The sequence below is a fragment of the Amia ocellicauda genome, chromosome 17, assembly GCF_036373705.1.
Source record: "Amia ocellicauda isolate fAmiCal2 chromosome 17, fAmiCal2.hap1, whole genome shotgun sequence".
Classification (NCBI taxonomy): Eukaryota; Metazoa; Chordata; class Actinopteri; order Amiiformes; family Amiidae; genus Amia; species Amia ocellicauda.
In genome coordinates, this window is record NC_089866.1 from 4,766,140 (window position 1) to 5,315,000 (window position 548,861).

The window sequence follows — 548,861 nt, forward strand, 5'->3', positions numbered from 1 at the left end:
ATAAAAAGAACAACCTATTCAAACAATGACCCTAGACTAGGGTTTTTTTTTTTGTTTTGTTTTTTTTATAGGGGGTGTAACGCTATGGAAATTAGGCAATTGAGATTGCAGTGGAGAGAGGAGTAGCTGCAACCCCCACCCGCTGAACTGGGGCTGGAAAGAAAAGAAAAACAGCTGAGACTGAAAATAGTGTTTTAAACACGTTACAAAAGAGAGAAAAACGAATATCTGATAGCCTATCTTTTTAATGTGGGGCGACCATCAGTACCTGTGCGTAAACTTAGAACAAACTAAAGGAAGGTGTGTGCTAAAAGTTTTAATGTCCGTTTTCCCCAATACAAAAGAACACATTAAGAGCTATTAATCAATCAACCCACTGTTCCAATTAATCAATCACTGTCCCTATCTGTCTCCACATCGCTTTAATTACTGTGTACAGGAATCCCAGCCCCGACTGTTGCGCTATCCTCCAGCCAACACCCCTATTGTTTTAAAGGTTAATTGCAAAGCTAAATCAAACAATCAACATACACATATATTAATACAAAGTCTGTCGCTTTATATACATCCAGCCTTAATGTAAATTGGAAATAAAGGTGGATTGGAGATTTGAGTGTGCGTTATAATAACATTGTTTCCAGAAAGGTAAACAGGCTCTTACATTGGATTAAGCAAATAGGTATCTTTATTCCGTTAAATCGTTACAACGAACGAATGCTTTTCATTTGTAGGACCTATTGAAATCCGAGCCGTTTAAATCTTATCAGAGAGTAATCTGATGAGCCATTGAAACTGATGGCATGGCATGCATAGCTAGGCTAAGCGAAATCATTCAAACACATCTGAAACCCCTATTTGTGTTTGTTTCATTCAAATACATATATTAGCATCAAGAGTGCAGAGTCAACGTTTCACACGCATTGGGTTATTTATTATCTGCGTGTCCTTGACAACAGTAAAAATAGAATATCCAACTCTGTGAAGGATTTCATATATTCATTCTACATTACTGGAAATAACTGTCTGACCAATTTCTCATGCTATTAGAAAATAATGAGACTAACCCAATACAAAATAATAATAATAATAATAATAATAATAATAATAATAATAATAATAATAATAATAATAAAATAAAAAACAGTGTATCCAATGCCATTTAAGGAATAAATAAAGTTACAATCTGGGTTACAATATTGCAGACCTATGCATTACAATCCTAGACCTGAAGGCGGTAAAATTATACAGCAACCCCCCCCGCACCCTGCTCTATCACAATGCACTCGGATCAATACCCTGCGCGCCCAAAGTCACAAAGCTCTGCTGTAGATGGTTTGTTTAGCCGTCGCCCCCCGTTTCAAAGTGACAGGACGCCTTAATTGGCTTCATCGCTTTAACTTTTAAAAGGCTGCTCGGCCACCCCTCCTCCCCCATCCTCCTCCTCCTCGCTGTCTCGGTGGGTCTTTTGTAGCCCCTCGGCGAGCCGCGCTCTCTGCTCCGAGGAGGGGGTCGGGCGGATCTCCGCAGCGGCGCATTGTCTCCGGCTCTTTGTTTGCCCTCCCCAGCCCCAGCCCCGGCCGGGGTCTAAATCAAATATTTAAACATCCCCGCACAGCCCGCGCCAAAACTGGAAACAATTCAATGGACTTCAGCATCTGTTATCTCCAAACATGCCCGTGAAATGCCTTGCCTTTAAACCCATTATAATTAACAGTTAATTTGCATTTAATGGGTACCTAAGATTGTGATCTGTAGCTGTTAATGTTGTTATTGTTACTGTTATGGTTATTGTTATCTGAATTCATGCAACTCCCATTATGGCTACAACACTGAAATGCTCAATCACGTCTTTGTTGTGCTTCTAATCAGTTAGAAGTAGTTAGATATTAATACACACTTTCAGATTGCAGATATACAGTGTGCCCAGCAATCCCTGCCCAGCAGATCCAGTTAAGTCGTGGAAAACAAAACCTCTGCTCTAAAACTGGGAACTGTTTGCAAAGTGTTTGAGAATATCTATGAAATGCAGCAGTATAGGGTAGCTGTCTGCACACTGCACAGGGTTGATCGTGACTACTCTGAAGTCTTGCATATTGTGAGTTTTTAGTGATAGCTGTGCTTTTAAAGTCATTTTGTGGACATTTTGAACATGAAAGCTAATCCTCAGGACCAGCCCAGGCGCTTCAAATTGGAATGGATCTAGTGACTTAACCCCATGCTGTGTGTTAAAACCTTAATATGCCAGCGCAGGAGAAAGACAGTGGAGCGAATGGAGCACAGCAATAGAAGTGGCACAGCATCTCCCACAGAAACATCCCCATTTCGCTCGCCTTTGCTATATATCCCACAACAGACAGCCAGCTTCACTCTCAGTGCCCCAAAGCCACTCAACTCTGCCATATTACACCTTACACTGAATTAACACCTCTGTTATCAAGCGTGCTGTAGCTGTGTTGACGTTCGGGCCGGAGCAGAATCTATGACAGAGAAGAACGCTTTGCTGTACTCGCCTCTCCGCACGCCACATGTTGTTAATTTCTCGAAGGAAGTGATGTCATGCAGCTGATTCAGATCAGAGCGGGGAGCTGTGAATTGTTTGTGTAGCTTGGCAATAGCGTAGGCAGCCAGGGAAGCCAAGAAAGGACATGTTTAAGGTGTCTATATTTCTTATATATGTGTGTGAGGTGGACACCGGAGGAGTGCTGGTGTAGTGTAAGAGACAACCATACAAGTAGGAGGCAGGGAGATAGAGAGAGAGAGACATACAAGACCAACCCAAGTCCCCCCCCCCGCCCCCTAACCTGAAGCCCCACTGCTGGACTTGAAAGAGAGCACCTCAAACAGCACCCGTGCGGTCCCTGCCCATCCCCGCTGGGCGCCCATTCAAGCCCGGGTATTATAACTCAATAAAATATTCTTTTGTGCTGGTACTGCCATCTCTTTCAATGCAAAGTGACTCCGGGAGGGGGTACACCGAGGGGTTGGGTGTGAAGGGGGCATTGGGAGGGGTGCGGGGGGGCAAGGGATGCTTTTGAATGGGCTGCTGTAACGCACCGCGATGAAAGGTTTGGCGGCAAATCCATGCCCTCCGGTCGAGTTATGACAAGGCCTCAAAACGCACAAAAGCACATGTGCACCAATCCAGCTGCTTCATTGTCTGGCGAAAGAGCAGCGCTTTCAAGGGCAAGGGACCTGAAAGGGAACCGGACAGCTGGAAGAATCTGAAATATCAATGAGGATTTAATATTATTATGAAGATGATTGCTATTATTACAAGGACTATTATTGCTATTATCATTATCATTACACCATAACATATTAAAATCTCGTAAAAAGGGAGCATTAGAGAACATCTGGTGCCCTTCCAGCTTATAAATATTAATTCTGCTTCTTAGAAACTCTGTATAAAAAGATCAGAAAGGCGTCCGGTTTGTGTTCGGACACATCAGCGTTACTTTTATGGTGCTTTTCCACTCAGCAGATAACGTCCCCCCCGGTAGAAAGTGCGAGTCTGTTTCTGCGACGTATTCAACTTAAAAGAGCCTCTCTCGAAGTGTGCTGCCCTGTCTGAGGATAGGAAATAATACTCCGGCTCATCTTTCAAGTGAAACACTGAGACCCCAACATGGGAAACGGCGGGGGGGATTCATTATTACATTAGCCCAATAGCACACTTCAAGATGTGTACTGAGAGGGTTTGAATTGCAATGAAATTAGCCCTAGTCCTTGATGGCTGAAGTCACTCTGTCTTCACAGCAACAGGAAGAAAAAAAAAACGTCTGCTATGCCTCGCTCTTCATAGATAGGAGCAGCATTCAGGCTTTGATGGTTCCCGCAAGAGCAGGACAATGGTATTAACTTGTTTTTAATGAATGCCACTGCGTTCTGAAAGTGAAATGAAAGTCCACCTCTTTTTTTTGAAGGGGCATAGAGTCCCTCTGTCTCCATCCCTCTCTCTCTCTCTCCCTCCCCCTCAGTGCTGGGGCTTGTGGAGTTCAGCTGTGACCTCCGACCTGGCAGTAATAATTTGATTAAGATGATGGAAGGGAATGATTAATGGCGATGGTAGGTGGTGGTGTTGCTGGGGAGGGGGGCTGGGATACGCGAGGGAAACAGGCTCAGACACTGGGCGATATTAATAACGCTGACGGAGGCTCTGCGGCATCAATAGTTTCGGGTGTTCTCACAAGACGAGTCATGTCTGGGAACTAAGAGGGTGGAAGGAATCTAAAAGGGCTTTATTAAGCATTCGCCAGGCTAGCAGTAAAGATAAACCGGCTCAGTGGCCTAGCAGAGAATAACAAAACTGGTGAATGGATATTTATAACCCCAAGATTAGATGATTAAAGAAATTGTAGAAGTTACTTTCGAAAGCTAGAGAAAAGCTCCTTGTCGCAGTTGTCTCTTCTAGGTCACTAAACGGCTGATTTTCTAGGAGCCCACTGTCTCCCCTTGTAATCAGTCAATCACTCGGAGGCCCGTGAGACGTTAAACCCACTAAAACCAGTGGGAGCCAATATGTCCCGGATACGGGGTCTACGATACCCACCGCGCATGAATTCGAGGAAGCGGGAGACTCCGCTCATTAAACTCTTATTACAGATTCCTTGTTTTTTTTCCCCTCCCCGGTCTAATGCGATTCTGGAAGTGCGCAGCAGCGACAAGCGCCAAACACACGGCCTCTACGGGGCCTTTTTCAGCGCCTTTTTGTTTTTCTGTGTAAACCCAACAGGGGAGATAGCAATACTGGGGCTTAGACGTACATAATAGCTCTTGAATACGTACCCAGTGGTTAATTTCAGTCTGAAGTTGTTAATTTTTTCTTTTACCGTCAGATTGAAAGGCGGGTGAAGGCACAAGCACGAGGGCCGTGTTTCAGCGCAACAAACACATACCAGCCCCACAGGGAACCCATATAGGCAGTCTGGAGAACAGAGGCCAAGTTTAAATGGGTTTGAAGACTGAGCTATCCTCTCCCACCCCCCGCCGCCTCCGCAGATTATTATTATTATTATTATTATTATTATTATTATTATTATTATTATTATTATTATTATTATTATTATTTCTGAGCAGAATTGGTTTGGGCATTCTAGAGTCTGGAATCTGTGGAATCTGGAGTTCTTTAATTTCAGGTCCAGCAAATGCGGTAGAGCGCACATGACTGTACTATAAACCTGATATCCAGCACATACAATAGCCTGGATCGCTGCCAAATGAGGATTATTCAGCCGCAAGCGTGGGGAGAAGAAAATGTGGTCTAGAGATGTCTAAACACCACCATGAGCTGGACATAAACACTGGCATCTCTGCTTGGATAGATTACAGATTAAGTGGCAACTTTCCATTACATAACACAAACAGCCGTTAAGTATAGGGCAGGGACAATAGAGACAGCGCTTCGGTATGAAGAGATGTGCTGTCGTAGTAGGAAAGCCGTGCTGTCTGTAGGAGGTTTACAGCGTAAAGGCCAGCTGTATTTGTAATCTGCTCCCTCAGTGTTTGCTCACTCGGTTCCTACGGCTGAGACTTCCCAGTAAAGCAGTGAGACACGTGAGAAAGTCCAATAAAAGCCAGTGTGGTTTTCACAGGGATCTTTAAAAAGTCATAGGGGCTCATCACAGATAAGCGGTTTTAGCAGGAGAGCGGTGTTAGCAGTTACCACACAAACAGCCGAGTCGTCAGTGAGAGTGTTTGCTCAGCACGATCCAGGCTGATGGTATATCTGGGCTGGTTAGTCCATCACATCTGTGTATCAATGGGAAAGACAAGTTTCTCACAGTCCCGAGGAATCAATGAGGCTGTTGCTTTGGTGTGAAAAACTCAGATTCCCTAAACCCTCGTCTTCTTCAGGATAATGAAGCCCATTAAATTGTGTCAGTAAACGCATTTACTAATCCTGTAAGTCGATGTCCAAACACAGCCGACTGATAATTACCAGCCAGTCAGTGAAAAAAACGGCACAACATTATATATAATAACGATATGTTTCAGGCATCGACCACATCAAACCAGAGGAGCTTTTCCAGATCAGCAGGGACACACGCACCCGGGGACACAAATGGAAATTGGGCTTCAAGGCATTCAAGACAGAGAACAGGAGACACTTCTTCACACAGAGAGGCGTCACAATCTGAACAAACTCCCCAGTGATGTGGCTGAAGAGACAATGTGGGAACATTCAAAAACAGACTGGATAGGATCCTTGGATCACTGAGTTATTAATGGACACCAAACGAGCACGACAGGGCAAATGGCCTCCTCTCGATTGGACACTTTCTTATGATCTTATATGCTTATGAAAGTCAAAGTCACAGAATCTTATGAATAAATCAGAACTTGCACATTTGTTCCCATTTCCTAGTACAAATGGATCAATATTGATCAGCACAAATTGATTTATACACAGTACGTATGCATGTATGTATCTTTACAAGAAAGGAAGATAAACACTACTACCGCCAAGATAATAACTGTTATTTTTTCAGTGTGGGACGCTCTCAGATGTTCCGCACGGATAACACTGCCGCTTCGTCAGCCCAAGAGGACAGTTAGGGTGGAGCAGTCAGGTGACAGGTGAGCCTCTCAGGTGAAGTGGCCCGTCTCCCCGAGAACCAGATCGGCAGCATTCCCTCCTGATCTTTCCCTCTGGTCTGCTGCGGGTTGGACACTGCAGGACACTGCGGGTTGGGTGTGTGTGTGTGGGAGGATGATGGTGTCCGTCACGGGAACGCAGAGCGCTGCTCCGGCCAGGGTTTGCGAAGGACCAAGTCGAAAGCCGAGGCGATGGAGCTCTCGTTTACTCACACACACACACACACAGTTGCACAACACCCTCTTGTCCTCTCCCTGTCCCGTCAGCTCTGTGGCAGGGTGTGCATGGGAGCTGGAGCTCGTGGGCAGGACAGCGATTTGAGAGGCCGGCTCTGTTATAACAATGAAAGAAATAGAAAAGGGCACCGAAACCAAATACTGAACAGAAGAAGTGCCAGTTTCAGTGTCGGTGATTGTCACAGGTGTTGGCTGGCTGAATCCTTCACTCTCCCCCTGGGGGTGGGAGGGTGTTGCCGAATGGTGTCACCTCTGAGGGAGTGGCTCATGTTTTAAATTAAGTCCTGTGGGTGAGAATTTGTAAAAGGTGAAATTGCAAAAGTCACATGGCGGGGTCTCCCCGCCATGTGACTTTTGCAATTTCACCTTTTACAAATTCTCACCCACAGGACTTAATTTAAAACATGAGTGCTTTTGAAAGCCTCTATCCATAATTCAAATTTCTCTGTGGAAACCGTATCCATTTACCACTTGAAATGCGATGTTTCAGTCAGATTAGGGTTTTTCCATTTCAGAAAGGAAAGTTACACAGATTTCCACACGGGCCTCGGGGATAACCATTTCATGGCGCGGATAAATACTGAGCCTCCGACAGCTGAGAGAACGGGTGGATTTCTTTTCTCACATACCTACGTCTTATCTCCCGTACCGAAGCGAATCTGATCTCACGGTCCTTATCTCGCATGTGGGACTGATCAGGAGTATCATATGAAAGAGAAAGAAAAAACGCTTGTGGTGCTTATAGTGTTGACAAAGCAACAATAATAAAGGGAACGCTGGAGTATTCAGCTCAGAACCTGCTTTGTGTGGCTTTCCAACCTTACTTTAGAGCACGGAGGAGGAGGAGGAGTAAACTAAATTGCCTACTTTGGTTCGGCTTATTAGAATATAACTTTGTGTATCTGTCAATTAAGAAAACGACAACAACAACTGAGGGAACTGAACCTTTCATAAGAACATAAGAACAAGTGATCAAGGATCCTATCCAGTCTGTTATTGAATGTTCCCAAATGGTCTCTTCAGCCACATCGCTGGGGAGTTTGTTCAGATTGTGACGCCTCTCTGTGTGAAGAAGTGTCTCCTGTTTTCTGTCTTGAATGCCTTGAAGCCCAATTTCCATTTGTGTCCCCGGGTCCGTGTGTCCCCGCTGATCTGGAAAAGCTCCTCTGGTTTGATGTGGTGATGCCCTTCATGATTTTGAAGACTTGGATCAAGTCCCCACGTAGTCTCCTCTGTTCCAGGGTGAAAAGGTTCAGTTCCTCAGTCTCTCAGTAGGACATTCCCTTCAGACCTGGAATAAGTCTGGTTGCTCTCCTCTGGAAATTGGGCTTCAAGTCATTCAAGACAGAAAACAGGAGACACTTCTTCACACAGAGAGGCGTCACAATCTGAACAAACTCCCCAGCGATGTGGCTGAAGAGACAATTTGGGAACATTCAAAAACAGACTGGATAGGATCCTTGATCACTTAATTATTAATGGACACCAAACGAGCACGATGGAGCGAATGGCCTCCTCTCGATTCGACACTTTCTTATGTTCTTAACAACAACAACTAGATAGCACTAAAAAAAGCACACTGCACTAACACAAGAGCAAGTCATTTCATTAAATAGCAGGGAAAGGCATAGACAAATCATATAAACACAGCTTAATATTCTCATTTGTCTCCGCAGATCAATCAACATGTGTGTCCAAATTGAAACCCTGTTTGGAGAAGTTGCACCGCCAACAAAAAGCAGCTATTAAAGATCTGATCACTGTCAATGCTCTCTTGTCTTTTACAATTAGTCTGGACCACTTCCCCTTTTGAAGCATTCAGAGGTGAATTGATTCCAGCTTAGTTAGGATTAATCCAATCGGAGGGGAGACGGCCCTCGAGGGCTGGTGTCCGCGCTATTGTGTCCTGGCCAGAGGCGCTCTGGGGGTAAAGGTCCCTCATTTGGGTCTGGCTGGGCTTTATCTGCATCCTTCCCTTGGGCCACAGTTTTAAAAGGGTAATTTGCAAAGCTCTTTCAGTTCCAGGACTAAATGTATTCCTGATTTTCCTAAAGTTACCACCTAAATTTAAGTAGTAAATCCAACACAAAGGCGATGTACATCTGGATAAGATACATTTTTTCACATGAATAGTTGGGGAATATTTTATTTTGGGGAGTTCGGATCAACTCTGGCACTGAGGGGAAAAACTTTGAAGTGGGAGTGTATCTGTGCCCAGAGAGGAGAACCAAACAGCAGGACTGATTTCCAGCATTTGATGTCCGACAGTAAATAACATCACAGCCGAAGTACAATGGCTTGAAGCCCCGTTAGCGTCAGGGCTGATCTGATTCCACAGCATCTATAGTGTCGCTAATGAAGTGTCCCAGGATCAGGAACAGGCCGGTAACAGCTGTTTCATTGCGGTTGCACAGAAGTCAAAGTGTTGGTCCTTGGCTAGTTTGGGCCAGTTTTACTGTTTCCCTCCCAAAGTTCCCTCCACACAAAGCCTCGCGCCCCCATTGCAGATGCAGGGCCTGCTGTTGAAGCAACTGGGGGGTGGGGTGGGGGGGTGCGTCTCCTTGTGAATGTGAACAGGCCCCATCTGTGCGCTACGAACACATTATCTGTCGGCAACACGTAGTCAGCACTTTCAAAGCCCCATCCGTCTCTGTCTCCGTCTCCCGAACGACCGCTGGCACCGCTCCCCGATTGGCCGGACCCGGGCCGCCTCCCCGCCCCCTGCCTGCCCCTCCAGCCCCCTTTCTAATAGATGGGGGTGCTGAGTGGCATTGTACCCGGTGCATTGTGTTGTCTGCAGGGGTCATACTTGGCTGGATAAAACATGATTAGTCCCCCCTCCAGCCCCCAATCCCCCCTTCCATACACACACACTTTCTCCCCAGACAATAACGGACTGAACAATGGACACATGCCGACACAGCACCCCCTCCCTTATGTTCTGGGCCTGGGCAGGCTTTTTGTGCCTAAAGGCTCGGGCTCTTGAGGCTTTGGAAACCAACAGAGCTCAGAATTCTGGGTAATAGAAGTTTCAGAACATTCCAATCCCTGCAATCATGTCTATATATTTATATATATACAGAAATGTGTATGTCTTCCTGCTCGAGGGCAATTCAAATGCAACTCTTTTGTATGCTACAGGTGGTAGTTCACAACAATCCAAAAAAGAGTGGAAAACAATGACTCAAATGACTCAATCTGATTAACTGATACTTAATGAACGTTCCTGCTTGTAATTTGTGAAAAGCGCATTCGAATAACGCTCTTCTCCCTCTGGTAGTGAGCAGCGGTGAAAAGAGGGCCGGCCGGGAGCCTTTATGAGCGCCAGCCTGAGTGAATAGGGCTGACCATATGGCCTGACTTCTTGAGCAGTGCCGGAGTGGACTGAAAGCCAACGTGAAAACATCTTTGTTTGAAGCGGAGAAGACAGTAAGACAGAGGACTGCTGGCTTGCAGGGAAGAGGGTGAGGACAGCAACAATGAGCGAGGAAGGGACTCCGCGTTTTACTGGCTTCAGGAGCAGCAAGAGAGAGTGTTTAAAGAGCAGCAGTGACAGATTAAGAACCGCAGGCTCAGAAATAGCCTTGGTTTACTACTTTTAACCACAGATGGAAGTGTGCTGCGCAGATCTGCACAGAGGCAGGGTGAAAAGGGTGGCCAAACGCAAGCGCTGCCAGACACGATGTTTAAGATTCAGACAAGCATTCCTGATACAATAAATATTTATCTCACTCCTTCAGTCTTTCTTTTCTCTTCCTCTTCTTCTCCAGCACGCAACAGCATAACTTAGAGCCAGACAAAGAGAAGGCTCTGTCTCGAGACTTAGCCCTCCACCGCTCGACGATGAAGGGACTCCTTGTACAGCTGTGGAAGAAGAGGAGGGAAAGATGAGACTCACAGAAATGGATAGGAAAATATCGAATACGCTCTGGCCAGTTTCGCACAGATTAATACCCTTGGCACACACACACACACACACAACAGCGCCGGGTCCACACTGACTGGTCTATATGCACACTCACGCTCGCTAGACTGGGGGCGAAAACCAGTGTGAAAAGAATGAGGTCACTGAGGCTGCGATTTTTGTGATGTAAATTTGGACGGCAGCCTTCAGAAACAGAAAGACCAGAAGATGCCCTGGGGACTAGATAATATAGTTCAGGAGAGAAAGCTCTCAGAGCAAAATGGCCAAATACAACAGATTAGTTATACTCTGTGACTTGCTAATGTTGCCTTTTGTTAGTGTGAGTTTCGACAATCCAAATAAAGTGCTTTCCAACCAACTGGGATCATGCATTCCAGCACAAATGTGTGCTTTGCTTATTTTATTAATACGCTGGGTTCGCAGAGGTTACAATTAATACATGAATCAGTAAAAGAAAAAGTGTATTCGGCCAGTTTAGTGTGCGTTATTTACAATTTGGTTTCCATCTTCTACATTTGAATCAATCAAGAGGAGATATACTGGAAAAGCCGAGCGCAGACGGGAATTGAGAGTCTCGTTTCCTTGTTTACTACACAAATGTAAGACCGCTGGCATTTCCAGGGCATCGGGAATGTGTTGCTGAGCGTGGAATTTGAACTCCTGCTCCGTAGCGCCCAGCCCAATGCCCAGCGCTGTGCTGTGCTGCAGTGCCTCCTTATCTTCTATTTGCAATTTGCAGGCGTCTGACTGTTTTCATACAGGGCGAACCAACACCGGGGTTGTGCTCTGCAGATTGCGCTCCTATCCTTGCACAAGAGCAGATTTCCGTGAGGCAAGAGTAACACGCCAGACTGCAGCACAACATGCGTGTCGATGGAGGGGAACGCGATAACATTCAGAACGTAGAAATCGTGACAAAGTGTGACAGCTAGTGATGAATGCCCCAGTGTGAGGGGAATGAAGGCAGTGAGGTGGACGGGATGGCTCTAACCCCCCAAATAAAAGCAAATAAAACAAAAACAAGAAACAGACACAAAGATATGATTTGATTATCAAGCTATTGAGGAGTGACCCCGTGACCCCCTGCCGTCTGTGACCCCCGATGACCTCGTGACCCCGGGGCCAGTGTTTGTCAGCGAGGATTTGTCCGACGCGGTTCTGGTGGTCAAGGTATCGTTCCGTTGCATATTCACAGTCTTATTCGCTCGCTCACCTCAAAACAAACACACAGTCAGACTCTGGGAGTGGAGATCCTGAAGTCCAGTCTTTTCCAGCTCCGAAGCTGTCCTGGATTGCATTGTCGTGAGGAAAGGCTTTCTAAACGATTCACAAATGGGCAAAATGAACTCTGTGACCAAAGAAGACCCCTCCTAACTTGGCATTCACTGTCCTACACTTCGAACAACTCTCACACTCAGAGGCCTCTCTCTTTGGAGTCTTGGTTACCTCTGCTTATTGTTATTATTCCTGAGGCTGGGTGGGAGCTGCTGACAGAAAGAGGTGTTGGCTGTTTTGTAGCTGACTTGTGTATTCGGGTCTTGACTGCACCCCCACCCCCACCACTGGCCGCCTGTCTGGTCCGCTCTACCCCGTGGGTAAACCAGGAGACGTGACGTCACACACAGGGCGTCCGTTGTGGGCAGAGTTCGAGGTGTTTAGAGCGACCTGAGTCCCTCCAAAACGCTCAGCCACCCCCCTACCCCCCAACTCCACGTCGTCTATCAGAGCTGTCAGCAGGCAGAGGTATCTGTGTCTCTGTGGCATTAACCCCTGACCTGCCACACTGCCATCCATCAGAGCTTGGCGCTCGGCGGGAGATAAACAAACTTGGGCCTGGAATCCCGAGGCGGGGAAAACTGATCTGGTGGGGGGGGGTTACAGCGCAGGGTTATCGCAGTCAGACTGTCCCATTGTCCCGGCAGTATAATTAGGCTTCCTAGTTTGTTTGTTTTGTTGGTGGGGGGGTGGCTTTTAAGTTGCCATCCACAATCATTGTTTGCGTCTCTCTTTTTTTTCACTGAAAATCTAAATGCCTCTTAACAACAATCTAATTATTCATCCTGTGAAGCTTGAAGAGATCTTTAGGTCAGTTTCTCTTTGGCCCCGAGTTTATCTTGTTTCTTCGAACACCAACTAACTCTGACCAGAAAAGAACTGTCCCCTAAAATATGGGTTTATTGAGAGGGGTTTAGAGGGGCGAGCTGCTTAACCCATGAAGTGTCTGTTTCCGTTTGGTATCTCATCGTGTTTTCAAAACCAAAAGCAGAAAGGTAACGTATGGAAACAATCGCACCCGTCGCACGGCTGATTATGATTTCTGGAGTTTCTGCCGCGAGGAGGATCACGTGTGAGGGCTGTGCTGTGTGATGAATGCTCCTCTGGGGACGGGTTGATGTGCGGAGGAATGGCGTGTCCCACCCACTGCCCCCCCGCCCCGGCTGCCCTGACAGGAAGCCGCAATCAGGCAGTGGAGGTGAGCTGTGACCCGGCCCGGCCCGCTCCACCCAGCTTCCTCTCCACGCTCAGAGGGACACAACCCACCCCCCCACACACTCTACACTGTAAACCAGCGCAGATCCTGCCAAAACACGGCCCATAACCTGCCAGCGATGCGTGTTCAAAGCGTGTCAAAAACCGGGTTGTTGATCCGAGCAGGCAACAGCACAGATCCCAGGCAAACGAGCGGAGCTGAGATTTGGGTTTTGGATACCCGGCTCTGGGCTCAACCTGCAGCTGTTTTGTGTGCTCAGTGAAGAGCTGGCAGCAGGAAGAAAGGAGAGGAAGGGGGTCTGGAGCCGGAGACTCTCCCTGTCACCTGGAGTTCACTTCCAGTTTGTTGGCGGGCCGCAGCACCGCGACTGATTCACAGCTCTCTCTCCGACCGGGCCTCCAGTCCTCCAGATGTCCTCTCGGCTGTTGTGAATCAGCGTGAATCAGCTTTTGCTGTTAAGGAGTCTTCCCACACAGAGGAAGTCTGTACAGTCTAACAGCATTGTGCTCTGTGTTGAGTTCTGCTTTGGTTTATACTGGTTTAGTTTTCAAAGTGTGGAATTTGCAGATAGTTGCGTCATTTTCGGAGCCTTTTCAATGTGCTTCCTTTCTGTCTGGGGACACAAAGAGTTAATGAATCCCTTTTAGCATGCTTCGCTCTGCCGTGAACGAGGCAGGCATTCCCACTACTAACCCCATTCCAAAAGTGCTATTTTTTTTCTGCAGAGGAAGAAAAAAAATCATTCTGGGAATGGCAGGTATTGAGCAAGCCGACTGAAGCCTAGGCCCCACTTCCTGTGTTGCCAGGGATTCCTGAAGCCAGGCCAAGGCCTACGTCTGCTCGGGGAGACGTGGTGTTGTGGCCGAGGTGCCGTGGTACAGCTGTGACCCGCTGCCCTAGCAACACATGAAAGGGGGAAGGGGAAGGGTGTGGGGGGGTGAATTGGGCAAACACAGCTGGCTACTGGGCCCCGTTGGTCGCTGTTGAGCAAGACTGAGATAATATCTGCGTGTTTGCTCAGGGGATGAAGATTAATCCCCCAGAGCGGTCCAGCACGGCTCTGAGCTGCACCACCGCATTCTTTCATCCGCCTGAACTTCCCCTCTGCTCTCCCCCCTTTCTCCTTTCTTTCTCTTTTCTTTTTGTGTATAATTTTTCCAAGAATGGAAAACAAAAGTGAGTTACTCTGACTCTCTGCTCTGATACTGTCAACGATACTATTAAAAAAAGCCTGCTCATCCCAATGGGGGGTCTCGGATACAGCGGACGTGCCAGTATCGCTCCGGCCTCCTTGCGCCCCCCCCATACTAGCTCTGTGGAGAATCCAGCTGAAATACGACTTGCAAGGACTTAATTGGAAAATAAATCCCTGTGAGCTGTCCACATCTTACACAAATATTGCAGAGATTACTAGTCGGGCGTGTAGTTAATATGAAACGTCTCCCACTGAGATATCGCAAGAGATATTATCAGCAAGTTGACATGACTTTTGTTGGCCCTTTTGTTTTGGGGAAATAAAAAAAGGTAGTTTTCAGCGGATTCTAACAATATTTCTCATGAGGGTTACTGAACAAAACAAATCTGTGTAACATTTACACTTTCTTGCATAATCATCCACTAAAAAATCTAATCAAATATTAAAATCAAATGGCAGCATTTTCTTGGTCCAATTCATGAGGATAGACGCACAAGCATCCAAATACAATGTTCTCTGCTTCCACCTTGTGGTTCTACTCCGCAATTACACCCCCAGCACGACTGACGTTACCCCAGCAGGAACAAGCCAATGAAAAGAGGATTGGGAACTGTAACCGGTTATCCAGTCGATACATTTTAATGCAGCACACAACACACAGCAAAATACAATAAAGCAATACACACACAATGGCACCGGGTCCAGATTAGGCATCTGGTGAATACGTTCAGTAAGTCACTGTGCAGTCCCCTGTCAGTTCAGAAACACTGCAGAAGATGTTCAACAGGCTGAAAACCCTGCTCTGGTGTCTGGTGGGATTGGCCTGGCAGTCAGGCTTCCCTGTTGCTTGGGGAGGGGTCAGGGCTGGTGTCTTTCCGGCGGTGTTTCTCCCCCCGGTACTGAAACACCTTGACGCAGTGGTCAGCAGCGTCAGCCACGTACAGTCGCCCCCGGTTACAGCACGCCAGACCAGCCGGCCGCCGCAGCCCCTCACTGACCACGGGCACGGGGCTCCCGCTGGCGGGGAAGAGGACCACGCAGCGCCGCTGCTCATCGGATACCAGCAGGCTGCCCTCCGCATCCACGCACACCCCCGCCGGGCTGCCAAAGCTGTGCCCGTACTTCTTGCCCAGGGTGTGGAGGAGCTTGTGGTTGGCGTCGTAGACCTTGACATCGCCACACTCTTCACTGACCGCAAACCCCCCGTCTGGGGTCCCGCAGACGTAGCGCGGCCCAGAGAGGCCCGGCACGGCCCGCACGCTCTGCACCCCGAAGCTGGAGGTCAGCCCGAACACGTGCACCCGCCCCGGCTGGTAATCGGCCACCAGCAGCCGGCCAAAGCTGTCCAGCGCCACGCCCCTGGGGGAGGTGAAGTCACCCAGGCCGATCCACTCCCCTGCGCCAAACCGGGAGTGCGGGTTGAACACCCTGAGCTTGCCCCCGGGGAAGTCGGTGGCCACCACCATGCCGGCGCGGGTCAGGCTGACGTCCTCAGGCAGGAAAAGCCCCTCAGGGGTGGCGCACTCCACGACCCTCTGGGTGTTCCCGGCGCGGCTCAGCACCGTGACCCGGGGCTCCTCGTTGCTGCTCACGTACACCGTCCCGTCGGCTGCCACATGGACCCCGCCCGGCGCTGCTCCCACCCCGCCCAGCCGCCCCACCGCCTGGTTCTGCCGCAGCCGGAGCCGATTCACCAGGTCATCGAGCTCCTGGCCCAGCCGGGCGGAGCTCTGGCACAGCCGCTGCACCTCCCCCGGGGTCACCATGCCCAGGCCACGGTGGAAACTGAGCAGCGGGGCACAGCGCTGCAGGGTGCCCTCCGCCTTGGTCTTCAGACCCCTCAGGGTGCGCAGCAGGCTCTCCTTGCGCTGAATCACTTCCAGAGAGTTATCCATGGCAGGGGTCTGCCAGGGGCGCGGCACAGAGGGGAGGGCAGGTCACCATGGGGCGTCGAAGAGAAAACACTTCGTTACACAGGGAGTGTAAAACATGCGAGTCTATTCAATGCAGCGATCCACTCATAAAATGGATCCCTAGGACTGGAGTTAAAACTTACCTGATTGGCAGTTAGGCTGTGAATGGGTTAATGTTTAGTTTAGTTTAGTTTTAAAGTAATATAGCAGCACTGATTACAAAGCATATCTCATCCACCTAATCATTCTACTGGAGACACAATATGACACACCTCAGTCGGATGCAAAAACCGGCTCCTTCAAACAATACAAAAAAACACCAACCTGGACTCATTATCAACGTGATCTGAGCATTTAAATTAAGAAATATCAATTGGACAAACATAAAAATAAGCCTAGAATGAAGGCCTATTATGTATAATGCATCAGACCTACCTGCTGTGCTGTGTTGGGCGTGGAGTGCGTCGCTGCGACTCTCTGTATCCAGGTGGATGGTCACACACCTGGGGTCATGTGACCGGCTCTGCTGTTTGCTCAGCGTGGCGGGGGGGGTTGGGATGGTGACAGTGTGGGCAACACGGGCGGGGCAGGACTGACTCTGTATCTCCCTGTGTAAACTCTGAGCAGCTGCACCACATCAGCTTCAGGTACAGATGAACTTAGTTGAGGTACACAATTACAGGCACTACATTTGTTTTATTCAGCATTAAAGGTCGGTTTCAACAGTTTAAACAGTTTCAGGCGATGTTATTATAACGAGCATCACCTGGAACTGATTTTTAAATTACATTTTTATGATATGTTTTGTGGTTACACCATCACTGCCTCCCTGCAGCTGAGATAATGGACCAAACTCAAGACCAAACTGTATTCTCTCCCCCTTGCATGACAAACCAGCGCCTGCCTGTGTGTTGTTGTCATCTCTCTGGTCCTGTTCTCATGAAGTTTTGCTCCAGGAAGGTAAGGCACTTGGGACAGGCAGGGCTGCCAACACTCAGGCAACACCACACAGTCTTTCATCCTGCAGGAGGGACCATCCAATCTCCAAGGATTTGTCCTTTTATATTCAGTCTTTTGTCCTTCCACCGATAGATCTCCATGGATTACGCTCATACAGTGAGCAATGTTGTCTGGATATATTTTCCGAGGGTGCCGTTGGCGTGCGAAACAAAAACAGACAAACAGACACAAGCAGACGACAAAAGAACAGACTCAGACTGACAGGTTCAGACCCAACCAACAAAGACCCCATCCTCTTTAAAGAGAGAGGAGGCCTGTCAGAGCCCTGGCTGGCCCAGTCGCCAAGTCATTTAGTTTGGCAGCAGCCTGGGATGGTGATGGCAGAAATAAAAATACACTCCTCTCCCAGGCACTGGCGGCTGACCTTTCCCGAGCGGGAGATTGCCAGGTGGAGGAGCGGGCCTGGTGTCTGCAGTCGCTGCCCCCTGCCGCATTGTAATGGGCTGGGCGCTCCGAGGGTGACAGGCGGCTCGGACCGGCTCCGGTAAAGTGCCGCTCGGGGCTCTGACCTTTGGAGAGGCGATCGACCCAGCGACAGGTAAGCCGAGCGCAGACATTTAGCTCAGGGACCAATTTCACCTTTAATACGGTAGCTTCCCCGTGTCAGCCCCGATATCGCGGGAGCTAAAACTCTGTGCCAGCCTGCATTAGGCGGCCCTGTCCCTCTCGGAGCAGGTGTCCCGTTGGACCGGCCTGACCTGACCTGGCCTGCCCCCTGGTGGCTGCAGGACCTGGAAGGAGCACCGACCGGGGGGACAGAGACCCCAAGTTCAACAGCTGAAGCTCGAGAAGCTGCATGTGGGATTTGTGTCTGCTGCACTGATTTGATTTAGTCAGTTGTTGGTGTTTGAAAAAATTCTATCGTGTCACGCAGCCTGAATTTAAATGGAGACGCTCAGGATTAAAGAGCTGTAACTTTTTAGACTGATATGTTTAACCGTGAAGAATAATGTGTGAATAACTGTCTTATTTTGTAGTCTGCATGCAAAAACTCAGAAAGCCAATGTTCTGCATTTATTTTTAGCCTTTCACTCGTCATAGACCGCAAGTGTGTGTTTTCTTATAACCGTCTTCTTGTGTGGTGTCTTATTATTTAGTTTATAAATGTTTATTTATTTAATCTGTCAACTTGGCTAGACCAAGGGTCTAGCACACCAAGGATGAAGGGGTTGCATGCAGCCATTTGCTTCCAAACAACTACACCGAAAACAACAGCAGCAAAAGAGGCTTGTTCCATATGGTGACTCAATAGTTATCAACTCCCACCACAAAAAAGAAAAGCCTGACTCAGAAAGTTCTCAGGATTGTTACAAACACAGCCTTGCCAAACTCAGACGTGCAAAAACTCCATTCAACGCCTAATTAGAAGCCTAAAAAGTTTGTAAAACAGGGTATTACTCCTGAGTGCTGCAAAGTTTCCTTTGAACACGTTTGACTTCTTAACATTTCACACCCCATGGAGCGAGGCAAAGCACAACCTGGTCCCACTTGTGCACTTTACCGAGAATATTTTTAGAGAGGGGGAGGAAAAAACAACCCTTTTTCTGACTCCACTGAACGTGTCACTTGTGTTTAACAAATAAAGCTTGGGATGCTTTGCGAATTGTGCCCTCAGGGTGTTTGTTTTCAAAAGCCTCTTCCATTAACCATCCCTGACATATTGTCTGTTTAGAGCTCCATGACGAGGGCCTGTTCTTGCACGAGGCTGAGCGACAAGGACAGTGCGAATGGACACCGCGCCTCGCCGAGGCGGGGCCCGCTGTGAGCGCTTACAAACCCGTCCGCATGTCACACGGCATGAGACCAACAAACAAGTCCGCCCTCGTTATTTACATACTCGTAATTTAGTCTGCACTCTGCCGCGGAGTTAGTGTCAGGTTGTCACAGAGTATAAATACAAGGTGGAGAGGAAAATGAAAGTGTCATACCTAAATGAATCATTCACAGTCTTTGCCCAATGTGGACGGACTATTCTTATTGCACCCAATTGCCTACAGATATCTGCAAATATCACATTTACATTTACAAAAGATTTACATAAATATATAAATGGTGCCTTTCAGATGAGTGACTGGGAAGATGTCATGGGATGTAAATGAGGAAATGAAGGTCAATTGCAATTGATTGGTCTATATCTTTACAGGGAAACATACATATGAAAATACTAAATAATTATCCTTTAAAAATACCAGCAGTTCACAAATGGTTGTATCTCGCCATGATTTAAACACTTGCTGCTGGTACTTGCGGTAACACATTCCACACCACAGCAAAAACCTATATCTGTGTCTGCACGAGGGGGTAATGGAAATTCTATATTTCTACATTAAAAATAACGATTCCCGAAAGGAAATGGCATTCCCTTCTAAATCAGAATATTGTGTGTCTTATCGGAAACGTAGTATAGTTACAGTTGTGGGATTCGGATTGCTTAATAAGATTCACAGCGCCCCGGGCTTTGTTTTGAATAACTGTTTTATTGACTTAAATAATCGGTTTGGGGGGAAAAAAAAAGGGAAAAGATCCAGACATCCATTTAATAAAAGTGCCTTTTCTTTTGCCTTGAAGTCATCATTGGCGCTGGGATTATTGTGTGTGGTTGGGAGTATTTTACCCACAACCTTACATAGACCTTAGTTTAAACCCAAACCCATCTCATTCGGCAATCTTTGCTTATGGGTAGGGGCTGACACAGGGTTATGCTTCATGTTAGTACTTTGTATCTGGGGACATAGAGGTAAAGTAAGTTTGGGGGTCTCTGTGTTGTATCTCACTTAGGGCTCAGTGAGGTTATGACAGCGTTATGTCTTTAATGGGATTTAATGTGTTTGTGTTGGTTTGGTTTGGTTTGATTAGGACAGGAGCTTGCTGCTTGCAGTCTGTATTAGCACTGACAATCACCCCCATAAGCAGCAAAACGTGAAAGCCAATGTTGAAATGTCGGTGAAATGTCTGTGAAATGTCACCCCCGACCACATGGATAAATGTAAAAACCCACCAATAAAAATGGTCAGAAAGGATCAGCACAGGTTACATTTACTTTTAGATCACTCTACCTTTATGGTTCATCTCCTGCTTTACATCTGGATGTCATATGATCTAGTTTTGAGGAAATTCAGATTCATTTAGAAGTCAGCTTGTGTCTATTTTCACAAGGAGGTCATGTATTTGTGCTTCACTTTTAATGTCAGTTTGCCACAGTAAACCTGATATACATCGCTCTTTTTGTTTCTCTTCTTTATGAAAATGACAGTGTCTATCAATTGTAAAACCCCGTTACTAAGTCCCAGGATAGAAACACACAAACACACAGAGGCTTCTGCCTTACCTCGACTTGCTCCGATTCCTTCAGTCCTTGTGTCGTCTGGAGTCGCAGTTGTGTTAACAAGTCTCGGCAGGCAAGCTGTGCAGTCATTTATTTGCATTGTACACAAATATTCAGATTAAATCATAAATAAAGAAAGACTGACGATCATACAGACTTGTGCATTCAGTTCCTTTTTATTACAGTTATTTACAGAAGCTATGCTCTCAATGATTGTCTGCACGCTGTGGTCCGTAGGTGAGACCCAATCCCAGCCAACACCTCTCCAACGCGACGTACGCGATTTTAGTCTGTGTACAAAATAAGCTTCAGCTATGGAACAACAGCCACGAGCTTCTTAACAGTTTATTTTATTTTATTACAAAAGTCTTCTATACAAACTAAGTGCTGTTCATGTTGAATGCTCAGTGCAGTTTCCACACCAGGAATCCAGAAATCTCTAGTTGTCCCCTCTCTGTCCTAGAGTTGAATATTGTGGATTGTATTGAGCAAAAACACGACTCAATGATTGGTTTTCGAGTGCAGGTCAAACTCCAACAGGAATTATCAACTCAATGAATATCACACTAGGTGAAATTTGAATGGTTTTTCAATTATTCTGGCAAAAGGACACCTCCTGTTCTGTGCTTGGGTGTTCTTCTGGCCATCGGTTACATCGATCAGCATGATGTGTTTTGGTGAGCTCTTGGGTAATTATTTGTGCTACAGTTAGTCCACACCCCTCTCACCCACTAGAAGGTAGTCTGGTATGGACAACTAGAAGACCCCATCTTTATCAGCACACTGGCTGTCATTCTGTCCTTTCTGAAACTGCTGGACCCTCTAATGACGCCGTGTCCTTCTCCGCCTCCGACTTTCTGCTGTGCTTCGGCAGGGTGCTGTAATTCTACATTAAAAAGTAGCAGCACTCTTTATGTTGGTCAGACAACAGAACCAAGTGCAACAACACAAACATTATTCACGACAGACAGTGGTGACGCCGCCCAAAACATCGTTTATGAGGATTAGCAACAGCCACCAAGTACTGCCTCACTGACACCAGCCTGACTGTTGACTGCACCTTCGAGTCCTCAGGTTCTTGGGAATAGAGTTGAGTTTGCACTGACGCCAACCTGGAATGGTGACTTATGGGTCGATGGCTGTGAGGGGGCTAGGAGGACAAAGCGCCTCCGCTGGGTGCTCTTTGGATGGGGGTCTCTTCAGGCTCTTTGCGCTGAAGTCAGTGAAGACCAGTGGAGCAGAGCGGCCATCGGGACACAGAAGCACACTAGAGTCTGCCTCGCACTTGGTTGTCCGACTTGGCCACACTGCCTCCGTTGGAATTGGCCGAAGCCCTAGGCCGCTGGGGGACACCATCTCCATCTTGACCACAGCACCTAGGCTCACCCCAGGCAACCCTGAGTGGCTCATCTTGAGCAGGACTTCCCGGGACTGTCTGCGGCTTTCCTGGGATGGGATCTTGCCATCCGTCTCGCTTCCCTCATCCTCCTCCTCCTCTTCCTCCTCCTCTTCTTCTTCGTCTTCTGCCTCCTCCTCTTCTGTTTCTTCAGGGACTCCTCTCTTGCCCTCTGAACACTGACCTCTTCCTCCACCCGGGTTGCAGTCTGGAGTCTTCTTGACAGAGAGGTCCAGGGGCCCTTCATGCTGCCTGGCTGTCTTCTCCAGTGCCTGATGGATGTGTGAGAGCTCTCCACGGATCTTGTAGAGGTGCTCCCTCAGGTAGCGCTGGCCGGGGCTGTCCTCCTTCACCAGACGGGAGATCTTGCGCTCGGCCTCCTGGTACTCCTGCAGGGCCTTGGAGAGGTCTCCCAAAAGCACCACTGACTCATCTGGCTCTTCTGCTCTCCTCGCCACTCTGTCCACAGCTTTCCCAGACTTCAGTGCTGGAGATGGTTCTTGCGGGTGGCCTCCTGAATCCCGACTCTCCGGCTGACACTTCCAAATGTCGGGCTGCCACTCCTCTGCGGGTCTGGACTGTTGAAGAGCTGTGCGGAAACTGATGTGGTAAAAATCAAAAAAAAGAAAAGAAAAAAGGATATAAGAGGAATCACATAACAGTTTCTGTTTGAGGAACACAACACATAAATATCTCCCCATGAAGAAGTAACCTAGCCCTGGTCATCATGCTTTTTACAAGTTTAGTACTGATAAGGCTGATAATAACTACAACTAAAACATGTTCTTTATTTTCATTTCATGTCCCTTCAACACCCACCTGCTGTGGAAGAGGAGTTTGTCTGTGGCCACAGAGAGTGATGGGGCACCCCGGATGTTCTTGAGAAGGTCCAGTGTGCATCCCAGGAGGGGCTTCTTCTCTGGAAGGGTCTCCTGACTCTCTAGGGGGGCCCCTGTTCTCTTGCTCGCCTGCTCTCTTAATGGAGGGACGTCCACAGCTGCCTTGTGGCTCCAGTATCCCACTTTACTCTCCTTCCCCACAGCCTGTTGGGCCTTCTCCTCCGCTGCCTTGTACCCAGCCTCAGGGGACACTGGGACTTGCTGATGGGAGGCCCAGGCTGCTGGAGGAATGACACTGGCATTGGGGCGCAAAGCTGGGACTTTCCACAGGCTGATCTTGGGTGGGTAGCTGGACGGGGTCTTGGGGTCCATGCTGGCTGGGGAGGGCTGGCCAGGCTTGACTCCCTTTACGGGTTCTTGCACAGATCCAAACGCGTGCTCACACAGCAGAGGGTAGTAGAAGCGAGGTGGCAGGATGGTTCTGTCTGTGTGGGGTAACGAGCTGGAGGGAGGTTGCATGAGTTGGGCGGCAGATGCCAGGAAGGGGAGCTGGGCGAGCTGAGCATGGGTTGGGGTTGTGCCGGCAACTGCGGGGTTGACGTAGGAGAATAGGCCTGGGCTGAGAGGGTAGCTCACTCCCAGGACTGAGAGATTGAGGCCAGGGGGGTCCTGACAGTCTGCAAAGGTTGGGGGAGGGGGGTAACAAGGTATGGAGCCGCTGTCTTGTAGGGAACCTTCTGAGCCGGCCTTCCTGTGGCTGGTTGCCAGCAGACGCCACTGCTCAGAGAGAAGGCTAGGGCCAGTCAGGCAGGTTTTAGAAAGTTTATAGTGTTTTAGCTTTGCTTCCACCTCCACCGCCCTGGCATTGAGAAGCTGGTCTTCGAGGGAGAAGACATCTGTGATGACAAAATCAGCCTCGGTCTGCTTGGGCCTCTTTGTGCTGCTCCGGGTGACATTGTCTACACGGTCCTTGCCTTCTTTGGTGGACTGCGCCTCCTCTGGGCCCTCCCCATGACTCGTCTCCCCGTCACCGTGCTCCTCTCCCTCCTCGGCCTCCTCCCCACCGAAGGAGACCTCGGACTGCGCGGCTCTGGATTGGTCGTCGCTTAGAGGGGTCGGATCCAGCTCCTCGCGGCCCGGCCCTCGGAGGCGGGGCCCCGTCTGTAAGGGGCGGACCTGCTCGGGATGCAGGAGGTTGCCCTTCTTGTAGGGCCAATCGGACTCAATGAGCAGGGAGAGGGAGTTCTTGCACAAGCTGTACTTCATGTGGTTGTACAGGTGGGACTTCTCCATGCACGTGAAGGGGCACTGAAAGCACTTGTAGTTGTAGGGCTTCCCCCATGGCCGAGGGATGTAGTGGGGCTTCTTGGGCTTACGCTCCTTGTGCTTGTAGATGGAGCTGACCTTGCAGGTGAGGTCTTCCTTCGACATGGCTGTGGGGCCCAAGTCTGCGATGCTCTGCTCAGGTGGCGGGGGAAGACGCTGATCTTTTCTTACTGCACTTGGTTCGAACGCAGCTCAACAAAAAACGGTCACACTTCTCTCTTGAGGAACCTGCCAGGGCCTCGGATATCCCTTGGCTAGAGGAAAATGCCAGAACTGCTGAGGAAGAAACAAAGGAAGAAAACGAAATAAATTAATGTACAATTATGTATATATAAACACACACAGACAAACTATTTACTAGCTTCAGGCACACACTACCATGCAAACCACAATTATTTATTCAGTTCTTTTAATGATTTAACAGCACATAATATAATTTCTTGAGGTATAAAATATTTCAGCACGAAACAGCGATACCGATGAATGAAAAGCAAGCAGGCACGCCGAACCGACAGGAACTAGTCATTCGATATTCGTTCCAGCAGTTTCAACTGTCTAGGGACACGAGCGATTCACATTGTTTGGGACCAAGTTAATAGAAAATAATGTAGGATAAAAACCCACAGCACCTCATCCTTATATATATATATATATATATATATATATATATATATATATATATATATATATATATATTAAAGAGTGTTTGTGCGTGTATATGTGTGTGAGTGACTGCGTGTTTGTCTGTGTGTGTGACTGAGTGTGTGTGTATGAGAGTGTTCGTCTGCGTGTGTGTGTGTGTGTCTGGTTGAGTAGAGTTGCCACTAACCTATCTGCAGGGTGGACTGTGCCGCTGTGTTCTCACTGTACCTGCCACAACTCATTATTTCCAGTGCTGTACCAGGCACTAGCAGGGCTCTGGGCCGGCCTTCGGAGCAGGCAGCCCTGAGGGGACCTGCACCTGTGCCGGGGAGTCTCCCTGTCGGGCCACAGTGTCACGGGGGGCGGGAGGGGAAAGGGGGTCGTGTGAGTGGAAACTCTCTGGAGGGGCGCCCTGGGCACTGTGTGGCCGGGGTAGGTGGGTGGTTGAAGAGAGAGGGGGTAGTACGTCAGTTTCTAATGAGAGACTGGCAAGGTGCCTGCGGGGCATCGTTAGTGCCAGGGCTGCGGGATCTGGGTCAGGGCTCCAGTCCGGAGTTTACCACCTTTATCTCATGCGCTTGGCACAGGCAGTGGGCGCACTCTTGTGGCACAGCTCTCAGGGCTCTGTGGAACTGGCTCTCACCACAGCGTACCAGGGCCCTGCCTGTGGACGGTGCCATCGATAGCTGTCGTGGAAACTGTCACCTGTGTCACCGGGGCGGTAGATTGGATGGTCTCAGTCTTACGCCCAGTGAACATTTTGCAGAGCAACCCAAACAAGCTCCTCTGCCTCGAGGGGAGCACTGGCTACTGGGACACCTGCTCAGAAATCACGTAGACTTCCACGTCAAGGGTTAGATCTTGAAGAATGAGCAAAGAAGTCCAACTGAACAAAGAACACAGAACTGACTTATCGGTATTCTTACTTTTTTCATTTAACCTGATTTTAAATGAAAAGCTTTTATTATTTTGCAGGTGAGACACAAAGACATTCAGAAACTGGACATAGTGAGATTTTAATTTCTAATTGAGGTTGTGTCTTTGCAAGTAATAATTGACAAATATTGTATATTGTATAAATGCTTGCATACTTGGTTCTAGTTAAATTCAGTTTTCAGGTTTTTTAATGTCATGTTACTATTTCAATTAAACAATAAAGCTTTTTGTTATTGAAATACTTCTGACTGACCCCCACTGTATAATTCATTCCAGGGCCCTAAAGGAAGAAGGAATAATTCAGCCATATGGATTTAATGTCAGATCTGGTTTTAGTCACAAATCAAACGCAGTTCAATATGTGTTTTCTATTGTGCCGAGCAGCACACTGCCATGAAGAGAGTTTAACGCTCCATTATTGAGGCTGAGGCGGCGGGCAACATGGATGAACCAGCACAAGCACAACAGCTGGTAATATCGGTGATACGTGCAGATATGTGTCCTCACTTTTTAAAAGATGTAATTATCTCATGCATTGACTGTGTACACAATATGAGCCGATATGAAACATCGAACATCCAGCACAAGGAGAAACGGAGCAGGTTTGGTCTTTTTGTTCCCGTTCCAGTGAATTTCGCGATTCCAGTTCACCTTCCCAGGTGCCGGGAAAAGGTTACCTATTTCTCTACATTCAAGTCACTGTAAAAACTAAAAACTTGCAATTTTCTGAAGCCTAGTCAGCTTTTTGTTTTCCAGTGACAGGGTAACAAGTGAAGGACGTGGAAAAAACAAAAACAACACAAAAGAAAGCTGTAGCCTTCAGAGCCTAATGTTGGACGGCAGGCCTTAATAGCGAGGGCTCAGAAAGGCCTGGTGAGAAGCAGTCTGCCCCCGAGCGTACAGCACGGCACTCAGCGCTTAAATGGAGAAGAACAGCTGCTATCAGGACCCCGATCAATAAAAATCATTTTTACAGTTGATTTTTCAGTGCTGGCCAGCGTTAACAGCAGCCTCTCGTGCCCTCTGTGCTCCCTCCCTCCCTCCCCGCCTCTCCGTCCCGCTGTTTTCAGCCCCTCCGGACTCGATTTAATCTTTCAGACTTGTGTTCACACAAGCCTTATCTGTGCTGGTGAAATATCAATCCCTTCAATTAAAAGGTTAACCACACTGGCAGCCACATACAAGCAAAAAAAAAAAAAAAAAAAAAAAGCAAGGGCACAGGAACGGATCCTATGGACGCATTTTGCTCAAAACAACGACAAAAAAACTTCCCCCAAACAGGCAATTAAGAATAAACCTCCAAAATGAATGTAACCATTTCCATCAGATGGTTTGTCCTTCTGATATATTGGTTTGGATCTGTTACTTCCAAAAAAACAGCTAGTCTCTTGAGAGACTCCCTGAAGATACCACAACATTTATACAAACACAACACACAACATGCTGTCATGACACAATTTGAAAGCAAAGGACTTAAAACTGTTTCATCTGTTAACAAACATCCAGCCAGTTTCTCACCAGCCCTGAGCGACCATCCTTTGTGTTTCCATATTATAACCTTCCTACAATCTATGTGGCATTAAATAATTTCACAAGCTTCCTGGAAATGCTTGAACTCTCTATATGAGACATGTTTACACTATAGAATTTAAGTAATCAATAATTTTTTCTATGAAACCTGTAATTCTTCTGCTGTATTTTTTGTTCTCCTTGTTTTATTGCTCATGCTCGTCAAGCTACGAAATAAAACATTTGAGTACAGCTATTCACAGAGGACATTTTTATAGAACATCTCTACCTTGAATTTCAACCAACAGAACAACTCTCTGTCTCCAGCGCAGCCCCACACCACCCCAGACAGAGTCCAAAAGTGGTGTTTGAGAGAGAGATTCTCTCCTACAAGGTCATACAAATCTTTTAATTATAACTTGTTGGACTTCTGAACACTTGACTCCATCTGTCCTAACCTTCATCCAGATTTTGCCAGTGAAAACCATGAATCTGAGATGCAGAACATTTCCAATTCATTGCTCTCTTAAATTAATCAAAATTAGATGCAGTTTATCATACAGCTTTAGAGATTATTTCAGTGGTGCCCATTGTTCTCATAATCTCCCCACCTGCCTCTCATCTGAAGGCCGCTGTGATGTTGCCTTTACTGCACTCTCATTTCCCTGTAAATATATTAACTTCTATTTTATTTGTGTTCTTCATTTACATTTTATCCTGCTCTAAACACAGTCATTAATCAGTGATTGTATAATTGTAGATTTGGGTGAAGTACTCTAATTCTGTACAATGTGTAAAATAATCCTACGATTCCAGTCAAAGACCCTTAGAATCTCAAAGCCTGATTTCAAAGCTAATTGTATAACTCATCTATATTAGCATCCTCACAATTTCCCTCACTGCCAACGCAATCACTTTTGTTTTCAACCCATTGGACAGATTCTGGGGTTCCTCTCACATTCCTGAGTTGCTTTGTCCAGCCGCACACCACCGTCACACAAACCCAACTCGATACAATATGAAATATCTTTCATAACCACTTTACACTGAACTCGTCACAGACATCCTCTGCCACCGACGTGCAGCCTGCTCTGTCAGTTTCAAAACAAATGGTGTCCGATGCGTCTCGCTGCTCTAAAGAATTAGCTCTAATGAATATACTGGGATGCATCTCCTTTCTAAAATGTGTCCTCCCAATACAGTGTAACTTGTCATCTGTCTCCACTTACAAAAACAAAATCATAATCTGGTCATATTTTAAAGATGGACAACAAGATGCCAAGGTAAAATAATCCGAAATGAATATATCAGACATCCACTCTATGCAAGAAAAATGAAGATTAAAATTGTATTTTGAATTATACATGCTGGAAAGAGCAATTGGTAAGCATTTAAAAATGCACAGAAGTGTCCATTTGTGAAAGCAATTGTAGTCTGGAGTATTGTAGCTAACTGAAATATTTATTCTGTCTTGTTTGCAAACCCCTTTTCACCCCAGGATTCCAGAAGTTGTGTTGCTGATATATATTAAAATTAACATGCAATATTAGTGTTTTTCATGCTTAATGCTGAATGAACAAAGTGCTCTTAGTCTGTCAATAAATAGACATTGACGATCACTAAGCAAGTGATCAATATCGAAAAATTAGAGGAAGGAAAAAACAAACAAACAAGCAACTATTATGGTCATTTAATAACAATCTCATTCGCCTAATTTACTAGTACAATAAATACGTTTTTATGTGTGCAAGTGACAATTAAAATAGGGTAGTGATGAAATAATGCAATCCCTTTTTTCTACGGTCGCCATTAAACCTCGTCTTCTACTGATTTTACTCCTGTGGGTTTATCAAAATACCAGAGGAGGACCTACGAGACTATATTAAAAAATCTTAATTTGTTTGCTTGGTTAGTTAATTAGTTTCAGCAATTTCCGAGCCATTTTGCAGACAATACAAATATATTTGTAATCCTTCGAGTGAGTGGATACAGGTACATAAAGATACATATATAAACAGTAAGTATGCAAATTAAGTAACATAATTACATAATTGGTAACGTACTCGAAATGATAGTTATTATAGGTGAGAGGAACTTCATAAACCAGTTATTTTATTCATTTAAAAAGCAACAAATGCTAATCTGAAAACCTGTCAAAAGCCACCAGTTTATTAAAAATGGTTTATTAAAAAGTGTAAACTGTAGAAGTATGTGACGTAGTATATTACCAATCTTGATGAAATTGAAAATGTGACTGTTTAGAAACAATGTTCAAAATCATAGTTAACAGTGCCACACTTTTATAGCCATTAAATGTATGAAGTAGCTCAAACGTATAAACAAATACATAAACAGACAATGTCATAATAGTTATAATGTGTTTTTCCATTCCAACACAATGGGATAGTTCAATATAGTCCAAATCAATATAATTAGGAATAACAGGAATATGTTTGTATTAATAACAATAATTATTATGGTTATATAAATTATAATTATAAAAATAGTTGTTATTATTATTAGCATTGAGTAGACAAAGATTAAAAGTCAATTCATGCACTACTAATCAGAAAGGAGGACAAATAATCCTACGCTAGCTTCAGTGAAACAACAGTCAGATTTAAGATGTATTCAATTAGCAACACAATTAAGATCTACAGCAGTGATGTATTCAGTCTGCAACATCTTAAGCGGCCTTTGCAACCTATCTAACACTTGCTTAGATTAATAGACATTTTAATTATCCTATTGTTATATATTTTTTGTTCGTCTCTATGCTATCCTGCCATGAAACAGAAATGCTGATATTAAGGCGCAAGAACGACTTCCGAAGAAACCTTTTTTTTAATTATTCTGAGAATAAAGTAACAACAATTGGCCAGGAAATCAGAATCCTGCAAACTAAGTAAATAAACAGATACATTGATCGATTGATTAATTAAATAAAACAGATGAGGTACATTCCAAATAAGTATGATTATTATAATGAGTGATAATAATAATAACAACAACAGTCATCACATCAGATCATTCTATTCAATACTAAGGAAAGCAGTATAAGCGCAACTAAGCAAATACACAGATTCATTAATTAATTAAAATAACAAGATTAAGTGCATTCCAACTAAGTATGATTACTATAATTAATAATAATATCAGATCATTCTATTCAATACTAAGGTAGTAAGTGCAGCTAAGTACATAAACAGATGAATTGATTGATTGATTAAATAAAACAGATGAGCTGCAATCCAAATAATTATGATTATTATATTGAATAATAATAATAATAATACAAATAAAAGTAATCCTCCAGATCATTGTTTTCAATGCTGAGGAGACTAAGCGCACCTCAGTAAGGTGGCACAAGCAGTGAAGCCGTACCTGCCCGGTGCGCCGCTCTGCCGCCGCAGTGCCAGTGCGCCGCGCTGCTGTGCGGATGGTGCTGCTCACTGAGGGAGGGCGCAGTCAGTGCGAGGTATATATTGTCTAGAAGCCATGCCTTGGGGCATCACAATCCTGCTCGCTCCCTGTTCCCTATATGGCATTGTCACATGTGGGTTTACCTCGCAGCCACGGAGCATAACGACCTCCACACACTACTGACAACAGTTCTGCATGTAACTGGCAGGAGAGCCCATCTCCCCCACAGTACACACACTTTACTGCTGGCTTATTGCAGGTTGAACACATGCATTCTTGCAATTGGAATAACGTTTGGGTTTGTATTGTTTTTTTAACAACTAGATCCTTAAAGTCTACATTGCAATCTGTGTATATAGGCTACCCCTCCGCGTCGTGTATAGCGCCCCGCACCCTCAGCCGGGTCTCCCTTCGTTGCCCGTCGCCTCGGCTCTGATTGCGCGATTGCGCTTGACATATCGTGTCATCTTTCAAAAGCAGCGGGTCTCATTTCTGCTGTTGTTAATTGCATCGGATCCCCCTCACGCTATAGCGGGCTAATTTGACACAAGTCGACTCCGTCCTCAGCTGTGTGTCTGAAGATGTGCGTGTGTGAAGAGAGACACAGAGACAGGGGGGGTCGTGCCAGTTTCTGTAGGTGTTCAGCTGGACAGCACCGCACTTACATGCTGGCGTAAATAGGATGTCCACAGTAGCAATCTCTGCAGGATCAAAACAATCTGTTTAGGCTGAAATCTTCGGTACTTTCAATGTGTGCATATCCAACCCAAGGGCCCATCGCAGATTCAGGTCACTATAGAGAAACAGCACTACTGTATACCTGGGCCTGTACCTGACTCTACCGACCTTGTATTCATAGCAGGCCTTGATATTAGTTCAATGCATGTGTCGCTGTTTGATTTTACTGTATTCTTTGTTCCGTGGTTCTGCAATCCAGAAATTCAGTTTTCATGCTTCACAAATGTGGCATAACTGCCTCCCGGCCCGACCTGCTAATGAGTCAGGAGTGAGACATTATCTTTTGTGCTTTCATTAAATCTGTAATTCCCGGCCTGAGACTGAACATAAAAGCACTGGAAACATACGATTCTTCGTCTTCGTTACAAAATCAAAATATAATCATCCGCTTCTGTCATGAAATAAAAAGAGGGATCTGATTCATTAACATGTTTCTACACAAAATACAAAATAAAATGCAGTAGCCTACTGGTGCTCTCGCCTGTGCAGCCCTGCGTGCTTTAGCAGGTAGTTAACAACACGGCGAGAACATGTTTAATTAGGCTTTTCTTGATGTAACTTAATTAATACGTTAATAGGGATTTCACTGTGAAAACCCTTTGCTTACAGTGACATGTTCAATATGTCCGATTGGCTTGTGATTGGCTCTGGGGGCAGAGAGCCGCGGAAAGCATTTGCAGGTAGACTGTGATCTCGGAACCGGCCGCGCAGTATCAATCCGGAGCACAAAGACACATCTGAGCTACTACACGTGGTTCGTACATGTTGTGCATTGCAAAAATAGAATATATCAAATATAGACAGATTGGGAAAAAATATGTATTAAATCCATTAATTGCGTGTGTTGGAGAGTCCATACTGTATCGTAACCATACGCTTTGTAATTCCAGGGGCATCCGCTGAGGCACCTTTATTGAACGGTCTCTCTAGGATCTGGTTTTAAACTGTTCTCCACTCGTGGCTTCAGAGATATCAGGTTTCAACTACATGGTTTCAGAGAAAAGGAGCAAACAGAACTCAGTTCAGACTGTCCTGAATCTCCTCTAATGATTGATCGCATCCCTAAATGGTTTAATAACATCGGGATCACATTATAATAACAATATATATATAATGAAAACAATTAATAAGGGTGTAAACAAGGAAAAGGCTAAATTAATTAGTTCAATTAGCCTGAGTAATTAAGGCCTCAGTTGGCTTGAAAACCAGAAGACAGGTGCTTCACAGATCCAGACTGGGGTATTACACTACATCTCTCTCAGAGACACACCACAACACAAACCCGGGTTCAAGAAAGAATCCAGTCTATAAACTATAGGTATTTTCAATGGCAGAATTTAATTATTTATTAATGTTACTGAAAAGTGTCACCTCCACAAATAAAACCAACCAAACAGAGGAATATATTTTAAATCCACTCTGTTCTTTCTTGCGCTGAAAAACTGTTGGTGTGAAGATTACTTTAAGGAGAAAGAAAATGACAGAACGAGAGAAAATAAAACTGTCAATCTATCTTTAGCTCCTGGAAACTCCAAACATCTGTCAGTTTATCTGGCAGATTGTTCCAGCTGAGAGGTCTTTTATAATAAAGAATCCTTTCCCAGACTCTTCTGCAGCTCGGAGGCTTTTAAAACAAGTACAGAGACCAGGAAAGTTTCACATTTTCATTTAAATCTCTCAACATGCGTTCTTTATATTTGGTCCCCACAGAGGGACATTTTGTTTTTGATATCTCAACATGTGGAGGGCAAGCTTATATGATCTGCAATCTAAATCCTTTTACTGTACACGTATCCTATTAACCGTATTTTGCAAATCACAGATTCGTGGAAGGTTTTTTATTCATCTCCATGTAAAAGTAGCCTCTGGAAAGTTCTGTGCTGATTGTCAGGAAGTCCTTATGGGAAGCAAATGACTGTTGCACGAGTCTAAGAAGTCCATAGGTGTAGCATCGATTGTTTAGCTGCCATGCTTAGCCAAAGCAACTGACACAGACAAGACGATGAACTGCGCTTCAATAACTTCTGCAACAACAAAACCTTGATGTTACATCTTATTAGGGACACACAACAATTGCATTTAGTAACTAGCACAGGGCAACACACTTCTGAATAGTAACTTAATGTTGCAACAGTCCCATCAACTCTCTGTCGATGCCACCCAGGCACCCATGCCTTTGGACGTTTTTTAAACACACTCCACATGATTAAAACCTGTCTTCAAATTGAAGCTCGTTAGCTTTGGGTTTTTAAAATCTCTTTAGACCCTGTAACACTTATATACTTGATTTAATTTCTCCTCCAGTTAGACAAGAAGATATTCCATCCTTTCTTTTTATTTAGCAAATCAATCCGAAAGGTGACATTTTCACACAACGCCACAAAAATACCAGAGAATCTATGTCTTGTGAAATCCTGACCATGGGGCCTTTCAAATAACGCTGCAACGACTCCCTATACCTGTCTAATCTGTGCGTGCTTGGCTGGTGACCGTTTCGTCTATCGTATCTCCTTCGCACTGTCCACGGCACGAAACCAAGTAGCCGAAGCTCTCGGGTGGAAGAGGAGGGAGATATACCTTTTTTCATCCGGCAAAACTGACAAGCATCGTCTCGCTGCCTCTGCAACAACTGTGCCCGGCAATTTCCCAGGGATGTGATTAGCGCAGTGGTGCCGGGGCAGTGGATAGGTTACCGACGAGAACTGTGAGATCAGAACCAGGGGGCTTGACTGATGCATGTCTTACAAGACAGTTCAGTCTCACTGTCTCTGCCTCTCTCTCTCTCTCTCCCTCTCTCTCTCTCTTTAGCCTCTGGCTCGCTCTGGGTCGACTCCAGGTTCTTCATTTCTTTCCTCTGGTCCAGTGGAAGGTGTCTGCAGGGCTCTTTGGGAAATGTCAGGGTCCATGTGCTATTGGAGGCGGCCTTCAGAAGAGATCAGGCTGGCTGTCAGGCAGGGGAGAGCAAATCGGGAGTGACAGGCTGCTCCATAGGGCCTAACCATCTGTACCAAATGTGACAGCAGGGAGAGCGGGCGGAAAGATGCCTGACAAATCAGGGGAAATGAGAGAGTGAGAGGGAGATGGAGAGGGAAGGGATCTGAGGGAGGAAGGGGAGAGGGGCAACACAGAGCAGGTCTATCCCCGAACAATGAAGGCGGTGTGGTCAGACCTCACCACGAAAGACTAACATGCTCAGCTTGTCCATCTTTCTCTGAAGTCCAGCTCCAGAGACTTCCTCTCTGTCCGTCACCCTCTCCTCTCTAGATTCAGTTTCCCATCTCACTGCTTATACCCACACCTGTGAATGAAATCCCCTATTCCTGAAGAGTTATGGGTCTTCTGAATAAACGTTACAGAGGACTTCCACCACTCGACCGCTGTGAAGATCTCATCAGGTCAGCAACAGGACTTAGAAAGACTTAAAGCCTACAAAAATTAATTAAAAAATACTCTTTACACTTTTAAGATGGTTTCTTTTTCAATCTGGCATCCTTAAAAAAAACATGAAGATAAAAACAAGAGCAAACACTTTAAGCGGAGTACCTTGCAGAGAGGCAGCTGGCACGGCTGACAGGAACACTCCATTTTTTAGCGAGAGAAAGGGGGCTCACGGCTCCTCTCGTTTCACCTCCAGGAGGACAGCTGTGCAGCTCCGTTCCTGTACATGCGGCCCCCCGCCTGACAACACGGCGCACTGAGCTCCAGAGACGGGGGAAACAGAGAGCTGGAATCGGTGGGACAGTCAGAGAGAGAAAGAGAGACAGAGAGAGTGCCCTGGACAGGTTTGAGTTGAGGGACTTCAGAGGGAGCCTGTTTGGGTTTAGGGGAGGAACGATGGTGCGACATGGGTGTTGGGGTATGCAGTAATTTGGACCATTAGCCAAATCGATCCATCCAAAATCGTTTTAATTTGATGCAGAGAAATTGGGCTGAGGGTTCATTAAATCTGTGATGATTCTCTCTTGTCAAAAGTTGAGTGCGGGCTCCTGAAACAGACACCTGAGGAGACGGGCTCAATGGACAGTGTAGGAATAGTCAGACTGCTCCTCAGCCCTCGAGGCGTCGTGCCCCTTTTCAGAAGAGAGAGGTGGGTGGGGGGGAGAGATGCTCATCTGTCAGGATCAGGTGAACACCCAGCCCTCTCTGCTTTTCACATTTCCAGAGGTTTCTGGGCCTGAGGAGGAATAGATGGAAGCCCCTCTCAGCCAACGCTCGCAGGCACATTAGCTAAATTCATACCGCTCTCAGGGACAATGAATTATTCAGTATTTTCTTTCTTTTCCCTGGTTGTTGAAAAGAGCCCAAAGTTTGACATCTTTTCTCTGCTTTATCCCACCCCACTGCGTGCAGCTCAGACAAAGGCCCCCGTCAGCCCGGACCGAAATAGACCTCGTGGTTGTAAGTGGCTAAGCTGGTGACTGGTTCGATGGCATGGTCCCGTAAGTTGTTATCAGTAGGACTGGAATCCCAAATGCTGTTTCCAACCTGGAGCATTTCAGAAAGCTCTGGGCTTGGATTCAAGTGCCTTTAACTCAAAGCATTTCTCTTAGAAGGTTGTGGATCCAATGAAAAGCAGGAGATAAATACACTGAAAAATGGGAGAAACATTGTCTTATAAGGATCACACCAACATCCCAGAGTGCAGGCAGAGGACTTACTCCTACGTACCTCTGACCCCGTGAAAAACCCTCAGCGGTCCACTGTCTCTTGTTGGTACTCACCCCAAGACTTTGCCCTCTGGCTCTTACTGGAAAGATGTCCAGGTCACACTGAGGGAGCCGCTGCTGCTGTGTTTGATTAATCGGATGAAGAAAACATTTATCACAGGCTTGTGTTGTTGTTTTATGTGTGAGGTGCTCTGTGGCAACTTTGTGAAATGCGCTATTCCAATTAAGAACTTGATTAATTGATTGATAGACCTTTGCTGAACACTGACATGTCCCCATGTCTCCTGGCCTTTACAAAAAGTAGATCTGTAGGCTAATTAAAATGAGATAAAGATTGTTAAAATTGGGAACCGTGTACACCTGGAACTTCAGAGTAAGCTGAATGCTATTCTTTAAGCAGCTGTAGATATTTTTTCTAATTAAAATATAAAAATACTCTGGTGAGTTCCATGATTAGTCATAATAACAAAGCAACATCTAACACAAACACAAAACAAAAAGGTTCTCATTTCCCTCCACCCTCCCCCAACCCTCCATCTTATGCCTCGTCTCTGGAATTATCTTCCTCCAGCTTCTTCTCCCCTTTAGTTTTATCTGCCTTTCTTTCAATTCAAATAATCTCCCAGGATATATGGAGAAGAGAAAAATGCTAAATAAATAAATAAGAAAGAGGGGGGGAAGAGAAAAATACATCCCAAGTTTTTTTTAATCTCCTTTTGCAAAATAACTGAGAGCTGTCTCTCCTGATTACCTGGCCCGGGGCCTTGATTTTCAGAATGGGGAAAGAAAAGTCAGGCGGAATATAAACTTTGTGCAGGGTTTGAAGAATTCCCCATCCTGTTTAATAACGGCTGGATTTCACCCGTAAATATGATCAAAATATTCGTGGAAGAGTAAATGGAACAGGTTCTCTACTATCAATAAAGGGGTTGAGCAGCAAGGGGTGTAATTAAATGTAAATGACATAAATGTATCAGTTACTCAGATCAGAAGCCACCCCTTCTCTAGTGTTGGCAAACTGGTTTAGAGTCCAAGCTGATTTGATTCTGGTTTGAACTGTAATTAATATAACCTGACATCTTTGATCAAGTGACAAACCTGTAATCAAACTGGCGATACAGAATTTAAGTTGGACCACGGTTATTGGCACACCGGTATGCCAATCATCGGAATGTCGTTAGTTCAAGGTGTGAGCGCTCATGTGTCCAACCCGGGTTAATGATCCAAATCATAGTTAATCAGAGGAATAGCCTATTAATTAAATCAAACTGTACTCTAACATAACCAGCGGAAGAGCCGGCGCTTTCATGTCTGTGAGTCTATGAGTTCATTCACAGCAGCTGTAAAATGCAAATAACCCCGAGCCATGAATCGGGTCAGACTCTTCCCCTATCGAGCCGAGCGGCTGGCTGGTGGAAAGGTGAAACACTTTAATTGAAAAGGGGGGGCTCTGCCTTGGAGGAGATGGGGGGGAGATTAAGAAATTTTCATCTTCTGCATGATGCATAAACAGAATTATGCCAAGGATGATGGATGAGTTATGGAAATGCTCCAAAAAGAGAAAGGGGGATGATGGAGGGGGGAAAAAAAAGGAAGGGAAGGAGAATGCCTGGAAACCTGATCTAATTCCGACTTTTGTGTTTAAAAGGCCAAACGTCCACAAACAGCCAGTTTCAAAGCGCTGCTCGGTCGCACTTCAGTCTGTTCGTGAGGGAAGAGGGAAGAAAACCATCTTCTTTACAGGAGGGATATCTTCTAAGCTTAAACAAAATTAATTAAAACAGCATCGTTTTATGTTTAGGCAGGAGCATTCTGTCTTCAGAACTGTGATCAAATAAAACAAATTTGCTGGAAAGAAAATTCACAGTTTAACCCATCAAAAGATTATTATAAGAAAAAACACTTTTTCTTTTTCTACTGTATTCTGAAGGAAGAAAAGTGTACAATTAAACCCCATATTTATTTGAGCTGACAATCATCTATACTGATGTGCTGATAGACCTTCTAAAGATATTGAAACACCTTATTTTATCTGTGTCTTTAAACACATCTACACCAAGCTGGTATGTCGGAGTCTATGGATAAACATTTGTTTCCATTTTGGCCAACCGACAAGCACACAGTGAAGATGGCATTAGCAGAGGGATATAGATCCCATTCGGGCAGCAGTCAGCTGTGCAGTGACACTGAACAGCTGTCAGTAAGTGTCATAGGCACTGATCGACTCTCCGCCCCCCCGGCGCCTCCGCAGGACCTGCCGATATCCCTCTCTTGGGCACCTCTGGGTGCTGCCTGACAGAATGGCAAAAGGAAAATGGGGGATGAGATGAAAGGAAACAGCAGACCCTGTCAACAGACATCAGTCAGGCTGCCCATCATGCTGCTCAAATAGGGCCCAGTTGAGAAATGCCCATGAGAAGATAAGAGAGGATGTGAGTGAGGGCAGTGCATTCCTCATCCATCAGTATCTCATAAATCCAGACTCTCGGTCAGCTGTTGTCTGTACCGGCCTGGTGATTCACAATAGGCACAACCTAACCCAGGGTGTTGTTTCAGGATCCCACTACTCTCTATACTGAGAAGACCTAAACCCTATGGCTCTAAACAGGGGATGGGATCCGGAATGTGTTATCGACCAAAACTGACCTTGCAATTCTTCTTGGGATGCCCACTTTTTTTTAAACGCTGTGGGGTTCTCACACACCTTGTTGGGGGTGCGCTAAACCATCGTACTGCCTCCTCATGTGGTTGTGTAACCAGACTGTCTAACAGTTTCTCTGGAGGACACAGCTGCTGTGTTCTTCTGAAGGCCTGTGTCCTGTTATCCCCCATCGCCCTCTCCACCAACATGTCCATGAAGCCCTACACAACTCCAGTCTCAATAACTTCACAGCTATAAGGAAGAAGAATTGGACTCGATGCTTTACAATGACAACTTGTTTTTAGGCAGACAAAAAACATCCGAGCTTGTGCATTGCCAAACGGGGAGACCGAGTTGGCGATCGCACTTTCCTGTTCGTGCTCAAACTGCATCTGGTATAAATAGACGAAAGTAGGGACTGAAGATCTCCCGTTAGCTCAATCCGCTGAGCACATAACCAAGGGACACTGTCCTGAGGTACGAGCACGCCACACTCCACAAAGAAAAAAAGTCTGATATCCTTGCATCTTGAAAATGTGGGCAGAACAATTATCAACCTCCTAGCATGGCCTACATCAGATCCTGGGCCAAAAACCCTTCACTCTCAGCTGTCAAGCACTGTCCTCATACCAAAGCACACTCAGAGTTCCCCACTGACGCAGCTCTGGTGTGGATTGGTGACACCAGGGTACTCCGCTCCCCACGCACACCAGCTTCGGTGCTTTGCGCTTTGTTGCTCCCCTGGCCCCCCCAGTCAACTACGAGGGCCGATGCTCCCGGTGTCACGCAGCCAGCGTCTCCGGCAGTGGTCTCCGAGGCTCAGCTGGGGCACAGCGGCGTGGAGAGGGCGGACGGAGTGCCGGTGAGTCAGTCTCTGCAACAAAAGAGGAGCCAGGCGCCCAAGCGGCAGGAATGCGGGGAGACAGAAGAGGCCCTGTCGCCCCCCCTCCGGGCCTCTGAAATACAAGTCCATATTTCGGCAGACCATATGTTCCCTCTTTCACAGATAAACAAGTTATAAAGCAGCAGCAGCCGCAGTGTGTACGGAGGCCTGAGGAGGAAGGTGCCGTGTGTTTGTATAGTGATGCACATTAGGCCCTGTCCACCTAGCAGAAACCCTGCTTGCCACACCCTGCCACCCTTTGCCAAGCTTGGGCTTCAGTGAAAGGAAGATTTTATCCCCGGGTGCGGTACTGTGCAGGGTGGGCACAGAAACAGAAGCTGGAGTATCTTTGCCATCTGCCAAAACCAAAAAGGGGGGGAAAAAGACACGGAAAAGGCAGGCAGAACTTGACAGAGAGCCAAGATTAAAAAGCAAGACCTCACTATCAGAAAGCCCTGCAGTTTACAGACTTATAATATACAAATATATATCAAATACAAGTATAACACACAAGGTAAGGTTTCTATCCATTACAGTTGTGCATAATGACCTCAAATTCACATTGTTCTCACTTGTCTTTTAGAAAACAGTCTAATGCTGAACATAGAAAGGAAAGTGTGACGTGACGGGGCACAAACTGATTACACGGGGGTAATACCTGCAAAACCTTTTCTGACCTGAAGACTTTGATAAATGCGTATGGCATTACATTTGTGCCAATATTATAACGCAAAGCATTTTGGAATTGAAAGCAAAATTATTAGCATTTCGAACAAAAAAATATAATATTGAAAGCAAAACATAAAAGTTGCAAACCAATAGTTTTGAAGCGTGAGCGAGAAATGTGCCAAAATATGGAGAGCAATAGAGAAGAAATATGAAGAAAAAACTTAAACGTAACCAAAGGTAGCTAAAACGCAGGCTTTTGAAATGCACTCAATCGCGTTATCATTGAAACTGTATCACATGTAACTATTTGATCCATTTCTATTTTTTCTTTGCATTTGAAATAAGTTTTGGTCACGCTTTAAAATTATTCGTTTGCAACTTTTATGTTTTGCTTTCAATATTATTATTTTTGTTTGCAATACTATTAATTTTCCTTTCAATTCCAAAAGCTTTGCTTTATAATATTGGGACAAATATAACACCATACAAATGTCATTTAATATTTTTTACAGGGGAGCAGAAAAAACCAGCCCCGCCAAATGACTCCAGAATGAGGTGATTGAAGCAAAAGGTTCAGAATAAAAGAGTGAGCTTCCTGAACGAAGTTTCAACAGAAGGGCAGATGAAGGGCAAGAGAGACAGATGGACAGTGTTCCTGGAGTTATAGCTGGAATTTTATGTTCCCCCTCTGGGTGGAGAATTGACCAGCGACAGACAGTGATGCCCAGGGCCTGCTGGCACAGGACATGGCATCACCCACGCTGGGTGACTTTTGTGTCCCGCGAGGCACTTCACTTTCACTGCACTGCCCTGTGTCGAGGGCTGTCGTGCGTCCTCCATGTTCATCTCTGATCAAACCGCTGGCGTCTACAGTTGCCAATAATGGCATTTCTTAGTTTTTAATTATTTGCAAAAACCCAAAATAAGTAATCAATCAGGCACAATTATTTAACTAAAAAATGACTTTAAGCAGACAGATCATCACATTAGTGTGCATAGTAAAGTAAATGCCTGGGGAAAGCATGGGCAACCAGGTTTATATTACAAACATTAGACAACCACTAAGAAACCACGGTAAACTGAAGTAAATGCAGAAGATTTGCCTGCTGTAACTTGTTCTAAATGTAGTGCAATTTCATATTTCTACCTCCTTCCATAGGTTTATAAATGACTGGCATCCATTTACATTTCTATCAGTGTCCGCTCTATAAGTATCAGTAGTTTCATATCAAGCAATTAGGTGTTGAAAATCTACAACAAAACTACCGTTCTACTCACAAGGCTGTATTTAAAATAAATCGACTCTTTACTTCAGACTGAAAAAGCCACAGTGTTCAGCTGCCATTTGTTTTCCTCCTGGTGGTGGATGTAAACAAGATGTTATATGAGTCAGGGCCAGTGAACCGCAAGTCTTGCAGGCAATAAAAATCTTTTAAGGATGCTGTGTTTTAAGACCACGCTTTGCGGAAAGAGCTAGAATCTCATTTCTTATTTAAAGGAAATAAGTGTGTTTGCCCCCCCGCCCCCCAAACCCGCAAGACTCCTAAATGCTTGTATTTCCACCGCAGAAATGCTTATTTTTACACAAAACTAAAAATAAATACATAAAACGGAACACCAGAACAAGTTGTGGTGTGTGGTGGTTCAGTCAACAGAAAAATGGCCTCCAAATGCACAGACTTTCTGTGCCGTGTCACCTTTCTCTGAGATATACATGTGCTACAGTCAGAAGAGTGGGGCATTCTATGTAAAAGCGATCTTGATGTGTTTGCATAACTAATATATAAAATTGTGTATTAAGTAATGATGGACAGCAGAGGCTAGAGACTGAGTAAATCCTCAAAACACCCAGGGAAAGATGAAGGCCAAGAAAGGCCTGTTCTTGCACAGAGTGTTCCTGTGCTGGTTTAGTTGACTGTGACCTCACTGTGTCTGCAAGCGGTTCTGACCCATGTGGTAAATATTTAGAAATGTCAGCTCTCAACAGCATTCTCATCTTCCCGTACAACTCCTGCCTTTCCACTCGCTCTTTCATTTTGAAATATTTACCTCTGTGGAGCTGCATGTCATAGTGGGGCTGCAGGCTTCACCGTCAAACCCACCCAGATTCTTTTGCCTTAGAGGACAAAGCCTTTTGGATCCTGATAAATGTAGGTTTTGAGTCCCTGGAGTTCACAGAGCTTCAGAAGCCCCTCTGCCCGTTTGTCTCTCCCTTCGCTCTCCTCCTCCCCTGCCTATGTGCCCAGTCTGCCCCCCCCCAGCCCTGACAGACTGCTCCACAGCCCGGTCCATTGACTCATCAGTGACCCTCCGCGGGATTGGATCTGCCAGGCCAATTGACCAAATCACTGATCTTTAAAAGCAGCTCTGGGGGGGCTGAGTGGCTCTTCGCTCTAATCAAGGAGCAGGCAGGCAGGCTGTGCGGGACGCTAATGAGAGGTGACAGTTCCTCGGCGCTCGGGGCACCGACCAGCTCGGCTGCCAAGACCGGAGAGAGTCCGCCAGGCGCGCAGTGAGGCGAGGCCTGCTTTCCTCGGGAGGTGGGCCGCTCCGATTCCCAAATCCCCATCCCCCTCCTCCCCCGAAACAGCACCACCGCCGCCACCGTCCCCTCCACCCCGGGGGAGCTTCTTGGAAAGTGCCGACGTGACCCCTGACACCACTAGAACACAGTTTAACTTCTGTCATTTGGATGAAAAGCGTGACTCACTTTCCCGCAAATGGATGTGACAAGCCGGTAATGGACGGGACAAAAAGGGTATTTAGTGGGTATTAGTAAACGTAAATAATTTAGGTGGTCCGACCTGAGGAGACGTGCCTACCCTACGTGGTCTCAGAGAGAGGGGATGTAGTCAGCGGAGGTTGCGGACTTCCAGGGGGTGATTTGTAGGCAGAATTAAATGGTACACGTCTTCTTAGAATCTGCCTTTAATCCTGTAGTAAGCCCTTAATTACTTAGTAACTTCCCATAACCGACTTAATGGTCTGATCCCTCCTTTCTGTGCAATTTCCACGCTCACCTGGCTCACAAGCGCACTCTTGTCAGAGTGACATCCCGCACACATGCTGCTGGTGGGCCACTTACCACTAATCAGACTCTGCGGTGAGAGAGAAACCCGGCAGCAGGGTCAGGCAGCCTGGGGGTCCAACACCGACGGACAGTGTGTTCTGACTGGCTGGGTCAGACTTCTAATTACGGTGCGAAAGGACCCAGCGAGAGTCAATGCCTTTTTTTATACTTTATACTTCATGCAACCCTGAGAAATCTTGCCTTCAGTGATAACAAAAGTTTTCACTGGAAATTGTCTGTTTTTTAATGAAGTCCTTTTATGTTCAGCATTAGTATCTTCTCGAGTGGCACTTACCCGTCCCGACAGGGTTAAAACTAACCCCCCGCCCTCCCTCCCTCTCCTTCCCCATGATACAACGCCGGGAGAGACATGAATTGTGATTAAAATTGGCACTGTAGGGGTCTGAGGAGCTGGTGCTTTGCTGGTGGTCTCTCTGGCCTATTAGTGTCCTGCTATTGGCTTGTCAGGAATTTGTTGCACTGACAAAACAAGCCCTGTCAAATTAGTGAGCCGGGGATGTAAGGGAGAGCCCTGGTGCTAATGTGGACGCTAAGTGAGCCTGACAGCCCAGTCGCTGGCGAGTGAGCGGGGAGAGAGAAGTTGCTGCTCAGGAGTGCGGCCAGAGCCCAGCATCTTTCAGGGCAGCGTTCTCCGAAGAGGCTCATTAGAGGAGAGCTCGACCAACACTAGGCCAGTGCAGACAGAGGTCCCTTCCAGGTAAACTGAGCCCCGGCTGGCTGCCCCGCTTTCAGGTGGCCCACAGCCCAGAGTGGTTTTCAAGGGCCGTGGCAGTGTCTTGTCCCTTTTGTTCCTCTAATTGGTTTCGGGGGATTGTGGTTAGATGGCTAAAGACTCGATTCCCTTCATCAAATCCATCTGTCCAGTCCAGTGCCCTGTCTCTGCCATCCTGGGTTGTGGGACCCAACTGGTCTGGTCCTATATGAGTCCCGGGCTCCCATTCCATATCTCAGGGTTGCCTCAGAAGGGGCCTTGATATTTTCTGGACTTTTGTGACAGTCGCCAAAGGCTAAGCTTGGCTCTTCTACTGGTGACCACAGAACACAACTGGGGAAAAGACAAACATCGCAGCCTGAAAATTAAGTTAGTAATTGCAGAGGCCCTGGTATGGCAAAGGGACAAGAAGAAAGTTAAAGTGGCCATTTCTTGTCTAGGATTGCCAAGGAAAAGCTGTCCAATTAGGACTCATGAAGTACATAGTATTGAATTCAACCCTTTGGAGTGGATTAAACTTCTGAAACTTCCTTGGACATGTGCTCATCACAGACATATTATGAAATACAGTGAAATATACTATATATATGTCTTTTTGAATGGGTGTTACAACGTCACCCAAGACTTTAACCGATGGGGTGAAAATAATCATTTAAAAGCAAAAATCAACACTGAGCCACTAGGTAGGCCCAGTTGTATGTCTATAAAAGTTCTCACACAGAATTCTCAAGAATCCTTTATTTTATCCCACGGACCAGGGTCAGAAGGTAACAGGGCAATAGGCAGTGTTCAAGGCATCTGCAACTGAAAAATACAAACTCAGGGTCACAATGTTAGGTCGCTCTGGGAATTGCATACGAACCCCCCTCTGTGCGGCGGATCTGGGAGCACGAGACACTGCAGGAGCACAGATGCTGACATGAACACCCAGCCCTTAATCAGCCACAGCCGACAACGCGAGCACACGGGCGGCCCTGCTTCCTGCGGTGGCTGCGGAGTATCGATCTGCCTTGTGCCGGGGTCGGGAGGCAGGCAGGCTGGCTGGCTGGCTGGGAACTTCCTGCCTCTGCCAGTTACTGAGGCTCAGAGGCTGATGTAGTGTGGCAGCTCTCCCCTCAGAGCCCTGAGCCTGCCCCGAGCCACTGCAGATGATAGTTTTAATTGCTTTCAATCTTTTAGGCTAGTCCCTGCCAAGAGGGTGGAGTGTGTGTGTGTGTGTGTGTGTGTTTTGGAGGGGAGGGGAGCTGGGGGGTAGCTGTGGGACTGGGGGCTAGGAGACAGACTGACCTACGAGAATGGCTTGGTTCCTTAAAGCACTGAAATAGACAGCCACAGTCACCGGGTGACACAGAGCAGCCACGGCTCACTCGGTGGGCTGTTAAACATGCCCCTGAACACACGGACCGAGGAGGATTTGTGCTCAAAACAAACAAACAAAGACATACTGGTATTACAACGTACAATGTAAGGATATGTAAACCCCAGTGTTTACACGGCAAGAACTTGGAATCCAAAACACAGCATTTTACACCCCCATATTTGCTGCTTGTTTAGCATATGCATATTTTCCCCCTTAGTTCATATATGTGATTTAGTCATTTATTCATGTATTTTAAACTGTTGAAAATACACTAAATGGATTGCACTAAAAGGAGTTCTCATACAGTGAGCCTTCACGCGCTCTTTGACTCCTTCTAGCAGATAACAAAATCCCAAAACAAGTAAATAACGAAAGCTTTGGGTTTATTCTCACAGTCGTAGTTCCATAAATGGTAACAGGGTAATACACAAGTCACCGATCTCTCTTCATCACACACCATTTTAGCCAAAATGGATGCTGCATTGGGGGTTTATGAATAATACAGTCCAGGGTTTTCATGCTGGGACCTCAAACACAAGTACACGGTCCGTTAAAAAGCATTCCAGTCCCAGAACTACAAAACCAACAACTGAATAATTGATAGAGAAAGACAAACCAGCATTCAAGCAAAGAAAAACAAGGCTATCATTAAAAGCACATTAATTTAACATCCTTTCCTCCTTTATATTACTCCTTTATTATTTCCTTGCTTTTCCTACTATTGCAAAATGACAGCTTTTTATCGCAGGAGCGTCATAAAACCCCATACCTCATACACAATAAAATAATATATATTCAGGGTGAAGCAAAAGTCACTATACAGTTGTAAACATTTATTACTACAGTTAAATAAAATGAATTATTTTCCACTAGAAATTTTCATTTGTCTTCAACATCAGTGCTCAAACCGTTGACTTTTACAAAACTGGGACTATTCGCGTAATGGCATTCAATGAAATTAATCAAACGACGCGACTGTATAGAGATTTTGGCTTCACCCTGTATCACTGACACACACAACAGATTCAAGTGTCTCAGCTGTAAGAGGCTGGGCACCATAGTAGACTGAACTGACTGCGTTTCAAAGCTTTCTCTGCCAATTGTCAGGTCAAGGACTTTTATTAAGTTCAGAAAGGCCCATAACAGTGCTGTTCAATCCAAGTGTTTTTCTCAGCACCCATCATTGATAATGGGAAATCTACTAACCATGTCAAAGACACATCACCTTTTAAGTAGGCCAGCTGCTGATCAGAGCTGAATTCTGTATTATATTTAGCACCCGTGCATGTCTGTACATCTGGAAGTAGATCATCACTGAGAAACCCCACTCAGGGAAACGAGAACGTGAAAATCATTAGTCTTTATGAAGTTGTGATCTACGACGGACAGAGAAAGGAAAGGAGGCAGCGTCTGATAGAAAGGTGATGGTGGCGTTATGCTGGGGGGGATTTCAGATCAGGAGGGTGGTTTTTGGGAAACCACTTGCAATTTGCTGTCGGCCCTCTTTGCGTCGCTCTCCTCCCGGACCGCGCTGCCTCGTGGCCCCAGGGCATATTAAGCTCCTACATTCCCACAGTGCATAATCTCCATCCATTGAAGAATGTGTAATATTTAATCAGCAGCCCTGGCCCGCTCCCAACGCAATAGGCCATGCCAGCTCTCATAAGGCGGGGGTGCCTTGGGGCAACTAAGGGGAATTTAGTGCTAAAAGCCACCGAGCAGTGAGCCAAAGTACTTTCTGATGAGCGGGAAAACATAAATTACAAGGCCGGTTTGCATAGGCATCTTTCTGGATTCCCGTTTTCAAATTTGGATCGCCCCCCTCCCCCCCAGCCCGTTGCCTTGCTTACATTTGCAGGGGGTACATCACATGACTTCTGTACATCACTGTGAGGCCTTGGAGTGGTTGTCTGCTTACTTTAATTCAGATGGAGGGTTTTGTAATGTGCTGCCGTGGTCGTATGTGACTTGAATTGACTTTGATCTGTTCCCTTTCCCTGTTCGGTTCCTCCATATCAATGCTTCTATCGCTGCGGTTTCTCTGTGAGCCTGTACTGCTGGATTTGTTTGAGTCTCCTCCATTTTGTGCTTCATGTGGTGTTTCGCATTGTGTGTATGACAAAGCTGGCTACTTCCTTACTACTACTATTATTATTGTTAATTCTTAGAAACATTCCTTCTAGACATTCACTGAAGTTCGTGGCCTTCTGTTTTTATTTTGTACTTTGTAAGAACGGATTGTTTTTGCCATCCAGACGTTCCTGGTGGTTCATTTAGCCTGAGCACACTAACACTAACACTAACCACAAACACAGACACTGACACACACACACCCACAGCGCAGAGAAAGGTCAGCCTTCACACACAGGAGGTGTGAAAAGAAGGGAAAGAAAAGAAAAATCTGGCCGGGAAATGGACATGGTAGAGAGAAATAGGGGAGTAGGGGGGGCTGTTTCCCTGACATGGGTGAGAGTAAATAATTTGTGAAAGGCCGTGATTTTGTTTTTAAATGTAACATTTACGTTGCTAAGTTCCGAGTGGTAAAAGTGTCAGGCAGAGGCGCTCATAACATCCTTTGCCACTTGATTCACTTTGACTCTAATGGGAGCCACTGGTGAATTTTTCATGCACCCCAGAGGGGAAGACCAAGCATATTGTGGAGTTTATGCCATAATTTTTTGCCTAGAGACAGTAGGACTATATGTTGGTTTTGTGTGTGTGTGTGTGTGTGTGTTTCTTTTTAGAATCCCCCTTCACATTTTGCATCCCTAACTCCCTGTCTATCAGAAGGGGCCTCCTGGCGATGGAGGAGCCAACTCAGAGGCTTAGTCAAGTCGAACTGAAGTAAGATCCTGCCTCCCCCAGAAACGCACGAGCCTTGTGAACCGTCTGGGAGACTCTCGACCGGTACGGACGGGATTCAAAAAGACCAACGTGTTCTCAAAAGAAATATAATGAGTTACAACAAAAACATAATAGCGTCACATTCATTTTTGTACAGGGACTTTAAAAAAGTACACTGTTATTATTCCACAAAAATAAGAGAAGCACAAGTTCAGATATGGCAGGATAAAATACAATCTTTCAATTTTAATTATTTAGTCTTTAGTAAGAGAAAGGTTCGCAGCTCCCTCAGTTAGAGACAAGCATTGCCCCTTAATGTAATGCAGAGATTTAGCAGCTTCCTCCAGTTTTGAATACTGAGATGATTTATCAAGCTTTAACCAAAGGCCTTTTCGCTATTTGGGCATATTATTCCAGCAGAAAATGCCTTCCAAAAACATAGCGCTTGTGGATGCAGAGTATGCTCAGCGGGTATTACTGAGAGGAAACAAAGACGGAAAATAAAGACGAAAAACTAAATCTGCAATATAAAAAGAACCTCACCAACCAAGTTTCGCACTTTAATGATTACATCACGGCATTCTTAAATAATTGTTATTGTTCCAAATTAAAACGCAACATAATGTATTAGTAAAATAATGTTTTTAGTTTAGCTGTGTTTGTTTCTTTTGTCTCAAGTAAGCAACGCAATACTGAGCAGCGTGTGTGTTTGGTGGCAGGTGTCCACCCTACTATCACAATAACAAGTAGTAACCGTTTAAGCCCAAAAACAACTTTGAACACATAATATATTCTCATTACATGATGCCGCATGATGTGTCTAACACTGTAATGCGGTGACTGCGCCGACTGTGTTGTGATGGCACTGAATAGGTGTCACAGCAGGTTGGGTGGGTATGATGTCGTGACCAGGAAGTGAATTTCCTGCGGAGGGGATGTTTATTGAACCCTTGTGCTTGAAAGCCATGCGCGTCTAGTTCATATGTGATATCAATATGGAAATTGATATTTTTATCAATTTTTCACCACAGTGGAAGGAAATGTATTTTCCATCATTTCATTTCTAGTTGTCTAGACGTATATATCTTTTCAATCCACTACTGGATGAAGGACCTTCTCAAGATATTTTCACTTGCTTTGATGTCTCTTTTCCAGGTCAATATGTGTGTGTTTGTGTATGAGAGAGAGAGAGAATTTCCTGAGAATCGATTCAATTATACACACGCCATTCTACATGACAAACTATTTTCAAAAGCTCATCTGTGTTCAGAGTTGTGAGGATGAGTAGAAGCCTTCTAATTAATGCATACATTTTATCAAAGTTTGTGCAGAAAAGCTTAAGAATTATCCATCTGTTTTGTGTGTACATGCCAGAGCTGACTCCGATAGCTCGTAGCGGTGTCTTGCGTATGCAAATATGTTTTGCCTGGAAATCTATTTGGAGTTGCTCGAAGGAATCCAGAACGGGTCTCCTTCTGTCTCCCCCACCGGCTCACACAGCACTTTCTTCTCGTCTGTCTCCTCTCACGCGGAAGACATTTCACCAGCTCTCACACGCAGGCACATGCAGCGAGCCGCACCGCGAGACACTGCTCTCCCATCAGGGGTTACCACTCGCTCGCCGGCAGCCGCCTCTCCGCTCCGTGGGGCCCTGTCTCTCCCCGACCTCCAGGAACACACACGGACGCTCGATATCAATGAATCGTTGTCGTGTAAGAACCCCTTCTGTTATTGATTTAGGCCTCACATGGATGGGACTTAATTAACACAGACAACTGGTAAATTCATTAGACCTAGACCACTATTTCCCGTTTGAGAGCCTCTTCCACACTCAAAACATTTAGATATGTCAACATTTAAAATGATGTGGCCAGACCGTTGTGAAGCCCACAGAGCATGCAGAATTATGCAAATGCTATTGGATTGTTTACGGTCCTCTTTCAAACTGAAGACACAACTCAAAATGTTGCTTATACCTTAGCTTGCCATCCACACAGAAAAATATGATTTAACGAATACTGTGTGTATATACACCGATCAGCCATAACATTATGACCACTGACAGGTGAAGTGAATAACACTGATAATCTCGTTATCATGGCACCTGTCAGTGGGTGGGATATATTAGGCAGCAAGTGAATATTTTGTCCTCAAAGTTGATGTGTTAGAAGCAGGAAAAATGGGCAGCGTAAGGATCTGAGCGACTTTGACAAGGGCCACATTGTGATGACTAGACGACTGGGTCAGAGCATCTCCAAAACTGCAGCTCTTGTGGGGTGTTCCCGGTCTGCAGTGGTCAGTACCTATCAAAAGTGGTCCAAGGAAGGAAAAGCTGTGAACCGGCGACAGGGTCATGGGCGGCCAAGGCTCATTGATGCACGTGGGGAGCGAAGGCTGGCCTGTGTGGTCCGATCAGGGTGCCCATGCTGACCCCTGTCCACTGCCGAAAGCGCCTACAATGGGCACGTGAGCATCAGAACTGGACCATGGAGCAATGGAGGAAGGTGGCCTGGTCTGATGAATCACGAGTTCGAGGTGTTGACTTGGCCTCCAAATTCCCCAGATCTCAATCCAATCGAGCATCTGTGGGATGTGCTGGACAAACAAGTCCGATCCATGGAGGCCCCACCTCGCAACTTCCAGGACTTAAAGGATCTGCTGCTAACGTCTTGGTGCCAGATACCACAGCACACCTCCAGAGGTCTAGTGGAGTCCATGCCTCGACGGCATGGCATGGTTTTGGCTCCAAAAAGGGGACCTACACAATATTAGACAGGTGGTCATAATGTTATGGCTGATCGGTGTATATTGTGTGTGTGTGTGTGTGTATTTATACAGACTTATAGGTGGCCTCATTGAGCAGGAAGAACACAAGTGCAAAGTAACAACATGTGTGTTTCTGTAAGGGAGCTCATGTGCACATATGCATCCCCATGGCTTCAGAGTTATTGCTGGCGTGAACGCAGGAGGGTGAAGGGAAAGAAGTAGGCCCATCCTGGTCTACAGGGCCAGGCAGAATGTGACGGCAGATGGCAACAAAAGGTGTTGCAACACAGTGAGTGGGCAGGAAGACTAATGCACTGCAACATCCAAGAAGGTGGAACATTTGGCTGCTGACCTGCAGTCAGAACTCATTTACATCCCTCCCCTCGGAGGCACGCGGCACCCAGAACTGACCGAGGCGTCTGTGCAGCGGATCGTCCTCGACCTCGTTTCGTAAAGGGGGATAGGTTAACCAGGAGGTGCAGGTTTATTCAAAGCAGCCAGGAGAGGAAGGGGGAATAAAAGCAAAAGTGCCCTGGCTGGCTGCTTGAATAGATTACTTTGGTAACGTAAGGAGAGGAACATGTCAGATGTTGTAGCTAAAGGGGGACAAAGTATGTGCCCTGGTCCAAAATAACAAATGTGACACCTTGACTGTTTCCAAACTGCCGAGCTTCGGCCATTCCGTCTCAGGGTGAACACAAATGTCTGTAGTCCTGTGGGCTAGCATGGGAAGAGGCAGATTTCTTAGGAGACTGTTGGTTGAAATCAGAAATCAGACTTCCATGACATGGGGGGGTGTCCTTTGACACACACATGGAGCCTGTTATTGAAACTGAGGAATGGAAGCCCACGCCCTCTTAGCATCAGCCTGAAATATATCTGGACATGGTTTACGAGCCACAGTGCTCCCCATGTGGTAACAATGCAAACGAGTGTACCTTGAGCAGCAGCACACCCACTGGTAACATGAATGTTGGTGTAGAAGATCAATAAAAATGAACTTGTACTACCCTCTTGTGGTCAGGAAGAAAACTGATCTCTGCATACAGTACAGTGAAGGATCTCGGACTGCTAAAAGGAAAATTCGATCACCTTGAAGAGGTCTGATTAGTTACTGAAATATCATTCACGTATTTGGACTTCACTCTTTTCTGGCACAATCCAGAAATGGGCGACTCAAATCTGAAGCCACATTAACTTAAAGCAGTGAACGAGAGAGAGACAGAGAGGGAATCAGGACATAATGAATAGGACTTCTATTGTCTATGCTTTACATTAGGTACAATACCAGCATTAAACAGAAACAGAAACCAACAACAAACGCGTTAACAAACGTCACCCCAGAAGGTGGCAAAGCCAGTGTGGGAATCCCAGGTGGCGCACAAATGGTGGTAGAAGGTGGTCAGTTGGGCCAGGTGGAAGAACACCCCTTCCCCGCTGAGGTAGAAGGAGAAACGGCACAATTAATTGAGAGGGGAATGAGCTCTGTAGAACTGCTATATAGGAAACAAGATTGTAGGTAACAATGCATTACTGAGGTGGAAGATTCCCAATAAAATCTGATGTTCTGTTAGAGACCATAGAAATGTGTGCCTCACAACAGGAAAGGAATAGATAAGGGCTTACTCTTGTATTGTGGAAGGAACAGGAAAGTTAATTAGAAGCAGACTCTTTAATGATGTGGGAAACAACCAAAATGTATGTATTAAGTTGAAAGTAATTGGAGGTTGACCTGGGGCAGGACATAAATGGGAGACCTGGGGCCAGTTGAATAATCAGACTAACTATGTCTTAGTAGATTTAGAAGTTATAATAAAGTTTAAAAACACAGTCATGGTGAGTGTCAGTCTGTACCTTCAGAGGTGGGACAAACTATATCGACAAACTACAAACTAAACTACAAAATATCTGCAGAACTCCTGAAGAGTCCCCGAGCTGAATCGTCCTTCTCTTAAGGCTGCTGCAATCAACACCCTGCTGAAAACAGCTGCCTGCTGTCAAGATACTACGAAACGAGCTGCACGTACGTACATACTGATAATCAATCGATCAATCAATCAATTTTTATTTGTATAGCGCCCTTCGCAGGGTAGCCACAGAGCGCTTTACAGACTGGTAAACATACAACAAATGTACAGGAAAATAAAATAATACATAGATACAATAAAGTAGAATAAATATAGACCTGTAAACATTTTACATGATCTAGAATAAAGTGAGTGAACATTTAAGTAAATAAACCATTTAGGCACGGAGGAGAAAAAAACAAAAAAACTCCTATGGATGGCATGTAGGAGAAAATGAATCTCTGGGGGTCCACAGCTTAGGGCCCAGGCCTACTGGTTGCCTCCCCTCCAGGCAGTGTAGTTATTACAGCAGCAAGGAGATCAGAAAGATCTTTATCGGTGCTGCTGGCTGTGCTCTTCCCTCTGGAGGAGGCCTCTCGCTGGCCATCAGGGGTGGGGGGGTTGGACCATCAACAGCCTTTGGGTGGCGATGGCCCGTCAGACCTTGGGTGTGGATGCCCCGTTGGCCCTCCGTGGTGGGGTGCCCCGGAGGAGGGTTGTGCCAAGTTAGACTTCCATGGTAGGGGACTCAGAGGGGGCTGTTGCTGGAAGACAAGAAGACAGTCGTGCTCAGATACTGGTCATGCAGTGCAGGACATTTCCAAAGACAGTTGTGCAATTGCATGTCCATGGCACACCGGCGGCACTATGGGCTAGAAAAACAGAGACTGATTTAAAGGCTAAGACAGAGAGGGCATTTCTTACATTGGCTGGAAGATCGTTCCACAGCTTCGGGGCCCTATAACTGAATGCTCTACCACCTGCGCTTTTCTTGTGTATTTTAGGGAGCGCTAAGTAACCGGCTTCCTGGGATCTCAATGGCCGACCTGGAGTGTATTCCATAAGGAGATCTTTTAAGTAGGGAGGTGCCAGTCCCTTTAGTGATTTAAATGTTAATAAGAGCACTTTAAAGTCTATCCGCACGGGCAGCCAGTGAAGAGAAGCCAATACTGGAGTGATGTGTTCATGTGTTTCTGTTTTAGTTAGGATTCTTGCAGCAGCATTTTGGATAGAAATAGCAGAAATAGCTCTGTTTGTGCTGCCTGACAGAATGGCATTACAGTAATCCAATCTAGATGTAACAAATGCGTGTATCAATTTCTCAGTGTCCTGTAACGAGAGGAATTGTCTCAGTCTAGCAATGTTTCTAAGCTGGAGGAAGGAAGATCTCGACACATTCTGAATGTGTGATTCAAAGGATTGATTATGATCACAGATGACACCCAGGTTTCGTGCCATCTCCTTAGGGGAGAAATTAAAGTTATCATTACTCAGTGCATGATGAACAGTTCGATTTTTGTCTCCTAAAATTATGACTTCTGTTTTGTCAGAATTAAGCATAAGACATTTTTTTGTCATCCATGTTTTAATCTCAGACAGACAGCAGATTCGTTTTTCTAGGTCTACGGTGTTGCTAGGATTTACTGACAGATATAATTGTGTGTCGTCTGCGTAACTGTGAAAGTTAATATTATGTCGTCGAATGATATCACCTAGAGGGAGCATGTATAATGAAAAAAGTATAGGTCCGAGGACTGAGCCCTGTGGGACTCCGTACTTAACCTCAGTTACATTTGAGTGGTTCTCGTTAATCTGTACATATTGGAGTCTATTTGACAGATATGATTTAAACCATGACAGCACATTGTGGGACAGGCCAACACGGTTTTCAAAGCGGTGTATCAAGATTTTGTGGTCGATTGTGTCAAAAGCCGCACTTAAGTCTAATAAAATAATAACACTGGTGTGCCCTACGTCGGAGGACTGAAACACGCCATTCAATACTTTTAACAGGGCCGTTTCTGTACTATGGCCGGAACGGAAGCCTGATTGGAATTTTTCATAAAGATGATTATTGGTTAAAAAACCTTGCAGTTGGTTTGCAACTACTTTCTCTAGAACCTTAGGGTCGGCACTGGATTTCTTAAGAAGTGGTTTAATTACAGCTATTTTAAGCGATTCGGGAACAGATCCTGAGGATAAAGAGACATTAATAATATTGTGTATTATGTGAATAATTAATGTCAGAGATTGTTTTAGCAGTTTAGTGGGTATAGGGTCTAGTGCACAGGTTGTTGTTTTCATTTTAGTAATTAAGGAGAGCAATTCCTGGTGATTTACTGCGTTAAACGAGTCCAAGGTAGTCCGGGGCTGTGAAGGACTACATGTGTCGGCTATAGTATCTGTGTATGTTTCCTGTTCTATCTGTTTTCTAATGATGTCAACTTTGCTATTGAAATGATCCATGAAGTCACTGCAGGTGAAATTGGGGGGATAACCTCTGAAGGCTTTAGCTGAATTAGAGTAGTAGGCAGACCTAGCAGAGGACAGGGCTGCTTGTATCTTATTATACTGTCCTGCCATATGGAAGACCTCTAGTTTTGCTTCTCTCTATTTACGCTCACATCTACGGCATCCTGTTTCAGTGAGCCGAGTGTGCTTGTTAAACCATGGTGAGTGTTTTGTCGTTGTAATTTGTCGTGTCCTTAATGGGGCTACTGTATCTAAAGCAGTGCTTAGTGTATTATTGAAATTATGTAATAATTCATCTACAGATCCTATTTTGATAAAGCTAGCATTTGGCATCAGAGTAGTGAATTGATGAATAGCAGTGGGATTTAGGAAACGAGTTTCTATATTCCTCTCCTGTGTGTCTAATTCTACTCCAGGCAGCTCAAATGTAATAAGGCAGTGGTCGGAAATCATCTGGTTTTGGGGTGATATTATTAGGTTGTGAATCTCTACCCCACGGGTAATAACTAGTGTGTGATTGTGACGATGTGTGGGTCCTGACACAAAATACCAAGAACAGGCCTGTTGCAAATAAAAGCGTAAAAAATGTATTTAAAAACAACTGAAGAAGAAAAACAAGCACAAGACGAAGGTCGTGTAATTTAATTTGGTAATTTATCGTTTTGATTGCTGTACAGTATCTCAGTCGCTAGCTTGCATGTTGACTAAAGTAACTGTTTGAATGACGAAGACATTAAATGTGTAGCTAAACCACATGTCTGGTTGTGTGTTTTTTTTTCCTGGTTCACCTGACCTGTCACCACAAATGTTTTATTAAGATATGGTGGCTGAGTATTTGCAAGGTATGCCTTGAAAGCTCCCGGACGTCTGTCTCTTCCTGTCTAAATTGCAACCCGGAGTCCCACTACTTTGTGCATTGAGGAAACACACACCCCTCCCACTGGAATAATGCATATTATACTGAATTATCTATCATTGGTCTGTGTCATGTTTCTTAAATGGTTATAAAGTTTTATTTTAGCAGTTTCCATTTCTACAGTTTTTTATCTGAAACTATATACTTCTGCAACTCATACTGATCTCTATATTGATTAAATCCCTTTGTATTCATGTTTTTGCAACATATTGTTGTATTGTTTTATTAAATTATGAGGAGGCGCAGTCATGTTTCGTCATTGCTCAGGGAGGCTCGTTTTGACACAGTTTGAGATCCCCTGGTCTAGATAGACTTATTTAAACCTGCAAAGTGTCTAATAAATCTCAGTCAGGACCTTTGTTGACCGACAGACTACACATGATGGTGCTGCTGACTTTGCCTGGGGCAAAAAACTGTGCTGCCCAACATCGATCCTAATGAAAGAGTTATCTAGTGTGAAGTCCAACACAAATACAGCTGCATTGTCTGTCCCCCCAATCTAATGCTAACACATATAATCCCATTTTGAGCTGATCCACTATCCGGACTTGGCTTTCAATATTGACCTACATGACCTGTAACGCCATCATGCAGAATTACTGTATATTTGCAGAGTTGGGGTATCAGACCAGTTTGAATCAAAACGATTCGCCTTTAACAAACGAAATTCCAAGATGTAATGCTATGGGCTGCTAGACGTTTATTTGATGTATTTATTTTTAGGACAGCTTTAAGTTGGACTGGAGAACTACATGTCCCAGAGTGCACCGCGCGTACCTATTGTCCGCTGTGGAGGTCTCTGAGTGGCTGCCAGCTGCAGGAAGCAAAGCGACCCGATGTGATAAATGAGCTGAAAAAGTCTCTCACCAGCAGCTGTAGTTTCACGCACACGAATCAAGAAAGAGAGCAGTGTTTGATCATCACACCGACCCGCCTTTCAGCGATCGTTTCTTTGCAAAACTGATGGAAAGGCTGCTGGCGATTTGTCTCTTATTCGGCTCTTTACCGGCGGAAACTCGGGGTTTGGATGCCGAGACTGAGTTGACGACTAGCGATGGGGGCTGGTGAGTAACTTCAGCAGATCTTCATCATCATCATAACTCGCCGATATTGATTGCATTGCATCTGTCACAAGGATGCACAAGGATTCACAAGGAAGCAGAGGCGACCGCATCCTGGTCGCGTTCTTGCAGCGCAGACGTTCGCAGGTCTGCGCGGCTCCACCAATCGGATGGCCGAGATTGTGCAGATCTGCGGACATCTGCGCTACTCGGACGCAACTCCTGTGCTTTCTCTCCTCCGACTAACCGCACACACCGTGCATGTGTAGTGGCCATATGTTTGACGAGATAAGGATATGGCACCAGAATGATGGGACTGAACTCTAGATGTATGTATGCTCCCCTACACGATTTAAATGCACCCTTCCCTGTTGTAAAGGTTTCTAAAACGGTCTTGCAAATGGCTGAACACCACTAATAGGCTAATTGGCCACAAACACTAATCTACTTTGCACAATGTCCATCTCCGTCCAAACACAGGGTCTCCAGCCCAGAGTCCAGCCTGGCCGAGGAGGGCCCGTGCAGCATCGCGATCAGGGACCAGTCGCTGACCTACTCGGAGTTCATTGAAGAGTGAGTAGAGTGTGTGTACGGACTGTGGTACAACTCTGTGGTTATCTTTTTCCTGGAAGACTAATGTTGTCCGTTTACTTGTTTACAGATACGCTTATTCCAAGCCTGTCATAGTCAGAGGTCTGTCTGATAACACCGTGAGTAACCGCTTCAGTCACCGGGCATCTATGGGTTACTGCCTCACCTGCAGCTTTTCAAAATGTTGTAAACGTCGCTTAAATAAATATGTACATCTGAACTGTATATATATTTCCAGAATCCACTCCTCTTATTTGATGCCATGCCTTTGTTTGTAGTACAATATCATTATGCATGTGAAACGCACCTGACGGTCTTGTTCTGACGCACGTCCGTGTGTTTCACAGAAGTTCCGGTTCCTGTGCTCAAAGGCCGCCCTCCTGCAGCACTACGGGCCTCGGCTGGTCCGCCTGAGCACAGCCAACACCTATTCCTACAGGAAAGGTCAGTGGGATGCCTCCAGATCCCTGGCACTGCTGGGATGATAATGAATCAGCCTGGCACCGAAATATCGGAATCCTTGTGCTGAACTGAACACGTAATTGCAGCGTCCATGGGAGAGACCTTCCACTGGACCCCACTGCATAGCATCAGCAAGTCGCCTGCACCGTTTGGAGCCTGAACCCCAGCCCTAGTCGCCACCGTTTCAAGCCAGACCCCGGTTTCATCGCTGATGCAGAAATCTGCTCCGTTACTCAATATAATGCTCTCTTAACATCCTGTGATTGTCAATAAAGGTTTAATAATCATGTCTTTCAGTGGACGTGCCCTTCCAGGAATTCGTGGAGCGCCTGCTGAGGCCGCAGTCCCCGGACACCCTGGGCAGCGGTGAGTCCTTCTCCAAGTCGCTCCGCTTCGGTGTAACGCGTCTGCTGGATGTTGCGGGAACATGACACGAATCGCATTCACTTCAACGCAAACCGAACACTGTGGGTTTCGTATTTACAGACACGCTGTACTTCTTCGGAGACAACAACTTCACCGAATGGCACTCGCTGTTCCAGCACTACCGGCCCCCTCCCTACGCCCTCCCCCACACCAGTGGAGCCTACAGCTTTGGGATCGCAGGTGAGCCTCGGTCTGGGTCTCGAACCTGTACAGGTGAGCCGAGATGCTGCGTTTACTGCAGCACACCCCTGTTTGCATAGTACGGCCGAGAACAGGGTGTGTACTGTAGCGTAACCATGTGTAGGACACGTATAGGAGCTCCTTTCACCGTCTCCTCGCAGGATCTGTGACTCTGGCGTCCTGGTCTTAGTCTGTGTGACGTACGTCAGTCAGGACCATCTCACTCTTGAGTGGGAGGGGCTCTCTCTAAAGGTTGATCTGTCTTTCCTAGGGCCCGGAACAGGGGTCCCTTTCCACTGGCACGGCCCTGGCTATTCGGAGGTCATCTACGGGAGGAAGGTAATCAGAAAGGGACGCTTTCACTGGATCTGCTTGAACTAACCCACACCATTTTCAATTCAAACCCATCGGCAGATCCCCCCCCCCTTACTGTGTGTGTTTTCCCCCCAGCGCTGGTTTTTGTATCCACCTGAAAAAGAACCCCATTTCCACCCCAACCGGACCACCCTGTCCTGGCTAACGGACACGTACCCCTCGCTGCCCCCGGACGAGAGGCCCGTGGAGTGTACCATCCGCCCAGGGGAGGTGAGTGAAGCGTCATTGTAGCTGCTGGGGCTCCATTACAGTTTATAATAATGAAATTTCAGGGTCATTACAGACCTGATATTATACTAGGGAACTGAACAGCAGGTGATCAATACATTTTCCAAAATTTCAGTCATGAAAACTGAAACCAAAAAGGGGCCGAAGTCAAAGGCCCAACTGTTAGCTTTGTTGTACACTGTTTTACTGGTAAATACTGTTGCTGAATCACGGTTGCAGTAGCAGCTGTCTGACCTCTGCTCCTCTTGCTGCCAGGCGCTGTATTTCCCTGACCACTGGTGGCACGCCACTCTCAATTTGGACACCAGTGTCTTCATCTCCACCTTCCTGGGGTGACGTCTTGATTCCGTAGGCGCCGAGTCTGCTTCTCGCCGGCTTCTAAGGAAGAGGACTCGATTAACCTAAAACCACACGACCTTTGGGACGCATTTTGACCCCTCACGTGGCCAGTTTGTGCTAAAGAAGGGCTCAGAGCCGAAGTGAACCCGAGTCCCAGCTCTAATTCAAGGTCCATCACCACGCTGACATGGTTTATTTTTGACACAATGATGATCAGGGTTAGGGGGCTCCACTAAGAAATAAACGGTAATACACTAAACACAATTATAAACACAACATGCAACGATTTTAAAGATTTACAGTTCATATAAGGAAATCAGTCAATTGAAGTCCATTCACTCAAGTTGTGAGGGGGGCGTGCGATGGGCTGCTGACCACAGGACTGTCCACCAGAGCTGCAGTCGGGTCCAGACCCTGGCGAGGACGATGAGCCGCAGATGAGCTTCCCCGAGATGCTTTCTGATCATTTGTGTAGAAGTTTTTCTGTTGTGCGAACCCACGGTGTCACCGGCTGTTCGGTGAGGCTGGTCTCAGATGATCGGGCAGGTGGAGAAGCTGGATGTGGAGTCCTGGGCTTATAGTAGAGCAATTAACATTCAATTCTATGGCAGCAGCTCTGGTGGACATCCCTGAAGTCGGTAGCCAATCGCACGCTCCCTCACAACGGGAGACATCCGTGGCATTGTGTTGCGCGACAAAACTGCACTTTTTAGAGCAGCCTTTTGTTGTCCCCAGCACAAGGTGCACCTGTGTAAACGTTCATGCAGTTTAATCGACTTCCTGATACGCCACACCACTCTACCTCTGCACCAAAACCAAAAATTGTAGTAGAATCTTCCTTTGTAACTGCCAGTCCCTCTGCATGTGTGTGTTATAATCTGTTTATTGTATTACTTGATTTTGTATAGGTCAACTTTTTATGCAAGATGTCTTGAAAGTAATAACATTTTATTTGGCAGATGCCTATTACCTGTCAGGTGGATGGGTTTTCTTGGAGAAAGAGCGCAATGTTCACTAACAGGGATGTAAACAAACGTGTGCACAACATGCGAGAGAAATAACCCCTGGGCTCTTTTATTTCAGCTCCTGAAACACGGGACCAACACTTGTTGCGTTTATATTTTTGTTCAGTATATATTTTTCAATTGGTTTATTCAAAGATTTAATTGAATAATTTAAAGACACGAGTGGAGGCTCTGCCAACGCTGGACCTGAGGACATCCGATTACACTGGCCTCTGTTCTTCTGCAATAAAAATCTTCATGCAGTACAAGGTCTCCTTTGCCGTTTGAACAGCAATTCAAAAGAAGAAACAAGTATGTCCTTGGTTTGTAATATATAATCTTTATTAACTCACCATATTTAAGATTAGATACCACTTGGTTGCAGTGAAAGCCACTGGATCGGAAGGCGAAACAGCTGGCTGATTACGTGACATTCATATCGACACCGACCAATAGATACAACGGGCTTGCCCCGATGACGGTGACACGGAAACACAACAAACACCAGTCTGCCGATTTCAGAACGGAGAGGGGGAGAAAAAAATAATAAAGTGAGGATATGGGTCTATGACACAGAAAAGCAGGCAACAACCACACAATCACAAGTGACCTGCCCCAGAGGAGGGGTCTGTAAACCAACGTGGTCTTCACCGCAGAAATCTGAGCTGCTGCTATCACAGTTACCTTGAGGGGTTTACTAGTTTAAATCATAAAGGGCGAGTATCTCATATAGACCACGGTTTTGCAAAAACAAAGCCTCAACGGTGCTCTGTTTCAGAACATCGTCAACTAGGATAACGCACGTGCTTTATGGAAGAAAGTGGCTGCACAGTCTGTCGTGGCAAAGACGTTATACTGATGAGAGAACATCCTACATCCTCTCTCTCTCCTCTGCTCCAGTAAAGCAGCACTAGACCACGACCTAAGAGTGTCAAAGACCACGGCAGCCCATGGCGAACGCGGGAGGAACGGGCCTGCATAGCGTACATCTGTAAATCGGAGCTGGAACGCACAACAGAAACATATATGAGGTCTTCAGTATCGAAATGAACAAACCCAGCAGCGGAGAAAATAACAAAGACGTCGTTTCAAACCCAGAAATCACAGGTGAGGAAATGGCTGCTGGAAGCTGGAAGCTGGGAGCCACACTTTCAAACGAGCGTTGGCTGAAAGCAAAGCAAAGGCTGTGAGGGCTGCAGAGTTGGCCTTACTTTTTGCAGAGGTCAGACACAATGCAAACAACTTCTGTCTGCTCTGCCAAAACAAAGTTGTGCGTTCAATTGTGTCGACATTTCCGATAAAGAAGTCGTATCTTTAAAAAAAAAAAAAAGGTATCAATACATAAACCCTGAAAAGGTGAATGACATAAATCTAACAAACAGCTTTGAAAACGTTTACGGATCCTAACATATTGACAAGATATCCTGCAGATGTTAATGTGATTTAAAGATCTAGAAGATTCTTATGCCAGTTGTAATAATTTAAGTTTTGTTTCACCTCATACCTGTGAGGCGTTGCTGCACACAAAACAAAACAAAAAAACACCCAAATCGGGCATGCTCAACATTTCTGTGTTCTCAGAGAACAGGTAGCTGTAGATGTAAACGACACATTGCAATAGACAAAGCCAGGTTTCCAGTGAACACTAAACTGGCCACACTATCCAGGTCCTGACTGTGCGATTGTGCATCTCTGTTGTACGAACGGGGCTCAAGGGATACAGCATCAGGCATGATTAAAAAGGAGACTTCAGCCCCTGGAAACATGAGTGACTCGTAATAATCTGAACATCTGGTGAATAAAATCGTGGGGAAAAGAAAACACCTTGTCAAGCAAATTTATTTACAAAGCAACAAATGAAAAAAAAAAAAAAAAAATGATGATGTCAAGCACAACAGAAAAGTCGGAGATCAAATACAAACGCACCTGCACTGAACCGCAGTGACGTCTGTATACCAGTGATGTCCAACGTTTGTGGGCCATCAGCTGTCCAAACGGTCTCTGAATTGGGATTTAATTTTTACTTGTGATGCTCCTAGCAACAACTTAGTAAGTGTGCCTCCAGTTTCTCCCTTTCCACCTTTCCTCGTTAAAGACGACCAAATTATCGATGATCCAAAATCATCTCCAGGAAACAATCCTCTTTTTTTCCTGTGCATCTCTCTGTATAACATCAATTTTAAATTTTCTAGTTCTAATTCTTAGCTACATAAAACCAATTTATAACCAAGTTCAATGGGTACAACTAGAAAAAGCTCAACTACTGTCGTTTAGTGGGACAAAGCATTGATCTTCGCCGACAGAGACGCAACACCACATTCAGATAATAAAGTGCTGCGCTTCCACGCCATATGTGATGCACAAGGTTATCAGAAAAGGGAAAACAGAGTTCTAAGGTAACTTGATTCCTGGCAGGTTTGTTATTAAAACTGAACTTAAAGATGACATTTTTTCAATCGGGCAAAGATTGATTTCAGGAGACCTACTTTAAAACCGAATCAATATAACGCAACGATTATTAATGTTTTGAGGTGCAGCGATTTGTGTCTTGGGTGCAGATTCCTAAAAGCATGTTGTGTGTGTGTGTGTGTGTGTGTGCGCGTGCGCGTGTGTGTGTGCGCGCGTCGAGGACGGTGCACTACTGGGCACGGGTGCCGGTGAGGGGGGGGCTCCCACTAAGACATCAATTGTCAGTTTTGAAAAACTGGCTTTAAACCTTACCAATACTATTCCACTGTGGGAAAACAGATACACAGGACGACAGAAGTACTACAGTGCTAGATTACAATGGCATCACCGCAATGCCATCACTCTGTGAACGCATACGCAATTTGCCAAGACCGCGCGAGACGACTTTAACCATTGCCACGGCAAGCCCAGACCTCCTGCATTACTTTATGTTATTTTATATTATTTTAGGAGAGTCTTTTACCATCTCCTGCTATATTCTCTTCCACTCGATTTAGGGAGGGTTTTTTATCTATTTTTTGGGGGTAGATTGCCTACATTTGTATTTGCTTCGGGGAACAGGAGCATTCAGATTCGGCGACTTCAATACCAGTTTCCACTTTACAGTGCTGTTGCGGTTACTTTCCAACGAGGAATCAAGGCAAATGAACAGCAAGGCAGACATTATTACGCATATTTGGTGACATAACAGCAACTTCACAATGGAGAGCACGGGTTCTCTCGTACACGAGTCTAGAAGTGGAAACTGACCTGTGCCATGCCCCCTAGGCTGTCTTTTCTACGACGGACCGATAACTAAACTGTACTCTTGGCTCATTTGTGCAGTACACAGGACCCATGAGTTGTGACTAAGACATGGGCCATCAGGTGTCTTCTCATGTCATGTGTACAAAACTGCCTCCTTGCAACAGTGCAGGTCTTTGTACAGTCGTATTTCTGTAGGCAGAATCATCCTAAAGCAACCTGATCAGCTGGGACAAAGACACCCCTTGCTCAGTGGTTAGGCAACAGACTTGGGTTAATGGGATGACGATGCGGATTGAGCTGGGGCAGACAATGCAAATAATGAGGTTTTAGAAATGCATTAAAATCAGACTGAACTAAGGATTAACTGTACCTTTTCATGTGAATCAGTTTAATATGCTTCCACTGGATCACCTGCATTCACTTCATATTTATATATACACACTGGAGCAAAGTTTCCAATTAAGAATGTAAATCAGTGGGAAAATGAACAGATTCTCTGAGACATTGCTCGTGTCTGCAGGTACTCAAACTCATTAATGTTAGTTTTCTTTGTTCGCTCTGTGGGAGATACAGCTATTAATTATATGACACTGGAGACCATGTGTGCCACATAACAATAGTGTAGAGGAGTTATTTAAATTACCCAAAACAATTATAATCAGAAGAAAAAAAATATATTACATTTGGTAGCAATTCTAGCATCAGCATATTTCTTTTGGCAGACTAGCGTCCTTTAGCATCCTACAGATATATGCAATCTTTGAAGATTAGTCTTATAAAGAATAGTATATATCTTTGCACCGGCTCACTGTCCAAATGATCGCAACCAACTGTAATATAATGTAGAAGAAAGGCAGCCGAATTCAGTGGCATGCTTTCACACAGCAGTCCCCCCAATCCGAGCAATGCATAGAAGCCATCGCATCTCGTGCAAACGCAGAAACGCACACCGTCCGGCTGTAGTGCAGGCTTTCCCTTCAATCAAACGCGTAATTGGAGGTTTATCACAGCCCTCCTTATTTTATTAACCCGCCGATTCTCGGGACACTCGGAGAAGCCCGGGGTCTGGGACATGGGAACCGAATAGAATAAAAGAATAATTAAAAGAGCAAGAAAGCTGGTTTGCGAAGAGATCAGAGACTCATCTTCTGTTGCATTTAGAAACCATTTCCATCAAGGGTGGTCTCATCTCTATAACCCAGCCTCGACAGTGGGGGTCCTCGCCTGGCAGGCCAGTGCAAAGCTACCGAAGTAAACGTCTGTTGACACGGCCCTACATTTCACTGAAAAACATCCAGCTGCAGGGCGACCCTTTTCAGAAACTATCCACTTCACACTCAACCAAGTCCAAATGACGCTGAAAACAGGTATCGATGCAGTCCTGCAGACCACGCTTTTCAATTGTTTCTCCTTAAATGTTTCCCTACAAAGCAATTGTTGGCATTTATTTACACTAGTTTTCCCACAAAAGCTCCTACACTTGGCAGAGAACAGCAGGGGGGGGAGAGGTGACCGTTTATTACACGGGTTCTCCAGGCGCTCCGTCAGCCAGACAAGAGTTAATCCTTATTTCTATCCACTAATAACCACAATTAAAAAAAACTGAATTCAATGTGGAAACGGTCCAGCGAACACAGATGATGAGATGGTTTGTGGGTGGTTTAGGAATATGGATGAAGAACTAAGATTAAAAACTTAAAAAGAGCCATGAAATAAGGGTTAAGGACCTTTTGTTGCTTTTAAAGGGGATCTGGGAGCTTCAGGGAGGACAAAGGAGGAGGAACACGCAGCTCACAGATGGCCCGCGCTCCGGTAAGGCAGTCTGTGGCGCGGCCGCTGCGTTAAAGTGCAAATCCAGGAGGGCATATCGGTTTGTTTTGTTTGTTTCTTTCTTTCTTTCGCTTTGCTCCGTCTCCAGCCCCGTGCAGTTCAGTAATCCTCCACCCAGCCATTCTCCGAGATGAAGGCGTCGATGACCTCCTTCATGGCCAGGTTGGGGATCAGCTGGTCTTGGGTCAAAGGGCTTCGGGTCACCGGGTCGAAGTGTCCGACTCGCTGCGGCACCAGAAACAGAAACAAGGCGTCACTGACAGATGCACATGGCCAAATAAATCCCAGCCCACCCCCAAACCAATTTAGAGCTCGGCCAAACACTACAGTTGACCGATTATGAACGGGCCGATCATGGCAGCTGCAGAAACCCTTTACTGTGCCGGCGAAGGGATCACAAACGCCCCGCTGCGTTAAAACATTTGAGCTCTGCCACCTTTAGCGGCCGTGATGTTACCTGTAGATGCTCCTCTATGTCTTTGCGGTCATACGTGATGCCGCTGGGCGTTATACAGGGCTCCCTCATGAGCTCAAAGCTGATCTTGCCGCACAGGTAGTCTGGAATCTCACGTTTCTGTGGAAAGAGGAGAACACAGCGCATCAGTGTGGGGGCGGGGTGTCAAAACACACACGTCCCCAGCGACAAAAGCACAGAGAGAAATCTCTCTCCTGCTGCAGACCTTAAGTGTTAAAAAGCTCCGGCACTAGGGGGGAGCGAGTTTGGAATTTCCTGTTGGGGTATTTTTACACACCCACATATTTCCGGTCTTAATCGGGAAGCTCACCTTTCTTTTCTCGTCCACCTGAGAGAATAACTCCTCCATGTCCGACAGGTATTTATCCTGTTCAAGAGACAGAGAGAGGGGCTGTGAGAAAGCAGGAGGCACCAAGAAAGATCTGCCACCGCATCCAAAACAAACTGGCCACATCTGTATCTCACAGGGCAGAACTGCAGCTTCATTTCAGTTTGGAACACATTCGCTTCCTTCTAGGACATTCAACAACACGCATGTTATTAATCTGACAGCTGTCGTTCTGTCGTACGCGGGGATTGCTGCACCCGTGCTGCCAGGGGGTTCCCGAGACTCACGTGCTTGGCCTGGATCTTGGCCAGTTCGTTCCTGCTCCTGTTGTCCTCCGAGCTGCCCTCCTGCTCGTCCCGGTGTCCCTCCAGCTCCCTGTGGGACGCATCAGAGACGCACATTAGAAGGAGATCGCTACAGGACGAATTACACCCCCCGCTCCAGAACCGGGACCCGACCAGGACCGATACCGCGGGCCTCCGCACGCGCCTCCTGCAGCCGCGCTGGAGTTGAATCGTAATCGGCCTCACCTCTCCTTCTCCGCCAGGATGAGCTTGGTGAGATAGGCGTGCAGCTCGTTCTCTTGGTTGATGCGCTTCTCCTCGATGTTGTTCCAGCGCTTCTTCTTGGCTATCCTGAGGGCGCTGGGGATGTCGTCGCCGAAGTTCAGCCGCTGCTCCTTGGCCAGGTTGTACGCTGGAACACAGGAGGCCCCACACTGACTGCGCTGCTCAGAAACTTCACCATTTTTTGTATTACTCCAAATTCAGATTCTCCCACACGACACAGCCGATCTAAAAACCCCTCTGACCTCTCTGCAGGTTGCCAATCGCCTCGTCGTAGTTCTCCATCTCCAGGTGGCACTGGCCCAGGAAGAAGTGAGCCTTGACCGACTGGCTGTCCAGCTCCAGGGCGTGCTTGCAGTCCGCCAGGGCCTTGTCGTGCTGCTGCAGCTTCACGTAGCACAGGGCCCGGTTGGTGTAATACACGGCCACCGACGGGTTGCGGTTCTGAGAGGAAACAAGAACACGGAGGCTGGGTCAGAGGCCAGAACCCCACCACCACCGAGAATGGAGGCGATTCATGAATTACAATAGCAGAAACGTTTTAGAACATGTTATATTATTGCAATGACTTCAGATCAAACAGAAATGTAATTACTATGGCTTTGCTGTAGCAGGTGGCTGCTTCCTGGTACTTGCGGTTGAGGAAGAGCCGGTTGCCCTGCTCTTTCAGCTCCTGGGCGGAGGCGCTTTTCTCGGGGCTGCCTGCCATCTTCTCCGCCAACCCCGCCGCGCCCGCTCCGCTCTGCTTCCCAATCTTGCTCCCCGTGTCTCCGGCTGGGCACCCGGCACTCTCTCGGGCTGCGTCAGGCTGAATCCCCCCCCTGCCACCAGCTCCCTGGGGGGCACGACGAGAGGACAGTCAAGGACACGAGGCAGTACAGCACACCCTGGAAGCAAACAACCCCCTCCCCTCTACCGATCAGGGCAATCAGCTTCACACTGAACAGACCTCACGGACGGGGTATTTAAACCCCGTCTGAGCGAAAGCGAGAGTGCCGAGTCGGAGTCGTCTGCCGCCGAAATGTAATTTATGGATTCCAATTGGTACAAGAGCACAGAATCTGAAGCGTCCGACTCCGCTGCTCACTGGCGGTCTAATTCGCTGGCACAGCACTCCTAATACGGCTCATTAGGTCTTAAAATGATGTACCTACAGTTAAGGCTTCACAATTCATGAACAACAACAACAAAAGAATATGCATTTAATTATAAGCGTGTATTTCAAAACTCAGCATTCTCTCATTTCCAACCACAGCTTTTTTTTCCTCCTTCACACTGGAACTTTGAAGCAAGAAAGTAAGGTTAAAGTCGATATCTTTATTAGTATTAAACCTAGCTATAGCCAGTCATTTAAGGATAGTTTAAGTATCACTTAAGGCTTGTACATAAATCACATCCCTGTTAGATATACCCCCCCACTTCACAAACATTAATGTGATAAGTCTTTGCTTACATATGTATTGTTGGCAGTCCTACCGTTTTACTGCAACTTCTCCAACATCCACCCCTCCCTGTAGCACGTCTCTAGGACTTAACTGGATTAGGTTGGATGTATGCTTATTGTATCGGGTATTGATTATCACTGCACTTTATAATGCTTTTAAATGATTCTTGTGTAAACTGGATAAGGGCGTCTGCGAAGAAATATGTAATATAATATATGGTTGATGAGGTGCTTTAAACGCCCGATGGCACTGCCTGTACTTCTCTTGCTTTCCATAAAATGTGCAGAAGAGGAGAACAACCCTAAAACCAAAGGATTCCCTACACTGTGTATTAAACTGTAGTGTAAAACAAGCCCATAAAGTCCCTCAACATATACATCACATTCTGGCCAGGGAAAACGTCAGATGGAGTGAGAAACAGATGTGTACAGGTGTGGCACTGGGACAATTGTGTGTGGTTACAACGCATCTGAAGCTATTGTCATTTGTAACATCCATACCATTGCATTCTTTTATTTTACTGGCTTTAGAAGGTCGTTGAACACAGAAATTCAACTTAGACGATCCACGCCCCCCCAAGACATTATTTCCACTAGACTCCGTCCAGAAAGATTCAGAGCTGATCCGACAATATTAAATGTGATCAAAGCAGTCTTGGGAGGAAGTCTACACCATGCACGGCTCTCACACCCTTTGCGGGGTCATGAAGCAGCCGATGGACTGGCGTCAGTCCGGGCTGCTGGCCTAGTGCCGAAACATCAGCCACGCCACCGAGGTCTGGGCTCCCCTGGCTGCAGTAAAGCCACCATCAGCACCCGTCCTGCAGCAGCTGTATAGCATGGACACTGCGTGGCACCGGGCTGGCAGATCGCCTCCCTCGGCTGCACACCAGAGACCCTGTCGGTAAGGGAGCAGCTGCTGTACCCCGCACACCCCGAGCCTCACCTGGCCACTCGACCCCCTTCCCCTCCCTCAGCCGGCGGTCTCACACGTCTCTCCCTCGCCGGCGGTGCGGTTATTTCGTTAGGGCTGATCCCGGGTGGGTGAATCGATACCTCCTGCTCCCACCGACCGGTAGGGGATGCGCACTCGTCCCCGGTGGCGCAGCTGTTTCCCTCGGCTGCTATCCACAGGCGACGTCGCGGTTCCGCACAGTGCGGGGGCCTGCTGGGGCTGCTGCCTCCGAGGCGGCGTCTCTCTGGCGTGCGGTGCGGGACTTTCACTCACACAAGCGGCGGGGACGGGGCTGCTGCCATCGTGTGTCTTGAGCGGCGGGTCTCGGTGCGGGTCTCTCCTCCAGCGGCGCGTCCGGCTGCCTCTTGTTTTGACGAGGCGACACTACCGGAAGTGCTGTCGAGTCAGCCCCGTCCCACCCGGAAGTACAGCGGTGGCGCTCCCGTGCGCAGATGTTCGCAGTTCTGCGCAGACCCGCAGAATCGCGGCGATCCCATTGGTCCAGAAGAGCAGAGCTGCGGATATCTGCGCTACACTAAATGCGCTGCAGCAACTGTATTAAAATCGGGGTCCGCACATCCTGATGCTTGCTTTTTAACAATTGGATTGATGATTACGTTACTGCATTTAAACTCAGTGCGGTTGTTTGTGTAGATGACTAAAATATATAGTTCAACCAGTGAATTTCTGAAGAAAATCGCTTTAAAAACTCACATTTCAATGTGCATCTTTGCCTCTTGGATGCTATAGGTTTACTACCAGCCTCTAATGTATTTGTTTTGGTAATGTTGATTAGTTCATAATCCACAACAGAAAATGGACTTCTGACAGATATATCGGCTTACTACTTAATATGCCAATGTAATATGTACATACATGACTAAATATTGGACTTGTGCTGTGAGATCTACTTTCAAAAACTTTCTATAGTTGTAAACAGCAAAGACAAGCGAGCATAAACCATAAGCAAAAGGCACATTACATTTTGAATACTCTTTCAAAAGGTCTGATTAAAGAACAATTTTCACATTTTAATATAGTTAGTGCTTTTATGGCACTCAGCTAATCCAGCAGAGGGCTGAATTGTGCTGCTTTATCACACACTGCCTCCTGGTACCAGATATGCTGTAAAAGTAGCTGCTGTGATGTTTACCTTAGAAAATAAAGTATTTAAATCCTGAGTGCAGGCTTTTGTATTGTATTCATATCAGATTAATGTCAGTTTCTTCTTGTTTTTGCATTAAATGTTCTGCAATTCAGTAAATGCACAATTCTCAGGCAAACACAGTCAGCCTGATGTTGCCTCATTTAATTTTAATTCAGTGTTTGGTTCTTCAAATGGAGTTTCAATCTGAGTTTCAGTAAACAAGGACGTGCTGTCAGCACTTCAAGACTGGAGAAAGAAAAGCAGTTGCACAATTGGTTTCCCATACTTCACACCCTGTGAAATACGCTGTGTTGTATTAACATGATTTATGTCCAATTAGAATTTAAATCTCCCCACAACAAGATTCATTACATTGTGAATGAAGAAAGTGAGTTTGACGGTTGATAAAGCCCTGTGTTCATGTCACAGCAATGAAGACTTAAACGTATTGTGGTTCTATACGCATTACACCTTGACAATGTGTTTTGTGTGTTTTTTCTTTTACAATCGTTTGGATGGAAGGTTATTGAAATTTACTGCATATTTATACTTCAAGAAGAAGGTGTTATGAAGTTGTGGAAGAAATTAAATCTTCATTCAGGTTGTTGTGTTTGTTGCAACACCTTTATTCATGCAGCATGAAGAGGGACAGTATCAGAGTAATACAAAGTTTCTCTGACTTGTTACAGAAAAGACAAATACTTCTACACAGCGGTAAGTAAGGGTGCGGTTAACGATTCACATGGTCTTTTTAAGCATGCTAAGCAGAAGATATTTCTCCAGAGGCCAGGTGCATCATGTTCTGCATAGATAAGGGATGTTGAAAAATAACTAATGTCCTTGAAACATATTTTCTTAAAACATACCAGCTGTAAAGCCCTGCCCTGGAGCTTCCAAACATTTCTCCTACAAAGTCTTTCAAATAGAGAAGGCTGGTCTTTGTGAACCTGCAAAGTGGGATACAAGGCTTATCTGACCCTCCCTGCCCACTCATGGTTAATGCTGCTTAGGCAAAAAGCTTCCTATTCCTATAATCAGTTTGGCAGATATGACACTAGTTAGTCACCACATTAAACAGAAGCCTGCTTACTCCTCAGCAAGGTGTCCACGCTGGGGACTTCTCACACACAGCCAGCCGCCTTCTCACTGAATCACCTATGCTGAGTGCAGGCCCAGAGCACCAGTCGTCAAAAAGGAAGAAAGGAACAAGGAAGACAAGAAAGCAGCACCTCTCATCCCATTGCATCTCCGGGGTTTGCGTTCATACCGGACGAGAGGTCCGCAGGGCAGGTTCATTGTCTCAGGAGGTAGACGGATACTGATCTTGGGAGGAAGATGTTTGGACAAGACTTTAAAATTAAACTGACCCCGTCGGTGCTGGGAGAGCGGAGGGGGATATTACGTCTGATCGCGGTGGTGCTCTGCATCCTCGCAATGTGCCTGGCCAGCCTCAGGGGGCCCTCTCCGTTCTCCTACTGGAATTGGTGCATGTTCACGTGGGTCTTCTGCTTCCTTATGACTGTGGTGATCATAGTTATTGAGCTGCTAGGGATCACTCTGTTGCTGAAATTGATCCAGTTTGACTGGGGTGACTTCACCACTGGCATGAGCATATTGTTCGCCATCATGCTCCTCTCGGCTTCAGTCCTCTACGCGGTCTTCTACACCTGTTCAAAATGCGTCCTATCATTGGTGACCACCTGCGTGTCCTTTCTGTGCTTCATCACCTACACCATCGAGGCCGTGATGGCCAAAATGGACGGCGGCGGCGGCTACATGTCCACTATGCCAGGCTTCCTCAAGGTCCTGGAGTCTTTCATATCCTGCATCATCTTCATCTCCCTGACCGGTTACTATGGAAAGCCAGGGATGGAGTGGTGCATCGTCGTCTACGCTGTCTGCTTCCCCGTCACTCTGCTCATCCTCATCTACAACATCCTCCCGACTCTGTGCAAGCCCTGTGTCTTCCCCATGAACAAAATCGCCCCCATCTTCAGCGTGGTGGCCGTGCTTCTCTACGTCTCCGCAGCCATCCTCTGGCCCCTGTCCGCCTTCAGAAATTACCCCCGTCCCCCAGACTGTGAGAACTGCTTGTGGGACAGCCTGCTGGTGGTCACCATCTTCACCTTCATCAACCTGGCTCTGTACATCTTGGACCTTATTTTCACAATGTGCAGCTCGGTGCTTCGCTAGCGACTCCGTTTTGGTCTCCTCCACTGAGCAGCAGCTTCTGTGCGTTTCCTTTACCATTTACCTCAAATGTGTATCCAGTCTGGTCTTTAGTTCTGTTCACATCTTGAGGCTTTAAACAATGTATTTTACCCGTGTCTGCTTTTGCTAGTCTCTGTATGTCGTAAAGGAGCGATACCAGGTGCCATCATGTATTTGTTAGTTTTCTACAGTCATCATACAATGTCTGTAGCCAAGATATGTTTTCAATGGTCGAGAAAATCATGTTTCCTGCAGCTACTGCCAAAATACTCATTAACTGCCTCATTAAACTCGAAGTAAACTTTCATGCTCTTCTGTAAGGAATTGAAAGCAGTGATGAGAATGTTACTCTACACTATTGGGACAGTCTTTGTTTATAAAAGTATATAGAACTGTCCCAGTGATGAGTGACACTGTGTAGCTGTTAATCAAAGTTTTATTCTTCACAACGTACCAGGGCGCTATAGCTCAGCACACAGATCATTGCAACGAAAGTTATAACAGAAATCACTACTAAATTAATCGTTAGCCCGGTTTCCTTCTGCTTTATAAACGTTATTGTGCTTTCCTTCACAGTCCTTCTTCCACCCGAGATAGTAAATCCGCCCACGGCAAAAAGACTATTTAATTTACACTGCCCGGGATAACACACGTGTCTCTCCTCAGCCTGCAATGAATTCAATCTGTATTTCTCTGAACCTCACTGCTCATTTCTGAGTCAGATCAATCTTTAATCTCTCTTTTGAGTGGTAGCCTTTCAGGATGTGGAAAGGTAATTAGAAATAAATGTTACAAATGACATACGCCTGGTTTGTTTCTCTGTGAGTGGGATGCGATTCATTTGCACTTCCTTCTTTGCCTATTTAAATCTGTTTCATTGGATTTATTTTACATTTCTTGACGGAAACAAGAAATCCCAGATTGTGTGCGGAAGCTGAAATAATCCTATTAACTGCTCATATAATTGCAGTGAGGAGTAAATGCAAATACAACCCGCGCTGCCTTCCACCTCAATTTAAACCCACCAGATTTAAAAAATAATAATCTAAAAGTCTATTTTTGAGTCACCCCCTTTTCCTTCCCCATAATCCCTGCAGCTATTCGAAGAGCAACTTCGTAGACGGACTGGCGGGGTGTGAGATTTTAAATTCTGTACATTCAGGCAATGCTCTGCTTAATCTGCAGTAAAGGGGACGAGATTATGAACAGGAGGCAAGCAAACCTTCCTTTCTTTCGGTCTCCTTTTGACAATACACAAACTGGGGAGGATGGAGAAATGTGAAGCAATGCATGCTGGGAGAGTTGCGTTTGAGCCCTGTATTTTCACATGCCATGGGTGGGATTAGGGTCCGACCCCTCTTATGTTTTTAAGTGCAGTTTGCCTTTTTGTACGACCTCAGTAGTGATTTTTATTTTGTTCTTGATTGTGAGTTGTGAGAACATGTTTCTATTTGATTAAAACAAAAATAATAACAATAAAAAAGGTTGACTGTTGGATTATTTTCTTGCATCACTTACGTTTCTGGCGTTTTATCAGGGGGATCATTTTTATTTTGGCAATTGAACAATAATTAAACAAAGACACTTTCTTCTGTCAAGGGTTTGCAGTGAGAGAGATATTGCAGCAGTTGAAACTGCAGTTTAACCACAATATTAAAGATAAAAAGAGAAGAAAGAATAGGGGCTTTATCTGGTTATACAAAATAGGCATAATACAGTAAACGCAAAACAGATCTGCAGACATTTGCTTGAGACTCATAAAAGATATTGCAAATGCAAATAAGGAGAACTGCAGTAAAACAAAAACTTAACGGAGAACTGAAGCTCTTTAGAGAAATAAATGAAGGGTCTTTTAACACAACCTCTGCAGTGAACAAACTTAAACTGACCAATAAGGTGCCCAAGCTTTTGCACATTTACGGTTTTATTTTTTCCAGTTTGTTCACTGCAGAGGTTGTGTTAACGTCTTAGAAAATCAACAAAACATGTCATTTGGCCAGGGGTGCCCAAACTTTTGCATACAACTGTAAATGTCTTCTTACTCCAGTCAAAGTTACATCACAAATGCTTGTTTCTACACAGAGCTTTGCCAGCCAGACCTGCCGAAGAGCCGAGGATATGTGCCTCCACACACGGACACCTGCAGCCACAGCAAACTGTCAATAACCAGAATACGTCTCCCACATTCTCCATTATCATTTATTGTGATCAAGCTCACAGACTGCAAATGCACTCATTCACACCTATAACCATCTCCATAGTCTCTGACCTCCAGCATTCAAACCACATTTAATGACGGGATTTAATGTCATATTTTATCTTCCAATGGGGATGTACCTCTTAATTCAAGTGCTAGTGGTGGTTTGCATGTTAAAAACCTGGTTGGATGATCCATGGGATATCAGTGTAATTCTGGCAGTTTTTCGGTTTGTTAGTTTTGTTGTCCCGCTTTTCCACGGAGGGCAGCCTGGCGTGTGCAGTTTCTCCCCGAGGACAGTAATGCGATTCACATGTCCGGTCCTGACTAAAGAAACAGCCCGTTCTCCCAGTGAGAGATAATGACCCCGTCTGTAAACAGTGCCGCCCCTCCACACACAGCAGAAGAATACGCCATTGAAGAGGAGCCGCGAAATGGAAATGAAATTCAAATGTGTGAAAAGATTAAAACACTTCGCTGAAGCTGCAGTGCGGCGATATCGTATATTCAAAGGACCGCGGCAGGCCGTGACAGAAAGTGGTTCTGGAGCGCAGAGCGTCCACGGGGCCAGAGCAGTAACCAGAGACCCCCACAGAAGCCGAGACCGTCTTGTATTTCCGCCACTAAAACTGCATCTGTCATGTTGTCAGCACACAAGTGCATGTTGATTTAGAGTGACTCTCCACTAGCCTGTGTACTCAGTGCCTGATTATTGACAACATGTGAAATTAAACACCGTTTCGGAGGAGTGGAGAACCCCCCACCCCACACACACGCACATACACACACAGATCAGAAGTCTACTGTCACATGTTATAGTTGGCCACAGAGGTGTCAGGTGGCCCATTCATACATAATGGCTACATTGATCCCCTCAGATCTTCTCCTCTTCCTCCTCCTCTTCCTGTTGTGGCCCGAGGTCGTCCACGGCTCCCTGGAAGCGGACGTACTGTGCGTTGCAGTGGACCGACGGCTTGTTGGGGCAGGACTGCACCTGCTCCGGCTTCAAGGACGAGAAGGGGTTAACCCCGCAGTCCAGGACGCGCACCTCAAGCTCCGCCAGGATCTGGAGGGAGTACTTCAGCTCCTGCTCGCTGCAGACACACAAGCACAGGCATGGCGCCATGAGGTTTATAGGTGCGAACAGCACACAGAAAACAACCGGCACGGACTGAGGTTTTTTTTTTTTTTCACGCCCGACCCGGTGGGAAGGAGCAGCTCTTACTTGTACACGGTGAAGAGCGAGGGGATGCCGTAGTCGCGCAGGAGCAGGAGAGTGGGCAGCCATCCTTCGCTCAGGCCCTGCGTGGCGTGGAAACCTGCAACACAGCGAGAGGCAGCCCCCCCCCCCCCCCCCGTCAACACTGGGAGGCGTCTGGAGAAGATACCTGGCCTCCCTGTCCGAGCCGACACCCAAAAACACAGGCGTCTCACACACGTCACACGTCTCACAGTCAGCTTCCCGTCACACGACCCGCTGAGCTCGGCCCTCCTCAGGTTTCTTTAATACCAAGAAGAGGGTTCGATGTGTGCGCAATGTGATACTGCGAATACGGCACTGCCGCGGGACCCTCCGCACTGGTGGCCGTGAGCTCCGGCACCCCTGCCCCCGCCAGTGAAACACGGCCCTGAAAGCAGCCGATAGTCAACCAGGCTTTCAGCATCTGTTTTTACCACCTGTTGTTTCGATGGGAACTGTGTGTGTGTGGGGGGGCGAAAGACTTCAAGGGTTGCATGAGCAGTAAACCAAATAAATAAACAGCCCTGTGTGACTAGTTTAAATTCTGTAGGTCATTCTTGAAACCCTGCTATTGTTTATGGGAGTTACAGGGACTGTAGTGAATTCTGTTGTCAGGTTTACGTTTAGGGCTCAGAGCTCAGAGCTGACAGGGGTGATCTGGGACTGTGGAGGAGGAGTAGGGGGTGTCTTCTTCCAGAAATCGGTGGAAGTGTGGCTTCAAATACCTTTCCGTCTGTGTTTCCAGAAAACTCTGAGTGTTTCCAATGAACCGCTGTGCCTAATCCTCTCCACCCAGCAGGCTGTTAAACAGAAAGTGCTGGCCAGACGTACGGACCTGTCAGGTGATGTAGCGAGCACGAGGGGTAGTCTGTATATTTATCTTCTGAATCATGAGAGCGAGGGAGGGAGAGAGAGAGCAGGGCCCTGGCACAGGAGCAGGGATGGGTGTCGTTTCTGTAGGACACACTCTGCGAGTCAAATGGACAGGACTGGGTGACCCACCAACGCCTGGATGAAGCTAGCCATTTACAGTCACAGTGTCCAGCCCAAACACTGAGCTCCTTTTTAGGTAAATGTCAGTGTTTTGGCCCCTGCTGTTTACATGTGTATAGATGGCGAGTATAACGTGGCTCCTAATGTACACGAGCTCATTACAGGTGACGTAACCCCTCCCGTGCCGGGGGAACCGTTTTATTGGCGTATCGGGCTGATCGCTCTGAAGCAACTCTTCAACCCAAAGTCCCTGATATCAGTAAGTAAGTAAATAAGTCAGTCAGACAGAACATGGAAGTCATCAATCGACACTCGAGTCCCGTGAGGAAGCGGAGGCCCGTGCAGCTCTCCGCGGCTTTATAACACCTGCCGGGGAAATGTGATAACAGCCATTGATCTTTTCACCCTCTTAACTCCCCCCTCATTCGTTAGCGCCTGCAGAGCCGACAGCCCCCACGCAGTCTGGGCCGAGAGTGGGCCTGCTGACGGGACGACACAATGGGTGCCGCGGCATTTTAAGCTCTTGGCAGCGAAAGCCTGGCACCGAGCAGAGACCAGCGAGGACCGCTGCCCGTTGCTGCCATGAGTTACCCTGACCCCAAATTAAATACAGGCAGGGACAGGGATGGACAGTTCCTTCTGTGTCCTTACAGCAGACAGATGCACTGGGAAAACTGCAGGATTTACATTTTCTTATCATGGAAAAAGGCCAGGTGGGCTTAAATGTGCCAATCCAGTAAAACTACAATGTACAGGACAACTCTGTGACTCTTATTTACATTGGAGTCTGAAGACTTGCACAGTTTTTCCTGAGAAAAGTGCACATATTCATTACTGAGGGCTATTACCTCACAAGAAGAAGGGTAATTAGTTGGAATGAAAGTTCTCCTATGAACTCTGGCCTTTTACTTCACGGCTGTGTGATCTTGAGGAAAAAGACACTTAACACACAAATAGAGAAGCCACCGCAGTATAAAGCGATGCCGCGCATGTAGAGGAACTCATTAATGGTGTTCCTGACTGAGAGAGAGCTCTTCTAACATTCAGAACAAAAACCTGCTTTTTTTTTTCTTCCGTAACTACCCAAGTGAGAATAATTGTCTCCAGTAGAATAAATTCAGGAATGGATGCAAAAAGAACACGTCAGGGAGCTCTCTCCAGGGAGCGTCACGCTGTCAGGTAACAGGAGGGAGATCTGGAGAGCACCAGGGGAGCCGCTGTACCGCACTGAATAAACACGACACGGCGGCACAACAATGACAAGCTAGTCCAATACCCTCTGCTGTCGTGTGCGCCGGTAATACATGCAATCGAACGCGTGTAGGGGGGGCGGCGTGGGTCCGGTGAAGTCTGCAGCAGGCAGCGGTGGCCGTGTCTTCTGCTGCGAGGCGAGTTTAAAGCGGTCTGCTCAGTGCTGTATTAGGAAGCGGCGCCTTTTAGTTTTTGTATTGTAGTGGTCATCACACCATTTGTGCGGTGTGTTTAAATCATCACCCGATTCCTACCTGAGGCTGTGGTTAAATCTCTGACAGCTGAGGAAGTTATTATTTACACTTTAAACCAGGAGGACTAGAGAGGAGGGCCTCTAGTCTGAACTAACGGAGGTGAGCGCGAGGCAGAGGTCACCTCAACGTGGTATGAAGAAGGGCAACCTGGACCTCGCTGTCTTACCTGGATGGAAGCCCACCACCAAGTCCGGCCGCGCCGCCTCCTGCTTCTCCACGAGCTCTTCCCAGAACTGGTGGTAGAGGCCTTTGTAGCAACTGATGTAGACCTTCCTTCGGGGCCCCAGGGCCCTCAGTGGGGGCCTCATCACGGGGCCTTCCACCACCTCAGGCCCCACCATCACCACCTCCAGCCCCTGGTGCGCGGGGAACATGTGACTCAGCTCGTCCAGGTCCGTGGGCTGGGCCCCCAGGGTCTCGGTGTGGGACGCCCCCACCAGGTGCACGGTGAGGGGGCGGCCACGGGGGTCCAGCCCGAACAGCCGCAGCCCCAGACCCAGGGTGAGCGGCCGGGACAGGAACTCGCTGGCCACGCGCTTGACCGACTCCCTCAGCTCACCCTCCTCCGGCCGGGGCTTGCCAGCGTTGGCCCACAGGATGCCCATGTGGCGGCCGGTGAGGATGGCGTCCAGACGGGGGCCTAGGTCCCCCTGCATGAAGAACCAGTCCTCCCAGCCACCCACCTCTGTCACTGACCTTGGCCAGTCTGCTGTGGGAAAAGGAATGTCTCCTGGATGGAGAGAGAGAGAGGAAGAGGGAAGGAGAGGGAGGGAGGGAGAGAAGCAGAAAGACGGTGAGAGGCCTCTTACTCATATATCCAGGTCGATATAAATAATGGGTTATTCGTACCATAGGAAGCTACTGAAATGGCATAGCGCACCGCTGCAAAATAACTACTGAAGTGCCCGTCACTCCGCGGCCGCCAGGTGTTGCTCTCACCAGTGAAAACGAGCCACTCCACCAGCCGGTCGATGGCCACCAGTCTGAGCTGCTTACAGAACTTCTTGTGCTGCGGCCAGTCCTCTCTCTGACACTCCTTGCTGCAGTAGTACACGTTCTGACACCTGGGGGAGAGAGCGGCCCGCCTCAGGGGGTGTGCAGAGAGAAACACCACAGAAACGTCAAATATGGGCTAGATTCGTCCGGCTCTCTGAGGGAGGGAGGCTCTTCTGTTCACGGACAGCTGTGCCGTCAGGCTGTTGAGTGGAACACCGCGAAGGAGGCCGGGCAACTTTCTGACATTAAGGTAAAATGGACGTTGAATGACCGTTTCTTTCTTTGTTTCTTAATTGGCATTTTCTCTCAGTGAGACTCATGGAACTATCCTGCTCTGTCACAGCTTTCCAAACCATAACTGGCGAAGACAAGAGAGCGAGTGAATTTATATGAGGTGTCCGCAGCCTTGACAATGAGTCATTTTGAATTAAAACTATAATTACACCCAACACCCTCTTAATTACTAAGCCAGGGATTTATTTTTTATTTTTACAGCGGTCAGGCAAGCGTGCCTTGACGGCTGATATTTTGTGAGACCGGCGGACGTGGAAATGTTAATGTAGCCAGTAAAAAGAAACAGGACCCATTACAGGCATCCTTAACCGCAGCGAGCTTTCGGGGAACCTTATGCCCGATTATATTACCTCAAAGTGCTGGCCTTTGCCGAGGGGGCAGGTGTGGCTATCTGTGGTCAGTGAATGTGCTGCTGACGGGGTGGGAATGTACAGCAGGGGAGCCTGGACCATAAAACCTGACCCCACTGCGGTATTTCTGGCTCCTTCACCAACATCTGAGCCACTTTCTCATGATCTCATGGGAGACGCATTTGTGCCAGTGGGAGCCCAGACCTTGAAGCCACTGAGGCAGGGGGACAGGGTGGGTGCCTGTCCTAGGGGCTCTTTTCAGGGGAAGAGGTCGAACAATTGAAATCGGTAGAGAACAGCAGTGAATTCACAGCTCTCCCACAGAATGTGCATTAATACTGTGGGTGAAGGTGTCGCCGTCACTAAAAGGCCTCCAGTGAGTAGCTCGACCTCTCTGAAACTGTATGCCTGCATGTGACAGAACGTGTATCTCAGGACTTAAAAACGAATTCCTAGGCGTGCTCTGAAAGCATGCATTGACGGGACCTTTGACTGGATATTTAGAGGCGTAGGCTCTGAGACCGAGTGTGTGCCACATGGAGGGGCTTTGTAACACATCAACAGCTCTACACAGTTTACGGCCTCCTTAACACCCAGGCCATAACTATCCCCATGAGAGACTGCTGCAGGAGTTGTGTAGGAGGTTGTTTTTGTCTTTTTCGAGTGCTGAGGAGTATACGTCCTCAGAAGCTTGAGACCCCCACGACAGCTGTTCCCTCCGACGTATACTCCTCAGCACTTGAAAAAGACAAAAACACCTGGTGGTAGAGCGCCCAGTCAAGGCAGATGCACTTTTCCCATAAATCACAACCAGGAGCTTCAAGACTAAAGACAGCGGTTGACAGCGGTGAGGAGCTGGTAAGAGATTTAAAAACTTGGGTGGCAAGAGCCAGAAAGGTGAAACGGCAAAACAGAACAACAGCAGAGGAAAACCCAAGATGGAAATCACAAATTTAATTACAACGCTCTTGGAAACACAGCCAAAAGGCCCACAGGACTCTCGGCGTGCCTCGCCAGCACCCGGGCAGCGCGGAAAGCTCTGGAACCACACAAGTCAATCTTTCCAAAACAGATTACACAGTTAAAAATAAGACACACAAACAGCCCCTGCCAGGAGGACAAAGCGGTGGAACTGCTACCCTGGTTCCTGCCGCGCCGGCCAGGGATTTTTGCATGGCTGAGCTCACACACCATTTTTGAAAACGAGATGAGACTCCATAGTGTGTTGTGTAGAATCTAGACACCGTGCTGAAAACGTCAACACCCTCGATCTTTTACTATAATTATTATATGTACTTTATAGAAACCTTTTTCAAGTGCAAGCTGACAGTCACTGAGGGCTGCGTGGCTCTTCACAGCGACTCCGCAGCCGAGGGCCTGTGGCCAGCAGAGCAGCATGCTTGGGCCCTTTCCAAGAACATTAAAGAGGCAACGGGATCAAAGCCTCGTTACACAAAGCCTTGTAAAGCCCTTCTAACATTTCTTTGCCATCAGCCATTAATCAGCATTGGCAAAAATATGGTTTTATCCACAATTATTGCGAATCAATTTGAGACTGTGCTACCCGTGCCAGAATGAGAGAGATGGATTTAACTCGCACACATTGAACCAAACTATCCTCAGCTCCCCCTGCCGGACCCCCGCCTCACCTCTTGCAGCGTCTCAGGCTGTGGGGGGCTGACAGGCTCCCAGGCAGCTTCTTGCAGCCGGTGCAGAATTTGAAAGTGTCCTCCATCTTCTGGAACATCTCTTTATGGGAGCGGATCCCAAAAACCGCCCCCGGACGCTTGCCCTCCAGCGCAGCCCTGCCAGGGAGGAGTCGCACCCGTTAACATGCGGGGGAGTTTTATGTGTAAAGCCAACTACGCTTTAAATCGATTCATTTGAATGTTTTTATACATCAAGAAGTTGTCCCCCCACCTGTAGTCCCCGTAGTCCTTCATGTTGAGCTTGTGAAGGATGACCTGGGACAAGCCTGGGACGTTGGCGTCCATGGAGAAGAAGCCCAGCTGGTCGGTGTAGACGCTGTGTGGCCCCGGGGCGGAGGAGCCCACGTCAGCAGCTTGGTGCGCCATGCTGAGCACTGGTCTGGATTGCACTGCGGAGAGACCGGCAGAGCCTCACATCCACGGACACAGACACACACACACACACACACACACAGACACGGACACGGACACACACACACACGGACACGGACATGGACACTGACACAAACGGACACAAATGGATACATGGACACACGGACACACAGAGACACAAAATAAATCTGTTGCGAACTCTGTTGTAATCTTTAGGAATCCAGTGGTAAAGCACAGAGTCTTCTAAGTGACAGTCAGGCATTGAACCTCTTCAATATTATAATGTGTAAACAATCAAGGAAAATTAGGTGTCGAAATTAACAATTTAAATAAATAAAGGCAGAAAAACATGCATTTGAATAATACAAAAAAAAAAAAAAAAATCCAAATCATTTTTAACAATTCACAACAGGCAGCATGAATGGCTTGCAAAGTAAGTGCCTGGGACTCCAGTCTGCAATGCTGATGCACTCGATCCCGATACACAGCCCAGCAGCAGAGAGAAATATCCAGGCAGGAGGCTGTCTGGTGGCCCCCCAGCTGCTGCTAAAAAGTCCTTTTGGGGGCCTTTGACGCCACCAGGATGGTAGGATTCCTTATACTTCAACATAGTTGTTCCAATGTTTCGTTTTTTTAATTGTTATTGACCTCTCTCCTCCTTTTAACAACCGCAGTAGCAAGACTATTTAATCTGGTGAATATCAACAAACAAAAAAGGCAATCAAGATTAAAAAGCTCTGCACTGTACCTGTGTCCGTCAACTCTGTGGCAACACTGTCCTCCGAGCGCCGGTCGGGGGTGAGTGGCCGGCTGAGCAGGGGGCTGTCTGTGGGGGTGACTGACAGTCCTGTGCTGGCAAGTGGTTCCCTCTGTGCTCTATTAATACCCAGACACCACCGGGGGGCTCAGGGACTCCAGATGCCCTTGGGGACCCGAGGGTGGCCTTCAGCAGAGGAGCTTCTCGAGGCCCAGACTTCCACGGCGTATCACCAGTGAGGGCGCAGCTCCCTCTGGTGGACCAGCTGCACAACTGACATACTCCCAAGCCCCAGTTTGCAGGATTCCAGTTTTCTCATTTCTCTTTGCAGCCGAGCCCTCGTTAGTTAATTGAACCCCTAATTGGACTAATTACTCACCTAATTAGACCATACAGGAGAACAAGGCCTGGAGATGCTGTCGATCTCCACCACAGAGCACAAAACACCCAGTTAATTAAAAAACAAAACTTTATTTGGTCCTTTGGAACCTGAGTTTGCAAACTACCCATACACACATGTATCATACATAGAGATTTGTCGATCTTTTCTAAAATTGATAAAATAATTCGTATATCACATTCCTGCCCGATAGTGTTCTATGTTGTCTTTTTTATTTTGTTACAGGATATAGTTTATTTATTTTTGTACAAGATAAAACTATTCACAGCTTGGCAAAGATTTAGTGTGTACAATTTACAAAAGGGGGACAAGAGGCAGATGACGTTCGCCCAGACGGACACACAGGTCCCTCCGTATCGAGGAGCACTTCTCATTCGTGGTTTATCACAGGCTTTTGAAGAATTCAAAAGAAAAGAAAAGAAAAAAGGAATAAACTGCACCGGCTGCACTCACGTCCAGAAACAGCCCCAGATGTTCTCACACAAAACCTGTTCTCCCTCCCTCTGTGCCGACACCCAGCCTGTCCAGCGCCAGCAATAAGATTCAATTAATCAATTAAGGTTCGTCTCTCTCTGCCACATCAACACCGAAGCTTTGACAAAGGCTGGGAACAGGGTCTCTTGTGCTTTTCTCCAGCAAAATGGTTACATACAAGTTGATTAAAAACAAAAACACAAAACAAAGCTATACACTCCATATTTTTGCTTCACAACAGAGGAAACCAAACACACATACCCAGCTGTAAACGAACAACGGATGGGCATTGGCTCAAGGTACCTCAAGGTGTCCGTAAAATACCGTGTGAATTTATTCTGCTTCTAAACATAAGAGGTGAACACTGTGATGGAGAGATATTCACACCCAGATTCGAGTCTTCCCATTGTCTTCTATGCAATGACAAAATAACTCTCAATGATATGGATTGTGTTAATTACAGCTATAGTGTGCCCTCAAGTGTACTCCCAAGTGCGCAGTACTGTCAGCTTCAAGCCACTTCCCCAGCGTGCAAGAGAAGGATATGCAAGGCTATTCGAACGGACTGTGTCGGCCCTGGCATCGTCTGTGCCCACAATGTGGTGCCAATCACCCGACTCAAGATTACACACCTGAGCTGCACTCAGACGCAGAAAACCAAGCGAGGCCCCAACCCACCCCTACACTTTAAAAATGCACAGAACGAATCCAGTGTGTAGATCTGTCTCGTTCCTCTTTCTGGAGGATAAACAAAGAAATAAAGTCTGGCCACTTATTGCGTTCTGAACTCTCTACTGCAACAAACTCATCTGCGGCAGCTGAGGAATAATTGGATTTACTTTGGGTTTTATGTATTGAAATACAAGAAAGCATTTCCGATTTTGTCAGTTAGAGGAATTTCAGATACAGAATAATTTATCTTCCATTCTGTGGTGAAAAAAAATCTCTCACAATCTTCCAGGACACGTATTATGTCCTCGTTTCCCTCGTCCTATTTTTCCTGTCTCGAGGCATGCCTGGATGCCAGCACTGACATGTGACTGAGGAATACCAGCTGTGAAAACGCAGAGCACAGCCGCTGATCGAGGGCACAGTAACTATGAGCGGTGGTTTAAATACACTGAGGAATCCGGTGAGCAGGGAGGCATTGTGGGAAAGGCATTGTTAGCTTTGTCTTGCCTTTGCGGTCACTGTGCTAGTGAAAACCTGAAGGCCGTCTCGTTCCTAAACCATCACCACGATGGGTCGAATGGCCTCCTCTCGTTTGTAAACTTTCTTAAACCAGCTCCTCCAGCACAGCAACGCCTGATGGAAATTAAGGAGGGAACACATCAGCTGCGGTGTGAAATTCTCTTCCATATCTTAATGATTATATCTAAATCTATCCCGTTTCTCGATTATAGCTTATAGTGACCTTAGAAACCCATTCAAAACTCCACACAGGAACGCCAGGAAACAAAACAAAAAAACTCCATAAGAAGCAAGTACCTTTTTTTAGTATACAATCCACTTCCCCAGAACAAATATTCGACACAATTCACTGCCTGTGGTCTGCAGGTCTGCCAGTTACCCTAGGAGTGACCCTGCCACTGGGTTTGAGAAACAGCATGATCTCTTCAGTGTTGAAGGATGTGTCCAGCAGCTGTGCTATCTGAAGCATGTCTGTGGGTGGCCTAAGATATTCAGCTGAGGAAGGATTAGAGCACAGAGAGAAAAAACTAAACAAAACATAAAAATCACACTCTGAAAAACACTGCCACCCCAAGCCACGGCCACCGACACAGGCTTGATAAAAAAAAAAGAAACTGTCAATCTGTACAGAGAGAGGCCAGACACAGCGAGACTCGGACCCCTCAGTGCTAAACCTTGGTGAGACCCAGCTCGGCCGGCTCGGCGTGTCGGACCCCCCCTGCTTCCTGCCTAAGATTCAAGTAAATAATGAGCCGCAGTGACAGAGTGGCAGGAGCTCGGGGGCCTGAGAGCCAGGGCCGCTCCGAACAGACAGAGAAGGAAGAAAAAAAAAAAAAAAAAAAAAAAAGCAAAGTCCAGGTGGAAACCTTCTCAGCAAGGACCAAGCGACAGTGCGACGGCACTCTCTCTCTCTCCCGGCGTCTCGCACACGGCCGCCGTCACCAGCTGCGACTCCACCGAACACGCGGGGGCCACCGGGCAACAGAGGGACACGGTTATGGCTTCGAACAGCGAGAAAAACGCACCTGCATTGTTAGCACTGGGAGGCGACAGTGTCTCTTCTAGGGATGAGAATGGGTTCTCCAAAGAAGAGCAACAACTCTCTCTCTCTCATTTGGAGGAGATTACAAACGCTACCTGTGGTGAGTTTGCTTCGTCTTCTTGCATATTTGACTCTGGGCCTTGATGTGTCAAGTCTGACCCTGTATTTATTATTCTTGTTTCAAATCATGCTAATGAATGATGGGTATTGTTGTAGAAAATAAAAATAATAAACCCCCACACACATTGCAAAGCATTTCAGCTGGAGGCATGTGACCCAATCCAAGATCAATTAATGCGGAAACGCTGATCTGAGCGCTGCTTTTCTATTTGAGGAATTAAGTTATCAAATATTAACTGAGCACTCGCTTCAGGTACGCTTGGTCATCGTTTGCAGTTAATAAAGAGGGAGAGAGGTGCCTCTGGGAACCACGACGGCTGGGTTTTCTTTTCCCAAGCGCCAGGAGATGACAGCCAGAGCTCAGGGTCCTCTTGGCACTGCAGGAAAAACCCTCCCTCCAACGGGAGACACCAGCAATTCTCAACTGGGGGAGACAGCACAGCCGTCTGCCTGTCGCAAGGAATTCTGGGCCCGGCCATCGCTTCTCTCCTCATGTGTTCACGGGGATCGTGTGAAATTTAAACTCTCTCAAACCTGATTAGTTAAAGAAAAATCAGTAATTGTGACTTGAACTTAGCAAAATGACACCACAGTGGGTTTTGACAATTATTCTCATCATTAGTTCTGCAGTATAAATTATATATATATATATATATATATATATATATACACATATATACATATATACATATATATATATATATATATATATATACACACACACACACACACACACATAAAAAAGAAACTACGTTTACGGAGCGAAAAATGATAAATGACTGGTTTTACATGATTCAAGTATGGGTTATAATCAGTCCTCTGAACAATAAAATTCAAATGCATCAGGTCTTGTCCTCCTCTGGCCATTTAGCCCTGGATTGAATCTAAAACTTCCCACCCGATAATTGCATTCTATAACTCCAGCACTCGATGGCCGGTTTCTATACGGGTTCTTGCTTTTGCCCCATGGAAACCCCCCAACAAGCAGGACTGCAGCCTGTGACGGGCGCGTGGGTGAGTCTTGATTAAACCCTGAACAATAAACCCATTGACACCTGATCAGTGAAACCGACTCTCGTTTTCCAGCTGCCCACTGCCGCTCAGCACGAGCACTGCCCCCCGCTCCGCTGTGCGCTCTGAGGTGAAGGGGTGGACCCAGAGCGGCGCAATGCAGGTGCGTTTCATGAACCTGAGGAAGTACCCTGTGGGAGTACCGTGTGCTAAAGGAAACCAGCAACTAAAACATGTTTTAAAAAGCACGATCATCATGAATCCATTTCCAGCTCGAGATGCGGCCGGAGCCCGCATTCTGTACCAGTCCTTGGCACCGCAGCCTGGGCCCACAGACAGCAGCCCACGTGCCAAGCGTTCCCCGGTCACTCCCAGCCCATCTCTGGAGGGCAGAGAGGATGGGTCTGCCGTCAGTTCTGTCAAAGGGAGGATTGGCTCAGTGTGAAAAACGAGGCCGGCTCAGTCGGTACCTCGACCCCTGATCCCTTTACAGCGCCTGGGAGAAGCCAGAGGTGGCGGACATCAGCCTTTTCGTATTACATTTATCTGAAATCGTGAGAAACTCAGCTGCCACGTTTACTCTCCCTTGGCCAACTGCGATGCACTGGTCCACCGGGGGGGAGTGGGATAAACCCTGTCAGCGAATTATTTCTTTCCCCAGAAGCGCAGGCTTGTCCGCACCTCGGTCAGTTTAAAACAGCACGTAAAAAAAAAGTGCAAGAGGACCAAAAAATATTTGGCAGGACAAGGATCTCTGTTAAAAATAAGAAGAGTAAAAGTGCTGTTCTTCTTTTCCTTTATAAAACACAGTCCTCCCCTACAAAAGGTCTATATATAAGTATATACATGGTTATTTTCTCCTCCCGCGCCGCGTGGCAAGCCGCCGTCATAGCGGGCGCGGCCGGTGCAGCCCGTCGATGTCGGGGGTCAGCTGGGGGCTGTGCGTGGCCTTGGTGGGCGTCCAGTCCCCCAGGGAGGCCTGCGCGGCCTTGCGGTGCGCCAGCCTGTGAGTGATGGAGAAGCCGGCGTTGCCCTCCAGCTGCGACAGCACGACCAGCACCTGCCTGCAGCGAGAGACGAGACGGGCTGAAGCGCTGCGGCAGCGCAAGGGCACAGAGCAACACAGACAACCTCCTAATGCACAGCAGTAACCACAGCACCTCAGGCTTAAGAGTCGGGACAGAACCTGCACAACAGACGAGGTTTTAAATTAAAGACTGAAGAAATGAAATAATGACAGAACACACGGCCCTGAGGCGCCATGGGATGCCGGAGCAGCCGATTGGAATTGGATCTCGTCAGTGAATATCTCAGTGTCACCTCTCCACCGGGAAACCGTCCAACACTTAATTCTCATCAGTTGCTGTGCGTCGCCTGATGAATAAAAACGTCCTCAGCGTCGAAAACATCTTTCTTTTCTTTAGTGTCTGCTCTTTAGCGACTTTAGACACTGCCGAGTCTCAGCGTGAGGGATCTGGCAAACGTGCGACGCCATACTGATGCGCGGTGACGGGCGGAGTGCGTTACCTGTGCAGGGGTGGCACGCTGTCGATGGTCTTCAGGCTGCCGCGCGTCGACACCACGTTGAAGCTGTCCGTGCAGTCGCAGGACACGTGCAGGAAGTACTTGGGGTGCCGGTTCTCCACCACCACGATGAGCCCCGCCCAGCCGTGCGTCAGGTAGTAGCACGTCATGCCCTCGCGGCCCTGCGGTGGCGGCCAAAAGTCAAAGGTCAAACGTGCTTATGCCCGACCACAACCCAACAAGAAAAAACAAACAAACGGGAACACTCCCCACCGACCGGCGGCGGTGCCGTACGCGGAGGACCGGCCTCGACCGCAGGGCTCGTACCTCGTGCCGCTCGCCCTTGTTCTCAGTCAGCAGGATGATGGCGTCGGCCAGTGTTGTGGCCACGGCCTCCACCTGCTCCACCATGACCTGGCGGGAGCTGTAGATGGCCAGGATGTACCCGGGGAAGTCCTGGCTGGGGCGGGCGCTGCTGGTGGGGCTGGACACTGCAGAAGGACAGCGGGACGCTCAGAGACACACTACACCGAGCCATGTGTGACTGGTTTACAATGCATAATTTAGATTATATTATATTGGTTGTTATTGGCGGTGTGAGCCCTCCGTAGTGCACTCACCGGGGGTCAGGGGGTCTCCCGGCGCGCTCATCTGCCAGTGGTTGAAGGCACAGCTCACCACAGCGTACTCCCCTGGCTCCAGCATCACGTCGCAGCCCACGAACTTCTTCACGGCCCGCTTGCTGTGGGAGAGCAGCCGGCCCAGCGTCAGCTTGTTGCCGCTGCCGAAGGAGGCGCGGAACACCATGATGCACAGGTCCAGGAGGTGGCTGTCTGCCGTGTCCGAGCGCCTGCAGGACGGAGACGCACAGAGGGACGCACAGGAAGACAATATTCAGGTCAAGGTCAATAAACTGATTACGGATTACACAATACAACACCCTTAGCACAGAATATTTCCGATTCTGTGACATTAATGACGTGTACTTTAAAGAACAAGAGAACAATAACATTTCTCTGATTGAAAGTGGACGTGTTGTGGGATCACTTCCTCCGCCGGCCACGAGGACGGACAGTGCCGTCTAACGGGACACTGTGATGTCATACGGCAGTGCTGTGCATCTTGGGGAGTCTGTGGACAGGGGTTGGTTGAGGGGGTTAACGTACCTGCTGCCCTCCTGGAAGAGTGCGAACTCCAGCGCCGTCCGCTCCAACACGGTCAGCGCTGTCACCGTCACCGGCCCGCTGGCCCGGCTGGGGAAGCAGCCCGCGAGCCGCACCTCCTGCCAGTCCGAGTGGATCTTACAGATATCCACGGAGTCGAAGTACCTGCAGGGACACGGGGCGGTCAGACAGCGGCGGACTTTCACTGAGCCGTGGCACAGCACGGGCAGATCTACACACGTCCCTGACGACTGGGTGAGGTTTTCCAATCGCTTTATTGCACAGAACCGCCACTCCAATCCTCTTCAGATCAAGAACTCAAATAAAAAAACAGCCTCCCGATCATTAATAGTATCCAACTGCCAGAGCCCCAGACAGCTGGCAGGTTTGCTTCCACGTTTGTTCAAAGACTCCCCGCGACCCGACAGGAGAGGACTAATTCACGTTCTTCAGTCTTGCGTAATCGCAGCTGTTTAAAATTGCACGACGCATTGTCGCTCCGTCTCAGGCGCAACTCACCTGGGGCTGCGTTTCAAAGGCAAAATTGAATCAGGACAACTACAGTATCCAGCTGGGACAACGAAGCAAGAACAACCGGTGCCGACGACCATCATTGGAAGCACCATCTCCAGATCGATCTGGAGATGCTGCCCTGCATATATCCCATATATGCCCCAGCAGGAATTAAATGCCTTTCTTTGGCCATAAATCCACCTTCTCAGACATTTCCATTGTGCAGGTAGGATAAAGCCACCATAGAAAACGCAAGATCATCTTATTATCAATACTGATGAGCACAAACTTCAGCAGTCTATACTCTCTGCTGCGTCAGGCGTTCATCTCCATATTCCGGTCCTCTGTTCAGCTCTTGAGAATCAGCCCTAGAAGTTTGAGAATAATTCTCTCTCCCAGGTTCAGGTGATGGATGGAGACTGCACTTTTCCTGCACGATGCTAAATCTCTCGCTGTTATTGATGTCATCACGGCCGCCATAAATCACAGGCATTCACTGAAGCTGGTCATGTGTTGTGACTGAGTAGCAAAAGATCCAGTGGCTCCGCATCAAAATCCCTAGCTCAGCACTCGGGTTTACAGATTCGTGACTTCTTGGGACGTCACTGACGCTATACTTTTAGGAGGGGCGAAGCAAAGAGGGTTTCTGAACCAGAACTATTACCAGCCAGAGTCCCCAACCCAGGCAAATACAAAATCTCAGCTCCTTGTGTCTTGTGTCGTGTAGGAGGATTATTCTGGTTTACTCTCCGATTCCTGAAGGAGACTCAATGCGAATTCGTGGGCGGTTACTCCATTCGTCCTGTTAACTACACTTTACTCGATCAAGGCTGGAGGCGTCTGTGTTGCACCGGCATCACAGCCCCACAGGAGGGCAGTGTGGCAACTGCGGTTCGGAGGGACAGGGAGAGTTGTGTGGTTTCTTCTCAATGCATTGTTGTGCACCAGGGGAACTGCGCTTTTAAGACACACCGGGGAGTGGAATTAAGTTCTACAAGTTCCAAAAAAGTTCTGAAGAATTTAACGACTCGGGACAGTAAGAAGTGTCTCAACGCGAAAAACATGTTTATAAGCATGCGCAGCAACAGAGATGCTCATGTGTGCACTCGCACCGCAGACCCCGAGCCGCCGCCACTTAAGTGTCTTTTCCACAGCCTGCAATTTCACTAACGCTCTGCCGATCACAAGGCGCTCCAGCACCAGGAAAACTGAGCACAGAGTCCCGAGGATACGGGGAGAAACTGCCTCCAGCCTCTCCAGCCATGACCTCTTTCGTTTCCGTTCTTTTTTCTTTCTTGGTTGTTTTTTTAAGGCAAGAAAGTGTGCCTCCCAGTCCCTGTCACCCACAGCACACTGCAGCTCTTTACTCATGTCACTCACTTGATGAAGTCTCCGTACTCCATCCAGAAGACGCCCTCACTGCTGCCGTGGGCCATCAGCTCGTGCCGCAGGTGCTGGGGCCAGTCGGGCCACTCGTCGGACCAGCTCCCGTTCCAGGAGAACCGGCCCCAGGGGTTGCGCAGCCGGAGCAGCCTAGAGGAAGCAGGAGAGGCCGGGGATGAATCCGGGCCCACTGGTTCTCGTGTCGACTCTCAGTACTGTAAGAATAGGTCCTGTATGCGTAGTCGTAATACAGTCACACTTTCTAATGCTCTCAAACTGAAGATTACAGTCCTTCTACAAAACAACAATAGACCTACGAGTACAGAGACGCTTCCTGCGCCAGTCCGCCCCGTGCTGCTCACCTGTAGCCCTGCACGTCCCGCACGTCCAGGATGGAGTAGGCGTGGCGCGGGCGCAGACCCAGGCTCTCGTACTGGGTGTCGTCCACCTTCATGTTGCCCCCTCCACACGAGGCACCCATTAGAAACCTGGCACACACACACACACACACACACGGCAGACATAGTGAGACGAGCCATGCTTTGGAGAAGAACATTAGGGTTGTGAATCAGGGAGAAGGTGGCAACGTTTCCTTCGACTCGCTGCTTTTGTTTCACCAATTTTACCCGACTCATCCCAAGGTGCTGAACTGGGGGGACGGACGGACGGACACCAGCACACGCTGACAGCATCCTACAAAAACACGGGGTGATACAGTGAGGGAAAAAAGTATTTGATCCCCTGCTGATTTTGTATGTTTGCCCACTGACAAAGAAATGATCAGTCTATAATTGTAATGGTAGGTGTATTATAACAGTGAGAGACAGAATAACAACAAAATAATCCAGAAAAACACATTTCAAAAAACTTATAAATTGATTTGCATGTTAATGAGGGAAATAAGTATTTGATCCCCTATCAATCAGCAAGATTTCTGGCTCCCAGGTGTCTTTTATACAGGTAATGAGCTGAGATTAGGAGCACTCTCTTAAAGGACACCTGTCCACAGAAGCAATCAATCAATCAGATTCCAAACTCTCCACCATGGCCAAGACCAAAGAGCTGTCCAAGGATGTCAGGGACAAGATTGTAGACCTACACAAGGCTGGAATGGGCTACAAGACCATCGCCAAGCAGCTTGGTGAGAAGGTGACAACAGTTGGTGCGATTATTCGCAAATGGAATACACACAAAATAACTGTCAGTCTCCCTCGGTCTGGGTTTCCATGCAAGATCTCACCTCGTGGAGTTTCAATGATCATGAGATCGGTGAGGAATCAGCCCAGAACTACATGGGAGGATCTTGTTAATGATCTCAAGGCAGCTGGGACCATAGTCACCAAGAAAACAATTGGTAACACACTACGCCGTGAAGGACTGAAATCCTGCAGCGCCCGCAAGGTCCCCCTGCTCAAGAAAGCACATGTACAGGCCCGTCTGAAGTTTGCCAATGAACATCTGAATGATTCAGAGGAGAACTGGGTGAAAGTGTTGTGCTCAGATGAGACCAGAATCGAGCTCTTTGGCATCAACTCAACTCGCCGTGTTTGGAGGAGGAGGAATGACCCCAAGAACACCATCCCCACCGTCAAACATGGAGGTATAGGATAGTATAGGTATAGGATAGGACAACTGCACCGCATCAAAGGGACGATGGACGGGGCCATGTACCGTCAAATCTTGGGCGAGAACCTCCTTCCCTCAGCCAGGGCACTGAAAATGGGTCGTGGATGGTATTCCAGCATGACAATGACCCAAAACACACAGCCAAGGCAACAAAGGAGTGGCTCAAGAAGAAGCACATTAAGGTCCTGGAGTGGCCTAGCCAGTCTCCAGACCTTAATCCCATAGGAAATCTGTGGAGGGAGCTGAAGGTTCGAGTTGCCAAACGTCAGCCTCGAAACCTTAATGACTTGCAGAGGATCTGCAAAGAGGAGTGGGACAAAATCCCTCCTGAGATGTGTGCAAACCTGGTGGCCAACTACAAGAAACGTCTGACCTCTGTGATTGCCAACAAGGGTTTTGCCACCAAGTACTAAGTCGAAGGGGTCAAATACTTATTTCCCTCATTAACATGCAAATCAATTTATAACTTTTTTGAAATGTGTTTTTCTGGATTTTTTTGTTGTTATTCTGTCTCTCACTGTTAAAATACACCTACCATTAAAATTATAGACTGATCATTTCTTTGTCAGTGGGCAAAAGTACAAAATCAGCAGGGGATCAAATACTTTTTTCCCCTCACTGTATTTCCAGTCCTTTATTACCCAACTGGATTATTTCTGCCACGATCAGGGCAACCGTTTCCTCTACTGCAGTCTCTCATTGAACTGGATTTTATTTATTTTTAAGCGGTACAATATGTTTTTGTTTTGTTGCAGCAAACCGTAGCTCCTAAATCCAGTCTCATTGACGGCCAGCTTTATCTTTAGATGTAGAAATTAATTAACAGCGTGTAGAGGAGTCCTGGCATATGGTGCGCTAAATGCATCAGCTTCTCTCCCACACATCTTGTTGTTGTCGTATTCGATAATGCTGCTCGAAGGCCCCGGCTGCTCTCGAAGCACAGACAGAGAAAAAACGCAAAAATAGAAAAAGCAGGACATGGGGGAAACTGGTGGGAGAGCTAACGAGCACGTCGGTATGAAATGAGACGCATGGACCGAACGGGAAAACGAAGACAAGCCGGGATGACTAAAGAGAATATGTGTAAAACCCTCCGACGTGTTCCACTCGATCACGTGTGTCACGGCGCCCTTAATCCCCAACCATACAAGTCAGTTCCTGCGAAGTCAAACCTACTGTATCAAACCAAGAATATTTACACTAATCCCAGACAGAGGACAGGAAATCACCTTGCTTTCTACAGGATGAAATTACAGTTAATGTGTGGGGGATTATTTTACAGGCACGGATAGATTATGCACGTCTAAATCTTTTATTTTAAGTATGGAAAGCCACATAACAGAATAAGCAAGTCACGAAACGCTGACTTAAATCTTTTAACAATGAAAACCACGTGAAACGAGGCCGATGTGAAGTTAAAGCACAACTCGTTCAGCGTCAGAGTCACATAACAGATTCGCCGAGCTCCATGGAAACCGGCCCCTCAGTTCAGAAATAAACATCAGATGACATCGGCGAGCAGAGCCATCGGTCTCGGAGGACCCCCGAGGCGTCCGCACAGCGCCGGGCCCGCAGGCCGAGAAATCGACCAAAAGATCCCACAACAGAACAAAAGAAAACAATATAAAAACAGCAACAGCAAAAAAACAACCTACACAGTGTAATTTCTCCATCCCATTACTCCACCCTGTTATAAAAGCCTGCCATCGGGGGGGTGGGGGGGGGGGAGGGAAGTATGGATTCGGTGCGTTTCATTCGTTTCTCCGATACATCCCGGCTGTGCAGTCCTTCGGATCTCAGTGGGGGGAGTGTGTGATGTAGATTAACAACACAGAGCAGGCCTTGGATGCCCATGGGTTACCTTCCCACCCTGCCCTGCGTCCCACTCGCTTACCCTGCCTCCTTGGAGCTGAGCATCTTGGCCCAGATGAGGTCGGTGTCGATGGGCTCCTCACGGGGGTTCGTGGAGCTGACCTGCAGCATCAGGCTGTCGCAGGGTGCCCCGGTGAGCGTGGCCAGGCCCTCGATGGCGCGGCCGGCCTGCAGGGCGAAGTAGGAGCCGTGCAGCTTGGCCAGGGCCTTCTCGATCAGAGCCACCCACAGCTGCTTACGCTGCGCCTGCAAAAACACAGCAGCCAGAGCTCGATGACAGGGGGGCGAGTATCGATTGGGGTATTGTGGTTTGAGACGCGTCAACTGGCAGATGTAGGGGTCGAACACCGAAACTACAGAAAAAAAATACAGATTTTTTAACGTATTTATTTATTGCCTGGAACTTAAGATGGATTGCTATAAATCATGGACTGGAAGAAAAGTTTTTTAGACTTACACAAAGTGTGAGATTGCACCACCAGTTTGAATTTGACGCAATTTTTATTGCATAATAAAAATCCTGCTTGGGTTATCGTTGTAAAACCCTGGAATATAATGTCTACATTTAGTTTTAACTTATGTTTGAAAAGACAAACATAAAATAAATATGTCAAGAGATAAAAAAAAAAAAAAAGACAGCTCAATAAAAAATAAAAAACGCTGGGCAGTCCGGTAATGGATTAACATAATTGCTTTGGTCCGGGTCTCGTTATGCTAATGTATTGTATTAGCCTTAAAAAACATGCATGCATTCACGGAGATAAGATTTTAATGGGGGACAAAATTATATAAAAAAGAAGGAATTCACCAAAAACTAATTCCAGGAAACAATTTCAAAGTCCATTATGTGTGTTGTTATTAAGAGGATTCATAAATATTAATCATAAGCAGAGAGCACAATTGTTAGGAAATAGGCCAGAAGAATAGACAGCATATTTGCATTGAGGATTGTGAAGCTGTTTGCCTGCGGGGGTTTTCCTCCCAACACAACGACAGCTGCCAATAAAGCCACCTTCATACCGACTTCGCCGAGGCCATGTCCTCACCTCTCTACAGCTCCGTCTCACCTCTGTCCAATCTCGGATGCATAAAGTGTCAGCGTTTGTGAAGGAGTTTTAAGACTGTAGGCATGTGTCCACTCCATTTCACTCTACAGTTTTAAATAAAAGCACGAGTTACTGAAGCTATCGGCGCCTTAAAATATTAGATGATCTAAATCCTTAACCGCTAAAGAAATGGAAGAAATGGTCGATTGTCTAAATAATCTACTCAATTAAGTTATTGACTTCGTATCCTTATTCCCCTTCATCCTCCGAGGGACACACGGCTGAGTATTGGCAGCTACAGGGTAATGAAATGTAAAAGGCAGACAGAAATGTGAGCCTGGACGAAAAAACGTTTTATTTTTCCCCCCAGGATGTGTGGTAGCTAACAATTTAAACAAAGAATTCACAGTTCACAGGACACAACAGCTATAGCAGTGGAGGTACAGAGTTACACTAGACTCGAGCAGTGAGTTTGTTATTAAACTGGATTAAAAGGTTACAAATTAATGAAGTGGATCGCAAGCTCTACAGTGACGTTTCCAAGCAGGTTTGGGCTTGAATCTTCCCCTCAGAGCAACGTGAAACAGGGAATATCCTCACTAACTGAACCAGCGATGCATTCTGACATCAGAGATGAAGCACTGAGATTTACAAGTGTTTCTCCGTGTCTCTCGTAGCGAACAGCTTGTCAGCCAGAAGGTTTTGCACACCTTCAATAATTTCCCCGGTATGTAATTGAAAATGTAAACGCCGGAGTAAAACAATAAAGTTTTTCACAGGGAAACGTTTAAACCTGAGAGAGACGAGGCAACCCAGGCTCATACGACAAAAAACAAAACAGAAACGTTGGTCTTTTGTCGTTTTTTGAACAGGAAGACAAGAACGAGACTTTGCCTTTGCGTGCGAGAGTCTGCCCATGTCACGAAAGTTGTCATTAGCAAGGCAAATGTCTATTACCGCGCTGGCACAGAGGGAGTCCTTTGCTTTTCAAAGAAATGTAGATTAGTCAATTATTTAAAACCTCACCTGGTAATATCTAATGGCTTCTTAATCCACCTCAATGCCCCGGCCTGACCTCTCAGAGACAGCCTGCCAAGCGGGTCACTTTCCACACCGCAGTCGCGAGCGGGAACGAGCCGGGGACGAGACACGGCCAACACCAGTGCCGCACAGAGACGCACTCTCATTTTAATTGAATCACAAATTGCTTTCCCGTCGCACGTCCTTCGATTTGGAGTCGGAGGCGGCGGCGGCGGCGGCCCGGGAGAAGCAGAAAAGCAAAGGACGCCGTGGAAAGTCTTGGGAACGGACTGAAGAGGTGGCCCAAATCGGGAGCCAGTGCCGGGACGTGTCAGAAGTTCTCAAGCTTATATTAGTGAATTAATTACAACCCCCCATGGCCCCCAGTCCCACTCACCTGTGAGAAGAGCAGGTACCCGTATTCGTCGCAGGGCAGCATGTCGTCCACCAGCACAGTGATCCAAGTGCCATCCTTGCACAGTCGCACCTGGTAGGCCCCCTGGTGGCAGATGCTCCGAGTGATCATCACCCTCTCAACCAGCTCGGGCCGCTCCGCCAGCACCGCCAGCGCGCTCAGGAACCTGCGGACACGGGGGCACAGGAGGGGCCTCAGCACTCAGCGGGGACACATGGCCCTTTATCCCTCGACTCCGCCTCCCCACCGATCTCACTCACCAGCAGTTTCCCAGCAGGCCCTGCAGGATGTCGGAGGGCCGCGGCGTGCGGAAGACAGACCACTTCACGCCCCGGTCCTTGAAGTTATTGCAGTTGATCTCGTGGGGGCGGAGCCACTTCTTGACGCGCTGCTGCACGCTGTCGCCCTCCGGGAAGCCCACCGAGCGCGGGCCGGGCGGGAAGCTGTCGTCCACGAAGTTCACCGAATTCTGAGGAAGAGAGGAGGGGACACGGTGGTCCGGGGGGCTCAGAGACGTGCAACGACACGGAGACAGCTGGTTGAACCTCTACGGGGTGGGCGTAGTACAGCAGCACGTCCTGTAAAGGTCCCCGATGGGCCAAAGCGGATAGATCTGACTAGTATACCTTAAAACAGGTTGGTTTAGTATTTTACTGCTTCCATTAAACCATTACAGAAGCCACACAGGTCAAGTTTTAATTAAAGCAATAAACAAAAGCCGTTTCTGCGAGTGGTGTGCTGCCGCCATCGTTTCCATGACCTCGGGGGGGCTCCCGGTGCTTTTGCTAATGAGATCCTGCGAACAAGCGGTCACTCGTTGCAGTAACAAGCTTGCAGCTCATCCCTCGTTCCGTTTAAAATGATAAACGATGGTGTCTCATGAATGCAACCAAAAATAAATCCCCCTCCCCCTCTGCCTCGTGCAGTTTTTCTAAACATGGGATATTTGTCTTTATTCTTTCTGCAGTGGTCCTGTCTGGTACAGGAGCGGACGGAGATGGAATGATTACTTTCAGCTTTAAAAATGAAGAAACTAAGACAAATAATTTATCAACATAGAAACACCTGTTGTAGGAATGGAAAGCAACTGAAAAATTTAACAGAACAACCATAACACGGAAAAAAAACGTGAAGGAATGTAAGAAACAAAAAAAACTAAAAAGTGCCAGTGCGCCTGAAGATACTGTGACAGGCTGCAGCCAGAGCCGTCTTGTGGCATCTGCCGTCTTTAACACAACAGAAAACACGATCCGTACGCCGCACAAGACGGACCTCGGAGTCGGCGCTGGCAGGGCGGAAGTGTTATCCTCCCAGACGCCGGCGCTGTGGCTGGGGTCCGGGCTGGCGATCTCAGACGGCACCACAAGGCCTGGCAGTCGGGCGCGCTTCCACACACATCCCTGGCTCTCAACACCGAGACTCACACGGGCCATCTGCGGCCTCAATCTGCATCCCACTAAACCAGACGACTCCAGAGGCCGCTCGAGATTAAAGGATTAGATTAGTCTTTGCTGCATTATATTAAAATCAACGGGACATTAACTGGCACAATTTTTGGCGACGTACGACCGGCTGAGAGCGCGGGATTCGGCACGAACCGTCGACTCCCACGACGGTGTATAAACGTTTATTGCGAGGAAAAACAAAGCGCGAGAGAGGATGCATTTCACTGGCATTTTATTGCAACTTTTTCTCATTAAAAATACCCCCCACTTGGCGGCCATTACAGCCTTCAGCAGTCTACTACCATTAGACGTTTCTTTTCATGACTAATAAACCGCTGCCAAAACTAATGATCTATGTAGTTTTACATTCTTGTAAGGATTTCATTAAGATTGACTCTCCTATAAATGAATAATATTCCGTCAGCAAAAGGATAACAATAATAGGAAATTAAGTTTTCTGCAGCCATGCTACTGGCGTGTCACGGGAGGACTGCCGCCGGGAGAACACGCCACAATTATTTATTTATTTGATTCACAAACAGTAAGGCCGGTTTATTGAACAGTGAATTCCCCACTCTCCTGTCTCACTTAGGTAGCGTACGATATGATGCTTGTTTTTCAAATTCATATTGATTTGACAAACACGCTCTGTCCGAGCTGATCATTTCTCCTCACCGGCAGTCGGAAGATCAATACATTGATTATGGAATTAAAAACAACATGATTCTCTCTGGTGGGCGGCACTTGAAGACCCCAGTGACCAATGGCTACGGTGACTTGCTCCAGTTCTGGCCATATCCCGGTGTTTAGAAGCGTTTACTACATCCCCCCAAACGTACGGGGTGGTAAACGAAGAGGAGGTACGCATATATACCCCCAGCTGTACAGGAGTGATATAATAAGTATTCGTGATCTAAATGTGCAATGCTGTTGTTACAAGGGGAAACTGCAGGGGTTTACGTTAAAGGATAAATCAAGAATAGATCAAAACATTTCAATCTTGCCGTTGTGGTTGTATTTGAAACGTGTTTTAGCGTCTGTGGTTGCGTTTGACGATATCTTCACAATGCGACACCAGATAGATCCTGCCGGGACAATCCTAGCCATACACGTTGCGTCGGACGTTGTGTCCTGACATCGGATCCTGATGTTTACTGACACAGCCCCCCGAGGAGTTTTCTTTCTACCCTCTGTATTGTCTGCACAGGAATCTCTCTAGTTCGGGAGGGCCGAACGCTGTTCTAGTGATTATGGGAAGGGAAAAAGATAACGTTCTTATGATATTTTTCTGAATCCACAGGCCGTTTCCACTGCCAGTCTCTGCGCCAGTGCCCTGCAGACCCGGTGCCTCTGCCGATGTTCATTCCCCAAGACCGGGATGAGCCGCTCTGGCTCTCCGTGTTTATTTTTAGCCACACACTCGACGTACCGGCAGACAGAATCGCAGCGACAATGAAGGCAGCGGCAGGGCGCTGATCGACCGGCCTCGGGACTCTGCGGCCAGGGGAGGGGAGGTCACTGGACAGAGGGGAGGCTATATAAATGGTTTCCTCTCTAGCTAAATAAGGAGGGGTATGCCGCCCCCCACACACACTCATTACTATTTTAATAATTTTATTCCTGATGCCAAGGTCCAACAGCCAGAGGGAGAATCTTTGAAACGCTCAGACGATCTCACTTTGATGCTGTTTGTCATTGCAGGCCAAAGGAAAACGGGCAGCCGAGTCCGAGCCGCCTGCTGGGGAGGGGGGGAAGCTTGGTTACAATGCAGTTATTTTTTCTAGCTCCCCAATACATCACACCATCCAACCTCTTCACGGATGAGAACCACTTGATCTGGCCCACAGTGTCTGGCTTGATATTTCCTCATGGGAGGGAACGTGTTTCTCGGAGGCAGTAGGGAGTCTCGGGCACTTTTACATATTTATAAAAGATTTCCAACCAAAGAGAGAGAGGGGGAAACCTGGAGGAGTGCAATAACGAATATAATTTCTGTTATGGGGTGACCACAAGACCTTAAATTAATTATCCGGCTCAGTCAAGTCGGTTTCTGCCATCCCCTTTTCCCCGTACAGGCTGTTTGTGTGACACTGACTGGCTGCCAGGTTACATTTCACAGTGCGGTTTCGCTGGGCCTCCTGTGAATAAGGGACTCTGAAAGCATTGTAATTCACACGGTCAAGCTTCAAGGAACAGCAGGAGCTCTCGCCCGCTCACGGAAAACACAAATTAATAAAGATTTTAAATCTAATTCGTGGTGCGCATTATTCAAAATCTCAAAGCAGAGTTTTCCGGTGCAGAAGATCTTGGCTGAATTAAGGACACGGACAGATTGTAAAGCAGGTGCTTTACTGAAGCTCGACAATTAAAAGCAACGCACGGCCGTCCTGGAGGCAAAGCGCATTTGTTATGCGGTGACCTTTGAACCCGCTCGACCCACACACGCAAATAATACAAGAATAAAGCTACTGCACTTTTAACAAGTTCTGCCTCTACAGTAGCTGCTTGTATATCAGAAACGTTTAGTTCTAATCTACGCCTTAGGGGACATCTCTCTCTGTGAAGTATTTCATATTAGCTGTGGATTAATATTAGGTTGCACAGCTTTCCTTGTTTTTGAAATGCAAACCCCTGTAAACCTGAGCAGTTCACCGGGGTATTCCTATTACGAAACAAAAGCAACAAGTCTAAGGAAGACACTGCGTTCAGGCTGCTCGATGTGGTGTTGTTAAAATACAAGATCAGTCCACTCTGCAGCGTGCTTGTAGGCACACAGGCACTAGGACATCTTATCACAGCAGCAACCTGTACTTCATTCCCTGCGTTTCTCGAATATGAAATATTGAACAGGCATCAGGAGAAACGAGGAGCAATAATGCAATGCAGAGAAGTAAGCCACAGATTGTGTCCCGGGTTTCGTTTATCTGAACTTGTATGTTATGCTTGCTTGTTTTACTATAAATGCCCACTCATCTTCTGCCACAAAGGAACGCCAAAAACAGGACTGTTATATGATCCACCTATGACAGACTCCTCGACACAAGACTGGAACTGAAGAGACGGACGGTTTGATACATAATATAGGACATATACATTAGAACTCTGTTGAACTATTACTAGGCTGTATTCGTTATTAGATTGTAATTAAGAAAAATAATTAGATCTTTTCTTGTCCTGTAGTGGGGTGTGATTTATTCTCTTATACTCACATTAATAGATGTTAATGAAAACCCGTTGTTACCAGAGGGGGACCACCAACATAATGAAAATCAAAAAGCCAGCGAGAACCGCTACTGGAATACAGAAACACAATCGCGCCATTCAAAACCATGACATACTCGTTTCTAAAACTTAATTAAAGGAAGTCAAGCCTTGCTAAAGCTTGCGACTAAAGCGCATCTCTTAGATGTAAAACTATTGACGCTGTTCCAAGGTGCTGCCTGGAAGATCCTCACAATCTCCTGGTAATAAGTGTTTTGATGAGCAAACGGAGAAATGAATTTCAGACACCCAGCCAAACAGGAAGCTCCCTCTGTTCTGCGCTTCGAAGTGAAATGAAGAAAACCAAACAAACAGATCCACTCTCTGTAGAAATGTCTCAATGTTGGCATCTTCGGGAGGCTCCCAGGAGTCTGGCCATTATGTGTGTCCAACAGCGCAGTAGACTGGAACGGAGACAGTAACACACACTGACTGGGCCCGGAGCTGCCATGCTGGAACAGAACCCCTCCAGCAGGCCTGTGATTGGACGAGGGCTCAGGGGTCTGTGATTGGACGAGGGCTCAGAGCTCACATACCTGTGGTACCCCTCAGACACGTGTCTGGTCAGAACAGAATTATAAAAAGAGACTAAATCAATTATTAAAGAAAGAACGAGTCAAGTCATTGTCCCCAGTCAATAAAAAGGAAAAATCGGGACAATTTTGTGGTCAGATTGAATGACCTGCTAGTGGGATACTGCGAGGGGTAACACATTTAAACAATACGAAATCCAACACTTGTCCTAACTGTTGAGGAAAACAGAGTATAACGTCAGAGCACAGACTTAGTAAGCAGCCCGCCGCTTCCTGCCTTTAATAGGCATGTCCTGCACGTATCGCCAGTTGTCAGCATTTCAGTTTTTATTCTCCGAGTGCTTATCCTCGTCTTCTGTGCATTAACCCCCCTCCCTCGACACACACCTTCCAGCGCTGATTGAAATTCACGAGGACGCCGGGAGCGAGCCAGATTCCCGAGGAGCTGATGCAAATTAGAATAAATAAATAAGTAAGAAGCACGCCGTAATGAAACAATAAACAAATACTACCTATTCCCCTTTTAGCTGGAGGAAATTATTGCTTCGGAGGCCGGCATTGTTAATTTCTTCTCATCGGCATTCGCACAGAGATTATTAAGGGCCATCACGGTGTTGCTGTGGAAAGCTGAGAGTCTGCACGGGGATGTTGCACATGCACCCTTTAAAGTACGGCCCCGGCGAGAGGGCTTTATAGCACAGGATGAGGTGACCATAAACGCGAGACAGATCGACGGGGCAACTAGTATCGGGAGGTTCAATTAACCCCCGACCTGCATTATTGAACCGAAAACTCACTCATCCCCTGGGAACTGAACTCTGACCCAAACTCTGCGCCTGCCACCCACTTCCTTTGCTTTCTGTCACAGCGATACCATCTACCACTCTCTCTCTTTCTCTCTATCTCCACATCAGACGCGTGTTGCAGAACCAGCGAACAGAACGGTGCGACGGCGGGGCTCGGCGGACGCGGGGCTCCAGGAACGGAGGAGGGGACCGAAAATCAGATAAGGCAGGAGGCACCGGTCAGGAGCGTGTCGATCGTTTCCTCCTGGCATTCATTTCTCACGCGCTCCCTGCTCTTCCGTCCCAGAAGCGGCGACAACGAGGCATCGCTCAGACGTGTTGAGAGGAGCGGAGAGGGAAGAGGGGTCGGGGTCGAAAAGCCCTAACGAATGGCATTTAAAACGACGTTCCCTAATGGCAGACTTTGAATAGAACGATTCGCACTAAACGTGCTCCTTGCCTGATCTGATGTTGGATCGAAAAGCCCACACATTTTAAACCCGAGCCCCCTGCCTCTCTCTCAATGTGAAGCCAAATAGTATTCTAGGACACACAGGGATGCCAATATATTCTGGCTTTGCTCGCCATATCCAAGAGTGCCAACTTTATGTTTTCTTAAAATAAATATTTCTAATTCCTGTTCTTTTCACTTGCAACCGAAGTGTGAATTCCATCCTTCATTCCAGAAATGTTTTCATGCAGGATCCTGGCAAAACAGCCCTATCAGGCAAGGAAACATTTCTTTCCATTTGTATAGAGATGTATAAAACATACTTTTAAAATATGTGATCGATGTCTAGATTGACAAACTCCATTAACTAATTTACACCCTAAAAATGTCACAAGCTTTGAAAAAGAAAAGGACATTAGATTTGATTCATGCATATTCTCTTATAACAGCTTGACTTGATGAAAAACAAAGAAATGTGACGGAAGTATAGGGATTCTCACCCCAGCCCAGGTGAAAACGTGACCAATTCAATCACCAAAACTTCACTTCAGCCCAAGTGTAACCGTAAGACACTTGCTACCGTCGTTTGCATTTCTAATTAAAATTCTAATTCATACAGGCATAAGAATGAAAAGCCAACATCATATTCAGATTCCTTGTTGTTGATTTTCTTTTCAAAAGTCAAACTCTGCTGGACTGCTCCACCCTGACCAGTTCTCTGAAAAAGCTGTGGGCGCGGTTTCATGTTTAATTAACGCCTTAAATAAATAACTGGGCAAGAGACACAGAGGAAGATCGTAAAGTGTGGTTCGCTCTCACAATCGAACCAGTCTACCTGTTTATAATAAAAAACAATCCTTCCTCTTGCCAGTTATTTGGAGACTCGAAGTCTTCTAGTATTTGATATATTATCTGGCTGAATACCTGGGGGGAGATGATAATAAAAAGTGACAGATAAGTTCAGCAATCAAACTGGACAAGCAGAACAATAACACTCTCCATACAATGAACTATGCTGGCGTAATGATATGCTATATTTTGATTCGGGAGCTCGCAACGGCACATCTGTGCGACTGTATGTGGCTTCTCATTCTGAATAATGATTGAGTGCAGAGAACAGAACACACGGTTCTTTGTCTACAAATTACACTCCTTTTTCCGAGGAGCGCTACAGTAAATCCCCAGTCTTCGTTATCTGAAGGGGATGTGCTCTTCAAAAGGATCATCTGTCATTTCTCTGACTCATTACACCAGAGACAATTTGTGCCAACCGCCCCCCCGCCTGCACGTCCCATAAAAAGAAAACGCACACATTCGCCCGGCAGAGCACTGCGCCGCGAACGCACACACAAACAGCCCCTTCCTTTCTCGCTAGTAGGAAGGACACACAAAAAAAAAAAAAAACAGAAAGCGGGCAAGCTTCAGCTCGTGGTTTTCCCTTCCCTCGTCTCATCCATTCTTAGAGAGATATCCAAAGGGGGAAGGAAACAAACGGTCGAAAAACCTCAGAATTAGTCATCCTGGACCTTGCGTTAATATTTCTGGACCGAGAAATATTGCACATTTCAGCTGATGCTTCACCATTTACAGTCCTTTCTCCCGAGAGGATGAGCTGCCCTTCTCTGGAGACGAGACTGGAGCAGCTATTGCTTTGTTCAACGCTTGCCTGGATACACAGAACATATATCAGGTTTTGTTTGGAGTTTAAGGACCTAAATGAAGCCTGTAAATTAGATTGATTTAACACCGTTCCCCATTCCCCTCATGTCAATATTAAATAAATAATATCAACTTATGTTATACACTACTAGCTGCCTAGCACAGTAAACGCAGAGCGGAGAGACACGCAGTGTGGATTCGGCACTCGTGTGCATTCAAAGCTGCCCGGCCGCCTACCTCTCTGCAGAAGCTGACGATGTTCTCCAACAGCTCCTTGGCCTCGCCCTCGTCGTTCCGGCGCCGCGCCTCCACGTGCATGCTCTCACGCCTCTTGAGCGGCTTGGCGCCCTTGCGGAGGGTGAAGTACTGCTGGGGCGTGTGGCAGGCGGCGCAGTGCTTGGCCTTGAGGTCGTTGAGCAGGGTGCAGGCCGGGCAGGCCCACTGGCCCGGCTTCTCCTGGGCGGCCAGCGCGGTGGAAGAGGGCGAGGAGAAGAGCTTGGCGGGCTTGCGGGCGCCCCCCGCCTTGCCTCCGCCGAACCCCGGCGCCGCAACGCAGGAGCAGGGGCCCTGGGAGCCGCACTGTGGGCAGCGGGGGCTCGGGTCCTGGAAGCCGTGCAGCTTGGAGGAGCCGCAGGCACTGCACTTGGCCACGCTGGTGGAGTTGCGCAGGGTGCATTTGGAGCAGGACCAGGTGCTGAAGTCCGGGCTGGAGGGGCTGGCAGGGGTGAAGCGCACCGACTCGCCCTTCAGGTCGATCAGGTCCCCCCGGGAGGAGCGGCACGCCTCGCACTTGGTGGCGCCGCCGGGGTTGGCGCAGCCGGGGCACTTCCACAGGACGGGTGGGGTGGAGGGCAGCGGGGGGGACGCCTCCTCCTCCAGGACGCTCAGGCGCTTGTTGGGGAACGGCTCCTGGGGCTGTGGCTGCGGGTGCTTGGGCTTGGGCGGCCGTGGGGGGGCGGCGGTGGACGGGGGGCCGGCGGGGGAGGGGGCGGTCGAGGTGGGGCTGGGCACCGGGTTTGGGGGCCGCCCTGTGGGAGGGACCTCTCTCCGGCTGCGGGGCACCGGGTTGTTCTGCAGGGAGGAGAGCGGGCTGAACGGCGCGGAGGGCGGTTGGGGCGGGGCGCGGGGGGGCTCCTGGGGCTCGGCCGGGGGGGGCGGCGAGTCATCGGTCAGGTCGATCAGGAGGGGCGTGGAAATGGCGGGGTGGGCTGGGAACCCGGCCACGGGGGTGAGCACCTCGGGGACCACCAAGGCCTCGGGCGGGATTTTTGGCAGGGAGAGCTTGCGTGGGCCCCCACAGGCGGAGCAGGACAGGGCCACGGGGGTGTTGTGCAGGGTGCAGCGGGGGCAGGCCCAGCCCGACTGCTGCTCCATCACACAGGCCTCTCCGTTGCTCTCAGACCTCCTCAGCTCCTCTTTGGGAGGCTGCTGCCCCGGAGGCTCCAGCGGGACGGCCTGGGCGCTGGCCGGCGGGGCGACAGGCGTGGCGGGGACGGGCGGTGCGGGCGGGAGGAGCCCGTTGGCGGTGGGGGTGCCGGGGGAGGGTCCAAAACCGCAGACGGAGCAGGCGCCGGAGCCCTGGGGGTTGTTGAGCGTGCAGCGGGGGCAGCTCCAGCGCTGCTCCTCCGTGCTGAGCCGCAGGATCTGGTTGAGGTCGGGCTTCTGCCGCGGCGCCTCGCAGATGGAGCAACGGGGAGCACCGCCCGCGTTCAGGAAGGTGCAGCGGCCACAGGACCACTCGCTGCCCCGCACCGCCGCCGCCATCGAGCCCGGGGAGTGCGAGTGACTGCGTGACGGAGAGAGAGAGAGAGAGAATTCAGACAACAGCGACCGTGTTTAAGCTACAGTTCAGAGATGTTCAACAAAGTTCTCTCTCAACCACGTTAAAAAAACATAAAAAACCCTTTCCTACTGCCTGCCAGACAGAGGATGGTTCAGAGAGCGAGAGAGATTAGGGGCATTGTGCGCTGAAAGATCCCCTTCTTCGGTTGATGTTAAAAGAGGTTCTTGTCTATATTACAGAAAAAACATCCCGATTCAATAGAGAATGGAGCCGAGTGACTGCAGAGCTGGGGGGGGGGGGGGGGGGGGGGAAATCGGCCACGCTGCACCGAAATGAACCTCGTACTTAAGGGCATTCAGGACAAGAAAATCCATACAATTCTCCAGCACAGCTATCGGAGCCATGGAGAATAGGATATACTGCGCCAGAACGGATCTCAACGCTCTGCGCAGCGAGGCAGATCAAGGGGAAGTGCGCTGCAAATCAAAAGGGCTTTAAATAACATTCTTTTCTTTTTTTAATCTGGTATTGATTGGAAATGTTTCTGGTGTCGCCCTGCAAACCTTTCAGGACAGCTGAATGTGCCAAACCCAGTGTGAGATACGCAATACAGCGAGAGTCTGGCTTGTGGGTCACCGCAGTGAAAAAGCAGGTTCACCCCTCAGGACTGCGAGAGCTGGTTTTACCGGACAACAACACGGTAAACGTGGCGAGGATGAGAATGCAAAACATGTCTTATATCCCCTGGCAGTAGATGGCAAATCCTGTTACAAAACAAACAGGGAGTGAGTGTCTTCACCAACGCTGAGGCGATCGTCTTGCCTGCAATATGGGCACGCAACGTCAGTCACTTGAGGGTGCCTGCGTCGTGTGTTGTGGTGATAAAAGTTTGTGTCTTCTGTTTGGCATATGGTGACCCAGAATCACAGCAGTATTCCATCTGGGAATCTCAGGAAACTGCTTCTGAATGACTAGGCTGTTTAAAGCCACCATTTAAATGTCAAATTTACTTAACTCATTGGCTCATGATTACAGAGGAATTTCTGGTGATAAAAACCACTTCGGTGATGGACTGGGCCTAATTTCAAGCGATAGCCCGAAATATCGCGGCAGGAATAGTCAGCACGAGAGCATCTGTCGGCTACACAAGTGGTTTGCAAACAGCAGATTACTTGGCAAGTCCTTGTTTACAAGGATTCGAATGTAAGTATCCATCGCACCTGTCAAGTACTGAGAGCTAGAAAAACAAAGACTGGCGTATGATTGGCTCAAATCCACGGGGCTGATCGTCAGTGATGCGAGATGATATCACCAGAAAGACATTTCCTGGAAGAACATGTCCCGCAAAACTAAAGAAAACGAACCACAATCAGATCTACACAAAAAGATAAATGGGAAGCAACGATAAGAATCTTCCAGATCAATCCACCCCCCGCATCTATTTCACTCTAAACTTAAACATGCCAGAGTTTTAATGTTTACACAATCGATACGGCATCCACAGCACTCAACCTTAATTTTATTACACTTGTAGACTTTTAAGGACTCATTAAAAATTACACAAATACAACAGAAGCAGCATATAAGAGGATGTGGAGGGCGGGGACACGTCAGCGTATGAAAGTGCCTCGTCTGTGGATTTAAATTAAAAGCACGGACTATGTTCCAACGTGCCGTACGGATGTTCTCGCTCCGACAGGCCGTCCTCCCACAGGGCCACCGCTGTGTGGGGTAGGTTGGCGTCGCTCCGGGCCGAGTCACACCAGTACGTTAGCAAGTCTCCTAAATGTTTAATTACACTTTAGTTCAGCTTCATTAAACCTCTTGGGCTCATATGCCGGGCAGATCATGAATCCAACTAAATTACAACACGGGAACTCTAGGTTTCGTCATCTGGCAAGCAGAGCATGTCCCAAAGAGCTGCCATTCAGCGGCAGAGAGAGAGAGAGAGAGAAAAAGAGTGAAAAAGAGAGAGGGAGGTTTTTAAACCATGCAAAACCTGAAAGCAGTAAGAGTTTAAGTGCAGATGTCAGTCCTTCTGTATAACACTGTGAGTCACCTAGCAAAGTGTGCAGGGCCTTGTTTCAGTCCATGGCTCTTAAAGCTCTTAAAACACCGGATGGCAGTGAGCTCACCCCAAAGGAAACCACAGCCTGTGCGTCAGGGAGGCCGAGTCTTTCTTGACCTCTGTGCGAGACGATACTCAGTGCGGTGAGGCCCTAGGCTTCGATCCTGGTTGTGCACCGCTGACTGTTTTCGCGCTCAGAGGGGACGCGCCAAGGAGACGCACAGTGCCGGGACTTTTTCACACCTCAAAGTAACGGCCTAATCAGATTTGTCGTTGTGATGGTGAAGGCATATTTACAGAGCATATGTTTTCTAGTGATCAGACCTGCTTGCTATTATTTTGGCCGGCTCTATGGTAGACCACAGACCCTTAGCACAGAATACCTCCAAATACGGCCACCGGGTAGTAGGCCGAGATTAGCTAGTGCTTTCCATCAGCGATGATTGTGTACTGTACTGTAGGTATGCCAACTCACAAGAATGCCTAAGCTACAATAATATGCTAACCCGCACCCCTCCTGCCCACTGGAGAGACTTGAAAGTCTTCTACCACGTGGCCCTGCTGGACACTGAGGGTGAACAAGACAAGACACTTGTCAGCAGGTCAGCAGCTCCTCCCGCCTGGCAGGCCTCCAGCTCAGCAGGAAGGTGTGAGATCAGGGGTGTGGGCCACACACAGCTTCCCCATGTGGGCGCGAGACATTTGGGTTTTGTTTAACACTCATTAGCACGGTCTTCTCACCACTGGCGCCCTGCCCACCGCGGTCCTCACTCAGCAGAGCCGCCAGGGACAGCCGCTGTCCGTCAGAGCCCCTTCGGCGTGGGCTGGCTTTCCACGGCAGGAAGAATTCAGCGAGTCTGAAACCCCCGGGGTCTCACGGCCCATCTACGGTGGAGGTGCTCTTAAACGTATCAATCCAACGCCGTACTCACTTTCATCTTTAATCTCTCCATGCACTAATGCAGTTTCAAAAGACAACAACCAGATTTGGCTCTCTGTGCAGATGTAACTTTACTCCTTTTACCTGTTTTAACAAGACACAACAAAGCTCCTAAGAATTTGGCAGGCGGCTCTTGATTGCAATTCCCCGGCTCACGCACGAGCAGCTCTGCACTATTACCGCTTTGCTCGACAGCTGCAATCGGAGGCGAACTCCTAGCGTGCACAGAGGAGAGCGTTCGATGAGAACAGCCTCGGGCACTGGATAACAAATGCAGTCGCACCACGCTCGTATCAGGCGATGGCAACTGGGGCACGGGGACTGCAGGACTCGCCTCCCTGCCTTTCTCCACTGGAAAATAACACTCTGCTGCCAATGAAGATCTCAGGGCTGCTTTTACAGTGAAGGCGAGGGACCTGAACAGCGGAACAGCAAGAAGAATTAAGCGTGTCAAATTGTGAGAGGGACGCGTCGGACGGAGATGGGAGGACAGGCGTTGGGGGACACGCTCACCACACAAGACTCTCTGACACACACTTTGCTTTGAGGCGAAGCATCAGCCTCGTTGTACGTTTTTCTCTTGATGTAATCCATCTTCATTTTCATAATTAAGAACCCTTAATGGAGGTATTTTTCCCATTAGGCCGCTCCTCTGGGCAAACCCAGCGTGGCAGCGTCTGTGGGCCGTGTTGCTCGGGCTGCCGTCTCGAGGTGTAGCGCAGGGACAGTCAGCACGGCCTGCAGACCGGCGCCTCATTAATAATCTAAGACAGGGAGGCGGCAGACCGGCTGGCAGGGAGAGGCGGCGCTCAGCAGGATGACTGTCCCAGCCCTGTAGACCCCTGCTCTCACCCGCCCTATCAATGGGGCTGCTGTCGCGAAGCTGATAATGCATCCAGTCAGAGTATTGAGAACAACAATCTCAGAAGCACTCCTTGCAGCCCAACAGGCACAGATATATACTGGAAGCTGAAATGTACACAGAATACTCGATCCAGCCATTTTAAAATATGAAATCTGAAAGTCTCTATCATAAGATCTCTCAGACTTCGATCAGAAATGTCAGGGCAGTATCTGAATCTCCAACGTTTACCACAAGCACTGCACTGGTCAGGATCTTGCTTACAGGCACCAGTCCGCCAACCCGGGCTCCACTCTGCGGTGCGAACACCAGTTCTCGTTTCTGCAAGAGCGGCCGCAGCTCTCGTTCAACACCGGGAGCTGCTCACAAATGCCGCGTCAATCACCTTCCTGCCAAGCACGGGGTTTTCGTAGAGCGAGCGTGCAAGCACTGGAACTGTATACAAAATGTATATTGTCGGAGGCCCGAGCGCATCCGGCAAAGCAATGGCCTGGAACGTGCCGACGCATTAAAGACTCGCTTGCTTCAGAGCAAACCAAACTAACACGGGGGTAGACAACCAAAGTGGTACAGTGCATTAGACTGTGTTGTTCAAAAATAAGAAAAATGAGCACAGTACTAAGGAGAGAAGAAGATGGAGAGAGAGATAGAGATGGAGAGATGTGTTTTGGTTTGGTTTTTAAACATGCTCACTGGTGCAGTAGATTGGGATTTTAAGCCTCAATCACTGAGTGAAGTGCAATTTAAGAGGAGGTGTAATTGGCACTCACTCCAGAAGTATATCTTAAGACTCTGAAATAAGCAAGGGGCTTATTTAGGACCGCTGCATTACTATCTGTTATCAAACATGTGCTCCTTAAGTTTATTGGCAAATGAGAGTCGGTGAACATTACTGAATCGTGCACATTGTTGAATGCAGAGAGAGAAATTGAAATTCATGTAAGGCTCGATTTACCGTAAGGCACTGTGAGATCTCTGCCACTGACTGTCTGGTAGGAATACAGTTTCCACTGGACTGTCCGCCAACACAAAAGACTACAACACTGTAGCAATTCCTTAACTAGTTTGAGTTCAGGACTGGATTGGCGTTTAGCTCACAAACAAATCGGTCCGCTTTGCCCAAGAGGGTCAAACTCTACCCATGACACGTGCATGTCATTCACACACACTTCAGAAAAGGGATGAACCAGCTCCCTGATACCCATTCGAACTACCAAAGGATTTACAAACCGCAGCCATCCAGCAAGACTGTAGCAGCCCCAGACTAAGAACTAGAGAAACCGACCTTATTAGCCGACTTAACATTTTATCTGACAGCAGACGTCGATTCGGTGTTAATTGAATCCCAGTAAACGCCGGTCTGCACTCCACACATCGATTGCAGGAGCTCACAACTTTCCTGCAGCTAAAAAGTTACAGTATCCGAGAGCCCCCTTGTGCATTGATGGATAGACGTTAACGCATTTAGGTAACTCCTTTGCGCGATATATTTCAGGCTGTGGAAGAGCATCTATTGTCCGAGGCCTCTCCGTTGCATTGGACCAGAAAAAAAGCGAAAACTAAACAATCAACATAAAAAACAGAGGATTTGTATGCTTACCTAGAAAAAAAATCCCGATTATAATTCCCTGCCAGCACTGCAGCAAAACATGCACAAAATCTTTAAGCAGGAAACATGGGTTTTTTGCATAATCTACATGGTGGTACAGCCCACAAAATCCGTGTTGGCCGACACAGTAATGGGACACGATTGCACGGTGCGTTGGAATATGTATAGTGAGACAGGTACATGAGGAAGCTTTTTGAATAGTGCTTGTATATATATATATATTAATACAGTGCTTTCATGGGGGAAATCTTGCCCAACCATCACTGTGATTAGAGCTGGGGGGCAGTAACTAGGCAGGACAGCTTGTGTGTTCTGCTTCCTGCCCCCTGCTGCGGCTCAGGCCAACAGGCAGGCCAGTGAGTGCCACCCCAGAGCAGGCGCTTTGCTCCAGAAGACCCTCTTCCTTTACCAAGACCAATTCCACCACCCCCCAACCCCCCATGCCCCAAGAGCACAATGCTACACTTTCCTGACACGGGGGCTGGATTAGTCTGACAGAACGAGAGACGATTAGCTCTGCCAGCAGGGAGAGAATTACCTGGATTAAGGAGGCCGCGGTGGAGACGGGCAACGGGCCCCGGACCTGCCGGCAGAGGGACACTGAACGCTAAAGGAAGGGGGTTTTCCACAATAACCACCTGCCTGCGGCCTGGTGCACGAATTCATACGATTCACCTTCAACCGTAGGAGCAGATAGTCTCAATTACAGCAGGACGCAGTTTCTCACTTACATAGACTTCCTCTACCCAGTTTCCTTGGTTAGATTCACTGCACATGGGTTTTAAAAAGGCGTGTTAATAATCCACAGACAAAACTGCTCTTTCTCCAACCAAGTACGCTGTAGCAACAACAGTCATCAATAAGATGCTTAGACCTGATTTCATTAACTGAAACAATTGGCAGCTTTGACAGCATACTAGTCTCAGGTTTCTCAGCCACAACAACTGCCTCCAAAACACCTGCCCTAAACACGCAGGAACCCCAATTACCCCAGTCAGTTCATAATGCTGAATTAAATATTTAAGGAATTCAAATGCAGTTCTGTGCAAATCTGTGTAAAACACCAGTATTCCTACATCTTAAATAATATGCACATATTTAAGTTGTATTTCTACAGTAGCACAGCTGAAACTCAGAAAAAGACAGGATGTTATTTAAAGTGTTTTTTTTTTTTTTGGTAACCCGACCAAAAAAGCAAGAATCCAACGACTGCCTCTACTAGCCTGTTCCTATGAAGGTCCACAATAAAAGCCTATTGTTTCCTGGTTTAATTTTGCACAGTAAGTCGGTTCAAACTGGATGTGAACAGCCTCGGGCATCAGTAAACAAAACCAAGCAAAGGCTGGGTGAAGTTTCTGAGCCGGAACATTTTCCATCCGAGATTGGCGGAGTTTGATGCAAATCAGACCGCAGTTACCAGTAAAAGACACAAATTAAATAAACAAACAATCACAAACTGTCAGGAAGACGATAAAAGTTCCAGGGGGGGACTTAATTTCATCACTAAACCCCATGCAAATGTCTGTGGGTATCGTGACTTGGATTCGATTTCCAGAGCAAACAGAAACCACACGAAACAAAAGATCAACAGAAATGATTACATTTAGCGAATAAGGTCATGCTGTACAAGTGTTCATCCCAGACGACATTTAAAGTGACTGACATGGACATCGGGCAGTGTTTGATAATCTACAGAAAGAGAGGAGGACATATAAAAGCGCTCGGCCCATTCGCTCCAGCGCTGTCCGTCAGCCTGTCTGAGTGAGTCAGAGCGCCCAGTCTTAGGGATTAGCTCGAGAGCCCGTCTGTCTCTCTCTCTCTCTCTCTCTCAACACGATGACTCACGCGTCTGTGTATCCAGCTATCCAGCTCCTGTAACACACTCCTGTTCTTTTTTTTTTGGTGGCACCGTGATGCAGCAAAGGGCGAAAGTTTCATTTATAAGAGAAGAGGGGAAGATTTAAACGTGTTCGAGTGGCAGTTGAAACTAAAGTAAAACACTTAAGCCTCTTTCGTTTTGCAAATGTTTCGGGGCTGGAACATAAAACGCGGAGACGGAGGTTTCAGATTTCCAGTGTGTCCGATACCACTGCTGGCAACACAGACAGATAATCCACCACCACCTCCTTATTTTCCAATCAAACTGCATCGACTGCACACAACTAGCTTCAATTAAGATGCCTCTGGTTCTTACAGACTGTGGAAATTTCCGTTTCTCTAATCATTAACAAGGCCTTTAAGCTCACACTTCAAGAAAACTGTGTTTTTTTTATTCCTAGGGACCGCCTGACGAACTACTGGAAAAGAAGAAGCTTTAGGTTGTTTTTCAAGGAAATTAATATTATAAACAAAAACCTCCAGAACTGAAAATGTAAAATTAATCCCTAGCCCCTACCCTCCACAAATTTATATGCAACTATCATCATTTGCATTTGGTTTCAGCTTCAGTTGTTTTCTTTCTGCATATCGGGGGTAGATTGTCCAAATGCAAAGCAAGTAACTAACTTTTATTCATTAAATGACAAACCATATGCGGTAAATGTCTTTTTTTTTCTTCTTTTTTCAGAATAAGAATATGCCAAGTATTCACACCTGAACGATTCCGCTCTAATTCGGTGGGATTGATTTGAGGAAGCAGTGATTTCGAAAGAGGGCCTTTTCAGATTTATCCACGTCGAGTCCAGGAATTTCTCAGAACTGGAACCGCTCATAGGGTCTCTCTCGGGGATAACACTTCGGAGTGAGAAGAGAGAAAAGCGTCGCTGGGAAAATGATCAGTGACCTTTCAATCATCCCCGATGCTCCTTCGCCACATTACCGCGGTCCCAGAGCTGCGACATTTAACACAACACCGATTCCTTCACTCCGAGGTGACACGAGACCCTGCCAGCCTGCCAGTCCCAGTCAGGGCCCTACTCTCCCCCCCGACTCTCCGTCTCGTCTTCAAGGTCACCAGCAACCTGCTCAGTGGCGGCGCTTTTCCACCCGGTGAAGGCCGGTGATGGATTCTCGCTCTGAAGTGCATGGGTGTTTGTCACGGGTCAGCCGTGCGAAGACAGATGCCTTCGCCACTTAATTTCCATACAGGTCACTTTTAAACCTGAACGACGGATGCTTAATGCGCTAACCTTGTGATATATTGTAGATTTGGTTTTGGGCAGAAATGCAGGCGGAGTTCTTCGTATTCAATTATACCAAGTGTTCGCAGCTCGTATCATTTACTGAGCTCAGGTTCAGCACCTTTTGTTGCGATTGCTAAAATGTGAAGGCTGCCGTGTTCTTTGTGTAGTGGTCATGCCGGTGAAATGCTCAACACGCAATCAGGTCATGCTGTGAACCCGGAGAACCGGCGAGGTAATCAGCCGAACTCTTGCCGGCATCGCGCCGCATAATTGAAGGAATCTGCAAATTGCACGTCTAACCTAAAACTTTGCACTCTGAGAAACCTACGGGGTGGGGGGGAAACACTTTATTAGTGCTTGGCTCACATCAATAGCATTTTATCACTTCTCTGTTTACACTAAATTTGAGTTTGTAATCTTTAATTAATCCGATTGCTCGTTATTGTCTTGCAGCTATGCGAGGATTTACACCGTTTAAAGGCAACGTCAGATAAGATGGCGATTCCAGGGAGATTTATGGGTTTAACATTTTCCCATTGCGATAAAGATGTGACTAAAATAATCGTCAATGTATTTCTCTCTTTAACAACAGAGATTGAGGTTATCCACGTCGTACATCTGTACCTTCTTAAATTAAATGCAATAAGAAACACTTGCCTTACAGTTCGGGCCCTGTGTTGCATGACTGAAATGGAGTTTAAAAAGCCACGTCTGTGCAAAATGCAGAACCCAACTTAGAGGGTCCAAAAACAGAAACGGGACTTTTGCCACCATTTTCACAGATGTCTCATATCGTGGACAACACTCTGCACAACCGAAGTTTAGTTTCCTTATCATGTGTGCCACATTCACTGGCCTGAAAATGTTCATCTTTCTGGAGGTGGTCCAACTGATGAGTCACTACTCTTTTTATATTTGTTATTTGAATTTGTTCGATATCTGCAACTACCCAAGTGCCTCACCGAGCCACTGAAAACTATGCAAGCCAAAACTCCACACCTGCAAACTACTGATTTTCCCCAATTAAACACAAACTGCTAGCATTTATTCAAAGTCCATAGTAATGTATCTGAACAGAGGAAGCCAATCTGAGTGGAACCAGTTATAATGGAGACTCGGACTGACCCAATGCATCATGTTTCATGTCGTTCGTATCTGTAGGTGTAAAAGCAGCCGGCAATTAGTTTTCCCACTGTTGCCCTCCGGGGTTTCCTACCCACAGATGTCACAAGAAAGAAAACTACAACTGCTAGCTGCAAATCCACCTATGGAGACACACACACTGCCATGTTTTGGTGGTGTGACCTACATAAACAAACGTGGAATTCAAAATAAGGGAATAAATAAACAAAGAAGGCAACAAAAACAAAACAAACCACCAGACATCCTGTGAACAGCAAATCCAGCTGGCCACCAACTCTCACCGCTCATATTTATTTACTCCTTCGATTTGCTATCCACAGCCATGGCACTTCTGCACGGGGCCCTCAGTGTGTGTCTTAAAAGCCGGGAAGACGGGCGAGTTTGGAAACAGTTTGCTCCCATTGCGACCTACATCTCAATGTAAAAGAGATTGCCATGGCAACCCGGCTGAGAGAGAGAGAGAAGGAGAGGGGGAGAGAGAGAGAGAGAGAGAGAGACTGCAAGCTAATTAGCTGCAAGGACGGGGAGTGTGAGGGAGGGGGGCAAAAGTGGGGATCCATATCTCCTGACCTCCTTCACTCGGACTGAACGCGCCATCGAGGGGGCAGGAGGGCTGAGCAGGGAACTATGGGGGAAGGGTGGTCTGCGCCGTTCCCCGCGCCCCGCCCCCCCCCCGTGTCCTGCCATCTCACCCCACTCTCAGGACCATGACCCTCGCATGGCCTGGCAAACCCACATCCCAGCAATCACTCCACGCCGCTCGGTAATTGACAAAGAAACAAATTGCTCGTCTGAGAGGGTAATGGTGGTTGTCTGTAGCCCGCTAATTACTGCCCCTGCTGAGCCCAGACCCCCGTTCATCACTGCGCCACTGACGGAGGTTCGGTAATACTGCCAGGACTCACGCAAAATGCACGTTCTTTAAAACACAGGGAATGCGAACGCAGTGGATCTGGCTTCTATCAAAGCGTTTTGGTTCTTGCCTCCATCTGGGTTTTTATTCTTCCTGCATTTTACCTTCAAAGGCGAACAAAGTATCTGAAAGCTGGCTGTAAATTATTTCTAATAGTGCTTAGCTTTTATTTTTCTCTTTCTATACACAAACAAACTAGCATTCACTAATTTCTAAATGCAGCCACCAATTAGCCTGCCAATTGAAGTAATTTCTTGTCAGCCAACCCTGCAAAAATAAAAAAACGGACACTGTAAATGAAAAGAAAGTGGAAAATCGAAGTATATGTAATCACTCCATGAGAACTTGTTCTCTACAAGCAATCAAGGCCAAGAAAAACAAAGCAACCTTAGAAAACACATTCGAGTGGCTCAGTCTGAAAGAGGTGCTGGAACGCAGGGTGATGCAGGAATTAACGGTTCAGGAACCAGGTGGTTATTTGCTCAAGCGACTTCAGCACTGTGACAATTTCTAACCTTCATCAATGAGCCGCTGAATATTTTATGATTTCATATCTGACAGACGAACAAGCCTGGGCAAGGATACAACTGGAAGAGTCTGAATGAGGCATTTCTTTTTTAAAACCTAAAACAAACACACAAGGCCGATAAACTACAGCGCTGCTCCCCCCAGAGAAGCACAAAATAGAACAGCTTGGGAACTTCTGACACACAAACGGTAGTAAGAGTCACTTCTTAGGACGCCGATGCTACACACAAGACTCTTGCAGGGATGCTGATACAAGGGGTCCTTCAGAGTTAGCACCTACAGATAGTGGTCCAGCAAAAATACAGGGATGAAGAGAAGAATATTTTGCAGAGCAGCACAACACAAATCTCATTTACACAACAGCACACTTAAAATCACATTACTCCGTCGCAACCTCAAGCTCCTGCGCAGGTTGTACTGATTAAACAGCAAGAATGTATTTTAATGTTTTTAAAAATGATTTAAATTCCATGTCTGCTCTACTTAAGTTGGCAAATTACTAACCAGCACCTGGAACTGACTAATTGTTACAGACAAGCGCCTACGGTCCATCCATCCGTAAATACTGCAACTCACTGTGCGACACCACGACTGTCATCTTCATCGTGCAGTTGTCAGTGTGGCATCTCCAATTGCCACCCCCCATCCCCCCACGAAATGATTAAACCATGAATAAAATCAATAAACAAATAAATAAATATTCTGGATCGCCAACCATGTCTTCTCGCACCGATATGCCTCTCGCAGCAGCATCAAAGATTCAACATTTTTCAAGGAAGGCTGCACGAACATCTGCTCGCAATCTGCATCTGTAGCAATTAATTAATGCAGTGAATTTCCAAGAGCGGTGTTGAACAGAACCAAAAAAAATTGTTTAATTGTTTAATCAAAATTAATTGGGGCCAATACGTATAAATTTGCACATTTCACCAAACGTCGCGTGGCGTAGGCTTTCCGTCTCATTAAGTGGATTCCAGTTCAGTTTTAGAATCCTTGGCTCAAATTTCAATTGAATTCTGCCTTGGTATTTTAGTCCTACTATTCCCCTTAATCCAGTTCTACCGCTGTCACAATGCCCAGGAAACTTAAAATAAGAGTCCGAAGAGACTGCAGGGTCATCTCACAGATCGTCGAAACTACACACACGGGGGGCTATCAAAAACTTTCACTTAGGTTTGGTAACGGGAAGGGACCAGAGAACACTTTATCATCAAACACTCGATACATCCCATTGAATGTTTCACTACCATAAATCAAAGGGCAACAAGTTCTCCCTGAAAAATGTCCTGTCGTGCCGCGCGGCGAGGAAAAAGACAAACAAACAAAAAATAAAACTAAGCGAACCAAAAAATAATGGCACAAAAATCAACAGTGGCAGGAAATAAATAAGCCCTGTCTCAAGGTATAAAGCACAAGTTTCCTTGCATGATACATTTTGACACCTCTCGGGATCTCTTATACCACACAGGTGGAAGTGAAGAGTCTTAGACTTTAAAGGTGTCAATTTGTATAAAATAAATTTAATCTTTCTCCCACCAATCACCCTCTGTCAACACCTGCATCTGCAACGCACCATCACTGGCGGCGTCACAAACTACGGACGCAGCTCCGCGATGGAGGCTGTTGTTGCAAACTGGTCCCTAGCTTGTGCTTCTTGCCATTGGGAGGATGTTCATTTCGATGTACAATAAGGACTATAGCGCCTAGACTTTTTTTTTTTTCTCCCCTGGACAGAAACGGCACGGACTCTATCCTCAATCACAGCTGCTGTCCCGCCTGGACCGAGCAAACGCTGCAGGCGACAGTGTGCTTGCTTCACTACACCATAATGAACCTTTAATTTCTCCCCATTACGACAGAGATTAATTGCTGTTCGTTCGTGTGTGTGTGTGCGTGTGCGTGCGTGCGTGCGTGCGTGGGTCCGCTGCAGATAGGAACAGGTATAGGATTCATCACGGAGGAGAAGAGAGGGGGAGGGGAGGAGGAAGACATGGTACATCTAGGAGTCGGAAGAAACCCCAATCTCCCCTTACAACACCCTCTTAATCCCTGACTATCATGGGAAAATAAAAATACGGCACTGCCAAGCATACTTCCATTCACAAAAAGGAAACACTAGGGGGAAAAAAAGAGACAGGAAAAGGCCCAGGCTCTTTGATAAAGGATTAAGGCTGGCCTAGTTTTTTTTGTAAAGCCTTCATTGCATAGTGACCTTTTCAAGAGAACTCAGGCTTTCAATTTTTTTTCTTGTTTTATCTCACTGGTTCAGTCCTGCTGGGAGCCTGATAAAACCCTCGTTCAGACCACAGCACAATTGCAGGCTTCCCCGGGCGCTGTGACAGGATGCCCGTGATGATCCCGTTTGACACCGCCGAGGCAAGCTGGGGTAATCCCGGGTCACAGGGTCCATGCCACAGGAATGGCAAAGGCCAAGGAGTGGAAAAGTGTGAGGCACCAGCGGAGAAACCGTGCTCACCTGGGCGCGTTGTCAAAAATCCTCTTCACTCCCACTTATTCTAAAAGGGGGCGGCTGATCGTGAGTGGAATTTCAAAGCCGTTCCAAAAAGAAAATTAATTTCAAACTGAAAAACACAATTATAAGGCCAGTGCCAGAAATGCACCGCCAACACTGCCTCACGGCTAACTTCCACCCAAGGTCATGCACAGTTTTCAATCGTAATTAAAATGTAGATGCCAAAATAAACAGCTGAAACACCAGACTACCTGCAATGCAGTTTCCGCCGAACCGGAGTTGACACGCTTCGAACAGGAAAAAGTCAAGTGACAAACTGCAACTAACCGAACGGCTGCCTTCCTCTGTTCCCGGCTCGAGACGATTGCTTGCTCGGAGTTGTGGAATATCGACAGGCACTAACGGAGTAAAAACACACCGAGCCGGCACCGTTACTCACACGACCTGCAGCGCTCCGGGCTGCGGATTTCTGCGAGAGCGTGGTTTTGCAGACAGCAGGTATTCCGTCATTGATGAAACTTAATTTCCGCGCGTCAGCTTTTTTTTTTTTCGCGCTCACCGATCACAGGAGCGTATTTACGGTCTTTCAGCCACAAAGGTACAGATGGGAGGCCTACAGCTCAGGAAGCCTGCGGGGGCACAGATACCAATGGGGCAATAAAGCGATTTATATATATGAAAATGGATTGTCACAGAACAGAAGCCCAACACGGCTGACGAATCAATCCGTCAATCCCAACGGCTGGCACTTTTTATGCCCCTCTCAAATTTTGCGACCCTGTTGTAAAAGAGAGTTACTACATTTGCATCTCAAACACGGTACTGTGAAACAGTCAAGTCAGCACATAATACCGAAGCAGGATGAGAGAAAGTGAACATCGTACACCAGACATCTTCAGATGCTGATCTTCTCCGAATCCAACGTATCGGCGTAACTTTACTTATGAGAAGTGCTGAAAATACTGAAAAGTACTCAACCACCAGGAAATAGACTCCCACAGCACCCACGGGCCTTCTAGGATTGTCTGTCTTGTTATTAAATATTTTTTTAATTAATAAGAGAATGAATTTCTAGGTGATGGAGTGCAATAATCCACCTGCATATTGAGCTACTCACCTCTGGCAGTCGAAATGCAGATGCTGCCGAGACTGGGAGTGAAATTAATTTGGTGGCCTCATCCCAACCTCCCCTGTGGCCAGTTAACTCAATCTCGAGAAGGTTAGAAGTTGTCCACAATTCATCAGTGGGGAAGCGGCGTTACAGAATTAAAAAGGATGCTATAAGTAGTACCTATACGAGCATGTAACGAACCACGCTGTCTCTCCTGCAGTGGACTTTGAAACCAGAAAGCCAGTCCAAACCATCAATTATTAGCCAGGTTCCTTAGATGCCCAATTGTGCCTGGATAGCTCCAATGCATTAAATCAAGAAAAGGAAAACCAACCCAGATCATAAAGTCTTCAATGACTACAGGAAGGGCAAAGCTCCATGAGGGAAATGCAGCTGGGTTTTATTTTTTCTGGTCTGAACAAAAACTAGCTGACAGGGTCATTTTTAATAAAAGATCCTCATGTCAGACAAGAATAGCACGGCTATAATTGTCTTTTCAAGGCTGATACAGCAACGGAATCCAGTCAGCTGCGGATGCTTAAGTTAAAGCTGCAGTTGATCAGATCTCACATTGCAACTCCCGTCTACTCTGCTTATCCGGCTGCCATTCGTTGGTCCGCACCTTTCAGAGGTAACATCTACTCAAGAAACAGCCTACAAAAGCTCCAAGCAATAAAAGCCTGGAAAGACTCCTTTTTTGAGTTTCTCCGGTAAACAGAAACGGTCACAGGACGTACAAGACCCTCTGGACACACAGAAAGAAGAATGCCTGCAAAATGAGGAATCAGAAAGACGCCGGACACAAAGTGAGCAGCAGCACCCGGCCCATCCTTCACATTGACCTTGACATTTCGCCGGAGACACTGGAAGCAGAACGGGATTCGCGGCTGCAGAGATCAGCCTTCGGTGTCAGGCGCAGAGTGTGGCCTGGTTCTCTTCCAAGCGTGCGCCGAGGGGAGAGGTAAGAGACAGCCTGATTTGTCCACACGGGCAACGCTCAGGAAGGTCACTGGGGCCACTGCCCACATTACAGAGCCACGGACTGACTCGGTAGCAGTCTTCCTTGTCACGTCGAACTACAAAGGTCCATTCAACCGTTACTGCATCTCCCAGTGGAAGCGTTACACCTAGTTTGAAGACGGGTCTGTGAGCAAAATGTGCTGGGGGACCTTGGGAAGCGATGAAAGCGTAAGGGTGCGCCACGTTGTGTAATGACTGTGATGGAGAGTATAACTGGGGCTCAATGGGTCTATGTGGAGTCCAGGAGACACGCTGCACTGCACCAAAGACTTCTCAGTATGTGCTGCCCAGCTGGCAAGCCGTTATTGCCGCGCCAGAAGTTAATCAAGATCCCTGAATGCCTAGAGTGTCCTGAAAGAGGACATGACCCTGCCACCACCACCTTCCCTGCCTTCACTCTACCTCCCTTTGCCCCGCCGAGCAGCTACACTTTTGTATGACATGGTCTGGAAGAGTGTAATTTAAATTCCCCACAAAGCAGTTACAGAAAATAAAGGAATTTAGCAATTTCGTTCTTGCATTAAATTACTGAAAGCATCAAACTTTTTTTGTTTTAAAGACCTGGTGTCTGCCTAAAGTCTCTCTTAATGGATTTCAAAGGTTCATTCAAAAGTGGCTATAATTTTACCAAAATGAAAAAATGCACTGCTGTGACACGGCTCCCTGTAATGGCTTTGCGATGTCAGAAAACGCACCAAGTACTTCCTAAACACGTGAAAATATCTTATTTTTTCTTTGCAAGAATGATCATCAAGCAACAGGGTAACAGTTACTCTGCGATGCCCCCTCCTACATAACAACAAACAACAGAAGTAAAAAAAGGAAAAATAACCCCTGCTCTCACACACATACACTTTTGTCTAATTTTGGTTTAAATCAATCAATGTCATCAGACACACACAGCACCATGCGCCTCCTCTAAGGGACTACAGCAGGCAGCTACGGCTCACAACACGGAGTGGATGTGTGTGTGTCCGTGTCTGCGTGCCTGTGTGTGTGTGTGTGCGTGTCTGTGTCTGTGCGCATCTGTGCCTGTGTGTGTGTGCGTGTCTTAGTGTGCGCGCATCTGTGCCTGTGTGTCTCTGTGTCTGTGTGTGTCTGTGCGTCTGTCTGTGTGTGTGCATGTGTCTGTGTCTCTGTGTGTGTGTCTGTGTGTCTGTGCGCATTTGTCTCTGTGTCTGTGTGTGTCTGTCTGTGTCTCTGTGTGTCTCTGTGTGTGTGTCTCTGTGTGTGTGTCTCTGTGTGTGTGTCTGTGTGTGTGTGTGTGAGCGCGCTGCTGACTGAAGCTGCCATTCGATTGGCGGGACAGACAGAGGCTTGTTGCTATGGGGATGTACACAGCGGAAGAGGCCTCTGCGGTGATCAAGCAGCTCTGCGCTGGACGCACGAGACGCACGAGACGCACAGACCCCATGCGATGCAGCTTGGGCCCGGGTTCGTTCGTTTGATTAATTGAAATTGTTTCCGTTTTTTTGGGCTCTGCAGTGGTGCAAACATCAGCCTACATCGGGGCTCTCGCAGCCCGTCAGCCGGCCTCTGTCAGCCTGCCTTAATCTCCACTCCCTACCTGGAAAGACTACCTCGGTGCAAGGTTAAGGCCAACCAGACTACATAAAACATTCAGGGGGGTAAAACACAAACCTGCAGAGTCTAGTCTTATAATTAGATTTGACACATAGGGGTAGATAGATACACAGATAGCTGGATGGGGGGAAGGGGAGGAATTGCACACTATGTCGCTATTCGAAAACAACTCATTTTCAGGTGACTAATTCACATTGTGGTTGTATTATTCAGCATGTGGGGGTTCTGTTTTTCATGCTCCCTTTCCTCCTTACATTGGGTTAATAAATAATTACTGATGTGCTCTATATTGCACACAAAAGTGCATCTATACACACACAACCCGTAAGGCAGTAGAAGACGGCATAAAGCGATACAACCTTAAGGAAGTAATTCTTTAATAAGTAATGACCTAATCATATAGCTATCTGATACTGTGCTGAACAGCAATAAGGAGCTGTAGGCCGTAACTCTAACTCCGTGACTCAGCAATAACTGATCTCCTCCTCCTCCTTAAACATCAGCTCGGCTTACGCATCCACGGAGAGACAACAGAAACCCGATCGTGAGTCGGACTTGCTCCCCCACCAGCACACGGGAGGCGGACAAACGCTCGTAACACTTTTGAGATTCCTGGAAAAAAGTTTCCCTCAGTCTCCCGTCACGACGTACAACTGTGCTGAAAAAGCAGAGGAACACAAAAGCAATCCGCAACCCTTTCAGCCTAATCAACCACCTACTCAATCTCCAAAGGTCCGCCGAGATGAGTGCGGACGACAGCTATTTTATCTCCTTCCCCATTCCTCCCCGATGGGAGTTTGGCAGACTTAGGAGAGCTGCTGTACAAGTCGGAAACCGGCAGCAAGTAGAAAATGAAATGCATTGGGGAAGTTAACAAGCAATGGAGCCGAGTGTCTAAGGGGGGAGAGATGCTCCGTTCTGCTCGTTTCCCCCCCAGTGCACAAGTACATCTCGGGTTGTGCGTCACACTCGGGTCTGAAGGAAGTGAGTTTCGGAGGCCGGGAAAGCACAGCGCAGGAGGACACACCGGGCCGCGCCTCAGTCCTCAGAGAGGCACGGTCCCAAATCGCAACAAGCCCATGCGCTCACCTGGGGTGCAGGGGCAGGTGAATCTACTTGCTCACTTTCTGAGCTGCATCAGACAAGATTAAAAGCAAAAGTGCCGACGCGTGGGTGCTTCAATAATGTTCTCTGTAGGACCGAATCGACCAGCGATGGCTTTCCGTACGCTCCGATCAGAAGGCAACGTCAGTCCCGCGCTGGCGCCTTCTGTATTTCAGCCCGTGGACACGCAGATCGCCAGACTTTAAATAGCTAGCAATTAACCGCCAATCGAGTATTGTACGGACTTGGCTCGATCCGATAATGAAGAGGCTAAATGCCAAACGAGCGTTCCTGGGTGGTAATATGAGAAGGTGGGATCAAAGGGTAAGCAGAACCTTGATGGGTCAATCCAGTACATTTCCCCTAATTAAAGTCTATCTGTTCTCCCGTCTCTACCACCTGCACGTCGGCAGCCCATCTGTTATCCCGTGTTTAAGGTCACGAGACACTTGCAGTGCATGTTTTCAAGTGCCGTGCCATGTGTGCGGCAAATAATAAATCAGTTCGGGGACGGCAAACATCATAAAACTAAATATATATAGTATTTTTGTAATCCTCAGATTCGGATTATCCCCAGCAATGTATCTGCTGCTTTATTTTGTACCACAGGCAAACAAACCGGAAAAAAAAAGAAAAAGTTTCAAACGGCTAACACTCTAACCCCCCCCCCACCCCACGGCTGTATGTGCTGTTGGAAATCAGGACGAGGCATTTCGTTCAAGAGCGACGCAGGTTCCCTCGGCCGTCACAATTAGCGAGGATCGCAAACACTGACCCGATGTGACCCGACTCGTTCTAAAGTGGAAGTTTTTACCTCGCCTTCTTTTCATTTCTCATCGTTGTTAAGGACGTGCTTAGTTATTCTGTGCTCTCAGCCTCAAGTGTCAACAGTGTGGAATTTGAACATATTCACAATTAAAATCTGACCTGTAAATAAGAATAACAGACACATCATAATAAAGAACCATATTAAAATTGACAGTGGAAGTCCCGCAAGTTACCTGTAACGCTTTCACACTTGTGGCTTTCAAGATCAGCCATCATCACAAGTGCAGGCAGCAGGCGCTGGCCCCCGCATAAGGCCAAGCCACCAGGTGTTACAGTGTTGGAGTCTGCTCTGTGTTGTGCCACGTGCACGCAAGGTTGCCCATTTTACTACAACAGGGCTCTATAATTCATTTCTTATTAATGTTCCAAAGGCTGCAAGGCTCACCTGCGCTCCCTGTGCGGTACAGGCTGCTGACGCTGCTGCTGCTGTCTGGATATGAAAGTGGCCCCCCACAGCGGGCTGCTGTGGCTGTTCCTGAGCCAGCCCATGGGGGGAGCCGACGGGTAGGGGGTGCTGCGGAAGCCATGATCTGACTCGGTCTCCGCTGTGAGGGAAGAGGCCGAGCTCCCCATGGCCCCTCGGGCCCCAGGGGGGGTCGTCTATGGGCCTTCTCTCTAAAACAATGCGGCCTGTCCCTCCTCTCTTATATCGCAGGGGTGATTGGTGATTGGAAAGACGTCCTGTCTGACAATGAAGCAATCCCCTTCAGGGCAGGATAAGGCTTGGAAAGACGGGCCTATGCACAGTTCCCATGCTATAAGCATTCCTTTGTGGCTGAGACCTACAGGGTGCAATAGTTACATCTAACCAGAGAATGGGTGGGGTTTGGGAGAAATCCTGGTGCAGACTTTAGATTTCCAACCTGCACAACTTCTACATAAAGAAAAACAACAGACGTTTAGGCTCAGGATCAGATGGGATTCTTCCAAAGCAACCCCTGAAGGACTTTGGCGTGACTTGGGGGCGAGTTTCTTGAAACCTTGTTCTATTGCATCAGCTAGTTGTTCTTAAAAATATGAATATTAAAATATTAAAGATGAATGAATGAAAAGTGCTCTTATCCAGGAGGCTGGAGACAACCTGGCAGCTCAAATGCTTAAAGGATCCAGAAGAATCTTAGAGAAAGTCAGATTTCCAATAAAGCGAAACAAAAACAAATCCCCAAATTGCCTTCTACGTAATTGCACACCAACAATGTGCGAGTCACAGGTCCTGCAGGGCACTCTTGTCCGTGTCGTAGCTGCGCCTCTCGTGGAAACTGAAGGACTGGTGGCACAGTGAGCTGCCTGGCATGGCTGTGGTCTCAGAGAGCCCACCCTGACGAAAGCACACGACTGCCTGCGACGCCATTCAGAGAGACCATGTCCCTGCAAAGGCAGGTGCTCCTCCAGAAGTCCAAACCCTGCTCCAGGAGTCCGCACGGAAGAGAAGAAATTCCCCAGTCGGGCAGCACAGCGTCTCTCATCCTCTAGCAGGCTCTTGCTGCAAGGTTCGCAGCTGAATTGTGAGCCGATGGCTTGACTTCAAGAGACTACGTGGAGAGGGAAGCCGCGGTGCACAGTTCAGACAAGCAGGCGGGATGAGTCAATATTGCTGCATGAGGTGAGTTTCCATGAAGGGGGGAAGTCGCTGTGAATCGCAGTACACAAGCTCAATCAAATCTAAAACATCCAGAATGGAAAACGCATTTGAGGATTAGATGAGTAGAAAAATGTAAGCAATCAAAAAGTGTACCTTCCTTGGCCTTAGTTCCCTCATCCGACACACAGGTCATTAAGGTCCAGCCAAGCAGGACAATTTCACGAATCGAGGCTCTTCCCAAACTTGCTCTGAAGTACGAAGTGGTACAAATGAGCACGACTGACCGATCGCAACACAAGCACTGCAGTGTGTCTGTCCAGCACGAACCACAAACAAGCGTCAATACAGGCTCTGTCTTCACACGCCTCAAGTTTTTGTGTTCCTTGCCTGGAAGAAGAAAAAAAAGCTCTTTGCTCACACTGTTCAGAAAGCTGAAATCCCCCCTGCTGGCACGCTCTCCCCTGTGCTTTCCCAGTGCAGCTGGCCCGCAGCCCCGCTCCCGGACTCGCCACGATTGCAACCAGAATGAATAGGCAAGTGTGCCTGACTGGAAACTAAGCACTGGCTGCACAAGCACAAAAATAATCTGACAGCCACATCCTGGAAATAAAGTCACACAAATCGATCACATAAAATGGCTGTACGCGTTTCCCCCTATTACACAATCAACAACTGAGTGGCTGCATTTGAATCAATTACAAGCTGATTGTCCGGGCACATTTTTAAAATGCACACAATGACAGGACAGTTGTAAATAAAACTGAAAATAATGCAGGGGGTCTCATCTCTGCCCTGACATGGACTTGCAAAGGATTGTGACACCCTTTAATATCCAGCCTTACAAAAAGACCAAGAACACATTTTAACTGCTAGCAAAACACTATGTATACCTGCATGTCATTCATTCAAGAGGCGATCACAGATTATGCATTAAAAGTCCAAAGCGATGTCCTGGAGTAGATGTGTGAAGGAAGGACAGTAAGTAACAGCTGCAATGTCCTTTTTACAAATAGCGCTGCTGTTTCTGAACAATGTAGCCGATACTGTCACACTGTTAGCAGGAAACTCACTTTGAAACTGGCCGCTGTGTGACTGTGTAACCGGACAGCCGCCGCAGAGGATTAAGTGGCAGCCCTTGCGCCGGAGCCGGGCTGCGGGTTTGCGCAGCGGTTGCGGAGAAACTGGCTGCGGGTGTGCACTGTATGCCGCTGCCTGCGCTGTGGACGTGGGGACGGGTGATCCGATGTCCTCTGGCTCGTCTGTCGAGGCCGATGCGGGGAGATGACAACTCACAGGCGGGCCGGTGGTCAGACCTATTAATAGTATCGATACCAGGACGCCGGCCACTGCAGCGCATTGGTGCGTGAAATATCACATTATACCCTGCATGTATTTTTAAAGCAATGCCAGCGACGGGGGAGCCCAGTGGGCAGCACTTGCTCAAGGCACAGGTTGACCCGCAGGCATTTCACATCCCGGCTCAGACCTGCATTATCACACCTCTATCCGAGCGCAAATCACGGGCTGGGTTGTGTTGGTTTGTTGCCGCTTCCCTTTCAAGCCCAGCAACACAACAGTGCCGGCGGAGGAGACGCAACCGCACACCAGCGACTGGCCTCGACAAACTTCCCGAGTGTGGATGCTAGAGACGGGGTTACATCTGCACTCGGCACCGTCTCCAAATGAACCAGTCCTGCACTGTATGCTGTCACTTTTACTTGCACGTTAGCATTGCACGCAATGAGATGCCAGACATTTCAACATGGCATTGAAAAGGCAACTTGGCATGCAATTCCGATAACCCCTCTGCCATGCAAGCCGCCCCGTCCCGCTCTTGCGTTTGTCGCCGTGCAATGGCCAGCACACCCCTGTACTTTCTTCCGAGAGTTGCGATGTCAGGACGCCGAGTAAGACGAGCCCCAGCCCGGCCCTCTCGCCGCTAGAAGACGCAGCTCCCCGCGCAACGCCGCTCCACTGCGGCCGCCCTGGCTGGCTGTGCACCGGGGGCCGCTGTCATCGCCGCCTCTTGCTATTTTCCAGGGCTGCTCTGTCCCTCTGGATCTCAGTGCAGAAGCACAGATGCAACCGGCTGCTTCCAGGCGGATTGCTGCGAGTCAGCAGCGCGCATGCGCCTGGAGAGATTTCAGAAAGCCGGGGACGGACGGGGTAGAGGAGGAGGAGGAGGAGGGAGCAGCATGGAGAGTCCCCTTGAGTTGTATTATTATTATTATTATTATTATTATTATACGAGGCTTTACTTTCAAAAATACATTGCCACAACCTTAGGATTTGCATTCTGCACTAAAACACTTTAAAATGTAGTGTGTGCGTGTAAGGACAGACCATCGCCTGCACAGACGGGGTTAGTCCTATTTTTTCGGATTAGCAGCGCGCTGATATTAATATTGCAAGACCTTGATGTGAATTATTGTGCCTGTAAATACGAGGTCCTCTGCAGATGCACGAGTTTATTTATAAATACACATAACAACAGAGCCCAATGCAGCCTACATAAGGTTTTCTCAAAACTAGCCATATGCCAGAGAGACATAAAGTGAGATCTCAATGCATGGACTCCAGAGGGAGGTTTATTATGCTGGGAAATCTCATTCCACCTGGAAGCAGTGCAAGTTCACAAGGTTAACCCCTAGAAACCCTGCATGCATTCAATCAGAAACTGCAAGAAAACAGGAATAAACAAGCTGTCAAACACCCACAGGGAAAATCGCTAGAATAACCTAATTTACTGGTACATATAAAACACAAAGCATTGCATTTCAATGTTTAATGTTTTCGCCCATTTATATACAAGCATAAAAAAAGACAGCATCAATAAAACGTATACTTTCATCTGAAGTGAGGGGAAAAACACCTCAGGTATGGGATACATATACACACATATACATTAGTTCAACCCAATTGAAGCTTGTTAGTTTAACCATTGTGAATTTCTACATAAAAGCCCAATTAAAAGAACCCATCAACCCCACGATGAGACGCACCATTTTCCACTTGAATAATGAGTCTGTATTGAGTAATGCCAGCTTCACTGTAACTACCCTGGCCTTTTGATGCATTAGTACAGTTAATGCCTCTCTCTCTCTAAAAAAAAAAATAAGCCGCCTGTACTTATTCAGAGCAGGAATCCCAATTAGAGATGCACGGCACACGGCTGAATTTAGTCATGGCGCTTCATTTCACTACATCTTTCACTACAGGAGAGGCATGAATGACAGCCCCGCTAATACACATTCTGCTTTTCAAAATTATAATGTGGATGGAAATATGAGTGTGGAATTCAGAAATAACCATTTCCCTGATAGATGCGTCACAGAGGAAAAATAATACTACAAACAAACAACAACAAGGGAGAAGTCTTTAAAGTCCTGGATTTTAGCAGCACAAACGTAAGAGTTTAAGATCGAGGCTGCACTGTGTTCTATGAAACTATTTCTCTATGTTTTGTAGGGAGTTTCAGCACTTGGCTCAGCCACATTTAATGGGCCCCAACAGGCACCTAAAGGGTTAAAGGAGTCCCAGCTTCCCTCAGGCTGTCTCTAGGTCACATCAAAACCCATTACAGCCCGACTGGCCCATCATGCTCGAAAGGCCGCGAGTCTCCTTCCCCTCCCTTCTCGGCTGCGTCTGTCACCAAGTCCCCGTGAAGACCGGCGCAGACGGAGGAGGGGGAGGAGGGGAGCGACACGCGAGCCCCGGAGACGCGTCCTGTGACTGACAGCCAGGCTCATGCCCTCGCTCAGCACCGAGGCCGGCGTCCTTGCTGTCAGCGGGCTCGACGGCACAGACTGCGCCACTGCCTCGCCGACTCTGTGCGGCTGAAAAACACACACGGCGCACACAGCGGTGGGCACAGCCTGTCTCCTCGTGGATGCCGAACTCTGTCCTATAAAATAACTGAATGTGGTAAAATAATGGTAACACTGGGAAAAATGTACCACCGGATCCTTCGCCTGTATGATTTTTTAGACATGTTTCTCCAGACAAATCTATTTTCCTCCATTCAAGAAAACAAGTTCTTAACCTATTGCAGAAAGGCATTCCCTGGAGCTGCCAACCAATTTCAAATTTCACTGCTTAACGGTGACACAAACACTTTGCTAATGGTCTGATTAATCAATTAAAAATGATTATTATCTCCACTGAAAAGAGTCCAAGGGTGCAGCACTGACCACCCCCGCACTGAGAAATTCCTGACATCCTCCAGTCTGAATACCTTACAGCAGGAGCCACAAAGCCTTCAGTACAACGGTCCCTGGCGTGTTGAGCACACAGCCTCTACCACTCTCGACGCTGCTCCATGTTCAGAAAAGCAAACACTGCATGCAAGAATGTTTTCCCAGCGCCGCCTGCTTTCACAATAACTGGCGACTATTGTTTTTCAAAGCTTTGCTCACTCGTGTTCCCTATTTGAATAACATTACGCATATCCACACCGGGAGAAAAGCTGCAATGCGTTTCCTTAAAACCTTTCCAATAAAACAAAACAGCAAAAACTATTTAAGGTTCCCCATAGTGGTTATTGTGGAAGACATACAATATGAGATTCTTGCTTTTTCACTTTCCCTCCCCCTAATTTCTTGCACCCTTTTCTTGTTCTGTTCTGAAAAAGCAACACTCGCTCAGAGTGCCTGGAGATGCAATTAAGCCCCCACTGCGGCGGCAGCAGATCGGGAGTTTTCACACGGGTCACCCAAGGCCAGCCGCTCCCTTCTCCTGCAGGTTCGTTCCCCCAGAAAATAACGAGAGGGAGTGGGTGGTGATGTGTGTGCGGCTCCTACAGCACAATTAATACGCATCATATCTGGTGTATAACTGTTTTCTATTCAGATGGCGGTTAAAAATAAAAGCACAGCAAAGCGATGCCTTATTATGGTTTATATATGCAGTTATTCTCAGTTTATAGTTGGGCTAATTAACAGCAACGACATTCACCTATCAATTTAAAAGGAGGTGGATTAAATCTTTTTTTTTCCAGAGCAAATAACAATAAAAAAAACGTGCAGCACAGTATGGCTAAACCAAAGAGTCCCTCAACATCTGCTTCTCCCAGTTCAACAGCTTTTATATTGTGACTCTTGCAGACTGCTCATTATATAAAACTGAAATGTTATGTTTTTGTGATCATTATAAATAACTACTGTAACAAACAGAAAACTAGCGCATACTGGAAACAAACACAGTGGCAGCATTTACATTTATGAAAATATCTTGTTTGTTGTTCACAAATAAATCCCTAATAAGCGTAGGAAAGCAATGCCCGAGTCTGGGTGCCTAAACACGGGGTGCCCCTGTACCCCTGAGGGCATCGTCTAGAATCAGGGACGACCACACCAGCTTTGGAAGAAGTGATATAACATATGCAATGGATTCAAGTTACTCTCCAATTAAGTTATGGTGGGGAAAAATATAAATGAATAAATGAATAATGATCATTTGTTATAAAAAAAGACTGAGCTCTGATCTACACAAAATGTGACTTTTCTTTATGTAGCGTATGTGAAAATAGCCCCCCGCCCACAGCCTGGACTGACTCACGTTTTAAATTAGTTCAAACGAAAAAGCAACTTGGCTTAGTCACAACCTGAAGGCTGAATTTCTCTGGAACGATATCGATGGGAGGGTAAGAGAAACCGAGACAGACTTGTGCAACGAGCGCGACACAGTCGTGCTACTGTTACCCTGAGAGGGAGCGGCCCACACCGACTGTGTGGAAACCTCCACTTTGTTTGTAGGCAGGACTAGCAAGCGCAGTGAAAACGCGTGTGGAAACCTCCGCTTGCACAATTGATCGTTCCGCTTTGCGTGTTGTTTTTCATTCCACAGCCAGCGTGAGTGACGGCTTCAGGTTATCGACGACGTTCCTTCAATTATCTCCATTATCACAACCATGGGCAGCAGCAGCAGCAACACTAGATTATATTAAAAGCGCACGTCAATAATTATACCCCATTATCATCGATGTGTGCATGGAACAATAAACAGGAAAAGACTTCCTACGCGGACAGGCATGTTGCCCTTCCCGGCGCAGGCCTTGGAGGTAACCAGCCTGGCACCTTGAATCACGTGCTTCAGAGGAAAAGGCACTCTCTCTGCAGGTCAATACACCTTCCCTATTCTATCCCCCAGCTCTCATCTCTCTCTCATTTCCGATGGCATTTTACAAATGGCTGGCTGCTCATTATGTATTTCCAAGCATAAAATGGAATTCTCAGTAACCCCCCCACACACACACAAAATGGTTTAAAAGGTTTTGTGAATGCATATCAAGGCCGCCTAATGCCTCGTTTCCCTGTGCAGCCGGGAACGAATTGAACAATCTTCCGCTGGGGGAACTTGTCTACCTCTTTTCATACTCGGGTTGAAAGAGCGGTATGTTCTTGTCTGCGGAAATATCGCACAGTGTGAGGGCTGTAATGCCGTGACATCAGACGCAGACTGGACCTAAAGTGCATCACCGCGGTGCGAGTTTCTGCTCGAGCGCCACCAGAGCCGAGACGCTCCTGCCCGAGCGCAGCGCACAGGACCCGGTCCCAGTCACGAGGGGGACTTCCCTGTGGTTCGGAGGCCCATGGGAATGGCCAGACAGAGAGTGGGTTCAAGAGGATCTGCAATAGCCACTGGAAATATGACGATTGTTGCTATTTACCACACATCGGACATCACCTGACTTGCTCTATGTCCCATGTAAATCATTGATTGCTGATCTGCATAGCTTCCACTTTCTGCATTGCTCATTAGCGGTATAGATTAACGTGGTTCGTTAATAGACCTTGCACCAGTGCCATACAGAGATTTGAAAGTACAGAAAAACAGAAGTAAAAAACAAATACAATGGGAAGTAAAAATAAAGGGCACGGGGCTCACAAGTTTCTATGCGAATAATAAAGGCACGTCTGAGGGCTCTGACTGGGGTTCGAGTCTGTTCCATCACTGCCAAACTGGCATCAGCAGGTGTTGGGGCGTGCTCCTCTCACAGGCTCACATTACACTGTGGCTGCAAGCTAGTGAAACACATGCACCGTATTAAAAACACAGACACGAGGACAGTAAAGCCTGTGTCACAGGACACCTGTTGCAGCTGTGGACCACCTGTTCTCCAAAGAGACACAGCGTCTCACAGATGAATAGCTGAGGTTGAGAGACAAGGAGGCCGCGTCCCGTGACGAGAGGCCTGGGGCACTGATGCAGCCAAAGGAGTCTTATTGACAGTTTATGATTGTGTCCAGACTCCATCTGTGAACCTTTTTGCTGGGATTCGTACACAAAACTACACCGACACTAACTGGTTGAGGGGACGTTTACTCGCCGAAGCAGGGCCAAAGTCCTAGAAGCGTGAGGATTGCTCTCTACACCAATAATTCCTAAACCTATGGGCTTCTACTGGCTAAACTGCTCATAAAAACAACGCAATCCTAATATTAGAGCTTTCATGTCAACAAAGGATTGATCTGAAGGCTTATAGTTTTTAAATCGGTGACCTCTGTCCATACGGAATGGGCTCCATCCAGTCAGACAACTGCTCCTCACATCGAGTCCGGCCCAGCGTCTACACCGATCAAACCGTGGCTCGTTCCTGCAGCAGCTGTTCCGTCTCTGAAACCGAAGACGGTGCCGGAGAACCTCCTGCCACAGAAATCTGTGATACGAAAAAGGTGACTGGGTAATCTTTTTATGATGCTTCACATTTAAATGCCACGAGATACGACTAATTCGAGTCAGTACATTCTCCCGATGCACCAGATAAAGGTCTTTGGAAATTCAGGGGAATTCTAGACTCGCCCGATACATTATTGCATTGCTAACACCTTAAACGATGCATTCCGATACGCCTATGCATGTCTTCAGAGGAGCAACTCATCTGACAGTAGCGGTGAAGTAGTACATGTTGTGACCTGAATTTCCAGTCTTACAAGAAACAACAAAAACAAACAGATCACCATCTACAACAAGGGACTGCCACCGTTTCTCAATCAAGAGCCCGGAGCCGATCAAGGGCACATCGAAACACACCCCCGTGACTCACACAGAGCCCTGACCAAAACGAAGCCTCCACCACCCATTCGGACATTTGAAATGAGGTTAAATCAAAGAAATGTGGCTCAAGGAAGCATTGAGAATCATCATAAACATCACTAATTGTAACCACGCAGGCACAGAGTGAAGAAGATTATAAAATAGACCCTGTTTTTGCCCATGGCTGCACAGGCACAGCATTTGTGTGGGGGTTAACTCAGGTCCCTGGTAAAGGAAACTGTCTCCATGTTGTACAGGTTTCATTAGCGGGCTCAGAGGACATCACAGAAGAATAGGTGAGCCCTGCTGCATGGCTTATATCGTTTCACTTGGAACGCAATCTGGAGTCTGACGATTGAGCCGAGCAGGTTCTGTACGGGGAACGGAGAGAAATCCCTTGATCATGTGCCTACTTGTCATGCCTTTGACGGCTGGCATCATGACACAAATTAGGAAATGCAGGGGATACTTAGAGGATTTTCTCAGACTTCCCTGCAAACAGTTTCTGAAGGAGCTTAATAAACCTGTTAAATCTCATTTAGAAAGAACGCAACATCTAACAAGACAGGAGCAACAACAAACCTATGAATAGGTTACTGTTCTTCAGTTCGCAGTAAAATGGCAAATTATGAGATCTAATTCACAATCTGGAATGTCATTCATACATTAAAAACACTTCAAGGCTCCAATTATGTCAATTAATATCATTATAACATTCATATAATCAACATAGACGTAGATCGGTGTGTGAGAGAGAGAAAGAAAGCCATCATATAGATATTCACACTTTTAATTAACAGAACCGCAAAATTCTAATTTCCCCTAAACCCTTCCATGCCAGCGGTTGAATTATAATCCCTACAGATAGAGGTCTAACATCCACTGCTGTGATCATGTCTGCTCCGTTTCATGCTTGGTGCTTTGCTCACTGTAACGTATATGTAATTATCTCTCTGATAATGTCCAGACTTTTTGCTCTCAATGCCATGTGGATGAGGTCACCAGGCATCTCTGCACATTAAAAACACTGACACCTCTGCGCTCTGTTTCTCACGGGGCGAACGACTGCCTCGCTGCAAGATCACGCCGCTGCAACTGTGAAAAAGCTGAAGACGACGACGCCATCTATGGTCAGCAAGGGTGCTCTTGACGACACCCTTGACATCAGATGACGTCATGAGGCACAGACATCCGAGTCAATGCTTCAAGGCCTCCAAAGCGGCGCATGAGTTGCAGGCAACACTCTTCCGTCGGTGCACTGGATGCTTTCCCTCCCTTTCCACAGTCTTATCCAACATGCACATGCACACAAACCCTCCCTGCGCAGAACCACTGCCCAGCTGCGGAGGGCATGACGTCACACCTCCCAAGGGTGCGCACACTCACACACACGGACGTCATCGCTGCCCTCCGCGGCCGGGTTACAAGCAAGACCAGCCCCCTGCCAGTCGCCATAACAGGCTCCCTGCGCCTGAAGACACCGGTGACTTTCAGATCTCTCTGAAGCAAACCCGGGTTTCTGTTTTTTGCGGTTTGCATTTGGTCATAAACACGGAAATGAGTGAGATGTGAGATGAGAGATGACAGAGGAGAGCCTTCTTTCTGGACGGAATTGCATCCCCAGCCAGCGCAGGGTGCATGTCACAGGGTCGTTATTCACATTATTAGCTCATAAACAGCAGCAGCCCGACGTGTCTAGGTGGACTCGTTAGCTCTGCGGCTGCAAAGACCTGCAAACGGTGCACAACGAGTGAAAACACAGCTCGCACTCGCCCACATCACCCTGCTGCTCAGTGTTGTAGTTCATGATGGCATAACACCCATGAGAGTTAGATCATAATGGTGCCCGCAGACGCCATATGCGCTGTGTAACTTGGTCTGTTGTTGCTGCACTGGGTGCTTAGGTGTGCGTGTGTGTAGTTGTTCAGTAAAGTTGTGTGTGTGTGGCTTTTGTGCATTTCTTTGTCTAGTGCCACCATGCATTCAACAAGGAGAGTTGCTGTGTTTTTATTGCATTGTGTGTAGTGTGCATGGACTGTGCTGTAACGAGCCGAGCAGTAACACACACACACACACACACACACACACACACACACACGCACACACACGCTGCACCGCAATGGACACCGGCGTGCAGCCCCACGGCGCGGCGCAGGGACCCGCACAGGGACCCGCACAGGGACCCGTCCACAGCCGCCTTACCTGCGCGGAAGACACGGTGATATCGGAGGAATAAAGACGGGGATCCGAGGAAACTGGAGCTGGAAGTACCGGATTGCCGGGGACTTAACTTTTACTTCACGTCCGAAATGACACCTTTCCAGCTCACACGAGTTTACATTTCAGTCTCGCATTTCCGGGTTTCTGCTCTGTTTTGACGTGTGTTTTAGTTCATTTCGTTTTCTTTGTTTCCACCTCCGCTTTGGAGTTTCTTGTTTAAAACACCGTGAAAGTGCGCCGGACCTCCTACAGTCTCCAGGAAGAGAAATCGCTAAGGGGGAAAAAATAGACAAAAACTTACGCCAGCGACGCGAGCGCGAACGTGGCGGGTGTTTTCAGCCGGACGTTTTAGCCACAAAATGCGTAGAATGGGTTGGTGAATCGCAGACGCCGGACTACATTTCCCATGCTGCAGCGCGATGAGCAAACAGGATATCCGGTTCGCTTGACAGCGCGGTGGGAAATGATGGCACTGGCGGTGGAGGCGTGGGGGGCTTTCTGCGCTTTATTCGGGTGCCACAAAAAATGCAAATGTCTCCTTCAGTGCCGCATTTCACATGTTTCTGTATCTTGGATTTTCTCTTGCTAGACACATGCATGCGTACAGAAAACAAATGTACCCACCAGTACAAATCCTCAAAGCATATATATATATATATTCTGGATTGAGACGATAGAGCGGATTAAACTGATATTAGAGGACTGGAGTCTGTCAAACTGCCTGGGTCTGTGGTGGGTACTGACTGGGCTTTATAGTGATCTGGTTGTGGGAGTTGTTGGCTTGTGTCGATTCAACACTAGACTGCTTTGTGTTTTAAAACTTTTATAGTCGTCATGAATGCGTCATTTTATTCCCCGCAGTGATGCAGTTCAGGCCAGCTGGTTTAAACTCTGGTTGTGAAATCTGCAGCTTTTGCAATGACTGTTGTGGTGCAGTAAGGGTCTGCATTGGCATTCCCCTCCTATAAGAGGGCTTGACTCCTTTTTTAGTTAGTCTGAAAGAGGGGTTTACTTCAGAAAAACATGACTTCAATGCGTGCAGGTGAACTGTATCTCCCCCAGGCTGTAGCACCAGGGAGGCGGTTTGTTTGTCTTGGTTTGAATGCAATGCGGCAGAACAGCGCCGCCCAGCGTCTGTGTGAGAAGCTGATCTGCAGCCAGAGACACCGTCTTATCCCGGCGTGGCTCTGCTTCACAGATGGTTGCCACTAATATGTGATATGTGACAACACAGCTCTCTCTCCTCCCTCCACCGTGTGTGTCTGTGTCCTTGTTTCTCCAAGTGTGCATCTCTCCATGCTTCATGAGGATGAGGATGAAGATGATCCACTGCCGGATGAAGGCCTGCCAGAGATATTTCCATTTGTTTCAGTGAAAAGCGTCTCTTTTTCCAGTCACACCAACCAAGCTTATTTCGTCTCCCCATCTTTTCTTCCAGGTCTTTATTCATCTGTTGGGATCCATCCTGTCGCTTCTTTGGTCTGTTCTTGCAATGTGTCCGGCCCACTCTTTCAGTGTCACGGCCTTTCTTTATGCTCAGGATTCATCTATTTGTTTTTCTGTCTCTTGTTGTTCCAAGCATTCCTCTTTCCACGCTCCTTTGTGCCGTCTCCAGTTTCTGTATCATTTCTGTGTTTGGGGATCAGATTTCACAGCTATAACTGAGCACTGGTAGTAGGCATTGATCAAATCTGTTTCTCTTCAACCAGCGTATATACATAGTAATGTACACTTTCTACTGAGATGAAACTGCAACAAAACAAACCTGAATGATCGCAAAAGACTTTATTTTGAAATACAATGCTTACCCTCTCCCCATTCTTAAGCGTTACTTTATTTCTTCTTCAATACCAATAATTAGGCACTTAGTTTTAGTGTTATTGATCATACAGTGGAAGTAGTCCCAACGACTAAGCCGTCTGTATATCATAAGCCCTTTAATATCCAAATGCAAGCCCAAAAAGGAAAAGACAGACAATGTGCAGTACAGGACAGTCAAGAAGAGTCATACGTGACCAAAACATGTCACAGGCAATAACACAAAAAGCCATACGGGACTAAAAACATAATGGTCATAATGGACATATATGTAATAGAGGATAGACACAATTCATCCATAATACTGCATAGTTAGTTGCATCAAGTTCAGGCAAAATGCTTGAGCCTAGACTTCACCTAAAAAGTGTTGTTCGTGTGGGAGAAAATGCGGAGAACCGCAGACCACAAATGACAACAAAAGCCTTCAATGTGAATTTCCTCCATTCGGTTTAGAACAAAAAACACAAAATGGGTAAACATGAAAAAGACATTTGGGGGAAAAACAGGTGCAAACTTGACATTGTGCTAAATATTTTATAAAGCTGTCCCCGTGGCTCTCCGTTAGGCCGCTAAGAATCGTCAGATATCGCTCTGCACACGTACAAATAAAACGGTTTCTTCTTTAGCCTTCTAGGATACAAACAATAAGCCACCCTGGGTTTAACTGCTTGGGGCATTTTGTATCCGTGCATCAGCATTTACCAACTCTCAGGCAGGCGGCCATTTTAGCTTGAAACGTGCATCTCGAACATGATTAATTGAAGAGGACGTGTCAGGATGACTTATGTCAACAAAAGATGCAGTCACATTAGCGCCCGCCCGTACAGTGTATGCGCTATATATAGGCACCTGAAATCTGGTCAAAGCGAAGGACGCGCTTCTGCCACCTGCCAGGCCATGTGCTTCAGCAGAAGGATGCTTGGGTCCGTGCCCACTCTGAGTCACAATGAACCAGTGGGCATCGCAGGTGGGCAAGGAGCTGCAGGGTGGCAGTTCTGTGGGCACCATGCCAAGCTAACCGTCGGTAATTAAGTGATCCTTTGTTGTTACAAATTCCTCCCTTGAAAAAAGGCTTAGAAAAGGTTGTCGGGACACAGGGGTACTTTCTTGAAAATCAAATAGGAGAGACTCTTCAGTAAGGGTGTAATGAGAATATACACCCATCAGCCATAACATTATGACCAGCTGCCTAATATTGTGTAGGTCCCCCTTTTGCCGCCAAAACAGCCCTGACCCGTCGAGGCATGGACTCCACTAGACCTCTGAAGGTGTGCTGTGGTATCTGGCACCAAGACGTTAGCAGCAGATCCTTTAAGTCCTGTAAGTTGCGAGGTGGGGCCTCCATGGATCGGACTTGTTTGTCCAGCACATCCCACAGATGCTCGATTGGATGGAGATCTGGGCAATTTGGAGGCCAAGTCAACACCTCGAACTCGTGATTCATCAGACCAGGCCACCTTCTTCCATTGCTCCGCGGTCCAGTTCTGATGCTCACGTGCCCATTGTAGGCGCTTTCGGCAGTGGACAGGGGTCAGCATGATCGGACCACGTGGGCCAGCCTTCGCTCCCCACGTGCATCAGTGAGCCTTGGCTGCCCATGACCCCGTCGCCGGTTCATCGCTTTTGAGGACAAAATGTTGACTTGCTGCCTAATATATCCCACCCACTGACAGGTGCCATGATAACGAGATTATCAGTGTTATTCACTTCACCTGTCAGTGGTCATAATGTTATGGCTGATCGGTGTATACAATGGCGTCTACAGAAGAGATCTAACATCTGAAAAAAGCCACCGGGAGCAAAGACTTCTCCTTGCCAGTCTTGTCTGCACAAACACAGCAAGATCAAGAGACCTGACTGGCCGAGAGACTCACTTGAAACAGAATCGCCAAGCCCTTAATTCTGATATTTGCACTCGCCTGAACTGTCCACTCCCCGACAAGACCACAATAGCTTCCTCTTCACAATGATTCCACTATTTTTACAACTTAAGAGGATTAATACAGACCAGCCTTGACAAAAGCACGGCTCCTCAGACGAGATTAATGCAGCCATCAGGCAGGCAGCATTGGCCATAGACATGTAAGTGCTAATTTCCCCCCAGGATTGTGCTGAAAGTGGGGTTTTAATCTTCTGCAGTTTCTCCTCACGTCATCTTCTCATGTGTCGTACAATCTCTCCAGTTCTCTCTCTCTCTCTCAGCTTCCTGGAGTTGATATGCCATGTTAAGACAGCATGTGAAAATGAAGAGACTTGGAAACACATCCATTTGTAAAGCTGACATAAAAGTGTACATTTTCCTATCAGCATGGCTGTATAAATCTCAATGGATACATTAATGATTTAAAAATATGATTTAAAAATATTCCCCCTTACTATGTCTACCATGGAACTTGTTAAAGGTATCAGATTCAGGGTGTACAAAAAGTATATACCATTCTCCCTTATCCAAATAACATTTTCCATCCTAACCATCAGTCGCAGAACGTCTCAGAGGAATCATCTCAACTCCTCTCTGATAGCGCTGCTAAAAAAAACAAGGTAGATCTGCTGTACACGTCCCCTAAAGTACACTGTTAAAAGTGCATTTCTCATTTTCCTGACAATCTGTTAGTAGCTCTGCTTGGATGTTTCACAGCACAGTAGAGGGGAGATAAGCGGGTAGCAGACACAGATTTAAGGTGTTAATACCTAAACGGAATGGGCCGAATATCGGCACTACTCCAAATTGCTTCATTTCAAAGTTATCAGTTTTGAGACGTCCTTTCTGAGTAGCTTGATTATCCCCCTGGGTAGTGAAAATGAAACGGTCTGTGCAAAAATAACAATTAAGAATCATTAAGAGCTTATCAAGACATTTGACAAAAAGCTTTGTGTAAAATTCTTATATTGTGTTTGGAATAGTGTACGATGGCTTTTTTCCTTCAAATGACAGTATTACTCATCCCAAGTTTAAGCAGTGTATTTTAAATATCTCTTTAAAGTCTAATGTAGCAAATCATGGCTTTGGGCTTCCAAACATTATAGCACAGCGCAGTAATGTGACCATTCACTCGGCGTAAAAGCTGAACGCTTTGAAGTCATCTTTCATTTCCCGAAGACACGGGACTCTTCTAGACTGGTGCAAAGTGTGCGTTTCTTGCTTTTCGTATTTCGTATTCTCTGTACTTTCATCCCAGTTCATCCCATGCAATGCACAAGCTGTTGAACAATGCCTACCTTCCCCTAATTATAAACTCAGATTGGTCCATTTTTCACATTTTCAATTGTCCATGTATTTTTCTTCTTAGAGACACCCAAATCTTGAGTTAATACAGATAATTTTCAAGCTCTTTTTATTTTGTTTAATAAAGAAATGTAATTGGTTGACACTGACAGAACTGAAGACTTTGAGGTAAACAGATGAAAAGGCCCAAACCTCAGGAGAGCATCGTGAACGTCACACGCCTGCTTGATTTGTTGGCCATGAGTCAAAAAGCAGCTCCTTTCAAATCGTTTTACCCATAGAATTTATTGCATCATTATATTCATTTTTTTTTTTGTATACATAATTGTAAGCTAGTAGAATAATCATCATGTGTATAGTGTTTGTTTTTAAAGCATAATGTGTGTAAGTCAGGGGAGGATGTCACAGAGGGGGGCCTCATCAGCGTCTTCTGACGGACACACTCGGGTCAAGGAAACAACAGGACTCGAAGCGCCTCGTCTGAAGGAGGAGCCGAGAGGGACGGGGCAAGGCAGTCGGGGCTTGTTCTCGTTACCGAAGAGACGGACGGGATGTGGCTCCTCTGCCTTTTCACTAAAGATAACAGAGAGAACTTCAGAACATCTCAAGAACCAGCCACTCAGAGACATCCTCGGCGTGGGACATACGGGGGACCTCCCAGTAAGAGGCGGACAGAGACACCGGTGCCGAGAGGTCAGATCAGGACGAAGGGTCCCAGAGAATATGGGCACACTGCGACTAGAGGGCTTGGAAACGTACGGATCGAATAGCCCGTTCAGGTTGTATTTTATCGCTTGGCTGACTTGGAGTTCGTTCTCAATTTCGGTTCTAGTAGTGTTAGCCGGGTCGTCCTTGGATCTCCCTGGATGAACTTGATTTCACTACGGATCTAGAGTTAATTCACCTCCAGGTTTTTAATACCGTCGGAAGCGTCAAGATGCTAATTGATTGAAACGCGGTTCACCCTCCTCATTGTCCTCCTGTAATTAACTTCTCCTCGTCAAGGTTCTCTCTCGTTCATCTTAAAATGGATGGCTTTGAAACACGAGGACGGTAGCGTAGCAGCGAGGCCACCTTCTCCTCCGCTAAAACGATGCCATTTCCTCCCTTTTCCCCTGCGAACTGAATTGCCAATTACCTCCGCCGAGCCTGCCATTATTCATCAATTCCTAATGCAATCAGTAGTCCATAACACGTTCAATAAATCTGCAGCAAAAAACGTTCCTTCCTCCTTCCCCGGCACACAATGATCGCGGCCGGACGCAGTCGGGTCACTCCGCTGGGGATTGGGGGAAAGAGCGCCCCCTCGTGGTCGTGCCGTCCTCAGTGGTACAGCTTCCTCTGGTGGCCCGGGAGGGTCATTTCTCCCACACCTGCTCCCCTGCGATGTAGGTGGACCGCACATTGAGGGCGTCATCCAACAGCACGAAATCTGTCCGCACAGAGAGAAACGGAGAGGTGAGGACCGAGGGAACATTGTGCATCACCGCCGGTTCCATCAGTCCAGTGAAACCGTTCCCTGCACCCCCCACTACTCACCAGCGTCAGTGCCGTAGTCCAGAGTGCCCTTCTGGTGGCTCAGGCCAAGCAGCTGGGCCGGGTGCAGGGAGGCGGCCTCGAGCGCAGACTCCACCGTGCAACCTGGGAGAGAGGGACCCGACAGAAAGACCGTCACACAAGAACAGGACTGCGATCCCAGAGTATTGCTGTGATTGAACACCGGGGAAGGCAGAGCTGGAAGGGGCCACAGAGAGGGCTGTGAGGGCCACGCTCACCGGAGGCCTGCCGGAAGTGTCTGACACACATGTCCATCGTCGCAATGCTGCCACTCAAAGTCTTGGTTCCTTGGGGAGGGGAAAAAAGAAGAAACAAAATGGATGACCGTCTGCAGAAAGGAGCCAGTGAGCAATACCTTATTTCTGGCAATTGGGTGGGGGGTTTCTTAGCTTGGCTCTCTGTTACAGCCCTTGAGCGCTTACGGGACCGATGAGGACAACGCACGGCTGTCTTCTTCAAGTGGATGTCGTAGAATTTGCAGTGGATCAAAATTAAATAAGTCATCCTATAAAAAAAGGCATCAAATATGGCCCCTAAAACAGAACCGAGAAAAATAAAACCCTCCCAGACCTGCGACGTAAGCGTTGAGGCCGTCGATCTCGATGACCTGCTGCCCCAGGGTGTGGCGTCCCGGTGGCAGTCCCATGGCGGTGATGGCGTCCGTCACCAGGACCAGGCCTGTGGGGAGACATCGGCTGAGACCCTGACGCCCAGAACCACAGAACCTAACCCCCCTGCCCCCAACGTGTTGAGTAATTGTCACTTTGCTCACCTGCCGGGTGCGCGCGGTGGGCGATGCGGAGGGCGGCGGGGTTGGTGTGGATGCCGTCGGCGATCATGCCGTAGTAGACGGTGCGCCTGGGTGGCACGCGGTCACTCGTCAGCAGCCCCACGATGCCAGGGTCCCTATGGTGGAACTGGACAGACACCCACGCGGCTGGTCAGTATGCGAGACACTGTGGGGTTGTGGTTTCTGTTCTGATGAGACACGCAGTGAGGAAAGGGAAGACATGCGATCGGTTTCCATGGCTCACCGGCAGCATGGCGTTGAAGAGGTGAGTGATGAAGGTCGCACCCTCCTGTACCGCCTCCTCTGCCTGGGACAGATTGGCCACCGAGTGTCCTGCAACACAACAGGCCCGGGAATTACTTCAAAAGTTTTTCACATCAATTTTCAAACAATTAAGAACATAAGAGAGGAGCCCATTCGCCCCATCGTGCTCATTTGGAGTCCATTAATAACTAAGTGATCCAAGGATCCTATCCAGTCTGTTTTTGAATGTTCCCAAATTGTCTCTTCAGCCACATCGCTGGGGAGTTTGTTCAGATTGTGACGCCTCTCTGTGTGAAGAAGTGTCTCCTGTTTTCTGTCTTGAATGCCTTGAAGCCCAATTTCCATTTGTGTCCCCGGGTCTGTGTGTCCCTGCTGATCTGGAAAAGCTCCTCTGGTTTGATGTGGTCGATGCCTTTCATGATTTTGAAGACTTGGATCAAGTCCCCACGTAGTCTCCTCTGTTCCAGGGTGAAAAGGTTCAGTTCCTCAGTCTCTCAGTAGGACGTTCCCTTCAGACCTGGAATAAGTCTGGTTGCTCTCCTCTGAACTGCCTCTAGAGCAGCGATATCTTTCTTGAAGTGTGGAGCCCAGAACTGTCCACAGTATCCAGATGAGCTCTAACTAGTCCATTGTACAGTCTGAACATCACTGCCCTTGTTCTCAATTCTACACTTTTGACAATATACCCTAACATTGCGTTTGCCTTTTTTATTGCTTCCCCACATTGTTTGGATGGAGAAAGTGAGCAGTCCACGTAGACTCCTAGGTGGACATTTTTGTTACCTGCATGTAATACCTTGCACTTGTCCACATTGAATTTCATCTGCCAGGTGTCGGCCCACACCTGAATATTATCTAAGTCCCTTTGAATAGCCTGTGCTGCTGAGATTGTATCTGCTGAGCCACCCATTTTAGTATCATCTGCAGATTTGACAAGTTTGCTAACTATCCCAGAGTCCAGATCATGAATATAGATTAGAAAAAGCACAGGCCCTAGTACTGATCCCTGTGGAACTCCACTAACAACCTCACTCCAGTTAGAAGTGACTCCTCTAATCGACACCCTCTGTTTCCTATACATCAACCAGTTCATAATCCATCTACTTACATTACCCTGAATGCCTACAGCTTCCAAATTTAGGATCAATTATGTGTGCTGCCCTGGTCAGCTCACCCAGAGACACCGTGATGCCCCTCTGGACCAGCTCCCGGATCACCTCCCTGCTGTTGGGCAGCTCGGGGGCCAGCGTCACGATGCCGACGTTGTCCAGGTGGCCGTAGGTGTCCAGCAGGTCCCGGGTGCCACCGTTCTGGAAACTGCGCAAGTATTGTTCAGGGTGCGCTCCTTTCTTCTCCAGGCTGATGAAGGGGCCCTCCAGGTGAACTCCTATACAGAGACACAAGGTGTGATATTTAAATCTAAAGAAATATAATTTACTCCTGAGTATTTGCTAAAAGGGAGTAACTTCATCCTACATTAACTGGACACAGATCATGGTACACAGACACACTAGTCATTGCCAGATATTATATACTGTTTATAACTCCATCTCTCCAGCCAAATCCCATTGCAGACTCTTAAGTTAGGTCCATTGAGCTCACTGATGTCTTCAAGTGTCTTCCACACTGTGGATTATGGACAGATCAATAAGTTGTGACCTTGGAAAAGCATTCTGAGGAATAAATTCAGTTTCTGGCGTTTATAATTAAAGGTATCCCTACACTGTAAATGTATGGCTACAGTGGAACAGGTTCGATGTTTACTGTAGGCCCAGTAAGCACGAGACAATTTTGTGTGGCTGTAATTTAAGCATTTCCTGAATGCCTGTTATACAGACTAAAAACAGCTCTTACCCACAACCCCCGCACCTTCAATGCCACCATCGTGAACCGAAATCTCTGGAAGCACCTTGGGAACAAGAGGAGAATGGTCAAAAGTGGGACAACAGGGACTGGGGAGATTTATATTTTTATCAGTATTATTATTACTACAGGTTGGTATATTTTTCATATCTTTAATTTCATTGCTCTTTAAAATCAACTGAAAGGCTCTACTCACAACTTTCCGTGTATGGTTGCAAGATAGCAATTACCAAGACTGGTCATGGATTCGGAGAAATCACCTTGTGGTAGATATGAGCGGGTGAGGTCACTAGCGTGGGACAGAAGGAGGTGACGCCGTGGGCCAGGATCTTCTTCGCCACCAGAGCCACCCCTCCTTTGACATCATCGGTGGCCTGGGAGAAGTCGATACCATAGCCTCCTGGAGCAGAAACAGCGAGGGGAAGAGGGATAAGATGCTTCCTTCCTTTTTTAAAAACTAATATCTGACATTAATTTCCTCTCTCTCCTACCTGACCATTATGAGTCTATTATGTGTTTATTTTAATCTTTATTGAAGGTTAATAATCTATTCTGGTACTTTACTCATGAAAACCCAGTGTTACCACAATTAAGCATTACTTTCTAGAATTTGTAGTCCAAGGACAGGACTGCCATCTACTGGTTCAACAAGTTCAGAGCAGCCCAATTCCCTAAGAGCAGCCCAACCTCCTCTGTTCACCCTGGAAGAGACCACGTGGGGACATGATTCAAGTCTTCAAAATCATGAAAGGCTTCAACCACATCAAACCAGAGGAGCTTTTCCAGATCAGCAGGGACACACGCACCCGGGGACACAAATGGAAATTGGGCTTCAAGGCATTCAAGACAGAAAACAGGAGACACTTCTTCACACAGAGAGGCGTCACAATCTGAACAAACTCCCCAGCGATGTGGCTGAAGAGACAATTTGGGAACATTCAAAAACAGACTGGATAGGATTCTTGGATCACTTCGTTATTAATGGACACCAAACGAGCACGATGGGGCGAATGGCCTCCTCTCCATTGGACACTTTCTTATGTTTTAACATCCCCTCCACCAGCCATATTTGAACCAATCATGGGAGGTCTTGGGCCCTTCTGCCCCTGCTGGTCACCTCCACACCCCAGAAAGTGAGTGCAGTCAGATTGTACCTCTAGACTTTGTCCTGTGCACGGGGTGACAGTTCTCCAAGAAGACCCCCACCACCGCACAACCAAGAAGAGACAAGGCCTCACCATTGATCTGAACATCGATGAACCCAGGGGCGATGATTCTGTCCTGACAATCCACCTGGGTGTCTGCGAACCCCTCCTCGTCGAAGAACAGCTTCTCTGGGTTCAGAATCTTCCCCTCTCGCACCCAGAGGTCCTCCCTGGCGCCCAATGGAGAAGAGGTTAGACTTGGAGATCGGACAAACCCAGGATAGACAGACCAGGCTACAGTCCGGTCACACGCACCTCTGCAGCCGATGGTCTTTCAGGATCCTGCAGTTTACAAACTGTGTGATTGGCGCCTCAGAGACCGATCGATTGGAAGGCATCGTTCCCTGGAAACCTCTACACACCTGCTGGAGGAAAACAAACAAACAGATACAGTTCTACACTAGACCCAGAAGTCAAATATACCCTCTTAAATATGCTGGCATGTTGCATTACCAAAAGTAGATTGGGTCAAATGAGGCACAGTGCTTGGTCAACAGGTGTCACTGTTTCCTAACCTTACCCTCAGTGAGAGAAGGTCTACGAGTCCCAGCTCTTATTGATATCGGTTGTGTCATATTCATAGAGTCATAAACCATTTACCAGCAAATACATTTACGTCTTGTTTTTCTCCCAATATGATAAAGTAACCAAACGATATGTTAAGTGTCACAATATTCTCTGAACTGTACAGGCTGTTAAAGCTTTAGGATTTTAGTTTTGCTTTTCCTGTCATAAAAGTCAGCACTAACAGTACTTTCATATCCTGTAAGAGAGGGATCATGTGGGAATGCGGGGCAGAAAACGGCAATTATTGGGTGGATAATAATGACTCACAATTTGGCAGGGCTGCAAACATTGATAAAAGTGGGGAAATCAACTCTGTAATGGAATTGAATCTCATTCTTCACAACACTAAAACTAAAACCAAAACCAAAGGCAGAACTGTCTCAATCAATCAAGCAGATAGTGACCTTTATGCCAAGTGTGAGGTGGCTTCAGATTGCAATCACAATCACACGGGGTGTGTACATACCCTATTACACTACAATAAAGCACAGCAGTGCATTCATTCAGAGATAAACTGAGAACCTTTGACTGTCTTCAGTGGACAACTAATCCTGCATGTCCCTGACTGCACATACTACACAGGAAATATATATATCTCGATTTGGTTTATTCTCTTTTTTTACACAGCTGTGTTCTTCACAATCTTGATGCAATAGCGTGATTGAAGTTATATAAACGCATTGAAGTGAATCAGTTATTTTTTTGTTGTTTTGTTAGAAGAAAACAACAATTTTTAGAGGCATAGCTGGTGTCTCCAGACAATAAAGCATATGGTTACAAGTGAATAATGATTACTGTACCTCTGAATTGCATTTACAAGGGTCCCCTGGAGCAGCTGTGCAGAGACATACCGCGGTTCTGCTGACTCTGCAGAAACACATGAACTTTACATTCAGAAACGGACAGACAACACCCCCGCCAAGTTATCTAGCCAAAGTAAAAGTGCGATTCGTATTGCAAGATCAACTACAGTGGGTTGCATGTATAATCAATGACACGGGCTTTTCCGTTTCCCCTGTCCGTACCCCTCCGCTCCGGCTCGCCTGCGTGTGTCTGCGCCGCTTCGCTCCCCGAGGCCGCGTCGTCAGCTGATCGGCAGTGTTTCCTGAAGCGCGCCGCCGGCCAATCAGAGGAGAGCTCTGTCTGTCGTCACAGCTGTGGCAACATTGTTATTTAAAGACACAGTGATGGAAACAGTTTCTGTACGTACGAGCCGAGATACATCCCCCTCTCTCTCTGTCTCCCTCTCTCTCTCTCTCTCTCTCTCTCTCCCTCTCCCTCTGCCTCTCTCTCTCTCTCTGTCTCTCTCCCTCTCTCTCTCTCTCCCTCTCCCTCTGCCTCTCTCTCTCTCTCTGTCTCTCTCCCTCTCTCTCTGTCTCTCTCTCTCTCTATCTCTCTCCCTCTCCCTCTCTCTCTCTCTCTCCATCTCCCTCTCTCTCTGTCTCTCTGTCTCTCTCTCTCCCTCTCCCTCCCTCTCTCTCTCTCTCTCTCTCTCTATCTCCCTATCTCTCTCCCTCTCTCCCTCTCTCTCTCTATCTCTCCCTCTCTCCCTCTCTCTCTCCCTCTCTCTCTATCTCTCTCCCTCTCTCTATCTCTCTCTCTCTCCCTCTCTCTCTCTCTCTCTCTCTCTCCCTCTCTCTCTCTCTCTGTCTCTCTCTCTCCATCTCTCTCTCTGTCTCTCTCTCTCTCTATCTCCCTATCTCTCTCCCTCTCTCCCTCTCTCTCTCTATCTCTCCCTCTCTCCCTCTCTCTCTATATCTCTCTCTCTCTCTCTCTCTCTCTCTCTATATATATATATATATATATATATATATATATATATATATATATATATTACAAGCACTCAAGTTTTAACATGTAAACACCATTCAAACGGGGAAAAGGGACACCTGTCTTGCAGAGGAGGGTTATATTACAGAGTGGCAGTAGCTCTGGGCCCCGGAGTCTTCAAAGACCCCCAACCAGAACATGAAGTCAGTGTTTAGAGGTGCTGAGTCTGATGCGTCAGTGCTGTATTCGAAGCAGCAGTGTGGAGTAAGGTTAGGGCTTTGCATAAAACATATGAAGTGATTTCTCTTTGGTTTTCATCTTAAAGTACTGAAGTTTAAGTGTAATGCATCCAACTAAGTGCTTATGAATGTTGAGCTAATGTTTTGGTTTTGGTGTAATATTTGTTTTCAATACAGCACTAATGCAACAAACTAAGACGTTCTGGAGGAGGGCACACTCCCTGAATGCTCCAGTAAAAGCCCAGATGAATAAATCGATATATGTAATAAAAATGTGCTATAGTGTCAGTCATCCTTGATAAGGGCATCTGCTAAGAAATATACCATAATAAGCGCATTTAGTTATTAGTTATTTAGCCTTTCTTTAGCAATGCACGTCAATGGTGCAAAGCTTTCTGTTGCCATAACAAACAGTCTATTTGCCCATGAAGTGTATTTATAGCTGAATATATAAATTTTCAGAGGAATGTCATCACAAGGTGTTGTTGGAATTCACTGCACTTGGCTTCCAGGCTTACATTGAAATAAAAAAATGTCAGGTAGAATTGGAGCCAACGTTGGTCTGCAATAACTTGTTCCCGCGCCAGGAGAGGAGAGTCATACCGCTGTGCTGCAAATGTGATATTATGCAGAAATCTGTTAATACTTAGTATAGCACTTGGCCTCTGTTGAGTGATAATATGACAACATAGTTTTCAGTAAGAAAAGGCTCGATAATTGATATGGATTCAAATTCATACTGTATTTATACTGTATGATTTTACTATGTTTTTACCACATTTTTAACCATGTCTTTAACAAAGATTGTCCTACATTTCATCCTTATTTGTATAATGATTATACCATATTCATACCTCATTGTTACCATGCTACACCATATCACTCTTTACTATATTTTACCATGTCTTATCACACACTGTTATCAATGATAATGCAGTGGTAGTATAATAGCATGTACATTAGTGGCTGTGGGGCCCTGTCAGTTATGTATATGTGCCTCAGAGACAGTGACATTACAGTATGTAGTTTAGTAATAGTAGGGTGTGTAGCTTACAATCTGTTTATGTATCAGTCATTATGTCATTAAAGTGTGGTATTTGCAAAGAAGACGACCGCACACACACACACACACACTGACTGACAAACACACACAGACCAGTGGTGCCGTGGTAATGTAATAAGCAGGTTTATTATATACGGTATGGACCAAAGAAAAGGCTGTGTCCCATATGACACCCATGTGGCCCCTACAACATGCCTGTGTCCCCAACAACACACCACCCTCCACCACTTTAATGACTGAAAGTCTGATGCACTAACAGATTGTAACCTGTATAAATTACTATTACTTAAGTACATACTGTAACATCACCATTTCTGACATAGCAGAACAGACAGACGCTAACCTGCCTGCTATGATACAACTGTTGCACTTTCACGGATGCAGACATTACTAATTCTAACACATTGTCTTTCCTTATTGGGCTTGTATTTGCATATTATAAAGGGGTTATGATGCAACAACAGCTTAATTACTCTTGGGGCTATTTCCATTGTATTATCAATAATAATAATAATAATAATAATAATAATAATAATAATAATAATAATAATAATAATCTTATACTAATTTACATACTGTCATGAAGATTAACATTCCTGGTATTATACTATATATTAATTTTACTTACTATTGCTGATGTATACTACTGGAATACATACTATACTGTGTGCAGTATAACCTAAATTATACAGTACTACTACTTCTATTGCAAACTAACACTGAGTGTGGAGGGCCGTGGGTTCAATCCCAGGTGGGGGCACTGCTGATGTACCCTTGAGCAAGGTACTGTACCTAGATTGCTCCAGTAAATGCCCAGCTGTATAAATGGGTAAAACGTAAAAATAATGTCATATACTGTACAAAAGTTCAGTTACCCTGGATAAGGGTGTCTGCTAAGAAATCAAGTAATAATAATAATAATAATAATAATAATAATAATAATAATAATAATTAACCTAGAATACAATAAGACATCAATACAAATAATATAGTGCTGGCTAGCCACTCATCACTATAGATATGTATGATTTCTTTTGAGAATTAAAATAAATGCTTAGAAACTGAAGATGCTGGCCTTCTTTTAAATTAACACTCATACACCATGTTACAAACGCCATTACCTCACTGATGCTCTTTAGTTAGTGATGCTTCTTTCCATTCAGACATGGTGTATAAATCATAGAGGGATGCTTGATTTAAATGTCCCTGTCTTAAATAACTGTACAGTGAACTATCCCAAATGTGTCTGAACCGATAGCTGACTGTCAGTTACCTGAAGGGTCTTCATGATGATTTAGCATGTCAGCGTTACCTGTCTGCTCCAACATGTCAGCACCTTTTAATATGACATGAATAATTCTGGAGAGGAAAATGCAGAAGTGTCAGTCGTACACTTTCGTGTTACTATATCATTAATCTTTATTGTCTCGCCCTGATGCACGGTTTACTGTTTATTTTGCATCATGTGCATTGAGAACATATGTAAAGGCTGATCAACATACAAGTTTACAACATGACTAAGGTGCAAAAGAGGGCAGATTCACGGGTAATACTTAAACGCACCGGTTTACGGCAATTTTTGATATCAGCAATTCCCATTAGTATGCATTGTTTTATATCGTTTCTGATATGAGCAAATTCTAGTTCTGACATCAAACATGCGACACAATTGCAAACATCAAGAGTTGAACTGCGATGCCACTAATCTGACGCTGAAGCGTGGAGGCGGCCGGTCTGCGGGGCGGGGCGCTATAAACGAGGCGGCGCTGCGGAGTAATGAATGGGACAGACGGGGCGGGCAGTTATCCTGGCAGGTCTCAAATGAAGGCGGCTCGGATCCGCAGTTTGCGCGCAGTTTGCGGGCAGTTTGCAGGCAGTTTGCCCTGGCAGTGAGTGTCTGAGCCGGCAGCGCTGTGACTGCGAGGGCGCACGCATGTCTCCAGCTGCGAGCGCATTCCTGCACACACCGTCTCCGGGCTGCTGGGACAGTCCCTTTGTGCTCGCTGAGGTAAGAAAGAGGGACAATAAATCTGTCCTGTCTCTCTTTTTTTTCCGTTTTCTTTTTTGGTGGGAACTAGTTTACGTTTCTATGCAGGGAAAGATGTTACACTTCAAGGCACTTGGTGGGATTTGAGCTGCCCAGCAAAGGGACTGGGATTGTAGTTGTATTTCGGTGACTTGCGAGCTTCACAACTGTACAAGTTTCTGTTATCGTGAATTGAAGTGTTTGTTGGCTCTAATGTCATACATTAGACAACAAACGGACACCTAGAAGCCGTAAACAATACATCCCAACGTTTCTCTGGAGAACAATGCAAACGTGTGTACCCGGCGGACGGATGGCAACTGTATCTATATGTGTAATAACTGAGCTGCGCAGCCAGGCTGTTGTGATGCAGCTGTAGTTGTGCTACAGTGATAATAAGCAGCTGCCTTTGTAGTTGCGCATCAATGTCGCCGGGGTTTGTTTTTATCTCTGTCGGCTGCCCTGTTATGCACGGTACACTGCCATGTTATGGTCGGGTTCGCGTAGATTTCCGCAGTTTTGCGCAGACCTGCAGCATCCCACCGATCCCATTGGTGGAGCCGCGCAGAACTGCGGACATCTGCGCTGCAAGGACACAACCTTAGATGCTCGGCTTATGTTGAGTATTATGAAGTAGTTCTTGTGAATGGTGTCATTGCTTATGTCACCATTTAATAACTGCACATGTCTTTTATGTATTTATGTGTGTATTGAACGTCTAGTGTGGTTTGTAAACTCTAGATCTGTGTCCTGATGAATATTCCCATCCCTGAGCACTTCCAATCCGCATGTATAGAGTAAGCCTTTCTATTGCCTTATACAAACTGGAATATTATAACATCGTCCCATTGCAATGATCGCTTGTGTAGACTGACCATCAAACAAGATGTATACAAAGGTTACAGGTTACAAAGTGGTATGCAAAGGCAGTGCATGCATTTTGGTGAAATCAGGAGTGCTGTACAGGACTGATCAGCCCTTGGTTGTGTGTGTGGCCAGGCAAGCTGCTTGTGCACTGTAATCCAGCATTTCCCAAACTCTCAGGGGGTCCTCGGAGACGGCCTCGAGACCCAGCCGCCAAGCACAATAGTGACCGGCCAAGCATAATAATGCTCTGAGCAAACATTCTCGCCCTGTATGTGTTTTAAAAGTTAGTGCTGGAAACCGAATGCCTCGGACTTAGGAGCTCATATCCCTGAGTGTTCATCTGGTTGCTCATATAAAGTGCTGACCACAGCCAGCGTGACACAGATATAGTCTCCCAATTTGAATGTGACCTATATATTCACACAGGGTTGATCACATAGCTTTCACTCTGATTTTGTCAGTGTAGGGGTGTAGGCGCTCGGTTGACTCGGAAAAGAGCAGCCTTAAGTACAGATGAATGACAACCTCTGATTAAGGGAGCGTCCCAAGGCCACTGTGAATACACGGTGTGCGACTAACTGGCAAAAACAATCTCCAGCTGCTCCTCTCTAGCCTCTTAACTAAACGGTGTTTTCAAAACGGAACTGGGTATTGCCGTACTAGATCCGTCAGCGATTCAAAGAGTTGACAGATTCATTATTTTCTCTTCTCCAGTGTCAGATGCCTGCAGCAGTGCTGAGCTGGACTAGTATGACAAACTTTGTGAACCTGACCCTACCTTGCAGTTCTCCGAATATAGACGTTTCTTTCCTTCAATCTACACTCATGAGCCACTGGAGAATTGTTTTGTGAAATAATGTTTCTAATTAGCGTCCAATAAGGATGAAACAAACAAGACCTTTGTAAATTCGAACTCCAATCCATATCGAAGACCTTTATCTGAGCCACTAACTCTAACCAAGATGGTGGCATCCCATGCTCTGATTTACACTGCTACTTGTCAGGCTGTTCTGAGTCACTGTTTTCTCTGCTGAACAAGACTTTGTCCTGCTTTGATCTGTCAGTAGTGACAACGCCTGTAAAACCACAAGGATAATCCTGCTAACAACTGCACTTTTGTTTAATTTCTGTTGTTGTTGCCTGGAGGGTCTAACTGTGTAATCAATTAGAGCCTAGCTTAATTTATACCTATATGGATTAAAACTACAGTGTAGAGTTACAAAGGAGGTCAAGCTATTTTACCCGTATTTAGTGTTTTTTTGCTACTACTCGGTTAAAGCAGTTCATTCGTCCGTTTCTCAAATAATTGTTTTCTTAAAGGGTCGTTTTGTTCCGTGTTCCCACGAGAAGCGCAGCGGAAAAGAGGAATTTCTGTTCTCCTGTTTTCTCCCTGGCAACTATTGTACGTCAATGAAGTCGACGCAGTGAATCGCACAATTTTGTCTGGACTTAGGGTTTGTGTTTCTGTACTAGTATTTAGTATTTGTGTTTGTTGTGTGTGTTGTTTTTGCACTGATTCCCAAGATGCACAGCCCGGATTACTTCCAAAGATATTTCATAAGCTTTCAAATTGCTAGTTTTCCTGTTAATTAAAATAGAATTTGACTGCTACCTCGACTCATTAGAAGAAATAGAAGCTTGGAATCGCTGACTGACCTTGATGCGGATGTGATCCTAACCGGTGTGATTAATTAGTAGGGATGAAAGGATTTCAATTATTTTATCAGGAGTGCATCAGTGCTAATTTATACACCGACTAGCACTGTGCTACCTGATTAGCCTGAATCATCTTTCCGGGAATGACTACTGTAAATGGTAAATGATGGTAATTATGGGGTTTAATTCTGCATTCAATTGAAGTGTCCTAAATATATTCGGATTGCTTTTTGTAGAAGATGTGTGAAGGAGAGCATGTTTTTTTTTTCTCCCTCTCATTTCCAATCAAAGATAATGGTAAAGAAATATAATAAAATAGGCCTGCTAGGTTTTTATAATTATCTGATCAAGTAACAATTAGAATTATTATAAAATGTGTTCCTATAAATAGTCTCAACATGTGTGGAAATGGGCTATCCAACATGATGGATGCAGATGTATGTGTATATACAGTCCCCTCCAAAAGTATTGGCACCCTTGATAAAGATGAGTGAAAAAGGATGTACAAAACTAAACACAATGAGCTGTATTGAACTTTCCAACATGTGGAATATATTGTACCACCCAAACCATTTTTCTAGCTGTACACAGGGGAAAGATACACACACATCCTCTACCAGGCAGGTTTACCACTTTCCCACTGCTTTTGAACATCTTACCCTGTTAACACAATGTTGCCACAACATTGTAGCAACGTAATATTGTTAATATTACGTTTCAATGCGTTTCAGTAATGTTGTGGCAGTGTGTGTTAGCAGGGTAGTTATTGCCCTAATAGTGGTACGTGCCACATCCTGACTGGTCAACAGCCATTTGTCTCTTTTCAATTGTGAGTCCTTTGCCTTTCCCAATGTCGATGGGTGACAAAGGGATTTAACAAGTGTGTTGCGTCATTTTTAAATCCCAGTGAAACCGGAAGCCACGGAAGCTCACAATACAGTTCTTTAAGGCTGAAATGTACTTAAAAAAAGGTAGAATGTTAAAGCAGATTTAATATGGTTTGATTTTTATTTATAAGAATGTTTAGGGGTGCAAATTTGACGCCTGTCTTTTTGAGGAAAAACAAATACTTGTTATAAATAAATGTTTTCTGTAAGCAATTGTATTTGTATAAAAGAATATAGTTTTCTCATATTGGTGAGCATAAAATATCTCGCTACCAGTGTTTATTTTATCTTTATCAAGAGTGCCAATACATTTGGAGGTTACTGTGTGTGTGTGTGTGTTTGTGTATTTGTGTGAATGAAGTAATGAATGCAGTTGATGTAGATGAACGTCAGTCATATTAAAGGCAGGGTTTTGATCTGTGTAGTCTGTATAGGTCACATGACGGATGGTGTCCTCTGCTCCATATGCTCTGTGTTCGTCTTGCTAATGCAGCCGTATGGCACATCAAAGTCTGTTCGCCTAATTAGGGGAGTGTGCTTAATGTTATATATGGTTTTTCATTAGAACTTGGTTTCGGATGGGGATTGCTCAGTGTTTTTAAATGGAAATGAAACCTAAAGGCCCATCGGGAAACCCCACCGCAGAGCAGTCGCTGAGCCGCGCTGGTCTGATCTCTGAAGGCCAGCATCTTTAGCTCAGGAAAGGTCATTAAAGGGCTCCTTTAGATCGTCTGCATTCTCTTTCATGTCCTTTCAAGCCCGCTTCCTGTCCTATTCTGGGGGCTCTGCGTCAGGCAGCGCTATCGCTCGGTGAAGACGGCTGTTTGCTGTGGTTACTGACCGGTCTAGCCGAGTGCGCCAGCCGCTTTTCAGTTTCGGTTGGCGTTGAGGAAGTGTGGTGAGAGGGCAATTTCGCCGTACACAGTTGATGTTCTGAAGTACATTGGTGAAGCTTTGTGTAGCAATTGTAATCCCCCCCCTTCCCACACACACACACACATCCCTATTAAATTTCCCCTGTCCCATCTGGAGTCACAGTCTGGTTGTCCTGGAACGGGCAGCTACAGTAAAGCACAGTAATATCGCTGACTGTGAACAATGTGGCCACCGATTGCTACAAACTCGCACAACAGGATCTGAAATGTGTTAGAGATTAACTGCTCCCCCGGCCGAAGATACTAAGAGTAAACGTGTGAGGAGGAGCCAGTATTGGCCAGTGTTCGAGACGGGGAGTTGGCAGGCTGCGAAGGCCTGAGCCAGAAAGCGGATCCTTCTCTTCCTCTGCTATCCCTGTGGATGAATTAAAGCTTTTGTTTGGGACGAATGCAAATTTTTGGTTCGCCTTCTGTGTGTGTCTCTGAAAGAGTGAATGTTCAGGCTACATGACCCAACTGTTGGCTTAATAATTGCTGGTTGTGGTTTATAACGCCCTGGGAACAAACAATGTATTGACCGTTTTTGCTTTATGTTTATAAAGAAGAGAATTCTTGTTGGTTTTTAATGTTAACTGCGCTGTCGTGAGATATTACACTGCTCGGTGTCCTAAAAGGTTAGTCAATCAAAATTCCTGTGCTCATCCAGTTCTTTGTGCCAAAATAAATTCATTGCGATTCGTTTGCCTTGCTTTTTAAAGACATCTGAGAGTCATTTGGAGGAAAGAAAGGCTTGATTTAATGAGGGACCTGCTACTCGCTGAAAATGTACCAACATGTGGATTAATGACGTGAGTTAATTCTACAGAGCACTATTCTGATTCCACCGAGCTCATGTCCAACGAAAGCCAAACTGGAGCTGAGAACTAAATCTGCAATACTAGATAGGGATCTAGGGAATCTGCTGGCCCTGACCTGGGGGACTGTACTTGGCAGTGAAGTCAAATTGAAGAGGTGTGCTCGGCCAGAAGCCATGCAAAATAAAGTCAAGACATCGCCATTTTAGTGTTATTGTAGCAAAACGAATGTCTCTAGACTGAATGTTAATAGACCACGGTTCAGTGTTTAGTAATTAGCCTGAATTGCTACAGTATTTATGTACACATGTAGTCGGCAGGCAGGAATATCGGTTTCAGTGTGTGCAGCTAGTGAAATGCAAAACCCGAGGGATGAGAATCAATCAACCGATCAATCCATAAATCTTTATTTCTCTTCACACCGTTCACAAAGGAAACACACCAGAGCCCTGAACAGAATCAGTGTTGCACCCAGTTCGAGTCAATGTACCCATGAAGTTCAGTACATTAACAACCCGTTAGGGCACAGAGGAGAGAGGAACAAAAACTCCCAGAGTAGAAAATTAATTAAGAAATCAATCCAAGGCCTAATGGCTGCCTCCACTGCAACCAAACCGACAGGGGGAGCTAGATTGCGTGACTAGTTTGCTTGATTGTGCTTTTATTTTTGTCCGGTCTTTTCTGAGAAGGTTTATGAGAGGTGCTGATTGACCCCACGCTATATTTGGAAGCCTTGGAATAATAATTATAAAATCTAAAACAATTGATCATGAATTAAAGAGGATTAACCGATTTGAAATGCATGTGAAGGACATTGATATCACCTGTGATTCCCACACGTAACACTTGCAGTCACCATCATTATTATTTTGATTATGATTACTGCTTCTGGTAGTCGTTGTATTTAAATCAGCCCTCTTAAGTAGACAGAGGGTTGTATATAAGAACATAAGAAAGTGTCCAATGGAGAGGAGCCCATTCACCCCATCGTGCTCGTTTGGTGTCCATTAATAACTCAGTGATTAAGGATCCTATCCAGTCTGTTTTTGAATGTTCCCAAATTGTCTCTTCAGCCACATCGCTGGGGAGTTTGTTCAGATTGTGACGCCTCTCTGTGTGAAGAAGTGTCTCCTGTTTTCTGTCTCGAATGCCTTGAAGCCCAATTTCCATTTGTGTCCCCGGGTGCGTGTGTCCCTGCTGATCTGGAAAAGCTCCTCTGGTTTGATGTGGTCGATGCCCTTCATGATTTTGAAGACTTGAATCAAGTCCCCACGTAGTCTCCTCTGTTCCAGGGTGAAAAGGTTCAGGTCCTCAGTCTCTCAGTAGGACGTTCCCTTCAGACCTGGAATAAGTCTGGTTGCTCTCCTCTGAACTGCCTCTAGAGCAGCGATATCTTTCTTGAAGTGTGGAGCCCAGAACTGTCCACAGTATCCACATGAGCTCTAACTAGTGCATTATACACTCACCTAAAGGATTATTAGGAACACCTGTTCAATTTCTCATTAATGCAATTATCTAACCAACCAATCACATGGCAGTTGCTTCAATGCATTTAGGGGTGTGGTCCTGGTCAAGACAATCTCCTGAACTCCAAACTGAATGTCTGAATGGGAAAGAAAGGTGATTTAAGCAATTTTGAGCGTGGCATGGTTGTTGGTGCCAGACGGGCCGGTCTGAGTATTTCACAATCTGCTCAGTTACTGGGATTTTCACGCACAACCATTTCTAGGGTTTACAAAGAATGGTGTGAAAAGGGAAAAACATCCAGTATGCGGCAGTCCTGTGGGCGAAAATGCCTTGTTGATGCTAGAGGTCAGAGGAGAATGGGCCGACTGATTCAAGCTGATAGAACAGCAACTTTGACTGAAATAAACACTCGTTACAACCGTAACGTTACCTGAGCATTGTTTCTGACCATGTCCATCCCTTTATGACCACCATGTACCCATCCTCTGATGGCTACTTCCAGCAGGATAATGCACCATGTCACAAAGGTCGAATCATTTCAAATTGGTTTCTTGAACATGACAATGAGTTCACTGTACTAAACTGGCCCCCACAGTCACCAGATCTCAACCCAATAGAGCATCTTTGGGATGTGGTGGAACGGGAGCTTCGTGCCCTGGATGTGCATCCCACAAATCTCCATCAACTGCAAGATGCTATCCTATCAATAGGGGCCAACATTTCTAAAGAATGCTTTCAGCACCTTGTTGAATCAATGCCACGTAGAATTAAGGCAGTTCTGAAGGCGAAAGGGGGTCAAACACAGTATTAGTATGGTGTTCCTAATAATCCTTTAGGTGAGTGTATATTAGTACATATTTCAGAATGTAATTTTCTGATGACCGATGACAAGCCACAGGCCGTGTTGTTGTTGTCTCCATGTTAGCGGGACCTCCGATGTCGTTGGCGTCATTCCAGCTCTGCTTCCTGGGGGCTGGTGGTCAGAATTCTTCCTCTGTGACTCTGTTGAACTTGAAATCATCCCAATGAGAGTGTGTTCGGTGTGGAAAGCTAAATATCAAGGGTGCTGTTATCCCACCACCAACCACAACAACAACAACAACAACAACAACAACAACCTCAAAATTCTGTTTAAAACTCTCATGAGGTCTGAAGAGGTAGTTGCCTGGAATAGAGCTATAAATAGCCTCGAACACTTCTAGAACGGCTCTTGCAAGATAACAAAACCTGACTTTCAACACGTGAGCATTTGTGGGCAAAAGATGGTGTTTATACTTGAGTGCCGCAGAGAAGCGGTGGGGATGGTTTCCTGTCTGTGTATGCTTGTATGTATTTGTTAATGTGGAAAAGCTGTGCATGTTGTCCGCAGGGGACACTTGTAGAGGTATTTCTGAGCTTTCCCCGTTTGCCGTGACCACAGCCTCCGTACGGCCCCAGCTCGGTGGTCTCGGGGCCGGGGGCCGGGGCTGTGGGGGTTAACCCGGCGTGGTGAGCGCATGGGAGAGTGTGACAGCTGAGGGCTGCTGCCGGCCGCTCTGTGAGTCAGGAAGGGGATGCGTCGGGTTAGACCCCATGCCCCTCCCCCCTGCTCGCTCTCTTTCTTTTTTTGCCCTTGCACATCTGGTCCTGAGAGCCTCCACAATGGGAGCAGGAAAGAGCCTGAAGAGCCAACAGGAATGTCTTCTGACCAGAGAGGAAGTGTCGAGGAGGGGGGAGAGAGGGGTACAGGCGAGCATCCTCTTCATGAGTCGGAGAAAATAATGGGCTTTTTTTTTCCTTTTCTTGATTTGCATGATGTCAGCCCCGAAGCTGAGCAGCTCTGCCAGTAATCCCGCGTCACACACCTCGTTCTGCTCCGTTTGGATTGTGTTTCAGAGTCTGTGAGCTTCCGATTATTTCCCTTCATTCTTTCCGCAGGACATGGGCCACAAAAATAGTTTAGTAAGGTTTTAGTGCTGAATATATTTGGTAAGAAACACCTCCTTTTTATACATTGACTATTGACTGCAGGTATCATAAGAACATAAGTGTCCAATCGAGAGGAGGCCATTTAATCCATTGTGCTCGTTTGGTGTCCATTAATAACTACGTGATCCAAGGATCCTATCCAGTTTATCTTTGAATGTTCCCAAACTGATAACTGATTACTTATTAGATTACGGGGACAGTAATTCAACTAGAGGGGATTCCTATAGTCACTCTTGCATATTGCAAAGGTAAATGTGTAAAGAAACTATTATAATCTCATCTGTAAATGTGCTGAACGTGTACGCAAGGGATTTTTTTTGTTTCTTTTCTTTTTCTTTTCTTTATACACCCACTCTCAGGACAAGTAGCTGAGCTCTGACCCCTGAGACCGCACAGCCGCACAAGGCGGGTCTGTGTCGGGTGGCGCCGCGCCAGTTCGGAGGGGATTGTTTTCTGTTCGTCCTCAACTTCAAACGCAGAGTTTTAAAAATAGTGGGGGAACAAAACAACAAAAACGACTGTTCATTGCCAAAGAAGAAACAATATCCGTGAATATATTTTCTTCAGCAGCAGATGTATATATACATTTCAGATGCCTTGTTTGTTTTTTTGATTATTTTATACTCCTAAATAAACGAGCCCTTTACCAGAACTCCCTGCCACCCCCACTAAACAGAATGTTCTGCTTATTTAAACAAAGCGAGAAGATTAGATACAACAAACAGTTTCTTGGGAACTATAGAGGAGTTGAGCCATTGTGCGCAAAGTGCGTGTGAGTGTGTGTGTGTGTGTGTGTGTGTGTGTGTGTATATATATATATATATATATATACACACACACACAATTTGGTGTTTTAATTGGATAATATTTTAGACTAACTAAAACTTGCAGAAAAGTAGTTTTTTCCCATGCTCTGTAGATTTACTGTCTGTTTTATTTGGATGTTGTGTTAAAAACTTGTGTAAAGACAAAAGTGCAGTTTTCGCCTTTTGCGTAGATGAGGAACAGGCTGTGTTAAAGGCCACGGTCTCTATTGTGCGGCTGTAGCAAAATAAGAAATGTAATAACTGGAAAACACAGGGGAAACCCACTCATTATAGCTGATGCAGGCTTTTTTTTTTCTCCTTAATAATATGTCATTGTATACGTTGTGTATGCGTCTGTCATGCTCAACACCGAACACCACATTAAAGCAGATTTTAGGCTTCTGACTGAACAACAGTGCAGCGTTGCCAATCACACGACTGGCTTCTATACTGTTGCTGTCGCTTCCCGGTAGGATAAGCAATCTGACGCCCAGTCCAGCCCTGACCGAGCTGGTTCTTGCCTGGTTTATTAAAGGTTTGGGTTCAAGCCTTTAACTTGTTTGGTGCATCTTCAGAATGGACTCCTCACCTCCCTGTATCTTCAATCTCCAGTTAAAAGTGCCCTGGAAGTGCGCCAACACCCGCTGTATCAGTCCCGCACACGTGAACAGAGAATTTGCTCTTTCTAAGTCTGGAACTACACCACTGGGCATGGCTTTGCCTTTGTGATCATCCATGTGCGTCTGCAGCTGATGCCTCTGTGTCCGTTCTCTTATTCAGCGTTTGTTTGTTGTTATTTTTTTTCATGAAAGGTAATACACAATGGCACTGGTGAGAGTCAGGCTCTGGGCCACGAGATGGTGAGAGATTCTGCTTCATCTTGTGCGGGACTAAACATAGCTCTGACTTCCACTTGAAGACCCTGGGCCATTCAGCCGTTTGTGACCACCTGGCTTTGCAGAATTTAATGCCGGCAGATGTGGTTCAGCATCCAAGATTTAGAGACTTGTGACCGTACCGGTACCGGTGTGAACTCAAGAGGGTTCGAAAGAGACGGATCAGTGGAATTCTGTATCGGTCTTCTTGAAGCAAAGGCTAAATTAAGGTCAAGAGGACTGAAAGGATTTTAAAATAGGCCTCTTCCAATTTAATTCTGCACAAATCCAACAGTCGGCAATAATTCAGGGAAACTGGGGGAGAAAAGATTCCCGTATATCCAAATTGGATTACTTTCCAAGCCAGGGATGTCCAGGGAAATTATAATGATTGTGAAACGCATTGCAACATATTAAGCTTCTAAGTGTCAGTGGGCTACCTGTGAATAAGTCAAAGATTTACTTCGTTTAGATCAGATATCAATGCAGTAAGGTATTCTTTGGATGTCTGTGAATCTGCCATTGTGTGAACGATCACATGTATCCCTGCACTGTGTGGAGTTGTTGCTCTGCGGTCTTGAGAGAGCCTGTGACCGCGGGGGTCACAGGGTTCATCAGCGGGGGGACGTCCCCTGGGCAGGGCTGCTGTGCACTCGGCCTCACGTTGACCTTTCCTTGTAAAGCCCCTTGGTCCCAGCCAGCTGTAGATGCACTTTTAATGATAGTGTTTAACTCGCTTAATTGGATAATAAACTTCAGAAGGAGCCTGCTGTGTGTGAGACAACTGGACCTCTCTTCTGCAGGACAGATGGTCTCCCTGTGAGCGAGAGGGACCAAAGGCAGTCTAGTGTCCGACTGCATTAGATTTTATTCCCGTTGAGTTCTGGAAGACGGAGGAGAGAACGTTTTCTGAAGATTCCATCCTTTGGATACAGTGTCTTCTCTGTTTGGTTTGAGCTGCACTTTATGTCAGAGTTTATCATTATTCTCACATTGGTTTCTGAAATGCATGCTGGACGGGGGGGGGCGGGGTTGCGCTCGTTCGTTCCTCGGTTTCCCCGCCGCCGGGAGACTGGTCTGAACGAATGAGTGATGTAAGCGTCGGTGTCTCCCGAATAGGAGAATGGGGAATAAGGAGGACAGCACATCCAGGTAGGCGTGACATTCCTGCACATGCCGTCTCACAGCTGTGTGTTCACAGACTTCGTGTGTTTAGCAGCTGTAGCAGTTTAATGATCTAATCATATTCTGGGCCGGCAAATCCTGATCCTTCCTGGTTGTGGTGCGCTGTTCTGCGATGGCGTCGGGCCCCGTCTTCGTGACCGAGTGGCTTGTGTTACTGGTAGATTAATAGTGACTCGTGATTGTGAATGTGGCGCACTTCTGCTATGCACAGGTTTCATTTGACATGTCTGCGGATTAAATGGATGTCACCCGTATTATGATTATCTTTTGATCGCACTGCAGAGAGACTTTGGACGGCTGTGTGTGTTTGTGATTCTCATGGTTACCCGTAAAACCTTTTGTTATTTCAAGATGTGATGTAGCCTCTCTTATCCCATGAGTGTATCTTTATCTTTGTGCTGCCGTCTGCAGCCCCCAAGACTTCAAACCTGTGCAAGGTGGGAGCAATAGGCGTTTTTCATCTTACTACATTTTACTTGCACGTAAAGCGTTTCGTTTTGCCTTTTGACACTCGCCCCAACCTGAGTCAGACTTCAACATCCTAAACTCACCTGAATGCACCAACTATCACTTGTGAGGTTCATGATCGCAGTGGATTAGGGCCAAGAATGGACCCAAACCTTCGTGCACAGCTGTAGATTGTAACCTAAGAGGATGATAAAATGAAATAAACAGTTTAATCAGTGGCAGTTTAGATACTGTGTGGAGGCATAAGCGTGCAGACTTGCTCCTTTTACTGTACACTGGGCCTGTCCAGGCTTGCAAGATTAGCAAGGTCAAGCACAATCCCATCTGATAGCTTTACTGCATCAAGGTAAATGGAGGTTACGATTCGGTATCACAACGGGAAGCAGCGAGAACAGCAGAGAATTGAATCAAACTACAGGGAAGGATTTCAATGACTGGGGAAAAAGACCATTCACATTAACCCTTTAAGACCGGCAATTTGTTCTCTAACTGCCAGTTGCAGGGTATAACCTGAGCCACCTGCAGCTGTGGCAAGGGAGGCTGGGAAACTTCTGAGGGGCTTATAGGACAATAAAAATGAAGCAGATTTACGGGCAAATAAATTGAAAAACTGATTTACACTCCTTCCGAGGTAATTTGAAATTCATGCCTTTGCCCGCGGGGTGTTCGAATACCCATAAACAATTTGGACAGAGGAGCCGTGATGGGAATGTAGGGGAGGTAAAACGGACCAGTTGATAACTCTGCAGAGGAAGAATGATTGCTGTGTCCCGACCAGGTTTACTGTCTGATAGTCCAGAGACTTAAACGGCTTTCTGAGCGCGCTGTGATGAACGGTGGCTTGAGTGAACAGCCGGATGTTTGGAGGAATTGGGAGTCTGTGGAAGTCTTTTTTTCTGGAACTGGAAATGATGCTCTAGAGTAGACTCTCCATTCGCAGGAAGGTGTCAAGTTCAAATGTAATCCCTGGCACTCATCCGTCACAGTTTTGAGCTGTTTTTTTGGTTCAATCTCTGTTCTACTATTCATGCTGAGAATCATGTCTTGGTAATCAACCAAAATCGTGTCTTAAGGAGTTATATTAATACTCCGAGACTCGAATAATTTCTGAGCATAATTCGCTTTAAGGGCTGCCTTTAGCCATTATAACAAAGTACTATGGAAGCACCTCCCTCTAGTGGTTTCATGGCAAACTGCACAACATGGTCAGTATTACCTAGTGATGCCTCCTCTGCCTCCAAATTTCATGTTTTGCTTTTAACGTGCAGCTTCTGTGGTGTAGATCAGGACTTTGGTTAATCTGCTCCACAACCTTACAAGACCTCAATCACATGACCCCTTCTGCCGTGACTTCATTTTATAATATTTTTTGCTTTTATTGCATTTCATGGAGGCTACATCTCATTCCAGACAGTTACAAGCCGCCTACAGACATGCGAGTAAACCACCATCCAATAAAACGGCCGAGGATGCTGAGCTATAAACCAGAATAAGGAAGCAGGACATGATTTGAATAGCTGCATTAAAATAGTAGTAGTTTATAGCATCCGCTGTTTTTTTCATTTAATTCATACCCGTCTCCAATCCTCCTGAGGTCTAAAAAGCAGTTTTACAGGTATGGGATCTATCGGCTCCAGATTAATGAATAAACAGGTTATTAGTTGCAGTTTATTACTTATATTTGTAATAACTATCTGCATATTAGCATTTGTGTGTTGAGCTAAATGGTTCTTTAATGCAACTATTTGGGCTGCATTGGGTTTGCATTGTGCAGGGTTTTGCCAGTAGGGTTCAGTGACTTGAGCAACACCAGTTTGCTTCCCCAGTATACTGCCTTCTACTTCACTTGGGATTTATTTTTTTGTGAGGGAACAGTGGAAAATAATTTTAGGAGAAACTGAATTAACTGTAAGACAAATACCACAAGGGACTCTTCAATGGTAACCTGGAAAGCATTTTTCTAATTTCTCACAGACCAGTTATTGAGGGATGTGGGCTGTGCAGACTGATATAAACCCATCTTAAATCGGCTAATGGGATGGATATAAGCAGAAAGAATGGCTATTGATCAGATCTATTTAATGCCCAATGAAATTCGATTTTAAATGGAAAGGAGGAAACCGCTGGGATATTAAGTTAAAAATGTAAAAGGAACAAATGTCTAGTGAAATACAGGAAACGTGTGTCTCTGTCTCGATTGATCCAGGTCTTTTTCAGTACTGCACAAGCTCCCTGCAGTGCTTTCATCTCTCCACGTGTCCCAGTGAGGACGGTGTGGAAGGGTGCGGTTGATTTTTAAGGATTTTACATTTATTAAACCAGAAAACAAACAAAAAAGAAAATCTGGAGGAATGTGCAGTTGGCTCTGTGGAGCTGCTGCCTGGCTGTGGAATGGATCTTGGTCACCTGAAATGGAGGGAGGGAAAAAAAGCAGCTGGATTTGAAAAGGGTGTGAAAAAGAAGAGAAGTGGTTGCGGGTCGATTTCCGGTCAGTTCAAAGTGACCGAGCACACAGAGGAGTCCTGACCATCGACTGATGCATCCCAAACCCAGTGGGGAGATCTCAAATGAAACAAACAAACCAACCCTCTTTGACTGCAGCTCACCTGTTGATCTTTCCATCTTTCCATTTTGTTCTGCTTTGTGTCGGTTGAAATGCCATAATTACTATGTTCCCTTTTGCGTAGGAGAGCTTCCTTCAAATTGCTGAATAATTAATTTGTCCCATTTCTCCTTTTTTCTTTTTTTCTTCTGTGCTATGCGGAGGGAGGGTGACCTGTTTGATTCAGACCTTGCGAATGTTACCAGGCTTTCTGTGGATGTGCTGGGAGGCAGGTTTCTCTGGCACTGCGGTGGATTGTACTGACACAAGCTAACAGACCTGGCCGGTTATTTTTTATTTCACTCCTAGTAGAAGCGCCGGTTGGGGGAATTATGCTTCCTTACAGACAGTTGCTGTAAGTTGTTTAGATTTTTCTCTCTGTGGCTTTTTGTTTCTTATGTATTTTAACCTGTATTTTCATGTCTGCATTGTTTATTGGGGGATTTGCTCACTTTCTATTGACATTTGTTTATAAATTAGGTTGAGGAGGTATTTGCATTTTGAACAAAGGTCGAAAAATAACATGCAAAGTCTTTATTTAGAACACACTGATGTAGGTCAAGGAGACGCAACTGCAAGAGAACATCAGTTGGGCAAAGAAGTTTCTAAACCCCAGTTCTGTGTCTATGGAAATGCTTCAGGCATGTGTATGAATAGATCACGTATAGAAGTGTAAACGATGAGGAAATGTTACGGCAGCATTTGACATTGGTGCACGTTGAATATAAGATGCAGTTTGTGCATCGGGAACAGATGCAGGTCAGCTATACCAGAGAACATTGTTTGGTTGAATATTTCAAGAAAACATGCCCAGGGTCTCCTACAGTTATCCTGGTAGTGTTTTAGTTTTATTAGGACTATATTTAGGGAACTTATCCTTTTTGTGCTCTCATTTGTGCTTAGTGCTTAGTGGGTCAAGTAAATAAAAACACATAGGAAGATTATCTATATCTATATGTATATGTAGTTGTTTTTTCATTTATTTGTGACTCATGCATACATTGACTCCCATCAGCGTACCTGGTCTGGCAAAGCTTATGCAAGACCGCCACGTTTTGCATTCTGAGCTTGACCCAGTTTGAAATGCTTGTTGCCTGAAGCTTACTTCGATTTTAGAGTCTGGATTTGGTCATTTTCTATCGTGACTTCCAAGCTGGGAGCGAACCCTGAGGATCACCCTGGCACATGGAAAATTGAGGGATGTATCTGAGGACAGGGGTCCCAGGTCTATTTTGCACCCAGAGGAATGGACCCCCCCCTCCATTCACAACCACACGATGGTACGGAATCAAAGCTCCTCAGAGCTCTCAGTGAACGGTGACGCAGGACTTTCTCCTCATTCAAGATGCTCCCGGTTTCTTAAATCGATTTGATTTGTTATTGCACGGCCAGTTTAATCTGTCTGCTCTCCGCAGCCTCAATACACACGTTGCCGATGCACTGAGAGACGTATTCAGAAATATTCATACAAGTCGCGAGTGTTGGCCCTTGCCACCACAGTTCGTTTTGGTTTTCTATCTGATTAACTGCCTTTTTATCACAGAGGAGTTAAAGAGCCCCCACTGTTTTAAACCCAGATCTTGTAAAAGCCAGAATGGACCTGACTGCTGTGCATTGGCTGTTTTCGGTCCCTGCTCTTGTGACCTAATCACACTTGACTTGCTGAGTGCTAACCTGTTCAGTAGTTAATAGGAGGTGAAAAGATGAAATCCCCCCCCAGAACGCCTGTGCTGATGCAGGCGCTGGGGCTTCGCTTGTGTAAGAAGCTCGCTGTCAGCACTTACCTCCACATGAGTCTTTTAATAGAGCATTTCAGAATCAAATTCCTACCCTTGTGTGCTTTAAAAAAAACTAAAAACATCAGACGCCACGCTAAATTAACTGCGCGGCTCGAGGCAGCTGGGATGTCGGTGCAGGAATGGAATTTGTACAGGTGCACAGCGTTACAGCGATGGGATTATTTATTTTGCAGCTGACAGTTTGATTATTGCAGGAATAATAACCATTTTTTTTCCCCTCCGTTGATTCAATTGGTATTTATTTATTTATTTATTTGGTGCACAAATAACCACGATCCCTTGGCTCACCCCCTCCTGCTTAGTGTATCAGTTGACGATTTCACCAAATGGTTTAAGTAGAACTTCAAATCCAGAAGAGACGAACATTGGTGTGTTGGTGACATATCTGACATCTTTGTGTTTGGGCCAACTCTAGCAGCTGCATTTCTCAGTACCGAATACCTGTAACCTGTGTGGCAAACTGCCTGTGAATGGAAAAGAGTTATCAAATAAGATGCTTCTGACGCAGATGGTGTAGATCCAGTCCTGGGTCAGCTTGGCCTGCTTCCCATTTGGGTTTGGGTTTTAAGGCGGTCCTTTCAGATCTGATACGAATAAATAAAAACACTGTTGTCCTAATGGTGCCCGATCTATGTCAGTTTCACAATCACAATCTCTGCGCAGTTCTGCACAACAAACCACCCCTGATGTGCAGATAAAGCCCGGGTAATATAATACAGCCCTTGTAATGTGTCATGTGGAGGAACATGTGAGCTCTGGCCGGGTCCCCAGCTGCCGCTGCCTGTGCTGCCCCTGGGTACGGGCCTGACAGATGTGTGCCGAGGATGTTTACAGGGCTAGATTGGACGAGTTGCACAAGTGTAGCATTTGTAGCTTGGCGAATAAGGGCTCTGCTGTTCTCAGAGACCCCGTGCCGGGCTGGCCAGGAGATCGTGGGCGGTCAGACCGTCACACTGCCAGCGTCCCACACACGTGTGCTTTTGTCGAACACGCCAAAGTGCTTTTGTATTGTTTTCTGCACCAAACGAGCAGCGTGTCTGAGAGGATCCTCTGCACAGGTCTGCTCCGATAAGCCCTGCGCTGTGAATGATACCATCAGGGGTGTCTTTAGGAGGATTAAGGAGGACCCCTCAGGGAACAACTTGCACTAGATCAGGGCATTACGTGTTTAGGGCGGCTAATTATCATGCAACACGGCAGCTGGTTTGTTAGCACCAGTCTGTGCATGAAACCAAAGCTCAACCGTTTTTTTTAATGTAATTTGTGTTAGGATGCCTCTATTGCGGTGAAACACGAGAGATTTACTCCAACATGTCCTCTTGCCTGGTGAAATAAAAACTTTGAAAAATGGAGTTTGCTTTCTATCTTCACAGCAAATTTTAATAAAATTAATAATGTACAGATCACTAAAGTATTATTATGAATGACTTGATAGGAGAAGTGATGTTTACCAGAAGGGGGCTGAGATGAATCGGATATTGAATCACAGTGAATGGTGACACGGGCCCCTGTGCTTGGGAGTCCCTGGGGCCAAAGGTATAATGAGATCCTCAGTTACAGGTTGGAGTCAAGTGTGTTGTCCAGAATGTCACCCCAAGACAGTTTGTACTTGCGCACAGAGAGAGAGAGAGAGAGAGAGAGAGAGAGAGAGAGAGAGAGAGAGAGAGAGAGAGAGAGACCCACCTCCCCCTCTCTCTCGAACCAGATAAGAGCCGAGTCAGATGAGCCTCTATTTATGTAACCTTTCCTGGAATCGCCTTGTGATCGAGCCTCGCCACCAGCGAAGGACAGACCTGCGCCTACGTAGCGCATTGTCCTGGAACAGCACCATGAGACCAAATGGTGCCGTGCTTGGCTTTATCGGTCTTCAGAGATGCTTGATGTATTAATTTGTCTTTCTTCTGCCTGGCCATTAGGTGTTGGGATGGGAGTGCTGTGAAGAAGTGGCCCACTCGAAAACTGGGTCGGTCCTTGTCGAACCCGGGACCGGAGTGTCAGGTCAGGAGCAGGAAATCTGATGGAGCCAGCATGGATATCTTAATTGGGTAGGATCCTGTTGCTATAACTCTCAAAGTTTCCACCGTCGAATTGTTGATGTCACTTCCTGTTTGCTTCCTTGCCTTATTCTGATTTGACAGAGGACAAAAAGGCACAATGACCAACCCTGTTTATGCTAGGGGATGAGGTTGTGCTTTTTTATCCCAACGAATGTGTGTGCGAGAATCAATGAGACTCTTTCCAAAAGCCTGTAGCCCGGCCCTATCATCACCCTGAATCTTCTCTTTATGGCGTCGGTTGCTTAATTGATTGGTGCTTCAAAGCTCAATCATCCGTCTCTGTGATGTTAATAATGGTCGTTCAAACATCTTTATCAGCGCTTTGTGGGGGATACTTTAACAAAGACAGTGGCTGCCTTTATAAAAAGTCCTGGAACACTCGGTTTGTAATTCCCAAGCCCAATAAAGACAAATAATCCACTTAACCAGACTTGAGTCTCTCCCCTAGATTCCCTAACGTCTCCCACTCCTGCTGTCTTGTCCAATGGGTTATCGGTTACAAAATCCGACTACAGTGCTTTCTCAGTGACATTTAAACAAAACTAATCCAGTCTCTATTAACCTGCCCGACCGCACACATTCAGAGAAACTAAACTGGACTCTTAACGCCAGTGCATGACTTCTCCACCGTGAGGAACAGGATGACCCCTACTTGGGACGACCCGACTGGATGATTACATGTATGCTTCCCTTATGGATTAACTTGTGGAGTCTAACGCATGAGAAAGACCTAGGAGTCTATGTGGACTCCTCACTTTCTCCATCCAAACAATGTGGAGAAGCAATAAAAAAGGCAAACGCAATGTTAGGGTATATTGTCAAAAGTGTAGAGTTGAGAACAAGGGCAGTGATGTTCAGACTGTACAATGCACTAGTTAGAGCTCATCTGGATACTGTGGACAGTTCTGGGCTCCACACTTCAAGAAAGATATCGCTGCTCTAGAGGCAGTTCAGAGGAGAGCAACCAGACTTATTCCAGGTCTGAAGGGAAAGTCCTACTGAGAGACTGAGGAACTGAACCTTTTCACCCTGGAACAGAGGAGACTACGTGGGGACTTGATCCAAGTCTTCAAAATCATGAAAGGCATCGACCACATCAAACCAGAGGATCTTTTCCAGATCAGCAGGGACACACGCACCCGGGGACACAAATGGAAATTGGGCTTCAAGGCATTCAAGACAGAAAACGGGAGACACTTCTTCACACAGAGAGGCGTCACAATCTGAACAAACTCCCCAGCGATGTGGCTGAAGAGACCATTTGGGAACATTCAAAAACAGACTGGATAGGATCCTTGGATCACCGAGTTATTAATGGACACCAAACGAGCACGACGGGGCGAATGGCCTCCTCTCGATTGTAAACTTTGTTCTTATGTCTGTGTAATACTGTGGAGGAACCACAAGAGGGGGTTGTTGCACCTTAGGTTATACCTGTATCTCGCTCTTACAATCTTCGATTCACCGAAGACACGGAACATTGTAACTTTTCCACAGTTTTGGCCAGTTTACGCACCCCCCCAGCAGGGCTCAGTTTAGCCCACAGTCAGTGGCATGATTTGGAGATCTCATCAGGGCTTATCACGGTTATTATAGTAATTCCTCTTATTATATAATTGTCTGTGCCCCGCTTGGCATTTTATCCTGCGTTTTCTTGCGTGCCTGGGGCCCTGCCTGCCGCGGTGTACCTGGCAGACTGATGTTGACATCTTGGGGTACCCCAGACCAGACCGCTCTGCCATCACACAGCTCTCTGTCTGTGACCCGTACCTGCGTTAAGGGCCCCTGTGATGAGGCAAGAACAAGACCCGGGCAGTCGTAACGGTCCAGGAGAGACTCTAGCAGCAATGTGTGATTACATCTGTGTTTGGTTACACGCACGAGTGGCGAGCGTCTGTGTTGAACCTGCTTATCTCCCTCATTACGGCACTCCGCATCATTTGTGCGAGGTGAGGGGGGCTGTTGTTTAAGAGATTGCCATTAACCCAGAGTGTGCGCCCGGAGAACCGGCTTCTTGATGATTTATTACTGTAGCGCATGTTCACGTTCTCCTGCCAAGAAAAGCTTCAAAATGTCAGAGCTTTGTGCGTCTCGATCACGGATCACACGCGTATGAATTATGTTCCCTACAACACGGCGAGGCAGGGGAGAGACTGCTTGATAAAGTTCACACAGGAATATTGCTCGGCGGAGGACCTCGTCTCCTCAGGGCTGTAGGACCGGGAAGAGATTTGTCTCCATTGAGAAAAACGGAGGAGAGGAACTGAAAGCGGTCGTGCGTTCTTCCAAGAATTATTCTAAAGTGAAATGTGGAATTTGACAGGTCTGATGTTTTGTAAGCGCAGCCTCTGGTCTGGTGTCCTCAGGCTACTTGCGTTCGGTGCGGCGCTCTCTTCTACTCTCTGGACTGGTTCCAGTTGAGGTACTTCAGGTGGGTTTCCAGCAGGATCCAACTAGAAAAACACTCGACTGTACAGAGCTGGATTTAGGTTTGGTTTCATTTTTAATGTTCAAAGATGAAAACCGATAGTTCCCGTCTCTGTGAAACGCTTGTAAAATGTTAATCCCCTGTCTCGTATTATTCATCATTTTATCTCAGTCCCCTGTGAACCACTTCCCTTTTTTTTTTTGGCGTTGTACCCATGTGCAGAGCGGTGAGACAAATACCGGAGTCGACAATTGACGGGGTGATCGTGGCGGTTCATCTGATATTACACCAGCTGACCTGCGAGACGAGGGTATTAAAACAGCGGCAGCTCTGTCACATTGATGTTAAACCCCTTCGATAACTGCGAAATGGAAACCACTCGCTCTTCCCAGCGAGGCCTGTCACTTCCCCGCGCCGCTAAATTAATATTTCCACAGTGCCAGCGCTGGAGGCACGAGGGCCCAGTGTTCGACACGGACTCGATTAGTTCTCCCTCTTAGAAGGGTGCGTTCCACATTAGTGTGAGCAGTAATGGCAGGAAATGTTATATCATAATTCACAAAGCTTGTTGGATATGCTTCCCTGCTGAGGGGGGGAAAAAAGATTGTAACTGCTGAACGTGCAGATTAGAGAGGGCTGGGTTTGGAAACGGGTCCCCGATTTGAGTTCCACTATAAAAAAATCTTTGAATACCAGCTCTGAGCAGTTGGAGCCTCGTTAAGGGATTGGCAGTGAGTTAGGTATTTTGTGTAGGACGCAGCATGAACGCAGTGAGAAACTTTGTTACAGCATTAAACCTGGCTATTAAACATTCATATTTAATTTTGATTGAAGTCCTTTGTTTTTTGGTACGTTTGTCTTACAATTGTTACGTGATTGATTTAGCTCAAAAACCCAGGCCAGTCTATTCACTGTTGTGGAGAACTGAGGCCAGGACAGGTGTGCATTAAGCAGCTGTTATTTTTTTACTGCTCAGCTGGACTAACTACAGTGGTTGACCATTTTTTTTTGTCAGCTGTGACAGCCTGTGATTTTGCTGTCCACGCGTTGGGCTCGTGTGACTGCACTGCACACCCGGACTCTCATATTCTTCTTTCCTTCCACTCCTTTCGGTTTGCTCTCATTTAAACATCTCCGGATGCGATTGGCTTCAGTCCCTGGGTGCTGCGGCGAACGGCCTTCCTCCGCTTCTTCCAAGAAGGCCTGGTTACCGAGCGGTCTTCATTGTGGTGCTGAAAGCATTTTTAAAGTTCGGTCCATATCAGGTTGAAGGCTGACGTGGAAAGAGTGGGTGCATGGTGGTCTAGAGGGGGCTCGAATCCTGGAAGACACCGCCGCCGGTCGTTGAGCTCTGATTGACACAGTCCCCCACCTCCCCGCCCCGCCATTACCCCTCCCTTCGCCACGCAGTGCTTGTCAGTGAGATTTCACAGCTTGTCTCAGGGGGTGATGACAGCATGGCTTCCAGGTGCAAAATCCATGCCTGGCGCTGTCTGACATCCTCTCATTAAACTGTGAACCCCACCTCTCTCCTCAAGAGCCTGAGTGGGCGGCTGCTCGACCGCCACACAGGACAGCATGGGGGGGGGGGGGTTTCCATTTCACTTGGGGGAAGCAAACGGACACTTACTGAGAAACGAGTCCTGTGTGAATTCAGAGGATAATGCACAGGCAGTTTTCACTTCACAGAGGACATGTTGTACACAGAGTGAAGTGGGAGTCAGAATAGGTCAATCATATCGAAACTGAGTGTCCTGGCACACAGCAGAATGTGTGAGAAAAGGTACAGTACCACCCGTACAGCTTTGCACTACCTTCCTGAAAGCAAAATGTGCTGTACGCTTCCAGGTTATTTTCTTAATGTTTAATCATTGTCACTTGCTCTTGGGTTTCTTTTCTCTCTAATGCACTGTGAGGCAGCATACCATGCAAGGCACTATATGTTCCAGAGACCGGTGAGATTATTTGTTTTTAGATAGAGTTGGGAAATACAGATGTCTGTGAAACTATTAGTAAGAACTAATAGTATATGTAGGTAATGTTTTAAATATTGACCCTTTTATAGTTTCAACTACAAAAACTCAATTGCCTATAGTGAGACAGCAGAGATGCTGTGTCTTTGAGCTCGGGCAAAAAGACGAGCTCCCCTGATGTTCCCTCCTGAGTCATTAATCTCTGCAGTGGCAGCTCCGGCAGGAGCTGGGTGTAGCCGCAGCCTCAGCTGACGAGTAAGGAGAAAGGAGAGAAAAAAAGGACGAAACGCAGTCCCGTGGCTCACACAACCGTGTGCTAAAAATACCGCCACGCTGGGAGCAGAGGCAGGACAGGCCGTCTCTCACAGAGGACGGCCAGGAAGTTTGACATTGTGCCCGGGCACCTTTCGGGTTTTTCCCCTTTTCTGCCTCCGATCAAGGACATTAAATGAAATGGAAAAACTCCCCGTTCATTCAAACTGAAATTCATAGTTTCCTGTTTCCAGCAGTTTGCTTTTATACACCTGTATGCATGCATCACCTTGGAGCTGCAGATAAAATGATCTCTAAGTGTGCTGGCCTCTTGCGGTCGGTTTGCTTCTGTGTGGTAAAACCGCAAACCTTCTCCAAGCTCCCTCGCCCTGATTGCCTCCCATCAGTAACTATCAGTGGAGCTCTGTGCTTTTTTAATTCTCATTTCTTACTCAACCTGGCTTAATTGCTGCTGCTGAGCTGTAATTGACATTGTTTAATCCTCCGTTTCTTAATTAAGGCCACACAATATTTTCCCAGCAGCGCTCCCGAGACTAATCTAAATGTCACTTCATTCACACAATCCCGAGGACGGGACCCTCTCCCTTTCTGCCTGCTGCCTCTCTCTGTCTGGGCCCGTGCTACTAGGATGAAAACCGGTACAGAGGGAAATGGGGAGGAAGCATTGGGTTCAGAGGTCTTTTGAGTAATGCATTTCCGTTCTGCTACATCAATAGAAAAAACGTGAATCTCTTGATTATTCACTAGGCAGGCCAGGATTACAGGTTAAAATACCTGAGCTGGAAGACAATGTGGGCGAAGACTGCATCTTTAAGGTTTTAAAGTTTCTTCATTGATAAGTTACAGTTCTGGCTGGCATAGAGAAATCGGTGCCCGGTAATGGCTTCTAATTTTCCCAGCTCAGCACGACTTTTTCAGAATTGTCTTTAAATAAGTAATCGCTGCGAGATATAAGGATAACTTCCTATTCATAATTCATCTGAAATCGAGGGATGAAATTTGTGTTGGTTTTGAGGAGTTCAGAGTTCCTGTGGGCGCTTTGCCTCCAATTCATGACTAATTCAGGGACTATTAAAATCATAATCAAGCTGATTTATTTGACGGCACTTTTGCAGAAGTGGAATCTAAAAGAAGAGCACAATCTGAGTTCCTTCTTCCCCCCCCATACGTTTCAGTTGCGTTGGAGAGGGGGGTCGGGGACAGGGAGCGAACAAGGTGGCGGGGGTGGGGGAGTTGCCTGGGGTGGCTGGGTTGAGATGGACAGCTCTCTGAGTGGCAATCAGACGGGAGAGAGAGAGAAATAATTACTTCCATTCTCTGTGCGGCAAGGAAAGGGAGAGGAGAATTGTGTCCGTGGAGCCCCGTGGCCCTCGCCACACACCGTCCACAGCAGAGAGAGAGCGAGAGAGGCCGAGTGAGGATCAATGAGGGATGGGGGTGCATCTTAATACAGAGGTAGTACAGTAGTACAGCAAGTGAGAGAGACTGAGAAGGCGCAATATTGATTTTCTTTTTCCTGCTGATAATTCCTCAAATGACACGGGCAAACATTACTGCTTCATAAACCAATATTTGATTCCAGTTTTGTTCCACACATCTCAGTGCGAAATGTCACCGCATCAATTGTGCGATGCGATTGTGGCTACTCTGCTGCTAATAGAGCAATAAAAGCTTATCTATCAACTCCCCATGTCCCCTAACCTCCCCCATTTTTTCCTGTATTATTTTTCTGAAAGGATACAGGCTGGGCAGGTGAGGAGACTCTTAGTGTAGCAACATTTTCACTGCAAGACGTCCCAATGAACCAGCCCAGGGCGCGTGCTGCTGGTCGGAGCTGTTACATCAAACCTCCGAGAGGTGGGTCGGTCACATGATCAAACCGAGCCGATGACCGCGCCGCAGGGATCCTGCATCCATTTTGAAAGAGCCGAGCAGTAAAAGTGGATCGGCCTCCGGCGAAGAAGCTGTAAAGCAAAGCAGTTGGGCGCCCTTATAGTAAATGATCAAAGCGGGTAGATAGTTTCAAAGTCATTTCCATATCGACATCAAACTTTAATGTATATATTAGCATGCCCTACTGTATTTCAAATCCCCCCCCAAGTCAAGCATTCATAAATAACTGATTAACCCACTAAGTAGTCCACATTGTGATTAAAGAGACCCTCGTTCAGTTGCAGCACATTTCTGGACACTGATGTTGAGATACAGCGGCTTCCTCTGAGTTTGGACATTGAACATTATTGAACAGATGCAATTAACACGCGCAGCCCACCGGTGTGTCCTCGAAGGAGACTCCTCTTCAGGTGATGGGAATATAGAGATAAATTACTTCCCACTTTGTGCCAAACTTATTACTTTAAAGAACGTAATCCCAGTGAAATGTCATCACATCATACTGTATCTGATGCAGTGTAGTGTAGTACATTCCCACAGATTTTCCCACTACCGGTCAAAAGTTTTAGAACACCCCTATTTGTCCAGTTTGTATTGAAATGTAAGCAGTTCAAGTCCAGTGAACAACCTGAAATGATACAAAGGTTAGCGGTAAACTGCCAGAGGTTACAAAAAAAAGTTTAGGTTACCAAAAACTGAAACATAATGTACATTTCAGTTTAATACAGTGAGGGAAAAAAGTATTTGATCCCCTGCTGATTTTGTACGTTTGCCCACTGACAAAGAAATGATCAGTCTATAATTTTAATGGTAGGTGTATTTTAACAGTGAGAGACAGAATAACAACAAAAAAATCCAGAATAACACATTTCAAAAAAGTTATAAATTGATTTGCATGTTAATGAGGGAAATAAACTGTACTGTGTTACTACACACTCTTAAGTATTATTTGTCAGTGTTACGCGCAGCTCCTGTGCATAGAAGCTACACTTTATTCCTACAATGTGCACATCGTTTGAAAGCGTATTCTCTTGGCTACCAGTGTGTTTCATTTCAACCTATCGATTTAATGCAGTATATATCATTTGATGTTCAGATCCAATGATGTAAAATCGTTGTGTATTAGTACACTGTAAACAGAGTTGTCCATCTTGACATGTTGAGCTCTCTACAGGTGTGTGTTGCTTCTACCAAAATGTGGATGGTCTTGTTTTGATCAGTAGACTGTCTGGTTCCAGAATATTTCATAATTGTCAATATTTTCTGAGATTTTGTATTCCTACTTGGACCAAGTATCCCCCCACCCCCTATTTCAGAATGCGGATGGGGGATAAAAAACATTTTTTTTCACCTCATCGAATGCTTCACATTGTTAGAAAGCTGAGAGTCTCACTTTCATGGGATACCAAACACTTTGCAAACAACACATCAGTGAAGAGTACACATGGGATTAAAGAGAAGCACATGGATTTGCTGCCCTTTTAAGGGTACCAGAAGGGTTTGTCAGCTTAAGGGGTTACATTTTGTTAAACAAAATGATTCCATGATTAATTTTTTATCTTCAATTGTTAATCTGTTCTATGCTTTAATTTCAGAGTATATTGAGACATTAAACTGCACACATTTCAATAAAAACTGAAAAATGTTAGGTTTTCTAAAACTTTTGACCGGTAGTGTATATGTTTAAGAATACAGCCAGGAGACTTGACACTGTATTCCAATAAAGATTGTGTTGGGTTGTTTTCAGATTAACTCCCAAGCATTATTAGCAGCACCCCAGCAGACTGGATTAATGACCGATCTCTCCACGTGCAGGGACGTGTTCTTGACGTGTCAGTTGGCTTCACACTTCCTGAATAGATGAAGCCCAAAGGTGGCTTAGAAACAATTATTGGGAGCGGTGGACCCAACAAAAGATCCATCACTACCTGTTGGTCTCCTGTATTGGGCCACAATTGCGAAGCTAGGATTTATGGATATTTATGGGCCAGCAGTCGATCTAGCCCCCCAAGACATGCTCTGGTGGGAAAACTGTGCTGAGGAATTGGTCAACATTGGTTTGGGTCCAGTTGGCTGGGGAGGACACTACAGTTGTGGTCCAATAGAGAGGTTTTATACCAGGTGGGTTTAATGTGGCCCTATATTTTAGGTTATTGCACCCTCTGTAGATGAAGATCAATTTAGTTCTCACCTAATTGCATTGCAGTTTGAGTCAGAGCGAGGCAATTTAGCCCTTGAGCAAAAGAAGAAATAATCAAATAAAGGCATGTGTCCTAGTTTTTTAGAGACGGTGTGAAATTTGCTGTTTGACTGAGAGAGAAATATCTTCTCACATTCTGATAGTGAACGCCTGGCACATTTGTCTAAATATCTGAGTGCTTGTGTCCATTCTGAAATCTTTTACACTCACAGATCATCCATTTTGGTGCCAGCTTCCTATTTGGCGTCTATCGGTTTTGCCTTTGTTTCTGATGGTATCGACAACATCTGTTTCGGTTCACTAATTTGCTAGGCTTCTGTAGGTGACTGTATTACTTTTCCACGTCTGACACGGGGAGTTTATTCGGTCTCCTGCCTCTTGCATTGAACAGGGCCTCGAATCCAGGCCAAGTTCATCATACTGGTGTGTTAATGACAGGTGCTCGACTAGTCCACTAGCCTGCTATAAGCATCACTTGACGGCACAATCAGTCACTGTAAATGTATGAATTACACTGAATTAATTAAGTGAATTCATTTAAAGTGAATTAACCAGTGAAAAGTGAATTAAAGTGAATTAATGTGGGATGTGGGATGTGGGCTGTGGGATGAAGATTTAACCAATTTTTTAGTTTTTAGTCTTGCAGAAGAAGCACACCAAAAAAAAAGCGACATTTCACAAGCCGGACAAATGACTTCTCCACAGAGACGCCACGACTCCAGGCTAAGCCATATAATAAGATGGGATGATTTTCGACATATCCAAAATAAGGGATGCTGTTGTGACTTAGGAACATGCTTTGTGTTTGGTATCAGACGGCAGTCCTGATTTTCATAGCCTGCAGAGATGTAACTTGAGTCGATAGATTAGATTTTCTTTCTCTGTTCTCCCTCTCTCTCTGTTTTTTCTTTTTAATTCCCGCACCGATTTCCCAGGCTCTTTCCTTGCACAGTGCCTCGTGCAGTGACTAATGTAGCCTAGCGGCGCTGCTATTTTCTCCGACCGGACTAGGTTCCTCTGTGGGGGGGGTGGGGGGTGCAGTGGCCGTGGGGGGAAACGCGCTAAGCTCAGGGGGGAGGCTTGATTCGATTTCACGTGTTGAGATGCTCCATCTTTCTATGGCTAAGGTGGCCTCCAAGAACATCCCTCCACGGTGCTCCGTTAGCTCTTCTGAATTTTTCTCTTTTGCTTAAGTTGCTACTTTCATTTTGCGGGTAAACAAAGTGGAGAATACTTTGTGCATCACTATACTTCAGGGCAGCCAAATTACAAGCTTATGAAAGACCAGTGTGGGCCAAATTAACAAAAATAGATTAGCCAGAAGTCACAAATGCTCAACACTGTGAAGGAAGTTAAAGAAGTCGTTCCATGGCTGAAAGATGAAAGAACAATAAGAAAACGGCTCGGGTGATTTGGTGTAGCCCGTCGCTCCATTGTCGTCATGTCGGTCTTCGCACTCGACAGAGGTGTGGGTCGTTAAACGGCTTGTTTCGGCTGGGAACGTACGGCACCGCAGCGTCTGTCTTCGCTGATCCAGACACCGGCCCAGCGGCTGCCACTGCCTGATAAGACCTGACAACCGAGGGACTCTATTCAGGTGTGAAGAGATCTCGACGTCACACGGCTCACTCGGATCAGAGGAGGCGGGCGGCGCAGCAGCAGGAGCGAGAGATGGAGGGAAAGGGAAAAGAAAGTGGGATAGAGTGATAGCAGAGTTGTAAAAGATGGAGGGAAGCAGGAGAGGGGGCGTCGGAGTTTGACCAGGAAAGGAAAAAGAGAGCGGGGGGTTTGAGTTGAGAGGAGAAGACGGAGAGGTCTGAAAGTATAGGGGGGGATGTTCTGGAAATACACAAATTCAGAACACTTTAAAACTGCCTTCAAACATAATAAATACATCCACTGAAGTGTAGAACGATTTGAGTTGCGTTCTTTCAGCTCCACACAACACAAGCCTTTGCTGAAAGATATTTTGCAGTTCAATCAAATTCAATTTTCCCGTTGGAGCAATCGATGCCATGTATCGTTTAAAAAATAAAAAAACGGGGTGTCTTTGTTGCGTAAGCCCTTCCAGGGTGATTGAGGACTGTAATCGGATGCACTGTGCCGAATAATGAGGGGGCGTGCGGGCCAGCCATTGTGTTGGATCAAAGCACCCGCATTGAGGAAAACAACAACGTTTCCTTCATTCTTTCTTTCCGAGTGTTCTGCTGTTCATTCAAAGATTAATTTATATGACCCGTCTTTCATTCAATCACACAGGCGTAGTGGGCTTATTTTAATAGAACAATGACTTGGCACAATGCAGTGTAAAAAAAACAACAAAATTTAATGCTGTAAACGTTTTGGACGTTCTAATGATGTTGTTGGTTTGCAGGTGTGCGTCATCATTAATTTCTTTCTTTGTTCCCTTGCCCTGCGGTGGTAGTTTAGTTTTAGTACTTCACGTCCTTGGATCTAAAACCCAGCCCCTGTGTACTACTCAATGTCCCTCTGAGAACTGAAGGTACACTAATGTCCCGTGACCCCCCCCAGATGAGACCAACTTTAACTTTTTCTCGAGGGAGATGTTCAGCTTTGCTTCCTTTGTCAGCGTAAAATAAAGCCTGTCATTTCCTTCTCACCCTCGATGATTAGTTAATTATTTCCTCTACCCTTTAATTCTTCCTTAAACTAATCTTTCTCTCGTGTAATAACGGAAAGCCTTTTGTATCCGTCTTAGCCCCCAGTGCAGTGTTCTTTTGTAATTCTCTTTTTGGAATGACTAATCGTGGCTGAGCAGGACTCTGGTTAAAAAGGTTGCGTTGTAATTGGACATTTCTGCGCACACGGAAAGGGAAGTCATTTGAGGTTGTTAGGCTTGTTGTTACACGGCCGTGAAATTGCTTTATAAATAAATAAAACGAGAGAGAGAGAGAGAGAGAACGAGTACGTGTTCTGTCAGAGTTTTGTGGATTGGCGCTGGAGATTGTATTGACTTTTCCGTCTCTCAAGCCATCATTAACGTCAGCATTGACAATTAAGGTGACATAACAGGAAATGGGGATGGATATGTTAATGCCAACTGATGCATCTTCGGCACTGGAGTAATTCACCAAACAAGATGCCTAAATGACAGCGAGAGTGTAGATTTACCACACTGTGTATCCTGGGGGTAAGTGCCTCCTGTCTTTTTCCCCTCCTGAACCCGTAGATTGCGCTGGTTAGTCCCTCACCTGGGCTGGAATGAGATCTCGGGCTCTCGGGGGTCAGGCTTGAAATCTGATTCACTTCTGTGTCTCGGTCTCAAGGGGGGATGATTGAGTTGGGAACGAATTGATTGTGACGGCTTTCCAGCTCACACCGCACTCTGTGATGACTGACACAGTGTTGTGTGAGATAATCAAGTCCTCCAACGGTTCTCCCTCACGGTCTCATGTTTACGAGATGGAGGGCGAGGGGAGCTGTGCCCCCTGATGCTGGCAGCGACTCGGGGGTCGTGATGAAAGCGCCAGCCTTCTGTTTTCCAGGTTCCCTACCACAAAACGCAAAACATGCGTGTCTGTGAGCAAAGAGACCCCCTCCAGACTCTCCTGACAGCAGTCCCGAGCTACTCCCGTTTTAATTTGCCGTCTCGTAGATCCCAGCACTCCGTCTTTTATATCGAGCCGAGTGGGTCGGTGAACATTGACGCGCGCTCTTCGCTGTAATGAATTCTGTACATTTAATTTGGCTGGTTTCACTGCTCCTGCTGCTGACGTTAGGCCTTTTAATGGATCCCGATTTTTCAGGCCCACTCAGCTGCCAGCCATGAGTTGAATCGAGGAGCTATGGGGCCGTCCCGTGGTTAGCAGGAAGGTCTCTCGCTAGCGGCCATCATGCCGGGTCTCGCATTTATAATTCCTTTGGTTTTCCGGAGGTTGGATTACATTTTGTTTTTCCTCGCACCTGTAGTGCTGGGTTTTCCAAATCATTGTGGGACTTATAGAGTGTTGTACCTCTTCCTGTCCTCTGCGATATTTCCTAATCACTGTTCATTTCTTGTCAAGTTTCTGAACTTGTACATTGTCCTTCCTCTGCCATCCATTAACAGGTCAGCCAGCAGTTGAGTGGGGTGTGTTCTTGCTTGGTGTGCTGGAGAAACCCCTCTCTATGCCTGTACACGGCGGACACTGACATCTTATAAGTGATTGCAGTGCACTCGCTGGGTAGTGAATTAACCACGGCATTAGACCCATAAAGTAATTGGCAGCTCCGGGGCTCACCAGAAGCAACTCGGGTACGGCAAGTCGTCCTAGCTGTCGAGACTCGGGCTTCATCTGAATCTCGAATCGCCAGCCTGTGCCGAATATAGCAGTTACGGGACGGTGGGTTTCCGGAGCATCCCGTCTCCCCCAATCTGCGCCGCCCCCCTCTCGGCTGGCTGTGGCTCTCGGATCTCGCAGTAACGAGTCCTCCAGAGTCTATTAAAGCCGCCTGCTCGGAGAGATGCAACGCGGAGTACGCGGACCCTCGCATCCCCTCTAATGAGCTCTCTAGACTATAAAGCGCTCCACTCTCGCTGCCTGTCAGTGCTCCCTCCACTGTCATTTTTCTTTTTTGTGAAATTTAATTTTTTCGGTCTCTAGTCAAAGCCAAGTGGTGTGTGTGTGTGTGTGTGTGTGTGTGTGTGTATGTATGTATATATTTATATATAATCTATATATATAATGTGTGTGTGTGTGGGCGGCCATGCATGCTCTATTGATCTTTATTTACTTTGAGTGTTTATTTATTTATTTTTGATGAGGTCTAATTGGATTTGAAAGGATTCAGTGTGTGGGGTAGACGGGGGTGCAACTTAATAAAGGATGACTAGTAAAGCAGGTGACGCACACACACGGACAAATGGAGGGGTGGGGGGGGGACTAGGTCTGCTTTTGAAGAGGTGTCTCTTGCTGAGCCCCAGCTCTGATCAGAATGGAAATCGCACAAGGATATTCAGCTCCGTCTGCAGCTGGAGAAAAAAACCTGATGGTTGCCGTTGCCTCAGTTACCAAGGGGGAGATGTAGTCACCCCCCCCAGCACACACACACACGACACCCCCCCCAACAAGAACCCCCACCACCACCTTGATCCTCTTTCTTCCCTCTTCTTTTGCCTTTTTTTTCCTTCTTAATGCGTCTGTCATTGTGGCTCTGAGATCTCGGGGATGTGACGGAACGCGTGTGTGTGTGTGTGTGTGTGTGTGTGTGTATGAGAGAGAGAGAGAGAGAGTGAGAGAGAGGGAGGGAGGGAGAGAGGGAGTGAGTGAGACGAGAAGAGGGAAGGGGAGAGAGCGCACAAGATGAGGATCGCTGTGTGTCGGATGCTCTAGATTTCTGTGCTGGAGAAAAAACAGAAAAAGATCTGTAGGACAGTATTAATAAATGGGGCCAATTTGAGAGCTCGCTCTTCATCAGCGCTCCGACACGGCGGCAGGTGCGCTGCTGTCGCCAGTGCGTTTATTAGCGCTGCTATTTTGAGACGGTACTGTGGCTCTGAGAAGTGGAGATACACTGAGAAGGAGCGCAGGAGGATTTTTTTTTTTTCGGGTGCGTCTTTTAAGAATGGCCAGGTGGATGCTGAGCCGGCAGGAGATGGCCGTGCTCTGGGGTAGATAAGGCAGAGAGAAGGGATCGAGGGCTGGGCTGGAGGGGAGGTCAGGGTCGTTGGGGGGAGCCGGGGCTGGGCTGGCGACACCGAACCAGGGAGGATGTCGAGTTTCGGGAAACTTACGGACTACTTCAGCCGCCGCAAGTCCCGGGATGAGCTGCGGGGGGGCAGGCGGGACTCCCGGCGGAGCGGCAGCTACTGCTGTACCATCTCTGAAGCCAGGTAGGGCTGTGTGTTGGGTGTCTCCTGTTTCGGACAGGCAACTTTTTTTTTTTTGCCTCCTTTTCTAAAATCTACTCATCTGTTACTTGACAAAATGCACACCACCTCTTTCCAGGGTTTTACACAAATCTCCTGCGTTAAATATTTGGCCCACAATAAATTTTCCACGTTTTAAGATTTTATGTGTGTGTTTGTGTTTATTTTTTTATTTTAAGGGCCATGAAATCTAATGGGAAGCTTTTGACCTGCCCCGATGAGCAAATCCGACCAGGTGTATTCATGGTGTTGCTTTATAAATACAGGTGTATGCTTTTCCTGATGGAAAATGTTTTTTGGATATCTCCCGCAGTCTGGTTTCAATTTGGTATCTTTCCTAGCTTTGAGATTCCTAGTTGTACTGATTCCATTAAGAATTGTACGTTGTCCTGAAGTAGAGGTCACCTGCCCTCCTCGTGGTTTTATCAGTGAGGGCCTGGGGTGAACATGGCCACTCGGTGCCCACCCTGCGAGAGAAGTGATACTCTGGGAGTCTGCCTTGCGTCTGTGTTCGGAAACTGTTGTGACTGACTGAGCTCCTTCAGACCGAGGCAGCTCCTGACGAGATTTAGTTACAGCTTTGGAAACTGCTGCTCTCTCAGGAATTGGTGCCAGGTTTTGAAGTGGAAATTGATTTAATGTACCTATTTTTACCCAAATGAAACGTGACGTCCCCTGTCGCATACCTAAACTGTCGGGGTTGCGGTTGGTGGTGTGGAATAGTATTTCTACCTGTCGGGCAAATGTGGAAAGCCATGGTGTCTTCAAAGACCAGTCAGATGTCCAAGTTCATGTGGTGAGGACCAAGGGCGATCGTCTAACCAGGACATGACTTCTGCTGCTGTGGCCAATGCCAGAAGCTGTATCACTAACACACAGCAGTTCTTGAAGACATTTAAAATACCCAAATGCACTCTGCCTACCTTTATCTGAAGAGGAATTAAGCCATTACATAAAGACATCCAAGAACAGTTTTTCTATGAGTTTCTATGAGGGCAAATCAATTGACACTTAATATCGGTCACCCCCTTCATCTGAGGAATACAGTCCCCTATTTCAACTCGTGGATTTGGGGAATTATTTATTTTTAGTCTTTTAGTTTTATGTAATTCCCTCCCCTGTGAGTTCTAGTTAATCATTTCCATTGAGTTTCTATTTTTACTCAATATATTCATCTCATCAGTGGGACAGACCTTCCATGTGAAAAAGAAGGCATCTCCATTTTCTAACACTTTCCGTTGTTTTGATCATCCGTGGGTTAACTGCCTGGGAGAAACATACAGGCAAATATGTTTTTAAAAACAAACAAACAAAAAGCAATTAGGAAGTCTGCAAACAGACTGGGAGAACATAAGAATACCTTCTGTGGATGCATATTGATCTTTTGAACATCTCCTGTATGCCTGTGAAAAAATATTTGAGACGAAAGGAAACGGAACAAAACAACTTTGGGCTGTAAATGAATGTTCAATTCGTTAATGCATGCCGGGTCATTCGTATACACCATTCTCTGCTGCTTGGGTTTTGTCTTTCAAATTGAACAAGGTTTTAGCCCTCGAATTGCTCTTAACCACACACTGGGAGACTCTATTGGAGAGGGGTTTCTTGAGAAGATCTAGTTGAACAAACTGGGGTAAACACGCACTTCCAGCAGAGCCTTTCCACAGCTGATTGTGAGAGGGGCATGTTACTCTGCAGCTGCTGCAATGCTGAAATCCTTGGGAAGCGAACAAGAGTCCCGCTGCGTTGCCGTTTGATCCTCGTCAGGTTTAACGAGCTGCAGGTTCTTATGTAACTCAATGCGTGGAATTCCAAGCGGGCTTCTGAAACATCTGCATGCATGTTGAAGTGTATAATAAATATTTTCACTGTTCCAGTTTCCTCGCTGCGCTTAGGGCTCTTTCCACCGGACGCGGATCAGAAACGTAAGCGACGGCAGTCTGATTTGATTCCCTGTCCCTCCCGACACCATCTGTCATTATATTTAACCTGGAGGTTAAATGCTGGAACAGTCTGTAATAATGGAAAATGACAGACGCGGCAACAGATGATATGATGTGCAGCAGGTGAAACATTCAATAAAAGGGGAGAAACAGGCTGGTGAGGCAAACCTTTGAAAAAGAGTCGCCCTCGTTTGCTACCAGCATTAGCTCTTGCCCTCGGGATCTGTAAGAACTTTATAGATTTACATTTCTATATATTTCCTAATGATTGAATGAAAACCAAAGTTCAAAATCTCTGGTCTTTGGCATTAGGAAGGAGGTGAGCTCTCGTAAGGTTTAAGTAGCTCCACTCCACAAGGTCACGCTTCAGTATCGGTCCCCGTTCATAAGCATGCGTGACCATGCGTGTTCTACAGCAACAACGCCCAGCTGTGCAGCGACACGAGCGCGTGATCAATCGTCGCGCTACTTTACTAGTGTGAGCCCGACTGCAGTGCTTTCAGGACCGCGTACCTTTTCCAGTCTCGTGCTTTTATGACTCTTATTGTTTACGGTGTCTTGTTTTAGCATGATGCGCTCCTCCGCACAGTGAACGATGTGTTTGAAAAGACCCGGATTCCTCTCGCGTTGCTGTCATTTCGCCCTGTAAACCCCGTGAATCTGCCCCAGTGTCGGCGCAGCGATCGCCACCGTCTCTATGACTGTTTAAAGATCTGAATGAATTACCCAGCGATGAACTGCATGAACACTTCTTGTTTTTATTTTACTTTCTTTATGGAAACGATTTAATAGGTAGAATTGGATACTCTTTCGAGAGGTTAGGGGGGTTGGTTTGTATTTGATAGCCTAGCCTGTTGCTTTGTCGAATGACTGATATGCCCTGTGGCTCCTCTACACTGACGAAATCCCCGGAGAGCTTCGCTGTGGAGATCTTCCCCGCGGCTCCCTTTACCAGCTGCTCTGACAATAGCAACTTGGTCCTAATTGTTTATGACCGTCCTGCGAGGCTGGAGACTCGGAGAGAAGCAGGCATCCCTTTCCACACAGATGGGACATGCTTGGGAATGTCAGTTTGTGTCGGATTCCCAATCATAAGCTTCCTAGCTGGTTCATCTATATTTTCACCCTGGCACAGTCGATAAAGCAGACCTACAGCTCACAACATAGGCCTAGACATCTGCATGGCCTCCGTTTTTGCTCAGATCCCACGTCTCGGTCTTGCCTTGTATTTCACACAGACGAAAGGTCTGTTTTGTGAGAGAAAGTTGTGCCGATAGCACACTAGAAATTTTATCGACCGGGAGCGGGTTTGTGGCCGTAGTGTTCGGAGCGGGTAATGAAATCAAGATAGAGAGAGAATGTTCAGGAGACATAAAAGGGATTAAGCGATTATCCACGCTTGTGTGTTTCTTTAATCGACCACAATCTGCCTCCCCTTCCCGCGCGCATTTGCATGGATCACGATGCTCGGCGTGTACCGGGGAGCTGTTCGTGCGTTTATTTATATTTTGCCTTCAGAACTGTGGAGCTGTGAAGGAAACATTGAGAGCCTGGAGGAGATTCTGCTCCTGATGTCCCTCTTTTGATGTTGCGAAGATGTTTTAAGTAATACAAATTCCCCGCTTCACTGCTGCACATGCGACTGAAGTTCGCCTGCAGCCACGATCATCAATCCTGACGGCCACCTGTGAACCGGAGTGGGCGGGATCTGAGGAGCGCGAGAGCACGGATGATGTAGAAAAGGACGCTGCCTCACGGGAACACGGGAAGCAGTTTGTGGTGGGCATCAGTTAACCAGGGTTTGTCTGCAGTTTGCAAGCTCTAAAACTGGGACAAGAACATATTTCAACTATAAATAAAACCGTGTTGAACAAAACGAGTCACGCTTGTCCGCGGGCGTAGGTTTGGTTTCAGAATTGGGGGGGACGTGCATTCGCGTCCGCGTGTTGTTGAGGGCGGGGGGCGTAGTTGTCGAGGAAAGGAAAATGAAGTGAGTGGAAATAATTACCGGTCAAAATCTAAATTAAAAAAACAAACCAAAACATAACAAACCATTCATGTCAGAAGTTAAGATATTGGCTTTCAATTTTTCACTTCGTACTCTGGGTTCCCTGTGAAAGAGGTTTCTCTCTCTCTCTCTCCCTCTTCTTGGTGATTCAGGAACTTCTCAATCGAGGGCATTTCAGGGGATCAGTTTGTCACTATCCATTGATTTCCACTGTGGTGCCATTTAAAACCATGTCTACTATGAACCAGAGATGACACGCTCTCTGCCAATCTAATGGTCTTTCTCTGCAGACAACCAAACACAAAACGGCACAAGAAATCTAAAGAAGTCTGAGAGACCCCAGTTGTATCCCTGCAGTCCCATTGCCTGCCCTGGCTAGTGCTTTCTACACAATCTGGCAGATGTTTCCCCAGATTTTATGTAAGCAAACTCAAAATGTTGGAAGTTGCAACATCTTCAAGGGAAAGCTTGAGGGTGAGATGAAAACAGTGCATTGATTTTTTTTTTTTTTTTTCCTCTCCTGGATTGTGTAACTGTTCAACATTTTCCGTCCTGTTACTGGACTGTGGAAGTTAAATCTGTGCTGCTCTCTAGGACAGTTCAGCACAAAGGAGAGAGAGTAATAGAAAAGGCAATGGTGCCAGAGTTGGTGAAGCGTTTCCCAGAATGTACGGTGGCTTTTTTTTTTTTCCTCCACACAACCTCCAGTTGGACTGTGACTTGTGGCGCGGGTCTCTCTACAGTCTTTTATTACTCAGCTGTGTCACTCAGTGAAAATAATCAAGACACTCTAGACAGGCTGTTGCTATTTTCGATCTTACAATCTGAATCATCCACATCGACCTCCTACCAGGCTGGCATTTTGATTTAGATTTTTTTTTATTGTGGCTTCTTGAACACAGAAGCAGAAAATCTCTTGGTTCTACCTGCTCTAATGATAAAGTGATTCATTTGTAAAGGACGGGACCAGCAGCACAGTGTCTTTTGATATGATTATACACTTGCGTAGGGAAGACGGGAAGAGCTGTACTTTTAATACTGGACAATATCGAATTTCCTTGACAATGCATACAGGCTTATGAGACTAGAGATCCGTTGAAAGGGTGTCCTGATTATAAGAAGGTGGCGATTATGAATATTTTTAAATTGTATTTGAGTGAAGTATAAGTGGAAAGCTCCATGGGGTGTTTTTTTTTTTTTTGGTTAAGTGCAGAATTTATTTCGATCCTCAAATGAACTGCGTTAAAGCGAAGAGAAAAATAATTCGCTTCTGATTTGCCATTTCAGTATCGTCTCTGGCTGGATGTTGACCTTTCATATTTTAATTGCTCTCGCAAAAGAGAGAAGGTTGTTCTGTAGAAATAAAGCCCTTCGAACTGTCCTATGAATACATCCAAATAAAAGGCAGACCTGGATCGTAATCCATTAAGTGGGTGTAATTTACATTTCTTTACTGTTATATGCCAGAGTATTGTTTTCTCTTCATTCTTGCACAAATGATAAAACCCTGCTACACCTTACATTTCCAAGTCCTCCAGCTGGTATCCAGATCTCCAAAATGTCAGCAGTCGCGCGTATGTATGTGTATGTCATGCACAATGAAATGGACATTAAATGTTTTTATGGAAATGAGGAAGAGATTAACTCTTTTTATAGACACTGGGGTGTAGGTGCGACTCGTTTAACAGACACATTTATCCAGCGTAACCTACAGAGACTCGCATCAGAACCGCTTTTATTTCTGATGGCGAGGCGGTGGCGGAGTCGGGGCGGCCACAGGACGTGTTGATTTTAACAACTTGTAATTCCTATTATTAAGGCAACAGTGCCAGGAAGTTGCAATTGTCAGACTGTTCACTGTTTTCATTTTTAGTGCTCCTTTTCCAAGAGGCAGACTGACAATCACGCTCGAGTGATTCCAGTGCTGATAATAAGGTACGGGGCTCGTGTTTGGCGCTAACCGTTAAGGGAGTCAGTCGCCTCTTCTCTTCCTGAAATTTAGAGTTGCTTAGCAACAGGTTTGCTTGCTAATATGATCTAAAGCATCTCCGCTACGAAGTGAGCCGAGCCCAAATGTGCCGGAGCGGAGCTGGCCAGACAGACAGGCAGGCAGACAGGCAGTGTTTGGTGGCGGCCCGCTGGCATCTGTCTGTCCATCTGTCTTTGCCAGGTGTTTCGGCATGCCTGTGGAAGGAGCTTGGAGGAGCTGCCAGTCTGTGTAATAATATAGCGGCTCTCGTGAATAATGCATGACCGTCCGCTCTCTGGCCTTGTCAGTATCTGTTCGTACTTCTAAGTGAAACACTGTGAGACGTTGCCATTCATTCATGCAAAACTAAGTATATAAGAGTCCCCCGTCGCCCCCTTTGTTAGTTTTCCTCTGAAATAAACTGCCTTGAATCATTAACTAAAAAAACAACAAGTGATTGTGAATGAACATTAGTTTTCATTCTGTCAGACTTGGCGACATATTCCGCAACCATGGAACATCTAGTGATAGTGTACAATGATTCTCACACACTGAAGGCACAATTGTGCATCTGCTCTGCTGGCATGCTTGATCACTCTGACATCATCCTATCTTACCATGCCAATGCACACGCCTTCCAAGATGTGTCCGGGGGAACCACATTAGTGTTACACATCTGTAGGGCACATTGGCTAAGAATTTGCATGTAGCGCCGCTCTTTCCACCCCGTAACACCGATTTTAGCTGGAGCAATTTGCTGGACCTAGAAGAGCAACAACTTCATTGGAAGCCAAGAAAGATGAACGCTGGACCGGATGGAAAAATCTGCTGTTGGAATCTTCTTTCCGACGGCTTCTCTTTGAAAGGGTTGAATACGATTGTATAGCCTCGCACTTCTGTAGAGAGTGTACCTTCTCTGTCACGCAGTGGAATGTAAACGATCTTGTCGATGGGGCTATTCATTTAAACGCATACCGTCCAATTTGTCTCGCATACATCATCGCAAAGCCAATTTCTTTACATTGGTGTTGTTCCCTGGCTGCAGTGTCCCTCAACAACAACATGCAGTTTCATGGTAACTTGGCTTTTATGTGCAAATTGCTTTATTGACCAGGCACTAACGAGACAAATTCTGATTGATTGAAACCTTTGAAAAGCTTTGGACTCCATCCCCTGGCTCAATCCGTGCTTAGTTATCAATTCTTAGTTAGCTATTGGAGGTTTAAGCATGCTTTATTGACTTGTAGGTTTTCCAATTAGAGGATCGTGGGTAATTGGACCCTGATCCTGGTTGTGATTCCTGAGCAGAGACCACCGCTCATATATTGTTTTTATTAGATGAATGAACTTATTCTTTTGATTTTGAGTTCAGCCTTTCAGAAAGCCTGATGGACAGGACTGAACATGATCAGGTTGAACTGAAGGAAAAAGATGCAAAAGCTGTTGTCTTGGTTTAGAGATAGGGATATTATACCTGGCTGGTGCATACCTATGGGAAATCCCTCTGTGCTTCTTGTACACTCACTGGCTGCGGCATTAAAAAGCCCAGTATCAACCCAACTTGTGTCTTTTGACAGCCAACATACAGTCCCTTCTGTCTGCAAATCGGACGTTCTTCAAAAGAATTTCCCCACCTTTCGGCGCATGTACGCAGTGTGATGGCACTAATCCCAAGGCAAAGGGAAGGATGCTGCGCTGATCCGGGAGCGCGAGAAGAGCGTCTAATCCAGCCCTGGCAGACGAGTAGAGCCCGGAGCAACTTCAAAGGCAGCACGGACGGCCGGGCCGTGGAATTAGCGCCACCACCCGCTGCGCCGTCACAGCGGCTGAGACTGGCAGGGAGCGTCGCCGGGGCCCGCCCCGCGCTGAAAAACGCAGAATTAGCCGTTTTATTTGCAGCTACACGTTTCAGCCAACCTCGCGATTTGTAATAATCACTTTAGAACTCATAACAGAAAAATCACTGGGAGAAAGCATGAGAGCCTTTTCAGCCGTTTGCATCAGATATCTATTTTGTGTTAGATTGCACGGTTGGGAGCTCGTGAAGTAAACCCCGTGGTTCAATACAGAATTCACTTCGGGTTAGCACTTTAATCGTTCTCTATAGATTCCTTTGGCTCTGTTCTGAAACGACTTGCTAATGTGTATTGATTTGGACTTTAATAGTGGTATAGTGGTTATCCTCACAGTCTGCCATCCTGCTGCTTCATGATTTAAACTCGATCTTTGTAAAACAATGCCCAGTTCAGTTTGACGATGACCATTTTTTTAAACGGTCTAAAGGCGCATCATATGTATTTGTTAACAAAGTGTCAGTAAATGTAATCATTTACATGGTGCGATGAGAAGTACAGTAGCTCCCGTAAAATGGTGATACCATTTTCGTCTGTCTGACTCCAGCAGGTTCGTTAAGATGGGACTCTGATAAACGGGAACAGCTGTTTTCAGCGGAAAGATTGCATTGTGTTGCCTGGATGAGTCTTGATGGCTGATCTACAGCTCTCTGTTCAGAGGAACAGGGCTCCGTGCATCGAGGGAGGCGAGAGTGTGCGCGCGGGGAATGCTTATGATGAACAGCAATGCAATAACAAGAATGAAAAACCATCTCATGCAGAACCAACTCGTCTTTCTTGTCTGGAGAGCAAATTTAGCATCACTAATGATGGCCTCTCGTTAGGCGGAGTAAGATTTATGTACAGGGTTTGTTTATTTATCCGTCTGTCTGTCCTGGTTGGGGGCAGATAACCTGTGAAGAAGAATAATCTGTGACTCAGACCCTGGATGGGAGTTGTTGCTTGGTTGCCCTACATTAAAACCTCGCGTTACGTGCTGCAATACACAAACAAACGCATATTAACAGGTGCCAAGTAGCCCCTTCAGTTTCTGTGGCCGCCACCCTCTCTGTACAGATGCAACAGAATAATTATAGAGAACAAATGAGTGGAAAGGGCTCAGCGCCTCACTGCCGCACCGTCTTCAAAAGGCAGTTTGTATTTGGTTTCCTGTGCTGTTTCTCGAGCAGATCGCTTCCCTGAAGAACAGTGAAAAAAACAAAAAGGGAAAACTATAACAGATTAATGAATGCAGCTTGACCTCTAGCAAAAACCTGGAATGATACCACTGGGGGCCCCGTGCCAGCATCTGCCCCGGTTATAAATGTGTTTGCATTTTGTTTTACGTTTCTGAATTGTCAGTTTATTGAACCGTGGGCTCTGAGCAAGCAATTAATGGAACCGTTTACATATTATCATTTCGGGGAAAAGCAAGAAAGACTGAGGCCAAGAGAGCGTCGCCTGCTGCATTCGTCTCTAGTTATCGACTACAGGCTTGCATTTGTTAATGCGAGTAACTGGGCTGAAAATATGCCCTGGTGTGGACGGTGAGATTGCAGTTCAAACCGCAGATTTATTGTTAAAGTCACCAGTGTTGGTTTAAGTGGGTTTCAAGTTACCTCTTCATAAAGCTGCGGTGGTTACTGGATCAAATAGCATAAGTTGCGTGCTGCACTGCGGGCTGAATCGGTCTTTTTGTATCTGCCACATGAGAGATGTTACATGTTATATAAATATAAGGCTTCATTCTCTTGTGGTTTCTGAATGCAGAGGCTTTACGCAAGTGTCTGCGCCAGAGAAAGAGGCTTTTGTACGGGCTGCGTTTCACATAAGGAGGGGTGTGCCATTAATTACTGTGATGATCGTCTGCGTGTATTTGTTTGTTTAGGCACATGCTGTTCCCAAGTTGCACTTCTTCGTAAATCTTTGTGTACCATCCTTGTTCTGAATTCTAAGAGCCGAAGAGATGTTTGTTTGTGTGCGTTTGTTTCATCTGACTTTGCAGAAGCTTAATTGAATTTGCTTCAAGCTCTCGATGGTGTTTCAGATATCGGAACGCTGGTGATGTAAGGAAACATGCAGGAGTGACTTCAACCTCTTGCTGGGCTGAGACCTGGTGTTGTAGATAATCTCATCTCAGCCACAGAACAGGGACTTGAATTATGAAGCATATATGTGTTCTCGATTTTTCGTCTGACTTCGCTGTGTGTTTCTGGATTGCAGGTCGCTGGAAAGGAAACTGCAGAGACCCCTTCTGGCAAAGTCACGCACGCTTCCCAGCATCCCCCAGTCCCCCACTGTCGGCCGTGTGCACCACTCAGACCTAGTGGGCGGCAGTCAGGAGCTGGCACCCACCCGCAGAAAACCCGTCTTCAGCCCCACCCAGCCCAAGGGCTGCACACTGCCCTCTGCAGGTAAGGTCAATGATATCTTTGTGCGGCCCAACCACCGTGCCGTGGTACATAAATAAAGAATACTCTTCTCATTTATTTAAATTTGATCAGGTCCTAACAGAATTAAAAAGTGTGCCGCAACATATTTTAAGTCCATTGTTTTTAATCAATAAGTTACTTACCGTTGTTTTTTGACATTTGACATCTTCACGTCATACACGGATAGAAAAGTAATTTATTAACAGGTCACACTAGCCTTCATTTCTCAGAGTGCGCCGATGCCGATACCGTTATCTCAGTTTCCCAAGTCTGTAATCCACGCTGTTTTAAGTCATCAGGTTGCGGCTCCATCCATAATCCCATTTACCTAACGAGATGATAGTGCACCGTCCCTGCTGTGAGCGCCTCATTGAAGGGGATAAAAGCTTACGTTGGCCGAAAGAGAAGCCACCGGCAGATGTTCAGTCACAGCTGCACAGCGTGCTTTTGACATGAAGACGAGATGTCGGTCGCTCTGTGTTCAGGAAAACTCTGCAGAGATCCCGAGCTTCGATCAGATCAAAATCGGGCCCATTTTTTGTGTGGCAAATTTTAGCAAACTAATAAATGTGCGTGTGCGTGTGCGTGTGCGTGTGCATGCATATATATTAGGCAGTTTTGCAGGTATTGATAGTTTTGAGAAATATAGCAATCGGATGGCCATGTATCTATTAACGCTAGAGGTTGCCACAGTGGGATTTTGCTGTTCTAAGGAGCACCGAATAAGAGGAGAAAGTGAGAAACATCCCCATATCAGATTCACAGCAAATGTCCAGAGTTCAGAATGAAGTGAGAATCTAATCATGGACACCTTAAACCAGTGGAAATTCATCGATGTGGCCCTTGAGCGACGGCCTTCGGTCTCTCACCCCAGGCATGTGGATTTTAGCGGCAACTGTCTGGAAAATTACAAAGCAGAGCTCTTGTGAAGTGCCAGCCGGTCTGAATGGCAGAGCTGCTTTTGAATGCAGCGATCTGATTCATTTCAGCTTGGTATTTAACTCCCTTCTATTATTACTATTATTATTATTTTGTAATAGGATTTCTGCTCCAACATCGAATTCATTGACCTTCATTCAGCGGAGAAACAGTGCATTGTGCTTTATTATAACCAGAGAGCTTTTTAATTTTCAGTGACACTTTTTTTTGTGGTGTTGAAGAATATGGTGGGGGGGTGGGGGGTAGAAATCCAATTAAAGGAACCAGATGATGAGAGGTGTGCTTGACTGAGTGTCTCATTCACCGTAGCCACGGCTCAGAAGTGACTTCGGAGGTTTGGCAATGATTTATTGATAATGGCCAACATACCCAACCAGGAGAGGGCTTTCTTCATGGTTGAGCATCTTACCTAGCTTTGGAAATGCTATTTAGGGGCTCTCAATTGGGCACCCATTAAAGTACGAACTGACTCTTTGCATTCGAAGGCTATCGTGGCTGTACATAATGTTGGGCGCCATTTTGTTCTGGCTGTTGCAAAAATCTGAGATGGTTGTTCACCTGCGACTTGAGCGATCAGCACCTTGATGAATCTCCACTGAGTGTGTTGAGCAAGTCCAGAGAAGGTCGAGGTAGACAGAGAGGACATTTCATTGCGGCTTATGAGCGAGGAGAATGTGACTTTCAGCAGATTTATTAGTCAGTTCCTCCTCATCTGAGACGTGGATAGTTTACTTGTTCAACCAGTTGTAGGAAATTTGACAAGTAAACGCCTGGCTGCCTGGAGACGCAATGAAGAACCGAGTCCGGACGGTACACAGACCCTCCTTGCACATTCCCGGGGCTTGTCAGCTACATTATCGCCCCTGCGTCACATTCCCAACTTCCCTGGCGAATCTGACAACCGCGAGTGAGCTGTCAGCTGAGCCAGGGGTCACGGCACAATTTGGAGCCGATTTGTCATGTCTGTAGCCAACAAGGCAGCCAAGTGCTGTGGGTTTTGGTTTCCTCCAGAAAACCAGCAGACATCTAATCCTCCGAGTGAGCCTGGAGACGAAACACGGTCTCCTGGGGTATGACTAACAACAAACAACAATTTGAGTTTGGATATAATATCCTTAAAGAGTTCAAATCGGTTCAGGGTGTGTTGATGAGCCAAATGAAGATATCTTGGGGGAGGCGAAGGGGAGGGAGTACGTCTTTCATGAGAGCAGTGTTGTTTTGAAGAACTTTGAAGATTTTTTTGTTTTTAAATTCTTGATTTGAGAATTGATGCCAGAAAATGTGTTACTTTCAGGAATTCAGTAGCTTTGCTGATCAGTCAGTTATGACTTGTTTTCAGTGCTACTGGGAGTGAGTGTGGCGTCTTGGTCTGATTCCAGTGAACCACGGTCGATTTTGAAAGCAAACAAACAACAAAAAACGGCCAATTTCTGAAGGTATCATTTGGACTGAAAGAAATTGCTATGAACCGCTCACCCCATTACACCGTAAAATGGACACTCTCCGGTGTTTTTTCATTTCGACATCGCCTGGCAGCGTAACGAGCAAGGGTGGTGACCTTGAGATTCATTTTGAGATGTGAACAAAAGTTATTGTTTCAAATTGGCTGATAGTTACTCAAGGTAGTTTTGTTGTGATCATCCAGTTCATGATAAGTATCTGACCCCATAATGGAAACCACAGCACATCGGCCACAATAAGAAATCAGACTGCACTCTATGTGGCATTTGGACAAACAGAAATGGGTACAAATGTCAGCAAGAAGTCTTTATTTTAAACACCCCATAGCTACAGAGTGGACTTTCTGGAATTCGTGAATGAATACTTCACTAGGATCACAGGTACGCAGGCAGAGAGGGAGGACAAAGTTCTTGCATTGGAGATAAAACACGTGACTCAGTTATGAAATGCATCCAGAAGATGCACGCTGAATTAAAGTACGTTTCCTTATCTGTACTTTATGTGCAGCACAATGGATGTGAGTGGGCATAATTGCCAAAGACTTCCCCTTAAAGGACTTAACAGCTACTCAGAGCAGCGAGCTTCCATTCAGAGAAACCTGAGAGCTAAAAGCCCCGACCGCCTCCTTCAAAACCCCTCGCTCTCCGCTCCGCTTGATGGTCAATGTGAAAGCGACCCTATTTCCATCTCCCTGTCTTGTCCTTTCGGGAGAGGTTTTTATTTATTTATTTATTTATTTATTTATTCTTTACATTAAGAACGGCAAAATACATTGAAAGAGCCAGGAAAGAATTCATAACAAAACAGAAAACGAGGAGAAAAATGAAAAACAAATACTTCAGCAAAAGACATGTTGATTTTTAGGATAAAAATAAATAAATATAAGGAGCAATAAGTGCATTAAATGGACTGCTGGCATCTTGTCAGGCGTTGTTCTGTGGCTTAAAATACCCAAATCTGCCTGGAGCCTCGATTAGCCGCAGAACATCCCCAGCTTTCAAACACTGTTATCATCAGCACACAGCTCCAATTACCGGCACCATCAGCCCTGTCGACTTTAGGATCGTATCCACATTATGTAATTGTTAAAGTGAATGTCTAATGCTGTCGTAGAGAGCGGTGCCAGGGCGCTGCTCTGTGGGGTATGCAAATGTTGTTGCCCTTTTAATCTTATTTCAATTCACAATGCTGTATTTTTTTATTCGCAAAAAAAAAAAAAACGGTTCCTGGTTTCCACTGTAATGTTGCTGCCATTGTTGTTGGGAAACTCACACCCCAGTGTGCGTCAGGTCAGTGTTCAGCCTGTTCAGGAGCTCAGTTTATCGGTCAGCGCTGGTCAAATTGTCCCCGTTCCATTTCCGTTCCCTTCCAGTTCAACAATTATTCACATTTATTTAACGTTATTTGAAAGTTTCTCTCGTAAGAGTGTTACATAATCTGGGTTACTTCTCTTACATATGCAACAAAACTGCCTTTATATATCTATGCAGCACCGAATCCAGGCTTTTATTTCCGCGACTAAACGGCCCCTGAGCCGGTGCTTGGGGAGGCCATTAGTATTCACTCGCATATCTGGCTGATCCAGGTGGGATTTGTGTTTCACATTTCATTATTCAATTCTGTGTTTTGGGGTTTATTTTTCTGTGTGCTGTTTTCTTTCAATTGCTCAGGACTGGGAGAGTTGAATGCGTTGCCTGGCATTTGAAACACAGAGAACATTTATGAGACGTTTACCGGAGCCCGCTGTGGGCTGAAAAGGAATTTCAGATGATGTGAGACTTGAATCGGGCCGGGTGGTCAGCTAAGTTTGGCTTAAAGACCCAATGGGGGTGCGTCTCCATCCTGTGACGGAAAAGGAAACAGCGTTTTGACCCAGAAAGGTGAAAACGCACCAGCAGAAGATTAACCAATGTGGGGAAGCAATAAAAAAGGCAAACACAATGTTAGGGTATATTGTCAAAAGTGTAGAATTGAGAACAAGGGCAGTGATGTTCAGACTGTACAATGCACTAGTTAGAGCTCATCTGGATACTGTGGACAGTTCTGGGCTCCACACTTCAAGAAAGATATTGCTGCTCTAGAGGCAGTTCAGAGGAGAGCAACCAGACTTATTCCAGGTCTGAAGGGAAAGTCCTACTGAGAGACTGAGGACCTGAACCTTTTCACCCTGGAACAGAGGAGACTACGTGGGGACAATCTGAACAAACTCCCCAGCGATGTGGCTGAAGAGACAATTTGGGAACATTCAAAAACAGACTGGATAGGATCCTTGATCACTTAGTTATTAACGGACACCAAACGAGCACGATGGGGCAAATGGCCTCCTCACGATTGGAAACTTAACCATCCAGTCAGATGGTACAAAGTGGTCTGTGTCCTGAGCTCACCGCGTACAGATTTGAAATTAGCGTTCTGTCCGTCATTGTTTTTCTCCATCAGTGGCCGGGCCCCTCACCCGAAATCTGTGTGGCTTCCCTCCCTTGGCCGAGTCAGACTTTTGCCACCCCTTCTCTGCGCCTTCGCCCGGAAATCCGAAATCAAAAAAGGAGCCGGTCTTTGACTCCTGGCGTTGCCTAGCAACTGGAGTCACTGGCACATTTCGGCTCGAACGAGACGCTCTGCACATTCCCGATGCAAGTCACTAATTCGAGAGCTTCCCTCCGAGTGAGAGCTGGCTGAATCTGGCCCAAGTTTCCCTTTTAGAATCTTTTATGTGCCTTTAATTCGTCGGGTCACTGTGTTAAGGCACTGTAATGCAATTCTTTGGTTTTAGTTCCGATCTGGAGACTCAAGTTGTCATCCATCAGTAGTAATCCCCAACCCCCAGGGAGGGCACAGCCACACAGGGATGAATGGTACGACTGTGAAAGTGTCTTGAATCTCAGTACATTGTCTTTTGTGAAAACTGCATTTTCTGCCTTTAGTTTTACACATTTTTCTCTCTTCTATCCCCCCATTCTTCCTCCCTACACGTTCCCCTCTTGATTTTCTTCATTTAATACACTCTCTCCCACTTTCCCCTGCTGCTCACTCTCCCCAACTCCCCTCCTCCACCCCCTCACACCATATCCCCCATCCCTCTCTCTCTCTCTCTCAGGGGAGGCGTGGCGGCTGGAGGATGACGGCGACGACGACGACGAGAGAGAGCCGGAGGGCCGGCGGCCGCGTGCCGAGGGCCGGCCGCGCTCCCAGTCCCCGTTCTCCCACTTCCGCTCGCGCGCCGCCTACCTGCGCAAGAGCATCTCCGTGGACGACCACCTCGGCCAGGTGGAGTTCGGCACCCCCGCGCCCGAGAGCCGCGCCCCCCGGGGCAAGGGCAAGCTCAAGAGGAAATTCGTAAGTGCTCTCTTCCCTCTCTGGCTGCTGCGCCAGTCGAGTGGTGCTGGTTGTTATCTGTGGAAGCGCTGTGTTGTTACTCCTCCCAAGTCTCTGGGCTGGTAGTGAGTCAGTGCATAACCATAACGTTATGGTTTGTGACACACTGACACTGAAAGTGCCAGGGGGCTTTGCCTCAAATTGTCTACAGTGAGCGCTGAAGAGCGCAAGCATGGTTAGATCCCACCTTGAAGGCGAAAGTGTCCAGTGAAGGTCATAGACTCTGAGAGGGCCAAACGTGATCAGTCCATAAATGCCATATTGGCTTCACAGTGGGCTCTCGTAGGCTAGAGCTGAAATCGATGCGGCCGATTTTGCAAATACGGTCGCAATGAATCGAGCGTGGCGGACGTCACAACCATTTAAGTGGGTGCGCTGTGGTTTTAATCCCCTCTGAGGAGAGGTCAGATGTTGCATTTCTATTATATTAGCGTGGCGGGAGCGCATGAGTGGCAGTTCTTAATGTTTTAAATGGTTTTATATTCATGCGTATTTAGGCGATGGAGAAATACTTGCAGACCTGTCAGTGTAATTAGTATTAATATGATGGTAATTTGCACGTCAGTAGAACTAGGTGTGTGAAACTAGACGGCGTGCCTCTCGATACTAATTTATAAGATGGATAAATCCTGCATTTCTTGTGTTCGGCTGAGTTCACAGTTAATGCAACCTCTAAATCTGGGAAAGTACATCTGTTGCATCATATAGATATATCCTGGGCTATTCTCCTTTACTGTCCACATAAAGCAATCATAATAGCCTCTTTATGTATATGCAATGAAAGATTAATGATGCCCTCTTATTTATTTTTATCACCACCAATTCTCTTGCCACCAGAGGACATTTCCAATCAAACATGTGAGGTGAGATGCATTTGTTGATTTTAATTCATGCATCCCTTTCCTCCTGGATGCTTTATACAAACTGTTGTACATCCCACCCTCTGAGGTCAGCAAATTCTGCGTATGGCAGTTAAATTTTTCCCACAGACACACAAAGCAGACTGGGAATGGATCTCTTACTCTTCAAATAAAACAAGTTTTTAGCAAAAAATACCCTCCAATTAGTGCAGGCTTTGAAGCAGTGCTTGCGCGATTCAAAATTGGAGCCAGGGAAATGCGTTTCAGTGGAATGTAAATTCAAAGCAATGTTTATTCACACGTCTTCCAGTTTCCTGTTTCCCTGCTACGTAGGATGCAGTTTGATCACTTGGTGTTTTCAGACTGTTTTTGTCTTAGACGTTTTTCAGTTCCCGTGTTACGTATGTTGGTTTTATTTATTTATTTATACATTTATTTTAATGCAGTCCAGGTCATGATGTATAAAATAAGACTCTTGTAATTATGCAGGCCTGTCAGAAGTGATTTCCTGGGTTCTGCGGATGAATCTGAATTAATTCCTCGTGACTGATACTGGGGGATGCAAAGTCTGTCTACCGGCAGTGAGTTCATGGCCGGTGGGGCTCTGAAATGTCTCGAGTTGTACATCGCACTGCGTGGTTTCGTCCCTTCCTGTAATATCCCTTTCGTATTTCCTTATATTGTTCAGATCATGTGTTTTTCTTAGAATTTGGCATCGGCAATTCATTTTTTCTTTTTATCCAATTTAGAATTTGCTAATTGTTCATCCACTCGGTTCTCGACTGATGATGATTGGCTAATGTGGGCGAAGTAAGTATTTAAAAATTCAAGTATTTATAACTCAGAATATCTTTAATCAGAAGACAAGCACAGGAAAGGTTTGGTCAGAATTATTAACATCCCTACATACTCCACTGTGGTGACACACTCTGTAGTATTTGATATTTTATTTATTCTTGCTTCAGGACGTTTTCCTAATTTTACTGCAGCACAGCTGTCAGTTAGGATCGCAATTTTGAAAGATTCAAAGATTCAGAATTGACTGCACGACAAGCAGACGATTTTGTTGAATACGTGTTTTGAATAGTACACCCCCCGCCCCCAACTCTCCCCTCGTTTAAATGGTGAATGAGAACACAAGGAACACTTTTTTTCCAGTATTAAGGTGAACACGAGAGCAGCAGTGTGAGTCTAAATAGAGCTGACGTTCGTGCTGCAGTTTCATGCTTTTTCCATAAAATTGCCCACCAATTTCAACATAAGTGGATGACGTCAACGATGAGACTCTGCTGGTTTGACCCGTGTCTTTTTGACGTTGCCGTCTGTGCGCAATGTGCCTCGTCTGGGTAGAAAAGCACGGATCGAGGTGCTTCTGCTGATGACGGGGATGGTGACCGGTCAAGTTGAACAGAACTCCAGATAGTGCAGAGGTTCAGATCTCCGTGAAGTGGTAAGGATAATCTACATCTCTACAAAGACCATCTCTGACAATGGAGCCAAGGAGAGTGCGGGGATACTGAAGCGCTATTCCCCTGCGATACCCCGACTCCTCTTCCGTACAGTATTAGTGGAGCCCGCGTTGTTTCCATGATTTCCCCCCGGAGGTCCTCTGTCAGGGGGTCATGGATGATCTCAGGTCAGCCTGCCCTTTGTGTGCCATGCTCTCGGTTTCAGGCATAAGGCTATCGAGATCGTCGGTAGTGGTGCTGCTTAAAAATTTAAACGTCCTCCATTGTACTTGACCACTGATATCTGTAACGGAACACCCCAGTCTTCTCTCATTAGTAGCAGGGGCGTTGTAATTAGGGATCGGGTATCCGAGCTGAGGAATACAATACGCCGTCCACACTTGAGAGAGGGCAGTGGCTGCCGTGCCGAGGGGGTGGATAGGTGCGTGTCAAGCAGCTAAATAGGGGTGAAAAACGGACACAGAAAAGAAGACAACTTTTTTTGTTGTTGTATTTTAGTTCTTTCTTTCCTGTGCCTTTCAGCGTAGTGGAAATCTTGAGGACTCATCACAGCAGCTGCAGGACCACACGGAGCTGGTTGAGTGGGTTTGGACGAAGTGTCTGTGGACAGACAGATGAGCCTTTGCTCATCTTTGACTGGAGTTGATGTGGCAGACCATTTTTTCCCCTTATGCGTCAGGATGGTGTCAGAATCAGGGATCAGGGGTCTGCCACTCAATGTCTTGAGCAGCTGCTAGCGTATTTGTACAACCTGCTACGAGAGAGGATTTGAGGCACTTTCCATTCAGCCGTGCAGATTGTATGTACAGGAGAGCCGGGGGGGCGGGGGGCTGCACTGACACTGTATACGCGCTCTTGAAAGGAGAAGATCGGCGTCCAGGAGACAGAGGCTTCATTCACCACGTCCGTGCACGGAGCAAGGATGATTGACGGGCCTTTTCTTTGCTTTAATACCGATCACTTGTTGACTCGAGCCTCTTAAAGGATCTGGGGCTGTCGATCGCAAGGCTGCGATAATAAAAGCTAAATGCCAATATGTACAAAGTGTACAGGGAGCAGACGCAGGGCCGGGCAGTACATGCCGTCACCGCACAACTCTAAAGGTCTGTGTCGCTCGTTTCCCGTGAACAAGCAGCCCTTCTCTCTCTGACTACGACACATCTCTGAGCTTCAGTCGTTTGTTGGGATTGACAGCTCGAGTGAGGGCTGGTGTGTGTGTGAAGCGGTAAAGACCGGCAAAGTAATGAAAGAAGTGCAAATGTAATTGTAGGTTAAACGGTGAAATAAAGTACAGGCTTTGGGTCTATTGACAGCCTTCACAATCGGCATCCTCGGACAGATCTTCCCCACCTTCTGCGCTTCCTTCAGAGAGGGCAGGTGATGTGTTTATGAACCGCAGAGCCCCTGTACGCCTTGTTATTCCCGACTGTACGCCTGTTCGGACCTCTGAGGCTCCCATTTAATGTGTAAAGTACAAATGGACAGTATGAGTAAGGAGAGGTCTGTATAATAGACTGCAAACCTTAAGTGGGAAAACAACACAGACTTAAGCGGGCTGACTTAAGGGGACTCTCTGACGCAGTGCATGCTGGGAAGGCGCAGGGCTGTGAGAAGGGCTCCCGTCTCCCTCTCGCCACCAGAGCGCCTGCCTCGCTGTGTGTGTCTGGGAGCGATGGGCACAACCCTGTATTTTATGTGCCGTTTCTGCTTTCGGGTAAGAAGCGTAGTGTGATATGGTGTGAGGTTTTTGTTTGCTGTGCCTTTTTGTTTTCAGCCCCTTTCTCCTTTCTTCACGTTTTATGACTCGAAATTAATATATATTGATGTATTCCACTCCCTGGGGACTTAATTTATTTGTTTCTGGAGTGCCTTGTCTTCTGGTGGAGTTGGTTACATTTCTGTGGGCAAATGATTGCAAAGCCAAAACCGCAAAATGTACCACAGTGAAAGACTGAAAAAACGCACTTTCAAGGAGCGATCGGTTCATTTTGCACTCGGGATTTAGATATCTGTCCGACAGAGTGTCCCGGGGAATTCGTGGAAGTTTGTTGCAGAATTCCCTGGGGAGTATTTGAAGAAAAATCTGATCTCTTAACCCATAATTGTGTATTTATGAATTTCATGATTCTCAATAGCATTAAATGGCATGGTTGAATATTTAAAGGTTACAATACAAGGCCGTCCAGTTGAAAATTTGTTCTTTCAAGCAGTGTAGCTGTTTCACTGTAGGAAATTTGAATAGATAATCTATGAAGACAAGACAGACCCATGGCTTTCTGAACCTTTATCTTCTCTCAAAACCTTCTCGCACAGAGCAAAATCGTAAGAAGGGACTGTCAAGGCTTTGCTACTGATTAATTGGGCTCGTTATTAAATTATGCATAGAAATTACCCGACATTTAAACGGGAATGAATTCTATAGTTAGGCACTGTCTTTTATTCACTTATTTATGGTGTATAAATGTGAGTTTTTGTGTTGTGAAACGTAGATTAAATATTTCACATGATCGCTTTACCAATTTATTCCGACTTGAAATAAATTGAGATCGAGGACGCGACCGAAACGGATTGTCACTACAGTGCGGTCTGAATAAATTTTCGGCACTTCTGCTGTGTTGATTGTGTCCTGTTTGCTTTCTGAACTGCAGCTGATTATACATGCGAACAGCTGCTTTGTAAACACAGAGTCCTGCCCTGGTCTCCAGAGATGCTGCTCACTCTGCAGATGATATTCGGGATTAGTAATTTTCTTTTAATTGCGTTATTTGAACATTGTAATGAGCAACTGCTTCGTAGTCTACCGTCTGCCAGTGTGTTAGTGCCATGCAGTTAAAGCAACGGTATCCCTTACTTATGTGTATTACCTTGAGGTCTGCTCTACTGTAGCTGTAGTGCTCCATTAAAGGAGTTTTTGCTCTTTAGGAGATATCGTTTGCATGCCAGCGAACCTCAAACTCTTCCACAGGGACGTTCACGCACTGCTCTCTTAGGCCAGTAACAACGCTACGTTTTTATTCTTAAGATTATGATCACAATCGTATAATATCCCTCTGCCGTACTCATAAATCATTATATTGTCGCACGAGGGCTACCGTACCTTCCTGAAAAAAGTAGAAATTAACTTTGTGTAAGATCCGTGCCACACCTATTCTTAAAGTACCTGTTTTCTTGTTTATAAAAAGCTAAAATTTGAAGTACATCGGTTTAATTTGATTTATTTGTCTTTCAGTGGTGAATTTGTTTTGATTTATTTGATTGATTTTTGTTCTTGTTGTTGTTGTTGTTGTTGTCTTTGACACCCTGCACATCAAGGTCTTTTTCAGGGCGGCTATGTTGGCTCTACATGTTGGCTTTACAGTCTTCAATTAGGGTTCCTCCAGACCCCATTTTCAGAAGCAATGTTCTTTTAATCAGACTCGGAGTACATTGAGCTACACGGCTCCTCTCTCAACCACTTCTGAAAGCTGCTGTGTGTTTTCTACAGAGCACTTCACTGACACAGCACCTTTTGTTCGAGACACAGGAAATGCAGGCTTCAGCGTCATTTATTTATTTATTTCCCCCTCATCATACCAACACCACCTTGACTGCGTTTACACAATTTCAGGGAAAATAAATTAAATCTTCGACTGGTGGACCGAACGAGCCCGGGCCTGTCTCTGCACTCCAGTTCTGTTCTGTTCACACTCATGAGGCATTACCTCAAATCTGTAGGACTGACGTGCAGAGAGAAATGATTACCAGCATAGACGCTTTGTGTAACCTCTATTTTGTCGTGTCCTCTGTCCCGTCCCCGCGCCCGCTTTCCAGGGGGCTGCGCGTAGCTTGTACTTTACCGCCTCTCACTTTCTTTGTGATGGACGAGACCAGTTTTCCCATAACTCTCTGTGAGGTGAGAGAAGATGACAACTCTATATCGGGCCAGTCCCTGTTGGGATGCAGACGTTGTTACTGTTTTTAATGCGAGGACACTGATGATTGTAGCTCCTGACGAGACGTGCAGAGAAACTCCCCAAAGCAACTGCAGTTTGAGAAGTAATCCAGGCTGCGGAGACATTGTGGAGACTGACGGCAGCGGCGCGGTCTGAAGTACCCGGAGGGCACGGTGACATGTGGAAGTCGCTGGTGCTGCTGACAGCAGTTGGGGGTGGGGGACTGGTGTGAGGCCTGTGGTGCAGAATTACCAGAGCAGGCTGATGGATGAAAACGTACGTGCATTTTCCTAGAGAGGATTTATAATGCATGAAGTGCTCTATAGAGAAGGCAGTTTTTGGAATCTGATTCTACTCAGTGAATAGCATTTTGATTAGGGGAGAAGAATTGCACAGACGTAGGTTGGATTTAATGTTACATGGGCAGAGAAGACCTATCGAGACACTGGATGAAATCGGGTAATGACTGTGACATTGGGTGGGAGGGCAATCTAGATTTAGTGTTTATCCCGGCACAACTAGATGCTTCAGTTACTGATTACACTTTCAGCTTTTACACATGCTGCCTTTTATAAAGTAAATGCTGAAAAGTATGGCTTTTTTCCCCTCTTTATACATCGATGCTTTCACTAGTTATTTAGGAGAAAGAATTGAGATTGTGACAAAGACAAAGTGCTATAATAAACATTGAGAACAATGGAAATGTTTTATGTAATTTGCCAAATTGCTGAGCAGTACATTTAAGTCTATGAAAGCTGCTGTTGGTGTGGATAAAAATGGTTGTATAACACAGCGCTGCCTTCGCTTAGTAGGAGTTTCCAAGCCAGTCTACAGGCATTTAATGTAGAAGCTGCTTGTGAAGACATCTGGGATTGGCATGGGTCGTCCACACAATTAATCATTAAAAACTGGTCAAAGAAAAGGATATTGGCAGGTTTGTTTGTTTTCCTTTGGGAAGCTAGTCCACCAAATGTATTTGCCTTTAATATTAAAGCCGGTAAACCTTGTTGTTTGAGTTTCTGTCCCATCAGGCCGGCACTGCAATTGTGTCCAGGATATCCTATTGAGAGGCTCGGCAGTTGGCAGGTTACAAAGTCCCTCTGTAATACGGCAATCAAATACCAATAATGAGGCTGTGCCTGTCGGCTGTGAAATGTATTTATATTTATAAAAAGTGGCATCTGTTGTCCTCTCTGTCCCCTACAGCTGCTAAGATGTCCCCCCCATTCCTCCTGAAGAGCTGTGGCCGGCTGTTTATCGGTTTATAATAAACGCATGACATCAGCGAGGTGCTGGACTCCATTGTGCCCATCTAGCTCGGCTGCCTTCGAGCTGCTCATTAACAGAAGTGAGAAGAAATGGCACGTCGCCCACAAGGACTCGTGAAAGTCTAAATTGGGCAGCAGGACGGGCACAGTTAGGTCTATTTTGAGGGAGAAGAGTGTAAATTCAGTCTCCTGGTGGTGAGGGATCGTTTGTGTCAAGGTTTGTGAAGAAGGTGTCTTAAAGGACTTTGTTTTTGTTGTTGTTCTTAACTGGGTTGCATTTACTCAAGCCGAGTTTGGTTTATTGTTGGAAGACCTAAGACGAGATTTGTTTTCCTCCCTCCGATGAGAACTGGGCTGTTTCTCTGTCGGTGCGCCTGCTGAGCCAGCCAGCCTCGCAGGGCTCCGCTCCTGAAAATGAAAGGCTGTTTCTGTCTCTGATCTGAAGCTCAGGAGATGCCCGTTTTGTCTCATGTCTGAAATAACAGACACTCTCTCCCGTTGCAATAAAACTCACTCACAGGGGGGATTATCACAGCCTCTGCAATGACAGTCTGATTTCTTGTCTTTACGTCCTGTCAGTGTACAGCGCAGGAGCCCTGACCTTTTTCATGTTCTGTCAAAGTGCTTTTGGCAGCAGTGTCTCTCTGTGTTTATTTTCTCTTCTTTTCTTTTTATAACTGCAATTAAAGATCATTTATGGTGCAACTTTGAACCAGGACAATCCTTCCTTCGTTCACATGCAGGGTGCCAGCAGTACAAACGCAGACTGGTCCCTTGGCAAAACCCTGAACAGTGTTGTGTTCATGTAGTAAGGAGCTCAGGCTTTTAAAAACTATGGCTTATCCATTCTGCGAGGGACCAGGACCTCCCGATTCCAGGGATGCTGCTCACTTTATGGCCTCTTCGTTGTCACTAGACTGTCTGGCCGGGGCAATGCAGCTTGGCACCACTAGGGGTCATGTAAGTTTACTTTTCACACTTACTACGAAATGTGCGTCTGAACGTTGCTGCACAGACGTGTTTTAGAGTTGGGAGAATACCAGTGGTTGAATACATTTTGAGATCATCTTCTGTAAGGTGTTGGTCTGCTTGTTCTCGGTCTTTTATCACCTCAAAATGAACGCCATGAAACTTTCAGGTTGGGAGGGAAAGTCGTAAGGATTAATAGACCATCATCGCAGAGCAAGAAAACCTGATTAAATTACACATCTTGACTAATCTAAACAGGACACAGGACACTCCCAGTTATGATTCAGGAGAAAGTAAAGTTTAGTCTCTGTTTGGTTTCAGTGAATCATATTTAATGTAATTGGGAGCAACAGTTACTTTGTTTTTTATTTTTATTTTGAGTTGGTCCACTGGGGAAATGTCTACATAGATTATCTCTGTTCTTGATTCAGTTAGGCTCTGTGTTTGTGGCAGCTCAGCTCTAGTACAGCTGCAGTGGCTGTGCTTCGTGTATAACGTGTTGCTGCTTCTGTAACTGGGTTAGTTGATGTGAGTCGAGTGCTGGTAGAAAGTTCAGATTTTTTTTTTCCCCACACAAATAACTGTGTAATCAATAATGCAACAGGATGAAGTGACCCCACAACGAAAACATAACTATAGTACAGCTTAAAATGGTTCATTATATTAAGTAAAATCAATTTTGAGAGGCATGTCGCTCAAACTGCATGACAATATTGTAATTACGGGCAGAAACCAAATAGACCAATATATACATTTATTTTCAGGAAGTGTGCGCCCATGTTTACGGGTGTTACATGGTTAAGAGTGTGTAATGCTTAACCCCTGAGCGCCATTCTGTGTTGGTGTGGAAGAGGACGCCTCCGAGAGCCCTTAATTCCCTGCAAAGCCCCGCATTCCTGCCGGAGAGCGGGCGGATAACTGTCCGCCTTCAAAGCACGGCTGGGCCTCAGGGGTGAGGAGCTTAACCTCTGGGCACACCTGGGCAATTCCTCGGCAGTGCGCTGAAAGACGCCGGGGTCCCGCACGCGGCTGCAGTTGGGCGATTCGACAAGGTGTTAACGCGCAGCCTACTTCTGCACCCTCGAGGTGCGAGTGAGTTCGCCCCATCCCGTCACCACACAATGGGGAGAGGTTCGCTGACATCGCAACAGACGTCCGCCCGTCCCAGCCGCCGATATCGGGTTTAGTCGAGGTACGAGGCCCACATCACATTCTCTCCTTTTAAAGGGAGGTTATTTGATTGTTACAGGATGGCCTGAACTCGGCTACAATCTCCCAGTCAGACCTCAGGGAGTACACGCCGGCTCTGGGACCGGTTAATCTTCTTAAATGCGCCAGTGATGGAGGGTCTTCCTTGTTAAGCACTGGGACGCAAGAGCGGTTCGTCTCTCTGCGTCCGGACAATGGGAGTGATTACTGGAGCAGTCGGGACGCCCCCAGGGCCGGACTGACGGAGGTGCGTTGTGTTTACGAGGCGCTCCTAAGCCCTTTCAGAGTGAAGGTGCTGCAGTGAGGCGATCATAGCAGCTTCTTCTGCATTAAAGGATCAAATATCAAAGGTGCACCCTCCTCTCCTTTCCTCCCTCTCCCCCTCTCACACTTGAATCCTGTTTTTAATAGGACTGCCGTATTAAAATGATCCCCCTTGAGTAGTCAGTGGACTTGTCCAGTTTAGTCCCCAATGCTTTCACACCAGTGGTATAAATAGCCTCTGCACCAGCGTCTGTGCTAGACCTGCTCACCGCTCAGTCTTACAGATCGGCACAGTCTCGTCGGTGGCGTTCTCCCTACAGCTGCTTTTCCTTGCCACAGCACATTGCATCTGTAGGTCAGTCTCCCATTGCATGTGCTGTTCTCAGGCCAGCGTCGCTCGCTCTCTCGTGCCTGATCTGTGCACGGGGAGCAAAGCCCTCGTTCGTGTCCCCTGGCGAGAGGCACAGCTCTCCTTGGCCCCATGCTCTTCCGGTTCCCGGGCCTGGGCTGCACCTGCTCACGAGACGGATGTGCCGGACTTCCCCCGTCGCCCATACTGTACCTGCTGTGTCGGCAGAACCAGCTGTCCGCGCATCTGTTGTACCAATTGTGGCCGTGGATGGAGGCCAGTTACAGTTTCTGGCAAGATGTTTCTGCGTCGATGGCCAGATTTAAATTGGAGTTAAAGGGAGTTGCTTGTCAGTGCGATTAACCCATCCCTGCCACGGACAGATGTACCTGCCTGGTGGAGAGAGAGAGAGAGCTCCCCTTGTCTGGAAACATTTTATTTTAAATATTAGAGTCCATATAGAGAGAATGAAGCGTTTTGATTGGCTGCCAACAACTCTGGCATCCTCACATGACACCCCCCCTCCCCCCACCATCTTCATTCTGCTGATTAAATCCACAGTGGCTGGGAAATGAGGAAAGATCAGCGCTTCAACAGGAGATCCTAACAGCCCTCCGTTCTAATTAAAATTACCATGGCAGTTACAGTGGTAATTAAGTTTAATAACACACTGCATCTTGGTCTTCATGCTAGTGGTTTTATTTTATTTTTTAAATCTTTTCCCCTCGATGACTTTCAGAAACCGTTTAATCGTGTCTGTGAAACTAGAGGAGCGGTCGGTATTTATTTTATTATCATTAGTCTTCCTCTGTCAATCACAAATAAGAGAACTTGGAACGATGGAGGAAACAGAAAAACGTGTGACCTCTAGAGATGGATAGAGAATGCACTGTGTTTGTTCTCATGGTGTTCGAATGCTTCTTCGGATACTTTTATTCTCTCTATATAGACGCCTTATTATTGAAACCACATCCACAGCATATTCCTCTACATTACAGTCCCTTGGGAGTCTGCGTTTTACATAATCTCTGCAGAATAGTGATCTCTGATATTCTGCTGTCTCCGGTCTGCAGGTTTGGCGTTCTGCTCACTCATGCCTTGTTTATAACGACAAGGACGTCTGGAATAAAAGCATTTACCGGCGCCCCGGTGCACTGACTTTTCTGGGAGTGCAAGTGATCAGTAATAGATGGGCCCCTGTGTCGGAGGTCCAGGGAGCATCGCCCCGCTGTCCGCCTCCAAAAAGCTAATTACTCACGTTCTGCATTGCAAACCTCGTGATGGCTTAACATTCAGTCCCTGATCGATTTAAAGAACGTGATCCCGACCTGTAAGGGTCTCGGTGGCTTTTTCTTCCAGCTGGAGGCTCTGCTGTCCTGGGTGCCCCCCCATCTCCGTCTGAGAAGTGAGTCTTCTGGTGGCTGTTGCCGTTCTCCGCTGTGGTCACGGGCCGGTTTGGAAAGCTCTTGTCCAGCGATTGTGGTAGTTTTCGTTGGCTACCATTAAGGTCAAAGGAATCTGGTACGATGTGGACCGGGAGGATTTATCATACAAGATCTCTTCATGAGGGACCCACTAGACGTCTGAAACTGTTTTATAGGAAACGGTGAAATCAGTTTTATTTATTAGTGTCTAAATTAATCCATGTTGGTAGTTAATACAAGGGATGGGCGAGAGTTCTAGTCAATAACTCTAACCTAAATGTATTCATGAGACTGTCCTGTTGCCTTCTACCTAAACCAAACCAACTCTACATTTCCTGTAAAGGCCGTTAAGAGTCCACACACTGTGTCCGATTATCCCAAAAGCTTGGCTATTGCAGTGCTGTCCCTCGAGCACCAGATGGCGCCCTGATGCTGCAGAACTGTGCGCTGTGCACAGTGGGAACTCCGATCGTCTGTTCTGCCACATCTCAGAGAAAGTGTCGAGTCTGAAAGTCGTCTGTGTTCCCCCCCGCTGTCAGCAGCACTGCCCCCCCCCCGCGATGCGTGCAGTGACTCACACCAAGAGTGACTAAAAAACATGCATGTCAACCCAAAAACTGAGGAGAGCAGTTGAATGGTGTGAGGCTTAACTAACAGACGTTTCACTCCCCAGGACGTCCAAACCACATCATTTTTAGAAAATCTATCCAACGCAACTTGATCTAACTTCTGGTGACACCAGTCCACAACACGCTGAACTGACTTTCCTTATAGATTCCATGTTTATCTGAGAAACTGTCCGTACTCACACAAACCAGTCTGTGAGAATCTCTGGTTGTGTAAACCCCACACCCGCACAGCCCCGAAACTGCAAATGCACAGCCAGAGCTGGTAGAAACCTGGAGGCTCGGCAATCCCAGGGCTGCCGACGATGCCACTGTTTCCGTTTTGCCGCGGCACCCTCTCCGTTTGCCGCCTCGTTTGAGAAGCTAGCTGTCTCATCTTGGAGAGAAGCCTTCTTTATATAGAATTTTACCGGAACCATGCGGAGCGTGTTTTTCATCTGAAGAACAGAGTCGGTGCTGAACAAAGATCCTCCCACACGTCCTGAGATCAGATCGCAAACCGTCAACGAAAGGGAAAGATTCGATTCGAAGATACAAATTCTCTACCAGTACTTTTTACAGCGAGTAAATTGCGTAATGAATTATTGCATGTGCGTGTGCGTGTGCATGTGCGTGTGTGTATTTATATATGGAGTATTTCAACTCTGAAGAGCCAGAGCAGGCATATGTAATATACAGTAAGACTCATCCACTTCCCATTCGAGATGGCTTGAGGGTTGTGTCAAGATTGTCATCGCAACGGGGAAACGGGATATTGTGGTGCTGTGTTGCATTTAAGATGGTAATTACCAGTGTTTTTAATTGCAATTCAAGGAGCTAAATCCCCCCCGGGAGTGTCCCCCCCCACCTGGCACTCTCCTCTCTCAGCACCTCCACTCTCAGCCCAGAGCTCAAAGGCTTTCCATCGACGGGACGCATTGTCCAAGTAGGTACATGACATTAATTTGTAAACCTATATAGAAACATTTCCCTGCAAGATACAGTGCCACACAGAGAGACATGCACACTTCCACACACACAGAGAGAGAAAGAGAGAGAGACTCCCTGCCACACACAGAGAGAGAGAGACAGATACTGCACGCAGAGAGACAGAGAGGCATGTACATTGACACACGCACGCATACACACACTGCCACACACAGAGTGACAGAGAGAGAGACGGACGCTGTCAGACGCACACTGCCACATGCATACTGACACACAGAGACACGCATACACACACTGCCATTCACACTGCCACACAGATGGACGTGTACACTCGTTCTCTACCTCTGCCACTCCTCCCTTCTCTCCATCATAATCTCCTTCTCCTCCACTTCTTGTTCTGTTCTCTCTTGGGTCCCTGCCAGCCGGCAACTGCATCAATTAAGTGCGAAAAGACTGGAAAGAGAACAAGCAGGCAAACACACACACCTACACATGCACACAAACATACACACACACACACACACACACACACACCAGAACACAACAACCACCACTAAACACTGCCCAGAATTAGAGAACTTGCGCCTGGTTCGGTACCTGGCGATCTGTTGTGTGGGAATATCGAGAATAAAATAACAGAAGCAAACCAAGAAAAAAACGACACACACACCCGACACCTAACAAAGACCGGCGTGGGAATTTTTCCTGACGCTACTTCGGTTGCTGAGGGTAACCCAAGTAACTGGTCCTTATTTAAACTGTCCCCCCCCTGCCCAGCGCTCTCTCCTTCAGACTTGCCTTTTCTCCACATCTTTAGTCTTTAATGGGACCGCATCTCACAACTGCGTCACCCCCCAGCCCCGAGCCTCCTCCATAACCAGGCGGATCAAATAGTTTCAAGGAAAGTCTTCCTGTTCGCTGACAGACTGTGGAGCAAAACCGGCCAAGCGATCTACCCCGATAATTGACACGTGTAATCGCTTCACCTCTAGGCTTGGATGCCTTTTCAGTTCTTTCACTTCCCGTGTCCTGTTGCCAAGCCATCACCTGTCCTTCTGGACTCGGGTTCCCGCAACTCCAGAACCGACTGAACTCGAGCCTTCGAGCGCGTCTGGATCGGCGTGCTCGGATCTGATATCGTGCTTCCGCAGAGTCGCAGTCAGCACGAACCTAGCGCCAGGCGAACTCAATCTGGCCACTCCAGGGCTGTGAAGAAGTGATACTTGGTCAAATACTGGCAGGACGTACTGGAGGAAGTTCAGATCATTCTCCCCCTTTAAGCCCTTAATTAGTTAGCATAAGCACTAGTCCTGATTGCTTAATTAGGACCATTGCAGACTCGAGCAGCTGCTCATTTCGCTGGCGTAGCTATAGCTCTGAGCCCCTTCATAGGAGTGTTTGGTCTGGGACCTGACAGGTAAACTGTGACCCAGGTGGCTGGTGTGATGTGTGTGGATGAGATGTGGGGGTATTCTCTGTGCAATGGGGTGCCAGGCTCTTGGCTTTCGGCAGCACGGCTGAAGGCAACCAGGGAAGCAGACGAAATAAGGGCCTTCTCAAAAGAACAATTTGAACAATTTCAGGCATCATTTAAAGGTGCAGAAAAGCCCAATAGAATGAGAAGTTCTTCCGTCTGGTAAACTCTAGAATGTCTTTCCACAGGACGGTGAGAAGGACGGCACCCCCCCTTTTCTCTCTGGGAGGTTTATATAGTCTGTTTTATTTCTATTTTAGATTTGTTGGGGGGTTTGGGAGTTTCCTTAAAAAGACTGCTACAAAGAGATTTACGTGACCCCTTCGAACGTTTGTGATGTCAAATGAATTGTGTTGAAGTCTTCGGTGGCAGTTGACCGGCTGTCTGTGTCGATGTGCTCGGTCTCTGGCGCCGGGACCTTCCCAGACACGCCGTCTGCTGCCGTGTGTTTGCCCGGACAGCGACCCGCCTACCTGCATGTTGTTTATACACATCAGGATTGTTGAAAACGTTCCCCCCCAGTCTGAGGGCTCTGAGATTCCTCGCTGATCTCTTCACTAGGCTCGGCTTTCACGAGCTCGAGGGCTGAGGGACTCTCTGACAGTTCTGAGCAATGGCCAACGGTTCCATCTAATTTCTTCACTTCAAAAACGAAGCAGCCAGATTTTTTCTTTCATGTGTGTGCTGTTTCACTCAGCCTCTCGCCTGCAGTATCGGCAGCTCTGAAAGCCTGTCATTGCGCCGCTCTGTTTCTGGAGGGAGGCCACGTTGTGCTCATTTCAGGCAACATGACAGATCCACGTTGTGCAGCTTTCAACGTATAACTTAATAATCCCACATGAAATGAGGTTTTATGAAATGAAATGCTTGAACTCCAGAAAATACGTCTGAGGAATCAAATGTAGAGGCCGGAGCATTTCTAGTTGAGATTCAAGTTGTGAAATTGGCTTCTCGCGTTCACAGTGCTAGGCTGAGATAGGTGAACTGTTTATACACATTTACAAGCAGGTGTTTGACCAACAAGCTGCGCATGTAAATACATTTTAAATGACCGATTGATCAGTTGGACGAATCCATCAATGAGGGCAGGCTGTCCTTAAGGGAGAGCTCACCCCACGCTTGGTTGGAGAAATAATTGGAGCCATCGGGGCTCTTCGTGTCTTGATGGCACAGCCAGAGGTGAGGGAGAGAAACGCGATTTCGGTGTTGCGTGAGTCGACCAATTGTGAATGATAAATCCGCTATCTCGGAAGTATAAAAATAACAATAACACTTCAAGCGCTCACGCCTGTATAAAAATGTATTACAACCATAAACGGCTCACCACTAAAGTGAGGCATTTCCAGATTTCTCCTTGGTGCCTCACCTGGCTGAAGGCACGCATGATCTGGGTGGGCCTTGTCAGTCCAAAACCATTGCATTGTGAGTCAGTTGCACCGATTTCCTGATGTCTGGTGTCTTACTAGGTGCAGGTTTTTTTCCAGTTGAAAAGATGATTGGTTACTTTTGAAGGGTGGATTCGAACAGGATCTGACTGGAGAGAAAGCAATGAGAGGATATGATTTCACCCTGACTGAATTCAAACCCTTTTCTTTTCCGGTACCTTCTTCCAGCGGCTCAAGCTTGGAATTCCTCGGAAGATGTCGGAGCAGTTGATGGTGCTGAATCACTTTCTCTCTGATCGTGTTGGGGAGGTCACTATAACTGCAATGGCCCTTTTCTTTCCCTCTTCTCCTTGATATCAGTTAATCATAATTGTACCCAATGTAAGAAGAGGTCAGTTTCAGAAACGTGAGCCTGTGAGTTGATCCCTGACCTTCGCTCTGACGAATGAAACCGGGGGGAACGACAGCCAAGTATGTAGCTCTGGTCCTCTCAGCTGTGCCGTATCCGCTGCGTGTGGGAATGCTATTCAGCTGCTGGGTTGCGTTTGTGCAAGAGCTGACCATCGTGGTAGCCTTCAACGCGTTAAAAGGGCTTCCAAAAAGTGGCGCCCTCAGGGTTTCCCAAGGTCATATGTGGGAAACTGGATGTATTGGGGAAATAACGGTGAAGATCTAGCAAGGGTGTGAGTGTGCAGCCCTTGGTTCGAGGGCCCCCGATCTGCTGTGACGACTCTGCTGTTTGCGCTGAAAGACTCCCGGTCCTGTCGCGTGCGGAGAGGCGCAGCCCCCTCTGTTGTGGTTAGACACGCTGGGCAGCAGCGCGCCCCTCTGCCTGTGAACTCCTGATCCTCCGTACCCTCCACCCCCCGCCCCGCACCACCCCCCCAACTCCCCATTCTTTCCCAGATGTGCTTTAACTCCCAGGATCACACAGAAAGCGGTTTGTAAATGATATGAAAGCCAGATGTTGGCGGGGAGCCCACTACACCGCGTGTTCTGCCAGCCAGGAAATTTAGGTCTCTCTTTCTTGCCGTTTTTTTTTTTTCCTTTTCAATTTCATCTCAGTCCATCACAGGGGTAACCGCTGCTCAATGAGGGCCTGCGGTTACTGTACATATCGTAGAGAGTTGCATTGCCGGCTGACAGTCCCCAGCATGGATTGAGAAATAGACCGGCGGACGCACTGCTATTTAGACGCCCACGCCGAGTTGTTTCAAACATTTGTCACGGCCGGACAAACTCACACACCCAAGGGTTGTGTGTGTATCGTGCTAATCGAAGCTGTAACACTGATAATTAATACTGGTGCATGTTTGATACGGATGTTGTTTGTCACTTCAAAGCCGCTCCGAGTGAGGATGTGTCACATGCGGACACACATTGCGTAAATATTTAACCGCGGCTCTTTATCAGTTTGCAGACGGATGCGGAGTCTCCAAAGGGGATTCTTGTCTCGAGTCCTGTTGATGTGTTCCCGACCACAAATTCTTAGCCCCCTTATTCAGGTTTTGTCAGCAAATAACTCCCTAATAAATCTGCCGCCCCAGTCTGGACCCCGTGTTTGGCTTGATCTCGTTTGGAGGCTCGTGAAGGAAGACAGACGTTTTAAAGACCATTACCCGGAGCGAGACGTTGGGTTTGGTATCCTTCCATGCAAGCGTCACTTAGTGTGATGCCTTTCGTTTGCCTGGACAGTTTTACATCCTGAAGTGAGTGCCGTCAAAGTCTCCTCTACCCAGTGCTTCATTTGTGCCGGATCCTCTCGGGTTTTGAATGTCTGTGTTCCGGTACCTATTTGCCCCGATCCGGTACCTCACGTGGTAAAAAAACAAAAACTATAACATAAAGAGTTGTTTAAATTATTTTTAACGTATTACCCTTACAATTATATCATGCACATCATTAATAAGTGGGGATCTAAGTGCATAGCATGTTGTTTTCAGCACTGTTCTGTACACGTTTCCGGACCTGCGCCTCCCTCGTCACCCCTCCGCTCTCATATACGCTTTGCGTTCCGGCACCTTCTAATTTACAAATTAAGCACTGCCTCTACCCCACATAACTGGAGACTGACCTACAAAAGTCTTGTTTGTGTATATATGTGTGCTCTGAGGAAGTGGGTGTTCGTTAGGAATCTGCAGCTGTTATTGTAGAGAGTTGCGTAACATAAGCGGGTAAAACAGGGGTTTTCTGAGGTGTGTGTGTGTGTGTGTGTGCGTTTCCCTCTTTTCTCGCGCCGTCTTGAGACGCGTTTGTTTTCGTTCGATAAAACGGTATTGTCCGCTCTCAGGGGCAGCACAGTATCGTACAGTGCTTCTGTTGGGCCGGGGATATTTATAGTTTATCAGTGCTGTGCCAAAGTACACTGCGGACAGGAGGCATGCAAAATATCCACAGGGCTCTCTCTGAAAAGAGGAATAACAAATTCGGCTCGGCAGGAATACCGAGCTTGGCCAGTCGAGCGTTCACACCGTTCCTTTCACGGCAGGGGATTCCAAACCGGTTCCAGAACTCTATAACTATAACTCTATAACGTATCCGTCGAAGTTGGGAAAAGTTAGATCATTATACTGAACGCTTACATTGAATGTATTTATTATCGTTCAGATGATTGGCAGTGGGGAGAGGGTTCAAAACAACATGTCCATTCCAAAATGCATTAATCAAATAAACAAGAAACCCCCCCAAAGAAACCAGACAGATCACCTTCACAAATGGCGCCAGATTTCCTCACTCACGTCAAAAATGTGCTTCACGGGGCTGTTCTTATGGCAAATCAACAACAACTGCGCCCTGAGGGCAGCCACAACACTAGAGTGGGCTAAATTATTTTTATTTATTTATCACATATCACATAAATGTAGTAAATGTAACTGCTGTATAGGCACAATATGGGACTAGGCTTTAAAATGACCAGTGGGGATAATAAAATGTCCCTCTGATAATAATTGTGAGGTTAAGGACAATTTTATGATATATTTTTCACACAGGGGAGCTCGCAGTGTTGAGGGAGAGCAACGTTTATAGTTAACAAACTGTAAAGCATGTCAGGCCAGCTCTCACTGGGAGACTGTGCGTTTTCGGGGCTGCGGACAGATCACCTGATTGTTGTCGAGAGGTCCTGACTGTGAAGGTGTTTGTGTGAGGGGTCCCTGCTTGTTTGATTTGAGAACCCTGTAAATAAACAAGCTGCACATTGACTGGCTGTTCTCCCCGGACAGGCGCAGGTCTCTTACCCGAGGTTCATGTAAAGCTTGTTTTCAGATGCTGGGGGGAGGGAATGGGAGAGAGGGCGGGGGGGGCTTGTTATGTATAAGCAACAGAAGTGAAAATCCAGCTATAGACGGCGTGCCTTCAGTGTCCCCCCCCCATCTCACACACTCCCAATCTTTTTCTCTGTTTCTCTGCCTTGCTGTGCCCGGTTAACTCCTTCAGCCCACTTCTGCAGCCCGAGTCAATGTCAAGGAAACGTGCATGACTGGGGGGGGGGCTCTCGATTTTGTACCTGCGACCCTGACATCCCGGGACAGGCCGCAGTTGATTCTCCCGACTCATCCACGCCGGACCCCTGGAGCGAGAGCATGGGAGGAGACCCGGAGGGGGGCTCGACTCGCACGATCTCGGCTCCTCGTCCCCGGACAGGACCGACGAGGTGGTGAGAGCGTCTGACGGCGTGTTGCGAATGCGAGGACGGCCCCTTCACTCAGCCAACACCACCCCGGGGCTCGATGAACCAGGAAATCAAATCGCGTGGGGGGAAAAGCGACAGGGGGCGTCCCCTCGCAGTGGGGGAGCAGCAACGCGGGGCGACTCTCGGAGGGAGAAAGCGCTGCTGTCTCTTTAAGCTGGCTGGTCTATTCGGTTTGGTGTTTTTTCTCTCGCTCTCTCTTCGCCTCAGACCTGTGCAGCTCAGGCACAGCCCTTTCATAGGGTGTATTTTGTTCTTAATAAAATGGGACTCAGTGGCCAGGACGGCTGGCAGGCACCCAGCGCCGGTGCAGAAAGAATGCAGGCCTTCATTCAGTGACAAACAGCCACTGCGCCGCCTTTGGGACCTTTGGAGGGGCGGGCGGGGGGCCCTGGGGGTGTGTGTGTAGAGGAGGGGGGTGTGTGCGCTGTGCTCCAAACACAGCCCCCTCTATTGCAGTGTCCCCCTATTCTTGCTGCACTCTCTCTCTGTCTGGCTGCCAACCCAGGAGACCCGAGACAGCATGGTGCTACGTATATATCAGTCCCCCCTCTCCCAAGCGTGGCTTTTACTGGGGCCCAACCGTTAAGGAGAGAGAAGGAGAAGAAAAAGGAATGGCATTTAAAAGGGTCTTGTCTGTTTGATGACAACAGTGCATTCTGGGCTTGATTAATCTTTCTCTTTCCTGCGGTCTGGGCTACGTGTCCCTCTCTCCGGTCCCTGCCAGTTCACTTCAAAGCGCTCTTGCTGGTTTAGCGAATTCTTGATTTGCGTTGAAGGTCGAGGATAGTGGGGACGTGTGAAAACCAGTGCAGGGACGATCAGCTGGGAAATACTGTCGTCTCCGCAATGGCTGCTAACGGGGCACATGCGAGGACGCTGGAAACAATGACTCACACGTCACCATGTCCCTTAGCTTGCGCTGTTTTTGGTAGCTATGCTGGCGGCTGCCATTTAGTTTTTCCCTAATTAAGTGGCTTGGGATTGTCTTGAAAACAAACCTTTTTTCTCTCTCTGTTGGCTCCAGCGTCCTACTTTCCTCTGGGTTTTATTAGATTGTTGGGGCAGCAAAACCATGTATTTGCTAAACGAGAGAAATACGATACAAAAATGTTGTTACGCCGTCAGAACAAAGAGAAATTGGGCACAACGAGGCAGTCGCTCGTGTTTTTGGTATTTTACCCTTCTGTCATCGTTTAAAGGCTTCGTACAGAGTTTCTCATTATCAATCGGCTGGAACTCAGACAACATGCATTTCCATCTTTGCTTTTTACTATGGCTGCGATTTCAAAGGGATGTGTAAATATTTTGGCGGGACTATGTTCTAGGGTGCCCTGAAGATTTTTTTATTATAGTAATTTCAAATTTGTTTGAAATACTGCAACATGAATATTTGAATGCAACTAATGCTGCTTGTATATTCGACAGCAAGTATTTAGAATTGAACTGTTTGCGCTGAATTCGTTTGAGGCACATACGGCTTAATTGCTTAGCTGAGAGAGATGCTTTTGGTTAAATATCTTTTGTCAAACAGAAAGCTCTGTGGGGAGATTGTAATCGGAGCTCTTAATGATCAATTTTAAATAGTTGCTCTCTGCTCTACTATTGTTTTTCTGTTCTGCCGAAGACATTTTATTAGATTTATTCTCCTCCCCCAATTAGATAATTGTGATCTAGGAACAAGAGCAAATTGGAAAAAAAGATAAAGCATCAAATCAGGGAAGGATTGTGGACTTAACTTGATGGAAGCTTGAAAAAACAACAACGAGTTATATATAAAGTAAAATGTTGCACACTGCTAGACTGCTACAACTTATATACAATGATGCCTGCTCCTCACAGCTGCCCCCCCTCAACACGACCCCACTCTAAAGCTGAAATCACTGGCCCTGTGAGAGAGAGGGTTGACTGGCAATGCCATGACGCACACCGCAGTCAATGGAGGAATCTGGCCTCCCTCTCTGTGCTTTCAGCAGAAAACAGCCCGTCCCTCACAGAGCGGGAGAAGAATAGGGAGAAAGGAAGAGGCGAGAGCCTGGCGCCAAACGGTCTCTATTGAGATCCAAACTGCGGACACATGGCACCGGCCAGCGCCAGCGCTCTGAGAGGCGGAGGGTGTACTCAGGTGTGCCCGGCAGATGTCACATCTTCTCTTCCCCCTCCATCTGAATCTGAGGCAGACTACATGGGCATCAGGACCTCGACTTCTGTCGTGATGAATCCTGACGGTTTTATAACGGGTTCTGTGCAGCAGATAAATAAAAGGGTCATGCAGATTTGGAAGCAATGGGGATAACAATGAGTGTAGATTTGTATTCCGGAAAATCAGATTCACTGAAGCTTTTATAAACTGAAAGTACTGTAGCAATGGGGGGGAACACACCTGTACAGCTGTATCAGAGTGGGAGATAATATTGTTAATTCAAGAAAGCAACAACACAGCCCCCTGCCATGGGTTCCTCTGAAGGACTGTAAACGTGAGATTTCTCTGGAGATGTCAGTACAGTCTGGAGTGATATTCATGTCTTTGGCACCACCTTGGAAGTAAATGGTTACTGCGTTACATCATCGTGCGGCCGGCTGGAGTCACACATGCCAGCCTGCCGTCGATGCCTTCCCCCGGACCCAAGAAAGCCCTGCAGTATTCAGATGAGTACCCCTGAGACGGGGATAGACCGGGACACACTGTGCTGTGTTTGTGTGTGCTCTGTTCTGTGCTTGGTGTTGTGTTGCAGACATATTCCGAAAGCTGCTGGTTTCATTTTTAAAAGGGGCAATTTACTAATATTTGGTATTTAGAGGCATACAAGGGAACGTGCTGCATATTAACCACTTCCAGCTCCTCAAAGGTCAGGTGCTGTTTTCTCCATGTGTAGGTGTGGAATAACCGTTCGTACGAGACCCAAACTCACATCACATCACATCGCTTCCTCGCCGTCTGAGGTCAGTTTGACGGATTTCATGAGACCGTTTTAAAACCCAGCAGCCGGTGTGGGGGGGGATAAATGAAGAAGCGTTACAAGAAAAGCCTGGCAGTCCTGCCAACGCCCGAGACGGATGCCAAGAGGTGCCGTCAGGGCCGAGGAAGACAGATGTGCAGGCGTTGGGGCTTAGGGTGGGGAGGGGTCATGGTGTCCGTCGGGCAAGGTGTGGAGTGGCGGGGCAGGGAGGTCGTGGCGGCGCTGACAGGGCCTGATGGATGGGGCAGCAGGTGGAGATGGACAGGAAGAAAGGGAAAGCTTGTGAACGGGGGGCTCTGAGGGCCATTGTGACGGCTCCTCCCGTCCGGGCGCGAGGCTCCAGCTGCTGCCCCTTTTCATTATATTACGTTTCAAAACAAAGCCACTCACACACACACACACACACACACACACACACACACACACACACACACAGAGTGCTATTTCTACCACACGTGAGGCTTGCGGCTGCTGCCAAGCATGAGCTCACTCCTCCGGCATGGCCACTGTGAACCAGTGCCCGCAAACAGCAGCCTCCTCTCTCTCCCTCTCTCGCACTCAGGCCAGACGCACAGCTCCCACTCTCGCAGCCCCAGGGTGGTTCCAGTAGTCCTCAGCCTGACACCTTAGGAAACGCCTGAGATCCCCAGTGGTCGCATCCGCAGTGCCGTCTATTTCGAGCATCTCCTATTCATGATCCCGGTTTGCAATATTCTCGCCGCCCTTTTGTTTCCCCATTGATGTTGGTTTCTGGCAGGTGGACAGTAATGGAGGCTGAAAATTAAATTAATGGGAAAAACGAAACGACAACAAAGCATTTTGCCGTGGCGGCACGCGCTGGTAAATATGCTTTTCTCGTTCCCTGTTCTCCAGTGAATCTGGTCATAGCCCAAGGTTATTTAAGAGCAAAAAATATGATCAGCTTCCATCGATACCTGATAAACACATGAAATAACAACACCGCAATTTCAATCATTTCGATTTTTCGGTTTAATTATATATATATATATATATATATATATATCAACCCAGGCTGTCATTTTTTTTCTAAATAAAAACTGTAATCGCAAATACACTTGTTCCACTGGTGCTGAAAGCAGAGAGCATCAGGACAAGAAGTAGACAATGATGCAACATCTGCCCTTAGAAAGATCCACAGGTCTACATCCACCCAAAGTACACAAATCCAGTAATCTGATTTACTTCGAGGCGTTCTGCGCTCGGCATTTGTAATGGACACTGAAGCATGTGAATTATCTGCAAGGCTGTCGGTCGCATTAGTTAGTCCACTGGATGGCACTGTTGCAAAGTGTCCAGTTCCTTAGCTTGAAGGGCAACAATTAATACTGTTTGTCTTTGAACCTTGGAGTTGTGGATTCGGTGGAGACCGGAGCAGAGGCTGTATTAACCAATATGTTGAGGCTGCACGGTTACCATGATTTTCGGTCAATTCCCAATTCTCACGACTTTCACTCAGCGGTTTTTCATATTGCTTCAGGTTGTCCTTGATTTATGACCATATTGACCTGAAAATAAAATGTACAACTCCTATATTAGCAGATTATGCCTTGGGTCAGGCCGTGGCTGTTGCTAAGAACGAGTAATAATTGAGTATTCTATCAAATGAGAAGAGCTTCTGAAAATGCATAAACTTACCCTCAGTGATTATGTGGAAAGGTGGATCGGTGAAAGGGTCAAATAGCTAGGGATTAAGAAGTTGTGATGCCAATCTTAAAATCATGGCTGTTAGAGCAGCTGAAGCATCAAATAACGCTCTCGCTCGCTTCTAAAAATGTTTGGTGTCACCGATAGCAATGTTAGATGATGATGATGCGGGATAAAGCAGTTGCTGTTGAACGCATGGTCTCCGAGGAAATCCTTTCATGGATCTAAAAGCAGTAGTTTTTTTCTGATTATTACCTTGATGGAATTCAAACTTGGATTGTTGGATTACAAATGGCCATCAGAGCTTGACTAGATCAGAAGCTGTTACCACTGATGCCCCCTAATGGCTAGTAAAGGTTTCCATTCAATAAATGCTGAAGTTGTCTCATTGTTTTGCTCTGAATTGGTACATTTTAGTGATTTAAACCAAATTCTCTTGAAAACTAAGGTCATCTGATACTTGGGCCAATACGGTATTCCTCGCCATTCCTTTCTGGTTGAGTCTTGGCTCTACTGCTGTACGACATTCACCCCTTAATAGATGCATCATGGAGCACCTAAAGATGCTCTAAAGTTGGCAGAAGTGGGAGAGATGGAGCTAGGTGGCCAGTGAGGCGCAAACTTGGCCTGAAACCTTAATTGGACATATTGGACAGACGCAAACAAATCACTCCATCGATTAATGGGCCGCCTCTATTGTGCTTGCGATGTGGGCCGGTGGACGGCCAGATTGTAGGCAATGCGACCAGACTTGTGCTGTGCCGCCTCGCAGGACTACAAGGGCTACTGAGAGGAGTCCTTGTTCTTAAGCTGGTCCACAGCTCCACCCCCTTCCCCCCATGCTGTCAAAGCTAGCTTATGCACTCCGCTAAGTGGTGCCAACTGACACTTCTCTGAATTTCCTACTCGTTAATTTTTATTGCCGTGTTTTTTCGCCGTCTGTATAAATAAAATTCCCGAAAAGTTCAACCGCATGCCCCCCCCGCCCCTCCGCACCATCACCGACTCCCCGCAGCTCCTCCCACCCCCGATTTCCATGATACCAGTAAAAAGAGATAAGAATACAGGGTTTGGCATCGCTTTTTCCGGACATTGGTTATATTTATAGACCCAAGCGTTGGTCACTGAAATAAACACAGCAGCTGGGAGAGTTGTGCTGAATTCTCTCTCTCTCTCTCTCTCTCTCTCTCTCTCTCTCTCTCTCTCTCTCTCTCTCTCTCTCTCTCTTTCTTGGTCTTGTTCCCTCTCTCCCACTTTCCCCTTCTGCCTCTGTTCCTCTTCATCATCCTCCCCTACTCCTCTTCACTCCCCCCACCTTGCCTTGCATTTCCTAAACCAGGTTTCCTTTCCTAACTCAAATTAATGAATAAATAAGATCAGATTCCGCCGCTTTCCGCAGACTTTTGAATTGGACACGCATGCTGAGATCAGCAGACCTGTCTGATCTCTCGGTTTATCATTAAAGACTTGTGTACGGGGTATTTGAATACCTTTGACTACTTCCAAGGGACTTTTTGCATAAATTCATGGGGCAGCTCGCTAAATACCGCAAGCTCTGTCCGCTGTGCCGGGAATGCCACACATCAACAGCTCCTGTCCCTGAGCACCAGATCTTGGCTTGGGACAGACTTGGCTGTCCGGGAGGAAAAGGGAAGTTTGTCTGCGGGTTGGTTGTTGGTTCAGTTGAGGCTTTATTGTGAGGTACTTTACAATCCTAAATTGTAATGGTGTTTGTTGTGTGTGTGTGTGTGTGTGTGTGTGTGTGTGTAAAATGATGTTAATTAATATTTTTCCAAACACACCAAAAATAAATTAATGAGTTTACAATTCATGCCTTTCTCTGGATTTACTGTAATTGCCCAGTACCCCCCCAGAGCAGCTGCCTAGCCCTGTGTGTGTGTGTGTGTGTGTGTGTGCGTGTGTGATGACAGAGAGGGGGCAGCGCCAGCTCTGCCACGCCAGCGGGTCTGCCCACTCCGGCTGGCACCCGCAGTCTGGGTATCAGCGGAAATTTTAAGTGTAATTCTATTTCCTGGTAAAGACCCACTGTACTTCCAACGACCTGGAATGTTTTGTTTTATGGGGGGTTTTGTTGGAGGTGTCAGTCCTTTAAAACCTAATAATGCTTGCACCCCCCCACCCCTCCTACCTCCCGGCTCCTCCCCACTCTCACCCAACCCTCAGCGAGTCTGCAGACTTGGCCTCTTAAAATTGTTTACCTGCCTGGAGAGAGGAAGGGTCCTGTATGCTGAAGCTTTTTATAGATCTCTCTCTCTGTCTCTCTCTCTCTCTCTCCTCTTTATGTCACTCTATTCCTCTGACGCAGACCTTCTGGTCTGTTTACTCGGGGGTGATCTCTGGCACCGCCGTATTTTTTTCCCTCCAAATTTATATTTTTGTAATTGTGAATTTAGCACTTCGGGAAGTCGGTGGATAATGTTACCGTTGTCATGCTTGCAGGCGCCCGGAAGGAAAGCGCTCTCTGGCCTTGACCACCCCTCCGCTAATTCAGTCCTGGGCTTGTCTCGGGCCGGATTGTGCGGCTGCGGTGGCGGTGGGGGTGGCGGTGGTGTTGGGGGTGGGGGTGGGGGGGGTCCTTTGTTCTGGTGTGGGGGGGCAGCTAATCTGAAATGACCAAACTTGTTTCCCCTAAACGCAAAAGCACCAATGATGGGGAGAAAAACAAACAACCATGAACAAAAATGAATTGCTGTAGCTGTGGGATCAGTGGAATACAAAAGTCATGTGCTGCTTAGCAGGTGTCTATTAATAGAAACACACTGAAGATGAATCAAGGAACTCAAATCAAACTGAATACTGCAGAATATATATGTGTATGTATATGTTCATGCAGTTTTGTAGGCCCAGCGATATTTTGACTTTGTGCAATTTCCTCCTTCAGCCCATGAGTGGAAAGTGGGAGTGAGGGTAGGACAGCATGCAGACGTGGTGCTTGCATGCTTATGTAATAGCGGACATGTACAGGAGACCGTTCTATGGACCTGCTGGAATATGAGTGGCTCTACCCAGGATCATTGCATTTTGCACACGTGACTGACAGCAGTCTTGCATAATGAACATCTCTCTTATTTTGGGATATTGAAATAATATTGTGTACACATAAATTAGCATCTCCATAACAAATTGGTGAGCTGTACTTCCAGGCTGCAGTTCGAGCAGATTGAAGTGTCGGTTTATCTGAAATAACTTCCCTGCTGCTAAAAGTCCTGGGATTTAAGCATCAAAAAGGCCTGGCTCCAAGAGGTCTGGGGTTTTTAGGTTCTGCCTGTGCCTTGCTGGTTACGTGCGTTTGTGTAAATGAACAAAAATGTCGACCTCCTGGCACTCACATGCCAGGGAGTTAGTGTCCGTGGGTGTATGTGTGTGTGTGTGTGTTTGTTTGTGTGAGAGAGAGAGAGGGAGCGAGAGAGAGAAATGAAATGTCTCGGCCATGAGAGGCCCTGCAGACCTGGGGGAAAATAAATACATCAGTGATAGTCTGAGCTTTGTGAGCAGCTGATACAGATCAAGAAGGAAAAGGCAGGGGAGACAGGGAAAGAGAGAGAGACAGAGAGAGGGAGAGAGAGCTAGGGAGAGAGAGGGAGAGAGAGAGAGACTCTCTGTCTGTCAGGTAGCTGGAGAATCCCCCTAAGCCTGGAGGTCTTCAGTTAAAAGAAAGAAGACCCCCCGTCTCTAATTGTCGGCATTACTGCCGAAAGACAACACTGCTTCTTTAATTTCAGGGTCAGAGGGCGCTGTATTGTATTTGTAAGGTCAGCGCTGGGGGTCACCTGACTCTGACAGCCTTCCTGCTTCAGCGAGCCGGGTCATGCCACCAACATTGCCTGGAATTATCCCGGGCTGCTAATAACAGGAGCCAGTGTGAGCCGGGGCCCGATGCCACACTGACAACAGGGACTGCATTCCCGAGGAGAGGCGAGCATCCAGCTTCCAGTGAAGTAGCGAGCGCCTCTGACCTGCTTTTATTACCCCTTCTCCAATCCCACCTTCCCTCCCTGATCTCTCACCCTCCTGTTTGGGTCTGCAGGTGTCTGGGTGAGACGCCGTACTTGAGACCGTGACAGTGACGTACTTGAGGGTGTGTTGGGTGGAGCGCAATAGCACACTATCTCTGTCAGCCTTAAAGATGCAGTAAAAGTGTGTGTGATTTCTGCAGTCATGTCAGATATAGAGCCTGCCTTCGTTTCAAGGTCCTGTTCTGCGTTCTTTTGGTATTTTCTTCTAAAAAGTCAAGCAGCTGCCCTGTGACCAGTTGGTGGATCCCTCTCAAATTTAACCTCGGTAAGAAAGCTTAAGTCCAGTCAATTGAATAATTAGTCTGTCATCCCGACCATCAGAGGTGTCCAAACCTGGTCATGGAAGGATGGAAATCTGCTGGTTTTATAGGGAATCTTGAAACCATCAGCAAAGGCCTGGGGTAGTTGGAGAAACATGTTTTATGGCAGTGTACAGCCCTTGAGGACTGCATTGGGACATCTCTGCTTTAAGATGCACCCCCTAAGACCAGAAAGCAACAGTGTGTCCTTAGGGTTATACTCTCCCTGTGACCTTGCCAACTTGCCCTTGGCTTCCAGCAAAACTGGCTTTAATGCAGTAGTTTGAGAGGATTATTCACTGGGGAAAGACATCAGGCGAAGACCAGTGGAAGTTGAGGCGTCCAGCTGTATTTGAAGCCAGTGCTCTGATCATGAAAGCCTGGTGGTCACAGTTTCATCAGCCATGACCTGAAATAACATAAACTGCTGTACGATACGTGTATATGTTTTTAGTACTGCAATTCGCAATTAAGCAAACAAGTTCGCTCAAGTGACGTAGAGCCCAGGTGCAGTGAAGAGACGAGGACCCTGCCATGTTGGCCCACGGTGGCCGTTCCCTGTTGAACCCCCCGGCCCCCTGCCACACGTGTGCTGGAAACAAAGGGGGGATATTTTGAGGTATATCCTGGCTGTCTGGATGCGCTAATGCCCTCTGAAGAGAGCTGGATCGCAGATAAGCCCCCATTAAGACTGGAATGAGTTGAATTTAGCTCTGTCTGCGTGTGTGGAGCTGGGTTTCCATGAAGTGTGTACAACACATACAGAAAGACCTTCTATTAACCACACTGTTATAGCTCCTTTGTTCCTAACAATAGCCTCTGCATCCAAGGGCTCCGGCCGCGCAGTCTATCGCTGTTTGATGCTCTTTTATTATTGCGGTATTTTGTTCTTTCACCTTTCATGACTTTGTTGCCCTCGCGGCACTGTCCCACGCGTGTCCTCGACCTTCAGTTGGGGAAGAAGCGCTGGTTTAATTCTCTAAGCACCTTCAGACACAGTTATCAATTCGATGGCAATGGTTCCTGCTTTAAACTCATGTTCGCTGCCTCACGTAAGCCTGTCAATTTCAATAAATTCTCTATACCTGTGATAATTAATGGCAGCCCAACTCTTGCCTATCAGAGTCCCAGGAATGATTGGATATCCTGATTTATTTCACGTGGGGGGGACGGTATTGATATAAGTGTTGATATGGGGGTCCGACAGCGCTGCCTGTAGAAAGTACACAGATGAATGCAAACACTGAAACTAGAGGACGAATTTACAGTCCTCGGTACATCTGATAACTCGAAGAATAATAAACATTTAAGTAGTGTGTTCATAATACATTTCAGACCTGCCACGGGACTGCCATCTGGAGATTGAGGGGGTTTCAGTGAAAGTGCGGCCAGACGATGTTATGTTTTAAAATGCTGACCGCTAACGGATTTCCAAAGATCTCCTGTTCTCGGGCATCGAAATGGACTTTGTTAGCGTTCGATCAGATTACGCGCATTCGGAGAGATATATATATTTATATCCCAATGTAAGCAGACAGTGATGGACATCACAACCCAGATTTGCAAGAAGTCATTCATCTAATCGTGCAGGACTCGGGAGGGTGTGTGCGTCGCAGTTGCCTGTGAATAATCATTCAGTATTTAATTATCTGTGCAGCTTCACTGACCCAAATTACGTTTTATCTTTGCTTCACCTGCGTTCCAGTGAAACGCAGTAACCTCGGATCCGCGTTCATTTGCCTACATCTGACTCGACACGCGTCCCACGGACTGCGCACAGTTACAATCTGTTCCAAAAGAAAACAACCCTGAACACGCTTTAATAGGGAAATGCCATTCCACAGGAACATAAAGCTCAACCGAATAAGAGCCGACAGACGGAGATCTTCATGGCAAGTATGGACCCTGAAGCCTAAGCCCTTTCGCAGGAGCCCGAACAGCCGGTGCTGTGTGCGTCTGCTTGTGTCCAGTGTGTGCCGGGCTGTAGATATGTGTGAAGGCCCTCTGTGTTTTATCTGCACTAGGTTCAATCCCCCCTTGGCAAAGCTGTAACTCAGGAGATTTCTTTCTTAATGTTGAAATTCCTCAGCCCTCACTCTTACTGTAGCACCTTCATGGCTTATTTATTGCTAAATTACTCAGGGTTTTTTTTGTGTGCAAGATTTACAGACAACTCGTCGAAATTAATTGGAGCGGGACCTTTGTCAAAGCTCACCCCTCGGCCAATTACTTTTTTTTTTTCTTCCCCCTTTTAAAAAGAAAGAAAGCAATGTAGGCTACAAAAACAATCACAGCTAGAAGCCTGAGACATCCTTGATGGTGAGAGAGCTAACGTTTTGCTACCACAACAAGACCAGTCTTCAAATCCCGGTCTCCAACGCCCCTCGACCTCATGGGAAGTCTCAGGATGTACAGTACGGGCCACGGCTCTGTCACTCCCGCTACGAATTGGGGTGGCCTGGTGCCAGCAGGCGGCATGTCCCGGGGATGGGGGGTGGCTTTGGGGGTAGTGGAGGAGTGTGTGTGTGTGTGTGTGTGGGGGGGGGGGGGGTTCCTATCCCAGACATAAGTTGCTCAGTTTTTTGGAAGGTCTACGGCCCACCCAGAAGGAAGGGGGGGGCCGGGCTGGAGAAACAAAGCCTTATTTCAGACTTTCCCAAACAGGGGCCTTTATGCTGCACGGGGGCCCCTCCCAGGCTAGGAGATGTTATCGCAAAGATGCAATATCCCCCCGTGCAGCAGGGCAGTGCGCGACTGCATAGGCCTCCAGTGTTGGAGCGCCCCTCCCACGGTGTGACCCCAGTAATTGCCCCTGGGATCGTGGGGCTACTGTACGGCCCTGTGTTTGTGCAGGAGGTGTCTGTCTGGTTCGGAGAGCATCCCTTTGAATGCAGTCTCTGTTTGTGGCCTCGCTGGTCTTCGCCTGACTCCCTGTGTGAGAGTTCACCTGCGCTCGTGTTTAAGGTGTGTGTGTGTGTGTGTGTGTGTGTGTGTGTGTGTGTGTGTGTAGACCCCGAGTAAAAGCTGAACGTTTAAATTGCACCTGCTTGTTAACGCATTCTGGAAGTCTGTGCATTTGTATGTGGAACAGTTTTGGCACCTCCGCTCTCGTATAATATGAATTTATGTTCTCTTAGAGATTGGTGGTGTGGGAGAGATGCCAGCCTTACTACATGTTTTCTCAAACGACACGATTACTGTTCTGTGTTTTTTAAAACTCGTTTTTCCAAACAGATAAAACAAAAAAAGTACTGCTTTGGAAAATGTTTAGTTTATTTACTAGGTTTCTTAAAAATAAAATAAAAGAGGCTGCAGTGTTTAGTTGACTTGAAACTCCTGATTTTTATTTTGTTTGTAAGCAATACTGATGCAGAAATGGACAAACATACACAGAATGTATTGCAGTTGACAATGATACATAAGGATGGATTGGACGGGTATTATTTCATCACAGTTTCACTATAATGTTCTAGTACTTGACTTTCGTGCGTGTTTTTTTTGTAAAATACTGTAGCAATCCTGAAGCCTCGCTGAGGGGCCTTTTAGTGATGCAGGAACTTCACTGCACGGGGGCTCGCGAGACAGGGTTTGAGTTGCGCCGTGTTTGGTACCCCCAGGATGCTCCAAGTCATGTGGCACCCAGGCACAACTATGAATGAAGGTCTCTACTAAATTATACATTAGCGCAATCACCACTTGTGCAATGTCTTCAGCTGATGTCAGTGGTGCAATGCCTGATGGGAAACGGACAGTAAAGGCTGTGAACTGAACTGCAATCTGATGAAAAAGCCGCTAAAGAATCGGATCATGTCGTCTTGATACTGTTGTACAGTGTGTGGCTCCCCTGACCTTTGCCAGTAGGACAGTGGAGCAGCAGGTGTCCTCCAATCCCCCCATCTTGCCAGCTGCCATGCTCCCTTGATCCCCACAAGATACAGGGATATTCAACACGAAGCCCCTCAAAGCCTTTCATCACAGCACTTGCATACAGTTGGATCCTTTTTGCAATGGGGAGCAGGGCATTAAATAAAGAAGCCACCGCTATTAGATCCCTGTCTTTAATTGAAGCGAGGAGCCCAACGGGGGTGTGCTGTGAAGTTTGTGTCTGGACTGGACTGGACTGGACTGGAGGGGCCACAGGGGCAGCATCGCATGTTAACTTACCCACAGTCTGGTCCTCAGGGTGTTTTTAATAGGAGTTGCCACAGGCTCATCCCAGGACACTTCTCCTACTGATCGGTTGACTCTGGGCTGAAACATCTGAACAGCCCCGCGCCCCAGCAGTTAGATAGAAAAAAGAAACTTGCACAAATGTCGTGTTTCAGCAGCAGACATTCAATTATATTCATTCTGCCGTAGAGTAATTTCATGCTATTGTTCCGTCCACGCAACTGTGGCAAAATGGGCTTTAAAGAAACAAGAAAGCACAAGCCTTGATGAGGCGCCTTGTAGATGAAATGGTTGTATTAAAATCACACACTGGCGGGCTGCCGTTCTCTGCATTGTTCAGCTAAGTGGTGAGCAAAACGCACCTGAAAGTTTCTGAAAAGAATTGTGATTTAAAGGAGTGAATTGGAAACAAAATATTAAGATAGAGAGAACTGAAAATGTTTTTATTTTACTTTAGCTGGTGTATTGACAGTTTTAAAAGTGAATGAGATTCTTGCACCAGAGAAACATGTTTTGAGGATAATAAATGTGACGTTTAATTTAAATGTGCCCCTATTAGAAGGCAAGGCATACAATCGATCATTTCTGAAGCCACTAAGATGGCCCGGGTTTAAAGCAGCCCACAGCAGCGCGCCTGCCTGCCTGCCAGCCACCTCCGCCCCGCTGACTCCCCCCTGGACAGGGTTTCCAATTCGGGCCTGTGATCGCACAGTCCAGCCCTCTGCACAATGCGATCCCCCTTGGGAGGCAAAGTGGAAAGTTTGCTTTAGCACCAGGGCTGGAGATGAAAGAACCGGGGGCTGGTGGCGGGGGGGGGGGGGCGCTTATATCTCTTTATCCCATCTGGCGTGCTGCGCCCCGGCCACCCGGCTTCAGCTGTCCGGCCTCTTGACGGTCTCCGCGGCTCAAAGCAGGACTGTCTGCAGGCGGATTACCTGAACACCCCCGCCCCCCCGCGGCCCCCTCCTTTCACCTGAGCCCCCCAGCCCGGGCCCTGAGCATTTATAAAAAGATAAAGGGGTCCCGGCAGCATCGGGGTGGAGGGGGGGATTACAGGGGGCTCTGAGTTATTGATTTAATTTGAAATGCTTTTTGATCTCCCGGCTTCCAGGGGTCTGAGCGCACGGCAGTTTCCTACTGTCTCCGTAATCCTGGCAGGTTATTAATATAGAAATAGAAGAATATATTTTAACAGCACAAGAGATGCCGGGCATGCCTTTCTTGGAGGAGTTTTTTATTTGAGCGGGTGGGGGGTGTGCGGGGGAGCAGCATGAGGGTCGGAAAGTTTTTGTTCCTTTTGATGCTGGCTTTAGCCGTGGTCAGGAGAGCTGGCACCGCAGAGTTCTGCCCGGCATCAGCCATCGTTGACAGTGGCCCACGCCTGGATTTCCCAGTTTCACAGTTGTCTTGCTTCTAGAGTTCAGGTGCCTCAAACAAAGCCAGTAGGTTTTGTATCTCACTCAGTCCACTATCATCGGTTTCAACCAGACCAGAAGGTCAATGGGCAATGCATGAGAAGTAATGCGTGAGAAAGACCTAGCAGTCTATGTGGACTCCTCACTTTCTCCATCCAAACAATGTGGGAAAGCAATAAAAAAGGCAAACACAATGTTAGGGTATATTGTCAAAAGTGTAGAGTTGAGAACAAGGGCAGTGATGTTCAGACTGTACAATGCACTAGTTAGAGCTCATCTGGATACTGTGGACAGTTCTGGGCTCCACACTTCAAGAAAGATATCACTGCTGTAGAGGCAGTTCAGAGGAGAGCAACCAGACTTATTCCAGGACTGAAGGGAATGTCCTACTGAGAGACTGAGGGACTGAACCTTTTCACCCTGGAACAGAGGAGACTACGTGGGGACTTGATCCAAGTCTTCAAAATCATGAAAGGCATCGACCACATCAGACCAGAGGAGCTTTTCCAGATCAGCAGGGACACACACACCCGGGGACACAAATGGAAATTGGGCTTCAAGGCATTCAAGACAGAAAACAGGAGACACTTCTTCACACAGAGAGGCGTCACAATCTGAACAAACTCCCCAGCGATGTGGCTGAAGAGACAATTTGGGAACATTCAAAAACAGACTGGATAGGATCCTTGGATCACTGAGTTATTAATGGACACCAGACAAGCACGATGGGGCGAATGGGCTCCTCTCGTTTGTAAACTTTCTTATGTTCTATGTTCTTACCGTCTGTGGACACGGAGTTAGTCAATCAGGCTTTGAGCTACTAATTTTCCCAAATGCTTAGAGATGTATCTTACATAGACTAATTGACATTCATACAATACCAGGAAGACCGGACCAGAACATTATGGTTCTGTGGCACTCAAATCTCAAGCTCTTATTTGGCCGCTTCATTTCAGATGCAGTTCCACTTGGCAACCCGCTCTGTACTGGAAGTTGCCCCAACATGGCACGCCCCAGAATATCCTTTTCATTCACACAAACAATTCACTTTTTAGATTTTAAAATGTGCTTTCAAGTAAATCAATTCATTAATGGACCTTTTTGACGTAGGCAAAGGACACTGTGGGAAGCCTTTTTGTCAACGGGTACCTATTTCCAGGCTCCGGGCAGCTAGAGCATCGTGGGCTGTGAGTGCCAAGCCCTATTGTTAGCCTTGGGAACCATTAGCTTCATTCCACTTTCTGCCCCGAGAGATTTAACTACTTTTGATCACCAATAGGAGTTTATTACTCAAATAAGGCTGGGCTCAGGTTTGCCAGAAGCGACGCACAAACTACTGTCGATGCAGACTTTCTGGACGGCCCATTGTGAGAAACTATTCAATGTGCCCTGTGTCCTGCACCGGGCATCTGCTTCCACGCTACAGACATCCCTGGAAAAGATCCACTTGTGGACACGGGCAAGAATAAGTGCAGTCTGGAGGGCTTCCATGTGGCTCCACTAGGCAGAGGTCCATTTGGGGTCAGTGTATAGGGGGAGGGCACCAAGAAGAGTCACCAACCAGGATGAGAGACATGGACAGGGAGCTTGTTTGATGTACATTCCCTGCTCATCCTCCCTCGCTTGGCTGTGGTGCCGAGTGTGATGGCAGATTTCACAGCGCAGAACAGTGGGGGCGACAGCGGCCTGAAATAGCTCCTGCTTTATCCAGATGTGACAGAGCTGTAGCGTTTCAGCTGACCACTAGAGGCTGACAAACCTTTGTGGCCTTGTCTTCTTCTGTGGTCAGTCTTTGTCACAGCGTAGGTCCCCTTCAGCCTCATTATCCATCACAATGAGCCGATCTACAAATTACAGTAGATTTAAAAGTGTTTGATTCAAACTGAGTACAACCACAATGTATATAGTTTATAACGAGACTTTCGTTACTTTTTAATGAATTGATCTCTTGTATCTCTTCTGGAAAGCTGAACCGTTCAGTAAAGTGATTTAAATGGACTGGTGGAAGCTGTGGGGATGTTATGTGACATCCCTAAAGAATGTGATGTGAGAGACATTTCATTTAGATATGTTAGGGGTAAAGTTCAGCATGTAATTTTTAGACATGCAGAATTAATATAATTAAAAGGTCATCAAAACTAAAGTAGTTAATTGAAATCTGTTGACTAGGAAACATTTCTGACCACTTAAACGTTTATGATTAGTTTTCCACCTGCTAAAAGCTATTCGCACCACCGCCCTGAGTAAAGACTGTCTGAAACAAGTGCATTCAATTGTACCCGTGTAACAAAGCAAAGCAGAACGACTCCCATGATGCATTTCTCCCCCGAGTGGACTACATCAAGTGACGAGAGGTCATGTTAGTTTTTATATTTTCAAGAGACAAAGTAAATTACCTGTATATTATCCCATTAAGTAGATAAGCTCCCTGTTTACCATCCAGACCACTGGCACAATCATCATGTGTCAGCTTAAAAAGAGAGAAATTGGCATGAGAGGGGGGCGGGGGAGGATAGAGACATTTCGTTTTTTCATACAGAAGAGAGGACTTTCTCCATTCAGAAGTGACATTCCTGGCAGCCTTCATTGTAACGAGGAAGGTTTCACTCTGGCTGTCTTTAGGAATGCTGCGTCCGCGGGTTTGTGTGCGTATTGACAGCGCCGTCCCACAGCCCAGTCCTGCCTTAATAGAGCGGTGGAAGTCAGTGAGAGGTAGAGGTGGGACTCTCCTCTCCGTCTCAGTGGACTTCCAACAAAGCAGGCAGTGCAGCCATTGTCTAGAACGGAAGAGTCTATTTATGTTAATTAGGGGACACTATTGTCATTTTGTGCTTCCTCGACCCGGCTACCTGCCCGCTGGAGCCGTAATTGACAGTTAATTAAAAGCAGCAGTCAACAGCTGAGTGCTTTAACAAGATTGTCCTAGGGCTTCAGCACTTGCTTCAAAAACCCGAGAAACGCCGTCTGCAGGAGCTGGGTTTGACACCAATCAACGAGGTAAATGCCACAGAACGAGAGTTAGAAAAAAGCGGACTCGGGGCTGTATTTAATCTGTGATTCATTACCTGTTGCTCATCACATTCAACCTGTATAAGTCTTGGTTGTTCTTCCAGGCTTTGCCTTTTGCTGATTAGACAGAACCGCCATGTTTGGGTACAAGGGGAGGGTTGTATTTGTTTTGAAGATGATTCCCCACAACGGGGCGAGGGGTTTCCTCAATCTATGTCTCCTTGCACAGGGCCTGTCTTTTCGGGTGTCTTATTCCCCCTCTCTGCGCGCCCTCCCGCCCACCCGGGGTGTCGGGTTGCGGCGGATTCATACGATACCTCTGTGAATGAGTGTTCGTGGTCTTGTGCCACCTAGTGTAATAAAAGAGCCCGGGTGCCAGTGAAGTCTGGCTCCGGTGTGCCACTGGCAGATCTTTTCCGAACAGGATGTCAAAAAAACCAAAAAAAAAAAACGCAGGGATCAGGAGGGAGCAGCTGCCTGGCCTGGAGCCGGTCTCTCCTCTCCGTCTCCGTCTCCCTTGCCCTCTCACTCCCTCTCCGCGCTCGACCTTTCCCCCGCTACTTCCACAGGGTAGGACAGCAAGGCAGCGCTATCGGTCTAATCCGGATCTTCAATCCGCAATGAAAAGCGATCCCCTCGGCCTGCCCTATTAAGATGAGCGTTCCTGACGTGAACGTAGCATGTCTGAGACAAAACACCAAGCACAAAAATGCCCGAAATGGCAGACAACCACTTCTGCCAGAGTACAGGGGACCGGTCAGGAAAACGCAGTGGGCTTTTCTTTCTCTGTGTCCGTTAATCAGGATCAGTTGGACCGGAGTGGCTGCGAAACGGACCGTTTTCACCGCTAAAAGCGACAGCGTGAAGGAAATCCTTGGCCAGATTTGAATGTCGCTGCACGACCCCCCACAATCCGCTCTGGCTGGGCTGTACAGGACGGGCAGTTATTTCCTGGTTGATGGCAAATGGTTGAAGAACCTGCTTCCTGCTTGCCTGTCTGTCTCACATGAATTAGATGCCTGGGATATGCGATCACTGCAGTTTTAGGTTCCCGGAGTGAGCTCACCCCATTAATATAATAAATATTTGTGTAGTTTGGGCTGATTGCTGCACAGAGGCTGCTGGAATTCGGGCAGTTATGCACAGTTGTCCTTTTAAACTCATTCCGGCATGCACGCTCAATGAGGGTTTATGTAGCCCATCTGTGGGGGATGGCTGTGCTGGTGTGTGTGTGTGTGTGTGTGTGTGTGTGTGTGTGTGTGTGTGTGTGTGTGCATGTCTGACATGCTCTTCTCTGCAGCCCTGAAGATCCCTTAAAACTGGCACGTGTGCTTTTGCCTTGCAGATCCATTTTAAAGTCCGTTACGTAAAGTTGAAAAAACCAGACACAACCAGACCGAAATAAAGAGTCCAAAGACCCCTTTGCTTTTTTTCCTGCAGACTCGATCTTCCTCCCGAAGCACTCTCTTCCTGCAAAGTGCTTTCATTAAAACGCAGCGTGTGTTGAGGGAGAACAAGAAGTGAGAGTCAATATAAGGAAAACAATATAACACGCTGAAAATATACAGCTGGGATGTGGACTACTCATGATTTGGAGTAGAAGGCTTCTATTATATAGATTTTTTTTTTTAGTCACATGTTTGCTTTAGTCACAAGTGTAAAACTCCACAAGGACTAAGGAGTCTGACACCTGCATAACGTATGAATTCTAGCTCTGTTACGTCTTGTTGTCTTAAAAAAGGACACTGAGTTTGATTCTGGGTATTCCTGAAGGTTAGGGCTAGATGGCGCAATGGGTTATTAATTGTAGCTTTTTATACTTTGGGAAAAGTAGTTTTGGAAATTTAAAATGATTTTGGCCATGTTATTTTATTTATCTGTCTATCCCTGCAGAATGAGAACTCGTAGAACACATTCCAGATCATTGACTTGAGTGCCAGGTGTATGACAATTCAATAGGTGGTTAAGTCTTCATGTCCTCAGGAAGAGCTCAAAATATATGTCCTGAGATTGAGCTGTTCTGTGTGTGTGTGTATGTATCGTGTGTGTGTGTGTGTGTGTGTGTGTGTGTGTGTGTATGTGTATGCATACGCAGGCTGGTAGGGAGGGGTTGGGGGGGCTAGTTCTCATTAATAAATTAATCCTGCCACCAGTCTAGCCCATAAACATTCTTTGTTTTTGAAGTCATGAACCGAAGAGAGTGAGAGAAAGGGAGAGAGCAATCTCACGCCATGTATAATTAGAAAAATGTTTTTTTTTTCTTTTAATAAGGAAAGTGTTTTTTTTTTTACTTCTCTGAAGATGTCGGCTGCAGTAGCTGCCCTGTGTTGTGTGTGGTGAGTGCGAGTCTCCCTCCATTGTGCTGGAGAGCAGTATAGAGAGGACCGAACAATTGCCCCGCAGGTCACGGGCCATGGCTCTGGGGCGGCCCCTGTGCCTTCGTCTCTTGACTCCGCTCTCTGTGTAAAACTCTGGCCAAACATCCACCAGAACTCACCGCCTCTCCTGGCGACCTGACCAGGAAGCGCAAGACGTCTTTTTTTGCTCCGCTCTTGTCATCTACTGAGATTCCATCCGAGGAACGCAGTGAGTCAGCATTCCCAAACTGCGGAGTCACCGGGATCTTGGCGAGGGTATCTTGCTGTTTTTTCTCCCGTAGTAAAGAGTTGGTGATGTAGTCACTCACATGACCATGGTTTTTATCCAAGCGTAGCGTCAATAAATCACAAACACATACACACATACACACACAGGGTTATTACTGGTTTACACTGGAACTCGGAGGTCTGTCCGCATGCGTTACATAATCATAATCTGATTTTGCGTAAAAGCGGTGGTTTTGAGATATTTAAACGTGGTCACCTATCTACACACGGTCAAGAGAATATGTTTACGTATGACGTCGCACCCATATGGACTGGTGGGCAGGACTTTTCCAGCCTCCAGTGTCGGCCGGCTAATACAGACTGATCTATAGTTGCTGTTTTCAATCTGAGCTTTGATCGTGAAGATTAAGCAGGAGAGCGCGGAGCACACAGGCCCGGTGTTGACGGCTCGCCTCTGAGCGGGTTATTCATGTCGTGCCCGTGAGTCGAGGTGTCTCTGAGAGCTCTCAACGCACAGGCGGGGCTCAGAAGAGCGGGCAGCACAAGGGGGCTCCTTAAATTGAAACAAACACAAAAAATAAAAAGACCCAAACACCTCTGTTGAAGCCGTGCCAGAGGAGGATGTGGAAGTTTTGGTCGAGCGGGCAGGAGGTGTACTGTTTTACACTCTCTCTCTCTCTCTGCATTCCTCTACCTGAGATCTGTCAGGGGAGAGGGGAAGGTATAGGATTTTTGTTTTCAGCGGGGGGTGGCGGTGGATTGGGTCACTCGTATATCATTTCCCCCTCTGTCGCCGTCACCGGTGCCCCGTCCCGCTCTCCGCCCCAGGATGTTTTTCCCCCTGCCTGGTAGAATGTGATCCGCTGGTGATGATGCGAGAAGGGGCTCGTGTTTCCGCCTCCCCTCTCTCGCGGCTCGGAGGCAGGCCCGGGGACGATGGCATGTACCAGCTCGGGATTCTGAGGTGGCGCCCAGACGGAGGTTATTTACGAGAGCTGTGGAGTTGTGGAGACTGTGGTATTTTTTTTTTTTTTTTTTTTTTAATGTCGGGATATGAATGGGTGTTATGGGAATACAGCTCTCCAAGACCTTGGCTTCTCTTGTACAACACATGTCCCAGTTAGTAAGAGAAATACTTTGGTGCTCTTGTCTGTCCTCACTAACATGCTGTGTTTGTGTGTCTGATTGAGTGTGTGGGGGGGAGGTGTGTAGAGTTACATTTTAGCTTAATCCTAGCTGTTGCTGCATACTGCTTTTCTTCTTTTTTTCTTTTAATACGTTTTGGCCGGGGCAATATTAACTTGTTTGTGACCAACACAGTTTTGTTGTCCTTCAGGGAATTCGGATACGGTTCTCCCTGATGCAGAGACGGGTCCTTGAGTTAAACAAGGGGAGGGGGGCAATAATAGACACGCCCAGGAAAGTTGGCCAACATTTTTGCGATGTCCCACATACCCGGCATTGCAAAGTCTTCACGGATATCCCGGGACACACAAACACTGTAAATTAGAGCGATGGAGGAGAGAAGGAGCTCGCTCGCTCGCTCACTCTCCGGGGAACCGCACGACTGGAGGCGAAGCTGTGGGGGTCTGGAGGATGGCACCTGTCATTTGTTTCCATTGACACGGTCCAAACAGAAGAAACCGAACCGCTGCTAAAGAGAGAAACGAGAGAGAGTCTTTGTGTCTAATTTGTATTTTTCTAGTTGAAATGGAAGAGCGTCAGATACTCTTCCGTGATGTGGCAGCCAGCTGGAGGGGTGGGGGGTTGACACCGACACTGAGACCTGGGGGGGGAGGATAACTGAACACCGTGGGAAAGGATCGGAGTGAGCTGTGTGGATGAGGTGCTGAATTCTTGTCTCCTCGTTGGCTTGGTTCTCCAGTGCGGGGACGTTTTATTTGACACCCCTGTCCCACGTCATTCAGCATTTGGAAGAATCTCATGATGTTCATTTCAAACCCCTCTCAGGTTCTGTCTTAAGTATGGGATGTTGCCCTATAGCACGAGGCAGTGTCGAACGTACGCCGCACGTGTCACTACGCACTACAGAACAAGACGGGAGTGAATATTCAGAGCGGGCGTCTTGTGCCAGAAGTATTTTTTACTTATCTGCCTACTTACTTAGCATTTCCATCCATCCACCCTGTTGCAGCGAACCTGACTGACACCATTCCACACCCCTGTTCGTCCAGAAATATTATCTCGAGATTGTCACACTGTGAAGAACAATCTGCCCTAAAGTCTTCAGTACTTCTGCCAGGCATCACATTTCTCTTTTAATCAATGCCATAGAAAAGCCCGGTCTGGCGGCACGCTGTAACTCACAATGAAAATGTTACTTTGATTATCTTATACGCATAAAACCTCCTCTGGCCAGATTTGTATGGAGGAGGCTGCCCTGGAGAGTAACTGGAGCCCCTTTTGTGTAAAAAGATAGTCATGTCTGCTGTATTTAGGAACTTAATAAGCCTTTCAGTTTCAGCTTTGTGTTTTCACCCTCTCCTGATTGAAGAGCAAATAAGAATAAGCAAAACAAAGTGGGTATCTATTCCTAACACAGTAGGTGATCTTAAAGCCATCCTGTTTTGATATCTGAAGAAGAACAATACAAATATTGGGTAAATATTGCTGTTACACGGGTGTTGAACAATGAGATCCAGTCATGTTGCTGCTTTTAGATTGTAACGTTCTGAGTGTTTGAAGGGAGGAAGGACTGAATTAAGGACTTTTCTCAATCAACTGCTCGTCCTTAATCCTGGCAACTCCAGCCGACCACAGCTGCCTCAACCTCAGCCTACAGGGTCACAGACTCGGAGAACAAAACCCTTCAGTAGCACAGTATTCGACAGGTTGTCTATAGGATGTTAGTCTGTTCAGAAAAATGTCTGCTTAGTCACCTTGCTCATGAAGTCTCAAGTGGCTCCCGGATGTTCTATTTTTATCTCTCCATCTCATGTGTGATGCAGCCTTAACAGGAATCTCTCCACCACCTGACAAGCCATCACCTCTAGTGGTTAACTACAGTAGATGTACCAAGAGATGAATGGGTTTAACTACATGAGCGTTCAGGATGTAAATAAACAGGGTTGACATGGTGAGATGGAAGGATCTTTCTCCTCCTCCTTCTTCCGTCGTGTTTCTCCTCCTCCAAATGTGGTAATTAGCAGTCGGGGTCCAAAGAAAAAAACTGAAACTTATGCAGAACCTTGCAGTACAAATTAAAAAGAGAAATGCGTATGAATCAGGCTTGTTTGTGACTGTGTGCTAATTGAAAAGAGGAATGCGATAAGAGCATGGCTGACGGCCGTGTCTGTCAAGGATTGGCAGAAGTACCGATTTTCAGGCGAGAATTAATTATGTTTGACTGAAGGAGAAGGATATCATAACTCTTGTTTCCTTCGGCGTTTTATCGGAGTCCTGACTTAAATGGGAGCCTTGTGTGCTCTTAACTTTAGTGTAATACCTATAAAATTAATTCATATAATTAATTTTGAAGTTTTTTTTTTTTTTCTCTCTCTCTCACTTATGAAAACTTTGACTTTATTTTGTAGGAGTTAAAGGCCCCTGCTCTGAAGAGATGTTAAAGAAAAGTCTGTTTGAGAACTCCCACGGGGCTTCATTAAATTTGTAGCAGCAGTCAACTCATTGGAAGTAGATTTACCAGTGCTCTGCTCGTGTGCATAAACTCATGCTGCTTCCAACCAGGTCTAACCAGGTCTCAGCTCCTCGCTACAGCCCCCCCCCCAATTGTCATCCTATAAAATTGTGCATGTAGGAAACGTGAACATGGTATTAATTCAGGTAAAAACATCATTTTTTAATATCTAGGCTTCGATGCGTGACATTTTTGCGACATTTCTGTGTTTTTTATTGCGTTTATTCTTTCGACTCTGTTCTTATTAGTTTTTTTTCAGGGCAGGCTGTCTCTGCTTTCCATGGAAGTGTAAAGACTGTATAATTATCCTATATTAAAACAAAAACCAATGTTACAGCTCGTGTGTCGGATCCCACATGTGTTTTCATATCCCATGGCGCTGTTGCTAAATATTTGTTGTTCTGCGGTGCGTCGTTGAAAGATGTATAAATATGCAAATGCATGCGAGTGTAGAGCTGCAGCCGTCGGACTCGTCGCGGAGTCGCTTCTCCCCCGGCCAACGCAGTGTGTAATAATGGCTACACAATAATGGGTACGCACGCCGAATGAACAATGGCATAACAATCCCAAGATGTGCTCAAGTAAGAGTAAAAACCATAGGAATGAGCTAATGACACAAATTACTCCTTGAAACATGCCAATGGCCTTGTTCTCCGAAGAAACCCACAAGTTCTGGGTTTTGCCAGCAATGGGAGCAGTGGGGGACGGTGCCGTTACACAACTGCGGAGAAGAATACAAATAATGTCAACGTAAACATCTCCTGATTTTCTCTTGTGCGTTCTCTCGGGCACAACCCTTTTATTATTCTATGACAATAACTCCATTTGCCTCAATGATCCACTTATATATATTTATAGACAGGGTATTTGTATAGATTTTGTGTCAGGTTCTGTACAATCAGAGTATTTCTCTGAATGTGAAATATTTATCAAATCGACAATGGCAGCAGCGTGTGGTGGTCTAGCCCCGCTATCTCTGACTCCGGCGGTGACACCACTTGCTCGGTTGCCATGTAGTCTCATTCAAAAACCCACCTTGTTTTTTTTTCCTTTCCTCTCCCGAAACCACATTTTTTCCTTTAAAAAAAAAAATATATATATCAGTGATTTGGGCCAGAAAACAGAGCCGCAGAGTCCAAAAAAACAAGAAGAAAAGAGCCTGGGTTTCCTTCACTGCTATGTGATCGGGAGACGCCGGGCAGCAATCAGGAGAAATTTCATCTGGCCACAAGAATGAGCCGAGTCTCCGACCTCGCCAGCTACACAGGGAAGGGAGGGATATTTTGGTTTGGGGGGTGGGGGGGAACGGACAGATTCATTCATAATTTTTTTTTCTTTTCCAAACATCCCTCCTAACAGCAAGCCAAAACCCCTTAGTGAATCAGTGTTCCTCATAAACAACTCGCAAACACAGAATGGCGCCTGCAATCCACTTACTGAAGCCACTTTTTGATCTGACTAGGATGATACAATCATGGTTGAACAACACTGACCATTACAAAAACAGAGAGAACCGTTCAAGTGCCTTTAAAAAAAAAAAAAAGTGGTCAGGTCAGCTTTACTGCTATTGATTGGCGGTTCCTGCGGGGGGACTGGACTATAAGTCATTTTTCGCGGCGCTGCTTCGACTGAAGAATTTTGTCAAAGCGAAAGCCAGTTTCTTTTCTTCCGTCCTTCCTACTAGCATCCGCAGGCTGAAGTTGTAACCAGATTACAGATACTACCCTCTCGCTCCTAGTGAGACATTGACTTTTCTGACTGGGTGTCATTTGTGATCGATCACAACAACAATAAGACGTGTAATCTTGTTAAAAATCATTGCTGTTGATAATTGTCAACCGTTTCCATCATCGTACGATTGTGTGTGTCTGTCTGTCCATCGTCAGGTGTGTTATCTATTAAATACACGAGGATGTTGCTGAGCTCCGAAGGGAAACTCGTCCCACTGATTTCTGTATTCAAATTGTGCAGCTGCATTAATGCGGTGGGCAGGTATTGGGGTTTCTGAAAACGTTCGCATACTGGCTGTGTCGGAGAGACCCTGTGGTCTGGGAATGTTTGTACTCAAAGGGACAATTTGAACTGTACATTTTGGATAAACGGTTTCATCTTTCTCCGTGAACTTCATGTTCTTGTTTACTGCTGGTTTGGTATTTGTTTTGCATGAGCATTATGTGCAGATGACAGCTTAGGAACATTAGAAATCCTTGATTTGAACCCAAACCTGACAGGAAGACGTCGATGCTTTTTCCCAGCCTCTCCTCTCTCAGTAAAGTGGCATGCTTCCCTCCTTCTCGTTCCCTATTGTTACATTTTAACCTCTAACCCTGTTGCCTGGGGTTTCTTAAAGCAGTAATTGGTGTTTGTATTTTTTTTTTCTTCAAGCTTTTTTTGGGGGGGGAAACCTCTCTTAACTAATCTCTGTTCTTTCAACCTTTCCTCGCAGCTCTTCGTTTTTAACACTGGGATTAAGCTTGTCACTCGCCTAAACCCGCCCTGCAGCCTCCGAGTGTTTGGTTTGTGCCGTGTGGAGAGTCGGGAGAAACCGGGACGCTTTTCATCCTCACACCTGTCGGCTTCACCTGGTCATATCTGTGCCAAACATCAGACCTGGGTCTCAGATTCACTTCCAGGAAAGGGCGGCCATCTTTTCTGCTCTTTGAATACGAACACCGCGCTCTCTTTCTGATCCGGTCTAAGTTTAGTGGCTGGACATCTCTCTCTACCGGCCTCAGAATTACGAACTCATTTTACACGTGACAGTCCTTTTTACCTGAATGAAACGTATGTTGTATGTTCACTTTAACGTCATGTTTCATTTCTTCATTTCTTTCTTTCATTTTTTTCTGTACATCGATTACTGCAATAAAAACCCAGCTCTATAAAAGCGTAATTGTATTTAAAAATAATGTGACATGTTGAAAGTCGCCCTGGATAAGGGTGTCAGCTATGAAATATAATAATAATATGCTATTGATTCAATCCAGACCTTCTCTCTGGCTATTATCACAGTTAGTTAATCTATCTGTCACCTCCTGGATTAGAGGGATTGTTCACGTCCAATGACTATTACTGTCCTGGCCGCAGCATCACAATGACACATGACTGCTGCTCTGAACCAGAAAATAATTCCAGATTCTTTTGTACTGTTTGAATATGTATGTGTTTATGTCTATATGATTATTGTACTTGTTTTTTTCTTCTGACACCAGCATTGTTGCAGCGTGAGTGCGGTGTCTGTTGGACCTGCCTGCCTGTTGTCAGGAGGTGCTTTTTTTCATTATGTTTTTATATATATTTTCAAAGGCATTTTCTTTTTCTTTTAATTTCTTTTTTTTCCCCTGTAAGTCCTGCAAGTAATCAGGCAGTCATGTCTTTGTAGTGGTAACGACTCGGGCTGGAAGAGATTGTGTTTCAGCTATGTTAACCTTGCTAATTAGTGTGTGTTTGATGTGCGGTGTTCTGCTGTCTGCATCACTCCTGATAGTTCAGCAGTTAGTCTTCTGCGCGGCGATGGCTGTGATTCCCAGACGGGGCTTTTTTTTTTACACATGGGTCGGCCTCTGCGTTCTCCAAGTCTCTCCAGCTCCCCGCGTCCAGGGGCCCCACTGGCAGGGCCGGGTTTTCGCTTTTTCCAGGTAATCAGAAATGAGCAATTGTATACAGTCTGTCCACGACGAATTATCCTCACGGCCTGTTTAAATCACAGCGCTCTGCAGTGTTTTAAAGATGGAAAAAGGGTGAGTTTGGGGTTTACAATCTCAGTCCTGGAGCAAGTCTCTGGTTCTCGTGATTTAAGAACATAAGAAAGCTGACAATCGAGAGGAGGCCATTCGACCCATCGTGCATCCAGTCTGTTTTTGAATGTCCCCAGATTGTCGCTTCAGCCACATCGCCGGGGAGTTTGTGCCAGATTGCGACAACTCTCCTGTTTTCTGTCTTTTTAGTTCTAAATCTGCTCCAGAATGACTGCATTGAACACTTAACCAACAAACGACTTGCTTAATTGGATCTTTTTAATTCTGCTCTGTCCTCAAACCATTGGGGCCTTTGACGATAACTGCAATATTGCTATGAATGACCTAAAATCAACTTTTGTTGGGCGTGTTCTGAACACAACCCCAAAGGTTTCATGCAGAGCACTGTTGGTTCAATGGGATCTCACTTGGGATCTGGCCTCTCATAACTGGATCTGAATGCTGAACTGTGAAGCATGAGGTTTCAATACCACATTAGATGTTTAGATGATTCGATGTAGAGCTGACCTTCAAAATCTGGGAGTTCGAGAGTCTTCTGTGTGGAAGGCAGTGGTCGATCTGAGTGTCTCATGGGTCACAGTGCCTGGTGCCAGTGTGGTCGAGCAGCTCTTTGGATGATAGCTGGAACGTTATTTAATTCTAGTCATGACTATCAATACAGGGAAGTGGTTTTACTAAAGCGAAACACAAACCACCAGAAGGAGAAACAAGACCAAAAAACATCCAAAGGGGATAGGCTTTGGTTACACGGCTCCAGCATTATGAAGTGGCCCTCCATTGGCAGAGATTGGTGTTATCATCAATGGGGAATTGTTTACTTCTTTTTTTTTTTTACGTTAATATAACGAAGTGGCTGTTTTATAGCTGAAAATTGCCTTAACTTCATCTCCTTTTGATGAAAGATGCTATAAGAGCTGCTTGTCCAATATCGGATTGGGACCAGTCGAAAAGCAGGATAAATAGTGTTAGATTTTTCTGCCTCTCTCATCAGAGCCCAGTCTCCAGCGAGCCCCAGCGGTGCAATTATTCGTTTTAAGCAGAGAAATTAAGAGCAGATCTGGAAACCGCTCGGATTACTAAAATGATGTCACCTAGGGTTCCTTACGAGCATGTCTCTGCTCCAGTTAGCCTCTTCCTGACTACTGTCTCTACTCTGTCTGCCCCCCCACCCCATAAGACTCATTTAGCAGATTTACAAAATTTTGGAAGATATACAGCAAAGGAACATTTAGTGGAAACATTCCACCACATCCTGTTTTTATATATCGCATCCAGCACTACCCCCCCCTCATCTCCACACAACCCCAACCACCCATCCCAGCCCCTAACAGCACAAGGATAAAGTCAAAACCAGAAAGCAGTAAATCCTGAGGTTTCTCCCATCTAATCTGGAGTTTCTGCAAATAAATGCCATTCAATGTCTTAACGATGTTTATTTTCCTGGCCTCTCCGCCTTCTGTGTGATGTGTGTAATTGCCCCGGGGTAGGTGTGAGTCGCAGTGGTCAAGCGCGGACTTTTATTGGCGTTTTTTTTTTTTTTTTCTCCTCTTCCTCGCGTAGCTTCAGTTCTGCCGGGCTGGCGTGCGCTCAGCTGGCAGGTGTGCCGAGGGGCTCGGTGTTGGCACGGCTCGCCTTATCCTCTCTGGCTTCCCAGTTCCGCTGAGAATGGCATGAGGCCTTCTCCCCTCCTACCAAAAGTATTCCTTATGGCTAACCAGTGGAAACCCGGTAACGAGGACCTTGGGCTCAATCAACGATGGCTCACTGCGAATCTGGCCCCTCCAGCGCTGTATCGCAGCCTCCGTCGGGCCTCCGAGAAATGCGCCGTGGTTGTTTGGCGTGTGTGAGCGGCGGGACAATGGGCTGGCTGCTCCAGCGTGTGCCAGTTGTCCCTGGGCACAGTAGATTGCTGGCATCGCTTTTATTAAAACAGGGATCCTTATCACAAGTAAAGACTTGATTCTCCGTTTTGCTCTTGCATTCCGTCACCCTGGATAGCTTCCAGCGGTGAAGATTGCAGTCGGTTCATAATGAGCCGGGTTATCTGCGTTTGCACAAAACCGTTTCCATCAAAACCGCGCTGCAGATGTTGAATATTTCAAGTCTCTTATCTTATCTCGGACAGACGTCCGTAGATAGGAGTGTGGAGTTCAGATTTGACTCCTGCTTTATCGGTGTTACTGGCGCAGAGCCGGCACTTTGTAGAAACCTGATCTAGATGAAACTGCTATAGTGGGTCGGCTTATTTATTTTCCTTTGTGACAACGGAAACCCTCTACTACTTATTAGGAGTTTGTCTTTCAATTATTTTATTTTCAAGTGTTTATTTATATTCCTTTTTCAAGTGTTTCCCATACACACTTGTACATATAGAATAGTATAGCTCTTTTTTTCTCTGCGAAATGGATGACACATTGTACAGTGCAATGGCGAACTCTGTTCCGGAATGTCTATTGTATATAAATGCGTACACACATTCTTTTATTATAATTAATGGGTTATGAAGCCTGTTTATGTTTTAGAAAAAGCTGTTTTATTGTCGCACTTTTGATTGATGACTCAAATTCAGAAGAACAAGAGCGCTGCCTGGGTGGACATACCAGTCGACAGAAACGCAGCTACATCAAAGCCTGTAGCACATCGGTTTCGGCAGCACGGTCTCTTAGAGTGATTAAAAGCAGGTCGGAAAGGAATGTTTCGCTGACCAATTTAAAGCTAATAAGCGAGAATAAATAGACACCGCCTTTGCCGTGCGAGAATGACTGTGCGTTTGGGCTCCGCAGGATGTGCCTGCGTGCGTGAGGGCTGTAGCAGAGCGAGAGACCCTTGGAAGAAATACAGGCATTTTTTTCAGATTGCCTTCATCATATCCAGACAGCGAGTCGTTTCCATGTATTTAAAATAGTGTTTAAAAAAAATACATAAAAATATCAAAGGTCATGTTCTGTGTTCCCAGTTCTCGCTGTTGTGGTGATTCAGACCCTTGTTAAAATTATAAGGTGAATAACCCACTTAATAAATCAATCCGAGGTCTTCAGACTCGCTGCGTGTGATGGCAGGACGGTGAGTCAGTTGAAAAGGACTGCTGTGAGTTTGGATCTGTGCTTTGTAAGAGGGATGGCTGGTTAAGGGCAGGCTACAGTTACGGAAACTAGACAATTGCACTCATGTTCCAATAATTATCGCTACATGATTCCACCACAGTGGCAGAAATGTTAATAACCGAGGTTTTGGATGATTTGAGAAGTGTTTAAAAATGTATTTAGTTGATTCAAGTCCAAAGATCAAGGAATTGATTCAGTCTGGCTTGGAGGTGACGGCAAATGGCAGAGAGAAACAGAAATACGCCGCGGCTGGTTCCATTACAGGTTTACCAGATTACAGGCTGTTGTGCCGATTTATTAATGGATTGGAAAATGATTCTGCTCAATATCGGTTGAATTCCTGTGTTGTCTCCGGGTGCTGTTGGCCGACACAAGAGCCTGCAGCTCACGAAGCGTGGAATGGACCGAAGTGAGATGCAACGAGAGTCTTATGGGTTTGTCTGATTGGCCACCTTGAAGGACCAATGGGAAAACCTGCAGTTGCTCTCAGGGCATCAAGTCCAACATGACACGCCGTCCTCATAATAACAGGCTGTCACCAGAAGACTTCCTGCGTGAACCGTCCATTCACCACCACGGCGAAGGGCTGCTGACAGGGGCTGTCGCTCACGGAGCAGGACGCCCACACACAGACACACTCCACTCCTCCCCGCGCTCTCGGCCCTCCTCCTCCTCCCTCCCTCCCTCCCTCTCTCTCTCTCTCTCCCGCTCTCCACCACCACGGCACCTTGGCGGGCCGCACGCGAGTTGACATCACCGCTAAGATGACAGCACGTCTTCCAGCTCCATTAGGCTGATTCTAGGTGGCTCCGCCGGAGTGATTTATGGGTAATATTTTTGTCGCCTTCTCCAAAACCACTGGCTCAGCGCAGACGGCTCTTGTCCAACAAATGACATCGTAGAGAGACACACCCACAGCAACCCCCCCCACACACACACACACCAAAACACACGCTGAGTTGATGTGACAGTTTAGTACATTTATTGGGTTACGTATTTGTCTGTGATCCACCCACCCATGCTCAAATTACTTATGCGCCACCCCCATCTGGAATCCTAGTGTCTTTCATCTATTTTTGAACATTCTTTGTCTTGATCATTTATTGATTTCATTAAAAAAGAGAGAAAGGAGAAAAAAACACATATAACATGGACTGAATCCCTATCGGAGCAATGCTTGCGATTCCCCGTGAGAGTCTGTGGTTGGAATTCCAGAGAAAATGTGTCACTTTATGGGAGGCGTAGTGGTTTTGAGTTTTGTTGCTTGTTGTACGTCTCGAAACATTGCCTGGCTTGCATTTTTGTCTGCAGAGTCCCTCTTCACAATTAGAGTTTCTCCTCTGCTTGTTTGACCCCCGCTCCAGGCTTCAAACCCGTTAAAAGCTCTATTAAACATAACTGTCTCACGCTGTGATTTTAAAGTTGCAATAATAAAAAAAAAAAAAAAAAGTTTGAATAATTGTCTGCCCACAAGAAACAGGCTTTCCAGCGGCATCACTGTTTTTATTCATGTTCTTTTTTTCTCATTAAAAGAAATGCAAACCTTTTGTTTTAATCGCGTCCTTTATTATTTATTTTTTTTGCTGTGTTTTGTAATGTTCATTAAGGCTTAACGAGAATGCCTGGAAAACAAATGCAAGCAGGACATATTGCAATTCAGAAACTTCTCAAGTTCTCCTCTCTTTTTGAAGAAGCTGCTCCCGGTCATGCTATTTTTGGACGTCTATGGTTTTACCATAGTTTTACAGTGGGTTCTCTGTGCTTTGGTACACCGGACCCTGGGAATGCCACGGCACACCACGGTACATTTCTCTAACGCTTGTTTACGATCTGGTTTTATTCATAAGTAAAGACCAGTGAAGATCTGGAGATACTTCAGGAGAGCAGGCAGGAAGTGTATTAGACATAAGAGGTCAGAAATATACCAGGGTAAACCTGCTTAAGGGTAATTTACATGATGCACAAGTCCACTCTTCGTCAGTGTGGTCTTCCTCTTGGTCCACTGTCTCCTGGCCCTGTTCTGCTTTGGATAAGGCACGTTGGACCAGCTCTGAAGTCCTTTCCATTCTGTAATCCCACACATGTTTCTCTGACCTGCGCTGTGGAGGAAAGCTCTGACAGGGTGATTGTCTATGACCCAATTTGATGGGAGATGATGACTATTTCAGCATATCGAGGTTTGAGGCTGCAGCCCACGCACGTGCGATCGCTGCGAGACATGGGGAGATACTGTTGGGCAAGGCGATGAGTACACGGCCCTCGTCTGCGTTCGGATCAGGCGAAATGCTTCTCAAACAGCCACACGTTTGGCGATCTGGCAGTGCTCTGATACGGGTCTGGTTTCTGGGCAGGAGACCCTGGAGGAGTGCAGTTGGAAAGGTTTCAGGAATCGTTCAGGCCTATGTTTTCTTACGGGAAGATCAAGAACAGGACCGATGAGTTGTGTGTTGTGGTTTTTATCATCTTCTCCCGTGCGGTTCTAATATCAGACCCCGGCCTCTGTTTCGTGTCTCCTGAGTGACAGGTCCGGCCGGAGACTTCCTGGGTGATTTCAAGGACTGTAATTGGTGGAGAGTTAGTAGCTGTGGTGATGGGAGCAGAGGACTGAAACATCTTCGATTTTGCCAGGCGATATTTCTCCTCTTCTATCAGTATAGCTTCAAGTGCTATACAGGGGCAGATGTTTTATCTCTATCTATCTAATTTATGTCAGCTATGGTTATCTTTTTACTCACATTTTAATTTTAATTGGGCGCCTTCCCTTTCCACCCTAGTCAATCCTGAAATTAGTTGGCCCTGACTTGGGGGGAAATTGTAAATGACTGTAAAGCCGGCACAGATCCTGTACCCAAAGCAGAACTGTTGATACTACTGAAGATTTTGTATTGTGGGCTTTTACTGTAGTTAAAATGAAAAAGCCAAGTGTTAGATACTGGATGTCAATTAAAATAATCATCACTCAATACAAGAGATCAGCCAGAACAATATGCGCTGTTCTTGTATGTTTAAGGCCCTGCAAGTCTAGTGAACACAGATCGTCTGTTCTCTTGACTGCCAAGACTTTCATCTCCAGTCGGATCACAACGAGACGCAGCGCGAGGCTAAACTTGGAATCACTTAATGTGTGCGAGCGCACTTTAATAACACCGACGCGGTGGAAAGGAAATGTGATTGACTGCTGGAGCCGGAGCAAGCAACCGAGAGAAAAAAAAACTAATAAAAAGAGTAAAAATGTCAGAGTTAATAACGGCCAGTAAAGATGACAAAGCGCTAGTTTTACCAGCAGGATCTATTGGCTCAGCTCATCAGACGTGTTGTGAGTAATCTCGTGATTTCTGCGGAGATTGCGTCCCTGATTTCTGAGCCTACAGCGTCATGTGATTTATCGCATTCCCGAACTTTCCCGGGCGCTCCAGCCGCTGCTCCACCTTTCACAGGCTACGCCGATGTGTCATCACTCTCCCGGTCCAGATACTCCTTTCTCACGGGAGACTTCCAGAGAATTCGTTTGCCGAAATCATTTTCAGAAAGCGAAAAAAAAAAAAAAAGAAGTAATCCCCCTTTTTTTTTTTTGCTGTAGTTAGCACAGACAGCTCAAATGCTCACATCTATCTGGGGGCCCACTTTTCCACTCTGGGTAAACTGCCCTTGTAATTAATATACTCTGGGAAGTGGGACTCTTGCCAAATGTTTTGCCCACAGTGGAAAATGAAGGACCTAGGTGCTTTACATCCAGCTGGGACTTGCTAGATAACATGTGCAGCTACTTGATGTTTTTACGCACAATGGCATTTTAAAACGCCTGGGAGATATCAAGGCCGTGTTTATTTGATTTGATTCTTGTTTGTTTTCCGATCAAAGTTCTTCTCTGAATTTAGAAGAGCACCTAACAGCAACACTGGGTCTTAGATACCAGATGTAGAAATGGCAAAACCAAGACCAAGAAACCAGAGACAACCCGTGAGCTGCTCAGGAACCTCTGAGGAGTCGGGTCCAGTCGAGGTGATTGCGCGGGGTCGGTGCTGGATGGTCACGGGTGCGGCGAGCCTTATTAGAGCCGCTGTTTTCTCAGTGGTAGTGAATACCTCGGGGCAGGAAAGCATTGTGATAATCCTCTGACACCCCAACCTCTTAGGCTTCCAGGAGCTCAACGCTGTACAGCTGCGAATGCCAGAAATGTGGCGTCCTCACTGCTACCGAATACTTCTGAGCGAGGAAGCCTTTCACTAGCGCCAGTCGCCAGTGTCCCTCATGTACCCTTGTGGCAACGTAGGGGCGAGACTGGTACTGCTTTGGCCTGTTCCTTGCCACCATGAATGTCTGAAGTATTAGTCTCTGAAGAAACAAAGTACCCACAGCCACGTCGTGTCATTCGGATAAGCACCCCGATTTCCACCGATTCGCTCGAGTCCCACCAGTTGTAATCGTTGTCACCAGTTAGTTTTGTTATCTTGTTATTCCATAGAATTGTTTTGTGTTGTTTCCAGTGTTTGGTAAAGGTTCAATGGCATCTTAAACACTCTCTGAAAATTAGCTTTACAGTGATTAGATTATGGCGATTTATTTTAATCGGATCTCAGCAACGACAGAAACTTCTTTTGAAGCTCTTGAGGCTGTTGTCGGGGGGGAATTAAACCGTTTAGATGTAGAGACTTACATTAAGTAATGAACCGAGTATCCACCTTTAACGTGATTAGCGGTCTGTTTCGAGTGGAATATTGAGAGCAGATATAAGTAGGCAGTTGACAATTAAGAAAATACAAAATTAAAGCCCTCGCTGAGATCAGAAAATTCTGAGCTAGAACAGCTTGCTCCTGACAGCTGTGGTAGAGAACAATGTGCGGAAAATATTCATCTCACCCTTACTGCCGAACCTCGGAGCGATCAAACGAGACTGGATAACCAAAATGAAAAACATACACCGCTGGAGAGGGTGCGGGGGATTGTACAAGACCTATATTTAATGACAAAAACTCATCAGAAGAAGGCTGTTTGCATTTGGTTCTTGGAATGAACTCTTGTTGGTATCCTAAATCTCTCTTGATTGGTGGTTCGCAGTTCTTTATTTGCTTTCTGATCAGTAAAGAACTTTAAGCCACCAATCAAGAGAGGAAATTGAGAAGATGGCAAGGAGCTTCGTTACACACCAGTGATGGGTTGTGTGGATCTAATTATAAGGGCAATGAGGTGGTTTTCTGGGCTCTTTGATGAAGTGACTGCCTCGATAATGTGCCCAGAACAGTGTGGCCATGATGGTACCATTTCACCAGCTAAATACCTTCATGGGGGCTTTGGATTTTCACTCCGACGGGCAGTGGATATTGTGAGCATCTTTAAAAGCCACTGGATCTCCTCTCTAAGTGGCTGATTTTGTGACGGCGGTGGAAGCCAGCTGTGTGTCTTCGTGAGCTCTGCCGGTCTTTATCCTACAACCCCCCCGTCTCCCCTGAAGAAAATGTCTCTCGCGCAAGCATGTGCTCTTCGAAATAAGAATAGGAAGTAATTTGCCTAATGTGCACTATCATGGCCACAGCTCAGCCCGATTAACAGCCGTTTGCCCAGCGTTGTGCCGCAGTGATTACACTGCCGGGGTGAGTGTCGGGTCCTGATTATACCTTTTAGTGTCAGTAACCTACGCACACTGACTAATTTCTCCACAGGGTTGTCCGTAACGAGCTTCCTTGCCGTCGCCCCTTCTTGCTGACAGCGTGACAGTAGGGGACGGGAGGAAGGTTATTAGCACTACAGCTGAGGCACACTGGGTCTTGGAAAACAACAGTTTTGGAGCGTTTCCTTATTTGTCACACTGCAATAAAAAAAAAATCAACTTTTCAAGCTGTAAATTTAGCAAACAGCGTCTCCTAGTGCCACTGGTACCACCATTCACAGCTACATGCCCTGTCTTGCCATAGCCCTTCTCCCATCTCCTCCTCACAATACATCAAATCAAAAATATATTGGATCTTTGGTGCGCTTAAATATTTGGTCACATGCAGATGTACTAGTTCTCTACAAAGAATTGCAGCGCAGGGGTAAAATGATACACCTAAGCCGAATACTTCCTCATTCTCTGGCACCGTGTCAGTCTGAGGAAGCCGGTTTGATTTGTTATCAGGAGCCGTGCTTTGACAAACTCGTTATTGCTCTCTGTTGACCTTGCAAAGGTAAATCATTCAGAGCAGCTAAAATCAAAGAATGTAAAAAGCTCTGCTCAGGTCCACAACTGCCATGTTTCAGCGTTAGACTACGGCTCTGCTTTTACGAAGAAACTGTAATAATTGTGATTAAAGTGAAAACCGCCTCGAAATCCGAATCTTAAGCTCCCGTTCTCTCTTACGTCTACATCATGTTTTCACACTTCAAGGGGGTTCGGCCGTTCATCTCGCAGTGAACGTGACGCACACCAACTCACCCACGACAACAGAAAACGTCTGTGGAAAAACCCTCTCTGTCAAAAAGTGTGTCCTTTGTGTGGTCACACAATGGGCAAAGCTGTTGGTTTAAAAATCACTGAACTTATGTGTTATAAAGCTGAAGAAATGAAGCGGTTTTAACCCATAACATCCATTGACCAGCAGTCCTGCCTAGCCACAATCCTATTTGTCCCCCAAATCACAGCTCCCTATCTCAGGGTTGTGTGACATTAATTAGCATTCAAACCCCCCACCCACCACACACACACACACACACACACTCTCTCTCACACACCCACACCCACCCCCCCTTCCAGCTCCCTGTCCTTCCCCTCCAATGTCTAGAGTTTGAGGAGCTTATCGCCTGGCAACCACAATTAAAGTACAACAACTCTGGCAAGGCAGCCGCGGTCTGAGCACGCTCAGAAGCTGTGTGAGCCTGCCAGCCTGCTCGGAGACGGGAGCGCAGAGGAGAGTCCAAACAGGTGACTCTAGGATGATCGCACCGAAGTTGCCGGCGATCAAATGAAAGGGGCGACCGATCGAGGCGAGAGGGAGACTCGGTGGTCCGGGAGCACGGGGGGGGAGCTGCGGCGTGAAAGGGGATTCTTCCGGAGGAGCCGGCGGGGGCTTGGCAGGTGTGCCTCTGTGAGGGTTCGCAGGGGGGAGAGCGACTGAAGGTATGTGGCCGGAGGGAAGGGGCGGCGCAGACCCGGCTGATGCTCGGCGGAGGGCGTGGGTCTTCTCTGGGTCTCTCGCAGATGCAGGGGTTTGCGTTTTGGGCTAAGTTGAATTTGTATCTGTTTGTGTGGAGTCAGTACATTCTTTCTTTTTGTTTCTGTGTTTATGTCCCCCCTTCGCTCTCTCCCTTGCACGGTTCTGTAGCCGTGCTTTACCATGTGCCGTGCCTCACTGTGCTGGTGTATCCTTTCCCGCTGATGCTGAAGTAGTGTGGCTTAACTTACTCCTTTAAGTGTGAACCTGAAGTGAATGTAGCGCTGCTTGAGTGAGAGCCCAGTATTACGCCCCAGTCAGGCGTACTGTGTGAGTGTGAGAGTGTGAGTGTGTGTGTGTGTGTGTCTCACCACTTCACTTCTTCAAAACCCTCTATAGAAAACGGACAGATAGTGTGCCTGCTCCTTTTTTTTTTTTCATCAATTTTTTCCACATAATTTGGCTCTTCCTCCACTTCATTATTTTCTGCTTTTGTCCGTCCCTTCATTCACATTCTCTCATCTACCAGTCCAGGCAGATCCTCTTCTCTCCTCGTGGACGCTGTCACTGGATGCCAATTCGTTTTTGAAGGCAAATTGAAACTCTGGGGAATCTGTTTCTTAGCCACAGCACACAACCCTTCACTTCTGATCGGAGGTGGCTATCTCTCCCCTCGTTCAGTCTTTAACACCATCTTTAAAAACTAAATTAAAGAATGGAAAGGCTGTGCTATCAAGTCAGGCATGAATGTAAGATATTGACTTTATTTTTAGGGAGCTCTCAGCTGAGTATATGTACATAGCAGTGCATGGGAAATAGGATATTCGACAGCTCTGTGGCATAGTTAATCCAGGAGATGTAACTGATATCTATATATTTAAGGAGCTTCTATTAAAAAGTCTCATAGCATGAGCTATCAGAAGTGCTCTCTCGCTGTGGTCTTAGCCATCATATGAATTTAGGTAGGTAGACGCTAGTGTTCGTCTGCCGTTTTGCCGGAATCGGTAGGTAACGGATCAAAGCTCGGTGTATCAGGCCAGAGTCTTTCTGTGTGTCGGTGGAGGCCGGTGTTATAATCTTAACCAGGATCTGACACACAAAAGGAGACTGAGGGGAGGGGGAAAAAAACGCAGTGGGTGTGGAAATCGATAACCTCAATAAAACAGCTGTACCTCAGTGTTAAAGAGAAATAATAGAAGCAGAGCTTGAAAATCAAAACCACGGTGGACACGGCGCCGGTAGGGAAAGGTCAAATGCTCTCGGTGTGATATCCTTCCCCCCGCTGAGGGAAAGACAGGATAAAAGCACTTCAAAACGGTTCCCTCCTGGCCCAGGCCCGACTCACTCCCATCACCTACGCTCCGCATAGGAAACATTCTGGACTCCTTTATCCGAAAAACACTGCATGCTTTACCGATCAATCATCTATTCACTGTTGAACAAATATTGAAAATACAATTGTTGTTGATTCAAGTGAGTGTAAATAGATATTGCATGAAGGCGGTGTTAGCGGTTGCAACACGTCTGGTATGGAAAGCAACACAAGGAACGCAAGCAGCACCTGAAATCTGAGTCTTTCTCCTGCAGTAGGTGCAGTCTGCTCCGGGGGTGGATAAGTCTCGGTGTTCCTCCTACTTCTTGGGGGAAAGGGGCTGGACTGAGATGAAGCCGGCCAAAACAAAGGCACCAGTGTCCATGCACACACATTAATCCGCCCACAAAAATGGTAAACAGACCTGGTGTTCTCCATGTAATTCGTTTTGCTGAAGTGACGTCCTACCATTTTTTGGTCAAGAACCCACCAGTTAAAATGTACCTCAATGGCAGTTCAATCACACGATCATCTTGTGTTTCATGTTTGTAAATCCCTATCTGTGTCTGTCCGATACGCCTTTGTCAGTGCGTTGGATGTGACTGGGGGTGGTGCGTCACTCAAATACGTCCTCTCCTCACTTCCACCCAGGAGAGATCTTTCCAGATGATAGGCGGAGTACGTTGTGTGCATTGCATGGAGAGATGTAAACATAAGCAACAACACGCAAGTCTCTACACTCGAGGCCAAGCGCTGTGCTAATGCCGAGAATGGAGGACACGCACAAACGACAACGCTGGGTTGAGTATCCTCTGGGAATTGAAACTATGTGCCCTCCTTTAAGGCTTACAAGGTCCGCTGGCACAGGTTTCAATCTGTTGAACGTTAAAAACTGTCCCTGTCTCTTGCCTTCTGACACCAGCGCTGTCTGCTTGTCTTCTCTGAAACACCACGGGCATCTGGGAAGCTCAGAGCTCTGCACCGTGGGCCCTCGAGCTATCTCAATTAAATGTCACCATGTCTGAAGTGATAACTTGTCGGTGAATAGCACATGAAAGGGGTATTTTAGGAAACGTAACTATTTAGAGGAACTGAGGATTGTACCCGTCCAGCCCTCCTGGTATTTTGAAAACTGCTTAGAGGGGAATGAGCCGCACCAACTGTCAACAGCTCTGGCCCAGGGCTCTGTTACTGGAGTCGCTATGCACCCATCAGCAGGGCGGAGCACGAGGGGGTTCAGGTTCAAGCAACTTCCTAGTGGTATTTGACCGGTAGCAGGGGCTGCTGGGAAGGCTTGGTGCCGGGTTCTGTGCCTTAATCACCGGCTCAATTGATACGAGGTGTAACTTTGTCATGGGGTCTGCCCACTCGTAAACTATCGACCTTTCCTCATCTCATCGCTCCCAAATTCAGGTGCAGGAGTTTCCGATGTGGTTCCCATTAAATGATCAAATCCACTGGACTCTCCTGTACAGTACAGAGTCCAGACGGCGGTGTTTCAATGCCACACTGACAGACCTGTGTATAAGAAGCTCTCCTGAGATATCCAGAGCGCAGAGAAAGAGTATGTAATTATTCCTGTTGTCTGAGTGACGCGGGTGTCTGTTTTATAGTCACGGTGACAGCAGAACTGACAACAGCTCGGCACTCCTGAGAGGGATCAGATTACGAGCAATACGATATTATTGACAATTACCAGTCAGTAAATCTATTTTGAAGTTCGTATAATGCACTTAGTGACTGTTTGGAGCACCACTGTCGGAATAAACAGGCGCAGCTCCATTGTACTCATGTTCGTGTACAAGTTGTGTATCGAGAAATAACATCCTGTTATTGTTTGGTTGGACCACCGTGCGGTTCTTAATGTCAGAATATGAAAGAGTGGTTAAGTGGCTGCTTTGGGTTGTCAGTTGTAAAGCCACTGCAGGTGTATACAATATCTGGGGTTTGTTGACCCTTTAAGACGAGCCACATTTTCGAATTCAGCCAGGGCCCTCCTGTCGGGAACGCTGGGCTCAGAGGTTGAGGGACATCCTAGGTCCTGCTCAGACACTTACACTCTTCTCGTCTCTTTTTATTCCAGAGTCTGGGGTCTGCAGACAGAAGAGAATCTCACCAGAAAAAGTAAGATCTTTTCACTTTTTTCATTGTTGGTCCATAATTGTTATCAAGATCCTTCTAAAATTATCATCAGGGGGACCAAAATATGTATTCGTTTAGCCAGTGAGTTTTTGCTGTCGAATAATACAAAAGTGCAGAAAATAAAAAAGTGTGTGTGTGTGTGTGCAGAGCTCAGTTAATTCCCAGTCTCCTGTACTACAACATTTGCTCAATGCTCCAGAGTAATTCTTTAAAGCATTTGTAATCTTAGCCAGATTATTAGCGTCTGCTGTGACAGTCCTGGCAGCCAGTCAGATTGTGTGTTGTTAGGTTGGTGTTGCGTTTATGGTTTGTTTGTATTTAACAGCGGCGCCTCTCATTTTATGTTTGTTTGTTTGTTTGTTTGTTTGTTTTTATTTTTAAACTACCAAACAGTTTACCATAATATAAAGCTGGCAGACTTGGGAGGTTCAGCTCAGCTTTGCCCGGGAGGATTGATCCAGGGGTGTTAGACAGAGTTTTATCTGGGTGACACGGTGTAAAGTGAGCGCTGACTTGCCTGCCACCTGTGTTTTGTTCGGGTTTGAAAATGTAATTTTATATTTTGGTTCCTTACTCTTTGAGATAAACAAACCAGCCCACAACAGCATGCAGCACGGAGTAAAATGAGGTGGAGAGATTTGTGACACTTTTGATTTCCAGAGCCAAGCCCGAGGTCTGTGTCAGAAAACAAACACTCTCTTAGGTGGCAGCCTTAAATGCCCCTTTCTGTCTGCGGTTCGAAGATCACCGGTGGGGCTTGCAGTTGTCGCATACCGTTGCTCACAGCGCGTCGTGGGCTGCAGCTCGGTTGCCTTGCAGTCATAGCAACTGGTTTTATAGCAGGCAAGCCTTTGTAACGACGCTTTCCTGTAACTTTGTGTGCATGCTAGTCGTGGCACGTTTAATTTGAGAAAAAAGAAAAGGTTTATTCTTATTTATTATTTTCGCAGGAGCCCCATTTCTTGTGTTCTGGTGTGCTAGTCTTCAAATACAATAAATAAATAAACAATCTGTAAACACTTGACTTTGTATGAGTCATGTGCAGTTAAGGTATGTATTTAGAGCTAGCGTTTCCATATCTACACTCTCGTGTCCTGTTGGTCGCCTTGCTGACAGTGCAACCGCAGGGAAAGGCCACCCGAAATGGACAGAATATGCAATCAGTGCCAGGCGTGAATTGGAGGAAGGAACCTTAATCGCCTAAAAAACAGCAGCGGCTTCTTAAACCTGCGCAGGTCGAGAGGGTTTCACTGCAGCTCCGTCCTGGATGTCCGATCCCCGTCCAAGATGGGGTGAACCCGGATTGCTCTGGGCCTCCCGGTGTCTGGCTGGTGGTCTCCTGGGTGCATCGTCGATACAGCGACGGGGCACAGACGCCTTTTGGAAAAGAGTTTTATTTATGGGCATGATGTGTGACTGACATCCCGGAGCGCAGGCAGGCGATCACGAGCGGAATAATTGGCCACGCATGTCCTTGGGGACGGCGAGAGATTTGTGCTGATTTAGAGGATGATTGTCCCCCCCGTTCCCCCACGAACGCTCGGAGATGAGAGCATTTCTGCGCTCGTGCTGCCCAGTGAATCATCGCGCTGACTCACCCTTTTAATCTGGGCTTTTTGTCTGTCTGCCAGAATGACATTTCTACTGATCAAACCAAACTAACCCCCACCCCCCCATCACCACCACTCCGCCGTCTCCCCCCGCCCCTGTCCACTCCCCCTTTCTCCCTCTTCCTCAAGCCTCTGGGATTGTGCGCCGCCCACGGGATCGTGATGACAGTCGGCCGAGCCTCTTTGCGCTTGGAGATGAGGAGGCGGGGAAACAAGGGGGATGGAGGTGGTTGTGGTAGTTGGCGTGTTTGTGTTTGCGTGTGTGTTTGTGAGTGTGTTGTGAGGGGGGAGCTACAGGATGGAAGGACAGGAGCAGAGGCTAACAAACTGCGTTCTGTGGCCCTGTGGGGGCCTCACACACAGACCAAGGATCCCCAGAAAAGACTGACATTATTTCACCATTGTAGTAAATCTCTTCACCCCTATCAACCTGTTTGGCTGTCATTAATTGCACTGCCTTGCCCTGAGTTAGCTGAGTTCCTGCTTGTGTGTTGCCTGGATGTTTTATTAACATGAGCTTCACACGAGTCTTCACACAAGGTTTTAATCCAGTTTATACAGAACGTCCCAATTGAAAGTTGTGTCTACTGAACGGGACCCCTGGCAGTGGAGTCTGACATCACACAATCACATGATCTTTGCCCTCATACAGTCCATGACAACGTTTTTAGCCATCCGTAACAGTAGCCCTTATCGCAACCACAAAATAGTGATATACAGAACAGTGTCAAGCGTAACAGTATGTCGTCTTTATTAAGGGGTAAATAAACGCATTGAAAATCAGTTCTGTGTGGAAGCGCACCTTTGCCTGGCGTCCTCTGGTTTGTCTGATTTATGTCTCCCTGTTGAGAGCTTATAGACTGAGAGCCGAGAATCAACCCCTTCGTTTTTTAAGATTATTTCTGTTATTTTTAGCACTTATTGTTAGCGATGGATGCCGTTAACAGTAATCTTGGCAGCGTTGCTTAGAGACGCCGTCGTGTGAAGTCATGTGATCCCGAGCTGCCGAAAGTGAATATCTGTAACAGCTAATGAGATATAGCATCAGCATCTGCAACGTGCCGGTAGGGAAGGGGCGCGGGCCGAGAAGCCTTTCTTTTCGTCTCACTTGCTACACAGCGCTGGTCGCGTCCCTCGACAAGGTATCCGTAACACGCGAAGTTTCCCGCGCGAGTCGGAGCCGGCGCCAGAACTTGTGATTGACCCCGTCACGAGCAATGGGAAAAAGTTTATTTTCCTTTAAATTGCAGCTTATTACAGTACTTTGCGCCGGCTGAGTGCAAGAGTGGGTCTGTCCGCCGGGCAAAGGCCACCTGTAGCGGCGCGGAGAGAGAAACGAGAGGTGACGTTCTGACAGCCGACGTCGGTGTTCGTGAGCCAGACGTTTTCTGTTCCGTTTGATCGCTTATACTGGTTTCCTTTTCGGGAGCTTAATTGTGCCAGTTGTCGAAAGCAGACTCGTACAGTCCAAGACAAAAGCCCTTAAACTCTGGCTTAATTCCCCTTTGTCTTTCCCATCGTGAGAGTAATTAGCTTGTTGAACGTAAAATTCTTCTTGGCTCGGAAATACACTCTGATCCCGTTTATTAGGCAGTAGTGGTCAGTGATTACATCCTCAGTTTTGAAACCTTTTTATTGTGCCCGAGGATTATAGATTTTTGGTTTTGGTGAATAAAATGGTTCGTATGTGTCTTTCTTTCTCTTTATTCCTATTGTTTATATCAAGCCATGGTTTCAGACGCAGTGCCAGAGTAACAGTTCACAGATGAGGAATACCTGTAGAAAGAGAGTTAAGTCAGACTTTGTGATTATGCAAAGCCAGATTTACCAAAATATCGTGTGCCAATAATCCACTCATGGAGCCGCCATTGGCCGTGTTTTTGTAATGCATGTTTAAGTGCTCTGTTTTCCAGCACAGCCATGTCCTTGTGGTGCAATTAAAGTGTTTGTGTAACATCTCTGGTTTGCATGGTGACATTATGTTTGACCGCCAGTGTGTGTGTGTTTGCAATGACATTCTTTTGAGGAAGGGGGGAAATGAAAAAAGTGCTGAGTCAGACAACTGAGTGGCGGCCATCTCTCCGAGTTCAAGGCCTTCTCTGTGAATGTGCGCAGTTGCGGTGACTACTGCCAGGCCGCTGCCAAGATCTGTAGCCCAAGCGGAGGACTCCTGCTAGCAACGGACACTGGCGTCAACACTGGACCCATTCGCCGTCTCTTTCCAGCGGAACCGGTTCTGTAGCTGATTAGGAAAGCGCCTCTCATTCCTTTCTTGTTTTTTGTGGGTCGTGTTTTCGTGCGTCTGGTCTTGTGCGGCTCCTCCAGCAGGCCCGTGTGACTGACTGACTGAGCTGCACCCCCCCACCCCGCCGCAAGCTTCCCGACCACCACCGCGGGTTACCGAGAGGCCTGCAAGTCGATACTCTGTTTGTGTTCCTCGAAACAGAAGGATGTGGTGCCTAAGCTCTCCCTACCTCTTCGTGAACGAGAGCCCTCTCGGTCCGGTGTGACAGCTTTATTAGTGGAAATCAACATATTTGCGGTTTTGAAAGCGCCCCAGTTTTGTCTTTAGGTGGTCTGTTTAATTTTTGGTTTCCCTCCGCCGGTTGGAACGCGATGAAGATTTTACAAAGCGAACGCGGAGAAGTTGGAGACAGTTAATGGGGCTGAGGGATACCAGACTACTGAATAGGAAACATAGTCCTCAATTTTCTTTTTTTTTCTTTTTTAATGTATGTATATTTACAATAGTAGAAGAATAAGCAAGCAGCCCACTGGAATTGCTGGCTGCCTGACTTTCTCTTGGAGAGCAAAAGTGGTTGTTTTAAGAAATGGCCGGCCGGCAGTCTTGAAGTGGCTTGGCCGGGGAGCCGCTCTGATGTCTCGAGCACGAGCGCGGGTGCCAGATCGTTTCGGCGGCAGAAACTGAGATTGTTTTGGAAAGGCACTAGGGCCAAAACCTTTTTTTTTTGTATTTCAGGGGCTCTGTCAAGCATGGCCTTTTCCATCCTGTGTTTAACAAAACAAAAAAAACAACGAAAAAACGCGAGCAAAGAGGCTTTGTTAGTGATATGCGGGTTGGCAGCCGTTTTTAACACAGAGAATTAACGACTTAGAGACCAGATTACCCAAAAACGTAGAAAGTGTTGGGCTTTCGTTGAGAGAAAAACAAACAAATAGGGGAGCTCAGAATAGGCTAAGCTGCTGCAAACTGAACGATATGCATTTCCATGACCTTTATATAAAATCACAAGAAATCACATCTTCCTCCTGTTTTTACAGTACCTGTTAAAAGTTCTCCACATGTCTCTGGAAGAATTCACTCTGTCTCCATGCCTGTAATGCTGGTCCTTACCCTGACGAGACGCGCAACCCCCTGAAGTCGACCATGTCATTTGCACACATCACAGCAGGAGAGGGTGGACAATCCTTCTCTCCTGGTGCTTTTCGATGTGCGTGGCATGGAAAACCTCTCCTTGTGGTGCCGATTGCCTCTCCTGGAGATCTGGTTTGGCGTTTCTCTCCCTGATCGGCTCAGCTCTCTCTTTCTGTTGCCACAACAGCCTGTGTTGCTCTCAAGCGCCCCCGCTGGACGGGGCAGTATCGCCCGGAAGTGTCGATCAACACCTGACGAGCTGGTGTCTGGGGTTTGTGTGTTGGTACAGTGGCATAGTTGGGTGATATAACTGCAGATTATAAATTAAGCAATCACATTTCTTCCTGGTCACAGTTTCTTGATTGTCTTGTTTTATTTTTAACAGGACTGGCGGGGCTACACATTTTCCTAGGGCATATGTTCACTCCTTGTCATTCTGTGAAGGTATCTATAGCTTCCCGAGAGCTCAAGCGTGAAGACCTCCAGACAAGCCAAGGCCGGGGTCGCGGTCGTGATGAGAGCATTGTACCCGGCATTCCTCATCAGTGACTCCATATGCATTTGGTGTTTAAAATTACGGGAGCTTTAGAAAGAAGTAAAGGGAGGGTAGTGTGTTGTGAGCTGTGGATTAAAGACGCTTGTCACAAGGAATTTCCCTGCCTAACAAGCTGGGGGCTACCACTCGAAGGCTATCCACGCCCCCCGTGCCATGACATCACCCCGCGGACTGGTGGTCCCGCTGTGTTTCGTGCTCCCCGGATACCCTGGCATAATCCCAGCTGTCTGGGCTCCCGTCTCGCAGCATATCGGTGACGGATTGAGGCTGAGCACTGGCCGGGTGTGCTCTCACAGTTGGTGTCAGTGCCTGGAGAGTGTTTTCACTGCACGGGAATTAAGGGCTCCGGCTTCCAACAGCCCTGTGACACGCATTTTCTCACACACCTAAAAGATTAGGTCACCCACATGCGTGAAATCGGAATTTCAATGTCACTGGAGCGACCCCGTGCTACTTTTCCAGATTTTCTTCTCTCCTTTCTCTTTTTATCTTTTCATGATGTAAGCCATAGCTCCAACACAACGTCATCAGTAAGAACAAAAATAAAAAATAAAAAATTACATACCGTGCAGACAAGGGAATCTGTTTGACCTGGGTTTTTTATTTTTCATCCTCCACGGGATGTTATTTTTTGGGCTCTACACTGGTTTCCATTATAAAGGATCATAGCTACTGATACGCAAACAACTATTATTATAAATTGAAGCCGCCGACAGAAAAGTGACAGTTCTATTAATGCTAATAAATCTGCTGCACTTTCAATGGAAAATGAACAATTACTTCGTGAGCAATTTGAACTAGGCACCTGCTACGCTAGGTGGATAATGGGGAAATGATTTGTACAGATTTGGCAATTGCTTATATTATTTTGTTATTGTCGTATTCATGTTCTGCATCGTTAAGAGCCCATAAACATAAATCTGTGCATCATTTTGTTTGTCACATTTAGTGAGATCAGGTGAAAAACACAATATCGTTTACAGAGCGTTTGAAAACGGACAGTTGTCGGCTGATTTGCAGACAGTAAGGTAGTCTTGTGTAAGTGTTCTGTGCAAAAAGTGTGGGTTTAACTGAGAACTTTAATGCGCATGTCATGAGATTTTGTAACTTGCACATGTATCTGTGTTTGTGTGTGTGTGTGTGTGTTTGTGTGGGTGTGTGCTGGGATTCCCACCCCCACTCCCCCCACACTCCCCTCTACTGGGTCTCTTCCAGCCTCTCTCTGAGGTTGCCTTCCAGCACAAATAATCCCCCCGTCTGCAGACACAACCCTGATTGGGATCTTGACGCCGCTTTCAATTGTGGGATTGAGAAAGCGGGGTGCCGTGTCTGTGCGCTGCACCGGAGCCACGGAGTTGTCTGTAAACAACATACCAGAATATTTCAACAGGCCGCCCTCCGCCAGACCCAGGGTGCCACTCGGAGCAGCTGCCGGCTGTGAACTTTCTGCCGTTTCACCCTGCGCCCCTGACATTGATTTCTTGTGTGGTGCCGCCTCTTTTGTACCTATATCTGAGCAGGATGCTTTTTAATATAACCGAGGGAGTCTGGTGTGAAGTTAGAGAAAGAATGTGGTGAGAATTGTTGTTGTTTTAAAGCGGTTTTAAGATCGTTTTCTGAAGTATTTTACTCTTCACAAATACAGAAACCCTTGAAAAGAATGAAAAGTGACAAACAAAAACCTAGAACAATCTAGAATGTACACGTTCTAGAACCAAAGTGGTCTCTGTGCAACCCAGTGTAAAATAAAAATAAAAGTAAAGCGATCTGCTGTTTGCTGACTCCAGGAGGGTCTAGTCGACAAAAAAAAAATAGCAGCGATACCTGACACACATGGAAGTTATTATCCTAAAACAGTCTCTGATAAATAACGATAGACTAGACTTTGTGCAGTCAGTTGTAATTAGGGAAAAAGGAAACGTGTGCATTTCTGATGCATTTATTGTACTCTGCCGTTGCGAGGAAATCACGGTTCCTTACTGACAAGTCGTCTTCCTGTGTGTTCTGCCTTATTCATGGGGATATTACAAATGGTTTCTGCTGATTTGTCCTCTGGGAGCTTATAAAAAGGATTTAATTAGCTAATCAGCTTGAAATTTCCCCTGACTTTGCCCCCAAGAATGGCTATAACTTCCTGCAACGAAAGAAAAAAGAAAAGAAATCTCGTTGTATATTCCTCGTTCACTCTGGAACTGTGACACCAATTAGAAAAGCTGCATTGAATTACAAGATTAAATGCCCTGGATACAAGTCCTGTGTTTCTATCTCTGTGTAACTAGTCTGAGTCAATGCAGTCCCTTTGTTACACGCTGGAGGAGAGAGATAATTGCAAGTTTGCCTTTGCTGTGATAGCTGTTAAATTGCTATATTTCAATTACTGGCAGTCAAATTCAGATCATTATCTCATTCTCATCTCCAGCGAGGAAAGGGGGAAAAGCCTTTTTTCTCTTAAACATTTCATGTTCTGCTTAGAAGTGTAACCAGCTCTGCTTCAAGCCATTTAACTGAGATGATGACACAGGACTGACAGAAATCCCTCCGTGTCGAGGAAAGACTAACTGTGCAAAGACATGTATATGAATATATTGTAATACGGCTGTAGTTTCCTAGTCTGTCTACATTTTAAAGAGAACATGCTTCTTAAAACCATAACATAAGATTAGGAAACGCACAGGACGTTTGTGAGTATGGGTATACGTGATTAAGCACTGTGTTTGTCGTGTTGTTACTTGTGTTTTGTTGTTCTTTTTCATTTCATTTGAAAATTCAAGATCGTTCCGTATTTCACCCTCCAATGAGGAAATATTCCAGGAGGTCTTGAAACGATTTCTCCTGCAACATTATTTTGAATGTTAATGAGTTTTTCTTGACAATAAGAAAAGATAAATCAACAAGATGGCTCTTTTTCTTTGTAATCATACCCACAAGTTCTGCTACTTTAAATTACTATTCATGCCTCACTCTGATGAGATTATTAATGTGTCACGCGGGGGTGTCGGTACACAGATGTCATTAAAATGCAGCTTGAAAAAACAAGGCGTCCAATTAACAATTAAGGTTGCATTTATGAGTAAGTTTGAACATACATTCTCTCTCGCTTTTTATATATAGAACTGCACACATTTAAAAAATACAGATTGCTTATCTTTTCATTGTTCAGCATAACAACTATTTCTTTGCTGCTGGATTTCCATTAAAATAATCCGTAACAACAGAGTAAATATTCCTTGGAATTGTGTTGAGAGGCGTTGTCTCCTGGGAACAGCCTCTCTGTCAGTTTCTGGGAATGACGGACAAAGATACCAACGTTCACGCGGATCCTTCACTTTATTGATCAACATCTTGTATCTGAAAACTTGCGTGTGTCTGACTGTATGTGTGTCTGTGTGTTCTGTTTTCTATTAACTGCGTCCGGGGCGTTTAACAGACAACAATTAGATGCTTCAGACTGGTTCCCAGGATGTTTGGCTGCAGTGGTTTGATGTGCAACAAAAACAAATTACAGAAGTGTTGGTTTGAATACATTTTTACACTGTTGCACACAATAGCATATAATCAACCAAATCCGTTCGTGTTTGCATGGACTCTGCCCAATGAATTCTACCCGACCTATCTATACATACCACAAGCTTTTATGAATGAAATGCCAGCTGAATACGCTTTTATTGACCATGTTCCAGAATGCACAGACGCACTAATACATTTGAATGAAATATAAGTTGGGTATCGCAGCGACAGAACAGCAGAGATTTGTTGGAAATGTTTGTAGTTCTGCGCCCTGCAGCTATCGTCAGCATCGCGGACCTTTTCATTTTAGCGTTTAAATACCTTCCGTATGGGTTACGGGAAGGAGGGCAAATATTTCAGTTGTTTTTTTGTTTTGTTTTTGTTTTGTTTCGTCTTTCATCTAGTGGCAGGCGTGAGAAACAGCAATCACTGAGGTTAAATTAAAACCTCATCAGTTCTCTTTCCCAAACGCACAGCCCCTTTGTGTTCCTCTGCCAGCACATTGCTCTGATCATGCACCATGGAGTACAAAACAGCACAAGCCTAAACGCCGATGCTTTCGGACCTAATCCTCGGCGCCGCGCTGTAAGCGTGTACCTTGCTCGTCTGCGGGAATGTCTGCCTGGGCAAAAGAGGTCAGAGTAACTGCTTTAAGAAAAAAATATGATCACTTTTAAGGGACATTTACACGAGCTAGCATTGACGTGAAAGAATAGAATTACAAGAAAATATATGGCAACATAATAGAGCAGACACAGTCGCACCCATGTCTGCTAGATGCCCCCTGTACCCACCCTGATGTGGGCAATTGTGTGCAAGACTGGTACACAAGCCACAGGTGGGAAGCCCTGTGTGGAGTGATGCTACAGAATAAACCTCGAGTCCATGGAAGCAAAGCAGCTAAGGGGAACCGCTGCATGGCCCGTGAGATCGGCGTTGAGTTGCAACACGGCGGATGCTGAGCAGCACGTCTGTTTTCAGATCTGCCTCATCTGCATGAGCGCTATGTCCCCGAGCCTCACAAAGAGCCCATTGTGTGTGCCGAGAAATAGTCAGTTATTGGGGAATCGGTAATCCGAGTCGCGCTGGAAGCAGGTGTGCGTGCGCGCGCGAATATGCGGGTGTGTGTCCAACCAGTGAACGACGGGGTGTCCATCGCTGATCTTGTTTCGGGGAGAGAGCGGAAAAACATCGAAGGTAAGGGAGAAGAAATTAGAAATGTTTGCCGAGATTTTGCACAGTTCACGGTGGTGTTTGCACTGACGCCCAGGGTTTAGCGGGCTGCGTGCCTGGTTTCTGAGCTGGGCACCATTAAGGCAGGGAGGGGAACCCATAGGCTAAGTCACTTCTTCATTTTTTTAAACTTTCCCACGCAAGAGAAGCGATGGCTGAATTTCTGAAGGGTCTAGCAACAGGCTTACATCATAGCCCCTGCCGTCATTCCTTATGTCATCTGGAACAGCTGCAGGGGCGAAGCTGGCCGGGGACAGAGCCTGGTAACCAGATAGTCGGGTTGGCACAGTGCCCGCATTACCAAACCAAGGGATGTGGGCTTGATCCCCCAACCCCCACCTCGCCAGCACCACCACCCCACTCCCCTTCCCCTGTGTAACTCAGGTTGCCATTTCTCAATCTGGAGAAATCCTTCGAGAACTACTTAAGCAGCCATCTCGAGACTTGCCCAACGAAGTGTATCGGGACACTAAATCATCTCAGCCAGCGATGCCACCCCCAAGGCAACGCAATCCACTAATTTGTAGGCCTCTTGAGATCGTCAGCGGCTTTATACCTTGGGAGAAGTGTTTAATTGGTGAAAACAATGGTTAAGTCAATTAGATCGTTAAAAATGTACGGTGGTATTAAAGCCAGAAGACTCCTCAGGGCTTAGATCTGGAGATGTTTTACCTCTAATCTAGGTGCTGCGAAGGCAAATTGGTTTGTGGTAGATATTGTCAGTCTGCATTTCAGAGAACATTTTCCTAATCCCCCCACTCTGTTGTATCATCTATCTTAAGGTGGTTCACTTCCCTGACTAACGACTGAACTGGTAAGAGCTCTTGGTGTCAAAGCCATTGGAAAGAGTTTCTATAACGGCATCTATCTTGTCTGAAACCTGCTTGCAATCATCGACAATTAAAATCCTCCTAGACTTCTATTTATAAACGTGTGTGTGTGTGTGTGTGTGTGTGTTCCATATATCCACATATTTCAATCATGCAAAGTGAAGTCATAGGCGAGCATTTAGGTGGCATTTCTTGCCGAGGATCAAAAACCGTATTTCAGCGTCGAGATAATGATGCACAGTCCCCCTCTCCTGACTCACACGCAAAGCTTGCCTAAGCTTTGGATTTCTGTGTCGTGGGTGGCATTAAAAAAACCAACAACTCAAATTTAACAAGCTGCCATAAATTCTGAAATAATATGTATTTTTTTTTAGCTGAATGTCAGATTGTTAGGTTTGGCCGCGGAAGAAACGCACTGCTCAACTTGCAAATGTTCAGAAGATGATGTAGCAGAGTATTACTGCATGCTTTTTGAAAAATAACAGGTTGGGCCGGGCAGCGATGGTTGAAACCCCTACATCATCGCGTCGCCCTGTTAATAGAGCGCATCGGTCTGTTCATTCGTAGGCCCAGATCAGTGGGTGTACTTTGAACCGAGGTCAGATTTAAAATGTCCGTTTGTAAGAGACAATAAAAACGTAGGAAGCATAAAGACTGTTTGTCACAGCTGATCAGTTGTAAGCTCATCACGTTTGAGTAGTGCCAATAGATCGTGTTGGTCTGCAAGGCCAAGGTTTAGAAGCGCTAATAGGATGTGAGAGAACAGTTATCTGAAGAGGAAAGGGGGTAATAGTGCTGTCATTACCAGGACCACGACATCTGATTGGATTTTGATCGAATCCAGATCCAATCCGCAGCTCCGGGAACAGTGATGCGATGCGGCGCGATTCTCTCACTCTCCTGTTTTATTATAATTTTTTTCCTCATTCTTTTTCTTTCATTTCCAGCTCTGTGGAAGGAAGACTCCCGGGTTTTTTTAGGAAAAGAAAAAGCACACATACACCCACAAAAAAACGAGGAACAAAACTGGCAGGCGTGCGCGGCGACGCTAATCAGATTTAACACTTTACAACAGAACCATTGCCAGCCTTAATCTCCCATCAATTAGACTGCCATCTGAGATTCATTTGACACTTTTTCAGATGATTCATGTTGGAAAATATGCTTTTTGTTATTTAAATCAAACAGCGATCTGGAGTCAGTTACGAGGGTATTATTAGGAAATTGGTGGCGGTGGGGGGGGTGCGTTGGAAGGGGTTGGAGGTTCCTTGATTAGATAAAACGTGGAGGGCAGCAGAAATTAAAAGAACAGCATTAAAACCAGAGGAGTTTATCTTTGGAATTAGGAGGGAGGGCTGTTTTGACAGAAGGCATCCGCAGCACATTGTTCGCTTTATTAATTTACTTACGCTTAAGGCTTGGACATGTTGGCTCAAACTGATTGCTGTCGCTCGTTTGTTGGTATTTGTATTATTTATTGATTGATTTCCTAAGGCGGGGGCTTCGTGCTCAGGGAAGGTGAGGAGCAATAATGGTGGTCACAGCCCAGAAGACCCCAAGAGCTCATCCGCCCACAGCTCAGCAAGCACAGCTTCAACCTGACATAGACCGTCCCACTCACTGGGGCCTGGGTATTGGCCAAGCCCAGTTGCCAGTTCATGTGGAAGTTCTGACTCCCGACCAGGGCCCAGCGCTTATGCCGCCCTTCTTGGGATACAGACCCAGTGTGCAAGGGCTGGAAGTCTCTGGAAAGGCTCTGAATGTTCAGCACTGTGCCGGGGGAACCACAGAACTGCAGGAATTGTAGGCTTCTGTCAGTCATCAGTTGTCCAGTTTGGCATGGTGACCAACAACTTCCAATGATCCAATCAATCTGCTGAGATCAGGATTGGCCACCTTTTTGATATCTGCTCATGTTTAACTCGCGAGTTTGATATGTGGTGGTCAAAACTGGAACAAATCAATCTGAGCACTTCAATAATCCTATCCCCTTCAGCGCCCCGGTCTGAGACAGAGACAGACAGACGAGCATGTTGTGTTGTATAAGAAAGGAAACCGAGTGAATCCACCAAACTCTGTGTCACCGCGTCCCGCTTTTGGCAATACCAATGAATGGGCTGCCCATAGTTTTAAACCTATGTAATGTAGTGAGCCCCTCTTGGAAGCCATTGGTTAACCCAACTGAAGGGAAGAGATTTGTGATGATATTAATATGGTCCTCTTTGAAATATTAATGTAATTTCCATAGCTAGGTCCCTTTTAACGATGTCAATTGTGTATCCGGTATCACTTTTACCAGCTAAGTATGAAATCGGTCTAACGAATACGCCCACACAATCCATTCACAATCCCATTTAACTGTGGAAAGAGTCCACTTCACTCTACAATTGCACTTCCGCAGGCGGCCTCAGTGGACCATTGGCTCTCCACAGGGGTGATGTGGCAGCCGTGGCAATCCTCGTTGTCCCCCGGCAGCCGGGCCTAAACACGGCTCTCCATGGAGACTAAAACATTTTTTGGCTCGATGCGGGACGAGGCCTGCGTGAGTCATACGCACTGCCTTCTGATTCTTCCTTATTAAAATGGAAACAAATCCACTTGTTTAATTAGGTGTGAATAATGTGATACAATGCGTCAGGCTGTTCCCAGCTCTGTGCTTGAAGTCTCGGGCATTGTTTCAGAGCCTGGGATTATATTATTATTTTTATTATCGTTATTATCTTTATTATTATTATTATTATGATTGTGAGAATGTGCTGTTCTCTGGCAGGATTATTATTGTTGCAGTTGAATTGTTAGGTCATGTGACCGATAAGATAACCAATCAACAGTGAGGATTTACAGCTGTTCGAATTGTCTGCCTCTACATAGTAATGCAGTTTCTACTGACATTAAACTGCAAGAAAACCATCTGAATGACTCTGCATTTGATAAGAAATATAGTTAATTTTACTGTGTTAAACCTGTCCCTAATGTGTAATACTTCTAAACAACATAGTTTCTAGATTAGATTTAGCTGCTGTAGAACAATCACTGATGCTAACCTGCACACCAGCATACATAATACATATTAAATCATAATTTATGATTATGCAAACCGTACAGTCACAAGTATTGTATTATTTTTATTATTATTAGTAGTAATCCAATCCCTAGTGTTGAATATTGCAAGGAAGTTCCCACAGTGCTTCCTCTAGATATAGCCTCTATAATTTGAAATTAAATCAAGGAAGTGTTAAATACTATAGCTTCCACACTGTCTCACACACAAACACACATATATAATTAGATATGAAAGTTGGAACTGTCCTAAATTTATTCAAGAAAAAATGAATCATTCTCATCTCATTAAGTGAAGTACAAAGCCTTGTGAAATATTTAACATGTTAATGAAAAGACTGAAATGAAGCTATATGTCAGAGTCAGAAAGCAATTTGTAGCCTAGAATTTGCCATCACTCTCACTCTCTCTCTCGTTTTTGTAATGTCTGTTCAATTTTGTCATTCTCGCTCTCCTCGCACTGTCCCCAAGAACAACACTGCAGATTCACTCGTAATAAAAAGCCCTGATTGGTCTCGCTAGTGCGATCGCACAGATACTGTTCTCACATCTCGGAGAGGCTGCTTAGACATCACCTCGACTTAATGCTTTCCGAGTCGTGAAGGCTTGAGAGATGAGAATAATAAAACAGTACGATGTAACTCTGCAGATGCCTGCTGTCTGTTTGTTTTTGCGCCAAGTTCGTTTCATTGTGCTTTCTTTGGAACACATAATCAGCTTTTTATAGACTGGTACATTGGTGTATTTTTATTTCTTGTGCGAACACAGAGTACCACGGATAAATTAACCACGGCTGTGCCTTTGGAAATCCACTTGCTCCCACCTGATGCTTTTAAAAACGCGTTTCTGAAGTTAATGATGAAATCCAACGATGTGAATGGCTTTCTCCTGATGATTCTGAATTAATTGATTTGATCAGTGTGGATCTAACTGACACTCAGTTACACATACCGAGTGACTGGGTTTGGAGTTTAAGTCCTAAGTTCTGTTGGGGATCTATGGTTCCTTGAGTAAACATGCATCTCTACCCAAAATCCCCATCATTAACCACAGCATAACATTAGCGGTAACCCTAACCCCACATCTGACCGTAATCTTAATCCGGACCCGAGCTCTCAGCCTCCTCCTGGGACAGCTGGCATGTACCGGCTGGAAGGGCGCTGGGCGTCTGGATACTCCCGCCGTGTGTTAGACAGACAGATTGGCAGCTGGCTGTCTTTCGCGCCGAGCAGCATTTGAAACTGACGTGTCTCTCTTGTCTTCCCTCAGGCCGGAGTCGGGAATCTCCAAATTCACCCAACGGCTTTCGCTGAAGGAACGGCACGCCAAGCCGGGGAAGAGCGGTGGAGAGAGGCCACCCCCGTATCGGAGACGATCGCTCAGTTTGGACTGGTAAGGAGAATTGCCAAATAATTAAATATTAAATATTAAAAAACTAAGAAATAAAGAATTCTGGTCAAGTGCATCATTTAAAGTTGTCATAGTTCCTAGTCACAGATGCAGGGAAGGCCCACGGTGCTTTTTCATGATGTGGGCTGCAACTACCATCCTTCTCCCGCAGCCAAGGAATCCCCAAAAGATTCATGTTTGTGGTTTTGTGTTTTTCCTGAAAGGAGGGAAGAATAGGGGACAGAGACTGCTTGAGGTCAAGACAGTGACGGACAAAAACTTACACACTTCTAAACGCAGTTCATCAGCTGAAGGTTTAGGTTTCTGTCGGCTCAAGAAACACATCACTGATAATTAAGTAAAGCTAAATGTATTAATTAAAGTCAATGAATCACTGAATAATATTGTCAAATGAAGGGCGTGGATACTCTAAATTAAACTGTATAAATCTAATTATATATATATATATATCCAGTATGACACAAAATATACATTAATTACACCCATTTGTGATAAATGTATACAGAGAGCAAGAGTACTAAGAGACTTCTCTCTGAAGGTCCATTAAAGCAGAATTGTCCTTTGATCAAAACCTAAAAGAAACGTACTCTGATAACAACCATCTGTCTTTGGCAGCCTTACATTTTTATAGATTTTTTCCTCCCTTTTTAATGATACAGCATTTCAAGTCGTGAATGAACTCCGTAACTTTCAAGGTTCGCACTGCCGCCAACACTAAAGGCGCGCTCTCTCTGTGTCGTCCTCCAAGTTCTTTTTCCTTCTCTTTTTTCCCTGGTTGGTCTTGACAAGCGTTAAACAACGCTCTCATTAAATTTCATTATTAATACGAGCCCAGGGGACCGGGAGGGGGGCTGTGGCTGTGAGCGCCTGTCTGTGCTCACTGCACAAGGCCAAAACACATCAGCGGCGCCAGCTCATCTGCACTTGTAAATGTACAGTTTCAGGCAGCTGAAGAAAGGACTTTGAAACCTTTCCATCACTTGTCTTTTTCCTGCCCCACCTCATAATCATTCCCCCCGCTCTGTCTCAGTGCCGGCGTTGTGTGGCCGCGTGGCCCCCGTCCTGCCTCCCTCCACCGGGGCCTGGCAGCTGAGCGCAACGATGCTCGAGCTGCCAGCGAGGGAGATGATTCTGTGACACAGGCTCACAAAATAATATTAATTCTTATTTTCAAAAAAGGCACTCTTTCTCTTCAGTTTCCGCTGAAAGTACGCAATGCACGAAGCAGGAACTCCAGGTCACGCAACACCTGTCATCTTTAAAACACGTCAAAGGTGGGTTTTAGTGGAAAACTTGGACATTTGCTGGACGTCAGACTTAGAGAGTTTGATTCCGTTTGCATTAAAAAGTGATTTGAACCCGTTAATTTCACTTAAGCGCAAGTTGAGATGTACCATGAGATACATCCATTCGGTCAATCAAAAAGAGCTGTGAAAAAAGAAGGACAGTGATCAAAGTGTCGCTGTGGAGTCCTGCCAGGATGAGGATTCCTCCGTGACGGGGATTCTCTCTGGATTACCAGTCAGAGCACTGTGTGGCTGGATTGGATTTACCCTGGTTGAGACTTGATCCAAGCCTGAAGGGACTCCCAGGTCCTGTAACTTGTTCTTATTAGTTTTGGGCAACAATCCACCCCTGAATGAGCTCAGATTCAGTACTTGTAGCTGTGTTAAAATCACGCACCATAGGCTTGAGTTAGTTCTAATAGTTCAGTTGTGTCATATTGAATGACTTGTAGGCAGCCTTCGGATCTGGTGTAGAAAATCTGGGCTACCCAACAGTGGGCTCCCCAGGCATGACTGAGGACCATCAGCAAGACAGCTTGGGCAGATTTGCTTTGCATATGCTGTGCCCACTCTCGGGATGCCAAGGCAACGAGAGGCAGGCACAGATCGGAAATGCAACGTCAGCGTCCTGGCTTTTAATCAGACTGATGTTTCCCACGACATCGAGCGACACCTCAGAGCTGCGGAAGGCATCGGGGTCGATCAAAGCTAAAGAGGTGCAAGTAAAAATTAGCACACGAAAGGTAGGGTTATGCACCACAGAGCTGGCAGGCGGAGAGGAGTCGACTTTCCACTGTGTGTCGGGGCATTAAACCGCCGGCATTACCCAGACACTCCTAGAATGTAAAGTGCTGTTTGGTTTGAATTGTCATTAATGTCGTCTGTTTTTCATTAATCACTCTGGAGTATTTAGGCTGGGTTACTAGCACTTTTGGCAGCATTCTGTTGCAGTTAAATTTTAAACTTTTACATTGAAGTTTGAAAAGTCTCTAAAAATATTAAAAAACGGAGAAAACTTCTCCAGGGAAAAAAGCCTTTAAAAAGCTCTGACGAGGGCTGGGACTCGGGTCTGACCGGGGTTAGCCGAGGTGAAGTGGACACGTTCGATTGTCGTTTTCACGTACCTGCGTGTCTGCGGCTCGTTCTCGTCGGGAGGACAAATAAGAGACGCGCACTTTGTGACTCAAGGAGCTGATTCAACGCATCCAATTTCCGCACACTGCTGCCAAGGAGTGGGGGAAGCAAGCGGTACACAAAGGAAAGCCACTGAGCACGAGTGCAAATGTTCTCATACGCAGATAAGTGTCCTATTTATGATCACTGCACCCCCCAATGCTCTGAAGCGGCCCTCACTTCCTGCCTCACTGTTGATATCGCGGCACATACTTGCCTCCCGGATTCGGTTGTTAGTAACTTGAGACATTGTTATATTAGACCACAAGGTGGGTTCCTTAAGCTGTTTCTGTGTCATCATGCTGTTTAAACACTCGGCTCATCTGTCCCCAGGCAGACTTCTGTGTCTTACGGATTATGTAAATGAAACCAAGAAAGCAAGCAAAATATCAGCATAGCTCCAATGCTTATTTATAAATAAATAAATCCTAAATTGGAACAAGCCCTTTTAGCTTTTTCATCGCAGTCTCAGATCTGTCTGCTGTGGGGCCTCTGGAGAGCTCATTTTCGAATGTTACAATAATTAAAAGTAATTGTTTTTATTGTTATTGCTGTTGATAATCACAATAATCAAATCCCGCGGGGGGTAGGGGGAGTGGAAAGTCCTGGCACTTCTGCTAAAACACCTTGAAGTGCTTTGCAGGCGAGCAATCAAAGTTAATTATTTTTGAAAGAAGTCGTGGAGAGGGAGGGACCTTCAGCGCCTTCCCCCAAAAAAGGGGCAGTTCACACTTTCTTCTGGGGCCGAGGGAGAGGGGGAGAAGGTGCAGAAGTGGCCTCAGGACCCTCGGTACCACATCCCGGTGGAGTTCTGTACGGTTTCTGTGAAAGCATTTGGTGGTGCTATCAGTGCCGTACTGTTGCTTTATTTCAGACTGTGTCATTGTCCTGGCACGCTCTGTTCAGGCTTAGTAAATGACAGCCCTGGGGGTACGTGAAGTTAATAAATGGGCATCATCAATCTGTGTTTTCTCTCATCAACACTGGGAGACATTCACTAGCGGATGTTGAAAGTTGTTCTCTGGGGTCAACAAACACACCCCACATGTGTGGACATCTTCTCAAGTCGTCCTCGTGTGTGCGGCCGAGCTGGCGACTTGCCTTCGTGCTGTCCGCAGTGCCTGTAGGGTGATGGACATGCTGCCAAATGAATGACATTAGGTCCCAAGTGTGCCGTTCCAGTGAGGGGGGTCTCTTGAGTCGTAAACCAAGCTGACTTCACCCCACCCGGTTCCAACCAGCCAGCCAGTGCCTCACATTGGTGTTGCACAATCCCTGTCCCGGGGAGCCACAGATAGCCCAGGATTTGAGGTTTCTCAGAAATGATGTAGGGAGCTTAAACAATAAAACAAATAGACTTGTAGTCCACAGTGAATAAGTCCCAATTTGGGGGATTCCAGCAGTGTTTCAAAAGCCAGCAAAGATTTTAAATTCAAAGCTAAAATGCTGTTCAGTGCCACCCCACCAGAAGGAAAGGTGACAGTGAGAGTGCGCCAGTACCGAAGGGGATGGACGGGACGTGTGAATTCGGGATGTCACGGAGCTGGCAGCGGCAGGGCTGGGCCGCTGACAGACGCAGTGCAGATGTCGCCGTGTGGGACGGTGTCCGAGCGCCTGTCGGCACGCCGGACGCCAGCCCCCTCGGCCCGGTGGTGATTTATGCGCCAACTCGTTCGCTCCTGCTCTCTCCATAATCGGGTTGGTGCCGTGTTGTCTTCGGGGGACAATGCATGCTAATAATTTATATTCGGATGCCTTAAATGTAACATGCACATGTCTCTTGCCCCACCGCCCTATATATATGCACACACACACACACACACACACACACACACACACACACACGCACATTTAGTTAGTCTGTGAACAGCAGTGCCAAACATTAATCCCGTCAAATTTTGCTAGAAGAAACACACAAAGCAAATAAAAATACACTTAAATTAAAACCTTCTTGGAAAAATCAGGGCAATCCTCATGAGAATGAAGTGTAAAGTGGTTTTGGATGGAGCACTTGTGCGCAGATCCTGGAATCCCACTTTAATTTTATCGACAAAGATGCGAGGAGAGAGGAGGAGAGATGCAAACTTCATCTGAAGTGTCAATACAAAACCAAACAATGACAAACTCCAGGATGTTTGCAGGTGAAGTGGCAACAGATAGTTTGTCCTTCACCCACTGAAGTCCAAATTTGTGGAAGGCTTTTTTAAATTCTGCAACTCAAGTTTGGTGTGAAAGAGTATTTCATTCTCTCCTTGCTCCAATGTGTACATTTTCGCTGCAGCTCCTTAAGGTACCGCTAAAGAATTAAGTATAAAAACAGCAATCGCTATAATCCCCTTTGTCGTATGCAAATATTTAAAAAGTGAAATAAGCCCTTTTTTTGTTCCTTATTCATACTGCCTTGGTTTACTTTGAACATCTCTGGCGAGTTGGATGTAGTTTAATTAATTTATGGAGTGCAAACTTTCACATCACTTTTTTTTTTCCCAGAATGGCAATAAAAAGACTTGAAAGACGTCGGTTGTATAACTGCTTGTAAAATATGCTCCAAACTGAAAATCCTTTACCAGCACAATTACCAAAATCATTCTTATCCTTCTTCAGCTGAACTTATTTAAATTCAGTGTAACTTTCCTCAAATATGAGTCTTTGCTACCTTTTTAAACCGCTTTTATTCCCCCCCTCTATTTACATACAATGCAGAAACAAGACAAAGCCGAAAATATACATAGAAATGGTTCCCCTTAGAAAGTTATACAGTTTAACTGGAAACCAATTTTAATTACAGATGTGTGTTTCATTATTGTTTAAGACCCATGTCCTAAATATGGAATTTACTGGGGCACTGATCTGGCATCCCTTGGTAGTTGTTAACACTCAATACTATAAAAGCATGTGTTTTGAATGTGGAAGATCTTTGTTTTGCATTAAGAGGCCTTGTCGTTTGTACAATGTGTGTTATTTGTTATCCTCAGAGGAGTAACCTTACAGTTATCGACCATCAAGTATTCAGGATTGGTACCTTTCCACAGAACAGCGTGATGCTCTTCTCATCCTAATAACAGGGTCGGACAGATCTGAAGGAAATTGTAGGTGCCCTAGCAAAGGAAAGGGACAAACGATGCCAGCTACACTTTCAGAGAAAATTCTTGTGGAAGCCGGTCTGTAAAAGCGAAGGAGTGATAGAAAATAAAAAGTACATAAATGCATAAACTAGAGGAATACAACGTTGCAGACTTTCTGACAACGACTGCGAGCTCGGGGCTTGTGCCGAGATCCCTGGATGCTTCCAGGGAACACACTGTTGGGTTAATCGAGAAGAAATCGCCCGGAGAAGCTCAGAGGATGGTTACAAAGTCCTGCTAGATTGCTCCTGAAGTAAACGGAGAGCCGGTGTTTGGGAAGCCCCTTCTGAAACCAAGGTAAACACATGGACGGGCCCCCCAGCGCGTGCCCTGGACAGGACTGGAGGTAGACTGGGTATTGGGGGTTGAGCTGCCGACACGGCGGGGACCGGTTGTGCTCACCTGTCTGGGCGATGGACGGGAGGGAAGTGTTTCGGGTTCCCCGGAGTCTCCCAGACCGCTGAGAGCGGCCGTGCCGGCGGGATTTACAAGTCATCTCCCTTTGCTCAGTGTCCGGGGCTCGGGTTACTGAGGAAAGCCTTGCCGTCAGCAGGGGTTGGGGGGGGTGAGAGAGAGAGAGCCGTGATCTTCGCACATGTGCACGGACACTGCAGCGCTCAGGCGCCAGGAGCATGGTCCGAGTCAGCCCTGGCCGGTATTTTGTGGTGAGACGCACAGTTGACGTTAACCCTAGATTTTGTTGCGGCTTCCACATCCCCGGTTTACTCTACAAGTTTGACCCCTTTCCTTCAGTTGAAATATTAATGCTGCCTCCCAGTCTTTAAACCCACATTACCAGGATGTAGTCTCTCTCCGATTGGCTCCGATTGCTAAGATTGCTAAGCCACAAGAGTCTCCCATTCCTTCTGACTCTTTCTCTGGATCGGTTTCTGCTGAAACCCATAACTCTAAGGTCTCTACAGCGTTGATGCTGACCTCTGACCTCACTCTGGAACTATCCGGCGCACCTGAACCCTGTGTTGCCGTTCGCCGAAATGGATGAATAACCACAGGAATCGCGAGGAACCGGAATGACTACTCAGGTGAATGTATTTCTTGCTAGGGAAAATCCCAGCAGCAGTTGTATCCATCCACGTAAAATGCAATACCGGCCTGTCTGTGGCGTCTGTAACCCGACTGTCTTCTGCTTGGACCCCTTTTGGGGGGAAGGAAGCGATCACCGACTCAATAAATCAAAGAAACCTCATGGTCCTAGAGCCCCTGTGTTGTCCTACACAACTCTCGGATATATCTGTATAAACGCATAACTTCATTAAACGTTTGCTAACAGTGCTTTATTTTATGACCCCTTGAGAACATTTTTCAGTTGTATTTGGTTACCAATTAAGGCCAGTTAAGCTGACCTGTTGCTAAGCAGAAGGATGGGTAATTCAGTTTTATGTCCCTGCCCGCACATCAGTCTCTCCCGGTCCCAGTGGGGCGGTGGTGCCGCAGCAGTCTGAGCACAGGCTGCCGGGAGCGTGGCCCCAGCGAGGGGCCTGCCGTGGCTCCACCCAGCTCAGCCGGCGCTCTGTGGGACGGTGTCTCGGGACACAGGAATGTAAGCTGCCGGGGGAAGCTGGCTCAGCGAGGGCCGCGGCTGACTGACTCCATGTCAGCTAGGCTGGACGGCCCCGTCTCGTTGCCTGTGGCGGTGCGCTGTGGGGCGGCCCGGGCCACACTTGGGCCTCGCCGGGCTGCTTAGGCCTGCCGACGCCGCTCTCCATCCCACTGGGACCATCCCCATGGTGACGGCTGTCTGTCCACATCAAACCGCAGAGAGACCTACCGTCCCCCCCAGCTGACAGGTGGCAGGCCTGCTTCCGGGCACAGCAGGCCGTCTGAAAGGTTAAAGGTGCAGGGGACTGTAGGTATTTCACTGGGGTACAGGCTGGGATAGGGCCAGGCCATGCTCTCTCGTCCGGTTAAGGGTCAAGTTTACCGGTACAGGAGGAGACTCCATTCACAGACGTTTTAATCCCACTGCAGATTCTTTGTTCATGTTTTTTTTTGTATTTAAAACTTCATACATTCTTGTCAGACGCACACAATACAAGTCACACAAATTGTATACCCATGGAAGTGTTTGTACAAGTGGATATAGGAACAGAAATTATAAAAACTACATATTTTGTGTATGTGTGTGTATATTTAAAAGCAGAATGAAAACACGATACACGTCCCAAAGTGAAGGTGTTATTGTAGAGCCACTCTATGGTGAGCGATTGAATGATTGCCTGCTCATCGCGAGTACCTGCTGCTCTTGCCGTCCACATGGTATTTCTCTGGGCTTTACACCTCAGGCCACAATAGTTGTGGTCTGGAGAGTTTCCATTGCCACTGGCACTGGTTGGACCGGGATGCAATACTGGTCCCCCGAGTCTCGTTACGCGGCCGGAGCAGGCTGTTGATGCGATGCCGCTCAGTGCCTGCGCGGAGTATGATGTCATGGCATCCCAGTTGGCAGGTGTTTTACATTAAGCGTGGCTATTTGCCGTTTCTCACTGACAGCGTGCCATGAGGAAAATGCCAGGCGTGAAATGAAGGCTTCTAACAACCCCCTTGTTTTTTTTTACGCCAGTCAGGTTAAATTATTCATAATGTGCTGGGCCGATTGGACCGGTCCTGGGGAAGAAACCACTGAAGCTTCCCGAGGTGTCCGTTTGAGGATCCGTGGGGCTGTATTGCAACAGCTGTCCACATCTGTGGGGCCACACAGGTGCATAGGACGCAGATGTGTCGCTCTTTCCTAAAGCATAGCCATCACACCCGGGTGAGAAACCTTGAGCTTGAGACGACTTTCTTGGTTCACATAGCTTTTACAAACGTTTTTGTTGTTGTCGTTATAAGAATAATATATTTGTTTTTCTCCAAGCTGCCAAACTCAATGACGTGGTTTTCACCATGACGAGGCTCGTTTGCCTATACATTTAAGTAACGACACCGTGCTGCATCTCTGTGCTTGTAGTCGCTTGGATCTTCTTGATGTTTTCTAAAAACACAAATTGTAAATAGAAAGACGCATGGCGGAGCACTACTCTTCTTGCGTTTTTTTAATTTAAGAAATGATGCATTCGTTTTTGAGCATTTTGACAGGACTTTCATTTCAAAACGCCTCTAAATCGGAAAGCCCTTTTTGGACCGTGTCACAAGCGCGGATCAAGCGCGGGGGGTGCCCGGCCGAGAGGGGCGGACTCGGCCAGGTGGTCCTTGCCAGCGTGCGATGCTCCTCACGGCAGCTTGAGCACGAGAACCCCCTCCCCGGCCGGAGCCGAGGGCCTTCAGGAAAATGATTTAGACCCGTCGTAAAACACATTGACGTGTCCCCGAAACATCTGCTGCCAGATTTGTTATTTGTTTGTGTCCTACAAAAGAGTAACAATAGAGATCAACAAGACAATAGAGAAAAAAAGAGATGGAGGAGTGTTTCTCAGGGTTCGTCTACGAGGAGGTCTGTGGGATATTCTGCCGGAGATGCACCCAGGGGTCTGAGGGAGGCAGCGAGTCGGTGGTGGGGTTTTTTCTGTCTCCTACTCCCTCTCTCTCTCTCTCTCTCTCTGGGAAGGGTTACTGAGCGCGTCTCCCCCCACGCTGGCTAAGCCTGCCTTCTGCTGTGCTGACGCTTTGCCGGTCCCCTCCGAACGGGGGACGGCGCTCGCCTGTGTGTTGTTGCGGTTTGTTGCGTTCCCATGCCAACTCCTGTGTGTCTGTCGCCTGGGGTCATGGGGCTAACTTGGCTCCCAGTCTCCTATAAGCAGATAAGACCCGGCAGGGAAAGTATGTGGATCCTACTAACACTGTCCCCCCCCCAACACACACACACACAGCCCCCCCCCCCCAGCCTGCCTGCCTCCAGTCAGTCTGGTGCCAAGAGTCAGATTTCAGAATTTCCTTATACAAGCCACATTTAGAGCACCCAGGACTGTCTCCATCCCCTCTCTCTCTCTCTCTCTCACACACACACTCACACACACACACTCCTCGCTTTCCCCGCTCCTGACTTTCTCCTTCCCTCTCTGTGTCAGTCCTTTGGTATTATCTCTCTCTGTCTCAGCCTTTCTTCCTCTTATCTATCAGTCTTTTTTTGGCCGCCCCACCTATCTCTCCTATCAGAGACTTATCCCGATAGGAGACATGGTGGCATATGTTGTAACAGTGCTTGAATAGACCAGATTTCTTTGAGCATCACGTTAACTGATGTCTATGTCTGTCTTTTTAATTTCTGTAAAGATATATTTGGCTTTTCATCATCGTCAGGGTTTCTTGTGAAGACTTCTGCATGTTGTTGCCTTTTATAAGCTTCTGTGTTGGTTTTATTTTCGGGAAATGGGGGGATTATAAAGATTATTTTGAAGAACAGTCCTGGAATAAAAATAAAACATGATCTGAACTCAAACAAAATCTTGGACTTGAACCCTATGAACCAGGTCACCTAAAATGATGTCACATTCATCAAAGTAACGTTATTATTCCTATACTTAACCCTGATATAATAAAATGAACTGTTTTCCTCCACACTTGCCCGTATAAGATATAAACGGCAGCTTTCTTTGGCAGAAACTATGTACAAAGCCAAGCTGCAATTTACCAATATGTGTGTTTCTGCTTTGTTTTATACTTGGTGTTGCATTGCACAAATAGTACCATGTCAAAGCTGCTTATTTTAATGTGGCTTTAATGTTAATCTATAATTTTCATTCAAAATATGTGATGACATATAACATATAATCCAAGACATGTAATATGTTGTTTCCCCAACATGACATTCCTAGACAATTGCTCAGTTCACCATAAATTTCTGAAATGCTTGATGTTGGGTGCTGTCAAGATCTGAAAGAAAAGAATGATCGTAATACATAAATACATTGAAAATAGGAAGACTGTATATGGAGAATTAGAAGCTTTAGATTTGAGCATCAAAATCTGTATTCACACCCTGTACCCAGTTATCAGAGTGGGCAACCAGTGGGCAATGGTCTCGAGTTTCCCCTCGCCCGCCCGTATGGTCCGAGAAACGCCTGCCTTGGTTATGTGCGTCGGTGGATTTGTAATCGTCTTTGCTGGGGCGACGTCCGACATTGCAACATCAGACGCCCCCCTCACGTCTGCTCCCATATGACAGTGGTGGACATAGTGCTCAGTGCTTTTCTGTGTTCGTTTCTACGGGCTCATGTTTGAGGACGTCACTCCACCCTGCGGCAGTCTTGCACAGGCATGCCTAGCGCTCACGCCCACGCTCCGAAGCACAACACCCGTGGCCCTCCCGTCGATGGGGTCTCGGGTCAGTCTCCAAACCTGCACTGTTCCCGAGCGCATCACTGTCCCTGTGTGCTGAATAAATGGCCATTTTACTCGACTAGAACAAAAACCACCTCTGGCCAGTATTTCTGTCCTAAGACCATGTGAGTGCAAGGACTGGTGCCGTTGAGACCTCCGACTGGACCCAGACCCCTCTCTGATTGAATGACACATCCATTAAAGCTGGAGGGAGACAGGAACTTCTAACCCATCTGTTAAAGAGCTGCCTCTGGAAAACACTGGAGTTCAGACGGTTTTCTAATGCTGATATCAGCTGTTAGGGGGACATCCATCGCGCGGACTGGATCCCCCCCCCCTCCCACCTTCAGCACTGCCACCCAAGATTTATGAAGGCTGGAGGCTTGTGGCGGCAGACGACCCTGTTTTGGGGGCCTGGCTGTCAGCAAATAGCTGGCCCGAGAGCCTGCTGTAGGGAGGAGGGATACTTTTAGCCTTCGCTGCAGCACTGGATGAGGAGAAATCAAATCAAGAATGGCCTCAGTGATGACAGCTCGCCGGGACAGGCATGCCGTGCGCTCTGGACATTCTGGCGTGGATGACTGGGCGTAACAAAAGTCAGTCTGTAAACAGCGGCATTTCTCATCGCAAGAAAACGATGTTGTCTTGTGTATACTGTTATTCCTGGGGAGCGCTCTCCGTGTGAGTGGGATGTTGGGCTCCAAATTCCTGTCCAGGCTTTCGAAGGCCTTCTCTTGCGCTCTCTCTCTCTCTCTCTCTCTCTCTCTCTCTCTCTCTTTACAACAGCAGGAGTTAAAGCATAGATATTAAGTATAAGGTGCCATCAGACCTAAAGAGAATGGTGTCAGCAGCCCATGTTGTCCGTGGAGCAAAAGTCCAGTCAGAACAGCCAATTGTTCCTGCTCAGGTGCTGCTCCCCGGTCCCCTATAACGGTGTTGTTCCCAGGCTGACCGGAGTCTGAACACAACGGCCTTCCTGTGTGAAACACCTGTATTCCAGCTGCCGGGAGCGCCGGGGGGCGGGGGCTGCTAGCACACGCCGAGGGTCAGCTCTTGGAAACCACAAGCTGCAGGTGTGCAGCCCCGTGAAACCGCATCTTTAAAGCCTCTCTCCGATGCCAAGTGTGCACTGATGACAAATCCTGCCCCTGGGACCAGACCTTGGAGGAAGCCTACAGATTTATAGGGGGAAGCCCGCTTGGCTTTCAAAGCAGGGAACTGGACGACGTACAGTAAACTACAGTGGGCAACTGTCTCCGGCTTTTTCACTGCCCTCGGAGCGGAAGATAATGCAGGTGGTGTTGAGATTGAAGACGGCACATTTAATATGAAATTCCTCTCCTCTAGTTTCAGTCCCTTCTGCATTAACAGGCTATTTTTCACTGGTGCATTCATCATTTTTCGGCATGCACCTCGCCCTTGTTCCCCCCTTGAGCTACTTAATATATGCTTTTAGCAAATGTGAATTATAGGCAAGACATTTATACATACACACGATTAATTCAGAAGATGAACACCAAAAAGGGTTCCAGGTTACTGTGTTTGGTTTAGTCCCCTGTTACCTATTGCCTTGGCCTCCCAGCTGGTGTAGATTTCCCACCAGGGCTTTATTAGCCAAGTGAACCAGAGACAAGCCCCCCACATCTTCCAGTCCGTTTCCCCTCGTTCCTCCCCGCTCACTTAGACCTGCTTTTTGCTCACCATCCGGCCGTGACCTCCTACTTTTAGTGCAGGGTGTAAAGTGATTCAGGGCTATCTGGGGAAGGCATCTCTAGATGTAATAAGGTCCTGAGGCATGCTGTTACAGTTTAACTATGCAGCAAGCATCCATTTGTTATCTAATAGAGCATGGACTGGTAATTCCACTCGTCGGATGCCGAGAGAGATGAGAAAGGCGGGGGGGGTAGTATTTTGGATTTTGCCGAGTTGTGCCTGCCATTTGATGTGGGCTGCGCGAGTTCTCTGCCAAGCATGAACCCCCTTCAGATACGGGAGCTTTTGTTCTCAGCGGGACGGCTTCCTGCATAAATATTTTGAAAATGTATGAATAAATAAATCCGCAAATGTCTCTGCCGTCTTCAGCTTCCACAGAGGCTCCGCTGACGTTCTCCGGCGGTATCTGGCCATCTGCTTGACTCGACTCGAGCCTGTCTGTGTCTTATCCGCTGCATCTACATGTATATGTTTTTGCGGTTTATTTTCATTACGTCTGTGTTCGTCCGTCTGCCTTTTGTACCTCTTGTCTTTAACCTCATGGGGGATTACCTGACTCGGGCTTCCATAGCTCCAGTGAGTCTGGTCCTGCTGTTGTTAGACATCAAAATAAGTCCTGATTGTTTCACGTTCCTTTCATGTCTTCCTTCACTTTGCCTTCGGGTTTCAACATTATTGTTATAAAGATGGGGCGTTCAGACACCAGAGTTTTGACTGGCACAGCTTCCTCGGCTTGAAGAAATGACTCACTTTTAGCCGGAGCAACCCACCAAAAAACGATACACACAGATGACTCTGAAGGGTTGTGCTAGTGCACTACTATGTATTGCTTTGAATGAAAATAAGGTCTGGATGCAGGTTGCGTGTGCTCTGTTGTTTTTGGTGAGTGCCAGACCATTCCTGTTGGGTTTTCACATCCCAGAAAATCCTTGTGCCTACGGTAGTCTGCATACTGAGACACAAGTTTCCAACAGAAGGTTGTCACTTTAAAGTGAAGTCAGATGATGCGGTTTCTCTCTCATTGTGTTAAGAGGGGTAAACTTAGTGTACAGAAGTGTTATTATTCTCCAGATTCATGCTAAAATCCAGCGAATGCTTTCCTCAACACCTACGTAAAGATTCCCAGCCAGCTTTTCAGGCCATGTCGACCGATGCCAGTCTGACACTTGTTTTGTTTTTAGAAAGTTTTTTCATTTTATCGCCTCAGTTGTCCTGGCAGTCACCCTCTGGCCTTTTACAATCCCCAGCCTTGAGTTGAGAGGTGCCCTGGCTGTGAGTAATGCCACCCACCTCACTGAGTAAGGCCTGTGTTCATGTCTGGGGCCAGGCTCACTGTCTGCAGTCTTCCCACTTGAGTCTTACTCCTAAAACATGCCAGCATTAACCGATGACTAGTCTCCTGTTGCCTAGTTCGCACACATTCACTGGTATCGAGATTTCCAGTTATGCTGAGGGCTAGTGGTGGAAAACCTGATGACAACTACAGTTCTGCTAAACATATGTTATGCAATATCCCATCTTCCTCCGTGCTCAGCTAGCAGGGGCATTTCTGGCAGTGGGATGATCCCTTTTCACCACTGGCTCCAAGAGTCTCTCTCCATTCTGTGGCATCCTCAAAGGACTAGGTTTCCCAGGCCCAAAATGGTCCCTGACTTAATGTCGTGTCTTTGAAGGCTTTTGTGTGGTTTTTAAAGACCACCCCTCACTCTGCTATTTAAAGAATAGAGTTACTGCTGTAGTCAGGGCCTCACAGTTACCTTGCTGTAAGCCCCTTCTCCTGGCGGCCGGGGAAACTTCAGCTTCTTATATGTGTGGGCCTTTTGAAGGAGCACTTTGTTTGCGCCCCGGGTCTGACCCACTGGAGCTACACGGCCGTCGCTCAACATAATCCTCCGTAACCATGTTTTTACAAGGAATCTAATCTAATCTAATCTAAAATGAGATGACATTTTCTGATCTTTCCTACTCTCTGTTCTCTTGGTTCTTTTGGTTTCCATTACGTTCAGGTGGTGAGACGAGCTGCCCGTCGAGGTGACCATGTCAGAGTAATCGATTGCGTGATTGGATGGTGGTTACAGAGTTGAGACCAGGCCTGGGGAATTTTCAATCGGACGGCCACAGAGGACGTTTTCATTTACGCATCAATCCTAAAAAAATGTACATGCCGGCCCGGAATATCCCCACTCTCCATGTCGGGAATACAAATCGCAAGGAAAGAGATACGCATTCCTCGTGGGGTGGGGGGGCGGTGTGCGCTGAATGTCACTGTCCCTGCAGACACTTGTCGGGCGCATGACATTTAAATCGGCAGCTTTGCCCGAGTGGGTGGGGACGCTGGCTCCATCTCAACCGCGGGGCTTCCAAGAAAAAGGACTCGACAGCTTTCTTTCAGTTGCAGGGACAGTGAAATCCTCCAGCCTGCCCGAGAGGAGGAACCAGCAGCAACCATGGTGCTGAGAATTTATGCGTATGAGGCGTCTATACAGCTCAAATCGGAAAGAGCTGTGTCCCACTAATCAGCATAGTTTGACAAGTAACTGAGTGGATTCAAGGTCAACTACCAACTTAATTGCCATAAAGTTTAAGCTGTCACAAATATCAAACACAAATAGAAGGGAATGCCACAGTACTCGGGCCACTTGTGCAGTTTATAGCATCATGCTAACTTTGGGAAGTTCAAATAAAACCAGATTTTATCAGAGAGCTCCTTTGCACACACTCCAGTGGTTTAAATCAGTTCAGCCCCCATGTTCATGAGCTGTTTCTTGTTTGTTTTTGTTTTCATTTGTGAGTAAGGTGGACTACAAGGCCTCCGTTCGTTTGTAACCTTTCTCATATTGCGTTCAAGATAAGATGTAAATTTGTTTTTCAAAATAACAGTAAATCAAACTTAGCATTGTCCTAGATGTTTTGTCAAGATCAAGGCCTTGATCTGGTTCAGAAAAGGCTTCTTTATCTGCCGTACCAGGAAACAATCAACAAAAGCTCTTTTTGCTTTCAATGCTTACTAATCAAAATGAGTTTCAGTGTAAATATGTTAAATTTGTGGAACATAAAAGCTATCTCTTGCTTCCCTCCTTAGATCATTCTAGAGTGTGTTTCTATAATATCGGCTCCATCCATTTCCTCAGCAATCTTATTGAGGATCGTGTGTCATCAGTGAGAGCATCTCGAGAAAATGTTGATGAAGGAGGCTCTTGATCACACCCTTTCACACAATGCCATTCTGTCTTAAAAACCTCCAGTGTGTCCTCCAATGCCATCTTTACAGAAGGGTACACACAATAGACACTTTCAAATTACAGATTTTATGTGTGGCACTTGACACTGGGCTTTACCTGAGAGATGCAGATGCTTTGCATGTTGGAAACACTGCTGATCTGACCTCTCCTGTCCTGCTCTCTTCCAGGCCCGCCTCTCCCAAGATGTCTACGCAGATGCGGGAGCCCCCTTTGGCCCCAGCCAGGAAAGCCCCCGGCCCCTCTTCACCCAGCGCCGCCCGCCGCCTCTACCGCAACCTCTCTGGGAAGTTCCGTGTAGGGCATCCTGGCTTGGACGACAACGTCATGTCCGGCCGCGGAGACAAGGAGCGAGTCCGCAAGTCCTGCATGGTGAGAGAACCAGACACCCTGCCACGTGCTGCGCCACACCTTTTGACTCCATAACGACACATTATTTAAAGAGATGGCCACTTGTGCTGCCCCGTCTGGGTTTTCCAATTGGCTTGGGCCAGTCAGTAGCGGCCCCGTTGGCATTTGAGTTGAGTTTGAAATGCTCTTTCTCACTGCCAGCCACTGTAAATTTCAGCGCTCCCAACTTATCTCTTTCTAATAAACACATTGATGAAATTCTAAGTAAGTGTCAAAATAAACCTGTCAAATATCACATGAGTGCCAACATACTGCGGGCATGGAAATAAGAGAAACAGGACTCCCGCTGCATTGATCTATTTCAGGTTTTATGGGCGGCAGGCTTTTGAACAGCACATATATGTAATATTTCCACTTCATTTCAGTATCTCTGTGTGCAGATGTACTCAAAATAAGGTAACAAGCATGAAATATCCGGCACCTGTCAATGGCGTTTATAAAAGATGCAGCAGTTTGTAAAGAGTGAAATGGGTGACCCTGCTGTTCCCTTATTTCTATTGACTGCGATATGGGCAATCAAATGATAAAAAACAGAACAATAAGAGATCTAGAGTTAGATGCATGTTGTGTTGTGCCATCCCTTGACTCCAAGGTCTCTCTCTCTTTCAGTTTCAGAGTAACGAGGCCCTGTTTGAGGCGGTGGAGCATCAAGAGATGGACCTGGTTCAGCTACTCCTGTCCCAGTACAGCTTGGAAGAGCTGGACCTCAACACGCCCAACAGTGAGGGCCTGCTGCCACTGGACATCGCCATCATGACCAACAATGTCCCCATGGCCAGGCTCCTGCTGCAGGCCGGCGCCAAGGAGAGCCCACACTGTGAGTCACCCGGGCACCCGCACAGCCAAAACAATGCACCCACATTGATTAGGCTGTTGAATAATGAATGGAAGGGTTGGCCCAAAGCCTGGCCCTTGGACTGGACTTCACTGGAGGAACAGGCACTGCTGCCGATCGTTTGGGAATGCTTGGTAAATTGGTAAATGGTAAACATTTAAACATAGAATCATAATTTTAATGGGAAAGACAGGAGAAACGCGTCAGTTTTCTGATACAGCGTAGTTTTTATTGAGTCAACATTTCGGTTCGAGCTACAGACCTTCCCTGTGACGCACTGGCACAGCGCTTTTCTTCAAGCTGTGGTTCAGGAGGTTTTATTGCCGAGTGCAATTTCAGATACGCTTACAGTTACCTAATAGACTGTATTTATAGAAAGGAAAACGTGAGGAGGAAAATTGGTGGCAGGCTAGGTAGCACCACAGGTAGTTCATTAGGGTTATTTTCTTCTGGAAAGTCTTAGTTCTGAAGGGGTGGAACGAGGTTAATGGTGTCAAGTTAAACATCGAGTTGACATTACGTAACATCATAAAACTACATCACTGTCTGTTGCGACTGGGCGATGGATACCCGAGACACTTTTAGTGGAGCGACGTGTCGGCAATTTCACAAACCACTGCTTGTGGATTCACTGAGTATAAACAGAACTTCATTTTCCAGACATCCACCAAAAAAAAAAAGTAATAAGAAGGATCAACGAAACGAGAAACCGTTCAACATGAAGGGTGTTTACTGAAGTTTTCGTCCATCCCAAATACGACGTCTAAAAACGCAGATATCTGGGACACACTGAGCATTTTTTTTTTTTATATATATATATATATATATATATAAGAGTCTTCAAATCAAACTCCCATCTGAGGAGAATTGAGATCAAAGAGGCAGGCTTTCCGTCTGGTTTTAAAGGAAGCCACTGAATCAGCAATCTAGACATCAAGGAGCAACAGCAACGAGACGGGGAGCCTTCCAGACTGTGAGCGTCTCAAACACCATCCACCATAATATGAGGAGCTCTTGGGTCCCTCCAGAATAAATTAGGCCTTGAAATTGTTCCAAACGAAAGTGTGGAAAAATAATGAATATTATTAAATTATTAATAGTACCAGTTTTGTAAATAGCCAGTTTCGGTAGTTTAGCTGCTGCTTTTGAACCGCTGTATTGGGTGTTGACGTTTTACCCACTGGTACTGGACACAAGTTTCCCAACATGCTTTGCAACAGGTGTGCATTCTGTTGTGCTAGTTGTGTGCGGTTCTGCTTTCGAAGTCGTATTCGTTTTTGGTTTTGGAAGATGATGGATTTTCACAAATGTGCCAGTTCTCGTGGTCCGAAAGGAACATTATAACGGTGCAGTACCATTGTCATAATAAGATATTAAAAGCCAGGGAAATGTAAGGTTAAAGACATAGCAACAACGTCTTTGTTATGTTTTTGTTTTGTTTTTTAATTATTAGCGCAATGCTCTGGGTTTGTGACCGCCTGGATGCTATAAACAGACCTCCGTTGTAAAGCCTGTTTTCTGCTGACGTTCTCAGTTTGTATACTCCAGTAAGCTTTGTTCTCTCTCTTTCTCTCTTTTGAAATTCTCCACATTTTCAGAATTCCAGGAGAGGAGTGGCACGTTGATGCGTCTTGCGTTTTTCTCCCCTCTTTTCTTATAAGACATTTTGATTGTTTCTCTTTGAAGGCCCCGTCTGGCACAGTGACAAATATGAAACAACAACAAGAAAGCACAGGGGAGTGGGGTGGGGGGGGGGAGTTTTACAACCAACAGCTTTAATGAAAAGCAGCTTGCTTGGGACTTTAACACCACATTTTAATTTTGGACAGTTCGGTTTTACAGTGATTGTTAAAGTCTGTAACCCTAGCCCACATTACTGTGGTGTTTTGCTCTTTTAATGGTGAAGAGGGACTTACCAAACCCCCCCCCACCACTGCCTACCAATGGACAGTGAATCGATGCTTTCAAACACAGGACATCCAATAAAAGATGTCCGCCGACTCACTGACATTTCAGACAAACCGTCAAAGATCAAAACATCTACAAACCCATGCTTCATAAGTCAGAACTCTAAAGGCCATTCTTGTCAGGTGTTTAATAATGAAATGCACTGTGTGGTGTGGGGGTGTGAGTGACCGGTGCGCTGTCGCCTGTGTTGTTGTCGTATAGTTGTGAGTCTGGAGGGCCGGGCTGTGCACCTGGCCACGCTGGTGCGGGAGGCGGAGCAGCGGGTCAACGACCTGACGGCCCAGGTGGTGAACGAGGTGCCGGGCGAGCGCGAGAGGCAGCTGAAGGCCTGGGAGTGGCGCCATCGGCTCTTCAAACGCATGAAGACGGGATTCGAACACGCGCGTGAGTCACGGCCTCTCCCCCGCTCTGGGTCTCTCCAGTTCTCTCTCTCTCTGACTTTCTCTGACTCACTCTCATTTACTACCTCCCTCTGACTCTGTCTCTCTCTGTCTTCTGAGTGCTACTGATTTCCACATTATAAAGGTCTGGAAAAGGGACATTTCCCCCCCACACATATATTCTGTCTAAAAACATTGAGAGAACATCAGAGCTGACGGTTCCTGGATGTTCCTGGTTTTTCGAAAGAACACTGCCCATCAAGCCCGGCTTTTGTCTAATGAGAGAAATTGATTTGTTGAACGTGCTTGTGCAAAGCCGGGATGCAAAGTTGAGATTGGGGTTGTATGCCAAAGACCAAGGCCAAAAATCCCCACACCCAGAGGCCTGCACACAAGCACACGTACGACACAGCTGTGCGACTGTTGTGAAGGGTTTTTCCATGCTGGGCGCGGGCGGCAGGGGTTCAAATCCAGCTGAAGTCACTGTATAATGAGCTTGGTGCTATTAGCTTCGCCCCCAGCGGATATTACTTCACATTCTCGAATCACTAAATGTTGTGAAGGCCATAATAATGGGACTCTCACATTTCAGTTGAACGTTTTCCTTCCTTTGACTGAAATGAGCCGTGTCTCTTTGAGCAGTCTGTGACCGAGAACCCAGCCTCATTAAAATGAGCACCCCCTCCGCCCTGCGATTGGGATTTCCCTCCATTTACAGAAGTACAGCTTGATTCGTGTCCATCTGCAGTAGGCCAGTCCAAGTCTACAGCGGCTCTGCTGTGTGCTTTTTTATCATAGTCTCATCCTTATTACCACTGTGTCAAAGGCTGTGTATTTTAAAATGGCGGATCCCTGTTCTACATAAGCATATCATTAAAGAAAGCGCCTCCTCTGTTGCTTTTTAATTCAGGCTGCTGGTGTAGCTGAGATTGCTGTTTGCTCAATCTCTCGCCAAGCGCTGGCTGTGTGAGACGGATCAAGTGCTCAGATTAATTTTAAACAAGTGCAGTTGGTGCCCAGATCCCTCGTATGTTGCCTCTTTAAAGCAACACGGGTTTGGTGGCGTTCTGTCTCGGCTGCGCTGCTAATGATTTCCACGTTGGGAGCGCTGGGTGTCTGGGTTCTGTTTAACCTTCTCTCTCAGCTTTTCATCAGATACCAGAGAAGACATGGGGAGCCGGCGCTGGCACCTCGAGTTGAGCTCAATGTGTTTTGGATTGTCGGCGATATAATGATGAACACGCAGAACCGGGGCTGTTCATTAGCCACAGCACTAAAACATTAGTGTATCACTTTACTTCTCGCTTTATTCTCCCAATAACCGCTTTTACCAGAGATCTTGTGTTTGGATATGTAAACAAAACTGACAGATATGCATTATGGTATCTGCCTTTGTACTCTTGAGTGTTTTTCTTTTTTGGTTTCGCTAGTTTAAGCTCATAAGCCCCCTTGCTTTCCAAACCCTGTGGCAGAAAAGATATACAACTAAATTAACACATCATGCACGTTATTGTTAATTAACCCATTCCAAATCATTCAAACGAGGCGTATTTCAGAACACTTAATGCAGTTTCCGTTGGTTAACGCTAACCGATATTGGTGCTGAGGTATTTTTCATAATTAATAAGGCCTGTGAGAATATGCGGTTTGCTTTTGGTGATAAGAACTGAATTAGGGAAATAATTGTTTCCATTTCGGATGTGAACAGAACTGATCTTGAGTGCCTGTTATTGCAAGAGCCTTCACCCTTTCTCTGAGCTTTGAGCGCCTCACTGTTACCCCCTGCCTCTCCTCTTGTGCCGCTCCCCACCCCCCAGGTCCCCCAGAAGCGCCCAGCAATGTCCGTCTGTCGGTCAGCAGCAACTCCAGCATGCGGGTCACTTTCCACGAGCCCCTGAGTGTCAACTCCGCCGTCGTGACCAAATACAGGGGTGAGTTACAGCACCTGATGTGAAGTATGCATGATCTCAAGAGGACCGCTTTGTTAATGGGCCAGATGTTGTGCGTTATTGAGTGGCTGGGAAGTAATACAGTGAGAAGAAGAGTAATGCTTACAAGGCTTAGAAGAAGAAAAAAGGTCAACAGACACGTCTTGCTTTAATGACTGATATGAATGTAAGATAACTTGCCGATTTGTCCCACCTCGTTTAGATGAATTGCTAATAGCCTTAAGATCCCAAAACCTCCACAAGATGCTTTTTTAAGGACTCCAGACTCTTTCCACAAAACACCACAGCTCTGGGGTCACAGCGGGAGAGAAAACAAGAGCAGGGCCGGGACGCAGTGTGAGCGAGGTGAGAGGCTTGCTTCAGTGAGTGAGTGCTGTCTGATTCTCCCCCGCAGTGGAGTGGAGCTGTTCACCTTCGTTGTGTCCTCTACTGGGAGAAGCCGTGGTAGAAGACATCAAAGACCTCCAGTACAGCATCACGGGACTGACTTCAGTGAGTATGTCAGGGTGTCAGGGCTCCTGCTCCTTAGAGTGATACTGCACCAAATGGTGTAGTTGTGTGTTTAATGTCATCCTTACATTTTATCATCTTTATCATCAACAACACAATCTGTACGTTGATTATATATCCCAGAGCATGAAACAAGTAATATCATGCTTTGGGATAAATCAATTTGTAAATGCAGATCATGTTGATGATGGTGATGATGATAAAGATGATATAGTTCAAAGAAGACATGTCCATCCTGCTGTAAAATGACAAAACGGGAAGTGCCGATTTAAAACGGTGAGATTAAGCATTCAAAAATCCCAGAGACTAAAAGAAAAAATCGCAAAAGCTGGTCCAAAATGCTACTACTCTCCTTCTCTTCCTCCCTTCCACCTCTATCTGTCCTCCCTGGCTCCAATCCACCGCCCTCCCCCCGGTCCTTGCACAGCTCTCCGCACACAACCTGCTCTGTAAATTATTCCCCTATAAATCACAGCCCTCAGCTCCCCTACCTGCACACATCAGATTCTGTACCAGCTCCGTGGCTAATTGGCGTCTGTAGGCAGCGACGGCGCTCGAGCGGCCCCCTGCCACCTGGGCTCCCGATGCGAAGAAGGTCAGGCCGCGGTCAGGGCCCGGGAGGACTGATTTATCAGGCTGAGAAAGTGGGGACGGCCCCGGTTACACGGCAAGGCCTCTCATCCTCCTGGGTGTTCCTGGAGCCTCCAGTGGCTGGGCTTCCAGATAGTCGTTCTCACTGCGGGTCGTGCTTTTTTATAGGTTGTCCTGGTGGGCCGTAGTGTCACCGAAGGTCTTGCAGGGTTTTTGTGTTTTTTATTGAACACATTCCCCTCCTCCCAAGACATCCTCTCGGCCACACCTATCTCTCTCTCACTCTCTCTCTCTCTTGTACGCGTCGGAGAGTTGTTAAACGTGACGCTAAGCAAAGTAATGTTTTTGGATAGGCACTCGAGTCTTGTCTTTTTGGTTGTGTCAACTTTTATGGTCTTCCTGTCCCTGTTCTTCCTCGTGTTCCCCCAAGTCGTATTTCTCCGTTAGCACTCCAGAGCAGAGGTCTGTGCCTGTTTTCTGAAACTAATTCTGAAAGGCTGAAGGTTCAAAAGTGTAGCGAATGTTTGGAGAAGAGGGATTCATATTCACATTTACTTTTCTTTAAAGTGTTTTAAAAAGTTTGGGGAAATCTGGTGGATTTAAAGGCCCAACAAATGTTCCCAAAATTAGTTTTCTCCCATTTTCTCATTTCTTTCAAGTCAAGGTTTTAAAGTAATCTGGATCATGTTACACTGTTTTGACATTGTCCTTTTTCTGATCCCTCGCCATGTCACCCCTGTGTGTGAATTCCTGTCTTACTCTATGCCTGCTTTTTGTTGTAGGGGACTCCATATTACGTGCAGGTGTCGGCCTACAACATGAAGGGCTGGGGGCCGCCGCAGACGCCCCTCCCTGCTGGAGCCGTTCCCTCCAGTGAGTTGGAGCCGTTCCCTCTCTCACACCGCCTTCTCTGCTCAAACATAGCTTTAGCAATGCTTCTCTTAAGAATAGAAAAACCAAACAGTATTTTAATATGTTTCTGTCTCAGGGACCTGTATTGTGCCTCCCCAGGGACCCCCTGCATTGTCTCTTTACACACCCAAAGGCCCTTCTACTTTGGGAATCATTTCTCTAGTGTATAGTTTGTGAGTGAATGTTTTGACTGTGGCGCCACATCAAAGTTTTCTGTATTTGATTCAAAATGGGGATCACAGCCCAAGAGCATTCTGGGTAAGCTAATCCCAGGTGTGTGTGTTTGTGCGGTATCAAACCAGACAATCAAACGTGCTTTTAATAAGAGTAAAGGTATAGCAATCTAGATTTTGCCCACTTCACACTCACACACACACACACACGCGCAAACGCAAAGCTGAACTTTTAACCCATTGTGCCTCGAGAGCTTCCCCCCCGAAGACCATGCCAGCTGGGTGCCACTGGAGAACAAATGCGCTGCCCCGCGGGAGAGCTGCGCGGACGTCAGCGCCTGTAACCGTAGCCAAATACGTCTTTCGGCGAGCGGTCATTGTGGTTAGCGAACTATTGGTGTTAAGTTATCACTTAGCAGCTGAAGTGCTGAGCCTCTTCACCGGCTCCTTCCTCTGCACTCATTGTGATCTGGCCTCATGTGTACGAAGTGACTCTGCGAACGGAGGGGAGGCGAGGACGGGGTGAGGCGATATAGGAGACCATGGCCAGGGAACTGTGCACACATTGACTCCTTAATATATTTATTTTTCCTGTAATTAGTTTATAATTGGAGATACGAGTTTGCGGTGGGAGTGAAAAAAAGTGGACTAGTTTTCTCTCTCTCTTTAAGAATGATTAAAGCCAACTGCTTTATTCAGATCCATTAATGGAAAGTGTTTTTTACTTTGCGATCATTAGTTTATGTTAAATTGCTCTTGGAAAATGGTTTGCAAGATTAAAACACCGGCAATACTGGGAGTAAAGACTCTTCCACCAAAACAACATGGCGACAATGTAGTGCAAGTCAGGCACATTGAAGAGGCACGCTATGTGTGAGTGAGAGTATTTATTTCTCGCTGCCACATTACCTTTTAATATTTGTTGTGTGTGTTTTTCATGTCTGCAACCGCTGAAATGAGCGTGTAGTTAAAGCAGACAGTCAGGCCCTTGTAACTTTAAGCAAACACCGTTGAAAGTCTGGCTGTACCGTAAGGACAGCAGCTTTTCCGGGAATAGAGGTACAGTATTTATAAAACTCTCGGGCGGATAACACAGCCGGCAGTGTCTCTTTTCAGCCGCACATCATCTTTACAGTGTTCTCCACAACCCAAGTGTTTATTTTAAATGTTCCCCAGGCCGATGTCGCTGCTCTTCATATAAAGTAGTTGGTAGTGTGCAAAAATGTCGACCTCACATACAGGCAGGAATGAGCTGAGGTGTCGGCTTGGCGGGCGAGTCCCTGCTGAGCGCTTCTCCGTGGGCGTGATGGCCTCGGTGAAGGGATTTCACACTCGGCAGACATGTTAGTCCTGTCCAGCCGCCCCCCCGCCCCCCAGTGCGGCGTTCCTCCCCGTGTTGGTTCCAGTGTGTCTCAGTGTTGAGCTCGCCATGGGTTCAGGAGCTGGAGAGGATGCTGTAGGTTGTTCTCATCCTGTCCAAAAAGGTATCTGATGGAAATGGACATCTTTTGGTGTTTCTACAGGTGCCGGTAGACCACAGTAAAATGAGAAAGCAACAGAAAGCACAGAAGGGAAATAAATCATCCAAATCTCACCAATTTCTACTAAAATCTGTATATATATGCAATTTTGCACTTATGTTGTAAGTCGCCCTGGATAAGGGCGTCTGCCAAGAAATAAAAATAATAATAATAATAATAATAATAATAATAATAATAATGTTATTCATGTGTGTATGCAGACTGGAGGGAGATTGACGGGCGCCAGCCTCGACAGAGAGGGCAGAAGGAGGCCCTCGACCAGCTGCTCGGCCAGATCAAAGATGCCCACCAGCACTGTGTATGCCACGGTAAGACATTGGCACTGATGGACAGCCAGCACCGCCCATTGCCCAGCGTGAAGCTGCCAGATCACGTCACACAGTGTGCCACAATATACAGGGCTAAAGAGGGCATTTACCCTGACCAGTGTGAGGAGGAACTTGTGTCTTATTCCTGATCGTGGAGGTTTTGAGTTCCTGCAGCTGGAGACGTGAATCTGTCCTACTCACCCGCAGAAACAGCAAAGAACCACCCAGAGTATTTTGTTCTTGTATCCATCAATACATCAACGTGTTGTCTTTCTGTAGGAAAGAGAGAAAATAAGGGACGAGATTAATGTTGCATTCATCCGTTTGCACCGCAGCATTCGAAAGTTCATTTACGACGGGTAGCTCTGAATAACAAGATCATTAATGAATGTGGAATAAGGAGGGAGATATGAATCTGTGAGGGAAATGCACTCCATTCAAACTCAGCACTAAACCTCACATCACTTAATCTGGAATTAGTTGAACATTATATAGGATGCAAATCCCTTCGGACATTAATGTGGTTTCATCATATATATATATAATTTTTCCATGGAACTGCTCTGTTGTGGACATCATATACATCATAGTAGATACTGTCTACACTTCTGAAAAGCTGAAGGCCCTCTCTGAGTTAAATACACAGCCAGGAATTTACTTTAAATGTGGAAAAGTGCTCAGTAAGGTCAATTTCATAAATGTGTGCAGAGTTTGACAGCATTGTGAACCACACGTGTTCCACAAGGTCCCCTTTTCTTATGTCTTTGTCGGCACAGCGGTGTGCAGCCGCCTCAGAACAGAGGCGCAGTGTTGCGGTGACAGTGCGCTGCCGAGCACGCTGTCCGTGGAGGTGCGCATTCAGACACGGTAGCCAGATCTCTCTGCTCGGGTCATGTTTGTTGTTCTTGCAGAATGGAGCCTTTACTTTAGTTTCAGGAATTATAAATCGCCACAGGCTAGCAGGGCTGCCCCCTGAGGACTCTCTGCCTCCCTTCTAAAAACACTATTAATTAAACTGTGAAAAGAGGCCTTCAGTAACGCAGTGACCCCAGCGTTGTGCCTACCTGTCTGTCTCACTCAGCGTCGTGGGGAAGAGGGGGTTGTTATTTTATTTTCTATTTTTTTATCCCGATATTCCAGGAGGGGGAAAAAAAATCGCCTGTGAGTTCTGTTTGTGGGTGGATTTATTTACTTAGCGCCGCTCTCGAGGGAGCAGGGAGTGCAACATTGAGATGGCTTTCTGGGCCTCAGGCGTGGGCATTTCTGATGAATTGAAACAACCCAACCCTCCCCTCGCCGCCCCCCCACACACCAAAAAGCAAAAAATAATAAAAAGCACCAACATGGAACCCCCGTCACTGACCTCCCTGTGTCTAAAGTCCCCTACACTCCCTCTGCCTCTTATTTCCTGACACACAAGCCCTTCACACCTTCAGTCTGACCGAGTAAATATACAAAGGCCTGCGGCACAGTATATACAATAATAGAGGGCTAACCCCGCACAAGAAGACACTGTTCTCATCAAGGGAGGGTGAGGACAGGGGAGGCCGCAAGAGTAAAAGCCGACCGCCGGGCTGCTCTCTCCGAAAGCGACGGGCAAAACCAACACTCTTCCATGAAGCACTCGGAGGGGATTTTACTCTCTGAACAGAAGTGCAGGCGCTGTTGGTCGGGTCACTAAACAGTAATTGGGAAACCACATCAAAAACCAAGGCTTAGTGTTGGGATATTGCGTTGCTGTTGTTCTTTTTTTTTTTCTCCACGATTCACTCAAAGGTTTCCGATATGATTTAAGCACGCAGCGCTGGATTCTGAACTCAGATGTGTGAGATTGTTGAATACAGACTTAACTTGTACTTCTAATCTGCATCGTTATCTCAGTTCACAGGCAGGTTTGTCCTTGAAAGAATGGAGAGTGGATTCTCTTTTCAATTTATGGCGACCCCTCTAAGTTAATCGCTACAGCTTATCTTACAAGTTGTCCGTCAGCTAACTCTCGACTGCCTCCCTGGTTGTACTGGGTTTCTTAGATCTGGACAGAACGTCTGTGTTGCATCACCGTACGCCCATCGGGAAGCTGAGAAATATGCTCTGCGGCCCGAGCGGTTTAACTGTCGTGCGACTTTTACGAGCGAAATGTAAACCTGGGATTCTGCAAGCCTGCAATAAAAATCTGTGAGACACCGTGTGGCTCCCTGATATTAGCCCTGTAAACAAACCCGCAGACAGTAAGAGATCAGCGTGTGAGGCTGCCCCGCTGTCGATGCTCCCGCTGCGAAAAAGGGGCCTTTTCCCGCACAAGTGTAGGGAAAGTGTCCCCGTGTCCTTGAATGGAAAAGTCTCTGTTTTCTTTGGGTCTCGCGATTTATTGCCCGTTGCCGCGTGTCTGACACATCGGCGCTTTAGAGGCCCGAGCTGTAAATTAATTGGAGGTGACTAACTGAACTGGCCGTTTCTCCGAATTGTGTTTTCATAGCGGACTAGGTACACACGCGCGCACGCACCCGGACAGGTCTCTCCCCGCCCGCGATGAGACAGACCATTCAGTGAGCAGGTTTACGTCCAGGTGGGAGAATAGGGCCCCTGTCGTTCTGAGTCGAAAGAAACCAGCCCTTTAATTTCTGTCACCGCTGTCGTCTCTCCATCAGAGCCCTGCAAAGCCCCGCCACACGCCAGGAAGCACTCCGTGTCCAAGAGCTTGCGGCATCTTTTCCAGCCGACCAGCAAATTTGTGAAAAACCTGAAGAGGTAACTAGTGGTTTGTTTTGCCGTTCGTTTACTTGCTTGTTTGTTTGTCTTTGCTGGTCTGTGGCTTTATCTCCTGTCTATTCTAGTCAGTCAGACGTCAGGCCATCTTTACATTTAACGAGTTGTTAGAACGCAGCTACAAAGCCCAGAAGACGTCTCTCATTCCAGTCTTTATTGTTAGCTCACTCACAGCGTGTTATGGCACACGCACACTCGCCCCACGCCTTTGAAATAAGATAACCGTCATTTAGGCAGACATCATACAAAAATGTCAAATTAATCTCGTTGGTGATCATTTCTGGAAGGGATTACTATCTACTCAGACACAGAATTAAGGCTCCTCAAGTCCGATCTTCTATTGTTCACCTCCGAGCTGTACTTTGCCGTGTAACCTGGGTTGCTGCCAGTTGGTTGAATGCCAGATGGAGAAGAGTTCTGGGTATTTTACACCTGTCTTGTCTGCTTTGATGGGCTGTAAAAAGACAGTGCTATTACAGTATGTTCTGAACGCCTATAGTCTCCGTTTCTGTGTTAAGCTTGGCACAGTTTCCACCTGTGTTTGTGTAGCCGGGATTCGAACTGCGCACCACCGGCGCCCCCCCGAGCGCTCCGCATCGCAGCGGCTCCAGCGCAGTACAGTGTTAAGCCCTCTACACCAAGAAACCGGGTCTCCCACCGTGGGAGGTTCAACACTGCACTACTTTTACTGAGGGGCTACGCCACTTTGTAACATGCTCATTATAAACCGAAATAGCCCGTTACATTTGTAAACATGAATGTGTATTTCTTTACGATTAGTTTTAATTTAGATTTAGCCCATATTTCCTTCCTGCCAATGTTTAAATGACAAACTCTGTGGACTGATTATCTGTATCGCCGGGTCTCTTCCAGGGGCTTGTACCTAACGTCAATATTCTACAGAGAAGACAACATCCTGGTCACCCCTGAGGACCAGATCCCAATCGTGGAGATCGACAGCTCCTACTCCAGTTCTTTGATGCAGGATTTTCTCTGGTTCACCAAGGTGAGACCCAGCGCATACTGGGAGTCCCTTTCCACTTTTGCCTGTGACTCTGCAGTTTCTTGAGGGAAAAGAATAACTGGTGTCAATTCGGTTTGAAGGCACCAGGTTTGGTGACAAGGCTCCAGGCTCGCCTGCTCTGGTGGGCTGGCCGCGCATGGTGCCCTTGTGCTGACCGTGTGGCTGTTGCCCCCGCAGGTGTCCTTTCTGTGGGAGGAGATCCCCTGGCTGCAGCAATGCTTGAACCCCTCCCAGTCCTCCTGTTCCTGTGTCCTCCAGACCCGGCTCAAGATGCTGCAGGCCATCTCCCAGTTGCAGGTAACAACGGCTCTGACGCAGACCACTCTCTGGTGAGCTCTTGGCCACAGAGCATCACCTCTCTAACCGTCCACAGGAGGCTTAAGACAACCACAGAAGGGTTGAAAAGAGCTGGACCTCTGTATGTTTCGTGCACACCCACCAGTGTCTCTGCGGATCTGGTAAAACAGCCTGTTAGCTCACCTTTGTCATGTCCTCTCTCTGGAACAGGGCATGTTGGGCACGCAGGACTTGGGGCAGGTTTACTTCGAGCCCATCAAGGACAAGCACGGCAATGCGCTGCTCGTGACCCTGCGGGATCTGAGTGCCAGCCCGGGTCTGGACAGCGTGCGCTGGGCCCAGCTCTGTAAACTTCAGCTGCAGCGCAAGTCCATTTCGTCACCCGAGGAGCCAACCTCCCTGGACATGCTGTTGATCACGCTACATGTAGGTGTCCCCATACCGATCCCCCCGGCCACACATTCCTCCTTTTGAACTTGTGATATCTGCATGTTCCTTTTAAGATGAGAAGAAACGGCAAATGTTTTTGTCCTGTCATGTCCTGATTGTGCCTCTGATTTGTGTTCCTCTGTATTTTTAATTTCCCACAGAGCTGACAAATGAAGGTAATCTCTCATCCCCAATCCTACCTTGATTCACTCTTAATGCTCCTCGCCGCCTAATGTATCTTATTTATCCGTGGGGTTGTTTGTCTTCGTGCTGTGTGGAATGTGCGCTGATTGCAAGTCCATAATAATCTGTATCCGCAAAAGACAAATTTAAGAAAAATTAAACCAAGATGAGAGTGATTAGTTTTCTCTACAGAGCTGACTTATGGACTACCTATTGCTTAAGGTTTAAAGGGTGGAGAGATTTAATGGCAAACCAAAAATTCAAAGCACAGTGTGCACAGTATCTGCAAATCCAGGTTTTTCGTTGTAAACTGCTGCCTGTTGATTTACTATGATCCAGGGAGCGCTACGTCTGCTTGTGGAGGCAGTGCGGTATGTTGATCAGGCCGAGGAACATCACAGGGCTGTTTGAGATGGGGACTCCAGAAGACAGCTGCGTTTCACCCCCCACCCCCCACTCCCGTTGGGTGGAGGTTGAGTTTCATTGGAGAAAACGGGTCTTCTTTAAACAAAACCACAAAAAAAGAGCATGGAAACTGTGTTGTAGCTAGTTTTGATTAATTTGATTTGCGTAGATATGGGCTTGTTCCTTACAGCCCCTGTGTAGCAGAATACAGCAGCAAGCGGAGTAGAGAACATCATTAGGGAAATCGACTTGCATAAATGGTGAATTTCAAGGAAAGAATAGGAACACAAATAAATGACAGCACATCCCCAAGCCCGAGTGTACGTTGTTCTCTGTCAGCCTCTGAGACAGGAGTAATACCCTGTTATTGTGCGTGCCTTCAGCTCCGTGCAGTCTCATGAATATAATTAACTTTCAAAAGCATTTTCTCATTCCACATGGTTTGCTGGCTTCATTCTAAAATGCATCCACAAAATACTGAACTTGAACTCGATTTCCATAATAATGAATGATCTCGACAAAGCGTTCTTTAAAGAGCTGATGAGTGCAACCTCTGTGAGTGAGGCCCATTAATATAATTACCTCTATCTTTCCTGTCTGTTTGTGGGCCCCATTTGAGCCGGAGACAAAGCAATATTCTGTAGCCCTGCTGTATAAGAGCTCAACATGGTTTTAGGCTTTAAGCTGCAATTTAGAAATGCAAATTTTTATAATGGATATGGCACTTACCAGGGCCCATAAATAGTGGATACTGACACCTCTGAAAGCTTTTTAAAAAGCCATTTTTCCTATTCTTTAAAGATCAGTTGACACATTTGGCAATACATCCTTATCTGATTGCTTTTTCATCTGATTTTAGACGTTAATGGAAATAAGATACCTGTCCTTCGCACGCTGAGTAAAAATTGGCCTTGTGTCCAGCTGATGACCCCCATGAATCTACTCACATTATATCTCCAGGATGTTCAAGGCAACAAAGAATCAAATTAGAATCAAATCTGCTTTTTCTATTATCCATGCACACCTTCAGCAAAATCTAGGAAGTCCATATGGAATAAATTGAAGCTTTACTGACTCTCGAAAGTGAGTTTTTAACCTTGTGGTGAAATTAATATTTGGTAAATCGTTTAAAACACAATGCTGTCCAAGCCCAGTTGGGTTCGTACTGAAAGTTCAAAGTTTTGACTGGTACTCTAGTCCCAGAATTTAGCAGTTGCACCCTGGGAATATTTGCCTTGGGATGGTTCTTCAGGCAGTCTTGGACGGTTTTGTCAATGTAAGACGAATTTTCTGCATATCATAAACCTCAACGAAACATCCAGCGCACAAGTTCTTAAAAGCGCTGTGAATAACCCACAACCACAATGCTGTACTGTCTATCAGCAATTACCAAACCTCCCACACTACTTCGGTTTGGCTGCGGCTGAGCTGTAAATGCCCAAAAGTATTTTCATAACCTCTGGTAATTTCACTGGTATCTCTGTACATAAATCCAAGCAAAATATCTCTAGAATTAAGAGAGTCGCGTCAGAGAGAACAGTCTGAGAGCCGATCAAATGGTTGTTCCTCAGAGGAAGTCTCATAAATATCATAGATCATTAGCTTCTGGAAAAAAAATGACCAAAACAAACCCGGGTGTAAAGCAGGAGTTTGTAAAACCCACTCACAGCCTTTGTTCTCCACATTCCTAAATATGATTCAAAATTCTTTGCACGTTGCAAATTCCACACACGGGAACCTGACAGCGGATTTCCACCGGGGGCACGCAGCAACTGAGGGCTGCCTTTGAGTGACAGGTTTTGAATTTGCGAGCAGCGGGTGGATAGAAGTCTCAGTTTCATCGGGGGGGACAGGGAAAGCTACGAAAGTAAGTGCGCATTGCCCCTGTCTGTCAGCGGCCGGTGTGATCAAAGCTGCCCCCTTGCCCTTGTGTTTTAGGAGAAGCTGGCCTACCACCGGCGCAGCAGACAGACCCTCGCCCCTGGCCTGTATCTGGGCTACCTGAAGCTCTGCAGCTCTGTGGATCAGATCAGGGTACTGGTGCCCCAGAAGCTGCCCAATGTGCTTTGCCACGTCAAGATCCGTGACAACCCCAACATCTCCAGGTAGGTCCTTCTCCTTTAGGGCAGCTGCGCCAACGAAACAAGCCAATCAGTGTCACCAATCATGCCTCCCAGGACACTATTATCTCATCCATGGATTCCCATTGCAAGTCTTCCCTCTAGCTAGGCTGTCATTGTATAAGTGCTCCTCGGCAGCAGAGCATGTTTAAGGTGCAGTTATACAAATTGAATTACCAGTGGGATCGTTGTTCTGCAGTGACGACAGAAGAGAGACATATAAAGCTCCCTTATTATTGCTCGGTTTATGGTACCGGGCTGCAGAGGTAGGCCTGATCCCTGGCTGAGTGGCAGCTGGCTGATGTGTGTGTGTGTGTGTGTGGCCGGCAGGGAGGAGTGGCAGTGGCTGCTGAGCCTCGGCAGCCTGGAGGACTCTGTGTCGGTAGAGCAGGACACCCACAGCCCCCAGCAGCTGTTCCTGCAGGACCTGCGTGGAGCCACCAAGGAGCTCATGGGACACGTCAACATCCCCATCAACCAGGTGAGACGAATCCCCCTGGGGCTCCCTGTCTGACACACATCTCTGGTCCTATACCACAGGCTTAGTCTAAGGCACGGTGCAGGGATGAGAGAGCAGCTGACGACATGTCTGTCACCTACCGGCAGCTGTCAAAGCATTAGAGCGTTCGGGCTGGTCATGATTTGGCAGAACAGCTTGTCATTGGATTGATATCAGATTAGAGTAGACCACAAAACGTTTATGATCTCAGCCTGGTTTCGGTGAATGTGAGGGGGAACTGAAATCTCCACTACAATCACAGCTCATTCGGTTCCCGTCCGTTTCTTCTCGGTCTGTCCCAGGCTCAGGATTTCCGTATCTACAGCCAGGAGGTACTGGAGTTCGGCGAGAAGGTGTCGTTCCTGCTGATGCTGCCCCCTTCAGACGACGTGTGCACGGCCCCCGGGCAGAACAACCCCTACTCGCCCCGCTCCGGCTTCCTCACCCTGCCCCTGCAGATCTTCGAGCTGGGTACGAGGAGACAGGCTTCCCTCTCTGTAGCCCAGCGGGGTTTAACAACACTTGGGTGCTTTTCGGAACAGGACAGGCACCAGTTTCAATTCACACTGCTGCTGAGCTAAACTGAACCCTGGTGTGTTTCTTGCAGTGCACTTCGACACCTACTCCCAGAGCTTCATCGGCCAGTACTGCCGCGTCTCCGCCCTGCTCGAGCTGGAGTCCCTGATGTCCCAGCAGACCTTGCGTGAGGCCTTCTCGGAGTCGGAGCTGCTGGTGGCCAAACAGAAACACCAGCAGGTCCAAGAGTACATGCAGGTTAGACTTACTCGCCCACGCCCACTAACTTGCCACAGGGGAGACGATTACATTTGTCTGCCATACACAGTTATCAAATGTTTGCCTCAGTTATTCTGTTAGGAGAAGCATAACTGTTTTCTATGACTTGTCATCGCCATTTGGTCTGAAAAAACCTCCCCAAAATATTCACTCACTGTCATTGTTTTGCTGCTGTCATGCTTGGCTATTATTGTTCCTCATGTCATGCCCAGAATGTACCGATCTGTTTAAGAAACTATAAATGTTTCACAAGAGAAATCTCATACTGTCTCTAATGTAGGTACAGCAGAGTGGCTTTTGTCTTGATTTTAAAATCCCTTTTGGCTCAAAATAATTGAGTGATTCCACACCGTATTCCCAGGCTCTTTACTAATATTACCAAGCGGTGTAATAAAGGTTTAGTTTAACCTGTATTTCTGTAAGAGATCCCAGGGTAAACAGAGGTGTTTCTCAGGTGGCTGCCTCTCTTATCAGGTAAGGAGAACAAACAACAGTTAAGCAAGTGAGCCAGCCTCTTCCAAAGCCCTGAGACGATCTGTCTTTTCCACAGCAAATGGAGGAGGTGTGGCGAGAGGCCCGGTGGATCATGGACGCTCTGCAGTATGCCCGGTACAAGCAGCCCTCGGGAGGTATCTCTCTGGGCTGGATCGTCGACTTCTCCCAGGATGTGGTCCCCGAGAAGCCGCAGTCCACCTCCTCGCAGCTCGACTACCTTCCCTCCCCAACGCCGTCCCCGGAGACGAGCCGCAAGCAAAACCTCGGTGAGCACGACTCCGTGCCCCCTCGGTTGCGTTTGAGTTGCATTACAAAACTCACGTTGTTCGATGCCATCATGTGTGGACTGTTACCAATGCAGTAGTTGGGCGATGTTATCCAGGGCTTTCACTCACGTTGTCAATTTAGTGTCTTGGCTGGAAACTGTCAAACCCGCTCAAATTTCTCTGTCTTCATTTAGCAAGTCACATTCTGCCAGCTTCTCTACGAATGTCAGTATGACCTTCATGTTGTCTGCACAGATTTCCATGGCCTCTCTGACGAAGAGGGCTCCTCGGAGGTCTTCCTCACTACGGACAGCGACTACGACTCGAGTCGGGCGCAGAGTCCGCGCGAACTGGACCTGCTGCCCCCCTCGCCTTGTTCATCCGCCGTGGAGCCAGGGTACCCTAGAGAGGGAGGCGGGGGCCTCAGGGAGTGCCCCCCGGACGTCCTGCAGGCCTCGGAGCCACCGATCCCCGAGCTGGGCGAGCGGCGGCGCCCGGCGGAGCTCTTCGACAGCGACTTCATCCTCCCCAGCCGTCAGATCGAACTCCTGCGCATCACTGAGAAGCGGCAGGCGTTCTGCGTGCGCACCAGCAGCCTGGAGTTCCCCTCGTCCTGCGCCTCGCCCCACCGGCACTGGCACCGGCCCTCCTCCGTGGACCGCTGCCACTCCGACTCGGCGCCCCCTGCCGCACCCACCAGGACCCGCTCCGAAGAGGGCACCACCCGGTTCTCAGAGCCCTCGCCCGGTGCCCGGCGGAAGGGCTCTCATGTGGCTCTGAGGGTCTACCCCCAGTACCGCACCGGGCTGCCCAAGGAGACCAGTGTGAAGGTAGGAGGGACACATTATTGCCCCACCCCCGATGTTGCTTGACAGTCATTCAAAGTAGGATTAATCTCCAGATCTCACAGGGTTCCCTTTAAGTCCTGTAGCAGTGCTAGAGCTTCAGGAGAAATTAGATCACAGTATCTGAGGTCACAAAGAGAGACAGATAATAATGTGAAAAAATAAATTGCTGTGGTATTATACAATCTCTTGGCAATGCCGTTCAGCGCTGCCTGTGTCCAACTAAACTGTCCAAGAGTAACCCTCCCTTGTTCGCTGTCTCCCCCTGTCCCCCCCCAGCTCCGCGTCACCCAGAAGACGTCGGTGAGGGAGGTGGTGTGGCTGGTGGTGCAGGAGATGAACGAGGTGTCGCGCCGGCTGCTGGGGAGCCCCGAGGACTTCATCTACGGCGAGGAACAGCTGGAGCATTTCGGCCTGGTGCTGGTCGTGGAGGACAAGGAGAAGTGGCTGCAGGACGACTTCCGGCCGCTGGAGCTGCAGAACCCCTGGGTGCGCGGGAAGCTGTGCGTGCGCGTCAAGGAGTACTCCCCGCTGGCGCTGCAGTTCAGCCGTGCCACCACAGTGTGAGGGACCCCGGGGCGTCTCTCGTCACTCCGCTACCAGCAGTCCGGGCTCCTCTCTGGGCATCCCGGCTCACCTTGGCAGCCTCGTTGTCACCGTCCTGCTTACAGAACAGCATTCGATCGCCACTGAGCGGGTTTGTTCTTGTTCTCCTCCGTGCTACAGATGCTGCTGGGATTTTCTATCTTCAACTTTTTTTAACACCTGCAGCATAATTTCCCCAGATTGTTTCCCTTCCTTCCTGGATTTTAAACGAGCAACTTGACTTCACCTGGAACTGTCAAAAGGTTTGACTCTCGTTCTCTCAGAGACAGTCGGGGGACAAATTACTGTTATTTAAGGATGATACCACTGAGGGGTAGCAGCCACCCAGAGAAGGCTTAGATAGAAGGGCCTTTAAAAGGTATATTTTTTTAATACTGGGTTTTAAAAGAATTTAAGGACAAGAGATATTATCTGAACTCAGATGCACACGGTTCTGTAAAAGCACCTCATTCATAAGCCTATGGCCTCTTATCCTGGGCCTCTCCAAAAGCACAATAGGGGCGGTCTTGTGATATGGGCCGGTGCCCATTTGAAGATTAAACCTGTCAGGTTAAGGATTGTGTTGGCTCAGTATTTTTACTCACCAGAAGAGAGCCAAGAGGAAGCAAACCGATATGAAATAAATGGAAAATATGTAGAAAGAGACTTGACGGGCTGTTTTCCTTCTCGAGTGCGGAGGACGCAGAAGGAGCCCAGTCTCCGAGGAAGGAACTGCGCCATTTACCAAAGAGACTCTGAAGCCGATTTAAATGTTTCACAACATACCGTGACTGGAACTAACGAAGCGGATATTTGTATTACAGACAAATAGGAAACAGAAACGAGAGAGAGAAAAACAAAACAAAGAGAAGCAATACTCTTCTTCCAGATCCTTTTTGGGGTTTTTTGTAGGTTCATCGGAAGTCTCGAATCTTCCGGAGCGTTTTGAGATTTTGAAGACGTGTATCATGCTATACCAGTCGTCGACCTAGTACAATACAGTGTTTGTGTTAGTTTTACAGGTCAGTGATATTCGATTGCACAAGTTAGGGGTTATTTCTTTTGTTTATTTCGATCTGTAAGTTTAAGTACTTGCGTTAGTGGTCTACTGAAGTGAAAAGGTGTGTTCCTTTCTTGAACCCTCTTCTGGTTTACAGACCTGAAGGCTTTGTTTAACTTACAGATCCCGATCTGTAAGGACATCGAAGGAGCTTATTTTGTTCCTTTTGACTTCCAAGAGCTTTGTGTTTGCTTGTGTTGGTCCAATAGATACAAGTCTTATGAACTACTGATGTTTATTTGTTATTAGATAAGTCTTGGTTCCACTGACAAGGTTTATTGTGATAGAGCTTAGATGTATTCTTTCATTTTACCACGTGACACTTTTTACAGGGAAATAAAACACACTGAAAGTAAAAGTACAGCAAACAATATAAGGGGAATATAAGGTTCTTCTCAACCTTTGCAAGCAAGGTTACAGTTACGGTTTTCATGTAATGTTGACATGAAGATACACCACTATAGAGCTTGAATACAGTAGGACTTGGATGGCGATGACTGAACTAAAGTAAATGTACAGCACACTGCGGTTCACTCTGTCGTTTTACCTATATCTTCCATCTTCCTATGCCAGATTAGGGCTCAACCATGTCCAACTGGCAGCAACCTAGGCAGCCCAACTCACGAAGGAGACGTAATGTCATTTTTTTAAATCTATTTTTATTGAACAATAAATGAATATAATAAAATAATGTTTGTGTTTCGTTTTTATGGACTCTAATTATGTTCTTAGATCTTGCAGGAGGTGTCTTTAAACATTGATCTTTGTATAAAACGAAGAGCCATTTTCCAGGGCGCTAGTGTCAATTTTCAGACAGAAACGCCCCGTGGTTATAGAATCCAGAGCAAGCAATTTCTGTTTTATTAGATGAGCAGTTTGAGTTGAGTCATGCACATTTTCCTACATTGTACATTAAAGTAATCTCCATTTTTAATAACACATTAAAACTGTGTGCCGAGGAATGTATAGGATAACTAATGTTGCATACAATTGAATAAAGTTTATTCCTAGTGACCAGCTGGAGACAGTATTGCTTGGATCTTCACACTCGGCGTTGAGGTTCGCGGAGAAAAAACACACAACTCTTATGGCACTTCATAATGGTAATCTTGGCGCTCAGATCTTAAATAATTTCAAACAAGCAGCGGAATGCAATATCTCCAAATCCCTCCTTCCAGAGCAAGGTGAGTCATTGCACCTTAGCCTCCATGTTGCCCCCTTGTGGAGATTGGCTCATTGTCCTCTCCTGCCTTGGCACTGCCCAGTCTAGATAGACCTGCCTTAGGAATACCATGCACTTGAGCTGGTTGACCAAACTGACCAATGCCCCTTCTGCACACATGTTCAAGACATGTTGTTTATATGTTCTGATGAAGATGGGCGGTTTTTCAATAAGGAATGATAAGCGAGCAGCCAGATGAATAACCAATGTTGTGTAACCCTCTGCCCTTCTGTGTTACAGCCTTCCTCTCCTCATGGGGTTTTACCGTTTTCCCCATGAGCCAACCAGCTGACTACTAGAGGGAAATGCCTCCGCTGTCAGCAAAATCACCTCGGAAAGACGCTGGGACATTCCCCAGTCCCACAAAATCCAGCACGTCCTCTCCCACCTTGGCCCCCCATGCCTGGCCCTTTCCCTTTAAGACCAAGAGCACTTCACCGTTTTGCGACAGTAATTTAAGAATTGAACCGGAATTCTGACACCTCCTAATTTTAACCTGAAGACTCCGGGAAGAGCCGTGCTAATTTTAGCCTGGCACATCCCTGAATACTTTTAAGAAAACATTCCGAAAAGTCTGGGAATAGTCGCGATTCACACTCATTAAAGTAATTCGCAGAGGGGGCGGGGGGTTATTCGCTGATTTGTTGTCTTACCCATGTCTACCTGGAGTGGGAATTTAAAAGAGGACAGAAAAAACAGAGTGGTGGTGGTGGTGGCGGCGACCTGTGTGAAAGGGAAGGTCCGGTATATCAGATTATACCTGAACTCAGGAAGCACAGATAATCCGAGACAGTGATCTGATCATCTGATCTACCTGCGCTCAGGAAATGGGCATAACCTGAGCCCGAGATCAAAATATTCCTCTTAGGGAGGCTTTTGACAAAATCCAGCCCTGAGATCCGATCCCACATGACTCTAAGCCTGAGACGTGATCCCTGCTGCTCCGGCGTGGTTCACAGATTCAAAGTTCAAGCCCTAAGTGTGCCCCGCCGTGGCTGAGAGGGTCAACTGGGAGGTAAACCACACATTCCTGCCTGTGACAAGTTGCCTGTGTCGCAGCTTCATTATTCCCAGTCTCATAAATAATACCTTTTCATTTTCCCCACAAAACAAACCCTGTTCCAGTGCTATAAATGCCAAAAGCACACTTCACTTATCGTGGGATCCAACCTCAAGCTGTTTCTATGCCCAGCCTGTCCTACGCCATGAGTTCCCATTCTGGTGGCTGTCATATAAGGAACTTTTCCAACCCAAGATGACGACGCAATTGTAGAAAGTCAGTTGTCAGTAACTCATGGACAATTATTTTTACATAATTTAAAGTAAGTGGCCCAATGTTTCAGATAACGCAGCATCGGGGCAGGAGCGTCCGTGTGCAAATCCAGCGATGGCATTTACAGAGCGTTGGAATCCGCGTCTGATTTTTTTATTTTAATCGCAGAGCAAATCCTCAGATGAAACCTTTAAACACTGGGCTCTTCCCGCGTTCTTTGTGTCCTTTCATCCGTCTACCTGAGAGGTAATGTGAGCCGCGCTCCGATAAAATGACGTTGGGATCATCATGCCTTTGTCAGACAGCCATTTCACGGGGTAATGAAGTGAGTTAAGTCAGTAGTCCAGGGTCAGAGCTGCTGTAATCCTTTCCTGAAATGATCCCACCCCAGAGACACGGAACAACAGTGGAAAAAAACACACACACACAACTTTATTAACCTTCAGGTCGAGCTATGATTGAGCTCTCGGAGAACTTCACATGAGGGTCTGAATAGGCTTTACCTGCCCCTCGTTTTATCTTTTCATAACCCGGTGCATTGATTCAATCGAGCAATAATGTCCTATTAAGAAATACGCCTGCATCACCTCCTGATCTTTCAAACGCCACATGACGAGCTATTTACTGTAACGCATGCACGCCCTCCTCACACACAATAAAACACAAACACACCGCAGTGGTATTTTTCAGGGGAGATTTCTGAGAAGCCGCAGGAATCTGATTCGATCAATTTGCAGGGCCGTTTTTATGGGGGGGAACTTTGCTTTCTTCCCAGCAATGTATACAATAACTCCCACACAGGAAAGTGACTGACTGATCGGCCCCCCTAGGGGTTGCTCGTGTTTGACAGGCACGAGAATAACTTGGGCAACAGTAGTGTTTTTCTGAGTAGGAAAAAATCTAAAAGAGCCGCAACATTTTTTTTTTTTCTTTTTTCATTATTATTTCATTTCGTTTAACTTTTTATGCGTCTGCCTTTGTGGCGAGCGCTGGAGGTTCAGGCATCACGCACGCTTCACTCACAGCTCCGCAGATCACCTGTTTTCCTAAATTTGCCCCACCGCTCAGCCCATAGATTACTACATCACTCGTCTCTCTCGCGAAGGCCTATAAACCTTTAAAGCACCTATAAAACACTTGGCAAGGGCTTTTTGAAGTTTTTATGAAGATCTGCCTTTATTGTTCCCCAGAGATGAGCCCAGCTCCACTGGCGCCTCTGAGCTTTCTATAAGTGCCAGTGAATTCAGGGGAGGACGGGGGGGTGCAGAGGGGCAGGCAGGGGGTTGTTTGCAGAGGTCCCAAATAGGGATGAGGTGCGGGAGTATATGGAAGTGAATGTGTCTTTGTGTATGTCTATGTATGGGGCAGCTCATTGACGGCACGCGGCAAGCGTAGTTCTCAGCCTTCCCTTCTCGACCCTACGCGTCTCTGAGTGCATGGTTGTCGCTGTCTTTCCGTGTTCTTATTGTTTCATATGTTCTGCATGTTCTATATGTTTGTGTCCGTGGAGCAAGTTGGATACAAAACTGTAAATGAATTACGTAGCCACGTTACAAGGTCAGAACTGAAAAGGACAGTCCTGTTGGGGCCTGTATGTACGTCTATATACTGTCTATTATCTGCCAACGTCACTGATTGTTCTTCAGACTGGAGCTTTGGGAGGAAAAATCTAAAGTATTTAAAAGTCTAATTGTCTAATTGTACTGCAGATCTCCGCATCATGAAGACCTGTGTGGAATCTCTGGGGAAGAAAACGGTTCTGTTTTGCATGAAAGTAGCAAAGTTTAAAAGACCATGTGAGATGGAAGTTCAGGTGTTGAAGCACCTGTTCGATATGTGCTGTAGCCGCTCTCTCTCTCTCCTCAGTTGTCTCGTCCCCGTCCCCTACCTTGTTGTGCTGGCCACAAGGTAGGGGATGTTGTTTTGACCTGATCGTGCTGAATAAATGTAATTTGATTAATTTCATCTAACCCAATACAGAAAATCTAATCTCTGTGTGAGCATCTTTACTCTGAAACAGACCCGCAACAATTAATCAAACTTAAAGCCCAATAGCCCCATCCATTGGATCACACACAACAGTGAAGATCTCTCTAGTTTTTTATGCACAATTTATGGAGTCAGGCATGTCAGGCACTAATATATATATTTAACAGAAAGGCCATCAACAGTTCAAAATGAACGTACAAGAGGCTAAACATGTGCGTCTCGGCCTACAGACTCTGTCACTTCCCTCTTCTGAGTCGAGAAGTTCACGTTTGATGTGAAGTGGTGAGGAATCGCAGTCACTGAAGTCTTTTGAAAAGGCGAGGTTGAAGACAACTTCTGAAAACGTGTTATTGGAAAAAGTGTTATCGGTGCAGCCTGATTAGAAATGGAAAGTCTGGAAAAGTAGTGCGGGGAGCTCCCATGTAGTTCAGTAACGTCAAAGAAAATATAATAAATCCATTAACACATACCAGGAACCCCGTCCAATATTTAGGGGTGTTCTTTAATAAAGTTTTTGTAGTGCTGCTACATTTACAAGTGCTACTTTGATATTGTTTTGGCACCCTATGTAAATACCAAGTGGATTAAACAAAGAAAAAAAAAATCAATCATCGCAAATACACTGGGATAAATTCTTATTTTTATTGGGCAGTAACATAATAACTGGACAACACTGGGAGGCATTCACTAGCTCCTTAAAATATATTATTAATTACAAACTATGGAGGCAAACGGGCTAATAAAAGAAGCGTTTGAAGTCGGTGTTCTGTTCTCTTGTAGTTGGAGGAGAACCCAGCCAGACCCCCCTCGACGCGGCTTGATCCCGGCGGCAGTGCCTTCCACAGAGGAACACTTGGCAAATGGAGACACATTTAAACTCGATTTCAAAGTACACTACCTCCCGGTCCAGAACGGATGGCTACAGGGTTTTAGCAGCTCAACAGATGATGAAGTTTTAAAATGTACAAATTATAAAGACATCTTAAAGCCAGTCAAGGCCCAGAAACTACCCATGAAATTAATTTTGGGTATATTGAGGCATTTCATGCCCAGTATACCAGTAACGCATTTGGGGCTGCTTTGCTAACTCCTGCCAACGTGCCAACGCAGTCCTCTGACTTCGTAAGTACATTGACATCCATGAAGGGTCATATTTTCTATATTAATGCCGAGCAGCTGTGCTTCCTGACATCACCCCCCTGCTTTTCAATTTAAATTATTCATATGCGGACGGTATTGTTATGAAACAATCTTCCATAAAGCCCAGAGGGTCAAGTTACTTGGCCAGATCTTAGTCCGATCACTTTTGTGCTAGGTGTTTTAACGGCTGTTGAATATGAACGCTCTCTTTGTCTGTAAATGTGGAATTGTTCTAATGTTTACATGGACTGCCTTGCTTAAGTTGCACAAAGCGCAAATTAATACTAATAATTGAACCTAAGAAACCTGTTATTAATCCTATGAGTACGGCTTCAGTAGGCTTGTCAATTGTTGTGAAGAGGCTGTTGTTGAACAAATGATACCAGTTGTCAGAAATAATAGTGTGCTAAAGTAAAATGTGATCATTTAGTTTTTGTCGCAATTTATAAGATTATTGATTTGAACTTGGCACTAGGTGTAGTAGTTTTTCTAAGTCAATAAATACTTGGAAAAAACGTGCTGATCAATGTCACAGTTATGCTTTTATTAGTCTGCATGTGAGAACATAGTCTTGTTCTCTTGCAGGGTATTTATTATTATGATTATGAATATGATTATTATTATCATCTGATAAACACTACCTCTTACATTTCTTGGGCTACACATACACTTAGTTAAGTGATTCACCATTATATTTGGACGTAACTTGTACTTTTTGTACGGATATGATCAATTATTTATTTTAAATTACCTTCGGTTCAATTAGGACTAATTGTCTAGCATCATGACTTTCTGGAAAGTTAGTACAAATTAACAGTGTTTGCATATGAAGTCTCAAATAAACCTTTTTTTAAAATATATAAATGCAGTTAATCTGATAAAGTACGTTATTCGCCTAATAATAATAATAATAATAATATTATTATTATTATTATTATTATTATTAATAACCTCTGTTTTGTAATGAAACATACACCCTTATGAAACAGGATTTAAATCATATGCGAATAAGATCTCGGTGGTGATTTTGGATTTTATTTTTCTCTATTTGTTCTTTTGGTTTCGAAAATAACCGGAAAAGTTCAAAAGTGTAAATCGATCACAAATGAGGCTTAATAACAGACAGTCTCCCAAATACATACTTTGGGGGAATTGGCTGGATTGTGCGTTGGATTAGAAGAAGAGGAGCCAACTTTACTCCAGAGAAAAGGTCTGAAATGAATCTATTAAAAAGTACTTGGCGTCTGCCGGCTTTTCTGTAGCCTATTTATTTTTCTTTGCATGGACAGATAAAAACTGATTCCAATAGGCAGCGGTGTCCTAAAGAGACAGCAAGCCAATTTGAAAATATATATTTTTGTACTTATTTGTTTCCGTTGTTGTTGGGTTTTTAGCAGGGGGATGTATGAGTTGAGCACCCCTGCAAACCTGTAACGGTGAGATCAATTACATTATAATTAAGTTAATGCTGTTTTCTTCAGAAGACACCCACAGACTAACAATGCTGGTTTTCATTGCAGTGCTGTGTTCATAATCAGGTTATTATTATTATTATTATTATTATAGTTCCCTATTGATCAAGTATTTAGAAACATGTGGTGCACAATGCCAGATATTGTGTAACTGAATGCTTTAGTTTAAGAGGACTTGGTGGACATTTCCTGAACGCAGTGTGATCTTTCTGTGTTGAAGCTGCCATGGTATGTTGCCCTCAGTTGGAGTCCTGTTCTCAGAAAGTGACCGTGCTGCATCTGTGCAAAGGCCAGGGTTCCTTGTGTGGATTTTTACCCAGAATCCCTATATGAAAATAACGCTGAATCTCCAAACAGTCTGGTAAGCAACCCATTAAAATGGAAACCTTGAATTGGCGAGTTGTACCAAGGCTGTGGAGTTACCCCTGTGTGCACTAGTGCAGGCTGATGCTTTTGATTCGGAATTGGGATTCTCGGTTATAGGAAAGGCAGGGTAAATAATACATTCCTCATTTCTTTCTCTGATTAACAAGATAGGACTTTTCAGGCCATGGTTTCCACACAACATCTCTCCTCCATCAAAGATCTGCCACCTGCATGACTGCTGGAAATGCAATAAACAAATGTTACATTATATATACAAATATATCTAATCAGTATACTCAAGTATTCATTCTCCAGGTATTCCCGCCCACTTTCTCTGCAGCTTGTTGGAACCAGACTTATTCCAGGTCTGAAGGGAATGTCCTACTGAGAGACTGAGGACCTGAACCTTCTCACCTGGAACAGAGGAGACTATGTGGGGACTTGATCCAAGTCTTCAAAATCATGAAAGGCATTGACCACATCAGACCAGAGGAGCTTTTCCAGATCAGCAGGGACACACGCACCCGGGGACACAAATGGAAATTGGGCTTCAAGGCATTCAAGACCGAAAACAGGAGACACTTCTTCACACAGAGAGGCGTCACAATCTGAACAAACTCCCCAGTGATGTGGTTGAAGAGACAATTTGGGAACATTAAAAAACAGACTGGATAGGTTCCTTGGATCACTTAGTTATCAATTGTAAACTTATGTTCTTCTTATGTTTTTAACATCTTGTCATTGTCCTAAAAAGCAAAACCAAAGAGGTGAACCGCTCTGAAGTGCTCTTCAGAAGCATGCGTTGTTAAACAGTCATTACTGTCCTCCCAGCCTCTTCCCCACGAAGTCTGGGATGCAACAGAAAAGGGGAAATAACAGCTTTGGTTAAAACCTTTCCCTGTAAACAAGCCAAGAGGTCCTGGTGGCTGGAAGCAGGAAGAAAAAAGATCCCTAATAAGTGATTATTATGTGTCTTGCTTGTTGGGACTTAAGAAGATGAAGTTGAAAAGAAAGAGGAGATTTGCCAGGCTCTGCTCTCAGCGCTTTCCTTAATTGAATTCACTCCCTGAGAAGCACAACTTATTTTCATTTCTTTTCTGTTCTTTACTAAATAAACTCTTTGAGATTTTTCAGTTGTCCAAGGTTGTTTTCTATAAAGCGGCAAAGTTTTCCGGCCCGGGAGGGGGACTCTGAGCACATTGGCAGGGCTACACCAGTTCGCAGGAGTGCGGGAGAAGACCTTTTAATGCCATGCACTTGGCGTGTCTGCCATTGGGCTCGCCAAACAGCTGAATGGGACATGTTGTGTGACAGATCCGGTTTATTGGTGCCTCTCCTTGGTGCAATCTGCAGTCCCTCGTTCGGGGGGTGATGTCATGCCTTTTGAAAAGAGATTGCTTTTAAGTTGGCGGAGATTTTTCATCAACCGAGGACGACTTGCCGGCTGATAGTGTGTGAATAGAGATTCCCCTGTGGGTGAGCCCCATTAGGCACGCTCCGGCCGCAGCATCAAAGCCAGGCGCTCCTCTTCTTCTTTTTGTGTGTGTGTGTGTGTGTGTTGTTGTTGTTTTTAAATATGATCGCTCTGATGGATGGAGTGATGAGTGGGGAGTCTCCGGCGCGAGTGGCAGGCTACGCTATTGTTCAGCGCCGGTGTGGTGCTGTGTCCGTCGCTGTGGAAACCTGGGCGGACTCCAGAAGCATGCTTTCATCTCCAGAACCTGCATGCTGGTAATAAGAGGTCAGATCAACCCCCCCACTGCCAACACACACACACACATTCATTTACCTCAACCACCAAATCTCCTCTTCTAGACTCCCGTCCCCCTTGTCCCTGCTCCTTATTCCAACTGTGTACTATAACCGAGACCTCTAGCCTGGCGATCTTTTATGAACTTCCACTTACAGTAGGCTGTTTTAACTGCACTTCTTTATCTGTGTTCGGACAGCTGGGCTGCCACTCACGGTGAGCCTGACCAAATCACGAGTTTGGATTATTTCTGCCTACCTTAACTTCCTGTCTCCATGGCTCATTATCAGCTCTCATGCTTCTCAATACAGCATTGCTTTGGTCCATCTGTTGTCCTTTGCAGTCTCATCAGTCCCTCGGTGAGAAGGTGCTCTCTCTCTCTCTCTCTCTATCAGTGCTCGGTGTGTGCCCGTGCCTTTTGATGTTGGCTGTTTGTCCTGTGGTCTCGTTCCTGTCACCGATAGAGGCACCGATGTGATCCTTATAGACTGGTCACAAACAGTCTCCTCCGTTTCTTTCATTTAAGGTATTTGACTAGGACACAGTGAGATCTGGCATCTGGGTAACAATGACTTCCATGTAGTCTTGGAGCTCACACGTTACTGTGCACAACCACACGATACATAGGATTACAATGCCAAGAGTAAACATTCACACATGCTTCACACATTCCAATTGGAGGACCCCCACTGTCTTCCCCAACCCCGTTTCATAGGCAGGTCTTCATATTTAATGGAGGCGATAACCATTTTATTTTGTGGTAGTGGTCCCATCTTGTATCTTAGAGATTTGGGGTAGCACTTCTGGAAGGAGGCGATCAGTCGGGTTGTTGTACGTGTTGGCAGGTATGGACACGAATCCAGTCTAGCTAGACCACGGCCTCTGTATGAAAAGCATATCAGGAAGAGGGTGGTATGTTATTCATGTCCAAAGAATTTCTCAGACTGCCTTAGGCCCCGTGTGAGAACATCTTGGCGCTGCGAAGTGGAGTGGCTAAACTGTGGTTAAAAACACTTTAAGAATAGACTCTTAATCAACATGAACAATAAAGACAACACAGGTTTGACTTAGTACTGGATGGAGAAAAGTCCCAACAGCTGGATTGTTTACCTTGGCTGTCTATGGTGCTGTTTTCACTGTCAACTATTATTCATCTGCTCATCTAAAATGGAAACCATGCAAACAGAAGAGCTACAGTGGAAAATAGGGAAAGAAGATGAAGCAAAAATATGACATGCTAATATAGCAGTGCCAAGATCTTTTTTAAAGTGATTTGTCTTCAGTTTTAACACCTTATGCATCAACCTGTTTCAGGAGGAAATGAATGTTCATCACCAGTTGAGGAAATTGTGAAACTTGAATTCGTAGGAGTGTTTTCATGATCATTGTTCTTGCTGTATAAACAGGGCTTCTGTTCAACAACACATAACTTAGTGGACAAAACACTTGGAAAGCCCATTTAAAAGTGATTTCTTCAGCTATTCTTATGTGGAAATATAAAGTGAATGTCCATGGGCTCTTGTGGTCTTCTGGTTCATACATGCTGGGTGTGCTGGGCCGTCTAGGTATGAGATTGATTGAGTGAACCCTCCTGCTCAATCCCAAACTAGATGATCCTCCTACAGCAGGGCAGATGACCCCTCTCAGCAGCTCTGGAGATGGGTGTTTTGTAGTAATCCTGAAGGCATCCTTTTCTCAAAGAGGAATAGCGAGATGTGTATGCCGGTGTTGGGCATCCCTGAATCAGATGGTTAACTCCCCCTAGCCCACTCTCAAAAGACCTGACTCTGTATACTCAGTCTAATGAGAGACAGACAAGCAATGCTGTGGCTCAGCAAGACAGAGGACAAGATTGTCAGACAATTGCTGCAAGGCAAACAGGGTCTGGAGCCAGAGGAAGAAAAGCAGGTCGTTCCCACACAAATACTAGCATGGAGCTGTCCTGTTAGCACCTGGGTGTGACCAGGGAGAGCAGGCACCCTGTCTCGGGAGGGAGAAAGGGAAGGTCACTGAACGCTCAGGACAGAATGGCACGGATATAAACCGACTCCTTCACTGCCGCCAGCCTTTAAAACAACAGGACTTCTTAGCGATGATACAGCAGTTCTCCTTTGTCAGTAAAACCTGAAATATGTGTTTTGTGATGTGCCATTTGCAGAGTTTGAATTTGAACTTCTTTATTAGACATCATTAATCTCCTGACTGCTTCATGTCAGCTTCCCGGAGCTCAGAGACACCCCATCGCCCTGGAAATTGAAAATGTGTTTGTCTATATGAAGTTGGAGGGTCTTCTGGTTTTCCCAAAAGCACTGAAGACCTGTCTTTGGCTCTAGCATGACGGATTATAGAGAAATAGCCGTGTGAGGGGCTGTCATTGCTGCTCGGTTTTATTACATTAATTGTCCCCACACATGCAATTTCATACAGTCTGAATTGAATAATAGAGTTTTCAAATGGTCATATGTAATGCTGATGCATAGAGGTATTAACGAATTAACTATGATGCCTTGTCTTCATTACCTAAGACACAGTACCAGCCATAACATTTTCTGGAGTTTTAAAAAGTACCCACTTGGGACAATCCTTCACATTTTAGGCAAGAGCACTGCAAATAAAATAGCCTGTGCTCACAGACTAGATAATGTATGTGAAGTTCCTTGACAAGGTGTTAGTGGTGACACACCAGGTGGACCTCCAGGCAGAGAATAAAGGAGTAACCCATTCTGCCTTCTTTAAATGTTCACTTAACTGCTCATTAGATTAATTTACCACTAGATCAGGGACAAACCCTATGATGAATAACTGGTTGAGACTCTTACTCCAGATAGATAATTTTCTAAGCCCTTACAAGACTGCTTCTGTACCAGCAGGTGGGTCGAGCTCCATGTTTTACGTCCAGCCAGCGAACGGCAAACTCGTCATATATATCTTTTATGTCAGTGATGTTCCGGCGGCAGGTCGGCCTGTCTCTTGAGTCCTGTGGTTTATTTGGCCTGCGGTAGACAGGGTTTTTGCTGCATGGCTCCAGGATTCTCCAGCTCTGGATTAGCAAACCAGTGTGAGTCAACAACGGGTACATCCACGGGGCACTCACCTCTCCCCCTAGACAGCCACCCTGACCCTGTCTGCTTGCTCGTGCCCCAGCGAGACATTTCCCAACTCCTTCCCAGTACACAGGACAGCTCCACTGGGTGCCCTCATTTATCAAGAGCCTGGTCTCCTTGCGAGAAGGACCAGAAGGGCTTGTTTTACACTGCCCTGGATCATACTGTGCATGAACACAAAAAGTTGTAAGGCATTACTTTGGCAGTGAGTCGTACGCACAACGGCTTGAGGTGCTACTTTTTAGGAAAACTGATTTGCTTCAGGGGAGACAGATTTTAAATCCAGTTCTGTTTTAGGGTGTTTGAATTTAAAATGATCCACATTTTTTGTACAGTTGTCTGGACGTCTTCTCACGAGGCATTTCTCCAGGCTGTGCGGAAGAGACGCTGGGTGTATGAACTCTTAGAGGCTCCCTCAGAGGGTTAATTGGTTCGACGGTGATTACTGAGCGGAGATCTCAATCCACACAACGCGGGGCAGTCCGGTCCTCGCAGGAGTTCACACGCTGCCCTCAGTCCCGATGCGGGCGTGCTGCTCTGGGGATATTACTTATTAATAGAGGCCTGTGTTTTTCTACAGTGTGAAGGGTCTTCGTTAACATAAGACTGTGAGGAGAGCTCCCGTGGGCTTTACACAGTTTACACAGTTGTATTAAAGTGCCTTTCTGGGCTCATGCATTACATTTCAAAGTACGTTTCGCTGTGTAATTTAATGGATGGCTAGGGATTTAGTTTTAGGGAGAGTGACACTTACGCCAAAACATTCTGGTAATGCTTAAAATTAAATGATCATTATCTGTACGTGATGGGTTTGATTTGAGTTGACTGCTTGTAGCCCAATCTTCTCAGCTTCCTTCTCATGCAGATTGTAACTCCCAGACTAATTCTGTTGTGAAATCAGTGCGTTTTTCTAGACTGATGTGAGTGTTGCAAGTTAAAAGAATTGTACATGTCTTTTATTTTCTGCTGTAAAAGCAAGTTAAAGCTTTGCATATAGGGTGTTTTAAAATCAAACAACAACAAAAGCTCAGCATGCATGTATCCCATCTTGGTAGTAGGTGATGCATTCAGAGGAAGCAAATCTGATCAGAGAAAAGTAAACCGCTACTGTAAAATTGTTCCATTTAGTCAAAGTAACTCTCAGATTTACAGCTGGCGCAGTGAATTTTGAAGAATACTGCCCTCTTATGTGCACGGCCTATGTCTTTATGCATGAGGTACAACAGAAACTGCCAACATGCCACCATAAATAAAAGAGAGGCTACACACAACAAACTATTGAAAGAGTGGGAATGGGCAGCGAGCCAAGGATGTTTTTGTGCTGGAGGGAAGACTAGCAGCAATGCCTCCCTGGCGGTAGGAATGCTTTTTTTTTTCCTTCTTCTCCTTTTTTGTTCCGGAAGGTAGTCATCAATTTAAAGCCATTCTCGGCTATGAAACGACTCAGAAGTAAAGCCGTTGGGTGCTCTTCTGGTCTGCAGCAGCCCAGAACCTGTAGCGTATGAAAAGGGGGCAGCTCAAAGGGTCCTGCTTTTTGAAATTAGTTTTGTAAGCCTGAATAAGGGTAATCAAGATGGAATGCAATGAGGTCACACTACATCCCCAATTAAAAGTAACTGGAATCATTAGGCGAAGAATAAAAGCGATTCAGAGAGAAAGGATCTTTGCCCCAGTTTCCCCCCTCGAAGCCCTCTCGCACGCCTGTCAGTGCAAGGTGTATTGTCGGCCGCAGCGCAGCCCTGCTCGGCAGATGGAGCCGACACTGAGAGCGAACATTGTCAAAGTGACATCTGAAAGAAAATGTTCCCTCCTTACCGTTTCCTTGAGGGTTTGAGGGACTTTTCTGATGGATATACAAACATAATGTGCACCAGGGAACTCATACAATAAATCAATACAATAAGTTATATTTTATTACACATTTAAGCCGCTTACCCCAATATTTAATAGTTGTAATTTCTTTACAAAAGATTGCAGCACATAAAGCAAACTATTATCTTGTCTTGCGGGTACTTGGCATGCTGTACAACACTATCAGGCACACTTGTACAGTACGTGTGAATTGCAGTGTTCTGGATAACCCTCCATTGAATGCTTTGATACAGAGGGCTCTTGTATTTCTTACAGCAGTTATGATTTATGTTTGCACCTGGCTTGCTTAAGAATCAACGAGAGCTGAACTAACAGTCAACCACAAAGTAATGCAAATTAGTTTGTTTTAGGAATGGTTCAAATTGAACTTCCCACATTTTAACAGTTTATGACTTCTGACAAAAAAGACAATCTATAACCCTGACTGAAACACTCCCTGTTTCTCATCTCTCTTTGTGTAGGAATTGTGTAGATGTGACCATGCTTATTATAATCCATCTCTCTCCTAAGCCCAGACTGCTTCTCTGGCTGGCTATTGTTGATGTTACTAATTTATTACCGCTATTATCATCATCACTGTACTACTCTGCTGCACAATAGTCTCAAACCCTTCACGTCTGTACTGTTGGAAGCAGGCCAGCCTGGATGTCAAGCAGCCCATTTCAAAGGGAATATTTATATTTTGTCAAAACTGGCTGTTGATCAAGCTTTCATTTTGTTGTTTCAGCACGCTCCAGAAGGCTTTCTTCTCACTCAGATGAATAATAAGAATAATTTGTGAGCATCCCAGTCCCTTTGCCAGATTAAAGAAAATCTAAACGGAGCACATGACTCCTTAATTTCAGTCTAAACACTGCGGCAATTAAGTAGCATAGTTAGCAATTCCAATTTCAAATTGAAAGATCTGACGAGGTGAATCTTGGGTACAAACTAACGGCGCGGTCCTGGCGAGTTTTCGTTTCAAGTGTTGGGACAAAGAGAAGAGAGATTTTATTTTAGGTCGACAATATGGAAGTCTCTTCCCTGTACACTTGTTAAAGTGGGCTATGCTTTTAAACTAAGTCAAGAAAGTTGCCTGGCTGAACGTGGGAAGGATTTTTCCATCGTTCAGATTGGATTTTGTTGGGAGGAGCTAAAAAGGACTGCATGGATTATCCAGGTGTTTTAGTTTAGTCAGATTATGCAATTCAGTGAAAATGACTAGTTCGCTCAGATTAGGACCTCAACGTAAAGCTGGAAAACATTCATATGTGTGAAGAATTCCTGTCCTCTCTTGCCAAGTGAAGCGGTTTCTTTAATGTCTTTCCAAAAGCTGCTGCTGATTGATCCGTACCAACTCCTGTTCTTTTGTTTTAAGTGTTAATCAGTCAGTGTCATTCTGACTGTGCTTCTCCCCAAACAGTGAATGGTATTTTTGGGTTCAGGGCATAAGAGATGAGAGCGGATGAGGGTTCATTGTTGATGTTGGTGCCGGTGCCGGTAGTGGGGGGGTTAAGCCATGCCGTTCCCTTTAAGAGGGACACAACGCACAGCTTGCTTTTTAAAATGGTTTTGTTGTTGTTGTTAAAAAAAAAAAAAAAAAAAAAAAAGCGCGCATACACACAAAAAAATCGAAAATCTTTTGTCACTTTGATGCTGTTTACTGGCTGTATTTCAAATCTGTATAAAAAGCCAATCTTCAAAAAGTATCCACTAACGGAACACAGATTTTTGTCATGCTTCCCAAGGCATCTGCTTTTAGTTTAGCGTTGGGGAGAAAAGATTTGACACAAGTCTGGGGAAACCAGCACTTATTTGAGGCTGACAGGACTTCTGGGGAGGGACAATATCCATTTCTGTGTGGGAGTATTGTAGGTGTCTGTGTGTGTGTGTGTGTGAGAGAGAGAGAGAGAGAGAGAGCGTGTAGGAGGTGTCATTTTGTCCACATGAAGTCATGATCGAGGGAGAAAAAATAGCTAAGACACACGCTAAGCGATACTCATGTACTCAAACAAACGTTTCTGCTTTGATTCTTGTCGTTTGCTTCTTATGGTAGAATTCTTCCTTCTGTTTCATGTTGAGCTCGCAATGTAAAAGGATACTGCTTTACGTTGTGACTTAACAGTATTGGATTCATGTTCAGCTGGACGAATCAATAGCAAGTGTAGGGATGAGAATAAATATCTAATTGATCAATTAAGCAATAAAGAACCTAAGAAGTAATGGACAACAGGGGACCTTGTGGCCCTGAAAAAATTTGTTCAACAAAGTGCTTTCCTTTTTTGAGTAGATTAGGTTATAGAAGCTGAAAAATAAATAATGATATCACTCATTCACAATAGAACCTCAGACACAACATGTTAGACTTTGGTAGAATGCACACCATTGCTCAGAACCTTCTATCTATATATTTAATTCGTTTGTACTTCTTTACGTATCAGAGGGTTGTGTTTGCCTTTTAACACCTTCTGCAAAATCGAGTCTATTCTTTAGAAAGTCAACCCTCACTGGAAAGTTCTCTGTTAAGATTTGACTTCAGAAACAAGGGGTCACCTGGACCGAAGAGCCGTGTCACACCTTTCAGATACTGTTATGTGAAGGGGTTTCAAGCTGATGGCTGTTATATGGAGGATGTGGGAAAACAAACACGTGAAGCATTCCTTCGCTGGCTCTGACCTTTTTCGGGGCAACGCTTAGAGTGTAATGTTGCTTCTGGATGACAAGTGAAGTGACCTTTTACAGGTGAGTCACTGTTTAGGTACGCCTAACCTGAGAGCAGGACCCATAGGTGAGCACTGACATCGCGGCTGTCTGGGCTTATCTTCCAGGGCAGTTCTGCGATGTGATAGACCTCGTTCGTCATCGTTCATGGGCTCATCCTGAAATCATGACACCCGAGTAGCTCCATCGTGCTGTGTGCGACTGAATTGATTTCACATGATTGACCCTCATCGTTTCAGGTGTTAGGAACTATCTGTACCCGACTAGAAGATGTGGGGTCTCCCGCTTTGCTAACTTGCGAATGTGATTTCTGGGAACCGGAAACAAAAAAATATAAAAAACAATGAGTAGCCACTGTGTTTTCAAGAAGTGCCTTTTCTATCCTTTTCCAGGCTGTCTTTTTAAAGAAAGCTTTCATTCAATCTTGTCTTTTTAAGATATATATATATATATATTTAATTGGGTCTGGTGTCCTTGCCGTGTGAATAGTCCGACAATGTGTGTAGCCTTTCTGTTGATTGAAGGCGGGAGTATTCAGTGGGGAGAGGATCTCTTTAAAATAAAGTGTAAAATTCCTTAATCCTTTCATTTGTCCTGAAATAACGCCTGTCTGTAACAAAAAAGGGGGCGAAATATCAAAAACAGTCTGTTTGTTCCTGGTGACAGTTTTTGTTTTTGATGATGCAGTGGTGACATCCCCCTCCTGCCTTCTCTACTTCTTCCCTTTTCTCTTAAACATCCCCCACCCCCTTCCTCTCTCTCTCTCTCTCTCTCTCTCTCTCTCTCACACACACACACACACACACACACACACACGCACACACACCCCAATTCTTTTGGTCCCAACAGACAGACTGTCTGGCTCATCCTGCCCCTCGTTCCGCGGGGCTGTAAGCTCCCTCTACCTTGGGAAGCGGACTTTCTAAGGAGTTCTCTCTCAACCCCAGGGAATCGAGTCTATCTGTGCCCTCGACTCCGCTTAATGATCCCTTGCCGTGCGCCCTTTTGAGGCCTAAGGAACCGTGAAAGATTGCTGCTAACCACAGAGCTAAGTCCCCTTGTTGAACAAGGCCAATTTTCACCACCACCTCACCCCTCCAGTGCCCAGCCTCCCAGCTTTATTAAACTAAGCAGGTTTTATTTCATTATTTAATTAGCCATTCCCCGTTCATTCCCTGTGACACCACCCCCCCTTCCCTTCCTTTCGATCTCCCTGTCCTCAGTCGACACATTGTGCAGATCTTTAATTAGCGGTGGACGGGAGTCTCCGAGCAGTTAGGCAAGGAGAGGACGGGGTACAGTGTGCAGCGGTCCTGGAGAAGGTGCGGCAGGGTACGGGAGGGATGTCGGAGATGATCTTGACGTCTGACTGTGGCGATGGCTCTGGATTTGGGTGGCACACCCACATTTGGGTGTGTATAGTCGACAGGGAACGTAGTTGTGGGTTCAATGCAAGTTTTGATCTGCTGACTCGATTGGGTGGAAGCCCCAACAAAATGAATCCCTTAGCATGTCTGTTTGCACGGTCAAAGTCACTAGATCGTCCACAAGCAAACCACGTTTTGACAGATTTCAGTGATGTCTGCAACCACACCGGTTAGGATCAAGCTCTCTCTGAAGTGTAGCAGCTCGTTCTCCTGGTCGCTGTGCAGAGCGAGCCGCGCTCTCCCCTCCTCTCTGCTCGGGTCTGCTGGCCACAGTTTCCAGCGACAGGGTCGGCGTTTGTCTAACCTCTGAGCAGCACGGCCTCACCGCCCACATGTCTCCTCCAGCAATTGCTCGGCTGACACTTCCCGGCCATCCTAAAGCGCTCCTCCGATCTGAAGAGGAGCAGGCAGGTGTAATATTTGCGCTTGAGGGACGGAGCCGTTGCAAAAGCAGCAGCACGCAGTCGAACACCTGCAGTAGCCATTCAGCTGTAGAGTTATCTTTTTTAATTTATTTATTGTTTCACATGGGGCTCTACAGCACAAGCACACAGCTGCTGAACCTCATAAGAAATACTTAGATGTTTAAATGTTAAAGAAATAAATCGCCTAAAGATTAATTAATGGTGGCGGTGACGTGAGTATTTTTGACTCCAGGGAATTATAATTCGTTATCTGTGAAATGACGTGGTCTGGAAAGATAGTGACCATCACAAAATAAGAGACAAATGGTAAAGTTGCACATTATGATCAGACTTTAGGGAATGCTCTTCTGTTCGGAAAATGCAGGATTGTAGTAAACAAATATGGGGGTTCTGATCTAATGCACAGAAAGTGCGAAATCTGAACCAAATGTGGTATTAAAAATAAATGAAAATCATGGATCATAAAGCTGAGTTTCTGTTTGTGATTACGAATGACATTGACATAACTCTAGAAAGTGTCATTGTGTTTACGAAAGCCTGCCTTCGTCCAACACGTTTGGCTCCTACAATACTGAGAGATTTGATTTAGTTGACAGTTCTGTTTCCTGTTTCAAACTGCAGGAATTTATTCTTTCACTAGCAAGTGGTTGCTTTCTTGCTCCAATTCACTTCCCTTCTCTCCCTCTCTCTCTCTCTCTCACGTACATGGCTAGATTGCTGAAGTTACTGACAATTGAAAGTGTGGTGTAAATCTCACATTCTCCCTCTCTCTCCTCTTTTTCTCTCTCTCCCTCTCTCTCTCTCTTAGTCCAGTTGTCCAGGAACATGATGTCATCCTCTTTAGCCGACCCCCTGGGGGTTCGTTGAAAGGACGATTATTTTTACCCCCTCTGGAGGAGCGGGGAGGGGAGGGGTTGTCTTAATTAGCTATTCTTGCTGGCTGGCTGGAGGGAGGGTGGTTCCCAGTAAGGGGCTGGCCCCTCTCTTTAGGCCCAAGACAATGGGAGCTGGCAGGCGGCTGCCTTCACCCCAGCAGGAGGCTCGAGGGCCCGGTCACAGCGTGTTTCCCACCTCTCCCTGTCCCCCTCAAAGCCGCCCCAACTCTGGAGAGGAAGAGCCGGATTTCTCCATTCGAGTCGTTCCTTATTTCTGTTTTTATTTCGGTTTAAAATAAAATGAAATATAATAAATGGAAGAAAGGGTGCTATTAATACTAGAAATTGGAAAACAGGAGCAGGAGAGGTTAATTGTACGTACATGTGTTTAGGTTGTGGACTAATGACTCGACACTTTTGAGTTCGTACTGAAGAGCGTATCTGTGGGAAAAACTTGAGAGAGTGGGAACAGCAGAGTTTGCGTGTCTTTGGCGAAGCCTGTACCTTTCATTTGTTACATTAGTTATTTCAAATGGTTGACGTTTTCATATTGCCCCACTGGGTTGTGCGAGAGGTTAAGGTGTCTTCTGCGAACAAAACCACACCTGTTTCACTGACATCCACGAACGCTTTCTCTGTGTATTAAAATAATCTGAAACGCTTATCGATTTCTCGTATTGATCTGCTGACTCTTTGGTTTTGTATGTTCCTTTCATAAAAGTCGGCACAAATGGGACATTGGTGTCAATTCCCACGTGAATGAGGCTCACACATATCTGGGGTCAGAGTTGTCCAGTCCTCAGTAAAAAGTCTTTGATCTCGGAAGACTTGGCCTCCGATGCATCCTACATCCCAAGTACAATACGTTGGGTGACCTCTACATATCACTCAAAAGGCATATGTCTATATCTTTTATTACTGCGCCACGACCGAGCACCCCCCGGGGAAACCTGAAGATGAAACCAATAAAAGTGTTGATTTACAGAAGCCCCCCCACCCTGTCCCCATCTCAGTGTGCTTCACAGCGAATCATGTTTCAGCAGGGAGAAGTTCAGAGCCTGCGAAAGAGTTACCAGTCCTATGGAAAGTGCAGTCAGTCGATCGACCTGTTTGAAAATGAAATGAAACGAATACCCCAGCAATAAAGGTCTGGATCAGAACCAGTTTACAGTTATCGAATTAATAAATTATCTAAATTAACATTATTCACAATAAATATGGCCATTAAATATGTATGCCCCACTCCCCACCCCTTAACGTGGGAAGATCGCAGAAGAAGACGGTTAGCATCCGGCGTCACTAAAAATAACGCTACAATAGAAATATCCAATTACCTGAGCTTTCCCCGAATAGTAAAACCGCGTCTCCGTCCCGTTCTCGGCTGCCGGCGCGGTGCCACTCGTGAACTCTCATTTCACAGCACCTGGTTCGGCAGTAAAGTGGGCGCCCCTCGTCCTGCTTTATAATAAACAGCTGTTGTTTTGAAGTTGGGGGGGAGCGGCTGGGACTCTGGGAAGGGGGCAAGCCGTGAAAAACACTTTTTATTGCTCAAAAATGTGTCGTATGAAAGTGGGACAGACTCCGAAGAATCGTGTCTCCCACCCCTCCTGTGAGCGAGCAGCCATTGTTTTATTATCATGCTAATGGCAGGACTAATTACTGCGCCAGTTCTAACAATCCGTGCTGGCCAAGGGGCCTTTCTCCTCTCCTGCCTTCCTTCATTCATTCCCAGCCCTCCTCCTCTCCTCTCCTCTCCCCCCACCTTGCACTCTCTTACCCTCGTACCCTCCCTCTCTCTCCCTCTCTCTCACACAATCTACATGGCTCACATGCAAACTTTGTCTTGGAATTGTCCCGCTGTTAATAAGAGACCACACAGCATTTTCCCCTCAGACTGTCACGCGTGTATTTCTGCCTGCAAAGTTATGGAGGCAACTATCTCGACACCTCGCTGTCCAACCCCTCCCTCTCTTCTCACATTCACTCTTTCAGTACAAGATTACACATGCACACACTGTGTACACAAATCTGCAGTCTTCCTTATCCCCTTTTGCTGTGTACAATAGTGTTTATCCATGGCTTCAAATCTGATGACAACTACGAAGCTAATCTGTGTACAAATGTTTTGACATCTGTCGTTTTCACTCTGTTTGGGGGGAATTGGTTCTGCTTTAGTTGAGCGGTTAACTCCTCCATCGCCTCAGATGCTCAATCAACAGACCTAGTGTTGTGGACGGTTACACGGTGTTTTGAACATCTTTGTCAGGTATCTGTTTCAAAGCCCACTGATTAGGAGAGACATTCTCACAGGAGAAGCCACTGATCGGGAGCTAAAAAGATGATAAAGCTGCTACGGTGTCTGCCGTTTCACATATTTTGTAACGCTTTGGTTTTTGTTTTCGTAGGATATAATCTCATTCGAGGAAGCGCACACAAGGCAGCCTCCCCTGATCAACAAACACTGCAGACCCGGCTTGGACAATTCGTGGGATTTGGGTGGTGTTGGGATTTGACGGAACAAGGCCAGGTAAGTTCCCCACAGCGAGACCCCCGACCTCCGGGAAGAACGTGCTTGATCACAAACGGAGAGAGCTTCAAATGTGTTCTCCTGTGGGGCATTGCTTTGAATAACTGAGTGGAGTAAATGTGACGTGAAAATAAATCTGTGCAGACGCTTCCGGTGTAAAATGAAATTAAAGAACGCTCTCTGTGCCCGAGTGTGGGAATTCACCATAGAAGGCACTCCAGACGAACTAGTCTTGACAAATGAACTTCCACTTAACGGTCTGCTGTTGTAAGAGTCAATTGGCAATTTCCATTACTGGCTATTTGAACAGCCATTGGGCACCGAGTAAGTGGCTCTTAAAAAGACAATGTGTTACCTAACTGCTTGTGAACTACCTGATGCCACTTGTCTTATCGAATGGGAGCAGACAAGGCACTCTGACCGGCTCAAGAGCACTAGCTCGTCTGCTCCGCTCGATTGGGCAATTAAAGTCACTGACGTTTTCCCAGACGTGACTGTTTCTTTAGCCCTTTTCACAATGTAGCATTATGCGTAATTAGACAAGATCCACCTTCATCCCCTTTGCCCTCATGATGATCTCAATGTAGAGCTCTCAGCAGTTTTAAATGGTGCTCAAAATACATGTGTGCCTCCTTTGTTTGCTTGTTGAAGACCAGTGGAGCAGGTGTATCTTTCCAACCTGCGACTACATTTTGGGGGCAGTTTGGGTGCGTGAGCCTCCCAGTAGCACGTGAAGGTGAAGGTGAATCACCTTTCATCTCATCACCATCCTGCAGGAACGTAGAGGCCACCCCCCCAATTTGACTGGGCCTGCTGAGCAGCTTCCTGACCACAGAGTGTCCTCTGAATGCAGGTGAGGTGCGGAGAAGTCACGTTTTTATGTTCTGGTGGCTTTTTGGTGCTGTTTCCTCATCTAGCAAATCATGTGTTGCTTTGTTCCTTCTCATACAGAAATTAATTAAGATGATATATGATTGTTTCAGCAAAATAGGATGAGTTTGGTTGTTGTTGTTGTGGAAGTGTTTATCTTAAGTTCTGCAATTTTACCATCACAGAGTCCCCTGAAGATATAGGGTCCAACAGCGTAATGTGATCTCAGAAACCTCGGAGGTAATATTTCATTGTAGTGAACTGAGAAGTGCGTCAGGCGTCTGAAGTCTTTGATGATGTAGAGTTTCCACGTCTTGACTGACGCACTAATAAAGGTTGATCTCCGCGGCCTGGCCATGGGCTGCTCCTGTCCTGAGATCACTAGTTTTTCGCTTCAGCAAATAAGTAAACCACCTTATTGTTATTATTATGCATGTATGGATTGAAGAGTTTTTACCTTTATCAGATGTAAATGTTATCATCAAAATGAAATAGTAGTAGTAGTAGTAGTAGTAGTAGTAGTAATCATAATAATAATAATAATAATACCATCCTTTGAAGGTAGTTTACAGCATGTTGGGGGTGAAAGACGCACAGCTGTTACCTTATCATCAACAAGTAACAGACTAAATTAACAAAATATAACACGAATTGTCTGTGAATTCAATGTATCCTTTGCGGTTCATATTTCTGCCCGAGAACTCCTGTAAACCCGAACTGAACTTCAAGTTGCGCGTCTCGTATAGGTGGTTTATTTGATTATGACTCGTATTTCAGCGGCGGATTAGAGTTGCTATGCTATACTTGCCAGTACTGCGTGTGCCCTGGTGGCTGCGCAGTGTGGAGCCGCAGTTTGCACCATGCGGGCTGGGGCCGGGCAGCGCACTGACCCCGCACGGACGAGCCCCGCCATGCGTGCTCTCTGGCGCTGGAATAGCGCCCTCTGCTGGGCTCGGGAGGAAACGCACGCAGGCCATCGCCAGCCACCTCTCAATTAAGCCTGACAACCTGGAGATGTACCTGCCCTAACCGTGCGGAGTATTAGCAGGACTTTCAATGTTGATTCCGTTTAATACACCTTACACAGAATAATTGCCCACGCCACACCGCAGAACAGATGGTCCATTGCATGTTAGCTGGACATGGTAAACATCATGTATAATAGAAATCAATTAATGTTATATATATAAAACATAACACGACAATGCCCTAAACTGGAAAGCAGCATCCACGTTGAGAAGAAACAGCGTTGTCCTAATCTCTGGCGTTGAGCAGCTTGTCAGACCCGACTCAGATATCCCAAAAGTTAGTTTCTTCCCTCCTTGTTTTAAGGATCCTGGGGGATTATATTAGATTCCTCTTATGCGCCGCAAATGTGCCCATGAAACCGTCAGTATCACAATCCCATGTCTCAGCCACACTGTGCAATCTACATTTATGTAGATACCGGGTTGTAGGATTTCAAAGCTTTTGAAATCCTACAACCCGGTATCTACATAAATGTGCTTTTATAAGGAATATATCACCACTTACAGGATAGTGTACTGGGAGAGAACAGGGTAGACGGTCGAGATTAGAGAGATGGTGAGAGGTGTCGACAATCAGTCACTTCCTATGATAAATAAACCTTGATGTTAATTGTTTTGCCTGGAAGTGGTGGATGGATAAGCTGACACGCCCTAAAGCTACTGTATTTCAGATCAGCTGTTGATGGTAATTGGCCTTAATTGTGTAATTTTCCCGAATGATATGAGCCAGTATTGATGTTGTAATGAGGCGTTAATTGACGCTCTAATTCGAAGCCATTGTGTTCCAATGGCGGGTGTCATTCTGCTGCAGCTACTGTAATGATCGGAGATGTCATGGTTTCCTTTGTCATCCTTACTGTGGACAGACATCGTCATGATAATGGATCCGTCAGACAATTGAATTAGATAGGAATTGCATTTGTAAGTAATATAGCACGTCTCGGAAGACACGCCTGTGATAATTGTAGATATTGTCAATCAAATCTCTTCAGATCTGCAATATGGAAAATGTTGTCCTTATCGTTTTAGAAGCTGCATTCATCTGAATCGTTTCTTGAAACCCCGGAAAATGTCTGTTTAAAATATATATATAGCTTTGCACTTGCTAAATAACTGTGACATTTAAGATCTCGCTGGTTGTTTTATATAGGCTACTGTTTGGCTTATTTGTAAAGTGTTTTACAAAGCAAATTGTTTGTTATACTAACAACCGCCATTGCTTCCTAAAAATTGCAATTCATATATTTTGTCTTTCTTATTTTACAGCTCTTTTATCACAGTCATAATTACTAAAACTATGCGTGTGTACGTAACATGTAATCATAGTATTACGCCGGCTTGTTTTATATATTGATTTGAATATAACGTTTTTTTTCCTCTCCAAAAATGACATTTAAAAGTTCATATTTTGCTCAATATGAACTTCTGCACTGGTGATGGGAACACGGGGCCCAAAGCTTGGGTTTCCTTGATCAGAAAGTTTTCTGCAACAAAGGCTTGTGTGTTACGGGATCCTCACTGGGACCTCCAAACGCCACGGCTAATGTTTGCAATCTATCTCCAGGGAATGTTATAAATTAGGAAACGCTTAAGTGGTTCAATTAAGAATAAAATGAGTTCGTATTGAACCTATTATCAGTTAAGTGCGTCAGTGTGTAGCCAGTTATTCCCCATCTAGTTTTCTAGCAGCTTCAGGACACAGCAAGCCGCTCACTTCCATAAAGGAGTAAGAGAAGTGCGTTTAGAAACCAACTTTGAAATAGTCCTGCTTGGCTGGTGTTAACATCGCATAGGAAGATCTTGCAGGCGCTACATTGGTTTCTTTAGGACCCTGTGGAATCACGGAGTGTGGTCTTTTTTCTTTTTCTTTTTTTTTGGAGGGGAGGGGGAGGGGGCTGTCAATCACAGTGAAAGTGACAGGAGTGGGCAGTACCCGCTGACACTTTGTACCATCGGAGGGGGATATTTAACTTGGGATTGAGCTCTCCTCGCAACAGAGACACACTCGGGCACGGTGTGCATAAGCAAAGAAACCTACAGAGCCCATCTCGGATCTGCTGCAACAGAAGCTACTACTGTACCAGCTATCAAGGGTATGAAATCTCCCCCGGGGATTGGCACCAACCCTGACCGACCCAGAGGCTCCTCAACTCGGATTGCTGTCTGGCCATGCACCGGTGGCACGGCTGCTAGTGTCTGCTTCATGCGCAGAATAAGTGCATAAAGAAAGAAGGAGTCTATGTCACAGAGGAGAGGAATAAAACAAATCTGCACGAAGTTAAGTGGAAAATATATATATTTAAATGCTTGAAATGGATCGTGTGGCATTGAGTGTGTGAAACCGGTGGAGGACGGACAACTGGTCAGCCCTGTGGCTCTTGCAGTTTTATACAGAGTTTCAACTTTAAAAGGGACATTTCATTCTGCTCCCTCTTCGTGGGATGTACTTTGTCTCTGAGGAGGAAAAGGGGGGGATTGCAGTTGGGTTGGGGTCGGCTTGCACAGTGTGGCCGAGACATGGGATTGTGATACTGACGGTTTCATGGGCACATTTGCGGCGCATAAGAGGAATCTAATATAATCCCCCAGGATCCTTAAAACAAGGAGGGAAGAAACTAACTTTTGGGATATCTGAGTCGGGTCTGACAAGCTGCTCAACGCCAGAGATTAGGACAACGCTGTTTCTTCTCAACGTGGATGCTGCTTTCCAGTTTTGAACTAGCGAACCTCGTTTAAAAAAAAAAGATTGCGCTTAAAAAAAGAAAGAAAAAGAAATATAAATACAAAAAAAAAACTGATCGCATCTGAAAGCAGTGTGGTATTATACAGCGCACAAACTTTTGGACACAGCTTTTCTTTTTCCCTTTTCCAAGTCTGCTGGATCTATCTATCCCTCTTTCTTTCTGCTCCGCGCTGTCATCCAGTCTAGACAATCTCCCTGTCCCTGTGTAGCCATGACGACCACCAGAAAGACACAGTGAATTTGGGAGAAAAAGAGTAAAAAGAGGCGCCGCGCAGAGAGAAATATACTTTTTGTTTCATTCAGTGAAGTCTGAATTGCGCTTGCGATCACTGGAAGGCTGGAATAGCGAGTGGAAATAAAGTTGGAGTCTAGTGGTCCCTAAAAAGAAAGACTTCTGCTCCATGTCATTCAAACCCGACCTCGTCTATTAAAAGTAGGATCATCTTGCCTGGTCTTTCACTTCGCCTATTTATGAAACCCCCGGGCTCCTCGTTTCCAAGTGCACAGTAGCTGTAAAGAAATAACTGTTGGGAAGAAAAAAAAAACCTACTGCGAGAGAAATATGGGGTTTTCACAGGCTCTTCTCCTCTACGTGTTGATGTCCATCCATGTAGGCGCCTCGAATCATTTCCTCCGGCTCCGACCTTCGCCCAGCGACACCCTGCCGGTGCCCGACCTCATCGAGCACCCGGACCCGGAGTACGACCCCCGGGAGCAGGACCTGGCCGAGAGGACCCTGAGGAAGAAGCTCGGCAGCCACTTCGACCCCAACTTCATGTCCATCAGCTCCCCCGTGCTGGTGAACCTGTCCGCGCAAGACGAGCAGCTGCGGCTGCCGGGACCCATGCCCAACGACCTCAAGAAGCTGGACCTTTCGGAAACCCCCTACGGGAGGCGGGTGAAGATGGGCAAGAAGGCGCGCAGGAAATTTCTGCAGTGGTTGTGGACCTATACCCACTGCCCCGTGGTGCACACATGGAAGGACCTGGGCGTGAGGTTCTGGCCGCGCTACATCAAGGAGGGCAACTGTTTCAATGGGCGCTCCTGTTCCTTCCCAGAGGGGATGTTCTGCAAACCCGCAAAGTCCATCACCAAGACTTTCCTCAGGTGGTACTGCCAAGGTTTCTCAAGACAGAAATACTGCACATGGCTACCCGTGCAGTACCCCATCATCTCAGAGTGCAAGTGTTCTTGCTGAGCTTCTCTGGAAAGGGGGGAGGGGGGAAGGACTGGAAATACGGTTTCTATTGCACTGTAAACTTTCAGAACAGAGATGGGCTATTGTGTTATTTTGAAGGGCACCATAGCGAGATCTATTTTTATATATAGCATTTTAATTAAAAAATACCAACATTGTACATATTTAAAATTTTTAAAAATGCAGCTATTTTTTTTAATGAACAGGACCATATTTTATTTCAGCCCAAAAAGCAATTTTGGGGGGAACCTAAAGCACTTCAAAAGGGAAGAGCTTTTTATTTTTTATGAAAAATTGAAGATGGAATGAGGAAAAAAAAAAACTTCTCCAAGAAGTTATCTTTCTTTTTTTTTTTCAACAGTACATTAATGCTGACTGAATTTTCACTGCAAAAATGCTGCCTAGATTTTTTTTTGTATAATATTAATATTAATAATAATAATTAAATGGAAATTGAGGATAAAAAAATATAATGGAGTGAACTCAGCTTTTTGGAATACATATAGTATTGTAGAAAGGTTAAAACAAATCTGTACAATTTATTTATTATTTTAACGATTGTGAGTATAGAAAATAAAGAAAAATAGAGTATACCAGTAATTATGGGAGATGTCTACTTGAATATTTCTAAAATAAAAAAATAAAACATATCAGTGTAAATACAATGGTTATACGTTTTTAGCAATAAAGTCTATCTTTTAAACATGTTATTTCTGTGAAGCGAGTTGCTTTTACGCACGCTGCTGTATTGGTTATCAGCAGAGGTAAGTGCTCTGTAGACAAAATGTATTTAATAAGCAGTCGCTGTGCGCAGCGGGACACATACACTGTTTAACGCCACTTTCACTGCGCTGTCGTGCTCAGACACATCTGTCATTCACCTGCCCAGCCGTCTCTGCGACCCAAGGTGTTAACATCAGAATACAACGCTGTGTCAAATGCTGGACTGGGAGGTGGGAGACAGGAAAGCCCCCAGTAAGTGCCGGAGCCTCTATTGGACTGTTGCAAAATCCCAGTCCGACAGCCCCACAGAACCCAGATAAACCATAAAAACGGTTAACGGGTGTGCGACGTCATCAGACTCAATTAATTTGGAAAAGTGCACGGGCAGCCTGTAAGTTATTAACGAAACGAGCTGCACCAGTGCAATTAAAACCCCGTACTGTATGCACTGTATGGAAACAGCACCAATACCAGCAGGACTTGTATTTGAATGTCCTTTTAATTGTCCCTTTTAAATCAATCAATCAATTAAAACGACTCGCTGTTATGATAACCGGAGACACCCAGAGACTCGGTTTGCATTTGGCTGCACTTGCGATTTCTTCCTCTGATGCATGTTTTAGTGATTTGCTCCCTCAAGTCTGTGATCGTGATGAGCTTAGTCACTTGCTGTGTGGTTTTTATGACAGAAAAGCCGGAGGGATTTTTTTTAAGGAGAGGCAGTGTGCCAGTGGGGGGGGCTGTGCTCGCTGTCTGTCCTGCCCGGTGGTGTCTCGGGGTTTTGGACGCTCCTCTGCCTCCCAGGCGCCGCTCAGCCGCCCCCTCTCGACTGAGCAGAATGGAGCACTTGGGGGAGACAGTAACCCTTTCAACCCCGGAGTGGTCGGATATTTAACCAACAAACTGCCTGACATGGTTGGACTGTATGTCCTTGTGATTGCAAAACCCTGATTAGTCAATGCGTCCTGGAGCGTTTTGGGGGAACACTAGTGCATCTATTGAGATCCCTTTAAAAGCCCACAGGCTGCTTTCCTTCCATATATTATTTATACGCCTCAATAGAGAGAGACAGAGAGAGAGAGAGAGAGAGAGAGAGAGAGTCTGTAACTAGGTTTCTGCTCCCGATTACTGTATCCAGAAAAGCTTTTTAAAACGGCCACTTACTAGAGACGGAGACATTTAACTCTCCCACTGCCGGCGCAAAGTAGCCTGCATTAAATATAGCCATGCAATGTTGTATCTTGCTTTCTCAAACCAGTGTTGATATTTTACTGGTTACGTTGAAAGGTATCTGTTTTAACCACTTCATTGCCATAAGAGTGTCATAAACTCTGAAATTCAACCACATCCTTCCTTTGTAATCAGACATCCAGACATTGGCTTAATATGGATGGTGTTTGCATAATCAGGCATTTTTCATATGCAAAATGAGTTTGGCATTTTAAATGGTCTAGTTTAATAAACATTTTCCCCACTTTTTTGATGTTGCACTTTTAAAAACAGAAATGGGTTTTAATAACCAAGTAAACTTTGCACTTTGCTTCTGTCTGCTAAGTGATGGGGGTTAATTACTGTTGAGCATGAATCATACTCATTGGTTTAACTTCTCAGCCATGCGAGTTTAACAAGTGCAGTGGTTCTTGTGTTGGGGCAACTGGGTGTAGTTTTTTTATGTAGTTAATTATATCTATTAAATATTGAACAACGCCTCGCCATGAAAGAGGCCGTTCAGGCCCTGATCCCTTGGCATGCTGGTATCCAGGCTGGCGGCTCCGCGATGGGGCCGCCTGTGTGGCAACTGTCGGGCGAATTGGGGCCCCACTAGTTGCTACTTTTTTGAAACTGTCAAATCATGCTGCTGAAACTAGATTATCTTGATTTGCTTTCCCAAAACGACTGCTCAGTGCTGTTCAATAAAACTTACACGATGCACTCAAGAAACAAATGAAAATTTATAAAGTATCAATTATTTTCTATTTGAATAACCACAATAAGCTGTCGATGTGTTTTCATATATTTAATTGTTATTTTATTTAACATTTTTAGGATATAGTGAACTAAGGAGCAGACTATAGGCATAAGCCTCTTAAAATAGTGTTATATCTTATAAAATACTTTTGAATAAAGCATTAGAGGAAGTGTGTAATACATATTGTGGATAGTTTGGCACCTTTTATCCAGCAAATACCAAGAACAAGTCACGCTGCCTATACTTTAGTTCAATGTGCAAAAGTGCTCTGTGGAAAAGCTGTACAGATAAGTAAAAGTACGTTTCAGTAACCCAGTGTTGTTGTGAATGGGTATTTACGTAAAAAACTATAAAAGGTAAGGTATTGATGACGACGGCATACCCTGGGCTAATCTCCGGCATAGCTAGAGAGATCTGGGATCGTGAAAGCATGAACCTGCCGGAGATTAAAAGGAAACATTCCTCTAGTTTGGCTATGAATGATGATGACCCTTGAAGTTGGCATTTAACCCTCTGGGTCCGGGCAAGAATGTTGCACGTCAAAAAATAGGCCTTTGATGTGCAAAGCAAACACGTCACTCTTTAAAAATCCAGAGACAGTCACACTAAACACAAAATAAACCACCTCCGCAAGGGGAATTTGAAACGTTTGCACGCTGAGAGGAATTGTGGCACTACGGCACAAATGCATGTCAAAATGATACCCTTGTTTTCATTGACTCCGTTCTTACCAACTATTTTTAAAGTAGCTGGGCTGTGTTTTATGTGTACAATGAAGCTGATGATACGCCTCAACGTCCCTCCTTTCCTGGAGAGATTCTCCGAAGATCATCCCCGGATATATCTGTCATGGTGACCCATCACGCACGTCCTGGCGGGCTGGATCAGAAGACACGCTGCACGACACCTAAAGCAAAGATGACGCCTCTCCCCAGCTTAAACCAGGACCCTGTCATGAGGGTGAAATCTCAATAAGTGCCTTTAATTGCCTCGATATGTATTAATTGAATAAAAAAACAACACACAAAACCTCTCTCAATCGCGGTTCTTGGTCCAATTGAATTTGTAATGAGACAGACCGAGACATCCAGGGAAACATGACGCATCCTATCGTTTGCTTTCAGATATATTTTCATGAGCACGGTTTTATTACAATTACACTGTATGAGTTTCCCCCCAGTTCTGTGGATATTATTTATTTATTGGTTTAACTTTGAATTCCACCCCTACAGGTGCATAATCTGGGTCTTAAACAAACACTCTGGGTTCCAGTCTGGTTCCAGTCATGGTTTTACAGCCTTTTTGGCAGCAGGTCACGGCAGTGCAGCAGGGCGTGACGAGCAGAACACGCCTGCCCTCACGCCAGCACATATACACACGCCTAACTGCCGTCTTGCTCATCAGCCCTGGGTTATGTCAGAGCATGCCAGTGTTTGGACAGTTCGAACCACTCCATCACTCACTCAGTATCTGTAGAGCATTTGTTTTAATGGAAAATCATCATCATCATAATTTGACACACATTAAACGGTTAAACAGAGATTGAAAGGAGAGACTTTCCAGTAGCAAGATTATTGTCTTGTGTCAACCACCGTTACTGTTTCAGCACTGGCATCAAACACACATTGTCTGCAATCTGCTCTCGGGTTTTCAAAGCTTTGCCTGTTTTTATTGCCTGAAATCCATAAGCTCCTGCAGACTTTGATGGCTGATGAGGTCACTTTATTGTTAATTGCTCCACAGAACATGGGGGCCCGCACCTACCATTTGGAGTGCATAAAGGGGCAGTTAAACCATCAACACTTTCTCTTATATACCAGCCTCAGTGACACAGACTGCGGTATGTGAGTTGCTGTTATTAATTAAGTTTCTATTTGCCAGTCTGACTTTTTTACTTTAACCACACAGCTTTTCGAAGCCGATTGAAATGAAAAATGTAAGGGGAACCATTTGTGTGGCACATTTATGAGCGGTGCATTGGAAATCCTTCTGTGTAACATGGATACAATCCCCCCCATCACATTTTAGGAAAACTGTCTTTATCTGGAATACTTACATAAGCAATGGATATCGGCACATAATATAACAATGGTGCTGCACAAACATATCTGTTTCTTTGCCACCAGTATTTTAGCTGGGACTGTAAATTGTGCAAATGTTATTGTAGCTCCCTGATTTGGTGTCATTAAGAGTGCTAGATTGCAGGAAATGGCTTTCCGGGTGTCTGACAAAAACAAAACCACTTCAGCTTCCCCTCTGAAACAATCCCCTGCTGGGTCCTTCTCACCCCATGGGATGGACAACCATCTTGGTCTGCATTCCTGGGGAGGACCTTGAAGAGCCCGTGAATCATTAACACAGCAGACAACAGAAAATACTCCACAGTATTGTAACTATTAAGATACGTAACGAGCTGGAAATGAAATATCATCAAATGCAAATGATAAGGTCTACGTTTCCCAAGTGCTTTAACCAAACACTCGGTGAGTGGTCCAACATAGAGTATCAAGTGTGAGTCAGAAACAGAAACTCCACAAGGATGGGTTTTTAACACCGATGGCACACAACATCAAATGATATCAGAGCTGTCACAAACATTTTTTGAACTCTAGTCTGAGATCTAATTAAGCGGGTCACCTGGGGAAAATGACACCAGAACCAGAGGTAAAGATCAGAATTGACAGCAAACATAGTACTTACATCAGTCTTAATACCCACCCTTGACATTTCAAAGGAACACATTTAAAGGCAAACTAGGAATCGGATACCTGAAACGACACTGAAGCAGACACTCCCACATCAGGGCAGCAGAAATATATATAAATAACATCAATAGAACAATGTACTACATGTGCTGAGTGTTTGCGTCAGAGCGGTGGGAAAATTGCAGATGCTTATCACAGGGAAATAGGGGTATTCAACCTGCTTGTGTTTATTATCCCTTAAGCTTGTGTGTCTTTTTGTCAAATAGTTGATTTTCTGGAACCAAATCTCTCAATATACGACTGTATCCTGTGTTCAGCAGCCATTTCGAACTCAAGCCACATGCAGATTCACTTTCTTTTTCCTAAAGGACAAGAAGGAAGTTTCAGAGCCTATTAACATCTTACAAACCTTACTAAGTACCTTAAAACAAACACTGTGCTCTCATCCACGAGCAGCCGTGTCCCTGCAGCCAAGTAACATTTTGTTTACAGCTCCAGTTTTGCTGCTGCTTTTTTCCACGTTCTAAAGTAAATATCCGAATAATTTACCAAATGTGCAAACCGGGCTCTCTTTGAATGGCCTTCAGTGCACGTCTTCTGAAAGAGAGGGATTTCGGACGGTCACATCCATTCTCTGCTAAAGTGTGTCGGCCGAGAAAAGGACCTTGAAGCTGGTACTAAATCACAGCATTTATGGGCAGCAGAAGAAGAAGCAGAAGACAAAATATATACATTAATGTCAACATATAGTACAAGCAATCTGATTTACTTGTCCTAAGCGTTGATTTAAAATGTTGTCCGTTGCATTAATTAAAACCCATCCAGGGCAGCCGTTCCAGATGTGCGGTGTGCGGAGAACTTGTGGTGTTTGACTGATTTCCAGGTGGTCTGTGGAAGGTTTTCAAATAAGGGTCACTTATTCACAAGACTACTCTTTTTCCACTACTAAATGGATACAGTAGCTTTTGATAGGTGGCCAGAGGAAAGCTATACCATTTCTCTCACTGCATACTTTCTAGCGCGCCTCTGGAAATAGCTTTCGATATTAAAATACAAGACCGAATCTGTGAGCTGGATGTTAAAATCCATTATTTGGGAAGGTGGCCTTTCCCCCCCCCACTTTAAACCACATCAGAAATAATTCCACTTGAATTCTAAGTTGAATTCAAACTCCTAATCTCCCCTTTATGTGCTTCAGCACTGAGGAATAACTGAGAGAGAGAGAGAGAGAGAGAGAGAGAGAAAGAGAAAGAGAGAGAGAGAACAGTCAGTTGCTTTTTTTGTGTTGGTTCTGAGTTCCAAACACACCCAGGAAAATTGAAAAAGCCTGCCAGACCATGAAAAACAGAACACAGATCCCATCAAAAATAACAACGTCGTTTGCCTGCGTATTCAAATGACATTACAATATGGAAACGAAAACCGTTTCAAGTGGTGGCTGGTGACATCTTTGTGCAGCGCTTGTTCGATATAAATAAGGCTGTAAAAATAGCTGGAGGCAGAATCCGAAACGTTCCGCACGCCTGGAAACTCCCAGCATCCTCCAGCCTGTGTTTCCATGGTTACATGCTCTCCTGCGCCGTACCTGGCTTTGCGTCGAGCAAAACCGCGCCGTTGTGTCCAGAACCGAGCCACATATCGGAGAGAGCTGAGCCTCGTGGGCCAGGTTTCATCCAAAGTTAATTTAAAATGATGGATAGTCCCTGGGAAACAAGTGGATCCCATAGTGCTCCCTATCTGTGCATTTACAGGGCTTGGTTGTGCTTTCTCTGATCTGCTATCCCTATGTCTCTTTTAAATATGTAAGTATGAGGCACCGAGTCAGTCCACTAGATTTCAGATGACCATTTTTTTCTTCTTTTCTTTAAATGCTGTTTCAACATAGTCTGGCCATCTGCTTTTTTTCCCCTTTCCCTTCCCCAAGCTGAAAACATGAAAGTATAGGTCTAACTCTAGGTAGAGAACTTGTGTCCCTGTTGGAAAGACGAGCAAGTCTCAAGTAGAGCAGTCTCACGTCGCTGGAAAAAGAAAGAAAGGAGGAAAGAAAGACGAGGCGGCCGCACATTGTTTGATTCCTCCGCCGCACAAAGAGAAGGGCTGAACACTCTGGCGCAGGTGAAAATAATTGGGCCCATTGTGTCCGGTGTGACTTAGGCAGCTTGAACCTGACGTTGCGACGCCTCGCAGTCTGTCGTATTCAACTGAGGTGGTCTATTCAGAGCGAGAGACAAGGGGATGGAGCGGGGGAGCCGGGGGGAGGCCGGGCCGGAGTGCCGGTGGCGGGTTACCAAAAACAGATCCCCACACAATAGCCAAGGACATTCCTGGAATAACCTTGGAACACCTTAGAGGAAGCTTTTGGATTTATTAGTGTCAACAGCCACAAAAAGAGCCCGGGAGTTGTGGCCTCCCTTTGTCCGCTGTGTTGTGTCAGAATTAATCAAGGCGCCTCCCTGAGCTCCAGTCATCAACACTCCTGAGGAATTAGCACCAATTAGGAGACGGTCTCCCAGATTAGGAGGGGGAGGAGGAGGAGGAGGAGGTGGAGGTGGTGGTGGGGGGTGGGGTTGGGATGCTTTGAGTCTGAATGGCCGAGTTAGAAAGACGTGTCTTAATGGACGACAGGTTGTGCCTTCAGGGCTCTGCCTTTGAGCTGAAATTCAGAGGAACGCACACTTCCTGAGCTATTCTACCGAGGCCCCTCAAAGTCACATGGCTTTTTGGTATTATGATGATCTCTCCTCAAAAAGGGGATGTGGCCATTAATATTAAACACCGAAGACATGTGCGATGAAGCCGTTTCCCTTCTGTGTTTCCCTTCTGCCTGGCAGGCAGGTGCAGGAAAACATACCTACTGACACTCAAGAGCAAGAACCCATGGCGACGCGTGACTGCCCTTCCTCCTCACATCGCAGCTGCCCGCCTGCTGCTCCTGAACCGCGGGGTCTGGGCTTCTCCCTAGATAGAGTAATGAATATCAACTCAAGCTCTTCTGGAGCTGTACCACGGAGAGCCGCTGATTAGATTGAAATTGCTCCATGCAGTGAGCGTCCTGGGATAGATCGGTGCTGTCCATCTCTGTGTGAAATGCACAGGAGGAAGATTGTTTTGCCGGTGTATTACTTCCTAGCAAGTGGTTACCTATGCCGAGTGTTTCTCACAATTACCCCTCTGGTATTTCGGAACAATCTTGCCTAACCCAGCCCCCGATATACAGATAGCTCATGCCCATTTCGCAAGATTGGTGCAATGAGTTCAGTGCAACACTCTCGAGTCAATTTGTACTAATATATTAATATAACTTATATAAGCACCGTGCAGTCCACCAAATGATCATGAGTGCAGAGTGTTTTCCAGCGAACGACGAGTTCAGAGTGCAGACGTTTAACCACAGACAGCTTGCAGTCCAGAGGTCTTGTTGTAACCTATTACAGATTAAGGGCCAGCGATCCCAGAGGTTGTTATTGTTATTCTAGACAGAAGAAATAGGTTAATCTGGGCCAGTTAAACAATCAATTAGGCCAATTATGTAATTTAGTGCTCAAGTAGTGTGAAACTCAGAAAACCCCACAGCGCGGCTGCGAGGTGTTAACGAGAAATCGCGTTGTAAAGTTGGCAGTTCCAGTCTGAGCCTCGAGAACACTCTCCGACAGACGCCAAGAGAGGGATTGGACTGGAGCAGGGAGAGCACAAGCTAGAGATGTCTAGTAGAAGGGATTTCGGTGCGGCCCTCATGCTGAACAACAATGCAGTGTCAACATGTCAGAGTTTATCTGTCATTCACTCAACAAGATCATTGATAGTCTTGTTTTTTGGGGGGGGCAGAAGCTGGAATTCGGAATTCGGTTGGAATTCTCATCACGACCTTGGTGTTTATTTCGGTGAGAGCAGACAAGAAAACTCGTAACGGAGATGGACGTGAGGAGACATGGGCCCTGCTGAGGTCGCCGCTCTTGCCAGGTTGAGTCACGCCCTCCCTGGTTGCTCTGCAGGTCCTCTGTTTGATGTGAAATAATACAGATCCTGACTTTTCTGACCGGGAAGAAGACTTGGAACCCTATGGGAACAGGAATAGAAATCCTTCAGGTTAATGAATTAACAAAGAACTGTTTCACTCTGTCTTGAATGTATTAATAGTCTTGTATATGGAAGAGTTCCTTTTTATTTAACTTGTTTTGTACTTGTCACTCTTTTTCTGCTGCTGTTGATACGAAGGAGAAGGACAGCAGATTATGAAGCCTGGTGGAGCGACGTCGCTCCCTGGTGCTCACTCTCTGCTACTGCGGTTGGCACCCAGCAAACAGCTACAGCGTTTCATATAGATTAAAGAGGAATATGACCCTACCACACTTAAGAATCTCATGAGAATGTATATGTATCATGGAATAATGTAAAGAGAAAGAAAAGCAAATTAATTGGTCTGTGAGCAAACAAACGTATGAGACACCATTGAAACTGAAAATGTTAAAAAGGCAAAGAGCCGGTCAAAGGGCAGGTAGATCAGAGATGGACTGAAGAAGCTGTGGAAGGGGATACCAAGAGGTGAAAAATTACCAAGAAGAAGAGTGCAGAGAAGAGAGGGAGAGGAGTTGAAATCTGAAAAGAGTGGCCATCGATCAAAACAAGTGGAGACATCTTGGTTGAGGCCCTCATCCACTAGAGGATGATACGGCACGGCTGTGTTTTTGTTCATTTACAGGGACACTTTGTTGGAAATCATCTTTTCTCCTCTCCAGCCTCTGCGTGACAGATACGTTACAGACGGGCTCCTGCCACCCACGTGAGAAATGTGGTGAATGCATGCACAGGTCCCTGAAACGTCAAACCTACATTCCTAGCTGCGTAGCTCTGCGCACAAGGGTGTCCCCCAGCAGCTGCCACCCCCCGTAACAACAGCCCCTCGATTCCTCTCCGGTTTATCTCTTTCTTAAATGAGACGCAATGAAAGTGTGGCTCACCGCTGTCTCTCGCTGAAAGCCAGAGTCATTCGGGTCAAAAGGCCTAGGCTATCATTAGGCAAACTTGTGGCTAATGACATAATAACAGCCGGGTGACTCAATTTACAAATAAATAAGCGATCTCTGTGGAAACGACAGGACCTGGCCACATGTGTGCGTCTGCCACCGCGCTGGGAATACCCGCCATTAATAATATTTCCACTATAATTTATTTTAAAGCCTTTGAACATTTCCTTTCTTCCTCTCTTCCTTTCTTCTGGCAATCATATTCCCGTCTTAAGATGAGTTAACAGTAGAGATAAACAAGCCAGCGCTCAGGGCTGTTTAGGTATTTGTCTGATATAAACAGCAGATACACACAACGCGTCTGGTTTTATTGAACAATGTCTTTTGTAATGATTTAGAGCAGCTGTGGCTTTGATGTTGCGCACAACTCGGCGGTTCTTGCCAGCGATGGCTAATTATCACTTTGTTTGGTTTATTGTTTTTTTCCTTGTCTTTTCTTTTCGGTTTTGCTGAAAAAAACACATAAAAGGCAGCTAGGATCACTTCAATGTGCGTCACCTTCTTGGTGGAGTGAAATGTGCGAGCACAAATTGAGTCGCAATCTTCTTCAATGGGTTTCGGGCTTTGAGGGAATTATGCTGAGGGTCAGGGGCATCACTTTCATTTCATGCCTGTAAATGTGTCATATCCGTTGAGGTGATGCACAGTCTCCGTGCTGGGAGTCTGAATTTCCACCCCTGTTGTTCATGTTTCATGCTATTTTGTATTTTATTTTTACGAACAATGTCGCCAAAGACACAGACTAGGGTAAGACTACATCTGCAATAAGAAAATTATACAGTAAAGCAGGCTTTGGCACTCTTACCAACCTACATCAAAATACAATTAAACTCTAATAACATTTTAGAGCCTGTTCTTTTCATCTTGATGAGCGATATTTAAAGTGTAGTTATCTGTTGACGTTGGGAGGTTTTGCTGGTTTCTTGGGCATATTTGGTATCATTTAATTAAGCCAAACAGGTGCTGCTGGGTGTTTGATTTAAAATGTCAAAGAACAATCCGCTATTTATAAACTATCAAACAAATAAAGTCTGGCACCCGATCTTAGAGGTGAAGCTTTTCCGTAATTACGTCTGTGAAAATACCCCTTACCAAATTTGAAACCCTTAATTAAATGTTAGTGGAAGGGATTTGCTCCTCGATCATTTTAACAGTTGCTGTAATTTGGGGAATATCGGCCCTGCTTTATTGAATGTCAAGGTTTGATTTGAGTTATACACAATTTACACCACAGAGAGGAGGGGGACTTTACCTGTCTTCTTACCTAGGAAACAAAAAGAGAATAAAAGGCTGTTTTAATTACATTTGAAAGGGCTCTTTAAACCGTGAATTAGATATTTTTCCATGTGAAAAGTCACTGCAGTTTGTGTATATAAGTTAAATCAATAATTACAGGGTTCCAAGCGCTGAACTTAAATGACAGGATGAACCAATGGTGTGTGAAAAAACAACAACATTGGCCAAAGGGAAACGAAATGCATGCAGTGGCTCCAGATAATGTAAGGCACCGCTCTAGAAATATATTGCAGCTGCTTTTCTTGTGACAAGAAAGGTTTTCCCTCACAAGAGGCCAGTCCTAAACTCACCCTCTTCTAAAATTGATTGAATTGTGTCATTCGAATATGATAATTCACTATTGAATTCACTTTTTCACTCCATCTTCCATGAGAGAGTTATTTAAAGCTCTGTAAGGGATTTAGTTTATTATTCTGCCTCCTTGACACACACACGGGGCTGACATACGGACAGTACTATAAAATGATGCACTTCATTTATAAAACGTGTGAATCCTGACTGTTGTTTGCTGCTGCGGATGACTCTGAATGAATCGCCTCCATACAGCAGCCTGCCCCACTGCTTAACGCTTAATCTGATGCATATTCACTAGATGTTCACAGATTTACAGCACAACTGTGATTTGTTTATGAATGGGGGGGAAAAATTTAAAAGATGATAGAAATTCTGACGCACGGATTGTTTTTCAGAGTATGAAGAAACTTTTTTTCCTCCTTCCACAGTTTACAGCTCTCTCCTTGTTTTAATTAGCGAGCAATCAGCTTTTTAATTAGGAATACATGGTTTGTTGTTTAATAAAAAAATATAAGATCTACAGATGTTTTATTTTTTTGTCTGGGTTTTTGTGAAATGATGAGGCCTTGAAGAGAATTTCTGTCTTAAATTATAAATGTAGGCCATTATTTGAATGTAAGGGAATTGCCTCTTTTATGCATTCGAGTGGGCAAAGCTTATTGAATGCCGGGTAGCTTTAGTGTTTCTGCATGTTGTTGTTGTGGAGTCACTTAGCGGTGTTGAAAAGAGCGACGTATACAAAAGCCATCCTCAACTTTAGCTCCCATCTTTAATTTGCGCCCCATCAAATAACACACAGAGAACATGAAGTAAATAGAGGTCAGCGTTGGGGAGAAAACATGCTATTATCGTGGTGCCATATATAGAGCTGGCAGACAGTCCACTGCACAGGTGGTGTGAGCAGGAACGCCATCCCCCAAAGCAGCGCCGGCCCAGTTTACCCAGCATCCCTCTCTGGGCGAGTCTTGGGTGGAAGCCTCGGGCCTCCACAGACCGTCAGCGGTGGCTATGGACTGTCCCCGAATGGCAGCTCACGCACAGAGCGTCACGCCTTTGCCGCTGACGTCCTTCTGAAAGGTTCGTATAAATGGAGTCAATGTATTTTCAGTCTGCTTTTTTTTACCATCGGCCCCTCACTGTAAGGATGAAATAGATGTAACAGATCAGCCACTATTTAATTCGGACATATCCGTACCCAGTGTTTTGTCTGTGCAGAGCTAGAAAAGCACTGCTTCGTTAAAAAGATGCTTTCTTCCAGGAGAATCCTCATCGTCTTGCTGCGAGAGGCTGCTGGGGTCAGGAGGACAATGAGAAGAGGGTTTTGGAGCTCCTACCAGGGGAGGCCACAGGAGGGCGGCCTAGCCCCACCGAAAGGCCTTCAGATGGAATTCCCCCTCAGAGAGAGAAGAGCATACCCGTCGGTGCGGCGAGCCAAAAATGAAGCAAGGCTAGAGCCGGCGGCTGGCATTTTCTTAAAGGTATCCTCCGCAGGGAACCCGAGAGAGCAGAAGGGCTTTGAGAAATTCCCCCGAGCTGGTTTTAAACAAACTCAATAAACCCACGGCCGCGCTACAAAGGACAGCGGATCGCCCAGCTTGAAGTTTCTGTGACAGAAAGTGAGTGTGTGCTGCCTTTCTTTCCTTTTCTTTCTCTCTTTCTCTCTCTCTTTTAGGCTAATCTGTCTCCACTTGAATTAGAGTGATAATCTACCCTGATGTGCTTGCCTAGTTTAGCACTAATTGCCTGGAGGAATAGGGAGTTCACTCTTGATCCCAAAAAGCAGGTAAAGAAATGTGTGTGTGTGTGTGTGTGTGTGTGTGTGTGTGTGTGTGACTATGAATAGAATATATCTGACTATACATTTTCAGAAGACCGGACCAATACCTCCTGACCAGAGACAGACGGACACATGGCTAGACAGAGCCACTGCAATAGTCTTACCTTAATGAATAGCAACAATTTGAATGCACTTTTGTCCCCGTGTATAAGCTTGTGCATATTAATAATCAAACGCTATTATTATATTCATTTAATTCATGAACACATTCACATCCCTGTCACAACGGATGGATTCTGCCGTCAGTGATTTATTGCTGATAGGAGACAAGTGGCACATTTGAATTGAGAAATTACTATCTGAGAGTGAATGGTTTCTAGACGCTGGTGGCAAACAGAGTTTAATCTTCAAACTGGGATACATTCCTTCAATTCTCCTGACTGGATGAAGGAGGGTTTATCTGTTTCATTTGGTTTCGTGGGCTCAGCAGAAGCATTTGTTGTAATTGTGTGTCGGTTCAATGCCCCCCACTAGAGAATATTTAACCCAAATGTGTTGGTGTATATATACAGTGGATGAAAGACTAAGGAGAGAGGAAGTTAATAAGTTACAATAGTGTGTTGTGTGAATCATGCCGCAATAAAGACAAAATAAAATTGCTTAAAGACAGAGGAGGGATCTAGCACAATTATCATGGACCAAACCTTTTTCTCTTGAGCAAAGCTTTGCTTGTGGTTTCCTTTGTGTGTGTGTGCTTGTGTTGGGGGAGGCATGGGCTGGTTAACAGTGTGAAAATAAACATGAATTAACAAGAAAGTGCTGTTTCACTCTCTCGTGCTTAAGATGCATGTAGCAGCCCTGCAATTTCAACAGTTCTTAAGCATACAGTGTGGAGGGATGAAATACAGATCGGAGAGAGTCTTGCAGAGCAGTAACGAGTGCCTCGAACGTGCAAAGCAGTGTGGCGGTGACAGAAGTTTGAAATGGTTTAATTATATATGCGTGCACCAGTCAGTGTGACTGTGTATTCTGCTTTTTGTGTTGACATTCCTGCTGCAAACATGAACAATACACACAGCACCCCCCAGATCATCCGAATCGTCCTTCTCTTCCTTTTGATCTCCTTCCTTCTTCACAACTGTAGGAGCTAATCTTTCCAGGGTCATTTATTCTTCCCGGCTCGAAAGGCATCATCCCAAATCAGAGAATTGGTAGAAAACGACCACGAAATGGGCAGTAGCAAGCTTTTCAACTTCGATTTTCGGGACGCAGTCGCTGCCAGGCGGTATGAAAGTAAACACCGCCGACCGTGGGCTGTGCTCACTCCGTCTGCGCCAGGAGAGGAGAGGAGAGGGAGAAAGTTTTAACAACGAAGCAGATCTCATAAACACCTATGACAGCGATGTGAGGAGGCCCAGCGCCTGCACTTGTTTTTGTCAATGCTAGCCTGTAAAAATCCACAGCCACCCCTTCCCTCCTCTCGCTGACTGCAATGCTGTAGTAAACGCCACGCAAACATAGACTCATGGAGACCGTTATAGGGACTCCACCTGAGCACCGTGCGCAGAAAAAAAGTGGTTCACAGGGTGTAAACTTTGTGGCGGCGGCACCGACTCCTTTCATGTTGGCAGAAATGGGCTCGGGTTTCACAGGAAGGGCAGAAGCGCGTGCAGGAAGTTATCTGCACGGGGGAGGTGTTAGCTGCCTGTCGACTGGAGCATTTCCCCTGCAAGATAAAACGGACAGCTATAAAGTCTTTCACGCTGCTCTGATGGATGATGATAATTTGCTGAAGCGCGTCGGTTTGCTGCCTGACTGCTGCGATTTATCTTCTGGAAGGTGGGGGGAAACAAAGTGCAACTGCAGTCTTTCCGTGACGGAATACAGATTGGATTGGTTAATGGTCTCTTTTGAATATTTACCCATGGGCGAGTCATTACCATCGTCTCCTCTGGTCCTTCTGCTCGTGCCGTCGTCTGTGTCGAAGTCACCCTCGCGGTTAAAGACGTAGTTACTGGTGTAACAGATGCCGATGGAAGCAGTGAAAGTCGAACCGTTTTTTTTCAGATTCAGACATTTTGGCAACACATGCAGAATTCTCTCTGAAATTACTTTGGAAGGGCAGTGCATTTCGAAGGCCTTATAGTGTAAGATTGGCGCTGGGCGGGAGATGGATTTGCTTTGTAGTGCAGTGATGTTGAGATGCCAGTGTTGCTCTGTGGGAATCTGCGGGGGGGAAGGGATTGGAGGGCAGCTCAAGTGGGACAATAAGCCGAGAGCCTGTGATAGTTAGAGAGCTTGGAAGTGAGGGAGGACATTAGCCCTGTGTTATATATACAAGTGACTGACGATGAAAGAGTGCAGGAGGCCGATACGGTACCAGGGAGGCTGAGAGAGAGAGAGAGAGAGAGCGGACCATTATATTCCCGAGAGAGAAGGAGTGAGGATAACAGCCTGATGAACCAGGGAGTCTCGAGAGTATTGATGCTCATGGCCCGTATCACACAGAGCTCCAGTGATGAGGAGGCGGTGGGGTGCAGGGGGTCGGAGGAGAAGCCAGTGGCACACCGTGAATCAGTCGCCAAGAGATTTGTTTTGGTTTTCCGTACCTCTCCTGTTGACAGATAAGACAAGCGATTAGGCTCCTTATGGTCACTTTGTGTGTGCCTTTTGTTTGGCACACGTACTTCATCTGTTTAAAGTCGCTCTGCTGGAATGTAGACCTCATAATAAACAAATTCAGGCTGTCAGGTGTCTCCTGTATTTAGGACTGCGTGTTTTCCAGCACTTGGTTTAACACCTGGCTCCGCAGGCCTCCGACTGGACAAGGGAACTTCTTAACCCCCTGAAGCTCTCAGACTCATTATTGATGACAGTTTTCCACTCGGTGGGCACTTTTAAACGAGACCCGGGCCTGGCATGTCTTGTACTTCCATTTTATAAGAGGCTGAAACAATACACGGACTAATTAGACAACTGAAGCAGCGAGCGTCTCTTATTTTCAACCAACTGTAAGGTGCACGAATTCAGAATAGTATTTGTAGAAGCAAAATAAGGAAATTGCTTTCTTGTATATTATGCTCTGTTTATTTAAAGCAGTTGGTAATGCGTCCTGGTTCTGTTTGAAATCTTAAAAGCTCGGTGCACATCGTTGGTGTTGGCCTGCTCTTTTATTCTTTGCTGGCTCTGTATCTTATGGCTCTGTTTGTTATCACAGCGTGGATTCCAGCTCAAGTCAAAAATGTAAAAGAACCATCAATTGTAGTTTTAGTTTTTTTAGTTAGGAATCCCAGCTGTTCATGATTTTTAAGAGTTTTGTTCTTGAAATGTAAGGAGTCAGTTTCACCTACTGCAGAGATACAGAAGTAACAACCGGTGAGTAACAATGGCCTTAACGGTATGTTTGACTGCAGAGAAAGGCGTTTTAAAGCAGGAAAATCCCGAGCCAAATACCGAAACAGTTATTCCATTTATAGCGTTTTCCGAAGTGGGTGATTTGCACAGTAAAGTACAACAGGAATGTTGATCTTCTTAACACTAGGGTCAGGAGATACCAGGCATGTTTTGGGGGGTGGGCCGCAAACACACAAAATAAATAAATAAATTAAACTGTTTTAATTGGTGTAACATTGGGTTCATTTTCCCCCGCCTTATACACTTCAAGGGTTGATTAAGACATGGTATTCCAAATACATGTAAATGGAAAATCAAATACATATAATTTCTAATATAAAAATATATCTTTATGTATCCATATTTGCACACTATATAGATTCCTAAGCATAAGTAAGGTTTATCATGCACAGTGCCTATAGAAAGTCTGCACCCCCTTTCAAAATGTATTAAAAATAAAAACTGAAATAGCTTGGTTGGATAAGTGTCCAGCCCCTTTGTAATAGCAATCTTAAATTAGCTCAGGTGTAACCAATGGCCTTCACAATCGCACATCAAGTTAAGTGGCCTTCACCTGTGATATTACAGTGATTCACACGATTTCAGGGTCAATCCAGTAGTTCCTGTAGGATCCCTCTGCTGGGTCGTGCATTTCAAAGCAAAGACTCTACCATGAGCACCAAGGAGCTTTCAAAACAACGCCAGGATAAAGATGTTGAAAGGCACAGATTGGGGGATGGGAAAAAAATATCAAAGGCCTTGAATATCTCTTCAAGAACAGTCAAGACCATTATTAAGAAGTGGAAGGTGTGTGGCACCACCAAGACCCTGCCTACATCAGGCCGTCCCTGCAAACTGGAAGACCGAGCAAGAAGGAGATCAGAAAGGCTATCAAGAGGCCAATGGGAACTTTGTAATAGCTAGTCTTCCATGGCCAAGAGTGACCACAATGTCCCCAAGCACTCCACAAATCTGGCCTGTATGGTACTCAAGACCGCCCACCATGAATCTCATTTGAAGTATGCAATAAAAATCTCAGAAGATTCTGCAGCCATGTGGCGAAAAGTTTTGTGGTCTGGCAAAAATGCAAAGTGTTATATTTGGCACAAACACAACACAGCGCATCACTCAAAGAACACCATCCCTGCTGTGAAGCATGGCGGGGCAACGTCGTGTGATGGGGATGTTTCTTAAATATTGCCAAATCTAGGTGTGCAAAGACCTTTCCCAACAGGCTCACAGCAGCCAAAGGTCCTTCCACCGACTCGTATATATTTCATAATAAAATAGAGTGTAGAGCCTGGTGTAATCCTCACTGATGCTGTGTATAGGTCCGAGAAACAGCGCAGGCCTGGACAAGGAGGTGAAAAGGAAGCGAAAGTGTGATATTTGATGGCTTTGGAGGGAAAGGGTTACAGAATTTGTATTGTCCAAAAAGTGAGCGCTGTCTCCCTGTGCTTTCGTCTCCGTCAGCATCCTGTAACAGCGCGTTTCCCTTTCATGGGGCGTCTGCTGCTGCTTTATCACCACTGCAGCGACGTCCAAGGCCTCGGACTCCTCTCAGACTTCCCAGGAGCCAACGATTAAAAACACAGGCTTCGGCAGGCAGAAGATCTTTACCATCAACCTATGGCCCCTCGAATGAGCTCAGTCTGAGATGCCATCTTGTGAACATGAATGTTGGGTAATAATGATGGTGAATCTCATTAACTGTGTCAGTAATACTTTATTTTAGGCCTCCGCTATTAAGCCATAACCAGCACAAAGATACCACCAAGAAACTGTGTAAAACTTCCTCGGTTACTTCTTAGCGCCTGGCATTTTGACAGCGTGTGTTTTAGAAGTCATTACTAGATCTGTAATGCTGTCCTGCCTGTGGGAAATCAGCTCTGTAAACTGTGCTGATGTTTTCTTTAGTGTCCTTACATTTCTATAGCCAATGTATGTTACCTTACGTTGCTATAGACAGTAAAACACTTACAGCTGGTTTCAAAGACCTTTATTAGCACTACTCTACCTAAAATAACGTTGGGTAGTCCGAGAGTAGTGCTAATCTGGGTCTGTGAAACCAGCCCACATAGTGCTTTATGCAAGATGCAAAACTTACTTAACAGAGGTGCTTGTCTTTCAGTTTTTAAAATAATATTAATTTTAACGCTTTACAATAATGGGCACTGATTCTTAATGAGTTAATGTATGAACCCAACTGGAATAACGTATGATATACACGTGTTTAACCGCAGAACTCTGATGAAGTATTCATGTGTTATTCCTGTTGTATTCATACATCAATCCGTTAAGAAGCGGTGCCCGTTATTGTACAGTGTGGCCCCATTCAGACGGCTGTTAAGTCATTTGAACTGTTGTGCTATTGAGAGAAGGGGTGACGATAGGCCGGGCAGTTGTTGGAATAATAGGCCCGGCTGATTATTTTGATTTGACTCCCTGTGAACGATACACAGCGCGGAGATCTTTCAAATTCCTGGGCACCGGTTTGACCTTATTCTGTGAGCTGAATGATAGAGCTCATGTTTGCTTTAACTCACTGTCCCTGTGGGATCCATCAAGTAAGTGAGCAGGGCTTACACAAATTCCAGAAAGGTGAAGGTTTATATATATTTACCCAAAGAAAGCTTTCAGAATCTCGCCTTGCTTTCCGCCCGGCCGGATGCTAAAGTTATTCTAGCATGTCAGTGCTTCAGACACCTCCGTTTTAGGCCGCCTTGACTAGTCCACCGCCTAAATCTGTCAGAAAAAAGGCAAATATTTCCTGCACAACTGAGAAAACAACATTTTATTTATGTATGTATTTATTTATTTGGGTCTGGGTTTGCTTGCTTCATTTTGCCAATCAGTCTTTGTTTATTTATCTTTTAATTTTAGTTTTTTTTATTCTTGGTAAAAGCTAAAACTATTCATCACATTCAAATATACGCAGAGTAAAATAAACTCCTTCATTTCATTGACTTCTTTTTATCTGATGTTAATATACATACATTGTAGCTTTTTTCCTCAGAAGCCTATACCTATTACAACATTATTACAATGTTATTTTTAATTTTTGGAGATGAACATTTAATCTGCTTTAAAAGAAATGTGTTACTAAATTAGGGAGGTTTCAAACTACTTCAATTTGCTGTGACTTTAAGACGTCTGTTCTGCGTTTTTATTAAGGCATTAACCCTTCATACTAAGCGGGTTAAAACTAAACCAGAGCTTAGGTTGACGTTTGCTTTAATAGGCACTGTTATTTGGATTATATCTACATTTTAAGAAATAAAAAGCTTGTGAGAAAGAAATCACTTTTCAAGAGAACAAACGGCAGCTCCCCCGTCCAGGACGTCTTTGTGTATCAGTGAACCTCTCCGGTCTTTTTTTAATACCTGATTTCAGCAAAGTGCGCTGTTTTATGTTCGCTTTACGACCATATGGTTGCCAGTGAAAACACTTTCCACGGGGCGTTCAGTGAACCGCAGTGCTATGGGTTGCACAGTAAGGCGTTTTAACACCGCTGCACCGGGGCTGAAATGAAGAAAGAAGCAAATCCCAATCACCAAAAAGGAAAAGAAACCAGACGTCTGTTAAATCGATGCCCTTCCATGATGTATGAATCGACACTGTGACAATAAGGGCATCTTATTGAGACTCCTGACAGGAGCGGCTGCTATTCCTGTCCTGAATAGCGTTAATAACGTTCAATCACCTCTCCAGGTCGCAGGCATGCACTTCAGAAAGGGGGTAACTTAGAATCACTTGTCTCCACTTTCTCCCCCCTCCTCTCTCTCTCCCTCCCCTCCCTCTCTCCCTCCCTCCCTCCCTCTCCCTCTCTCTCTCTCTCTCTCTCTCTCTCTCTCTCTCTCTCTCCTTCGTGTGGTTGCGCGTCTGAGCCAAGGGGTTCTTGCAAGCAATGTTTTCAAAGTCTGGAATTGATTTTCATGGGGAGTATCCTTTGCCTGCCTTTCAACCTATGGATTTATTGGAGCTTTCTTGCTTGGCTTAAACGCAGCAGTCGAGGGCACTTTCTCACCTTCTTGCTGTGTCTCTATCCAGTCAGATCTGCCTGCCTGCCTGCCTGCGCTCTTGTGTCCCGCTGCCCGGCAGGGAAAGTAACCGCCCGAGGTGCGCTTTTAGTCGGACACACACATCAGGGCAGGACTGAGATTGGGGATTTGTCATTATTATACAGATATTTTTTATTTGAATTGTCTTGGATTTCAGTTGCCGGAGCGGTGCTTCATTTTTTTTCCTCCAAGGGAATTGTGTACGGATCTGGACAGGGCTTGGGTAAGTTTCCCTTTGACACGTTACTGAACTGTACCTGTTCTGTACAAGTGGGGCAATTTGGAGTAGTGGTAAAACAACTGTCCCACCTTCATCATTGTGTTTTGTGTATGATCCTTCAGGTAAGTTGTTCATGTTAACAACCGAGAGGTAACATTGCTAGCAAGATCTTCATGCGCTAGAAGGGTTTCAGTATAAAATAGCATTAGCATCACCTAAGGCTTAGTCAGGATAGGTATGGACCTTTTATGTTGTTAGAAATACAAATAATAATAATAATAATAATAATAATAATAATAATAATAATAATAATAATGGACTATAATGAGAAAACGAAATTTGGTTTTCGTTCAATGACTGGTATAGAGATCTTGGACGTGTAAAAAGTGCTCTTTGGCAGAATGTGTTTTGGTTCTCAATATAATAGTTGATCGAAAAATCTTGAACACATTACACGTGTTTTGTTGCTGGTGACACCCCTGTTAATACGCTTAGGCGTTTTCTATACGACTCCAACACCTGGTTTTAGTTTACATTCACAGACACTTTCGACTTAGTTTAAGCGTTTTTATTTTTTAACAAATGATGTTGTCCACTTCATATACACAGAGCATAACAGCAGCTACGTATACCATATCACACGATATTATTATTATTATTATCATTATTATTATTATTATTATTATTATTATTATTATTATCATTATTATCATTATTATTATTATCATTATTATCCGTGATCTCCGGAAGGGAAGACAGGTGTCTGTCCTTGAGATTGAGTGCGGAAAGGGCCGGTGAATACACTGGGTGCTCAGTTCAGCTCGCAGTCTCTGCAAACTAAGCGTAACAGGTCAAAATGAAAAAGACACACTATCACCTGGTGCGGGTTTCATGCCCTGCCAGCGCTTTGAAACGCGTGTCGAGATTTAGACTTTCCACCCGGCAGACACAGCACCATCTTCCAGTCCGCTGAGCTCAGGTAGCACAATATGATTTAAGAACATTAAACACACACACACACACACACACACACACACACACACACACACACACACACACACACACACACACACACACACACACACACACACACACACACACACTGCGGTGTATTTTAATTCCCTATTGACAGAGGCAATGCAAGGGTATTTTGTTCTGTTATTTGTAACATTTTTCTCTTTATATTAGCCTACACCAGGACTTGTGCTAGTTCTGAGTAAGGGGATGGATATTAGCTCTGATGTGAAGTATTTTTGACGAGCGCAATCCGCAGCTCTGATCCTCTGAAGCATGCACAGAAATTCAGTTTAAGAGCCGGATTTCGATTAATATAGCCACTGGAGTTTGATTAATATAGCCACTGGAGTTTGATTAATATAGCCACTGGAGTTTGATTAATATAGCCACTGGATATTGATTAATATAGCCACTGGATATTGATCAATATCCCCACTGGATATTGATTAATATAATCTCAGGATTTCGATTAATATAGCCACTGCATATTGATTCATATAGCCACTTGACCAAGCTACCAGCACCGCAGTCTATGTATTTATTTCGGGTGTATTTAATTGTGGATGTGAAAAGTGAAGTAAACCCGTGGAGCAGCGTGTGGAGTGAGTAATGCTGGAGTCATTGCAGTGACTTTCACGTTTGAGAGGACGCACATCATCTTTCACAAAACTGTCCCGTGTGAATTATGCCACAGACTACCAGTTTCCCGTAAAATTGGGTGTGCAGTGGGGTCTGACATACCAGAACACGGTGCAGGATTTCTATCCTTCTGTGAGGGTCCGTGGTATTTAAGTGAAAACCCAGAGGCGCAGAACTGAACCGCAAATTATCCCAAAAATAAATGGGCAAAAATGAAAGATTGATATTTTAGTAGTTTATAAACGGATTGCTTAATTGTTTACTATCCGTACTCCATGCACACAGTATTTAGAGCGATTGTGTATTATGTGTGTGATTTAAGAAAGAGCTTTCTCTTGGGGGTAGATTGTGTGATATGTCTGAAACCCAATAAAAAAACGAAAATAAATAAATGTATATCACTAGGAGGTAATTTTAGGGAGAGTGTTAAAATATTTATCATCTGATACAATTATATAATTATATAAAAGGTTACTATTACATATTATTATTATTATTATTATTATTATTATTATTATTATTATTAAATAATAATAATAATAATAATAATAATGAAGAAAAATATACATGTATTCTCAATGTTATAGTTTTAAAACACACAATCTGCACAATTTAATGTGTAACTGCAACCTGAAACTACACACCGGCATTCACACATCGTCAGAATCACACAGGGACACACAAAACATGTTCAGTCATTTCCTGTCCTCTGAAATCCCAGAAGATAAAGTCAGCTGGTCTGAGTTGGTTTAAAGAATGGTCTGATTTAGTTTTACACAAATGAGCAGATCTCTCTTTTAAATGGAGATAATTGCATTATAAATCAATAAAGTATATAAATAAAACCTTAACAAATGTTTAGATTTCACAGTGACGAATGGGCAGTGAAGAGGGGACAGTCACCTCTGTCAATGTATGGGATCAGTGTCTCTCGAGAAAAACAGAGCTGGCATTATCTCTGCTGTGAACGTCACGATTTCCTCGGCCTTTTGCTAGTGTCGGACTGAAATGGTAATATCAACAACTCCAGTGTATTTTTCTTCCCAGTCGAACTGCTTGAGGAAGAAAGGAATGTCCCTGTTGTTTTTTCAGGTCTCTCTTCATTGCAGCTCTCAGTGTTCATTGTTAAAAAAGAAAGAAAAAAGAAAAGAGAGCACATTGCAATTGAAGTTTTATTTTTTATTTTTTTATTTTCTTTTCTCTCTAGTTTGTGCTCCTGGATTTTCCCGTGCTCTACACATTAAGAGAGAAAAGTTGGGGGATTGTTGGTCCTCTCTGGTGCATATCACACTAGGTTTGTCTCTTCCAATGCAGAGGATGTTGTATATAGACAACTGCATTACCTTTTTATAATCAACAATGGTGGCAATTTTGACACTTTCTCTGTAAGAGAATATTTCTATGAGCTCACACGTCTGACTGGTAAATTGAGCTGCTTGAGCCGAGAACTGGAGCTGAGAAGGTCTCTGATTGGACCCTCAGTGGTGATCAATAGAATATTCACTTTGAAATTAAGATTGTTTTATATTTGCTGCATTTCTGTGGATGATATGAGTTATACTTGTAATCTATTGGAATACCATTGCATTGTACAACACATGTACTCGGGCATTGCTGTGGATTTCATTTTTAATCAGATGAGCTCCCGTGTCTCCCTGCCATTTCCACACATAGTTTGAATTCTGCCAGGTGGTGGTTGTGTACGTCTGTGGAAGCAAATTACAAAATGCCCTCTCTAGTAGGACAAAGAGCTGGTTATTGAAGCAGGTTATCACGATACGTGGCTCTTGTATGTCTCCGCCCGGCCTGCGGCCATTCATCATCGCAAAGCCTCGCAAGACGTTTCCCAAGGAATCCATTAGGAGATTCCTATTCCTTGTCAACTGTTTGCAGGGTCTGCCAAGTCCACACGTGTCGCCTCCGCAGATTTCCTCCAGATGCTGGAGATTTCAAGATGTGAGAGGTCTTCTGTGTGTGTGTCCTGGTCACGCATTCTTCAATTCTTGGGTGTGGACAGCCTGTGGCCTACTCTGCCTACACGTTCCTTATGACTCCATTGCGTGCAGACGTGTCTATGTTGAAGTTTCTCAGCGTCGCGTTGGTCGAAGCTGATGTTGAGCAGCCTGTGGCTTGGATTGAGGCCTTCATGTTGAGTGTCTGGTGATGATGAACAACTCTGTGTAAATATCATTGTTCTCACTTGAATCTTTGGCAGGAATGGGTACTGGTGCATCGTTCACTTGCATATTTGCAACTCTGCTCGGGCCACCTGTTGCCTTTCTTCGTTTCTCATTCTTTTCATGGTCTCTTTGTACAGACATTTTGATGACACTATTGCTGAAGGGTTATTAGGTACACCTCCTCTTTCTCAGTCAGAACAATTTAATCTAAAAAAAGCAACAAAATCAATACAAGCCTTTCAGTTTTTCCCTTTGTTTTGTCTACAGCCCTGAGCCCTATTATGTTACTGAGAGTTATGCAGCATCTTGATGACTAAGCATCACATGACGATGCCCTCATGCTACAGGTTCAAGCGAAGTCACTTGACAGGATCAGCATGTAGGCATATGGGCAAACGAGTGGAGTGTTTACAGAGTCCAATAAAGGGGTAGGTGTGCTCTGTAAACGAGCATTTTAATAACAGTACCTGAGCACATGGCTACAGACCATTTGATGTGCAAGATTTGTAACCAGTTTTATAACTTCAGAAAGAGATTGTTCGGGGCGGGTGGTCCCAGAGTTTAGAGGCTGGGCTAATGGCATCAGTGTTACTGTTAACAGTTACTGTTAGGCTTGGCACACAAAGAGCACTGACCTACTATAAAAGGGATAGACAGAACAAGAGGGAGCGAGGGAGTGTGTGTGTGTGTGTGTGTGTGTTTGGGGGTTGGGATGGTGGGGAGACAGGGGGAGGTCTTTGAAAGTCCTGCCACCCCTGATAATGTGTGTGTCAGTATTTGAACACTTAATAAAATTATTTGCGGTTTCCCCCCCGAGTTCAAAGCGCCTCGCTGCCTGACTGTCGGGAAGGGGCTTGTGCAATGGAAAATGCAGCTTTTCCTGTCGGAGTGTTTCAGAAGCCGCAAGCTGCCTACCGCAGCACAGCGCCCAAGGCTTTGATATCTGGCCCGGTCTGTGTGTGACTTCCACCGATTAACACCAAACCCACCTGACTCGCGCGCCTCATAGCATGACCTCCACAGCGCGGAGGCTCCTGTTGACAGAAAAATCACATCAGTATTCCAATAGGAAAGCTACATAACTGTAAGATAGCATCTGTACCTTCACCAGTGAAACTGTGAGTACGGATAGAAATGGGATGGAAGTGCAGGAAGCATGACCATGACATCTGTAATCCTCACTGCTGGGTGTCATCTTCACAGCTTGACAGCAGATGTTCTTCTTGGGAACAAAATAAGAGTTCAATTGATGTGACTGAAGGAAATAGAATAAACATCCATTGTTTTGCGGCGTATATCCAGCTTTCTGGTAATTTTCATTATGCATGCTTAAGCTCATGAAGTTTCACACAGAGTAAAGCCAAACTTTCTCTTCTTCTCTTCAGACTTTTTCCAGACATTTTCCACGATGGATCCAGGGGATCTCCGTGCTGGCAAATTAAAAATAGAAAATGGATTTCCGAGCTCAAATAGTCAGTCATTTGCTATTTGTGTTCTCCCTTTTTTCATTTATCCATCAGATTTGTTAACACAAGTAGCTTGATTGATGAATGGTTGTATATGAGGGGCTTCTGGGAAAACAAACATGTTTATTGTGGAAATCAATGATGCTGTCTGTCCTTGTGCTTAACAGTCAATATCAGGAAAGTTTACTTTTTACCCTATTCATAAGTGTGCCCAATTTCATGTTTGTTGGAAGTCCTTGATACATCTGACAAAACATGGGGAAAATAAACACAGTCACGGCAGGACGTTACCCCAGGTGGGCAAGGGATTGGCATCCATATATGTATTCTCACATTTAGCATTGATAGCACTCGATGTACTCGATGTACGATGTACAACCCCTGATATGCTGAGAGGGCTCAATAGGTTATTGACTCAAGAGAATAGGATGTTTTAATTGTGCGGTCCGGATCAATTCCATCACAATAGGCTGATAGCTTTACAATTGCAGTACTGTCCATGGTGCTGAATCTTCTCTTGGTCACAGTCTTGATGGCGTGAACATACTGGACTCCACAGCATGCTTACAGAAGCCCCGAGTGGAAAAATACCTCATATGAATGAACTTGCATGAATTCTGCAGCTTTAATTGCCGTAGCCCCACCTGAGGAGTAGCACCCGGCTCTAACAGACAGTTCCTGCGTGTCTGGCAGAGCAAAGAGGGAACGCCTCAGCCCACGTCTGTGTCATTGCTGCGTAATCCTTTTTTCCTGAGCTTGGTGTGAATTAAGCACTGGCAAAGCTCTACCTTTTGCAGGATTAAAGTGGCTGGTTGAAAACTACCCCAGCCTGTCATCAGTATAAGCCTTTACAATGTAAATGCCACACCTAACATGCTATGCTTCATTGCAGTTTTCAAGTGCTTTTAAAATACTACGTCATCCCATGCACTCAGTTGCTGAACACAGTGTTCAGTGTTGTCTGCTCATGGTCTTAACATCCCTCCCCTCCCCCATCTTTGTTTATTTTAAAGATCATTATTCCTAATTTTCTAGTTTCTTTACTCTCCTGCGTCCTTTGTCCAAAGTGATTGATTTAATATGCCAGTATATTTAAAACATACACATAAGAACCACTAGTGACTAGATGGATGAACTCCAATGATGTGTGAGTGAGGAGTAGAGTTGCATTTTGATGAGTTTGAGGTACTGCTCTTGAGATATGCGCAATAGCAAATTTATGAAGCGTCCAAAACTGTCCCAGAGAGCACTGTATTTTCCCAAAGCGACAAAGTTGGGGTGACTATTTTCTGACTCTCTCGCACGAAGGGACATCCCTGGATGAATTTCTCTGTTCAACAGTTATCTATCCAGGGTTCAAAAGGCCAGCGCACACCCCTGGGCTTCAGTGAAGAAGATGGATCTCCTTGAGTTCAAAGTTCACTTCCCTTTTAGACCCGTTGCTGTGGGTACCTATGAGACCCCTTGTGTGCGGCACGCAGATTGAAAGGATCATGGATATAACAAATTGGGTTTTTTCCAGCTGCTGTCAGGAGAATCAGTCAAAGCGAATGATTTGTCTTCACACGGAAATGCAGTTCTTCTTAGATTAGAATCAACCTCTTTCTTACAATAAATAATTCAAACTGGTGTAAGCTGTTAAAAATCCAAAAGGTTAGGCATCTAAGTTAGGGGTTACTGGGTCCCAAAGTTAGTGCTCATGAGTTACAGGAAACCTCCTTAATAAACCTTAACCTTTTCCAAAGAACACCATCCCCTCTGGTCTCCTGCCACACACTGAGAGTTGTCAAACCCCTGCGTGTTACGCTGTTGGCAATCTTTCAGATGGGTGTTTCTGTAGGTGAAAAGTGGGCTTGACTTAATGAGTGACTGCACACCGTTTTTCTAGATTTAAACAGGTTAAAGTGCTTGTGGATCCGTCCAGTTGTAGCAAAATGCAGCAAGGACAGCTGATTGCTACGAAATTAAGCCAACGGTTTTCTCATCGTGCCTTCGATCAGTTTGAAATCGCTACACACACACGATCGCAGACAGAATGGTCTGTTTCGGGTCTGCTTTTTCCTCTGTGCTTGACAGCTGTGGTTTTAAGTTCAGTCTTATTTATTTTTACTTAGTGTGCACTGGGCTGTTCCCACAACTGCATTCAAATGTATCATATGGCTCTTATTAGATTGGAGATTGTTAACATACACTGCCTATTTGGTTGGGAAAAAACAGTGATAAACAGTTCTGTGATACCCCCCAATGTAATGCAAGCAGTCAGGAGAGTTTGCTTCTTTTGTGAGTATCGGCTGTCTTGCAATTTCAAAATCTCACTCGGAAGTTTCCCAAACCGTTTAATTGAAAAAACATTTTTTTTCAATGCAACATAGGCTGTACATTAAGTAGCCTCTGCCTCACTAGAAAGCACCTCTCTCTTGCTCTAATGAAAGTCAGTAATCATTATATAAGGACATAAGATCATAAGAAAGTGTACAGACGAGAGGAGGCCATTCGACCCATCGTGCTTGTTTGGTGTTCATTAATAACTAAGTGATCAAGGATCCTATCCAGTCTGTTTTTGAATGTTCCCAAATTGTCCCTTCAGCCACATCACTGGGGAGTTTGTTCAGATTGTGACGTCTCTCTGTGTGAAATATGTGAGATATGCTTTACAGCATCCTGCATAATATAAATGGTAAAAAATAAGTTTTAGCTTCTGTAGAAATGTCAAGCTCCTAGACAAAGAGTTGCTGATGAAACTCTGCCCAACGACATGGGCCGGAGAAAGGTGCCCACCAGTTGCTCTTGGCTTCTGTCAGATTGTGTTGCTTTAATGAAGGCAGGAATCCGGAGCCGGGGAAGGAGGCTGTGGGAGCCGCCACATTTCTTTTATGGGCGTTCTCGCTCACAGAGCAGGAGGATTGGAGCAGAGAAAGTATTTTAATAAGTCCCGGGTTTGTTATGCTGCCTAATTCTCTGCAGTGGCACATCTGAGGTTTTCTGTAGGCCCTGCCAGTACGAAAGCAGAGAGGGGGAGAATGATGCCGGCAGCCACAGGATTGTTTAGCAGAGACGTATACAGGGCCAGTGTTCCTCCAGTGTACATCCAAGAGGATTCACATGACAAGCCGCGGCACTTTTTCCCCCTCAGAGAGCCATGTTCCCGAGATCTGACGTGCTACTGGCGTGTTCACAGACAGGGCTTCTTCATGAAACATTGACCTGCCCACAACCATGGTTAGATTATCGTTGTGAAATATTATAGTGTAAAACCTTGAAATATTTATACAGTAAAATAGCATTCCCCTCAAACACTAGTACTTTGAATATCGTGTCTGAATCGCTCTGTTCTTTAACTTATCCCATTTATATAACAGACACATCATGCTTAGTATATACGGTCCTCCAGGGTCCACAATGTAAGCATGTTATTTCAGGTTATTGAAGTGGGGAATAGCAAGAATATATATGTATTTATCTCATTTCTAACTTTGGCAAAGGAACCGTCTGAGCCAATGTCATAATTCAGGATTAGCAGATGCAGAACATATGCACAAAATAATTATACTTATAATAATAATATTTATTTCAGTACATTTTCCGATCCTCATTTTGAGAAGTTTTAAATTAGCACCGATGATGAATGCGCGTGTGAGCAGGCCCGGCCCGCCCTCACTAATCAACACCAGGGCACGGAGTGAGGGCCCATTCCTCGCCGTCTGCAGGCAGGGCTTGAACTTTTGACATTTCACCAGCTACCTGCGGTGTCCCCACCATCGGGGGCTGCGTTTATCCAGCTGGAAGGGGGGTAGTGGGAGGGGATGTAGCTGGGGCCTCGGTTGCCTTTTTTCTTTTCCACACCAAACGGCGGGGGAATAAGAAAAAAACACGGAATGAAATCCCAAGGAACAAAAAAAACAAGGCATTTCAAAACAGGTTGTATTTGAAAGCTGTTTTTCTTGCGATTGGAGTGAGACACATGGCCCATTCTGTCCCTCACCTCGAGTTGATACAGGTGCAAGCGGGAGATGCTGGCGAGGTCAGGGAGCAGGGAGAGATAAAAACAAAAGTGTGGGCTGTTGAAAGAAACTCTTTCGATCCCTTAAGATGGATGGAAAGAGGAAGACTGCAAACTTAATTTATTTTTAAAGGCGGTACGGGGCGAAAATAGTGACCCTTTTGATGGCAACATCTCAAATGTCTACATTTCAGAGTTAAGTGAATGTTGATTTAACACTGAAAAGGGAGGAAGTGTTTTTTCTTCTCCAACCTGCCAACACTGCAGTACATTAATATTGAAATAACTTGGTTAGAAACTGCTCTTTAATCTCTGATAATACCTTCTGTGGTGGGCAAAGCTGCTTAAACTCAACCTGGGATTACGTCTGGAGGTGAAACAGTGGGGAATACAGGCAGGAATTCAGAAAAGTTCACTGAATCCGTTCAAAAGTGTGAGAAACAAGCAGAGGAGAGTCAGAAGTGGGGGAATCAGTTTCTGAAACAACCTTCAGCCCCAGACTGAGAGATTAAGGTGGGGTGAAGAGTTCTCCTACCATCAGTCTTCCCCCGATCCCAAACTAATATCGCTCTCAGCACCTCTTGTTGTTTTAATCTCTGAACTGTGAGGGGAGGTGGGGGGGTGGGGAACAAAACTTAGCTTGATCTCCCTGTGACAGGCAAGCTGACACAACTCTGCCAGGATCTGTCAGTCAGATCCTAGCAGGGGCACAATATTACTCAGCTGAACTATAAACAGACTGGGGCGATGGCAGTGGGAGGGTGGGGGGGGTGCGCTTTCTCACTTCCGCTCTCCCCAGAGCTAGTGAAATCTCATCCCTTGTTGAAGTTGGCCTGCATCACCAGAGGAGCACCATTTGATGGCAAATAGAGACCGTCTGATGGAGATATAGGCCGGTCCAGCAGAGAGATACCATTGGTGCCTTGACTTGGGGGTCCAGGAGCCCACCTCATTCCTGCACACGACATTACGAGTTTCCCCTCTGTGCATGGGGCCGTGTTCAGTGGCGAAAGTGTCAGACTTTTATCTAGCTGCCTGTGACAAAGAGCAGAAAGTGGACTTTTTTATTTTTTGTTTTATGGGAGCAGCGTCCTCACACGCTCAGAGCTGTCCCGAGCCCCTGCTATTTCTTAGTGTTTGTGTTGTGCGAAAGCAGGGTTTAAGACAGCGTGACGTGCTTTTACAGCCTTCTGCGTCACGTCTATAAGTGCAGTAAACATCTCAGCCCCTGCTATTCTACTCCAGTGTGCCAGGACGTCTGGCAGAGCCTGTCGAAATAAATGATGAATCCTGGTTTCAGAAACTTTCTTGGGTTGGTTCGAGGCTGACTGGGCTCAGGTCAGTTACCTAAATTCACAGTATCATGATGTTCCTCCTGAGTTTAATATCTTTTGCATACTTTTTACCCTTGTTAAAATATGCTCTCGGTATAGAACCTTGTTAGAGAGATACTGTCAAACAATACTAAACAAATTGATATAAAGAGACAAATGTACATTATGTATATTATATATATAGTGCATTGTGCAAGAGCAGACAAAATTAATTTGGAACACTTTTTAGACTTGAAAAACTTGAAAAATATAGAAAAATGTATTACTGGTGTAAAAGACGTGCAGAATGGCGATCTATCTACTATCTACTGCAAAATAATATTTGTATTGATCAGAACAGACTTTTCTAGTTTCTCTCTCTAACTGTATTTCTGTTAATTGGCTCTATGAGTGTGCCTCGTTACAGGTAGTTTTCCTAATTAAAACACTGGCGTCTGGCCTCTCCTCTGTGTTTCCGTGTCTCTCTGGGGCGCAGGAGTAAAGCGCTCTGAAAGAGAAGTTTCACAGCACACCATATTTGGCAATACAGTGGCAGTGGAAGTTTCTCTGCTGTCTTTCACCTCATTCTGTCTCCTTTTTCCTGTCCTCCCTCACCCCCCTTCTTTCCCTGCCTCTCCCTCTCTCCTCTCTCTCTCTCTCTCTCTCTCTCTCTCTCTCTCTCACTGCAGCCACTCATTAACGCAGCACTGATGGAGGCTTTGGGAATGCTAATTAGTTGCTAATTATATCAGCAGGGACCCCAGCCAGCCTGTATCTCTCGCTCCTGTGTTCTGGCCGGGCTTTAATGGAATAGCTCTCGAGATGCCTCAGAAGCACGCTTGTCTTATTATTCCCGGACACCCCAAGCTACTTGATCAACGCCACGCTCTGTCACAGAGGCCCTGCTCTCCAGAGTGGAAGGGGTGGGCGCTGGGGCAGCGTTAGCCGGCCGAATGGGCCCTTTCTTCTTCACTTGACAGTTGCTGTGTGGGGACCAATAAAAAGAGAGGTTCACTTTTGCTTTTGATGTCACAGGCGTTCTTCAGAAGTAGACGCAAACAGGCTTTTGTTCTGGGAGGATGGGATGGGGGTGGGGGGTACCACAAAGCACTGCTTGCTGGAGCCTAATAAATAGATTCCAAGGGTGGGACTGCCTTTTCAGGGCTCAGTTCTTATTGAAATGGGTTTCTTCCTTGCTCTTGGCCAGAAAAATGAGCAAATCAGAGGGGGAAGAAGAAAAGCATGGTCCCTAAATATTATTCCTTCTTGCCTGTACTAGACAAAATAATAAAATGGCTATGCTAGTGCTCCGAGAGTTTCCAGTAAGGATCGTCCCCTGTGTGTAATTACTTCTAGGTGTTATAAATGTGCATTTTTAGGGCTTATTTAACTTGATTCGCACTAACCTTGGAGCGAGAAATCAATCAGGAAATACAAAGTGGGGGAAAGCAACAATTGACTAAAAATAAACTCATGCACTCTCAGTTTGTAGACATAACTCTTTTTGTTTAGACTTTTTTTTTTCAAAACCGAGCCAAGAAGAGAGCTTTATGAAAATGTCTCCCATCCTTTAAAATACAAACTGTCCACCAGACTGTTTCTTATCCAACTGTACCGGCAGAATAATCCAGTATTTATATTATTTTGCTAATTTATCAGGCAGAACAACAACACGCTCTGGGGCCGCGGTTGGTCGTGTGATTCTTCAGACCAAAATTAGCAGTTTTCAGGATTTAAAGTTTATTCTTTATTTTTTACGAATCCCTTGTTTATCTTCTGTAACAGTTTGGTTCTGTCCTGTACTGCAGTCAAGTTTTTAAATATTTATTTTGGTTAATCCGTTCTCCATAAAATATACATCAAAAAGCATGACTAAAAAGTATTTTATGTATTTATTTATTTATTTATTTTAACTCTCCTACTCTGCTTGAGATCAAAGTTGACCAATATCGCCCCGATGCTTTGGCGAAGGGCGACGGAATATTTTACATTGCGACTGGCATTATCTCGTCACCTCTCCAGAGTGGGACACATGTCCCGAATCCCACATGGGAGCTGAAAGGCGGTGGTAAAAGAGCATCATTGAAATTCCCGGCACGGCCCCTGTGAGCTCTAACAGCTCTTTCTATCGGCTGCGCTTCTCGCTGCTCGACTTCCGACAGTAAGTGGAGGAAGCACTCGATTAAGGGAGAAACAGGGAGAGGTCCCACCTGGAGGGATGGCTTCACGGTGGGCTGGGGTTGCAATTGGAAGAGAGATTTATGTATTTTTTTGTTTGTATGAGCATGTTTTTGTTTGTTTGTTTGAGCACCAGCTGCATAGAAAGTTTCTTGTAAAATAAAATTATGAAGGTGCTAGGAGGCATAGCGGAGATCAGAAGGCCTAGATCAATGTCTGCTGTTGACATTTCGTTGTTTGTTTGGATTTCCTGGACTTCCTCTAAAGCTGATACAGATATTCTCTTATTAGCATGAAAAGACAGTTAATCTCTAAATTGAAACATTACTGCATTTGGAGCATAACCTTCTCCAATTTAATAAGTGACGTTTTATATCCTAACAGCGGTGGAATTACACAAGCAGTGTGGTTCAGAAAAAGGTCTGTAATCAATTGGAACTGGCCCCGGAGGACTGCTGCTCTTGGTTTCATCTGAACTTGCAGATGATCTAATTATTGCTTAATGAGACCAATCTGATGGTCTTTCCAAGTCTTCAAGCAGTTTAGGACTTACTGTTAGCCGTTAAACTAGCAAGGTTGTGATCATGGAGAACCATGTTTCTGTGTGACTCGGTCATGCCTCAAACATGCTAAAGATCTGTCCCTGAACAACACACAGGAACAGAAAGTGTGCCTTTATACATATCCCTCATCAACGCAACAAAACCTCATCTTTAAAAATGATACAAACCACGTCGTCTTTTCCTTGTGTTTATTAATAAAGATTTGGCCCAGTAACTGTCTGTAAGCCATAGTAACTTCCTATCTGGTCTCAGCAGATCTTACCTGCTTCTCTTGTCTTCTCTTCTCCAGGCTCTTCCTGGAGGATTGGCTGAACGAGACCCTCAGGCACTGCCCCCCTAACCCCTGCCATTCGGGATGAGCGGAGTCTGGAGGTGGCTGCTGAGCGCCTGCCTGCTTGGCGCCACGGCCCACAGCAGCAACCCCTTCGCAGGGCAGCAGGCCCCGCTGGACCCCTGCTACGACGAGAACGGTGCGGCCCGGCGCTGCATCCCCGAGTTCATCAACGCCGCCTTCGGCAAGGAGGTGCAGGTGTCCAGCACCTGCGGCCGCCCCCCGTCCCGCTCCTGCAGCGTGGTGGAGCGTGAGGAGCGTCCCACCGTCCGCACCTGCCAGATCTGCGACGCCTCGGACCCGCGGCGCGCCCACCCGGCCTCCTACCTCACCGACCTCAACTCTGCGCACAACGTCACCTGCTGGCAGTCGGAGAACCTGCATTCGTCGCCCCACAACGTCACCCTCACCCTCTCCCTGGGCAAGAAGTTCGAGATCACCTACGTCAGCCTCCAGTTCTGCTCCCCGCGGCCTGAGTCTCTGGCCGTTTTCAAGAGCATGGACTACGGCAAGAGCTGGACCCCGTACCAGTTCTACTCCTCCCAGTGCCGCCGCATGTACAACCGGCCCAACAAGGCGGTGATCACCAAGCAGAACGAGCAGGAGGCGCTGTGCACCGACGGCCACACCGACCTCTACCCTCTAACCGGGGGGCTCATCGCCTTCAGTACCCTGGACGGGCGGCCCTCGGGCAAAGACTTCGACAACAGCCCGGTGCTGCAGGACTGGGTGACGGTCACAGACATCCGCGTGATCTTCAGCCGGCCCCAGCTGCCCCGCGAGCTGGGCGGGGGCAGGGAGGAGGACTCGGTCGCCTACTACTACGCCGTGGGGGACTTCCAGGTGGGCGGCCGGTGCAAGTGCAACGGTCACGCCTCACGCTGCCTCAAGGACAAAGAGGGCAAGCTGGTGTGCGACTGCAAGCACAACACCGAGGGCCCCGAGTGCGACCGCTGCAAGCCCTTCCACTACGACCGGCCCTGGCAGAGAGCCAGCGCCCGGGAGGCCAACGAGTGTCTCCGTAAGTCTCCTTCCTTTCTGCCGCCTGTTCCTTCTTTCTCTTCCTGAGGCGTTGTGCTGTAATCTGACCTACAGGTGTTCTGACTCCTAAAGAGAGGACATTTCAATACCGGTGTCGAATCTGGGCACCATTCCTTTCTTTCTTTCCCAATGCGAACAATTAAAATAACACTCCAAGTAGGCATTAATTTAAAATAAAAAATGATTGCAATCATAAACCACATCAAACCACACAGCGAATACATTATCCACCTGCTTTGTCTTTCGGTCCTTGAATCTCAAATGCCTTCACGGCTGTCTGCCCTTGCCGGTGCAATCTTCGAAATTTAAAATGAACTATGTGAATATTTAGGAAAGGAATTACAGTAATCCCAGTTTCATGTGGAAAACTGTTCCATTGCGTGATTTATCCTTTTTTTCCCCCCAGTCTCCACAATAGTTTATTGTAACAGCGGTAATCAGTTACCGAAAAACACTGTGATATTCTGTTCATGTATCATATCCAATCATTTGCTTGATTTAACACAAAGTCGTTAATCTTTCCTAAAGTACAGCTTCAGTAGATTTAGCTTTAGGAAATGCGCACTGTTCTGCTCGGGTGTTTAACTGGGAGCCTGAGCGTTGGTATTTCTCCCTCTCGTGAGCAGAAACGGAGGATGGAGATCCACAGTGAACAGATGCCAATGAATGGCATTCATTTTTAACTGTGTGAGTCTTTGACAGTGAACTTTAGGGAAAGAGAAAAAAGTACCGGATTATAATAATAGACGTGAAGACAGTCAGTGCCTGTTATCTGTCAGTCCTCTCTCAAACGCCCAGTGCCACCTTAGCGCCGCTCTCTCCGCCTTGACTTGACTGAAGGAATTATTCTCCGCCTTTGACAGGCACTTGAATGAACCTCTGAATTAATTATGAGGGATTTAAGTCAAGTTAAGGCTCAGGCCTGACGTGTGGGATGTAGTTTAATTGTGCTCCAGCGCGCCCCTCCAAAGTGCAGGCTTTGAATACGGGCTGTCAGTTTGGACTGAGGTGGGGTTTTCTCCCTTGTTGAAAGCAGGGGATAAATCCGGCCCCCTCGAACACTGAGCATCTTTATCAGGACTGGAAAGGGACTGTTGAATTCCCCCAAAGCCCCACGTTAAAATACAGTGCACATTTGACCTCCGGGAAGTTTTGTTCAGACTCATTCGTGTCCCCTGGCCACAGACTATGTACACAGACTGGGAGACTTGGTGGTTTATCATGAAAATATAGGCTAGAAACATATGTTCTCCCGATTTTTGTTTGAGAAATGTGTACAGTGCCTTATTGTGCGCCATTTCCCATTTGTGAGAAGCCAAACACTTAACGCATCCCTTTGTCTTTTTCAGTAAATGAAAAAAGACACAGATGGTTTTGTTGGTGGCGGTGCTACAAAGGCAGAGTGATTGGAAGATGGGTAGGTTTGTGAATCGGACGCAGAGAGAGCGAACCAAGAAATAACGACAAACGAATATTCAACTGAGTATTTTAATAACTGAATAAAAAGAGATGCTAGGTTTTCTGTCAGACGGTGTTTCTGGGCTGAAGCACGGCCCTCGACGAGATGCCAGAGAGAGGGTTCTTAAGTGAGCAATGCCAAGTCATTTAGTGAGAAGGATTAGGGGGTGAAAAGGTCAGGGAGGAGTCTAGGGAAGGCTTGAATATTTATTTAAATTGGACCCTCAATGCTTTTGTTGAAAAGGGAGGTCTTCGAGAGAGAAAAAAAGAGAGAGGAGGAAAAAAGAAAGAAAGGAAAAACACAAGGATCTTTTTGTAAAAGGATGAAGAACGGATTACAGGCCGACAGTTTCTCCTGGCAGTCCTCGTTAACCCCTTGGGTCTCGGGTCCGGGGGGTGGGGGGAGCAGCGCGGTCCTCTCATCGCGCTGAAACTGTAGCGGCGGTCTGGCAGCAACCCGCGCTCTAATGATTAACCTAACCTCTCCGCAGACATTACTATAACGGGCCGTGCTCTGGCATTCCTGCGTTTCGCTTACTGTAAATGACTCCAAACGCACATGATGCCCCTGCTCTCCGCCGTGCCGTCTGCGTCAGCCGAGAAATGCGTTGATTACTCCGGGAGAAATGTGGGGCTTGAGGCCAGGGGAGGGATGAAACGGGGTGGTTAACGGGTCCTGACGGAAGAGCTGTTTGCCGGGTTACACAACTCTGGGCTCCCTTTAAACGTACAACTCTTAGATGGCCGAGCCCAGAGAGTGACATGAGTTGCAGTCACTGGCACACCACATCCACTGCGGCGTCCAAGAATGTCATTCGGCTACCATCGGTTTTAACCTCAAGACAAGGAGTAATATTCCAGACAGCCTCTCCAGACTGCCAGATGAAATTATAGTGGTTTTGTAACCCTTAATCATGTTAAGAGGTTACGTTTCAGTGAGTGTGTTAAAGAGAGCACCTAGTACACCAGTGGTATTTTGTAAACAGACAGTATATAGTATTTGTATAAACGTCAGTAGAGTTTTTATGGAATTCCTGTCAAGTTATTATGCAAAACTCGTATAGGAGGTAAATAGTGTCCGACACAGAACACCTGACAGATGAGTGTAGTTAAGCTAAGCTAACTGTTAAGCTGAATTAAAATACTTCTTTAATTTGCAACTACTGCGTGGCTAGCAGGGTCTCTCCCATCTGATACGGCCATTAATTTAAAATAGTAATCCCTGTCTCTTGAATTACTCAGCATTGATTCCTCTTTAAAATAAATAGTTACGAGAATAGTGGAAAGGATTAAATAATTCTGCGAGATTCCAGCAGATTCTTAAGCAGGCCCAAACCACAAAATAATTGTGCGATTTTGTAAATTCTGTGAGTCAAGTGGGAAAATCCTGGTTGCAGCCAAAAGCGCTGGAATGTTTTTTTCCTCAGGAGACCCCGTCCCGAGTTACGTACACCTGTTTCATGCCTAGTCAGAGAACAACACGGCACTGTTCTGTCTATCTTGTTAAATTATCATGATGAGGTAGAATTCATCATTTAGGTATTCAACAGCGACGGCAGCCCGTGCGCAATCCTGCCCCTAACCCAAAAATCTGAACAGAACAAAAACAAACATGAAGAAAGGCCGGTATTTCCATTGCCACAGACAGCAATTTGTTAAACAGTCACTTTATTTGTTGGTGGAGATTTTGTTACGTCTTATTTTCTCCTTGACAGCCGGGGAGTTGTGGGGGAGCTCCGGAAGGCCTTTCTTTCCCTTCTCAAACACCGTGTTCGTTTCCTGAGCTGGCAATTGGCATTCCTCTGCAATCGAATCATATTCTGATTGAGAGCGCCAGATTAGTTAGCAGGAGGAAAATGATGCAGCCGGTCGGAGGAGCACGCCGGCGGGTCACGGACCGGGCCCTGGCGCTGTGTCTGTTTCCATTTACCATCCGGCACGCCTCAGCCTGTTGAGGAAATATCCTGTAAGTTCCCAACAGAGATCTTCAGCTCGAGATTTCATTTTGATTTTGATTTCGTACTGAGGATCTGAGACGGAGCACATCCTCTTCAGCCAACACAAATTACATCGTGTTGCACTGATGCAAAGGAATAACAGGGAAAAGGGACATATTTACCTGGTTATAGTGGAGGAAAGCCAACCAAGAGTTTAATTCCAACATGTCATTGATTTTTTTTCCTCTCTTAAAAAGGGAAGCAACAGTCTTAAGTGATCCAAAAATCGTTATTGACCTGAATTTCAGAGCTGTCATTCAGCCATTTCTTTCTCGCGGTTTTACATTTACTCGATTTTGCCGTTGCTGGGTTAACCAACTGATTAAAAAGTTTGAAGGAAGATCTGAATGGCAAGAAAATACCATGGAGAGTTGGTTAATGTCATGTGATACCTTGGAGATGTATGCTTCGATGTCTGTGATGCTGATTTAGCTTTCGGTCTTATTTCCTCCCGTAAAGCTTTGAGGTTACTTAACCAAAGCCATTTCTATTGGGAAAACGAACATGGCACTCAGCGGACTAAGCTGGAATGTCAGCAAAGAGTCACGGACAACCGAGAGCATGATTTGAAACACGTAAAGAAATTAAATAACCGGAAAAGGCGAGTCGCTTTAATTAGTTAATCAAACTGACTGAGTATGTTCTTGTGTAAGACTCCTCGGGGGAGCTTGGTTTTTAGAGTATAATCTCGGAGAATGTGGGACTCTGGTATCACAATATTATTTCAACTGGCCCCCGGGCATTCAGCGTTATAGGAGCAGGATAGGGGGAGAGGTTCGGGGTCGTGACCTTTGCCTAGTGATGACAGGGCTTAGCCGACATGGAGAAGCCTGAGAGTGGAGGGCTTAAGAAACAGGTGGGCTCCTTCCACAGACCCCCGCAACACAGCCCGTCTTGTTTCCGCAAGCCGAGGTTCCTCCGCCTCTCTGGGCCAGCAGTGGGGTTGCTTCACGGAGAACTTTACCTCGCTTTCAGTTTGTGTCGCTGTGTGTGAAATGTGGTGATGCCAGACGTTTATATAGGAAATGGTGTGGTAGCTGGCTCCACCTAGTTGACGTTGTCTGGTTGAAATGTCCCCCCAGAGTACGACCTGGAAGCGATGCCAGGCGTTGCTGCTCACCAACTGTGGGGTTACTCAACTGGAGTTATCCCAACTGGTCAGGTGACTCTGGAGCAATGGCGACCCCTGTTGCTGACTGGGGTCCTTCAGTACTGCACTCGTCCTCCTTCCACTCCTTCATCTTGGGGGGTCTGCCCTTCTGTGTCCGTTTTGGAATCATAGTGCTGAAAGAAATGGCCGACCTGACAACACTGTTCCGTGTGTGTGTGTGCGTGCGTGTCAGTAACGCCCTTCTGCAGCGCTTTTTTGTGGTAGTGCTTTCTGAATTGATGTTTCAAGGGGGGAAAAGTATTGGGCACAGCAACCAGGGTATTTGTGCAAATACACAGTTGATCTCGCAAAACAAGATGTGCTCATGTATGTGCAATCCACAGTTAAATATAATATTTGCAAATTAAATGCAGACGGCTGCACGTCACACGAAAGCTGTGGGTCGTGGCAAGTGGTTTATCTCAATAAATACAAATAAAAAGTATTTTGAGAAGGTAAACGGTTCACTGAAGATAATCGTTTGAAAATAAGCGTGTTTTGTGTCATTTATCTAGAAAATAAACGCGACTGCTTCATTTTATCACTGCCTAGCAGGGATTGTTTTGCGTAAAGATAGACAGTGGGCTTTTAACTACGAGTGCAAGTAAAACGGAGCTTCGAAAACAGAGCAGGTTAGAGTATACACTGTTGTGATCTTGGGCCAGTTTTGCAGCCTTTCCACAGTTTGAAGACATTGTGTCAATCCACTGCTGGCGAAACCTTGGCCACGAAAGTCACATCATGTTTGATGGAAAAGATCTTGAGCAGCCATTCTGTTAACATTGCGCGCCTTCTAACACACAGCACCGCATCGGCCCGGCCTGGCAGTTTTTTGTGTATATTAACACTTATGGAAAAGAAGTACAGTTAAGTACGCTACAAGGATACTTAAAATGTACTTTTTCTTTGTTAGGGAACACTTCTCCATGTAAAAAGTGCTTTATGAAGCATGTACGTATAAGCCAGTGTTATGTCTGAGATGTGTGATAAATGAATTAAGGGAATCTGTGTAGAAAACCAAACAGACAGCAACAAAGGGCGCTGGGGGGACGGGTGGAAGGGCTGCGGGGGCCCGCATAAGCCGCTCGGGAGTGCTTGTAACTGTTTATGCAGTTACATTTGGCACCGGGAGAGATTCTAAAGATCGCAATCTTCGCTTTTGGCAGCTGTGGCTGTGAGCTGAGCCTGAGACACAATCCAGTCCATACAGTGGCTCCACGATGTATCTGGAACCGTACATTTGCAACTGATTTCTGGAGTTACTGCAAGAGCTATCTGAGAAAGACATCACAAAAAAAAATCACAAAACATATGTATGTGTGTGTGTGTTGGTGGGGGGGGACGATTTATCATCAATATCCAAATGAATCTAATTTCTGATGTTAGACTTAGATCTGGCAAATTGGGTGACACCAGGAGGCACATCTAGGTCTTTCACACAAGGGTCAAGCTGGCTATTGAGTCTTGTTTTTAGGATTAAGACCTGGCTATTTCTTTTCATAAATCTTTCCATTGATTGGAGCAAAGAAAATGTCTGTAAATCTGACCTGCAGTGTTAAGAATAACAGTGGTTTGAAAAGCCAGACATGCTTTCAGTGAAGCAAGCAGCCAGTTATGTTTCAAAGTCAGAATTTTGGAAAATAAACATAACGTGTTGCAGACATTTAAAAGGTTGGACGGTGACAAACCCAGAAACTGCTTTCTGAATGCGAGTGTTGTTGTTTTTTTCACTGCTCACCTGCTGAGGAAAAATGAGAGAAAGAAATGGAACATATTCCAAACGATGAGCATTTAAAGGGAGTAAAGAAAGATATGAAAGATAAAATCGAACATAGAGCATGTTCAAAGGAGAGACATAACACTTACAGTACATCTTCAGTCACTATGTTTTCCTTTCCTACTAGACTAAATTAGGCTACCCAGAAGAAATATTAATGGTGGAATTAGATTAATGTGTAAGCTGTACAATTTGACTCTTTGGGTCGGGTGCAGGCATCATAAGAGCTAATCATTACAGAGTCCTGGACTGATCTGTAGGGTAGTCTGATCTCCCACCTCATCACTCCAGTATAAACTGGTGCCGATGATGGTGGTTGTAATAACCAGGTCGGGCAGCGCATTTTGCTTAACTCAAAAACACACCAGAACAAAAAAAAGGCTGAAAGAAAGAAGAAACCGCTGCGAGTTGCCTGCCAATGGTTAGAGAGGCCCATCTGTAGAGGGGTTAAACTGGAGCCTCTGTTTTGGAAACAATTAGCAGGAATTAAAAGAGAGATGACAGATGGACTGCCTGTGAGAGCGGCGGGCTCCAGACAGGGCCCGCGCGGCGCAGCAGAGGTAGGCCGTGCTCTCGGGATCCGCAGGGAGTTTCTGCTCATTGAGGAGAAATCTGCCAGGCTGCTGAGACGGTGGAGACGGGCTCTGTGGCACACTGTCAGCCCGCACCCGAGAGCGCTGGTCAGCGGTTTAACATCGCTTTCTGCAAAATTGCTCAAGACGCGCCGTTTGAATTTTAAATAAGAGCACAAACTTTGTGTGACCCCTTTCTTTCTGTTATACATTTCCAATGCCTCAACGGTGCGGCAAAGCGACGCCCAGTGGATGTTTTACTCGAGGACGGTTGCTAAGATCGGCTGATTTTTCAGGGACAGCTTATGAGCGATGGAGATGTCTCACAAACACCACCAAACAAAAGGTGGTGTCTCTCTCCAGTGCGCTTGCATTTTTTCCCATGGTTTTCTTCAAGGATCCAGTTGAGTGGCTTGACATCGCATCCCAGTCACCCTCAACTCTCCAGTCCAAAATCCACTGAAAACTCCCCCAGCTCTAAACACCACACCTTTACCCTAACCCCTAACCCAAACCCCCAAATCACTCGAGAATTCACGTTTCAGCCCCAGTAATGACCAGCTTCCCCTCTAGAGGGCACTGTGAGGTATCAGCACTGCAGGACAGCTTGCAAGGACGCCTGCTGAGCTATTCGGCTTCGTTTAATTATTATTATTTTATGATCCCCGTTTTTTTTTTTATACAACTCCCCTTCCAACAACCTCATCAAAAACAACTCTGCCCTCGGGCTCATCTCAGCTTGACGTTTCAATTACTTAAACTGTGACACTTAAGTGAAGGGGGGTGGGGGGGGAGAATAGAAAGAAAACCTATCCTCTGAAATAATTACATTCCTCAGGAATGTTATTCTAGAGCAACTGCAAAGTGAAGCATGCCTGTGGGGCAATAACATTGAGATGGAAAAAGTGGAGAGACGGAGAAGCGGAAGGTGTGGTGGGAGAGCGGGCGTTACTCTACAGGAAACCACTTAGCGGGCCTGTCGGCACATCTATGGATCCATTCTCTGATATTCTGGTGGAAGAGGCAATAGAGGGGATAAACACAGTCCCTTATTTTTAAGACAGGGCTAAGTTCATTCTCTCTGTCATGTTCACCATGTAGGGTTTATTTTTTGTCAGTGTTGCCGAGATGAGCTCAACTTTCTCCAGCATGCCTCCGTGTGAGAGTGTGAGTCCACCTGGTTTGCATTTAGCTAATAACGCATAACGCATAATTATCCTCGGGTGGCCTGCATTGTATGGATGCAATGTGTGATCCGGTGCCGTGAAATACTCTGTGGATCTCCTCCCGCAAACTGTGTAGGCTGATGGAATCGGTTCCTGAGAAAAGGACTATTCTTGCAGGAGAGAATGGGACGGGAATAGCCGGACAGGTGATACGATTGTTTAAGGAAGTTCTGAATTATTTCTCCGAGTTCTGCTCACCTGCATGGCTACACTGTGATGGAGAGCCATGCAGATCTGTATTTGAAAAGATGCAGAAACCAGAGAAAAGACACTCGGAGAAAAGAGCCGCATCCCGTCACCAATAAGTGTTTTCACAGAGACTTACACAGCTCCCATGTGTGTCCAAGCTAGCCGCTCTTTGCGTGGTAAAGCACATTGACAGGCAGCAGCTCCACTCTGTTTGCTTAGTGTTTGTTTTTTGTTTTTTTCTTTGTCCCCCATCTGCTGAAGCAATTTAACGAAGCCTCCCCCCCCAGGAACCTGACTTGGCTCTGTCATTTCATAATCACCCTTTCCTCAAGTCAGGGAAAAGAGACAAAAACAAGAAAATGTTGGAGAATGCGAGTCCAAGTGCCAAGAATTTGCTTGACTGCGGCCTTGACTGTCTTGGAACTTGATCTCAGCTCCCCGTCTAACGCTTGGCTTCCCTCTGCCAATGTGAACAGTTGGGTTTGTGTGGCCATGCCACCCCTCTGTTGGCTCCATCCAGCAGATGTTTGTAATAAATGCCACAGAGCTGCCATTGTTGTTTTAATTGTACTTGAATCTCGTCTAGCGCTGACAGTATTGCTCCGGGCACTTTGAATTGGGTAGTGTTTATATTTGCTATTTCGCTTTGTTATTTTCTTCCATGCGCTGTTCTGTGTTCTGTCAGATAGTCTGTAATTTCTGCTTCTGTACACAAGGCTTCATCAGTACAACTCCGATCCTGTGTAAGAATCCCTCCCGCCAGACTTCCTTTTATGTAACTTTAAGACTACTTTTTAAAAACAGTTTTTCCAGGACCAATGAGAGGACACCACAATAATCAGCCTAGCAGAAACCACAGGCACTCACAAAACTATCTGCATCAGAGAAATAAAACATCAGAGAACTCACACACTACACCTTTAACATTTTTTTTGTACTGATCAAACTCTGGGTAGAATATACAATATACAGAATATATATACGTCTTATTTTAGACAGAATATGACACCTCTGAGCTGCAGACCCACACTCACTAGAAAGTTTAACGAGCCGTGAGTGTTTTTAGGTGACTGAACTACACGGTCACCTATTTTCAGTTTTAGTTTTCATTAGAAAAGACCAATCAAGGCTGATTTGGAAAGTTGAGGGTATTGGTCGATACAGACTTTGGACAACTGTGCCAGCTTTAGCACCCGAGCCTCTTTGAAATAATGGGTTTAAATTGTTCCCTAATTCCCTTTCCAAGGCCTTCACACAACCCCGCTATTACACAGAGTTCTTGACATTCACAGGCCTGCTGTCTGTGGCAAATTGATGAGCCATAATAACCACTAAAATGTATGGGGCTTGACTGATTTTGTGGTTGCCACAATGTGCAGGTTTGAGAGATAATGGATTAGTCATCTCAGTGAACCATGGAGCTTGGATTAGTCCTTATCCTTTCTGATCTCATCATACGATTCCAGACTGCACGTTTCCGTACTCATTTAAAACAAAGAGTTGTGAAAGAGTGAAAGAGTTCACTGTTGGAAAGAGGGATTGATCTCTTTCGGAGGTCTAGCCAAGCGGACGTGTTATGCTACCCATTCCACTGTCTTCCAAGCCCATAGTTAGCTGTTCTCTCTCCATGGTGCTGAATTGTATTTCCGTACTTGTTTCTTCTCTTTTCTTCAACCTACCAATTATGTTGTCCTCTTAAATTATGCTGAACTTGTGCTTGGAGTGAAAATCAGCACAGATCTCAATCAGCGGTTAAGCGTTTCAGAAGGCTCTCTAACAGAAATGGTTTAATCTGTGTTGTCCCTGAAACGCTGCAAATTAAAACAGTCATGTTTGTGTTCATAATGAAATGCACTAAAATGCTGTCAGACAAATTTTGTGACACAACAAAAAAAAGCGGGGAAGTTGATTTAAAGCACAACTTGGGTTCTGCAGTCGATTACTGTTCAGAAGCGGCCCCAGTGATGGGGTATGTGGTGAACCATGCTTTCACAAACATGCGGTTGGGAGACCCACACTCGCAATCCACAAGGAGAAACAGCACACAGCCTTAGGGTTAGGAATAATCATCATATTGATTTACGTCTGACTGAGGGGGTGTGTCTGCTGCTGTCATCCTGGGTTCATTAACTTGTACATCATCCAGATGTTGTGTTCCAGAAGAAAAGAGAGTATTTAAAGTAAGTGTGAGGAGAGAGAGTCCAACTGTAATATTTGCGCTTTTCTTATTTATTATTATCTTCCTGTTAGATGCTGTCAGGTTCCTGGAATCTAACCTGGAGGTCAGATAATGCAGCATAATAATTAACCCTCCCTTATGCACCCCCTGAACTTGGACAGCAAGTATAGTGTCCCAGTTGTAGGGGATTTGGCTTGCGAGCCGCCCAATGCGCTGACTGAATTTGCCCGCGTGCGGAGTGGGGAAGGGGAAGGAATCGGACTGGAAAAGGAAGATTGAGAGAGTGGGCGACGGGGAAGCCAGTGCAAGACAAAGAGACGGGCAGAGCAGTAGACAGATCATATTTCAGCTGAGTTGTGCTTCGAGCCGTTCACTTTTCAAAACGGTTTAGTTTAATTAAACTTATCAATCTAGCACAGACACACGAGTGCTGCAAGCATACCAAATAAAATAAGACACATCTCTGGAACACGTTCTCCTCCTGTGAAATGAATTTGGCCGCAACTGCAAAATAGACCCGATGACTCCTGTAGTGTCTCTCTTGCTCAGTTTCTCATGTCCGTCTGCTACCCACCCTAGACCCTAGGCTTTCTAATTCATCATGAGACTCCCAGGTATGTTTTGTAAGATCCTAGCCCATTCTTTAACTAAAAATAACTGAATTAAATCAAATAAACTTAATTTTACCTTGATCTCAATATCTTCCGTCTCACACTCAGACAAATTAACACCTCTCAGGACTAACCTCTCAGGACAACCGTTACTTAGTCTGATTCTGTTTTTGCTTTGTACCTCTGTTATAGCTCTGAATGAGGCTGTTCCGCCCCTCCCCAGTGCTCCGGTGGCCGGGGCGAGTGGGCAGTGAGGTTAGGTTGCCCACAAAAGGGGCAAGGTCTTGCTCTCTCGCCGCTTCATGCCAACTGTCTTTCTCGTTAGTCGGCGGTGCCCACTGCTGCCTCGCAAGTCACTGTTTCGCTACATTTAAATTGACTTCAATAAAAGTCCTTTGTCCGCTGCTGACAAAGAGTGTATTGTTTTGGTGTAATACATATTCCGTGTCCATGCTTTCCACTGTTCCAGGCCGTACCACAACATACAGTCCAGCTAATTAAATTGCTGTATATTCCCACGAAGCAGGAATGCTAGTCCATGAAATGCATGTCACAGGATTTGAGGTTAGATCCTGTGAATCCACCAAAAAGGAAGAGAGTGCTTTCCAGTTGGATGAGAACGGTTTCAGCAACCGTTTGTGACACTGTGACACAGTGGCATTCGTGTATTTTTCCAACACCAGCTTAACGTCGCATTTGTTGGCCTGGTCGTATCAAAGGGTTAATGCGCTATCCGTCAGTGGGAGTTGCTTAGCAAAAAAAAGAAAAGAAAAACCAGGGATTTGGGTCGAGTTGAAGTGAAGTAGGGCAGAAAACACAGTGCTTAGTGGACTCACACTGACATGAGGCAGCTCTGGTCCAGCTCCGCCGTAATCTTGTTAAAATCAGCCTCCTGTCGACACCTTCCGAGAGAGAGAGAAGGGGGGAGCAGTGACTGGGGTGGAATAATGTGGATGAGTTTAATAGGATTGGGAGAGCTGCTCTGGGAAGGCGGGCAGTGGGTGGCAGGGGTGCGAATCCCTTGCGTGTGTGAGAACCCGGCTGCCACACCTCGGGGGGGCTTTGTTGTGAATCCAGCCTGGCAGGGATGACCTGGCAGGGCAGAGGCACGGGGAAATCAAGGCCGGGGCTTTGAATGGAGGGCCCCTCTGGCCCCCACTGGCGTGCACTCACTCGCCTCTAATTGACGGCCAATTACAGGCCTGGTCTTTGGGGGGCTAAGCAGGTGGCTGGGTTTTGGCAGAGGACCCTGTGTGCTTTTATCAGGCACGCGCGTGGCTGGTCGAACAGCCCGACGACACTCGACACCGCAGAAAGACGTGGTAATCTCCCAGCTCAGTAGGGTACTGGTCGATTACAATCACAATGGCCTCTTCAAATGGTTGATGCAGCTCGGGGACAGTTGACTCTGTAAAAGGAGGGTTTGGGAATTATATGTGAAATCCATAATTTACAGGTTTGGTCATTGTATTTTTGATGTATTTTATTAATTGATTTAGCCATTTCTTTTTGATTTGAAGCCAGCAAAATATTGCTCTCTCCAGTTACTCTGGCCAGTTCAGTTCATTATAAAACCCCACCAGTTTTATAATTTTGAATGAAACTATTGAAGTAGTTTTTTTTTTAGATTTAACATGTATGTAAACCATTTTGATGCCTGACAGAGTGACACATGAACTCGGAGGGTTATGCTGAAACTGCAAACATAACATTACTTGGTGTTGGCTGGGGCAGGGGGAATTTCACTCGAGGAAAGTGAATACAACTCCCCGTTCCCCGTCTGCCTCGGCACTGTTCAAAGGAGTGTGAAACTTTCAAGAGGGAAAGAAATGAAAACTAACAAAATAATAATAATAATAATAATAACAGGAGGGATTTAAATAAAACAAATATTTTAATTCTGGTTTGATATGGTAATGACTGTACCAGCAGGACCTTAAAAAGTTTAGACTGGGACCAATTAGCCCTGCTGTGAAAATACAGCGGAGGGAGGGGGGGTCTCTTGACGGGAGGCACAATTTAGCATTCAAAAGACATGATTCTATATTCTTTTTCAACTATTAGAATTGACTTTGCACCTACTGTTTGAGCTAGGAAACTGGGCTCCCGACAGCATTAATCAGATGGAAGTTAAAGAAACTTAAATTACATAAAAAATACATGGCTAGATTCAATATTCAGTATTTTGTTAGTAGACTGCTCATTCTGCAACATATATACAACATCAGGGGTCTCTAACCTGGGTCTGGAGATCTATGGGGTCTTTGGATTTTTAGCTTCGGAATTACTTAATTGAATTATTGGCTGCATTAACCAATTTGAATTTGATATTCTGGCATTGGTTGAAGACGCCTTCAAAGTCTCCAGGACTCGGATGGGCTGGGGTTTGTGAGTAAAACCACAGATCATGACCCATAAAACAACAGGAAGGAAACAGTTGTCACTTTCGATAGCCTACTCCTGCACAATTAGTATATCTATTTTTTTTTCTTAAGTTTGTACAGAGAGAGATGAGACCGAAATAAATAAATAAAATCAATACAATATAATGAGCTTAATTCCTTTACAAATATTTGGACAAATGCATAATCTCCGATCATTCTCCAGTGTAACTGACACAGTCTGTAGATTTAGTACTATAATAAAATGACACCAATCTTCCATCTTTCATCTTCAAATCATCCGCACTCTTGCGGAAAGCAACAAAAACGAGTTAAGTCTAATCTTGCCTCTGGATTTGGGGGCGATGTCTTAGTTTTTTTGCCTTTCCTTCATTATTCCAGCGAAGGTTTAGTGGAGTCGTTCTGCTTATGTGGCAGTTTCTGTTCAGATTCTCTCTGTACCGGACTGACCTATAAAAATACATCGTACTGGTAACTTTAATCAGTCTCTTCTGCTCCCAGTGCTCTGTCTTTGAACCCCCAGCTTTCTTGAACAGATAACAATTACGGAATATTTTTAAAAACCCAGATTCCACTTTGATGTGTTAATGAATTTAAAAATCAGCTTGCTGGGGCCCAGTTATCCCTGCTGAGCCTAATTAGAGAGAATTGTCTTGACCGCGCAGGGCTTCAAAACAGTCTCGTAAACATTGCATGTGCTGTGGAAAACGATCAACGCTACGGAGGTGATTTTAACAGCCTTCTCAGGCGTTCATCGGTTCATTTTTTTGGACATAGTTCTAGTGGAGGTCGGGATGGAGGTGAGCTGACCTAGTGGCCGGGATGTTGTCTGAAACTTTGTAGTTTTCTAGCGATCTTTCTTATGCGTTGCATTAAAGGATTATACAGAAATGTCATGGTATTACAACCAATGGGCACAATTACATCATGTTTATTGTTTTTCTTATCCTGTAGAGCCATTAAAGCACACCTACAATTTCTGTCTAAGGCTTTATAATACAATGTCAAAACATGGCGGAATTAAATCAAAGAAACATTTAGATTCAAGTTCAAGACTTAATTTGTAACTGCCTATACAACACATCAGGCACAGCTGTCACTGGGCTTAACGTAACACTTTACCGTGGATTTTCATGGCAATCTAAACATCACAACTTGCAGCCAGCATTCTGTAATTCAAAATAAATGACCTCTAAAGGGACTGAAATAAACAGTTTTCATTAAGCCGAGAATTCCGTACAAATTGGCTTCGTAATAACAATCAGATGGAATTTGGAAAGAGTCTGGGAATGTGCTTCTTAGGATCTGACCTCCTGATCGCTCTGCTCTCCGTACAGTACCTCAGCTACACGTGGTTAAACGTGGGTGACATCTGCACTGAATTCCACAACCATGCCTGAGAGAGTGCATGTAGCCATTTCCCCAGACCCCAGCCCTACCGCCGACCCTGACTGATTTACGCCCGCCAAGTTTTCACTTTGCTACAGAGGGGGGGTGGGCGGACCTCAAAACAAAACAAAACCCACAAAAGAAGCAGTGTCTATTTGGAAAGAAATACGTAAATTATGTTTACATTTGAAATGACAGTCCAGGAATTTTTCGCCGGTGATCTCTGTGGGGTTTCTCTGCTTAAATCCCCCCTGGGCATGCTGGAAATTAGACAGCCAATTGCACATTTCCTGCTATCCGGGAGAAAGGCGCACCAGAAGTGAAAAACCATAAGACGACCCGGGGACGTAAAGGTGGGGAATTCGCAGTCAGCTGACCTGGAGTCAGAACGCTGGGATCATAATGGTGTCCTTTTCTGTGTGACTGGAAGAATCCCTTGTCTGCTCTTGGTCTTTCTCTCTGGGTTCCTCCAGGTCTTTTCAGGCTTGTGTCTACAACACCCGTCTCTGCGGTTATACAGAACCGTGCCTGTGGCGTGTTATATCCGTGTTCTCTGGCGATACACTATCCTGAAGCATAGACGCGCCGAACCATGCTCCCAGAATGAATGGGCATGTCGCATTCATGCTCCAAACAATACCTGCAAATCACGAAGCCCCGCTGCTTCTGTCAAAAGAGACCCAACTGCAGCCCAACCACACTTTCTCTCACAGCGAGGGAAGATAGCGCCTGCTTTCAAGTGCCTCGCTGTTCGCTAAAAGCTGCTCTGTCAGGGCGAACGCGCGTGTTTCCACCCTTTCTAGTATCATCGCCCATGGAAGCGTCAATCTTTCGTTCACGTGAAGGCCACATTTGTTTGGCCTAAAGAACAGAAAAGGAGTTCTCCTCATTTTGTCATAGGACTTGATAATATTCTTCCTGTTAAGGATCCACATGTTCTCACAGCACTGCATGGATGATGTACTGTTATAAATAGGGTTTCCGTTCACTGCACAGGCAAACCATAGACTCAAGCCAAGAAACCACATTGCGTCTAGAAGTGGCACGGGGAGTAACGGGGATGGTTTTGTGTGCCCAGAGACGAGGACCCCACTTTCTACACTACACTGTTGTTAGTAACCATTGAAGTGGCAACATCTGTGAGACAGATGACAAACTGACTGTGCCACCCGCCAGAATCCTAGCACAGCCCCCGGTAGACACCTCTCTGTTTCTCTCTCTCTCTTTTGAAGGAGAAGGGCCCTGCTAAGTGACTGCAATCCTGTGGTTTGGAGAAATTGGGGCCGAATGTGGATTGTTTGTGTTTTCTAGAGTTTGGGTGCCTTTAAAGGCTTGACATCTGTTAGCTTGGGTTTCCTTTGCGTCCGACTCGCTCCCCAGCTGGAGCATTGAAGGGATCGGGCTCCCAGATCCCCAGTCCTCAGTGCTCAGATGTGCAGTGCCTTTGCAAAAGTATCCAGACGCTTCCCATGGTGTCCCATTTTGGGAAATTACAAAATTATGCATGTTTTTTTTTTAACTTCATATTTTATTTAAAACTTGAATGCTCAGATTGAAGACGTTTAAGGGTTAGATAAGTTACAGTTTTAGCAAAAACTAAAGAGACAAAATTGAAATATATTGATTGCAAAAGTATTCAGACCTGTCAACCCGTCAATATTTGTTGGAAGCAGTGATGACCTGTTATAAGTTATCATGCATGTTTTTTTTCATTAATATGCCTAGCTAACCTTGTTTCATCTCTCCATCTCTCTCCCCCTCTCTCTCTCCAGCCTGTAACTGTAACCTACACGCCCGTCGCTGTCGGTTCAACATGGAGTTGTACAAGCTGTCCGGGAGGAAGAGCGGGGGCGTGTGCATGAACTGTCGGCACAACACGGCCGGCCGGCACTGCCACTACTGCAAGGAGGGGTTCTACCGTGACCTGGGGCGCCCCATCACACACAGGAAAGCCTGCAAAGGTAAGAGTTGCTCCACCCCCCCAACCCCCAGATCTATCACAGCCAACGAGCCTTCTCTTGGAAATGGGTAGGACTCCCGTCGCACAGCAGGCTGATCCACACTAATTAGAACTTCTTTGTGAATCCCAAATGAGATGAGAGCAGTTTCTATGCAATTTCTCCTTGCCTTACTTGTCCGAGGAGAAGTAAAAGGTGTCTGTCAAACAAACAAACAACAAGAAAAAATATCACGTTACAATAGTTGTCATAGCTATTATTATTCCAGTTCCCAAAGTCAATTGCCAGAGCTGCCACAACTTTAATCGTCCCCTACAGCCGCGCCAAAGCATTACTCATGATCTTAGTGTTTTCTGCTATACAGTTACATAATGACAAACAAAACTGTATATCTGCCAACTACGGCAACATCAAGACACAGATGGCGTCCGATTGGACAACATAACAGCAGCTGGAGTGCCAAGCAGACCACGGCGCGCGACCACGGGGGAAACTAAACCACGACACAGGGTACCAGTGCAGGTGCTGCCTTTCTCCATTTATCTTCGTGACCTGCCTTCAGTCGCCTTGTCACGCTGAAATGACAGGCCTGCATTACCCTGGCAGCGATAAAACTTTATCACCTTCTCTGCACACGAGCCCCAGACACAGGAAATTAAAGTGCCCTGGGAATAGATATGCCCTTGATTTCACACGAGCAGACCTCTGCTGGGCAGGCGGTGTCAGTCCTCCCGGTGGGACCGTGTCTTCAGTCCGGCCGCTTCTTACGTGCGTAGTCTTTCGGGGTGGTGAGTAAAGCCAATAAAATCCAGGTGCTTCCGTAAGCGTTACAGTCCTCAGAAACCTGGATTGAGTCAGACCTCCATGGAGGAATGATGATATTAAACTCCGGCAGCCTTTTCACAGCAAATGAAGGCATTTAAGGGGCAGCCGGAAGAGTGACAGATGGGCTAAGTGGTCGGCCCCCATCTGGTTTCAATTAGGTGTTTGTATCTGCTGCAGGTACTTCAAAGCTGCGACAACACCCAGCTATTGAAGCTCTCTCAGGATGTGTAGCCAAGGGGCTGGATAGCGGATATAATACCCTGTTGTTGACGCGGCCCAATGCTAGAGTACTTGAGTGTGTCATAGCAGCTGAACCAAAATATCACACGTGAACATGATTAAAACATGGTCCGCCAGGTGAAGAGTAGGCCCGAACGCAAAGGAAGTGAACATGTTTCAGACAAAACAACACCGCTAATGGGTCGAGTGTATTCTTGTGTTATCAACGGTAGTAATCACAAGAGAGGCATTGGAAGAAGTAGTGTTAATTGCACCACCGCAGATAGCGTTCTGCGCGTGACAACACATCTGCAGATAAAGATCTCAGGAGGCCTGCCTGGTGGACTTTATTGCCTGACGTAACTCAGACACTCCTGTGTCGGAAATTAACTCAGACCTGGGACTTCTTTCAGAGCAAAAACACATGTAAACTGTTTTCAAACACGGATGCAGTTTGATGGTTTAAACAGAGGGATGAAGTATCCAGTCGGAAGAGGTTGCAGCCAGAGAGAGACAGTCCAAGCCGAGCGTCTGTTATGAAAACCAGAAATGAAAGCATGATGTTGTGAGAGGATATATTTATGTTTTTAGTTTTCTTGATATAATCCCCCCACCCTCCCCCTCCAGCTCAATGCTGTCATTGTTTCGGTTCCACAGGAAACGGTAAAAGGTTAACATAAACCCATCCATGTAATACCTATGCTGACACCAAATATTTTAAGCTAAGCCCGTACAAATCTACATGCAATTGAGTTAACTCGGTAGAAAGGCAAACCCTAATCTTTCTCCTGTGCTTCTGTAATATGTGCTTCTAAGAACAGTGCCAGCGATGTCCATATAACTCATACCCACCCAGCAATAGCAATGATTGGACCTGAAGCCACAGTGATGCGGGGTGTTGCCCGACACAGCCCAGGTGAAGTGGGATTGAAAAGCTATTAACATCATAAGCCATTCTTAACAGCTTTTTAACTGAGCTGAGCCTCCCCCCTCATAAAACTTCAAGAAGTCACGGTGTCAGGGAGGTGGTGTAAAACATGATAGGCTTGCTCTCCTGCAATTCAATGAGAGGGGGCAATAAAAGCTCGTGAGGCCGGCTCACTGGGGGCTTTTAAACCGCCACAGTGCGTTTCCTGTCGGGTTAAGGGGCGGCGTGACACCCCACACCCCGTCCAGCGCAGCTCCGGTTGTATCCGGCGCTTTCTGTGAAGGGACCGGGACACCCCCTGCCAACAGAGCGAGGGAGGGAGGGAGAAAGGGAGAGTGAGAGAATGATGGGAAGAATGAGTAGGTGACGGGGGAGAGAGCGAATGAAGGAGTGGAGGAAGTGAGAAGCTATCTTAGCCGTACAATACCCGGGAAGGAGAGGGTAGCAAATAGTATAAATGAGAGAAAAGACACCCTTTACATATGAGTACATATATGATATACATGTATCAGAAGTTCTTCTGTTGGGGGGTAGGTGTAAGCTATAAATTATGCTTACCTCAAGGTCTATATAAAACTATATAAAAAAATTAAAAACGCATGTTGGGAAGACAGGCCAATTCCAAGGTACGGCTCAATGTTTTATTAAATACAAATCTGAGAGAAAGCAAGTCTTTACATCAGAGTCTTTAACAGAGTTGAATGGATAGCCTAATAAATAAATAAACACATACATACATCTATGTCTGCCAGCTTTTAACAAAAAACTAAAGACGTTGCATTTATTTCTTACTAGTAAAGCAGGAGGGAACAGAATATGCAACGTGCTTCATCTTTTTTTATACACAATAGAGCAGAATTCAGAAATACAAATATAAAAAATATGTTAAATAAATAGAATTACCAAGTTCTGCACCTCTCCCTACACCTTCTCTGCCAAGGTTAGTGAATATTAATCTTCATTTGCTAAATCGGTGCCATATTTCTCCTTTTTCGCTTCAGAAATGGGGAATTCACTCCCAGTTTCAAGTTCCCCCAACAGCATTTGTTTTCATCTGTCGGCAGCTCTGAGACCCTTTCCGTTCAAACCCAGACAGATTTACAGCTCTAGAGTCCAAGGTCGAGTCGGTGGAGATGATATCTTGTCTGTACGGATTGTGGCCGAACCATTATTTGGATTCACACCGTTGACATGGCTCTTTAAATATGCCACTGAGCTCTATAAAGAGGTTTGCTTTATTCCTACTAACATCCCGTACACTAGGCGGTGACCGTCTCCCCCTGGCCGATTATTATTTGGCTCGAGCGCGCTGTGACATTCCCAATACTGTTTCAACTTTCCTATTCTCAGGTCTCCCAGAGGTCACAGGGACCTTTTTTTATTATTATTAAATGAGGAAAGAAAGGCCCATGCCAGCAAATCCCCGAATTAGAGGACTGTGCTTTATTATATCCGAGGAATATATTGAGGAAAATGTGAACAATGTTGCTGGCAGGCTGCGAACGTCGTCTGTGAGGTCCAGGCCCGGGCGCTTCCTCGCTCACAGTCGCGTGAAAATGTTTCTCAACGCCCCGTTGCTTCTGTGGTTTTGGGGTCTGACCACTTTAAACAAACACCTTTCCAATGTTTTAAAAAAGCACGAATGAATTATGGTTGACTGTATATATTTCGGTGTATCGGTTAATCGAGTCATGTCGACGGCTCTGTTGCGGCACACTTACAGATTTTGAAGAGAAGGTGCCCATAAACGTTGTTTCTCTCTGCCTCTTTATCCAGCTCCACTACATTTACAACACAAGGCTTTAACTCTTATTATCAGTTATTTGTTATTGTTTTAACTGTTCTTAATAACTGATCACACTGTGGAAATATCCCCCAAGTGTATTATGCTGTTTTTACATCATAACCCCTCGATAAAATGCAAATACGAGCCCAATAAAGAAACTATTTTCTTGTGACACTACCAACAAATGTCACTTGGGACCAAAATATGTCTTACGGTAGCAAAAAATGCTCAGCAGCGGTGAAATTACAGTATAGTTTAGTAATAGCAGTGTATGTAGGTTACAATCTGTCACTCAGTCATTGAAGTATCCTAAGGGGTAGAGGCGTGTTGTAGGAGCAGCCGTACCTTTGGCTCAAATAGTAAATCTGCTTTAATATGATGTTACCACTACACCACTGCTCTGTGTGTTTGTCAGGCAGTGTCTGTGTGTGCTAGACCTGTATTAGTCCTCCATCTTGCCAGAATACAGAGCGAGAGTGGCAAGAACAGCGCCCAGTATACACTATTTTAATTTCATATTATTATTATTATTATTATTATTATTATTATTATTATTATTATTATTATTATTGCGTGAAACAAAATAATATATGCTGTTTTAGGATCGCGATGGGAAATCATACGAGAAACTGCATGCTATCTGAGAAGGTAATGATCCCAAATACACTACCCAGCACAATATGACCAATTTTAGTATCTAAATAGTTTCAAGACTAGAAAAAGTGGGCAAAGTATTGGCGCAGCGAAGATGGTGGTGCCACTCTCTGAGTCCGAGCGGCTTTAGGATGTGCTGTGGTGGAAGTAAAACGTAACATCAAACGCAGTGAATTACATTCCACCGTCTTATTCCTAAGTGCTGGTTAATGCCTTTGATCACTGGCAGCTCCTTTCATGCCGAGAGAATCTTTATTTGTGAAAGTCCGCTGGCACTGCTGGCCGAATGATTACACAGCACTTTTAACGGCTTCACCAAAGTTAAGCAAATAATAGAAGATCAACAGTAATGCACCTAATAATAATAACATGAAATTAGTATTTCTTGGTGGAATATGGGGAATCCTTTATTAACTCACACAGATGCCCTTTTACGGGCACACACAGTGAGGCTTGTGTATTTATGGACAACCGATGCATTATTTTAATTGGTATATCCATTGTACAACTTTTTTTCGTGATGCCCAATATTTCCTCCAGAACAATAGCCCAGGACCCCTCTCTCTATAACACACGAGCCCAGGCAGGTTCTGGAGGTAAGGAAGCCGGTTTTATGATGAATATCCAATGACAGGAAGTTTTTTAATGCTGTAATTCCATCTTAGGATCTGATGGCAGCACATGAAATAGTCGGCTGTGTGTTTATGTCTGTGTCAGATCCTCTCGGTGAAATGACAATATTATATTACACTGCCTGCCAAATGATTCCCAACTGTTCCGGGAAATTCACTTAAACTCGGCCAGTTTTGTATGTATTTTTTATGTATTTTAAGAACAAGTTCCCACAGCAATCAATAATAATAATAATAAGAAGAAGAAGAACAGAATTATATAGTACACTTTTTAAATGAACAAAAGTTGATAGAGTAGATCGTTATCTGGTCTACACATTAGCTAACATTACAATGTCATTGATGCTAACAGTGTTTTAAGGGACTTAATGTTATCAATAATCTTCCTCACATTTTCAGTAATTGACCAAGGTGAAGCTACACAATAAACAAATAAGTGGATCATGTAATTCATTGGAAGGGTTTGAGAAGCTTGGTGTTAATCTGGTCTAATTTAACTAACTATCTATCTAACTAAGTAAATAAATCAATAAATAAATGTGTCAGGTACTCGGCACACACTTCTGTTTCCTCTGGGTTCGGTCAGCGCTGTTAGGACTTCAGAGGGGCTGCCTGTTTTGAAGGCCTGTTGTTGCACAATGACGCGGCCACTTCAAACGCCGTTCAGGGGCCGAATCAGCTGCAGTTCGTTAGCACATCGGCGAGCGTGAAGGGGAAGAGGAATGTCGGGCATTCCCAAATGGGCTCCCCTCGGCACCTGGGCACGAGAATTAGCCGGCAACAACAGGCAAAGCCACATGAGTCGCACGTCGGCAAACCCACAAGAGCGAGCAGCCAGGGCCGTCCTGGTGGGGTGACATTTGACCTGCGCCCCCCCGGTGTGCCCAATTATAGGAGCGTGAGGGACCCTCGACCCGCCCCGCCCCCCTCCCCTGAGGACACCGAAAAGAAAACAACAACCTCAAAGGCCCACTTTCAAAGCATTTCCCTGGGTCCCGAGGATTCTTTGGGGATTTACCGAGACGGCAGAGGTTATGAGTTTGAAAGAACGCAGGTGCAAGTTCACAAGACTTCCGCTCCATTTCACAGCTCTGCTCCAGACAGGTGTTTAAGTCCATCGGATATAAAGCACAAAAATACAATAAAAAACGTCTGAAAGTTATTCTAGAAGACACCTCTTTGACCACATGTGTTTTTCAGCACTGCTAACTTACAGGGTTTTCCCCACAGTGCAATGTTTGCCTTTTTTCGTGTAATAATTATCCTGTAGCGTTACAATCTATTAACTTTGTTTGCTCATGTGATTCCTGAATTAAACAGAATTGTGTTTTGCCAAATTAAATTCAAAGGCCTTGCCATGCCTTGCCAGTTGTTGTGAATTACTGAAACCTCCTACTGCCAGATCTGATAGAGTCAGTAATGGAGAACCATTTTCAGCTTTTACCTGATGCTATCTCTTAACAGCGCCATCACTGCCACGGGCTATTTATGATTTAATTTGTATTTTCGTTCAATTGATCTGGACCGAATCACTTCGCCGATGTAATTTCGAGTATTTTTGAAATTGCTCCTGTCCACTGATCTAACCAACGGACGGGTGACTCTCTCACATTGATAAATAGGACAGCTTTGGCCTGTTTCATCTTATCTTTGCAACTCTGCGGTCACGCACCAGATCCCTTTCATCAATCAATCAATTAACCAATCATTCATGTTATTTGTGGTTATATTGCAGAGCCTTTAAATATGTTACTGGTGTGTTTGTTTATGTAACAAGTAAAACAAACACAGTGAAAAAGGACCCTTACAGGATTATCTCCGTGCATAATCCTCTGCCTATAGTCGTTTTATTTTCACAGACGCCTTTTATTGACTGAAACAAATGTGTCCCAGCATGGGCAGACCATCCCCAGTTAAGGAGTTGAAGTTAGGCCTGGGTATCGAAGGTACATCCAGCTGTAGCGCTGTTTTAATCCTCCTTTAAAGAGATGACGTGCGAGGCCTTATTCCCCGCTCACAGGAACTTGTGAAAGTGCGCAGACCCACTGGTGCGTTGTGCAGCTGGCTGTAACAGAGCGCGAGAACCACAGCCTGGTTGAGTGCGCTGTGCGAAGGTGACAGTACCAGGAAGTGGCGAATGAAGTGTTTCAGTGCCCATTATGTTGCTGACGGTGCTAGTTTGCAGGGAGCGCATGTTGTTCTCTTTCTGAGGCGAACGAGAAGGATATTGAACTGATAGCGGGCGGTGTCAGTGTTTGGATATAAGGCAGTCGCTGCTCTTGAAACTGCGTTGACTCACGGTTACTGGCCTGAGTGCACAGCGAGAGATGGGGTATGTTGGTATTGGCGAAAGGTAGGCTATTAGATTTATTGGAAGAAATTAAAATGTGCATGTGTCACAGGCAGCGCTTATGAAACCGGACAAGCACAGTACCTTGCTTTCTTCCCAGTCCACCACGACGGGCAGTGCCAGGTCCAATCACGGCTTTTGGAGCACCCCAAGTGTTGTTCTGGGCCTATGCTGGCACCGGCCGGGCCCAGAGGCCATGACTTATTCAGTCAGGATCGCAGAGGAAAGAAAACAACAGAAAGAGACATAAATCACATGACAGAATGACTCCACATCTGAATCATTTCACAGTCACATTGCTTTCAATTTAAATTTAAAAGGTCGTGTTTTAGTGGAAGCACGGTCAAGGTCGTCTTCCTTTGCATTCTGGATGTCTGGTGACATGTATGAACTATAATGTGCATTGTTGAGTATATATGCTCCAAAGTCCCCCAAAGGAAACAATGTGGATCAGTTAGAGAAACATTTTTTCCATACGATGATATTGCGGTGCCTTTCAAAAGTGTGTATCTTATCAGGTTTAATGTGTTCTCTCTCTCTCTCTCTCTCTCTCTCTCTCTCTCTCTCTCTCTGCTCCTGAAGCCTGTGACTGCCACCCAGTGGGAGCCGCTGGCAAGACCTGCAACCAGACAACGGGTCAGTGCCCGTGCAAGGACGGCGTGACGGGCATCACCTGCAACCGCTGTGCCAAGGGCTACCAGCAGAGCCGCTCCCCCGTGGCCCCCTGCATCAGTAAGTCTCAGATCGCTCAGCAGAGTTCCTGTTCTCCTCCGCCTCTCCTGTCTATCATCTTGAATAAAGACTCCGTCAGTTTAATGCGACTGTATAGCTCTCGAGTTTTGAGTAGAGTTGTAGGGATTGAGTGCAAGTGTTCAGAATCCACAGAGGTAACGAGCTGGCCCAAAGGACTGCTTCAAGCTCGACAGAGGAACGAGCTGCTGAAGAAGGTGGGAAGTAGGTGCAGGTGTGCCGATGACTGGAAACAGACGGTGCATCTCAACACAGAGTCTCACAAGTGTGTTGGAGAAACAGCCAGGCCATGAGAGTGCAGCTGATCCTGTGGGGATTGTCAAGGCATGGTCAGTTCACATTTTTGCCTCAGTAAGCTACTGATCAACACAGGGAGGTCGGGCTCGTCTGTTTATCGGGTGGACAAATAGAAAGTGTTGTCATTTTGGTGATTTAAGGGGGAAAAAACATCTCTTGATTCCTCACGCCCCTTCCGGTTAGTCTAGATTGGGTATTTAGGAATTGCCAGAAGTGTTCTTTGAATATGGGCCACCCTTTGAGTGTGTGTGTGTGTGCTTTTAAAAAATTAGGGGGATTGTTTGATTTGCATTAAATGCCGCCACTGATCCAGAACGAACGCCAGAAGTGACAGCTGTAATAATTACCCTATTTCCTCTGCTCTCAGATGTGATTTATGCCGGCGCTGCAGCGCTCCCTCCGCCGTCTGAGGAGCTTGTTTTGCGTAAACATATTTACATGTAATCAGGCGGAGTGGAGCGACGCTGCGCGCTGTGAGGGGAATAGGGATTACCCTGCCGTGCGTGAGCCGACTGCTGAGTGGAGCTGGAGGTGAAGCCTAGGTAGAGACCAGTTATCTGATCTCACATCAGAGCCTACAAAGGCTAAAACACACACAAACTCTCACACACGGCGCTGTAAAACACCTGCCGATCAGGAAGAGAGATATAGTGTGTGAGGGAGATATAGACCCTTATATTTGGCAGACATCCTCAAGGCCATGTGGGAATGACCCGTGCCAGTTGCAACTTGTGTCCATATATTTTATTGTGGTTACATCAAAAGCGGAAAATCACTCTTATGTCATCTTTCTGCGCCATGCCTTGCGGTTTAAATGAGTTCTCATGCTAGCTAGCTACACAGTAAGGGGAAGCAATGTAGCCTTAGTCTGGTCCTGTTCTTGAGATAGCTAGACTGCCGTAAATGGCTGCTCTGGGTATCTGGGAATAAAGAACGTGCTTCGGTTTCCACTCTGGAACTTTCTCCCCTCCGGGTGCTTCCCGTCCTTCACCACGGGAAGTACCGACACCTTCGCAGTTCCCCGGGAGAACTCGGAGCTCCAAAGTCAAAAGAGGGGAGGGTTGCGTTCTCGTTCACCACTGGAACATGCCGCACGCCACTGCCGCCGTTTGCCGGTGAGTGTCTCCCCCGCAGCCCAGAGAGGAAGGCCTCCGTGCGGCGCTGGTGTTGATTTGTCAGACAGCCGAGTGCCGGCACCGGGGCCTGTCGAGAGCTGTGTCTAACCCCTGCAGAGGAATTAAAAACAGCTTGCGGACACACGGATGCCGTGCTGTGGGTGCCGCGTAGCCTCGCTCTGATTCACTCGGAGCAGATGGCGCAGGGCAGAGGGAAAACACTGCGGCCGCATAACGACAAACAAGACAAATTCCAGCAGCGGCAGCGGATTGCGAACAGGAGTGACAGGGGGAAAAGCCAGGGCTGCCCTTTTGTGTGGCTTCTTGCGATTATGCGCCATGTATTTTCCAGGGAGCCATGAATGAAAGAAGTGAATACTCTAGTGGGGGAATTAAAGAGATATTTGCTTTAAAGGTTTTTGTCACCCTTTGCCTACCAAGACCTCAGAAAAGGGGGGCCGGAATATATAAACCAGAAAAGGAGTAGCGCTAGTGTTTGGCAATCTTCGACTGACTGAAGAAAATGGATTTGGCTTCGGTGTCAGAACTGTAGGAGCAATGTTAATGTTATTCACATTGTCTGTATTATAATCTCAGATGTATAATATCCCACAATGTGGCTTCTGTTAATTCTTAATCCCAGTTGGAGTCGATTTTCTCCTCCTTCATGCTTTCTCTTGTTATTTGTACATGATCTCTCCTGTCGAAATATGAGGTCCCTGGTGTGAAGTTTCTCACCAGAAATGCTTCTGGCCTTTTCAACGTCTGTATGTCATGTCACGTCCCCCTAGCGCTAAACATCAGCCAGGGATTACAACGTGTTTTCATGATCAGCATACGTTTCTCTCATTGTCTGCTCATTCCTATTTAAATATATGTTGGTCTGTTTGGTGTTGTTTATTTTCTCTGTGTTCCTGGATGAATCCTGCTTTTTAATTCCCACCCTTGCTTAGCTCTTTCTTATGGGTTTTCTTCTTCCTTCCAACATTAATATTTACATTGTTTTCACCCAAAACATTTGAAGCATGTTGACATTTTCCCTCCGAGCCAAAAGAGGATCCATTCACGTTAGCAGAGAAATTACACTTAATCCCATAATTAATAGCAGGAATGTGTGGCGTATTAGGCCCCGTCTCCCCGTGATGTGTTAGTGTCTGTCAGGCGTGTGTGTGTTAGGAGGGCGCCACGGTGCTGTTGGGTGGGATTCGGTGGGTGGAGTTTGTGGAAATCCCCTTCTTTTCCTACAATAGTCTGTCCCATATGGCAGGGCACAGGAAGAGGCGGCCATTTTAACCCTTCCTTTGGGGGCATGTCATGCTAATGCAGAGAACAGTGCGGGGCATTGCCAGGGAGGCAGTTGAGTATAAAATGGGTAAGATAACTGCATTGGAGAGGCTGTCTAGTAATCCAAATGTAATCCTTCTTGTATATTAAACTGAGCACTTGAGTGAGTGAGTGTGGAGTAGTGCATTGTGGGATTGGGCCCTTCCTTTTGAGCTGCTCTTGGAGACCTTGTTTGCACCCCAAATGTGACCACTTTTTCCATATCAATTGAGACATTGACCTTGACCATGTATGCTGAGAACCCTCTCCTGTCTTGTGTCCACAGAGATCCCCGTCGTGAACCCCACGGCCGCCATCAGCAGCACAGAGGAGCCAGCAGGTCAGTGCCTCTCGCCTGTTCGTTTATCACCTGTTTGCAAAGTTTCTGGAATTCATGAGTAATCTGAACTGAAACCAATCCGTTTTATGAGGTTAGGATGTCTTGTAGGAAGAGAAAGTGGCTGTTCTGCATTTGGCACTGAAGGCTCTCAGAGTGCTCTGCCAATATTGATTACTTATCATAGCAGAAAATGTTTAAAACCTGCGTTCAGATTTTTATGCAAATCTGAGTTGCTTGGCCTTATTGCCTGGTTCCATCTCCATATTATTGAACTCCCTGATCTATCAGTCTCCGTGTGACCCATCGATCTGCTGCTGATTTATTAATGAAGCAGGCCCAAGGCTATTACTAAACCTATAGATTTTTTCCCCTTTCCGACATACCCATCCACATTAGGTATAAAAGATCAATACTACTGACACCGCATACCTGTCACTTTTGATCTTTCGCAATGTTGCATTTTATATGAATAGTGGGGATCTTTCTTATGAGAAACTGTCACACATTCCCCGCCCGAGGTTTGTTCAGAAAGGCCTGGTACAACCCTCCTGCTGCCGGACCTATTCACAGAGGAGAGAAGGTCAACTAGGGGCCATGCTCCCCTTGAACTGCAAAATCAATTGTGATTACTGAAATCGTCCACACCATTTTCAAGGCTGGACAAGTTTATCGGGTTTCCACATGGTGTTATAGGTTATATACCCTCTATAATAATGTATTGAACAATTAATAGTTCTGATGAAAGCGCTTTCGCCTGCCTTTACCTGTATCACATTTCATTAAGGTGACAGCACAGTGCGGACGGGCCGTTCGTCAGTGTAGTGATCGACTCTCGTACAAGCAATTAGAGTGAGTCCTTTGAGTGTGTTTGCTATCATTTGTAGTAGTTGTAGTAGTGGTGGTAGTAGAGGAGAGGGTCACGCCTGTGTGGCCAGAGCTATGTCTGCCGAGAAACAACAAGGTTCACATTCAAGTTGTTCCAGCTAGACCTCCTGATTGCTTGCAGACCGGGGGTCGAGGGTAGGAAGGTAGATTGTGACGGCTTGAACCCCAGCCAAGAAACCTGTGGTCTCTAAGCAGGGGATATAATTAGAACTGTATTCGTCTGACTTCCTCGGGAGTCGTCTGGCTGCGCTCTTGCCCGCCCTCGGAGTCTGCATCCCACGCTCCGGGGGCGCCGTGCCCTCCGTCTCTCGATGCTCTGAGACCTGAGTGCTGCCTTGGCACCGGGGCGCCCACCCGGCTCCCCACGGGTTCTGTGGCACTGGAAACTAATTTGGCCGCTCCAAACGTATAATCAGCTCACCATATGTGGTAGCTGGCCGGATCATCACGCGTGTTTACATTACATGCATGGCGGTTTGGCCACAGTGATTGGTATAATCAACACGAGCGGTTTAACGCTTTGCTTTCGCACTTCTAATCAATGTAATGAATTGATCGCTGTGGCTAGCCGCGTGCTTCTGTTTCAGGCCCCCGTTTGATTGGCCCGTTTATTTTTCTGTGCTGCTTTACAGTACAGATGTACTTACAGGTTTGATTATGGGATGGTGGTGGTTGGCTGCTTGATTAGGACTGGACTGCATTACATATCCAGTGATATTAAAGATGCCAAATTTGTTTTATTCAAGGTTTCTGAATGTAATTAGAATCAGTGTATTTTTATTTGTTATTTGAGAAGTCATCCCAATGGAAGTGTACAATATGGGTTAAGAGATCAGTCGTCACACACTGGTATTTTAGTAATCAAGTGACAAGCATGGATTTATAATGTAAACACATATCCTTTTCAATATCTACTGTAATGACTACACTTCTAAGCCCAGAGAGGTTATTGTCCATGAAAAGAAAAACACTTTGAATTGTGAGTGTGTGAAACAGTTAAAAAATAGTTTTGTGAGATCATTTGCAGTTAGTAAAAACACAAAGAGCCTTGCAATCCAATAATGCCTTTTATATTATATCAGCATGCCAGTGTAGCTGTCTTTTGGAAAAACTCCTAATTAAAGCCAGTATCTTGTTTCCCAATTAGAAATGTTTATACTTATACGGATTTAGTTCTTTTATGTTCAAGAGAGGCCAAGTCACCAGAAATATATGGGGGGGAAAAGCCGTCAATACAATTAAAAATAGAATTCTGACGGAATGGTTTAATTCAGAGAGGTACTGTACATCAAACAAACTAAGAAAAAAATTAAGTGCCAGAGGAAAGGATGGCGTGGGGAAGAAGGGGGAGGTTGCAATTTGTCCTAGTCAATTATTTAAGATGAAAAAAAAAAATCAGTAACCAGAGATCTTGAAGCAATTGTGTCTGTTTTCAGCAGCCAGTCTTCTGGGTCAATGGCTGATTCATTGGGCTTTCCAGGTGATTGCCCATTGGTAAGTGACTCTTCATGGGAAAATACACACTGGCCTCCAGCCAGCAGGACGCCAACAGCACTGGGCAACTACTGCAGCTGGGTCTCGGCTCAGAGATTCCCTTTCCTTCGAGAAAGTGGGATATAGCTCTTCTAACGGTGCTCTAACCACACCTGAGTCTCCCCAACAACAGAGCTGTCCTCACATTTATGCCCCACCAGCTCAGAGAAGGATCGGACACAGATGAGTGTAGCCTGGGACGGGTTTTGATTGTTTTGTTATAGAATTAAATACTAGAAACCATCACCCCATCTCAGCTTTACCCCTCTGTGAATTCTGTCCGGACTCGTCCCTCTACTCCATCTGGTATCTTTCAACCAAACGAACCAGCCAGGCACCCTGGGATACAGAGACTGGACCGGTGAAAGGGAGTTTTTTTAAACGGAACACTTATCCACCAGGTCTTGTAGTCTAGGCCGTTGCCCTTCCTAAAGGATCCGTGCTAGGTTCACCCTCTCTTGACTTTCAAATGCCCACGATGCCTCAGGGTAAACCACAAAGCCTAGGCCTTCCCACTCTATGCATTACATCACCCACCCCATCCCAGTTCCTAGACGCACATCGCTTTCCTTTCTTTTCCAGTCATTCAGCCACAACAAGGTGTCCACACTTCCTACCAGACCCACATCTTTGCCGGTTCAGTCTGCCTGCCCTGCCTCTCCTTTCCCACATGCCTGTGGTCCTCGATCTGATTAAACTGTCGAGTCCCGTGGCAAACATAATTCTCCTGAATATCGGTCTAGAAGAGAGATGGAATAAGTTCTGATTTATTTTCAAAATCGGATGCGTAGTTTCATAAAGACAAGGTACGTGTTTCCCCAGGCCCTCTAACCACTATGTCGCAGATCTTCCTGGTGTCACATATGTACACGGCAGACCACATTGCCCGTTTAAACTCCGAGCAAGACGATGTAGGAACACGATGCGGAATGAAATGCGACATCCTACCCCCCTATCCACCCCGGATCTGTAAATGAATTTCCCTCGCTCTCTGGTGGAGAATCAAAGCCCGCTCGCTCGCACACCCTCTTGTTTGTGTTGAGTCTCCCGATGGCGTTGCTCTGGGTCTTGTGCAGAGGGACCCAACGGGGAGGGGCAGCTGACTGGTGTTCAAACCCCCCTTGCAGATTTATTGAAAACTGCGCAGCGGCTTTGCGAGGCAGCTGGCCTAGTCTCTCTCTGGTTACCGCTAATAAAACTCCAGCCCTCTGATATCCAGCCAAGTCCCCCTGACATTTTTATAGTTTTTCTTCTTTTTTTTTCTCCACCCTCTCTTTCAGAAATCAACGCTCAAATGAGTAATACTGTAAGACTGCACGCGACGAGAAAACATTCTTTTTTATTCTATTTTTTTATACGAGGGGGAAAATAAAGAAAGGCCATATTCCTATGTTAGCCATCAGTTTTATTTAGTTGTATTTGGAACGGGAACTACCTCTCCAACTGGCGCTGAATGTTTTCATTTTGCACCGGGTAGGAATAAGGCACAGATTCATCACAGGGCAACGACAGGAGCTTTCAATTGAGTTTGCGGTCTGAGTTCTGTAGTGTGTTCAAGCATTCCTCGGGTACTGAGCAATGGGTCTCGATTATATGCGAATTCGCCTTGACTTACGCCTTTGGGATTGAAGAGTAAGGACTGCAACAGTTGCGTTTTTTGCAAATGTATAATTTGCTCGTGTAACTGAACTTCCAATCAAATATGAAAACAAATCTTTTACAGATCATGATCAGACTGTCCTATAAATTGTGAAACTTCAAAGGGCACAGGTTTTGTGAGATCGAAGTGTGCACATGCTGTTGATTTTAATCCAGTCAGACTGCGATCTCCAACAAAATCAAATGAATCGATTTCGCTATGCATGTCTACGAGGTCACAGTGACAAATATGCCGCAGTAATTTAAGACTCAGCTGGTGTAAAATGTGTCTCTCTTGAACAGGCAAACTGAAAGTGATTTGAAGACCATTCGACTGGTCTACTTGCCTTCTCTATAAGTGTCGCATGCAAAGGCAGTGCTATCTGTGCTTTAAATTTTTTGGATTGAAACACTGGCTGTCCCGGAAGTGTCCCAGGACATAGCATGTAGTGTCAGCTGCTCCCAATCCTCCTTCACTGGTGAGGAGCCGGCTTGTGCTGCCTGCAGCTCCGACCCCCCGAGACACGAACGAGCCCCTGGCCCCCGGCACTGTGCTGCAGACCCGTCACGGCGCGTACCGTAGCGGAGCGCAGCTGTACATTCGAGACTTGTTCAAGAAAGGAAAACAGAGCACTTTCCGTGTAATATTCCATAAGCCCTTTTCCCTCCGGCGTACTGCAAGGCATTAAAATATGATTTGTTGAAGGCTATTTTTCACCCCAGCTCCACAGCCAAACCTAACATTTCCTCTCTCTCTCCACACCAGCGCAGACGCTACACACATGGCCGGGGATGCAGGTGCTGGTCTGGGCAGGGGGCAGGCAGGGGAACGGGCTGAGGCCCCCCACACCCCTGCTCCCCCAGACAAGCTGTGTGTCCTCAACCCAGGATACCACACTCCACTGTAATAGAGAGACATGTCTTAGTACAAGATATTGCCACTTAAGACTAAGACGTAAATAGACACAAAAACCTACAAGCAATAGTCTTAAAGAGTTTCCTTCCCATCTTGTTTATTTTGTTGTTCTGTTTTGAGAAAGGAAAAGTAAACCCCCACTTACAAAACCAAAGCAACGTTTCCGTAGCCTACAGGTATCCTTTTCAAACCATAGAGCTTCATTGTGCTGTTCCCTTATTAGGGGAAACACAGATGTAAACCTATCCTGCTAATGCATGTTTAATGACACTGATGCACAGTCTTTGTTTAGCGCTCGATCGCGTCTCACCACAGTGATGTTTACTCCAGTGGGCCAAACCAACTTATTTATTTTGCCCCGTGCTAATGAGAACACAATGACCGTTACATGAATGTCTTTGTTTGTTTAATTTTAGGAAAACAAATTAATCTCAATTAAGGCAGAGAACAGGAGTGTATATTTGTGCTTGGAAAGGACAAAGCCGTGGCTCTGCACTCGCTGGGCTTTCACAGATTCGCACCTGACACCCTCACGTTAGCCTGGGAGCATCTAGGGGTGACCCTGCCTGTTCTATTGCACCTCCCAGCCCCCTGAGCTGACTGTCACAGCACTGCCGAGCGGAGGTCAAAGACACAGTACGATCGCAGGCACAGAGAGAAGCGAGTGTCACCTTGACCCATTTTCCGTTGTCCAGCTTTTCTGTGTCGAGCTACCCAGAAGCCCAGGGCTAGTGTGTCTTTGATATCGCCGCGCTGATGCCAGCTTGGAGACGTGCTGCTCGCCTCTCTGAGGACAGACACCAGTGCTGGCAGGCTAACACAAACACGTACACTGTCTGCGCTGGGCAGATTGAGAAGGCTCTGGCCTCTGGCTTTTTTTAGCTGCTTCTTTTCTCTGCCTGATTTAGAAAGGTAACGTTATTAATTATCCTTAATGGCATTGTAAGACTGCTTCTGTTTGGGTAGAATAACTTTTAAGTTGTTGTTTTTTTGTTTTGTCTATTTGCTCTCATTTGCTTTGAGCTTATCATTAGGATCACACTGTAGTTCTGCTGTTTAGCCTGAATCTGAAGAGCATCTAAAGAGAATCTGAGGAGAATGTCTGTGACCATGACATTCTGCTAGGTTTGCAGGAGCAATATGAAGGGACACAAAAGTTGACGAGGACGTCCTGTGCTGAGAGCTTCTCATGTGCCAGAGGAACAGGTTAAGGCCTCTGAGTGATTTAAACAGTTCAGGAAGTGAACAGTCCTGGAAAATAGACTTTTTAACTTCTACCCACCAGTTAAAGATCTGTGCCGACTTGGCAGTTATTCAAGCTGTCGAAATTGTACCTTCCTGCCTTCAAACCTAGTCTGGAAGAAATTGTGAGCACTATTTCTGCAGAAGTAGCTGTTGGTACAGTTTCTTTGCTGGGCAGTTTTGCTGATGGGTGTTCCTGGCAAGAGGGAGCTGTGATTGTGTTTGCAATTGCGTTGTGTGATTGCGTGCGGACAAAAACACAATTCTGATGTGTACTTATCATTTCTAGTGTTATATCACAGTGACATTTGGCACTTTTCCTTCCTCGTGACAGATGAAGCGAGCTGCTTGCCCCCTATGATTGCAGGGGAATTGACTGAATTATATTAAAAGTCTCTGTTGTTTCTTTCCCACAGATTGTGAATCATACTGCAAACCAGTGAAAGGAAACCTGAAGATTAACATGAAGAAGTACTGCAAGAAGGATTATGGTGAGACTTACAGTCATGAATGGTTGCCGTTGAGTTTGCAGGACATGGATGGGTCTCTGAGGTTATTGACAATCAAAAGTGTGGTGTAAGTCTCACGTTGTCTCTCTCTCTCTCTCTCTCTCTCTCTCTCTCTCTCTAGCGGTACAAGTCAACGTCCTGGACATGGAGACAGTGGGGGACTGGGCCAAGTTCTCGGTCAACGTGGTTTCAGTCTACAAGAGCCGGGGGGAGCCCCTAAAGAGGGGGGACCACTTCCTGTGGATCCACATGAAGGACCTGGCCTGCAAGTGCCCCAAGATCCAGATGAGCAAGCGGTATCTGGTGATGGGGACCAGCGAGGGCGGCGCGGAGCGGGCAGGGCTGCTGGCCGACAAGAACAGCCTGGTCATCCAGTGGAGGGACGTTTGGACGCGGAGACTCCGCAAATTCCAGCGCAAGGAGAAGAAGGGCAAGTGCAACAAGGCGTAATGGATGACGCCAGAACAGGAGGACACCGGAGAACTGGGAGCACACCTACAAAGACTGCATGTCTCTTGCCATTAAGGACCACTGTGTATATTGTATTATTTTTTCAGTTTTTCGCGTGTGAGTTTCTGTTTTTGGTGTTTTGTGTGTGTGTGTGTGTTTTGGATTGGTCTGCCTTGAAAAGGGACCGTTAAAAAGGGTACGACGCATAACTGAGAGCTGCTCCCAATCCCTCCCATCACGACAGCAGAAAAGACCTGCTTTTCTGTACAGCTTTTTCCCTGTCCTGACTCAAAAAGTATATTTGTGTCTGTGTATATATATTATATCTTATATATATAATATATGTATATGACATATTTCTGCGGAAAAATTACAGTGAGTATTATATATAGATATTTATTATATAAATATATAATGCTCACAGTTTTTTTTCCACAGGAAGAAAAAAACATTGTAGTGAATAGTTGGCCAGTCAAGGTCACAGGATGCCTAAGCCCAGTCTTAAAATGTTTTCTCCCTTCCATCATAAAACGTGTGAGGCAATCTGGATGGAATGAATTGATTGGGGATAAGGCTAGGAATTCACAGTAAAATCAGTCCTCAATGTTATCTCAAGCATAACTCCTATTCCCCACGTTCCTTTACCCCCCAGAGGAGTGGACTGTTGAAATGGGGCTTAGGAAGATCGAGGACTGACTCACTTCTCAAGCGAGCGGACAGCTGGCGAGCGCACAGAGGAAGCGGACCGAACAGAAGCTTCCTGTTCTCCCCGACAACTCCAGTTTCCCAACCCGGGACCGATAACTGCCCTGTCTGGTTCCCCCGTTCCACTGGATGTAGCTCTGCTTTAATATCCTGAACACCGACATCATGAGTCGGCCTCGCCGGTCCTGCAGTGGCTTCTTCCGCGAACTTCTCGATGTGAACCGCTACTTTCTCCCTCAATCCCCAGTCTTGTCTCATTAAGAAGACGCATGGTTTCTTGCATCCTTGCACTTCTATTTGAATCCCTCCTTTGAAGTTTTGACAATTGAATTTTTCCTATGTTTTGGGTTTTGTTCACCATCCTCTAGTCGGTGATTTTATGCATTTACTCCGAGCTGAATCAATCCCAGAGGAGCGCCAAGTCTGTTTCTGGACATAGGACTTTCTGGAAGCAGTTCATTACCATTCCAATAACAGAAAGAAAAGTTACACTCTCACGTCTCTAAATAAAGCAAAACTGGCTGTTTTTACTTTTTTTTTCTTTTTGAGGGATGTATCTGAAGGAATGTGCTTTATCTCTTTCCTGCTGGAAATCAGGCTATTCCTTTTGGCACAGTAGAATATAACCTATTTAATTGATTCCACTTGTCCAAATGTGACCTATGACTTTAACAGGAGTCTAAGTAAGAGGAGAATGACAATGACAAAAGGTAAATTCCCTGCTTTTAATTGGCCACCAAAGCTTTCGAACAAACTAACCTACACAGTCGAGAAAGTAGCCCTCTTTTAAGTGATAAACTGCAAATATTTGACTTGGCCTTTTGTATGAACACATGTAAAGTGAGCCATTTACACATTTATATGGAAAGGATAAAAAGAAAACGTAAGACAAACATTATTAGTGATGGCGACTGGCACAAAAAAAAATCCTAGTCAATTCAAATATGTTTTGTGTAAAGAATGAGAAAGTGTAGAACTGTGAGCTGCTTTATTTTTGAGTTAAATTGTTATTGAATGGCATCCACACATTGCACTAGCTCCTGCTGTCAAGTGTTTCCCCCGCCTCCTCTCAAGACCACTTAAAATAAAATAAAACATAATAAAAATAAAAATAAATGCCGAAATGCAGGAAAAACCTTTTGAGGTTTCTGATTGCCAGGCGTCTTTTAATTCCTATCCAAAAAAACAAAAACGCAGATTGTAAGAGAGTCGGGCAAAAGGCTTTCTTGACTTTTGAAAATTGAAAATTGCCTAAAATCAGGACAGACTCCAGCCAGACTCCAGGAAGCGCCCTGCTGGCTTTGAAGTTTTTGTTTTTATTATATTTATTTTATTTTTACAATTTAAGGTCATTTAAACCTCACCCTCATTGAAGAAGAAAAAAAATTGGGTAAACTGCACAGTATACATGTTTCAGAATAGTCGGCTATTAGCATGCCTGTACTAATTAGTTTACGCTATTAGTTTACTATTTTGGCACAACTGCACTGTTTAGTTTGTATGTATTCCAGGCCCTCCACAAGCACGTTTGTATGAAAATGTCAGAGCTCAGTTCACCTTCCTGTATGGTTCATGTTGACGATGTTGAAGTGTATAGAAAAGAGCAGACATAATAATTTAGCGTTGTGTGTCTTGTTTTTATTTCCTAAAGAATGTATAAAAAACATTACTGCATTAAATGAGATTATAACATTCAGCTGCACACGCTTCGGCAGTTGGACCGGCCTGCCGCACATACCCATTTTTAAGTCAGTTTTAATCCTTTTCAAAATGTTCAGAGAGGCTGGTATCTCGTCTCATTTCCAAAAAAAAAAAAAGTCCTCTTTCTTGCCGAGGAACCTTGTGGATCCCAGGAAACAATTATCTCAATATCATGTCCAGTATTGTGATCATTTTCCTAATCCTCCCAGACAAAGACTTATCTTCAGACTCACACTTCGATCTAGATCAGTTCAAATTTGTAAATATTGTCCTGTTGTAATTTAAAAAGCAAAAACTACAGTAGTGGACATTTTCGGTCACCTGAGCACGTATCTGTGTATCACTAACCGATTGAATTATGGATTTGTGATTAACAAATTAACTCAATTAACAATTCACAACGAAGCCAAAATCAGAGTAAAAACCAAAATGCAGCCGACCTGGTCACAGAAGGCGTTCTGAGAGAGTCACCAGCCATGAACTTGACAAGGATTATAGCCATTTTAAATCTAATTGAAGAGGCGATCTCTACTATACCATGCAGAACCAAATTCTAAAGTACATTTGTGTAGAATAATTGAGTTGTCCTCGTGCTTCCTTTCCTAATTTATACCTGTATATGAAGAATTTGATCTTCATAGATATTTCACGAAGTCCTTCCATGTCCAACTTGTTAGTAAGAAGTGTTTTGACAGCACTAAGAAAGCTGATTTATTCATGGGTATAGGCAGTGCCTATTTGCATTGGTGTGGACACCAATTTCACTCAGTTAGGCAGACAGGCCACCTGCTTTTTAATGTATTTATTTGTTTTTTTGGTTTGGTTTTGTTTTATTTTCCTTTCTTCTGTGCCACCCTGAGCTTTGGAGTAGGAGACGAGAGAAACACTCTGGGACCCGCAGGCAGGGGTTTAGACACTTCAGTTCAAGCATTTCTTTATTAGAGGTTGTATTGAAGAGAAAACTACAGTCCTCCAGATCGTCTCATGTTTCTATTTATTTGGTCATTCTAAAGCAGATTTAGAGATGATAAAAAGTTATCCCTGATCTAAAATGTGACCTGGGAAGGAAGCCGTGACGAAGCCTGTCAGTCCAGTCACACTATGGCATTGACGCACTAGGCTGTATAGGTGTCTTTCAATTAGCAACTGATGAAGTACAGAACTTGGAAGGATTGGGATTGGAGTTCTTTAATATTCCATGTTAAGGATACGTAACTTGAAATTGACCATTTTTCCTCAGTGCTCTGTGACACTGCAGTAAGTTAAATTACACTGTACAGAGTCGAACTCATTAGCACGTACAGAAAACTGAATGTGCAGCTTTTCCACTACAGCCTAATAGGCTCCTGTTTGTAATGGGAGTGAGGAAAGACACCTGTTGTTTGGACTAAGCCCGAGCCAAACAGCTTGGCAGTTTAATTTAAGGCTTAACAAGTTTTCTTAAACTTTTTTTTTTTGCCTCGCTAGTTTTGTAACATTCACAGGTGTGTGCCTCTCGTTAAAAAAACACAAGTAAAATCATTACGAGAGACGGGTGACTCGTATGAAAGGAAAGCAGAGAGAAATTCCTGCGTTTGGGGCTTTCTTTGTAAAAGGCATTGAATAGAAACAGGGTAGAACGGACTCTGGAAGTCTGACCATTTTAACCCACTGGGGATGACTTCCAGCGTTTTCAGCAGACGCCTGCGGATTTGATCAAAACGATGTTTATGTGAACTTAATAAGAATAATAATCCATTATCTTTTTCCGGACCCACCCTGTCTCTTTCTTAATTCATTTTACAGTTGCTGTCAGAAAACGGGGAGTAGATTTAGCTCTGGAGCTGAAGGCTGTTCAGCAGTCAGGGGAACATGTGGCCAAAACTGATAGGGACATTGAAGGCCTGTGGGGACGAGATGCCACCGTACAGCCCAGAGCAGGTGACAGATACATCAGGACAGGAGACAGGAGAGAGATTTCGCAGTTTACATCGTGTATTTTCTAGGAGTAGTCTGTGTTTGCAACTCACCTCCCAGATGTTGAGCCAAAAAATCCATCTGGATCCTCTTTTGTTGTAACACGAAGGGGGATTTTTTTCTCCCCTTTGCTTTTTGGCAACACGGTTTCAAGCCTGAAACATGAGCGAACAGAGTTATTTGTGGAAACAGTTCCCGTGTCCTGTGCGGTGGGCTGCGGTTGTGTGCCGGTGCGGTAGGTGGTTTCACAGTTTCTTCCACGAGGTTCCTAAGAGGTTTTCTTCAGAGCTCCAATATGCAAAGCTGCCCTACCTCCACCCAGTGGGATACCACTAAAAGGAAATCCTTAGACTTTCTGATTTGGGTAGTGACTGTCTGATAAGGTTGGAGCCTACACAGATGTTTGGTTTAACCAGCAGCAGGAGACCCAGAAACCAATAGGAGACTTTTTAAACAGCCCTGAAGTCAAAGTGCGCAAGAGATGAGAGGAGTCTTTGTCTCCTCTCTTTCTGCAGTAACCATGACCTTCAAGCCACCTTCAGTAGGTATATTACTGGCAGTATTAGAATGATTACTGAAGTCCAATCCCATCCTAATGAGTGCTTTCTGATCTGTTTTGAGATCTGAGAGAGATGCACCCACGTGTTTAAAAAGCTGATCGCTGTCGTGATCACAGAAGCATTGGGGTGGCTTCTGCTTCCATTTTTGTTTCACCTGTTTGTTTATTTCGTTAGCTGTCCTTCTGTGTCTGATAATAACTCCGCTGTCGTATGTGTTATGTTGTAAATATGTACTAGTATTAACTTTGATCTCTTTTGTCTGTGTCGTTCTGTTTATTTTGGTTTCTGTAAAGCGAATGTTTGTCTTACCAAGGGACAGGACAGTCCCATAAATCCTGCCACTCCTCCGGGAGACAGGGGAATTTAAACTGAGGCTGTTGAGACATCGGCCTGCTTGTTGGAAATGTATCCGCTTTGATTCAATTCTTAGTCAAGGAGGGTAACTATGGGGTAATCTGAACTTCCCAGTACTGTAGGCTTGTCCCAGAACTTCCTACCACATTCTAGGTAACCTTTCTGTCACCCATAATCCTAGGGAAGAGAAGAACGAGAGCCTTCATTATTGTCCATTACTATGAATCATTACACAGTAATAACAGGTTTGGGTACCCGTCATATGCAGCTATTGTTTATTATTTATTAATCAAAGTTGACTGCATACTTTGATTAAACACGTCCAAAGTCATCTAGAGAGTGTCCACAGATTGTTTTTGTTTTTCTGCTGCGTCAGATATTCGGGCAGTTTCGAGTTCTTTGGCATTTCTTTTTTCAATCAAATGATCATTTTAAATAAGTAATCTGTTCCTTGCCTAAGCAGACAGACGTATATAGGTATTCTATGCATTTGCAACAATCTTGTGTACTCACACTAGGCATTTCAACACCGAGATCGTTTCTCTCTGCCTTGGAGCAGACACTTGGTGTTTTAGTTAAGATGGCCGATGCAGCTCTGTGGTGACTATCTCTCACAGAGTCACATGACTAGAAGGGGTGGAGCTAGAATAGAATAAATAGAATAAGGTCAGCGACTAAAAATGAAGGGTGTTTTCTTTTTGTTTTCACATAAGACTTAAACATAGTGATATTACTTACCAATTACCCGTGGATCAGATTACCCACACCTGCAGACCAAGCAGCTTTGGATGCCCTTAAAATCAACTGACCCAGAATTTGTTCAGAGAGGAGCTTGGGGGGGAGGGGGGCAGTTTGAATTCCATCTGTCATTCATTCCTGACATGGTGTGGTTGGGGTAGGGATTGTGGGTCTGGCTCTCTCCCTACATCAATCTTTTTTTTTTTTTGGTACATTTTCTCAGATGCAATGACCACTGACTTTTTAATCTTAAACAAATAAATTATTAGTTAATGACGTCTGTCTATTGTTGTGTGTGTTTGTGTGTGTGTGTGTGAGAGAGAGAGAGAGAGAGAGAGAGGTTTTTTATTTGAGCTCCAAGAGTTTTAGATCATTCCCTGGAATACAGTGCAGTTGCCATCCAGCTGCATGTGGTCAACACTTCTGCACAGTTTGTACCAGTTTCGCTGCCTGCTGGCTTGTCTTCAGAGTCATGGGGTTTGTATCAGTTTCAAACCCACTTCCTGAATACCTTTAGATTCTTGACCCCCCACAAGATGTCAAATGAGCCTCACACTGTGGTTGGGCTTGTCCAGATCCTACCCTCAGGAATTTGAGATGTCTCTCTTGGGATCTGATCTTCTCCATGATCAGGACAGAAGGATGGGAAGATGTTTTTCTCCAGGTTTTCCATAGTCTTACAGAGCTGCAGGAAGTGCAATGCACAGGCACTAGACTAGACTCATCTCATCAACGTGGTCAGCTGGTGCAAGTCTCAGTCGGACGCGCTCCACATGAGTCCCCACCATTGCTGCCCACTAGGTCCTCTCCCACAGCTGAAGGCCTTTGCTGAGCCACAGTGAAGAGTTAACTGGGGAGGGCAGGGACTCTGATTGAGTTGCTTGGGCCAGCCCTTGTGGTTTTTCAGCTCGAATCAGAAGCAAGAGGAGAGCTCCCCGCCCTGCTCAGAGAAGGAGCTCAGAAAATAAACACTGGGGCAGCGTCCCGCGCGGCACAGAAACCCAACACCCCATCTCGGGGCTTCGACAGGAAAGGCAGATCTCTCCCCAGCCTTCTCTCCCCACCCTTTAACCAAACAGGCAGCCAGTCTCACATGGCAAATTACAGGAAAGTGGTGATTTATCACTCCCTCCTGACGAGACGCTCCGGCACAGACAACACATCTATCACCCCTCATCCTCGGAGCAGGCGGGCTGTCGGAGAGAGGGAGCACAACGCACCCTGGGCTGTCTTCTCTCAGTGGTGATTGATTTAGCACACTGGTCTCTGCTGGAAAATGGCACTTAAGGTCCTCTCTAGCGTTTGAGATCGGCGCGTGAACACTTCTAGCCTGAGAGGAACCTATTACCTGACAGTGGTGGCGGGGGTGCAGGACAGTCTTCTGGTTTCAAGTGTGACTCGACACTAATCAAGCTGCAGCTCAGCTTTGATTGGACAAGTCTGACACTTCCCCAGGTCTGAAGTGGTTGGGTCTGGAAAGCTTGTGCGCTTCATGGGCAAATCTGATCATCTCCGATTCAGATTACAAGTCCTGGACTGCCGTTGAGCACATCAGCAAATATCATTCTGCATTACACACTCACTTGAAAGCTTTGATATAAATTCAGCCCCAAGTACTGAGTGGGGGGATCTGTAGACACACTCCCTGTTGTGTAACAGGTCACTTATGATTCAGAGTTAGTAATGAATGCTTAAAAATGATGCAGGACCTCCGCCGTTCTCCAAAATATCCCCCTGCTTTTAAAAGACCACCGCATCATTTAATCTGATTAATGGGACCCTTATTTTTGGCAAGGTGACAATAAAATAAATTATTATAAAGAAGCATGAAAAAGTAGGTGAATCAATATGCATAATATGTTTGTACTGGTAGGTAAATTTGAGGATGTTTCCTTTTTAAAAAATACAGATAAACATGTTCCTTGAAGTTTCTTTCCATCCGAATAAAGAGTGATATAGATTCATGAGTCTATTTGGAGAGCTGAGTGTCTCCCTGGCTCTCTGGACTTGTTACAATGGAGGCGGCCAGACAGCTCGTCCAGCAGGGTTGTTGGAGCCGTGAAGAAACGGACCTTTCGTTTGTTCATCTGTTTGGGAATGAGTGTCTGGGGATGGGTGACCTGGCTTGATCCCTTTTTAATGCATTTTGTGATTTGCTCTGCCTTTGAAATGGCATATTTCTGTTTAAAAAAAACAAGGAAGACGGAGGGAAAACAAACCACCTGGCAAACTCCTATTGATGTGTTTCCAGTGCAGTGAAATTGCACCACAGCACTGGGAATGTGTTTGCAATTACAGTGCGTGCCAATGGACTGGAGCAGGCTAATTAATCCATTACACAGACAATGCTGCTTATCAATCCTGGAGCTTTCTGACGTTCTGCTGAGGAGGGGGAGGTGGGGTGTGTGTTTTGGGGGGGGGTATGAAATGCAGAAAAGGCGCCACTAAGGGCCCAGGACATGAGCTCAACCGGCGCGCTGTGCGGAATGCCTTTTTGTGGAACGAATCTTGGCAAAACCGGCGTTTTTTTAAGAATGGCCTGGGGAGAGCATGGAGTTTTACTGATCCTGCTTTAGTAACCTGCCAAATGAGTGTAATTTGGGCTAAATGGGAGCTCATTACCACATTGCTCCAAAGAAAAACAATGGCATTTTCAGCACGGAACATATTTCGGCAACCTCTCTGCTCGACCTGCATCAGAGCAGTGCAGCTTTGTTGTGGTCCTGGCGCAATCACATTGTTTATTCACATCTGATCATTTGTAAAACGATGACACTGAAAGTAAATGCATGAATACATACACATAATGGAATAATAATTGGAGTAATAATAATAATCCCAACTCTAAGATCCCATCCCTGAAACGTGCAGATCAAAGTGCTCTACAGTCCCAGACAATGACACATCTCAGGGAATTCAAATCGGGGATGGAGTTGGAAAAACAAAACATGCCTCAGTAACTCTTGAAGATTTCTTACATTCGGTTTTGATTGTGTTAAGATCCTTGATGTATTTCCTGTATAGAGTGGCACAGTACAAATGGAAGACAGGACAGACCTTGCTGTGTGTTACATCTCTTCTACAGTCATTGAGAACAGCTGACTTTCCAAAATGCGGTCATTTCTAACCCCACTTGGTGGAATAATTTGATGCCATTTCACGTCCCCCAGGGATCCTGGGCCCAGGTGGCCGTCCGGGTGTGCGCAGGTGAGTTTGAGGCTGAAGGTGTGGCATCTGCCAGCGCAAGAGATCTAACGCTCTCCCTGCTGCAGTAACTCTGGAAGGCTTCAAATGGAGTCAAATAATAAATATTCAGCTGTGTTTACTCCTCTTTCCTCCTCAGCACCCTGAATGAAACCAGCTGTGAGGGGAAGACACCGTTAGGGGACTTATAGCATGCGTAAAAATCATTAGGCATCTGTGTTTTATTTTAATCAGGTTGCCTTTTGAATTTTGTATTCAATAACAAGGAAGGGCTCGTTTGGACCGTTCCCTAGCCACCTCCTGTCACCCCCTTCAATTTCCTCCTGAATCCAGACTGAAATAAGCTCCCCCTCCCCCCACCCCACCATCTCAGCTGTCCCGTACCAGATACTGGTATCAATCCGAGAATAAACATCCTGTCAAGGTATCATTGTTCTCCCCGCTCTGGGGGAAACGCACGGTGAGGTGAAAGAGCTTGGGTCTAAAACTGTGAAAAACTCAACACCCATTGGTCCGGCCGGAGGCCCATCACTGCCTGGGATCCCTGAGGTTGCCAGGTAGATACTGCAAGACCGAATCAAACTCTCTTTCCTGACATTTACTACGATATTGTCTCTCCTTAAAATTCTGCATTGGCGTATCTGAAAACACAGAGGACCAAGGCTAATCAAAGTCTTTACACAGTGTTTCATTTTGTTTCGTGTTTTGGAGATTCCACTGCATCGGGGCAATAGTCAATTGAAGCCCAGTGGTCTCATACCTCCAGTCCTCCAGACCACAACTCCCAGTTGTTTAATCAGCCTGATTGTTTAGCTGGAATTTCTTTTCTCGGGTCTGTAGCCAAGCAATGCTGAAACCCTGCGCATTTTCTGGTTGTTGTTCCTGCTCGTTGTTTTTTAGTGCCCCCCACCACTTTTCAATTTAATAGGTACTGCAGTTGAAATGTCAGGATACTTTAAGTAATCAGCTTCAGAAAAAGCTGGGAAAAAATCCAGTTGAGGGAATTATTATTTTAATTAAGAGTTAACGGTGAAAGGAGCGCCACAAAGCCTACGGCCCCTGGATGACTGCGTCCGGAGACCCTGTTGGGGTGATTCTGTGATTGATGCAGACAGGACATGAGAGGGAACACGTTCAAGATTTCTGATTATCTTGTCACACATCCATTTTTTTATGCCATATATCAGTCATATTCTTTGCATTTTCTTGTATGTAACTGCTCCTATGTAAAGTGTCCCATGGGAGTGCCTTTCCCACTTTCAATCTCTCAAGGAAACATTTCCTTCATATGATAAGTTAAATGTTGTTTTTTAGTTTAGCTTTGTTATCTTAAGTAGGTTGATTGACACCTGAGAAAAAACATCCTTTCTCTTAAAGTTCTGTGACATAGAAAAACACTGAGACCCTATAAGAGTACCAGCTTCTTTGATGAGCATTACTCACATTATGAAAGATCACAGTCACTAGGGATAGCAGACAATAATTTAATTAACCCTTGTTGGCCTTGGGGAAACTCTAACCTTTAGAAACTGTCCAAGAGTTGACAGATTGAATTCCCAGGGTGACACTAACCAACTTGAGATTGACCAACTAAACCGTCTAATTAAAGGTTTCCAAAGACCAATTAAGGGCCCCACAGGTGTTACTGACTTTCCAGGTGAGAACTGTTGTTCAGCCCCACAGATAGGAGAAGGCACTCAGAGCTTGGTGTGTATTGACTTCTAGCCCTGGGCCGGCATTACTATACTTGTTTACCACTACTTGTTTTATTGGTTTTAGGTTGTAAATTCACCTTTTGAGGGCATCTCAGGGGTTATGTTATAAACTCTGGATGTGTGTTAAACCTTCAGTGGTTTAGGACTTGGGAACAATGGTTATGTATTTAATTAGTTCAATTAAGTGATTTAGGGATAAGGTAGATGAGAACCCAAGAGACCCTGTTGCACCCCAGGATTTAGGTTTAACATTTTTAAAGTGCTTCTGATTTATTGGATTAGGTACTTATTAGAAGCAGCGAGTAAAGTAATTTTTTTTCTGTCAGCCAGTTTCTTCTAGCCTTCTTGAATTGGTTTTGCATGACGTGCATTTGTGTTTAAGAAGTGTGGGATTGTAAGAGTCATAATAGTAAGATAATAAGATAATGAGCTTGGTTCACCTGGGAGGAGAGACAGATGCAGACATGAATTTTCTGACGGGGCTTACAAAATCAACGCATCCTTCAACCCACCCAGGGACCTTTCTTTCTTTATATTTATTTGGTTTGCGTTGACTTGTGCTTTTGCAGGTCAAGAGCGGCTTTGATAAACAAACTGTGTGCCCCCGAAATCCATAGCATGAATCAGATTCCTCTTTTCCCCGAGTCAGATGTCCGTGCCACCCTGAGCGGGTGGGGGGTGGGTCGGACTGGGGTTATGTGAAACCCCGGCGGACAATGGGGACCTGACTTCAGCAAAATAAGAACTCGGCCCAAATATGCAGGAGCGCCCATGTGAAAATCCGGCTGAAGCCATTAACATGATAATTGCAGGAAACACAAAAGATGGGGGAAAAATGCCACCCCCCTAAAAAGAAAAAGAAAAGTTTGATTTTAAACAAATGAGATCACAACCTGAATTTGAATAATGTAGACATTTCTCATTTAACTGTTAAAGATGCGTTTCTTGTGCTCTTGAAAGTAACTTGAGTGATTTACAGGGGATACTTCAAGTTTAAGACCTAAAGTGTATTAATCTCTGAATTGCTTAGGCAGAATACAGAAAGTTCAGAAGTCTGGAAGACACAAACAACATTCAAAGTATTTTTTATAACTGTGAAGAAGGGAATATTCACTAATGTTGACTGCCTCTTATTTTCATTATTAACAACTGAAATCACAAGCACGTGTTTTAAGTTCTGGGTGAGTTCAATTCAGCATCATTCAGTTTCAATGGATACAGAGGAAACACTGAACAGTATTACATCAGTAGTTTCTTTAACTACCAGCAAATCCCATTCTTCTTTGCTCCATTTTGGCACTTTTCTGTGATAATTTGAAAGTAATGGTCTTAATAAATAAGGGAAAGATTAAAAAAAATAGAATGAAGTCTTGCGAAGATTAATCTGTTGCTATACTCCACTGTTAAGAAAAAGCTTAATGCTTTCAACATTGCCATTTTTTAAGAAGTGATGGAGAAATTATTTCTTTAATCTCCCTACAGGGAAAAAAATAAATCTAACTTCAGTCCCACAACCGTATTATGACTCGAGTTTAATAATTCCAGATAATGTTTTCATTTTGTTGTGATACAATAACAGCAAATGGTTGGCAGCTCTGGTGGCACAGGCCAGTAAAATGCCAGGTAAATCAACCCTATTTTGAAATTCTACAAACCCCAATGGATCCATGATAATTGTTTATGATCAGCTACCAAAGTTTGGGTCTAGTTTTATATATTCATGAGGTACAGCCATACCTTTTGAGAAAATCCACAGGTACAGTCTAATTCGAATTTAAAATGGCCTAATTCTCAAAATATTGCTGTTCATGTTCTGCCCCAGACAGCAAACTGTTGACAATTAAACACATTTTTTGGTGTGATGGTATGTGTTCATGATTACTTTATATACTCTTAATTAGATAGATCTCTCACATGGCGCTCATATCTACATTTAAGCCTACTTGTAAGGCTATTTCGGGACTTTACAGCTTCCCAGGAAACGCTTCTGATGGTAGGGCTGCCGACTGTTGGATCTTGTATTCCCAGAATTTTCTTCCTGAGACTAAGGAATTACCTGAAGATGAATCCAAATCTCCTATAATCTTTAAATTGTGAATGAAGGAAATTAGAGGCCTCTGCTGTAAGTGTAATAGATGTGTGATTCGTTGTGTGTATGTCTTGCCTGCGTACCTTCCTTCAAAGCTGTAATCAACTGTCCCCTACCTTCTGTATACCTGACGTAGCAGTGTCTACTAATAGGCAAATTCTGCGTCTCTCTGAAGCGTAGTTTAATGACGATTTGTTTTACTGCTCGTGCACTGCATGTTTGATCAATGTTTGAATTCAGTCCAGAGATTCCCACGTGCCAAAAGAATTGTAAGAATGTAGAGGCACAACAAAACTGTGAGGGTAAGTAAAACATTTAAAAAATTTGGATGAATGGCTTCATCTTATTAGCTCCTGAATGGGATGCCCTTTTGCTTGCATAACTGAGGGGTCATTCAAACTATAAAGTGGCTGGGGGGAACACTAAGAAAAAAAAGTATTGTATTTCATTAAGCAAGCTGAAGATCTATTAATATGCCGGAGAACAGTGAATACACCCGGCCTGCCTGACACCAGCGCCTTGCCGATCCGGCTGCGACGCGTTCTGATCCTCTCGGGTCGGTGCGGATATTTCACTGCTCGGCCAGAGAAGGGGGCAGCCGGTGAAAGGCAGATTGTGTGTCATGTCTGTTGCGTTCAGTCCTCTTTACTTTGGGGTTTTAACACACGTCTGTACGGTGGGTGTTTGCGTGTCTCGGGGTTCCTGAAAGAAGGGCTTTATAATGCAGTTTATGGTTCAGTCCAGATGTGTTTTACCAGATACATTTCAAGGCAGTCAAGGATTTTTTTTCTTTTTCTTTCTTCAATCCATTTTATGGCACCCTTGGGATGGAAGCTCAATGCTAGCAAGTCAAAATAACAAAAACAACGGGAAGCCATTCATTTTGGTGGCTTTAGAGAGTAACACTTGCTTGTCAGCTGTTGTCGTTTTTTTTTTTTTCCAAATCAATCAATATGTGGTTTACTTCAAAGATTAAAAAGAAGAAGAAGAAAAAAAATCTGATTCTTATCCAAGCATGCTGTCGGGATCAGCTAGAATTCAATCCGGAGGTTGTCAAAAGCCCTATTACTCATCAGTGTTTAATTCTTTAAATAGCACTCGGCCTATGCAAGGGAGAACCTCCTTCCCTCACCCAGCTCCTGCGAGGAGAAGTCAGGCATTTGATTAGGCCAGCAAGTGGCCTCCAGTAGACTGAGCCTGCAGCTCCATTAAGTGTAATTACCCTCGCAGTCAGGGGAGACTGGGTGGTTACCTGGCTGGTATGTTAGGGGAAAAACATGCTTAGCTTTTAGCACCTCGCGTGTGAGAGCTGGCAGGGATGTACTGGAGTGTCTTTGCGGGGAAAGGAAAACGGTATGGAAAATCGTTCACAAAGCACGCAGGGAAAACAAGCCCATATGTCAGTTTCGGCAGCGCTTCAGGATGCGTGTAAATGTTTAATTCAACGTCTGTGAACTGGCTAGATGCACACAGGAAAAAAGGACACTTCATTGTTTATATTCCCAGCGAAGGACTTGGGCCAGTATATGAAACGCTGGATCATTCGGCCCAATCTTTACAGCATCTTCCCCTGAAAATAAACGTGGTGTGAAGGTGATCTGGGCGGTGTGTTGTGAACTCCCAAAGCATAGTTATGAATTATATTTGTGTGACACGCCTGGTTAAATGGTCTCAAGATGCCCTAGAGAAGATAAAAGCCTAAAGGCAATAGTTATGATGACAGGCTGAGACTGAGCAGATATCATTCTGTCAGCCGACAACAGCTGAGAGGAGATTTTCACATTTCTGACGTATTGAAAGGAATACAAACTCGTTTTAAGGTCTTCAACAGACTGTGGGACTCACTGAGACTCGAGCTGATGCAAAGACGCACTATTCTGCATGGAAGTGCTAATTAAATAGTCGGTTACACATTCTCGTGTCAGATTGTTGAGTCCTATGACCCTGAAGTGCACACATTTACCAGGGCTGAGGATCGCCATCATATTTTGTCTAAGGATCGCCTTTGGTGCCCTTCCTTCCTTGTTCATGAAAGGAGGTGGCTGGAGTTAAATTTGACAGTACATATTTTTGTATCATTTAATGTATTCCTTTGCTCATAGAAACAGAAGGACGACCACCCAACACTGACACCGAACAGGGCCTTGGCCTGGTCTGTGTAAAATGAATCTGTAAATTGCTGCCTGACGTCCCCAGAGTGGTGACAGTGGGTCAGTTGTGGTGCTCCACAAAGGCAAGTTCCAACCTCTTCTCTGGTAACAACTTCTTTCACTTGGCGCTCAAGTTTAAAATGGACCCAGGTGCACAGTATCATGGCAAATTTGATGAATGCTGAATTAATAGAGAAACCCCACTGCATTTCATGCGGTTTCTTTCCGAGTTGAGAAGAGGCTTCTTCCTGTGGCTCCCCCTCCTGAGCAGCAGCACAACAAAGCTTTTCACTGCGTCCCCACCTGGAGCCCGGCCTGTGTCAGAGCCATCTGTTGGTGTTTAGCACTGGTGGGCCGGAGCTGCCGTCGTGCTGATCCCCAGCGCCCATTAACTCGGCTAATTTGTCTGCCAAAGCCCTGGCTGATTGCTACCATGTGACTCCATGTGAAAGGTGAGGGATACCTATTTATCTGGTGGAGGGGTGAGGGGGGAGGGGAGGGACAGAAGAGGAGCAACCCAGCCAAGAGTCTCTGGGATTGATTAAGACGTTAGCAGGGTCGGGAGGGGTTGAGGCAGGCAGAGGTTACAGCAGGCGCAGGGCTCACTCTTGCTCAGAGGAGATATTGGAGACGGCCTCGACTTAAGCTTATCTGGAGCCCTAACACTGAGCAGTCATCCCCAAAGTACAGGAGACAGGAGTACAGGATGGCCACACGCAGAGCCAGCTCAGATAGCAAAAGTCTAATGGACAGAAAGGGATTATTTTTTATTTTTTCATGGGCAAAAGCTTAGGAACATCCTGAATATCCTACGGGGAAGAATTTAATCTTTGTAATGGGAAGCCGATGGACTGTGCTTTGCTGTGCACCACACACAGAGGCACGTTGGGTAATGCTTCATGGGAGAAATGCACGTAAGGCCGCAAATTTTCCGTAGGCTGTTCTAGGGACTCGGGAGGACCAGGCTTGTGTTTAACTCTGTGTGTCATGCTGACGACCTACAGAGTGAGCTCATAGTGAGGTTGGGTGGACACTCCCAGGCCGTGCTCATTTTCGCTTGGCATCATCACCTGATTAGGTTGATTGAGGTATGAAGCACCTCTGCCAAGACGGATGGAAGGACGGTCCTTGATCTTTTCGGACGTCAGTGGCTCTAGGATGTGGTTTCCAAGGGGTGATGTGAGTTCTGAGAGACTTCCAGAAATCCAGCAAGCACAAAGGAAATGAATAAATTGCCCACTTTCTGTGGCATGTGCTCGGCGAGTAAATCCATTCATTTTTACTGCGCGCAGAATTAGTGATGTGTAATTTTCATGTGGATTTGCACGGTGATTATTTGCAGATTTGTATGCTTAACAAGTAAATAAGCATGTGGCCATTTTCACATTCTTGGGGTCCATTGTGTTTAATAACCTGGTTTTAACTATTCTCCACAACAGATGCAATCATTGTCTTGCAATATCATTTCCCTGTCCAGTAACTGCAGTTATTTGATGGTTTGACATCGTTGGGATTTGACAAGACAGACAATTCACTACTGATCAATATTTTCTGTTGGTAATTTCCCATGTGAATTAACTGAAATTATAGCATTGAATTTGTCCTACTCCATTTGTTCCATAAGTGTAGCTTGACAGGCTGTTTTTCTAGTACATTACTGGGCTGTATTCATTTCCAATAGGAGGTATAATCAGTCAATCGATCTAATTTTATATGGTGTCTGAAATATCAGTTGCTGCGGTTCTCCACTAAGTATCCCTTTAAAGCAGGAGGTGACATAGGGGAGGGTCATTACTGCTGGATTGAAGGAAAGGAAAAGCTAATCGTGCTTGAAATTGCATGTGGTTAGAGGTATGCAAGCTCTTACTGAGGGCTGAGATCTACCTGGCATGGGTGACATGGGTCTGGAATCTCCATTAGCTGGTTCACCTGGGCCTATTGTAGCTCCCTTCCCTGGGGCCAAGATGTGGGCAGCATTGTCTAGAGTTCATCACAACAAGGTGATGGACCGCAGCTGACGCCATCTGTTCAGCAAATGTTTCTTGACTATTGTATAACGAGGATTTCTTTCTTTCTATATTCATTTGAAGCTGCAGTTGAATACTTCATCCCAATGGAGGCTTAAGATTTAAAATAAATATTTCCCCTTTCACTTTCAGGAAAAAGAGGGTCAAACAACTCTAGTGAATTGTTCTGCTCCCCTGACAATGTATTGTTAAGACTGAACTTGATGGATTTTAATCTGTTATTAATTCCCAATTACAATTGAAATTGAAATTCAGTGGGAACGAATGCTGGACATATCAGAAACGTCTGAGTTTCCAAAGCAAACTTGGACCTCCTTCAAGTGGGGGAAATTCTGGATCACTGCAGCCTTATATCTGGCAGAAAGAGTGTGAATGGGTGTATATTCAACAACACGGGCACCTGTGAAAATATGAGCGCTGTACTGTGTATCTATCAAAATAAACTTACCTTTACTGGAACCAGAGAAACTGATGACAGATGCCACTCCACAACCCCACCCCCTGGCTAATAAATCCTGAGTATACACAGGCAGACCCAGGTACAATCCAGACAGTTGGGTCGTTTGCCATTTGCTTAAGGAGCACAAATCGTGGGATAAACCAGTCAGCACTCCTTTACAGGCTGAACCAGACCGAACACCCGCTTGAACCGGCCTGCTGTAAATCTCCCTCTCCCTCTCCCCTGCAACCAGAGCTTTGTCCAGTTTAAGTAAAACGGGAACACTCCAATACCATTTCATATTGACTTGTTCCTTGTGATAATTTATCCCAAAACTATTACCAAAAGCGGAGGCAGATTATGTCGGATTATGTCCTACAATTGATGGACGGCCGGAATATTTTAGTGTTGGAACTGCAGTGGAGCGTGCTGTATAAACAGCAGGCTTGGGCTGAATGTGGGTAGTTAAACAAAACGCCTGTTGACATTTTGTAGGCCAAGTGCCTTTGTGGACTGTGCTTTGTTGTAATTCAATTTGTGGGTCTGTAATGCACTTTTGAGGTGCATTTGCACATCACTGAAGGTCACCTTTCCCTCTCTTTAATAGGCACAGTGCCTGAACCTGCAACATACACTATCCATGAGCGAAATGACTCCCTTTTCCACCCCTGCACTGTGTCATGACCGCAGTACAGGTGCAATCGGTGGCAGGGCTGAGCGGAAGTCAGACTTCCTCCTCCTGCCTTTGGCCAGTGTCACCCAGGTCGAAACGGCATAGAGACAGCTTGTGTTGTAATGTACCGCGGAGGAAGAACTGAAGTTTAGCTTGGCACTCAAACGGTGCACTAGAAAAATGATCCTAACCCACATGCCAATTGCTGCTGAGAAGATGCCAGGCACCAAGACTGGCGCCACAAGCTGGCATCCCTGTGCCCACTCTGCAGCTCCCAGTCTCCCCTCTCCCCAGCAGGCTAATAAAGTCATTCTGAATTGGTACACAAGGTTAATGTGCTTTGGACTTGTGACTGCATTTGGGAAATCTTTTGGCACACTTACACAGGAACAGGGTTGCATTGGGTGAACGATCAGTTTCCGATGTCCCATGCAGATCTGGTACATTAAATTAACTTTTGAAAAGCTCTTTTGTGGAGTACAAACCGGGTGCCTGTGAAAGTTAACCAAGTTAATTTCATTTTCAAATATTAAGTCGCCATTGTAAATTTTTATGAACACGGCGCGCATTCAATTTTTCATCGGAAAAGGAAAAAAAAAAAAAAACTTGCTTGTATTGAGTAATGAATTCTTGGAAGAAAAAGAAATGAACATGCTACCATGATTAAATGTTAGTAAAAATGTTTCTGTGCTGGCTGGTAAAATGTTTCTACAGTACTGATTCGTCAATAAATTAGAGAACATTTTGTAAAGGCTAATTTAAACAATCTTACAATTTGGGATGTGGTAAGGACCTTTTTTGCAATAGTAGTACTATTATTTGAATTTAATTTGTGTGCCAAGCTTTGATATCATACATAATGTGTCATACTGGTACCATAATGTCTCAGAATAATATATAATATCTGACATTCTAGAGGCAAACTGTTTAGTCTGTAGAATACCTGTGTCTTGCATGCCATTAACTGAAGTAATTTCCCTCTGAACCCATCACTGTATCCCCCCAATGTGGAACCAACTGCATTAATGACACTTTGTATCATATTCCAGCAAACCATATCCACTCATTCCTCTAATGAAGGAGATATATTTTTAATATTGGGAGATGTTATGGCAAGTCTTTTTTTTCTCCCTCCCTCAGATAAAGAGTTCTGATGGACAATTAACAGTCCACATTTCTCCAAACACTTCTGGTAACCTTTTAAGAAACGTCCCAAATTTCCCCCAATTGTCAGGAAGATGCGTTTGAAAAGATAGTTTGTGTCCCACACCTGTCCCATTCTTCCCACAGGTTTCGACCCGGAAAAGACGGTAATTTCGTCTGCGCGGTGCGGAAATGCGGGGCTAACTCGGTAAAGTCACCCTGGTCTCGGAGCGAAAAGCCTGTGACATTAAGTGGTTCCAGAGTGGGCAAAGGCTGACATCAGGGCTGGACTGCTGCCAGGGCGTATCGCTTACCTCAGAAAGGCTTTCCAAAAAGGCCTGTGCGTTAATTTATTAGCCTCACCAGGAGCCCCATTCATTTTCTCCCATTGATTTTGTAAGAAAGGCGCCGCATTATATTTTGTAATAGGCCGTGAGCTGCTAGCGTAACTCCTACCAAAGCCGCACTCAGGGTAAATCACTGCTCGCATTCAGCTCCCGAGCCCCGCCCCCCCCCCGGGGAAGCCGAGGCAGGCTGCGGCCTACTGCTCTTGACTTTGTACTCCGAGCCAAGAGGCCTGGTGCTACTGCTGCGGCACGTGGCTGATGCTGCTCTTTATTGTGATTTTTTTGTTTGTTCGTTCAGCGGTGGAGCTGTTAAATTGTCTAGGGGGGCTGGTGATAAGTTTTAGTTTCATTATTGACAATTTGTAGGGGATCTGTAGCATAGTAGTAGAGTGCAGTGGAAGCCAGTCCTCATGGAAACATCTTTGAATTTCGGGCACCCTATTGCAAACCTGGAAGCAGAGAGAAGGCTTTGTAGGAGGGCAAATGTACTAACTACTCAGCGCAAACTGAGTAGATAAAAGCCACTGGCCGGGGAGTCAAGCCATCCCACAGATTACATATTTTAGATGGTGATGGTGGTGAAAAGCATAAGAACATCAGAAAGTGTCCAATGTGCTCGTTTGGTGTCCATTAATAACTGAGTGATCAAGGATCCTATCCAGTCTGTTTTTGAATGTTCCCAAATTGTCTCTTCAGCCACATCGCTGGGGAGTTTGTTCAGATTGTGACGCCTCTCTGTGTGAAGAAGTGTCTCCTGTTTTCTGTCTTGAATGCCTTGAAGCCCAATTTCCATTTGTGTCCCCGGGTGCGTGTGTCCCGGCTGATCTGGAAAAGCTCCTCTGGTTTGATGTGGTCGATGCCTTTCATGATTCTGAAGACTTGAATCAAGTCCCCACGTAGTCTCCTCTGTTCCAGGGTGAAAAGGTTCAGTTCCTCAGTCTCTCAGTAGGACTGAAGAAGCAGATGAAGCGATATCTTTCTTGAAGTGTGGAGCCCAGAACTGGGTGAGGGTTACTGCCACCCTTCCACCTCCAGCCCTGGGGCGTGGCACCGCTTCTTCTGCCTTTGCAGGGTGTATGTACCTTCTACACAGGTCAATATGGCTTGAAAAAAATCAAGATGATGCCTTGTAATGTTTCTTCTATAGCCTAGCCATCATGTAAGATTTTATAAATTGGATTTTAATACATAAATAAAGCCGGTGGAAGTACCACAGCACATTTACCACATAAGGAAGTTTATTCAGTGGGAAGGAGGGGATGAATGGCACCGAATGAAAAGCCAAAGGATTGACCCAACATCCCCCTTAACCAGCTCGGACAGATGGGTCTCACTGTGTGACCCCACAGGTAAGCTGCCAGGCCAGCAAACCGGGGGGTTAGTCCTGGAGTCCTCCACGTTCTTCAGCACCGCATTGAGGAATGTTTATTGTTTTTGGGGAAGGGGTAAGGGGGAGTCGGAGCGAAGGCAGTGTAATAACAACCAGGTGAGAACAGCTTCGTAAGGCCAGAGGAATGTGACAGATTTTCAAAACCAGATTAGAAAAATAAGAGCGAGGAGCCGAGATCAAAGCCGGAGCGTTTTTATTTTGAAAAGGTCAGCTCTCTCGCTGGCTCGGAGTGTGAAAGCGCAGGCAGTGACCGAAGCGATGCGTTTCACTCGGGCCCGTGATTTAGAGGTCTCCTGACAGCCACGTCCTTGTTTCTGTGCCGATGGGAAAAAATCTTAACGAAGTGAATGTATGTATATATATATATATATTTATTGCTTTTCTCCTCTCCTGCTTCCAAGAAGAACACCCCCCCCCCTCCGCCCCCTAACTTGTGTGATATCTTCATCAGAAACCTCTGAAGGAAAGAAACCGCTCAACGGAGGCTTTGTTTCATTAGGCCCCAGAGACCGGCACTGAAGGCTGAAGCAATTTTTCTCTCCCTCTCCTTCTCATTGTATTTATTTATTTATTTATGTATTGGTAACATCTTGAAAACAAGATATTAGCTGTGAATAATAGGCCTTCTATCTGAAGCAATTTTTATATTTTCATTTTTCTTTCCCTTAACTGCCTCCACATGTTTTAAATTACATGCCATCTGTTTCTCTCTGACTGAGGAGATGGAGGGCCGTGATAGATGCATATTGTTTTATTTCTGAGAGGTGACTATTCCTGTGAGGGCGGGGGGCGGACGTCAAACACTTGGGGGGCCTTGGACTATGGGGTCCAGGGGCGACAGTGGGTGGGGTGGGGGGGGGTTGGCACACTTGAACCCAATCTCGGTTACTCCGAGGGGAGTGTGAGCAGAGCAGAAAATGTCTGAGAAGACGAGTCTGGAGTTGGTCTGTTTAAGAGATTGTAGGCAATGTTGGGTTTGAATACTATCCCCTTTCTGTCTTTTTTTTATTCAAGTCTTTTTCCCCCCCACATTTTCACTCTCGATGTTGTAAAATAAGGTAGCCATTCAATAATAGGTTAAGGTATTATACTCTGTGCAGAGTCTGCATTAAACACAATGGATTGAATATATTCTTCTGTACAGTGGCGGGTTACTGGTAGCCTTTTACACAATTTCTTCCTCTCCTTTTAAACTGAATTTCCTGATGTCTGAGAGCTGTCATGTGAAGCTTCCCAGCGGCTCCTGAGGGAAGTTTCAAGCCGATGGTGCATGAAATTCCCAAAGATGACGATCCGGCATTATTTGTGTCTCCATGACACTTGAAGGTGTGCCGTGCAGAGGAATGTGTCGCCTCTACACCAAGAACACAGGCTGCCTCCATCCTTGCCTCCTACTTGAATTCATACTCTCATCTCCTGTCCCCTCTCAGCATGTGCCTACGGTGTTCTCCCTATGTTAGTCTCTTTAATTGGAAAATCCAAATGTTTCCAGAAAGAAATGTGTGTGTGTATATACAGTATATATTTCCTCCTCCCCCACGAGTCAACCTGGATGGTAAGCCCAGTATCTGCTGCTCCAGGCAATGCCACCGGCTGTCCCTTTCCCATCTCTGATGCTGCTCATCGATATATATATATTTTTTCTTTCAGTCCCTCTAAGCATCTTACCGAATGGGAACTACGCAGCTTTGGTTAAGCCAAGGCCTCCACCCAAGGGGAACATTCCTCCACACAGCTCTCGCATACCTGTGGCCGGCCAGGCCCAACGAACACAAACACAGGGCGGTCCAGGGCCCGCATTCCTGCCATTCGCTCGCCTCTTCTCTCCCGGCTCAGCCCGGCCGGCTGCACAAACACCCCGACAGCTGCAGCCCATGTGGGCAACGGCCTCCCTCTGTCCAAACACACCGCTCTCTCGGGAAGGTGGCAGGTATTCACGACATCCCAAAGAAGGCGCCTTGTTATTAATGGACTTGATTGATTTGTTTTGTTTATTTGGTATCCTAATTTAATTCAACACATTTATATAATTTAATTGAACAGACAGGTAAATTGTGTTATCGAAGTCGGGAGCATTCACACATCTCTTCACAGAATGCCAGCCCTAACACAACTGCTCACCTTTCCAGTCCCTCTAACCGTAATGAGTATCCACACTGACATTTGAAGCCCACGCTTAAATGACAGGACGGCGGCCAGGCTGCAGGAGCTGTGTATACATGTGTACCTGCGACTATTTCCCTATGCTGATCAAGACCCCTTGCCCCCATCTCCAACAGAAAGGCTCACTTTTCCCACAGGACCTGCTCCCTCCCCCAGGTGTAAGCACACTGCACAACCCACCCCCCCAAGAATGCCTCCCTTCAATGCCTAGACATCCCCTCTCTCTCCCTCCTCACTCCATATAAATGCAAAGGGTATTTTTATAGCTGGTGCTGGGGGAAATTGCATGTGACTTGTACTCCGTTATACCAATCACTATAGTTCAAAACAGGAATTCTAATGACATAAATCACCTGTGCAGCACATTCATCTGACATGCACAGTCACGGAATATTTAAGTGCCTTTAATGGAAGGCTATCTTTCAGAACCGCCCTATCAAAGGCATTTCTCTGCGACTGCGGTGCCCAGAATTGTTTTCGAACTTTAACTTCTTGCCACGATGTCCCCCGAGAGTCAATACAGTTAATACAGGAGTTTCCTATGCATGGGAAAGCTGCCGTTTGAAAGCACTCGTGTTCGTGCAGAGCCGTAATCAAGACAAAATAAATTATTTTTTAATGATCCCGGTTTGGAAGTGATCTTTTGGGAAATTAACAAGCAAACTGTTACGTTTCTGCTTTTCGTCCCCAGAACAGTGTTCAGGTGTACGTTTCCTGTATAGACATTTACTGGCAAGTGAACATCTCGGTAGACCTAATTTTGAGAGGCAACTTGTGTGTTTATAGTCCTGTCAGGTTGTTCTGCCTGACGTTGCCTGGTTTTGCCAGCTCTGATGTTTAATGGCAAAGGGGCATCTGGGAAGGGGTTCTCCATCTGCAGTTGTCCGATATCTTTTTGTAATACTTGTGTTCCAGAAATCTCCATATATATAATTTATACACACCAACACAAAAAGGAAAATCTAAGATGGAAAAACTTAAATGTAGGCTAACTGTTGTGTTAACCAGCCAGCTTTCAAAAGAGTCCAAGCAGACTGACATGTGAACGCTGTAACCGATTAGGTGTCTCACAGATTTGATTGATTTGAGTAATTTTATCACAATTAGAGAATTAAGCACTTAGCCATCCTTATGTGTTGGAGAATACCTAAATAAACGCTGCCTTCAATAAAGGGCACTATTACGGTAACAGACTCATTTACAATTATCCTGTTCGAGACAGACTGAACTCTTTCAGGCAATTTGAAGCAGCCGTGTTGAATTAAAAGAATATGTAGAGTCCTGGTAGTTTATATGTTCATTTGAGTTTTCTGGAGAAGGGAAGAGAGAGAGAGAGCGAGAGAGAGAGAGAGAGAGAGAAGGTGTCAATGTATTGATGATAAACTGAGTGTAACTATCTGGAGATACAGTATGATGAAATTGCCTTTTCTCTTGTGCCGTGATCAAGTCCATACAAGGCAGTAGCTCTAACAATAGTATAATACAACAGCACTTGTATAGCAGTGCTGTTTGACTTTAATTAGGCGGGTTGGTATAAAGTCCTAGCCAGTGAAATGACGAACACAGAGCCCAAGCCGCCAGACATCTCTATTTTCTTTTTTCTTTTTCTCCTGCAAAAGAAAGGAAAGGTTTTAGTGCTTCTCGACGTCCGCCAAGCCGATGGGAATCACGCAATTCGCCTTCCTCCTGTTCTTTCATCTCAGAGCTGCTTTCCAGTCACCCCACGACGGATTTAAATCAACATCACATTGTTACTTTTAAGGTATTACCACCCCCACCCCCACCCCCTTTGCCTGCCTCTTTTTCACCCCCATACTCTCACACACACATACACACTGCATCTCCCCGATTTAAAAAAGGAGAAAGAAAACATTAAATGCTTCTCCAGGCCTATAAAAGCCATTAACAGACGTACACCTGAGAGGCATCGTAAAAACTCTTCAGAAGTCCCGCCTTTCCAAACTCTACTTTCTGTTCGCTTCATTATTACGGCCTGTTTTCTTGTGCCCCCCACCCCCACACCGAGCTTCCCCTCACCCCACCCTGCTACTTATCCATTGTAGAGAAACTTTCCTAACACTTCTGAAGGCTTGTGGGAATTTTACAGCGTTTTGCAGACGTCGGTGGTGAGGTAGAGAAAACACAAATATTGGGCTTGGGGGTATTTTGGGGTTCTGTCCCAAAAATGCCTCCATTTCAACCGGCTGGAAATGGCATCCCAGAACATTTGAATATTTTCTTAGCTGTTGTTCTTTTTTGTATATAGAGAGAAAAGGAATAAAAAGTACACAAACTAAAATCTGAGATAAGTCCTGAAGTATAAAAAAACGGACAACCAACATCCTTGAAGATGATTTCTTGGTTTGGAATTGCACAGCTCTGTTCCCTGTGTTTAATATAGAAAGATACCTTGACGGCTGACTTGTAACATTTGCTTTTTATGATTGCACAGATTGCCATTGATAAAGCACATTGGGAAACGGTCCCCTGAAAGCTGTCACATCTGCGGCTGGTCTCATCTCGTTGGCTGTATTTGATCTTGCCTAGTTCACACACGGCTGTGATTTGACTTTGTGCAGGATCTTTTTCCACACTTGTGTTAGTCCAAAACAGAGGGGCCTGTTTTTTGTTATTGTTGTTTTTTAAAACATCCTATTTTTTTTGTTCTTTTATAAGTTTGGAGATTGTCAAACTTTTGAGCCGCTGACAAAGTGTCGGAAAGACTCGTTGTACAGGACAGCCTAGGGATGGACAATGCACGCACACAAGAGGGAAGTTCTGGGTGAAATTTCTGTGGTTCGTGCAAATTCGTCGCAGTTAACTTTAATAAGGGCGATAGCTGCTGTTATCGCCGCTCATTCTGGGGATGCCAAACACCCGTCCCGGGGAGCTGCTGTAAATCAGGCGGAGGACAAAGAGAGGAGCTTGTCGAGGAGACGGCCATAATCTGCCAACCTGTCAACACACCCTTGCACCTGCCGAGTGTATCAACGGGTAATCGCCTCCACCCCAACCACAGACCCCCACTCTCCAGCTCGGCACCGTGTGGGAAACGGACAGCGGCAGAGACAGTGCAGTGGGAAGATGTTGCTGCCGTCTCGTCAGCCCGTCCTGAATGTTCCCCTGGTTAGCTAAGTTACTGTGGTGAAGCACATCGGCTTTGGCTTATCGCAACTCGCAGGCCAGCCCCCTATTATCAGGGTTCAGTACCATATTCAGGGGAGAGATCAGCAGACGGGGGGGGGGCAAATGGAGAAATGTCATCTGTGTGGGTTCAGTATCCCCTGTAAACATGGAATTTATGGACGATGAATCCTCTTTTGAATTACTATTTAAAATGCCAGATTGACTAGTGGTTTGGTCGTGGCACAGTTTCAAGTTCCTACTGCAGTTGCTTAAAGAATCCTACACTCCCATTTAGGTTTTGCATTATGCACCTATCTGAAATTACCTAGGGATTACTGTCCCCCCTCCTTACAAATGTGTGCTTTATAGCCTCCAGAGGGATTTCCTGGTTCTGTAAAATCCTCTAATAAAATGCGACTCTGCCTCATCCCAGTGGGGGACAGACTGATCAGATTCTTTCAATGCTCTATAGCACTTCAAAACCTGTAGTGTAGCAAGCTTGGGTTTCTCCACTTTTATTGAATGGTTACGCTCTGAAATTATCTAGCTGTAATATTTCTACCCCTGAACACACTATGGTATATGAGTAAAACCCCTATGCGTGTATGAGTTTTAGACTTGGGAATACCGATGTGTGCACAAGCAGCATTACATGAAGAGACTAACCTTTTCAGTGATTTAACTAATAACGAAAAGAGGCAGCATTTTACCTTTGAACAACCCATAACTTTCAAGAACATGGATAATTTAATTTGTATTCATATTTCTTTCCACAAATGTACTAAATATGTTTGGCATTTAGTCACTAATACAGATTAAAGAGGATGCATTTTCTGTTTGATTGTTAACTTATGTCCAGCACTTCATGTATGCTGGTACTCCCATGATGCCATCAGAATCCTAAACTGGCCCTGCTGAGTGCGGAGCTCATACACGCTACAGCATGTTACACAAGGCCAATAAAAGATAAATTAAAAAAACACTTCAAGAACTTAAAATTTCCAGAATTTCGACCTGTGACAAATCGCTTAAGTATGCAGCCTCAGTGGATGGTGGGGAGGAAGCGATAAAGACAGACGGGTTCTACAAATCCCACATGAACGCCGTCCCGTTGAGGAATCTCTCTTCGGCACAGCTCCGCTCGGCGGGGGGGAGGCATCACTTATTGGGCGTGTCTGATGAGTTCCATGGGCTTTCCGTGTCAAGACCTCGAGGGCTGATTATTCCTGTCCAGCCCGTGCAGTTATTATAGGTGGAGGGGCTGGGTGGACAGCTCTGTTGACATCAAATATGTTTTCATTTTCCCAGGGTCTTGTTGTGCTCTACTTGTTTTTATTATATATTATTGTTAATTTCTTAGCAGACCCCCTTATCCAGGGTGACTTACAAAATATAAGAGCAATACAAAGTACAATAGTACAGTGCAATTCAAGGCATAATACACTTTACAAATTCCAATTTACACAAGTGTATATGAGATATACATTAAACAATATATAAGGTCTTGTAAAAGCTGAGAAGTGCAGACAAGATATTAGGTAACAGTCAAGGGCAGAGTAAAAGGGAGCATAGGGGCAATCAAAATAACGAATACAAGTGCTAGTAATGCAAAGGCAAGAGTATGACAAAACATTGTATAAGTGCAATCTTACAGGAGAGTAAATCACTAAATTACAAGTACTGTCTGTAAAGATGCGTCTTGAGTAAGCACCGGCACGAGGTCAAGGACTCTGCTGTTTTGACTTCGGTGGGCAGGTCATTCCACCATTTAGGGGACAGGGATGAGAAGGAGCGGCTCTGGAGGAAGGGGAGCGGAGAGGAGGCAGAGTTAGTCTTCTGGCACTGGAGGAGTGGTCTGGAGGGGATGTATGGAGAGATGAGTGTCTGAAGGTAACTTGGTGCAGTGTGGTCGAGACAGCAGTAGGTGATGGTCAGTGTCTTGAACTGGATGCGTGCCGGTATTGGGAGCCAGTGGAGGGAGCGGAGCAGTGGGGTAGCGTGTGTGAATCGGGGCAGAGAGAATACCAGACGAGCCGCAGAGTTCTGGATGAGCAGGAGCGGCGGGTAGTAGATGCAGGCAGGCCGGCCAGGAGGGAGTTGCAGTAGTCCAGGCGGGAGAGGACCAGTTTCAGGTTCACTGAAGGGAAAAGGTTTTTTAATATAAACCGCTGGATTCTTGTTTATTTGTTTCTATCAACAACCAAGGAACTTCTTGTGATTTGACTATTAATATAAGTGGTAGAAACCACAGCAGTCTCTATGTAGCCCTCTATATTATCCTAGGCGTTCCTGTCTGATGGTAGCAGCATTGTGGGACACCGTTCACCTTCTGCACCGTGTCTCAGTTTATCAGGGTTCACCAAATGTTTAGCTTGTTCTAGTTGGATGTTTTGGAGGAGTGCCTGAGACAGGGGTATGAGTCCAGCTCCAACTGTTTACACTGCAAAGACTAGATCACTTCAGACTTGGATAGGAGTCTTTGATTATTCCAAATTTCCAGCTCCCAAATTGGTGCTCGTGAATTTTGGAGGGTGTCCTGATGTATGTTCCAATGTCTCTCCACCCTCTGCCCCCTTTCCACAGAACACTGGCATTGCCTTGCTCTCCATGCCACGGGGGGAATGCTGTAAAAATCAGCAAAATCAGGCAGGAATCTTGTTTATGGGCCCAGGAGGGGAAATCACAGCTGCTGTTGGCTTCAACTGACCAGCCAAACCAAAAGCAGGCCAGGGGGAAAAGAAAAGTGGCAAAGACAGATGTTAAACCAGTCACACGAGCACAGGCCATGTAATTGCAGTTGGACGCTACCCGTGGACGCATAGCTCCACCGTGGCACGCAATCTGCCGCCAGCCCCCAACGGGTTGGCCGAACTTGAAGGAAGGCTCCCTCTTTATAACCGAGCCCCCCTTGGCCATGTCTTCCTCTGAAGAAACAATTAAATCATATTTCCATTACTTCTTTCTAGGCCGTAACACCTACTGCTAAGGTAGTGCCGCATGCAAGAAAGGAACACGACATCTGGGCCCCGAGATCTGGGTGTTCTTGTCCGGGAGGGTTCCTGCGTTTCGCCAAGTGCGGCTGCCAGTCAGTCCTCGAGTAGGTCGCCAAAGAAGCTTGGAATGTGAGTCACACCAGAGTCGCTTGTGTGGCTCACATGCCAAGCTTCTTTGGCGACCTTCTTCCAGGACGGACTGCTTCAGAAGGATGCCACTGTGAACTACATGCATTCTCCGATGGCCCGTGAGATCCGTAAATACCGTTCATCAGGTTTAATTCTGTACAGTACAATGCTCTGGGATACCCGGGTCCATTTTAATTCCTATAATAGGTTGAAATGCATTCCAGTGCTTTAACTCACTACTAGATTCTTGCACCACATCACAGGAACATTTCATGAGTACGTGTTCTCTTATGTTCCATAGAAAATGGTCAATGTTGTTAATATGTCCTTTAGGTCCCGGTGATGATTTTTGGAATATCTTGTATGACCATCTGCTCTTCTTATACCCCTGGAAGGTAGTTTCTAAGTGTCTCTTACAATTTCCAAAATGGAGGTCTGTAATCAACCTAGCAACTCTGACATCATGCAGTATCAAGCGGCATTAAGTAATTCCTGTTCAAATACATTATTTCTGGCAATTTAGTAGTCATCTTAGGGAAGTTTGATTTGTTATATATAATGTAGCTGTAAATTCCATAATAATAATGTAAGGTCTGTACTAAATTGAATGTAGTAGGAATATGTTTCCATTTTGACATTGGTTCTTAAACGTCACAATGGTGTTTTCAAGTATTTTCGAGATTTCCCCAAATTATATTTTCTGTCAGCCATTCTTTACCGCCAAAGACGGGTCATACTTTCATTTTAAAGTGAAATGATGTGTGAAGGACATGCTTCTGAGCTTCCCATTTACGAGGCTTCTCCTGAGAGTACGCCAGGAAAGAAAACGCATTCTTTCATAACCAGGGGGAGACGCTGAAATGGTATGGAGTACAAATACATACAAGTATGTGTCTGCTGCTATGTAGAGAGACCTTGAATAATTAAGAGCAAAAATAGTAGTGCTGTAAAAATGGTGAAACCAGCTCCAGAATCCGACACTAAGTCAGCGCCACCCCCCACCCCCCCATAAAGAAGGCTCTGACATGTGGTGGCCTCCAGACCGTCTCATGCGAAAGCAATTTGGTTTTCTAAGGAAAGTCAGCTGCGACCTCTAAAACAAACAGTGCTGGAACAATTAACATTGTTAAGACAAAAATATCCTTAAGCGAGCAAACAGAAATGTATTGACTTTTAAAGGGGGGAGAGAAAATATTCAACCCCGACAAGGTGTCCTATTAATCATCATGATTTTACTCCCGTATTATTTTGACTGGGGAGAAGCCAGGGTATATACTGTGGACTCCCCACTCCACCCAATGGTGGCTTCCTCTGTCTCATGAATATGCAGGGTTGTGCGTAAACAGAACGGGTGACTTAGTTTGCTTCCCTGAACCTTCTGGAGTCGTACAAAAGCAATCCTGGCAATGGAGAGGAAGTAGCTTAAGGGGAATACAGTCATGTATCTGGGATCTCTTGAGTTACTTGTCATTCAAGTGTATCCAAGTCGAATATCGCAGAGCAAGGAGTAGACCCTCCAACATTTTCTCATAAAACAATAAACAGGGCTCATTTTACCTCAGCTGAACCATTTTTTCACCAACCTGCTGGAGTCTGGGAATTTTCCCCAGCTTTTAAACCAAGAATTGAAATTGGAAACATCCTTCATGGGTTTTTCTTTTTCCTACAGGTTTGGTGCCATTGGGGAGGGTAATGGTGTTGCTGATGAATTAAATGCAAGTAATATAACCCTATGATTACAACCCAATAATAATACTGTAAGGTTGTGACCCTTCAGTCCATCGGGGAAATTAAATCGTAACAGAAATTTAATCCCTGTTGCCAAGATAGAGTTGGAAATGATGCATCCCTTACTGAACTGAGCACATGAATGCTATCTTCCATCGTGTGTAGAATGGAAAAATACATATAAGAATAAAAAACAGCACAAAACTGAAGCTCCATTTAAGGTGTTATGAGCCACAAGCTCCTATATAAGCCAACAATGAATAGCTTCGAGCTTGTACCCTTCATTTGAGTATATGTGCAAAGTAATATCAGATGCAATGCTTCTCCAGTTTAGGGGGAAGACCATTTAATACTCGTCGAAACATTGTAATCCCCAAATCAGGTGCATGCCTTAAGAATTTGTAAAGCTCAAATTGCTGGTGCACTCCACTTTCTGTCACCACTGTATTCTGATCTTGAGCAGCTATTGAAAAACAAATGGCCACCACTTATCCAAAAGACCATTGTCTTGTGTGAAGTGTTTTTGGTGTTTGGAATACTTTAAAGGAGCCTTCCAGACCTGTTTTCATTTAGAGTCTTACCAGTATGCTTGAGAACCATCTCCTTGGAGCAAATCCAGACAGAATTCAGATGTCCAATGCATGTATTTTCACTTATCTACAGAGAAAAAAATGCTAAAGGCTTCAGTACATGGAAATAATCAGTTTTGATTGACGTTTTTTTAATCTAGTTATGGGACAGAAATGTGGCTTTTACGGAAAACTGGTCCGTTTCATGTCACTGAATCTTTTTATTGTCTGAAGAGAGTATAGAAGCCTAGCTTCCATTCTTCATATTCGGGAACATTTTTACGTTCTCAGAACCTGTTTTTTATTCCAAACATGTATGTCACCACATTCCTTTTATGGGGATCACAGATTGTTACACCTAAAGCACTGGTGGAGGGGCGGGTGGGGGATTAGGCTGCTAAAGAGCCAGGGCAATCGAGGCATGTCTGTTTTCACATCTCACCCCGACAGAGCTTAAAGCTTGGCAAGGTGCTACATCCACAAGCACAACCAGATGCAGACGAAAAGGAGGGGGGTGGGGTCACCATTTTATTAAAAAAGGTTTATTAAAAAAAATTGCAGGGGAGAAAAAATCCTTCTCCATCTTTGTCTTTCTCATGTTTTGGCAGCCGGCACGCCGCCTTCTGCAGGTGCTGACACAATCTCGGGCCTCTTATTTTCTCTCTCTCTCTTTCTCTTATTCTCTCTCACTCTTTCTTATTTGCTCTTTTTCTTTTTTAATTAGAGGAATAAAAAAAAGACCATTTTGCTTTGATGAGGAAACATTCCTTGCATCTTTCAGATGTCTGTGCTGCTTTGCAGTAACCCTATGCCAGTTGAAAGCATTTTCGTGGGAAAAGAGCGCAGAGAAACGCGGGGCCTTGGTACACCTGCAGCTACTAGTACACAGTGATTATAGACGACTGCTGGACAGGACTCAACGCTTCCATTCACTCAGCCACTCACTCACTCCCTCCCAGGCCCACTATGACATCTGTCTGCCTGCCCCCTTACACTGGACCTACGCTAGTGAGACCCATAGCCTATTTGTTACTATTCCCTAAACATCATCATCAATATTAATTTTAATAGAAGTCGGCTATTAATTTAGCTAGCTATTTACAAAAGGTTTATATATTAAATACAATACAGTGTGTGTGTGTTATTTTGTCTAGCAAGAACAATGGCCAGCTTACCTTGTGACAGAAATTCAGAATAAAGTGTGAGAGTAATGGACTTTTAAGCACATAATATTACTTCAGAATATTAGTAGTATATAACCACAAAGTGCTGAGTTTTGAGGTTTTTGTATCATAGGATCTGTTGGTCCATCTGTGGCTTTACCTTGAAATTAAATGGCCTGCAGTCTTTCAGGAACCCTTCCCTGGTTGTCTTCTTCCCTACAATTGTATTTTTCAAGGGGGGATTTGAACGTTTCCTGAGTTATACATTGTTTCTCGGACATGTAAAGCTGATAGATTGGGTTTACTTCCATTGTGTTTGAAAGGTTGCCTAACCTTCACAAATCCTCCATTCGTGACATCGACATGCCGGACATCCACAGCCGTGGAATTGTGGGACCACCACATGCTTATTGGGAGTCGAACGTCAGTCTCTCCCAGCTGTGCACTGATGCTGTCCCCCTTCCACCATAAAGCATTCGGCCTATTTCTTACATGTAAGCAGAAAGTTATCAAAATTGGCATATGATCTTTGTGTAGCATCTTAAGCTCACGCTGAGACGAGGTATTCGTATCCTTGTCGGCAGAGAGAGGCTTGTATCAGCGCTGATGAAAAAAACTGAAAATCGCAATGTTCCCTGTTAACCAATACAAAACGTTTTAGATGTAGCATGGGTCTGAGTAAACTCTGCAGGCCCCACACACCAGGGCATAAGCGCAAGCGATAGATGAGCAGCGAGCCCTCGGTCTCGGTCGTTTCCACACCTCCCTGGCTTGGTATCGGATGCAATAAATCCTGATGCGTTTCCTCCCAGGGAGATGAAACTGCTGTTGACCCATTAAACAACACCCGAAATGCATCGCAGATGTGCACGGAGGTAAAGGGATCCAAGCTGTGCTCCGGCTCACGGACAGCCAGCACTTGGCTGCATCACTTTCAATTAGGAGGCTTGAAAGGGGATCAGTCCCAGAGATGCGGCATCACAAAAGAGCCTTCACCTACAGGAGAGGTATGTGTACAGCGCTGGCAGAGGGGGTGTCAGTCTTTCTGAGACCTGATGGACAAGGGAACCATGCGGGGGTGGGGGGTATGGGGAGGAATTTGTATTGCATTTGGACTTCCAAATTGTTTCCAGCCCCAGGCCATCAAAATGTTGTCAGGGCCTTACACTCCTTCGCACGCCATTTATGTCTTTTTTTTTTTCCCTTTCCTTTTTTTTCGAACAAACGCCGAGACCATAAAAAAAAGATCTTTGAACGTTTCAGATGTACGCTTCCAGACTTGGCTGGGCTCGGCTCCTTCTCGATTTTAAAAGAGACTGGCAGGTTTGTTTCTCCTTCCACAAGTTGGAATCAACGTCATATGAAGTGGGGCTTCAAAAATCTAAAACTTAAATGTTTAAAACCTTAGGCTTTGTAGGCAAAAGCAGTGTTCGTTAATTGTCAAGAAATGCAGTATGGGTTCTCCTTTTCATTGTCAGATTCTATTCAACTGCTTTTCCTGCCCCATTTCTCCTTATTTCATATAAAAGTAAAAGATCAGTCCTAGAACTTCATTTGTGTGCAAAATTCATGGAAAATTATTAAACCCTTTCAAAGTCTGTCTCCCGATACTTTCAGGAAGGCTCACAGTTTGCATCCCTACATTTGAAAAATGTTCAACTGAAAATGTTCAAGTTAAAAAGCTCAGACAGAGATGATAAATCCCTAGAAGACAATTGTGACCCGCTGTGATATTTTCTAGGGTTCTTGTGAAGGCGGAGAAGCAGAGATGTGTGCTGGTATGGTGACGAATCAAAATTTAGACTGATGCCCACATTTGCTTATTGGAGAAGAATTGCCCATAGCTGCCTTCAAACTTGTAAAAGCCCTGTGCATGCGAAAAAAAATGCCCTTCCTTCAGGCTCCCCTTGAAATACTGGTCAGGTATAAAAGACAGACCAATGTTATCTAATGAATATGTGAACCAGATCATTAATATGAGAAACCGAGCTCATGGCAGCTTGAAAGGACTGCTGCCAAGTGTCTCAAGCTCTCAGCTCTCCGAAATTAATGGCATGCCCCATTCTGGACTCAGACCAGAAGTCTGGATCTGGATTTGCTTCAGACAAGGTGTGCACTGCAGACTTTCTTTGGTAGCTTCACTGTGAAAGGACACTATATGGACACAGTTTCTTCCTTGTCTCCAGATGCACGTGGAAATGTTTGTTGTAGTAGCTTTGTAAGCCTAAACTTGGTGCTGCCGATTAATTTCCTAGCACTAAGACCAAGAGAGAACTCTTCAAAACTCTTCGCTGTCTGAAGTCTTAGATTATTATATATTTTGGGTATTTTCAGTGTATTTGTGTTAGTAGTAATTTTGACCTCAATTGAAGGAGGTCGTTAAAATACGTTCCGTGTGATTTGATTTTTAGATTTTTTTTCTTCTTTTCCTGGGGGCAGGAAACCTGTCCCAGAACCTGCAGCTGAAATCCATCACTGTCATCAGCGAGGGAAGCAGGCAGGCAGCGAGACGCAGCAGCATGGAGCACGGCTCTCCCCTCGGTTTGATCCCAGCGAGCACAGCTGTGCGATTTTGATGGTTGGCTGAATGCGGTCAGCAAAACAACGTCTTGCACCTTCGCTCCCCAGCTGTATTAATGAACGGGGGAAGCTGCCGGTCGGCTGGCTGGCACACAGTGTCGAGAGAGAGCCACTCTGCAAGATTAATGGATCGAGGCCTGCGTCTTGGATAAGTGGCCCAGGAATATTACACTGCTGTGACAGTGTATTGGGCAGCATTTTAGTGTTTAGATTTAGTGTTTATCATAAGGGGTACCATTAAGAATTCGAGTCTCAAGTTCAAGTCTGTCTGCACAGATAAAACACACAGTGCGGGCTCCTCAACAGTAAGTTCCCTCTCCTCATCTTTTAAGTAGTAACCACAGCAAACATACTTACTCCTGTGTTGCTGGAAAAGACATTTCAATCGTTTTCTTGTTTTCATTTTTTTTAAATGATAGATACTACTTAAATAAAGTACAGCATGCTCCCCGTCTCCACACTTCCTGGCCGAATACAAGTTGTCCAAATAGGGATTTTAGCACTTTGGTTGGGTCAGGGTGCAACTGACTTGATTTATATTTGTTGCATATTTATTATTGGATGGATGCCTTAGCCAATACACTATGAAGCATCAGTGTGTTCAGCCCAGTCCTACAGGGGCCACACTTCTGTATGTTACAGTAATTTGTCAATGTGCAATTCATTATGACTTCAGGGAAATGATTAGCTTGTCTGTTCCAATCGTGCCTGGCTCCACAGGGTTTTCTGGTTGTCATTTACAAAGCTTTCAGTCAGTTAATTGAGTCAATTATTGATTTAATTGCTCTAAATTATCACTTTTCCCAGGTCTTTAGACCTCGAGGATTTTTCAGCAACTCATTAGACCTGCTGGGCTGTGGCTCTAGAGGTTGAGACGAGAGCCCCGGCTTTTTGATGGGGACAAAATTGTCTGATGTTAAAAATCGATAAATGAGCCACCTGTGAAGACTCTTGAATTGACTTCCTGAGTGTATGTGATACTTTTGTGATTTAATTGTGCTGCATTCCCATGAGGACAAAATGAGTGTGAACTATGTAGAGCTTTGAACGTTTTTTAATTGAGGACCATGCTTTTGAGGGCTGGTATCACAGAACCAAAGTAGCTCTACTCATGGACTACTCAATGTTATTTTAGATGGAGTAGTCCAAGATTAGTGCTAGTCGAGGTCTGTGAAACCTGCCATTAAAGTTCTACTCTGCAGAACACTGTCACCATCCATTTGTCCAGAGAATAGAAGATTAGAAAGGTGAAATCAGAAAACTGGGACTTATACACAGGCTACACTTCTCTGTAGCAGTCCTAGACGTAAGGTAAAAGTTAGGATAATTCTTCTGTGGGTATCTTTCCTCTCTAAATCTTTTTTTTTCCCAAAGCTGACAGGCTTGAGAGGCAGGGTTCCCCTCAGAGCTGATCCCATTTGGCACCAGCGCTTTAAAGCAACATTTCAAATCGAGGAAGCAATTTTATTCCTAATAAATGTCTCATTCTTAATCACAGGCTGGCCCTTTGTGAAGCAGCCTATTAAACAGGCCCTGATGCACTTTCAACTTGTGCGGTACAAAGGCACTTGAGATTTATGGTGATGAACGTTAATAGTCTGTGATTCTCCTATATAGGCCCTTTTTCCTGGCTGTGCAATAAAGAGCCATAATGACCCCCCGTCGAGAGAAACCCATTCCGCTCTTACCCAACATGCTGTTTATCTCAGCAGGCCGGGCAGGGAAAGACTGGCTGTCATAATTGACATTGACTGTGCTGGTCAAGTTACAAAGTTCCCGAAGGCGCTGGGACTGTGTGGTTAGCCCCCTGCGCACTCCGAGGGGACCGAGACACTTGACTTCCACACAGCTTTGAGGGGCTGTGAAGTATTGCGCCGCTGTGGACTACTGTGCCTGTCCATTTCATACCGTTACACTTCTGTGGTGCTTTGTGGAAACCATCTGTGTACTCTGCTACAGTGATATACTTTTTCAAAAGGATGATTCTCTTCCCATGTCTTCCATCCCAAATCTTTTTTAATCCCCACCAGCCAAGTACATGTAGTCGTCCTGAAAGAGAAATGTGCCGTCTCCCTCTCCTTGCCTTGTCCTTTCTTGTCACATGGATGACTACAGATAAGCAATGTAACGACACTGGTAATATTAATTTGCCGAAGGTGGGTATTGGTCTGTGTTGCTAAGAAAGGATTCATATTTCTTGCCGCACCACACTTGTCTCCTTAGTGCACAGATGCCAGAGTAGTGGTTCCCACATGTTTGGTACCTGGCATACACACTACTGAGTTCTCAAAGAGGCAATATCCAGAACACATTTCCTCGTACACATCATACAGAATGGGAGGTCATGGCTCTATGTCATGGAAAATATGTTTTAAACCCAAAAAGGAGCTTTAAATCACAAGCAAATACCAGGGAACTTAAAATCAAGCATAAGAATTATATTTTTGGAAGCTGATTTTAGTTTTTAATGTAACAGAACCAAGCAGTAGTGAAAATAGTAGGACTGAGGTTTGTGTTAAAAAAATTGTAATAATAAAATGCAAGAAGTGTGTTCAAGTAACACTACTGGAGCTCCAATCTGGAGGGAGCCTGGGGAGCTGGCCTCGTTCTTTCCCGTATTTGTTTTCCATTTTATTCCCACCACTGGTTCCATTTTGTTTTTCTCTGCTCGGCGACTGTTTTCAATCTTTTTGTTTCGTCTTTTGTTCGCGGCACGACCAGGTGGAGAACGTTTGGAAGGAACTGTGACAAAAGATCCTGAATGATCTAAAAAGAATGTTTTCATAGAAGCTCATAAAATCTCACGTTTGGCCATTGGGCTGTGTTTCAAAGGCATTCGCTGCAACAAGATTCCACACATTACTCAGCTCTGTTGAGAGAGAGAGAGAGCGGGTGATTGTGTGCCGTCAATAAATCTCTCCTCAGAGCTGCATCTGGTCTTTTGTAAGTCTTTTTCATTTCTAACTGAAGTTGAACCAGCTTTTTCGATCATTACAGATGTTAGGAATCTGCAGCCCGAAAACAAAGGATGATATTCAAGTCAATACCAAGAGTCTGGCCTGTTAAACATTTGTATATTCATAAACACCATCATAAGAGGGTGAAAACTGCTGTGAAAAGCCAAGCGCAGATTCCCCTGCTGTCTCGAACGGTCCAGATGCTTTTTATTTTTCTGTAACTCCCAAATCAAGTTTTTCCTCAAACGGAATCATTTCTTCCTCCACAGCAGATAAAAAAAAAGATATATGAAAAATAAACTCCCTTCTGCAAAAGACTAGTGCAGCTAACTAATTGATTCCATGATGCTTTAAAATGCAGCTCTCATTTTCAAACCCAACATACCAAAAACAGTATCTTGCTTCTGACAGCCATGGCCTGGGTTATAACTTAATTTCACTCACTGCCAATACAGAGATGGCAATATACGCACAAAACAGGCTGTGCTGGAAAATTATCCGGAGGAATATAGAGGTTTTAAATTAATGGCAGAATACGAAGAACTGAGTGCATCTCTCGCCAGTGTCTTGAGGACAGTATGAGAATATATCCACGATAATGTCTGTAACTTCTTCAGTCGCAATGGTTTACTTTGATTACCTTTAGATATTTAAAATGGAAAAATAACTTGTTGCGGGTAATTTCATGCAGAAATGCTTGAATTAAACCTCAAACATATGAGCTGGAGACAGATCTATACAGGTTTTTAATAATCACATTTTATGGGGTGAAAAGGGATGTTTTCTCCAAGTTTAATTCTAGGTCTTATGATTCAGATATTAGGGAGTCTCTGTCCATGTGTTCATGACCTTTAACTCAACCCATACATGTCACACTCAAAATTAAGTCTTACCCAATCATTCATCTTTATTCTCACCAAATAGTGAGCAAGGTTGGCAGTTGCTGCTGGTCAATATCTGTACAAAATTTAATTTCCTCCACTGTTAGTCTAACTAGCGGCCACTTTCAACCTTCCATGTCAACACTGTGGCAGGAACCCATCTGTGAGAGACGCACATTTAATCACGAGAAAGTGCCTCTTCAGAAGAACGGTGGAAGACCTGACCTTAAACGCTGTTGTGAAATTAGTCGAAAGTGAATATGGACCCTGTTTTCTGTCCAGCACCACGAGTTAATCAGCCCCTCTGCACTGTGCGGAGGGAGTGAAGAAGGGATAAGCTCCTTAGAAAAGCTGAATTTTAAGCCTTAGTCATACTAATGTTTTATTATCACACACCTGGGACCGAAAAACACTGTTAGGATCCAGAAGGCAATTCGTTATAGCACGTTCTGAAGTAGTCCCTTTACTTTATTTTTTTTTTATCTTTGATTTATCCATTTAATAATCTCCATCGCAAGAGACAAATTAATCATGCCCCGGTTTAAATCACAGCACATTGCACCATAACTCCTAATGGATGGGGGTGTAGAGACTTGAGAGTCTTGAGAGAGAGAGAGAGAGAGAGAGAGAGAGAGACATCAACTGTGTCCCTCCTCCTCAGGGCCCGATTACGGAGGGCAAGAAATCAACGGCGGATAACGCAGTCTCCTTGATTTCCACACCCCCTTTCCCTTTTAACACGAAACCTAACTGTTTTAGCATTGACTGTCTTCTAGGTGCATTTGTTGGCCATATGGACTCAGGTATAACATCCACAGGACGAAACTGCTGTAAATCCTGGGCTCCCACTCACTGGGACAGGGGTGTTGACAGACGGAGAATGTCCAGAGTGCCCCTGGGCGAAGTCCAAACCCGTACTGTTTGGAGCCAGAGGCTATTGTGTTACATGTGGATTCCGTAATCCAGGGCCCAGTTTACAGGAACGCTGCGCAAGTTCTGGAAAGAGCAACCATCCTCGACGCAGGGATTCAGACATGAACGCATTTGTATTCCAAAGAAGCCAAGTTGAGGGGTGATGGATTGAGTCTTTTTAACTTACCAGCATCCGCTTCGATGTTTGGAGTCGTCAGTTTCCATTTTTCTCAAACCACTTTGCTCTGCTCTTTCCCCTGCTGAAATGCTGCGTATTTATGGATGAACTGTCACTGCTGGTGTCATTGAAACCTAGAGGAAATGCTGATGATGCATTTCACCCCTTTCTCCCGGCGTCTGCCAGCAAGGCCTTCTTCCCAACACTTACGTACCTACCTTCTCACCTGACAACATGCTGTTTCTCACTATTTCACAGCTCAAATATAAGGGTTAGCGTGTGAATTCTCTGGCTGAATCAACTTTAAGTTACACTTCAGCAAAGGTATAAATAAATCTGGAGGCTGCTGTATCTACTGTATGTTATCTAACAGGTACAAGAAAACACAACGAGGGATGTGAATGCCATTGTTCATTATCATGCCTGTCATTTTCTTCATGTCGTTTTGTACTTGCTGTAGAGAGGGCCAAGAGTCTATTCCTCCAAACTGGCATGCTTATGTTGTGCCCAGCCTGGTCATTCATTGGTATATTCATCTGGACTGGATCTGAACTTGAATGTCAGACAGCTTGATGTGAATGAACCCACTTCGACACTTGAATCGCTATCTCTCTGGAAGCGGCGACCGGATATCCAGGCTTTCCTAGATAGTCGTGGTCTGTCTCTGATCCCTATTCTGGGCCGGACGTTACACCTCGGTGGGTCAAGGTCCTTTTATCTGCGGGGGAAAAAGATGTAAACCTGTCCCCAGACTTCAAAGAAATCCGGGCGCTTATTTGGCACGGCTGCTTCCCGCTCCAGAAAGAGAAACGATGCTGGAAACACTCGAGTAATCCGGGATTGACAGCACATGCGTTGTTTTACTGATTTACTGAGTTCTTCAACAAAGCAGGGTTGGGGGGGAGAAAGGGGGAAGAGAAGGGTCCGGTAGAGTGCGATTGAAACCATATGTGCTCTCCAGAGCGGGGGAATCTTCAGAACGAAGCAGGAGGAATCAATTCCATTATTTTTACACCCGAAGGCCATGTATAGAAGTGTATGCTATTGCACTCTCAAAAAGATTTGTGTAGCCATCATTTTCTATGGAAAACTACATTTACCTGTTGTCTTCTACTTTTGAGTTGTACATTTCTAATGGTTTCATAATGGCAGCTTAGAGCTCATTATAAACATTTGACCTCCCTATACCTTCACCGAGATAATCAATACATTTTGGCACTGGGGGAGCATTTGTATGAATTCTGTAAATTAGAGGAGCAAAGCACTTTTGGCTGTATAATTTTGGGAGACTTGGGGGACCTTGTGAAAGAACAAGCTCTATATCCAGGGGCCTAATTCAGGCTAAACAGGTAGCTAACTTTGGCCAATAGAAAGGGGGTTACAATTTGCCCGAGCACTGCACTGTGGGGACAGAGAGGGAGCTGGCTGGGCACCCTCATTATCCAGAATCAATAATCACTTCCTGTCATCGGCTGGAACAAGATTGAGTTCATCGGTCATTTCACGGTTAACGCAATGCCTAAGGACATCGAGGGAATGGAGAATTATCGCTAACATCTTGGTCTGCCCTGAGGTTGGCACAAAAAATCCGCTGTTTGCTTTCGAAACGGTGATGCTTATCTCATGTGCTGTCACAATCTCTCCCAGGCTGGAGCTTCTGACAGCAGCAGCAAGTGAAACAAGTTTATGAGGTCCAAGGTGGAGCTTTCCACAAAAAGGAGAGTAATGGCAGGATTGCACTTTATTCCTAGCTTATGATCTGTATAACGTAACACCAACTGGGAGGGCAGCGTAGGCCAAATCTCATTAGCCAAAGGACCAGACTGCCGAGCCACGCTGGTAATTGGCCGGTCTGAATGTCCAGCCCTTCGAATTGGGGATTGTGCACTCATCACAAATGTATATATGTTTCACATCTGGCTAAGACCGTGTGAAAGTTTGCGCCGGTAACAAGTAAAACTCAACATAATTTATTGCGCTGGCAACTGTAATTCCTGAATGAATGAATGAATATTGCATTTCAGCAAGTTTTTCTTTCCTTTCAGGATTCTTAAGCTCCCGAGTGAGCCAGTGAGGAGATAAAGTGGAGCCCCATCTGGCCTAAATGCTCGGGAACATCCCCTCCAAGCAGCGAGCGCACACCACCCAAAACCCAATCACGGGCACGTCTCCAGACATGAAGATTTCAATCTTTTAATGGAAACTGAACCGCCTCAAAGCATTCCAGAAACACACACTGTCAGGTGAAAGACTAAGCGCTAGGTAAGAAAATCAGTCGAAGCTTAACATTGTAATTTTTTATAGTTTTAATAGATGACGTCTCTGTGGATACACAAAGCAAAGCCTCTTTCCCTTTTAAAAGCCGCATCCATTTCTCTTATTTCCCTTGGGACGGTAATGTGTTGTCAGGGCCTCGGTAGAATTAGATATTTCAGTCGTCCGCAATGAAAACGAGGAGGCCTTTTTTGGCAAGCCTGCCGGGCCATGTTTCTCCGGTATCTTTCCAAAGTGCTTACACCAGAGCGGTTACAGGCCTCTGTGTTCAGTCTCATCCCATCAGGCTGCCGTCTTCAGAAATGTGCAGCTAATGAATCTGTCTGTGTTTGCTGCCCGTGTTCCCTTGGAAACCTGCTGACACCATACGGTATCAATCTATTATATTTCATTTGTTATTCCTTTATTTGTTATTCTGTTTAATTTGATTTGATTTTTGCTTTGGAAGTCCTCTGGGTCTCTGACTGCGGGGGCTCCATTTTGAAGGAAGGGCAAAAGCTTTGGCACTTTAATTTTATAAAACGTTTGTACAGTCAAACCATCCGAAAATTGAACTAAAAATAAGTTTGGCAGCACAAGACAGTGGTGGATTTACTATGTTATGATATACTATAGTGCATGCACTGTATGTTTTTCCGTATGTTTTACAATGGAAGCAGTGCTGTTGGGTTTTTAAATGTCCTGGGGTTCAAGGGCTTAATTGCTATCAAGGATTTTCCAAAGTAAACTTACAGTGTGAGGCCAGAGACAACATAGGAGTCCACAAGGAACTTTCAACAGGTCTACTGGATAAATCACTCAAAACATAAGTAAATAAATAATGTAAATGACAACATTACCTGTGTGTCAATATAGTTCTATATTCCAGTTTGGCTTCCACTGGATATTTGGCAAGACAGTAATTTGCATATCAGACAGGAACATTGTGAAGAAATTAACACAATGATAATTTGGGGCAGGGGGGCAAGGGTAGCCATGGGCCCTTTCTAAAGTAATGGGTCTGGCAAGGGACGAAGCTGAAAAGATGGAGTCGATTCGTCAATGGAAGGGACATGCTGCATTTCTCCGCTCGTTTCAGGAACAGGCCGAGTCCTGGGAGAGAACGGGTTCGGCCACGAGCGCTCGTTCGCGTCGCTTGTAATTTTCCACGTTGGGCCGTCGCGGTGCCTGAGGCTCTCTGTGGACTAGGAGCAGTAGGTAAAGAGCGCCAGTTAAAATCCAGCGGCCAGAAGAGGGTCTCGCCCCAAGAATGTGGCGGCGGGTCAGGGATTAAGTCGCCTCCTATATTTCTGGATGGATTCAAGAGGGGTTTATAAAATACTGTAGATCTGACTGGAGGCCTTACAGAGCGGTGTAAGGGTTTGTATTGAGTCCTCAGCAGTCGTGGAATACTCTTTCCGAGATTTCCATAAATACCCATTGAGGGCAGGGAGAGAGGAGAAGGTGTAAGGGGCTGGGGGTGCGAGACTGCAGGGCTATGGGAAAGCGTTCTGCTGTTGGAAGGACTAATTGGGGAGAAAAAGCAGGCAGACAAAGGCTTTTCACTGGGGCAGACAGCTCCCTTGAATTGTGCTTAAAAGAGATGCCGCCGCCATGCCAAGAAGGAAGAGAAAGAGCTGAGAGCGAGGGAGAGGGAGAGAGAGAGAGAGAGAGCGGGGGAGAGAGAGAGAACGCCGGCGCGAACAAAACCGAAAGGGGAGAGAGAGAGGTTGACCACATGATGGATGGTGATGGATGTCTTTTAATAGAAGAATGAGAAAAAAAATACAGGGAAAGAGGGGAAAAACAAAACACCAGCGATTTGAATATAGAATAGAAAGAAGCATACAGACTTCTTTTTCTGGAGGAAGAGAAGGGGGAGGGGAAGGGGTGGAAGGGGTGGTGCCATAAATGCAAATGGCTCAGGAAGAAAGGAGGGTGAATAGCCATCTCCCACTACTGCAAACTCCAAGACCAAGAGCTCGCTTATTTCACTTAATTAATATGTAATTATGCACTAACTACCTAACAATAGCAACTTGACATCACCATCTAAGGTTTATATATTTGTGTTTAGTTTTTTTTTACTAACAACGTGGTTTTAATGCTCTAATGCAGAATGAGTTTGCGTGACAATCGCCCCTGTTTAACTAATGATCCTGTTTGCATTGTTCTAGACTCTTTTGTGGTTTATTTTGTTTCCTATCGCATGGTCTTTAAAGTCACTTATGAATCTGAGATTAATGTCCAGATTAGGGTTTTCCTTTTCCATGGGTCATTATCCGTAGGTCAGAGATCATTATCTTCAACAGGCGTAAGATACCTGGCAGAAATAATGTGTTTAACTGTGGAGCAAAATGCTTTTCAAAAGAACTCAGTTTAATGGGGTGGTATAAAACTAACTCGGAAAATAAGCAATCGTGTTTTCATGTTTTATTGTGATTTCTGGGTGTTTAGCACATAATTGTTTTTAGTTGGCTGGAAATGTTTTATTCCGAGACCGCACAGATCTTTATTTTCAGTGAGAGATGGGGAGAAAGCAACTTCCAAGAAGGTTTCATGTCTATCATTATATATTCCCTCCTTTGTATGTAACTATTCCATCACGTTTTGTAATCCTTGTCATTTTCTACAGCTCTTCTGGCCCGACAGTATTCGTATTTTCTTTTTGTTGATGGTTCAAAAGTTGTTTTTTGTTTTTTTGTGGTTGATTAGGACCAACAAATAAAACATGAAAAGATGTGTAAAGAATTCCTTTCCTCTCTTGCCAGGTGAAACAGTTTCCTTCCTCTCTTTCCATAAAGTGTTGGCTTAATCAATACAAGCTGTTCTTCGTTTTTAAGCATTAGTCACTTAAATCCGTGTCATTCCAGCTCTCTCAGAGGAAATGCAGATAATCGAATATTGCCCTCATGGTGCTCTTTTATGAGCTTTCCTGAGAGAGTGCTGCATCAGGGGATGACTTGCTTTGCCATCAGTGTAGACAGGAAGATCAGATTGGTCGAGCACGGATCCGACACCCTGCATCCACTTTTCTATACAACTCTAGGGTGTTGTGTGAATGTTAATTTCTTGTGTGTCAATCAGTCATTCAGCATAACGTAAAGTATATCAAATGCCAGGCACCTGCATATACTGCAGCTTGTAAAAACTGGACATTTGCTCATTTCCCTCTGCAATGGGAGTCTTATTTGTCTCCACATGTGTAGTGTTTGTCTGTTGGCAGTCAGTTGCTCGACTAAAGCATTCGACTCCAAGCTCCTTGAACCATACATTCGTAAGTGTCTGGCTCGTATGTCTTTGGTACCTTTTCTTCCTGCAGTTACAGTATTTTCACCTCGAGTTCTTCATTTCCGTCCCCCCCTATAATCCAGCACCAAGGTGGTTAATGAGCCCTTTTGACAGCATGTTTAACACTTCGCCCTGAAGCAGAAAAGCTGGAAAGACCAACTGGGTGGGAAGAGAAAAAAAAACGAGCAGGATCATCCTGAGTTTACACACTTGATAAATAACCAATCGGCCCCACAAAGCAGGGGGCGTGCTGTGAAAACTACCCTGGATAAAGAAGGGTGTTTTTTTTTTTTTTGCTTGTTTTTTGGGGGGTGTTCTTGTTTCTTTTCCTCAGACGCAAACAACATGATTAAAGCGCGCTTTTCTTTTTGTCGTCTTTCCGCAGTCCTCTCCCGTCCCCAAACCCCCCCAAGGAACAGAGGATCTGTCTGACTCCGGCATGAAATCAATTAGCGCTCTCCCTTTTTCCCCGCCGTTAGTTTCTCCTCTCTAGGGGGGAAAGACGCATGCTTGTGCCAAGCTCAGAAAGATGGCCTTCTTGAAGCCCTGAATTGGTGTCTAGCAAAGTAATATCCCCTCTGTTTCTGCCTGTCTCGCTCTCTCTCTCTTTCATTCTCTCTGTTCTTGTCTCTTTCTCTGTCTCCACTCTCCTCTTTCACCTTAGCCTCCTCTAGTCACAAGTGTTGACCTCTTTAGGACAACTCTGCAAATCCTAGTTCCTTGAAATTACATGCAATGCTTTTTTTTTATTAACTATCTCATAGCCGGGACATTCTGCAGCAAGGCTAATGTTAAACCATGATCGTGCTAAACACAGTTCTTCTGAGAGCTGGGATCGACAAAGTGGGAAAAAGTCCTTGGCATCCACTTGGTTGCTAATTTTAGTTTATAATGTGAAACTTGTTTGTTTTCCTGTGTTCAACATCCCCCGTGACTGGTGAGAGGTAAATAAACACAGAAATCTGTGCTGTGCTTACTTGGTTTTCAAAACCATGGCATCTGTGCATCTTCACAGCCAGTTGACATGTTTGCACTGCAACTGAAATATGAAAACTTATGTAACCCTATTTGGGTCACTATGAATAAATAAATAAACTAATCAATATGCCTGAATAACTAACAACAACATTCATGTCATATTAAATAATCATTAGCAGTCTAGCTGTCCTTTCCCTGTATAACTAGTAGAGAGTGTATAGAGCTGCAGTTTCCAATCAGTTTGAGTTGTCGACAGCCGGTCAATACTTTACACGTATGCAATAAAAACTGTATCTACCAGGACAATATTGACCCACAAAACACAATATTATATAGTATAATACTGATAAGAAGTCACATAATGTCTCCCATACCTTAATACCCCTAAATGTTCAAATGCACACGTGGAACACATATTCTCAAAGATTTTGTTTCACGTAAACGTACTCTACCTCCAGAAATAAACAACAACAACAACAACACATAACAAAACGTATTATACTGTTATTACAATATTATATTGTACAATTAAGATTATAGTGTGTGCGACTGTTGATGTTTGATTTGTTTCTCTTTGCCATTATATTATTACATCAAGGCAGTATCATATGAAGAGATTCACAAAGTTTTATTACAGCTCATTGTCATTATACCCTTAAGGTTTTGTGACCTTTCCAAAAAGAAAAGTTTTGTTTTGTTTTGTTTCATAGTTTCTGTTGGGATTTCACTGCCGCTGCTCTAAGGTCTTCTTTCAATCGTGACTGGCCGACGATGCCTGACCTCTCGGGATGCTCTCGCGTTGTTGCTGTCTTGTGCTGCATAGAAACCCCCCCAAGACTGGCAGGCCTTTGCTTTACTGCATTCCCAGTGCAGGCAGTGTCAGGAGGACCTATTGCACAGTGTCCCTCAACCTCTCTGCCCCGGGAGGACCACCCACTTTGGGGCAGATATCCAAGGACATGGTGTCTATAGTGCCTCCAGTGGCCCCCTCGCTCTGGTGAAGTTGTTCTGGGACATGGAGGGGGGGACTGCCTTACTGAAACACTACCACTAACTCTACCTTCTTCGCAACCAGACTCAATATCTCGAGGAGGATGGGTAGGAGCAAGAAGAGTAAAAGAGCAACTTAAGTGTCCATCCCCAATGAGCTGCTGCTGTTTAATCCAGACTGACAGCATTTTCATCATGAGTGCCACCCACCCCTCCCTGCCCCCCCCCCCGCCCTCCTCCTGCTCGGCACGGCTGGTCACCAAGGGTCCTTTGTCAGCGTTATCACACGGCGATGAGTGACGGGTGCACAGCCTCCCGCTGTAATTAGAGAGGTGGGAAGGGTGAACAGGTTAGGGATGCATTCTGATGGGCTGGAATGTGTTCAGAAAGGATGAAGAAAGATGGAGGGGGGGTGGCAGTTGGTGTATGTCCTGTGCATCTTTCTCTCAGGTGTGTGTGTTGAAAAAGAAAAAAAAAATGCAGAGCCAGAAGGGCATTGAAATGTCAGGCTGCACTCGAATGTCGAAGCATTCATGGGTGGCTCAGGCTAGCGCAGTCCCGGCTCCTTGTGTGGACAGAGGCGTCCAATGAAACCGATGCGCTCGCACCCACCCGCACATCTCCAGGGACGTGCGAGACATCAGTGTGAGAGTGTCCCCGTGAGACAGTGTCCCTCCCGGCGCTGTCTCCGTGTCCTCGGGTCCGGCTCGGTGTCGCCGTCCCGGCCGCCAGTCTCTCCGCACAGGCCCGCGCCGACTCCACATTCCCCCCCGCCACACCTGGGCCGGGGAGCCGTCATCAGCGTGACAGCCGTGGCACAGCTGGGCAGCCGTTATCGGGCCCAGATCTCCCAGGAATACAGGTGGGCAGGGCGCGAGCGGGAGAGGGAGGGGGAGAGACGTGAGATAACGCCGAAGGAGAGACAGAGGGCCGTATTCATAAGCCTTGTTCCTCCACACTACATTTACTGCACTTTTTTTTTTTTTGTAAACCAAAGTCTAACAGAAACATTGAAAGTGACTGTTGGGTCCTGAAGAATTAATGTGAAACTGTGCTGCTCTGTGTTTTCTTATTGGGAACTTTGTGCGAAAGAAGTAGAGAAAAAGCCACAGAAATTAAGAGCGTGTAATCGGATAGAAAAAGCTGAGTTAATAACATGTAATGAGGCCTGACTCAAGGCAATTTGTACATGCTAACTAATAAAATAGGTCTGCACACCTGCAATTGACTAATGGGAAGGGACTCGGGGTGGCCAAGGTGAGCCAAGAATAAAAACAGGAGCAATTTACGTTGAACAGAAGAGAAGCAGCTCATTTGAGGAGCAGCAATGAAATGTTTTCAGTCTTCTTAGGACACTGGTACAACGCTCTGTGTGTGATAGTCCTCAGACCAGTATGTCAGTGATTTACAGTTATTCTGACGCTTGGTCTTGTGGACTCCTCACTTGGTGTCTTGCCTTTTCCACTCAAGAGGAGAGCCAGCACTGTCCTGACTGAGGAATGCTGTTGGCCGCATTCAGTTGTCTGAGATCGGTATTAATTGCGAATTTCCTTGTCAGAAATGGATCTGTTTTCTATCATGGTAAAACAAAAAACTCTTTCATATTTCTTCCCTCCTGAACCTGATTTTTTTTATTTTATTTTTCCTCTCGCACATTTCAATGCTGAGATTGATGCAGGGGCAGGGCTGGTTGCATGAAACACAGTAAATATCAAACTAAACATTTATATAAACCTTTCCACTTCGTTAAGGTATCGACCGCAGTATTTGTGATGATGGGTAGATCCATTACCGCGACAATATACTTACAGATCAGAGGAAGAGCATTAAAGTCAAGAAGTAAGTAATTTAAATCAGTTAATATAAAGAAACATAGTAAACAAAACACTCTGTTTCAGTACATTCCATAAATAGTAATAAATAGTATTATTTTAATTATTATAATAGTATTATTGTGTGTGTTGCGAAACTGGGGAGAACATTTGATTCAGGTAATTCACCAACAAGGGGAATTCCCCCCCCTTCCAGTTACATTTATTTGAAATGTCATCTAAACAACAATTGTTTTTTCCTTTTTTGGTCCCCAAACTAACTTTTATTACAGATGAAATGGAGGTAGAGGGGAAATAATGCACTGGACTTCAGTGCAATTATATCTTACTTTAAATAATGATAAAATGCATTCCTCAAATTCAGATTCTAAGTTTAGCACACAGGCTAGGGCTTATAGCCAATCACCTTTCTCTTCATTATTAAAAAAAAAGTCTTCAAAAGAAAAACGTAATCAGCCTTGCTATGGCCATAAATCATCCAAAAAGGAGCAATTTATCGCATAATAAGAAGGGGTTTTTGTGGCACAGAAAATGAATGCAATTCTGAACTGTTGGTTGAAATATGACAAGGCCCTTCTAAGGCAGGCGTAGTCAAGGTTTTTTACCTGCGTCTTTTTTTTCCCGTAACTGGGGATAGACTGCAGCTAACCATGAGAACGGGAACGTGCTACTGAAACTTACTACAAACTGCAGTAACACTGAGCTGCTGACCCCTCTACTGTCCAGCACAATAACCCTGATTTACACATTGTGTGTTCGTCTTAAACGTCTGCCTCACGTTTCTGTTTTGGTGTTTAAACTTGATCCTGAAGATAAGACATTAGATTTGATATGACTTGCACTTAAAAGGTGCTTTATTGAGTCTAACTGGCAGTGCAGTGCTATGCTTTCTTCCTAGCTTAGCAAAGTGGCTGAAGATGGCTCTGGGAAAGCAGGTGTGCGTTCAGCACATCTGGAGCAGTCTAATGTTGCTATTTGGCAAGTACGTTTGTGTGCTTCAGCTTCTGCCAATGGGAGACCTCAAACCCAGTAGGCCCCACTGTTGAATAATTTAAGTCCTAATTAAGGAAACAGAGTGGCTGAAAACTGACAGGGTGACTTTCAAGGCCTTTAGCACCAGTCAAAAAAACTAAACAAAAATCCACTCTTTGTCTCTCTCCAGCTTTTAATCCCAAACTCTGTCCCTGTCTCCAAGTCTCTGCAAATCTCTCTTTTTGTCTCTCGAATGCAAGCCTTGCTGCTGTAGGAACGAGAGACCTAGCAGTGAAGCCAGGAGTCTCGCAGCACTGTCACAAGTGTGATAGGGCAGGAAGGCTCATTGAATCCTCCAAGGATGCAAATGAACAGAAGGTAATGTCCTTGATTTATAGACTTTGCCGCCTCTACAGCCACTGACTGTCACAGAGCCATTTTTCATTTTAAGGGTGACTGTCCTGACATTCAGCCCAGGTTTATTTATTTATCTTAAAGATGAACGTCATAGTTACACACACACACACACACACACACACTTACTTAAATGCATTTGTACATTACAATCTGAGTACCTATCAGTTCACTCATTCACAAGTTGTCTTTGAATGTGCCTTTTAAGACAACACGGTGATATTGTGACACCCCTGGAGTTACACATGTGTGATGCAATTCCTAACCAACGGCATCCCTACTTGTGTTTTAATGCAACTCATCATTAGGTAAATGAATAGAAAAACATGTTTATTTACAATGTGTGTACTGTACACACTGGTTCATCTACATAAATATGTCATTAACTCCGTTTCCAACAACATGTACACAATTTATTGGTACCACAAGACAGGAGGTATTTACCGACACAGAAGAACCTTTGCCTGGTCCAGTTGACCTCTTCTTTAAAATGTTGCTATTTAAACCTTTGTGCTTCAAAACTTCAGTAAATATCATTGTTTGCTTGTTTTGGAGAGGGGGTGAAATCTTGGCAGTGCAACAACAGGGTCTCAACAACCCCAGCTGCTTCTTTCCCAGTCAGACAGCTTTCCCTTTTTATTTCGAGGAGTGCGGAGCGTAAAGCCAGGCATGCAGCTACATATGGCCCAATTGTTTCCCCTTGAAGCAGGTGGCAAAGATTTTCAGCGGAATGCTCAGATCTGCAGCTCAAGCGCTGGCGGGGGCAGCCGGGCCATCAGTGTGATCACAGTGCCCTCTATTGGCGACCGGCTGGAGGCGCAGGCTCCACAGAGTCAAGGTGACTTCCCTCTCATGCCGATTTACAACTTGACTAGGTGCCACCAGTGGGAAATGCTTCAGAGCGGGTGTCCAAAATAAGCACTTCACTTTACAGAATAAATGAAGCTGCATGTTCTTAAAGAGCCCGAGACTCGGAGGATTAAACTTTTATGACACCAGATATTTTGAACTTTGATTCTCCGGAGCGATTAAACATCCTCGGACGCAGGCAGGCGAACAAATTGAGTCGGATTGGCTGCAGTTTTTCATCCCGAGCAGCGAGGGAAGGCAAGAGTAGCACAGGCCCCTGTACACCACACTCCAGACTCCCATCTTTTTATAGTTACGGTAATTCGTCTTGATACGGGGGTTCTTCGGTTTTCCGTTCCACATAAATGTCTTTAATCATAACTTTGCAATGGTTGACTATTAATCCCACCTGCTTAGAAACCTGCAAGAAAGCACATTCCTCTTAGGGTGGCCATCCCTTCAGATCAGCCTCACATGGTGACAGGCAACTAAGATGGCCTGCATTGCCTTTGCCAGTGATTCTTGAGCTCAGTTTACAGACTCTGCAACACTATCAACTAATAAACGAATTAAGAAAGTAGATTATTAGAACTGTGATGTCAAGGTGGTGTAAGAAGAAACCCAGAACTTGCAGATTCCTGAACACGACTGCGCTGTGATAAATGCTGCCGATGGCCTTGTCCTAATGGCCAGGGCATCATTCCCTTAGCCAAGCGAGTCTATGCCAAAATAATCTGTATTTACCCTCTACTACATATTTCTGATGGGGTTGTCTGAACTCATGAACAGTGCATTACTGCCAGTGCATCTACAGTTAGTGACAGTCAATGCCATTGGGCACACGGGCAGCGATCTTCTCACAGTGCCTCGAAGTTCATAATCTTTCAATTTTCCCTGCCAGGCGTCAAATGTAGGAAGCTAAAAAGTCAGAGAAAAAATTGTCCCACACCACCCTGCCCCCACGCCTCTGAGGAATATAAAAAGGCACATATTAAAAAAACCACTTGGATAAACAGCAGCGTTTTATTGGACCACGGACATTCCAAGCTGTCTGAGCAGACCGGACAGTTCGTGTTTCCTTTCTCCATTATGAGTAATTTTTCTGCTCTTTCTCAACCTTTAATCATTTTATAATAACAGTTCGACATCCCCACATGTGCTGAGATATACAAGTAGCTCCGTTGCATGATGGGATACTGTTTGACTGTGGCTTTAAATGGCCCGGTTGTATGGCAGCCAATGCTGTCGTGATTTGGGTTTTTCTGTCCGCGGTACAGAGTAGGAATTGTTCTGTCTGGATTTGGACATCTACGGAAAAGAGGGAGAGCTGGAAATGAAAGCAAGCAAAGATTCGTGCTGGCCATTTTATTATACATTAGAATTGGCATCGGATGAAATAGTATGTGTAGGACAATTTGAGCCTATATATTGTTCTTTGTGCTTTTTCTCTTGACTGAGTATTACAGAGATTTAAAGGTCATTGTATATAAGCAAACCAAAACTCAATTGGGTTCAGTTTCAGTTTTGAGGGCAAGCTCTCTGTAAACTGAGGACACATGTAAGGGATGCCCCCTGCTGGCTGCTAGATGTTTACCCCTCTATGGAAGATGTCTAGCAGGTCCATCTCTGGGACAGAGGCCAATCTGAGGCCAATACAGGCCCAATGAGGTCAATAAATTCATTACACCCTGCCGCACAGAATACAAACACTTTCCACAGGGGAAAGAGCCAAACACAGCCCTTTTCCCCACCATTGCCTTATAGAATTACAGCTGCCTCCTGTCCAATCCGTTGGGGTCCTGGCTGGGGTCAGGACCTTGTTTTGGCTGTCTCTCACACTGCCTGCTGGGAGACGAGGTCAAACCCCTTTAGCTTGGCACAGTTGCCAGGGCCCCCATCGCTCCAAGACCCCCGCTGAAGTTCAAGGTGAAAAGATCCAAGACAAAAGCGAAGCCAGAGAGCAGCTGCTTTGTGTTATCCACCACCCCACAGCTCTGAAACACTAATCACCGAGCTCTCATGTTATTAATTAACGTGTTTCTCTCTTCTTCAGAAGAATGGAGGAACACGTCGCAGGGTTTGAACTTCCACGCTCATTTTTCCGACCTTCACTTCATTTGTTTGGCCCTGTTTGTTTGCACACTTCAGCTTTTTGCTCGTTCTGCAGCTCTGTCACTCTCTCGGAGTGATGGGGGGAGAGTGTGGATGAGGGGGCAGGAGGGAGAGAAGCATACAGGGACCGCCACTTGTTCGTTTTCATTTAAATTGTTATTGGCTCATTTCAGGGAATTCACAGAGCCCCATGATTCATGACCGAAGTCTCGCTTAGGAAAATATAATCAAGTGCAAGAAGGTTTTCATCCAAGTGGGTTCTGCATGTGGCCTTTTACAACGTCATGTAGAGATAATGGCAAGCCTACAGAATTTCCATTTGCTGATACAGAACAGAATTTGTGGAATGCTCGAGCCACAAACGGAACGACAGAACTCAAAAACGGAACAACAGAACAAAAAAAGACCAGCACAACAAACTTAAAATCCTCATTTGCTCCTACGCAGACAAACAGTTGCTACTGTGCAGACTGCCTAAGACTGAACATCAGAAAATGAGCGGAGGAGAGGCAGGGGTTTCTACATTCAATCTCAGCTTGCAATGGGGCTCAGAGCACTGCCAGCTTTAAAGAGGGTTCTCAGAAGCTTTTTAAAGTAGAAACTAATAACATGACAAACAACACCCCAGTGCAAATCCCTTTAGAGACGAGGACAGGGAGAGGAGGAGACATTAGGAAAATTAAAAGGCAGAATTTAAACATGTCCGTATAGAGAAAGTCACACTGTGTAGGATGGCACTGCCCGATGAGAAACCCAGATCTGCCAGTGCGACCCAGCACACCGCTGGGGGAAGGATGTGTGTGCCGGAAGCGTTTCTTCTCCCACATTGCCAGTGCAGGCAGTTCAATGCACACCAAGAGCTGTGCTGGTTTTTCCCGTTCTGGATCGGACGAGGCAGTGGAGTGCCCTCTGTGGTTCTGCTCCTCTGCCTGTTCTCTATTCTCTCTTACAGGCAGCCCTGGCAGAGGGCCACCTGACCTGGCTGGTAGGCGCGGCATGGGCACAGCCTGCGGAGGCCAGGCCCCCCCCCCGCACAGCTGAACAGCAGCGTCTCTTTCTGCAGGCAGCACAGGCGGCGCCGGCGGTGGTACGCCGGGTACAGGTGGCTCACCTCCGTCACAGCACCCGAGCAGGTCAGGCCCAGTCTGGAAAAAAGAATATATCTTATATGACAAAACGTCATGTCAGGTGTGACATGTATGTATCAGTGTGAAGAGAGTCTAATTCCCAGTACCTTTTGAAGGAGGCAGGGCTGTTGAGGAGGTGAAATAAGGCTGGCTCACACACCAGAGACACCTGGTGACAGGCTGCCACGCAGGACTGGCCCGGGGCTCCCAGGTGCGGGACCAGGGTGCTCTCCGGGGGCCAGGTGGGAGGAGGGGCACGGCAGAAATCCTGAAAACAGACGCTGGGAATGAAGCGCTGACCTGGGCTAGCAGGTGAGACGAGGGAACATTTCCTCATATCTGCAGGGGGCAAAAACTGTGCCGTGTGCCAGAAGGTATGTATTTTACCTGGTGAGAGACGTAGGCAAAGACTCTCTCCAGCATGCCCTCACTGGTGAACTCATAGGGAGTGAAGGGCTCCACCTGGGACAGACAGACACAATCGAGACTCCTGAGATGTATAACGGGAAATCATAAACAGCCAGAAGCCCTTTCAAATGAGAAAGATCAATGTGCTTTAAGTGTCTTTGCCCTTTTGTTTGCCCTTGTGCATCTCTGACCTGTGTGCGCAGAATGGTCCTGACAGCGTGCCGGATCTCGGTGGAGTTCCTCGCGTCCACCGTCCACACGTAGGGTTTGCCGATGAAGTTCTCGGCGTAGGGGTGCTGGGAGTGCACCTTAGAAACACACACAGTTCACAGAGACAGGTCTATTGTCTGTATAGCATAAGGTCTTTGCTTCAGGCAGGCAGGTGCTTCATGTGAATGCTTTCAATTATAGGCCTCCTTAATCCCTCACCTGCTAAATACCTGGGAAAGGTGGTAATTGTGATCAATTACGTAAATAATACACTCAATTACTTAGCTTAGAGCTCAGGGTGGGACAAAAACATGTCTCCCATCGAAGACCACACTGAGTTTTATACATAGTGTGAGGTTTCCATACTATATACATTTTGTCAGAGAAATACATGCCAGTGATGATGCGGGATGACATAGGGGCCTCGTCCTTTGTGACTTTTGTAGGCCTAAGACAGGGACCCTACCTGGCGGGTCGTGGGCTTTCCTTTGTAGAATTCACTGTTTTGAGGGGAGTGGGGCGGCTGGAAGCGGGGCTGCAGAAACACACAGCCAGACGCGATGGACTCCAGGGGCGCCGGGCCCTCGTAGGGGAACCCCAGTCCTACAAACAGCTGGAAAACAACTGGACAGAGTAAGCTCACCACGGGACTGGCAGTCCTCTCTCTAGCTGCACCACAGATCTGCCCAGCAGCTGCCAGAGGACATTTAAACATACCATGAAGTTGACACACTCATTGTTAGTATAGGATTCTACATGGACGTACTGCTCCATGAGTTCAGATCTACTCTGGGAAGCCTGTTACCTTGGCCCTCCTCAGTAGGCCGAGGAGTTGGTCTTGAGGCAGCAGTCCGTGGTTAGTGACGTATCCAGGCAGGCGTGGGAGGCTGCCGGGCTCTTGGTACACCGTCCCGTGGATCTCCAGCTCCTGGCTGATGGCCTCCAAGTAGCGTTCCTTCCCCTGCGGGGAGAGAGAGAGAGAGAGAGAGAGAGAGAGAGAGTGCGCCTGAGAATGAGCTGGACATGAGGCACGGGCAGGTTAACAACCAGTCTTGTTGCCCATGTGACAGAATAGTGCAACATTGATTTAGGTTAGCTGTTGTACACTATAATACAGACCAGATATTAAATTAGAAAGCGGCTTAAAAATAGATCATTCGCACACACAGGCCCAAAGACATACTGACACACTCAGCCCAAGCCCCGCAAAGGGAAAGCGTCCATTATCTTTCACACTCCTGCCCATAAACTACTCCTCATTACTTGCCACATGTAGTCTTGTTTCCCATAGACGACAGCCATGTTTTCCTTCTCGTGTGTCTGTGCCTCCTCCGCGAGCTCCTCGGTCACAAACCCCATGAAGGAGTTGTCGGGCGTATGCGCTGCAAGGGAAACCACACCAGACAGGATTTGACACCCCTCACTTTTCAAGGAAAGGTCTCTCCGCTGTTCCAACATCATATTTCAATATTTCTTCAAGCCTTTGTGCTTTTATTTTAAAATGTTCCATTCTATAGCCACCCAAGGGGCTTGCCCTGTAAAAGACACCACTCTGAGGGCCGGATCAACTTGGAGGCTGCTGAGTAAATGAAGCCTAAAAAGACAAGAGTATTCTGTATGTATAAGTGGCCCTGCTGTATCCGTCCACAGCTGTTTTATCCAATGTCCATCAACATGTTTGCCAGTTCAGGGTCTTATTTACTTAGAATCCAGCCTGCACCATTCATTTTGGGAAAGTTATGCTAAGAAAGAAATGGAAAAACATCCATTCCGGAGCAGGAAAAGCGGTTAAAGCATTTAGACGATTTTGGAACAGAAATCCAGCGTAGTGCATAGAAGACACTAGTGGAAAGCCGAAATGTATCCTTTAATAACCCTTATAAAAGCCTCGCCTGTCTCAGGCGTTTCTCACAATGTTTAGACTTTGCCTAAACCTTGGTGGCCTACACTTCCCCCCACCCCCCCTTCCCCCATCAGTTAAATTACTCCAAACACTGCAGTGACAGCGATGTGTGAGAGATGGGTATTTATTTAAGAAAATCACAGGATGGGCGGAATGTCGGGAGGAAGAAACGCAGGGTCTGCGAGGGGAAGCATTGCGGAGAACAAAAAATAAAAAGGCCCGGCCAAAAAAATATACATTGATGCATTTAAGAGACGCGTTTAAATGGGTCTTCCAAGTAAGGCCATTGTAGAGCACCCCCCCCTTTGTGTTCTGCCGGCTCCTTTGCAAGGTGACAAGACCTCGAAAGCTTCAGTAACACTTCTCTCACTCTGAGCCACTCTCCTGTTGCACTTTCTGCTGCCATCACCCCTGTCAGAATTAATCTTCTTTTATAGAACAGCCCGCATAAACACGCCACTCCAATTGGGGAGAGAGCGCGAGAGAGAGACCACATTCCATTTTATCTTTGTTTCTTTAGTACGCCAGCATGGCTAACGTTTACATAACCTCAAATTAATCCCCCGTCCCCCACCCTGTCCCCCTGCACTTCTGCTGTTTTCCTTCATCTCAATAATTTTTTTTTTTTTTTTTCTCTTCACAGCCAGCATCTTTCAGGAGAGCAGTAATGGATGGGATAGCCTCCGGACAAGAGCTCAAACCCTACTAAACTTAAATGTTGACAATTACATCTTCTGTTTGTCTTTGGAGTTGTCAGAAATTAATTTACCTTCTTGTGTGTCACCCTCTATTGTCTGTTCAACCTCCCACGCAGGCTGCACAATTATTTTGGGAGGAGAGGACCATGTGGTCAATGAAAATGAGTTGCAGGAAAAGAGTTTATCCCTTGGGTGACAAGCCCAAGGTGGTGGTCCTCTCACACAGACACACACACGGGCGTTCGTACACACACACACACACTCACGGAACATGGTCATGTACTGCAGCGGCTGCAGACTCCAGCTCCCCCACGCGGTGCTGTATCCATGCCGGTGGGCATACTCCCCCAGATTGAAGGCCGGTTCTGTGCCAAAGGAATCCAGAACTCGGAACCGGCACCTGCAGGCAAGGGCAGGGAGGAAACGTGCGGAACGAGTACATTAGTTTCACCAACTATGATCTACAGGTTGGGGTTTGTTATTTATTCCAGCTGGAGAGCTGACATTGCCCTAGACATGACAAAGTTGTGTAGGACAATTGTGGGTGGAGAACTTCTCAGATGGAGGACAGCAGGGCATGTTTCTCACCGGTAGTGCTGGAATGAGAGTCCCATTGCTCCCTGGAGCTGGACCAGGCCGTGGTAGTCGGTGTACAGCAGGTCAAAGGGTAGGGCACTCTGGATCGGGCAGCTTCCCTTTCCTGGTGCAGCTCCTATCAGGCTGAATGACAGCAGAGCATTGTGGGACACTGTTGTGTCAGCGGTGGTGGACGCAGACTTGATAGAAAGATTTAACTAATGTAGCAAGGAAATAACCAGGGAGGGTTCTTGTGTCATGTATAGATGCATGGGATTTAAGACAATAATCATAGAGAATGTTAAGTTAAGAGTGGAAACGGTAAAGGCATGCCAGGGGTGTCATGAATTGTGCAATAGGAGACGAAAGAGGTGGAGGGAGAGGTTAAGACCCCCAGTGTGTGTGGCTTACCTGTGCATGTGTGACTGAGAGCTGGTGAAGGTCAGGTTGTGTCCCAGGAGGTAGAGAGTAGCACTCATGTCCGCCCATTGCACCAGCTCCCCCAGGGGCCCCCCTCTGTCCACCATATCCCCAAAATGCTGCCCTGCACCCCCTGCCAACACCCCAGGGTACAGCAGTACCTGGAAACAGGAGGGGTGCAAATCAAATGAGGCAATGTGCATCACAACAGCATTTATTTTGATGTATTTTGTCAATTTGTCACATTAAAAGTCAGTATTTTTCCCTTGCATAAGCTGTTCATTTCCCCGGTTTCCCTGATTTGGCTTTTTAAGAAAACTGCTGCACAGCCAAGGAAGCCATTTATCATTCTGCAACCGACCTCACGACAGCCGCTCTGCACTGTGCTGCGCTGGGCAGCCGAGGCAGCATAGAACAGGCATGGTTCTGCTGATAAGCTTTCCGTTTGGAATTACGATTATCAAAAAGAGACAAAACCAAACACAATGAATGTCTAAATCCACTTCCTGTAAACTCTTGACTTGATGTCCACAGCAGAGGTTTACAACGTCAGAGGGATTGTTTTTGGGTCGGTTTATTTTTCTGTGAGTATTTTGGAAAGGACGTATGTTCCTCTTTTCCCCTCTTGGAGATCCAACAGCAATTCAATGACACGGCCAAGAGAGTTAGGAGGGAGCAGGAGTCACAAGTGTACACGCTCTGAAAAATGTGTTTCGCTCCTTTTATTCCACACTGCGGTTCTCAACCGATGTTAGATGGGCAAGGGGCACAGACTTACCTTTAAGCGCTGTTGTGACCTGTGAGCAATCTTCTGCCGCATTTTCTCCCCGGCCTCCACCCACTTCCTTGCCAGTCTCTTGATTCTCGATTGCATGAACTTCACCACAGGACCCCTGCCACTCCCGATCACCTCATAAAGGGCACTCAGGTCTGTCTGTATCTGTGCCTGTACAAAAATGCAAAAAAAGGTATGTACATGTGTGTGTGTATATATATATACACTCACCTAAAGGATTATTAGGAACACCTGTTCAATTTCTCATTAATGCAATTATCTAACCAACCAATCACATGGCAGTTGCTTCAATGCATTTAGGGGTGTGGTCCTGGTCAAGACAATCTCCTGAACTCCAAACTCAATGTCTGAATGGGAAAGAAAGGTGATTTAAGCAATTTTGAGCGTGGCATGGTTGTTGGTGCCAGACGGGCCGGTCTGAGTATTTCACAATCTGCTCAGTTACTGGGATTTTCACGCACAACCATTTCTAGGGTTTACAAAGAAAGGTGTGAAAAGGGAAAAACATCCAGTATGCGGCAGTCCTGTGGGTGAAAATGCCTTGTTGATGCTAGAGGTCAGAGGAGAATGGGCCGACTGATTCAAGCTGATAGAAGAGCAACTTTGACTGAAATAACCACTCGTTACAACTGAGGTATGCAGCAAAGCATTTGTGAAGCCACAACACGTACAACCTTGAGGCGGATGGGCTACAACAGCAGAAGACCCCACCGGGTACCACTCATCTCCACTACAAATAGGAAAAAGAGGCTACAATTTGCACAAGCTCACCAAAATTGGACAGTTGAAGACTGGAAAAATGTTGCCTGGTCTGATGAGTCTCGATTTCTGTTGAGACATTCAGATGGTAGAGTCAGAATTTGGCGTAAACAGAATGAGAACATGGATCCATCATGCCTTGTTACCACTGTGCAGGCTGGTGGTGGTGGTGTAATGGTGTGGGGGATGTTTTCTTGGCACACTTTAGGCCCCTTAGTGCCAATTGGGCATCGTTTAAATGCCATGGCCTACTTGAGCATTGTTTCTGACCATGTCCATCCCTTTATGACCACCATGTACCCATCCTCTGATGGCTACTTCCAGCAGGATAATGCACCATGTCACAAAGGTCGAATCATTTCAAATTGGTTTCTTGAACATGACAATGAGTTCACTGTACTAAACTGGCCCCCACATTCACCAGATCTCAACCCAATAGAGCATCTTTGGGATGTGGTGGAACGGGAGCTTCGTGCCCTGGATGTGCATCCCACAAATCTCCATCAACTGCAAGATGCTATCCTATCAATATGGGCCAACATTTCTAAAGAATGCTTTCAGCACCTTGTTCAATCAATGCCACGTAGAATTAAGGCAGTTCTGAAGGCGAAAGGGGGTCAAACACAGTATTAGTCTGGTGTTCCTAATAATCCTTTAGGTGAGTGTATATGTGTGGTGAAGCTCACTATTTATTTTTACATTTTAATATCTCAATTTTTTTTACTTCAACTCAAGAGACTTAAAGGGGAGATTTTTGCAACGCTTCTACGGGATAAACATGCTTCAGTGAATGACTACACTGAGAATGGCCTTCCTCCCTGCCTACACATTCTCCTAAGATGCCCACTTCTCGTTTTTCCCCCTGCGGTTCCTGGTGCCCGCGTGTGCCGGCGGCGTGGCCTCGGCCGGCTGCAGGGGGACAGAAGTCCTCTCTCTCGCTTAGGTAGGCCAGGATGGAGCAGTCACTGCCGTCCACTCCATAGAACACATAGCAGGGGTCAGAGCGCCACCCGACTCGCAGGAACTGTGCAGAGAAGACAGGCAGCATGCGGGTCAGGGTGTGTATCTCCCACACAAATATACAATCTCCATGATCAGTACAGGTCCCATCTGTATTATCACCAGCAACCCAACAAATAGACTAATATCTCTCTCTATAATTGCTTTGAACTTACAGTGGAGACTGCTTATAGCGATCACGGTTATAGAGATCAACTGCTTATATGGATCACAAAGCTTGGGACGGAATCGTTCCTATACAAATGCTGTTTAAATAATCCGCTTATAGTGTTCATTTTGGGTCTTTTCATACATTTCAACATATGGAGAAATTACTTTTCACAGAGCCGACGCACAAAACGGAGGTAGCCTCATTTTTTTGTAGGCTAGTTATTGTTATGCAGTTTTTATTTTTTGACAAAGATCAGAATATTTTATGATTACGTTTGTTTTCAAACTCTGCTACCAGTTCGGCATTGATAGCCTACAGTTTATTTATTTTAATTGAAATGCACCTAAACCACCTGGACGGACGTGATTGCTATAAGCGGTCTCCACTGTATTTGAGGTTTTGTTAACAGGAAGTTCCCTTTCTGTTTTTAAATCTGTCACACTATCCCCCCCATTTAAACGGCCTGCCTGCTGGCAATATTAAGGGGAAACATTCTATGATATGTAATCTGTGTAGCAAGCCTTCCGCTATCGTATATTTTGTGTAGTGTGTCAGAAATACTGTTCTCCCTTTTACATCTCTCTGTCAGGAGGGGTTTTTCAACTTGGAGAGTCTAATTGACTTTTACAGCACTTCTAGCTACACGGTGACCATGTAAATCAGCGTGAAACGTCTTACAGGGGCTTGTTATACATCATAACTTGTTCAATGTTGTTTTTCAAAGGCCCCTATGAACTCTTGAGCACTTGAGCAGTTCTGTGCTCACCTGTGTGTGTCTGTGTCTCCGTGTTGCTCTCTATTCTTTCCCCAATTAAAATGACTTACCTGTACCTTCCCTGCACACAGGGGGAAATTTGGATCATCGGGAACTTCACAAGCCTCAGGGTGACCTTAAGAAGAAAACCATGAGCACGAAATCCATAGAGGATAGAAGGGAATCAAAATAAAACTCAAAGAATAATCTAACATCATGCAGTTTAGTGTTTTCCTAGCTGAACCATGAAATAGAAGGCCACAAAATCAATATCAAGCATACTTTGGATGACAGGAACGGTCACCTGAAAACCCTCAATGACCATTTTTGAGTTAGACCATATAAACATCTCGATCTATAGAGACTTCTCATACCAATGATAGATTTCTTCATACTGCAGTTAAAATCTATATACAAATTTTATTATTCAACCATTTCAACATTGGTCTTTCCTGTGGTCAAGTGCAATAGTCATAGATTCTCAATTGGACAACCATGATTGCCATCAATGGTGTTTTATCAAGAGAAACCATTGGGAAGGGTTAAACGTTGGCCTGTCAAGGTGACTCTTTCCAAATCCCATTATTCCCCCTAGCCCAGTTGGGATGCGAGCAGGAATCACCTGGAATAACCCCCTCTCCTGCCCGACTCGCTCACACACTCCCTCGTTGTTCTCGGAGTCTCCCCCCACCGGGGGAAGCCAAACCAAACAGAAATTCCGTGTGTACAATAACACCGTAAAAACGAATGCCCCCTCGTAAAAAAGGCGCGTGCTTTCCTGGCTACGTATCCACTGCTTTGGCTATAAACGAAACGAAACAAACACACACATACAAGAGAAAACTACCCGGCAACAAAATCCGAAAGGGTGACATAAAGCCATAAAAGTTGACCGTTTCATTTTGCAAATGGAAGAGAAACGGCCTGCGAAGCTGGGGCATGGGGGGGCTCTACCGCAACCCGATCTGTTTTATAGAGCTGAGGTAATCACTGGAGCGGGGGTGGGTGGCGTGTATGAATCGCATTATTCTCAGGTGCATGTTCACCGCGCTCCCCCTGAGGGACTCTAAAGCTGTGCCCCTAACACACTGACCCTCCCCACTGTGTATTGTAAAGCTGACGGTAGTCCTGGCTATTAACAAATTCATCATTACCGTTTCCCCACCTTTCTGGTCCCCTCATTAAACACAGGGGACCTTCTGGTATTAACCCGGTACCTGTAATGCATATTTTGGGTACGCGTTTCTGCTGTCATGAATGTGTCTGACTATTAATGTAGCCATATTATCTGCTTCAGAAACGTGTTATTGACTGGAACACCCTTTCAACAATACCACAGATGCTTTGGGTCTTCCTTTTTTTTAGTCAATGCTAGTGTAAAGTTTTGTCTCCAGTGCTGTAGGTATGGCAGGCTCGTGGCTTAGCACTGATGATCTTATGCATGTCTCTTGCTCTCACCAAATATCTACCAGCCCTAAAGTGAGGTGGCCTCTTGTGCAGACCTTTGATTATTTCTAGTATAAAAAAAGTAACCAGAATAAAATCACAAGGAACTGTTCCAAAGGACAAGAAGTCTCTTTCTTATTGGCTTTCGTGTGATAACTTTTAGCCAACCGTTTGTACGCGTGAACACAGGATAGACCTGGGACATGGAACTGCCATGGAGTTGGACTGCAAGTTTTGTTGCATCTAACCCTCCAGCACTGTTCAGCAGGGTCAGTAAATTCCTGCTGAGATTTGAGTAGATCTTGTCTAGGTGTTGTCCTGCACTAATGTAGGTCAGTAGAGTTCTACCTCTCAGTGGAGTGAGATTATGGGGTCCAGCTGTTGGGTTTCTCTGGAGAAGTTGGTCCAGCTTCTGTGACACCCTCAGCAGCTCCCTCTCCATAGTGTGAACTAGATTCTCGTGGTCCTGTTTAAACCTGGATGAGAGGCAGATTGATGTTGGTGGTACATACAGTGCTGGCTGGTATACCATTGGGTCCATTCACCTGCCCATTGACCACTCCCAGAGCCTTTAAGTCTTTGGAATGAATGCATTATAAAAGGGGGAATAACTTAGTTAGTAACTAGGAGGTCTGTTAGAGATGGAGTGGGGAAGGTGGAAGAGCTTACCGCTGGAGGGCCTGGATGAGGTCGTGTAGACCAGACGGGGGGTTGTCTCGCGTCAGGCGCTGGATCTGCGAGCTCAGGGCCTCCAAGCGCAGGGCCAACCTCCTCACGCTGTGCTGGGGGCCGTCTGGGACACATAAGACTCATATTAGAGAGCGTGACAGCTTGACCTACATCAGCCTAGTCACGTGTCAGGCTTGTTTCAGGTCCACATCCAAAAGAGAACAGGGTCGTTGTGAGAAATGTTAATATACACAACAAACTAAAGGAAATCTCAATAGGATACGCAGCAGAAATGCCAGTGTTCTCTAGGTGTACATAAGAACATAAGAAAGTTTACAATCGAGAGGAGGCCATTTGCCCCGTCGTGCTCGTTTGGTGTCCATTAATAACTAAGTGATCCAAGGATCCTCTCCAGTCTGTTTTTGAATGTTCCCAAATGGTCTCTTCAGCCACATCGCTGGGGAGTTTGTTCAGATTGGGACGCCTCTCTGTGTGAAGAAGTGTCTCCTGTTTTCTGTCTTGAATGCCTTGAAGCCCAATTTCCATTTGTGTCCCCGGGTGCGTGTGTCCCTGCTGATCTGGAAAAGCTCCTCTGGTTTGATGTGGTCGATGCCTTTCATGATTTTGAAGACTTGAATCAAGTCCCCACGTAGTCTCCTCTGTTCCAGGGTGAAAAGGTTCAGTTCCTCAGTCTCTCAGTAGGACGTTCCCTTCAGACCTGGAATAAGTCTGGTTGCTCTCCTCTGAACTGCCTCTAGAGCAGCGATATCTTTCTTGAAGTGTGGAGCCCAGAACTGTCCACAGAACAATGCTGCCCTTGTTCTCAATTCTACACTTTTGACAATATACCCTAACATTGTGTTTGCCTTTTTTATTGCTTCCCCACATTGTTTGGATGGAGAAAGTGAGGAGTCCACATAGACTGCTAGTGTACAGATACTGAAGGTAGCCAGTAAACATGGGAATAGTGCATACCACTCAGTTGTGTACTACAGCTACTACACACTGGGGGTGTGACGGGATAAGATTACTAGGTCTTTGAGTGAACGTGGCGGCTCCAATTTTACACCACTGGAAATCAAACAAACTGAATTAACAGTCAAAGCCGGCACAGGCCTCCAAGAGTTGGCACTCACTGTCATCGAGCAAGGTGTTAGTGAAACCCAACCCTTATTAAAGAGCCATAAATCAACGGCAAATTACACCAATTCACGGCGACCGCAAGTAACACAAGAACCTGATCCCTATAATTGGGAATGCTATTACAGCATGCTGTTTGTGGGAAAGCCATAAAGTAGGCAATGCACGGCCACAGACTCACACACACACACACACATACGTGACCTCGTTTTTAGGCCCAAAGCCCTGTGTCATCCCAATCCTTGGGTCCACCACTGGGTCAACATGGAAAGAAACCAGGCATATTAAAATGAGCAGCATTGATTCAGTGTTAATACAACTGATGGGGAAGAAAAGAACAGAAAACACATTGAACAGGGTTCGAAACAGGAAACAACTGAAATAACAGGACTGTACGGTAAACAATTCTTTCATTTCCTTTTTTGCGAGGGGGGGGTTATGATAATTAAACTGGGAAAGGCCTCTGTTTGAAGCTGTGGTCTTCTAGTCCAGACATCACTCAGTGTTTTGTTGGTTTTCTTGTTTAAAAGGAAAATGTTGATCAAATAATATTATGCTATGGAGTGGACAAACCTGTCTGCACTCCAAGACCGCAAAAGGTCAACATCCTGTCTGGCATTGTCGATCCGTACACCAGAAAACCCAACGGTCTTCTCCCAGACCCCCACCACAGAGATCCCCCAACCTGAGTTTGAAAACCACCGTCTTACCCGGTTCCCTCTTGCCCCATTAACGCAGCCACCACTGAATGACCTCATTTCATCCGGCCATATTTACCCAGCTGGAGCGGCAGTTTGTGCCTGACCAACGAGAGTGCCAACGAGAAAATAACATTTACAAAAAAAATAAAAATAAGAAAACTGCTTAATGTTAAGCTTGGGAACAATAAGGAAATGAAAGGGGATTTCGTTTCCTCTGTTATTTCACCGGGGGCTGGCTGTGAGGCCGTGTGTCTGTCAGAGAGGCACAGTGAGTCACTCAGTACAGGTGCTGGCGGCCGAGCTCCAAGCGGCCCCCTGGCTTCACCCACCCCACACATCTCCTCTAACCCTTGCACTCCCATCCTCCCTGCACAAAACTGCTGAATTTCCTCACTGTGAGATAGACTTTGTTTTCATTCACCCTAGTCCTCAAAATCATATTAAGATTTTAGCCCAAAACTTCCACTTAACAACTTTTCCATTATTACTACTGTTCAGTTTCCTGTACAATTCCTGTTATTCCCGTTGTCCCGTTGGAAACCCTCAAAAGACTTGGACTGCAATTCAGTGGAATCATTTGAAGGAAATTTAACTTTTTCTCGACTAAATTTTGCAGCACGAGGGCCCCCGTTTTGACACGTAGGCGAAGTTTATTCTTGTCATTCGCTTTCATAGTGATACTGCAGTCTACTGATTGGCTTTGGAACATGTTCACATTTAAAGATAGGAAAGAAAACAGTTGTCAGGTGAATAATGGAAATACACATGTAAACTCCACTGCCAATGCAAAATGAACGAATGAATGATTAATGAGTGTCAACACAAATACAGTGAAACCTCGACTGGGGATGGATTACAACTACTTTCTGAAGACACGAGCGATTGATCCAGTTTCTTTAATTCCTCCTAAGAGCGGATAGAGCAAATATGGGGGGGTGAGGTCGTTGAATGATGCCTTCCAGTTAAAGGTTATCAAAACATGGCCGCTATGATTCACTGAGCCTTTTCCACTTGACTTGCATGACCAGATACTGCAAGATTAATCGTTCAAGAAATTACTAGGACTATAACCGAGTTCTAGATCCCACCCTGATTCTCAATCCCAGAATCGGCGCCCTCCGCACTGTTGTCTGTCCTCAGTGCTGTTTCCTTGGTTTGTGTGATGTGGTTGTGCTATGAATATCAGTTTGTGTTGAAAAGTGTTTCTGCAGACTAATGAAGACTGGGGATGGACAGTCCTTCACCGTACCATTTTCCTTCCCTGCCCCCAGCTTTGCGGAGTCATTTATGTTGCGACCGCAAGACGTCTAACAGCAAAATGAGAGTGTCTGGCAAAAGAAAACAAAAATCCACATCCTCAAAATTAAAGTATTGCTCACCATTCACAGCTGGTGACTTCCCCGGAGGCATTTCTCTGGACGTCTCTGGAACCAAGAGACTTTGCAGGAGCAGGGTGAGCAGGGACAAGGTCAGGCACAGCACCAGACACCCTCTAGAGGCAGCGAGAGAAAACAACACCTTACATTTCGTGCTCAACCCTGGCATGACCTTGATTATTTTGATCTCAAACGTTAAAATAAATCTTTTTGTGCATGTTGGATACTTTTTTATATAAAATAATACAATAAAAAAAAACTATTTAAGCTGAAAAAACAAACAGCAGACAAAATTGTTCACCATTGCGTTTTCAAAAGGAGCACGATGTGGACGTACAAAAATGCAGCATAACTCAGTGGTCTGAATGTATGCGGTTGTTTTGTTTTGTTTTGTTTTGTTTTTCCAGCCCGAACGCCTGAGCTAGGCCTCTGTCACATATCTTAGCCAAGCCTCAGACTGATGCAGATTGTTCCAGTAGGCCGGGGCTAAGCCAAGCCAAACAGAACCCCCTGATGGTTTATTTTTTACATTTTTCAGAGTCCTTGGCAACACACAAAACAGAACAGAGCAGAACAGAGCATCTCACAGCTTTTACTCTGGTATTAGGTTTTAAAGTTAGGGGGAATAAGGCCACCACCCAGAAAGCCAGTGCCCCACTTTGTAGTTTGCAGGAATGAAAGTCAATACATTCATAAAAAAGCAAGAGAGACAGTGATGGTGTTCAGCTTCTAGAGACGGATAGATTAATCTGTACTTACTTTACTGTAATAAATTAACGCTGTACTTCGTATCGACCCAATCTATTATCTTAGAAAAATGATTTTGAAACGGCTTCTCCGTCACTTCGATGGCATTTTCACACACGAAATGATACCAACAGCACTAACAATAGATCTGCCCGTGCCACACTAGCACAGACAGCAATTCGACTATCTCGCACCGCCACACCGATGATGAAGCATTCGTATCAATGGGTGAGACAGTTGACGGTTGTTTCGTGGGGTAGGTCACTTCATATCAAGGCCTGTCAGGGAAAGTGTGCGTTGGTGTCTGTGTGCACTGTTCTTTATTTATGTCTTCAGTGTGCGAAGCTTGCAATCGTCGCCTATCTCTGCATTTGTGGCGCTGTGGGCTGCGTGCCCAGGCTCCTGCTAGTGGTGAGATAAATAGTACAATGGAGTGAGCGGTTCTTGGGATGATACGAGCCTGAGAAAAAATAATAAACAACGATAATGAATGCAACATTGATATGAAAGAGTGCCGTCACAATCAGCCATAACCCTGGGTGTAAACAATGTGTCATTTTCAAATAAACAAGTAAATTGAGGGATCTTTTTCCACACTGTGTCCGGTCTGTTGCTTGTCCAGGCTGGTTAAACTAAAGTCTCTTTTTTTTGTTTCTTAATGTATCTCGTATCTCCCTCCCCTCTCCTCCAGGCAGGCCTGTTTAACCCCTTACCTCCTGGGCCGGATTGAGAGGTGCATCCTGAGCTCACTGGCTGGCCCGCCGGTGCTGATTTCCCACTGGGACACAGAAACAGAGGGAAGTAGAGTCGTCTCTGGGGACGGCCGGGGCACTCATGCCTGTCTGCAGTGATAGTTGAGAGCTGCAACACAATGTGAGTTCACAAAGTTGTGTAGCTGTGGAGGGAGGTTTTGTAATGTATTGAGTCTTGTTTTAACTAGCTGTGCGCACTATTCTACTTTTTAAATCTCGTGTCTTCAGCAGCCTAGCAGTTACAACAACAACAACAACAACAACAAGGAAAGACTTTGCAGGATTTGGGTTCCACAAATACCAGGAAGCCAGGAATTCATAGGTTGCAACACATTACAGATTGAAAGAAAAGCTGCAAAATGTCTCCGCTCACATTGAGTCGGAAATGGAAACAAAGCCCTGGGTCCTGTAAAGCACACTGCCTTCTCTCTCCCGGGCTCTCGGCTGTTACAGGAGGTGTGTCTACAGGACTGGCACACAGGAATGTAAACCTTAACAGATATTAGGAGGAGCCATTTGGTCTTACCGGCTGAAGGCAATACTCGCAGGCTCAGCAGCGTCAGGGCCTCCTCCCCCCTTGGAAGATCCACGAGAAGCGGGGAAAAACTTTGTGCTGAACACCTCTCTCTCTCTCTCTCTCTCTCTCTCTCTCTCTCTCTCTCTCTCTCTCTCTCTCTGTCTGTGACTTGCAGCTCCTGGTAAGGCATCTCCCAGTTGCCAGGGTAATCCCCTTCCCCTGAGCGAACACAATAGCACCGAGGCAGGCGGCCTCTCGGGAACAATGCGGCCTTCCAACGAGACAGGGTTGCTTTCAGTTCGGCCGGGGCTTTTCACCCACGATTCAACCCGTCTTCACAAGAAATAGAGACGATGAAATTCAGAGAACAGCAAACCCTTCCCGGTAGTTTTGGCCTCAGGTGTTCATTAATGCATTAATAGTCCATGTTTTGGCACTTGAATTCCAGTGTGTCACTTGTAAGTGGACCTGCACTGTGGTTTCCTCTTTTGGTCACACTCAAACTGTAGCTTTTGTGTGTCAAATCCTAAAGACACTCGATGCTGTATTTCTGTGCTTGAAAGATCACATATTTGCAAGTTATATACAGATCAGTCAACAAGAAATCTACTTTAGAATGGACCTCAAACAGGTTGTCTTCATTTGAGCATTATGTTTATGATGAACACATCCTATGCAATACTGTGAGGCCAGGACCTGGGAGAAGATATCGAATATAGGACACAGGTCTTCTGTCCTTCAGGATTTTGCTCGCCGTTGTTCCAGAGCTTGATAAAGAGAGATTTCAATAAGATTTGAATAAAGGAATGATTTCTAATTCCAAATCAATACAAAATAACTAAAGTAAATAACATAATACTGAGGTTAATTAATCTGCAAGATGGCGCTGTTATAAACTGTGTCTCTATGACTTTACTCGTGCTGGCCAGCAGAGGGTGATTTAGGCCCTGCTGTTTGTCGTGTCCTAATGCTGCTCTCTAAATAACCCGCAATATTTTGAGTCACCATCAGACCCAGGGGCAGTACTGTTTGCAAGCACAGCATTTGGTTCTTTTATGCAGAAGGTTAGAATATATTGAGAAGGGGCCGCTGAAAAATACATACTAGTTTACACATTCGGTGTGTGCTTATCTCGACTGTGCAGTAAAGATAATTGTCTCCTTTTCGCAGATGTGTGTGAGTGGCTGATGAAGAAGCCGTGGTATGATAGCAGAACAGGGTGCGTCAATGTTTGCTGCTCCACTGTGCTTTATTTATGTATAATGTATATCTTATTACACATATTAGGGCTGCTGTTTTAAAGCTGTTTAGTGCAGTGGACTACAGGAACTTGCTTTCCTTTAATTGTTTTCTTTTGTTTGTTTTTTAGGCCCTGGTGCAAAATATTTAATCTCGTATTCGAACAATTCCATGGAAATCTGTCTCTCTGTAAATCAGATGACGGATGTATGGGGAAACCTGTTCAATCTGCTTCAGCACCCAGGCACAGGACTGCAGTGTGTGTCTGAAGGGCGTGATGTCATCAGGCAGAGACCGGAAGGATTTGATGAGCATAAGCCCCCCATAAGCCTCAGCTTTAAGACTTACAAGCTGATAAACCATCTGTCTCCTCCCACCGCAGCCAGTGCAACTGCAGAAACCCAATACCTCAACATTCAGTGCTGGGTTATTTAAAACATCTGAACATGGAAAAATGCAGGATCCCTAATCCCGTGAGGCTAATTTATGTTCTTGTATACATTTAACTCCTGGGTTGTTGACACATATTTTAAGTGAACAAACATAGTTTCCGAAGTTATATTGTAATGGTAAAGGTAAGGCTCGGTGCTTCCCTTTGTAACTTATTGTACCATCTTCTATAGAGAGGTTATTTATGTGTAGGGAACCATTACTCTCCGGACATTTGTCATATTTTGGGCTACAGTGTACATTGATGTGAGGGCCCTGTACATCTACAAACACATTAACACAAGAAACATAATTTGAACCCCTTTCTATTATGAAACCTTCAATAGCCAACTGTGCATGAATTAGACAATCATTGGCAAAATCCATATGGTAGAATATGTATAGTACTGTATGTTATCGACAGTTTAAGAAACCTTAAACTCGTATTGTCAACTGAATTTCATTCTACTTTATGTCTGTCTTCCTCTGAAGCGAATTTCTTCCTCAAAAATAAATACAAATAATCTACTAATGTTCAAGCCTGCGAGTCATTCAGAACAACACTGTGGCAAAAACAATCCAAACAGTAACCAGAAATAGAAAAAGGCGGGAATGACCGCTAAATTGAATTAACTGTAATAAACAGCATGCATTTCATGCGACCCAGCTGGCTTCAGAAGGAGACAGACCTCTGTGTTGTAAAGTCGCCAGTGCATTTCCTGTCCCTCGCTACCAATTAAACATATTTACAAGCACATGAAGCCTTAGGTTCCCTTACCAAAAAAATGGGTGCAACCTGTTTTTGGCATATACTAGCAACTCGTAACAGGTTGCAGTAACATTTGCAGCAAACTCACAATTTACCATGCAAATAAGGCTGCTGAAACCTCTCTCTTGCAACCAGTTGTGAAAAGGTTGCAAAAACTGGTAGGCTGCTGTAATATTGCAGCAAACATCTGTGCGCGCTTTATGTATAAATTATTTATGAATTATATGGCTATGTCTAAAAAACATAAAAACACCTCAAAAAGATCTGTAATGCATTAATTTTATCGTTGTTTAGAAGTGAACATACACTTCACTGAGAAAACACTCAGTAACTATGCATAATAATACAATGCTATGCAAAGATATGGCATTTATTTCAGTAGCCCATATCACGACTGATTGTAGATGTGTAAGACATAGGAATTGTTATAACGGTAGACATTCATAAAACCATAATCCATTTATAATATAGGTTTATTTTAAGATCAGTAGGCTAAGTTTAAAATTACATAAATTATATAGTTAAAAAAATTTGCTTTCTTTTAAAATCACGGTTTAGGGTTAAAGCAAAAACAAGATCAAATAAATGCTTTACTAATTCTTTCATGTGAGACTAAAAAGCTCAATTTCAATAATATTTATTTACCCGATTGCTCTTATAATTCTTATGCCAAAAGATCAACTGGCAAGAGATGAATATGAGAGGGTCCTACTCATGTCAGATGTCTACCCTTACACTGTGTTTGGAACCAAGTGAATATGTTTTAACAGTAACTGGTATCAGAAATACCAATGCCTATAATACAACCAAAACAGCGGAGCAATACTATTGAATATGTGTGTAGAGCAGTACATTAAAGTACACGTACATTTAAGAAAACATAGGATACCCACGGAGAAAGGATGGATGTAGTTAAAATGTAGTTATCCCTTACCTCCTGGGCAAGGAGGTAGTTATAAAGGGGCAAGTGAAAAACAATTCAGACAGACAAATCAATAATTCATACAGACTTATGGGACACCCTGTAAGGCAGAACCAAACAAATTAGCTCCTAATGGTCTAAATTAACAGAAGCAGAATACAAATCAGGTGTTAAACTGAATTAACAATTAAACATTCTGTTTAAAAGAATGAAACCCATGATTTGTAGTGTCCCTTATATAATTATCCATGGCATCCAATTACACCATACGATAAATGTTTAAAAATACTGCCTCTCCTCAACAGGAGTTCGCTCCCTGTATTATCGATGCTGCCCTAGATTCTCTCTAGCATGAATATGCTGGTGAGATTGAAGGTTGCTTCCCTGAGTGGCCCTCTTCCCACACTGGGAGCAGTTCTATGGTTTATCCCCCGTGTGAATGCACTGGTGAGAATTAAGGTGAACTGCATGGTGGAAGCTCTTCCCACACTGGGGGCAGCTGTACGGTTTCTCTCCTGTGTGACTGCGCTGGTGACGTTTAAGGTGTGGTGCATTAGTGAAACTCTTCCCACACTGGGCGCAACTGTAAGGCCTCTCTCCTGAGTGAATGCGCTGGTGAACTGTCAGACCTGTTGCACGAGTGAGGCTCTTCCCACACAGGCTGCAGCGGTGCACTGTTTTCCTTGTAAGAATGCATTGGTTTTTTTTTAAGCTATCGAAGTTCCTGTACGTTTTCTCACACTGGGGGCAGCGATGGCAGCCCTGATGTTTCCTGGTTGTGTTTGAGGGGGGGAGTCAGAGCTGGAGGGTCCAGGACGCAGCTGTCTGCCCTGTGAAGACGGGCTCTCACCCCTCACTGCACTGTCACTGCCGCCACTGAACCCCGTCCTCAAGGCACCAGAGTCAGTGTCACGCAGTCCATCTACCGGAAGCTGCGGTTCCAGTTTACAGACGCCTCCTGTAATATTCTCTATTCTAAGATCACAGGGTTCATCTTTTAAAAAAAACTGCAGTTCATCGTCCTCTGTCTTGATGGGAACAGACGCAACACTGGGCTCACACTGTGTACTGGCGGAGTCTGGCTCAGCACCCACTGCTCTGGGTCCACACGCAGATCCCAGTGCCCCGAGTCCCTGTGTTAAACCCACAGTCTGTGGCTCTGCCCTGTGGCCAGACTCCAGTCCACTGATCTCCATTCCACCCTGTCTGCTCCTGTGCTGCTCAGACAGACTCTTGTTGTCTTCTGTAGCTGTGGGCTCCGTATCCTCCCTCAGACTGGAGCCCCACTCCTGCTCCCAGTGCTGCTGCTCAGTGGGAGCCCTTTTCACAGAGTCGGGGAAAGCACGGGCCTCTACAGCTCCTGGGGGAGAGACAAGACAGGAGAACAGCTCAGAATATCATCCAGGCAGTGTGTATTATGTATACGGCCCAACAGATATATTGGGTCACCGATATTATCAGCCGATATTGGCCTTTTACAGAAATATTGGCACATATTCCTCCGATACTGCACAATACTTTTTCTCAAACTATTGGGTTTTTTTTTTATTATCATAAAATCCATCATCAGACATAAATACATGCTTATTTGGTTTTACAGTCATTATTATAATTATGAATTATTCATTAGGCATGTGATATACACATAAGAGAGAAGGGGGAAGGTAAACATGGAGACGAAATTGACTTTTATTTTGTGCAATAATTTAATTTGAAACCAGCGCACCCATCTAGCTTTCCCTTCTATATCTAATGCTACACTGGGATCAGTGATCATTCAGACAGTATGGCCCACGCCACTTTGAATCCACACCACCTTGTTTTTGGGAAATGTTTTAGCATTTCTTCATCTCCATATTGCGGCAATCTAATAGTTTCCTTTGCTCCTTCTTGCGCTGTTTAGCTTCACTGGCGCTTTCCTGTAATATGGTTAGTGTGTTAGTATAGTCTGGTGAGTTTTATATGTTATTACGGTGATAACACCAAGTCCTGATCAGCCCCAGTCCCAATGCTTTCATGAAGACGCTTGCGGTGCCCACTCATTAAACCCGCGGCCCATGAGGGCGCAGCTCGTAAACGCATTAAGACGAAGTGCAAATCTTGAGGTCACCCATTCCCCAAATGTGCCATTGTTTCAGTACACAGACAGACACTTTACCATTCCAGAGCTCTGATAATGGAAAGAAATATCCAACATTTACTCTCAAAAATGTACAGACACATCCTGAGCATTTATTCAGTGCAAGATGGAATAGTATTATTGAACAAAACAGGGTCCCCTTCATATGCAAAAATAAATAAAGAAAATGCCTGATTGGACAGAATGGGTACACAACACCCCAAAATCACTGCAATGCATCTTTAACACTGGACATGAAGAAGCCCCTTTTTAACCCATTACCTAAAGTTACTGTTCAACTGATAATGAGTTGAGATAACCAGAGCCAGCTAGGGTTACCATATCTGAACGATCAATAAAGAGGACACTACAAAAGGTGGGGGGCTGGAGGTGTAAATACAGTGTTTTGAAACATTTACATGCAATTTATTAATGTCTGAACAAGAAGTTACGAGTGTAACATTAAATCCCTGGACCCTTATGTAACATTATATACAGTGCCACTATATAGAAACAGGTCAAATACAATTAAATGTTCAGTACATGGCTGTGTGGCAAAAAGGTGAAAAATGATTTACCAAGAAAAAACACAAACAATGGTGTGCTAAAACATAATTTATAACAACCAACCATCATCTCACTCACACCCTGCCGTCTCCTCTCAACCTAACCTAATCTTGCTTTTTAATTGTTAACGCCCCCCAACAAAATCATTTCCCTCATTTCTTTAAGTACTGTTGGAAATATCCCATCTGGCCCAGGTGATTTGTTTGTTTTTAATTCTGCTAGTCCCTTTAGTACCTCCTCTAACGTGTCCCTCTGACTCTGTCTTGGTCATTTGAAAAGATCAAGTCAATACATGCGCTCTCCCTGGTTGGTTCCCTGACAAACTGAGCTAGAAAGCAGTCATTTACCATCTCAGCAATTTCCATTTCTGCTTCTGTAGTCCCGACTGGGCTTTCCCAGTCTAAGTTTGGGAAATTGAAATCCCCCATAATAACAGACACATCCTTGCTACATGCAGTCCTGATTACACTGTACAATGCAGCATCTTTCTGAATATCTGAGGTGGGTGGTCTGTTACACACTCCTACCACTAATCCTCCACATCTCTTGTTCAAAAGTTTCACCCACAAAGACTCTGTTTCATTAGAACGATGTTATTTCTGACATATAATGCTACCCCACCACCTCTTCAATTTTGCCTGTCTCTCCTAAACTGTGTGTAAACTTTCAACTGGTATTTATCCCCATCATTTTCTGTAAGCCATTTTTCTGTCACTCCTACAACATCATAGTCACCCGCCAGCACTGTGGCTTCTAGGTCCAACATAATAATAATACAGTCTTTGATTAAGTATCCAAAAGACAGTGATTGAGTGAATACAAAAGACAATGGTCGGTTAAGTGCCCTCTCAGACAGTACACAATTCAAGAAACAATGAACCTGAGACAGAGACAGGGTGAAATACAAAACTATTGGTTACTTTTTTACAATAATTTAAAAGTATCAAATGTATTTATGTTTTCAGTGACATATGCATGTGGCAGTTATAAATCATATTTAGTTCAAATTCTTCGTCTAACCAGGTCCAGCAAACTTGATTTTTAATCGCTAATCTTTTTTATTCCTCAAGATTCACAACCCTCGATGACTGACACAATGTTTTCAGCTGGCAGAAGAGATGTATATCAATATAAACTAAAGTTCATTCAAATATATTTTTAATTGCTTCATACATTTGAATCAGTGCTGTTCTTCACAAGTAATGCCATTCTGTGAGCATCGTCTTCAAGAGCTCTACAGTGGCTTATGTTTAAATTGGGGCATAGCACAGGTACATAAGAGTTGGACAAAAACAATCAAAATAATCTGGCATAAGAAGCTTGCAAATCATGTATACAAATAGTTTCGCCAAATCTAATATATTTTGGGGGGAGCGTGCATGTGTTTAACCTTGAAACAGTCATCAGAATAAACAGGAAAACAGCCATTAAGTGCGTGACTTCTCTATGCACCGCTTTGACAGCTTGCACTTCCAGCTCAGCCCCAGCCCGGCACTGCGCATGCCCGGACGCGAAGGCGGCAGGACGGGCAGACCGGAGAACAGCTGTGCGGCAGGGCAAGTGCGCATGCGCGGTCTTGCGTTGACAAGCAAGGCAGCCCCTGAAGCAGCAGCAGCAGCAGCCCGGCCAGGTAAGCGCCGTTTCCACACGTTTTCCGTGCATATCCATTAAATACATAAATAAATAAATGACGTGGTACGTGCGGAAACACGCCGCTGCGATGGTATGAAGGTCTGCAGGCAAGATGTCGAGGAAGGCGGACGGGTTTCAGCTGCTGGACGAGTTGCACTGAGCCTCGGTGTGCATCCGCAGCAAGGCTTCATGTGATAATGGTCGGGAAAACGGGATTTGTGCAGGACATGAAATGCACACACACCTCCTTTTGTGTACTTTAGAGAACTTAAAGCAAGAATAAAGCAGCGTTTGCTTTGCGTTGCATGTTAATTGCATCTGAACACCCGCTTTTCCTTGTTCATGTGTCTTTTGATGCTTATTTGAAATCAAGTTATCTCCCTTGCACGCAATACATGGGAGAAGTTCAACTCCGACTGCGCTTTATGGTTTCCTAAGTGTCCGTGCGGTTTTGCAAAGAAGGAAGCGTTTCTTTCAAAGCTTTTGAAGCAATGCTGTCAATGCACTCCTCAGTGCAATTCAGCCCCAAGTCCGTGCATGATGAAATGAATGTGCACCCTTTTGATCAGAGTTCATTAGTCTCTACACCCCCACCCCTGAAAGCCAAACAGCAGGTGTCACTGGCTGTGATTAACACAAGGAACTGTCTTCTACCCATCTTTCTTCAGAAGACCTTCTGGGGTCTCATTTTGACACAGTTTCCAAAAGGCAACCCCATTCTGATGCTCTGCTATAATTGTGGTAAAGCCACAATTCAATGTTTCCCTTGCATGTAGCCGTCCCAGCTCCAATTCTAGTGTCCCATCACTCCCAGACTGCAGCCGTCCCTTATCAAAAAGCTTGCATCCTCATTACAGAAAAGTATTTGCTTGGGAATTTCAACCACATAATGCCCAGCAAGGTTGTTCCTCAAAACCCCCGGTCAGCAGGGCTCGCACACCTTGCCGCAGGGTTGTGGAGACCTACTGCGTTGTGCGGTTGTGATTTCTGATGTGTTCCCTGACTGTGTCACACAGGCTGCCAGTTCCATATAAAGTATTTCTATGGCTAGTTCTCTGAAGTCCCAAACCGCTCCCTACCACCTTTGCTTTTATTGACATCACAGAGTGTGTATTTGAGGGAGTAGGTACTACAGGAAAACTACTTAATAGGACACCCCTCAACACTCAGTCCCAGCCCAGCTTTGCAGTGTTTGTTTTCCCAGTTTGCGGCATTCAGCATGATCTGCTTTAAAGTTTATTCCTCGTCCCTGTTTCTTGTAAAAAAATAATAACTTAGAAATATATTTGCTCACTTATATCATGTAGTTAAATAGCTGCTTTAGTAATTTAATGAACTGAAAACAATTTCTGTTCAGTACTTGTTTTAGCTCATGTATGCTTATCTTATTGTATCTTGTATTTATCTTACTAATTATATTTACTGTATTTTGTAATGCTTTGAAAAAATGTTTCTTGTGACAACTGTTGCCTAGGGTAAGGGCATCTGCTAATAAATAAAGAAATAATAGTAATCCCTGCCATACAGTAAATAAAGAAATAATAGTAATCCCTGCCAGCTATGGAAACTTCATTGATGTCATTTTCTAATCTAATAATGAATTAGATTAATTTTATTAGCTATGAAACTCCATACAACATACATTTTACAAATTATTTGTTTGTTAAATAATCTGACAATATCTACAATTTGCATGTCTGCCTGTTTTCCCCGCTTGTCTCCACTGTTAACACAAGGAATTCTGGGACTTCAGCACAATTTGAGTTTTTGCAGAAGTGTACGCAGTCGAAGGGTGCATTGAAGGGCACAGTGCACCCTTAACTTGTTCCCTAAGGAAATGGGACACTCCTTAAAATAGTGAACAAACTACAGCCACCCTGCCCCCCAAAGGGAGTGGTTTGGGATGCAGCCCCCATTTGCTTTATAAGCTTAAACCCCTCTGCCTCAGTCCCCCTTAGCACTGTGTGGCAAACAGCCTTTTACATAGAGAAGTGGATCCCAGGACTGCAGGGGTGGGGCAGTTAGACAGACGGGGCTTCCTGCATGATCTGATTACTCCATTAAACCGTTGGGACTGAACTGTAACATTGGAGATGGATGCTGATTGGACGGCTGTGTCAAAAGCACATTACTTGAATTTGTTTTGCCTAATCAAAGGTTGCTCTTAATAGGAGCTCTGAACACAGGTCAGATGACGTGAGACCTGCCAATTGAGAAGACACGAGAGAGTGATTTCTGCACATAATTAACTTTGTTCACATGTCTTGGTCAGTGTGTTTTCATTGCCCAGGGGTCCTGTGCTCTAATTGTGAACTTCAGTTCCTCATTCCCTCGTCAGATGACCCGTGGGTAATCGGATTATTTCAGTGCAATAATTTCATATTGGAATTGTTGTGGACGAGGAAGGGGGCGCTTGGCCAGTCTCGCCCGTGTTTCCATTGCGCTATATCTGCGGCTCCCGGTCTTCTGTGACCTCTCCGGTGTTTGTGTTTTTGCTTTGAAGGTCGGCGTGACACAAGAAGGTCGATTCCACACAGATTTATTTGTTGAGAGTCTCGGAAAGGTTGGAAAACAGTGCGCGTGCCTTTCCACGCGGTTGTTTGCTGTGAAGCAACCAGTCGGAAGACGTGAGTTGCAAGAAATCTAATTAGGATAATTCACTAATACTGTTTAACAGCGGGCGGTCCTCAGAAGACGGCATTTGTTTCTTGATGTATCACAGGGAGTTTGCTCTCCATGGTGGATAGGGAGAATAACTGGAGACACAACAGCCTTCGGAGCGGGGCTCGGGACCCGAGGCCATGTGGGGATTAGAGGCGACGATACACAATGATGAAGCCGTGTTTAGAGACCAGGAGGCAGGCTATCCTAGTTGGCAGATCTAAGTACTAAGGGTGGTTAAGTATTTGTCATTTTATATTCAATATGGTTATTGGAAGAGTCTTGTGATTTTGGACATGAGGTACTGATACATTGTAAATTAATTGTTGTTTTTAATGTGTGTGTTGAATTTAAAGCAGCTTGTTAATAACTTCCCGATTGGGCTTTTTCCTGTCTGCCTTTTGTTTGTATTGCTGTCATTTCTCCCACATGGATCCAGTTCATACAGGTGACTTGAAGAGACTAGAATATTCAAACAGATTGTTATACGTCAGTGTGAAGAGATCACATTCGGAAAATGTTGTTTGTGAGGAAAATGTTGCATTTCATGGATCCATGTACCCTAAAATGAATGAACGGTAACAGGAGAAATGTATGTAGTCAAAGGCTGAACTTTTAATTAACCGCTGAAATGTCTATAAAAGAGTGGAAATGATGTCTTCAGAGTGCCATTGAACTCGCGACTCTTCAGGGCTAATATTTAACATCCCTCTGCTCCTGACACATGTTCCTGACACATTGCCTTCCAGTCATATATAGTTTAATGGTTTTGACCTTCCCACTGCCTTTCACACTGCAAATTTTGTAGGTAACATCCTATACGAGATAAATCATTGTCTTGAAGGATTTATTGTGTGTTTGTTCCTAATGTTTAATTTCTTTGTTTCTTTGTTGAATGAGGGTTCACAGCCGTGGTGCTGATGTCTGATGTGTAATATTTCTCTCTCTCTCTCTCTCTCTCTCTCATAGCATGATGCCCATGCACGGCACTTAAGCACCCAGTAATCACAGATCCAGAGATCAGCCCAGGTCACCCCCTTGCCCTACTTTCTCTCGGAGCTGGCCATGGCCGACAGGGAATATGGGAGTTTTGTGGATTGGGACAAGATGGGCGATTTGGCGCAGAGCAGCAGCCCCAGCAAGCTGGACTGCAAGGACCTACGAGAACTGAAGCAGCTGGCCAGGCAGGGCTATTGGGCCAGGAACCACGGGCTGAGGGCCCAGGTCTACCAGCAGCTCATCAAGGCCATCCCCTGCCGTACTGTCACCCCCGACGCGGAGGTGTACCGTGACATCGTGGGCAAGGTCGTTGGCAAGAGAGCCCCGGCCAGCCTCCCTATGCCCGAGTTCGTGGACGACAGCCCCGTCCCTGCGTACTGCCTGAACGCTGAGGGCGTGGGCGCGACCCGCAAGATCGTGGCCTGCGTGGCCAGCCAGTTCCCCGACATCTCCTACTGCCCCGCGCTGCCCTCCATGGTGGCCCTGCTGCTTCACTTCAGCCAGGACGAGGCCGAGTGCTTCGAGAAGGTCAGCCGCATCCTGGCCTGCAACGAGCCGGGCCGCCGCCTGCTGGACCAGACTTTCCTGGCCTACGAGTCGTCCTGCATGACGTTCGGGGACCTGGCCAACAAGTACTGCACCAGCGTCCACAAGCTGCTCGTGGCTGCCACCGGCCAGGACGTGCTGGAGGTCTACTCTGATTGGATGCGCTGGGTATTCGGGGACCTGCCACTGCCTCACGCTGCCAGGGTCCTGGACGTCTTCCTGGTGGAGGGCTACAAGATCCTGTTCCGCGTGGCGCTGGCGCTGCTCAAGTTCTTCCACAAGCTGAGGTCTGGGCAGCCGCAGGAGTCCAGCAACGTCAGGGGGGACATGCGGACCTTCGTGCAGGGCCTGGGCTCCTGCGTGACTCCCGAGAAGCTCCTGGAGAAGGCCTTCTCCCTCCGCCTCTTCAGCCGCAAGGAGATCCGGCTGCTGCAGCTGGCCAACGAGAAGTCCCTGCAACAGAAGGGCATCACCGTCAAACAGAAGAGGTAGCGCAGGCCGGGGTGGAAACTGCAGTGTCGTTATCATAGAACCGTGTAGCTCTTACCCTCTTTGCCAGGTTTACACTGGAACATGTGTTGATTTGTGCCAGTGCATTTGTTTTCACCTTACAAAAGTGTGGTGGATCAGTCATGGTTTATTATGCTGTTTGGAGTGGGGGAGGGAATCTGAGTAATTCATTGACTACGCTTATTGGCAGTGTTGTTTCGCTGTGGGAAAGACACACAGGTTAATAATAAGCGTTCTGTCTGCATGCTTTTTGAGCAACATTCAGCAATTTGTTTACTTCTATTGTACTTAACATTTCTATTATTTTCCCCCCTTGTGTTGTGCTTTTCAATACCTTCCTCCCCTGCTCTCTTTCTCTCTCTTTGTGCTCATCATTCCTGTCTCAAGCGCTTGGCCCTTTCAGGGAGATAGGCGTGTCGTGCTTTTGTCCACTGGGAAGAGGGTGGTTTTTATGTGACGGAGCACTAGACAACAATACGAGTGTGTGCATAATCATAAGTCCACGAACAAACACAATTGCAGGAGTGACGGGTGCCTGCGTATGAAAAGGTTTGTCTCCTGTCACGAAGTGTATTACCCTCTTATAGGACAGGTCATAGCCCATACCCTCTCTGTTTTTGGGCATGCTGCTACAGAGATGGGGGTGTAGTTGCTTAAGCAGTAGGATACTGGGACCCACCTGATGCTCATGTTCAGCTGACTGAAGACCAAGTTTCAAAGGAAGCAGGGTTTAAAGTCCGGAGGCTGAGAGGAAATGTGATGTATAATCATTAACAAAGTGCACGGGGCATCCAGCGGCGCTCCTTTTGAGATCAACTGTACGGTCCTGCAGGCTGGCCTACTTCACCATAAGTCAGCCACAGCTAACGGTACTCATTGGAGTCAGCCGAGTAAATCATGCAATACTATCACTACTGTGGTTTATGAAACGCCAGCAGCCCCCCGTGACCAGCCCCTCTCTGCGCTGCTGTGACGGGCCTCCTCTATGTCCTCCAGACAGAACGTCCACCTGGCCGTGAACGCCACGGACTTCCAGTCGGCCATCGTGAGCGCCAAGGAGATGAGGGATATCTGGTCCTGGGTGCCGGAGCGCTTCGCCCTCTGCCTACCTCAGCTGCTCTTCACCACGGCCGACCACGGCTGCAGCCTGAACAGGTACGTGGAGCGGACAGGCACAGACGGGCAGGAGCCGAGAGAGAGGCTGTAGGGGGCAGTGGATGTGGATGTACAGCTAAAGGAGAGTTGCTCATTGGCTGAAGGGCTCTGATATCGCACTGGGGGTCCTTATTTGCAGTTCACAGCTGTCCTCTGCACTGCCTGTGCTATCTGTCAGTCTGTTTTAACAGTTAACCCCTATTTCCAGCAAGGTTTTTTCTAAATTATTTAATCCACATGTAGGGTTTATGTTGAAAAGTGTTCTGCTCTCTCCCCCAGGTTTTACTCTCACTCTGAGGGCTACGAGCCCACTCTCTTGCTCATCAGAACTACTGAAGGAGAGGTGAGGCCCACTTCACTGATTTCCAGCCAAGGGTGACTTGTCCTGCGTTCTGTCGTGATTCATAGGGAGCTGTTCAGCCCTTCCTTTATTTTTATCCTCTTTTATACTTCCTCGTTTTCCCATTGCATTCTGTATGACGGACCCGAGCAGGCTGACTTTATGTATTCAGCCTTTTTTAATTAAAATCTTAAAAATCAGCCTGGAAGCAAATTATTATTATTATTTATTTCTTAGCAGACGCCCTTATCCAAGGCAAATTAATAGGAACAAGCCTCAGGGTAGGCCGACAGTGAGCAGGACAAAGAAGGCCACAGTGTTATAACGGCAGGACCTGTGTTGCTTCTCCTACCTGTGCTCAGGTGTGCGGCGCCTTCCTGTCCACCGACTGGGAGGAGCGCAAGAGGGGCGGGAACAAGCTCAGCTTTTTTGGAACCGGCGAGTGCTTCGTCTTCAGGGTGAGTCTGCGTGCCATCATCACTGGACAGCTGTATTAATACAAATACACAAGACTTAAACTTGTTTCCACGCATGCTAAAGTGCCTTAAATACAGTCTTCAATCTTATGTTAAGTGAGATGGTAAAGATTTCCGGCCAAAACAATGCCTGTATCTACTAAGAGCTTTGGACATAATGATGACAAGATCTAGATGAACAGCTCCGGCACTGTTAAGTTTTCCCTAAAGAGTGTCTAATTGAAGCTGTTGCTTTTTTTAATGAAAGAAGAAACTGGATCCTATTCTCGGATCCCACATTTGGCCTGAGAGGAGGTGTAGTGCGTCTGTTCAGTCACTAGAGGGAGCACCATTTCACGTTCTCCTCCCCACCTACCATGAGAGTCCATTTGGTTTAAAGATGGGCTGTCCTTCATTCGCTCTATCTATAGATCTGAACTGAACAAGGCCCAAACAAGTTACACTACAAACTCAAAACGTATGATCGTATCTTCCTTAGAGGAAATTTTGGGCTGTAAAACAGGCAGAATTAATATGTGTCTGATCTTTTTTTATAATCATCTTGTTCATATACAATACATGTTTTTTAAGACAGTACTTGAACAGCCCAGGCACACTGATCACATTTGGAGGGTTAGATAGAGATATTTGCCCAGGGTGTAGCTGATCCATCATTAGCTTTTCAGATACATTTTCCACGATACCCCATGAATCATTGAAGCTTTTGTTCTCGGCGGCGTACAGCTATCGTCTGATGCCCGTCCTACACAACACACATCAGTGACACCGCACCATCCTGTCTGTAACCCGAGCTGAGCCCCCGCTACCTGACACCTGCCTAGGACAGGGAGGAAGATGTGCCAGCCCAGCTAGCAGGGCCCGCATCGCCAGCACTGACAGTGCGTTACACACTGACCCGTTCTCCTTAGGTGTCTCCAAAAGTACAGCCTCAGATTTGTGTGTGTGTCTGTCTGTACAACACCAGCCCTTGACTGAATTAATTAACTACTTTTTAGTTCTCAAAAGATGCAAGCAATGCACGCCCAACTCTGCAAATCAAACAAGCTTTTGCCTCTTTCTCTCCATCTTGCTCCCTCGTTCCCCTGCGAGGCCCTCTCGAGCGGTCCTCTCTGTCCCTCTGTGGTTGACGCAGCTCTGTGTGTCCGTCTCTCTGCCGCTCAGCTCAAGCCGGAGATGGAGAGGTACGAGTGGGTGGTGATCCGACACCCCGAGCTCTGTTCGGCCGTCCCACCCCAGGACTCGGACACCCCAGAGGATACGGCGGCACCGCCCCAGCCCTCCGAACGCCTGGAGGACCCCAACACCCTCCCTGCCGCGGAGCCGGGCTCTGACCCCGCCGCTCGCCTGTCCCCCTTCCTGGCGACGCGTCACTTCAACCTCAACACCACGAACTGCTCCATGTTCATGGCCGGGAGCCACGACTCCATCATTGTCGGTGAGTCCCGCGGCCTGCGCCCTGCATTTCACTTTCTAACTTAAACTAACACTGATCTCTTTCCATTTTCATTCTTCCACAATATCAGTCTGCAGAAGATCGTTGTCAAGCTGTGATTCTTAAACACCCCAGCAGCTTGTGTGTCATAAATTACAGCTCGTTCAAACCAACTGCCCTTCTCTCACAAACCTGCATACAAAGATCTGCCTTTGGAAGAGTGAGAACCATCTGTCGGCATTGCCACATATTTAGAGACCACGGTGACCAAACATTAGTTATTTACAAGTGACTTTGCCAAATACTGTGCTCTAAACACCACTAGACTTTTCTATTCTCCAGTTAGATACCTGAATTGAAATCCGAGGCAGCCACACGATTTCCAACGGGTGGTTTAGAAACGCCGGTGCTGCCAGAGCCACACTGACCGTCTGCTCTCTCCTCTCCCAGGTGGGGGTGGCGGCAACGCCCTGTACATCGACGCGGAGCTGAACCACGGACGTACGGCCCGCTGCAGCACCTTCGACAACCAGCCCCTGTGCGCGGAGGCCTTCCAGATCGCCCTGCTGGAGGTCTGGGCCTTCCAGGACGCCATGGCCTCCTAACAGGGCTCCGAGTGGACAGCGGCGGATCGGACGGCGTCGCTCTTCCGCTCGCTTGCCGTCTGGTCACACGCCTCTCCTCTTCTGCCTGAGGGGGGTGCGTGACCGCGGACACTGGGGATTCAGAGCGGCAGTGTTTAGATCGAGCACTTTCCCTTATTCGTTTCATTGAGTAGACATGTTTGTCATTATTATTTTTATGACTAAAATGATTAATATCAAGCTCTTTATATCAACATCAATGCACTTTTATTTTTTTTTATATTCCTAAATTGACTTTTTCTGCTTTCCATTTTCCCCACTTCCTGTCTCAGTGGTGGGGTAGAACAAATTCAGGTATTAAGAATTGTTTTTCTTTGGAATCACCAATAATTTGTTTTTGTCTTTCCCCCATAAGTTTGAAATATCGGAAACTGTCCTAATATAGGGTTAAGTTCCGCGCCTTTACCGACTGAGCCACTCGGGAGGAGTAAGACGGCTGTTTTAATGAGATGTTTTTGCCCGGCTGTTTGCTTGACATTTGTCGTCTCCACAAACTGCTAATAATCTAACGGTTGAACAGACGTATTCGTAGCACAGCGTCCTCTGAGAAGAGACTCAGCTGTGTCACTTATTTCTGAAGCTGTCAGTCAGGTGCTGTGAAGGTGTTTGATCCAAGTCTACAGAAGAAATATATATATATATATATATATATATATACAGTAATAATCTTGTGTATACCAGGAAGGATATATTAAATGTAAAGCTTGAGACTTTGATATTAATGCCAGTACGTGCAAATTACATATTCCCAATTTAAGGATACTTCCCCTCTTTGTTTTTGTGCTTTTCCCTGAGTGATTCGATTCCTTATCTAAACCCGAAACTCATCTTATTGCACAGGAATCGTTTACTCACACGCCGTTGTGTTTTATCAGGATATGTGGTGCACTACTTTATATGACATATCTGTCCATAGAGGAGTGAAGGGTGATTGGTAGTAATTGTGGTAATTGTTCAATGTTCAAAGTTTAATCTCCTTCTGCAGTGTAGTTTCCATTCTCTAACATGAATGGTCTCTCTGTTCACCTTCATCTTCGTTAACTTCATTTACATGTTCCTGTTAAGTTAGAAGTCTGTGTTATGAAGTCTGAAATATTTACGTATTCTTTTTTATATTTATATATACGCGTTTCCCCTTTTGAGTGCCCAAAGTGCAGGACGTGTTTTCTGTTATTGTCTGTTCCGACGCATGCATTGTCATTCTGATCTCCTGCAATGATGAATTTTCCCTCTCAAAGCTTAGACTCAACTTGCAGGACGTGGACGATCTTTAGAGGGAAAAAACGTATTAGTGGAGTAAGTGTGGATATTTGTCTATCCGTGTGTGTGAGTGAGGAGCAAATGTCTGCATACTATCGAGTGCTGACCTTTCGCTCTCTCCCCCGTAGATGATTAGTGTGATTTCAATTCATATATATCAAGCAAAGTAAATGACCAAATGAAGGCTCACGGCATGTGCTATGGTATATAATGGGACCGCAGTAATAACATGGAAGTGACTGCACAGATTCAGCACAGTCCACTCCTCTCAGAGGTCCTCTTGGACGAGAGACGTTGAAGCCGACACAATGGAAACACTATAAAATGACTTCAGTGTTGGCAAAACAGGGCAGAAACAGACGAGCAGTGTGAAGTATGACTGCTGGAGTAGATTCAATGTAGAGTAACCATCATTACCTTAGCTTCCCCACGTCGACCTCCCCATACACACCACGCAGAAATGTTATCACTGAGGCCGTGCTTGTCCGCACTTTAAAAAGGCTCCTGCGCACAAACAAACCCTAGCCCGGGTGTGGGTGCTGAATAACACTTGCTTGTTACCCCGATCTAGCCTTGGGACGCTATTCGGCTGAAGCGACGCGGTCGATAAACTTACTTGTAGTCGGGGTCCGGTCCAGGGTCCATATCCAATTCGGGGATCTCAAGGCAAAGCGCAGTCAGAGCCAGGTAAACTCACGATACTTGCTCTGAAACACTCCTGACACTCTCCTGCGTCTCCACACTGCGGTCAGGTGGAGCAGGAGTTGTTTGTGTCGAGCTTTAGCTGGCGCCTGCACTTGTGTTGCACCTGCTGGGCTGACAGGTGTGTCTGTGGAAACTTCCACGAGCCGGGGCCGGGCCTGTAGGTTTCGTCCACCAGGGGGACCCATTCCTTATCTAGTGGGCATCGTACTACACCCCACAGTGTGTCACACGATATAGACGGCCAGCCCAGACGCATTCTCAAATGAAGAAGGGCTCGAACACTACTCAGTAAAATTTACATCATTGTGACGCACAACGCATTCAGAAGGTAAGATGCGATATTTTATTGCATCCAAATGCGTCACTGTTTACCAAACAAAGTCAGACGTCCGTGTTTACCAAACAAAGCCACAAGTCTTTGACCTTTATGTCAATTTGTATTGCTTTGCAAGAAAAAACAACTAAGAGTTCAACTGATCAGTATTGTTTTTATTACATATCTCTGTTTAAGTGCAGTATGAAGTCTCAAAGTATGTTTGTCCGTATAATGAATGACTTATTGTATGTTTTTTGCCTTTTGTTTTAAGACATTTGTCATTGTGTAAGTTGATTTTGTGGTGAAGTTTTTAAACCAGACGACAGATTGAGTGGCACGGATTTAAACCGCAGGTTAAAGTTCACCTCCATTTATTTTTTTATTACAGACGTGTTCCGTGTTTTCACAGTAAATGAAATCCATACATGTTAAACGTGTGAGGAATAAAACCTTTTAAATGGATGTCTCTCTTGAGTGCAGTGTGTGATTTCGCAGCGTAATGGCTTTCCCTGCTCCTCAGACTGCAGCGTGCGTTGGAGATGCGTTATCATATCAGCTTCTATATCAAGTGTACCGGTCTATCCCGGTGGCTTTAAACGTGACTGTGTGTGCAGTGTGAGTGAGTGTGCGGCTGGCTGCCCACTGGGCCGTTTGCTCAGACCACCGCCTGAACGCTGGATGGGGAAGTCAACTGCGCTGCCCAGACCCTGAGAGGGAAGTGAGCAGGGAAATCCCAAGGTGTTCAACGTGTTTGAATGTGACCGGTAAACCAGTTTATCCACAGACCTCTAATCCAAAAACACTCCTATTAAAAGAGGGAGGGATACAATAAGAAAGCCAGGTGTGTTTAGCCCATCATTTGATCACTGGGCCTATGACAATGCGCGTGACGGTTCTTAAAGGCAGGCAGTACGGGCAGGATTGATGCAGTCCTGTGGAGCTGTTGTATTTTTAACCCAGCTACATTTATTTACAGGATATAAATAGCCGAATTCGCAGACGGCACAGGGCCTGGAAAGTTATCCATCACTATGGCAACTGTATGTGAGGCGCAGTGTGGGGGGGCGGGGGGGCGTTTTTTTTTTTTGTCTTTTCAGCAGAGAGAAATACCCATTCGGTTGCCCTCCTGTCAGCCTGGTGTGATGCCGGGAGATGCGGTTCTGCATTGAAAGGCATGTTGTCGGTCTGTTAATGACCGAATGGGTTGGGTTGTTGGAGCATCACCGAGAATTACATTTCATAGGTGTTTAATGTTAGTGATGCTTTTGTGTCAAATACCAGGAGTTGCATTAGTAAAACCCACACTTACAGCTTTTAAAACACTGCTGTTAGATAAATGTATGCTATTAAATGTTTTAACATTTGAGGATCCACTGCTGTGGTGTTTATTTTAGTACATTAGCAAATATGTATATTCTGGAGATATCGCTGCTCTAGAGGCAGTTCAGAGGAGAGCAACCAGACTTATTCCAGGTCTGAAGGGAACGTCCTACTGAGAGACTGAGGAACTGAACCTTTTCACCCTGGAACAGAGGAGACTACGTGGGGACTTGATTCAAGTCTTCAAAATCATGAAAGGCATCGACCACATCAAACCAGAGGAGCTTTTCCAGATCAGCAGGGACACACGCACCCAGGGACATAAATGGAAATTGGGCTTCAAGGCATTCAAGACAGAAAACAGGAGACACTTCTTCACACAGAGAGGCGTCACAATCTGAACAAACTCCCCAGCGATGTGGCTGAAGAGTCAATTTGGGAACATTCAAAAACAGACTGGATAGGATCCTTGATCACTGAGTTATTAATGGACATCAAACGAGCACGACGGGGCGAATGGCCTCCTCTCAACTGGACACTGTCTATGTTCTTACGCTGTAGTGCCAGGCCGTTTCATGACTTCAGTGCGTTTGCTCTGTAAATAGTGTAAACGCCACAGTGTCTCGGGTCATCCTGCCAACCTGCTTACTGTAAACTGACCTCTTCTGTAATTGCCCGGGCCAGAGCTACAATAGTCTTCCCCTTGCTCAAATATTTGGTGAAATATGAACATTTATTACAAGACAAGTACAATATAGAGCTCTCTATGAGAATCCACCCTTCGTTCATGTCTCTGGACCTGCTTTGTTATTAATTGAAGTGAGCAGCAGCCATCCACTGCAATTGCCTGTAATATACAGCTGATATTCCCTCAAACTTGTATATTGAAGCAGATGTATAGAACATATTATTATTATTATTATTATTATTATTATTATTATTATTATTATTATTATTGTTATTGTTATTATTGTCTTATTTTATTAATGTATTTTAAACTAAATCCAATACTTCAAACATATACAAGTAATATAGCCTATATATTATTTCCTGGAGTTAAACGGAATCGGAGTAGGACGAACAATTAAAAGGCTTTTACACGGCTCTTAATTAGCAGGTTTGTAATACTAATACGAATAATAATAATTATTATTAATGGTTATCATAAAGAATAAATACTAAAATAAAATACAAAATTAATATAATACATACATAAAATACTAAATAAAAAAGTAAAATACAAAATAAATAAATAAAATATTTTTTATTCATCTATATATTTTTTTATTTGTCTCCATACTCAGTGGCACAGTGGATTTAAAGAGCTATAATGAGAGCCATACACGCTGTTTTGCCTACAGATGATCTGAGAGTGAAACATGGCAGAGAGAGGATCTGGCTCAGCTTTCAACCTCTTTGATATTCTTCTTCTTTGACAGCTACTGCAGCTCATGGCGCGCAGATGTCATTAGGGATGCGCAGGCGGTGCGTTGCTGTCCTTCAAAAGGCGGCCGCCGAGCCAAGGACGGTCACACCCAGCCGCCCCACGCAGGCGCAGCTCTCGCCCTAGCAGACGGGCAGACGGGCTGGCAGATGCATGCATTGCCGCGTCCTTTGCAGCGCAGATTCACGCAGTTGTGAGCCGGTCTGCAGCATCCCACTGACCCCATTGTCGGTGCTGCGCAGATCCATGCAGAGCTCAGACAGGCCTCATCTGCAAATGGGAGAAAATGGGACGTCTCCCCTCGCTCGGGTTGTATTCTCAGTGCAGTCAGTCTCAAACACAAGGCTGGCCGGGTTTCATATTGCCACATAAATTATTCCTCTCACACCCCCGGGACCCGAGATGCATCTGCAGTTTGCTGTGCTGTTACCCGTTCAGTGCGGGTCAAAAACGCACTGTTCCTTATGATGCATTATAACAGATACATCAGCTACATGATTAGTGTTGCAGTAGGCCTTTCTAGCAGGAAAAAAATATTCAACATTAGCTGAGGGACATCATTTAGCTGGAGTCTACTATAATGTAGTGTATGCTTTTCAAAAATGATGTGTGCTGTAATCAGTAATCTGCACACTGCGCTTTCCAGTCGACTCTGCACTTACTGTCTGTGAGTGAATTTTTTTTTTTTTTAAATGATCTGATCTGGACGTCAGCCATAGGAGGCGCTGACTGAAGTCTTACCTCCCGAATGAAAATAAAAATGTCTAGTTTAGCTCCTGGCGGAAGTCATCCATGATACTTATGCAGCCGCAAATTATTGCATGCATTAGGATCTTGTGAAAGGCTATTTATGAGGCAAGGTTTATGTCTCTGGTGTGTGTTTAACTTAACTTTGCACTTCCTCATCTGTAAAAAAATACTCAGTTTAGCATTTTTTATATATTTAAAGGAATGTCTTTTACAGTAAATACATTAAAGAAGTAAATACAGTAATTGCAACATTTTGGGCCTGATTTTCCAAAGTTGGTAAAGGCAGGACACGAGTTTATTATAGTTACTGTGACATACTTACATAGTTACTCACACATATGTCTGCAAAAACACCCATACATTGTTTTAATGTGATTTTTTTTTTAAGTAAGCATTTGTAGTAAAATTGCTGGTCTTACTTTTAACTTAGTCTTTTACCAATTTGGGAAAATCAATACTTTTATTTGTCATATGCCTGGAAATTGGTAAAAATCAAAAGGTAATTTCTGTGATGTATTCTTTGCCCATTTGGTATTTTTGAAGCCTGAGTTGCCACTCTTTCTATTTCCATCAAGAGGTTCACTGCACATAGTTTCCTATCTGGTGACAGTTAACGTGATTGAAAGAAATTACGAAGAGCCCGTGGATCGTTGCAGTGGGCCGGCCCTTGGGATTTACACCCAGTAGGGGCTGAGTCAGTGACTGAGACGGTTTCTATTTTCGCTAGCAGCTTCCTCTATTCAAGGCCTGTGTAGCAAGCCTGGAAAGTCTGTATGGGAAGGATTTCTTGAGCAAGAAAAGCCTAAAGCAATCAATTGTGTATGTGTGTGTGTGTGTGTAACTCCTTCATCTTCACCTATTCGGCAAAACACGTTCATTGCTGTTCTTCTTCATTATGACATAGGCTGGACACCTTGTTGTTATAATCAATGCATTTTATTTACTTTTTTCCCGATTTCCTGACTTCAGGCCCGGGATGGAGGTATGAGTGGTGTAAATACAGAAGCAGTCCAGACCATTGAAGGTCATTCGGTCAGCCGTGAAGCAGGTGCATCCTCTTTAGATCTGCCTCCGGAGTTCAGCCATGTAAAACACCTGCAGATCACCTTTAAGGAGTCTCCTGCGATGGATGGGCGGCTGTGCGTTCTGGTTCTGGAGGACGATTGAAAACATTGAGCCGACTTAACATATACTGAACACAAGCCCTAAGTTATAAAGTAGATTTCACACTTATTATAAACCACCCGCAGTGTTGGCTTGGGGGAACTGCTGCACTGTTTCAATGAGAATGAAGATGTGAGATCTGTGGTGATCCTGCAGAAGTGAAACATACACTTAAATTGCGTTACTTTATTATTATTGCTGTCACTTTCTGCCAAATCCCTGACGGTTCACTGGTATAAATTCCCAGAAAATGACTTTGTTTAGTTTGACGGTGAGAAGGAAAGCACAATTGTAAGAGAGATTTCAAGTAAAGGCAGAGTTAGGTGTCAAACGGCAATCTGGAATGACACACAGCCGGGTACAGCCGGGTGGAACATTTGTGACGAGCTCTCACACGGCGTCTGGAGAATAATGCAGATTACTAATTGAGGGGTTTGCATTAACTCGTAGGTCATTGTTAAACTTGTCAAGATTGGTGTCATGTTGTGGTGGGACGGGCTTTCAAGTGACGGTCAAAGTCAAACTCGCCAGGTGTCTTTTTAATGGTTGGGCCCCAGACTTAATTTGTTCTATTAAACTCACACATTTTATCCCATTTCGATGATACAGTCCTCGATTCACATCTGGAAGAGATCTCTATGGGAGTGTGTGTTTCTTTGTTTTTTGTTAGTTGTTTTTCGTTCGATTTAAAGAGAAACATGGAGGCCTGGATAATAGGACACAAAAGAAGTGTTCTTGTTTAATTCAACAGCAGAACTATGCTCGGCCACAAACTCCAGCCTGAAAGCAGAAGTGAAACATTTTACTTTGCATCCTCTTGCCAAAAGTGACATTCTGTGACATAGGCTGGTCACCTGACAGACTTATGGATTTACTAATTAAGTGGAAAATACTATTGTAGTAAATAAGCCACCTGTTTTAAGAGACTGTCCATATCAAACACAACTGGTCTGACGAGCACAAACCAGAAACTAACGCCAACCATAAGTAATGCTTCAGAATCAGAACTTGTTTTTGTTTATTCAAAATGCTGATTAAAGGTTGAGCTCACGGATGAGGCCTACACATTAACTTTTATTCCAGTAATAAAGGTGCCATCGCAGCAGTTCTTCAACCTCTGTCTGAAATTAACACCGAGGTTGGGTAGATGCTTTTGGAATTTATAGATTTATTTTTGGTAATTTACTCTACAGTGAGGCATCAATGGTCCCAGTGGTTGATTACTTGAAACAGTGTTTCTCCCTTTGCGTTCATGAATATTTCATCTGCATTCGCCCTGGATAGCTCTGACAGGTGTCTCTGCTGAGGACTGCACGTACTCAGACTTCATCACTTCAAACTGCTTTGATTTTAGAAGAAGGAGAAAACCAACCCTTATGTGATCTTTAATCTGTAGGTGTGTTCTTCTAAAATCCAAACCTTTCTTTGATGACCTTCCTGGGTGAATAGTTTGGTCTCTGTCTGTTAATTTCTCTCTCTCTCTATCTCTCACACACTCTTCTTTCATTTTTATACATACACATATATATTGAAGGCTTTTAAATGTGAATGTGTTGTTCTGACATATTCCACATTCAGATATTTTGCTTGGGACTCTGCCAGTCTAAGCTTTATTCTTCCTACAGGAAATGGATTAAGTTCCTTTTATTTAAAAACAGAAACACAAGATCCACACACTCCCCATTGTGCTATAGGCCATTATAGGCCACAGCTTGTGACTGTATAATAAATAACAACAATAATCATGATTTAATAATCAATCCTCATCATTATCCAGGTGTTTCCAGGCCGCTCATTGATGTGTGTGCCACTGGGGACAGAGAGCATGGGTCCCTCCCTCTCACAGCCTCGGCTCATTCAGGATTCTCACAGTGCCGAGCTGTCGTACATGCTGTCCTATTTATAGCTCCTGTTTTTGGCTCCCGTCGGGTGCAGATCATTGAAATTCTGGATTTGCAGCCCCACAAGTAAGATGCTTAAGCCTTAACCCTTCACAAGCCTCGCCATCCGCTCTCGAGGGAGTTGGGATTAGGGGATTAAACGCAGTCCTGGGTGTGTTTTTGAATCAGTCGTGCCGGAGTCGTGGACTATTGTGATGTGTGCGTGTGCTGGCTCGAAAAAAGGATGCTGGATGGCTCCTCTGAACTCTCTCCTCCCATCCCCGAAGCAGACACTGTGCACCAGATGCAATGCCGTCTTCCTGCGGAGGCGCAAATAAGGCGTGGCCAGAGGAAGCCCGAATCGTTGTGGATGCTTTTACAATTGGTCTCTCTTATCTGTGAAGCTTCATGTTATCTCAGTGGGAGAATTGTTATGTTTGCTTTGATTTAGCTTTAGTTTTCTAGCTGTGTATATTGGAACTAATGTTGGGCACAGCATTTTCAGTTGTGGTTAAACAGGGTTATGGTTATGCTTCTTCTTTGCAGAAGAAAGCCTGGCCTCCATTGGCGACTGGGGAATTAATCTACAGTTGCGCCTACTAGCCACCCCTGTGAGGGTTTTAAAACCAGAGACCTGAGACTGTCACAGCCACCTTACAGGCAGTAGAAGGCTACACATTAATTTAACATGCTTGAGGAAGCTGGCTCTTTACATCTCATAATAACTTCTAAGGAGTTCATTATAAAACCGTAATAGAGCATAGCATTTCTGTGCATGTTTTCAGGTATTTTCTTCAGAACCTTTGGGTAAATGTAAGTGAAGGCTCAATAACAAGACTGCTGTGAAATGCACCAGCACTTCAGGAAGACAGGAAGGTTAAACTGGGTCTTGGCTTCAATTTTCTGTGGCTTGAAGACCAACCCTTCCCTCTTTAACATCCTGGTCTATTGCTCAATGGTTTTCCACCCATCTTTGCAGTAAAAGACATAACATCAAGCGAGGCTTCATTTCTTATAGTGCTTTGTCTGTACCAGCAGCCCTTTCCTGGACACCAGTATGAACAGACCCCAGTGCTGTAATGTAGAAGGTCGTTTCAGGTTTGTCAGGTTTGTTAGTTGTACTCCCACTTCAGAAAAAACGCTTTTGCGAGAGGAGGACTGATGTGTGAAATCTATGCCTGCCACAAAAAGAGAGAGAGAGCCCTAGAAGATCTACCTTCGCCCATCCATAGAGCACTGTGGAAAATCAATACGCCAATAAGATACTGTACATTACACATGAAAGATTTTTATGTGTGCTGTACTATTAACTCCATATTTTAATCAAATAAAAAGGTACTTAATCTCTGGCATTGAGAGTGCCACGCGCCCTTTGAATGACAGAACTGAAGCTGAAAGGAAACAGGGTAGGATCAGCTTTTGTTTGTGCTTACAATTAAAACACACTACGATGTTTTTAAAAAGCAGCTCTGTGGCATTGATCCGACTAGACCAGCTACCAGATACTGAGGTGTTATGGTTGTTCATGTCTGGTAGTGTTGCGTACATATTACCTCCGTGTTGATGCGGCCTATTTTTACAGATCTCCGTTTGTGTTATTTGTGCTGTGAAGCATTCACTCCTTTGATATCTTTCCTGCAACCTTCAGCCCATCACACTGACAGAACGGCAACATGCGCCCAGCTGTCTGGTCTGGGGAAATGAAGGGGTTTACTTCGCACACACACTCATATGAGTATTAATTGTCATCGGCTCTGTGTTCTTGATGATTTGCTTTGCCCTATGACTCTACCAGAGGAGAGATAGGTGGGGGAGGGGCAGCAGTCCTCTCTCCAGTGACTCACGGCTCTTTGGCCCCAGTGTGCAGTGGGAAACCTCCACCCCCCTGGCTGCACCAAGGCACTCTCCCCCTTTTCACAGCAAGTCAGAGCTGCTCAGCATCCACATCTGAGCTCCACACATCTTGCACATTCATTCAAGTATTCAGGGGAAAGATACACAGGAGAAAAAATTGTGGCAAAAAGGGCTCCTTTTGCAGGACATTGCAGAACCAGTCACATTTTCTTATAATAAACTGTTATGTATGAACCTGAATGTTTGTATTTATTACATGTAAACTTGCGTGCCAGTTATGCATGAGCTGTACATGCAGGTACATATACATAGTTGTGGCTATAACTGGATAGAGATGGATGGTGTAATGAACTGTATTTTTGCACTTTGTATTGCGCTTATGTTTTGTAAGTCACCCTGGATAAGGGCGTCTGCCAATAAATAAATAATAATAATAAATAATGATTAGGGCTCTGCCTTTTGCATGACTGAAAGTCACATTCAGGCACAACGCATAGTTATACTATATTTCACTGGGGGGTTGCAATAATAAAATGATGAACAGTGAAATCAGACATTACAAATAAAAGTTCTTGACTGGCCGAATTGTCGTTGTAAAAACAGAACAATGTGTATTACTTTTTACTACTCTCTGTGGCTGTGCAACACTACACCAAGATAAAGCTCTCCTTGTCAGAGCTAATCAAGAGCTTTTCATGGAGCCTGTAGATAAATACATCATTTCTGTGCCTGTACTACGACTGTGTTTCTGTTTCAGTCCAATCACACAGTGGAATGTAATGTAAAATAGAGGTTTACTTGTGTAAGAATGAAGAACACATGTAGTTCATTGCACACGGTGTCTAAAAAAGAACAAAATAAGTATTTTCTAAACAAAACATTAGAACCTTTTTGGAAGATTTACTGAGGAAGAAACAAAATATCCCAACTATCCAGCTAAGAAATCACTGCGCCTGAAGGATCTCTGAACAGTTATACCCAGCACTTCAAGAATAAGTTTTGAGTGAAAAAATAAAATATAAAAAAAGGAAACGTTTTTAATGTAGAAAGACTGCAGTGGAACATACTATTATGAAAGAAACATACTTCCTTCTTCTTGAGCACATCGGGGTCATGGGTTTTATCACGGGTATACTAGCAGATCTCCCAGACCTTCAGACCAGGGAAATGACTGTCCTGTTGTAAAACTACTACGGCTATATAAGCAGTACCAGATGCAAGTCACGACAGAGGCAGAGTAAAGTCCATTTATAATTGTAATGACAAATAATTATAAGCAGATAATGTGATTTACCTTCTTACAGTAATTCCCATCCAACGTTTTTCAATATGTTAGATACGCATAAACTGTATTAATTAATTGTTTCCTCCAATAATATAATTATAATTAAAACAAATGGTTAAGTCTACCTGGATATTTTCAAGTTGTGATCAGATGGCTCTGTATTATATATAGACTATATGCCCAGCTATATTGTATTAGAGTAAATTACACACATGCATCCTTATTATTTAATTATTTTATTTTGTTTTAGGGATTCTCGGGTGTATTGTATTGTGACAGGACGGTTCTACGAGTAGGCTATATTAATGCTATTGAATAATGTATATTTAAAACACTGAGCACATATAAAAAGCCACTCCCTTACATTGAAATATTAAAATAATAAGTCAAATCGTGCATGTTGACCGCAGACATGGTTACCCATTTCAAACACTGAAAAAAAAAACCTCTTACTTTCATAATCAAGTGATTTATAAATGTCTCTGTTATGAATGAACCGTCATGTCTAATTGGATGGTGCTGCATTAGTTAATCAATTACCAGCAATCATATACAAGTTGATTTTGACACATGGGTGTAAGGTAATAATTAGTATTATCATTACAATGCAATGATAATATATGTATCAAATTGCATACATTATTTATCCCCCTGTATGTATATAATGATCTGAAGCCCCTCTATAATAAAGAGAAGGCACTTCACACTCCACAGTGCCAGCCTGCAGCGGGGCAGACCATCGCGACCAACATAGGGGGGCCGGATCTACAATACAGAACTCCAAAGTGGCACCAATGTGACATTACCCATTTGAATCAGGGGTGAAATATAATTAATCAATTATTTAATAACATATCACAGTCTCCTCGATTTAATATTGATCATAATAAACAGAAATGTCGAGCAGTCCACGTCCCCATCCCCCCCTACGAAAGCCCAGTGGTGCGCGTCCAGATGGCCGGTCAGGTGATCTTTTCCGCGTCGCCATTTTGTGCTGCTGCGCCGGTATTTATCAGAGAGGAGACGGAGACTCGCCGCTCACACACACAGCTGCTGTACAGCCTGCGCGGTCCTTTCCACTCCTAGCCTGTAGTTTTTTTTGTTTTGCTCTCGACAAAGGAGACCCGTGACCCAGCGAACACTATCATTTTTTATTTTTTTGTATTTCCTTCGGTGTTTTTTTTTTATTTTACGCTGTTTGAGAAGCCATGTCGTCCACCGCAGCCAGCCCCGAGTACTCCTCCTTCTTCGCCGTGATGGGTGCCTCTGCGGCCATGGTGTTTAGCGGTAAATCATGTTTTGTAAAGTGAAAATCTAACCAGAGATTGGTGTGGTTGTGGTGTCCCGGTGGGGGGTGTCTGGGGGAATTGCGGGGCAGGGTGTGATGTCGGGATGGGGGGCAGGGATGGAGCGCAGTTCGTGAGATGACGTCGCCTTTGACGTCTGGAAGGTGCTTTTCTGCTGTAATTATCGTTGCATGCATTTAATTTAACTGATGATACGGCTTTTCTGGCGAGGTATTTAAAGCATCTTCTGTAAATGGATCCCTTGAACTTGTGCACTGAAAACCGGTGCATCAGGAAGCACAGGCTGGCTGTCACTGTCACCGGGGTTGCTTTGCCCCTAAACCAATGTGACAGATTTGCAGGTGCTTTTCATCAGTATATCCTCCGCAGGGATGCGTTTCGTTCTCCCCTGGATACTCGGGCAGTTGCATTCGCCTTCATGGTCGATAGTCGTGTTTGATCCGGAAACTGACATGAAATGAAGTCGGCTTGAATGCATTTGTGCCGTTGCGTCTGCCCAGCCTACGTCACCGGGCATATCGTACATTTAATAACATCTGCCTCGGGTATTACCCTGTTCCTCCAATCAACGAAATGGCGTCGGTGCATTGCATTGTCACACTGGTTAGTCCTAAGAGAAACCATTTTGTTTTTTGTTTTTAATTCTAGTTTTATTCTTTATCATTTGCGGGGGCGATGTTGCAGCTTCTGCATCTTCGGCCGTTTCCGGAAAGCTTCGTGCTTTCTCGGTTGGTCACTGGCCACCTTCGTCGCCCGTTCGTGTCTCAACCCCGGGCTCTGACGCCATCTTCGGCCGTTTCCGTCAGCGCGCCGGTGTGCGGGGGAGGGGAGTCCCCTCGGTGAGTCATATGACTGCAGGGGAACGACTGGTTTCAGCGAGAAGAGAAAAAAAGGACAGGAAGCCATTTTCCAGGATTGCATGGGTCGTTATATTGCGTGTTGGTGGCGTTGAGTCGGACCCGTGTGGCTCGGTCTCTAGCGGGGCAGGAGCTGCACGACGCCTGCGCTGTGGGCTTGAAGTCGCCTCCAGTTGAAGCGCTCCCATAACCAGTACAGATGCGTAACATGCATCAGTACGAATGTGTTGGCGACCAATAACCCTCAGATGATATTGACAGTTACCGGGATAGCAGGTTTACATCCACATACAATGCCTATTGCAAGAGTACGGTGCTACAGAGCCTAAAAGCAGCATATTCACTTTTTTAAGCCTTGGTTCCTCGTTTCAGGATCACGCACGATTGTGTCAGTGGCCATCTCTGCCAGGGTGTCTTCATCTTAAGGCTCGGAGTCATTTCCTAGCTCAACAACTGTCTTCCTAAAAGCTGCATTTGTGCGACCTCTGTGTCCTGTCGTGGCATCCCCATTCCTGTGCAGTTGCCTTCCTTTAGGTTCAGCAAGGTGTGTGTTCATCTATTGTGTAAAAGTCACACATTCAATTAAGATTGACGTCATCTATAGTTTTTTTTTTTTTCTGAATTAAATTATGCATTCCCAACCTCCTCCTCAGCTGAGCTTCACAGATAAGTCTGTTTAATGGGTGTTATCAGGCCTAGCATGAAGAGAGTAGAAGAAGAAAGGAAGACGCTGACCTCTCCTTTCCAGTTACATCACATTATCTGCAGCTTGCATAGCTGTATGTGGCTTATGGTCTGCATTGTGTGTAGGAGGTATGTGTTATTTAATAAAGACCTGTCACCCTCAGGCATTAAAGGAGTTAAATACAAGGCACTGTTCTTTATATGCTGAAAATGTCACTTGGGAATTGATTTGCTTTTGATTAAATAAGCATTCCTGGCCAGGTATGTGGAAGAACTATTAAGGTCTTGTGGAAGGTGCTTGTGTATCGCACGCCTTGCTTCATAGTCAACCATAGAAGTGCAAGTGGTAAAATCCTGTGGGTTGTTTTTACATGAATATCTTTAAACTCAAGGACACTGTGTTCTGCATTTATACGCAAGATAACATGCCCAGTTATATTTAGAGACTAAGTGAATTTTCATTTGCCTTTATATTTATTAGCAGATGTCCATCTCCAGGACTTGTATATATTATAGTTTGCATTGTCCACAATGATTGTATAAGATGTGCAAGGCATTCTTTACATGATACATCTTGTACTCTTTCATTTTATGATAACATACGTAGGGACACGTCTGAGATCTCAAACCAGAATGTTCTTAGGCCTGCAATATATTGCTTTGCTTTCACCTTAAATGATCCCTTAAAGGTGTAGAGCAGTGTTCAAATTAATTTTAATTGTAGTTTTGTTTTTAAATGGGGGTGGGACCCTAATGCACTATTCATTTTGATCCTGGCTTGCAAACAAGCTACTAGGCTTTTAATATCCTGAAATTAATTGAGAAAATATGGCTGTCTGATTTTAATATACAGAGAAATTGATTGTAACAAATGTTATGTCTGCCTGGAGTCTTTATAAATAAGTAGTTGACCAGAGCTGCTTGATTTTGATCACTTTGTCTAGGAGGGACAGATGGTGAATTAGCTGGCAAGGAGTGTGGGTTAGAGATTTTATGCTCTGTTGAGGATGGAGGAGTTGATTTATAAGGAAGGATCATGATAATCTATGTAAGAATAATATATTTTCATGGTACAAAGTACATTTTGTATTGTATATAGTTAGGCGTTCAGTCTGTGAGGCAGTAAAGGAGAGGGGGTGGGGAATCTAAAGATGTCAGATTCTAGTTGATTGAACTGAGTTAAGATGGTAGGTCTGTAAACCTGTACAGATGTTAAGGCTTGTGTCCCCAGGAGGCCTTGGCATATTCCCCAGTGTAGGCTGGACAGGTCTGTTTCTGGCTGTGGTTGGCCTGCGTGCTTTATTAAACCGCTCCGCTCTTTTGCGTAGCTGTGCAGGCACGTGCGATGACCTAGTAACATCAAACCCAGCAACGCGTGCTCGTTATGTTACGCTTGGCTATGCATTCAGAGATGCCTACCCAGGCCCTGCGGTAATCTACGCTAGAGGTTTTCCCTGTTTCGGTTTCTTTCATTTTAGTGGAGACTCGTTTTCAACAACTTTTTTTAACCCTATGTGATATCCTTCAACCATAGATCTGGATCTTTGCTATGCCATTGATCTAAATGAATACCTTGGGGGTTACATTTAAATCATTAACTAATTTGTCCTGAAGTTTCTTTCTCTCTTGCAGCCTACAGGAGAATGTGGGTATGAAAGTGTTGGTGTAGTATGTATCGCACAGGTGAAAATTTTCGACCCACAGTTGGTTTGCTCGGGGGAACATAACAGTGAGAAGGTGCTCTAACACAACGGTGAGAGCCAAGCTTGGAAGTGTGACAGTGAAAATTAGATTCCTAATTTTGGGTTGGGGTAAATGTTATAAACTGAAGAGTTTATTTTACCAGGAGACCGATTTTAACTAATCAGAGTTTATTAAGCTAATCCTGTGTTGAGGATTTCCTGATCTCAACAAAGGGCAATAGATGAGCATGTAAAGATTTCCTTTGATTATTAATGCTTCTCTGTGCTATTAACGGGACAACTCCTCTGATGGGCATTTTCACGTCTCTATATACAGTACTTAAAGTGAAGAGGTGGAAGAGCCCATATTCTTGTGGCTGGTGCCAGATGTGATTAAGACCACACGGAGAGTCTTGGCCTGGCCTGGCCTGGGGTTCAATAGTGACTGTCTATGACATTGGGCTCTGCTACATCTATTGCAGAAGATTTCCCCTTGTGTACAGTCTGTAACATGATTAACATGTCTGTGGGAGAAGGCAGCAGAAAAGCATGAGCTTTGCAGGCTGCTTGTAGAATTCCCCCTCCTTGTTTGTGTGCACCTTAAACTATAGCAACACAGGATTTGGACAGTTATTTATGAGTCTTTACTGCTATTGTCATCCTCATCTATGCTTCAGTGCACAGCTTGACACCTGGACGTCATGACCGTAAAATGCTTGTGGAGTTGGAATAGTTACATATAAGCATTTTATGTGTAATGCCAAAACAAAATCCATTTTCAAATCCACACTTCAGTTCAGGCCTCTTGCATAAACCTGATGTCCATCCCAACTTCACTCTGCCTTCCTTCTGTGGTGTGTGAAGGTCGTATGACTTGGGATTTATTCCTAAACCTGTTCATTCCACGTCTATGAAAAGATCAGAGCAGTAGGGTTCTTGAATATTTTATTGATGTATTGGTTTTATTCTACTCTGTTGCCAAATTGTTCTCCCCCATTCAGTAGGTCCATGAGCTGTCACTTCTCACTTTTCTGTCCCCCTGCACAAAATATAAATCGGTGATCTTATTTCATTTTAAGTGTAAATTGCAGGATTAGGATTAAAACCTGGGGCTTTTAGTTGCTTGCTTGCTTACTATACCATTTGTATACACCTTTTACCAGGTGCATGTTTTTTCCTCAATATATTTTCATTTTACAAAGAGCTTTAACTGTTAAATGCCAGAAAACTGGTACAATTTAATTTTGGAAAGGTAATGTGATAACGAGACTTCCCTTGTGCATTTGTGACAGCCTTGCTATGAATGTAGTGATCTCTAGAGTTCATCTAGTACCGAAATGTGACATTTGTGCGTCTTCCACTGTGATGGCAGGCTGGGACAGGGACAGGGACGGCTGAGCCAAGTCTTCAGCAAGTCCTGTGTTAATGTCATGTTGGGTTATTCATCTAGGAAAATGTGTCCGATTTCCTTGAAGCTGCTCATTAGTTTATTTATTAGGCCATTAAACTGGCTGAGCAGTGTGGTAGGAGGATTTCACAGCGTGTGGGAGTGACTAGTGCAATGTTTTAAAGCCCCTAGAAAGCATTTTAAAAGCACAAACTAAAGCACCGTTTAGGTTACTGCACTGGAGTGTTTTGTTTGTTTTGGGTTGGGTTCCAGTCTTCAGTTTGCTTACAGAAGATGCATTTCTCCTTAATTGTTTCATCCTTGTACAGTTACCAGCATCTACAGGTTCTAACATTAAGCCTGATGCTGAGGAACAAACATTTCTCATTTGTTATTATGAATTTTATCCTAAATTAAATATCAGACTCTTCTACCCCCCCTTACATTTGATGGATACATTCAAAACCCTACATTTTCACCTTGGCTTTATACCTGCCTTTGCCAATAGAACTGACAATGCCTTCACAGTGAAAAGCTTTCCAGCAAGCACTTCAGCTTTTTTTTTTTCTGGGACCATTCACATGCCGCTCTGTAGGAATCTTAACAGGATGCTCTTTTCTTCCATTGGGCAGGGAAAGCTGAAAACAAACCTTTGTACCATTTCTACTTAACATCAACCAGTCTCGGGTTTGTACATAAACCAGAGACAATGAGAGGGTGAAAGGTCATGTTTACTGGTTAATCTTGCAGATCAATGTTGATAGTTCGAGCCATTGCATTTCCTGAATTACTTAAATTGTAGACCTTTCGAAACCCTTAACTGCATTTTGGAAATATCCCCTCTGTAAGAGCAGGGCACTGCCTGGGCCTGTCCTCATTGTGAAAAGGTGTGTGAAGAAATTGCTGACTGACTTTAGCAATTGATGAGGAGCACTTTTTTTTTAAGACTGGTTGATGGTTATATTTAATACAACCCACTGTAAAGATGTATAATCCTTGTATGTGTAGTTTATAATAAATGAATCCATTATGTGAAGGGTGTCTTGCTGTATAAGAGATGTAGTCTTTACAGCCAGAAGCGATCGGCTTCACTTCAGTCCTCTTGCCCACACTGCACGAGATGACCTCTCTTATTGTACGAAACCCCTCTTTCCCCGATTAACTCGCATACCAATAAAACGGTTTAGTGATTTCCCTATGCATTTCCCTGGTGTTCTTCCTGTTAAAAACCTGTCCCTTGAAACTGCCTTCAACATGGGAGGATTGCATTCACACCTGAATTGAATACTGTGCAAGGCTGTGATGCCATGTGTCAGCACTGTGCCTTACGCAGAATTACAGCACAGTTCTCGGGATCACGGGCTGAGAAAAGTAGGTTAGTTACGCTATGAATTATTGCAGAGGTCTGTAATTACAGTAATTGCCGGGGCAGGAATCGCTGAATTAAGATGCAGACTGCTAGCAGCAGTAGTATTGTAGGCTTATTTTAATCTGTTTCATCCTTCTGTGACACTTTGTTATATATAGAGAACTACCTTTTTATAGCTCAATGCTGAGAAAGGGGAACACATTTGTATTGATAGTCGTAGTGGAGAAAATGTAGGTCATCGCAGTGCTTTTGTAAAAGTATGTTTCTGTGTTGCTGCAAGATGCATCTTCTCATAACTAATTTTTCCTAATCATTGTTTTGATTCATTCTTATAAATTCAGTCTTTTACTTTAGATCCAGGAATCCACTTGTGCCCAATATAAGCTCCAGAGAATGGGTATTGTTAGTGGAATGCAGAATAGCATTTCTGTTTGTCCTTGTATTGATCAGCTGCTCATCTAATGGCAGCCTCCCAACTTGTCAGTTCACCTATCTGCACATTTAATAGGGGTTTGGACTTACTCTTGTAGCCATCTGTTGCAGGGTTTGCCAAGGAGCACTGTTTGGAAGCACCGTGTCTGTTGTGAGCTCTGCATTACACTACGCACACCCATACAGGTCTCTGTCTGTAGTATAGCAGAGATCCCACCTCTTACTTGGAACAGTTTTAGAAAATATCCTAATTTTAAAATGTCTGCTGCATTACTGATGCTGTGGTATGAGTCCCATTTAACAGCCTTGATGAATGGAGAATTAAACCTGACAGAAGCCCTTGCCTTTGGGAACCTTCCTACTTCCTAGAAGTCCGCAGGCTTTTGAGCAGAGCCGGCGGGAGTCCTCTGCATGCTCAGATGTCATCCCTGGCTTCATTGTCTACTTGGCTATAGAGCTGTTCCCTTTTCTGAGCTCTGTGAGTGGTTAAGTCTTATCAACACCATTGAACTCCGGGTGTTTTCCTGTTTTTTATTAAATGATCAATCATCCTAATCTGAAGGCTTCTCTATATATTCATTGTTTTATCTTTAACTGAATCCTGAGCCTTGTGCTCTTAAATCCGTGCAGCAGTTGGGAAGGGGGTCTTGGTGTCGGCTGTTGGAAGCCTTACCTGTAATTGTCTGCAGCATGGTATCGCTAAGATTAATAGCCACCTGCGTCAGTGTTTCACCCTGCGAAGGAGCCTGCATGAATGCAGAGGCTGTGCAACCTGTGTGAAATTAATCACTGGCAGCAGTACAGCCCTCTGAGTCACAGCAAGAGATCTGAGAGGCTCTGTATCTATTCTCCTATAAAGCCACACATTGTTGTGCAGGAGGAGCTGAGGTTAACACACTGTAACACATTGTACTTGGGTTTCCACGGTTATTAAACCCACTCCTACCCATATCTGGTGGTATAGAGGATCGAACCCCCATCCCAAGAATAAAAAAATTAAATAAAAATAAATAATGGCCTATCTGCTATGATATGAGAACTATTGAATCCTGTCGGAATGGGGTCTCTAAGCCGAGTACAAACCAGGTGTAGTTAAAAATGGATGCCCTTGCTAATACTGTTGGTTTCACAATCTGTCCAGGTGTCTAGCTCTGTTAGTTTATAACGGCTGAATCCAGGCAGTCGGGGTTGGGAGCAGTGTGGTCCAGGAGCCGCTGCAGGTCTCGGGGATCTATGGACGTGTGTGGAGTGAACAGCAGATGATATTGCACTGTGGAAGCTAATGTCAGTGTCTCTCTCCTCTCTGCAGCTTTGGGAGCCGCGTATGGCACAGCGAAGAGCGGGACCGGCATCGCAGCCATGTCTGTCATGAGGCCCGAACTCATCATGAAGTCCATCATCCCTGTAGTCATGGCGGGTATCATAGCCATCTACGGCCTGGTGGTAGCAGTGCTGATTGCCAACTCCCTCTCAGAAACTGTCACGCTCTACAAGTACGTCCGCCGTTGTACAGGGCTCTCGAATCCTATAGCAGGGTCTGGATACTGTTGGGGGTGGGATTGCAGGAAGTGTTTATCCAGGGCCAGGAGCATAAACATGGACTAAGTCTGTGTCTTGGTATAAGTCATCCTAACAATCAACCCTGTTAAAATTGGTAAAACCCTTTCCTTAGACTGGTCTTGCTTAGTCAATCATGCAATGCGTTATGGGGAATTTTAAGAAGCTTTAAGAAAAAAAAATTAAAACCTGATGGATGCTTCTCTAAAACCACTACCAGTAACTGAAAATCTGTGCTATTTATTGACCTTTACTGCAGAATAATGTATATACTTTGGGGGTAATTCTCAGAAACTAGCACTAATGCTCTCCAACACAAGGTGTGGGATACAATCGCAAACGTACAGACCACACACTGCGGATTGACGCATAACAAGACGCGCAGAAGCGATGGAAGAATATGCCAAAACAATATCTGGGTATTGGAGGAGGATCTCGCTCAAAACTTAAACGGATCTGCGGTGGAAAGAAGTTTTAAGGGAGTTTAAGAAGTTCGGGCGTTTTAATCTGAATTTATTATGTGCACGAGAGGAACAGCATAACGCAGAACTCAAAGCATGTTAGGCCAGCATGACACTGTTCCCCAAAAGTTTTAAGGACAGAATGTTTATATTTTTCTCCCACAGACCACAGGATTGGTTATTGAAATCTTTGGGGGAGGAGTCTGTTTGGGGGGGATTGCCGGTGGCTGTCCGTACAGTGTCTGAGCCAATGGGAGGATCCGTCTGAGCATCAGTGACCGTATCATCAAAGTCTCGGGCCAGTTTAACTTTAAATTCAATGATGGACTGAAAAGTTAGCCTCCTCATCCCCAGGCTAAGTCTTGGTCTCAATTTTTATGCAATGGACTAACTTGCATTACACTAGTCTAACTGAAATGTATATAATATGTGTTTTATGCAACTGGCCCTCAGGGGTGAGGGACTTAAATCTCTCCCCCTGTGTTCATGTTTCTCAAAGGTAATTGGTGGTTGTGTTCTGTCATGTTTGTGGAAGAAATGTATCTTTCCAGAGATGCTTAACGTGCAGCCCAGGGGTTCCCAATAGATGTGATCAAATATGCAGCTTCTGTGATCTTTGCATATGTATGTGTGGAAGTTCTGCAGTGATTGCATTGGATAACTTTAATATCAGGGGTATCTGTGAAGTAACTATAGGGCCACTCATTCGAGGAGGTGTGTGTGTGTGTGTGTGTGTGTGTGTGTGTGTGTGTGTGTGTGTGTGTGTGTGTGTGTGTGTGTGTTGAGGGGGATAAATCTTGGGGCAGTTTGATCTTTCAGCTGGTTTGTGCCACCGACTGCTCTTCCCCTGTGCTGATCGTCTCGCCTGTGTGTGTCATCCTCAGGAGCTTCCTCCAACTGGGGGCGGGCCTGAGCGTGGGTCTCAGCGGCCTGGCGGCCGGCTTTGCCATCGGCATCGTGGGGGACGCCGGCGTGAGGGGCACAGCGCAGCAGCCCAGGTTATTCGTGGGCATGATCCTCATCCTCATTTTTGCTGAAGTCTTGGGGCTCTACGGGCTCATCGTTGCCCTAATCCTGTCCACAAAATAAACGTCCAGACCTGCTGCTAAATGGAGGAAGAAGGAAAAAAAAAAAAAGAAAACGGCTCCTTAATTATTCTGGTCTTATCTCCACCATGTGTACAGTTGTCTCAATTTGGTAGTCAACCTCTTGTAAATGCGCAATGTACGTTAGTGATTTGTCTGTCCTGTGTGTGTTTAGATATGCATTTATTTTACTTTTTTTTTTTTTTTTTCTTCCAGGTTAGTCGGTCATCCGTTTTCCTATTTTCTTGGGAGAACTGACTTAAAGACTAACCTTTTGGGACAGTTTCCAATTTCCATATTGATGTTGAGGAATTAACTGTACAAATATGGAATAGTTTTGTTTTTCACTGATTTTATTTATGAATTTTTGAAATGTTCATAAAGCTGTTTAAATGGAGCAAAAGTCTTTATTGAATTCCCCATGATATATATATATTATAAATATATCTATGTATAGTTAGAATATTGCACAGTGGGTAATTGTCATAAGTGCTTGGAATTCCTCTGGATGTAATAATTGGTTAAAAGGAGATTGCCTTTAGTGTCCTGATATGGAGTGGGAGTTCTGTGTGTGTTTTAATCTAATGCTGACATTCTCGAAACACTTGTAACATGTTTTCCTGTAGTACAGCTGTTTGATTGCATTTAAGGTGTACCCACTGATGGGTTTCACAGGTCTAATTTCCAAATAAATTTCCTCAACTTACCACACCTCCTGATTTTATTGCATTTAAAAATGACCCATAAAGAATGGCAGAAATGGAATGCACTGTGTTTTTATTCTCTCTCCACATTCATGCTTCTCGGCTTGCAAGTCAGCGGTGTTTTCACAAGCCGTTGCCCCAGCTCTGCCTTCGGCGTCGTTTTGCATCCTGAGTAACTGTCCGCGTAGATGTTTTATTGCGTATGCTCGATGGAAGTCCTGACTCTTCTCTCGCGCGTCTGTTGCCTTCCTTCAGTCTGCCAGTCTAGCGAGAAACCCCTTTTGGTAAGAAATCTTTTTGTGATGGTTTCTGACGGCAAAGTGTTCTTTTCACCGTCCTTTGGATGTATATTTGTGCAAAATAACGTTCCTGATTTTCATTGACCCAGTATTTTGACAGTGTAAAGCATTTTTGCATCAAGTTTTAAAAACCTAACTGGGTCTAAAGTTGTGGGATATTTGCAAGTGCATGTTTTGAAAGATGTAAAAAGCTACATTCAACTACTGTAAAGTGAACTTCAGATGTTTCTCGCTGTCCAATTGTAGTGTAGCCCCCTGCAGTATTAAATAGTTTTGTTATTTTCATGCTTAACTGCTTCTAGTCTAATCTTGAATATATTTTCATGAACTGTGGTCAATAAAACTGTAGGATTAGTTACCTGTAAAACTTTTGAAAACTGATCTTTTAACACCCTGCTTCACTGAATCTGAGAGAGAAATTAACATATTGGTTACTTGCTAATTATAATATTCCATGTGTTGGATGCAGTCTCTATTCTTCCTGTGTGAAGGTGAACAAACCCTGTTATTCAGGTCACCAAGAATGTATCATTTAAAATAAGGAATTAACCTGAAAATTACAAATAAATGTAACTGGGTGTATTTCCCCTGTCAGTTTTCATAACTGATTTGTGGCTGCTACTGTTACACTAATCTGTAATCCAATTGGTGAATTAGATGCGTACACAGGGTTTGTCACCACTATGTGGAAACCATTTGTTAATAATTTGATGGGGAAATATTGGCTAATAAAAATACTCCTGTCAGCTCGATGCTATTTTGGGCTTGGGTTTTATGTACACTTAAGTATGATGTATTTAAAATGATAATGCAGTTTCTCATTTTAATTTTGTTTTGGGCATCTGGCAATTGTATTTGAGATTCTACATTTAATGGCATTTACAGTTAAAAGGCTATAATTGTACAGTGATATTAGTGACTATATTAGCCACATACTAAAATGATTTGATGCAATACAGATTAAAGTCACTATAGATTATGAATATAAGAATTGATTCACCCTGACCCAGTCCTTCTGAGCTCCATTTCAGAAAGCACTGCCACCAGTTGTGCTGCTGATTTCACTATTCTTCAGGTCTGTGTAATTCTTGTATTCTAGAGGTTTCAAACTGAAAACTGAGCAAGTTGTGTTCATTTCACAGGCACCTAGTGTGGCTGGTCAGTTGCACTCAGAGCCCGGGACCATCTTTCTGAATCTGCACTGCATTGACAACCACCATGAATGAATGAATGGCCTTTGACTGTGTGACGGGCGAGCATGTGGGAGGTTTGATTCAATACAGGCCCTTGGGTTGTAATTGCATCTACAGAGACTTTAAATAGATCAAAAGGAAATGGCGCATTCAAGTCAAATGTAATAAACACACCCCTGAACCTGGAAAGCTGTGCTTCTCTGGGCTTTAGATTACTGGATGACATTTAGTCATCGTTGCCCTCCAAGATCAGCACTGAAGACCAGATATTTAAAGCCAGAGCCCAGTGGTTCTGACGGGCCACAATAAAATGTAAAACCTTAGATTTCAATAGTTTAAAAGCTGTGAATAAGGTTATATTGGTTCAGTTAAGCAGTTCCTGGAGCCCCAGTCCATTGGAAGTACCCATCCCGATTTGTAAACCATACACAGCACTTGACCTTCGGATTCAGCTCAATCAATCCATATCGAGCGGTTTCAATGTAAACGCCAGGGTGAAAAAGTAGTCGGCTGGTTTCCAACTCTTCCACAGCTTTAACGGTAGCGTGGATCGGGCACATGTGTGGTTTCACAATCCTCTCACCTTTGAATACGGCCGTGATGCTCGGCGGCGTCTGCAGCCCCCTGGCGCAGCTCTGCAGAGGGTGGGGGAGCAGCGGTCACAGAAGGACGGGAACATTGTAATCGATGGCGCTGACGGTGCAGCAGCAAACCCAGCCAGAGGGCCCGTGTCACATCCTGCAGCCGACGTGCGCTGATGAGCGTGCTGTCACACGGGCCCGGCGAGGCAACCTGAGTGCTGGTGGCCGTTTACCCATTTCTAATTGCATAATGACATTGCAACACCATTTTAATCGCTTTAAAGCAGGTTGCTGTGAGATGGAGCTCACCACACCAAGACAACATAAAATGACAATTTGGTTTTCAAGACAACGAACACCAACTGAAAGTGTTGCTTCCCTCCAACAACTATCAGAGCAAATATCTAGCAAAAGAAAACAAATAAACTCATCCTACCTTTCTGTTCCAGGGGATCATTATATAATAAGCTTGTGTCCAAACATCTGCACAACACCAAGCAATGCTGCAAAACCATTTATTCCACAAGGTCAAACACAGTTGCTTTAATAGCTCACATGTAAGGGAACACTAGTTCAGAGTCCATGGGTGAATTTAAACTAAAATGTACCAGTATAACATTATATATACATACGTGATTTGTTTTTGCTTTTTACACCTCTTCTACAGACAAGATTCACCTGTGTAGTGAGATTACAATATAGCCTAAGCTCATTAAATTCAGAAAAAGATCACCTCCCCTCTGTAGTGGTGTACAAAACGAAAGCTTTATTGAGGACGGGAATGAACTGGGGGGAAGCCGGCTGTGGAGGAGCGCGTCCCTGGCGCCATCTCAGGCCTGGTGGGCCGTGCCGTCCATCACCGCCTGGGCGATCTGGCTGACCGCGCTGAAGGTGGCGCTCTGTGGGAAAGCCTGCAGGAAGTCTCTGCCTTCTTCCACACAGGAGCTGAGCTGAGGATCCAGGGGCACACAGCCTGCCCGGAGAAAGGCACTGGATTAAGATATCACACGGGCAATCCCAGGGCATGAGTGCTGGACATCCGTCGGATCTCCTCTCACTTTCCCCAACACTGGCAGTCTGCAGTTTAATACCACTCCTCATCAACAGAGGGCACTGTCTGCCAACTGGAGAGCACAGTACTCAGGTGTGGCGTGGATTCAGATCATTTTAAAATAAATGTTGTACAAATATAAAATCTCTGTAATGGATTCTGAATCAGCCCAAGCCTTGGTAAAATATCAAGCCCTGTTTGTAATACCAACATGCATTACACACACAATCCTACACACTTTCCATTCTCTACAAAGAAACTTTTACACACAGTAACAGTACACACTCCCTATTACTCAACATAGAATTGTGTGGACAAAATTCTTTCCGTTTACTAATTAATTGAAACGTATACACTTAACTTGTGTAAATAAATAAAGCACTTCGGTGATGGGATGAGTCTCGTTGCATCTCTTCTTGCTGAATGGTTGACTGTGTACAGACTGTGTCTCTGAAGGCAAAGTTTGTGTGCGATTCTAATTATTTATTATGCTTGGATTCACACAGTCTCCACAAAGTGGGTGTGGACTTGATCTTTAAAGTGCCCGTCGTGCCATGAAATCCACAATCCCACAGTACAGCTTACCTAAGAACGGCAACCCAGCCACCCTGGCCAGCTCCTCTCCTCCCCCTTTGGAAAATATGTTCGTACATTCCTGCAACAACAGAACAGCTGTTTAAACACTGACTGTAATGTAACACTGTACTCACTGAAGGAAATGCCACATTTGATTAATTTCAACATTACAAAAAGGGACATTCTGACACTTAAACCTGAACGTTACTAAATGCACCTCAGCAGCTTCACAGCAACTGCATGTTCCGGCAAAAAGCAGTTTCATGAAGGATCATGAAGCAGTAGTTCAGTGCTGTCCTGCAACAGTTACCCAATATCATACATAATTTATATTGCGGTGATGATCTCTCTCTCTATATACACTCACCTAAAGGATTATTAGGAACACCATACTAATACTGTGTTTGACCCCCTTTCGCCTTAATTCTACGTGGCATTGATTCAACAAGGTGCTGAAAGCATTCTTTAGAAATGTTGGCCCATATTGATAGGATAGCATCTTGCGGTTGATGGAGATTTGTGGGATGCACATCCAGGGCACGAAGCTCCCGTTCCACCACATCCCAAAGATGCTCTATTGGGTTGAGATCTGGTGACTGTGGGGGCCAGTTTAGTACAGTGAACTCATTGTCATGTTCAAGAAACCAATTTGAAATGATTCGACCTTTGTGACATGGTGCATTATCCTGCTGGAAGTAGCCATCAGAGGATGGGTACATGGTGGTCATAAAGGGATGGACATGGTCAGAAACAATGCTCAGGTAGGCCGTGGCATTTAAACGATGCCCAATTGGCACTAAGGGGCCTAAAGTGTGCCAAGAAAACATCCCCCACACCATTACACCACCACCACCAGCCTGCACAGTGGTAACAAGGCATGATGGATCCATGTTCTCATTCTGTTTACGCCAAATTCTGACTCTACCATCTGAATGTCTCAACAGAAATCGAGACTCATCAGACCAGGCAACATTTTTCCAGTCTTCAACTGTCCAATTTTGGTGAGCTTGTGCAAATTGTAGCCTCTTTTTCCTATTTGTAGTGGAGATGAGTGGTACCCGGTGGGGTCTTCTGCTGTTGTAGCCCATCCGCCTCAAGGTTGTACGTGTTGTGGCTTCACAAATGCTTTGCTGCATACCTCGGTTGTAACGAGTGGTTATTTCAGTCAAAGTTGCTCTTCTATCAGCTTGAATCAGTCGGCCCATTCTCCTCTGACCTCTAGCATCAACAAGGCATTTTCGCCCACAGGACTGCCGCATACTGGATGTTTTTCCCTTTTCACACCATTCATTGTAAACCCTAGAAATGGTTGTGCGTGAAAATCCCAGTAACTGAGCAGATTGTGAAATACTCAGACCGGCCCGTCTGGCACCAACAACCATGCCACGCTCAAAATTGCTTAAATCACCTTTCTTTCCCATTCAGACATTCAGTTTGGAGTTCAGGAGATTGTCTTGACCAGGACCACACCCCTAAATGCATTGAAGCAACTGCCATGTGATTGGTTGGTTAGATAATTGCATTAATGAGAAATTGAACAGGTGTTCCTAATAATCCTTTAGGTGAGTGTATATATAGTAGTATCTTCATTGTATTATATCTCTAGAGAGACAACAATAATAATATACATACGGTTTACTTTAACCACTTATCAGATCGCATAAAACCATTCAATCGAGTCCTGTAGAAGCCACTGCTCAGCTAAAGGCTTTGCTGAAAGCATCTGTTTCCACTGGAGAAGTCCTGGGCCCACTGGATTGGAAGACCTTCACACAGGTACCCTCCCACTATATATACAAATACGGTGTGTATGCACACACAAATGATTATAAGTCATATCTATTCTGATCTAAAAGGAAGCATACAGTACTTCATTATATTCTCACAGCTGGGGGCAAGCTGACCCCCTGCTCCTGACTCTCACGCAGAGCGGCACGGCAGGCCCCGGCGAGACTCACCGAGCAATGCGGGCAGACGAACCCGCTCATGTTCTCCACGATGCCCAGGACGCGCAGGCCTGTCTTCTTACAGAACGTGATCTCCCGCCTCACGTCTCCCGTGGACACCGCCTGCACCGGGACCGACACACGTCTCCGTCATACACAGTGCCTCTGCACGCTGCAGGACTGCTTATTCATTTATAGTACACACGCTCTTACGTCATTCCTTATCAGCAATGTCTCCATAATCATGGTACTAGTTATTCAGGCAAAAATGCATCTTCCATGTGTTCATTATTTGCATACATATACAGCTGTCCTCAATGTATACTTAAGTTATCCTGTTACATAAAAACAAATATTTAAGGTTAGGCTTTTTTTTTTCTTCATCATTAACATCTGCTTTTTATTTGAAATGGTCTCCCTTGTTTAATATCCTATTCTGTGTGTTGTTGGTAATTATTTTGATTGTGTTGCTTTCAGCCATGCTAACTAGCATATATACTGCATATATGCTATAGTGGATATACTGCAGTAGAACCATGATTTAGGGCGGAGAGATCATTGAGAAGTTGGGAGAGCCCCTTCATCAAAGTCACTCCACTTCAAATCATGACTCTTTTAGTCTGTGCTCAACAGTCGAATCCCAGTTTGTACATGAATGGGAGTTTGCTGCGAGTTTGCTGGCAAAACGCCCGTCCCTACCTGCGGTGTGGTGACCAGGATGGCGCCATCGACCTTGTGTTTGCGCAGGTTCTCAACCACGGCCAGATGCTCGTCTGAGGTGCCGGGCGGTGTGTCCACTAGCAGGTAGTCCAGTTCCCCCCATGCCACGTCTGACACAAACTGACCAATCAAAGCTGCCAAAAGACATGGGTTCAAGGATAGACAAAGAGACAGAAAACCGCTTGGTTAGATCTCCACAGAGGTAAAAATAAAAATAATGACTAACGACAGGTCTGGAAAAACAATGGTTAGGGAAGCTGGCATGGCTGCACAGATCTCTAAAAAGAAGCCAGTGATGGAACAACTCTAGTGCTTACCCGTTTTCTTGGGGCCTCTCCAGACCACGGCATCATCGGGGTTCTCGAGCAGGAAGCCGATGGACATCAGGGCCAGGCTCTTGTGCACGTCGGTGTAGACCGGCACCCAGCCAGCATCACACTGGTGCACCTCCTGCCGACCCACGTTCAGCATGCGCGGGATACTGGGGCCACACAGGTCGATGTCCAGGATCCCCACCTGACAGAGAGGACGTGGTCAGACCCACACTGCACCTGTATTTTTATATGGGGGACGGTGTCCAAGCTGGTCAGAGTATAGTGCTGATAACACCACGGTACTCCCTACACTCCACCACCCGTCTGACCTGTGTGTTGAGTCCCCCAGCCACTTCCATCCAGCAGAGGATTGCCAATGGTTGGAGATGGATGGATATATTCATATTTTTATATCACTTCATCATATCATCTCCAAACACTGTCAACCCACTGCTGGACAACGGCCTTTTACTCCTGCAGAATCCCATACCACCGGAGATACGCAAAGGGAAGTGTAAGAGGCCATCTGCTTGTGCTGCATTTGTCTACGCCGTCTGCCCACCTTCTTGCCGGCGTGCCTGAGTGCCAGTGCCAGCTCGGTGGTCAGCGTGCTCTTGCCCACTCCCCCTTTGCCCGACAGCACCAACACAACATGCCGGACTTGTGCCAGATTCCCCTTATCTGCAGTTGAGGGAGACAAAACAAAAAGGACGTGTGACAAAAAGAGAATCACTTATCTAGCTGTTTCCCCGATTGATCCCAGTGCCCATTTGAATCCATACCAACTCTGATGTAACAGTGAAAGTGAATAGACGAATACAGCAGAATACCATCACGAATGTTAGCGGAGACCCAGTGACCCTCCTGTGTAACTATGAAGTGCTCACAGTGGCTGTAATTAAGCAGCAGATGGCAGCATGAACAAAGAATTATGGGAAGGAACCATTCATCGGGAAAGATGGCCATCCCATTGTGAATGCCAGCTTTGTACCCGGAGAGCCACCGGGATTTCATGCTCAGCGAGTCCTTAATTAACAGTTTCCCTTCAACATTTTTCTCATACAAGAACAAAGCAGGATCTAAGAGCTTCAAAGACTGGGGTGGGGGGAGTGGGTTGAGACAGGCGAAACAGATCCAGGTGAAACACTCGTAGGACAGAAAAAAAACACAAATGTGGGGAAGACACAATTACACAATTATATAAGAATGGAAAAAGTAGATCCATGGTTTAACTAAATCTTGTTAAATAAATAATTTTGATCAACAGATAGATGTGAAGATGCAAAAGGCCCAGTCAGGTAAGCCCATGGAAACACAAGAAGATATAGTCAAGACTGAGCCTTAAAGCCAATTAGTGCTACCGCAGCCTAACTGACGGAGGCATTTCAAAATCTGGGTTATTGTCCCTGGCCAATCCAACACACCCTGTAAGGAGACAACAGCCTGGTATGGTGCTGCACTGGAGAAGCAGAGGGAGGAGTCCACATCTCAAGAGCTTACTCCAGAGACATGCGTCAAGAAAAACATACTTAGATTCAACCCAAAATAAGACTTTTATCATATAATATTTACACCTCAGTAACAGTGCAGACAAAGAGCAGGGTAGACTTTTCCCAAGTATGTGATTGAAAGCAAGAGCCCAGGGTAGTGAAGCTAACAGTAACACATCTAGAGCGAAATTCAATGTAACCAACATTGCTCATCATTCCCAATGCGCATTCAGTTTTGCAGGTGATGCCTTAGTAAACATTTTGCAAAGGAAGCAACCGGAAAAAGACGGATCGCTTAGACTGTCGCTAAATCTCACACATCGGTCTGTTTTGTAACCGAGCCCTAATGCTTTTATACACGACCTGCACGTTACATACCCTCATCAATATCCATGCTGACGTTAAACCGCCTGACTTCCGTGTGGCCCGCACAGCTCTTGCCAAGTCTCGGACGTCATACTGATTAGCACAGATCCGGTCCAATCATCGTCCGGGAAGTCGTTCTACTCCCGCCCCCTATAATTTCTGCACCAATCACAAGTCGATAGTCCCACAAAACGTACATAACAGACACCATCCACAGCCAATGAGGAATGTCTGTTGGAATCGCCGTACATTCCGGTATAAAAGCGCGTTGGTTTCCGATTTGCAAACGTCCTTGGTATTGTGATTAAACGATTCTTCCACTCGTTGGGGTTTTGCATATACGTGTCTACAGCTGCTCAGTTGTTATTTCTAGGGCAGCTTGAAATGTATAATAGTGCAAGTAATTAGGACGACATTGCATATACAGTATAACAAATGCAATGCAGTATGCGTACATCCCCTTATTCCCCAGTGTGCGCATCTGACTCGTACACATTGACCATGGCGTGGATAAACGAGTTTGGATTTGTTAATGACCCAGCCTGGGATTACACAAGCTCAAGAAAAACACTGCAATGTGCTTGACCTAAACTATCTAACGCTACGTACGGACACCCGCTGAAAGAGGCATATTTTTTGCAAAGTGTAAGCCATTAAGGCTCCTCCATGCGAAGGGAATTTGACAGTTGTTCGAGCCAACATGGCGAATGAAGCCGCAGTTTCCAGGCCGCTGTTATAAAGTACACACTCTGCCAGAGACGGCCCAATCCCGTCCCCGCCCACATTGGTGTTTGAGTGACGGCCTCAGAAGCCAATCAAAACAGGGCGTTCTGACAAGAGTCCCACCCCGGCGTTTTTTGACCAATAAGGACAGATTCGGGGGGCGGGCCTTCGAAATTTATTGTTTACGTCTGTCGTGAAAAGTAGGTCAGAGAGTGACGGGCAGCCAGCGGAGCGCCGAGACGGGCATGCCCAAGAAATAACTCCCCAAACAAGAGTCAAACCAGCGGGGCAGCGAGCAGCTCAACCCGGAGAAAAGGCGACGCGCAAAGGGAAAGCAAGCTGTTGTTCAGGTAGGGAGGTGTGTGGATGAATCCCGGCTGCAGAGGGAACAGGCTGTGTTGTTTTTCCTCCTGGAGGGGGACGAAATCCGCGTCGGTGCATCCTGTTAAAAACAGTGCATTAGTGAAAATGTCGGATTATTTGGTGCAGAATAGCGTGCGATTGAGCCGGGCTGCACCGTGGAGGGAGCGGGTCCGCGGCCGCTGCTGGCAAACTTGCTGAGACCGACCCGGGGCCTGCGGGGCGCTGCGGCGGCGGCTGCCAGGGAAGAGGCAGCGGCAGACCCGGCCTGCGACTCGCAGCTCTCGGCGGGCAGTGCTGGCAGGTCTGCGTTTTCCCACGCGTGACGGTTCAGTGGTCCGCTTCCCCGTCGCGCAGATGTCCGCAGTCCTGCGCGGCTCCACCAATGGGATCGCTGGGATTCTGCAGATCTGCGCAGGTCTGCGGCGCAAGAAGGCGACCGATACCTCGCCTGTGGTGGATCCGTGTCTGCGCGGTTTCAGTGGTTGTGTGAGTCGGGCATGGCCCCCGAGTGAGGTCAGGTTTTGACCATCTGTTCTGCACAGCATTGACTGGGACCCGTTACATGCATCCTTAGTTTTATACGGTTTATTGCATTGTTCATTTTAATATTGGCCACAGGAAGACCAAGACATGTATGCGCTTGTAGCTTTGAAAATCAGTCAATCATGAGTATTAAGGAAAGACATGCCATGGCGAACTTGTGTGCACAATAATGCTGTGTTGATTGCATTGTGTGTAACAACCACAACCACCACAATATATATTTGTCAGCGTCAGAAGTAGCCCCTGTGCCAATGTAGGTTAAGCCCCCATGTCACTCGTCCTGGCTGAGCAGTTGCCCCGCACCTGGGCGCTCAGATTAAGATTAGATGGGGAGAAAATACTTCTCTCTACTGATGACTTGTGGCTCAATTCCCTGTGTAAGTGATACACCGGTACGCATGCGCTGAACATGGATCACTGAGGACGTCTTCATCATTGGGACAGGGGTCCTTTACCCTAGGATGTGTTTTTAGTTTCAGCTGAGATGGAAAGAGACATTGGTGTCTGATTTGTTCAGAATTGGTAAGCATCACTGCATTTGATTGTGTGTGTTTGTTTAAAAAAGTGTGGGCTGGTCAGAGGATAATGGTTTCATTGTGTCTTTGTTGAGAGTTCATATCCCAGTTTACTGAGCTTCGTCAGCATGCAGTTTGACTTCCTCTCTGGCACTTGCAATTCTTCAGCTGTCTTGTGACTCGGTATGTTGATTCACAACACATGTGGTGTATTGGTATTATTGGTATTATTGTTTGGCTGTTTGTTTTGACAAAATGTTTTTTAAGAATTCGTAGCTCAGCACAGTATCAAATAAAGCAACTGTTGTGCATCATGAAATCACACATTGTTTCAGTGATTATATAACTCAGAAACAGGTATGTGTTAAAACCAACATATTGCTTCATGCCTGCTTTCTACAGAGGCCAGTATGCTGTGGGGGGGGAAACTAATCTTTAAGCAAACCTCCAGATACTTAGCCGAATCCAGTTCTAGGACAGACAAATATGGGTCAGCCTACCATTACAGTAGTTGTCTGGGTCAGGAGAGCTATTTTTGGACCTCAGAAACATAGATGATATGAATGTATATTGACAAGTAGAGGAGACCTGATACAGTGCTGAGAAATATAGCAAACTGTGGACCAGGGAGTGATGATGTGACTTTGATCTCGACGTAACTGAATTGAATTTAGTTTTTACATAAACTGTATTTGAGTAGAGCAGTGGCAGGGGTGTGGGTTGCCAGGGATTGCCACTCCTGTTTGTCTTCGCCGTGCCTTGCAGCCGTGTCTGAAGCCCATCTGCGAATGTCCAGGAAGTGATATTTGCCCAGTTCCTGTCTTAAGCAGCCAATCAGCTGTTTGTTTTTTTTCAATGGGAAATGAGTAACCTGATAATAATCTTTCCTAAACAGAACAAAACAAAATTCTCTGCTGGGAAATGCTAATTGACGAGCATCTTAATTCCTGTTGGTTAAGGCTTTTGTAACCTACAAGTATCATCCTGTACATCCTCACCCTCATTCCCACCTGATGGTTACGTACAAACTGCACTCTGTCATACCTAATTCTTGGCCTTAATCTGCAGTCGCAGGGGATAGACCCCACATAGCAGCCCGGAGAGTAAAATGGATTACAATCGAGAAACGTCATGACAGAGTGACGGGAAGAGATCTGTAAACTGCAGCAACATCTCCTCGTATGAGGCTGCAAAATATGTGAGCGAATGATCCTGCCAGATGCCAAGTAAGAGATGGTTATTGGGCCGTTGTTTTAACCAGGAGTCTGGACCACAGTGTGACAAACACACCGAACAGTGCTGTATGTGCCAGCGTTCATATCGTGAACCAATCCTCCGGTAGGCACTGGGATTAGGAATGCCATGCGCGTGATGCACAAGGGGGGTAATGGCTTCATAAGGTCTATTATGTGTATATGCCGGACTATTTGAACCCAAATAACCCACCTATTTTATTTGATTTTTAAATCATCCTATTTAACTGCTTTCAGATACACAAATGAGGCTCGTGTGGAGTGGCAGTAACCCCACCCTACCTGGTTTCAGGCAGTTACGAACGTCGTACAAATGGCTACAAACCTGAGACCCGGTTAGAGCTGTTGGAATGTTCCCAGATGTGAAATCCTGCATGTTTCCGATTCACGGGCGCTCTTCCCCGCAGGCCCGCACAGCTGCCGGACATGTCCAGGCGGAACAGGAACAGCCGAGCGTGGCGCTACGTCTGGAGTGGGATCCGGCGGGACGCTGACGCCCGGGCGCTGGTGCTGGCATCCGAGAGCGAGGAGTGGGGGTACGAGCGGCTGCAGGTGAGTGTGGCCTGGGGTGGGGTGGGGTGGGGTTTGTGGCATCTTGGGTCAGGTGTCTCCTCCCAGGACTCCCATCTGGCTGAGGGCCATGCTTTAAGGGGCACAATGCCGTGAGCTGCCTATGCTATGCTTGGCCTTTTAAAGGGCACAAGAGGTGCTATTTCTCTAGTTTTAGGATATTTGTACCAGTGCAGCGAGTCAGAACAGGATTTGTGTGGACCAGGGAATAACACCGATCATTCCTGTTTCGCTTTAAGTCCTGTATTTTGTTTTTAAAATGGGGAAGCTGCACTTACAGATGTACACGTTCTATAATTTGGTGTGTGGGAGCAGTCAGTAGGGGTTCCCCTCAGGCCATATGAAATTGCAGTAATCGACTTGCTTCAATTGCCTACGGTGTGGTATTGACCTGTTTACAGCCGGCAAGCTGGGAATAGCAAAAACACTGCGGTTCATTGTCAGGAGTTGTTTGCAAGCACCCTCAGACTGGTGTAACTCCACAACATCGAAACCGCTATTACAAAAGGAGCTGAAGAAGGGAAACTTTATTCCAAGCGATGGGCAGCTCCGAGTCTGGCTCGGGTGGAAAGAGTTTGATACGCACGTCTTCGCCAACAACTACGCTTTGGCCGGGTTCCAGCTTTGGTGTCATTCAACACCAAAGATCAAAGTTGAGCTACAGTGGCTGGGCTGTGTGTGTGTTGGAACTGATTTCACCACATGGACGGTAGAATAGTTGTAAGATTCCCCCAGAAGATCTAATACGAGTTTGTGAAAAGGAGTGGAAACTCATCATTAGAAATGCCTGCTCATCCTAGTGCTTGGGGTTTGCCATCCTGTTTTTATCTCCACATTGTTTTTCGGTGCCTAATTGAATTTCACTAATTGGAGCAGAGGAGTCGAGCAAGTCTGGAGGCTGGTGTTTTTTAGTTGTTGTTTTTTTAATCCACGAGAAACACTCTGTTCTTGCACAGTGATTGGTGCTGTGGACCCGTCACTCGATCTGCTCGTGCATTATGTTAGTCTGTTAATAGCAGCTGCCCGGCACATTCTACGCCGTTGTTTCGCCAATGGGGGAGTCGCTGCTGGAACGCGGCCTGCTTTTCTAGGTATAGTGCGTAAAGCGGGGAAACGAGACACCGGCACCATGTCCCATGTGGGGAAGAAAGTGCCACTGCGTCACCGAGCCTGGAATTCTGTCTATGTGCACACAACCTGGGGAACGCTGCTCGTCCGGTGTCCCCTTTACAGTCGGGAAGGCTGATCCACCGATCTCCCTGTCTCCTTGAAAGAAAAAGGCAAAATTTAAAATAAATATTTGAACGTAAGCCAAAGTAAACAAAGCAAATTCCCAAACCGAATGTAAATTTCTATTCAGTCAACCTAGTGTCTGTGCCTGGTAGTTACTGCTTGTGTCCATTTGTTTTTCCCTCAGCTGGGACAGTGTCTTTGAATCTCTGTCTGTCTCGGTCACAACAACAGCTCTAGCGGTGTCTCGGCAATGTCTGCCCGTCCGTCCGTCTCTCACTGCCCCGTCTCTCTCTGTCTCTCAGTACAGCGACTCCGACTCCGAGCCGGAGTTCCCCACCATCACCCCCGCGGTGCCCAGCGCCGTGCCGGTGACTGGGGAGTCCTACTGCGGCTGCGACTCCCAGGCCGAGCCCGCCTACAACCCCCGGCTGCGGAGCTTCCACCGCGTCAAGGATTGCCACTGTGGCGAGGACGACCAGGGTGAGTGCAGCCCACGCCGAGAGGGCGGGGGGCTAGATTGTCTCCCGCGCCGGGAAACCTTAGTCACTGTTCTCAAATACACACTTAACCATTTTATATAACGGCTGGTCACAGTTGATACACACACGGGCTGATCGCTGCATGAGTAGATCTGAATGTCTCCTAACTGTTGAATAACATGAGACAATAGCATAAAAATATATAATGAAATAACCCATTAGTGGCCCAGCTGTGTTTTGTACCTTGACCCCACGTTGAGCTGCTACCAGTGCCCGCTCTAGATACTCCACATGGCGAAACCATATCCAACAATGTATATCCAGTAACTTTATAGCAGACTGTGAAAACCAGGGGCCCTCATGTGGGATCATAATTGCAATATGGCCGCCACACCTGGGGCTGTCAGTAAGCTTCCTAAACAAGACCTGCTCCTGAATGACTGATTTGAAACTAGTCACCTGTAATGTGTTCAGAGTGAGCGAGTGACTCCTGCTCTAGTGAAGCCAGTGCTTACAGGCTCTAACACCCCCAAAAAACTGCTTGAGCGTTCAGAGCTGTATCTTGTGGGAAACATTGTCTGACGGGTTTAACTGCCACTGCTAGCAGCCCCGCGCCCCTTCACTCCCCCCAGCCCTTCTCTCCTTACTGCCCAGCCTACCGAGAATGACATTGATATTGACTTCTATTCCTGGAGGGCTGCGGACCACTGGTTTTTCTAGTCACAGTTTCTATAGAGGTGTTAATTTAGACCACATGAGACTATAAGCAGTTCAGTAAAGTCAGAGGTCAGAGGTCAGGGCTCTTCAGGACCAGGAGTGAGTATCGCTGGTGTAGTGTGTGTGTGTGTGTTTTACAGTAGTGGAAATTGAAGGGGAGCAGGAGGTAAAAGTTGTCCTTAACCGCTGACTCTCTAGATGTGAAGGTGTTGATCTGTTTCTGCCCAGACTTTGACTGGGTGTGGGACGACGGCCACAAGTCCACCGCCACGCTGCTCAGCTGCGAGAACCGCAAAGTGAACTTCCACATGGAGTACAGCTGCGGCACCGCAGCCATCCGGGGCACCAAGGAGCTGGCCGAGGGGCAGCACTTCTGGGAGATCAAAATGACTTCCCCGGTGTACGGCACAGACATGGTGGGTGGTGTGTGGGGCCGTGGGGACAGGCTGGGTGACCTTGCTGGTTCGCTCTGTACACTGCCTGCGCAACAGGACAGCCCTGTGTTCTGTCCTCAATGAATGCTACTGGTTATACTGTGATGTCTTCTTTCTGTAGAATTTTGTTTCAGTCGTAGTCTTCATCTCTGTCATCTTTACAGTTATTGGCTACAGTTATTGGGCAGAGACTTCTTAACCTAGACTGGAAAACTTTAATTCAATTGTTCAGTAATTGTATTTATTTGTACCGCATCTTCATTGAATTGCTCATGGCAATACTGTGAACGAACTCCATCCACTCCCAGCACCTCACACGTCCAGGGGGGGTTTATTACAGATGGTTGGAATCGGCACATCTGACGTGAACCTGGACAAGTACAGACACACCTTCTGCAGCCTCCTGGGGAAGGACGAGGACAGCTGGGGCCTGTCCTACACAGGTAACGACCGCTGCGGTTGGGAGCCGGGTAGCACCGAAGCCGTCCACTCGTCACTGCCGGGCCGTTCAGAGATCAAAATGACCGAATGCTTGTGTGTGTGTCTGACCTGCAGGGTTACTCCATCACAAGGGGGACAAGATCAACTTCTCTTCACGGTTCGGCCAGGGCTCCATCATCGGGGTCCACCTGGACACCTGGCACGGCACGCTTACCTTCTTCAAAAATCGCAAGTGTATAGGTACACTGGGCCGAAATATCCCCTCTGCTTCAAAACAAATCTATAAAACACAATAACAACTAATTTGCACACATGGCTACAATAATAAGACTCCCCTCCCCTCGGTTGTGAGATCACCCAGTAACCGCCTGTCTCCCCTCGTCCCCCTGCAGGTGTCGCCGCCACAGAGCTGCAGAACAAGAAGTTCTACCCCATGGTCTGCTCCACGGCGGCCAAGAGCAGCATGAAGGTGATCCGCTCCTGCTTCGCACCCACCTCCCTGCAGTACCTGTGCTGCGCCCGGCTGCGCCAGCTCATGCCCGACTGCGTGGACACTCTGGGCGTGCTGCCCCTGCCCCCGGGCCTGCGCCACCTGCTGCACAACAAGCTGGGCTGGGTGCTCAGCCTGAACAACGGGGCCACAGACGGCGCCGACCGCCCCCCCGGCTCCCCCACCCCCTCGGGCTCATCCGCCTCGCCCCCGTCCTCGGGCAGCGACTCCGAGGGATGCTCCTCCGACCCCGAGGCCTGCCAGAGGAAGCGCTGCCGCTGGACGTGAGCCCCGAGGGGGAGCCACGCAGACTTGTACAGAGACGCGAAGCAGCGGCAGAAGAAGAAAAGAAACGCAGGAGGCGGGAGCCAGGATAAAACTGAGCCCAACATCGGTGCCAGCCCTGGCCTAGACACGCTCCAGCCTTTTTTATTTTCTTTTTCTCCATATATACATATATATATATATATATATATATATATAAATTATATTTCCTTTTTTGAAATATAGACCTGCTCCTGCTCCACTCCCAAGTCTTCATTTTACAGACTTCCACACAATCTTCAAAACGGCGGGGGGCTTCATGACTCGGTGAAGGACGCCAGTGCAGTGGCGTGGGACAGATTCACGTCCGAGGACCACATCCCATAACCACACCACTGCCAACACCGTGGCACCGACAGAGAGGACCGTGTGTCCCCGGTGTTTTTCGTCCATTACCAATGCTAGGGTTTAGGTTGGAGCTGATGAGCAGCGTTCTGTCCGCTCGCTAGGGGTTTGTTTTGCGAAAACCCATCACCGCATCCATCTCTGTCGACGGTCGACGATGGATCCTCGTTCCTTCGCTGTATGACGTGACCTCAAGTACTGTAGCACTCGAACCCGCTACGCCGTATGTCCGTTGTCTTTGCTTTGGCCCTGTGTTTTCAGCCGGCGCGTCCCTGTTACACTCGTACTGTAGGGGCAGGTCTCGTTCCTGAGCCAAATCGATTTCAGGTCTTTCTACAGAAGTGATGACGGGACGTTTGTGTAAATAATTTTAGCAGAGACGCTTACGGAAAGTGCTGGATTTCTGGATGCTTCCGAGCAGATCTCCCAGGGGTCGGAGGTTGTCCGTGGCTTTTGTGTGAATTCTGATCGGAGCGCGTCCACATTCTCTACATTTTAATTTATTTTTTATTTGTTGGTGCGACATTTAAAAGGACGAGGTTTGCTGATACTTGAAACCAAGTACCCATGCATTCTAGTTATCAGATGTTACAGCCCCTTAGTGAAAAACAATCTCATCTCCTTTACACCAAATGCAACCAAACAGCCCGTGTCTCTCGGGTCAAGCGGCTATTTTAAAAACCGTGCTTTGCTTCTGGCCCCGCTCATACCATGACAGTGATGAACGTAAGAGAGGACCTCCCGACTGTACAGGGGGCTCAAGCAGTGATTCCTCCGCTCAGGGGACATGCACGTAAAGGATGTGTTTTCCCAAGACGTGCATTAGTTAGCCAGGCAATAGAGAAGGGAGATGCGATCTTAAATGCTCCTGTTTGCTCAGTATGTACTCCAAAGCAGAACTTCTTCCCACTTTGGGAGTAGATTGAACCGATCGCTGTGTGGGAACCGCTGGCGTAGTAAACCGGTTGTTTTATAATTTTATTGTTATATCCTCTCGTTACGGTTATTAAACGCCACCAAGTGTGTCCCCAACCGGAGGGGAAAGCACCGCTCTGAAAGCTGATATCCCAGCGGTTACAGGGACGGGTGTCCATCTATCCCAGCAGGCCTAAAGCACCGTCCTGGTGTCCCGGCACACTACTGTCCCCACACAGCAGCGGAGTGCCATTACCGGCCGATGGGGACAGCTGGCACCATGTCAGAGGGGTCTCGAGCCACGGCCCCATTCTCTTAACTGAAAGGTGCATTGTAATCCTCTTATTATTCTTAATACTATTCGTATATCTATGATTATTAATGTTATCCTATATATCTGCCACTTTGGTAGGGTAACTTTCAGTAACATGCTTTAATTTAAAGTTATATAATACATTTTTATTATTAATCATGATTGTTTTCGCGGTGTCTTCACAGGGGGGTTCTGTTACCTGTGGCCGGCGTTGTCTGCCACGCATTTAAATCAGATTTAAGTGCTGGATCACAGATTTTAATATAGTCGTCTGGCCGCATTTCAAAAACATGGCCAGTCAGAGCTAGGATGTTTTGTTTCTGTTTTCTGGGGGTGGTGGTGGGACAGGGAGGCATTTAGGAAGAGGAGTGTCTTTAAAAAAAACTTTTCTATTTCTTTTTAAAGTCTTTTTTTATGCATTGAGGCACTTTTTTTGCATATATACTCTGTACAGACTGTATGTATTAGTCACTTTTGTTTTTCTCCCCTCCCCCATGTCGTTTGTACCTGGAAGCATGATACTTCATTAGAAACTAAAAAGCAAAGTGTAAAACGAGACCAGCTGTAAAGGCTTCCGTTCGTTTTTGTAATAAAGAGTGAGAGGCAGCGAGTCATGTGTGTCCCTCCCTCCCTGTCCTCCAGTGACCTGTTCAAACCAAATCGCAGTTCATAATCACCCATCTTTATTTACTACAACATTTACATTTTAAGTGGTACAATGTTAGTATGACAGAAGCAGGACTGCAGATCACATCGAGACAGTTTTTAATATATTCTAAAGCATTCTGCCTGTAGTGTCCTAACCCTCCTCCACAACATCACTGTGTTAAGTGTTAAAAAAGACATCAACCCAACCTCGTCTCAAGCAACACTGCATAACTGTAGAGCAGTGTGCATTGCCTTGGCCCTCAGAAGACCCTCAAGAGAACATGACTAAGGGCCACCTCCGAGACCTAATCCCAGGGCCTCCAGCTTCCCCGTGGGTGTAGGGCAGGGCAGGGCCGGCCCTCCTCAGTCCAGGACCAGCTGGGGGTTGTCCGTGCTGAAGTGGCGGTATAGCCGGGCAGAGACGTCTGGGCCCACGCGCCGCTCTCGGTCGCCGGTCCTCACGGGAAGGTCCGCCAGCAGCCCCTTCCGGTCCCGCTCCGAAGCGGCTTCGCGATACGCCTGGACACAGAGCACAGCGAGGGGGACGTCAGCCCGAGCCCCACGGCTCTGAGACCCGGGCCGATCCCGTCAGGGTAACGAAACGCAACGACGCGGGCGCGGCACGGTTACCTTCAGGAGCAGTTGTGGCGAGGGGTGGGCGGCAGACACGGCGCCGGCCACGGCTGCGCTGACCCGGTTGAGCTGCTGGATCTGCCGGGTCCACACCTGGCCCAGCCCCGCGCCGTCCCTCTCCACACGCACCCCTGCCGCCCACGAGCCCTCCGCGCAGAAGGGCAGCTCCCCCCCGTCCGTCAGCCGCCTGGAGACGAACGCAAAGGGGAAGATCTGTCAAGGGCAGTGCCAGAGCAGCCGGGACACATTTCACATCATTTAGGAGAGTCAGGAATCCATATGGTGCTCTCCGGCTGCCGTGTGTGCAGACACCATGTACCCCCTTCTCCGGTCATTTGTCAAACTCAGATCATGGTTTATTTATTATTATTACTTCTACTTTTTTGTTTTGTGGTTTAAAATGACTTTTGATCTGCGTTCAAATTGGATGGACTTCCTCAATGGGCTTCAAGGCATTCAAGACAAAAAACAGAAGACAGTTTTAATGGCTCAGTGCTTTACGTGATACATTCGAAGTTTGGACCAGATGTCCTTTAAATAAATACATTAAAAAACACTAAAGTAGAAATTAAATTAATATCTGGGAAAGTGAAGCCTACTTGAACGGGCGTTTGGCCAGGGCCTTTGTGACGGCACAGACGTGCTCTGTGAGCTCCTCCCAGCTGTCCAGGAACAGCACCTCAGTGTTGTAGCACAGCTGCAGAGACACCAGTGCCTGGGGGAGACAACACAACACAGGTCAACCCTCTCTGGACACGTCACATCTCGGTGTGTGAGCAAACAAAACACCCACAATCCTTTCTAGGAAATAACACCCATTTTAAATAGCTGTACATTGTTTTTATTCTCATTTTGTTC

The 548,861-nt window shown here is 45.8% G+C and overlaps 17 protein-coding genes and 1 long non-coding RNA gene across 26 annotated transcripts in view; 8 read left to right on the forward strand and 10 right to left on the reverse strand.

Moving 5' to 3' along the window:
- Positions 1 to 15,096: 15,096 nt before the first annotated feature.
- Positions 15,097 to 16,337, reverse strand: LOC136713012 (tripartite motif-containing protein 3-like). Its single transcript, XM_066689904.1, has one exon. It carries the CDS (start codon positions 16,335 to 16,337, stop codon positions 15,273 to 15,275), a length of 1,065 nt encoding a protein of 354 aa, XP_066546001.1. The 3' UTR covers positions 15,097 to 15,272.
- A 4,572-nt stretch (positions 16,338 to 20,909) lies between these two features.
- On the reverse strand, positions 20,910 to 24,479 carry prr35 (proline rich 35). The gene is made up of 2 exons (XM_066689906.1): positions 22,916 to 24,479; positions 20,910 to 22,696 (listed from the first exon to the last, which is right to left on the reverse strand). Exons 1-2 carry the CDS (start codon positions 24,364 to 24,366, stop codon positions 21,826 to 21,828), a joined length of 2,322 nt encoding a protein of 773 aa, XP_066546003.1. The 5' UTR covers positions 24,367 to 24,479; the 3' UTR covers positions 20,910 to 21,825.
- A 32,688-nt stretch (positions 24,480 to 57,167) lies between these two features.
- jmjd8 (jumonji domain containing 8) lies at positions 57,168 to 61,312 on the forward strand. 2 transcript variants are annotated; one of them, XR_010804912.1, is made up of 10 exons: positions 57,168 to 57,441; positions 57,919 to 58,011; positions 58,100 to 58,148; positions 58,377 to 58,473; positions 58,789 to 58,857; positions 58,978 to 59,097; positions 59,369 to 59,436; positions 59,548 to 59,682; positions 59,956 to 60,208; positions 61,123 to 61,312. XR_010804912.1 is itself a non-coding variant. In XM_066690192.1 (9 exons), exons 1-9 carry the CDS (start codon positions 57,341 to 57,343, stop codon positions 60,034 to 60,036), a joined length of 813 nt encoding a protein of 270 aa, XP_066546289.1. In that variant the 5' UTR covers positions 57,168 to 57,340; the 3' UTR covers positions 60,037 to 61,312. The 2 variants fall into 2 exon arrangements, 1 of the variants encoding a protein (XP_066546289.1); XM_066690192.1 differs by having other exon boundaries at positions 59,956 to 61,312.
- Positions 61,313 to 65,972: 4,660 nt separating this feature from the next.
- On the reverse strand, positions 65,973 to 70,256 carry stub1 (STIP1 homology and U-Box containing protein 1). Of its 2 annotated transcripts, none has more exons than XM_066690190.1 (8): positions 69,849 to 70,256; positions 68,054 to 68,293; positions 67,704 to 67,902; positions 67,423 to 67,588; positions 67,180 to 67,267; positions 66,875 to 66,931; positions 66,547 to 66,663; positions 65,973 to 66,314 (listed from the first exon to the last, which is right to left on the reverse strand). In XM_066690190.1, the coding sequence occupies exons 2-8, from the start codon at positions 68,165 to 68,167 to the stop codon at positions 66,189 to 66,191; spliced, it is 867 nt and encodes a 288-aa protein (XP_066546287.1). In that variant the 5' UTR covers positions 68,168 to 68,293; positions 69,849 to 70,256; the 3' UTR covers positions 65,973 to 66,188. The 2 variants fall into 2 exon arrangements, with proteins under 2 accessions (XP_066546287.1, XP_066546288.1); XM_066690191.1 differs by having other exon boundaries at positions 69,893 to 70,121.
- A 2,146-nt stretch (positions 70,257 to 72,402) lies between these two features.
- On the forward strand, positions 72,403 to 74,620 carry LOC136713192 (myeloid-associated differentiation marker-like protein 2). Its single transcript, XM_066690226.1, has one exon. The coding sequence runs from the start codon at positions 72,439 to 72,441 to the stop codon at positions 73,195 to 73,197; it is 759 nt and encodes a 252-aa protein (XP_066546323.1). The 5' UTR covers positions 72,403 to 72,438; the 3' UTR covers positions 73,198 to 74,620.
- Positions 74,621 to 74,883: 263 nt separating this feature from the next.
- mss51 (MSS51 mitochondrial translational activator) lies at positions 74,884 to 83,793 on the reverse strand. 2 transcript variants are annotated; one of them, XM_066690224.1, is made up of 7 exons: positions 83,620 to 83,793; positions 82,711 to 82,888; positions 82,440 to 82,595; positions 80,090 to 80,214; positions 79,317 to 79,880; positions 76,638 to 76,731; positions 74,884 to 76,506 (listed from the first exon to the last, which is right to left on the reverse strand). In XM_066690224.1, the coding sequence occupies exons 2-7, from the start codon at positions 82,863 to 82,865 to the stop codon at positions 76,287 to 76,289; spliced, it is 1,314 nt and encodes a 437-aa protein (XP_066546321.1). In that variant the 5' UTR covers positions 82,866 to 82,888; positions 83,620 to 83,793; the 3' UTR covers positions 74,884 to 76,286. The 2 variants fall into 2 exon arrangements, with proteins under 2 accessions (XP_066546321.1, XP_066546322.1); XM_066690225.1 differs by lacking the exon at positions 83,620 to 83,793 and having other exon boundaries at positions 82,711 to 83,029.
- A 286-nt stretch (positions 83,794 to 84,079) lies between these two features.
- On the reverse strand, positions 84,080 to 139,885 carry capn15 (calpain 15). Its single transcript, XM_066690227.1, has 12 exons — positions 139,469 to 139,885; positions 106,800 to 108,348; positions 98,689 to 98,897; positions 98,411 to 98,594; positions 95,970 to 96,193; positions 92,812 to 92,937; positions 92,447 to 92,599; positions 90,557 to 90,718; positions 90,011 to 90,240; positions 89,718 to 89,881; positions 89,394 to 89,572; positions 84,080 to 88,930 (listed from the first exon to the last, which is right to left on the reverse strand). Exons 2-12 carry the CDS (start codon positions 108,324 to 108,326, stop codon positions 88,753 to 88,755), a joined length of 3,336 nt encoding a protein of 1,111 aa, XP_066546324.1. The 5' UTR covers positions 108,327 to 108,348; positions 139,469 to 139,885; the 3' UTR covers positions 84,080 to 88,752.
- Positions 139,886 to 144,634: 4,749 nt separating this feature from the next.
- amdhd2 (amidohydrolase domain containing 2) lies at positions 144,635 to 151,903 on the reverse strand. Of its 4 annotated transcripts, none has more exons than XM_066689395.1 (13): positions 151,802 to 151,903; positions 151,577 to 151,643; positions 150,465 to 150,571; positions 150,243 to 150,379; positions 149,265 to 149,404; positions 148,996 to 149,050; positions 148,316 to 148,528; positions 147,122 to 147,210; positions 146,860 to 147,004; positions 146,658 to 146,765; positions 146,306 to 146,374; positions 146,070 to 146,171; positions 144,635 to 145,962 (listed from the first exon to the last, which is right to left on the reverse strand). In XM_066689395.1, exons 3-13 carry the CDS (start codon positions 150,545 to 150,547, stop codon positions 145,889 to 145,891), a joined length of 1,215 nt encoding a protein of 404 aa, XP_066545492.1. In that variant the 5' UTR covers positions 150,548 to 150,571; positions 151,577 to 151,643; positions 151,802 to 151,903; the 3' UTR covers positions 144,635 to 145,888. The 4 variants fall into 4 exon arrangements, with proteins under 4 accessions (XP_066545492.1, XP_066545494.1, XP_066545491.1 ...); XM_066689397.1 differs by having other exon boundaries at positions 150,465 to 150,574; XM_066689394.1 differs by lacking the exon at positions 151,802 to 151,903 and having other exon boundaries at positions 151,577 to 151,795.
- A 3,744-nt stretch (positions 151,904 to 155,647) lies between these two features.
- ankfn1b (ankyrin repeat and fibronectin type III domain containing 1b) lies at positions 155,648 to 319,374 on the forward strand. Of its 2 annotated transcripts, XM_066689307.1 has the most exons (24): positions 155,648 to 155,856; positions 174,100 to 174,228; positions 198,852 to 199,042; positions 204,558 to 204,796; positions 265,883 to 265,923; positions 281,383 to 281,505; positions 297,507 to 297,708; positions 298,357 to 298,564; positions 300,752 to 300,934; positions 302,748 to 302,861; positions 303,274 to 303,371; positions 304,763 to 304,853; positions 306,807 to 306,914; positions 309,563 to 309,662; positions 310,554 to 310,686; positions 310,882 to 311,001; positions 311,212 to 311,427; positions 313,957 to 314,123; positions 314,469 to 314,619; positions 314,940 to 315,108; positions 315,245 to 315,411; positions 315,983 to 316,193; positions 316,449 to 317,023; positions 317,318 to 319,374. In XM_066689307.1, exons 2-24 carry the CDS (start codon positions 174,212 to 174,214, stop codon positions 317,603 to 317,605), a joined length of 3,912 nt encoding a protein of 1,303 aa, XP_066545404.1. In that variant the 5' UTR covers positions 155,648 to 155,856; positions 174,100 to 174,211; the 3' UTR covers positions 317,606 to 319,374. The 2 variants fall into 2 exon arrangements, with proteins under 2 accessions (XP_066545404.1, XP_066545405.1); XM_066689308.1 differs by lacking the exons at positions 155,648 to 155,856; positions 174,100 to 174,228; positions 198,852 to 199,042; positions 204,558 to 204,796 and adding an exon at positions 262,212 to 262,453.
- Positions 319,375 to 344,664: 25,290 nt separating this feature from the next.
- On the forward strand, positions 344,665 to 347,374 carry nog2 (noggin 2). The gene has a single exon (XM_066689752.1). The coding sequence runs from the start codon at positions 346,029 to 346,031 to the stop codon at positions 346,662 to 346,664; it is 636 nt and encodes a 211-aa protein (XP_066545849.1). The 5' UTR covers positions 344,665 to 346,028; the 3' UTR covers positions 346,665 to 347,374.
- A 20,334-nt stretch (positions 347,375 to 367,708) lies between these two features.
- On the forward strand, positions 367,709 to 424,444 carry ntn2 (netrin 2). The gene is made up of 7 exons (XM_066689003.1): positions 367,709 to 368,129; positions 381,772 to 382,834; positions 399,577 to 399,765; positions 407,739 to 407,888; positions 410,928 to 410,981; positions 417,612 to 417,686; positions 417,826 to 424,444. The coding sequence occupies exons 2-7, from the start codon at positions 381,838 to 381,840 to the stop codon at positions 418,152 to 418,154; spliced, it is 1,794 nt and encodes a 597-aa protein (XP_066545100.1). The 5' UTR covers positions 367,709 to 368,129; positions 381,772 to 381,837; the 3' UTR covers positions 418,155 to 424,444.
- A 45,381-nt stretch (positions 424,445 to 469,825) lies between these two features.
- LOC136712819 (alpha-1,6-mannosylglycoprotein 6-beta-N-acetylglucosaminyltransferase B) lies at positions 469,826 to 488,681 on the reverse strand. Its single transcript, XM_066689608.1, has 18 exons — positions 488,595 to 488,681; positions 488,030 to 488,177; positions 486,573 to 486,685; positions 483,353 to 483,476; positions 483,032 to 483,159; positions 481,309 to 481,373; positions 480,160 to 480,336; positions 478,536 to 478,703; positions 477,749 to 477,918; positions 477,350 to 477,481; positions 477,028 to 477,161; positions 475,424 to 475,542; positions 474,966 to 475,121; positions 474,627 to 474,773; positions 474,142 to 474,258; positions 473,930 to 474,004; positions 473,650 to 473,810; positions 469,826 to 473,560 (listed from the first exon to the last, which is right to left on the reverse strand). The coding sequence occupies exons 2-18, from the start codon at positions 488,053 to 488,055 to the stop codon at positions 473,362 to 473,364; spliced, it is 2,211 nt and encodes a 736-aa protein (XP_066545705.1). The 5' UTR covers positions 488,056 to 488,177; positions 488,595 to 488,681; the 3' UTR covers positions 469,826 to 473,361.
- A 2,665-nt stretch (positions 488,682 to 491,346) lies between these two features.
- Positions 491,347 to 507,023, reverse strand: LOC136712483 (uncharacterized). The gene is made up of 3 exons (XR_010804834.1): positions 506,902 to 507,023; positions 502,826 to 502,961; positions 491,347 to 493,304 (listed from the first exon to the last, which is right to left on the reverse strand). It is a non-coding gene; the product is annotated as an uncharacterized LOC136712483 (long non-coding RNA).
- tbc1d24 (TBC1 domain family, member 24) lies at positions 496,181 to 507,768 on the forward strand. Its single transcript, XM_066689107.1, has 7 exons — positions 496,181 to 496,260; positions 499,893 to 500,956; positions 501,975 to 502,133; positions 502,413 to 502,476; positions 502,836 to 502,931; positions 504,111 to 504,384; positions 504,832 to 507,768. The coding sequence occupies exons 2-7, from the start codon at positions 499,989 to 499,991 to the stop codon at positions 504,984 to 504,986; spliced, it is 1,716 nt and encodes a 571-aa protein (XP_066545204.1). The 5' UTR covers positions 496,181 to 496,260; positions 499,893 to 499,988; the 3' UTR covers positions 504,987 to 507,768.
- Positions 507,769 to 517,990: 10,222 nt separating this feature from the next.
- LOC136713128 (V-type proton ATPase 16 kDa proteolipid subunit c) lies at positions 517,991 to 528,530 on the forward strand. The gene is made up of 3 exons (XM_066690096.1): positions 517,991 to 518,290; positions 526,031 to 526,214; positions 527,624 to 528,530. Exons 1-3 carry the CDS (start codon positions 518,212 to 518,214, stop codon positions 527,826 to 527,828), a joined length of 468 nt encoding a protein of 155 aa, XP_066546193.1. The 5' UTR covers positions 517,991 to 518,211; the 3' UTR covers positions 527,829 to 528,530.
- Positions 528,531 to 531,102: 2,572 nt separating this feature from the next.
- On the reverse strand, positions 531,103 to 537,180 carry nubp2 (nucleotide binding protein 2 (MinD homolog, E. coli)). The gene is made up of 7 exons (XM_066690090.1): positions 537,077 to 537,180; positions 535,771 to 535,889; positions 535,212 to 535,410; positions 534,874 to 535,028; positions 534,187 to 534,297; positions 532,238 to 532,307; positions 531,103 to 531,574 (listed from the first exon to the last, which is right to left on the reverse strand). Exons 1-7 carry the CDS (start codon positions 537,090 to 537,092, stop codon positions 531,432 to 531,434), a joined length of 813 nt encoding a protein of 270 aa, XP_066546187.1. The 5' UTR covers positions 537,093 to 537,180; the 3' UTR covers positions 531,103 to 531,431.
- Positions 537,181 to 537,960: 780 nt separating this feature from the next.
- LOC136713122 (SPRY domain-containing SOCS box protein 3) lies at positions 537,961 to 547,332 on the forward strand. 2 transcript variants are annotated; one of them, XM_066690088.1, is made up of 7 exons: positions 537,961 to 538,137; positions 540,869 to 541,013; positions 542,567 to 542,744; positions 543,659 to 543,876; positions 544,235 to 544,337; positions 544,450 to 544,575; positions 544,728 to 547,332. In XM_066690088.1, exons 2-7 carry the CDS (start codon positions 540,888 to 540,890, stop codon positions 545,111 to 545,113), a joined length of 1,137 nt encoding a protein of 378 aa, XP_066546185.1. In that variant the 5' UTR covers positions 537,961 to 538,137; positions 540,869 to 540,887; the 3' UTR covers positions 545,114 to 547,332. The 2 variants fall into 2 exon arrangements, with proteins under 2 accessions (XP_066546185.1, XP_066546186.1); XM_066690089.1 differs by having other exon boundaries at positions 537,963 to 538,137; positions 543,689 to 543,876.
- Positions 547,333 to 547,388: 56 nt separating this feature from the next.
- The window catches only part of eme2 (essential meiotic structure-specific endonuclease subunit 2), a 3,134-nt gene continuing 1,661 nt past the window's right edge, over positions 547,389 to 548,861 (reverse strand). Inside the window, exons 6-8 of the mRNA XM_066690087.1 lie at positions 548,603 to 548,718; positions 548,001 to 548,190; positions 547,389 to 547,889 (exon numbers count right to left, since the gene is read on the reverse strand). Of these exons, the coding sequence (XP_066546184.1) occupies positions 547,734 to 547,889; positions 548,001 to 548,190; positions 548,603 to 548,718 (462 nt within the window). The 3' untranslated portion in view covers positions 547,389 to 547,733. The remainder of the gene's footprint in view (positions 547,890 to 548,000; positions 548,191 to 548,602; positions 548,719 to 548,861) is intronic.

Excerpts from the sequence above, each read along its gene's own strand:
- LOC136713012 (XM_066689904.1), bottom strand. The coding sequence starts at position 16,337 with ATGGATAACTCTCTGGAAGTGATTCAGCGCAAGGAGAGCCTGCTGCGC.
- prr35 (XM_066689906.1), bottom strand. The coding sequence starts at position 24,366 with ATGTCGAAGGAAGACCTCACCTGCAAGGTCAGCTCCATCTACAAGCAC. Across the intron at positions 22,697-22,915 it reads AAACTCCTCTTCCACAGCAG|TTTCCGCACAGCTCTTCAAC; the intron begins GTGGGTGTTGAA and ends TTACCACATCAG.
- jmjd8 (XM_066690192.1), top strand. The coding sequence starts at position 57,341 with ATGGAAAGGCTGCTGGCGATTTGTCTCTTATTCGGCTCTTTACCGGCG. Across the intron at positions 57,442-57,918 it reads ACGACTAGCGATGGGGGCTG|GGTCTCCAGCCCAGAGTCCA; the intron begins GTGAGTAACTTC and ends GTCCAAACACAG. Across the intron at positions 59,437-59,547 it reads AGGTCATCTACGGGAGGAAG|CGCTGGTTTTTGTATCCACC; the intron begins GTAATCAGAAAG and ends TTTTCCCCCCAG.
- stub1 (XM_066690190.1), bottom strand. The coding sequence starts at position 68,167 with ATGGCAGGCAGCCCCGAGAAAAGCGCCTCCGCCCAGGAGCTGAAAGAG. Across the intron at positions 67,903-68,053 it reads CCTGCTACAGCAAAGCCATA|AACCGCAACCCGTCGGTGGC; the intron begins GTAATTACATTT and ends GTTTCCTCTCAG. Across the intron at positions 67,268-67,422 it reads ATCCTGGCGGAGAAGGAGAG|GGAGCTGGAGGGACACCGGG; the intron begins GTGAGGCCGATT and ends TGCGTCCCACAG.
- LOC136713192 (XM_066690226.1), top strand. The coding sequence starts at position 72,439 with ATGTGCCTGGCCAGCCTCAGGGGGCCCTCTCCGTTCTCCTACTGGAAT.
- mss51 (XM_066690224.1), bottom strand. The coding sequence starts at position 82,865 with ATGGCGCACCAAGCTGCTGACGTGGGCTCCTCCGCCCCGGGGCCACAC. Across the intron at positions 82,596-82,710 it reads AAGGACTACGGGGACTACAG|GGCTGCGCTGGAGGGCAAGC; the intron begins GTGGGGGGACAA and ends CCTCCCTGGCAG. Across the intron at positions 76,732-79,316 it reads GGTGGTGGGCTTCCATCCAG|GTTTCCACGCCACGCAGGGC; the intron begins GTAAGACAGCGA and ends GCTGTGTTGCAG.
- capn15 (XM_066690227.1), bottom strand. The coding sequence starts at position 108,326 with ATGGCGGCGGCGGTGCGGGGCAGCGAGTGGTCCTGTGGCCGCTGCACC. Across the intron at positions 98,595-98,688 it reads GGCCTGCTGGGAAACTGCTG|GTTCCTGAGCGCGCTGGCGG; the intron begins GTGAGTGAGATC and ends CCGTGTCCGCAG. Across the intron at positions 90,719-92,446 it reads GAGTACGGAGACTTCATCAA|GTACTTCGACTCCGTGGATA; the intron begins GTGAGTGACATG and ends GTGTCCCTGCAG.
- amdhd2 (XM_066689393.1), bottom strand. The coding sequence starts at position 151,657 with ATGTGTTTCTGCAGAGTCAGCAGAACCGCGGTATGTCTCTGCACAGCT. Across the intron at positions 146,766-146,859 it reads CCACCGCGCGCACCCGGCAG|GCCTGGTCCTGGTGACGGAC; the intron begins GTGAGCAAAGTG and ends GTCTCCCCACAG. Across the intron at positions 145,963-146,069 it reads GGACTACGGCACTGACGCTG|ATTTCGTGCTGTTGGATGAC; the intron begins GTGAGTAGTGGG and ends CTGTGCGGACAG.
- ankfn1b (XM_066689307.1), top strand. Across the intron at positions 265,924-281,382 it reads AGAGAATCTCACCAGAAAAA|GCCGGAGTCGGGAATCTCCA; the intron begins GTAAGATCTTTT and ends GTCTTCCCTCAG. Across the intron at positions 310,687-310,881 it reads ATTTTCTCTGGTTCACCAAG|GTGTCCTTTCTGTGGGAGGA; the intron begins GTGAGACCCAGC and ends TTGCCCCCGCAG.
- nog2 (XM_066689752.1), top strand. The coding sequence starts at position 346,029 with ATGGGGTTTTCACAGGCTCTTCTCCTCTACGTGTTGATGTCCATCCAT.
- ntn2 (XM_066689003.1), top strand. The coding sequence starts at position 381,838 with ATGAGCGGAGTCTGGAGGTGGCTGCTGAGCGCCTGCCTGCTTGGCGCC. Across the intron at positions 382,835-399,576 it reads GGAGGCCAACGAGTGTCTCC|CCTGTAACTGTAACCTACAC; the intron begins GTAAGTCTCCTT and ends CTCTCTCTCCAG. Across the intron at positions 410,982-417,611 it reads CAGCACAGAGGAGCCAGCAG|ATTGTGAATCATACTGCAAA; the intron begins GTCAGTGCCTCT and ends TCTTTCCCACAG.
- LOC136712819 (XM_066689608.1), bottom strand. The coding sequence starts at position 488,055 with ATGCACCTCTCAATCCGGCCCAGGAG. Across the intron at positions 483,160-483,352 it reads CTCATCCAGGCCCTCCAGCG|GTTTAAACAGGACCACGAGA; the intron begins GTAAGCTCTTCC and ends CCTCTCATCCAG. Across the intron at positions 474,259-474,626 it reads GAAAGCCCACGACCCGCCAG|GTGCACTCCCAGCACCCCTA; the intron begins GTAGGGTCCCTG and ends TGTGTTTCTAAG.
- tbc1d24 (XM_066689107.1), top strand. The coding sequence starts at position 499,989 with ATGGCCGACAGGGAATATGGGAGTTTTGTGGATTGGGACAAGATGGGC. Across the intron at positions 500,957-501,974 it reads ATCACCGTCAAACAGAAGAG|ACAGAACGTCCACCTGGCCG; the intron begins GTAGCGCAGGCC and ends TATGTCCTCCAG. Across the intron at positions 502,134-502,412 it reads CACGGCTGCAGCCTGAACAG|GTTTTACTCTCACTCTGAGG; the intron begins GTACGTGGAGCG and ends TCTCTCCCCCAG.
- LOC136713128 (XM_066690096.1), top strand. The coding sequence starts at position 518,212 with ATGTCGTCCACCGCAGCCAGCCCCGAGTACTCCTCCTTCTTCGCCGTG. Across the intron at positions 518,291-526,030 it reads TGCGGCCATGGTGTTTAGCG|CTTTGGGAGCCGCGTATGGC; the intron begins GTAAATCATGTT and ends TCCTCTCTGCAG. Across the intron at positions 526,215-527,623 it reads GAAACTGTCACGCTCTACAA|GAGCTTCCTCCAACTGGGGG; the intron begins GTACGTCCGCCG and ends TGTCATCCTCAG.
- nubp2 (XM_066690090.1), bottom strand. Across the intron at positions 535,411-535,770 it reads TCAGGCACGCCGGCAAGAAG|GTGGGGATCCTGGACATCGA; the intron begins GTGGGCAGACGG and ends CCTCTCTGTCAG. Across the intron at positions 532,308-534,186 it reads TCGTCTGCCCGCATTGCTCG|GAATGTACGAACATATTTTC; the intron begins GTGAGTCTCGCC and ends CTGTTGTTGCAG.
- LOC136713122 (XM_066690088.1), top strand. The coding sequence starts at position 540,888 with ATGTCCAGGCGGAACAGGAACAGCCGAGCGTGGCGCTACGTCTGGAGT. Across the intron at positions 543,877-544,234 it reads CGGTGTACGGCACAGACATG|ATGGTTGGAATCGGCACATC; the intron begins GTGGGTGGTGTG and ends GGTTTATTACAG. Across the intron at positions 544,576-544,727 it reads CAAAAATCGCAAGTGTATAG|GTGTCGCCGCCACAGAGCTG; the intron begins GTACACTGGGCC and ends GTCCCCCTGCAG.